At 47.5% G+C, this 540,815-nt stretch overlaps 1 protein-coding gene and 1 pseudogene across 1 annotated transcript; one reads left to right on the forward strand and one right to left on the reverse strand.

Annotated features, from left to right (window-relative positions):
• The first annotated feature begins 129,708 nt into the window (after positions 1-129,708).
• On the forward strand, positions 129,709-263,236 carry LOC147121996 (uncharacterized; annotated as a pseudogene).
• On the reverse strand, positions 261,343-487,160 carry LOC147121997 (cytosolic phospholipase A2-like). Its single transcript, XM_085982614.1, has 18 exons — positions 486,925-487,160; positions 469,070-469,242; positions 408,629-408,710; positions 377,806-377,954; positions 376,575-376,691; positions 351,145-351,182; positions 329,419-329,563; positions 327,686-327,822; positions 326,410-326,632; positions 320,359-320,473; positions 312,006-312,143; positions 307,450-307,545; positions 293,190-293,258; positions 287,155-287,409; positions 283,203-283,387; positions 276,194-276,389; positions 273,531-273,688; positions 261,343-270,859 (listed from the first exon to the last, which is right to left on the reverse strand). Exons 2-18 carry the CDS (start codon positions 469,100-469,102, stop codon positions 270,686-270,688), a joined length of 2,310 nt encoding a protein of 769 aa, XP_085838740.1. The 5' UTR covers positions 469,103-469,242; positions 486,925-487,160; the 3' UTR covers positions 261,343-270,685.
• Positions 487,161-540,815: the final 53,655 nt, after the last annotated feature.

Below are 540,815 nucleotides of genomic sequence, written 5' to 3' on the forward strand. Positions count from 1 at the left end.
CTTCTGGGGGAAAAGTATAACTGGAGGAGTTGGAGTTGTACGAGACACACGCTGACACACACACACTCGGAGAGAGACACACGACCGAGTGGCAGTGGAACAAGAGGAGTTGGTTTGGGAGAAGATCAACGAACTCCTCTCCACCATCGGAGGAGGAAGAAGAATTAAGCCAACATCAAGAAGGCCGTTCGAAGCCGGCATCCCGCCCCGGGGAAAAACATCGGGAGATCATCGACCATCCCCGGGCCATTGCCGAAACGAGAGGCCATCGAGCCAACTTGGGAGAAGAGACAAAAATAAACAAAAGAAATGATGGGAGCCAGCCCAAGGCTCCTCTGACCGGGGTCGAGCCGACGATCCCCGACCCCGCCGACATCCAGGCCAGCCGGTGTCCAGCCGCCCCCGACCCCCACCTCAGGAGAGAGGTGTGGCGCAGCTCGCTGGGGTTCCACGATCCACATGGAGACGGAACGCCTGAAAGGATCAAACGCAGACTGGTTCAAAACCTTGCACTTCCTAGTTGGATTGGTGAGCATGTTTCTGGCCCTCCACAATCAGATCTAGATAGGTTTAATAAGGGGGTGGATTTAAGGGTACAATTAACATGAGTTGTTGTCCCTTGATGTTCCGTGTGTTTCCTTATTTCATGATGACCTTTGTAGAGTATAGGATGCCTGTATTTGCCTTAGTTAGTATTGTGTCATTATGATTTGTTTGTGTTTTTCCCTCCCATGTACTCTCTTAACTGCTTGCATTTGATTTATTTTTCCTTATGCAATAAAATTTCATTTCGTTTCATCAAACTTGGTCTACAAGAGTTTTCTCTACATTGTAGTTCCTGCCCCAAAGTCCAGAGTATAGAATCTAAGGGGCGAGTGGGTCGAACCACTCAAGGTTTTACTGTGCAAGAGAGAGAGGCCTCTAGAGAGAGAAACCTCTGCGATCTAAAACCCCTTACAGAGACAGGAGCAGCAAGAAAGTGAGCAAGGGGCCTCCACATCTGCTGAAGCCACAGGGGAAGCACCACATAGGAGCACGCGTAAGAGGAAGATAATGCACAAGTAGTCACAAGGGTAGTCACTTGGGTATAATGTTGTGTTTATTTTTAAAATGCCATCACTTGCTTATTGTCATAAAAAATTCTGATGGCAAACTGTTGCAGTTGTGGTGTGTGTCATTTCGCAAATGGGCTTAGGGCAACTTGCAATTGTCAGTATGGTGGTCAGAGTGATAGGGATCCACAGGTTCTTGGCCATTGTCGATGGTCTGATAAGAATGTGCGAGGCAAAAGTGTTTGATTGTGCAGGCTAAGCAAATCTGGCCAAGATGAGTGCGTCCCTTGCATCCCGGGCGGCAATGTGGGCGCGCGCTGGCGCCTTCTGGCCTGTGCAGCTTCAGGTGGGTGAGCAGCAGCTTGGAGCTCTAGCTGTTGCTCCTGCAGTTGGTGCTGCTGATGTTTAGGGTTCTGCTGCTGTCGCGGCTGGTCTTCGTCTGAATCTGATGTCCAGGGGGAAAGGAAATAAACGGTTCCCATTCTTCTGGTATATACCTCAGTTGAGGAAGCGCTCATTCAAGGTGGGGAGAGGGGTTTCCCAGGAGGTCACACTGGAGATGGGTGTCAGGCTCCAAACTTCCACAACAATGAGTAGGCCTGTTAAAAGTTCCCCCAGACCTGAGACAATAAAGTTCTGCCACCTGCAAATGAAGATTGCTGAAAACTCCTTTTTAATGGTGGAGCTGCAGCTGTTAGTAAGCAATCCACTTGTGCTGCCACCAGGTTTCACTGGCATGTTTCAGAGGAGGCGTGCAGCACGTGGGAAAGCTGTTAAAATCAGAAAGGCCTCTCAAAATGGGATTATAGAGGACTTAACTGATTGTTAAGGGCCTTAAGGGCCTATCCCGCCTCTTGAAGATGGGATGGAGACGGGGTCAGAAAACTCGCATGTGGAAAAATTGCTCGGAGGCGGGATGGAGGAGGGATCGGGCCCGCCCGCCAGTTTTTGCGATTTTATAACTTCACACGCCTCCAATCCTGCCTCCTCGGGCCTGGCAAAATTGAGCCCTATGTGTCTGGAAAAAAAATGGCAGCCCTTGTGTTCAGCACTAGGGGCTATTTCCATTTACTGGTAGTAATGCTTTGCCTCCTGACGTGGGCAGTACAACCACTTGGCAAGGTGGCTTTCTCAAGGCAGGTATTACAATATAAACAGGCCTTAAGTGGCTTTTAACCAGGCTCCACTTCAGGAGCCTGACCACATTCCATACCGCTTCAGACTGACGTATGACAAAGTAAGACAGGACTGAACATGAAGCATTGTCATTCACAAGGAGCATTCCAAAGTATTGATGTACATATCAGTTACACACATTATCATAGCTTCAGGCTTTGAGTTTCCAAAAAAAAAATCCGTTTTACAGTCCAAACAAAAAGGATTATCACAATCATCACAGCTACAAAAGCAATTCTATGCTGTCTTATGAATAACTCACAAAGTACAAAACTGTACCCAATTAAATATTTCTACTCCCATGCACACCACTGAGGATCGATAAAATCGCTGAAGGAATTTCCATGAAGACATCAGTGCCAATTATGTTGTTAACTAGTTACAATTTTTTCCACAAAATAAAATGATTAATTTCTTTAGTCTTTTTACACAACTCCAAAACTAGCTGAATAATTACAGAATGATGATGAATGCTTTGCAATCCCCAGTTCCCCGGACTCCTGGAGCTATGCACATCACACACGTGAAAGGTGGACTGCTCCCAGGCTCCCAGATGTCTGTCAATGCTCCCAGCCAGACACTAGGAGGTGGCTGACAATGGCTCAGTAGTACTTTCCTTCCTTTGGGGAAGCACACAGCAATCACCCAATGCCTCTCGATGCAGGGGGCTTTACTGTGCAGCTAATCTGTGCTATAGCAGAGCTGGGGATACTTGATGCTGATACGGGAAAAATATCCTCTTCCCCAGCATGGCCAAGATTGGCAACTTAATAGGGTGGAGTGTATTATGTCCATGTATAATTGAGACACGGACTGCAGGAGTTGGTTATAACAGGTCTTTACTGAATGGAGACAACCTGGAACTACTATGCAAAAGTTACTACACAGGCTTATATACAGGGGTGGTCACTACTGGTACTGCAGTATACAGGGGCTGCAGAATATAGTTCCTTCTGCAAAGTACATACACTACAATTCCTCCCCTTTTAGCTAAACAGTACATAACGTTCGATTAACAATGAAATAACATATTTACAATTACAGTTGCTAGATACATTAGTTGAAGTTAAGCAATTATAAGTTCAGTCTTTGAGGAGGCTTCCTGATTCTGTCTGGATAACGCCTCTTTGGGGTATCAGGTTCTTTTGGCAAAGATGAGTCGGGATCAATGTCGTTGTTTGGTTCGTCTGCTTCCAATATCACTGATTCTGAGGTAGATGCAATTGGTACTTCGGTTCAATCGCCAGGTGTATCAGATCGTGGTGTGGAGTTGACGTTTCCCAGTGACTCTAGAATCTGGTCAGCATGGCATCTTACAATGCTCTCTCCAACGTCCACGGTATACATTAGAGGTCCTTGACGTGTACAGATCGTTCCTGGCTGCCATTTCTCTGTGCGGTAGTCCCGGGCCAAAACTGGTTGACCTATCTTAAAACTCCTGGTCGGCCTTTCATTCATATTCTGAAACTGCCTGTTCTCCACATCTCTTCTGATGTTTCGCTTAACCAAATCCAAGCGGCATCGTAGTCTTCGATTGAAGAACATCATGGCTGGAGTTTGGTTGGTAACCGCATGTGTCGCATTCCGGTAGGCAAACAAGAAGTTATCCACCTTGTGTTGTAGGGGTATGTCTTCATTACACATTGCCTTGATAGCCTTCTTGAATGTTTGAACGAACCTCTCGGCCAATCCATTGGTGGCTGGATGATATGGGGCGGATGTGTAATACTTAACACCATTGTTCTTTAAGAACCTCCGGAACTCTTCAGACACAAACTGTGGTCCATTGTCGGAGCAAATCTGTTCAGGCAGCCCATTCCTGGCGAATATGGTTCGTAAGACTGTGATAGTTTTTCTGTGGTGGTTGAGGACGTTTTTATTACCTCTGGCCACTTTGAATGTGCATCCACCGCAATTAAAAACATCGAGTCCATAAATGAACCAGCAAAATCAATGTGCACCCTTTGCCATGGAGATGAGGGCCACTCCCATGGATGTAGAGGGGCTTGTGGTGGGGTGTTTTGGACCTTCTGGCATCCTGTACAGCTCTTGGTCATCTCTTTGATTTCTCTATCGATTCCCGGCCACCACACAAACGCTCTGGCTAAGTTCTTCATTTTTACCCCTCCCAGATGACCCTCATGAAGCTCATTGAGCACTCTATCCTTCAACTCGGGTGGAATTACTACTCTGGATCCACACAACAAGGTTCCTCTGCACACTGACAGCTGTTCTCTTCTCGGCGAGAATGCTGGCAGCAGTGGTTCGCCATGTGCTGGCCATCCTTTCACCGTTAAATCATAGACCCAGGAGAGTGTTGGGTCATTTCGTGTTTCCTTTTCTATGTTTGCATTCGTCACAGGGAGACATTCGACTATGGTCAAGTGGAATATGTCCACTGGATCCACTGCAAGTTCTTCTTCCACCGTCGGCAACAGTAGGCGTGACAATCCATCAGCATTCCCATGCTGTTTAGTTCCTTTGTACTCGATGTCATATTGGTGTGCCTCCAGGAAAAGGGACCACCTCTGTAGCCGTTGTGCTGTCATTATCGGTACGCCCTTCTGAGGGTTGAAAATGGAGATAAGAGGTTGATGATCAGTTAGTAGAGTAAATTTCTGACCGTGCAGGTAGTGATTGAACTTCTTCACCCCCCACACCAGGCTGAGGGCCTCTCTGTCAATCTAGGCGTAGTTACGCTCGGCTGAAGTTAACGAGCGTGACGCAAAAGCTATCGGCCTCTCTGAACCATCAAGGAATTTATGTGACAGTACCGCTCCAATGCCGTAGGGAGACACATCACACGCCAGTCTTATCGGTAGTGATGGGTTGTAGTGAGCCAATACTTCTCTTGAAGTGATTAGGTCCTTACTCTTCTGAAAGGCCCGCTTACATTCATCGCTCCATTTCCATGCTACTCCCGTTTGTAGTAGGGCATTCAGTGGGTGCAGAATTGTGGACAAATTCGGCAAAAACTTATGGTAGTAATTCACCAATCCGAGGAATGACCTCAGTTGCGACACATTTTCAGGTGCTGGAGCCTTAACTACCGCTTCAATTTTGTCAGGGGACTTATGTAACCCCTCTTCATCAATCACGTGGCCACAATACGATAACTGTTTCTTAAAAAACTCGCACTTGGGGCGATTGGCTCATAGCCCATGTTCACTTAGTCTAGTGAGCACCTGCTCTAGGTTGGCAAGGTGTTCACTGTTATCTTCACCTGTCACTAGGATGTCGTCCAAGTAACACTGAGTCCCCGGAATCCCTTGCAGGATGTGTTCCATCGCTCTTTGCCATATCGTCGGAGCTGATGCTACTCCGAATACCAGTCGATTATACTGGTAAAGACCTTTGTGAGTGTTTATCGTGAGATACTTCCTAGAGGATTCTTCAACCTCCATCTGCAAATATACTTGTGCTAGGTCAATTTTTGTAAAACGCTTCCCTCCAGATAGTGAGGCGAAGATATCTTCTATCCTCGGAAGAGGATATTGTACTGTGTGAAGGACTGGGTTCACCGTCACCTTGAAGTCCCCACAGATGCGAACCTTCCTTGGCTCCTCAGACTTATTGTTTAACGTTTTCTTCATGACAGGAACGATGGGTGTCGCCCACTCACTCCAGTCTACCTTAGATAACACGCCTGCATTCTCCAGATTCTCCAGCTCTGCCTCGACGGCTGGGCGAATTGCATATGGTACCGGTCTTGCTTTGAAAAACTTGGGAGTTGCATTCTCTTCTATTTTTATCGAGGCGGTTACGCCTTTAAGAGTTCCCAGTTCTTGTTGAAATACCTCTTTGGCGTTAGCTAAGATTGTTGACAATCGTCCAGGAGTGACGTCGTCATTGTTTTTACCAGCCATCGTCAGTGCCTGAATGGAGTGCCAGTCTAAACTTATCTTTCTGATCCATTCACATCCCAATAACGGTGGTCCCCCATCTTGCAGTATGTACAGATACAATTTCTGTATTTCCTTGCCGTTGTATTCGACAGGCACCCTTATTTTTCCTCTGGGGTATACTTTTTGCCCCGTATACGTCTTCAAGACAATGGATGTGTCTTTCAAGGGTATGTGTGAGAATAGCCGCTCGTAGTCTCGTCGATTCATGACGGTTAGAGCTGATCCTGTATCCAATTCCATTTTGACTTGGGACCCTGCTATCGTGAGGGTGACCCAAATGGTTCGGTGATCCTCTTTTGCGATTACGTTGTGAAGTTTGAGACAGCTTAGTCTCTTGTTCCCGGATTCACTATCACTCATCTGGTCTTCGGAACTACTGTCCGTCATCTTTTGTACTTTCCTGTACGGTTCCTTAATAGCCTTTTTGTTGTCGTTGGTCTTCTTCTCAGACCTGCAAACTCGTGCAATGTGTTCCCATCTTTCTGCATTGCCTGCATATTTTGTCCTTGGACCAGCAGTCCTTCTGGTCATGGGTTGTTCTGCCGCAGCGATAACATTTTTCATATCCCCGTGTCATTTCGTGGGTGCCGTATTCCTGTGGCTTTTGCTGTATTTCCGCAGCTCCCCTTGCTGCTGCTTCATACGATACTGCCATGCTGAAAGCCTTATCTAGCATCAGCTCTTTCTGTGAGAGTAACCTCTTCTGGGTTCCTTCACTCAGGAGTCCACAGACAAATTTGTCCCGTAGGGTATCTGCCAGTCCTGCCCCGAACTTGCAGTGCTTTGATAGCTTGTGCAGTTCCGTAAGGTAATCAGCATTGCTCTCATCTTTATGCTGATTTCTCCTGTGGAATTTAAATCTTTCTGCTATCAGCAGCGGTGTAGGATTTAGGTGTTCCTGTAGGATAGCAACAATTTCGTTAAAACTCTTCGCCTTCGGTTTGGCTGGAGTAATCATGTCCCGCAATAGGCCGTACATTCTAGCGCCCATTAAGTTTAGCAGTACCGATGCCTTTTTCTCATCGGCTACTTCGTTTGCCTCGCAATATACCTCGACTCTTTCCACATACGTGGTCCAGTCTTCTATTGCATTATCGAAGGCAGTGATATTGCCAGTCTTCAACATCTTGGAAATCTAAGATGGCACCTCCCGCGCTTTGCCTTCTTCCCCGATTTAACAAATTGGAGCCTCCCGCGCTTTCTGTCTTCTCCGCTGTTGCTAGCGCTGTTGCTGGCGTTTTATGCCTTGATGGCGACGCCCTATGGTCTTCGCGCACTTCCCCCCGCGCTGCTGCTAACGCCGCTCTCCGCGGTTCCCGTGGCAAACTGCAGCTCCTCGCGGCTTTCTGCGCGTTTAATTTTTATTATTTCCCCGTCGTCGGAACAACCCTACGGGACACTTGCCTCCTTCTTCTCGGGTCTATACGCTGCCCGGCTTCGTAGCACCGGCCGCGCCCTGTGTGCTCCACCCTCTCTCTCTCCTCTTCCCGACAACGCTGCTCGGCCCCGCTGCAAATCCACCCGCTCGAGCTCTAGACCGCCGCAGCCCAGGAAGGATCAGTGTACTACCTGCCACCAGCCCGATTAGCTGAAGCACCATCGACAGGATAACCAAGCCCCGCTCTCGACAGCCTCTCCTGCAAATCTTGAACTCCGCTGAATCAGAGGCGGATGCCCACTGTCGACGCCCGTTTCTTCTGTTTCTTTCTTCCTTCTGGCCTCGACCTCTGATAACTTCGCTTCAGGGATGGATCCCCATGAGGTGGTGCAGACTGTAGGTAAATTCATATCTGCTCATCGCCAGTATTATGTCAGTGTATAATTGAGACACGGACTGCAGGAGTTGGTTATAACAGGTCTTTACTGAATGGAGACAACCTGGAACTACTATGCAAAAGTTACTACACAGGCTTATATACAGGGGTGGTCACTACTGGTACTGCAGTATACAGGGGCTGCAGAATATAGTTCCTTCTGCAAAGTACATACACTACAGAGTGTAATCTCTTTGACTAACTGCCCCAGCACCGCGTGTTTACATACAATTACATAGGATACTAGCTGGGGGTGCCCGGCGGTGCCGAGGCTTTTTTGAGGGCATGTTGTTGTTGGAAGAGGGAGAGAGAGCGACTGGGGGGGAAGGGTGAGCGCGACTGGGGGGCAGAGAGAGAGCGACTGGGGGGAAGAGAGAGAGCGACTGGGGGGAAGAGAGAGAGCGACTGGGGGAAGAGAGAGAGCGACTGGGGGGAAGAGAGAGAGCGACTGGGGGGAAGAGAGAGAGCGGCGGGGGGAAGAGAGAGAGCGACTGGGGGGAAGAGAGAGAGCGACTGGGGGGAAGAGAGAGAGCGACTGGGGGGAAGAGAGAGAGCGACTGGGGGGAAGAGAGAGAGCGGCTGGGGGGAAGAGAGAGAGCGGCTGGGGGGAAGAGAGAGAGCGGCTGGGGGGAAGAGAGAGAGCGGCTGGGGGGAAGAGAGAGAGCGGCTGGGGGGGGAAGAGAGAGAGAGACTGGGGGGGAAGAGAGAGAGCAACTGGGGGGAAGAGAGAGCAAGAGACTGGGGGGAAGAGAGAGAGCGAGAGACTGGGGGGGAAGAGAGAGCGAGAGACTGGGGGGAAGAGAGAGAGTGAGAGACTGGGGGAAGAGAGAGAGCGAGAGATGGGGGGAAGAGAGAGAGCGAGAGACTGGGGGGAAGAGAGAGAGCGAGAGACTGGGGGGAAGAGAGAGAGCAAGAGACTGGGGGGAAGAGAGAGAGAGCGCGAGAGACTGGGGGGGAAGAGAGAGAGCGATGGGGGGAAGGGGAAGGGGGAGAAAGGGGAAGGGGGGAGGAGGGGGAGGGGGAGGGAGGGAAGGGGAGGGGGAGGGAGGGAAGGGGAGGGGGAGGGAGGGAAGGGGGGAGGGGGGAGCAGGAGGGGGAGAGGGGAGGGGGGTAGGGGAGGGGGGAGAGAGAGAGAGAGACTGGGGGAGAGAGACGGGGAGAGAGAGAGAGAGAGACTGAGGGAGAGAGAGACTGGGGGGGGGGAGAGAGAGCGAGAGAGAGACTGGGGGGGAGAGAGAGAGAGAGACCGGGGGGTGGGGGGGAGAGAGAGAGAGGCTGGGAGGCAGAGAGAGAGATAAAGAGACGGGGAGAGAGAGAGAGATTGGGGGGAGAGAGAGGGAGAGGGCTAGAAATTCGGTATCGCCCCATTTGGAGAGGGAAGGAGAGAGAGAGGGAGGGAAGGAGAGAGAGAGAGAGAGAGGGAAGGAGAGAGAGAGAGAGAGAGGGAAGGAGAGAGAGAGAGAGAGAGGGAAGGAGAGAGAGAGAGAGAGAGGGGGAAGGAGAGAGAGAGGGAAGGGGAGAGAGAGAGAGAGAGAGAGAGGGAAGGAGAGAGAAACAGAGAGAGAGGGAAGGAGAGAGAAACAGAGAGAGAGAGAGAGAGAGAGAGGGAAGGAGAGAGAGGGAGAAGAGAGAGAAAGGGTGGGGGAAAGGGGGGAGGGGAAGTGGGGGGGAAGGAGGGGGGAGGAGGGGGAAGGAGGGGGAAGGAGGGGGGAGGGGGGGGGGAGTGGGGGGGAGTGGGGGAGGGGGGAAGTGGGGGGAAGGGGAGAGGGAGAAGGGGGACCTGCTGTGTTTTTTTTCCCCCCTCCCCCCTCCTCCCTTCCCCCTCCCCCCCTCCTCCCTTCCCCCCCTCCCTCTTTCCCCCCTCCCTTTCCCCCCTCCCTCTTCCCCCTCCTCCTCCCCCCCCTCTTCCCCCTCCCTCTTCCCCCCTCCTCCTCTTCCCCCCTCCTCCTCCCCCTCCCTCCTCCCCCCCCTCCCCCTCCTCGCTCTTTACCCCTCCCCCTCCTTGCTCTCGCCCTCTCCCTCCCTCCCCCTCTCCCTCCCCCTCTCCCTCCCCCCCTCTCCCGCTCCCTCCCCCCCTCTCCCTTGCCTCTCCTCTCCCTCCCTCCCTCCCAGTCCATGCCGGCGTTTATGTTCCATTCGAGCCTCCTCCCGTCTTCCTCATCTAACTCTATCAGCATAACCCTCTATTCCCTTCTCCCTCATATGCTTTTCTAGCCTCCCCTTAAATGCATCCATACTGTTTGCCTCAAATATTCCCTGTGATAGCGAGTTCCACATTCTCACCACTCTCGGAGTAAAGAAGTTTCTTCTGAATTCCCTATTTGATTTCTTGGTGACTATCTTATATTGATGGCCTCTAGTTTTGCTCTTCCCCACAAGTGGAAACACTCGCTCTGTATCCACTCTATCAAAACCTTTCATGATTTTACAGACTTCTATTAGGTCACCCCTCAGCCTTTTCTTTTCAAGAGAAAAGAGACCCAGCCTGTTCATCCTTTCCTGATAGGTACACCGTCGCATTTCTGGTATCACCCGTGTAAATCTTCTCTGCACCCTGTCCAGTGCCTCTATATCCTTTTTATAATATGGCAACCAGAATTGTACGCAGTACTTCAAGTGTGGTCCAACCAAGGTTCGATACAAGTTTAGTATAACTTCACTACTTTTCAATTCTTGGTTTGCTTTTTTTTTATGGCCTTGCTAACCTGTGTCACTACTTTTAATGATGTGTATTTGTACTCGGAGGTCCCTTTGTTCCTCTACCCCACCTAGACTCACCCTCCAAATAATAAGTGACCTCCCTATTCTTCCTATCAAAATGTAATACCTCACACTTATTTGTGTTGAACTTCATTTGCTAACTATTTGCCCATTCTGCAAGTTTATTAATGTCCTCCTGTAATTTGTTGCAGTTCTCCTCAGTATTGACTATCCCTGCGCCCCCCCCCCCCAATTTGGTGTCATCCGCAAATTAAGAAATTGTGTTTTTGATTCCAAAGTCCAAATTGTTAATATAAATTGTGAACAGCAGTGGTCCCAGCACTGATCCTTGTGGAACACCACTGCCCACCTTCTGCCACTGTGAATAGCTACCCTTTACCCCACTCTCTGCTTTGTCTTGCAGCCAGCTAGCAATCCTTTCTGCTACTTGTCCCTGACTCCGCATTCTCTGACCTTATTCATTAGTCTATTATGTGGTACCTTATCGAAGGTCTTTTGAAAATTTAGCCTCAGTGCCACTGGGCTGAGAAGGGGAAAAAAAGCATCAGTCAAGGTCTCCATTCCTGATCACTATCCAGTGACTCCTGGTGGAAAGTATGGGCATCGATGTCAGGGCAGGACAGGATTTGGTGTTACAATGCATTGTGTCACTGTTACCAACTATTATAGTGTCTGACATCCTGAGAATGTGTGAAGCCAGAAAACCCATCAACAAATGACTGACAGGAAAGGAAAAAATGTCCATCAGTTCAATGATTACTTTCCTTCCTTCTACAATTCACAGACATTTGAAACACAATCTTGGTATACCATACACAACAACAGCTTGTATTTATGTAGCGCCTTTAATGTAGTAAAACGTCCCAAGGCGCTTCACAGGAGCGTTATCAAACAAAATTTGACACCAAGCCACATAAGGAGATATTAGGGCAGATGACCAAAAGCTTGGTCAAAGAGGTAGGTTTTAAGGAGCGACTTGAAGGAGGAGAGAGAGGTAGAGAAGTTTAGGGAGGAAATTTCAGAGCTTAGGGCCTTGGCAGCAGAAGGCACAGCCTCCAATGGTGGAGCGATTAACCTCTCTTGAGTTAGCACTCTCTCCTCCGAGTCAGGACATGGGTTTAAACCCCACTCCAGTGTAGGATTGCCAACTCTGGTTAGAGGCATTCCTGGAGGTTTGCTCATGTGATATTGCAACACACGTCATCAGGCTGCAATACCTGATCATGTGATGTCTAATTACATAACATCTGATTGCTTGATGTCTGCAAATGTTATTGCATTTACCTTAAAGGTTGGCTCACCTGTCATTGAGTATCTTTGCTCGTGGTTTCGCATCAGCTGCTGTTGTGCAACAAGTTCCAAGAACCCCTGTTGGCCATTCGGGAACTGAGAAGCAGTGGTTCCCTTGCTAGGTGGACAGCAGGTACCAATAGCTCCTCACAAGCAGCATGGTGAGCAGGGCAACTTACCATCAAATGTACTGGTGTATTTCCACCAAACTCCTAATGGCAGAATAAGTACACACTACACCTCATCGAACAGCGACTCCACCAGTTGGAAGTACAGAAAATTTGATGAAAAATGTTAACAGATTTTCTCATCCTGATGATTAAAGAAAAAAAGAACAAACTTGCATTTATATAACATCTTATCGTGTGTCTCAGAAATGTCCTAAAGCACTCCACATACAATGAGTTATATTGTGCACTAATTTATATCGATAAATAAATAGTGAATAAGCTATCCGATGGTCTATCATTGCATATTTTAATTCAAATCATCAAAGAACAAAGTTAAAAAAATAGTTAATAGTAAATTAGTTGATCCTTAATAACTTCACGTAAACAGCCCCTTTGTGTCTCTTCATCAGGTTTTTGCCATTATATCTTAGGTTGTCAGACCAATTAGGAAACAACACATGGGGATCAATTTTAATGGGAGGCCGGATTGGTGCATGGGTGGGGGGGCATGGTGGGTGGAGGGGGGGCAGGGTCCCCAGTGTTGCTAAGCAACACATAAAGGCATTAAAAAATGTAAAAGGCCACAGTGGTCGATGTGAAGATGATCAATCAACACATCAACAGTGAAAAATGTTGCATAATTATTGGAAAAGCAAGGGCCCGTAATTTGCAGTCAGCGGTGAAGCAAAGGCGTTCGCCGCTGGCCCCGAAGTAAGCTTTCCACAAAGATCTCGCGATCTCTGTGGCGAGAAATTTGGCTTTTCCGACCTTCGGTTGAGAGCAGTGTAAGTTAATGGGGAATCCCTAACGCGAGCTGCTGTGATGTAAACAAGTTGTCTAAGCAGCCAATCACAATGCAGAATTCTCACAGACAGGGAACCAAGAAGTGAAGAAGCTCCTTTTATTTTAACTTTTTTAAAAATGTTAGTGAGAAAAACAAAGATTGCGGCTCTCACATGGAGGGAGGGGGTGCACAGCGCAGCCAGTGTCGGAGCAGTGAATGACTGACCGCAACTTCAGGATTTCCACGTTGGATGCACATGCGCTAAATCCTGAAGTTGCGATCAGTTTCAAAGGGGCAATAATGCTGTTCGTTTGTGGTGATTACCCACCGCAAATTCCGGGCCAAGATATTTTATTCCGAGAGGCTGCCTGGCCAGTTCAGCTGCCATGGACATTCGATTGTTGCTGCAGAAGCCATTTCTTGTGCCCCCCTACAGTGAGCTCAGAAGCACAGGTGACACGAGCAACAGGGGCCAGCTGAAAATATGAGAATAGCCTGACCCTGGACAAATCACTAGGATCAGTGCCAGCGGGCTTGGGCAGACAGAAAGTCCACCCCACCCTGCCCGCACTTCCAGTGAGGAAAATCTCAGTTACTGTATCCTCGACCCAGAAGAGGCCCTGCTGTGAATGATATGACTGCTGTGCTGGAGTGGTCCATAAAATTAGTCAAATGTTTCCTGACTCTGCAGACTCTGAAAAATTCCTAAAAGCATTTGCTGTCTGTATGTGGGTAGGGGGGTGGAGGGAAGGTCAAGTTTTGCATATTTCTGCTTGTATTAAACGTCATCATTTTACATGAAATGATGATGCATTTGGGCAATGCAAGTAAGGGCTGGGGCTGGAATGCTAAGTCACTAACCGCCTGTGAAGGCTCAATTTTCCTAAATAAGTGCGTTCCTTGTTGAAGAAATGAAAGCGAAATGGCGCTGAGCGAGACTCAACTTGAGTCAGTCATCCTGCCTGAAATAAATCAATCAGTCACTCTGTGGTAGGGCATTAGATGGGTGGGCCAATAGAGTTAACTGCAGTTCAAGTAAGAGCAACATACTTGTTGATGGGGAAAGTGTTACGCTAATAAAATATATAGCCATTACCAGAAAATATATAATTGGATCGGAGAAGCTGAGGGCCTGAATGTCTAACATAAAGCAACTGGCGAAGGTCTTTGCATTGAAAATTACTTTAGGGTGCTTACTTTTCAGTGTGTAGCACATGAACTGCCCATCCCCACACATCACGGCTGGAAACTTACTAAATCTTCTCAAATGTGTCAGTGCGTCAACACAGGTTGGGACTTGTAAACTTCTGAATTTCCCACTATTACCCAACAGTTCCCCTGAAAGTAAAAGTTAGCTCACTTAGTTTTATTCCTTCAAGTGCAATTCTATCTTTTCATAGAATAATAGAATAGTACAGCACAGAATGAGGCCATTCAGCCTATCGAGTCTGCGCGGCTCTTTCGAAGAGTAATCCAGTTAGTTCCACTCCTCCACTCTTTCCCCATATCCCTGAATTTTTGTTCTCCTTCAAGTATTTATCCAATTCCCTTTTGAAAGCCACTACTGAATCTGTATCGACCACCCTGTCAGGCAGTGCATTCCAAATTCTAACCACTAGTTGTGTAAAAAAGCTTTTCCTCATGTCGCCTCTGGTTCTTTTGCCAGTCTGTGCCCTCTGGTTATCAACCCTTCAGCCATTGGAAGCAGTTTCTCTTTATTTACTCTATCTAAATCCTTCATGATTTTAAACACCTCTATCAAATTACCTCTTAGCCTTCTCTGCTCAAAGGAGAACAACCCCAGCTTCTCCAATCTATCCACGTGACTGTAATCCCTCATCCCTGGAACCATTCCAGTGAAGCTCTTCTGTGCCCTCTCCAAAGCCTTCACATCTTTCCTAAAGTGTGGTGCCCAGAATTGGACACAATACTCCAGCTGGGGCCGAACTAGTGTTTTATATAAGTCCTGGCTTTTGTACTCTATGCCTCTATTTATAAAGCCCAGGATCCCATATGCTTTATTAACTGCTTTGTTAACCTGTCCTGCCACCTTCAAAGATTTGTACATAAACACCCCCAGTTCTCTCTCTTCTTGCACCCCCTTTATAATTGCACCATCTAGCATGTATTGTGTCCCCTCATTCATCCTACCAAAATGTATCACCTCACCCTTTTCTGCATTGAATTTCATTTGCCATGTGTCCACCCATTCCACCAGCTTGTCTATGTCCTCTTGAAGTCTATTACTATCTTGCTCATTGTTTTACTGCACTTCCAAGTTTTGTGTCATCTGCAAATTTCAAAATCGTGCCCTGTACCTATAAGTCCAAGTCATTATTGTAGATCAACAACAGCTGTGGTCCTAGCACTGAACCTTGGGGATCTCCACTATATAGCTCCCTCCAGTCTGAAAAACAGCCATTCACCACAACGCTGTTTTCTATCCCTTACCCAATTCTGTATCCATGCTGCTACTGTCCATTTTATCCCATGGGCTTCAATTTTGCTAACCAGCTTAATATATGGTGCTTTATTTTTCTCAGTGGGTAGCACCCTCACTTCTGAGTCAGAAGGTTGTGGGTTCAAGTCCCACTCCAAAGACTTGAGCACTAAAATCTAGACTGACACTCCAGTGCAGTACTGAGGGAGTGCTGCACTGTCGGAGTTGCCATCTTTTGGATGAGACATTAAACTGACGTCTGCTCTCTTGGGTGGATGTAAAAGATCCCATGGGGATGCCATGAGACTTAGCCACAAAACAGAAAACAGAGAGTAGGGGGAAAAATTCGGTACCTTAGCGCCTCCCATTAATGCCAGCAGATGGCGCTAATGGGGCACTAGAGCATGATCACTGGGGCAACGCGAATCCAATGCCGCACAGCAAATCCCGCCTCCCCTGCAATGCTGCCACTAACAGCTATTGCCAGGAGTCTCAACGCTAGGTGGATCGTGACGCAGTGAGTGTGCAACGCTCACTGACCGCCTGATCTGTGAATTTGATTGTCGCCACCTACCTTAGCACCTGGAGTAAACAGTGACAGGGAGAGATGGTGTGAAGCACCAGGAAGCCGGCTCCAGGGATGTTATTTAAAGGGATCATCAGCAATGAGTCGCAGCTATAGGTTAGTGGAGTTTCAGTGCTTTCTTGTCAGTTTCACATAGTCCAACAGTCTCATTCTGTAATTTCTAGGTTATTTAGTATTAGGAGTGTTGTGGCAACTAAAAAGTAGCTACATTTATTCTTAAATAAAATCAAACTGCTACACTTGGTTACATTAATGGGGGCCGTACTGGCAGTCAACCTCGCCCTCCAGGATCAATGTAGAGGGAGCAGAGTCAGTGAGAAAGACTGGAACATGTGCCCAGAGGGAGGAGGAGGGCCATCAGGGCTCTCAAGGAGCCCTTACCCTCTGAGGGTATTCCGAGAGCACTTCTCCTACCTCCAATTAAGCAAGGAGCAGTGTATTAGAAGGCTCCGCTTCACCAAGGAGGTGGTCATGGAACTCTACCACCTCCTGCAACCAGACCTCCAGCCTCAGATCAGGACAACCATGGCTCTCTCAGTGGCAGTCAAGGCCACCATCGCCCTCAATTTCTTCGCCAGTGGATCCTTCCAGGAGACATAGCTAATATCTCGCAGTTCGCCGTCCATCACTGCATCCGGGATGTCACAGAGGCTCTCTACAGTAGGAGAAGGGATTACATTTCCTTCCCCGTCACTAGAGAGAAGCAGAACGAGCGTGCATGTGGCTTTTCCAGGATAGCGGGCTTCCCCATGGTGCAGGGCGCCATTAACTGCACCCATGTGACTTTGCAGGCACTGCATAACAATCCTGAGAACTTCCGTAACCACAAAGGCTACCACTCACTTAATCTGCAGTTGGTGTGCAACCACAGACAGCTAACCCTCAATGTGAATGCCTGCTATCCTGGCAGCAGCCATGATGCCTTCATCCTGCGCCACACCGGTGTGCCAGCACTCTTCCAGCTACCACGTCAATCTCACGGCTGGCTGGTCGGAGATGAGGGCTATCCACTCTCCACCTGGTTCATGACTCCCCTCCACAACCCCAACACTCCTGTCCCACACTCATATAATGAGAGCTATGCCACCACCAGGAACATCATCAAGTAGACCATCGGGGTGCTCAAGCAACGGTTCTGCTGCCTTGACCGCTCGGGAGGAGCCCTCCAGTACTCGGTTCAGCGGGTGTCCCATTTTGTCGTGGTCTGCTGCATACTCCACAACTTGGCCATCATGAGGGCCCAGCCCTTGCCAGCAGGGATTGCGTGACCACCTCAGGAGGAGGAAGAGGGAGAAGGAGGAGGAAGAGGAGGACGATGAGGACCAGGAGCGAGGGAGGAGGTAACCACTCAATTAGCCTTCTGGAAGAGCAGTCCATGACCGCCTCATCAGGCTGTGGTTTGAATGAATTAAACCCCAGATCCCCATTGCTCACAACATCCCCATCATTCCATCCCTGTCGCAAGCCATATCAGTGCACAGCTGAAATGAGACACACCACAAAAGAATACAAACTGAATTAATAAATTTATCAAAAATCAGTGAACACATATTTACTATTCACCCTTGTGCAATCCCTTAGAGCCTCTCATTACTGTGCCTTTGCCTACTCTAGTGCTCCTACAAAGTGTTGGCCCATTAATGACTGCAGCATGGCTGGTGGAAAGCTGCTGAGTGTCCATGCAGGAGACTTCAGATGGCCTTGCAGGATGCCGTCGACCAGCTCTACCAGCTCTAGGACCGGCTGTAGACTGCACCACCTCAGCATGGGCGGCAGCAGTCTGGGCTGGCTGGATGACGGGCAGCAACAAGGGCAATGGCGGAGTGGCAGTGGTGGGAGCAGGAATGCTTTCATCCTGGAGAGGACAGCAGGTTCCTGCTCCACTGACCCACTGCCACTCCTCCGAGGCAGCACCTTAGCATCCCTAGCAATCCAATGCAGCACAGATTGCTGGCCTGCTGAGACACCGTGAAAGCCCCGGTCGATGGTGGTAGGCCCAGCCACGATGGCAGCAGTCAGAGCTTGCATGGAATCAAGCTGAGACTGCATGAGAGCAGTCAGAGATTGGATGCCACCAACCATAGACTGCATTACAGCACTAAGACGTTGTGTCGCTTCCGCCTGTGCTGCAATGGAAGCTGCCAGATCGCACATCACACACAGCATCAAGTCTGGGTCGCCACGATCTCTGAGAGTCCACCATCCTTTACACACTGGATATGATGGGCTCCATGGTGTGCGCAGAGCTCTGTGCACTGTTAGAGGCGGACTCCTCCACACTCCTTATCATTGCCGAGAGGCTCTCGGGCACCCTTGCCATTGCACCTATCATCTCCATGTGCATGCCCATCACCCTTCTTCTAAAGGCCTCCCCATCAAGGTTCTCATCTGAGTCCTGTGCAGCAGAACTCGCGCGTAATCTCGCCCTCCAGGGAGCTGGCCCCCTAGCTACCCTTTCCCCCTGGCCTTGCTGCAGCCCACTCATCCCCAGTGTTTCACCCTGTGCAGATCCTGCTACTATACTAGCCTCTAAAGAACACGCAGTGCCAGTATCTGAGCTGGTGTCTGCGGGTGAGACATGCAGTGACGCGGTGTGTTCTTCCTCCTCCTCTTCTTCCGCCTCGCTCTCTATGGTGCCCTCAGGGACAGGCTGCTCAGCTGCTTGTTCATTATCTGAAAGCATAAAGACACAAGAGTCGGGTTAAGGTGAAGGGAGGGGGGCAGGAAGGGAGAAAGGCATGCAAACAGTATAATTAGCTGGAAAGTGCAAAACGCTTGTGGGGTGAAGGGGAAGAGGGATGTGAGAAGAAGGAATAGGGATGAACATACTGTTGTTGTCCCCAAGGGGGTCAACATCACTGGTGGCCACAGCGCCCACCACCTGACGCCCAATAATCTGCAGCACTCTATTTTCCAGCGCAGACGGTGATTGGGTGTCAGCTTGTCCCCCACCTGTGTGTACCTGCCACCTCCTGTTGTGAGCCACCTTGGCCTGCAAGAGAAAGGAAAGTGTGTGAGTGAGTGTGGAGCAATGTAGCGATGTGCCTGCCATAGTTGAATAGCTGTCATTGTGTGCAAGGTGTGAGATGTGGGTGTGAGTGTTGGTAGGTAGAGATTGTTGGTGGGTGAGTGCTGGGGGTGTGGAGCTTTGGGCAGTGTGTGAAGATTGTGGTTCAAATGGTGGTATGTAGCATTTGTTGAAGCATTCACTCACCCTGACCACCCGAGTGAGGTGGTTAGATTTCTTCCTGCACTGTGTGTGGGTCCTGGGGACCACAGTGCTGCCCAAGACGTGGTGCGAAAGACTTGCAGCGAGGGCCTACTGCCACTTGTTGTGTAGAGCACCGCCCTCCGTCTCTCCACAGTGAACACTGACGCCTCCAATGCTTGATTGCAGGATCTGCGGGCTCTCTCCCTGGGGCGTGGATCTGCCATGAATACAGCTGCTTCAGTCCTCCAGCTCCTTCTCTTTGCTGCTTGCTGAGGTAGCTGCACAGCCAGCAATGCTGAGAATGAGGTTCTGCAGCATCAATGAACCTCCCCTTTAAGTACTGAAAAAAGCCTGTGGCAATCATGACTTGCGATTAGACTGCACCTGATATTGGTTCACCCTTCGAGTGTAATGCCAATGAGCTTGGGCTTAAAGGTTTGAATTAGGACTCCAATCATTGTTTTGAGCAGTGAGCACGAATTTTGCATGCAGTCTAAAGCATCAGCGCCTGGTGCTAATTCTCCAACTTTTCTAATGCTACTGCCCATTCCTGGGCTATATTGAATTTCTAGCCCTAGGAGTTAACTGGCAAAAGGTGGGAAGTGGTGTTCCACAAGGACCGTTACTGGGACCACTGTTGTTCACCATTTACATAAATGATTTGGACTCGGAAATCATAAGTGCAATTTCAAATTTTGCGGATGTCACCAAATTTGGAGGTATAGTTAATACAGATGAGGACTGCGCCAAATTATAGGAAGACATTAATAAAGTTGCAGAATGGGAGTGTAATTGGCAAATGAACTTTAATATAGATAAGTGTGAGGTGGTACATTTTGGTAGGAAGAATAAGGAGGCCACATACCTTTGGAAAATAAATGTCTAAATGGGGTAGAGAAGCAAAGGGATCTCGGGGGTCAGATACACAAATCACTAAAAGTAGTGATGCAGGTTAATAAAGCCATAAAAAAGCAAACAAAGCACTGGGGTTCATTTCTAGAGGGATAGAATTAAAAAGTAGAAATATTATGTTAAACTTGTGTAGCACTTTGGTTAGACCACATTTGGAGTACTGTGAACAGTTCTGGTTTTCATATTCTAAAAAGAATATAGAGGCACTGGAGGTGAAAAAAAGATTTACTCGGATGATACCAGAATTGAGGGGTTACACCTGTAGTGTATGTACCCTGAAGAAGGAACTATATTCTGCAGCCCCTGTATACTGCAGTAGCAGTAGTGACCACCCCTGTATATAAGCCTGTATAGTAGTTCCAGTTTTGTCTCCATTCAGTAAACACCTGTTATAACCAACTTCTGCAGTCCGTGTCTCAATTACACACGGACATTACATTGGCGACGAACAGATCCGAACTTACCTACAGTTCTGCACCACCTCACGGGGATCCATCCCTGAAGCGAAGTTATTAGAGGTCGAAGCCAGAAGGAAGAAATCCAAAAAGAAAAAAAAACAAACAAACAGAAGAAACGGGCGTCGACCATGGGCAACCACCCTCTGATTCATCGAATTCGAAGATTTGCAGGAGAGGCTGTCGAGAGCTGGGCTTGGTTCTCCAGTCTATGGTGTTCCAGCTAATCGGGCTGGTGGCAGGTAGTACACTGATCCTTCCTGGGCTGCGGCGGGCTAGAGCTCGATCGGGTGGCTTTTCAACAGGGCCGAGCAGCGTTGTCGGGAAGAGGAGAGAGAGACAGAGGGTGGAGCACACAGGGCGCGGCCGGTGCTACGAAGCCAGGCAGCGTACAGACCCGAGAAGAGGGAGGAAAGTGTCCCATAGGGTCTGCTCTGACGATGGGAACAGTAATTAAAAGAAAAGAAAAAGAAATTAGAAGCGCAGAAAGCCGCGAGGAGCTGCAGTTTGCCACGGGGGCCGCGGGGAGCGGCGTTGGCAGCAGCGCGGGGGAAAGCGCGCGAAGACCATAGGGCATCACCATCAAAGCATAAAAACGCCAGCAACAGCGTTGGCAGCAGCGGGAAAGACAGAAAGTGCGGGAGGTGCCATCTTAATCCAGCGGGGAAGAAGGAAAAGCGCGGGAGGCGCCATTTTGTTCAATCGGGGAAGAAGGCAAAGCGCGGGAGGCGCCATTTTGTTCAATCGGGGAAGAAGGCAAAGCGCGGGAGGTGCCATCTTAGATCTCCAAGATGCCGAAGACTGGCAATATCACTGCCTTGATAATGAAATAGAAGACTGGACCACGTATTTGGAAAGAGTCAAAGTATATTGCAAGGCAAATGAAGTAGCCGATGAGAAAAAGGCATCGGTACTACTAAACTTAATGGGCGCAAGAACGTACGGCCTATTGCGGAACCTAATCACTCCAGTCAAACCGATGGAGAAGAGTTTTAACGAAATTGTTGATATCCTACAGGAACACCTAAATCCTACACCGCTGCTGATAGCAGAAAGATTTAAATTCCACAAGAGAAATCAGCATAAAGATGAGAGCAATGCTGATTACCTTACGGAACTATGCAAGCTATCAAAGCACTGCCAGTTCGGAGCAGGACTGGCAGATACCCTACGGGACAAATTTGTCTGTGGACTCCTGAGTGAAGGAACCCAGAAGAGGTTACTCTCAGAGAAAGAGCTGACGCTAGATAAGGCTTTCAGCGTGGCAGTATTGTATGAAGCAGCAGCAAGGGGAGCTGTGGAAATACAGCAAAAGCCACAGGAATACGGCACCCATGAAATGACACGGGGATTTGAAAAATGTTATCGCTGCGGCAGAACAACCCATGACCAGAAGGACTGCTGGTTCAAGGACAAAACATGCAGGCAATGCGGAAAGATGGGACACATTGCACGAGTTTGCAGGTCCGGGAAGAAGAATAATGACAACAAAAAGACTACTAAGGAAAAGTACAGGAAAGTACAAAAGATGACGGACAGCAGTTCCGAAGACCAGAAGAGCGATAGTGAATCCGGGAACAAGAGACTAAGCTGTCTCAAACTACACAACGTAATCGCAAAAGAGGATGACCGAACCATTTGGGTCACCCTCATGATAGCAGGGTCCCAAGTCAAAATGGAATTGGATACAGGATCAGCCCTGACCGTCATGAATCGACGAGACTACGAGCGGCTATTCTCACACATACCCTTGAAAGACACATACGGGGCAGAAAGTATACCCCAGAGGGAAAATAAGGGTGCCTGTCGAATACAACGGCAAGGAAATACAGAAATTGTATCTGTACATACTGCAAGATGGTGGACCACCGTTATTGGGACGTGAATGGATCAGAAAGATAAGTTTAGACTGGCACTCCATTCAGGCACTAACTGTGGCTGGTAAAAAGGATGACGACGTCACACCTGGACGATTGTCAAAAATCTTAGCTGACGCTAAAGAGGTATTTCAACAAGGACTGGGAACTCTTAAAGGCGTAACCGCCTCGATAAAAATAGAAGAGAATGCAATTCCCAAGTTTTTCAAAGCAAGACCGGTACCATAAGCAATTCGCCCAGCCGTCGAGGCAGAGCTGGAGAATCTGGAGAATGCAGGCGTGTTATCTAAGGTAGACTGGAGCGAGTGGGCGACACCCATCATTCCTGTCATGAAGAAAACGTTAAACAATAAGTCTGAGGAGCCAAGGAAGGTTCGCATCTGTGGGGACTTCAAGGTGACGGTGAACCCAGTCCTTCACACAGTACAGTATCCTCTTCCGAGGATAGAAGACATTTTTGCCTCACTATCTGGAGGGAAACGTTTTACAAAAATTGACCTAACGCATGCATATTTGCAGATGGAGGTTGAAGAATCCTCCAGGAAATATCTCACGATAAACACTCACAAAGGTCTTTACCAGTATAATCGACTGGTATTCGGAGTTGCATCAGCTCCGGCTATATGGCAAAGAGCGATGGAACAAGTCCTGCAAGGGATTCCGGGGACTCAGTGTTACTTGGACGACATCCTAGTGACAGGTGAAAATGACAGTGAACACCTTGCCAACCTAGAGCAGGTACTCACTAGACTAAGAGAACATGGGCTACGAGCCAATCGCCCCAAGTGCGAGTTTCTTAAGAAACAAATATCGTATTGTGGCCACGTGATTGATGAAGAGGGGTTACATAAGTCCCCTGACAAAATTGAAGCGGTAGTTAAGGCTCCAGCGCCTGAAAATGTGTCGCAACTGAGGTCATTCCTCGGATTGGTGAATTACTACCATAAGTTTTTGCCGAATTTGTCCACAATTCTGCACCCACTGAACGCCCTGCTACAAACTGGAGTAGCATGGAAATGGAGCGATGAATGTAAGCGGGTCTTTCAGAAGTGTAAAGGCCTGATCACTTCAAGAGAAGTATTGGCTCACTACAACCCATCACTACCGATAAGACTGGCGTGTGATGCGTCTCCCTACGGCATTGGAGCGGTACTGTCACATAAATTCCTTGATGGTTCAGAGAGGCCGATAGCTTTTGCGTCACGCTCGTTAACTTCAGCCGAGCGTAACTATGCCCAGATTGACAGAGAGGCCCTCAGCCTGGTGTGGGGAGTGAAGAAGTTCAATCACTACCTGCACGGACAGAAATTTACTCTACTAACCGATCATCAACCCCTTGTCTCCATTTTCAACCCTAAGAAGGGCGTCCCGATAATGACAGCACAACGGCTACAGAGGTGGTCCCTTTTCCTAGGGGCACACCAATATGACATAGAGTACAAAGGAACTAAACAGCATGGGAATGCTGATGGATTGTCACGCCTACCGTTGCCGACGGTGGAAGAAGCATCTGCAGTGGATCCTGTGGAGATATTCCACTCGACCATAGTCGAATGTCTACCTGTGACGAATGCAACCATAGAAAAGGAAACACAAAATGACCCGACACTCTCCAGGGTCTATGATTTAACGGTGAAGGGATGGCCAGCACATGGCGAACCACTGTTGCCAGCATTCTTGCCGAGAAGAGAACAGCTGTCAGTGTGCCGAGGAACCTTGATGTGTGGATCCAGAGTAGTAATTCCATCCAAATTGAAGGATAGAGTGCTCAATGAGCTTCATGAGGGTCATCTGGGAGGGGTAAAAATGAAGAATTTAGCCAGAGCGTTTGTGTGGTGGCCGGGAATCGATAGAGAAATCGAAGAGATGACCAAGAGCTGTACAGGATGCCAGAAGGTCCAAAACGCCCCACCACAAGCCCCTCTACATCCATGGGAGTGGCCCTCATCTCCATGGCAAAGGGTACACATTGATTTTGCTGGTCCATTTATGGACTCGATGTTTTTAATTGTGGTGGATGCACATTCAAAGTGGCCAGAGGTAATAAAAATGTCCTCAACCACCACAGAAAAAACTATCACAATCTTACGAACCATATTCGCCAGAAATGGGCTGCCTGAACAGATTTGCTCCGACAATGGACCACAGTTTGTGTCTGAAGAGTTCCGGAGGTTCTTAAAGAACAATGGTGTTAAGCATTACACATCCGCCCCATATCATCCAGCCACCAATGGATTGGCTGAGAAGTTCGTTCAAACATTCAAGAAGGCTATCAAGGCAATGTGTAATGAAGACATACCCCTACAACACAAGGTGGATAACTTCTTGTTTGCCTACCGGAATGCGACACATGCGGTTACCAACCAAACTCCAGCCATGATGTTCTTCAATCGAAGACTAAGATGCCGCTTGGATTTGGTTAAGCCAAACATCAGAAGAGATGTGGAGAACAGGCAGTTTCAGAATATGAATGAAAGGCCAACCAGGAGTTTCAAGATAGGTCAACCAGTTTTGGCCCGGGACTAACGCACAGAGAAATGGCAGCCAGGAACGATCTGCACACGGCAAGGACCTCTAATGTATACCGTGGGTGTTGGAGAGAGCATTGTAAGACGCCATGCTGACCAGATTCTAGAGTCACTGGAAAACGTCAAATCTACACCACGATCCTATACACCTGGTGATGAAACCGAAGTACCAATTGCATCTACCTCAGAATCGATGATATTGGAAGCAGACGAACCAAACAACGACGTTGATCCCGAATCAACTTTGCCAGAAGAACCTGATACCTCAAAGAGGCATTATCCGGACAGAATCAGGAAGCCTCCTCAAAGACTGAATTTATAATTGATTAACTTCAGCTAATGTATATAGCAACTGTAATTGTAAATATGTTATTTAATTATTAATCGAATGTTATGTACTGTTTAGCTAAAAGGGGAGGAATTGTAGTGTATGTACCTTGAAGAAGGAACTATATTCTGCAGCCCCTGTATACTGCAGTACCAGTAGTGACCACCCCTGTATATAAGCCTGTGTAGTAACTTTGTATAGTAGTTCCAGTTTTGTCTCCATTCAGTAAACACCTGTTATAACCAACTTCTGCAGTCCGTGTCTCAATTACACACGGACATTACAACACCTATCAGGGAAGATTGAACAGGCTGGGGCTCTTATATCTAGAAAAGAGAAGGCTGAAGGGTGACCTGACAGATGTCTTTAAGATAATGAAAGGGTTTGTCAGGTTAGACGTAGAGAAAATGTTTCCACTTGCGGGGGAGACCAGAGCTCGGTGCCATAAATATAAGGTAGTTACTAATAAATCCAATAGGAAATTCAGGAGAAACTTCTTTACCCAGAGGGTGGTTAGAATGTGAAACTTGCTACCATAAGGCGCAGTTGAGGCAACTAGCATAGATGCATTTAAAGGGGAAGCTAGATAAACACATGAGGGAGAAAGGAACAGAAGGATATGTTGATGGGTTCGATGAAGAGGGGTGGGAGGAGGCTTGTGTGGTGCATAAACACCGGCATGGGCCTGTTGGGCCGAATGCATCAGAGAATTAGTTGAATGTCATGGATGCTTCCTGGAACAAATGTTACAAAATTTATTGGTAATCTTTCCAGTGGGTTTACATCATTTTTCTTTAGAAACATACCACATTTTTGGAATTTTCCAGTACAGCTAACACGGTTGCGTTGCAAGATCTGGTTCAGTAATAGGCTCAAACAAACAATAAAATCACAATCTGATGCAAATGTTTTGCTCGTGAAATCTGCTGCTTGTTGAAACACGAATAGAGCCTGAAAAGCAAGACAGGATTGTGTTGCACAATGCATCCGACCTCCAGTTATCCTGTTTCCATTATTAATGAAACATTTTAGATTTCATCAGGATCATTTTATTAATTGATGGGAGTCAAAGGGAAAAAATGTGAAATAGCCAGTCTCAGTTCTCATAACCGAAACTGAACCCTAACCAATTTGGATCATCTTGGGCTTGAGGTGGGCTGTAAAATGGCAGTACGAGTGCAGAGGCAAATAAATTAGCAAGTAGAGGTTTGGCAACGTTTATATGGGAACCTTAAAGTCACTGATCAAGACTTATGGGAGATACATGTGGAATTGCTCTCTGAGAAACTGAAGGTTTTGCACGGCATCACTGTAACCCATCATATTGCAGTGTGCTGTACCCACCAGTGGAAGAGAGAATCTACAGGGACCTGTAAGAACATAGGAACAGGAGTAGGCCAGTCAACCCCTCGAGCATGTTCTGACATTCATTTAGATCATGGTTGATCTGCACCTTCACTCCATTTACCTGCCTTTGCTCCATATCCCTTGATACCTTTAACTAACTAAAATCTATCGATCTTAGTCTTGAAAATTTCAATTATCCTAGCATCCACTACCTTCTGGGGGGGTTGGGGGGCAGGGTGGAGAAAGTTCCTGGTTTCCACTACTCTTTGGGTGAGAAAGTGCTTCCTGATTTCACACCTAATTGGCCTAGCTCTAAATTGAAGATTATGCCCCCTTTTCTGGATTCCCCCACCAGAGGAAGTAATTTCTCTGTATTTACCTTATCAAATCCTTTCATCATTTTAAAGACTTTGATTAGATGACCCCTCGCCCTTCTAAACTGTAGAGTGTCTGCATGAAGAAGCTTAGAAAGAGCTATGCACTAACTGAGTGCGAAACCTTGAAGACATTAACTAACCTTGTGTAAAGATCATCAGAAAAAACATGGACTGGTAAACATTGTGAATTGTCTAGAATAGAAGAAGATTGGTGCTGTCAGGGAAGCCTTCCTTGTGTTCCTTAGGACTCTGATGTGTCTGCAATGTCCACTGAAGAAATCCTAAAGGCGCTATTAATGAATCTTAAGGAAAGCCTAGATTGGGAAGCAATTGAATCATCTGGGATCTCCAAAGATAGAGACCTTTGTTGATTTCTTGAGTTAGCATTGGATGCAGGTACAATTTATATCTTCTCTAGTAAACGTGAAGGTCAATTAAAAATTCTAGATTACTCATATTACACCCCAGCATAGCTGTCATAAACAGCCCACAGAAAGATGCTGGGAATAAGAAAAAGAAAGACTTGCATTTATATAGCGCCTTTCACAACCTCAGGACATCCCAACGTGCTTTACAGCCAATGAAGTACTCTTTGAAGTGTAGTCACTGTTGTAATGTAGGAAATGTGGCAGCCAATTGTGCACAGCAAGCTCCCACAAACAGCAATGTGATAATGACCGGATAGCCTGTTTTCTTTCTCTTATGTTGATTGAGGGATAAATATTGGCCAGCACACCAGGGATAACTCCCCTTCTCTTCTTCGAAATAGTGCCATGGGATCCTTTACATCCTCCTGAGAGAGCAGACGGGGCCTCGGTTTAACGTCTCATCCGAAAGACGGCACCTCCGACAGTGCAGAGCTCCCTCAGCACTGCACTGGAGTGTCAGCCTGGATTATTGTGCTCAAGTTCCTGGAGTGGGGAAAAGAGAGAGTTCCTCCACATTGCCCAGATATGACCCAGAGTCCGGCCCTATGAGCATAATCACACAAAGAACGCACATCATCAAAGGGGATATTATTGAGCTGAATCTTCTCAATTGCTTTTTATGACTCCACTGAAGATCACTATTTATTGTTATGGGAGAACTAACTGATCTCCTTTTATATGCTGCCCATTAGTGCTTTCCACCCAAGTGGCACTGTAAATGACATCCATCCAGGTCCAAATACTGGAAGATAGCTGAACTGAGGCAATTATACATTCTGTTTTGTCCCAGAAATGGTTGCTAAAGATCTAGACTCCTTTCCTGAAATACTGGGAAGATTTTCCAGCAGAACAGGTATGTGGGTGCCAGGAAATTTCAGCAGACCCCCCACTCAATGTGCGCTGTGCAACAATTTCCAGCTGGCTTTTCTTGCCAGCGTAAACTGCTGTCTCACACAATGGAGTTGATTTTAATTGGGGGTGGGATTGGTGCGTGGAAGGGGCTCGAAGTTGTCGGCGAACCCGCAAGTCGGAAAGGAAACGATGCCTGGCCGATCTTAATGGCCAGGCCTCATTTTAATATTTCACATCTGTCTCCCGCCTAAAACCAGTTGGGAAGGACGTTAAGGCCGGTGGGTGGGTGGGTGGGAGTGGGAATTGGGACGGGAGTTGGATGCTGCAGCTGACTGAAAGGAACGGTCCCAGGCATAAGGTAAGTGCTGGGGGAGGGGTGGGATCCCAAACATATGCCAGTGTGCAGAGGGAGCTTGCTTCTTCTTCCCCCCCCCACCCCCCAAGGTATCCTCCCAAATAATAAAAAATGAAACTTATCTTGGCCTCTTCTGGTCGCTCTGCTGTCTTCCACCAGGTTTCTCTGGATTTGCCTCACTGTGCAGGAAATGAGTGGCCTCAGGCCGGTGAGTTGACTCATCTAATTTTAACTCCTGCCCACGCACCTTTCCTGCCCAGCATAAAAGGTGTTACCTCAGTGCGCGTTCAAGTGTATCAACATTGACTGCCAGAAGGTGGGGCTGTAGCACAGCAGTATTGCAACTGTCGTCCACTGACTACTACAAACAGGCTGACATCTGCATAGTTGTGCGGAGAGATTCTAGGCCATGGTTTGCTAAAAAGGCCCAAAATGTAAGCTATGGTCTTGTACGTTATTATTGGAATAATTTCAAAGTGCATTGGAATCCTGAGCAAATCGTTAAAAAACACAGCTTGGATTCTAAACATCGAAATAAAAATAGTCCATTTCCAAATCTTTGTCTCAGATCCCATTTTCCACTTGGACTTGAATTTTATATACAAGTAAGGAATCGGAAATGATTTAGCACATTGGAATTATTTAACCACAGCCCTCAAAAGTAGAGGCTGAGAATCTGCAAGTATCTAGCACTGTGAGGGAAATTGGTTAGTTCTAATCTTGGATAAAAACCGGCTTCTGTGGGCACCAAGGAGCACTAGCAAAACTGAGGTCAATGGGGGTCAAAGGGAAAACCCTCCAGTGGCTGGAACCATACCTGCCACAGAAGAAGATGGCCGTGGTTGTTGGAAGCCAGTCATCACAGTCCCAGATCATCATGGCAGCAGTTCCTCAGTGAAGTGTCCTTCGTCCAAACAGTTTCAACTGTTTCACATGGCATTCCATTTGTCATAAAATCAGAATTGGGGTTGCTAGCTGATGATTCTGCAGTGTTCAGCTCCATTCACAACTCCTCAAATAATGAAACAGCCCATGCCAGCCTCTAGCTGAACCTGGATAACATGCAGGTTTGGGCTGACAAATGGCAGATAACATTCATGCCACACAAGTGCCAGGTAATGTCCATCTCCAACAAGAAAAGGCCCAGTCACCTTCCCCTAACCTTCACTAGTACTACCATTGCCAACTGCCCTATCCCTTACTTCCTGGTGAGTCACCATTGAACAGATGTTTAACTGGACCAGGCATATCAAAAATGTGGCTTCAAGACTTGGTACACTGTGACAAGTGATTCTCCTCCTGACCACTAAAAGCCTCTCTACTAGTTACAAGGCTCAAGTCAAGAGTGCCATGGAATAGTCACCACTCACCTGGAGAGGTGCAGCTGCAACAAAACTCAAGAAGCTTGACAGCATCCAAGCCAGAGTAGTCTGCTTGATCAGCACTCCCTCCATTACCAGCACCTGGAAGGTCCAGTGTGTACTATCTACAGAATGCATTGCATCAATTCACCAAATTTCCAGCTCCGTGACATTTACCCGAAAGAAGGAAAATCCTGGGAATTTCCCTAAATCACACACCATCCTGACTTGGACAGAGGACAGATATCACCATTCCTACATCATCACCAGGTCAAAATACTGGAATTCCCTACCTAATACCATTGTGGGAGCACCATTAGCACAAGGGCTGTGGCTGTTCAAGGAGAAGGATCACCACCTTCTCTGGGCAATTAGGGATGGACAATCAATGTGGCTTGGTCAGCGTCATCCACACCCTGAGAATCAAAATTCACGAATTCTGGTTGGTTTTGAAGCTTTATGTTGTAAACATCCTGGATCAGGAGATACACTGATTAACATGTAGCTTCCACATAATTCTTCAAGACCACTATGGGTAGATTATGACAGAAATACCCATGCCAGTCGCAAGGGCTAGAAGTAAAATGTGTGGATGCTATCACAACAGTTTTCATACAGTTGATAGTTGTTAAATGTATGTTCAACCAACAAAGTTGCATGTTTCTTAAGTTCCACATAGATATTGTCTACCTCCAAAGCTGCTTGTCTATAAATGTTGTAATTTCCCCTTTGCAAAATGTCTCTTCATTTATGAATCCTTAAAGCCAGCTTTACACACCGTCAAAAGTCAGCAACCAATCACTTCATGGGGAACCCTGCAAGACAAAGTAGTGACAGGAGCAAGAAGCTTACCATTGCTTTGTATTGGATGAAGTCTAACAGTAGTACTGTAGCAGGTGTACTGTAGCAGGAGTACTGTAGCAGGAGTACTGTAGGACCTTAACCAACACAAAGTCATGCTAAGCTTCTCGCTCCTTGTTCACCTGTGACTGCTTTAGCTTACATAGAAACATAGAAACATACAAGATAGGAGCAGGGGTAGGCCATTCGGCCCCTCGAACCTGCTCCGCCATTCAATGCGATCATGGCTGATCATCCAAATTCAGTACCCGGTCCCTGCTTTCTCCCCATACCCCTTGGTCCCTTTAGCCTTAAGAAATATATCCAACTCCTTCTTGAATATATTTAATGTATTGGCCTCTACTGCCTTCTGTGGTAGAGAATTCCGCAGGTTCACCACTCTCTGGGTGAAGAAATTCCTCCTAATTTCTGTCCTAAATGGCCTACCCCTTATCCTTCGACTGTGACCCCTGGTTCTGGACTCCCCGACCATCGGGAACATCCTTCCTGCATCTAGTCTGTCCAGTCCTGTCAGAATTTTATAAGTTTCAATGAGATCCCCTCTCATTCTTCTAAACTCCAGCGAGTACAAGCCCAATCGACCCAATCTCTCCTCATACGTCATTCCTGCCATCCCAGGTATCAGCTTGCAGGGTGGGGGGTCTTAAGTCATGGCTCTTGTCACTTTGTGTCAAGTTCTCTCTGGGCTTATGTGAGTATGGTGTATCCTACAGGATGAGAGTGTCTGTGGATTTCTTAGTTTGCCTTGGAGACTAATAAACACAGTCATGGATTTTCACCCATGTCAGCCAATCAGCCAATCAAAAGAAGTCATAAAATGGAAGCCTTTCCTATTAATGTGGACTTGCATAGTCTTAATAAACATGATGGTAGATATGTTGGTAGAGTTAATGGCATCAAATGTATTGGAGAAGTTAGCAGCGGCAATCTTTGTTGATCCTGTGGGGATTTTGAGAGGCTGATAGAGTGACTTAGCGAGTTGAAGTGTGTGACACTGACTGGTGAAATTACATTGGACTTTGCCAATGTGGCTGTTGTGGAGGAATTCTGAAAGACACTAATAGCATAGAATGTGAGTAAAAAGGTTATTGTCAGACAGGGAATCCTTCTTTCACACCAGCCTTCAACTCGTCTCTATTGCAACCTTTCTTGTCCCTCTCAATTTCATCAATACTGCTGTGGTCACTGCTCCTCCAAACTTTCTGTGGTGTATGTAACCGTTCCACCTTTAAGAGAACTATTTTAAGAGATGCACTACTTTATCTTGGCTGCTGTATACTGTAATACCGGTGGTGACCACACCGGTATATAAGTGCTGTGTAATGATTTATTGGGCAGTTCAGCCTGACCTTCGACTAGTAAAGACCTGTTGAATTTATTCTTGTGGTCTGTGTGCAGTGATTCTTATTAACAATGACTAGAACACACAGACTTAACAGTGGCGACGATGACGATCTTACCCTGCGGCAGAGATATATCCAAGGCAGTTTAACGGGCGTCGAGAAGAGGCATCCGCCCTCATCATCCTGCTGAGAAAAGACTCGGGTCTGAAGAGCAAGGAAGAATCCTGACACGAAGCCTTCCATCAGCAACAGGCAGTGATCATCCCTTCTACCACGGTGGTGGGTAAGCCGATCAGCGACGAGCAGCAAGTCGGCCACGTTGGCTGTGAAGTAGGGGAGGGAAAAACGGAGGATATAAGGGCAGAGAACTCGACCACGGCCGGGGAAAAGAGCCGGACAGAAGTCGGGGCCAGAGGCGCTGAGACTGGGGCAGCGTAAGGCACGGGAGCCGCGGTGAATGCAAACGCAGCCGGTGTAAAAGACCGGGCTGCAAGCGGGCTGGGAGACGCAACAGCGTCGAGAGAGAGCTCGACCGCGACCAGGGAAAAAGGCCAGGCAGCTACCGAGGCCGCGAGGCGCGGGAGAAAATTAAAAAATTTTTTTTTTTAAACCGCGGAGAACTCAGCCGCAGCCGGGGGAAAGGACCGGACTGCAAGAGGGGCTGGGAGGCACGATTTGAGAACCGCTGGGGAGGGCGAACGCAGCAATACAGCAATCGTCATTACAGCCAGCGGGGGAGAAAGGCAAACGCGGGAAGCCGCCATTTTCGTAGGCAGGGGAAGAAGACAAGCGCGGGAAACTGCCATTTTGAAAAAAATAAATAAAAGAAAAATGTCTTTTTGTTTCTCAAGAAGATTGCGAGGATGCCTAAGCGTGGTAACATCAACGATTTCGACGCCGATGTTGAAGATTGGGCCACGTATGTAGAACGCATAGAGATTTATTGTAAGGCAAATGAAATATCAGATGAAGATAAAGCACTAACCTTACTAAACTCAATGGGTGCGAAGACATACGGGCTATTGAAGCATCTTCGATCACCAGCTAAACCGGCGGATCAGGCTTTCGCTAATATTGTTGCTGTCCTGAGAAATCATTTGAACCCCACACCGCTGATGTTAGCGGAACGATTTAAATTTTATGCGAGAACGCAACTGAAAGAGGAAAGCAACGTGGAGTATTTAATTGAACTGCGTAAACTAACGAAATACTGTCAGTTTGGGGAAAGACTGACAGAGGCACTGAGAGACAAATTCGTGTGTGGGTTGTCGAAAGAAGGAACACAAAAGCGGCTGCTTGAAGAGAATGATCTTACACTTGATAAGGCTGTCACTATTGCAGCATCGCACGAAGCCGCAGTGAGAGGCACTGCAGAAATGCAGCTGAAGGCAGCGGTACTCAGCGTAGATCAAATGGCTTTGGGTACAGCGAAATGTTATCGTTGTGGAAAGACAACACACGATCAGAACCAATGCTGGTTTAAAAATCAGGAATGTAGAAAATGTGGCAAGCTTGGTCACATAGCTAAAGTATGCCGGTCAGGAAAGAAGACCAGCAACAAAAAGTCACCGCAGGAAAAGTGCAGAAAGGTACATAAGGTGGCTGAGAAGAGTTCGGATGAACAGAATTCGGATTCAGACTCCAACAGCAAGGAACTGGGTAGTCTGAGAATTCACAATGTGAGTAAGGAAGCTGACCTACAAACTATCTGGGTCACACTTCAGATAGCAGGAGTCCAAGTGAAGATGGAATTGGACACCGGATCGGCGTTGACGGTCATGAATAAGCAAGATTACAAAAGGTTATTCACACATATTCCCCTACGGGATACGGAGATAGTATTGCAGACATACACAGGGCAGAGAGTATACCCCATCGGAAAGATAAAAGTCAAGGTGGTACACAAGGGCAAAGAACACCAAGGAATGGACTTATATGTACTACCTGAGGGAGGTCCACCACTTCTGGGACGGGAGTGGATCAGGAAAATAAATATGGACTGGCACTCCCGAAAAGCAATAACGGTAGATTCCGGAAAAAAAGATGTCAAACCTGAACGATTGTCCAGAATATTGGATGAGGCTAAAGAGGTGTTCCAACAGGGACTAGGAACACTGAGAGGAATTACGGCAAAAATCAAGATTGCAGAACATGCAAACCCAAAATTTTTCAAAGCCAGACTGGTACCTTATGCGATACAACCTGCTGTGGAAGCTGAGCTGGAAGGGCTAGAACGTTCAGGAGTACTGTCTAAGGTGGACTGGAGTGAGTGGGCCACGCCCATTGTTCCCGTCATGAAGCGTTCATCGAGTAACAAGCCAGGGGAACCGGGGAAGGTCCGCATCTGTGGAGACTTCAAGATCACGGTTAATCCGGTGCTTCACACGGTGCAATATCCGCTTCCGCGGATTGAGGATATCTTTGCTTCATTGTCTGGCAGGAAACACTTCACCAAGATAGACCTGGCGCAAGCGTACTTACAGATGGAAGTTGAGGAAGAGTCACGCCAGTATCTCACAATCAACACGCACAGAGGCTTGTATCGATATAATAGACTGGCTTTTGGAGTGGCTTCGGCTCCAGCAATTTGGCAGAGGGCCATGGAGCAGGTATTACAGGGAATTCCAAGCACTCAATGTTACTTGGACGATATCCTGATTACAGGAGATGACGATGAGGAACACCTTGCAAATTTGAAACTGGTGCTCACCAGATTGAAGGAATATGGACTTCGAGTTAATCGCCAGAAATGTGAGTTCTTTCAGAAACGGATCTCGTACTGTGGTCATGTCATTGACCAGGAGGGGCTGCACAAGTCACCTGACAAGATCGAAGCTGTTGTGAAGGCTCCCGCTCCGGAAAATGTATCCCAGTTGAGGTCGTTCCTAGGGTTGATTAACTATTACCATAAGTTTCTGCCAAATCTATCCACAGTGCTGCACCCGCTGAACGCTCTTTTGCAGAAAGAAGCACCATGGAAGTGGAGCAAGGACTGTAAGAAGGCCTTTCGCAAAAGCAAGGCATTGATCACCTCAGAGGAAGTGTTGGCTCACTTCAACCCAACGCTACCTATTTGTTTAGCTTGTGATGCTTCTCCTTATGGTATTGGAGCAGTACTCTCACACAAGTTGCCAAATGGCTTGGAAAGGCCAGTCGCATTTGCATCCAGATCATTGACCTCCGCTGAGCGCAACTATGCTCAGATAGATAGGGAGGCTCTCAGCTTTGTGTGGGGAGTAAAGAAGTTTAATCATTACCTGCAGGGCCAGAAGTTTACGCTGCTGACAGACCACCAGCCGTTGGTATCCATTTTTAACCCTAAGAAGGGTGTTTCGGTGATGACAGCACAGAGGCTCCAGAGATGGTCCCTTTTCCTAGGGGCACATCAATATCAGATAGAATTCAAAGGTACAAAGCAGCATGGTAATGCTGATGGGCTGTCACGCCTGCCACTACCTACTGAGGAGGAGGCACCGACGGTTGACCCGGTGGAGTTATTTCACTCGACCATCATCGAATGTTTACCTGTCACCAATGCAAATATTGAAAGGGAGACTAGGAATGACCCGACACTGTCCCGGGTCTATGAATTGACAGTAAAGGGATGGCCAGCCCATGGTGATCCACTGTTACCGGCATTCTCAGCAAGACGAGAACAGCTGTCCATCTGTCAGGGAACATTGATGTATGGAACAGGGTGATTATCCCTCCTAAGTTAAGAGTCAAGATGAAAAGCCTTGCTAGGGCTTATGTGTGGTGGCCGGGTATCGACCAACAGATAGAGGATCTGACGAAAAGCTGCTCAGGGTGCCAAAAAGTCCAAAATGCACCTCCAATTGCACCGCTGCATCCATGGGAATGGCCTTCAACCCCATGGCAACGTGTACATATTGACTTTGCTGGTCCATTCATGGACTCCATGTTTTTAATTGTGGTGGACGCACATTCTAAATGGCCAGAAGTGATTAAAATGACTACCACTACCTCGGAGAAGACGATCGCGGTGCTAAGAATGATATTTGCAAGAAATGGATTGCCAGAGCAAATATGTTCAGACAACGGGCCACAGTTCGTGTCAGAGGAATTCCAGAAATTCCTGAAGAAGAATGGGGTGAAACATTATACCTCTGCCCCATATCATCCAGCTACGAATGGGCTGGCCGAGAGGTTTGTACAGACGTTCAAAAAGGCAATAAAGGCCATGAGCGAAGATCAGATTCCACTGCAACACAAGGTGGACAATTTCCTACTGGCATATCGAAACGCCACCCATGCAACAACAAACCAAAGTCCTGCCATGATGTTCTATAACAGGAGGTTGCGGTCCAGGTTGGACTTGTTAAAACCAAATGTGCGGAGGGAAGTCGAAAACAAACAGTTCCAGCATATCAATAACAAGCCCACTCGGAGTTTTGAAATAGGACAACCGGTGTTAGCCAGGGACTATAAAAACGAGAAATGGCAATCTGGAACAATTCAGGCCAGACAAGGACCCCTGATGTACACGGTAGATGTTGGTGAAAACGTAATGCGACGTCATGCTGACCAACTGGTGGGATCGAGAACAAGGGTCGAGCCCATGGTTACGACAGAGACAACCGTGGAGGAAGTTAGTGAACCTGAAGCATCTACCTCAGAAGTGAATATACCTGATGATGATGTCCTATCCATAGGGGATCAACTAGATGAGTCACCCCAGCAACGAGAACCAGAGACCCCTGAAAGGCATTATCCATCTCGGATCAGGAGGCCTCCTCAGAGACTGAATCTGTGAACTGTTTTTACATGAAGTTGTGTATATATGTTATTATGTTATGTTAAATGGAGAATATATACTGTTAAGCTAAAAAGGGAGGATTGTGGTGCATGTAACCGTTCCACCTTTAAGAGAACTATTTTAAGAGATGCACTACTTTATCTTGGCTGCTGTATACTGTAATACCGGTGGTGACCACACCGGTATATAAGTGCTGTGTAATGATTTATTGGGCAGTTCAGCCTGACCTTCGATTAGTAAAGACCTGTTGAATTTATTCTTGTGGTCTGTGTGCAGTGATTCTTATTAACAATAACTAGAACACACAGACTTAACACTTTCCTCTACAGTTCTTCATAACCTTCAAATATGATGTGCTACATAGTCTTCATGCTCCTTTGTAGAAATTAAAACTCATTGCAATGCCTCCTGTTGTAACTCATTATTTTGCAGCACTTTCCTCCTTCAATCTTTCCTTCCTCCTTCAATCTACTGGTGTTTAAAACCCAAACCTCATCATAGTCATAGAGTTATACGGCACAGAAGGAGGCCATTTGGCCCATCAAGTCCATGCCGGCTCTCTGTAGAACAATCCAGTCAGTCCCATTCCCCCGCTCTATCCCCGTAGCCGTGCAAGGTTATTTCTCTCAAGTACCTATCCAGTCTCCCCTTGAAAACATTATGGGCTGGATTTTCTCAATGGAGACAAGTTGGAGGCTGCTTGTCGAGTCAATGTCCTGCCTCCATCCTCGTCTGACCAACCAGAGGGATTTTCCCCTGATTGACCTTGTTAAGCCCGCCCTGTGGGCTCAGCAGGCAAATTAGGGAGGAAGTCACTGACAGAGCATGTCAACGTCAGACGTGCTATCTGTCAAGACTTCTTGGAAGAAGAAATGTCAGCGTTTGACAACTCTGTGAAGCTGTCAAACACTGACATTCTGTGTAGTTTGATAAGGCCTTGTGTTCAGGACTCATCAAACCTTTCTACTTTGTCGATTTCAGATGGCTGTTGGTTCAGAGGATCCAACAGCCAGTCTGTGAAATCGGCAACGAGGATATTGGGTCTCCCGATCCAGAGAGGATGAAGGCTGTAGGAAGAAAACAAGGTAAGTGAACATTTTTTTACGCTTATCGCTCACCTTATATACTTACCACTCCACACTTGCACCCATCACTCACCTCTACACCTTACTTCCAGGTGCCTCCAACCGCCGCAGACCTCCTTCACATCTCCTCCAACCCGACGGGGTTCTCTGAGGTCGGGAAGCCTTCACCTGTGAAGGCAAAATGGCACTAATCCTTTTTTCTGCCTAATAACTACCTGTTAACAGACAGTTAAAAGTATTTAATCCCAGAGCGGACCTGGGAGTGGAGCGAGGAGCGTGGTATAAAACAGGCAACGAGGCGAGGCCCGATGAGCGCGGACCTGGGAGTGGAGCGAGAAGCGCGGTATGAAACTGGCAATGAGGCGAGGCCCAACCAGAGCGGCCCTGGGATTGGAGCGAGGAACGTGGTATAAAACCGGCAACGAGGTGAGGCCCGACCAGAGCGGACCTGGGAGTGGAGCGAGGAGCGCGGTATAAAACCGGCAATGAGGCGAGGCTTACCAATTCAGCAGCGGGAGAGAGAGGTAAAAAGTAATCAAAGTGTGACATCACCAGGAAGCAGGTAAGTGATTGGTTGGTGAGTATTTCTCTCTTTTTTAAACTTCAACTCCGTGGTTTATAGTTACTAAGGTCTCTCTGGTGTAGCGGGGACTGTTGGTAAACCATTTAACTGTAGTGTAATTAGTGGGATTGATTGATTTAATTTAAATTCAATTAATTAAAGGGTAAGTCATGGCAGGACAGCCCGGCCATGTGGTATGCTCCTCCTGCGATATGTGGGAACTCAGGGACACTTCCTGTGTCCCTGACAACTACATGTGCAGGAAGTGCATCCAGCTGCAGCTACTGACAGACTGCCTTGCGGCACTGGAGCTGCGATTGGATGCATACTGGAGCGTTCGCGATGCTCAGGACATTGTGAATAGCACGTTTACGGAGTTGGACACACCGCAGGTAGAGGTTGGAAAGGAAGAAAGGGAATGGGTGACCAACATTCAGAGTACTAGGTGCAGGCAGTGTGGTAAACCACTGTTATACCTGCCTGTGTGGGTGTTTGTATTCCACTGTGTACATGTCTGTACATGCCTCGGCTGACTCCTCCCGCGAGTCCAGGTATAAAGGTGACTGCTCCACAGTCCCTCTGTATTCTGGACTGGTCGACCACTCGAGGCACACCTTCATTCTCTTGTTAATAAAATTGATGCGCTATCAATTACTCAAAAGACTGAGGTTAAGCGAGTAACTAACAGGCTTTTATTAACAAGAGAATGAAGGTGTGCCTCGAGTGGTCGACCAGTCCAGAATACAGAGGGACTGTGGAAGATGCGCTATCAATTACTCAAAAGACTGAGGTTAAGCGAGTAACTAACAGGTTTTTATTAACAAGATTTTTTTATAATGGAGAAGATCCTCACACCAGCATGCCTGGACTTAGACCATCGGGAGGCGGACGCATCCACCAAGTTTGCTCACTGGCTTAGGTGCTTTGAAAGATTCCTGATCGCCTCCGCTGCAACGGTCAAATCGGATGAGGACAAACTGGATGTCCTGACCTCCAAAGTGAACCACCGAGCGTACTCGGTCATCCAGGACACGACCTCGTACACGGCTGCTCTCAAGCTCCTCAAGGACCAGTACACGTGCCCAGTGAACGAGGTGTACGCCAGGCACCTCCTGGGGAGTCGTAAACAACAACCTGGGGAATCGACCGAGGAATACCTTCAGGCACTGTCTGTGCTTGGCCGGGCCTGTGGTTGTAAGGATGTAAAGGCCGCCGTGTACACAGAGGAACTTATCCGCGACGCTTTTGTAGCGAGCCACAGGTCCAATTACACCCGACAGCGACTGTTGGAGCAGAGTGACCTCGACCTCAACAAGGCCTCTGAACTCGCACTATCATTGGACGCAGCCTACCGGGGCATGGATGCCTACTCCTCTGCACCGTGGACGCCGCGGGGAACGACAGCCTGGGACATGGTAGGACCGTCTCATAGCGCTGTGCCACCCCAGCCACATCCCAGCAACGGCCCAACTACCGCAGCAGTGTCCCAAGGCATGAAATGCTACTTCTGTGGCCAGGCCAAACACCCCAGAGCGCGCTGCCCGGTGAAAAATGCGATCTGCTCGGGCTGCGGGAAGAAGGGACACTACGCCAGTGTCTGCAGGGCCAAAGCCACCCCGAACCCCAGCAGCACCACGTGTGGGCCGTGCGGGCCGCCATCTTGGGCCTCCCCAGCCATGTGCGAACCACCGGAACAGCAGCCATTTTGGACGCCTCCAGCCACATGGGGATCATGGACGCCGCCATCTTGGACGCCAGCCGGGACGCAGCAGGCCCCCAACACCGCCTCATCTGATACCCGCAGCGACACACCGACCCCTACGCTGGCCTCCGTTATGCTGGACCAAGCGAGACCGCACCAACTGGCCCGGTCCACAATGGACATTAAGGTAAATGGTCACGAAACAACCTGCCTTTTTGACTCTGGGAGCACGGAGAGCTTCATCCACCCCGACACGGTGCGGCGTTGCTCTCTCCCAGTCCTGCCTGCGCACCAGCGGATTTCTATGGCCTCCGAGTCCCAGTCGGCGGACATTGGCGGCTACTGCGTGGTGACACTCTTAGTAGACAGGACTGTGTACGATAATTTTAAACTTCTGGTCCTGCCCCACCTTTGCGCTGCCGTTCTACTGGGGTTAGATTTTCAGTGCCACCTTAAAAGTGTTACGATGGCGTATGGTGGACCCATCCCCCCACTCACAGTCCGCAGCCAGCAGCTTCCAAACTGCCCGCCGCGCACCAGCTGCAACCTCTCCACACTCAGAGTCACCCCCCCCCCACTGTTTGCTAACCTCACCCCCGACTGTAAGCCCATCGCCACAAAGAGCAGGCGATACAGTGCCGGGAACAGGGTTTTCATAAAACCGAAGTGGAGCGGCTCCTGAAGGAGGGGATTATTGAGGGCAGCACCAGCCCCTGGCGAGCCCAGGTTGTGGTCGTTAAGACCGGCAAGAAGCAGCGCCTGGTCATCGACTACAGCCAGACAATAAATCGCTACACCCTGCTGGATGCTTACCCACTCCCCCGCATAGCTGATATGGTCAACCAGATCGCGCAGTACCGCGTCTTCTCGACCATTGACCTGAAATCAGCGTACCACCAGCTCCCTATCTGCCCTGAGGACCGCCAGTATACTGCCTTTGAGGCAAACGGCCACCTCTATCACTTCCTTAGGGTTCCCTTTGGCGTCACCAACGGGGTCTCCGTCTTCCAAAGCGAGATGGACCGGATGGTCGATCAAAATGCGTTGCAGGCCACTTTCCCATATCTGGACAATGTGACCATCTGCGGCCATGACTTGCAGGACCATGACGCAAACCTCAAAAAATTCCGCTGCACCGTCCAACTCCTGAACCTGACGTATAACAAGGAGAAGTGCATATTCCGCACAACCCGCCTCGCCATCCTTGGCTGTGTTGTGGAACACGGAGTCATCGGTCCTGGCCCCGACCGGATGCGTCCCCTTATGGAACTCCCACTGCCCCACTGCCTCAAGGCCCTGAAGAGGTACCTAGGGTTTTTCTCCTATTACGCCCAGTGGGTCCCCTACTATGCGGACAAGGCCCGTCCGCTGATCAAGTCCACCTCTTTTCCCTTGATGGCAGAGGCCCGCTTAGCCTTCCACCGTATCAAGGAAGACATTGCCAAAGCCACCATGCACGCAGTGGACGAATCCATCCCCTTCCAGGTGGAAAGCGACGCGTCCGGCTTTGCCCTGGCCGCTACCCTTAATCAGGCGGGGAGACCCGTGGCCTTCTTTTCACGAACCCTCCAGGGCCCGGAGACCAGACACTCCGCTGTTGAGAAGGAGGCCCAGGCGATTGTGGAGGCTGTGCGTCATTGGAGGCACTACCTGGCCGGAAAACGATTTACCCTGCTCACTGACCAGCGTTCAGTTGCTTTTATGTTTAACAACAAGCAGAGGGGCAAAATCAAAAATGACAAGATCTTGAGGTGGAGAATCGAACTTTCCACCTACAATTACGAGATCTTGTACCGGCCCGGGAAGCTCAATGAACCCCCGGATGCTCTATCGCGTGGCACCTGCGCCAGCGCGCAGATCGATAGACTGCGGGCCCTCCACAATGACCTCTGCCACCCGGGGGTCACCAGGTTCTTCCACTTCATCAAGGCCCGCAACCTGCCTTACTCCATTGAGGAGGTCAGGACCATGACCAGGAACTGCCAAGTCTGCGCTGATTGCAAACCGCACTTTTATAGACCAGACAGGGCTCACCTGATAAAAGCCACTCGCCCCTTCGAGCGCCTGAGCATTGATTTTAAAGGGCCTCTCCCCTCCTCCGACCGCAATGTGTACTTCCTCAACATTATTGATGAGTACTCCCGTTTACCGTTCGCCATCCCCTGCCCGGACATGACCAGTGCCACGGTCATTAAATGTCTGAACGACCTCTTCACCCTGTTCGGTTTCCCCAGCTATATCCATAGCGACCGGGGCTCATCGTTTATGAGCGACGAACTCCGCCAGTACCTGCTCGCTAGGGGTATTGCCACAAGCAGGACCACCAGTTACAACCCCCGGGGGAACGGACAGGTGGAAAGAGAGAATGCGACAGTTTGGAAGGCCGCCCTGCTAGCCTTAAAGTCTAGGGGCTAGATTTTCAGTATAGACAGTTTTGGGGCGCTAAGCTTAGCGCCCGCCCGAAGTTATCGCCCGCCCCAAAGTAGCGCCCCGTTGCCGGAAATTCAGTGGCTTCGCCCTAAGAGGTTGGTGGAGCGCTAAAAGAGGCGTTCCACTAGTATCTTTAGGCGCTAAGCCGGCGGTGGAGAGCGCAACACCCGAGCTCGGGCGCAGCGCACGGCAGACACTCTGGTGCCAGTGAGCTCTTAAAGGGGAAGGGTGCATGTATTTTTTTCAAATGCAAAGTCTGGGGAGAAACGGGAGGAGGAGGAGGAGGAGGAGGAGGAGGAGGAGGAGGAGGAGGAGGAGGAGGAGGAGGAATGATTGGTGCCCGGAAACATAAATAGACCGTTCAGAACAACACACAGCTTACTTCCACACAACACATGCAGAGTGCCTTTTGTACGAGTGTCCTTTAATTTGCGCTCCCCAGGGTGTGTTGCGTTCCATTTTACAAACGCTCTGGACGCCAGGCGCACAATGGGGCGGTCCGACTGAAGTTTGGATTCGGGACGGCCAAAGGGCGTTGCACGAGGATGTGACGTCATTTTCTGCGCGCGCATCCGGGCGGCCGCTAAACTTTGCGCCGGCGCTAACGGGCAACTTAATTTGGGGCGGGGCGCAAACTGCGCTGCGCCCAGGCGCTACACGCATAGCGCCCGAAAATCACTTCTCTTACGGCGCTAACTGCTGGCGCAAGCAACTGAAAATCTAGCCCTAGGGGCCTTCCGACCTCCCGCTGGCAGGATGTGTTCCCCGATGCGCTCCACTCTATTCGGTCACTGCTCTGCACTGCCACTAACGCCACCCCTCATGAGAAAATGTTTGTCTTCCCAAGGAAGTCCACATCGGGGACATCGCTACCGCCATGGCTGACGTCCCCAGGGCCGGTCCTACTGAGAAGACACGTGAGGACCCATAAAACGGACCCCCTGGTCGAGAGGGTCGACCTCCTCCACGCCAACCCCCAGTATGCTTACATTGCGTACCCGGACGGGCGGGAGGACACAGTCTCCATACGAGACCTCGCACCCTCGGGGGCCCCAGTAACCCACTACCCACTACCACCACCCCCCACGATCCAATATCCAACCCCAGCAGACGGCACGCCTGGGCCCCGCGACCCGCTCGACACCCACGAGGACTACACACCAGTGCCCCAGGCTAAGCGGGACTCGACGCCGGAAGCTTCACTACCCCTGCCGTCGCCACGTCAATCACAGCGGCAGACAAGACCTCCGAAGAGACTCCAATACACAAACTTTTAATACACTTCACCCCGCCGGACTCATTTTTAAACAAGGGGTGAATGTGGTAAACCACTGTTATACCTGCCTGTGTGGGTGTTTGTATTCCACTGTGTACATGTCTGTACATGCCTCGGCTGACTCCTCCCATGAGTCCAGGTATAAAGGTGACTGCTCCACAGTCCCTCTGTATTCTGGACTGGTCGACCACTCGAGGCACACCTTCATTCTCTTGTTAATAAAAGCCTGTTAGTTACTCGCTTAACCTCAGTCTTTTGAGTAATTGATAGCGCATCAATTTGGAGCGCAGTATAAAACCGGCAACGAGGCGAGGCCCGACCAGAGCTGACCTGGGAGTGGAGCGAGGAGCGCAGTATAAAACCGGCAACGAGGCGAGGCTTACCAATTCAGCAGCTGGAGAGAGAGGTAAAAAGTAATCAAAGTGTGACGTCACCAGGAAGCAGGTAAGTGATTGGTTGGTGAGTATTTCTCTCTTTTTTAAACTTCAACTCCGTGGTTTATAGTTACTAAGGTCTCTCTGGTGTAGCGGGGACTGTTGGTAAACCATTTAACTGTAGTGTAATTAGTGGGATTGATTGATTTAATTTAAATTCAATTAATTAAAGGTTAAGTCATGGCAGGACAGCCCGGCCACGTGGTATGCTCCTCCTGCGCTATGTGGGAACTCAGGGACATTTCCTGTGTCCCTGACAACTACATGTGCAGGAAGTGCATCCAGCTGCAGCTACTGACAGACCGCATTGCGGCACTGGAGCTGCAATTGGATGCATACTGGAGCGTTCACGATGCTCAGGACATCGTGAATAGCACATTTACGGAGTTGGACACACCGCAGGTAGAGGTTGGACAGGAAGAAAGGGAATGGGTGACCAACAGGCAGAGTACTAGGCGCAGGCAGGTAGTGCAGGGGTCCCCTGTGGACATCCCCCTCTCAAACAGATACACCACTTTGAGTGCTGTTGGGGGGGATAGCTTATCAGAGGAAAGCAGCAGCAGCCAACTTCCTGGCACCAGGGGTGGCTCTGCTGCACAGCACGGGAGGAAAAAGAGGGGTAGAGCTATAGTAATAGGGGATTCTATTGTAAGGGGAATAGATAGGCGTTTCTGCGGCCGCAAACAAGACTCCAGGATGGTGTGTTGCCTCCCTGGTGCAACAGTCAAGGATGTCTCAGAGCAGCTGCAGAACATCTTGGAAGGGGAGGGTGAACAGCCAGTTGTCGTGGTGCATATAGGCACCAACGATATCGGTAAAAAGCGGGATGAGGTCCTAAAAGCGGAATATAGGGAGTTAGGAGGTAAATTAAAAAATAGGACCTCAAAGGTAGTAATCTCAGGATTGCTACCAGTGCCACGTGCTAGTCAGAGTAGAAATAGAAGGATATTTCAGATGAATACGTGGCTAGAGGAATGGTGCAAGGGGGAGGGATTCAAGCTCCTGGGACATTGGAACTGGGTCTGGGGGAGGTGGGACCAGTTCAAACCGGACGGTTTGCACCTGGGCAGGGCTGGAACCGATGTCCTAGGGGGAGTGTTTGCTAGTGTTCTGGGGGAGGGTTTAAACTAAACTGGCAGGGGGTTGGGAACCTGAGCAGGGAGACAGTGGAAAGGGAAACAAGGATAAAAGCAAAAGATAGGAAGAAGAAAAACAAAAGTGGCAGTCAGAGAAATCAACGGTTTAAATCAAACGTGGCCACAGTAAATAATAATTCTAATAGGTCTAAGAGCGTTAAAAAAACAAGGCTGAAGGCTTTGTGTCTTAATGCGAGGAGCATTCATAATAATATGGATGAATTGGCTGTGCAAATAGAGGTAAATGAATATGATTTGGTTGGGATTACGGAAACGTGGCTCAAGCATGGCCAAGGCTGGGAGCTCGACATCCAGGGGTATTCGATATTCAGGAAAGATAGGCAAAAAGGAAAGGGAGGTGGGGTAGCATTACTGGTTAAAGAAGGGAATAACACAATTGTAAGGAAGGATATTAGCTCTGATGATGTGGAATCTGTATGGGTAGAATTGAGAAATACTAAGGGGCAGAAAACGTTAGTGGGAGTGGTATATAGACCTCCAAACAGTAAGGCGTAGTTTGGGGATGGCATTAAAAAGGAAATTAAAGAAGCGTGTAATAAGGGCACAGCAGTCATCATGGGTGACTTTAATCTACATATAGATTGGGCTAACCAAATTAGTAACAATACTGTGGCGGAGGAATTCCTGGAGTGTTTACGGGATGGTTTCCTGGACCAATATGTCGAGGAACCAACCAGAGATCAGGCCATCTTAGACTGGGTATTATGTAACGAGAAAGGATTAATTAGCAATCTTGTTGTACGAGGCCCCTTCGGTCGGAGTGATCATAATATGATCGAATTCTTCATTAAGATGGAGAATGAAGTAATTGACCCAGAGACTAGGGTCCTCAATTTAAATAAAAGAAACTACGATGGTCTGAGGGGCGAGTTGGGTAGGATTGATTGGGGAATGGCACTCGGGGGGTTGACGGTGGATAGGCAGTGGCAAACATTCAAAGACTGAATGGATGAACTGCAGAATTTGTTCATCCCAGTTTGGCATAAAAATAAAACAGAAAAGGTGACTCAACCGTGGCTAACAAGGGAAATTAGGGATAGCATAAGATCCAAGGAGAGGACATATAAATTGGCCAAAAAAAGCAATAATCCTGAGGATTGGGAGCAGTTTAGGATTCAACAAAGGAGGACAAAGGGATTAATTAAGAAAGGGAAAATAGAATATGAGAGTAAGCTAGCAGGGAACATAAAAACTGACTGTAAAAGCTTTTATAGATATGTGAAGAGAAAAAGGTGAAGTCAAGTGTAGGTCCCTTGCAGTCAGAATCAGGGGAATTTATAATGGGGAACAAATAAATGGCAGACCAACTAAATACATATTTTGGTTCTGTCTTCACAAAGGAGGACACAAATAACCTCCCAGAGATGCCGGGGAACATAGGGTCTGATGAAAGGGTGGAACTGAAAGAAATCAGTATTTGTAGGGAAATGGTGTTAGGAAAATTGAAGGGACTGAAGGCCAATAAATCCCCAGGGCCTGACAATCTACATCCTAGGGCACTTAAGGAAGTGGCCCTAGAAATAGCAGATGCAGCACGGTGGCATAGTGGTTAGCACTGTTGCCTCACAGCGCCAGGGACCCGGGTTCAAATCCGGCCTCGGGTGACTGTCTGTGTGGAGTTTGCACATTCTCCCCGTGTCTGCGTGGGTTTTCTCTGGGTGCTCCGGTTTCCTCCCACAGTCCAAAGATGTGCGGGTTAGGTTGATTGGCCATGATAAAAATTGACCCTCAGTGTTAGGGTTACAGGGTTACGGGGATAGGGCTTGGGTGGGATGGCTGTCGGTGTAGGGACCGAATGCTAGGGTTTGGATGATCAGCCATGATCTCATTGAATGGCGGAGCAGGCTCGAAGGGCCAAATGGCCTACTCCTGCTCCTATCTTCTATGTTTCTATGGTTATCTTCCAGAACTCGATAGACTCTGGAACAGTACCCATGGATTGTAGGGTAGCTAATGTTACCCCACTATTCAAAAAGGTGGTAGAGAAAAAGCAGGGAATTATAGACCGGTAAGCCTGACATCGGTAGTGGGGAAAATGCTAGAGTCCATTATAAAAGATGTAATAGCAGAGCACTTGGAAAGCAGTGACAAGATCGGACAAAGTCAACATGGGTTTACAAAAGGTAAATCATGCTTGACTAATCTACTGGAATTTTTTGAGGATGTAACTGGTAAAATAGATAAGGGAGAACCAGTGGATGTGGTGTATTTGGACTTTCAGAAGGCTTTCGATAAGGTCCCGCATAAGAGATTAGCATGCAAAATTAAGGCACATGGGATTGGGGGCAAGGTATTGACTTGGATAGAGAACTGGTTGGCGGACAGAAAGCAAAGAGTTGGAATAAACGGGTCATTTTCCGAGTGGCAGGCAATGACTAGTGGGGTACCGCAAGGATCAGTCCTAGGACCCCAGCTGTTCACAATATATATTAATGATCTGGACGAGGGAATTGGATGTAATATCTCCAAATTTGCAGACGACACAAAGCTGGGTGGGAGGGTATGCTGTGAGGAGGATGTCGTGAAACTCCAGTACGATTTGGACAGGTTGGGTGATTGGGCAGAAACATGGCAAATGCACTATAATGTGGATAAATGTGAGGTTATCCACTTTGGTGGCAAAAACAGGAAGGCAGATTATTATTTGAATGGCAATAGATTGGGAGAAGGGGAAGTGCAAAGAGACCTGGGTGTTCTTGTGCACCAGTCGCTGAAGGTAAGCATGCAGGTGCAGCAGGCAGTTAAGAAGGCAAATGGTATGTTGGCCTTTGTAGCAAGAGGGTTCGAGTACAGGAACAAGGATGTCTTACTGCAGTTGTACAGGGCCTTGGTGAGACCGCACCTTGAGTATTGTGTGCAGTTTTGGTCACCTTATCTGAGGAAAGATATTCTTGCCATGGAAGGAGTGCAGCGAAGTTTCACGAGGCTGATACCTGGGATGGCAGGAATGACGTATGAGGAGAGATTGTGTCGATTGGGCTTATACTCACTGGAGTTTAGAAGATTGAATGGGGATCTCATTGAAACCTATAAAATTCTGTCAGACCTGGACAGACTAGATGCAGGAAGGATGTTTCCGATGGCCGGGGAGTCCAGAACCAGGGGTCATAGTCTAAGGATAAGGGGTAAGCAATTTAGGACTGAAATGAGGAGGAATTTCTTCACCCAGAGAGTGGTGAACTTGTGGAATTCTCTGCCATGGAGGGCGGTGGAGGCCAGTTCATTAAATATATTTAAGAAGGAGTTGGATATATTTCTTAAGGCTAAAGGGATCAAGGGATATGGGGAGAAGGCAGGGACAGGGTACTGAATTTGGATGATCTGCCATGATCTCATTGAATGGCGGAGCAGGCTCGAAGGGCCGAATGGCCTACTCCTGCTCCTATCTTCTATGTTTCTATGTTTCCCGCCTCCAGGACACGGGACCTGAAGCACCATATCTTTCCGCCTCCTGGCAAAAGGGCACGGAGGCGGGATGGGGGCGGGTTTGCCATCGCCCCCATTTTCTGCTACTTTACCAGCAGTCCCGCCAACATGCCCCCCTCCTCGGGGCTTGGAAAATCCAGCCCTGATTGTCTCCACTTCCACCACTTCCATCGGCAGCGAATTCCAGGTCATCACCACTCGCTGTGTAAAAAAGTTTTCCTCACATTCCCCTGTCTCTCTTGCCAAAAACTTTAAATCTGTGTCCACTAGTCCTTGTACCATCAACTAATGGGAAGAGCCTTTCCCCGTCTAGCCTATCCAAACCTGTCATAATCTTGTACACCTCTATCAAATCATCCCTCAACCTCCTTTGCTCTAATGAAAACAAATCCAGCTTCTCCAACCTGTCCTCGTAGCTAAGATCCCCCATCCTCGAAACCATTCTGGTAAATCTCCTCTGCACCCTCTCAAGGGCCTTCGCATTCTTCCTAAAGTGTGGTGACCAGAACTGGACGCAATACTCCAGTTGTGGCCTAACCAGCGCTTTATAAAGGTTCAGCATAACTTCTCTACTTTTGTACTCAATACCTCTATTTATGAAGCCTAAGGTACCATATGCTTTGCTAACCATTCTCTCAATATGTCCTGCCACCTTCAGGGACCTATGCACATTATCTCCCAGGTCCCTCTGTCCCTGCACACTCTTTAAAACTATGCCATTAAGTGTATATTGCCTCTCCCTGTTCCTTGTGCCAAAATGCATCACCTCACACTTCTCCGTATTAAATTCCATCTGCCACTTGTCTGCCCATTCTGCTAGCTTTTCTATGTCCTGTTGCAGTCGATTGGTATCATCTTCACTGTTTGCCACACCCACAAGTTTGGTGTCATCAGCAAATTTAGACATTCTACTCTGTATTCCAATATCCAAGTTATTTATATTTATCAAAAAAAGCAGTGGCCCCAGCACTGACCCTTGGGGAACACCACTGTCTACCATCCTCCAGTCTGAAAAACAGCCATTTACCACAACTCGCTGTTTTCTGTCCTTAAGCTAATTCCTTAGCCAAGCTGCCACTGACCCAGCTATTCCATGAGCCTCAATTTTGTTAGCCAGCCTTCTATCTGGTACTTTGTCAAACGCCTTCTGAAAATCCATGTAGACAACATCCATTGCATTCCCTTTATCAATCCTGCCTATTCGTTCATCAAAAAATTCAATTAGATTAGTCAAACACGATCTGCTTTTTACAAATCCGTGTTGGCTCTCCTTAATTAGCTTAAACCTCTCCAAGTGCCCGTTAATTTTTTTTTTTGATTATTGTTTCTAAAACATTACCCACCACTGATGTTAAACTGACCCAGCCTGTAGTTACTAGGATTGTCTTTAAACCCTTTCTTGAACAATGGTGTCACATTTGCCGCTTTCCAATCCTCAGGCAGTTCCCTCATATCTAGGGAAGATTGGAAAATTATGGCAAGCCCTTCCGCTATCTCCTCTCTCAATTCCCTTAGCAACCTGGGATGCAATCCATCTGGACCGGGCGACTTGTCCACTCTAAACATGCCCAGCCTTTCTAGTACATCCTGTCTATCAATTTTCACCCCTTCCATTGCTTCTATCTTTTCCACTGCTACCGATATTTTGTCAGCATCCACCTTCTCAGTAAACACTGATACAAAGTACTCATTGAGTATTCTAGCCATGCCCAGCACGTCTAAGCATATATCACCTTCTTTGTCTCTAATAGGCCCCACCCCGCCTCTTACTACCCGCTTACTGTTTACATGCCAGTAGAAGATTTTTGGGTTCCCTTTTATGTTAACCGCCATTCTACTCTCATATTCGCTCTTTGCCAATCTTATTTTCATCTTCACTTCCCCTCTCAACTTATTGTATTTGGTCTGGTTCTCCCATGAAGAATTCATCTGACATGCATCATACATGCTTTTTTTTTGTTTCATCATCTTCTCTATCTCTCTCGTCATCCAAGGAGCCCTTGCATTGGTTCCCTTACCCTTCCCTCTTGTTGGAATGTACCTAGCCTGTACTTGAAACATCTTCTCCTTAAAGATCACCCATTGTTCCGTTACAGTTTTTCCTGTCAGTCTTTGGTTCCATTTTACCCTGGCTAGATCCTTTTGCATCCCATTGAAGTTAGCCCTATTCCAGTTTCGAAGTTCCACTCTAGATTGTTCCTTGCTCCTCTCCATTGCTAATCTAAATCTTATGATATGATGATCACTCATACCCAAGTGTTCTCCCACAGACACTTGGTCGACCTGGCCCACCTCATTCCCCAGCATCAGATCCAGTAATGCCTCCTTCCTAATTGGGCCAAGAACATATTGGTCAAGGAAATTCTCCAGAACACATGTCAGAAATTCCTCCGCCTCCTTTCCCTTTACCCTAGCATTATCCCAATCGATATTTGATTATTTAAAGTCCCCCAATATCACCACTCTATAGCTCTTGCATATCTCTGCGATTTCCCTGCAGATTTGCTTCTCTACCTCCCTCTCACTATTTGGAGGCCTATAGAATACCCCCAATAGCATGATTATACCCTTTTTGCTCCTCAACTCAACCAAACGGATTCTGTCCTTGTCCGCTCAAGAACATCCTCCCTTTCCCACACTACAATATCTTCCTTAATCAGCACTGGCACCCCACCTCCCTTTTTTCCTTCCCTATCTTTTCTGAACACCATGTACCTTTGAATATTAAGTGCCCAGTCCTCACAGTTTTTAAGCCACATTTCCATTATTGCCACAACATCATATTGTCACACGGCTAATTGTGCTTGTCGCTCACCAACCTTATTCACCACACTTTGTGCGTTTACGTACATGCATTCTAAACCCACTACTTTCTGATTTACTTTGTTTTCTCTCCTGCTTATTTCAACCTTAGGGCTTTGATTCTTCACTTAAGATTTTTCAATCAAAACAATACTGTAGCATTGACACTGGTGAACAGATGCTGCGAGCCTGACACACAGAAATATAATTAACTTCATTAGACTGGTCATATACAGTACTATGTACCCACAAATCTGAATCTCCATAAATAGTCGTTATCTGACCAATTATTACAACCAATTTGAGACTTTGAATCGTGGTATGCCTGGACCACCCATCATGTAAAAAGAAAGAAAAAACTTGTATTTATATAGTGCCTTTCACAACCTCAGGACATCTCAAAGCACTTTACTGCCAATGAAATACTTTCTAAGTGTAGTCACTGTTGTAATGTAGAAAACACGACAGCCAACTTGCACACAGCAAGCTCCCACAAACAGCAATGTGATAATGACCAGATAATTTGTTTTGGAGAGAGAATGTTAAGTGAGGGATAAATATTGGCCAGGACACCAGGGAGAATTCCCCTGCTTTTCTTAGAAATAGTGCCATGGGATCTTTTGCATCTACCTGAGAGAGCAGACAGGGCTTCATTTTAACATCTCATCCAAAAGAACCATAATATAACAGTGGCAAATAAATCCAAAACTGGGAGCCATATTATAGTTTACCTCACGAGCTACTGTAGAGTGAAGCACAGGGTATTTTGTGTGAACACAATTGTGGTTTGTGCTAAATTTCCCAGCTTGCCTAGATGCAAAACACATTGGGCTAAAAATTCGGCGGCGCCACGTTTGGGGCGCCAAGCTCGCCTGGGCGCCGGAAGTCTCGCCCTGGAAGGAGCCGGGAGCACCAGCACGATATTCAGTTTGAGCGCCCCAAGTGGGACGCGGGGCACTGCTCGAGGCGCTGAAACTGAATATCGCAGTGCAACGTGCCGCAGCGCCATATGCTGCGGCACGGCGCGCTGCGGTACTGCAGGCCTTGCTCCCCTTCTTAAAGGGGAGGGGCCTGTACCAGCGCGATCACCGATCGCGAGTGCCGGCAAAAGAGCCCAGCACCGAGGAGAAGTGCCGGGCTCTCGGGACACAGCCGGCACTGCCCGGGGGGGGGGGGGGTGGAACAGGAGGCCCCAGAGGGCGGCGCGAGGAGGTGCTGGTAGGCGGCCACTGAAAAAAATGGCCGCCCCGCACCTCCCCTTTAATTTTCGCCACTACCGTCACAGGTAGGCCCCCTGAACCGGTCGCGATTTGCGACCGGCGCTACAGGGGGGGGGGGCGTGACCCAATATCGCGTTCGGGTCGGTAGCGGGGCGCTGCGCACACTGATGACGTCATCGGTGGCGGCGCAGCGCTACAGGCTAACGCCGCCATTAGCGCCCCGCTAAATTTCGCGGGAGCCATGGCCAGTGGCGCTAAAGCCACTGAGTGCCCTCTTTAGGCGCTAACTGGTGGCGCAGCCCACCGAATTTCTAGGCCATTGACACACAACCTGAAGTGCTGTATTGTACATTGGAATAGAATTTATCTTTTAGTTTGCATGGGTGTAGGCAAATGTTGTATGATCCAGGGAGTCACAACAGCAGCATTCTCGCATCCTATTTTGTGGGTTTTATGTTATAAAAAAAACAGCAGTATGATGACATGGACAGCGCTGAGTCACAGGCTTGCAGTACTTCTGATAGATCAGATACCACATACCATAATGTTCCTGTTGGTGTTAGAAATAGATTGGAGTAAATATAGTATCACCCATGGATCCTGCACATTTTAAATACAGAATCAAGCCGTGGGGTGAAGCATGGGATTGGTACCCCGTTACACAGATTGGTGGTACAGAGAATTATACCAGTGCTGGCTCCTTCCTTACATTGACGCAAATAGAAAGTTTCTGATCATTGTGTTATCAAGACCAGAGACCTAGGACTGGGCCGTGGTACAAGGACTTTAAAAGTGGTCGATGTGGGGGAGGGGGGTTGGGTGGGGAGGGGGGTTGGGTGGGGGGGGGGTGGGGGAAGGGGGGGAGACAACTTATCGAAAGGGCTGCTATTTTTCAATTTTTTAAATAAATCCACAATTAAAATAGACATTATACATTCTAAAATCTTAGGCCCTGAATTTCTTTGGGACGTGAGGTGCAATGGATCAGGAATGGGAGGTTAAAAAGGGAGCAGGATGCCAAGAGCAGGAGGCAGAATGATTTTCCATTGGAGCTTGCGGAGGCGGGTGGGGTGGGGGGGGGTTGGGGGGGGTGGGGGGGGTGAATCTTCCATCTAGCCCAAACATGGTGCCTGACATCACAAGGAAGTGAGACCAACGGAAAAACTTCTTCTGCCAGAATTCCCACACTACTCCCACCTCCTTTCATTTGAGGGGTGGAATTGAGGCCCACCTGGGTGTTCTGGCCTCAGCTCTGGCTCCTTAAAAAATACTTTCCAACCTGTGGCACCAGCTGACTACCCAAGCAGCTTCCAGTGCCACATCTCTCTCACCTCCCCCCCCCACCCAAAGCAGGCACACAAGAGGAGCTCTTACTAGTTGGGGCAGCCACTGGGAATATTCAAATGCTGTAACTCCATCCTGACCCTGGACACTACAGCATGGTCGGGAGTGGAGGAGTGGAAAGGTGGGTTCTGAGGATTTTCATGGGCTTAATCTTTTAGATTTCTAGAATTGTTTCTGCAGTTAAATGTGGAGCATGAACAGCCAACCATCTTCCATGTTACTGGTCCTCAGGTTGCACATGGAAGAAGCACGAGAACTGGCGAAAGAAAGGCATAAGTAGGGACTCAGGGGAAGCACGGATTTAGGAAAGTGTAGGTTGGTTTGTATTCACTTTGGACATTATTCTATTAAAAGATATTTTGCACCAACATTGTGCTTTGTTTTTCATGGAGGTTAGAGTCATACAGGAAAGGTGCACTTATTTGGTGCTGAGTTATTCAATAAGCTGATGATTATTGACATGTTCAGCTGGGGGGAAAGAGGGTTGATTTGCTGTCATGTTGTAGGTGGGTAGTGGATTGATGGAATGTCCCTTTAATTGAAAGTAGGTAGAAGAAGGTAAGTGTGCATCAGCCACTGCAAACAAATGTAGAAACCAACCTGTTTTCCTATTTCAAAGTATGGTGGACTAAATGGAGTGCATGCTATAAATGAAACAAGGTCAGATGCAGTAGGCAGGGAAGAGCTAATCCAGAGGCAAATGCAAAGATGCTTCTATTGCACCAACTTCAAGCTGATCCAGACAAAGAATCTACCCCAGAGATGGTTTAATTAATGTTAGGGACAACTTGTTGCATAGACTTTTAAAAGTTTATATCAGCAATTGGAAATGAGTTTGAGGCAAATACTAGCCCCATCCTGACCAATAGTTTAAACTAGATTTATTAGATACAAAGGGCGGAATCTTACCTTCCAGGCCGAGTTCGATGCGGGACTACTGGTTTTTGGGTTCCAGTCCCGCCCCCCAGGGACATCTGACAGACAGACGCTATTTTGCCCTGATTGGCCTTGTTAAGCCCGCTCTGCGGGCTTGCCGGCCAATTAAGGGAAAGCCGGTGTCAGATGACATCATAGAGTCATAGAGTCATAGAGTCATAGAGTTTTACAGCACAGAAAGAGGTCCTTCGGCCCATCGTGTCCGCGCCGCCCATCCACCCCTGTCCTGTCTAATCCCATTTTCCAGCATTTGGTCCATAGCCTTGTATGCAATGGCATTTCAAGTGCTCATCCAAATGCTTCTTGAATGTTGTGAGGGTTCCTGCCTCTACCACCCTTTCAGGCAGTGAGTTCCACATTCCAACCACCCTCTGGGTGAAAAAGTTCCTCCTCAAATCCCCTCTAAATCTCCTGCCCCTTACCCTGAATCTATGCCCCCTTGTTATTGACCCCCCTACTAAGGGGAAAAGTTCCTCTTTATCTACCCTATCTATGCCCCTCATCATTTTGTACACCTCAATCAGGTCCCCCCTCAGCCTTCTTTGCTCCAAGGAAAACAACCCCAGCCTGTTTAGTCTTTCTTCATAGCTGAGGCGCTCCATCCCAGGTACCATCCTGGTGAATCTTCTCTGCACCCTCTCCAAAGCAATCACATCCTTCCTATAGTGAGGCGACCAGAACTGCACACAGTACTCCAGCTGTGGCCTCACCAGCGTTTTGTACAGCTCCATCATAACCTCCCTGCTCTTATATTCTATGCCTCGGCTAATGAAGGCAAGTATCCCATATGCCTTTTTAACCACCTTATCTACCTGTTCCGCTGCCTTCAGAGATCTATGTACATGTACACCAAGGTCCCTCTGACCCTCTGTACTTCCTAGGGTCCTACCACTCATTGTGTATTCCCTTGCCTTATTTGTCCGTCCAAAATGCATCACCTCGCACTTTTCAGGGTTAAATTCCATTTGCCACTTTTCCGCCCATCTGACCAACCCGTTTATATCGTCCTGTAGCCTGAGGCTTTCCTCCTCGCAATTTACCACCCCACCAATTTTCGTGTCATCTGCGAACTTACTGATCATACCTTTTACATTCTCATCCAAATCATTTATGTAGATCACAAACAACAAGGGACCCAGCACCGATCCCTGAGGTACCCCACTGGACACAGGCTTCCAGTCACAAAAGCATCCTTCGACCATCACCCTCTGCCTCCTGCCACTCAGCCAGTTTAGGATCCAACGCGCCAAGGCACCCTGGATCCCATGGGCTCTTACCTTCTTGACCAGTCTCCTATGCGGGACTTTGTCAAAAGCTTTACTGAAGTCCATGTAAACCACATCCACAGCATTTCCCTCATCCACCCCCCTAGTCACCCCCTCGAAAAATTCAATCAGATTTGTCAGACATGATTTACCCTTGACAAAGCCATGCTGACTATCCCCGATTAATCCTTGCCTCTCCAAGTGGAGACTAATTTTGTCCCTCAGAATTTTTTCCAATAATTTCCCTACCACAGATGTTAGGCTCACTGGCCTGTAATTCCCTGGTTTATCCCTGCTACCCTTCTTGTATAATGGTACTACATTAGCTGTTCTCCAGTCCTCTGGTACATCCCCTGTGGCCAGAGAGGTTCTGAAAATTTGTGTCAGAGCCCCTGCAATCTCCTCCTTTGCCTCCCACAGCAGCCTGGGATACATCTCGTCCGGGCCTGGGGATTTATCCACTTTTTGGCCTGCTAAAACCGCTAGCACCTCCTCCCTCTCGATGCTAATATGTTCAAGTATGTCACAGTCCCCTTGCCCGATTTCTATGTCTGCATCGTCTCTCTCCATAGTGAACACAGATGCAAAAAATTCATTTAAAACCCCGCCTACATCATCTGGCTCTACACACAGATTGCCACTTTGGTCCCTAATGGGCCCTACCCTTTCCCTGGTTATCCTCTTGCCCTTAATATACTTATAAAACATCTTAGGATTTTCCTTTATTTTGCTCGCCAGTGTTATTTCATGGCCCCTCCTCGCCCTCCTAATTTCTTTTTTAAGTATGCCCCTGCACTTTTTATACTCCTCTAGGGCTTCTTCTGTCTTTAGTCTTTTGTAACTGCCAAAAGCCCCCCTTTTATTTCTAATGCATTTTTGTATATCCCTTGTCATCCAAGGTTCCCTTTGCTTGTTGGTCCCACCCTTGACCTTTACAGGAACATGTTGGCGTTGTACTCTCTCTATTTCCCTTCTGAAAGTCTCCCACTGTCTTGATGTGGATTTTCCTATAAGTAGCTGCTCCCAGTCCACTTTGGCCAGATCCTGCCTTATCATATGAAAATCGGCCTTCCCCCAATTTAGAACCCTTATTTCCGGGCCGTCTTTGTCTTTTTCCATGACCACCTTAAATCTCACCGAATTATGGTCACTATCGCCAAAATGCTCTCCTACTGACACTTCCACCACTTGCCCGGCTACATTCCCCAGAATTAGGTCCAGTATCGCCCCCTCTCTTGTAGAACTTTCTACATGTTGGCTCAAAAAGCTCTCCTGGATGCACTTTAAGAATTCTGCACCCTCTAAGCCTTTCACACTCTGACTATCCCAATTTATATTGGGGAAGTTGAAATCCCCCACTATTATTACCCTATTATTTTTGCACTTTTCTGAGATTTGCCTACATATCTGTTCCTCTATCTCCCCCTGACTGTTTGGGGGCCTATAGTACACTCCCAGCAAAGTGCTTGCCCCCTTTTTGTTTTTAAGTTCTACCCATATGGCCTCATTAGAGGAACCCGCTAATATATCATCCCTCCTTACAGCAGTAATTGACTCCTTAATTAATATTGCAACACCCCCTCCCCTTTTACACCCCCCTCTGTCTCGCCTGAAGATTCTATACCCCGGAATATTGAGCTGCCAGTCCTGACCCTCCCTCAACCATGTCTCCGTGATAGCAACAATATCGTACTCCCATGTGTTCAACAACAACTTCAGTTCGTCCACCTTATTTGCAAGACTCCTTGCATTAAAATAAATGCCTTCCAGCCCTGCCATATTCCCTTTTGCCTTCGCATATTTGCTCTGCCTTGTTTTTTTCTCTGTATTTGGCTGTAAATCACCCCCTGCTATAGCTCCACTCTGTACCCCATCCCCCTGCCAAGTTAGTTTAAACCCCCCCAGCAGTGCTAGCAAACCTCCCCGCAAGGATATTGGTTCCCCTCTGGTTCAGGTGTAAACCGTCCGACTTGTACAAGTCCCACCTTTCCCAGAAGCAGACCCAGTGATCCAGGAAACTAAAGCCCTCCCTCCTGCACCATCCCTTTAGCCACGCATTCATCTGTTCTATCTTCCCATTCCTATACTCACTAGCACGTGGCACCGGGAGTAATCCAGAGATTACAACCTTTGAGGTCCTGCTCTTTAATCCTTCACCTAGCTCCCTAAATTCTTGCTGCAGGACCTCATCCCTCTTTTTACCTATGTCGTTGGTACCAATGTGGACCATGACCTCTGGCTGTTCACCCTCCTGTTCACATCAGTTGATGACACTTCATCTGCCGGTTTTCTTAAAGGCATATGCACCACATTTTTTTGACAGATGATTTGACAGTGTTTGATAGCATTGAGGTACTGTCAAACACTGACAATCACTGTCCAAAGGTGAGCCCTTGGACCCAGGCTCTCCAATTACTCTCTCCTTAGGATAAAACACATGGCAGCTGCAGCTGAGATTGCAGAAGCCATCTGTCACTTCTCCCAATGAGATGAGGCTACACAAACACTTCATAGCTTGTCACCTGCAGAAACATCTAACCACATTAAAAATTACTTTCACAACATTTCCTTACCTCTGATACTAACCAGTGTCCTATTGCATCCTTCACACCACTTCTGCAGCTGTCATCCAAACACCAACATAACAACAGACCCACAGCACGCCTCACTTACCCTGGTGGGGTTCCCCGATGTCGGGAAGCCCGTAGCAGCAGTCGAAAAATTGGAAAAAGCCTCTTAACTGCCTGTTAACTACCTGTTAACAGACAGTTAAGTGGCTATAATCCTCTTCCCGCCGCTAGGAGTTGGGTGTTATGTTCATTAATAACTAGACATTCTTATTATGAACACAGCTAGCTTCTAGCTAGTCATTTATTCAGTACACGTTCTCTAGGTACAGTATCTGTAGAGGCTTCCATGTGTGCTCCTGTGTGCAGGCTGCCATCTTGACTGTTGCCTTGTGGGTAGCCTAGTGCCTCATGGGTAATGTAGTCTTAATATCATACAGCTGGGTAGTGTAGTCTTATACATACAGCTATATACAGCTCTACACAGCTCCACCTAGTGTCCACTATAGAATGACATGCTATTGATCACTATATCCCCCTTTCTTTGAGGTTTAACAAAATCAATATCAATCAACTTTCAAGAAAACAATAAAGATAATATCAGTAACACTTTTGTTAGTGCTCTATAAACATAAACATTTTCAAAACAGTCAACACATTTTCAAAGCTTTACATTGTACTCAAAGATTAAGTCTATCATGCTCTTTTACTTCACGTGTGGATCTTCTCAACACGGGTAAGTCTGATGTGTCTTCATGAGATTGTTCTGGCGGTGAATGACAAGATGCAGTTGCGGCATTGTCATCAATCTGCTTTTGTATAGATCGAGGTCTCCTTGCGAACTTTGCTTGGAGAGGGTTTCAGTGTTTCCTTCACTCTTCATGCCATAACTCTCAATGTAGTCAATGCACTCTCGAAAAACTGCTGGCAGCTGGATCTCATCATACAGCATAGTCCTCTCAGCAGCCTCGGCTAATGGAACACCAAAGATTGGCCTGAGGGAAGAAGGAGTATCCACTGGAACTGCTTCCTGCTCTGGTGCAGACTTCTTCTTTTTCTTTTTCTCGTTCCACTGCTTAACAACATCTGCTGCGGTTATATCTTTGGACTTTTTCTCCTTGTGTTTTTCCTCTTTGTGCTTTTCTTCCTTTGGCTTCTCTTTGACCTTAAAGTCTTTTTCTTTCTTCTTGGAGAAACTAGGCTTTTTGAAGACATGGATACCCTTTGGCCTTTTCATCCTTGATGGGCTCTCTGCTTCATCACCTGAGTCATCTGGTCTGCTTATGGCACAGTTTATACGGTAGACTCTCTTGGCCAGTTCTAAGTCTTCACAAGCTTTGTCACCTAGTATCGAATCAAGTCTTTCAGCCACAACAGAAAACGTGAGATGATGCACTTTGTCTTTGACTGTCACTTTAAGTCTGCATACACCTAAGCTATCTATTTTCTGTCCATTATAGCTCTTCAGTAGTACTGACTTTTTCTGTATTTTGGGCTTTTCTTTCATATTGTTAATGTCACTCATACTGATTAAGTTTGCTTTTGCCTCAGTGTCTAGTTTCAAGGTAACTAATGCTCCATTTACCTGCAGTGGGATCATCCATTTGTCCTCTTTTACTGCATTGACTTTATGTTCAGCATTGTCCATTTCTGAGGGCTGCACATTTTCTGTATCTTTTTTGATATCGTCACATGACACCATTCCGACAAAAAATGTCTCACTTAAATCAGTGTCCTCAATTACATTAACTCGTTGCCCTTTCTTAGTTTGTACTTTTGAAAAGCATTGTTTGGCAAAGTGATTCTTCCATTACACTTTGTGCACATTTTTCCAAACGCTGGGCATTGTCTTAACTGGTGTTTGTAACCACAGCGTTTACAATTAAAAATTTCATCCTCCGATTGCTTTTCATTTCTGTTCTGCCCACGTTTTTTCCCCTTGTAGGACACAGCACTGACAGCAGCATTATCACTCATTACATTCGCATCATTATTGATTTCACTGAAAGTCTTCGCGTGATTTCGAGCTAGCTCGCTGGCTTGGCATATTTTCACCGCATTTTCCAAATTTAGTTCGGTTTCTCTCAACAGACGTTCCCTGACTTTTTTATCATGAATACCAAACACAATCTGGTCACGAATCATGGATGCTTTGAGCTCAGAGAAATTACATGTCTGTGCTTTCAGTTTCAGATCAGTTATAAAGCTATCAAAAGTCTCATTTTGCTGCTGTGTCCGAGAACAGAAGATGTATCTTTCATAGGTCTCATTCTTTTTGGGAGAGCAATGTGCATCAATTTTTTTTAGCACATCTTCTAATTTTTCACTGTTCCCCACTGGATTAAATACAAATGTATTAAATACCTCTATCACCTGTGGGCCTGCAACCGTAAGCAGCAACGCTATCTTCCTTGCGTCTGGCTTCGTACCGAATCCGATGGCTGCAATGTAGAGTTCGAATTGCTGTTTAACAGTCTGCCAATTGTAGTTGATTTTTTCTGTGAGTTTCAAACGCTCTGGTGTCTTCAAATTCTCCATGTCGCTTTTCACAATTTTCAGCAGATCTTCACCACCCTGGTACCATGTTATGTTCATTAATAACTAGACATTCTTATTATGAACACAGCTAGCTTCTAGCTAGTCATTTATTCAGTACACGTTCTCTAGGTACAGTATCTGTAGAGGCTTCCATGTGTGCTCCTGTGTGCAGGCTGCCATCTTGACTGTTGCCTTGTGGGTAGCCTAGTGCCTCATGGGTAATGTAGTCTTAATATCATACAGCTGGGTAGTGTAGTCTTATACATACAGCTATATACAGCTCTACACAGCTCCACCTAGTGTCCACTATAGAATGACATGCTATTGATCACTACATTGGGTTCCTGCACAAATTGGGGACCCAACTCCCGGGAAGATTGGATGGAGGTGGGTTGGGAGTGGGTTTGGGACCCGCTCCCATTTTTGGGGATTTTCCCAGCAGTCCCGCCTCCAGACTCACCTCCTCAGAGCTGGTAAAATCCAGCCCAAAGAATTAAATAGAAATTACAACACAGCAAGAGGCCGCTTGGCCCGGAGTCCAAGTGGGTGTTTATCCTCCATGTGAGCAGTCGTCCTAGTTCCACATTCTTACATTGTTCCTATATCCCTTTATTTCAACCACTTTTCTAGCCTATTCTTAAATGTTGCCATGGTCTCTGCTTTAGTCACTAACTCTGAAAATTTAGCCTCACAACCCTCTGTATAAAAAAGTTTCTCCTGTTCTGTCCTAAATCTCTTACAGTTAATCTAATATCTATGTCCCCTCGTTCTAGACTCCCTCAGCCACTGTTTCTATCTACACTGTCTCATCTCTTCATAATTTTAAACAGCTCTATCAAATCACCAACAAGGCAGCATCCCAGTAAATCTGCGTTGTTCCCTCTCTATTGCCTCAAAATTCATCCTATAGTGTGGAGCCTAAAACTGCATATGGTACTACAATTGTGGTCTTACTCAGGTTTTATATAAATTCACCATTACATCTCAACCTTTATATTTTATATCACTTGCCATAAAATCCAGTTTTCTGTTAGCTTTTTAAAAAAAGCCTTATCCACTTGAGCTTCTGCTTTTAAGGTCTTGTGAACATGAACCCCAAATCCCACTGCTCTTCCATATCACCCAGCATTCCCCCAATCAAGGTGTCATTATTTTTATGTTTCTTTTAACCAAAATGTGCCACTTAACATTTACTGATATTGAATTCCATCTGTGCTTTTTTTCCCCATTTCACCATCTTATCAATATCTCCTTGCAGCTGCCTTTGATCTTCAGAATTATTTACTATTCCTCCTATTTTAGCATTGTCTGCAAATTTGGACACCACTCCCCCTAATCCCTATGTTGAAAACATTGACGTACATAGCACTGCCCACTTCCAACCGCTCTGAGAAACTATCCTTAACTTTAACTCTTTAGGGTAATTTGAACTCTAGGCGGGAAGTTGGTGGCAGACTCCCTGGCCGGCCTAGCCGATATTAACTGCTGGGGCTCATTTACAATCTGCTGGCCAGCTGCACATCCAAAATGGGCATAAAGAAGCATCTGGCCAGCAAGTGAAGATCAGAGAGTCCAGAGGTTGCCCACTGGCACTTGGGTAAGTCATTGGGGAGAGGGAGAGCTTGTGGCTAGTAAAGGCCCGGACTTTAAAAATTGTTTATGGGATGTGGGCGTCGCTGGCAAGGTCAGCATTTATTGCCCATCCCTATTTGCCCTTGAAAAGGTGGTGGTGAGCTGCCCTCTTGAACCGCTGCAGTCTGTGTGGTGAAAGTACTCCCACAGTGCTGTTAGGGAGGGAGTTCCAGGATTTTGACCCAGCGACGATGAAGGATCAGCGATATACTTCTAAGTTAGGATGGTGTGTGACTTGGAGGGGAACTTGGAGCTGATGGTGTTCCCATGCGCCTGCTGCCCTTGTCCTTCTAGGTGGAAGAGGTCGCGGGTTTGGGAGGTGTTACCGAAGAAGCCTTGGCGAGTTGCTGCAGTGCATCTTGTAGATGGTACACACTGCAGACACGGTACGCCAGTGGTGGAGGGAGTGAATGTTTAAGGTGGTGGATGGGCTGCCAATCAAGTGGGCTGCTTTGTCCTGGGTGGTGTCAAGCTTCTTGAGTGTTGTTGAAGCTGCACTCATCCAGGCAAGTGGAGAGTATTTCAGCCATGATCTCATTGAATGGCGGAGGAGGCTCGAGGGGCCGAATGGCCTACTCCTGCTCCTATCTTCTATCACACCCCTTACTTGTGCCTTGTAGATGGTGGAAAGGCTTTGGGGAGTCAGGAGGTGAGACACTTGCCACAGAATACCCAGCCTCTGACTTGTTCTTTTTGCCACAGTATTTATGTGGCTGGTCCAGTTAACTTTCTGGTCAATGGTGACCCCCAGGATGTTGATGGTGGGGGATTCGGCGATGGTAATGTCGTTGAATGTCAAGGAGCATTGGTTAGACTCTCGCTTACATAAGAACATAAGAAATAGGAGCAGGAGTAGGCCAATCGGCCCCTCGAGCCTGCTCCGCCATTCAATAAGATCATGGCTGATCTGATCCTAACCACCAATCTACTATCACAGAACCATCTCCTGAATCTAACAGAATTAGACACACGAAATAGGAGCAGGATCGGGCTACACGGCCCCTGGGCCCGCTCCGCTACCCACAGGGCCATGACCGATCCGAACCTAGACTCATGTCCAAATTCCTGCCCGCTCCCCGTAACCCTTAATTCCCTTTACTTCTAGGAAACTGTCTATTTCTGTTTTAAATTTATGTAATGATGCAGCTTCTACAGCTTTTTGGGGCAACATATTCCATGGACCTACCACCCTCTGAGTGAAGTAGTTCCTCCTCATCTCAGTTTTGAAAGAGCAGCCCCTTATTCTAAGACTATGCCCCCTAGTTCTAGTTTCACCCATCATCGGGAACATCCTCCCCGCATCCACCCGATCCAACCCCTTCACAATCTTATATGTTTCAATAAGATCGCCTCTCATTCTTCTGAACTCCAATGAGTAGAGTCCCAATCTACTCAACCTCTCCTCACATGTCCATTCCCTCATCCCCGGGATTAACCGAGTGAACCTTCTTTGTACTGACTCGAGAGCAAGTGTGTCTTTTCTTAAGTATGGACATCAAAACTGTATGCAGTATTCCAGGTGCGGTCTCACCAATACCTTGTACAACTGAAGCAATACCTCCCTATTTTTATATTCTATCCCCCTAGCAATGAAAGCCAACATTCCATTGGCCTTCTTAATCACTTGCTGCACCTGCATACTAACATTTTGAGTTTCGTGCACCAGGACCCCCAGATCCCTTTGTACTTCAGTACTTTCCAGTTTCTTGCCATTAAGATAATAACTTGCTCTACGATTTTTCCTGCCAAAGTGCATAACCTCACACTTTCCAGTATTGTATTCCATCTGCCAAATCTCTGCCCACTTACTTAGCCTGTCTATGTCCCCTTGCAGGTTTTTTATGTCCTCCTCACTCACTACTTTCCCTCCCATCTTAGTATCATCTGCAAACTTTGATATGTTACACTCGGTCCCCTCCTCCAAATCGTTAATATAGATTGTAAAGAGTTGGGGACCCAGCACTGACCCCTGCAGAACACCACTAGTCACTGATTGCCAGTCCGAGAATGAACCATTTATCCCAACTCTCTGCCTTCTGTTAGATAGCCAATCCTCTATCCATGCCAGAATATTACCCCCAGTCCCGTGATTTTTTATCTTAAGCAATAATCTTTTGTGTGGCACCTTGTCAAATGCCTTTTGGAAGTCTAAATATACTACGTCCACTGGTTCCCCTTTATCCACCCGATATGTTACTTCCTCAAAGAACTCCAGCAAATTTGTCAAACATGACTTCCCCTTCATAAAACCATGCTGACTTTGTCCTATTAAATTATGATTATCCAAATGTCCTGTTACTGTCTCCTTAATAATGGACTCCAATATTTTACCTACCACAGACGTTAGGCTAACCGGTCTATAGTTTCCAGCCTTCTGTCTACTGCCCTTTTTAAATAAGGGCGTTACATTAGCAGTTTTCCAGTCTGCCGGGACCTTTGCTGAGTCCAGGGAGTTTTGGAAAATTATTACCAATGCATCCACAATCCCTACCGCCACTTCCCTCAAGACCCTAGGATGTAAGCCATCAGGTCCAGGTGATTTATCCGCCTTGAGTCCCATTATTTTACTGAGTACCACTTCCTTAGTGATTTTGATCGTGTTTAGCTCCTCCCCCCCATAGCCCCCTGTTTGTCCAGTGTTGGGATATTCTTAGTGTCTTCTACTGTAAAGACTGATACAAAATATTCATTCAGTGTCTTTGCCATCTCCATATTTCCCACCATTAGTTTCCCAGTCTCATCCTCTAAGGGACCAACGTTTACTTTAGCCACCCTTTTTCTTTTTATATAAGTATAAAAACTCTTACTATCTGTTTTTATATTTTTTGCTAATTTACTTTCATAATCTATCTTCCCTTTCTTAATCAATCTTTTTGTTATTTTTTGCTGTCTTTTAAAGTTTTCCCAATCCTCTATCCTCCCACTAGATTTGGCTACCTTATATGCCCTTGTTTTTAGTCGAATACTATCCTTAATTTCTTTACTTAGCCACGGATGGCTGTCTTTTCTTTTACACCCTTTTCTTCTCAGTGGAATATATTTTTTTTGGAAGTTGTAAAATAACTCCTTAAATGTACACCACTGATCATGTATCGTCTTACCCTTTAATCTATTTTCCCAATCCACTCTACTCAATTCCGCTCTCATACCTTCATAGTCTCCTTTATTCAAGCTTAGCATGCTTGTTTGAGATCCAACCTTCTCACCTACTAATTGAATGTGTAATTCAACCATGTTTTGGTCACTCATTCCAAGGGGCTCCTTTACTAGGACATTTTTAATTAATCCTGTCTCGTTACACAGGACCAGATCTAAGGTTGCTTGCCCCCTGGTCGGTTCAGTTATATACTGCTCAAGAAACCCATCCCTAATACATTCAATGAACTCATCCTCAAGGCAGCCCTGCCCAATTTGATTTGTCCAGTTAATATGATAGTTAAAATCCCCCATAATTATAGATGCTCCCTTATTACAAGCCTCAACTATTTCCTGATTGGAGATAGTCATTGCCTGGCAATTGCCTTGGGCCGCCTGGTAAAGCAACTCTGCTCCTCCTGACCCCAAAAAGCTAATTGTAAAACCTACATTTTAGGGCCTCCACTTCTTCTCTGACAGGTTTTACTGAGCGGGGTGCCTGCTGTGGCCCCTTCAGTCTCCACCTTTCTAACTAGTTTTTAATCAAATTTGTTACCTTCCGCCTTTTCCATACCTCTTAAACTTCTCCAAGTCTCTTGTGTGGTACTTTATCAAAGATGTTCTGAAAGTCCATGTACACCACATCCACTGCATTTCCCCCATCCACCATATCTGCCACCTCATCACAGAATACTAGTTTTGGTAAAGTTGGCTAATTCTTTGGAGGACAATTCCAAATCCCACTTGTAAGGTAATGAATCAGGACCCAGAACAAAGAGTAAAATGAGTGCGTTTCACAAAAAGAATAATCCAATGAAGGCTGTGCAACTTTCCCTTTGGTTAGGCAACTTCACAATGACAATGTGATTCTGCTGTAGCAGGAGGTTCAGAAAGTATTTAATTTTATTCAAATTACATAATTTGGGAAGCAGAAGACCATAGTTTTGAACTTGTGCTGTGCAACATTAGTAACACATTCATCTGAAATTCCTCTCTCGTTCCTTCTGTGGAGACATTAACCCATTTAAAATAAAATGTATTAATGCTCTAGATAAATTAGTGGAGGATGGACTCTCAGGCAGATATGTTAAGCACTTGTATGCTAATATCCCACAGCCATAACATCAGAGCTGTGTGTTTGTTGACTCCGAAACTGAACAGGCAGGAAGATAGGGACACGGAGAGCAGTAGCTGGGACTGTGGCTTGAAGTCTGATCATTTTCTTTATTCCTGATGAAAATTCATTGAAAATCTCAATAATTAATGCCTCCATCTCAAAAGATAGCGAAGTAAGTGAGGGAAAAGGTGTTTTAAAAATCAGATTTTAACTCTCCCCAATCGGCAGGAAAGGGAGAAGTTAAAATGGAGCGGCTCCATTTAATGCTCCATTCCTGCCGATTCCCCATTTTAACGCCACTGGGAGCCTGATTAATAAATACAAATTGGGGTCCTATGACATACATGGGACCCCGATGATATTTAACACTCCGCAGCCATCCCAACAGGTAAAGCTGTTGGCAACCCAGCGAGGTCCTTGGAGGTAAATTTAAAAAACTTTCCCTAGTGGGGTCAGAAGGAGCACAGCCTTTAACATTGAGTTACAAATGACCCTTTAATGTCTGGTTCACATTTTAGAAATTTCTAGGCAGTCCAATGAAAAACAGACTAGCTAGTCCAATATTAAACAAATGCCAAGTGTTAAAAAGATTAGTGGCCAGACTTAGACCGGAAGAGAAAAATATCCGTACACACTCAGGGGGTGGATTTCCGCAGGGATTCTCCCACTCAGCCATTGTAACTTCGGTGCAAGAGCCACAGAAATGCTGGAAAAATGGCATGAACGGTGTTTTCCCTGGATTTCTGTGGCTCTTCCGCTGAAGTTCCCGTGGGTGATTGGGAAAACTCCCATGTAAATACACCCCCACCTAAGTAACCTCAGGATAACCACAGTAAGTACAGGTGATCAATACCATTTAATTCAGAACTGTGTGAAAGCAAATTAGGTCCCGGTTTCTTGCAGTTCTTTTAATGCTTTGCTTATTCAATGAACATCCCATCCCACCTCATGGAGGTTTGCATGGCATAAAAGTCTTGCATATCATATTAGCAGTGTCTGTTAGTATGAGTAATTCAAAGAGAAGAATTAGGCACTTCTGGTGGAATGTTAACTCCCACTGATGTTTGATATTTCAGAAGAATGGAAGAACTATAGGGTAGTGATAATGAGTGACTTCAATTATCCTAATATAGACTGGGAAAATAGCAGCGTTAAGGGCAAAGAGGAGGAGGAATTCCTGAAATGTGTACAAGAGAACTTTCTTGATCAGTGTATTTCTAGCCCATTGAAGAAGGAAGCAGTGCTGGATCTGGTTCTGGGGAATGACTTGGGGCAACTGGAGCATGTTTCAATGGGGAGCATTTGGGAAACAGTGATCACGATATAATTAGATTTAGAGTAGTTATGGAAAAGTACAAGGAGCAATCAAATGTGAAAATACTCAACTGGAGGAGGGCAAATTTCAGTGAGTTGAAAAGGGATCTGGCCTAGGTGGATTGGAATCAAAGATTGGCAGGTAAAACAGTAAATGAGCAATGGGAGGCCTTCAAAGAGGAGATAGCTCGGGTATGGACTAGACACATTCCCATGAGGGGGAAAGGAAGGGCATCCATATCTAGAACTTCCTGGATGACTAAAGATATAGGGGGAAAAATTCGGTTGGTTAGTGCCTCTCGTTAGCGCCTCCAGGGGGTGCTAATGGGGCACTAGCAACTTAGCGCCCGAGCGCAGCGATTTTAGCGCCGCTCGTGAAATTGACCTGTCATTTTGTGGTGGCGCTAAACTCTACTGCCACAATCACCTGGGCCTACAGATCGTGACGTCATGCAAGCGTGCAATGCCCTGGTAGTGCCCCAGACCGGAAATTGATTCTCGCCCCCTGCCTTAGCGTCTGCCGCTAGGAATGACAGGTAGAGGGGGACATTTTGAAGTTGGGAAGGGGCTGGGGGAGCGCTATTTAAAGGCGGGCGCTTCCTGCTTTTTCTTGTCGGCAAAATTCTTGGCATATGCAGGTTGAGAGTGTTATATCCGTGTATCTTAATGTTGTGTCCTTCAATAATCAGACAACAGACTGCAGGGAACGATCAACAGGTGTTTACTGAATGAGGGTTACTCTAGAACTAACTGTACAGATCACTACTCAGGGTTTATATACAGGTGTGGTCACTGCCAGTACTACAGTATACAGGAGCTGTAAAAAGTAGTTCTCCCCCTTAAAGGTACATACATTACAATTCTTCCCCTTTTAGATTAACAGTACCATAACACTCATTTAACAATTAAATATCAAACTAATTACAATTAACACTTTTAACATGCAACATTAGCTGAAAATAGTCTATTTATAAATTCAGTCTTTAGGGAGGCTTCCTGATTCTTTCTGGATAACGCCTTTCCCGAGTGTCTCGCTCTTGGTGCGGAGGCGATTTTAACACCCTGTCGTCAGTTGATTCATCAGCTTCCAATGCTATTGTTTCTGAGGTAGATGCGACCTGTACGTCGGGTTCCTCACCAGGTACGTATGGCCGAGACATGGGGTTGACTCATTCCTGTGACTCTAGGGTCTGGTCAGCATGGCGTCTCACAATGTTCTCCCCAACATCCACTGTGTACATTAGTGGCCCCTGCCGTGTGCATATCGTTCCTGGTTGCCATTTCTCTGTTCAGTAGTCGCGGGCCAAGACCGGTTGCCCTACATTGAAGCTCCTTGTCGGCTTCTCATTGGTGTGCTGGAATTGCTTACTCTCAACATCTCTTCGTACATTTGGTCTGAGCAAATCCAGACGAGATCTCAACCTTCGGTTAAAGAACATCATGGCCGGGGCCTGGTTGGTGACTGCACGTGTCGCATTTCTGTAGGCTAACAGGAAATTGTCCACCTTATGCTGCAGTGGAATGTCGTCATCGCACATGGCCTTTACTGCTTTTTTAAAGGTTTGTACGAACCTCTCAACCAATCTATTTGTGGCTGGATGATACGGGGCAGATGTGTAATGCCTTACCCCATTCCTTTTCATAAATCTTCGAAACTCTTCGGACACAAACTGTGGTCCGTTATCAGAGTAAATCTGCTCTGGCAAGCCGTTCCTGGCAAAAATGGTCCGTAGGACTGCAATAGTTTTCTCCGTGGTGGTGGAGGACATTTTGATCACCTCAGGCCATTTCGAGTGCGCATCCACGGCTATTAAAAACATTGAGTCCATGAATGGACCAGCAAAATCAATATGCACCTGTTGCCATGGAGATGAGGGCCACTCCCATGGGTGTAGAGGGGCATGTGGTGGTGCATTTTGGACAATCTGGCATCCTGAGCAGCTCTTTGGCGGGTCCTCGATTTGCCGATTGATCCCCGGCCACCACACATAAGCCCGAGCAAGGCTTTTCATTTTCACCCCTCCCAGATGACCTTCGTGAAGCTCATTGAGCACTCCCTCCCTTAACTTGGGTGGAATTACCACTCGGGATCCACACATCAAGGTCCCCTGGCATACTGACAGCTGTTCTCTTCTGGATGAGAATGCTGGCAACAGTGAGTCGCCATGTGCTGGCCATCCCTTCACCGTCAAATCATATACCCGAGACAGTGTCGGGTCATTTCGGGTCTCCTTCTCTATACCAGCGTTAGTTACTGGCAAGCATTCAATTATAGTCAAATGAAATATTTCGACAGGATCCACTGCTGGTGCTTCCTCCGCAGTAGGCAGTGGTAGGCGTGATAGCCCATCAGCGTTTCCATGCTGTTTCGTGCCCTTATACTCGATTTTATATTGGTGCGCCCCTAGAAAAAGGGACCATCTTTGTAGCCGTTGCGCAGTCATCACCGGAACGCCCTTCTTTGGATTAAAGATGGAGACAAGTGGTTGGTGGTCAGTCAGCAAGGTGAACTTCTGCCCGTGCAGATAGTGATTGAAATTTTTCATTCCCCACACTAGGCTGAGGGCCTCCCTGTCAATCTGGGCGTAGTTACGCTCGGCTGAGGTTAGTGATCGAGACGCAAAGGCTACTGGCCTCTCCGAGCCGTCCGGGAATTTGTGCGACAGCACCGCTCCAATGCCATAGGGTGATGCATCACACGCTAACCGAATTGGTAGTGCTGGGTTGAAATGAGCCAACACCTCTTTTGATGTGATCAATGCTTTGCTCTTCTGGAAAGCTCGTTTACATTTGTCACTCCACTTCCATGGTACCCCCGTTTGCAGTAGGGTGTTCAGTGGGTGTAATATGGTAGACAAATTCAGCAAGAACTTATGGTAGTAGTTCACCAGCCCGAGGAACGACCTCAGCTGTGACACATTTTCCAGTGCTGGAGCCTTGAGTACTGCCTCAATCTTTTCAGGGGACTTATGTAACCCCTCTTTATCAATAACGTGGCCACAATACGAGATCTGCTTCTGGAAAAACTCGCATTTGTGGCGATTAGCTTGGAGCCCATATTCCTTCAATCTAGTGAGCACCTGCTCCAGGTTGGCGAGGTGATCACTGTCATTTTCGCCCGTGACCAGGATGTCGTCCAAATAACACTGAGTCCCTGGAATCCCTTGCAGGACTTGTTCCATTGCCCTTTGCCAAATAGCCGGAGCTGATGCTACCCCGAACACCAGCCGGTTGTATTGGTAGAGACCTTTATGAGTGTTGATCGTGAGGTACTGTTTCGAGGCTTCTTCTACCTCCATTTGCAGGTACGCCTGGGCCAGATCAATCTTAGTGAAGCGTTTACCTCCAGATAGCGAGGCGAAAATATCTTCAATCCGCGGAAGCGGATATTGTATAGTGTGAAGGACTGGGTTCACTGTCACCTTAAAGTTCCTACAGATGCGAACCTTCTTTGGTTCCCCAGGCGTATTACTCAACGACCTCTTCATTACAGGAACGATGGGTGTAGCCAACTCGCTCCAGTCCACTTTGGACAGTACTCCTGAATGTTCCAAACCTTCCAGCTCTGCTTCGACGGCTGGCCGGATTGCATAAGGTACCGGTCTGGCCTTAAAAAACTTTGGGCTTGCATTTTCCTCTATTTTGATCATCGCTGTTATGCCTTTTAGTGTTCCGAGTCCCTGCTGGAACACTGCTTTCGCGTCAGTTAGCATTTTTGACAGTCATCCAGGTGTGACGTCGTCATCCTTTTTGACATCTACAGTCAGTGCTTGTATGGAATGCCAATCTAGCTGTATCTTCCGGATCCATTCACGTCCTAGTAGTGGTGGTCCTCCATCTGGCAATACATATAGGTCCATTTTTGGTGTTTCCTTGCCGTTATATATAACGTTCACCCTTATTTTTCCTTTGGGGTAGACTTTTTGCCCCGTGTACGTCTTCAAGACAATCTTTGTATCTCTCAAGGGTATATGTGAGAATAGCCGCTTGTAGTCCCTTCGGTTTATGACTGTTAGGGCTGATCCTGTGTCCAATTCCATTTTCACTTGGACTCCTGCTATCTTGAGCGTGACCCAGATAGTTTGGTGATGCTCCATTTTGATCACATTATGTAGTTTCAGACAACCCAGCTCCTTGCTTCCGGAGTCTGTATCACTCTTCTGTTCATCTGAACTACTCTCCGTCACCTTATGTACCTTCTTGTACTTCTCCTGTGGAGATTTCTTGCTGCTGGTTTTCTTTCCCGACCTGCAGACTCTTGCTATGTGTCCTACTTTTCCACACTGTCTGCACACTTTGTCCTTGAACCAGCAATCATTATGGTCGTGTGTTGTTCTGCATTACTTTCATCTTTATGCTGGTTCCTTTTGTGAAACTTAAATCTTTCTGCTAGCAGCAGCGGCGTGGGGTTTAAGTGGTCCTGTAGGATTGACACTATGTTTTCAAAATCCTTTTCTACTGGCTTCTCTGGGGTTACTAGGTTTTGTAGTAAGCCATACGTTTTTGCACCCATTGAATTCAACAATACCAGCGCTTTCTTGTCATCTGGCACTTCATTCGCCTTGCAGTATACTTCTATGCGTTTGACATATGTCGTCCAATCTTCGACTTCATTGTCGAACGCTGTGATACTGCCACTGTTCGGCATTTTTGGGTGTGGTTAGACTGGCTTAAAATGGCATCTCCCGCGCTTTCCTTCCTTCCCCGCTGCGGCTTAAAATGGCATCTCCCGCGCTTTCCTTTCTTCCCCAGTGCGGCTTAAAATGGCGTCTCCCGTGCTGCTGCCAACGCCACTCTCGGCGGTCCTCGTGGCAAATGGCGATGCCCTGTGGGTTTCGTGCGCTGCTCCTGCGCTGCTGCCAATGCCGCTCTCTGCGGTCCTCATGGCAATGGCAGCGCCTCACATTTTCCTGCGCGCCTCTCTCCCCCGTTGACGCTGCTCTGCCCTTGAACACCGGCTGCGCTCTGCTCTCTCTCGTCTCTCTCCCTGTTGACGCTGCTCGGTCCTGAACATCGGCTGCGCCCTGTGCGCTCTGCCCTCTCTCTCTCCCCCGTCGATGCTGCTCAGCCTTTTTCTGTGCCGCTCGGTTGGCTCTTGCTGCCGCTGTCCGGGAAGGGTCTGCGCAGTACCTGTTGCCAGCCCATTTCGCTGGACCACCGTGACTGGAAAGCCAAGCCTGGCTCTCGACAGCCTCCCCTGAGATGCTCAAATCTCCGCTGGATGACTGGGCGGTTGCCCGTGGTTGACGCCCATGCTGCTGGACTCAACCTCCTTCCACTGTTCTCCAGGAGCGAATCCCTGGGATGTGATGCAGAGTTGCAGGTAGGTTCGAATCTGCGTCGTCGCCAATGTTATATCCGTGTATCTTAATGTTGTGTCCTTCAATAATCAGACAACAGACTGCAGGGAACGATCAACAGGTGTTTACTGAATGAGGGTTACTCTAGAACTAACTGTACAGATCACTACTCAGGGTTTATATACAGGTGTGGTCACTGCCGGTACTACAGTATACAGGAGCTGTAATAAGTAGTTCTCCCCCTTAAAGGTACATACACTACAGAGAGGGAGAGAGATGTCTGAAGAGATTTAACGCTGTCCTAAGGAGTTCTGGTCCTGAGCAACACTTTTCACGTTCCTATTTCTCTGAGCTTCGCCTTTACCACATTTAAAAGATTTTAAATGGGGGCTGTACTAACTCGGGGCATCGTCCTCCAGCTTCACCTTTGGAGATTGCAGAGGCGCAGAGAGAGAGAGTGGCAAACATGGCCAGAGGGAGGAGGGCCAACAGGCCTCGGCACAGGAGACCTTACCCTCCCAGGGTATTCTGGGAGCAATTCTCCCACATTCATTTGTCCAAGGAGCAGTGTTTCATAAGGCTGCGCTTCAGCAAGGAGGTGGTCACTGAGCTCTGCCACTTCCTGCAACCAGAGCTCCAGCCTCAGCTCAGGACCAGGACATCTCTGTTGGTGGCAGTGAAGGTGATGTTGGCTCTGAATTTCTATGCCAACGGATCCTTCCACGCTTCAACTGGGGACATAACGAATATCTCCCAGTTCGCTGTCCATTGCTGCATCCGGGCGGTCACAATGCTCTGTACAAAAGGAGAAGGGAGTGCATCTCTTTCCCCATGACCCGAGACAAACAGCGTGAACACGCATGTGGCTTCGCTAGGATAGCAGGCTTCCCCATGGTTCAGGGCGCCATTGACTGCACCCACGTGGGATTGCGGACACCTCATGAAAATGCAGAGGTTTTCTGCAACCGCAAAGGCTTCCACTCTCTGAACACCCAGTTTGTTTGTGACCACAGACAGCACATCCTCGCTGTCAATGCCCGCTATCCTGGCAGCAGCCACGATGCATTCATCCTGCGCCAGACTGGTGTCCCAGACCTCTTCCAACCACCACATCAACCTCGTGGCTGGCTCCTCGAGGACAAGGGTTATCCACTCTGCACCTGGCTGATGACACTACTCCATAACCCCAACACTCCTGCTGAGCTCGCATACAATGAGAGCCATAGCGCCACCAGGAACCTCATTGAGCAGATGATTGGCATCTTGAAACAACGGTTACGGTGTCTTGACCACTCAGGAGGAGCCCTGCAGTACTCTCCTGAGTGAGTCTTGCTTTTCATTGTTGTGTGCTGCATGCTTCATAACCTCGCAATAATGAGGGCCCAGCCATTGTCACCAGGGGTTGGTGCACCACCTCAGGAGGAGGAAGAGGGAGAGGAGGAGGAGGAGGAGGAGGAAGAGGAGGATCAGCCGCACCAACGTGGGAGGGAGGCGCTCAATGTTGCCTCTGTAGGGGCCGTCCATGAACGCCTGATAAGACACCGCTTCTGATGAATGACAGAGAAGATGGTTTCTGGGATGAAGAAGCACATCATCACAAGTATCCCGCACCACCTATTGCTGGGCAATGCTCCAATGAGTCAAATCAGCAAAGTTGTAAAGTTCCAATAAAATCTTTTATTTATATTACAAATTGTGTCTTATTTATTCAGGACAAACAATTAGAAACAAAAACAACAATTCATGAACTAACAAAACTCATTCTTACCACAACGAGATAAGCGTCAAAACAGTAAACAAATATATTAAGATGAACATCAAACTTTCCACAAACATTCCCCACATTTATTAATAATTTTTACTTTTTGGCCTGCGCGTGGGGAACTGGCAGTGATGGGAGCAGGGTGCTTTCCTCCTGAGAGAGGACAGCACCTTCCGACTCGACTGACACACTGCCACTCCCACGGGGCAGTACCTCAGCATCCAGAGCAATCTGCTCAAGCACAGATTACTGGCTTGCTGCGGCACCATGAGATCCCTGGTGAATTGGGGGCGACCCAGCGACGATGGCAGCAGTCAGCACTTGCGTGACATCAGTCTGAGGCTGCATGAGAGCAGTCTGAGACTGGATGGCACCAGCCAATGACTCGATTGCCGTTGCGTTGCATCGGCCTGTGCTGCAATAGATCCTGCCACCTCACCCATTACACGCAGCATGGGCTCTGGTTCCCCACGGTCTCCCTGCAATTCCACCATCCTCTGCAACGAGGCAAGGATGGGTTCAAGGGTTTGTGCACGGATGACAGCTGTGCTGGCGGCGGACTCGTCCACGCTCCTAGCCAGTCCACCCTTGCAGTCGGGCACCCTTGCCATTGCACCCATGAGCTCCATATGCATGCTCATCGCCTGCGTATTCATGGCCGCGATATCGAGGACCTCATCCGAGTCCTGTGCAGCAGAAATCGTGCGCGCACTCACCCTCCGGGGAGATGGCCCCCGAGCTTCCCTTCCCCCATGGCGTTGCTGCAGCCTGCTGGGTCCCAGAGCTTTGCCCTCATCAGACCCTAACCCCCTGCTCCCCTCCAGGGAACAAGTGGCCCCAGTGTCGGAAGTGTCACCCTCGGGAGACGCAGGCAGTGAGACTTCGGCTTCCTCTTCCTTCTCCTCTGGCTTCCTTCTCCTCTGGTGCGTCGCTGCCACTGGCAGGCTTAGGGACAGGCTGGTCAGCTGGTGGTTCACTATCTGAAAACAGGAAGGTACTGTTAGATCCGTGATTCGGAGAGTATGATGTTTTTCAATAACCACACGGATGCTGTAACTTAACAATCAACAGGTATTTACTGGAGTAGGGTAGTCTCAAGACTGGGGGTACAGAGGCATGCTCAAGGCTTATATACAGGTGTGGTCACTGCCGGTACTACAGTATACAGGAGCTGTAAAAGTAGTTCCCTCTTAAAGGTACATACACTACAATTCCTCCCCTTTTAGATTAGCAGTACCCATAATATCCAAATAACAATTAACACTTTAACATGTACATTAAACAACAATAGTCCATTTATAGATTCAGTCTTTGGGGCGGCTTCCTGATCCTTTCGGGATAGCGCCTTTCCTGAGGTTCTTGTTCTTGGTGCGGAGGCGATTCTGGCCCCTTTTTGTTGGTTAGTTCATCAGTTTCCACTGCTACTGGATCGGAGGTAGATGCTACCGGTATGTCGGGTTCATCCCCAGGTACGCGATACATGGGGTTGACTCGTTCCTGTGACGCTAAGATCTGATCGACGTGGCGTCTCACAATGTTCTCCCCGACATCCACTGTGTACATTAATGGCCCCTGCTTTGTGCATATCGTTCCGGGTTGCCATTTCTCTGTTCGGTAGTCACGGGCCAAGACTGGTTGTCCTACGTTGAAGCTCCTTGTCGGCTTCTCATTGATGTGCTGGAATTGTCTATCCTCAACATTTCTTCGCACACTTGGTCTGAGCAAGTCCAGACGAGATCTCAACCTTCGGTTAAAGAACATCATGGCCGGGGTCTGGTTGGTAACTGCATGTGTCGCGTTTCGGTAGGCTAATAAGAAATTGTCCACCTTATGCTGTAGTGGAATTTCATCGTCACACATGGCCTTTATCGCCTTCTTAAAGGTTTGTACGAACCTCTCAGCCAATCCATTTGTGGCTGGATGATACGGGGCGGATGTGTAATGCCTTACCCCATTCCTTCTCATAAATTTTCGAAACTCTTCGGACACAAACTGTGGTCCATTATCAGAGCAAATCTGCTCTGGCAAGCCGTTCCTGGCAAATATGGTCCGTAGGACAGCAATCGTTTTCTCTGTAGTGGTTGAGGACATTTTTATCACCTCAGGCCATTTCGAATGAGCATCCACTACTATTAAGAACATTGAGTCCATGAATGGACCAGCAAAATCAATATGCACCCGTTGCCATGGAGAGGAGGGCCACTCCCATGGGTGTAGAGGGGCATGTGGTGGTGCATTTTGGACCTTCTGCCATCCTGAGTAGCTCTTGGTTAGGTCTTCAATTTGTTGATCGATTCCCGGCCACCACACATAAGCCCTAGCAAGGCTTTTCATTTTCACTCCCCCCAGATGACCTTCATGAAGCTCATTTAGCACTCTCTCCCTTAACTTGGGTGGAATCACCACTCTGGATCCACACATCACTGTCCCCTGGCATACTGACAGCTGTTCTCTTCTGGATGAGAATGCTGGCAACAGTGAGTCGCCATGTGTTGGCCATCCCCTCACCGTCAAATCATATACCCGAGACAGCGTCGGATCATTGCGGGTCTCCTTCTCTATATCCGCGTTCGTTACTGGCAATCGTTCAATTATTGATGAATAAAATATCTCGATAGGGTCCACTGCTGGTGCTTCCTCCACAGTAGGCAGTGGCAGGTGCGATAGCCCATCAGCGTTTCCATGCTGTTTCGTGCCTTTATATTCTATTTCATATTGATTCGCTCCTAGAAACAGGGACCATCTTTGTAACCGTTGTGCAGTCATCACTGGAACGCCCTTCTTAGGATTAAAGATGGAGACAAGTGGTTGGTGGTCAGTCAGCAAGTTGAACTGCTGCCCATGCAGATAGTGGTTGAATTTTTTTACTCCCCATACTAGGCTGAGGGCCTCCCTGTCAATCTGCGCGTAGTTGCGCTCGGCTGAGGTTAGTGGCCGAGACGCAAAGGCTACTGGCCTCTCCAACCCGTCTGGGAATTTGTGCAACAGCACCGCTCCAATACCATAGGGTGATGCATCACATGCCAAACGAATTGGTAGTGCTGGGTTGAAATGGGCCAACACCTCTTTTGATGTGATCAATTCTTTACACTTCTGGAAAGCTCGTCTACATTCGTCATTCCACTTCCATGGTACCCCTGTTTGCAGTAGGGTGTTCAGTGGGTGTAATACCGTGGACAAATTTGGTAAGAACTTATGGTAGTAGTTTACCAGCCCGAGGAATTACCTCAGTTGTGACACATTTTCCGGTGCTGGAGCCTTGACTACTGCCTCAATCTTTTATGGGGACTTATGTAACCCCTCTTCATCGATGATGTGGCCACAATACGAGATCTGCTTCTGGAAAACTTGCACTTGTGGCGATTAGCCCGTAGCCCATATTCCTTTAATCTGGTGAGCACCTTCTCCAAGTTGGCGAGGTGATCACTGTCATTTTCGCCTGTGACCAGGATGTCGTCCAAATAACACTGGGTCCCTGGAATCCCTTGCAGGACTTGATCCATCGCTCTTTGCCAAATAGCCGGAGCCGATGCTACACCGAACACCAGCCGGTTGTACTGATAGAGACCTTTATGAGTGTTGATCGTAAGGTATTGTTTCGAGGCTTCTTCTACCTCCATTTGCAAGTACGCCTGGGCTAGATCAATTTTGGTGAAGCGTTTACCTCCAGATAGCGAGGCGAAAATATCCTCAATTCGTGGAAGCGGATATTGTACCATGTGAAGGACTGGGTTCACTGTCACCTTAAAATCCCCACAGATGTGGACCTTCTTTGGTTCCCCAGGCGTATTACTCAATGACCTCTTCATTACAGGAACGATGGGTGTAGCCCACTCGCTCCAGTCTACTTTGGACAGTACTCCTGAACGTTCCAACCCTTCCAGCTCTGCTTCGACAGCTGGTCTGATCGCATAAGGCACAGGTCTGGCCTTAAGAAACTTTGGGCTTGCATTTTCCTCTATTTTAATCATTGCTGTTATGCCTTTTAGTGTTCCGAGTCCCTCCTGGAACACTTCTTTTCCGTCAGTTAGCATTTTTGACAGTCGTCTAGGTGTGACGTCGTCATCATTTTCGGCCTCAACCTTCAGTGCCTGTATGGAATGCCAGTCTAATTGTATCTTCCGGATCCATTCACATCCTAGCAGTGGTGGTCCTCCATCTGGCAATACATATATGTCCATTTTAGGTATTTCCTGGCCTTTGTATATCACTTTCACCCTTATTTTTCCTTTGGGGTAGACTTTTTGCCCCGTGTACGTCTTCAAGACAATCTCTGTAGCTTTCAAGGGTATATGTGAAAATAGCCACTTGTAGTCCCTTTGGTTTATGACTGTTAGGGCTGATCCTGTGTCCAATTCCATTTTCACTTGGACTCCGTCTATCTTGAGTATAACCCAGATAGTCTGGTGATCCTCCAATTTGGTTACCTTATGTAGTTTCAGACAACCCAGCTCCTTGCTTCCAGAGTCTGTGTCACTTTTCTGTTCGTCTGAACTACTGTCCATCACCTTATGTACCTTTTTGTACTTCTCCTGTGGAGATTTCTTGCTGTTGGTTTTCTTCCCAGACCTGCAGACTCTTGCTATGTGTCCTGCTTTTCCACACTGTCTGCACACTTGGTCCTTGAACCAACAATCCTTCTGGTCGTGTGTTGTTCTGCCGCAGCAATAACACTTCCCTGTTCCATAGGACATTTCATTGGTGCCATATTCTTGCGGTCTCCGTTGTATCTCTGCAGCGCCCCTTGCAGCTGCTTCGTGTGATACTGCCATACTGAAAGCCTTGTCCAGCGTAAGATCCTTTTCTGATAGAAGCCGTTTCTGGGTTCCTTCACTTTGCAGCCCACACACAAACTTGTCCCTTAACGTATCTGCTAGTCCCACTCCAAACTGGCAGTGTTTCGATAGCTTGCGCAGTTCCGTTAATTACTCAGCATTGCTTTCGTCTTTGTGTTGGTTCCTTTTATGGAACTTAAATTGTTCTGCTATCAGCAGCGGTGTGGGGTTTAAGTGGTCCTGCAGGATTTCTACTATGCTTTCAAAGTTCTTGTTCACAGGCTTCTCTGGGGTTATTAGGTTTCGCAGTAACCCATAAGTTTTTGCACCCATGGAATTTAACAAAACCAGTGCTTTCCTAGCATCTGGCACTTCATTCGCCCTGCAGTACACCTCAATACGTTCCACATATGTCGCCCAATCTTCGACTTCATTGTCGAACGTAGAGATACTGCCACTTTTCGGCATCCCTGGGTGTGATTTAACTGTCAAAAATGGTGTCTCCCGCGCTTCCCCTTCTTCTCCGCTGGCACAAAATGGCATCTCCCGCGCTTTCCTTTCTTCCCGCGCTCGCCCTTCTTCTCCGCTGCGGCTTCTAAAAATGGCGCCTCCCGCGCTCTTCCTTCTCCTCCGCGGCTCAACGGCGTCTCCCGCGCTCTCCCTTCTTCTCCCTGTGGACACTGTTCAGCCCTTGAGCCCTGGCTGTGCTCTGTGCGTTTTTTTTTTTTTCTGTGCGCCTTTCCCGTTTCTGCCGCTCGGTCCTGAACCCGGCTGCTGCTTTACCCTCTCTCTCTCCGTTTTGTTTTTCCTCGATGCCGCTTGGTTTTCAACCCCCGGCTGCGCCCTGTGCGCTTCACCCTCTATCTTACCCCGTCGACGCTGCTCGGCTTTTTCTCCACCGTCGGTCGGCTCCAGCCGCCGCTGTCCGGGAAGGGTCTGCGCTGTACCTGTCGTCAGTCTGTTGCTGATCATCGTGGCTGGGGAACCAAGCCCAGCTCTCCACAGCCTCCCCTGTGATGTTCACTCTCTGTCGGACGACTGGGCGGTTGCTCGTGGTCGACGCCCGTGCTTCTGGCCTCGACTTTCTTCCACCGCCCTCCCGGAGCGAATCCTCGAAGGGAAATGCAGAGTTGCAGGTAGATTCGAATCAACACTCGTCGCCACTGTTAGATCTGTGATTCGGAGAGTATGATGTTTTTCAATAACCACACGGATGCTGTAACTTAATAATGAACAGGTATTTTCTGGAGTAGGGTAGTCTCAAGACTGGGGGTACAGAGGCATGCTCAAGGCTTATATACAGGTGTGGTCACTGCCGGTACTGCAGTATACAGGAGCTGTAAAAGTAGTTCCCTCTTAAAGGTACATACACTACAGGTACAAGAGTGGCTTTAGCGTGAGGGCAGGGGGGCAGGAAGAGAGCAAGGACTGGAGACAGTGAGTTAGATTGAAAGTGTAAAAGGCTGGTGTTGTGAGGAGGAAGTGGTATGAGAGAGGAGAGAAAGCTGATGAACATACCATTGCGGTCCCCAAGGGGTTGACCTCTCCAACAGCCACGGCGCCTACTACCTGGCTCACAATGAGTCTCCTCCAATTCTGTGAGGGGGTGTAGCTCCGCCTGTCCTCCTCCTGTCCGCTGGGTCTCTCGCCGGTTATGTGAAAGCTTGGTCTGAATGAAAAAGGACAGCGTGTGAGTGAGTGTGCAGCCATGTGATTGGCAGATGTGCCTACCATAGTTGAATAGCTGTTAATGTCTGCAAGGTGTGAGATGTGCATGTGAGTTTTTATGAGATGGCCATAGTTGTTGGATGAGAGTTGGGCATTTGGGTATTTAGACCATCTGTACACAGAGTGAGGTTGAGGTGGTGGGATGTACAGGTATTCAAAAGCAGGTACTCACCCTGACCACCCGAGTGAGGTTGTTGAACTTTTTACAACACTGTATGTGTCCTCTGCACCAGGCTCTGTGATGACACATGCTGGGCTACCTCTCTCTTCTAAACTCACGGGGCAATGGCCTCCTGCCTCTTATGTTCATTAATAACTAGACATTCTTATTATGAACACAGCTAGCTTCTAGCTAGTCATTTATTCAGTACACATTTTCTAGGTACAGTATCTATAGAGATTCCGCATGTGTGCTCCTGTGTGCAGGCTGCCATCTTGACTGCTGCCTTGTGGGTAGCCTAGTGCCTCATGGGTAATGTAGTCTTAATATACATACAGCTGGGTAGTGTAGTCTTATATACATACAGCTATATACAGCTCTACACAGCTCTACGGCTCCACCTAGTGTCCATTATAGAATGACATGTTATTGATCATTACATCCCCCTTTCTTTGAGGTTTAACAAAATCAATATCAATCAACTTTCAAGAAAAACAATAAAGATAATATCAGTAACACTTTTGTTAGTGCTCTATAAATATAAACATTTTCAAAACAGTCAACACATTTTAAAGCTTTACATTGTACTCAAAGATTAAGTCTATCAGGCTTTTTTACTTCACGTGTGGACCTTCTCAACACGTGTAAGTCTGATGTGTCTTCATGAGATTGTTCTGGCGGTGAATGACAAGATGCAGTTGCGGCATTGTCATCAATCTGCTCTTGAATAGTCTCTTATGTTTTTAGGAGGGAACGGTGGTTCCTCCTGAGAATCTGTCCTTCCTCAGTTCTAACAGTGTATGACCTTGGTCCTACTTCCTCAAGAACTGTAGCTTTCCTGTTCCATGCATCTGGATCCTCAATCCTGACAACATCATCCCTTGTCAATGGTTTTAGAGTTTTGGATGACTTGTCATAGTATGATTTCTGTTTCAGCTTTAACAGTTGAAGTCTCTGTCTCAGTTCCTCACTTTGCTGTTCTTTTGCACAGCAGGGTAGCGTGGTGCGCAACTTGCGACCCATTAGTAGTTCAGCAGGTGAAGAACCAGAGTCTAAAGGTCAGGCTCAGTAGCTCAGCAGGGTGAGATATGGATCAGACTTGCTTTCTGTCGCTTTCTTCAGTAGCTGCTTGAGAACTTGAACACCTTTCTCTGCCTTACCATTTGACTGAGCATACAAAGGACTGGATGTGATGTGCTGAAAGTCATAATGTGCTGCAAACTGTTGCCACTCCTTACAGTTGAAGCACGGACCATTGTCGCTAACGGCAATCCTGGGAATTCCATGTCTGGCGAAGATGGATTTCACATGCATTATGACACTGCTTGCTGTGGTGCTTGAGAGCAGCGCCATCTCAGGATAGTTAGAATAGTAGTCAATCACTATGAGATAGTCTTTACCATTTAAATGAAAAAGGTCCATACCAACCTTTTGCCATGGTGCTGTTGGTATGTCAGCTACTATCATTGGTTCCTTTGCTTGTTTGTTTTGGTGTTTCTGACATGTCTCACATTTGCCTATCATGTTCTCAATGTCCTTATTTATGCCAGGCCAATAAACAGTGTCTCTTGCTCTCCTTTTGCATTTTTCAATTCCGAGGTGTCCCTCATGAATCCTTTTGAGCATGTCTTGACGTAGAGCCTGTGGAATGACTATTCTGTTCTGTTTTAGTAATAGTCCACTTGCGACACTCAATTCTGACCTTATGTGAAAATATTTTGGACAGGAACCTATTGGCTAACCATGATGAATGTTCTCTATTACTGTTTGTAATACTATATCTTTTACTGTTTCTTCTGTTATTTGCTTTGATTTTGTGTCTGACACGGGCAGCGCAGCAGTGACCATACTCACATGAACATCCACGTCTTCTTCAGTAGAGCTCACATGACTCATTGTGGGTGCTCGGGATAGTGCATCTGCTAACACTATGTATTTGCCTGGTGTGTAGATCAGTTCAAAGTCATATCTTTGCAGCTTCATCATGAGTCGTTGAATCCTTGGAGACATCTCATTCAGGTTTTTTTTAATGATGGCAACCAGAGGGCTGTGGTCTGTCTCAACTGTGAAGGTGGGAAGTCCATATATGTAGCCATGAAACTTTTCTAGTCCAACTACCAAGCCTAGACATTCCTTTTCAATCTGGGCGTATCGACACTCAGTATCAGTCATAGACCTGAAGGCATAGGCAACAGGCTTCCAATCTTCACCCTCTGCTTGTAGCAAGACCGCACCTAGGCCATCTTTTGATGCATCCGTTGACACTTTGATTCTTTTTGTTGGGTCAAAGAAGGTGAGTACAGGTGTGGTTGTCAGCACTGTTTTGAGGTTTATCCACTCTTGTTCATGTCTTTCTGTCCATGCAAACTCATTTGTTTTATGTAGCAGGTCTCGCAGACAGGCTGTCTTGGCTGACAAGTTAGGAATGGACTTTCCAATGAAGTTTATCATCCCCATGATGCATAGCACTCCTTTTTTGTCAGTGGGTCGGGGCATTTTGAGTATGGCGTTTACTTTTTCCATATCTGGCTCTATTCCTTTACCAGATAGATTATCTCCTAGGAAAGTGACTTCCTGGATGCCAAACTGACACTTGGCTTTGTTGAGCTTCAGTCCATTCCGGCATATGCTCTGTAGCACTTTAGTCAGTCTCTCATTGTGTTCTTTCAGTGTGGAGCCCCAGATGATGATGTCATCAACATAGACCCGAACTCCTTCCAAACCTTCAATTATGTGTTCTATCGCTCTATGAAAAATTTCAGATGCAGATATTATCCCGAAAGGCATTCTGCGGAAACAATACCTGCCAAATAGTGTGTTGAAGGTACAGTATTTGGTGCTCTCTTCATCCAGTTTTAGTTGCCAAAATCCTTGTGAGGCATCGAGCTTTGTAAAGTATCTGGCACCTGACATTTCACTGGTGATTTCTTCTCGCTTGGGAATCTGGTAGTGTTCACGTTTTATGTTTGCATTTAAGTACTTTGGATCCATGTATATTCTTAGATCATTGTTCTTTTTCTTTATACATACCATGGAGTTAACCCAGTCTGTTGGCTTTTCGACTTTCCTGATGACTCCTAGTGTGGTCATTCTGTCCAGTTCATTCTTGAGCCGGTCATGCAGGGGTGCTGGAACTCTTCGTGGAGCATGTACCACTGGCTGAGCATCCTCCTTTAGCTGGATCTTGTAAGTGAATGGTAGAACTCCAAATCCTTTGAACACATCCTGGAAATTATTCACTACAGAATCCACCGAGTCATCTGGTCTGCTTATGGTACAGTTTATACGGTAGACTCTCTTGACCAGTTCTAAGTCCTCACAAGCTTTGTCACCCAGTAGTGAATCAAGTCTTTCAGCCACAACAGAAAACATGAGATGATGCACTTTGTCTTTGACTGTCACTTTAAGTCTGCATACACCTAAGCTATCTATTTTCTGTCCATTATAGTCCTTCAGTAGTACTGACTTTTTCTGTATTTTGGGCTTTTCTTTCATATTGTTAATGTCACTCATACTGATTAAGTTTGCTTTTGCCCCCGTGTCTAGTTTCAAGGTAACTAATGCTCCATTTACCTGCAGTGGGGTCATCCATTTGTCCTCTTTTACTGCATTAACTTTATGTTCAGCATTGTCCATTTCTGAGGGCTGCACATTTTCTGTATCCTTTTTGATATTGTCACATGACACCATTTCACAGAATCACAGAATCACAGAAACCCCACAGTGCAGATAGAGGCCATTTCGGCCCATCGAGCCTGCACCGACACATATCCCACCCTATCCCCGTAACCCCACATATTTAATCCCCCTAACACTAAGGGTCAATTTATCATAGCCAATCAACCTAACCTGCACATCTTTGGACTGTGGGAGGAAACCGGAGCACCCGGAGGAAACCCACGCAAACACGGGGAGAATGTGCAAACTCCACACAGACAGTCACCCGAGGCCGGATTCGAACCCGGGTCCCTGGCGCTGTGAGGCAACAGTGCTAACCACTATGCCACCGTGCCGCCCCATTTCTACAAAAAATGTCTCACTTAAATCAGTGTCCTCAATCACATTAACTCATTCCCCATTCTTAGTTTTTACTTTTGGAAAGCATTGTTTGGCAAAGTGATTCTTTCCATTACACTTTGTGCACATTTTTCCAAATGCTGGGCATTGTCTTAACTTGTGTTTGTAACCACAGCATTTACAATTAAAAATGTCATCCTCCGATTGCTTTTCATTTCTGTTCTGCCCACGTTTCTTCCCCTTGTAGGACACAGCACCGACAGCAGCATTATCACTCATTACAATCGCATCATTATTGATTTCACTGAAAGTCTTCGCGTGATTTCGAGCTAGCTCGCTGGCTTGGCATATTTTCACAGCATTTTCCAAATTTAGTTCGGTTTCTCTCAACAGATGTTCCCTGACTTTTTTATCATGAATACCAAACACAATCTGGTCACGAATCATGGATGCTTTGAGCTCAGAGAAATTACATGTCTGTGCTTTCAGTTTCAGATCAGTTATAAAGCTATCAAAGGTCTCATTTTGCTGCTGTGTCTGAGAACAGAAGATGTATCTTTCATAGGTCTCATTCTTTTTGGGAGAGCAATGTGCATCAAATTTTTTTAGCACATCTTCTAATTTTTCTCTGTTCTCCTCTGGAGTAAATACAAATGTATTAAGTACCTCTATCGCCTGTGGGCCTGCAACCGTAAGCAGCAACGCTATCTTCCTTGCGTCTGGCTTTGTACCGAATCCGATGGCTGCAATGTAGAGTTCGAATTGTTGTTTAAAAGTCTGCCAATTGTAGTCGATATTTCCTGTGAGTTTCAAACGCTCTGGCGGCTTCAAATTCTCCATGTCGCGTTGCACAATATTCAGCAGATCTTACCAATCCTGGTACCATCTTATGTTCATTAATAACTAGACATTCTTATTAAGAACACAGCTAGCTTCTAGCTAGTCATTTATTCAGTACACGTTTTCTAGGTACAGTATCTGTAGAGATCCCGAATGTGTGCTCCTGTGTGCAGGCTGCCATCTTGACTGCTGCCTTGTGGGTAGCCTAGTGCCTCATGGGTAATGTAGTCTTAATATACATACATCTGGGTAGTGTAGTCTTATATACATACAGCTATATACAGCTCTACGCAGCTCTACACAGCTCTACGGCTCCACCTAGTGTCCACTATAGAATGACATGTTATTGATCATTACACTGCCACTCTCTAGAAAGAGCACTGCCCATCGCCGTTCAACTGCACCAACCAGAGCCACCAATGCCTGGTTGCTAAAGCGCCGAGCTCTCTCCCTGGGCCTCTGAGTATCCATCACAATTGTTTCAGCAATTTCAATTATGTTTGCAGGCCGAGGTTCAATGCTGCAATGAGCAGGGTGTGGCTGTGCAGCAAGATGGCCCCTTCCCTTTAAGATGTGGATGGCACCAGTCAGTCTGAGTGCCAGGGTAATTGACATCGCCTGAGCTTCGGTAGCGTTCAGAGGTAGCGCCTCGCTCCCCAACGTTAGCGCCCTAAGAGAGCTGTGTAGCGCTCATATCACCTCCAGGGGTGATGGAGACAAATTTCATGGTCAGCGGCAATAATTAGCACCAGGCGCTAAACTTTACACCCAGCCGATATTAGCGACCCAAAATGGGCAATACCCAATTTTTCCCCCATAGAGATTAAAAGGAACAGAAAAAGGAAGCTTATGATAAATGTCAGGTTCATAATACAGTGGAGAACCAAGATGAATACAGAAAGTACCAAAGAGAACTGAGAGGGGCTAATTGAGTGTCTGAGAATAGATTAGCAGCTAACATAAAAGGGAACTCAAAAGTCTTTTTATAAACATATAAATAGTAAAAGGGTAGTCAAAGGAATGGTGGGGCTGATTCGGGACCAAAAAGGAGATATCCTTGTAGAGGCAGAGGGCATGGCAGTGTTACTAAACGAGTACTTTGCATCTGCCTTCACTAAAGAAGAGGATGCTGCTAATGTCACAGTAAAGGAGAAGGTAGTAGAGAAATTGGATAGGATAAAAAATAGATAAAGAGGAGGTAGTTAAACGTTTGGCAGTATTCAAAGTAGAAAAGTCACCCAGTCCGGATGGGATGCATCCTAGGTTCCTGAGGGATGTAAGGATGGAGGTAGTGGAAGCTCTGGCCACAATTTTCCAATTCTCCTCAGATATGGGAATGATGCCAGAGGACTGGAGGATTGCAAATGTTATACTGTAGCGGTACCACCGGGTGTTCCTTACTTATGTTACATAATTCCCTTTAACTTACCTATGTTTGTACATACAGTTTACCTGTACGGGGCGTTGCCCCTTTAAGGACGCGAGCCGGCCCGGCTCGGCCTTCCGCTCCCGCAACGGCCGCCGGCCCGGTTCGGCCTCCCGTTCCCGACTTTGGCCGCAACGGCCGGCTGCAGTGCCGGGTGCCGGGTAAACACGCTGGCGTCATCACGTGACCGCCCTAAGCGTGGGCAAACGCGATGACGTCACGACGCAAGTCATGTGACGCCCCAAGCGCGGGAAACGCGAGCAACGCGATGATGTCACGACGCAAACGCGATGACGTCATCGCACAAACCTTCGGACTGCCTAGTCATTCCTCGTGGCGTCCCCACTGGGGTAAGACCTGTTCCAAGGCTCTCCTGCATTGATCTTTGTTGGTTTCTGTACTTTGTCAAATCCTTCATTAAAAACCTATTGGATTGTTTCTCCTGAGTCGACCTCAGTGATTTGGTTAGGAATACACCTATTCCTACAATACCGTTGTTCAATAAAGAGGAGAGGGATAAAACGGACCAATAGATGGCAGCCAGCACGGATTTGTTAAAGGCAAATCATGTTTGACTAATTTGATTGAGTTCATTGATGAAGTAACGGAAAGGGTTGATGAAGGTTGATGTTGTGTATATGGACTTTTCAAAGGCATTTGATAAAGTACCACACAATAGACCTGTTAGCAAAATTGAAGCCCGTGTGATTAAAGGGGCAGTGGCAGCATGGATACAAAATTGGCTAAGGGATAGAAAGCAGAGAGTAGTGGTGACTGATTGTTTTTAGACTGAAGGGAAGTATATAGTGGTGTCCCCATGGGGTCGTTATTGGGACCACTGCTCTTTTTGATATATATTAATAACCTGGACTTGGGTATATAGGGCATAGGTTCAAAGTTTGCAGATGACACGAAACTCGGAAATGTAGTAAATAGTGAGGAGGACAGACTTCAGGAGGACATAGACTGGTGAAATGGGCAGACACATGGCAGTGCAATTTAATACAGAGAAGTATGAAGTGATACATTTTGGTAGGAAGAATGAGGAGATGCAACATAAACTAAATGGTACCATTTTTAAAGGGGTGCAGGAACAGAGAGACCTGGGATTATATGTACACAAATCTTTGAAGGTGGCTGAGAAGGCTGTTAAAAAAGTCTATTGGCTCCTTGGCTTTATAAACAGAGGCAGAGAGTACAGAAGCAAGGAAGTTAGGCTAAACCTTCATGAATCACTGGTTAGACCCCTGCTGGAGTATTGTGCCCAATTCTGGGCACCATTCTTTAGGAAGGATGTCAAGGCCTCAGAGAGAGTGCAGAGGAGATTTACTGGAATGGTTCCAGGGATGAGGGACTTCAGTTACATGGAGAGACTGGAGAAGATGGGGTTGTTCTCCTTGGAGCAGAGAAGGTTAATTGGAGATGTAATAGAAGTGTTCAAAATCACGAAGGGTTTTGATAAAGTAATAATAAACTGTTTGCAGTGTCAGAAGGGTCGCTAGCCAGAGGACGCAGATTTAAGGTAATTGGCAAAAGAGATGAGGAGAATATTTTTTACACAGCAAGTTTTTATGATCTGGAATGCACTGCCTAAAAGGGTGGTGGTGTGGGGGACTACGGTCTCTCGCGTAAAGAAATAGGCAACACAGCGAGCTACAAGAAATAGGTCTTTACTCCAACTCTCACAATACAGTACTGAATTCGTGAAGCCCGCGAACCTGTGATGACTCACAGATTGGTCACCTGCTGGAACCTGATTGGTTTTCCTTCTATCAGCAGCAGGCAAGTCTGAACGTGCCTTATTCCTCTCAGCTTGCAACTGTCTTGCGGGGGGAGGGGAATACAGCAGTTAAAAGGGGGTTATACAGGTTTATCTACATACACACAGTGTTTCTCCAATGTGGCAACGCCACATACGTCCCCCCAGAATCTTCGTTAACTGTAAAAGTCAGTCTCTGCGGAGGTTTGACCAAGCGGCCGTAGCGGCTGTAGTAGCCATCTGGCGTGTGAGGAGGGCTGTCTGGGAGGTCGGCCGGTTGGTTCATCGGCTGGTCTGGCGGCTGGTCTGCCAGTGGGCTGGCTGGACGGGCTGCCGGCGAAGGTGGGGCGGCGGCCGGAAAGTAAGGTTCTGGCGTGTCTTGGTCCTCTTGTGGGGCCGCCGCCAACGCAGGAGGTCTGCCCTGCTGTGGGGGAAGAGCCGGCCAAAACGGGAAGCTAAGGTCCAGGTGCGCCGGTTTGAGGCGGTCTACTGAAATAAGGTCCGGCTTCCCGCCGACATCGATAAGAAAAGCTTTGTCCCCCGTCTCCAATACTGGGAAGGGGCCGGTGTATGGTGCCTGCAGCGGGCCTCTGTGCGCGTCCCGGCGCACGAAGACGAACTCTGCATGTCGTAAGTCTTGAGGCATGTAGGACGGCTGTGGGCCGTGTTGCGAAGTGGGCACTGGACGGAATTGCTGGGCCGCGTCCTGGTGCAGGGAAAGCTGTCTGGTGGCCGACCACAGCTCCGTTGTCAGGGGGAGGAAGTCGCCTGGTACTCTGAGCGGTTGGCCATAGACCATCTCGGCTACAGAGGCGCGGAGGTCCTCTTTGGGTGCGGTACGCAATCCCAGGAGAACCCAGGGTAGTTTGTCGATCCAGCTGGTATCGACCAGGCTGGCGTGGAGAGAGGCTTTCAAAGAACGATGAAAGTGCTCGCAGAGTCCGTTGGCCTGCGGGTGGTAGGCTGTTGTCCTGTGTAACTTGGTGCCGAGGCCGGCGATGATGGCATTCCACAAGTGGGAGGTGAACTGGGGGCCTCTGTCCGAGGATATGTCGGTCGGCACGCCGAACCAGGCCACCCATATCGAGACGAATGCTCGCGCGACGTCGGTCGTGGTGGTGGAGGCGAGGGGAACCACCTCGGGCCATCTGGTGGTGCGGTCGACGATCGTGAGCAGGTGTGTAAAACCGTGCGACGGCGGCAAGGGGCCTACCAGGTCGACGTGGACGTGGTCGAAACGCCTCTCGGGCACCGGGAAACACTCCAATGGCGCCTTGGTGTGCTGCTGGACCTTAGCGCGCTGACACGGCACGCATGTGTTGGTCCAGTCTCTCACATCCTTGTGGAGTCCAGGCCAGACGAACTTGGCGGACATAAGTTTCTGAGACACATGCATCCCTGGATGTGAGAGGCCGTGGATGATGTCGAAAACTCGCTTGCGCCAGGCGGATGGAATGACCGGCCTAGGCGAAGGGACTGAGACGTCGCACAGGAGGGCTGTGCCGGCTGCGTGGAAGTGGATGTCGGCCAGGGTGAGACTGGTAGTTGACGTCCTGAGGGCCTGGATCTCCGCGTCGGCAGCCTGGTATCTCGCCATGCTGGCGTAGTCGACGCCCAGGTGCACTGCGTGGAGCGAGGGTCTTGAGAGGCAGTCGGCCACCAAATTATCCTTGCCGGCGACGTGGCGGATGTCTGTGGTGAACTCCGAGATGAAGTTGAGTTGGCGCTGTTGGCGCGCGGACCAGGGTTCGGTTACTTTGGCCGTGGCGAAAGTGAGCGGCTTGTGGTCCACGAATGCGGTGAACGGCCGGCCTTCCAGAAGGAAACGGAAGTGCCGGATTGCCAGGAACAGGGCCAGGAGCTCTCTGTCAAACGTGCTGTAAGCCTGCTCATTCTTGCGCAGCTGTCGGCTGAAAAATGCCAGTGGCTGCCACGCGCCTTCGACCCACTGTTGCTGGACGGCGCCGACGGCGTAATCCGAGGCATCCGTGGTGAGGGCGGTCTTGGTGCCCGGGATGGGGTGGGCCAGTAGTGTGGCGTTGGCCAAGACGCTTTTGGTCTGGTGGAAGGCTGTCGCCATCTCGCTGGACCAGGTGAGTTGCTCTTTGCCCGTTTTGCCCTGGTGGCTTCGTAGAGGGGGCGCATGAGTGCGGCGGCCTTGGGCACGAACCGATGATAGAAATTGACCATCCCCAAAAATTCCTGCAGTGCCTTAACCGAGGTGGGCTGGGGAAAGTCCGCCACCGCCTGCACCTTGGAAGGTAGGGGAATGGCTCCCCTTGGCGAAATTCTGTGGCCGAGAAAGTCAGTTTGGGCTGCTCCGAACTGGCATTTGGCCGGGTTGACGATTAGCCCGTGTTGGCTGAGGCGCTGGAAAAGGGAGCGCAAATGCGCGATGTGCTCGGCCTTGCTGGTACTGGCCACGAGGATATCGTCCAGATAGACGAACAGGAAGCTCAGGTCCCGTAGGACGGAGTCCATGAGCCGTTGGAAGGCCTGTGCAGCGTTCTTAAGCCCGAAGGGCATGCGCAGGAACTCGAACAGTCCGAAGGGGGTGATGACCGCCGTCTTCTGGACGTCTGCGTGGTGGACGGGGACCTGATGGTAGCCGCGAATCAGGTCGACCTTGGAAAAGACGGACTTTCCTGCTAGGTGTGCTGAGAAGTCTTGGATGTGCGGAATGGGGTATCTATCGGGCGTGGTGGCGTCGTTGAGCCGTCTGTATTCGCCGCAGGGGCGCCAGCCACCGCCCGGCTTGGGCACAATATGGAGGGGGGACGACCAAGGGCTGTTCGAGCGGCGGATGATGCCCAGTTTTTCCATCGTGGCGAATTCTTCCTTGGCCACCGCCATCTTGGCTGGGTCCAGGCGTCTGGCTCGAGCGAACACTGGTGGCCCCGTAGTGGCGATGTGGTGCTCGACCCCATGCTTGGCTGCCACGGCTGAGAAGGTCGGTTGTGTGAGCCTCGGGAAATCTGCGAGTAGGCGGGCGTAGTCGTCATGCGCCAGGGCAGAGCAGGACCCGACGAGGGCCGGGCTGTTGCTCTGCTGGCAGGCCAGTGAAGCAAAAGTTGCTGCGTCGATCAGGTGCCTGTCGCGGACGTCGACCAGGAGTCCGTGGGCGCAAAGAAAATCGGCGCCCAGCAAAGGATGTGCCACCGAGGCCATCACGAAATCCCACGTAAATCGCTGGCCGTTGAAACAAACCTCGGCCCGTCGCTTTCCGAAAGTAGCGATGGCTGCGCCATTTGCCGCCACGAGGGGTGGGCCGCTGCGGCCTGCCTGGATGTCGAGCTGGGAGGCAGGAATTATGCTGCATTGGGCTCCGGTGTCGCAAAGGAATTTGTGCCCTGAAAGAGAGTCGGTTATGTACAGCAGTTTACCTGCGGTGCCAATGGCCATCGTGGCGGCGGCGGTGCGGTCAAGCGGGCCTAGGCGGCGGCGCGGGGCTGGTGCGTTGGGCCGGGCGGCCATCTTGGTTTGATCGAAAGAGCAGGGTGCTCTGCAGCATTGGGCCTTGTGGCCGAAACGCGCGTGGTAGTAACATAGTTCTGCGGCCTGGCGTGGCGGCGCGCGCTCGGTGGTGTCGGGGAGCCTCGCGGCTGCACAGCCGAGTTGGGCGATGGCGAAAACTTTGTCCGCGGCAGCTGCCAGTTGTACGCAGTCCGTGATCGGGGACCCCGCGAGGGCAGTCTGTACCTGCTGAGGAAGCAGGCTGAGGAAAAGGGCCCGAAACAAAAAGCACTGCGGTTCAGAGCTCAGGAGCGCAAGCATTCGGCTCATCAACTGGGTCGGGGTAGAATCGCCGAGGCCTGGTAGTGAGAGAAGCCTGCGGGCCCTCTCCTCCTTGGACAGGCCGTAAGCCTGCAGCAAGCGGCCCTTAATGGTTGCGTACTTGCCGGTCTGTGGTGGGTTCCCCAGCAGGTCGAGAACTTCGGCGGCGGTAGAGCTTGCTAGTGCTGAGACTACGTGGAGGTACCTTTCTTCATCGTCTTGAACCCTGCGAAGGGTGAATTGGGCCTCCGAGTGCGCGAACCAAGCTGGTGCTTGGTGTTCCCAGAAGGTGGGGAGCTTCAAGGACGCGACGCCGGCCGACATCAAGCTGCTGCTGGTTGCCATCGGGTTGTTGCTGGCCTCTGTAGGGCTGCTTGAGCCGGGGGCTTCGGCCGCCGACATTCGGGGTCACCAATGTGGGGGACTACGGTCTCCCGCGTAAAGAAATAGGCAACACAGCGAGCTACAAGAAATAGGTCTTTACTCCAACTCTCACAATACAGTACTGAATTCGTGAAGCCCGCGAACCTGTGATGACTCACGGATTGGTCACCTGCTGGAACCTGATTGGTTTTCCTTTTATCAGCAGCAGGCAAGTCTGAACGTGCCTTATTCCTCTCAGCTTGCAACTGTCTTGCGGGGGGAGGGGAATACAGCAGTTAAAAGGGGATTATACAGGTTTATCTACATACACACAGTGTTTCCCCAATGTGGCAATGCCACAGTGGAAGCAGATTCAATAATAACTTTCAAAAGGGAATTGCATAAATACTTGAAGGGGAAATATCTGCAGGGCTATGGGGGAAGAGTGAGGGAGTGGTGATTACTTGGATAGCTCTTTCAAAGAGCCGGCACAGGCATGATGGGCCTAACGGCCTCCTTCTGTGCTGTATCATTCTATGAATCTATGATTCTACGATAGCATCCGGATTAAGATTACAGGCAAATCTGATGTGAATGGCAATGACTGCACCAGGCAACCTATTGATCCCTGTGAGAAACTAGCCCAACCCAAGTAACAACAAGAATTGATCAAACACAGAGCCACTTTAAACCTCCCTAATCCAAAACACGTAATACTTCTTAATAATAAGTATCGTTTCTCCCAGAGCCATGGTTTCTCTCCTCTCATGTCCCTCCCTTCAAGCTGCTTTTTGTCTTTTTAACTGTCGTGTTTAATAAAGGTCATAAACATAATCCTGGGTATTATAAGCCTGTTTTCTTGACGTTTCTAGAAGGATAAACACTGTCTCAGTTGTAAAGCAGCAGCTTATTCAATAAATTACATAGTTGGCTTTGTTTAAGCTAGCAGTTGGGTTGCTTAATTACTATTCATAACCTTTTCTCCAGGAAGTTCCCCCCACGCAAAGAAATATGCAAGATGTAGACAGGATGGGTTTAGTTGGGGCATTCTCTTTGTGGTATGCCCAACCTCATGTTGGTGCTTATTATGCCTGAGCATTGTCACAGTGCTTGGTATTTCCTAATCTGAGTTATTCTCTGGTGCTTCCTGCCATGTACCTTCATTTCTGATGGAATCAGTAGTCGAGGTATTTCCACACCTTGGTATGAACTGGTGCTATTTTAAATGCTTATTTTTGAAACCAATGTCATTTGCTCTATAAATAACATTTGCTCTTTAGTTAAAACTCTTAAGAATTTTTTTTTCTTTCCAAATTTTTCCGCTTGCTCTCTTCTTTTGACAGTAGTGGTTCATGATGGGATAAAGATCAATGGAAACCCTGGTATCTTGCCCAGGTGGCTTTTCTTCATTTATAAGCCAATATAGTGAAGTGTCGACCGGCTACATTCAAGATACATCCTTTCCTAACTAAACTCTATGCAAACATGCACACACAGCTTGTTAATTTACAACTGGCTTCATCTCACTAAAGTGTTCATCGGATCGTACTTCGGAAGGTGAGAGAAATGCATGTGGTAGCACATGTGAGATTTGTAGTGTATGTGCCTTTAAGTCAGAACTACTTTTTACAGCTCCTGTATACTGTAGCACCGGCAGTGACCACACCAGTATATAAGCTTTGCGCATGCCTCTGTACCCCAGTCTAGAGATTACCCTCCTCCAGTAAAGACCTGTTATTTGTTAATGTACAGCATCCGTGTGATTATTTATCCACTGAACCACGGATCTAACAGTGGCGACGAGTGTCGATTCGAATCTACCTGCAACATAAAAGAGAAAAAAATATATAGTCGAGTCCAGGAACACGGGCGTCGACCACAAGCAACCGCCCAGCAGTCAGGCAGAGATCCAACTTCGCTGGGGAGGCTGTGGAGAGCTGGGCTTGGTTCCCCAGCCACAACGAGCAGTAAGAGACCGACGACAGGTCCAGCGCAGACCCTTCCCGAGCAGCGGCGGCTGGAGCCGACCGACGGCGGAGAGAGAGCCGAGCAGCATCGACGGGGTAAGACAGAGGGTGAAGAGCGCAGGGCGCAGCCAGGGGGTTGAACACCGAGCGGCGTCGAGGAAAAATAAAGCAACCGGAGAGAGAGAGGGTAAGAAACAGCCGGGTTCTAGACTGAGCGGCGTCGAAAAATATCAAAAGAAGAACGCGCAGAGCACAGCCAGGGATCACGGGCTGATCAGGGTCCGCGGGGCAAAGGAAGGGGAGATGCCATTGAGCCGCGGAGAAGAAGGAAGAGCGCGGGAGGCGCCATTGAGCCGCGGAGAAGCAGGGAGAGCGCGGGAGACGCCATTGAGCTGCGGAGAAGCAGGGAGAGCGTGGGAGACGCCATTGAGCCGCAGAGAAGAAGGAAGAGTGCGGGAGACGCCATTTTGTGCTAGCGGAGAAGAAGGGGAAGCGCGGGAGGCGCCATTGGTGATAGTTAACGCACAACCAAGGATGCCGAAGAGTGGCAGTATCTCTACGTTCGACAATGAAGTCGAAGATTGGGCGACATATGTGGAACGTATTGAGGTGTACTGCAGGGCGAATGAAGTGCCAGATGCTAATAAAGCACTGGTTTTGTTAAATTCCATGGGTGCAAAAACTTATGGGTTACTGCGAAATCTAATAACCCCAGAGAAGCCGGTAAACAAGAATTTTGAAAGCATAGTAGAAATCCTACAGGACCACTTAAACCCCACACCGCTGCTGATAGCAGAACGATTTAAGTTCCATAAAAGGAACCAACACAAAGACGAAAGCAATGCTGAGTACCTAACGGAACTGCGCAAGCTATCGAAATACTGCCAGTTTGGAGTGGGACTAGCAGACACGTTAAGGGACAAGTTTGTGTGTGGGCTACAAAGTGAAGGAACCCAGAAACGGCTTCTATCAGAAAAGGACCTTACGCTGGACAAAGCTTTCAGTATGGCAGTATCACATGAAGCAGCCGCAAGGGGCGCTGCAGAGATACAACGGAGACCGCAAGAATATGGCACCAACGAAATGACCTATGGAACAGGGAAGTGCTGTCGCTGCAGCAGAACAACACATGACCAGAAAGCTTGTTGGTTCAAGGACCAAGTGTGCAGACAGTGTGGGAAAACAGGACACATAGCAAGAGTCTGCAGGTCTGGGAAGAAAACCAACAGTAAGAAATCTCCACAGGAGAAGTACAAAAAGGTACACAAGGTGACGGACAGTGGTTCAGACGAACAGAAAAGTGACACAGACTCCGGAAGCAAGGAGCTGGGTTGTCTGAAACTACATAATGTAACCGAAATGGAGGATCACCAGACTATCTGGGTTACACTCAAGATAGACAGAGTCCAAGTGGAAATGGAATTGGACACAGGGTCAGCTCTAACAGTCATAAATCAAAGAGACTATAAGCGGCTATTTTCACACATACCCTTGAAAGCTACAGAGATTGTCTTGAAGACGTATACGGGGCAAAAAGTCTACCCCAAAGGAAAAATAAGGGTGAAAATGACATATAAAGGCCAGGAAATACCTCAAATGGATATATATGTATTGCCAAATGGAGGACCACCACTGCTAGGACGTGAATGGATCTGGAAGATACAATTAGATTGGCATTCCATACAGGCACTGAAGGTTGAGGCCAAAAAGGATGACGACGTCACACCTGGACGACTGTCAAAGATGCTAACTGATGCAAAAGAAGTGTTCCAGGAGGGACTAGGAACACTAAAAGGAATAACAGCAACAATTAAAATAGAGGAAAATGCAAGCCCAAAGTTTCTGAAGGCCAGACCAGTGCCTTATGCGATCAGACCAGCTGTTGAAGCAGAGCTGGAAGGGTTGGAACGTTCAGGAGTACTGTCCAAAGTGGATTGGAGCGAGTGGGCTACACCCATCGTTCCTGTAATGAAGAGGTCGTTGAGTAATACGCCTGGGGAACCAAAGAAGGTCCGCGTCTGTGGGGATTTTAAGGTGACAGTGAACCCAGTCCTTCACACGGTGCAATATCCGCTTCCACGTATTGAGGATATTTTCGCCTCGCTATCTGGTGGTGAACGCTTCACCAAAATTGATCTAGCCCAGGCGTACTTGCAAATGGAGGTAGAAGAAGCTTCGAAACATTACCTTACGATCAACACTCATAAAGGTCTCTATCAATACAACCGGCTGGTGTTTGGAGTAGCCTCGGCTCCGGCTATCTGGCAAAGGGCGATGGATCAGGTCCTGCAAGGGATTCCAGGGACCCAGTGTTATTTGGGCGACATCTTGGTCACGGGCGAAAATGACGGTGATCACCTCGCTAACTTGGAGAAGGTGCTCACCAGATTAAAGGAGTATGGGCTACGAGCTAATCACCACAAGTGCGAGTTTTTCCAGAAACAGATCTCGTATTGCAGCCACGTCATCGATGAAGAGGGGTTACATAAGTCCCCTGACAAGATTGAGGCAGTAGTCAAGGCTCCAGCACCGGAAAATGTGTCACAACTGAGGTCGTTCCTCGGGCTGGTAAACTATTACCACAAGTTCTTACCAAATTTGTCTACGGTATTACACCCGCTGAACACCCTACTGCAAACAGGGGTACCATGGAAGTGGGATGACGAACGTAGACGAGCTTTCCAGAAGTGTAAAGAATTGATCACATCAAAAGAGGTGTTGGCCCATTTCAACACAGCACTACCAATTCGTTTGGCATGTGATGCATCACCCTAGGGCATTGGAGCGGTGCTGTTGCACAAATTCCCAGACGGGTTGGAGAGGCTAGTAGCCTTTGCGTCTCGGTCACTAACCTCAGCCGAGCGTAACTACGCCCAGGTTGACAGGGAGGCCCTCAGCCTAGTATGGGGAGTAAAAAAATTCAACCACTATCTGCATGGGCAGAAGTTCACCTAGCTGACTGACCACCAACCACTTGTCTCCATCTTTAATCCTAAGACGGGCGTGCCAGTAATGACTGCACATCGGTTACAAAGATGGTCCCTGTTTCTAGGGGCGAATCAATATGAAATAGAATATAAAGGCACGAAACAGCATGGGAACGCTGATGGGCTATCGCGCCTGCCACTGCCTACTGTGGAGGAAGCACCAGCACTGGACCCTATCGAGATATTTTATTCGTCGATAATTGAACGATTGCCAGTGACAAACGCGGATATAGAGAAGGAGACCAGCAATGATCCGACGCTGTCACGGGTATATGAATTGACGGTGAGGGGATGGCCAACACATGGCGACTCACTGTTGCCAGCATTCTCATCCAGACGAGAACAGCTGTCAGTATGCCAGGGGACAGTGATGTGTGGATCCAGAGTGGTGATTCCACCCAAGTTAAGGGAGAGAGTGCTAAATGAGCTATATGAAGGTCATCTAGGGGGAGTGAAAATGAAAAGCCTTGCTAGGGCTTATGTGTGGTGGCCGGGAATCGATCAACAAATCGAAGACCTAACTAAGAGCTGCTTAGGATGCCAGAAGGTCCAAAATGCACCACCACATGCCCCTCTACACCCATGGGAGTGGCCCTCCTCTCCATGGCAACGGGTGCACATTGATTTCGCTGGTCCATTCATGGACTCAATGTTCTTAATAGCAGTGGATGCTCATTCAAAGTGGCCTGAGGTGATAAAGATGTCTTCAACCACTACAGAGAAAACGATTGCAGTCCTACGGACCATATTTGCCAGAAATGGTTTGCCAGAGCAGATCTGCTGTGATAATGGACCACAGTTTGTGTCCGACGAGTTCCAAAAATTCATGAAAAGGAATGGGGTAAGGCATTATACATCCGCCCCGTATCATCCAGCCACCAATGGATTGGCTGAGAGGTTCGTACAAACCTTTAAGAAGGCGATAAAGGCCATGTGCGACGAGGAAATTCCACTACAGCATAAGATGGACAATTTCTTATTAGCCTACCGAAACGCGACACATGCAGTTACCAACCAGACCCCGGCCATGATGTTCTTTAACCGAAGGTTGAGATCTCGTCTGGACTTGCTCAGACCAAATGTGCGAAGAAATGTTGAGGACAAACAATTCCAGCACATCAATGAGAGGCCGACAAGGAGCTTCAATGTAGGGCAACCAGTCTTGGCCCGTGACTATCGAACAGAGAAGTGGCAACCCGGAACGATATGTACAAGGCAGGGGCCATTAATGTACACAGTGGATGTCAGGGAGAACATTGTGAGACGCCACGTCGATCAGATTTTAGCGTCACAGGAACGCGTCAACCCCATGTCTCGAGTACCTGGGGATGAACCCGACATACCGGTAGCATCTACTTCAGACCCAGTAGCAGTGGAACCCGATGAACTACCCGATGAAAAGGGGTCAGAATCGCCTCTGCAACAAGAACAAGAGCCTCTGGAAAGGCGCTATCCCGAAAGGGTCAGGAAGCCGCCCCAAAGACTGAATCTATAAATGGACTTTTGTTATTTAATGTACATGTAAAAATGTAATTGTTATTTGAATATTAAGGGGGTTATTATTAATCTAAAAGGGGAGGAATTGTAGTGTATGTGCCTTTAAGTCAGAACTACTTTTTACAGCTCCTGTATACTGTAGTACCGGCAGTGACCACACCGGTATATAAGCTTTGCGCATGCCTCTGTACCCCAGTCTAGAGATTACCCTCCTCCAGTAAAGACCTGTTATTTGTTAATGTACAGCATCCGTGTGATTATTTATCCACTGAACCACGGATCTAACAAGATTAAGATATCCAGTTCAGTTAACAATGTTATGACCTCCAAGATTACACACTGTTATATGACTAGTTATTGGGCGTAAAAGGAAACTCCTGATTGTAAGGGTCATGGAGTCCACTTCCAGGACAGTCCAATAACGTTGAACCTGAGAGTGTCTGGTGCAGACCCAAACTTTGCAATGTATGGAGATTGGATGGTGTTGGGAGTTGTTTAAATATTTTAAGTTTCTTTGCCATCCTTATATATTCAGTCTGTGTATAGCTTCACCAGACCCCTCACAGTTCCTAATTGTATATCTAGTTGATTGAATTACCTAATTGTGTAACTGGTTAATTAACCCTTCCTCTGCATTCTAAAAACTGCTTTAATATTGATCATTGGCCACAGGTTCCTGTAGCCTGGGTTTCCCACAACCAGTAGCCAGATGAAACTAAAACTACCAGATTTTGTTAGGCAGGGGACTAGGAGGATCTATCTCTCCATAGGCCTCAGTAATGCTGCTGGTCTAACAACATCTAATCAAACTATTGCATCAGCAGCAGTGTGATCTAGGCATCTCCCGTTCATGACATCATCTTATATAGGCCTGTGCATGTTTTGCACCTCATGGTATAATTACACTGTGCATGCACAGTGGTCAATTTGTCACAGCCACTCTTTGTGCACTTCCCCTGCGTTGCCAGTCCATAAAGAGATCAGCACTGTCATTTAAAAGTAAAAAGGAATGTGACATTCTTAAGCTGCTCCCCCAAGACCTGGTCAAGAATATAAAAAGCCCTAGCGAGGCACAGCCATCCAAGAAAATCTTTGTTACTAATTACAAACTGAGACTGGGACAGTGGCCCCGATATTTACGGGGAGGTGGGGAGAGTGCGGGGGAAACCCGTTGAGGCCGGGACATGGAGGTCCTGGCGAATTTAATGGCACGACCTCATAATATTTTTCTTCCATATCCTGCCTGGCAGATCGGGGGAGGGGGCCGGCAATTGCGAGCATCAGATTTCGGTGGGAGGGGTGAAGAGAGGACATCGAGGGTTGTGGGGGTTGGGGGGGGTGGTCAGGGAGGCTGCAATGGGCAGAAGGTTTGCTTGAGGGGCTGAGGGGAGTATTCTTGCTGTAAAAAGCACTTACCTTCTGTAGCTGGCAGCTCCTGCCTCCATTTCGCCGCCGGGTTTTCCGAGCCTTGGGAAACCCGCACGGCAGCAATTAAATTTAAATCAGGCTCCCAATTGCACTGTGGGAGCCTTATTTAAATATGTTAATGAGTGTCCCGCCTCGCCAAGACAGAACACACGCACAATAGGAAACCAGCCACCGTAAAAACAGAAATGGGCACGCCCGCGCTGGGTTGGGGATGCGTTCCCAGTTTTTTAGGGTTTAATCCCACTCTGATCTCATCCTGCCCATTTAGAACATAAGAACATAAGAAATAGGAGCAGGAGTAGGCCATACGGCCCCTTGGGCCTGCTCCGCCATTCAATAGCATCATGGCTGATCTGAATCTAGACTCACGTCCACTTCCCTGCCCTCTCCCCGTAACCCCTAATTCCCTTATCTGCTAGGAAAATGTCTATCTCCATTTTAAATTTATTTAATGTTGCAGCTTCCACAGCTCTCTGGGGTAGCAAATTCCATAGATTTACTACCCTCTGAGTGAAGAAATTTCTCCTCATCTCAGTTTTGAAAGGGCAGCCCCTTATTCTAAGATTATGCCCCCTAGTTCTAATCTCACCCATCAGTGGAAACATCCTCACCGCATCCACCCGATCAAGCCCCTTCACAATCTTATATGTTTCGATAAGATTGCCTCTCATTATTCTGAATTCCAATGAGTAGAGTCCCAACCTACTCAACCTTTCCTCATATGTCAACCCCCTCATCTCTGGAATCAACCGAGTGTACCTTCTCTGAACCGCCTCGAGAGCAAGTATATCTTTTCTTAAATATGGAAACCAAAACTGCACGCAGTATTCCAGGTGTGGCCTCACCAATACCCCGTATAACTGCAGTAAGACTTCCCTGTTTTTATACTCCAACTCCCTTGCAATAAAAGCCAAGATTCCATTGGCCTTCCTGATCACCTGCTGCACCTGCATACTAACTTTTTGTGTTTCATGCACCAGGACCCCCAGATCCCTTTGTACTGTAGCACTTTGCAGTTTCTCTCCATTTAGATAATAACTTGCTCTTTGATTTTTTTCTGCCAAATTGCATAACCTCACACTTTCCAACATAATATTGCATCTGCCAAATCTCTGCCCACTCACTTAGCCTGTCTATGTCCTTTTGCAGGTTTTTTATGTCCTCCTCACTCACTGCTTTCCCTCCCATCTTTGTATCATCGGCAAACTTGGATATGTTGCACTCGGTCCCTTCCTCCAAATTGTTAATATAGATTGTAAAGAGTTGGGGTCCCAGCACTGACCCCTGCGGAACACTACTAGTTACTGATTGCCAGCCCGAGAATGAACCATTTATCCCAACTCTTTGTTTTCTGTTAGATAGCCAATCTTCCACCCATGCCAGTATATTACCCCCAATCCCGTGATTTTTTTATCTTGATCAGTAATCTTTTGTGTGGAACCTTGTCAAATGCCTTTTGGAAGTCCAAATACACTACATCCACTTGTTCCCCTTTATCCACCCTATATGTTACATCCTCAAAGAATTCGAGCAAATTTGTCAAACATGACTTCCCCTTCGTAAAACCATGCTGACTCTGTCCTATTAAATTATGTTTATCCAAATGCTCTGTTACTGTTTCCTTAATAATGAACTCCAACATTTTGCCAACCACAGATGTTAGGCTAACTGGTCTACAGTTTCCAGCTTCTTGTCTACTTCCCATCTTAAATAAGGGTGTTACATTAGCAGTTTTCCAATCTGCCGGGACCTTTCCTGAGTCCAGGGAGTTCTGGAAAATGATCACCAATGCATCCACAATCCCTACCGCCACTTCTCTCAAGACCCTAGGATGTAGGCCATCAGGTCCGGGGGATTTATCCGCCTTAAGTCCCATTATTTTACTGAGTACCACCTCCTTAGTGATTTTAATCGTGTTTAGCTCCTCCCCCCCCCCATTGCCCCCTGTTTGTCCAGTGTTGGGATATTTTTAGTGTCCTCTACTGTAAAGACTGATACAAAATATTTGTTCAGCGTCTTTGCCATCTCCATGTTCCCCACCACTAGTTTCCCAGTCCCATCCTCTAAGGGACCAACGTTCACTTTAACCACCCTTTTTCTTTTTATATAGCTGTAGAAACTCTTTCTATCTGTTTTTATATTTTTTGCTAGTTTACTTTCATAATCTATCTTCCCTTTCTTAATTAATCTTTTAGTTATTGTTTGCTGGCTTTTAAATGCTTCCCAATCTTCTATCCTCCCACTAGATTTGGCTAATTTATATGCCCTTGTTTTCAGTCGAATACTATCCTTTATTACTTTACTAAGCCACGGATGGCTGTCTTTTCTTTTACTCCCCTTTTTCCTCAGTGGAATATATTTATCTTGAAAGTTGTGAAATATCTCCTTGAATGTAGACCACTGCTCTTGTACCGTCTTACACTTTAATCTGTTTTCCCAGTCCACTTTAGTCAATTCTACTCTCATACCTTCATAGTCTCCTTTATTTAAGCTTAGTACGCTGGTTTGAGATCCAACTCTCTCACCCTCAAACTGAATTTGGAATTCAACCATATTATGGTCACTCATTCCAAGGGGATCCTTTACTAGGACATTTTTTATTAATCCTGTCTCATTACACAGTACCAGACCTAAGATTGCCTGCCCCCTGGTTGGTTCAGTTGCATACTGCTCAAGGAACCCATCCCTAATACACTCTATGAACTCTTCCTCAATGCCGCCATGCCCAATTTGATTAGTCCAGTCAATATGAAAGTTAAAATCCCCCATGATTATAGCTGTTCCCTTATTACAAGCCCCAACTATTTCCTGATTTATACTCCGACCAACAGAGTTGCAACTGTAAGGAGGCCTATAGACTACGCCCACTAGTGACTTTTTCCCCTTATTATTCCTTATCTCTACCCAAACTCTTTCACTATCCTGATCCTTTGACCCAATATCATTTCTGACTATTGCAGTGATTCCATCCTTGATTAACATAGTAACCCCACCTCCCTTTCCTTCCTGTCTGTCCTTCCTAATTGTCAAATACCCTTGTATGTTTAGTTCCCAGTCATGATTATCTTGCAGCCATGTTTCCGTAATGGCCACCAGATCATACCCATGTGTAGTTATTTGCACCGTCAACTCGTCAATTTTGTTACGAATGCTGCGTGCATTCAGATAAAGAACTTTCAAATATGTTTTCTGATGATTTATTCCTGCTTTTACCCCTTTTACTACTTTACCTTTATCATTATACATTCTGTCCCTTCCTGACAGGCTCTGGTTTTTAATTCCCCCTCTGCTACCTTGCTCTATTGCCTTCTCCGCTGTCATTTTTATTTTTCGCTCTCTTAAAACCTCCCCCCCACTAATTAGTTTAAAGCCCTCTCTACAGCCCTAGTTATTTGATTCGCCAGGATTCTAGTCCCAGCACTGGCCAAGTGAAGTCCGTCCCAACGGAACAGCTCTCTCCTGTCCCAGTACTGATGCCAGTGTCCCAGGAAGCAAAACCCATTTCTCCCACACCAGTCTTTGAGCCATGCATTTAACTCTCTAATTTTATTTACCCTAGCCAAATTTGCACGTGGCTCAGGTAGTAATCCAGAGATTATTACCCTTGTGGTTCTGCTTTTTAATTTGGCCCCTAGCTGCTCAAACTCCCTCAGCAGAACCTCCTTCCTTGTCCTATCTATGTCGTTGGTACCAACATGGACCACGACAACTGGATCCTCCCCCTCCCACTCCAAGTTTCTCTCCAGCCCAGAGGAGATGTCCTTAACCCTGGCACCGGGCAGGCAACACAGCCTTCGGGACTCTTGCTCTCGGCTGCAAAGAACTCTATCTACCCCCCTAACGATACTATCCCCTACCACTACAACATTTCTTTTAACTCCCCCCACTTGAATGGCCCCCCCGCTCCACGGTGCTGTGGCCAGGTTGCTCATCCTCCCCGCAGTCCCTGTTCCCATCCTCACAGGGAGTAAGAGCCTCAAACCTGTTGGACAAGAGCAAGGGCTGCGGCTCCTCCAACACTGGGGAATGTAGCCGGGCAAGTGGTGGAAGTATCAGTAGGAGAGCATTTTGGCGACAGTGACCATAATTCGGTGAGATTTAAGGTGGTCATGGAAAAAGACAAAGACGGCCCGGAAATAAGGGTTCTAAATTGGGGGAAGGCCGATTTTAATATGATAAGGCAGGATCTGGCCAAAGTGGACTGGGAGCAGCTACTTATAGGAAAATCCACATCAAAACAGTGGGAGACTTTCAGAAGGGAAATAGAGAGAGTACAGCGCCAACATGTTCCTGTAAAGGTCAAGGGTGGGACCAACAAGCAAAGGGAACCTTGGATGACAAGGGATATACAAAAATGCATTAGAAATAAAAGGGGGGCTTTTGGCAGTTACAAAAGACTAAAGACGAAAGAAGCCCTAGAGGAGTATAAAAAGTGCAGGGGCATACTTAAAAAAGAAATTAGGAGGGCGAGGAGGGGCCATGAAATAACACTGGCGAGCAAAATAAAGGAAAATCCTAAGATGTTTTATAAGTATATTAAGGGCAAGAGGATAACCAGGGAAAGGGTAGGGCCCATTAGGGACCAAAGTGGCAATCTGTGTGTAGAGCCAGATGATGTAGGCGGGGTTTTAAATGAATTTTTTGCATCTGTGTTCACTATGGAGAAAGACGATGCAGACATAGAAATCGGGCAAGGGGACTGTGACATACTTGAACATATTAGCATCGAGAGGGAGGAGGTGCTAGCGGTTTTAGCAGGCCAAAAAGTGGATAAATCCCCAGGCCCGGACGAGATGTATCCCAGGCTGCTGTGGGAGGCAAAGGAGGAGATTGCAGGGGCTCTGACACAAATTTTCAGAACCTCTCTGGCCACAGGGGATGTACCAGAGGACTGGAGAACAGCTAATGTAGTACCATTATACAAGAAGGGTAGCAGGGATAAACCAGGGAATTACAGGCCAGTGAGCCTAACATCTGTGGTAGGGAAATTATTGGAAAAAATTCTGAGGGACAAAATTAGTCTCCACTTGGAGAGGCAAGGATTAATCGGGGATAGTCAGCATGGCTTTGTCAAGGGTAAATCATGTCTGACAAATCTGATTGAATTTTTCGAGGGGGTGACTAGGGGGGTGGATGAGGGAAATGCTGTGGATGTGGTTTACATGGACTTCAGTAAAGCCTTTGACAAAGTCCCGCATAGGAGACTGGTCAAGAAGGTAAGAGCCCATGGGATCCAGGGTGCCTTGGCGCGTTGGATCCTAAACTGGCTGAGTGGCAGGAGGCAGAGGGTGATGGTCGAAGGTTGCTTTTGTGACTGGAAGCCTGTGTCCAGTGGGGTACCTCAGGGATCGGTGCTGGGTCCCTTGTTGTTTGTGATCTACATAAATGATTTGGATGAGAATGTAAAAGGTATGATCAGCAAGTTCGCAGATGACACGAAAATTGGTGGGGTGGTCAATTGCGAGGAGGAAAGCCTTAGGCTACAGGACGATATAAACGGGTTGGTCAGATGGGCGGAAAAGTGGCAAATGGAATTTAACCCTGAAAAGTGCGAGGTGATGCATTTTGGACGGACAAATAAGGCAAGGGAATACACAATGAGTGGTAGGACCCTAGGAAGTACAGAGGGTCAGAGGGACCTTGGTGTACATGTACATAGATCCCTGAAGGCAGCGGAACAGGTAGATAAGGTGGTTAAAAAGGCATATGGGATACTTGCCTTCATTAGCCGAGGCATAGAATATAAGAGCAGAGAGGTTATGATGGAGCTGTACAAAACGCTGGTGAGGCCACAGCTGGAGTACTGTGTGCAGTTCTGGTCGCCTCACTATAGGAAGGATGTGATTGCTTTGGAGAGGGTGCAGAGAAGATTCACCAGGATGTTACCTGGGATGGAGCGCCTCAGCTATGAAGAAAGACTAAACAGGCTGGGGTTGTTTTCCTTGGAGCAAAGAAGGCTGAGGGGGGACCTGATTGAGGTATACAAAATGATGAGGGGCATAGATAGGGTAGATAAAGAGGAACTTTTCCCCTTAGTAGGGGGGTCAATAACAAGGGGGCATAGATTCAGGGTAAGGGGCAGGAGATTTAGAGGGGATTTGAGGAGGAACTTTTTCACCCAGAGGGTGGTTGGAATGTGGAACTCAATGCCCAAAAGGGTGGTAGAGGCAGGAACCCTCACAACATTCAAGAAGCATTTGGATGAGCACTTGGAATGCCATTGCATACAAGGCTATGGACCAAATGCTGGAAAATGGGATTAGACTGGACAGGGATGGATGGGCGGCGCAGACACGATGGGCCGAAGGGCCTCTTTCTGTGCTGTAAAACTCTATGGGCTAGATTTTCAGTATAGACAGTTTTGGGGCGCTAACCTTAGCGCCCGCCCGAAGTTAGCGCCCGCCCCAAAGTAGCGCCCCGTTGCCGGAAATTCAGTGGCTTCGCCCTAAGAGGTTGGTGGAGCGCTAAAAGAGGCGTTCCACTACTATCTTTAGGCGCTAAGCCGGCGGTGCAGAGCGCAACACCCAAGCTCGGGCGCAGCGCACGGCAGACACTCTGGTGCCAGTGAGCTCTTAAAGGGGAAGGGTGCATGTGTGTTTTTCAAAGGCAGAGTCTGGGGGGAAAGGAGGAGGAGGAGGATGATGATGATGATGATGATGATGAGGATGAGGATGAGGATGAGGAGGAGGAGGAGGAGGAGGAGGAGGAGGAGGAGGAGGAGGAGGAGGAGGCCGGAAACATAAATACACCGTTCACAACACCACACTGGATCCGTCCACACAACACAGGCAGACTGCCGTTTATAGTGCAGGAGGAGTGCCCTTTAATTTACGCTCCCCAGGGTGTGTTGCGTTCCATTTTACAAACGCTCTGGACGCCAGCCGCACAATGGGGCGGTCCAACTGAAGTTTGGATTCGGGGCGGCCAAAGGGCGTTGCACGAGGATGTGACATCATTTTCTGCGCGCGCATCCGGGCGGCCGCTAAACTTTGCGCCGGCGCTAACGGGCAACTTAATTTGGGGCGGGGCGCAAACTGCGCTGCGCCCGGGCGCTACACACATAGCGCCCGAAAATCACTTCTCTTAAGGTGCTAACTGCTGGCGCAAGCAACTGAAAATCTAGCCCTTAGACTCTATGACTACCTCCTGGATCCCCGTACCTGCCTCACTTCTAGTCACACCATCCTGAACCTGGCCACGGACTACATCTGAATTAATTAATCGAATTGGTGTGACTACCTCCTGATACACAGAGTCCAGGTAACTCTCCCCCTCCCTGATGTGTCTCAGTGTTTGAAGCTCGGACTCCAGCTCTTCAACATGGAGCCGGAATTCCTCGAGCAGCCAACACTTACTGCAAATGTGATCACCGTGAGCATCAATGGTGTCCACCAGCTCCCACATATTGCAGCAGCAACACATCACCTGCTCTGCCATTCTATGTAATTAATTAAATTTATTAATATTATTTTTAAATACCCTCTGCCCCGATTCTAGATGATGAATATCGCACCTTAGCAACTATAAAGCACAGAGTTTAAGCTTAAAAAGAGAGAAGTACTTACCAACCAATCACTTACCCGCTTTCTGGTGATGTCACACTTGGATTACTTTTTACCTCTCTCCGTCCCTCTGACTTCGGAGACTGGAGATTGGTACGCCTTACCTGGGTCTCTGAAGCCTTTTTAAGCTTCCCGCTCGCACCTCCCGCCGATACCCGTGGCCTGAGGCCTTACCTGGGTCTCTGAAGCCTTTTTAAGCTTCCTGCTCACGCCTCCCGCTGATACCCGCGGTCTGAGGCCTTACCTGGGTCTCTGAAGCCTTTTTAAGCTTCCCGCTCGTGCCTCCCGCTGATACCTGCGGTCTGAGGCCTTACCTGGGTCTCTGAAGCCTTTTTAAACTTCCTGCTCGCGCCTCCCGCCGATACCCACGGTCTGAAGCCTTACCTGGGTCTCTGAAGCCTTTTTAAGCTTCCCACTCGCGCCTCCCGCCGACACCCGCGGTCTGAGGCCTTACCTGGGCCTCTGAAGCCTTTTTAAGCTTCCCGCTCGCACCTCCCGCCGATGGCTTGACAGGGTAGATACTGAGAGGCTGTTTCCCCTGCTGGAGAGTCTAGAACTAGAGGGCATAGTCTCAGAATAAGGGGTCGGCCATTTAGGACTGAGATGAGGAGAAATTTCTTCACTCAGAGGGCTGTGAATCTTTGGAATTCCCAACCCCAGAGGGCTATGGATGCTCAGTTGGTGAGTATATTCAAGATAGAGATCGATAGATTTTTGGACACTAAGGGAATCAAGGGATATCGAAATAGGGCGGGAAAGTTGAGTTGAGGTAGAAGATCAACCATGATCTTATTGAATGGCGGAGCAGGCTCAAGGGGCTGTATGGCCGACTCCTGCTGCTATTTCTTATGTTCTTATGGTCAGGGGGGTTAATATCAAGGCCTGTGATTCAGTAATGCCATTGTGCTACTTTTTGTTATATTTTCATAAATCGGGGCCTAGAAATTGAGTTTGCGCTGCGCCAGGGCTTTAGCGCCGGAAGTTAGCGCCGGCGCTAAAGCCCTTTGCGCGCGCCAAAAATTCAGTAGCGCCGCGCCCAAACGGCTGCCGGCGCTACTGAAGGGTTTTAGCGCCTGAAAACTGGCGCAACGCGCCGCATTGCGGTGCTATTCCGGCGCTGCGGCGCTCGCTGCGGTGCGGCAGGCTCGGGAAGTGCAGGCCTCCTCCTTCCGTTAAGGAGGAGCTGCCTGCACCTGGCCGCGGCCCGCGCAAATCTCATCAAAAATGAGCCCGGCACCTCGGACAAGTGCCACTGGCGAGGCGGCCGCAACTGAATTTCGGCTTGGGGCCGGGTTACCATGGCAACCGGGACGCTGCGCACACCGATGACGTCATCGGTGCCGGCGCAGCGCTAGCGGTCTACCGCCGCGGAAGGGCGCCAGGCAATTTAGGAACCGGCGCCAATTGCAGCGCTAGGCCCTCTAGCGCCGCAAAATCGGTGCTAAGGGCACTGAATTTCTAGGCCCGGATGTCTAAAGCTCTCAAGTTCACATTTTATCCTTGAGTCATCTGCTTCTTATTGCTTTAATTCTGTTTCCTCAGTCAGCCTATTGTAGCTCAGACAAATGCTCATGCTTGTCAATGAATCAGCCAGTGGAAAGGGCATTGGACCGTCTGTGACTCTGTCTGACTTTCTCTGAGCTGCTCAATCAGCAATTACTTGTGTTGTTGCAGTGCACAAGCATCTGAATTTATGTTAACTCAACCATTCCCTTACTTTAGCTGCCCGACTGAGTCTGCTCCGAAGCTCAAAGATAGAAAATGGTGCTCATTCTTTTGACAGAGTGATAATTAATGAGTGGGTATCTGAAAACCTTACTGTGTGTTCAAAAAATATGACCAGGAAGATCCCGGGTTTAATCCCCAAACTAGGCTGGGTTAGTGGAGCTTGGGTGGGCAGCCTTAGTGTCCCTGGTCTGGGAGGGGAAAAAAATTAGCCAGACATACTGCTCCTGCATGAACTATGTGGCTCTTGGATGATGACAAGGTTGGGATCAACACCACTGTGGTACAATGTTCAGCCAGCCCTCACTGCCTAGGATTTAATAGTTGGGCAAGTTACAGAGGGACCACTTGGACAATTTACACGACAAGAGGGGAGAAAATTAGAAAATGGAGATAAATGTGCAATTAAACAAAATGGGCTAGATTTTCAGTATAGACAGTTTTGGGGCGCTAACCTTAGCGCCCGCCCGAAGTTAGCGCCCGCCCCAAAGTAGCGCCCCGTTGCCGGAAATTCAGTGGCTTCGCCCTAAGAGGTTGGTGGAGCGCTAAAAGAGGCGTTCCACTACTATCTTTAGGCGCTAAGCCGGCGGTGCAGAGCGCAACACCCAAGCTCGGGCGCAGCGCACGGCAGACACTCTGGTGCCAGTGAGCTCTTAAAGGGGAAGGGTGCATGTGTGTTTTTCAAAGGCAGAGTCTGGGGGGAAAGAAGGAGGAGGAGGAGGAGGAGGAGGAGGAGGAGGAGGAGGAGGAGGAGGAAAAGATAAATACACCATTCACAACACACTGGTTCCTTCCATTATAGTGCAGGAGGAGGGCCCTTTAATTTGCGCTCCCCAGGGTGTGTTGCGTTCCATTTTACAAACGCTCTGGACGCCAGCCGCACAATCGGGCGGTCCGACTGGAGTTTGTATTCGGGGCGGCCAAAGGGCGTTGCACGAGGATGTGACGTCATTTTCTGCGCGCGCATCCGGGCGGCCGCTAAACTTTGCGCCGGCGCTAACGGGCAACTTAATTTGGGGCGGGGCGCAAACTGTGCTGCGCCCGGGCGCTACACGCATAGCGCCCGAAAATCACTTCTCTTAAGGCGCTAACTGCTGGCGCAAGCAACTGAAAATCTAGCCCAATGGATTTACAAAAGAAGTTTGTGGGGTCTAGCTACTTGTTTTCTTATTGTGAGATGACATTTTATTGTTTCCCTAGAGTCTCCTCATAGCTCCTCAATAACCTGCCTGGGATTACCGATTATTGGAGTCTCCAGTCCACTAGCTCATTCATGGACCTGTACTGGTAAAGTCACACTGGTTTCCCCCCAAGAAATTGAATATTTCTCATCTATATGTTTAAAAAAATTATATTTCTCTAAATCTTAAATTTAACCTTTCTCTGACTGAAAATTGTTTTGTCCTGTGCACATTGTACCATTTCAATCAATCAGATCAGTTAATGTACATCTCTGGTTATTGCTGAGTAAGCTTAATGTTATTTACATTATTGTTTAGCATTCCTGCCACTAACTGATGTGTCAATTATTTCTCTTAATCGCTCTGCCTGAACACCATCTTACTTCATGCTTCAAAATGTTGCTGTTTTGATTCCAGTCAAGTCTGTTTAATTTATTGCTGTTCAACCATGTTTACAGGAGAGAGTTGGGTCTGGAATCCTGGGATTTATGTTCTGTGCTTTGCAGATATTGCATACTATTGACAGAATAACTAACTCATTTATAGATATGCCCCTTGGTGTTCTTCCTCCACTTTCATTGTCAGTTTTACCTCATAACTGCCTTTGCTTCTTTCCTTTTCTATCTCACCTTTCTGTTTATTCAGTAATCTGACTATCACGACTCTCTTCTGTCTATCGGCCAATCCTTAAAACAGACTGTTGTCTCTTAACTTATATTTCTGCCCCTCTTTGCTCTTTCCAACACTTGATTTCATTTCTTTTTCTTTGTCTGTCTCTATTTGGTCTCCTCTCCATCGTTATGCTCACTTGTTGTTTCTTTTCATGTTACACAGCTCCCAGAAGTGAACAGCGACCCATGGAAATACATACTGAAGCAGAACCTCTCACCGTGTCAAGTCCCAAAGGACTCCGTCATGTGATATATTAAGTTGTTTTAAACTAATAATCTGAGACTCACAAAAACGGACAAAGATTTTTCCTAAGGTAAACATGCAGTATGAACAGACCTGCAACAGAAAATAAACCACTTGTGACCCAGTGAATATGACTCACCTTTGTCTGCAGAGGACCTCTGCCACTCAATCACTAAGTTTGTGTAAAGCATTGCATCATGCATCATGATGTGTATCCTTGATGTAGATTATTTATTGCTGATGTAACAGGGTGGAGCTGTACTGCACTTGGAATTGGGGCCAAGAATTGGGAAGCTTCCACTCTGAAAATGAAGACAGGAATGTTACCTTGGAGTGCAATGAGGGAATTCTGGAAGCTGCTTTGGAGGATACAATGAAATGCAATAAGAATTTGAGATTTACAGCTGTACATTCTTCATAGGTTTCATTTTTCATACAGAGCTTGTGAAGTCAAAGAGAGGTCATGGGTCCAATGGGCTAGATTTTCAGTATAGGCAGTTTTGGGGCGCTAACCTTAGCGCCCGCCCGAAGTTAGCGCCCGCCCCAAAGTAGCGCCCCGTTGCCGGGAATTCAGTGGCTTCGCCCTAAGAGGTTGGTGGAGCGCTAAAAGAGGCGTTCCACTACTCTCTTTAGGCGCTAAGCCGGCGGTCCAGAGGGATAGCGCCCAGGCGGGGCGCAGCACGGGTGCGGTCATTTTTGCACTGACAGCAGACCCCGTGGTGCCGACCAGCTCTTAAAGGGGGAAGGGACGAATTGGTCTGCTGCCACGCCCTGCACACTGCAGCCTTGCAAAGAGGCCTCAACACTACTGCTCAGCCCCAGGGAGTCATGGCAACGCCAGAGAAGGCCCGTCAGCGTGCCCTGCGCTTCTCAGAGGGTGATCTGGACATAATGGTCACAGCTCTGGAGGTGAGGCGCAAGATCTTGTTTCCAGACAGTGGGAGGAATCCAACCCACCACGACTACACCAAAGCCTGGAAGCAGATCGCCCAGAGGGTGACGTTCACCGGCGAGGCCCCCAGGACCCACACACAATGCCGTAAGAAATACAACGATCTGACCAGGATTGTGAGGGTGAGTAGCCTTTCCAGTCTCCTCCTCATTCTTGCATGTACACCTGACATGATGGGCAAAGGGACCTGAAAGTCCTTTTGGCCAGCCCTCAGCCAGCAGCATTGGGACAGTCATGAGCATCAAATGGCCATTCGGCACTCTACACTTTGGCCAAGCTATTCCACCATGGGAGGCAGTGGACAGTACATCAGGGCTTCACTCTGTCCAAGCTATTCCACCATGGGAGGCAGTGCACACTACATCAGGGCTTCACTCTGTCCAAGCTATTCTACCATGGGAGGCAGTGCACACTACATCAGGGCTTCACTCTGTCCAAGCTATTCCACCATGGGAGGCAGTGCACACTACATCAGGGCTTCACTCTGTCCAAGCTATTCCACCATGGGAGGCAGTGCACACTACATCAGGGCTTCACTCTGTCCAAGCTATTCCACCATGGGAGGCAGTGCACACTACATCAGGGCTTCACTGCGCACTTACAGCCCGTCCTTTCTCTTGCAGGCTAAAGTAGCGTTTAATCGCCAGGCCCGTGCCAGGGGTGGCCGCGCCAAGCTGCAGAAGCTCACTCGGCTGGAGGAGCGCGTGTGTGTGCTCATGGGAGCACGTGTGATTGTCCCCACAGCGTGCGGTGTATCCGACCCTCCACTGCCCGGCAATGGTAAGGACCTCACCTTTTGGCCCTCTCGCATCGCACTGGCCCATCCGAGCTACCTCCTTTGCCACTGTCCCACCAATGCGCTGAATCCCACCAGTCCTAACTCCCTCGCTGACGCCGTCTCCTCACTCTGAAGCTACTCTTGTGCATTCCTGCTTTCAGCTGGTGACGACCAGGACCCTGAGGCTGCCAGTGACAGCACCTCCAACCAGGAGGAGGAGGAGGAGCAAGCCGGACCTTCGGGGGAACAGTCACGTCCCGCAGGAGAGGAGGAAATGCTCGACACCTCCTCACTGGACGAGTGCCTGGAGGAACTGTCGCAGGGCAATGCAGCTTCTGGGACCAGTGGCGTCCAGCCACCCAGCAGCCGTGCGCGTGGCCCGCGGCCTTCCCCCCAAAGGGGGGAAGGATCAGAGGGGAGTGCTGCTGCTCGGCACACTCGCCGTCACCAACGCGGCAAGGGTCCCCTAGTTCGGCCCCCTCCTCCCCAGCGGGAGAGTCGCGACTCCAGTCCGGACACCTTCACTTCGGAGGAGGTGCGGAAGCTCGATCAGATGGCCGACGACTCGGACCGGCGCCACACGGAGCTCATGAGCGTGGTGGGGCGCATGCCTGAGGCCATCGAGTCGCTGGCGACCAGTGTGCGCGAGTTCGGGGCAGCAACTGCCGCGACTGGCCGCATGCTAACTGATGCCGTCAAGACCCTGGCGGATGTGATGCGCGCGCACACCAGGACCACAGGGCCACTCACTGCTGCCACACGCGCTGTCTCAGGCAGGCATCGCCAGGGCAGGCGCCGCGCTGGACCATCCCAGCAAGCCGGCCGTCGGCTGATTGCTGCGGATCCTGCAGTGCGGGCCCGGCCGAGTGCCACCGCGCCACAGCACCAGCCAGCGCATCCCAGACGCCAGCTGGCCCACATTGCGCCATCCGTCGCCGCCATTCCCCCTCTGGGGCGTCAAGGGCAAGCGGCTGCAGCTGATGGTGGCCAGGCTCAGGTGCGCCACTCAGGAGACGGCCCCTCGAGGCCCAAACGCCGTGTAGGCCGCCCCCCAGCGGCATCTGGCGGAAGGGCATCTGAGCCTCAGGCGCCTTCCCCCAGCCTCGCAGCAGCCACTGGGCAGAGCTTGCGAAGGAGCAGCAGGCAGGGCAGGGGAGGCAAAATGCTGGCCAAGGTCTCGCCCTCGCGGGCCACTCAGTAGAGGGTGTGGCCAGCTTTCCTTTAATATGGCGGTGGCCATCTTTATTTTGCCCATGGTTGTGCTTTTGGAGGGCTTTTTTTTTGCGTTAGGCCGACGTTGAGGCCCGGTTTCAATAAAGGTGGAGTGGCTCCTCCCCAGTTTGTGGGAGTGAGTCGTTTGTTGGGCTTTTTGTGGGGCCCGTTTATTGTTTTTGGGGATTCATGTGGGAAGGGCTTTTCATTTTTGTTTAATAAAAAATTATCTTTATTCATGCAGTCTCCATGGTTGTTCTTCTTAGTGTTTGTTGGCTTCGCCGGCTGAGGGCTTGCGGAGCGGCTGCATTCATCTTCCCTCATGGCCCCTGGCCATTCCCTGACAGGGGGCTTAGAAGTACCGTGTAATAAGGTGGCGTCGTGCGGCCCTTGGCCCTGGTCGCTCCCTCCTGGGAACGTACTCCTGCTCCTCCTCCTCCTCCTCCTCCTCCTCCTCATGCTCCTCCTGCTCCTCCTCCTGAGGTGCTGGTCCAACGTCAGGTGGCAGTGCCTGAGTCCTGCGGATAGCCAGGTTGTGTAGCATGCAGCAAACCACCACAAATTGGGAGACCCGGTCCGGCGAATACTGGAGAGCTCCTCCGGAGCGATCAAGGCAGCGGAACCGCTGCTTGAGGACCCCAATAGTTAGCTCGATGATGTTGCGGGTGGTTTGATGGCTCTCGTTGTAGGCCTCTTCAGCAGCGGTCCTGGGCGCGCGGAGCGGGGTCATGAGCCAGGTGCACAAAGGATAGCCTTTGTCCCCGAGTAGCCATCCTCTTGGGGGAGGCTGTGCCTGGAACATGTCATGCACAGTACTCTGCCGCAGGATAAAGGCATCGTGGCTGCTGCCTGGGAAGCTGGCATTGACTGCCATGATGTGCTGCTTGTGGTCACAGACCAGCTGCACATTCAGAGAATGGTAGCCCTTCCTGTTGCGAGACTGCTCGCCATGCTCCAGAGGGGCCCGCAAAGCCACATGCGTACAGTCAATGGCGCCCTGCACCAAGGGGAATTCCCCGAGTCTGGAAAATCCCAATGCGCGCTGATGCTGGCTCTCCAGGGCCATGGGGAAGGAGATGAATTGGCTTCTCCTTCTGAACAGTGCTTCGGTCACCTGGCGGATGCAGCGATGCGCGCCGTACTGGGAGATGTTTGCTATGTCCCCAGCAGCGTATTGGAAGGAGCCGGTGGCATAGAAGTTCAATGCCACCGTCACCTTCACTTCCACCGACAGAGACGTCCTGCACCTGAGCTTTGGCCGCAGATCTCGGCGAAGCAGGTGGCAGATCTCTGCAATCACCCCCTTTCGGAATCGGAGCCTTTTAACACATCGCGCGGCACTCATGTTTAGGTAGGAGCGCTGCTGGCGGTATAGCCTGACTGGGTAAGGCCTACGTGGCCGACGCCTGTAGCCCCCTCTGCCTCTAGCCAGGGCTGCCCCTCTCACAATGCGTCTGCGAGCCCTACGGACATGGAGCTGCAGCTCCGCGTTGGCACCCCATGCAACCCCCATCAAATCCTGGCAAACAGTCTAATTTCCAAATGGCCACTTGCAGCGCTATTGCCTGAGTCCAAAAATACCTGGCTCTTGCTGCTTGAAACCAGTTAGCTATCCTCCTTGTTGTGTCTCCAGAAATGCGTTGCACAAGACTGTTTTCAGAAAAAAGGATGGCCTTTATACTGGAGAGGACGTTCCCTTTAATTAGCGCCCCCCGGGGCCCGCGCTGGTTGTGTTGCGTTCCTTTTTCCAAACGCTCCGGCCGCCCGCCGCACAATGGGGCGGTCCGACTGAAGTTTGCAATCGGGGCGGCCAAAGGGCGTTGCACGAGGATGTGACGTCATTTTCTGCGCGCGCATCCGGGCGGGCGCTAAACTTTGCGCCGGCGCTAACGGGCAACTTAATTTGGGGCGGGGCGCAAACTGCGCTGCGCCCGGGCGCTACACGCATAGCGCCCGGAAATCACTTCTCTTAAGGCGCTAACTGCTGGCGCAAGCAACTGAAAATCTAGCCCAATGACTTTCACACAAGTCAACTAATAGATACATAAAACAGGTTGATTGAATTCCCTCCCAGAACTGGGAGAACATCAGGAGCTCCACATAAAAATACATTCCATGAAAAATACACTGGCCACGATATCGCCGGCGCTCAGCGGACCCGATTGGTGGCGGGTCAGCTGTGAAATTTTAAATGATTGACAGCGGGTCGGGAACTCGCTGTCAAAATGCGCCCACCTGCATTTCCCAATGTTGGGTCTGCCAGTGCTGAGCAGACCCGACAGGCAGCAGCGGGGGACCCAATTCAAATCATTAGTGGCTTGCTGACAGCCATTTAATGCTTTTTTCCCCAGCTTTTTGAATTTGACAGGTTGCCCACCGGGTTCCCACAGTGCCTAGACCTCATCTGTGAATCTGAGGTGGGAGGTCACTGGCCATTGAATCAGCTGATGAGCTGACAGCTTCAAATGTCAAGTCAAAGCTCCCAGCTGATTGAGACATGTTCCCTTAATCATTAGCTTCTCTCAACTGCATTTCCACTACAGATTCAGGATGCTGCAAGTCTTTACACAAGTCTCATCCAGTCTGATCTCAGTACCTCTCCCACCATTGACAGATCGCTTCTGTCATCTTTACTTCACCTGCCATCTATTCCACCAGCATGGGTGCTCTTTATACTGTCTCACCTTGGTCCTCAGAATCTGACCAGGATGAGCCCCAACACCAACATCACCAGGCACACCAGCAGCACCTACAACAACACCAACCTTTTCCGCAATCACCTGATGCTGCACAGGACACAGGGCATCAGCACCCGAGCACATTGCTACCCAGGAGGCCAGGGATGGTCTCATCATGGCCAGATTTACTTCACTTGATGCTGCACATCCTGGCTGCCACATGATGCGCCAGGCTGGCACCACCTCACACCAACACCATAATGCATCCCTACAATGCCCAAACCATTCCTTTCACACTCATCACCATTGCAGGGGGTACCGTTATGTCTCACCATTCACTGTAACTCGCTAAGCCACTTCCAAAGGTGCAAGATCACAAAGTGTTGAAAACATAGATTTCATTGTTTGACAGCACATTAACAGAAACTTCTCATGAACATTGGCTAAAACACACAAGTGGTTACCCTTGTGTGTTGTTAGTTGGTATGATTGCACTAGGATGAGGGTGAGTGTGTGGGGTGGCTAGTGAGATGGGGGAAGTGATAATGTAGATAGAGAGGGATGGGTGGAGGTGCAAGGTAAGTTGGTGTAAGGATGTGCCGGAGTAGGGTAGGGAAGACAGAGTGATCAGAACGTGATGAGTGGCACAGCAGGATGAGGTTGAGTGTGGCTTTGCAGTAACATTTCGTGATCTAATGAGATCTTTGAAAGGTTTGCGCCACTGCAGCTTGGTCCTCCTGATGACATCCCTGCTTGTGTCCTCCTGAGCAATGTGCAACCAGGCTGGTTTGGTGGCCTGGGGAGGTCTCTTCCGCTCTTTGGAAGGGAAGAGAACCTCCCTGCGTGCTGTGACTCCCTCCATAAGCATATGGAGGGAGTCATGGGAGAGCCTGGGTGAAGCCGTGCACCTCTGTGCAGTGCTTGTCAGTGTTTGCAGCACCTCAATGATGTAGCACACTGACAGCACAAATGTCAAAATCAATGTGGACATGGCCCCTTTAAGGAAAGCGGGAGATGATGCATCATCAAATGACGTCATCAGACCCACTTCCTTCAATTGGCCGGAAAATGCACTGGGCGGGCTTAACAAGCCCAATCAGGGGACAGTCATGTCAGTGGCCAGTATGGAGACCCACCACTGATGTCGCCGGCCTCGGACCTGCCGCAGTAGGGAAAATCCCTACCACTGACTTACCAATGGTACATGGGTGGGAGGAAGGGTACAAGGTGGACCTCCATTGCACTGACATATGGAGTGGTAGAATATGGGTTTGGTGCACAACTGTCTGCACTGTGAGCTGCTGACCAAAGCCATGATGCTACCAGCAGGCTCCAAGTGGAGGCCAGACAGTCCGCTATAGAAAGAGAGGGAAATATCAGAGGGTTCGTGATCTGGGCTGCTGTCGCACACTTTGTAGTGACTGACTACAGTTTGTCTTTTGCGGAGGTGTGGGAGCAGGTCTCCAGCCGTCCTCTCCGCGCTGACAGATTGATGGTGGGGAGTCACTTAAAACTGAAAATAAGAAATAAATAAACCTTCAAACAGTAGTTGCAAGACTTCAGGCTGGGTGCAGATGTTTGTTGTGACTGGTTGTTATTCATAACTGATTCTGAAAAGCTTGGGTGGAACTAAAGAGGTAAGAAATGAATATTACAATGTGGGCCGTTTCTCAATACTTTTAATTGAAGTTCACAACAAAAGGGCAGTTTCTATGAACAGACATATGTCTCCTGTGAGCAAAAACTTGCACCCCTATGTGTGATGTGAATGAGATAACATGCTGCAGGGCTAATTATTACCCTTTTATTATTGTATTTTTCATTGGCGATTATGTCAACTGCCCACCAGCTGCTTCTGTTCACTTCAAAGGGTGGTAAACATCACAATGTCAGACTCTTATATGCAGGCTTAAACTAATCGTCAAATTTATTTATATGTAAATTCATTGCATCGAAGCAGAAGACACAATAAGAAACTTACACAATATTTAAACTGTTCCAAAAACAATATAAAATAATCCAAACTCTGTCGCTCTTTCTGGATTCTTTTAGCCGAGATTCTGATGAAACACTCCGTGAGTGATGTCCCATGAAGCCCGTTTTCGTGGTCTCACATAGAACAGGCAGTGGGAAGCAGAGGTCTTGGTGGTGAAATTCAATTGGATTGTAAATTCAATTCAATTTACGCTTCTGTGAAGCGCCTTGGGACACTTCACTACAATGGCCCAGTAATTCCTGTCACAACGCGTGAGTACGGACGGGGTACTCACACGTGTGACCGGAGGAATTGCCGGTTTTCAGCATGCACAGCGCATGCGCTGAAAACCGGCATTTCCTGTCCTCTGACCCAAGGGGTTAAGAGGCAGAACGCGTGCGACTGCACAGGCAGCGCGTGCGCAGTGAAATTCCTTTTTTTTTTCAGAGTTGCCCGAGTGTAAAGGCCTCCGGTTTTTACGCGTGGAAAAACCAGACGTAAGTACTTAGTTTTACAGGTAAGTGGGCTTTTAGTACAATTTAGAATTTTTTTTCCCACAGTTTTATTGGCCCAGTAATTCTGTTCCAAACGCGTGAGTACGGTCGGGGTACTCACGCGTCTGGCCGGAGGAAATGCCGGTTTTCAGCATGCACAGCGCATGCGGGGAAAACCGGCATTTCCTGTCCTCTGAACGAAGGGGTTCAGAGGCACAGCGCGTGCGACTGCACAGGCAGCGCGTGCGCAGTAAAATTTGCTGGTTTCATTCATGCTTTCAGTGAGGTTAAGTCCTTACAACTTACACATGAAAAAAGCATGCGTACAGTTGCTCCAGAGGCTGCGGAGGAAGATATATTTTATCGTGGAGCTTCTGAAAGGCAATATTTTTGTTTGGGAAAGGGAGGAAAGTTATTTTAAGAAATGCTGAGGTAAGTTTTAAAGTTTAATTTTTTTTTTTTAAACGGGTTTTCAGTACTGTAGGTAGAAGGAGCAATTGTGGCTGTGTGAATTGAATTTGCTGTGTTTATTAAATGTGAAAATGACTGTTCTAAAATGAATAATGTAACATTTCCAACATTTTTAAGAAAGAAACTTTTCATCAGTAATATATTCTTTTAAGTAATTATGTATGTATGTCCATATATATTCCTTTACGTATATGTATGTATGTATATATTCCTTTACTTATGTGTATGAATGTATGTATTTAATTATGATTTTCCAATAAGTTACTTTCTCTGAAAGTCATAATTAAATACATACATTCATACACATAAGTAAAGGAATATATACATACATACATATACGCAAAGGAATATATACAGACATACATACATAATTACTTAAAAGAATATATTACTGATGAAAAGTTTCTTTCTTAAAAATGTTGGAGTCATTTTCACATTTAATAAACACAGCAAATTCAATTCACATAGCCACAATTGCTCCTTCTACCTACAGTACTGAAAACCCATTTTAAAAAACAAAAATAAGCTTTAAAACTTACCTCAGCATTTCTTAAAATAACTTTCCTCCCTTTCCCAAACAAAAATATTGCCTTTCAGAAGCGCCACGATAAAATATATCTTCCTCCGCAGCCTCTGGAGCAACTGTACTCATGCTTTTTTCATGTGTAAGTTGTAAGGACTTAATCTCACTGAAAGTATGAATGAAACCGGCGAATTTTACTGCGCACGCGCTGCCTGTGCAGTCGCACGCGTTCTGCCTCTGAACCCCTTTGTTCAGAGGACAGGAAAAGCCGGTTTTCCCCGCATGCGCTGTGCATGCTGAAAACCGGCATTTCCTCCGGCCAGACGCGTGAGTACCCCGACCGTACTCACGCATTTGGAACGGAATTACTGGGCCATTGGAAAATCATCTTGGGCTGTGAAATTGATCAGGTGGGTATGATGTATTACCAAGACGATAACGTGTTTCTCCTGCCATAGGCCGGGGTGATTTTCTAGCCAGTCACTTCATTAAAATTACTTTAACAACTCTTTCCATTTCTTCCTTGCAAGGACGTCTGTGTAAGCAGGAGGCCTGTGAGCGAGCGGGAACTGCTAGTAGCCAACACCTTCACGAGCTAGTGGCGCCTTGTACCTCCCCCTCCCCCCGCAAGGCAAAGAAAGGAGCAGACACAATTTAAAGTGAAGCAGTGAACTTTTATTGCATCATAAAACAGTTTTCAGGGTCAGTTTTGATGTAGATAGTTTATAACTTTAAAATGTTAACTAGCTATTTCCTGCTTTTCAAACATTTGTAAACATGAATAGTTCAGAAAAAAATGTGTTAACATTTTAAAGTGACTTTTTCTGTTTTCTTAGTGCAATAAAGACATTCAAGGTGGAAACTAGCTATGTTCTAATTTTCAAATAGTTGTTGTAAAAATACTTTGGCTCCAATAAAAGTTGCTAATTTTTTTCAAACTGACTACAGGCTGCACTGTTTAAAGGAAAAGGTTACATAGCCTTTCAGTCACAAATAAACATTTCAATGAAAACAGCAAACACAACATTTTACATGTCAATAAAATGAAAAATTTAACAATTGCACAATTTGCCCCCTCACATCTGCGACTGAGGGTCCAAGGAGGTGCATTGTGCAAGAGGTCATCGTCGTACGTATCCTCACACTGTTCCCTTTCGGGAACTGTATGAAGTGGTGGAAGGATTTCTGGCCACGTTAACGCTCCTTCCGTGACCATAACCATCTTCATACCAGCCATTAGGGTGGTTAGTCCTATGGCGCGAGGGTTTTACGGGCTCCCACAACCCATCCGAGGGGGGGGGCCACCCACACCCGTGGACGCAAGTATCCCGCTGGATGTCCACCCAGAATTTATAGTTGGAGCTCCGACTCCACTTGCCGGGACTGTCTGGAGCGGTGTTCGAAACCCTACTCCTTCTGGCCCAGCGGCGGGGATGCTTACCGCTACGCAAAAGGCCCACTCCGCGCAAAAGGTGACACCCATACGTTTCCTGCGCCTTTTCCCTCCCCGTGACTGGAGCCCTATGAAAGACCAAGCTATCATCTGTCCTTTTTGCGGCGCCTTGGACTTCTCATTACCAATGATGAGCAGGCGCTGCGCCTCCACCTCGTTGAGGAGATTGCTGAGGTCATCATCAGTTCAATTGTGAGTTCTTTTAATGCCGTGAATTGTGCTCATTCCAGCCATTTCACGTTGCTAATTGGAGTGGGCCTTTGGCGTAGCGGTAGCATCCCCGCCGCTGGGCCAGACGGGGTAGGGTTTCGAACCCCGCTCCAGACAGTCCCGGCAAGTGGAGTTGGAGCTCCAGCTCTAAATTCTGGGTTGACATCCAGTGCGATATTTGCGTGTGTGGGTGGCCCCCCCCTTGTATAGGTTGTGGGAGCCCGTAAAACCCTCCCGCCATAGGACTAACCACCCTAATGGCTGGTTCAAAGGTGGTTACGGTCACGGAATGAGCGTTAATCATGGCCATAAATCCTTCCACCACTTCATACAGTTCCCCAAAGGGAACAGTGTGAAGACACGTACGACGACGACATTGCTAATTAAATAAATGGAATGAAAAAAATGCTTTCAGGGCTTTTAAAAGTCTTTAAATTGCTTTAATTCTGTTTAAAACTACTTCAGATTCTTCAAAATAATGTAAACATTTTTAAAAGTTTCTAAAAGTTACCAAAAGCTTCATAAAAATACCAAAAACCTATTTAAAATGCTGCTCTGCATGTAAAAATGCTTTGCAGCTTGTGAGAAACATTGGGGGCGTGTCCTATTAAACTGAGACCTCAAGGGGCGTGTCTCACTTGCACTGCGCGCTCCAGGCTTCGCGCTGGCTGCACTCCTGGGCGGCGTGACGTCAGACGCTGCCCGGGAGTCAACATTTTAAAACAGGAATTCCAGGCGTCCCTGAAGCTCAACGGCCGGCGCGTCGGGTAAGTGCACATCGGGGGCTTGCACGCGCGGCAAGCCCCCGATCCTAATTTCTGCCCCATTATTTTTAAAGAATTTACAGTAAGGTAAGTTTAGTTTTAGACCCTATTTTTTTTTAATTAATTTTTTTCAAAAAATTGATTAATTGTTTAAAACATTTTTTAAAACGTATTTATAGTTAATATAATCAGTGGGATGTTTTTAAAAATTTTATTTAAAGTTTAAGTAGTGTTTTGGCAGCCCATACTTTTCATGAGTTTGACAGTTCTTACTGTCAAACTCATGAATGAGTTTCCCCTCCCCTGATTGGCTGCACAGTGCTCACCTGATCCCAGCCGGCACATCGCACTAACTACGCCGCTGGATCAGGTAAGCACATCGCGCCGACATCTGAACCGGGCCTGCGACAGGAAATGCAAGCAGGCCCGGGCTTCAGATGTCGGCGCGCAGGGTGAGTGCACATCAGGGGCTTGCACGCGCGGTAAGCTCCCGATCCTAATTTCAGGGCCATTAAAGACGCTCTATAAAGGCAAATTGCTGCTGCTGATGAAATTCAATTACGTCAATGGAAAAGAAAATCAGGCAGCGTGTGAAATGGTCTGCCGAAGAGCTACCACCCATTCTGTGTGTAACCGGTTTCTGCGGTGGCCAATTTCCTATAGACCCTGCCGCAACCGCCAATTATTGTAAGTGGTTTCACCCCGCCCGTAGCGAGCACACAAACCCCCTTACTACAAGTTCTGGATGATAGGGATTACTGAGGACAGCTTGGAACAAGGACAGCATTTTTGGGCTCACCCATACAGTGTTTATTAAGGTTGACAAAACCACTCCACTCGCATACAGTATGAGCGGTGTGATCACAACAGTACAGTTTAAAACAGTACAACCCTGACTTGTCCAACAAGCCCCTGCCGTGCTGACTTACCATGGACTAAAAACACCCTCCCATGAACTATCACAGGAAGTTGAGCTCTCCCAAAAGCATTTCTATACCCTCGAGCAATGGAACAGGGAAATGGGGGATGAGATAAAGGAACTGGTTTCTCTGCCATGGTGGGACATCAGTCTGAATATCAAGATTCCCCCATGGAGTCATGTGATTTCTCATGTCCCTATCATCCAGAACTTGTAGTAAGGGGGTTTGCGTGCTCGCTACGGACGGGGCGAAACCACTTACAATAATTGGCGATTGTGGCAGGGCCTATAGGAAATTGGCCACCACAAAAACTGGTTACAGAATTGGCGACCGGGGCAGGACGATAGGCTGTGGATTAGATATGGACAGTTTGGAGGGCAAGAGATCCAGAATGGAGGACAGAATTTCCTCCTACGTGTTTACAAAGGTTAACATATCCCAGCAATGGGTGCTGGAGATGTTGCGCTCCGAGAGTCCTCAGGACAGTGCCGCAGAGTGGACAGGGAGCAAGGAGCACAGGAAGTCCAAAGAGAAGGTGATTTGGCTCCTGTGCTTCCAACAGCAAGTTCAACTGCTCCGGGAGCAGGTTGAAAAGCTCAAAAACGAGCTGAAGGAGTCTGAAGACAAGTCAGACATAAGGGGGATAGTCGGGAGTAGACTAGTGGAGGAGTTGCGCCAGGAAAGAAGCACGCAGGAAGAGATCTCCCATAATATGGGGGAATACCTGCAGTGCCAGGTTACGGAGGCCAGGTTAAATGAGTAGGTCTTACGGGAGGCAAACGCAAGATTAATGAGAGCTGACGGTTTGGAGGGTCAGCTAAGGGACATTAAAATAGCTCATAAGGTAGCTAGAAGTAGGGGCTATGAAGACTCTGATCACTGTCCCTGCGAAGAAAGGATTAAAAAATTGACCCAAGCCTTGTCTGGGGCCAGAGGCATGGTCTGTTTAATAGCACCAGGGGAAACCCGGGTGGAGTGGGACGAGGAGGGTCAGGGAGCAGAAGATAAGGTTCAGGACAGGGAAGTCCCACCAGCACCGAAAGCGCCACCAAGACCAATGTATCTTCTGCGGCAGCAAAAGTACGGTCCACCCACACCAAATGGTGACCAGGGCCCACTGCAGAACGATTACGTGGTCCCATTCACCACCCTGCAGTTGCAAGCCATGGTAGCAGAGTTCTCCAAACTAAAACAGGACAGGGACCCCTCAGTTCACTTTATGGAAGTCGAGCAGGTAGGGGGAATCAACGGGTGTAGCGAGGGCGAGATCCACAGGCTGATGCTGCTCTCCCTTGACGGGAAACTGTATCAGAGCTTGTCTGCAGCCACAAAAGCGGGGCGAGGCACCACAGAGGGGTTGAAAGAGGAGGTCCTGAGAGCCATGGGGCACACCCAGGGTAGTCCATTCTCACAAGTGGAATGGACTCGACAGTTGGCCAGCGAGGCACCGGCTGCATTTGCGGACAGGCTATGGCCGGTGTACGCAAAGGCAACTGGAGGTGTGCCAGACCGCGCGCAACTGGTAGGGGTCCCCAGAAATCACTGGCTTAGGACCCTGGTAGCAAACAGCCTGCCACGAATTAAAGCCAAGGCAGAAGCATGGTTTGACTCCAAGGACCTCGTGAACACGGAGGCAGGCGTGCTCTGGAAATTGGGCTTAGCTTTTAGTTCTCTCGACCCACCACACACCCACTCAGATGCTGTTGGACGGAAGAATCAAAAATGGGATGGTGAGCAGTGCCCGCATTGCTTGCTGGACATTACTGCTCTCATGGTATGGGACGATGATGACCCGGAGGACGAGGTAGTAAGGAGGAGCAGTCGGGTCCCACGGCCGAGGGTGCCGTGGACGCCTCCCTACTCGCCGACCGTGAGCCGCAAGAGGCCCCGACGGGAGAGGTTTTAAATGGGACGCCTGTTAATGCGGCAGGGAACACTGTAAATGTTTTGTAAATAACCAAAACCTGATCCGTGGAGGAAAACCCTCTCACAGAACGGAACTGTTTTGCTTTTGTTTTGGCAGGGAACCAAAGGAGATTGGAGGAACAAGGGGATATGGCCAAAAAATTTATTGTACTTCTATTCCTAATGATGATCGGGACTGGCAGCATGGAAAGAGGAGGCACCGAGGTGTCCTTCCTCTACGGCTGCACAGGAGGGAACGGGCCTACCGTGACACGGGGGGTAGGACAGGGGACACGGACGGAATGGCCACTTACTTCCATGAGGGAAGGTGGCCAGGGTGGCTGGGATCGAGCTCAACTATGTACTCCGGCAGCGAGGGTTTCACGTATGGAGAAGCTTCCATACCGTGTCCCAAACTGTAGGTCACAGCCAGACAGGTTAGGGTGACCGAGGGGAAATGCGTCTATCTAAGATGTGAGGGACACATTCCCTTGGGACAGTGGTGGTGGTTAAGGAAGTTGGGCCAGGCCAAGGGTAACCGACCCGTGGACTGGGAGAAACTGGGGGACGATACGTACTGACAGATTACGGGGGCGAGGGGGGAGTAGAAGTGTGCTGGGATAAATGGTGGAAAGAGGAACAGGGAATTTACGTGTGTATGTGGGGGTCGGAACGGGTCTGCCCGGCGGGTGTGTCGATCGCCTTCTTGCAGTGATGGCAGAATTCCAGGGCCGGGATTGGATGGGATCAGAGTGGGGACTCCTGCGTGATCCCAGACCCTCCCAGCACAGTAAATTCCACGGAACTGGTAGCACACAAGAGGAAGCCCCTGCCCACAGCCCCACTGGTACAGGAAACACAGATTAGTTGCCCCACCACCACATCGGGACCAAGGAATAGGCTAGTGTTAGTCCCGACCGGCAAGATCTTGTACCAAGACATTTACTATGAAGTCGCGTTGGTCATTCTAAATTTAACCCGGGTACAGTTGCCCCAGTGGTGTCTGGTAGAAATGGAAAAATTATATGAGGCCCTGTTGAAGGAAATGTTCCACCAATTTTATGAATTAAGTTACGGGGACGTGAATCGGAGAAGTCTGTACGATTTAACTGTAAACCATCGCGTTGGTTCGGGGAGATATGGACGGGGGGTATTTAATGATGCGGCTACAGCCTTCAGCATGGGCATGTCGATTATCAACAGTATGGATGATGCACAGTTGCAGATGCAGGTCAACACCTTAAGGGACCAGCTGCGAAAGATACTGGGGGAGGGTAACGAGCTAGAGGGGTCAGAGTTACAGGAAGATCAGACTATGACTATACATTTAAAGAAAGTCATAGCCGAGCTGGAGGCACACGCTCAGACAATCAATTGTTTGATCAGGGAGGATCAGAATGCCTCGGCACAGGCAGCAAAAAACGATGTGTGTGTGTTGTACGGTGCATGGCTGCTGAACGAAGGGCGCAGTAATTCGGAGGACCTACAGCAAGGTCGCGTCCTTTCATGGGTCAGCAACCGGCACCTCATTGCACTCAGCCCGTACGAAAATTTAATGAGCCCGTGCCAACTCCGACTGGCCTCAGAGGCATACCCGGTCCCAGTTGACTGTGGCCAGTCAAATCACACTGTAATGGGGATTGTACTCCGGATGCCGGTAATGGGCGGGTCACTGCGGCCAGCACCGGTATGCCGAGTAGAGAATATTGGTGTCCTAAGGGACGGGGTGCACGTGCGACATCATGGGGCCCCACCATTTGTTGTAAAGTGGGAGCACGCCATGACCGGCACTGACCTCAATGGATGCCAGAGCAAGGGCGCGCACGTGGTGTTGTGTCCCCAACATTTGAATGCGTTTAACCGGCTGGTGTGCGGGTTTGAATCAGAGGGTGCGGAGCCCATTAATTGCACCATGGAGGTGATGGCCCAAAGCCACGTTCCACCCCAGGCAGCATATGCGGGCAGAGGGATGTACTGCATCACGACAAGCGTGGACCAGTACCGGGTACACAACGACACTTGGTGCACGGTCACTGATAAGACTTTCTGCTTCAAACCCCACACAGAAGTTTAGGTGGCTCAAGAGCGCATCATTCCCATTCCAGAGCCCACCACAGTACACCTTACGGTGAATGATACAGTACAAGGCCTGCAACAATATCTAACACGGTTCGGGTATGAAATTCCTCCTCTGCCCGAACACCTCACAAAATTAATAAAGGAAGTTGAACTCTCCCAACAGCATTTCTATACCCTTGAGCAACAGAACAGGGAAACGGGGGATGAGATAAAAGAACTGGTTTCTCTGCCATGGTGGGACATCAGTCTGAATATCGAGATTCCCCCATGGAGTCATGTGATTTCTCATGTGATTGTAGTAGTTCAATGTGTGTTAGTGTTTTACCTTCTCCGGTTATCATGCAGAAAGCGAAGTAAAACACTCTGAAACCGGTGGCAAGCTTTGATTAAAGAATAGCCCGGAGTTGACGCTAAACCCCCTCTGGTTTGGTAGGAACATACAGGCACCCCCTCACACAGCTAAGTGATCTTGTGGGTGTGTAGGCTTGGCAATGCTCACCTAGATTGCCCTTGATCTTCCTTGTAGCTTCCTCCCGTACGTCTCGGCTACCTGGTTCCTTACCGGCCTTGCGGCATGCGAGTCCCAGTCTGAATCGAAGTCCGTCTCGGTTGGAAGAGCAAGGCTCAGCTCCTCTTGACGTTCCGTTGTGGGGAGGGCAGGAGAGAGAGAGAGAGCTATCCAAAACGGCTCTCTGATATACCCTCCCCCCAATACACAGACCGCTGTCTGTGGTTTTAATGGACACGTGGCCTCAGGGAAATGGTTTCCAGGCCTCCTCCCAGGTTTGGATGGTTTAGATCTCGTTTTAATCTCCCAGCCGATTTAACTTAACGAGCTCATCTTCTTCAGAAACAATGAGTCGCCAGCCTCGTCATTCATGACTTGGGAGTGGGCCTCTTGGGCCTTTGTTCCCAAGGACAGTCCGTTACCATACGAATGCAACCTGGTTACGTCAGCCACCTTCAGCTTGAGTGTTTTTCCACAGCTTCCCCCCCCAAACAGCCTGTCCAGTTTTTAATAAGGGTATATGTTCATAATCTAAAAATCCTGTGCCGACTGCTACATGTGCTACCGCCCAAGGCAAACTTCATGCCCCTTAGTTCTTCAGGGACCATCCCACAAATTTTGTACAATTTTATGGGATTTCCAAAGACAGCTGTTTTACACCCAAGATCAAAGATGTTAGACAAAGTACTAGCAGTGCACAATGATGAGCAGTCGGACACACAATGTCCGGTCTGACACTTGCCAAGGCCTAAAACAATGCACCTTGGAACTTTCCTTCATTTTACTCCAAAGCCCCAATCTGAATACACTGGACAAAATGCAGCAAGTAAGAGTCACTGACTAATAGTAATTGTTTTCTTTCCTCTTATTTTTTCTTTCTGGGGTCAAAGCTGGCTCTTTATTTTTTTTATTCACCATTTTTCTCTCAGCCCTTCCTGAATGTGCCTGTATGTGTGCATGTGTATGTCTGTGCGTGAGAAAAATCACAAAAGGAAATCTGTACCACATTTGGTACAGAGCTTGAGCACCGTGCTTGGAGACAGAGGTGGGTGAATGCAATCGGAGTGGATCGCAAGCAGAGTGGAGGAATTTGCTGAGAGCAGGAATTGGTGGAGAGGAGGAAGGCAGTTGAGACGTCTAACTGATAAGGGGGAGTGGAGCCACAGAGCCCAAGGGGGGGAAAATTCGGTTGGTTATTACAAAGCAACTAGCGCCCGGGCGTGGCGATGTTTGTGCCGCTCGCAAAATTGAACAGACATTTTGCGGCGGTGCTAAACACTACCGCCACAATCTCCTGTGCCCGCAGATCGTGATGTCAGTTGAGCGTGCAACACCCCGATAGCGCCCCGGACCAGATATTGAGTGGCTCCGCCTGCCGCTAGCAACGACAGGTAGAAGGGAACGTTTTGCAGTCGGGAAGGGGCTGGGGGAGCACTATTTAAAGGCGGCCGCTTCCTGACTTTTTTTGTCCATGACATTTTTGCACCATGCATTCTGAGAGAGCGAGAGAGAGAGAGAGACTTCTAGAGAGATTCAACGCTGTGTGAAGGAGTTTTGGGTACTGAGCAGCACTTTGCAGGTTCATTTTGATTTGACCTCCCTTGCATTGATTTAGAAGAGACTGAGGGGGCTGCACTGATTCGGGGCATTGTCCTGCACCTGCAGAATCGGAGGCATTAGAGACGCAGAGAGAGAGTGGCAAACATGGCCAGAGGGAGGAGGGCCAACAGGTCACTGCACAGGAGACCTTACCCTCCCAGGGTGTTCCGGGTGCAATTCTCCTGCATTCATTTGTCTGAGGAGCAGTGTTTGCAGTTCAGCAAGGGGGTGGTCACTGAGCTCTGCCACCTGCTGCAACCAGATCTGCAGCCTCAACTGAGGACCAGGACGTCTCTGTCAGCGGCAGTGAAGGTCACAGTGGCTCTGAATTTTTATGCCAGCAGCTTCTTTCAAGCATCTACTGGGGACATCCCCAATATCTCCCAGTTCACTGTCCATTGTTGTATCCGGGAGGTGACAAATGCCCTGTATAACAGGAGACGCCAGTGTGATGAAATATGCCATTCATCAGGCACTGTATTCCCTGTGTTTAGTTTAGTTTCAGTTTCATTTCCTTACCTGTATTGTATTGTGTGTAGGGCTCCGCCCATACCTGGCCCCTACTTAAGCAAGCCCCAGCATGTCTCACAGCAGTACAGCAGATCTCTGGATGAGAGACACTTCTCCAATGTGTATTACTTTCTGAGTTAATAAAAGCCTTTCTTTGCTCCGTTAACGTCGAGTCTCGGATTCATTGAGGCACATCAGCCAGTACATCTCTTCCCATGACCCGGGCCAAACAGCATGAACACGCATGTGGCTTTGCTAGGATAGCGGACTTCCCCATGGTGCAGGGCGCCATTGACTGCACGCATGTGGCATTGCGGGTACTGCATGAAAATGCAGAGGTATTCCGAAACTGCAAGGGCTACCACTCCTTAAATGTGCAGTTGGTCTGTGACCACAGACAGCTGATACTCGCTGTCAATACCCGCTATCCTGGCAGCAGCCACGATGCTTTCATCCTGCACCAGACTGGTATGCCAGACCTTTTCCAGGCACCACATGACCCAAGTGGATGGCTCCTCGGGGACAAGGGTTATCCACTCTGCACCTGCTCCGTAACCCCAACACCCCTGCCGAGCTGCGGTATAATGAGAGCCATATCGCCACCAGGAACATAATTGAGCAGACGATCGGCATGGTCAAGCAATGGTTCCGCTGCCTGGACCACTCAGGAGGAGCCCTACAGTACTCTCCTGAGCGAGTTTCCCTCTTCATAGTTGTGTGCTGCATGCTTCACAACCTGGCAATCCTGAGGACCCAGCCAATGCAACCAGGGATTGGTGCACCACCTGAGGAGGAGGAGGAGGAAGAGGAGGAGAAGGAGGAGGAAGATAGAAAGGATGATCAGCAGCAGCACCAACGTGGGAGGGAGGCCCACGATGTTGCCACAGCAAGGGCCGTCCGTGAACGGCTGATAAAAAGCCGCTTCTAGGCCCCTACTCAGAAGATGGCTTCTGGCATGGAGAACAACATCATGGAAAGCAACCTGCACTCCCTATTGCCGGCCAAAGCTGGAATGATTCCAAAGGCCAAAAATTTAAATTTTGAATACAACAACTTTTTTCTTTAACAAACTGTGTGTGTGTCATTTATTCAGGACAAACAATTAGAAACAAACACAACAAATCATGAATTAACAGAACTGGTTCTCACAAGATGGAGATAAACGGCAAAACCGTAAACAAATGTAATCACACGAACCTCGACCTTTACTACAAACATTCCCACCATTTATTTAGACCTCCTACTGTTTGCCCTTCGTGGGTGACCTCCATCCCCTGCGCACTTCCCCCCATCCACCCTACTGCTCCTCCGTAATGGGGCCCCAGTGGCTGCAGCAAGGCTGGTGGAAGGCTGTTGAATGTCAGCAGCCTTCCACCAGCTGAGACTACAGATGCCTTTGAAGGATGCCCTCGACCAGCTCTGGGCCTGGAGGCCCCGGCTGCAGACTGCACCAACTCTGCATGGGCGGCAGCAGTCTGGGCTGGCTGTGTTGCAGGCGGTGGCAAGTGCAATGGGGAAGTGACAGTGGTGGGAGTAGGAATGCTGTCCTCCTGAGAGAGGACAGCACCTTCCTGCTCGACCAACATACTGGCACTCCCCCGGGGCAGTACCTCAGCATCCGGAGCAATGTGCTTGAGCACAGATTGCTGGCCTGCTGTGGCACCGTGAGAGCCCCGGGGCAATGTGTCCGACCCAGCGACGATGGCAGCAGTCAGTGCTTGCATTGCCTCAATCTGAGACTGCATGAGAGCAGTCTAAGATTGGATGGCACCAGCCAATGATTGAATTGCAGCACTAAGCCGTTGCGCTGCGTCGGCCTGTGCTACAGCGGAGTGCTCCACACTCCTTGCCAGTCCATCAATGCTTTCGGGCACCCTTGCCATTGCACCCATGAGCTGAGTGTGCATGCTCAAGACCTGACTATTCATTTCTGCGATGACGCGCTCCTCCTCTGCGTCCAGTGCAGCAGGACTCTCTTGCCTACTCGCCCTCCGGGGAGATGGCCCCCGAGCTTCTCTACTCCCATGGCGTTGCTGCAGCCCGCTGGGTCCCAGAGCTTCATCCTCATCAGACCCTTCCGCCCTGCTCCCCTCCAGGAAAGGCATGGTCCCAGTGTCAGCATGGGTTTCCTCGGGAGACGCAGGCAGTGAGGCTCCGGCTTCCTCTTCCTCCTCGCCTGGGGTTTTGCTGCCACTGGTCGGTTGAGGGACAGGCTGGTCAGCTGGTGGTTCACTATCTGAAAGCAGGGAGGTACAAGAGTGGCTTTAGTGTCAGGACAGGGGGGCAGTAAGGGAGCAAGGACTGGGGACATTTAGTAAGTTGGATTGAATGTGTAAAAGGTTGGTGTTGTGAGGGGGCAAGTGGAATGAGAGAGGAGAGAAAGCTGATGAACATACCATTGCTGTCCCCAAGGGGGTCGACCTCTCCAGCGGCCACGGCACCTATGACCTGGCTTGCAACGATCCTGTGCACGCGCGCCTCCAAATCGCTGAGGGTGTGTAGGTCAGCCGGTGCTCCTCCCATGCGTTGCTGCTGCCGCCTGTTACGAGAGAGCTTGGCCTGCAAGAAAAAGGACAGCGTCTGAGTGAATGTGCAGCCATGTGCTTGCCTGATGTGCCTCCCATAGATGAATAGCCCTTAATGTATGCAAGGTGTGGAATGTGTGTGTGTGTGTGTGTGTGTGTGTGTGTGTGTGTGTGTGTTTTATGAGATGGTCATAGGTCTTGGATGAGTGTTGGGCATTTGGGGTTTTTAAACTCTCTGGGCACAGAGTGAAGTTGAGATGGAGGGATGTAGAGGTATTGAAAAGCAGTCACTCACCCTGACCACCAAAGTGAGGTCGTTGAACTCCTTCCGACATTGGGTGTTGGTCCTGGGCACCAGGTTCCTGGAGGAGACATGCTGAGCCACCTCCCTCCAGACTCTTCTGTATTCGTGTGACAATGGCCTCCTGCCACTCTGTGGGTAGAGTACTGCCCTTCACCGCTCCACAGCGCCAACCAGAGCCACCAAGGCCCAGTCGCTGAAGTGCTGAGCTCTTTCCCTGGACCTCTCCATTTTTGGTTCCAGTAGAATCGATGTACAGGTCTGTCCAGGCCGAGATTCAAGGCTGCAATGAGCAGGATGTGGATGGAGAGCAAGTTCGACCCTCCCCTTTAAGAACTGGCCGGCGCCAGTGTGTCTGTGTTACTTTGATAACTGACATCACCTGAGCTTCGCCAGCGCTCTGAGGTAGCGCCTTGCTCCTTGATGTTAACACCTTAAGACAAGTGTGTAGCACCTGATTTAGCGCTCAAATCACCTCCGGGGCGATAGAGGCCAAGTTTGCCATCGGAGGCGATAATTAGCGCCAGGCGCTAAACTTTGCGCCTGGCCGATAATTGCGCCCCAAAAGGGGCGATACCGAGTTTCTCCCCCAAGGACTTTAAGTTAATAGGCCCAAGAGCAGACCTGCAACAGAGCGAGAGAAGCAGCCGGAGATAAAGGTAGGCCCCAGAGCCCGGAGGGAGCGCCAGTGTAAGGGAGCAAGGTAAAAACAACTAAAGTGACGTCATCACAAGGGAAGGAGCTGATTGGTGAGTAGCTGGTGATTTTTTTTTTAAGTCTTGATTTTATTTCTGTTATGTTAGTTATTAGTCTATTAAATAGAGGTGTGGCAGGACACCTCAGTCCTGTGGAATGCACATCTTGTGCTATGTGGGAACTCCAGGATGCTTCCCGTGCCCTAAACAGCCATGTGTGCAGGAAGTGTCGTCAGCTAGAGGAGCTCGAGCTCTGGGTTTCGGAGCTTGAAACATAGAAACATAGAAGATAGGAGCAGGAGTAGGCCATTCGGCCTCTCGAGCCTGCTCCGCCATTCAATGCGATCATGGCTGATCATCCAAATTCAGTACCCGGTCCCTGCTTTCTCCCCATACCCCTTGATCCCTTTAGCCTTAAGAAATATATCCAACTCCTTCTTGAATATATTTAATGAATTGGCCTCTACTGCATTCTGTGGTAGAGAATTCCACAGGTTCACCACTCTCTGGGTGAAGAAATTCCTCCTCATCTCTGTCCTAAATGGCTTACCCCTTATCCTTAGACTGTGACCCCTGGTTCTGGACTCCCCGACCATCGGGAACATCCTTCCTGCATCTAGTCTGTCCAGTCCTGTCAGAATTTTATAAGTTTCAATGAGATCCCTTCTCATTCTTCTAAACTCTAACAAGTATAAGCCCAATCGACCCAATCTCTCCTCATACGTCATTCCTGCCATCCCAGGTATCAGCCTGGTGAATCTTCGCTGCACTCCCTCCATGGCAAGAACATCCTTCCTCAGATAAGGCGACCAAAACGGCACACAATACTCAAGGGGCCAGTAATTCCGGTCCCAACGCGTGAGTACGGGCGGGGTACTCACGCATGGGCCCATTGGAAGTGCCGGATTTCAGCATGCACAGCGCATGCGCGGTAAACCGGCATTTCCTCGCCATCGAACCAAGGGGTTAAGAGGTCCAACGCGTGTGTGCAGGACTCTGCGCGCACGCGTTCAGCTTCCTTCGTTTTGACAGGTTTGCGCGTGTGCAAGGGCCTGAACTTTTTAGAAATGAAAAAAGGAGGCGTAAGGAGTGGATTCTTGAAGGTAAGTGGTCTATTATTTAAAATTATTACATTTTTTCCACAGATTCATTGTTTATAAGGACTTTACAGTAAGGTAAGTTTATTTTTAGACCCGATTTCGTAAAAAATTATTTTTTTCAAAAATGTTATTAATTGTTTTAAATAGTTTTTTAAAGTTATTTATAGTTTATTTAATTATTGGGATGTTTTTTTAAATTTTAATTAAAGTTAAACTAGTCTTTTGGGCGCCCGTACTTTTCATGAGTTTGACAGTCTTTACTATCAACCTCATGAATGAGTTTCCCCTCCCCTGATTGGCTGCAGAGTGCTCACCTGATCCCAGCCGGCACATCGCACTAACGACGCCGCTGGATCAGGCAAGCACATCGCGCCGACATCTGAACCGGGCCAGTGACAGGAAATGCAAGCAGGCCCTGGCTTCAGATGTCAGCGCACAGGGTGAGTGCACATCGGGGGCTTGCACGCGCGGCAAGCACCCAATCCTAATTTCTGGCCCATTATGTGGTCTCACCAAGGCCCTGTACAACTGCAGCAAGACATCCTTGTTCCTGTACTGAAACCCTCTCGCTACGAAGGCCAACATACCATTTGCCTTCTTAACCGCCTGCTGCACCTGCATGTTTACCTTCAGCGACTGGTGCACAAGGGCACCCAGGTCTCGTTCCACTTCCCTTTCTCCCAATCTATTGCCATTCAGATAATAATCTGCCTTCCTGTTTTTGACACCAAAATGGATAACCTTGTAGCGATTCGTGTGTATCGCCACTAAATAATCGAGTTCGACTTCGACGAACTATAAATAAGTTGTTTATTTACAGGAACAGGTTAAATACAACAGGTAAGGTAGCAGGTAAGATGGCTGAATGTAGGAGCACCGTGGTGTAGGTCTTTCCCCAGCGGGGACGCCACGAGGACTAACTAGAAGTTTCCGAGCTCAACTGCTAGCAGGTTCCGAGCTCAACTGCCAGCAGGTTCCGAGCTCAACTGTTAGCAGGTTCCGAGCTCTACTGCCAGAAGGTTTCAAGCTCTGACGTCATGACGTCATCACGCAGAGTACAGGAGAGAAGCCTGAGTATAGTAACAGATACATACAGTAAGGTAAGTTAAAGGGAATTATGTATCTCAATGTAAGGGACAACCGGTGGTACCGCCACATAGGCCCCCCCAGAATTCGCTTAAACGAAAGTCCAAGGATGAGATGGTCTGACGAGCTGGTGGTCACGGCGGTCGTGCTGTCTCGACTTGGTAGGCGAGGTCTGAAGATGCTGCTCGCGCGTCATGGCGAATAAAACGTATCCGTCAGCCGAAGGACCGTGGAGACGTGCGAAACAGCAGGCCTTGTCAGAGTGACGGGCAGGTTGGGCGGACGCGGGCGATGTCTCCGTTGATGTTGAAACAAGTCCTTGTTCCGACAAAATCTGCAGGAACGCCGACGGGCGATCCAAAAGGACTTGACTGGCGAGGTCGGTGAACTCGCCGACAGGTGAGCGAAACCTTCAGGAAGCTGGAAGATGCGGAACGGTGCGTGCCATAGTGCTACGACGTTAACACAACAGAGGGTGAAGAGTTGCTGCGTTGATCAGTGATCGGTGAGGCTAGCAACTTTCACGTGGCTGATCGCGGCTGCAGGATGCCCTTTGGACCCGTCCTCGATGTGTGCAGCGTCAGTAGAGGTTTACGTTTGTTAAAGGGAATACTGGAGAAAGGGCAGCAACGGTTCGGGTTGTTGTTGCTTTCAGGAGGGGTCAACTCTGCCTGGAGGGCGGCAACACTTGTAACTATTGTAGATTTGGGAGAACACAGCCGGGAGGGCAGCACACTATTTGTTCACGCCGAATCGTGTAGTAGGTAACACAACCAGCAGGCTGAAGGGCTGGTGCGTTGTCGGCGGAGAAGGAGTCGTCGTTTTTCACAAGGGATAGGTCCTCGTGGTTCGCGAGGAATGGGTCCTCGTGCGCGAGGAGTGCGTCCTCGTGTTCGTGGGGGTGAGTCCTCGTGGTATCCCCACAGGGCACGCTCCGATTTTGTGGGCCCGAACATGCTGTACCCCGCGCTTGGAGAGATGTATACTTGCCGTTGCTTTGGACGTAGAGGCGGACGATCCGTGTGACAGTAGGAAAGACGAGTACGGGGACAGTAAGCAAGTGCATGGTCGGCGCCGCATTCATGTTCTCGTCGAACGGGGCTTCTACCTTTATAAAGCACGAGGGAGACTGTGGCTCCCTGGATTGCGGTAGCGACAGCAAAACAGCTGGTGCTTCCATGGCGTGCTTCTTTTGTGAAAATTGTAGTGTATGTAACCGTCTACCTTTAAGAGACTAGTGTATGTAACCGTTCACCTTTAAGAGAACTATTTTAGGTGTGGCACTACTCGTTTGGCTTCTGTATACGGTAATACCGACGGTGACCACACCGGTATATAAGTGCTGTGGCATGATTTATAGGGCAGATTCGCCCTGACCTTCGAATAGTAAAGTCCTGTTTGTTTGTTACTCCTGAAGTCTGTGTCGTTATTAACTGCACAACCCACAGACTTTACAGTGGCGACGAGTCCGATCGTACCCTGCGGCAAGACTACCAAAGCAACTAAAGAGCGTCGAAGAGAGGCAACCGCCCTCGTCGTTCTGCTGGGAGAAAACACGAGGCTGCAGCAATAGAAAGGAGGAAGACTTTAGCAACAAAAGCTTCCATCAGCAACAGGCACTGACTGTCCCTTCTGCCACGGTGCGGAGTGAGCCGATCAGCAGGAAGCAAGGCGGCCACGGAGACTGTGAGTAAGGGAAAGTGTAAAGAATATCCAGAGGATAAGGGCTGTGCACTCGACCACGGTCGAGGGGGAAAGGAGCCGGACGGAAAGTCGGGTCCAACGGCGTCGTGAGACAGCCAGACCGCGATCGGCGGGAAAGCCGGGCAGCGACCGAAGCCACGAAGCGCTGAGACTGGGAGCGTAGGCGCGGGAAGAGAGAAACTCAGCCGCAGCCGGGGAGGGAAGCACCGGACTGCGAGAGGGCTGGGAGGCGAATGGGAACCGAGCGTGCAGGAGAAACAGAGCCGACCAAGGGAGACTGCGCGAGAGCCAGTCCAGCGGCTGAACTGTTCTCCGCCAACGGGAGTACCCAGCGCCGGTAGAGCCGAGCGGGCGGGAGAGAGAGAGAGACAGAGCTGAGCAAGGGGAGAGAGACTGCGCGAGAGCCAGTCCAGCGGCTGAACTGTTCTCCGTCAACGGGGTGTACCCAGAGCCGGTAGAGCCGTGCGAGCGGGAGAGAGAGACAGAGCCGAGTAAGGGGAACTGTGCGAGAGCCAGCCCAGCGGCTGAACCTGTCCGCTGTGGGGAAAGCGTACCCCTCCCACCAGGGAAGAAACGCGGGAAGCCGCCATTAGGCGGAGAAGACGACAGATGCGGGAAACCGCCAGTGAAGGGGCGGGGAGAGAAGGAAAGAGCGGGAAACCGCCATTTTCGCGGGAAAAGCCGCCATCTTAGAAAAAAAAAAATAATAATTTAAAGAAATACTTGTGTTGTTCCCAAGGAAAGGAAGATGCCTGAGCGTGGGGACATCAACGATTTTAATTCTGAGATAGAAGACTGGACCACGTACGTGGAACGTATTGAGATACATTGTAAGGCTAATAAAATAGCAAAGGATGAAAAAGCTTTAACCTTACTTAACATAATGGGTGCGAAAACATTCGGGTTGTTGAAGCATCTTCTCTCACCAGCTAAACCGGCGGATCAGACTTTCGATGATATTGTAGCAGTGCTGAAGGATCACTTGAACCCCGCACCATTGATGTTGGCTGAACGATTCAAATTCTATGCAAGAACGCAACGGAAAGACGAAAGCAACGCGGAATACTTGGTCGAACTGCGTAGGCTAGCGAAACACTGCCAGTTCGGAGGGAATCTGACAGAGGCACTGCGAGACAAGTTCGTATGCAGATTGTCCAAGGAAGGGACGCAAAAGCGACTACTCGAAGAGAACGATCTTCCACTGGATAAGGCTGTCCTTATCGCAGCATCAAACGAAGCCGCAGCGAAAGGAACTGCGGAAATGCAGCTAAAGGCAGCGGCACTCGGTGTGGACCAAATTACCTCGAGTATAACAAAATGCTATCGCTGTGGGAAGACAACACACGATCAGAACCAATGCTGGTTTAAGAACCAGGAATGTAGGAAATGTGGCAAACTGGGTCACATCGCTAAGGTATGCCGGTCAGGGAAGAAGACCAACAACCAAAGGAAGCCATCACAGGAAAAGTACAACAAGGTACACAAGGTGGCTGAGAAGAGTTCAGACGAACAGAATTCAGACTCAGACCCAAACGGCCAGGAGCTGGGTAGTCTGAGAATTCATAATGTGAGTAAGGAAGCTGACCTACAAACTATCTGGGTCATGCTAAAAATAGCTGGAGTCCAAGTGAAAATGGAGTTGGACACTGGATCAGCTGTATCAGTCATAAATCGAAGGGATTACCACAGGCTATTCTCACATATACCCTTAAGAGATACCAAGTTCGTATTGCAGACATACACGGGGCATAAAGTATACCCCATGGGAAAGATAAGAGTCAAGGTGAGAGATAGGGGTAAAGAACACCCAAGAATGAACTTATACGTACTACCTGAGGGAGGACCACCACTTCTAGGACGGGAGTGGATCAAGAAAATAGACATGGAATGGCACTACCTACAAGCAATGACGAGTGAGGACTCGGTGCAGACAAGCAGCTCAGACTCTGAGCCGGAAGACGATAAGTCCAGCCCAAGTATGAAAAACAAGGTTAACATGAACTCACTGACTAAGGTTGGAAATACGATGGCGTGTATAAAGACAGAGAATTCTGAGTCTGTTCAAGTTACAGACATATGCATTACGGAGGAACACCGGGCTCGAACTCAACGTTATCTCAAAGTACGACAACAATTAGAACAATTGAGTTACCGTCTCGTACAAGAGATGAAAACAATGAAAAAGTTCTATGACACCGAATGGGAGAGTCTGGAAAGACAACAGAACCTGCTGGCTCAAGCAGAGAGCGACCATAGAGCCATCGTGACCAATTACCGATCACATCTCCCTTATGATGTTCAGGAGTTAGAATATTTGCATGATCTAGAGATACAGCATAAAGGCAAACCACGCTACACTGAGGATTTTGTCCTGCAATTGGAGACGGAGCTAGCGCAGGCAAGGTTAAGAGAAGCTGAATCGCAATGTGCACTTAAAGAGATGCAGAAAAAAATCTTGGACATAGAAAAGAGAAACACTTCTTTACCTGATGAGAATAATGTGGCCATGTTGCAAGAGGAGCTTATAGGGGCGAAACTGAAAGAAGCTAAGCAAAGGATGTTGGAACTTGAAACACAGAACCAAATCAGCAGTAACCAGCTATGTCGAGCAGAGAAGGAGTGCAATGGTCTACAGGAGAAGGTGCAATATCTCTCAGCCCAGAATAAGGGACTACTCACTCAGTTAAATGAAAGTAAAGGGAAAATGGCTGAGATAGACTGCAAGAATAAAGAAGATTTGATGGCAGTGAGACTTCGAGAGGCAGATAGCATAGCAGCCTTGGCTGAACTCCAACAGAAAATTGCGAAAGAAGCAAATGAAGAGGAATCTTCAGGAAGCCAGGATTTTATTCCAGTTCTTCTCTACGACTCCTTACAAGCAGAGTGTGAGAAGTTGAAAGAACAGTATGAACAGGCCCAGGCTATAATTCTGGAGGGGGTTAACTCGGCAACCTCCGAAAAGCTAGTTTCAGTAGAAGCATATGAGCAACTAAAGGTTGAACATGAGCAAGAAGTCCAAAGGCTGCAGGAAATTCTTGATGAGCTCAAGGCCAAGACAGACTCATCGGTAGAAGTTCCATCCATAGATGAGAAATTAGAGGTGAAAGACATGGCAGAACATGAAAGACAAGATGTCCAAGAACTCATAAAAATATTGAAGGAAACCCAAGACAAATATGAGGCGGCAATGACCGAGGTTCAACAACTTGAAGAACAGATTCAACTGGGAATCCTTTCAGTGGAAGAAAAGGAAACTGTAAGAAACACAGAGACTGTAAGAATGGCCCCTGAACATGAGCTAGAGAGCATCAAGGCGCAACTTCTCCGAGCGCTGAAAGCCAAAGTACAAGAGGAAAAGAAGGTGAAAGCATTGGAGGAAAAGGTGGATGAAATGGAGAAGACTCTGATCCACAGTGTTCCCGTGGAAGAGTTAATGGTCAGCCAACTCCTTCATATGCTGAGGGACAAGACTCTGCAATGGGAACAATCTGAACACGAGCTTCAATCTTCAAAGGGAAGGAGTTCGGAGCTCTCAAAAGTTATGGAAATAGCTGAGTTTGCAACACAGATTTTACTGGGATGCCAAAAGTACGCTGAATCACGTCTATGTGAACAACAGAATGTTGAAACAGCTGCTCCAGTAGAAGGATTGAATAGCCCGATCAATCAATCCCCGATGGAAGGGGAAGTGTTGAAATCACAAATGAGGTCCTTAGTGAAGGATTTGCAGGAAACCCAGGAAGAGCGGGATGACTATGAACGCATGAAGAAGTCCCTCCAGGAAAGATGTCTAGGGAGGGAACAACAGTCGGCTAACGTCCAGTTGGGTAAGGAAGAAGTAGCAGGCCCTCTCGCTAGACTAGCTCAGGATGACACCGAATATTACCATGACCTGTTGAGTGACACGGAATATTACGAGGACTTGGTCTGCCCAGCTTGTGATGAAAACTCCCAAAGTGCAGAAATCAGGATGAAGCACTTAAAGTCTAAGGAACATAGGGAGATGGTGGCGCTACAGCTGGCAGCTGAGAAGGGAGCCCCGAGAGTCTCCAAGAAGCAAAAAAGGAAAAGATGAAGCCGAAGATGATAACCATCTAATCATTATCACTTCTAATGGGAAAGTAGGGAAAAATTACTAAGGCAGTCCAGCTGTTTGTAAAAGTCAGCACTGCTGGTTCAGCAGGACGGAAGTTCAAGCTGTTACGTCAAGGGAAAGACTATTGGATGAGTCACGCTAGCAATGTGAACCGGCTACACCACAGAGATGTTGTTCGGACCGAGTCAAGACCAGAGACTGAATCTGTGAACTGTTCCCACAGAGACTGAACCTGTGAACTGTTTTCCGCAGAGACTATACCTGTAAAGTGTTTTACATGAAGTTGAATATATGTTATGTTTAATGGGGAATACGTATGTTGTAAGCTAAAAAGGGAGGATTGTAGTGTATGTAACCGTCTACCTTTAAGAGACTATTGTATGTAACCGTTCACCTTTAAGAGAACTATTTTAGGTGTGGCACTACTTGTTTGGCTTCTGTATACGGTAATACCGACGGTGACCACACCGGTATATAAGCGCTGTGGCATGATTTATAGGGCAGATTCGCCCTGACCTTCGAATAGTAAAGTCCTGTTTGTTTGTTACTCCTGAAGTCTGTGTCGTTATTAACTGCACAACCCACAGACTTTACAAAAATTGCTCACAAAAAAACGGGGTCCGGTTGAGTTTTGTCCGTGTCAAACGGGATCTGCTCCAGACTGCGCTTACCTTGCGAATACGTTCGCAAAGACGGGGTCGCCTTTGGAGGAATCGGTGTTAGGCGGTTGCTGTTCCGTGGTTGTTCGCCGGTTGTGCGTCGGTCGTCTTGTGGGAAGACGAGGTTCAGGCGCGCGTTGCTACCATGAAAATCGTCCACGGATACGGGTTCACCAATTGTAGTGTTGGAATTGATGAGCTCCTGTACTCACATCGTTGGGTCACCAATGTAACGATTCGTGTGTATCGCCACTAAATAATCGAGTTCGACTTCGACAAACTATAAATAAGTTGTTTATTTACAGGAACAGGTAAATACAACAGATAAGGTAGCAGGTAAGATGGCTGAATGTAGGAGCACTGTGGTGTAGGTCTTTCCCCAGCGGGGATGCCACGAGGACTAACTAGAAGTTTCCGAGCTCAACTGCTAGCAGTTTCCCAGCTCAACTGCCAGCAGGTTCCGAGCTCAACTGCCAGCAGGTTCCAAGCTCTGACATCATGACGTCATCACGCAGAGTACAGGCGAGAAGCCTGAGTATAGTCACAGATACATACAGTAAGGTAAGTTAAAGGGGATTATGTATCTCAATGTAAGGGACAACCGGTGGTACTGCCACAACCTCGCATTTATCCACGTTATATTGCATCTGCCATGCTTCTGCCCAATTACCCAACCTGTTCAAATCATATTGGAGTTTCTCGGCATTGTAGTGTCTGAGGATCAATAATACTCAGACTGCAGGAGAACAATAAAACAGGTATTTACTGAACAGAGAGTAATTCAAGACTGAAGTACAGAAGCCTGCTATGGCTTTATATACAGGGGTGGTCACTGCCAGTACTGCAGTATAGAATCAGTTCTTCTCTTAAAGGTACATACACAACAATTCCTCCCCTTTTAGATAAACAGTACATAACATTCATTTAACAACTAAATAATAACTAATTACAATTATAATTTTCTCTGTACTATATACATCAACTGAAATAATCATTTATAAGTTCAGTCTTTGAGGAGGCTTCCTGATCCTGACTGGATAACGCCTTTCTCGAGTATCCTGTTCTTGCGGCGGAGTTGATTCTGGCTCATTGTCATTGGTTGGTTCGTCAGCTTCCAATACCACTGCTTCTGAGGTAGACGCAATCTGTACTTCGGGTTGATTACCAGGTGCACCTGCTCGTGGTATGGGTTTGGCTTGTTCCTGTGACTCTAGAATCTGGTCAGCATGGCGTCTCACGATGCTCTCTCCAACGTCCACTGTGTACATTAGTGGTCCCTGCTGTGTGCATATCGTTCCTGGCTGCCATTTTTCTGTTCGGTAGTCGCGGGCCAAGACTGGTTGCCCTATCTTGAAGCTTCTGGTTGGCTTCTCATTTATGTGCTGGAATTGCTTATCCTCAACATCTCATCTTATGTTTGGTTTGAGCAAATCCAGGTGACATCTTAGCCTTTGGTTGAAGAACATTATGGCTGGAGTTTGGTTGGTGACTGCATGTGTCGCATTCCAGTAAGCAAACAAGAAATTATCCACCTTGTGTTGTAGTGGTATGTCGTCATTATGAATTGCCTTTATTGCCTTTTTAAAGGTCTGAACAAACCTCTCAGCCAATCCATTTGTGGCTGGATGATATGGGGCAGATGTGTAATGTTTCACCCCATTATTCCTCAGGAACCTCCGGAAATCCTCGGACACAAACTGTGGCCCATTGTCGGAGCAAATCTGTTCTGGCAAGCCATTCCTGGCGAAGATGGTCCGTAGGACTGCAATAGTTTTCTCCGTGGTGGTGGAGGACATTTTGATGACCTCTGGCCATTTTGAATGGGCGTCCACAGCGATTAGGAACATTGAGTCCATAAATGGACCAGCAAAATCAATGTGTACCTGTTGCCATGGAGATGAGGGCCACTCCCATAGATGTAGCGGGGCCTGTGGTGGAGCGTTTTGGACCTTCTGGCATCCTGTGCATCTCTTGGTCATATCCTCGATTTCTTTATCGATTCCCGGCCACCACACAAATGCCCTGGCTAGGCTCTTCATTTTTACCCCTCCCAGATGACCCTCATGAAGCTCATTGAGCACTCTATCTCTCAACTTGGGTGGAATTACCACTCGGGATCCACACATCGAGGTTCCCCGGCACACTGACAGCTGTTCTCTCCTTGGCGAGAATGCTGGCAACAGTGAGTCGCCATGTGCTGGCTTCACCGTCAAATCATAGACTCAAGAGAGTGTCGGGTCATTTCGGGTTTCCTTCTCTATACTTGAGTTTGTCACAGGTAGACATTCGACTATGGTCGCATAGAATATCTCAACAGGGTCCACTGCAGGTGCTTCCTCTACCGTAGGCAACGGTAGGCGCGACAGCCCATCAGCGTTTCCATGCTGTTTCGTACCCTTGTACTCTATGTCGTACTGATGTGCCCCTAGAAAAAGTGACCATCTTTGCAGCCGTTGCGCCGTCATCACCGGAACGCCCTTCTTTGGGTTAAAAATGGAGACCAGGGGCTGATGATCTGTCAGTAGAGTGAATTTCTGCCCGTGCAGATAGTGATTGAACTTCTTCACCCCCCCACACCAGGCTGAGGGCCTCCCTGTCAATCTGGGCGTAGTTACGCTCGGCTGAGGTTAACGAGCGCGACGCAAAGGCTATTGGCCTCTCTGAACCGTCAAGGAATTTGTGTGACAGCACCGCTCCGATGCCGTAGGGAGACGCATCACATGCTAACCGAATCGGTAGTGTTGGATTATTTTGAAGTGATTAGGCATTTACATTTCTGAAAGGCACGCTTACACTCATCACTCCATTTCCATGTTACTCCAGTTTGCAGTAGGGCATTCAGTGGGTGCAGAATTGTAGATAAATTCAGCAAGCACTTATGGTAGTAGTTCACCAACCCGAGGAACGACCTCAGTTGCGACACATTTTCCGGTGCTGGAGCCTTGACTACTGCCTCAATCTTGTCCGGCGACTTATGCAACCCTTCCTCATCAATCATGTGGCCACAATACGAGATTTGTCTCCTGAAGAACTCGCATTTGGGGCGGTTGGCTCGTAGCCCATATTCCTGTAATCTCGTGAGCACCTGCTCCAGGTTGGCAAGGTGTTCACTGTCATTTTCGCCCATAACCAGGATGTCGTCCAAATAACACTGGGTCCCCGGGATCCCTTGCAGGACTTGTTCCATCGCCCTCTGCCAAATAGCCGGGGCCAATGCTACCCCGAATACCAGTCGATTGTACTGGTAAAGGCCTTTGTGAGTGTTTATCATGAGGTATTTCCTCGATGCTTCTTCCACCTCCATTTGTAGATACGGTTGGGCCAGATCAATCTTTGTAAAGCGTTTCCCTCCAGATAGCGAGGCGAAAATATCTTCTATCCGTGGAAGTGGATATTGTACTGTGTGCAGGACTGGGTTCACAGTTACCTTGAAGTCCCCACAGATGCGAACCTTCTTCAGTTCCCCAGGCGTGCTGCTCAATGATTTCTTCATTACAGGAACGATGGGTGTGGCCCACTCGCTCCAGTCCACCTTGGACAGCACACCCGAATGCTCCAGACTCTCCAGCTCTGCTTCAACGGCTGGGCGGATCGTGTAAGGTACCGGTCTGGCCTTAAAAAATTTTGGGTTTGCGTTATCTTCGATTTTTATCATTGCCGTTACTCCTTTTAGAGTTCCAAGTCCTTGTTGGAACACCTCTTTCGCGTCAGTTAGAATTTTTGACAGTCGTCCAGATGTGACGTCATCATCCTTTTTATCAGTCACAGTTAGCGCCTGAATGGAATGCCAATCCAATTGTATTTTTCGGATCCATTCACGTCCAAATAGTGGTGGTCCTCCATCCGGTAGTATATATAGATACAGTTTCTGTGTTTCCTTGCCGTTGTATTCAACTGGCACCCTTATTTTTCCTCTGGGGTAGACTTTTTGCCCCGTGTATGTCTTCAATACAATGGACGTGTCCTTCAAGGGTTTGTGTGAGAATAGCCGCTCATAGTCTCGTCGATTCATGACAGTTAGGGCTGATTCTGCATCCAATTCCATCTTTACTTGGGACCCTGCTATTATGAGGGTGAACCAAATGGTTCAGTGATCCTCCTTTGTGATCACGTTGTGTAACTTTAGACAACTTAGTCTCCTGCTCCCGGAGTCCTTATCACTCTCCTGATCTTCCGAACTACTGTCTGTCATTTTTTTTACTTTCTTGTACTTTTCCTTAGTAGTTCTTGTAGTGTTGGTTTTCTTTCCCGACCTGCAGACTCTTGCTATATGTCCCATTTTCCCGCATTGCCTGCATACTTTGTCCTTAAACCAGCAGTCCTTCTGATCATGGGTTGTTCTGCCGCAGCGATAGCACTTTTCTGCTCCATACGCCATTTCGTTAGCGCTGTATTCTTGTGGTTTCTGTTGTATTTCCGCAGCTCCCCGTGCCTCTGCTTCGTAGGATACTGCCACGCTGAAAGCCTGTTCTAGCGTAAGGTCCTTTTCCGAAAGTAGTCTTTTCTGGGTTCCTTCACTCTGGAGCCCGCAGACAAACTTATCCCGTAAGGTGTCTGCCAGTCCTGCTCCGAACTGGCAGTGCTTCGATAACTTGCGTAGTTCCGTAAGATAGTCAGCATTGTTCTCATCTTTGTGCTGGTTTCTTTTATGGAACTTGAATCTTTCTGCTATCAGCAGCAGTGTAGGGTTTAGGTGTTCCTGTAAGATAATAACAATCTCTTCAAAGCTTTTCTCAATTGGTTTAGCTGGGGTAATTAAATTCCGCAATAGGCCGTACGTTCTCGCGCCCATCAAATTTAATAATACCGACGCCTTCTTTCCATTGGCCACCTCATTGGCATTGCAGTACACTTCAATTCTTTCCACATATGTGGTCCAGTCTTCTACCTCGTTGTCGAAAGCAGTGATACTGCCACTCTTCGGCACCTTGGGTGATTTAAAATGGCGCCTCCCGCGCTTTTTCTTCTTCCCCAATGTAATAAAATGGCGCCTCCCGCACTTTTCCTTCTTCCCCTTGCTGCCACGCTGCTCCTAGCGTTCTACAGGGTAATGGCGGCGACCCGCGGCTTCGGCGCGTCTCACTTTTCCTTCCCCGCGTTCTATCCTCTCCACGCTGCCCGGTTCTTGAGCACCGACCGCGCCCTGTGTGCTCCACCCTCTCTCTCTCTCTTCCTCCTGACGACGCTGCATGGCCCCTTTGCAGAGCCGCTCGATCGAGCCCGAGCCCGCCGCAGTCCGGAAGGGTCAGCGCACTACCTGCTACCAGCACGACTTGCTGGAACACCTCGACTGGGGAGCCAGGCCCAGCTCTACACAGCCTCCCCTGCAATTCTCCGATGGATCCCTGGGCGGTTGCCCGCTGTCGACGCCCGCCATTCTGACTTCGACCTCCAAGAAGCTTCTCTTCAGGGAAAAGATCCCCGTGAGGTGATGCAGTACTGCAGGTGAGTTCGAACCTGCCCGTCGCCAGTGTAGTGTTCGAGGATCAATAATACTCAGACTGCAGGAGAACAATAAAACAGGTATTTACTGAACAGAGAGTAATTCAAGACTGAAGTACAGAAGCCTGCTATGGGTTTATATACAGGGGTGGTCACTGCCGGTACTGCAGTATAGAATCAGTTCTTCTCTTAAAGGTACATACACAACAGGCATCCTCCTCACAGCACACACGCCCACCCAGCTTTGTGTCGTCTGCAAACTTGGAGATATTACATCTAGTTCCCTCGTCTAGATCATTAATATATATTGTGAATAGCTGGGGTCCAAGGACCGATCCTTGCGGTACCCCACTGGTCACTACCTGCCACTCGGAAAAAGACCCGTTTATTCCAACTCTTTGCTTTCTGTCTGCCAACCAGTTCTCTATCCAAGTCAATACCTTGCCCCCAATCTCATGTGCCTTAACTTTACACGCTAATCTCTTATGCGGGACCTTATCGAAAGCCTTTTGAAAGTCCAAATACACCACATCCACTGGTTCTCCCTTATCTATTTTACCAGTTACATCCTCAAAAATTTCCAGTAGATTAGTCAAGCATGATTTACCTTTTGTAAATCCATGTTGACTTTGTCCGATCTTGTCACTGTTTTCCAAGTGCTCTGCTATTACATCTTTTATGATGGACTCTAGCATTTTCCCCACTACCGATGTCAGGCTTACCGGTCTGTAATTCCCCGTTTTCTCTCTGATGTGCCATCAATAACTCAAGGACAAGAAGTTAAAGGATTCAACTGAAGGCTTTTAATCACTAAGAACATTGCACGTCATTCCACATCGGATTCGTCTGGCAGAATGACTCATACAGCTCTTGAGACCTTTATATGACAAAAGACAGGGGCGGAGTCAATACACACAATAGGGGAAAAGGGGGCGGTACACACAATACAATGCAGGTAAAACACAGGGGCTGATGAAGACATATATTTCATCACATTCTCTACCACCTTTTTTGAATAGTGGGGTAACATTAGCTACCCTCCAATCCGTGGGTACTGTTCCAGATTCTATCGAATGTTGGAAGATGACCAGCAATGCATCTACTGTTTCTAGGGCCACTTCCTTAAGTACCCTAGGATGTAGATTATCAGGCCCTGGGGATTTATCGCAGTGATTACCAGCAGCAGCTGGCATCACTGTGGTGCATCCGTGAGGCTGAGAGCTACGTGGATTACACATTTCAAGAGGTGGTCACATCGCAGCATAAGAGTGTACTGGCAGAGAAGAATGGATGACACCAGACAGACAAGGAAGACCAGGCACGTATTGCAGGAGTCCCCTGAGTGCATCTCACTCTCTAGCCGGTATTCAGTCTGGTGAGGGCAATGGTTCCTCTGGGGAGTATAGCCAGAGCCATGTCCACAGCACCATGGGTGGCTCAGCTGTACAGGGTTGCAGGGAGGAGGATGATCAGGAAAGCAATAGTGATAGGGGACTCAATAGTTAGCGGAACAGACAGGCGTTTCTGTGGCCGCAGACGTGATTCCAGGATGGTATGTTGCCTTCCTGGTGCCAAGGTCAAGGATGTCACTGAGCGGTTGCAGAACATTGTGAGGGGGGAGGGTGAACAGCCAGAGGTCGTGGTCCATATCAGTATCAATGACATAGGTAGAAAGAGGGATGAGGACCTGCAGGCAGATTTTAGGGAGCTCAGAAAGAGATTAAAAAGCAGGCCCTCAAAGGTAGTAATCTTCGTATTACTCCCGGTGCCACGAGCTAGTGGGTATAGAAATAGGAGGATAGAGCAGATGAATGCGTGGCTGGAGAGATGGTGCAGGAGGGAGGGCTTTAGATTCCTGGGACATTGGGACCGGTTCTGGGGGAGGTGGGACCTGTACAGGCCAGATGGGTTGTACCTCAACAGGGCCGGAACCAATATCCTCGAAGGGGGGTTTAAACTAATTTGGCAGGGGGATGGGCACCAGGATGTAGCATTAGAAAGGAGAAACAAGGTGCACAAAGGATTGGGAGAGACATATAGCCCTAAATACCCTGGGAGGGTAAGGTCTCCTGTGCAGAGGCCTGTTGGCCCTCCTCCCTCTGGGCACGATTGCCACTCTTTCTCTGCACCTCTGCTGCCTCCGATTGTGCAGATGGACGATGACGCCCCAAGTTAGTGCAGACCCCATAGAAGCTTCTAAATATTGTTAATACGAATGTGAAATAAAAATTAACATCCAAAGTGGTTCTCAGGACCCCAAACTCCTTAGGACAGCGTTGAATCTCTCCAGACGTCTCTTTCTCTCTCAACATGCGCGTTCCAAAAATTTCGAGGACAAGAATAGGCAGGAAGCACCTGCCTTTTAATAGCGCTCCCCCAGCCCCTTCCCGACTTGAAAACCTTCCCCTCTACCTGTCGTTCCTAACGGCAGGTGTTAAGGCTGGGGGCGTGACTCAATATCCGGTCCAGGGCGCTACAGGTGCGTTGCACGCTCGACTGATGTCACGATCTGTGGGCGCAGGAGATCATGGCGGTAGTGTTTAGCGCCGCCGCAAAATGACTGGTTAATTTTGCCGCGCTTGGGTGCTAAGTTCCTAGCACCCTGTTAGCGCCCCCGGAGGCACTAACCAACCAAATCTTTCCCCCAAGGTGTTCAGGAAAGACAGGAAAGGAAAGAAAGGAGGTGGGGTGGCAGTATTGATTAAGGAGAATATTACAGTGCTGGAGAGAGGATGTCCTGGAGGGGTCAAAGACAGAATCTATTTGGTTAGAGTTAAGAAACAATAGAGGTGCCATTAAACTACCATGTGTATTTTATAGACCACCAACCAATGGGAAGGGTATAGAGGAGCAAATTTGCAGGGAAATTACAGAGAGGTGCAAAAATTATAGAGTAGTGATAATGGGGGACTTCAACTATCCTAATATAGACTGGGATAATAATAGTGCAAAGGGCAGAGAGGGGGAAGAATTTCTGAAGTGTGTTCAAGAAAACTTTCTTGATCAGTACGTTTCCGGCCCAACGTGGAAGGAGGCATTGCTGGATCTGGTTCTGGGGAATGAGGTGGGTCAAGTGGAGCAAGTGTCAGCAGGGGAACATTTAGGGAATAGTGATCAGAGTATCATAAGGTTTAGATTAGCTATGGAAAAGGACAGGGAGCAATCTAGAGTAAAAATACTTAATTGGAGGAAGGCCAATTTCAGTGGGTTGAGAATGGATCTGGCCCGGGTAAATCGGAATCAAAGATTGGCAGGCAAAACTGTAATCGAACAATGGGCTGCCTCTAAAGAGGAGATGGTTTGGGTACAGTCAAGGTACATTCCTATGAGGGGGAAAGGTAGGGCAACCAAAGCCAGAGCTCCCTGGATGACAAAAGAGATAGAGTAAGATGAAGTAGAAAAGGGGGGCATATGACAGATGTCAGGTTGAAAATACAAGTGAGAACCAGGCTGAATATAGAAAGTTCAGAGGGGAAGTGAAAAAGGAAATAAGAGGGGCAAAGAGAGAGTATGAGAATATATTAGCAGGTTGTGGCAGAGCCACTAAGGGACTCCGATCAATTGTATATAATTCCCTTTAATAATATGTTAGCTACAGCCTGAGTCTGTATCTTTGTTTTCACTGTTTATATGTACAGAGCGCGATCACTTTAATAGCGCGGGTAAATGCGATGACGTCGCGCCATTCATCACGTGATCCCCCACTGGCGGGAAAAACGTGATGACGTCATGACATCAGCCATGGGACCGCCCAAGCAGTCCTCGTGGAGCCTCCGAACTGACTAGACCTATATTCGATGTTCTCCTGTAGTTATCCGTTAAACTCTGTTAGTTTTCATTAAACCTCGTTTATTTGATCGCCTGAGTGGACCTCAGTCTTTTGGATAGGAACTAGACATTCCTACATTGGTGACCCCGACTTTTGCGAACGGTTTTCGCAGAAGTTACTGAACATGGAATCGAACGCCGTTGCTTTGAAGCTACCACAGTTCTGGGAGCAACAGCCAGCCGCGTGGTTCATCCAGGCTGAAGCCCAGTTCGCAATCAGGAACATCGTTGCGGATCAGACCCGTTACTATCATGTGGTCTCCGCCCTCGACAGCGCCGCAGCCTCGCGGATCGTCAGTCTGCTTGGTAATCCACCAGAAGATCGCAAGTATGAAACGATAAAGGCGCGGTTGTTACAGGTCTTCGGGCTCACGAAGTCAGAGCGCGCCCGCCGGCTGCTCAATATACCCGGCCTCAGGGACTCCAAGCCGTCCGAGCTCATGAGCCACATGCTCACGCTCCTGGGCACCGAACCGGAATGCTTCCTCTTCAGGGAGCTATTTCTCAGCCAGCTACCGGAGCAAGTTCAGGCTGCCCTAGCCAGGTCGGAAGTCACCGACTGCGCAGAGCTGGCTGCCGATGCGGACAAGATCTTTGCAGTGACACAGCAGTACTGTGCTGCCACGAGGCTCCCATCCCCCACAGATGCTGCTCCAGCCCCTCAACCTGCGGGGTTGTGCTTCTACCACGCCCATTTTGGCATGAAAGCAAGATGCTGCCGCCTTCCCTGCAGTTTTTCGCTCAAAAAAACCCAGCAGCCACCCTGCCGAAAGAGGACCGGTTATAACGAGCGCCCCGCGGCTGCGATGGCAATCGGTAATTCAGGAAAACTCCTCTTCATCAACGACTCCCTATCTGGTCGACGTTTCCTCTGCGACACCGGGGCGCAGTGTAGCATCCTACCCACGTCAAATCTTGATCTACAAGCCGGGGGGCACGGCCCCTCCCTCCAGGCGGCTAATGGCGGGGCCATTCGGACCTTCGGAAGCCGGCGGGTCTAGGTGTGCTTCGGCGGCCAGGGGCTTTACTGGGATTTCATCACGGCCAAAGTCTCTCAAGCCATCCTCGGGGCGGATTTTTTGTGCGCCAACGGCCTCCTGGTGGATGTACGGCACCGCTGGTTGATCAATGCGGCCACTTTTCACTCCATCCCGTGCCACCGCGGTAACACCGTGGCGTGCACTGTCTCCTGCACGTTCCCACCTCCGGATGACTTCACTCGCCTCCTCGGAAATTTCCCAGACCTCACCAGACCCACTTTCTCTTCCACGGCCACGAAACATGGTGTCGAACATCACATCACCACTACTGGCTCCCCGGTCTACGCACGGGCCCGGCGCCTCGAACCTGGCAAGCTCACGGTTGCGAAAGCGGAGTTCGACATGATGGAGCGGCTAGGGATTATTCACCGGTCGAATAGTCCCTGGTCTTCGCCTCTCCACATTGTTCCGAAACCTGGCGACGGATGGCGGCCTTGCGGCGACTACCGATGCCTGAATGATGCCACTACTCCTGATCGGTATCCGATCCCTCATATTCAGGATTTCTCTGCTCATTTGGCAGGAAATACCATTTTTTCAAAAGTCGACCTTGTCCGTGGCTACCACCAGGTCCCCGTACACCCGCAAGACGTCCCGAAAACTGCAGTCATCACCCCATTCGGCCTGTTTGAATTTCTTCGGATGCCATTTGGATTGAAGAACGCTGCACAGGCTTTCCAGCGCTTGATGGGCTCCGTGCTTCGGGACCTCAAGTTTCTATTCGTCTACCTCGACGACATCCTCATCACCAGCCCTAATAAAGAGGAGCACATCTGCCATTTGCGCACCCTCTTTAGATGCCTCAGTCAACACGGCTTGATCATCAACCCGGCCAAGTGCCAGTTCGGCCTGCAGCAGATTGATTTCTTAGGCCATCGCATCACATCGGACGGCGCAATTCCCCTGGAAATGCAGGTGGAGGCAGTTACTTCGTTCCGCGCCCGCAGACCGTCAAGGCCCTGCAGGAGTTCCTCGGGATGGTAAATTTTTATCACCGGTTTGTCCCTAATGCAGCTCTGCTCATGCAGCCCCTGTACGAGGCCCTCAAGGGCAAGTCCGGCAAGGATCCGATCAGCTGGACAGTCGACATGGACCGGGCGTTCGTCGACACAAAAGGCGCTTTAGCCAACGCAACCATGCTGGCACACCCGCTGCCAGGTGCCACCATCGCCCTTACCACCGGTGCGTCAGACTACGCCATCGGCGCAGTGCAGGAACAGTGGGTGCATGGGACGTGGCAACCGCTGGCATTTTTCAGCCGTCAACTACGGCGAAACGAACGGAAGTACAGCCCGTTCGACGGGAGTTGCTGGCCCTTTTTCTGGCCATCCGCCATTTCCGGTTCTTGCTAGAGGGACGTCCGTTCACGGCTTTTGTGGACCATAAGCCACTAACGTTCGCTATGGCCAAGACCGCCGAACCGTGGTCGGCTCGGCAACAACATCAGTTGACGTTTATCTCAGAATTCACCACTGACATTCAGCATGTGTCCGGTAAAGACAACCTGGTGGCGGATTGCCTCTCCCGCGCGACCGTTCATGCACTCCAGCTTGGCATCGACTATGCCCTCATGGCTGTGGATCAAGCCTCGGATCCGGAAGTCCAATCATACAGAACCAACCCATCTAGCCTCCAAGCGGCCGACGTCAAATTCCATGCCGCGAGCACTACGCTACTCTGCGACGTCTCCGTAGGAGATCCTTGCCCTATCGTCCCGGTCGGCTGGTGCCGAAAAGTTTTTGACACCATACACGGGTTGTCGCACCCTGGCATGAAGGCCTCGCAACGGCTGATGTCGTCCAAATTCGTGTGGCGGGGCATGCACATGGATGTTCGCGACTGGGCCAACACCTGCGTGGTCTGCCAAAAGGCCAAGGTGCAGCGTCACGTCAAGGCTCCATTGGCCACTTTCGCTGTTCCGGAACGTAGGTTTGATCATGTGCATGTGGACCTGGTGGGGCCACTTCCACCTTCGCACGGGTTTACTCATCTTCTTACAATGGTGGACTGCACCACTCGATGGCCGGAGGCGGTTCCTTTGTCATCCACCACTTCCGCAGACATTGCCAGGGCATTCATCTCCTCTTGGGTCGCCCGTTTCGGAGTACCGGCGGACATCTCATCTGATCGTGGGCCGCAGTTTTTTTCGGAGCTCTGGAACGATGTGGCTCAGGGGCTCGGCGTCAAGCTACATCGCACCACCGCCTACCATCCACAGGCAAACGGCCTGTGCGAACGATTCCACAGGTCGCTCAAGGCCACACTGCTAGCCAGCCTTCAAGGCGCGGGCTGGGTGGACAGGCTTCCATGGGTCCTTTTGGCTCTTCGTACGGCGCCTAAAGAAGATCTTCAATCGTCCACGGCGGAGCTCGTATATGGCCAGCGGCTACACGTACCAGGGGATTTCCTTCCGACTCCAACAGAGCCATGGTCCGCATCCCAGCAGCTCATCAGACACCAGGAGGTGGCCAGAAGTTTCGCTCCAGTGCCTACGTCGCATCACGGCTTGCAGAGCTCCCACGTCCCAACTGAGCTGAAGAATGCCGACTATGTGTTTATCCACCACGACGCTCATCAGGACCCGCTCAAACCCGCTTACACTGGTCCTTTCCGCGTGATAGAGCCAGGAGACAAATCTTTTTCGGTCGATGTCGGAGGTAAACCGGACCACATTTCAGTTGACCGGTTGAAGCCGGCTCACTTGGACCTTGACCGCCCAGTCGAGATCGCACAACCGCCGAAACATGGCCGACCGCCCACAGTCGCCATGCCAGATCAAACGCAACCGCCCGCCAGCTCGCCCGCCGTCCATCAGCTTCCACTTCAAGGCTACAGAAGTCGATCTGACAGGCTTGTCAGGCCTCCTCGCCATTTTACTTTTGCTATTAAAGACAATTCTGGGGGGGCGCATGTGGCGGAGCCACTAAGGGACTCCAATCAATTGTATATAATTCCCTTTAATAATATGTTAGCTACAGCCTGAGTCTGTATCTTTGTTTTCACTGTTTATATGTACAGAGCGTGATCACTTTAATAGCGCGGGTAAACGCGATGACGTCACGCCGTTCATCACGTAACCCCCACCGGCAGGAAAAACGTCATGACGTCATGACGTCAGCCACGGGACCGCCCAAGCAGTCCTCGTGGAGCCTCCAAACTGACTAGACCTATATTCGATGTTCTCCTGTAGTTACCCGTTAAACTCTGTTAGTTTTCATTAAACCTCGTTTATTTGATCGCCTGAGTGGACCTCAGTCTTTTGGCTAGGAACTAGACATTCCTACAAGGTAACATAAAAGGGAATCCAAAAGTCTTCTATAGGCATATAAATAGTAAGAGAAGGGGTGGGCCGATTAGGGACCAAAAAGGAGACACACGCATGGAGGCAGAGGCCATGGCTAAGGTACTAAATGAGTACTTTGCATCTGTCTTTACCAAGGAAGAAGATGCTGCTAAAGTCATAGTGAACGAGGAGGTAGTTGAGATACTGGATGGGATAAAAGTTGATAAAGAGGAGGTACTAGAAAGGCTGGCTGTATTTAAAGTAGATAAGTCACCAGGACCAGATGGGATGCATCCTAGGATGCTGAAGGAGGTAAGGGTGGAAATTGCAGAAATACTGGCATAATCTGCCAATCCTCCTTAGTTACAGGGGTTGGTGCCAGAGGACTGGAGAATTGCAAATGTTACACCCTTGTTCAAAAAAGGGTGTAAGGATAAACCCAGCAACTACAGGCCAGTCAGTCACTTGGACAAGTGTGGATTAATTAAGGAAAGCCAGCACGGATTTGTCAAAGGCAAATCGTGTTTAACTAACTTGATTGAGTTTTTTGATGAGGTAACAGAGAGGGTTGATGAGGGCAATGCGGTTGATGTGGTGTACATGGACTTCCAAAAGCCATTGGAAAAAGTGCCACATAATAGGCTTGCCAGCAAAGTTGAAGCCCATGGAATCAAAGAGACAGTGACAGCATGGATACGAAATTGGCTAAGTGACAGGAAACAGAGAGTAGTGGTGAACAGTTGTTTTTCAGACTGGAGGAAGGTGTCCCCCAGGGGTCGGTACTAGGACCACTGCTTTTCTTGATATATATTAATGACTTGAACTTGGGTGTACAGGGCACAATTTCAAAATTTGCAGATGACACAAAACTTGGAAGTATAGTGAACAGTGAGGATAGTGATAGACTTCAAGAGGACATAGACAGGCTGGTGGAATGGGCTGACATGTGGCAGATGAAATTTAAAACAGAAAAGTGCAAAGTGATACATTTTGGTAGGAAGAATGAGGAAAGGCAATATAAACTAAAGGGTACAATTCTAAAGGGGGTGCATGAACAGAGAAACCTGGGGGTGTATGTGCACAAATCATTGAAGGTGGCAGGGCAGGTTGAGAAAGCAGTTAAAAAAGCATACAGGATCCTGGGCTTCATAAATAGAGGCATAGAGTACAAAAGCAAGGAAGTTATGATGAACCTTTATAAAACACTGGTCCGACCTCAACTGGAGTAGTGTGTCCAATTCTGGACACCGCACTTTAGGAAGGATGTGAAGGCCTTAGAGAGGGTGCAGAAAAGATTTACAAGAATGGTTCCAGGGATGCGGGACTTCAGTTATGTGTATAGACTGGAGAAACTGGGGTTGTTCTGCCCACCATCACAGAAGCCAGTCTTCAGCCAATTCGATTCACTCCACGTGATATCAAGAAACGGCGTAGTGCACTGGATACAGCAAAGGCTATGGGCTCCGACAACATCCCGGCTGTTGTGCTGAAGACTTGTGCTCCAGAACTAGCCGTGCCTCTAGCCAAGCTGTTCCAGTATAGCTACAACACTGGAATCTATCTGACAATGTGGCAAACTGCCCAGGTATGTCCTGTCCAAAAAAAGCAGGACAAATCCAATCCAGCCAATTACCGCCCCATCAGTCTACTCTCAATCATCAGCAAAGTGATGGAAGGTGTCATCTACAGTGCTATCAAGCGGCACTTAGTCACGAATAACCTGCTCATTGATGCCCAGTTTGAGTTCCGCCAGGACCACTCAGCTCCCGACCTCATTACAGCCTTGGTCCAAACACGGACAAAGGAGCTGAATTCCAGAGGTGAGGTGAGAGTGACGGTCGTTGACATCAAGGCAGCATTTGACCAAGTGTGGCATCAAGGAGCCCTAGTAAAACTGAAGTCAATGGGAATCGGGAGGAAAACTCTCTACTGGCTGGAGTCATACCTAGCACAAAGGAAGATAGTTGTGGTGGTTGGAGGTCAATCATCACAGCCCTAGGACATCGCTGCACGAGTTCCTCAGGGCAGTGTCCTAGGCCCAACCATCTTCAGCTGCTTCTTCAATGACCTTCCCTCCAACATAAAGTCAGAAATGGGGATGTTCAGTGCCATTCACAACTCCTCAGATAATGAAGCAGTCCATGCCCGCATGCAGCAAGACCTGGACGACATTCAGGATTGGGCTGATAAGTGGCAGGTAACAGTCACGCCACACAAGTGCTAGGCAATGATTATCTCCAACAAACGAGAGTCTAATCACTGCCCCTTGACATTCAACAGCATTACCATCGCCGAATCCTCCACCATCAACATCCTGGGGGGTCATCATTGGCCAGAAACTTAACTAGACCAACCACATAAATACTGTGGCAACAAGAGCAGGTCAGAGGTTGGGTATTCTGCGGCGAGTGTCTCACCTCCTGACTCCCCAAAGCCTTTCCACCATCTACAAGGCACAAGTAAGGAGTGCGATGGAATACCCTCCACTTGCCTGGATGAGTGCAGCTCCAACAACGCTCAAGAAGCTCGACACCATCCAGGACAAAGCAACCCGCTTGATTGGCACCCCATCCACCACGCATAGCGTGGCTGCAGTGTGTACCATCTACAAGATGCACTGCAGCAACTCACCAAGGCTTCTTCGGCAAACCCACAACCTCTTCCAGCTAGAAGGACAAGGGCAGCAGGCACATGGGAATGAAGGGATAATTACTAGTCCTAGCCCCTTTAGGGCTACCCCAGATCAGGCGTATTCCTCAGACGTTCACTTTCAACTAAAGTTTGAGGTAGCCGAATCCTAAAGACGCTTAATTGGGTCTAAAGGTCTGGACTATCTCTCACTAAAGAAAAGGAACAACCTGAAAATGTTATCGTCCTCCAGATAGCACTTTTAATAAATTTAGCTAGACTGTAATGTTCCGGATATTATGAGGGTCTGGAAAACTCCCCCAGAATTCTGCAACTCCTCACCAAAGAGTGTACAGAGATTGAGTTCGCAAGTTTGATACAGAAGTCTTGTGAGACAATTCTAAAAATATATAGATTTATTAAAGAACCAACATGTAATTTACAGTTGGTGAGTCAATCGCAACATTAACAGTTCCAAAAAGAGAAAGCTTACAATTCTATTATCAGAGAACCTACTCTCAAATCTTAACTTTGCTACAGTTTTACAGTTCTTCGTTTTCTACAGGATATCCACCAAAATCAAATACCTTTGATCCTTGAGGTACAAAGAGTTGGAGACTTACAGAGCCGCCTCTGAAGCCGAGAATCACTTTGCCCCTTTAAAGCGAGTCTACTATCCCATTTGAGAGTTCAATATTTATACCCTTTTCCAGTGGTATTCCCTTTAAGGTTTTCTGCTGATGTAAACTAATTATCTCTAGTAATTTTTCTGCTGACCCCTGCAATTCTTACAGTCACCTCAGCTGGTAGCATTACAGAATTATGTTTCTCCTCTAGGTGTTCTAAGTTTATCATAAAAAACGGTGTAACAGCAGGTGCGTTTTACTTGATGTCATTTTTACAAAGGCAGATGTTTGTGCTTCTTTACGAAGTGTAAATTAGAACACCTTGTACAGGGTGAACTATTGTCTTGTTCCCAAAGGTTCAGACTGTCATGAGCCTTTAACCTTCTGTTTCAATAAGGTTATTGATTCAGTGTCAACAACTATCTTATCTCAATAGCCAGAATGCTATCACAGCTTTTTCATAGTTAGGTTTCTAGATTTCCATACCCAGTTTGTCATGTTTTAATAAAGCCAGAATTCTTTCATAGAATGGTGTATTTTTCTGAATAAGTTATATGGCTTATTCCTTCACAGGAACACCACCACCTCCAAGTTCTCCTCCAAGTCACACACCATCCTGACTTGGAAGGAAATCGCTGTTCCTTCATCATCGCTGGGTCAAAATCCTGGAACTCCCTCCCTAACAGCACTGTGGGAGAACCTTCACCACACGGACTGCAGCGGTTCAAGAGGGCAACTCACCACCACCTTCTTAAGGGCAGTTAGGGATGGGCAATAAATGCTGGCCTTGCCAGCGACGCCCACGTCCCATGAACTAATAAATTTTTTTAAAAGTTGAGAGGAGATTTGATAGAGGTGTTCAAAATCATGAGGGGTCTAGACAGAGTAGATAGAGAGAAACTGTTCCCATTGGTGGAAGGGTCGAGGACCAGAGGACACAGATTTAAGGTGATTGGCAGGAGACCCAAAGACAACGTGAGGAAAATCTTTTTTACACAACAAGTTGTTGGGGATCTGGAATGCACTGGAGGCAGATTAAATCGTGGCTTTCAAAAGGGAATTGGATAATTATAGGATAAGGGCAGGGGAGTGGGGCTAGCTGAAGTGCTCTTGCAGAGAGCCGCATGGGCTGAATGGCCTCCTTCTGTGCTGTAACCATTCTACGATTCTATGATTTCATTGGTTTTCCAACAGGCCATGTTATCATCAGCACATTCTCATGAAATTTTACCCTTTTTTTTTCCGACTTTAGCTGTACATTTATATTTTTTATTTCCTATGTAATACAATTAAAACTACTAATTAACTTTGATTTAATCGCCCCATTTCAAAACAGTACCTCTGACAGTATTAATGGTTTCAAATGGGTGTTATCTGCATTCAGTCACTTGAATGATTTATTAGGAACAAAATAGCTCCCAGCTATATGACAGAGTAAGAAAGAATCTGGTTGGTCAGTCAGCCATGAGGCGACCATGGCACCATGTGTTTTGTAAAACACTGACATCAGTTCCCAGCAAGTGTAGACATGTATAATAACATCGAGTGTAGGCATGCAAATAATTTGGTTGACACAAGATATAGAAGTATCAGAAACAAAGCACCCACAAAACAAATTTCATGAGCTGGAATGCCAAATAAACTAAGTGTTACAAAGGACTCATCTGTACACTTAGCAGCATCTCTCTGTAACTACTTGTTATATTTTTAAAACAGTTAAAGGGGTTCCTCTGATGGTTTAGTGAATGTACCCACTGCATAAAGGACTGAAATTGGGTATAGCCCCACTTAGGGCGTTAGAAGTGGCGCTGCGCAAATTTTATAGCCAGACGCAACTTATCGCCACCTCGCGCGATATTGGGTTGCAGCGCCCCTAAAGGTGATTGAGGCGCGAGTTCAGGCGTTACACGGGGCTCCGAAGGCGCTAACTCAGCGGCGCTACTCAATATCGACGCGGGCGGGCGCAGCGCAGGTGCTGTGAATAATCGATGACCACGAGGCTTTCAGGCGCCGGCCAGCTCTTAAAAGGGTGGGTCAGTCAGCTCCAACATCCACACTCTGCGCCTTGTAGGCCTGAAAATCGGAGCAGGCCCTTCTCTGGCACAAAAAACTTGGAGCAGATGGAGAGGGTGAGGCAGAGAGCAGAGCGCTTCACCAATGAGGCTCTGGAGGTATTGGTGGCCGCAGTGGAGCGCAGGCGAGATGTACGCTACCCAGACAATGGCAGGAGGCCTAATCATAAGGACTACCGATGAGCTTGGAGGGATGTTTGTCAGAGGGTCAACTCCAGCAGCATGGCGACCAGGAAGAAATTCAATGACCTCACTCGGGTCGTGAGGGTGAGTGGTGTTTATGCAACCTTCTGCATCCCTCCATTTGCACCTGACTTTATGGCTACAGGGTGCGCTATGCGCCAATGGCCATCTGTCAGCAAGCATCCATGGCCCTTTCTGGGCACACACATGCACATTTGACTCAGGGCATTATGTAAGGGCTCTTCCACCATGGGGGGCATGAGATGATAACTCAGGGCATCATGTAACATCACTTCCCGTCCTTTCCCCTGCAGGCCAAGCTGGCGAAGATCCGCAAGGACCAGCTTCGCACCAGAGGAGGTCCTCCTCAACTGCAGACTCTGACGGATCTCGAGGAGAGAGTCCACCAGATTGTTGGAGGACATCTGAGTGGTCCTGTCACCACTGCAGCTGCCGAACCCATTGTCCACAGCGATGGTAATGTTCTCACCTTTTACAGCTGTCTCCTTCCACTTGTTTCCCCCGCCAGCATGCTTTCTCACTGTGGACCCATGTCATAGCATTGCCGCACTCTTGCATCCCTTGCTGCCAAGCTGTCCTTTTGCTAAAGCCACCCTTCAACCTCCCTGCTTTCAGATGCTGCATCACCAGCTCGGGAGCCGGCCCCTCACGCTGCCAGTGCCAGTGCCTCCGGAGGCAACGATCAGGAGGAAGCCGGACCATCCGTGCCAGCCTCAGGGGAGCCAACGCATGTGGAGACTGGGGATAGTAGTTCCCTAGAGGGGAGGGGGGGGGCTCTGATGAGGAGACAGTTGCAGGAACCAGCGGCCTGCAGCAACGCGAGGGGGGTAGGGAAGCTCAGGGGCCGTCTCCCCGGAGGGCGAGGCAGGCCACGATGACTGCTGCACAGAGTGCAGAGGAGGTGCGTAGCCTTGCCGATATGAGCGCCCAGGCCCGGCTCAGGCACACTGAGCTTATGGCTGCAGTGGGGAGGATGCCTGAGTCGATTGACACACTGGCAAAGAGTGTGCTGGACTTTGGGGCAGCAATGGAAAGGTCTGTCCAGGGCTTCGGGGCAGCAATGGAAAGGTCTGTCCAGGGCTTGTCCGAGGCAGTGGAAAGGACTGTTCCGGCCTTGTCCGAAGCAGTGGAAAGGACTGTTCCGGCCTTGTCCGAAGCAGTGGAAAGGACTGTTCCGGCCTTGTCCAAAGCAGTGGAAAGGACTGTCCAGGGCTTGTCCAAAGCAATGGAAAGGTCTGTCCAGGGCTTGTCCGAGGCAGTGGAAAGGACTGTTCCGGCCTTGTCCGAAGCAGTGGAAAGGACTGTTCCAGCCTTGTCCGAAGCAGTGGAAAGGACTGTTCCGGCCTTGTCCAAAGCAGTGGAAAGGACTGTCCAGGGCTTCTCCGAAGCACTGGCACCTGCCACGCTGGTCCTCACTGCTGCCACGCAGTCACTTGCTGGCCTCGTCCACACGCAAATTGAGGCCACGCGAACACTCACTGCTGCCACCCTAGCTGCATCAGGCAGGATCACCCCGGGCCCTTGCAGCACCACAGCAGGCCATGAATCTGTGGAGCAGTCGATTGCGGCGGGTGATCCGGTGCGGCCCCGTCAGAGTGCCAGTGTGTCGGCCGACCACTCGGCATGTGAGCATTCCTGATTTCCCCACTGGAACGTCAGCAGTGCAGCTGCAACCACCTGCACGGCAGACTGCTTCCAGCCATGCCCAGTTGGAGCAGCCAGCTTCCGTGCCCTCCAAGCCCAGAGGTCGTCCAGGCCGTCCCTCAGGGGCTTCAGTGCTTCCAGACACTCAGCAGGCATCCCCCAGCCTTGACGCAGCCACTGGGGTCCAATTACGGAGGAGCTGCAGGGAGGGAAGGGGCCGACCTCGTAAGAGAAGTCGGTCTCCATCAAGGGGTCAACAGTAGAGGGAGGTGCTAAGACGTCTCTTTTTTCGAATTCAGGGCCGCCCACACCTGCTGTGTTTGTTTGTTATGTTTTGGTTAGTCTCGCCGGTTTGCCAGACAGTTATCAATTACTCATAAAAGACTGAGAGTTAGAAGAGTAACTAAAGGCTTTTATTAACAACAGAATGGAGGTCTGCCTCGCGTGGTCGACCGGTCCATGATACTAAGGGCTGGGGAGCAGTCACCTTTATACTCGGACCTGTGGGAGGAGTCAGCCGAGGCATGTCCAGGCATGTACACAGTGGAATACAAACAGGACAAACAGGAATACAAACAGTGGTTTACCACATTCACCCCTTGTTTAAAATTGAGTCCGGCGGGGTGAAGTGTATTAAAAGTTAGTGTATTGGAGTCTCTCCGGAGGTCTTGTCTGCCGCTGTGATCTGCGTGGCGACGGCAGGGGTAGTGAAGTTTCCGGCGTCGAGTCCAGCGTAGGCTGTGGCACAGGCGTGTCGTCCTCGTAGATGTCGAGCGGGTCGCGGGGCCCAGGCCTGCCGTCTGCTGGGGCTGGATATCGGATCGTGGGGGGGGGTGGTAGTGGGTAGTGGGTTACTGCGGCCCCCGAGGGTGCAAGGTCTCTTATGGAGACTGTATCCTCCCGCCCGTCCGGGTATGTGATGTAAGCATACTGGGGGTTGGCGTGGAGGAGGTCGACCCTCTCGACCAGGGGGTCCGTTTTATGGGTCCTCACGTGCCTTCTCAGTAGGACCGGCCCTGGGGACGTCAGCCATGGCGGTAGCGATGTCCCCGATGTGGACTTCCTTGGGAAGACAAACATTTTCTCATGAGGGGTGGCGTTAGTGGCAGTGCAGAGCAGTGACCGAATAGAGTGGAGCGCATCGGGGAGCACATCCTGCCAGCGGGAGGTTGGAAGGCCCCTAGACTTTAAGGCTAGCAGGACGGCCTTCCAAACTGTCGCATTTTCTCTTTCCACCTGTCCGTTCCCCCGGGGGTTGTAACTGGTGGTCCTGCTTGTGGCAATACCCCTAGTTAGCAGGTACTGACGGAGTTCGTCGCTCATAAACGATGAGCCCCGGTCGCTATGGATATAGCTGGGGAAGCCGAACAGGGTGAAGAGGTTGTTCAGACATTTAATGACCGTGGCACTGGTCATGTCTGGGCAGGGGAAGGCGAACGGGAAACGGGAGTACTCATCAATAATATTGAGGAAGTACACATTGCGGTCGGAGGAGGGGAGAGGCCCTTTAAAATCGACGCTCAGGCGCTCAAAGGGGCGAGTGGCTTTTATCAGGTGGGCCCTGTCTGGTCTATAAAAGTGCGGTTTGCACTCAGCGCAGACTTGGCAGTTCCTGGTCATGGTCCTGACCTCCTCAATAGAGTAAGGCAGGTTGCGGGCCTTGATGAAGTGGAAGAACCTGGTGACCCCCGGGTGGCAGAGGTCATTGTGGAGGGCCCGCAGTCTATCGATCTGCGCGCTGGCGCAGGTGCCACGCGATAGCGCATCCGGGGGTTCATTTAGCTTCCCGGGCCGGTACAAGATCTCGTAGTTGTAGGTGGAAAGTTCGATTCTCCACCTCAAGATCTTGTCATTTTTGATTTTGCCCCTCTGCTTGTTGTTAAACATAAAAGCAACTGAACGCTGGTCAGTGAGCAGGGTAAATCGTTTTCCGGCCAGGTAGTGCCTCCAATGACGCACAGCCTCCACAATCGCCTGGGCCTCCTTCTCAACAGCGGAGTGTCTGGTCTCCGGGCCTTGGAGGGTTCGTGAAAAGAAGGCCACGGGTCTCCCCGCCTGATTGAGGGTAGCGGCCAGGGCAAAGTCAGACGCGTTGCTTTCCACCTGGAAGGGGATGGATTCGTCCACTGCGTGCATGGTGGCTTTGGCAATGTCCTCCTTGATACGGTGGAAGGCTAAGCGGGCCTCTGCCGTCAAGGGAAAAGAGGTGGACTTGATCAGCGGACGGGCCTTATCCGCATAGTAGGGGACCCACTGGGCGTAATAGGAGAAAAACCCTAGGCACCTCTTCAGGGCCTTGAGGCAGTGGGGCAGTGGAAGTTCCATAAGGGGACGCATCCGGTCGGGGTCGGGGCCGATGACTCCGTGTTCCACAACACAGCCAAGGATGGCGAGGCGGTTTGTGCGGAATATGCACTTCTCCTTGTTATATGTCAGGTTTAGGAGTTGGGCGGTGCGGAGGAATTTTTCGAGGTTTGCGTCATGGTCCTGCAAGTCACGGCCGCAGATGGTCACATTGTCCAGATATGGGAAAGTGGCCTGCAATGCATTTTGATCTACCATCCGGTCCATCTCCCTTTGGAAGACGGAGACCCCGTTGGTGACGCCAAAGGGAACCCTAAGGAAGTGATAGAGGCGGCCGTTTGCCTCAAAGGCAGTGTACTGGCGGTCCTCAGGGCGGATGGGGAGCTGGTGGTACGCTGATTTCAGGTCAATGGTCGAGAAGACGCGGTACTGCGCGATCTGGTTGACCATATCAGCTATACGGGGGAGTGGGTAGGCGTCCAGCAGGGTGTAGCGATTTATTGTCTGGCTGTAGTCGATGACCAGGCGCTGCTTCTCGCCGGTCTTAACGACCACAACCTGGGCTCGCCAGGGGCTGGTGCTGCCCTCAATAATCCCTTCTTTCAGGAGCCGCTCCACTTCGGTTTTAATGAAAACCCTGTCCCCGGCACTGTATCGCCTGCTCTTTGTGGCGATGGGCTTACAGTCGGGGGTGAGGTTAGCAAACAGTTCGGGGGGGGGTGACTCTGAGTGTGGAGAGGTTGCACCTGGTGCGCGGCGGGCAGTTTGGAAGCTGCTGGCTGCGGACTGTGAGTGGGGGTAGGGGTCCACCGTACGCCATCGTAACACTTTTAAGGTGGCACTGAAAATCTAACCCCAGCAGGACGGCAGCGCAGAGGTCAGGCAGGACCAGAAGTTTAAAATGATCGTACACGGTCCCGTCTACTACGAGTGTCACCACGCAGTAGCCGCCGATGTCCGCCGACTGGGACTCGGAGGCCATAGAAATCCGCTGTTGCGCAGGCAGGACTGGGAGAGAGCAACGCCGCACCGTGTCGGGGTGGATGAAGCTCTCCGTGCTCCCAGAGTCAAAAAGGCAGATTGTATCGTGACCATTTACCTTAATGTCCATTGTGGAACTGGCCAGTTGGTGCGGTCACGCTTGGTCCAGTGTAACGGATGCCAGCGTAGGGGTCGGTGTGTCGCTGCGGGTATCAGATGAGGCGGTGTCGGGGGCCTGCTGCGTCCCGGCTGTCGTCCAAGATGGCGGCGTCCATGATCCCCATGTGGCTGGAGGCGTCCAAAATGGCTGCTGTACCGGTGATTCGCACATGGCCGGGGAGGTCCAAGATGGCGGCCCGCATGGCCCACACGCGGCGCTGCTGGGGTTCGGGGTGGCTTTGGCCCTGCAGACGCTAGCGTAGTGTCCCTTCTTCCCGCAGCCCGAGCAGATCGCGTTTTTCGCCGGGCAGCGCGCTCTGGGGTGTTTTGCCTGGCCACAGAAGTAGCATTTCTGGCCTTGGGGCACTGCTGTCTGGCCTTGGGACACTGCTGCGCTGGTTGGGCCGTTGTTGGGGTGTGGCTGGGGTGGCACGGCGCTATGAGGCGGTCCTACCGTGTCCCAGGCTGTCATTCCCCGCGGCGTCCACGGTGCAGAGGAGTAGGCATCCATGCCCTGGTAGGCTGCATCCAACGATAGTGCGAGTTCAGAGGCCTTGTTGAGGTCGAGGTTACTCTGCTCCAACAGTCGCTGTCGGGTGTAATTGGATCTGTGGCCCGCTACAAAAGCGTCCCGGATAAGTTCCTCTGTGTACACGGCGGCCTTTACATCCTTACAACCACAGGCCCGGCCAAGCACAGACAGTGCCTGAAGGTATTCCACGGTCGATTCCCCAGGTTGTTGTTTACGACTCCCCAGGAGGTGCCTGGCGTACACTTCGTTCACTGGGCGCGTGTACTGGTCCTTGAGGAGCTTGATAGCGTCCGCGTACGAGGTCGCGTCTTGGATGACCGAGTACACTCGGTGGTTCACTTTGGAGGTCAGGACATCCAGTTTGTCCTCGTCCGATTTGATTGCTTCGGAGGCGGTCAGGAATTTTTCGAAACACTTAAGCCAGTGAGTAAACTTGGTGGATGAGTCCGCCTCCCGATGATCTAAGTCCAGGCATGCTGGTGTGAGGATCTTCTCCATTATAAAAATGTTGTTAATAAAATTGATGCGCTATCAATTACTCATAAAAGACTGAGAGTTAGAAGAGTAACTAAAGGCTTTTATTAACAACAGAATGGAGGTCTGCCTCGCGTGGTCGACCGGTCCATGATACTAAGGGTTGGGGAGCAGTCACCTTTATACTCGGACCTGTGGGAGGAGTCAGCCGAGGCATGTCCAGGCATGTACACAGTGGAATACAAACAGGACAAACAGGAATACAAACAGTGGTTTACCACACGCAGCCACTGGGGTCCAATTACGGAGGAGCTGCAGGGAGGGAAGGGGCCGACCTCGTAAGAGAAGTCGGTCTCCATCAAGGGGTCAACAGTAGAGGGAGGTGCTAAGACGTCTCTTTTTTCGAATTCAGGGCCGCCCACACCTGCTGTGTTTGTTTGTTATGTTTTGGTTAGTCTCGCCGGTTTGCCAGACAGTTATCTGTTAGTTTGTTAGTTATGCTTTCTGTTGCCATTACGTTGTCATGCTGGAAGGAAGCACTTTTTTGAAAATAAAGAAAACGTTTTATTTACAATGGAGCTGTAGACTATTTACAATAATGGTGGCCTTCATAGGCTTACTGCGAACCGAAGGGCGCTGTTCCAAACACACCCAGCATTCCGTCAGAGGGGCCTAGAACCGAGTCCTTATGAGCCTCTGATGAACGGCCCTTCCAGTTTCTGGAGCCCTCCCATCTTCCTCCTCCTCCTCCTCCTCCTCCTTCTGCTCCTCCTCGTCCGCATGCTCCTCCTCCTCCTCCTCCTCCTTGTCCGCCTGCTCTGCTAGACCTTGAGGGTCGGCTGGCATTGGCTGGGTGCGTCGAATGGCCAGGTTGTGGAGCATGCAGCAGACAACGACGATGCGTGCCACATGCTCCGGCGAGTACTGTAGGGCGCCCCCCGAATGGTCGAGACAACGGAAACGCTGCTTCAGCACACCAATTGCGTGCTCCACAATGTTCCTGGTCGCCTGATGGCTGTTGTTGTAATGCTCTTCTGCCGGGGAGCTGGGCAAACGGAGCGGGGTCATGAGCCATGGGCAGAGAGGATAGCCCTTGTCGCCAAGAAGCCAGCCTCGTGGGTGAACCGGGGCCTCAAAAAGGTCAGCCACTGAGGTCTGCCGCAGGATGAACGCGTCGTGGCTGCTGCCCGGGAATTGTGCGTTGACCGCCATGATCATCTGCCTGTGATCACAGACCAGCTGCACATTGAGGGAGTGGAACCCCTTGCGGTTGCGGAACTCCTCAGATTCTGTAATGGCGCCCGCAAAGCCACATGTGTGCAATCAATGGCCCCCTGCACCATGGGGAAGTCCGCAATAGCCGCGAAGCCCTGCGCGCGCTCCCCCTGCTTCTCCAGGGTCACAGGGAAGGTGATTAATTCGTGCCTCCTTCTATAGAGGGCAGCTGTCACTTGCCGGATGCAGCAATGCACCGCAAATTGTGAAATATTTGCTATGTCCCCAGTATCTGCCTGAAATGAGCCGCTGGCGAAAAAGTTGAGGGCAACAGTGACTTTGACGGCCACCGACAGAGAGATCCTGCACCGTAGCCGCGGCTGCAGATCTTCAGCAAGCAGGTGGCACAGCTCAGTCATAACATCCTTACCGAATCTGAGCCTTCGCAGACACTGCTCCTCCGACATGGTAAGGTATCAGACCTGCTGCCTGAAAATCCTGGCAGCGTATGGTCAGATTTGGCGACGCCCATTGCCCCTCCTCCTTCTGGCCAATCCCGGCCCTCTCTCCCTCCTTCTCTGTGCCCTTGCCAGTTGTTCAGCCAGGAGGACGTTCCCCTGCAAAGCAGCTCCCATTATTATGTCAGACGAGTAAGACGCAGTAATCTCTCACGATCAAACTGTTCTGGACATGGCTGAAGGTCCCAAGGCTCCGCTGACTCAATGAGAAGAACGCTCTCCAACTGAAGGTCTGCAACTCTCTCCAGCAGCGAGCAGGATGGCCAGCCCAAATGGCTGCCGCTTTTATACTACTGCTGTCCCCTTTAAAGAGCGCCCCCCCGAGTCCGAGAAGGACCTGGTAACGTTCCATCCAACTGTCACTAATAGCGCCAGGCGGAACGGAGGAGGGCGCCACTGAATTTCCGGTCCGGGGCGCCAAAAAGGCGTTGCACACTGAAATGACGTCATGATCTGCCTGCGCCCGCGAGCGGGCGCAAAGAGTTAGCGCCGGTGCTAAAAAGCTACTCAATATGGCAGGAAGCGCTGGTTCACTGTGCCCGCCCGAAAATTGGGTAACGCCCCAAATCTCGGGCTCTTTAGGCACTAATCGCTGGCGCTACCAACCGAATTTCTCCCCCTGTGGGTTTCCCAGGTATGATCCCAACTGGGGCAGTGATTGGGATACTCTGATTGATCTCAGCTTCTCTGGGTCAGGGAAGGGGGAAAACACTGAGGACAGAGTTAGGCTCTACTGTGATGTTCCCAGGGTCAAGTAGACGACTGACACTCACTGCCCAGGTTTACACGTGGAGAACGGACACTTGTGAGATTTACTGGAGAGAGACCAATGTCCAGTTTGGGTTTTTATACTCGACATTATTCTTGGGTTTTGCGCGTCTCAGATCGCTCTCTCAGGCAAGCCCTCCTTCCCTATGACCTGGAGTGTGCCTTTACCTAGTATAAGTAATATCATAGCGAGCCTAGGAATTAAACAGAAAACACTCATTACTGTGTTTGGCTACTGGTTGCATTATGTGACCTCAAGTGATCTCATTCAACTTTAGAAGATGGTAGTGTAAACATTTCACTACACAGTGATGGTGTGAGCCTTTGGCTTAATGATAGCATTCCTGCCTCTCAGCCTAGAGACCAGAGTTCCGGCTCTGAATTCTGTGTTGACATCCAGCGGGATACACCGGCCCAGTGGGTATGGGTGACCCCCTCTTCATTGTATGCATTGTGGGAGGCCATAAAAACCTCCTGCCATAGAGGACTAACCACCCTACTGGCTGGTATAAAGTTGGCTATGGCCATCGAAGGAACATTGACACCACAGTCTGTCTGAGTGTTAATCAGCCTTCGAAACCTTCCACTAGATAAAAGAATAGAAGATACAAAAACAACAACAACAACAACACTGTGATTTAGGCTAAAATAAATTGCCAGAGTTATTAATTACTAAATGGATAAGTGAATAGAAGCAATGACACACTGCAGATTCACATAGATACAGGTTCAATCATCGCTCCTTGAGTGGTCATGTTTGCTGTATTAAACTCTAGAGTTTTAAGCCTACCACCTATTTTGTTTTGCTAGCCTGTCTGGCCTGTCTTTCTCTGATGGCTTCAGATGGACTATATTTTACAAGGCAGGCTGAAAAATACTTATCAAAAAATGACTGGACAAAGCAAATTTAAATTATGTGTCTGCTGAATTCAGAAAGAGCTACTACTTAAGCATACAGAAATAAAATCCACAAGGTGCTTGTATTTGAATTGATTATATTTGCCCATCCCTCAGTTGGTCTGTTTTTTAATGAGTGAACCAGATTTTTAACTCCACAATAGAAAGAAGCCAAAACCTTATACATCATTAATAAAAATGCTAAATTTGTGTCAATGAGTGAATGTGTGTCAATGAGTGAGCGCGGGAGAGTGAGTATGAGCCAATGAGCGAGTGATAATAAGAGTCGTAATCTAGGGGACACACAGCAGCCTGCAGTGGGCTCTGACCTCAGTGCTCACCTTCTCACCTACCCCACTCAGTCTCCCGCAGTCATGGCTGAGGTGGGAGAAGAAGATAAAATTCAGTTCTTATGAAATGTAAGTACCACGCGACTACTCAGAATTTTTTTTATTCATTCCTGGGATGTTGGTGTCGCTGTCGCTGGCAAGGCCAGCATTTATTGCCCATCCCTAATTGCCTTTGAGAAGATGGTGGTGAGCCACCTTGGAACTGCTGCAGTCTGTGTGGTGAAGATACTCCCACAGTGTTGTTAGGGAGGGAGTTCCAGGATTTTGACCCAGCGATAATGAAGCATCGATGATATACTTCCAAGTCAGGATGGTGTGCAACTTGTAACTAGTAACTACAGGCTGGGTCAGTTTAACATCAGTGGTGGGTAAAGTTTTAGAAACAATAATCAAGGAAAACATTAACAGGCACTTGGAGAGGTTTAAGCTAATTAAGGAGAGCCAACACAGATTTGTAAAAGGCAGATTGTGTTTCAATCTAATTGAATTTTTTGATGAAGTAACAGAGAGGATTGATGAAGGGAATGCAATAGATGTTGTCTACATGTATTTTTGGAAGGCGTTTGACAAAGTGCCACATAGAATGCTAATTGACAAAAATGAGGCTCATGGAATAGGTGGGTCAGTGGCAGCTTGGATAAGGAATTGGCTTAAGGACAGAAAACAGCGAGTTGTGGTAAATGGCTGTTTTTCAGACTGGAGGATGGTAGACAGTGGTGTTCCCCAAGGGTCAGTGCTGGGGCCACTGCTTTTTTTGATATATATAAATGACCTGGATATTGGAATACAGAGTAGAATTTCTAAATTTGCTGATGGCACCAAACAGTGAGGATGATACCAATCGACTGCAACAGGACATAGAAAGGCTAGCAGAATGGGCAGACAAGTGGCAGATGGAATTTAATACATAAAAGTGTGAGGTGATGCATTTTGGCAGAGGGAACAGGGAGAGGCAATATACACATAATGGCACAGTTTTAAAGAGTGTGCAGGGACAGAGGGACCTGGGAGATAATGTATATAGGTCCCTGAAGGTGGCAAAACATATTGAGAGACTGGTTAGCAAAGCATATGGGGGGAAAAATTCGGTTGCTTTGCACCTCCTGTTAGTGCCCTAAGAGGGTGCTAATGGGGCGCAAAGCAACTGGCGCCTGGGCGCGGCGATGTTTGCGCCGCTCACGAAATTGACCAGGCATTTTGCGGCAGCGCTAAACACTACCGCCACGATCTCCAGCGCCCGCAGATCGTGACGTCAGTCGAGCATGCAATGCCCCGGTAGCGCCCCGGATCAGATACTGAGTGGCACCCCCTGCCTTACCGCCTGCCGCTAGCAACGACAGGTTGAGGGGAACGTTTTGCAGTTGGGAAGGGACTGGGGGAGCACTATTTAAAGGCGGCCGCTTCCTGCCTTTTTTTGTTGGTGACATTTTTGCACCACGCATTCTGAGAGAGAGAGAGATACTTCTGGAGAGATTCAACACTGTGTGAAGGAGTTTTGGGTACTGAGCAGCACTTTGCAGGTTCATTTTGATTTGATCTTCCTTGCATCGATTTAGAAGAGACTATGGGGGCTGCACTCTGAGCTCTTTCCCTGGGCCTCTCCATTGGTCTTTCCAGCAGGATTGATGTACAGGTCTCTCCAGGCTGAAATTCAAGGCTGCAATGAGCAGGGTGTGGATGGAGAGCAACATTGACCCTCCACTTTAAGAACTGGCCAGCGCCAGTGTGTCTGTGTTCTATTGCTGACTGACATCACATGAGCTTCGCCAGCGCACTGAGGTAGCGTCTTGCTCCTCAGCGTTAGCGCCTCAAGAGAGGTGTGTGGCCCTGATTTAACGTTCCAATCACCTCCAGGGGCGATAGAAGCCAAGTTTGCAGTGGGAGGCAATAATTAGCGCCAGGCGCTAAACTTTGAGCCCGGCTGATAATAGAGCCCCAAACGGGGCAATACTGAATTTCTCCCCCATGGGATTTTGGGCTTCATAAATAGAGGTATTGAGTACAAAAGTAGAGAAGCTATGCTGAACCTTTATAAAGCACTGGTTAGGCCACAACTGGTGTATTACATCCAATTCTGGCCACCGCACTTTAGGAAGGATGTGAAGGCCCTTGAGCGGGTGCAGAGGAGATTTACCAGAATGGTTCCAGGGATGGGGGATCTTAGCTACAAGGACAGGTTGGAGAAGCTGGATTTGTTTTCATTACAGCAAAGGAGGTTGAGGGGTGATTTGATAGAGGTGTACAAGATTATGACAGGTTTGGATAGGCTAGACGGGGAAAGGTTGTTCCCATTAGTTGAGGTTTTGGGCAAGAGAGACAAGGGGGATGTGAGGAAAAACTTTTTTATGCAGCGAGTGGTGAGGACCTGGAATTCGCTGCTGACGGAAGTGGTGGAAGCGGAGACACTCACTATTTTCAAGGGGAGACTGGATAGGCACTTGAGGGAAATAAACTTGCAGGGCTACGGGGATAGAGCAGGCGAATTGGACTGACTGGATTGCTCTACAGAGGGCCGGCACGGTTATTGGTGAGTAAGTGTCGCTTGATAGCACTGTCGACGACACCTTCCATCACTTTGCTGATAATCGAGAGTAGACTGATAGGGCGGTAATTGGCTGGGTTGGATTTGTCCTGCTTTTTGTGAACAGGACATACCTGGGCAGTTTTCCACATTGTCGGATAGATGCCAGTGTTGTAGCTATACTGGAACAGCTTGGCTAGAGACGTGGCTAGTTCTGAAGCACAACAGCCAGGATGTTGTCGGGGCCCATAGCCTTTGTGCCAGTGTGCACAGCCGTGTCTTGATATCATGTGGAGTGAATCGAATTGGCTGAAGACTGATTCTGTGATGGTGGGGACCTCAGGAGGAGGCTGATGTGGATCATCCACTTGGCACTTCAGGCTGAAGAGGGTTGCAAACGCTTCAGCCTTGTCTTTTGCACTCATGTGCTGGGCTCCACCATCATTGAGGATGGGGATATTCATGGAGCCTCCTCTTCCCGTTAGTTGTTTAATTGTCCACCACCATTCACGACTGGATGTGGCAGGACTGCAGAGCTTTGATCTGATCCGTTGATTGTGGGATTGCTTAGCCCTGTCTATAGCATGCTGCTTCTGCTTTTTAACATGCATGTAGTCCTGTGTTGCAGCTTCCCCAGGTTGGCACCTCATTTTTAGGTACGCCTGGTGCTGCTCTTGGCCTGCTCACCTCATTGAACCAGGTTTGGTCCCCTGGCTTGATGGTAATGGTAGAGTGAGAGATATGCCGGGCCATGAGGTTACAGATTGTGGTGGAATACAATTCTGCTGCTGCTGATGACCCACATGGATGCCCAGTTTTGAGCTGCTAGACCTGTTCTGAATCTCTCCCATTTAGCATGGTGGTAGTAACACACAACATGATGGAGGGTGTCCTCAGTGTGAAGACGGGATTTTGTCTCCACAATGACTGTGCAGTGGTCACTGCTACCAATACTGTCATGAACAGATGCATCTGCAGCAGGTAGATTGGTGAGGACGAGGTCACGTAGGTTTTCCCTTGTGTTGGTTCTCTCACCACCTGCTGCAGGCCCAGTCTGGCAGTTATGTCCTTCAGGACTCGGCCAGTAGTGGTGCCAACAAGCCATTCTTGGTGAAGTTCCCCCACCCAGAGTACATTCTGTGCCCTTGCTACTCTCAGTGCTTCTTCCAAGTGCTTTTCAACATGGAAGAGTACTGATTCATCAGCTGAGGGAGGGTGGTAGGTGGTAATCAGCAGGAGGTTTGCTTGCCCATGCTTGGCCTGAAGCCAAGGGGTCTGGAGTCAATGTTGAGGACTCCCAGGGCCACTCCTTCCCGACTGTATACCGTTGTGCCACCACCTCTTGTGGGACAGGACATATCCAGGGATGGTGATGGAGGAGTCTGAGACATTGGCTGAAAGGTATGATTCTGTGAATATGACTATGTCAGGCTGTTGCTTGTGGGACAGCGCTCCCAATTTTGGCACAAGTCCCCAACTTGAGGAAGACTTTGCAGGGTCAACTGGGCTGGGTGTGCTGTTGTCGATGCCGGGTGGTCTGTCCGGTTTTATTCTTATTATTTTTCATAGTGGTTTGTGGCTTGCTAGGCAGTTAAGAGTCAACCATATTGGAGTCACATGTAAGCCAGACGAGGTAAGGACAGCAGATTTCCTTCCCTAAACGGCATTAGATGGATGGGTTTTTAACGACAATCAGAGAGTTTCATGGTCACTGATGCTAGCTTTTTATTCCAGATTTATTTAATTAACTGAATTTAAATTCCCCAGCTGCCGTGGTGAGATTTGAACTCACAGTCTTCGGATCAATATTCCAGGCCTCTGGGTTATTCGTCCAGTAACATAACCACTATGCTACCATTCCCAACATATATTATACAAGACTTCACTGCTGCTAAAGCAGGAAAAACTCATTTGAGTTGTCATACGGCTCATATTTTGAAATAACATTGGTGTTTCAAGATCTTTATAATCGTTTAATGTCATTTACTCTTGTGTTATCTATCGCTTATCATTTTGTCAACTATTTTTATAGAACATATTTTGCGTGCTTCCTCGAGTTTCCCTTTATGACTATTAATGGAAAACGAGAAGAGGAAAGCCTGTTATCTTACTTTAAGTGTCAGCCTTGGTTCAGTGGTAGCACTCTTGCCTCTGAGCCAAAGGATTGTGGGTTCCACTACAGGACTTGAGCTCATACTCCCTGTTGTGTATGTACCTTTAAGAGAAGAACTGATTCTATACTGCAGTACCAGAAGTGACCACCCCTGTATATAAAGCCATAGCAGGCTTCTGTACGTCAGTCTTGAGTTCCCCTCTGTTCAGTAAATACCTGTTTTATTGTTCTCCTGCAGTCCGAGTATTATTGATACCCGGACACTACACTGGCGACGGGCAGGTTTGAACTCACCTGCAGTACTGCATCACCTCACGGGGATCTTTTCCCTGAAGAGAAGCTTCTTGGAGGTCGAAGTCAGAACGGTGGGCGTCGACCGCGGGCAACCGCCCAGGGATCCATCGGAGAGTTGCAGGGGAGGCTGTGGAGAGCTGGGCCTGGCTCCCCAGTCGAGGTGTTCCAGCAAGTCGTGCTGGTAGCAGGTAGTGCGCTGACCCTTCCGGACTGCGGCGGGCTCGGGCTCCATCGAGCAGCTCTGCAAAGGGGCCGTGCAGCGTCGTCGGGAGGAAGAGAGAGAGAGAGGGTGGAGCACACAGGGCGCGGTCGGTGCTCAAGAACCGGGCAGCGTGGAGAGGATAGAACGAGGGGAAGGAATAGTGATACGCGCCGAAGCCGCGGGTCGCCGCCATTACCCTGTAGAACGCTAGGAGCAGCGTGGCAGCAAGGGGAAGAAGGAAAAGCGCGGGAGGCGCCATTTTATTCCATTGGGAAAGAAGGAAAAGCGCGGGAGGCGCCATTTTATTCCATTGGGGAAAAAGAAAAAGCACGGGGAGGCGCCATTATAAATCACTCAAGATGCCGAAGAGTGGCAGTATCACTGCTTTCGACAACGAGGTAGAAGACTGGACCACGTATGTGGAAAGAATTGAAGTGTACTGCGAGGCAAATGAGGTGGCCGATGGAAAGAAGGCGTCGGTATTATTACATTTGATGGGCGCGAGAACGTACGGCCTATTGCGGAATTTAATTACCCCAGCTAAACAAATGGAGAAAAGTTTTGAAGAGATTGTTAATATCTTACAAGAACACCTAAACCCTACACCGCTGCTGATAGCAGAAAGATTCAAGTTCCATAAAAGAAACCAGCACAAAGATGAGAGCAATGCTGACTATCTTACGGAACTACGCAAGTTATCGAAGCACTGCCAGTTCGGAGCAGGACTGGCAGACACCTTACGGGATAAGTTTGTCTGCAGGCTCCAGAGTGAAGGAACTCAGAAGCGACTACTTTCGGAAAAGGACCTGACGCTAGAACAGGCTTTCAGCGTGGCAGTATCCTACGAAGCAGCAGCACGGGGAGCTGCAGAAATACAACAGAAACCACAAGAATACAGCACTAACGAAATGGCGTATGGAGCAGAAAAGTGCTATCACTGCGGCAGAACAACCCATGATCAGAAGTACTGCTGGTTTAAGGACAAAGTATGCAGGCAATGTGGGAAAATGGGACACATAGCAAGAGTCTGCAGGTCGGGAAAGAAAACCAACACTACAAGAACTACTAAGGAAAAGTACAAGAAAGTAAAGAAATTGACAGACAGTAGTTCGGAAGATCAGGAGAGTGATAAGGACTCCGGGAGCAGGAGACTAAGTTGTCTAAAGTTACACAACGTGATCGCAAAGGAGGATCACCGAACCATTTGGGCCACCCTCATGATAGCAGGGTCCCCAGTAAAGATGGAATTGGACACAGGATCAGCCCTAACTGTCATGAATTGACGAGACTATGAGCAGCTATTCCCACACATACCCTTGAAGGACACGTCCATTGTATTGAAGACATACACGGGGCAAAAAGTCTACCCCAGAGGAAAAATAAGGGTGCCAGTTGAATACAATGGCAAGGAAACACAGAAACTGTATCTATATATACTACCAGATGGAGGACCACCATTATTGGGACGTGAATGGGTCCGAAAAATACAATTGGATTGGCATTCCATTCAGGCGCTAACTGTGACTGATAAAAAGGATGATGACGTCACACCTGGACGACTGTCAAAGATTCTAACTGACGTGAAAGAGGTGTTCCAACAAGGACTTGGGACTCTAAAAGGAGTAACGGCAATGATAAAAATCGAAGATAACGCAAACCCAAAATTTTTTAAGGCCAGACCAGTACCTTACGCGATCCGCCCAGCCGTTGAAGCAGAGCTGGAGAGTCTGGAGCATTCGGGTGTGCTGTCCAAGGTGGACTGGAGCGAGTGGGCCATACCCATCGTTCCTGTAATGAAGAAATCATTGAGCAGCACGCCTGGGGAACCGAAGAAGGTTCGCATCTGTGGGGACTTCAAGGTAACTGTGAACCCAGTCCTGCACACAGTACAACAACCACTTCCACGGATAGAAGATATTTTTGTCTCACTATCTGGAGGGAAACGCTTTACAAAGATTGATCTGGCCCAAGTGTATCTACAAATGGAGGTGGAAGAAGCATCTAGGAAATACCTCACGATAAACACTCACAAAGGTCTTTACCAGTACAATCGACTGGTATTGGGGGTAGCATCAGCCCCGGCTATTTGACAGAGGGCGATGGAACAAGTCCTGCAAGGGATCCCGGGGACCCAGTGTTATTTGGACGAAATCCTGGTTACGGGCGAAAATGACAGTGAACACCTTGCCAACCTGGAGCAGGTGCTCACGAGATTACAGGAATATGGGCTACGAGCCAACCGCCCCAAATGCGAGTTCTTCAGGAGACAAACCTCGTATTGTGGCCACATGATTGATGAGGAAGGGTTGCATAAGTCGCCGGACAAGATTGAGGCAGTAGTCAAGGCTCCAGCACCGGAAAATGTGTCGCAACTGAGGTCGTTCCTCGGGTTGGTGAACTACTACCATAAGTTCTTGCCGAATTTATCTACAATTCTGCACCCACTGAACGCCCTACTGCAAACTGGAGTAACATGGAAATGGAGTGATGAGTGTAAGCGTGCCTTTCAGAAATGTAAATGCCTAATCACTTCAAAAGAAGTATTGGCCCACTACAATCCAACACTACCGATTCGGTTAGCATGTGATGCGTCTCCCTACGGCATTGGAGCGGTGCTGTCACACAAATTCCTTGACGGTTCAGAGAGGCCAATAGCCTTTGCGTCGCGCTCATTAACCTCAGCCGAGCGTAACTACGCCCAGATTGACAGGGAGGCCCTCAGCCTGGTGTGGGGGATGAAGAAGTTCAACCACTATCTGCACGGGCAGAAATTCACCCTACTGACTGATCATCAGCCCCTGGTATCCATTTTTAACCCAAAGAAGGGCGTTCCGGTGATGACGACGCAACGGCTGCAAAGATGGTCACTTTTTCTAGGGGCACATCAGTACGACATAGAGTACAAGGGTACGAAACAGCATGGAAATGCTGATGGGGTGTCGCGCCTACCGTAGCCTACGGTAGAGGAAGCACCTGCAGTGGACCCTGTTGAGATATTCTATGCGACCATAGTCGAATGTCTACCTGTGACAAACTCAAGTATAGAGAAGGAAACCCGAAATGACCCGACACTCCCGCGGGCCTATGATTTGATGGTGAAGGGATGGCCAGCACATGGCGACTCACTGTTGCCAGCATTCTCGCCAAGGAGAGAACAGCTGTCAGTGTGCCGGGGAACCTTGATGTGTGGATCCCGAGTGGTAATTCCACCCAAGTTGAGAGATAGAGTGCTCAATGAGCTTCATGAGGGTCATCTGGGAGGGGTAAAAATGAAGAGCCTAGCCAGGGCGTTTGTGTGGTGGCCGGGAATCGATAAAGAAATCGAGGATATGACCAAGAGATGCACAGGATGCCAGAAGGTCCAAAACGCTCCACCACAGGCCCCGCTACATCCATGGGAGTGGCCCTCATCTCCATGGCAACGGGTACACATTGATTTTGCTGGTCCATTTATGGACTCAATGTTACTAATCGCTGTGGACGTCCATTCGAAATGGCCAGAGGTCATCAAAATCTCCTCCTCCACCACGGAGAAAACTATTGCAGTCCTACGGACCATCTTCGCCAGGAATGGCTTGCCAGAACAGATTTGCTCCGACAATGGGCCGCAGTTTGTGTCCGAGGATTTCCGGAGGTTTCTGAGGAATAATGGAGTGAAACATTACACATCTGCCCCATATCATCCAGCCACAAATGGATTGGCTGAGAGGTTTGTTCAGACCTTTAAAAAGGCAATAAAGGCAATGAATAATGACGACATACCACTACAACACAAGGTGGATAATTTCTTGTTTGCTTACCGGAATGCGACACATGCAGTCACCAACCAAGCTCCAGCCATAATGTTCTTCAACCGAAGGCTAAGATGTCGCCTGGATTTGCTCAAACCAATCATAAGACGAGATGTTGAGGATAAGCAATTCCAGCACATAAATGAGAAGCCAACCAGGAGCTTCAAGATAGGGCAACCAGCCTTGGCCCGCGACTACCGAACAGAAAAATGGCAGCCTGGAACAATATGCACATAGCAGGGACCACTAATGTACACAATGGACATTGGAGAGAGCATCGTGAGACGCCATGCTGACCAGATTCTAGAGTCACAGGAACAAGCCAAATCCATACCACGAGCAGGTGCACCTGGTAAGCAACCTGAAGTACAGATTGCGTCTACCTCAGAAGCAGTGGTATTGGAAGCTGACGAACCAACCAATGACAATGAGCCAGAATCAACTCCGCCGCAAGAACAGGATACTCGAGAAAGGCGCTATCCAGTCAGGATCAGGAAGCCTCCTCAAAGACTGAACTTATAAATGATTACTTCAGTTGATGTATATAGTACAGAGAAAATTGTAATTGTAATTAGTTATTATTTAGTTGTTAAATGAATGTTATGCACTGTTTATCTAAAAGGGGAGGAATTGTTGTGTATGTACCTTTAAGAGAAGAACTGATTCAATACTGCAGTACCGGCAGTGACCACCCCTGTATATAAAGCCATAGCTGGCTTCTGTACGTCAGTCTTGAGTTCCCCTCTGTTCAGTAAATACCTGTTTTATTGTTCTCCTGCAGTCTGAGTATTATTGATACCCGGACACTACACTCCCGACTGATACTTTAGTGCAGTACTGAGGGAGTGCTGTGCTGTCACAGGTGAGATGTTAAACCAAAGTCCCATCTGTCCTCTCAGGTGGACATAAAAGATCGCTTTCCATTATTCTAAGAAGAGCAGAGGACTTCTCCTGGTGTCCTGACTAACATTTACCACTAAAACTGTTTAATTGGTCATTTATCTCATTGCTGTTTGTGGGGCTTTGCTGTGTGCAAATTGGTTGCTGCATTTCCCTATATTGCAACAGTAACTACACCTCAAAAATACTTAATTGGTCGCAAACTGCTTTGGGATATCCTGAGGTCATGAATGTCGCTACATAAATGCAAGTTCTTTCTTACTTAAATGGTACTAAGAGATTATCTCACCCATGGTGGGTTACTGTGACTCTTGCAAGCATGAGAAAGGCTAATGACTCACAAACACTATATGAATAAAAACAATTCATCAATGTCGCCCTGCTGAGGTATTCTCTGTTAATCTACAACAAGCAGCTTCAGGTAATATCTTTACGTGTCACTTCATGTCATTGTGCCCTGCTTCTGACCCTGAAGAGTTACTTCATATTTAGGATGTTCACATCTATTAATTATTTCCACGCCCCTAGCATAAACAGTGTCATGCTTAGCAATTCAGTTAATGATGTCCTTGACTACCAGATAGCTATTCGTGTTTGATTTGCATTTTCAATTGCTCAGCCCAGCTAAAGTTTTAGATTTCTCAACAGTGTAAATCCAGACAGCTGCCCCTGGAATCAGAACATGGCAGATGAATAATAGTTAGTTTTCTACAGCTCATTTTTGTCATAGCTACATATTACACTTAAAGTATCTTCATTAATGTCTGATCAGGGAATGGTAGCATAGTGGTTATGTTACAAGCCTAATAATCCAGAGGCCTGGACTAATGATCTCAGAGATATAAGTTCAAATCCCACCATGGCAGCTGGGGAATTTAAATTCAGTTAATCTGGTATCAAAAACTAGTATCAATAATAATGACCATGTAACTACTGGATTGTCGTAAAAACCCATCTGGTTCACTGATGTCCTTTAGGAAAGGAAATCTGCTATTCTTACCCAGTCAGTGTCGGGAGGAGCAGAGAGCGGCGGTACAATGAGTACTTAAACTCACTTTTGCGAGCTTTTTTACAGAAGCCAGTGTCGGGAGGAGCAGAGAGCGGCGGTACAGTGAGTACTTAAACTCAATTTCGCGGGCTTTCTTTCAGAGGCCAGAGTCGGGAGGAGCAGAGAGTGACGGTACAGTAAGTACTTAAACTCACTTTCGCGGGCTCTCTTTCAAAGGCCAGTGTCAGGAGGAGCAGAGAGTGGCGGTACAGTGAGTACTTAAACTCAATTTCGCGGGCTTTCTTTCAGAGGCCAGTGTCGGGAAGAGCAGAGAGCGGAGGTACAGTGAGTTCTTAAACTCACTTTCGCGGGCTTTCTTTCAGAGGTTTACCAATCTCACAGACCGGCGGCGGTGTTCCGGAGCCACGTAATGATTCAAAAAGTGACGCGAGCAAGAGGAAGCAGCTGATTGGGTGAGTATGGCCAGGTGAGTATTTATGCTACTCTATAGTTTGACAGTTAAGATTAATAGTTTATAAAATTTAGAAGGTCTTTAATTTTGTGTTTATAGTTTCTAAGGTCTCTGTTGTGTATCGGGGAGTACCAGTAACCAAGGGCCCTTGAGTATATCATTTAATTGTAGTGTAATTAGTGGTATTGATTTTATTTAATTTAATTTAAATTAATTAAAGGGTAAGTCATGGCAGGACAGCTCAGCCCCGTGGCATGCTCCTCCTGCGCTATATGGAAAATCAGGGACACTTCCCGTGTCCCTGACGACCATGTGTGTGGGCAGTGTATCCAGCTGCAGCTACTGACAGACCGCATTGCAGCGCTGGAGCTGCGAATGGATACATACTGGAGCATTCGCGATGCTGAGGACATCGTGGATAGCATGTTTAGGGAGTTGGTCACACCGCAGGTAAAGGCTGCACAGGCAGGAAGGGAATGGGTGACCACCAGGCAGACTAGTAGGCACAGGCAGGTAGTGCACGGGTCCCCTGTGGCCATCCCCCTCTCAAACAGATATACCACTTTGGATATTGTTGAGGGAGATGGCTTATCGGGGGAGCGAATTTGGCTAGAACAAATAAAATTAGAGAGTTAAATGCATGGCTCAAAGACTGGTGTGGGAGAAATGGGTTTTGCTTCCTGGGACACTGGCACCAGTACTGGGGCAGGAGGGAGCTGTTCCATTGGGACGGGCTTCACTTGGCCAGTGCTGGGACTAGAGTCCTGGCGGATCATATAACTAGGGCTGTAGAGAGGGCTTTAAACTAACTAGTGGGGGGGAGGTTCCTAGAGAGCAAATAATAAAAATGACAACAGAGAAGGTCATAGACTTAGGTAGCAGTGGGGAAATTAAAAACCAGAGCATGTCAGGAAGGGGCAGAAGGTATGGAGTAAAAGGTCAAGTAATAAAAAGGGCAAAAGCAGGAACTAAGTGTCACAAAACATCTTTGAAAGTTCTCTATCTGAATGCACGTAGCATTCGTAACAAAATAGACGAGTTAACGGCACAAATAACTACATATGGGTATGATCTTGTGGCAATTACAGAAACATGGCTGCAGGGTGACAATGCCTGGGAATTAAACATACCAGGTTATTTAACGATCAGGAAGGACAGGCAGGAAGGAAGGGGAGGTGGGGTGGCTATGTTAATAAAGGAAGGAATCACTGTAATACAGAGAAATGATATTGGGTCAAAAGATCAGGATAATGAAACAGTTTGGGTGGAGGTAAGGAATAATAAGGGGAAAAAAACACGAGTGGGCGTAGTCTATAGGCCTCCGAACAGTTGCAACTCTGTTGGACGGAGTATCAATCAGGAAATAGTTGAGGCTTGTAATAAGGGAACATCTATAATTATGGGGGATTTTAACTATCAGATTAATTGGACAAATCAAATTGGGCAGGGCTGCCTTGAGGATGAGTTCATTGAGTGTATTAGGGATGGGTTTCTTGAGCAGTATGTAACTGAACCGACCAGGGGGCAAGCAACCTTAGATCTGGTCCTGTGTAATGAGACAGGATTAATTAAAAATGTCCTAGTAAAGGATCCCCTTGGAATGAGTGACCAAAACATGGTTGAATTCCATATTCAATTAGAGGGTGAGAAGGTTGGATCTCAAACAAGCGTGCTAAGCTTGAATAAGGGAGACTATGAAGGTATGAGAGTGGAATTGAGTAGAGTGGATTGGGAAAATAGATTAAAGGGTAAGAAGATACATGATCAGTGGTGTACATTTAAGGAGCTTTTTTACAACTTCCAAAAAAATATATTCCACTGAGAAGAAAAGGGTGTAAAAGAAAAGACAGCCATCCGTGGCTAAGTAAAGAAATTAAGGATAGTATTCGACTAAAAACAAGGGCATATAAGGTAGCCAAATCTAGTGGGAGGATGGAGGATTGGGAAAACTTTAAAAGACAGCAAAAAATAACAAAAAGATTGATTAAGAAAGGGAAGATAGATTATGAAAGTAAATTAGCAAAAAGTTTTTATAGTTATATAAAAAGAAAAAGGGTGGCTAAAGTAAATGTTGGTCCCTTAGAGGATGAGACCGGGAAATTAATGGTGGGAAATATGGAGATGGCAAAAACACTGAATGAATATTTTGTATCAGTCTTTACAGTAGAGGACACTAAGAATATCCCAACACTGGACAAACAGGGGGCTATGGGGGGGAGGAGCTAAACATGATCAAAATCACTAAGGAAGTGGTACTCGGTAAAATAATGGGACTCAAGGTGGATAAATCACCTGGACCTGATGGCTTACATCCTAGGGTCTTGAGGAAAGTGGCGGTAGGGATTGTGGATGCATTGGTAATAATTTTCCAAAACTCCCTGGACTCAGCAAAGGTCCCGGCAGACTGGAAAACTGCTAATGTAACACCCTTATTTAAAAAGGGCAGTAGACTGAAGGCTGGAAACTATAGACCGGTTAGCCTAACATCTGTGGTAGGTAAAATTTTGGAGTCCATTATTAAGGAGACAGTAACAGGACATTTGGATAATCATAATTTAATAGGACAAAGTCAGCATGGTTTTATGAAGGGGAAGTCATGTTTGACAAATTTGCTGGAGTTCTTTGAGGAAGTAACATATAGAGTGGATAAAGGGGAACCAGTGGACGTAGTGTATTTAGACTTCCAAAAGGCATTTGACAAGGTGCCACACAAAAGATTATTGCTTAAGAAAAAAAATCACGGGATTGGGGGTAATATTCTGGCATGGATAGAGGATTGGCTATCTAACAGAAGGCAGAGAGTTGGGATAAATGGTTCATTCTCAGACTGGCAATCAGTAACTAGTGGTGTTCCACAGGGGTCAGTGCTGGGTCCCCAACTCTTTACAATCTATATTAACGATTTGGAGGAGGGGACCGAGTGTAACATATCAAAGTTTGCAGATGATACTAAGATGGGAGGGAAAGTAGTGAGTGAGGAGGACATAAAAAACCTGCAAGGGGACATAGACAGGCTAAGTAAGTGGGCAGAGATTTGGCAGATGGAATACAATACTGGAAAGTGTGAGGTTATGCACTTTGGCAGGAAAATCGTAGAGCAAGTTATTATCTTAATGGCAAGAAACTGGAAAGTACTGAAGTACAAAGCGATCTGGGGGTCCTGGTGCACGAAACTCAAAAGGTTAGTATGCAGGTGCAGCAAGTGATTAAGAAGGCCAATGGAATGTTGGCTTTCATTGCTAGGGGGATAGAATATAAAAATAGGGAGGTATTGCTTCAGTTGTACAAGGTATTGGTGAGACCGCACCTGGAATACTGCATACAGTTTTGGTGTCCATACTTAAGAAAAGACATACTTGCTCTCGAGTCAGTACAAAGAAGGTTCACTCGGTTAATCCCGGGGATGAGGGGATGGACATATGAGGAGAGGTTGAGTAGATTGGGACTCTACTCATTGGAGTTCAGAAGAATGAGAGGCGATCTTATTGACACATATACGATTGTGAAGGGGTTGGATCGTGTGGATGCGGGGAGGATGTTTCCGATGATGGGTGAAACTAGAACTAGGGGGCATAGTCTTAGAATAAGGGGCTGCTCTTTCAAAACTGAGGTGAGGATGAACTACTTCACTCAGAGGGTGGTAGGTCCATGGAATATGCTGCCCCAAAAAGCTGTAGAAGCTACATCATTACATAAATTTAAAACAGAAATAGACAGTTTCCTAGAAGTAAAGGGAATTAAGGGTTACGGGGAGCGGGCAGGAATTTGGACATGAGTCTAGGTTCGGATCGGACGTGGCCCTGTGGGTAGCGGAGCGGGCCCAGGGGCCGTGTAGCCTGATCCTGCTCCTATTTCGTGTGTCTAATTCTGTTAGATTCAGGAGATGTTTCTGTGATAGTAGATTGGCGGTTAGGATCAGATCAGCCATGATCTTATTGAATGGCGGAGCAGGCTCGAGGGGCCAATTGGCCTACTCCTGCTCCTATTTCTTATGTTCTTATGTTCTAAGGCAGCAGCAGCCAACTTCCTGGCACTATGGGTGGTTCTGCTGCACAGGATGGGAGGAAAAAGAGTGAGAGAGCGATAGTGATAGGGGATTCTATTGTAAGGGGAATAGATAGGCGTTTCTGTGGCCGCAAACGAGACTCCAGGATGGTATGTTGCCTCCCTAGTGCAAGGGTCAAGGATGTCTCGGGGCGGCTGCAGGGCATTCTGGAGGGGGAGGGTGAACAACCAGTTGTCATAGTGCATACAGGTACCAACGATATAGGTAAGAAATGGGATGAGGTCCTAAAAGCTATATAGGGAGTTAGGAGGTAAATTAAAAAATAGGGCCTCAAAGGTAGTAATCTTAGGATTGCTACCAGTGCCACGTGCTAGTCAGAGTAGAAATAGAAGGATATTTCAGGTGAATACGTGGCCAGAGGAATGGTGCAAGGGGGAGGGATTCAAATTCCTGGGACATTGGAACCGGTTCTGGGGGAGGTGGGACCAGTACAAACTGGACGGTTTGCACCTGGGTGGGACCGGGACCGATGTCCTAGGGGGAGTGTTTGCCAGTGCTATTGGGGAGGGTTTAAACTGAAATGGCAGGGGGTTGGGAACCTGTGCAGGGAGACAGAGGAAAAGGAAGCAAGGATAGAAACAAAAGACAGGAAGGAGAAAAGCAAAAGTGGAAGGCAGAGAAGTCAAGGGTGTAAATCAAACAAAGCTACAGTAAATATTAATTCTAACAGGACTAAGAGTGTTAAAAAAAAACCCTGAAGGCTTTGGCCTAGAAATTCGGTTGGTAGCGCCAGCGATTAGCGCCTAAAGAGCCCGAGAATTGGGGCGTTACCCAATTTTTGGGCAGGCGCAGTAAATATAGCGCCACCTCCCATATTGAGTATCCTTTTAGCGCCGGCGCTAACTCTTTTCGCTTGCCCGCGGGCGCAGGCAGATCATGACGTCATTTCAGTGTGCAACGCCTTTTTGGCGCCCCGGACCGGATATTCGGTGGCGCCCGCAACCTTTTTGCCTGGCGCTATTAGTGACAGTTGGCTGGAGCGTTCCCAGGCCCTTCTCGGACTCGGGGGGCGCTATTTAAAGGGGACAGCACTAGTATAAAAGCTGCAGCCATTTGGGCTGGCCATTCTGATCGTTGCTGGAGAGAGTTGCTGACCTTCTGTTGGACAGTAATTTTCTCATTGAGCCTTCGGAGGCACTGGCACTGGCAGCTTGAGGGCCCGGCTCCCGAGCTGGTGAATCAGCATCTGAAAGCAGGGAGGTGGAAGAGTGGCTTTAGCAAAAGGACAGCTTGGCAGCAAGGGATGCCAGATTGCGGCAAGGCTATGACATGGGTCCACGGTGAGAAAGCATGCTGGCGGGGGGAACAAGTGGAAGGAGACAGTTGTAAAAGGTGAGAACCTTGCCATCGCTGTCGACAATGGGGTCGGCAGCTGCAGTGGTTACAGGACCACTCAGACGTCCTCCAAGAATCTGGTGGACTCTCTCCTCGAGATACGTGAGAGTGACCACTTGTGGAGGTCCTCCACCGGTGCGAAGCTGGTCTTTGCCAATCCTCGCCAGCTTGGACTGCAGGGGAAAGGAGGGGAAGTTATGTTACATGATGCCCTGAGTGATCATCTCATACCCCCATGGTGCAAGAGCCCTTACATGACGCCTTGAGTCAAATGTGCATGTGTATGCCCAGAAAGGGCCATGAGTGCTTGCTGGCAGATGGCCAATGGGGCACAGCCCACCCTGTAGCCATAAAGTCAGGTGCAAATGAAGGGATGCAGAAGTTTGCAGAAACAACACTCACCCTCACGACCCAAGTGAGGTCGTTGAATTTCTTTCTGCATTGGACAGGGCTCCTGGTCACCATGCTGCTGGAGTTGACCCTCTGGCATACATCCCTCCAAGCTCGTCGGTAGTCCTTATGATTCGACCTCGTGCCATTGTCTGGGTAGAGAACATCTCGCCGGCACTCCACTGCGGCCATCAATTGCTCCAGAGCCTCATTGGTGAAGCGCTCTGCTCTCTGTCTCATCTTCTCCATCTGGTCCAAGTTTTTAGCGCCAGAGAAGGGCCTGCGCCGATTCTGAGGCCTGGCCTGCAAGGCGAAGAGTGTGCATGCTGAAGCTGACTGACCCACCCCTTTAAGAGCTGGCCAGCGCCTGGAATTCTCGTGGTCATCAGTAATAGAGAGCACCTGCGCTGCGCCCGTCCGATCCGATATTGGGTTGCGCCGGAAGATTAGCGCCTTAGGAGTCCCGTGTAATGCCTGAATTCGCGCCTCAATCCCCTTTAGGGGCGAGGCAACCCAACATCGCGCCAGGCGGCGCTAAGTTTTGTCTGGCTATAAATTTGCGCAGCGCCAGTTCTAACGCCTCAAGCGGGGCTATACCCAATTTCTAGGCCTTTGTGTCTTAACGCGAGGAGCATTTGTAATAAGGTGGATGAATTAGCTGCGCAAATAGACGTAAACGGATATGATGTAATTGGAATTACGGAGACATGGCTCCAGGGTGACCAAGGCTGGGAATTCAACATCCAGGGGTATTCAATATTCAGGAAGGACAGGCAAAAAGGAAAAGGAGGTGGGGTAGCATTGCTGGTTAAAGAGGAGATTAACACAATAATAAGGAAGGATATTAGCTCTGATGATGTGGAATCTGTATGGGTAGAGCTGAGAAATACCAAGGGGCAATAAACGTTAGTGGGAGTTGTATACAGACCCCCAAACAGTAATGCTGAGGTTGGGGATGGCATTAAATGGGAAATTAGAGATGCGTGCAATAAGGCCACAGCAGTTATCATGGGTGACTTTAAACTACATATAGATTGGGCTAACCAAATTAGTAACAATACTGTGGAGGAGGAATTCCTAGAGTGTATACGGGATGGTTTCCTGGACCAATATGTCGAGGGACCAACTAGAGATCAGGCCATCTTAGACTGGGTATTATGTAATGAGAAAGGATTAATTAGCAATGTTGTTGTGTGAGGCCGCTTGGGGAGGAGCGATCATAATATGATAGAATTCTTCATTCAGATGGAGAGTGAAGTAGTTGACTCAGAGACTAGGGTCCAGAATTTAAATAAAGGAAACTACAATGGTATGAGGCACGAGTTAGCTAGGATGGATTGGAGAATGTTACTCAAAGGGTTGATGGTGGATAGGCAATGGCAAACATTTAAAGATCGCATGGATGAACTACAGAATTTGTTCATCCCTGTTTGGCATAAAAATGAAACAATAAAGGTGACTCAACCGTGGCTAACAAGGGAAATTAGGGATAGCATAAGATCCAAGGAGAAGACATATAAGTTGGCCAGAAAAAGCAGCAAACCTGAGGATTGGGAGCAGTTTAGGATTCAGCAAAGGAGGACAAAGGGATTAATTAAGAGGGGGAAAATAGAATATGAGAGTAAGCTTGCGGGGAACATAAAAACTGACTGTAAAAGCTTCTATAGATATGTGAAGAGAAAAAGATTGGTGAAGTCAAGCATAGGTCCTTTGCAGTCAGAATCAGGGGAATTTATAATGGGGAACAAAGAAATGGCAACCAATTAAATACATACTTTGGTTCTGTCTTCACAAAGGAGGACACAAATAACCTTCCAGAGATGTCGGGGAACACAGGGTCTAATGAGAGGGAGGGATTGAATGAAATCAGTATTTGTTGGGGAATGGTGTTAGGGAAATTGATGAGATTGAAGGCTGATAAATCCCCAGGGCCTGATAATCTACATCCTAGGGTACTTAAGGAAGTGGCCCTAGAAATATTGATGCATTGCTGGTCATCTTCCAAAATTCTATAGACTCTGGAATAGTTCCCATGGATTGGAGGGTAGCTAATGTAACCCCACTATTTAAAAAAGGTGGTAGAGAGAAAACGGGGAATTATAGACCAGTAAGCCTGACATTGGTAGTGGGGAAAATGCTAGAGTCATTATAAAAGATGTAATAGCAGAGCACTTGGAAAACAGTGGCAGGATCAGACAAAGTCAACATGGATTTACAAAAGGTAAATCATGCTTGAGTAATCTACTGGAATTTTTTGAGGATGTAACTGGTAGAATAGATAAGGGAGAACCAGTGGATGTGGTGTATTTGGACTTTCAGAAGGCTTTTGATAAGGTCCCGCATAAGAGATTGGTGTGCAAAGTTAAAGCACATGGGATTGGGGGTAAGGTACTGACTTGGATAGCGAACTGGTTGGCAGACAGGAAGCAAAGATTTGGAATAAACGGGTCTTTTTCCGAGTGGCAGGCAGAGACTAGTGGGGTACCGCAGGGATCGGTACTAGGACCCCAGCTATTCACAATATATATTAATGATCTAGACGAGGGAACTAGATGTAATATCTCCAAGTTTGCAGATGACACAAAGCTGGGTGGGCGTGTGTGTTGTGAGGAGGATGCAGAGAAACTCCAGTATGATTTGGACAGGTTGGGTGATTGGGCAGATGCATGGCAGATGCAGTATAATGTGGATAAATGCGAGGTTATCCACTTTGGTGGCAAAAACAGGAAGACAGATTATTATCTGAACGGCAATAGATTGGGAAAAGGGGAAGTGCAACAAAGCCTAGGTGTCTTTGTGCACCAGTCACTGAAGGTAAGCATGCAAGTGCAGCAGGCGGTTAAGAAGGCAAATGGTATGTTGGCCTTCATAGCGAGAGGATTCGAGTACAGGAGCAAGGATGTCTTGCTGCAGTTGTACAGGGCCTTGGTGAGACCACACCTTGAGTATTGTGTGCAGTTTTGGTCGCCTTATCTGAGGAAGGATGTTCTTGCCATGGAGGGAGTGCAGCGAAGATTCACTAGACTGATACCTGTGATGGCAGGAATGATGTATGAAGAGAGATTGGGTCTGTTGTGTATGTACCTTTAAGGGAATAACTGGTCTTAGACTGCAGTACCTAGCAAGCTTCTGTATTTCAGTCTGACGTTGCCTCCTGTTCAGTAAAGCACCTGTTAAACTGTTCTCCCGAAGTCCGTGTATTATTGAGGCACGGACTTTACAGTGGCGACGAGTAAGTTCGAACTCACCTGCAGTGTGGCATCATCTCACGGGGATCTCGCCCTGAGAGGAGGGTTCTGGAAGGTCGTAGTCTGAGCAACGGGCGTCGACCAAGGGCAACCGCCCAAAGAATTCATCGGTGCTCGGAGAATTGCAGGAGAGACTGTGGAGAGCTGTGCTTGGCTCCCCAGTTAAGGTGTTCCAGCAAATCATGCTGGTAGCAGGTAGCGCGCTGACCCTTCCGGACTGCGGCGGGCTCAAGCTTGATCGAGCGGCTCTACAAAATGGGCCGCGCAGCATCGCCGGAAAAGAAAACAAGAGAGAGAGAGGGTGGAGCACACAGGGCACGGTCGGTGCTCAAGAACAGGGCAGCGGAGAGAAACTAAACGGGGGGAAGGAAAGCGAGATGCGCCGAAACTGCGGGTCGCCGCCATTACCCCGTAGAACGCTAGGAACAGCGTGGCAGCAAGGGGAAGAAGCAAAAGCGCGGGAGGCGCCATTTTATCCCGTTGGGGAAGAAGCAAAAGCGCGGGAGGCACCATTTTATTCCATTGGGGAAGAAGCAAAAGCGCGGGAGGCGCCATTTAAAATCACCCAAGATGCCGAAAAGTGGCAGTATCACGGCTTTCAACAACGAGGTAGAAGACTGGACCACGTATGTGGAAAGAATTGAAGTGTACTGCAAGGCAAATGAGGTGGCCGATGGAAAGAGGGCGTCGGTATTATTAAATCTGATGGGTGCGAGTACGTATGGCCTATTGCGGAATTTAATTACCCCAGCTAAACCAATGGAGAAAAGTTTTGAGGATATTGCTCATATCTTACAGGAACACCTAAGCCCTACTCCACTGCTGATAACAGAAAGCTTCAAGTGCCATAAAAGAAACCAGCACAAAGATGAGAGCAATGCTGACTATCTTATGGAACTACGCAAGTTATCGAAGCACTGCCAGTTCGGAGCAGGACTGGCAGACACCTTACGGGATAAGTTTGTCTGCGGGCTCCAGAGTGAAGGAACCCAGAAACGACTACTTTCAAAAAAGGACCTGATGCTAGAACAGGCTTTCAGCGTGGCAGTATCCTACGAAGCAGCAGCACGGGGAGCTGCGGAAATACAGCAGAATCCACAAGAATACAGCGCTAACGAAATGGCGTATGGAGCAGAAAAGTGCTGTCGCTGCGGCAGAACAACCCATGAGCAGAAGGACTGCTGGTTTAAAGACAAAATATGCCGGCAATGCGGAAAAATGGGACATATAGCAAGAGTCTGCAGGTCGGGAAAGAAAACCAACACGACAAGAACTACTAAGGAACAGTACAGGAAAGTAAAGAAACTGACAGACAGTAGTTCAGAAGATCAGGAGAGTGATAAGGACTCCGGGAGCAGGAGACTAAGTTGTTTAAAGTTACACAACGTGATCGCAAAGGAAGATCACCGAACCATTTGGGTCACCCTCATGATAGCAGGGTCCCCAGTAAAGATGGAATTGGACACAGGATCAGCCCTAACTGTCATGAATCGACGAGACTATGAGCGGCTATTCTCACACATACCCTTAAAGGACACGTCCATTGTATTGAAGACATACACGGGGCAAAAGATCTACCCCAGAGGAAAAATAAGGGTGCCAGTTGAATATAACGGAAAGGAAACACAGAAACTATACATGTATATACTATGAGATGGAGGACCACCGTTATTGGGACGTGAATGGATCCAAAAAATACAATTGGATTGGCAGTCCATTCTGGCACTAACGGTGACTGACAAAAAGGATGATGACGTCGCACCAGGACGTCTGTCACAAGTTCTATCTGACGCGGAAGAGATGTTCCAACAAGGACTTGGGACTCTAAAAGGAGTAAAGGCAACCATAAAGATTGAGGATAGCGCAACCCCAAAATTTTTCAAGGCCAGACCGGTGCCATACGCGACCTACCCAGCCGTTAAAGCTCAACTGGAGAGTCTGGAGCATTCGGGGGTGCTGTCTAACGTGGACTGGAGCGAGTGGGCAACACCCATCGTTCCTGTAATGAAGAAAGCATTGAGCAGCACGCCTGGGGAGCCAAGGAAGGTTCGCATCTGTGGGGACTTCAAGGTGACTGTGAACCCAGTCCTGCACGCAGTACAGTGTCCACTTCCGCGGATAGAAGATATTTTCGCCTCACTATCTGGAGGGAAACGTTTTACAAAGATTGATCTGGCTCAAGCGTATCTACAAATGGAGGTGGAAGAAGCATCTAGGAAATATCTCACGATAAACACTCACAAAGGCCTTTACCAGTACAATTGACTGGTATTCGGGGTAGCATCGGCCCCGGCTATTTGGCAGAGGGCAATGGAACAAGTCATGCAAGGGATCCCGGGGACCCAGTGTTATTTGGACGACATCCTGGTTATGGGCGAAAATGACAATGAACACCATGCCAACCTGGAACAGGTGCTCACGAGATTGCAGGAATATGGGCTACGAGCCAACCGCCCCAAATGCAAGTTCTTCAGGAGACAAATCTCGTATTGCGGCCACATGATTGATGAGGAAGGGTTGCATAAGTCACCGGACAAGATTGAGGCTGTAGTCAAGGCTCCAGCACCGGAAAATGTGTTGCAACTGAGGTCGTTCCTCGGGTTGGTGAACTACTACCATAAGTTCTTGCCGAATTTATCTACAATTCTGCACCCACTGAACACCCTCCTTCAAACTGGTGTAACATGGAAATGGAGTGATGAGTGTAAGCGTGACTTTCAGGAATGTAAATGCCTAATCACTTCAAAAGAAGTATTGGCCCACTAGAACCCAACACTACCGATTCGGTTGGCATGTGATGCGTCACCTTACGGCATTGGAGCGGTGCTGTCACACAAATTCCGTGCCGGTTCAGAGAGGCCAATAGCCTTTGCATCGCGCTCGCTAACCTCAGCCAAGCGTAACTATGCCCAGATTGACAGGGAGGCCCACAGCCTGGTATGGGGGGTGAAGAAGTTCAATCACTATCTGCACGGGCAGAAATTCACCCTACTGACTGATCATCAACCCCTGGTCTCAATTTTTAACCCAAAGAAGGGCGTTCCGGTGATGACGGCGCAACGGCTGCAAAGATGGTCACTTTTTCTAGGGGCACATCAGTACGACATAGAGTACAAAGGTACAAAACAGCATGGAAACGCTGATGGGCTGTCGCGCCTACCGTTGCCTACGGCGGAAGAAGCACCTGCAGTGGGCCCTGTGGAGATATTCCATGCGACCATAGTCGAATGTTTGCCTGTTACAAACGCAAGTATTGAGAAGGAAACCCGAAATGACCCGACACTCTCTCGGGTCTATGATTTGACGGTGAAGGGATGGCCAGCTTATGGCGACTCACTGTTGCCAGCATTCTCGCCAAGGAGAGAATAGCCGTCAGTGTGCCGGGGAACCTTGATGTGTGAATCCCGAGTGGTAATTCTACCCAAGTTGAGAGATAGAGTGCTCAATGAGCTTCATGAGTGTCATCTGGGAGGGGTAAAAATGAAGAGCCTAGCCAGGGCGTTTGTGTGGTGGCCGGGAATCGATAAGGAAATCGAGGATATGACCAAGAGATGCACAGGATGCCAGGAGGTCCAAAACGCTCCACCACAGGCCCCGCTACATCCATGGGAGTGGCCCTCATCTCCATGGCAACGGGTACACATTGATTTTGCTGGTCCATTTATGGACTCAATGTTTCTAATCGCTGTGGACGCCCATTCGAAATGGGCAGACGTCATTAAAATGTCCTCCACCACCACGGAGAAAACTATTGCAGTTCTGAGGACCATCTTCGCCAGGAATGGGTTGCCAGAACAGATTTGCTCCGACAATGGCCCACAGTTTGTGTCTGAGGATTTCCGGAGGTTCCTGAAGAATAATGGGGTGAAACATTACACATCTGCCCCATATCATCCAGCCACAAATGGATTGGCTGAGAGGTTTGTTCAGGCCTTTAAAAAGGCCATTAAGGCAATGTATAATGACGACATACCACTACAACACAAGGTGGATAATTTCTTGTTTGCTTACCGGAATGCGACACATGCAGTAACCAACCAAACTCCAGCCGTACTGTTTTTCAACCGAAGACTAAGATGTCGCTTGGATTTGCTCAAACCAAACATAAGACGAGATGTTGAGGATAAGCAGTTCCAGCACATAAATGAGAAGCCAACCAGGAGCTTCAAGATAGGGCAACCAGTCTTGGCCCGCGACTACCGAACAGAAAAATGGCAGCCAGGCACGATATGCACACAGCAGGGACCACTAATGTACACAGTGGACGTTGGAGAGAGCATCGTGAGATGCCATGCTGACCAGATTCTAGAGTCACAGGAACAAGCCAAATCTATACCACAAGCAGGTGCACCTGGTAATGAGCCAAAAGTACAGATTGCGCCTACCTCAGAAGCAGGGGTATTGGAAGCTGACGAACCAACCAATGACAATGAGCCAGAATTGACTCCACTACAAGAACAGGATACTCGAGAAAGGCGCTATCCAGTCAGGATCAGGAAGCCTCCTCAAAGACTGAACTTATAAATGACTATTTCAGTTGATGTATATAGTACCGAGAAAATTGTAATTGTAATTAGATATTATTTAGTTGTTAAATGAATGTTATGTACTGTTTATCTAAAAGGGGAGGAATTGTTGTGTATGTACCTTTAAGGGAATAACTGGTCTTAGACTGCAGTACCGGCAGTGACCACCCCTGTATAAAAGGCCCTAGCAGGCTTCTGTATTTCAGTCTGTAAGAAGTCACACAACACCAGGTTTTAGTCCAACAGCTTTATTTGAAATCACAAGCTTTCGGAGCGCTGCTCCTTCTTCAGGTGAAGTGGAGAAATGCATAAAGACACAGCTTATATAGTCAGAGAATCATGTCAGATGTTTACAGGTAACCTTTCCAACTGCCATTTATCACACCTCGGCAGAGAGATAATCACAGCAGTCAAAGGTGTGAATGGTGTCCAAACAGGTCAGTCAGGGAAACATTACATCAAAGAACAATGAGGTGGGGTCACAAGGGGTCAAATATTGCAGATGCTGGGGTCTGTATGAAAAACAAAAAAAGACAAAAAACATTTTTTTTTTGGCTGGAAATCACAGCAGGTCCGGCCGCATCTGTGTAGAGAGAACAAGCCAATGTCGACTCGAGTCTGGATGACCCTGCATCAGGTGGGGTTGCATGTAGCGTGACATGAACCCAAGATCTCGGTTGAGGCCGTCCTCATGGGTGCGGAACTTAGCTATCAGTTTCTGCTCGATGATTTTGCGTTGTCGTGTGTCTCGAAGGCCACCTTGGAGAATGCTTACCCGAAGATCGGAGGCTGAATGTCCTTGACTGCTGAAGTGTTCCCCGACTGGGAGGGAACACTCCTGCCTGGTGATTGTTGCGCGGTGTCCGTTCATCCGTTGTCGCAGTGTCTGCATGGTCTCGCCGATGTACCATGCTCCGGGGCATCCTTTCCTGCAACGTATGAGGTAGACAACGTTGGCCGAGTCACATGAGTATGTACCATGTACCTGGTGGGTGGTGTCCTCACGTGTGATGATGGTATCTGTGTTGATGATCTGGCGTGCCTTGCAGAGGTTGCTGTGGCAGGGTTGTGTGGTGTCGTGGTCGCTGTTCTCCTGAAAGCTGGGTAATTTGCTGCGAACGATGGTCTGTTTGAGGTTAGGCGGCTGTTTGAAAGCGAGTAGTGGAGGCGTGGGGATGGCCTTAGCGAGGTGTTCATCATCATCGATGACATGTTGAAGGCTGCAAAGAACATGGCGTAGTTTCTCCGCTCCGGGGAAGTACTGGACGACGAAGGGTACTCTATTGGTTGTGTCCCATGTTTGTCTTCTGAGGAGGTCTATGCGATTTTTCACTGTGGCCCGTCGGAACTGTCGATCGACGAGTCGAGCATCATATCCCGTTCTTACAAGGGCATCTTTCAGTGTCTGTAGGTGTCCATCGCGTTCCTCCTCGTCTGAGCAGATCCTGTGTATTCGCAGGGCTTGTCCATAGGGGATGGCTTCTTTAACGTGGTTAGGGTGGAAGCTGGAGAAGTGAAGCATCGTGAGGTTGTCCGTGGGCTTGCGGCAGAGTGAAGTGCTGAGGTGTCTGTCTTTGATGGAGATTCGTGTGTCCAGAAATGAGACTGATTCTGAGGAGTAGTCCATGGTGAGTTTGATGGTGGGATGGAACTTGTTGATGTTATCGTGTAGTCTTTTCAGTGATTCTTCGCCGTGGGTCCATAGGAAGAAAATGTCGTCGATGTATCTGGTGTATAGCGTTGGTTGGAGATCCTGTGCAGCGAAGAAGTCTTGCTCGAACTTGTGCATGAAGATGTTTGCGTATTGGGGTGCGAATTTGGTCTCCATGGCTGTTCCGTGTGTTTGGGTAAAGAACTGGTTGTCGAAGGTGAAGACATTGTGGTCAAGGATGAAGCGGATGAGTTGTAGGATGGCGTCTGGAGATTGGCTGTTGTTGGTGTTGAGTACTGAGGCTGTCGCAGCGATGCCGTCATCGTGGGGGATACTGGTGTAGAGTGCCGAGACGTCCATCGTGGCGAGGAGTGTTCCTGGTTCAACTGGTCCGTGGGTGCTGAGCTTCTGTAAGAAGTCTGTAGTGTCGCGACAGAAGCTGGGGGTTCCCTGTACGATGGGTTTCAGGATGCCCTCGACATATCCAGAGAGGTTCTCACACAGGGTTCCGTTGCCTGATGCGATAGGACGTCCAGGTGTGTTGGCTTTGTGTATCTTTGGGAGGCAGTAGAAGTCTCCCACGCGGGGAGTACGTGGGATGAGAGCATGTAGGATGCTTTGAAGGTCTGGATCGAAGGTTTTGATCAGTCTGTTGAGTTGGCGGGTGTGTTCTTTGGTCGGATCTGCGGGTAACTGTATGTAGTGTTCCTGGTTGTCCAGTTGTCGGTATACTTCTTTGCAATAGTCTGTTCTGTTCTGTATGACGATGGCACCTCCTTTGTCTGCTGGTTTGATGACGATGTTGCGGTTGGTCTTGAGAGCGTGGATGGCATTGCGTTGTGCTCGGGTGACATTCTGGACTGTCTTGTGAGTGCGGCTGATGAATCTGGCGTTGATGCATCTCCTGACAGCTTGAGCATACATGTCAAGCTTAGGGCAGCGACCCTCCGGAGGGGTCCAATTTGACTCTTTCTTCTTCAGTTGCTGCACTGCGGATCCCTCTGTCTGCTGTTCCGGATCATTGATTGTCTCATTGGGTTCACTGCTGACATCTTGGGATTTGTGGAAGAATTCCCGGAGCCTCATTCTCCTGATGAATTCCTCTGTGTCTGCCGCGAGACCGATGGGGTCCATTTTGGTGGTGGGGCAGAAATTGAGCCCTCGGCTGAGAACTTCAATTTCGTCTGGTTGAAGGGTGTGGTCGGACAGGTTGACGATGGATTTCCCTGTGGTTTCAACCGTGGTACCGGGGGAGGCTTGGTTAAAGAAGCCATCCCCTATGGACAAGCCCTGCGAATACACAGGATCTGCTCAGACGAGGAGGAATGCGATGGACACCTACAGACACTGAAAGACGCCCTTGTAAGAACGGGATATGACGCTCGACTCGTCGATCGACAGTTCCGACGGGCCACAGCGAAAAATCGCATAGACCTCCTCAGAAGACAAACACGGGACACAACCAACAGAGTACCCTTCGTCGTCCAGTACTTCCCCGGAGCGGAGAAACTACGCCATGTTCTTCGCAGCCTTCAACATGTCATCGATGACAACGAACACCTCGCTAAGGCCATCCCCACGCCTCCACTACTCGCTTTCAAACAGCCGCCTAACCTCAAACAGACCATCGTTCGCAGCAAATTACCCAGCTTTCAGGAGAACAGCGACCACGACACCACACAACCCTGCCACAGCAACCTCTGCAAGACATGCCAGATCATCAACATAGATACCATCATCACACGTGAGGACACCACCCACCAGGTACATGGTACATACTCATGTGACTCGGCCAACGTTGTCTACCTCATACATTGCAGGAAAGCATGCCCCGGAGCATGGTACATCGGCGAGACCATGCAGACACTGCGACAACGGATGAACGGACACCGCGCAACAATCACCAGGCAGGAGTGTTCCCTCCCAGTCGGGGAACACTTCAGCAGTCAAGGACATTCAGCCTCCAATCTTCGGGTAAGCATTCTCCAAGGTGGCCTTCGAGACACACGACAACGCAAAATCGTCGAGCAGAAACTGATAGCCAAGTTCCGCACCCATGAGGACGGCCTCAACCGAGATCTTGGGTTCATGTCACGCTACATGTAACCCCACCTGATGCAGGGTCATCCAGACTCGAGTCGACATTGGCTTGTTCTCTCTACACAGATGCGGCCGGACCTGCTGTGATTTCCAGCCAAAAAAAAAATGTTTTTTGTCTTTTTTTGTTTTTCATACAGACCCCAGCATCTGCAATATTTGACCCCTTGTGACCCCACCTCATTGTTCTTTGATGTAATGTTTCCCTGACTGACCTGTTTGGACACCATTCACACCTTTGACTGCTGTGATTATCTCTCTGCCGAGGTGTGATAAATGGCAGTTGGAAAGGTTACCTGTAAACATCTGACATGATTCTCTGACTATATAAGCTGTGTCTTTATGCATTTCTCCACTTCACCTGAAGAAGGAGCAGCGCTCCGAAAGCTTGTGATTTCAAATAAAGCTGTTGGACCATAACCTGGTGTTGTGTGACTTCTTACATTTGTCCACCCCAGTCCAACTCCGGCATCTCCACACCGTATTTCAGTCTGACATTGCCTCCTGTTCAGTAAAGTACCTGTTAAACTGTTCTCCCGAAGTCCGTGTATTATTGAGGCGCGGACTTTACAGGGTCGATTAGGCTTATATTCACTAGAGTTTAGAAGAATGAGAGGGGATCTCATTGAATCTTATAAAGTTCTAACAGGAATGTAGGTATGAGAGTAGAATTGACTAAAGTGGACTGGGAAAACAGATTAAAGTGTAAGACGGTACAAGAGCAGTGGTCTACGTTCAACGAGATATTTCACATCTTTCAAGATAAATATATTCCACTGAGGAAAAAGGGGAATAAAAGAAAAGACAGCCATCCGTGGCTTAGTAAAGTAATAAAGGATAGTATCCGACTGAAAACAAGGGCATATAAAGTAGCCAAATCTAGTGGGAGGATAGAAGATTGGGAAGCATTTAAAAGCCAGCAAACAATAACTAAAAGATTAATTAAGAAAGGGAAGATAGATTATGAAAGTAAACTAACAAAAAATATAAAAACAGATCGCAAGAGTTTCTACAGCTATATAAAAAGAAAAAGGGTGGCTAAAGTGAACGTTGGTCCCTTAGAGGATGGGACCGGGAAGCTTGTGGTGGGGAACATGGAGATGGCAAAGACGCTGAACAAATATTTTGTATCAGTCTTTACAGTAGAGGACACTAAAAATATCCCAACACTGGACAAACAGGGGGCAATGGGGGGGGAGGAGCTAAAGACGATTAAAATCACTAAGGAGATGGTACTCAGTAAAATAATGGGACTTAAGGCGGATAAATCCCCCGGACCTGATGGCCTACATCCTAGGGTCTTGAGAGAAGTGGTGGTATGGATTGTGGATGCATTGGTGATTATTTTCCAGAACTCCCTGGACTCAGGAAAGGTCCCGGCAGATTGGAAAACTGCTAATGTAACACCCTTATTTAAGAAGGGAAGTAGACAAGAAGCTGGAAACTATAGACCAGTTAGCCTAACATCTGTGGTTGGCAAAATGTTGGAGTCCATTATTAAGGAAACAGTAACAGAGCATTTGGATAAACATAATTTAATAGGACAGAGTCAGCATGGTTTTATGAAGGGGAAGTCATGTTTGACAAATTTGCTCGAATTCTTTGAGGATGTAACATACAGGGTGGATAAAGGGGAACCAGTGGATGTAGTGTATTTGGACTTCCAAAAGGCATTTGACAAGGTTCCACACAAAAGATTACTGATCAAGATAAGAAATCACGGGATTGGGGGTAATATACTGGCATGGGTGGAAGATTGGCTATCTAACAGAAAACAAAGAGTTGGGATAAATGGTTCATTCTCGGGCTGGCAATCAGTAACTAGTGGTGTTCCGCAGGGGTCAGTGCTGGGACCCCAACTCTTTACAATCTATATTAACGATTTGGAGGAAGGGACCGAGTGCAACATATCCAAGTTTGCCGACGATACAAAGATGGGAGGGAAAGCAGTGAGTGAGGAGGACATAGAAAACCTGCAAAAGGACATAGACAGGCTAAGTGAGTGGGCAGAGATTTGGCAGATGCAATGTAATGTTGGAAAGTGTGAGGTTATGCACTTTGGCAGAAAAAATAAAAGAGCAAGTTATTATCTAAATGGAGAGAAACTGCAAAGTGCTACAGTAAAAAGGGATCTGGGGGTCCTGGTGCATGAAACACAAAAAGTTAGTATGCAGGTGCAGCAGGTGATCAGGAAGGCCAATGGAATCTTGGCTTTTATTACATGGGGGATGGAGTATAAAAACAGAAGTCTTGCTGCAGTTATACAGGGTATTGGTGAGGCCACACCTGGAATACTGCGTGCAGTTTTGGTTTCCATATTTAAGAAAAGATATACTTGCTCTCGAGGCGGTTCAGAGAAGGTTGACTCGGTTGATTCCGGAGATGAGGGGGTTGACGTATGAGGAAAGGTTGAGTAGATTGGGACTCTACTTGTTGGAGTTCAGAAGAATGAGAGGCGATCTTATCGAAACATATAAGATTGTGAGGGGGCTTGATCGGGTGGATGCGGTGAGGATGTTTCCACTGATGGGTGAGACTAGAACTAGGGGACATAATCTAAGAATAAGGGGCTGCCCTTTCAAAACTGAGATGAGGAGAAACTTCTTCACTCAGAGGGTAGTAAATCTATGGAATTTGCTAACCCAGAGAGCTGCGGAAGCTGCAACATTAAATAAATTTAAAATGGAGATAGACAGTTTCCTAGCAGATAAGGGAATTAGGGGTTACGGGGAGAGGGCAGGGAAGTGGACGTGAGTCTAGATTTGGATCAGCCATGATCCTATTGAATGGCGGAGCAGGCCCGAGGGGCCGTATGGCCTACTCCTGCTACTACTTCTTATGTTCTTATGTTCTTATGACTAGACAGACTAGATGCAGGAAGGATGTTCCCGATGGTGGGGGAGTCCAGAGCCAGGGGTCACAGTCTAAGGATAAGGGGTAAGCCATTTAGGACTGAGATGAGGAGGAATTTCTTCACCCAAAGAGTGGTGAACCTGTGGAATTCTCAACCACAGAAGGTAGTTGAGGTCAACTTATTAAATATATTCAAGAAGGAGTTGGATATCTTTCTTAAGGCTAAAGGGATCAAGGGATATGGGGAGAAAGCAGGGACAGGGTACTGAATTTGGATGATGATGTGCCAAATAACTGCCCAAATCCGTGAAGTTAAAGTTTAAGACTGAAGGCTTTTATTAAGTAAGAATCATGGCAGAGTTAACAGAGTTCATCATCGACCGAGCCCTTGGTAGAACATACCAGAAGAGGGGCGGGGCCAGGGAGGAGCATTAGTGGTTCCCCCGGTGGAACATTCCAGACATTACAAGTACAAGTACAAATATCAGAACACAGAGTTATTTCATCACATTCACCCCCTGCTATAGATTCAGTCTGTCAGGAGGTCTGATAATCCTCTGGGAACAACATAACTCTTGCTGAGGCTCCTCCTGGAGTACTAACTCCGGTTCATTCGAATTCCCAGAATCATCAGTATTTTCCACACTGAGGGTTTGTGTCTCTGAAGGTCCAATACCACGATTGAAAACTCTACTCTCAGAGTCGAACTCTTTTCGAGCTCCAGCAGGTGCAAGATCTTTAATAGAGACTGTATCCTCTCGCCCATCCGAATATTGAATATACGCATACTGGGGATTAGCATGGAGAAGTTGTACTTCCTCCACCAGTGGATCAGTCTTGTGGCCTCTCACATGTCTGCGCAACAACACAGGGCCTGTGGTCATCAACCATGTGGGTAACGATACTCCATTAGTAGCTTTTCTTGGAAAACTAAACATCCTTTCATGAGGGGTGACATTCGTCGCTGTACACAAAAGAGACCTTATGGAATGCTCCGAAAGCTTGTGATTTCAAATAAAGCTGTTGGACTATAACCTGGTGTTGTGTGACTTTTTACATTTGTCCACCCCAGTCCAACTCCGGCATCTCCACACTTATGGAATGCAGCACGTCTGGCAGGACATCCTGCCAGCGAGAGGTCGGCAGGCCTCGTGACTTCAGAGACAGTACGATAGCCTTCCACACTGTCGCATTTTCTTTCTCGACCTGCCCATTACCACAAGGGTTATAGCTGGTAGTTCTACTCGTTGCAATCCCCTTCGATAGCAAAAACTGTCATAATTCTTTGCTCATAAAGGAAGAACCCCTATCACTATGTATATAGTTAGGCATGCCGAACAAGGAAAACAGTTGGCAGAGGCATTTAATTACAACAGCACTAGTCACATCCGGACAGGGGATAACAAAAGGGAACCGAGAGTACTCGTCTATAATATTAAGAAAATAGACATTACGGTCGCTCGATGGAAGGGGACCTTTAAAATCGAGACTCAAATGCTCAAATGGTCGAGTTGCTTTAATAAGATGAGCTGGCTTGGACGGCTTATAGAAGCAGGGTTTGCATTCAGCACAAACATGACAGGTTCTGGTAATTGTCCGGACCTCCTCAATAGAGTAGAGTAGATTGTGGGACTTAATGAAGTGGTTCATTCTGGTAACCCTAGGGTGGCAGAGTGCGTCATGGAGACTTTGAAGCTTATCTGTACCTAGACTAGCACATACTCCTCGTGACAAAGCATCCGATGGCTCATTAAATACTCCAGGCCTGTACTGAATATAATAGTCATATGTTGACAGTTCTATTTGCCATCTTAAAATCTTATCATTTTTGATCTTGCCTCTCTGCTTAGTGTTGAACATAAAGGCCACGGATCGCTGGTCAGTAATGAGCGTAAAACGTTGGCCAGCGAGATAATGTCTCCAATACCTGACTGCTTCGATAATCGCCTGTGCCTCCTTTTCCACTGAAGAATGTCGAACTTCTGGTCCTTGCAATGTATGAGAGAAGAAAGCTACTGGTCTACCAGCTTGGTTAAGAGTTGCTGCCAACGCAAAATCAGATGCATCACTTTCCACTTGAAAAGGGATCTTCTCATCCACGGCACATACCACTGCCTTCTCAATGTCCCGTTTGATATTAAGGAAAGCCTCCTGAGCTTCCGCCGATAGCGGAAAAGACGTCGACTTAATAAGAGGTCGGACTTTATCTGAGTAGCTAGCCACCCACTGGGCATAGTACGAGAAGAATCCCAGACACCTTCTTAAAGCTTTTACAGTGTGAGGTAAAGGTAATTCCTTAAGTGGGCGTAATCTTTCAGGGTCTGGCCCGATTACCCCATTCTCCACAACGCAACCAAGAATACACAAACGTGTAGTATTGAAGGTACACTTGTTTTCGTTGTAGGTCAGGTTTAACCTCTTTGCAGTCTCTAGGAACTTCGCGAGATTTTGATCATGCTCCCGTTGGTCACGCCCACAGATGGTAACATTGTCCAGGTACGGGAATGTTGCTTCCAACGCGTATTCATCCACCATACGATCCATCTCCCGTTGGAAGACGGATACCCCATTCGTCACTCCAAAGGGCACCCTAAGGAATTGGTACAGGCGCCCATTAGCTTCAAAGGCCGTATAAGGTCGGTCTTCTATTTTGATGGGGAGTTGATGGTAGGCAGACTTTAAATCAATGGTGGAGAACACGCGGTACTGAGCTATCTGGTTCACCATCTCAGAAATACGAGGCAAAGGATAGGCGTCTAATTGGGTATACAAGTTTATAGTCTGGCTATAATCGACCACAAGTCTTTTCTTCTCATTAGTTTTAACCACCACCACCTGGGCACGCCACGGGCTACCACTGTGTTCGATGATTCCCTCCCGTTGAAGTCTTTCCACTTCCTCTTTTATAAATGTTTTATCTTCTGAACTATACCGTCGACTCTTAGTCGCTATAGGTCTACAATTAGGAGCAAGGTTCGCAAACAAAGAAGGCGGACTTACGTTTAAAGTAGAAAGGCCGCAGACTGTGAGTGGAGGCTGAGATCCACCATACTTAAAGGTAACGCTCTCATGCTGACACTGGAAGTCCAAGCCTAATATTAAGTTCACACACAACTGAGGTAATATGAGGAGTTTAAAGTCCTTATACTCCGTATCCCTAACGGTCAATGTGACTTTACAATATCCAGTTACCTCCGAAGTAAGGGATTTGGATGCCATCACAATTTCACTTCGAGTAGGATACACCTTCAATGAACAGGAGTTAACAAGCTTGGGGTGTATAAAACTTTCAGTACTGCCACAGTCTATCAAACACCCAGTAGGACGACCATTAATCTTGATGTCCATCATAGATTTTGACAAGGAACACGGTATCACAGAAATCACAGAAACCCCACAGTGCAGATAGAGGCCATTTCGGCCCATCGAGCCTGCACCGACACATATCCCACCCGATCCCAGTAACCCCTACACCAACACATATCCCACCCTATCCTGTAACCCCACGTATTTAATCCCCCTAACACTAAGGGTCAATTTATCATAGCCAATCAACCTAACCTGCACATCTTTGGACTGTGGGAGGAAACCGGAGCACCCGGAGGAAACCCACGCAAACACGGGGAGAATGTGCAAACTCCACACAGACAGTCGCCCGAGGCCGGATTCGAACCCGGGTCCCTGGCGCTGTGAGGCAACAGTGCTAACCACTATGCCAACGTCGACCGTATGGTCTGGTCAACCGTAGCCGAGGCTAGAGTAAAACGATAGGCGGCAGCAGAGAAGACATCGGGTACAGGATTACCCTTACACACTTTACTAAAATGTCCCCGTTTCTTACATTTAAAACAGGTAGCCTCGCTGGCTGGGCAACTTTGCCTGGGGTGTTTAGATTGGCCACAAAAATAACACTTAGACCCATGGGGCACAGCCGCAACAATAGGATTAAGTGGGGGCTCCATTGGTGTTATGGATGCCTCCATACTCGGAACACACAAGGCTGAGAGAGATGCATGGGCTGATGCATACACTTCTGAATTCTTCTGGGCTACATCTAATGATCGAGCAGCAGCGACGACCGTTTTTAAAACTAACGAGTCGTTCTCGAGGAGTCTCTGTCTAATATAATTAGATCGGAGGCCAGATATGAAAGAATCGCAGATGGCTTCTTCCTGATACACTATGGCAGAGACAGCCTTGTAGTTGCAACCCTTAGCCAAAGCCTTAAGGTCCTGCAGGAAATCGTCCAGAGATTCCTCGGGTAATTGCCTGCGAGTAGACAGGAGATACCTGGCGTATACTTCGTTAACCGTCTTAAGGTACTGGGCTTTAAGAGCTGCGAGGGCCTCTTCATATGTAGTAATATCTTCAATTATAGAGTAAGTTTGATGACTTACCAAGTTGGTTAGAAGACCCAACTTGTTAACCGTCGAATCGAACGATGCGATGAAGTGTTCAAAACATCGCAGACAATGCGTAAATTTCTTCGACGCGTCTGCCGAATGCGGATCGATATCCAGACGCTCTGGTTTCAAAAATCGATCCATCTTCCAAAAGTTGTTACTTAATAAAATTGATGTGCCAAATAACTGCCCGAATCCGTGAAGTTAAAGTTTAAGACTGAAGGCTTTTATTAAGTAAGAATCATGGCAGAGTTAACAGAGTTCATCATCGACCGAGCCCTTGGTAGAACATACCAGAAGAGGGGCGGGGCCAGGGAGGAGCATTAGTGGTTCCCCCCGGTGGAACATTCCAGACATTACAAGTACAAGTACAAATATCAGAACACAGAGTTATTTCATCACAGATGATCAGCCATGATCTCATTAAATGGCGGAACAGGCTCAAGGGGCCTAATGGCCTACTCCTGCTCCTATCTTCTATGTTTCTATGTCTGGCCTATATATTACTCCAGACCCACAGCAATGTGGTTAACTCTTAACAGCCCTCTGAAATGGCCTAGCAAGCAACTCAGTTAAGAATAATTAGGGCTGGGCAATAAATGCTGGCCTTGCCAGCAACACCTACATCCCATGAATGAAAAAAGAAAAAAAAATCACTAGGGTAGCTTAGCATCACAATAAAACTATTCTGTGACAACCTGCTCTTCTCTAAATGAGTGACTGCTGTGCTTTTCCCAGGGGCAGGCTGATCCAGATAAACTCACTGTCATTGGTGAATTGTTAAAGGAGAGAGTAGACTTTTTGGCCCTAAAACTCCTCAGTCCTCCCTGCGACAGTGTACATGCGGTGGAGCAAGAATTACGCCCGCCAAACTTGTAGGAGGCTGGCTCTGTCACAAATCCCAGGGGCCAGCTAATTTCCAGAATGCTGGCAAGACAAGGGCATGAGTCCCGCCAGCAAGGTCCAACATACGGTGGTGTGGATGGGATAATTCAGGAAGCGGATGGAGAAAAGGCACAACATCGTTATTTAAAGGATTACATGCAGCTAAAGATTTGAGCAAGAGGGTGTGAAATGGCTCCTGCAACATGAGAGAAAACGTGAGCATCTCATTTCTCAGAGGCTAATGATGAAATGCTTCTATCACAAATTAGAGAAAAGACGGATGCCACTGTTGGAGTACCTGGGAAGAAGCCATCAGGTGGAATGACATGGGCCACATGGAAAGAACTGGTTGTGGCTGTGAGTGAGACTTCCATAACCCAAAGCATCCGCTTACTGAAGAAGTTTAATGACCTCACTACATCAGCAAAGGTAATAATGTTGTCAGATGAATAACAGGGCAGTTAACTGAATCACAGAGAAGCAAATGGGTATTCTCATGAATAATAGTCAAGCAATGCTCTTTGGGGTATCATGGTAGCATGTTCCTTGTCCCAGAAGCAGTCACTAGGCAGCACTCATGTCAATTGTCTCACATTCTTTAATGCATGCTAGGACCTTGCTTCCTTCCACATATCATTACTACTATTCATTCTCCGAGTCCTGACAGATTGTGACTGCAGGATCTGGAAACTGCAGCAGTCAATTAACACAATGCTTTCCGTCTGCAGGAGCACACAATGCCAGGGAATGCCAGACCACTGGCACAAATCCCCGATAAAAAGGAAGCTGTGGCAATTATTGGCTTAAATACCAGCTCAGCAGTTGGGGATGGAGATGTGGAAGTTACTCTGCCTTCAGTGGACTTCTGAGAATGTCGATCTTCCCATATTCAAGTTTCTATGTATTCTTCAATCTGTCCACCAGCTACCACTTTTCTCTGCAAAGTAGTTGTTTTAAACACTCTACCATTGTTCACTTGAGTGGTAACAAATTCAGTCTTATGTTTATAATCACTTTATTTTTTTCTACTTTAACATAAAAAAAATCTAAAAGTGGAGTATAATTTCTTCAGAGTTCAACGCAATTTACAAGCAGAGTTTTGTCAGCAGATTTGAACGTAGGCATGGGCTCATCCTTGTACATTTCTCTCTTCTGAAACTTAACACAAAAGCTTCATTTTTATGTTTTTTCTTCTTATCAAGTTGGAACTGGCATTGTCTTATATGGGAGCCTCTGGTCAACGCACAGTCCTTCAGCTGATTCTTCTGCACACAACCTGCGTACATCAACAACCTTTTATGTAAGTTGCAGTGTCCTTGTTGTTGTGACCATAACAATTATAATCTAAACATTCTATTGAAAGAAAGACAGAAAGACAGACTTTCACAACCTCAGGACATCCCAAAGCGCTTTACAACCAATGAAGTACTTTTGAAGTGTAGTCAATGTTGTAATGTGGAAGATGTCAACGTGGAAGTGGAGCCTGATGTAGTTGTGTGGAGGTCAGCCCTGGAAGAAGATCACATGGATGATGGTCTCAGGGGTCCTGCTATGAAGAGAAGGACACCAGTAGAGCATCAGTAACAAACAGAGGTTCGGTGTGATCTCTCCCATAATGTGAAACAGAAGGCTGGGATAGCAGAGGAATCCACTGCAGGAGCATCTGCAAACCTTCCCCTGCTTCAGCAGAGGTCCGGGCAAATCAGCCAACTCATTGTACAAGACAATTGTCTGACTCTCCATAATTGGATTACAGCCTCGAAGCCACCTATTTTTACATATTGATATACACCAGATTTTAATGGGCCATCACACTCTGCTGTTACTGCTGATTTCAGTCAGGTCCTGTGCCAGGTACGATAGCAAAATACTGCAGATGCTGGAAATCCGAAATAACAACAGAAAATGCTGGAAAAGCTCAGCAGGCCAGGCAACATCCGTGGAGAGAAATTAGAGTCAACATTTCGGGTCGAAACCCTTTATCAAGACCGTCTTGATAAAGGGTTTTGACCTGAAACGTTGACTCTAATTTCTCTCCACGGATGTTGCCTGGCCTGCTGAGTTTTTCCAGCATTTTCTGTTGTTATTCCTGTGCCAGGTAGTTGTACAAGGTAAAAGATCATGGGGGGAAAATTGTCTCGCTCACCCTTGGGGCGCTAACTTTGTGCCCCGGCGCCCAAAATTCAATGGTATCGCCACAAGCAGGAGGCGGGGCGCTACTGGAAGCGCACCCCCTCCCTCTTGGGGCACTCCAATGGAATATCGCGGCGCTACGTGCAGCAGTGCCACACGCGTCGGCATGTAGCACCGTGGTACAACAGGCCTCCCTCCCCTGATTAAAGGGGAGGGGCCTAGCACAGTACGCACCGGGGCCCTGCTGGACCACCGGGGAGCGGGGTGCCGACAAAAGAGCCCGGCACTCAAAAGGATCGCGAATGCCCCCCCGCCTGAGGAGGCCAGAGGGGGCAGGTGCTGACAGGCAGCCTGAAAAGAATGGCCGCCTGGCACCTGCCCTTTAATTATCGCCACCCCAGCTGCAAGAACGCCCTCCTGACCCTGTCGGACATAGCGTCCGGTGGCAGGTCAGAGGGCGCGAGCCAAGTTTGCGGCCAGGGCGTGAGTGGGGCGATGACATCATCGCCGGAGGCACAGCGCCATGGAGCGCTACCGGCTACCGCCGCCACTAACCTCATGCTGAATTTTGTGGGAGGCGTTAGCGTTAGTGCCCCTTGGGGCATTAACGGGATTCGCAAAACAACCAAATTTTCCCCCCATGGGCCTGTTTTATTTAAGGTGCTGCTATGGTTCCCGTATTAATGAATAAAATACCAACTGCACCCAGTGATTACAGACAATGTTTTGACAACACTGCTATTTCCATGGCAACCTAAGCAAAATGCAATCCTGCATTCACTGAAGGATATTTAGCAGTTTACAGAGCTACAGTTGCATTAGAGGATTCTAATAATTAAAACTTTGAGGGTAAAATTCAACTTTAGCAGCGCAAAATGAGCAAATCGGCAGCCCGTTTTACACCGCATCCAATTTTCTTTACCATTTAAGCTCCAGCAAAATGGAGGTTAATGGGGGTCAAAGGGAGAACTCGGCATTGACTGCAGTCCTGCCCAACACAAATGAAGTTAGTTATGGTTGTCGGGGGCCAGTCATCGCACTGGCAGGACATTCACTGCAGGAGTTCCTCAGGGAAGTGTCCTTGGCCCAACTATCTTCTGCTGCTTCACCAATGATCTTCCCTCTATCGTGAGAGATCAGGAATGGGTATGCTTACTGACAAATTCACAGTGCTCAGTTCCATTCACAACTATTCTGATAATGAAGCAAACCATGCCTGGTTACAGCTGGAACTGGATAACATTCAGGCTCAGGCTGACAAGTGGCCAGTGGTAATGTCCATCTCAAACAAGCAAAAGCCCAACTATCGGTTCCTTGACCACAACCATCACTGAATCTCCTACCATCAACATCTTGGAGGTCACTATTGACCAGGGTACTTTAGATGCTGAGAGATTGGCCCAGAAATTCCGTTCGCAAGCCTCCCGCGGGCGGAGGGCTGCGATCTGGACGAATCTGCGCCATGGTCGGAGGGCTCCCGGGAGGCACAGAGTTCCGTTCCTGGGCCTCTCCAAACTGCCAGTGTGCAGGGCCCACGTATCCCAGAGGTGCAGGTGGTTCGCAGCGTCCCTGGGATCACATGGGCCATGGGGAGCCAATCAGAGAAGGGACTCTCCATTCATACATTTGACAGGAAGACCTGTCAAATATATGAATAGAGATCAGCCCCAAAAACATAGTAAAACTTTAAATACATTTTTTTTTTAAATCACATTTTTAAAATGACTTGAAATTACATAAATTAACTATTTAAAACAAAAATTTAAATTTTTGAAAAAAATAATTAAAGTTTTTAATGGGGCTAAAAATAAACTTACCTTTCTTTAAAGTATTTTTAAATGATAAATCAGTGGAAATTTTTTTTTTACTTTTTCAACTCTTATCCTGGTAAAAGCAGGCCTTGCGCCTGCTTTTACCAGGTGCAAGACTTGTAAGTGTTTTCTGCGGGCAGAGGGTCTCCAAAAAAGGGAACTCTCCACCCGCAGAGGCCCTGCTCCAGGGCAGCTGATGTATCTGTCAAGAGCTTTCTTGACAGGTCGGAAATGCCGGTTTCCAGCGCATGCGCAGTGCATGCCTAAAACCAGCATTTCCGATGTCCCTATGGGTGAGTACACAGCGCGTACTCACCCGTAGGGATTGAAATTTCTGCCCCATAGTTTCCCCTGGCTGGAGTGTCTAGAACTAGGGGGCATAGTCTCATGATAAGCGGTCGGCCATTTAAGACTGAGATGAGGAGGAATTTCTTCACTCTGAGGGTTGTGAATCTTTGGAATTCTCTGCCCCAGAGGGCTGTGAATGCTGAGTCTTTGAGTATATTCAAGGCTGAGATAGATAGATTTTTGGACTCTAGGGGAATCAAGGGATATGGAGATCGGGCAGGAAAGTGGAGTTGAGGTCGATGATCAGCCATGATCTTATTGAATGGAGGAGCAGGCTCGAGGGGCCGTATGGCCTACTCCTGCTCTTACTTCTTATGTTCTTACTCTGTGACTTGTGGCTTACCTACTGATCCTTCAAAGCCTATCCACTAAAAAGCTCAAGTCAGGCATGTCATGGAATTTTCCCCACTCACCTGGATAGGTGGAGCAACGACAACACTCAATTATCGGCTATTCTCTATGTAACACCCTCATATATATTGGTTGGTTTCCATTTAACTCCTGACCAGTTATCCATTATACCCCATGTACTCCCTCCCAGGGATTCATTATTCTCAATACAACTTCATACCTGAATTCATTATTCTCAATACAACTTTATACCTGAATTCATTATTCTCAATACAACTTCATACCTGAATTCATTATTCTCAATATAACTTCATACCTGAATTCATTATTCTCAATATAACTTTATACCTGAATTCATTATTCTCAATACAACTTCATACCTGAATTCATTATTCTCAATATAACTTCATACCTGAATTCATTATTCTCAATACAACTTTATACCTGAATTCATTATTCTCAATACAACTTTATACCTGAATTCATTATTCTCAATACAACTTCATACCTGAATTCATTATTCTCAATATAACTTCATACCTGAATTCATTATTCTCAATATAACTTCATACCTGAATTCATTATTCTCAATATAACTTCATACCTGAATTCATTATTCTCAATATAACTTTATACCTGAATTCATTATTCTCAATACAACTTCATACCTGAATTCATTATTCTCAATATAACTTCATACCTGAATTCATTATTCTCAATATAACTTTATACCTGAATTCATTATTCTCAATACAACTTCATACCTGAATTCATTATTCTCAATATAACTTTATACCTGAATTCATTATTCTCAATATAACTTCATACCTGAATTCATTATTCTCAATATAACTTTATACCTGAATTCATTATTCTCAATATAACTTCATACCTGAATTCATTATTCTCAATATAACTTTATACCTGAATTCATTATTCTCAATACAACTTCATACCTGAATTCATTATTCTCAATATAACTTCATACCTGAATTCATTATTCTCAATACAACTTTATACCTGAATTCATTATTCTCAATACAACTTTATACCTGAATTCATTATTCTCAATACAACTTCATACCTGAATTCATTATTCTCAATATAACTTCATACCTGAATTCATTATTCTCAATATAACTTTATACCTGAATTCATTATTCTCAATACAACTTTATACCTGAATTCATTATTCTCAATATAACTTCATACCTGAATTCATTATTCTCAATACAACTTTATACCTGAATTCATTATTCTCAATACAACTTTATACCTGAATTCATTATTCTCAATACAACTTTATACCTGAATTCATTATTCTCAATACAACTTTATACCTGAATTCATTATTCTCAATATAACTTCATACCTGAATTCATTATTCTCAATATAACTTCATACCTGAATTCATTATTCTCAATATAACTTTATACCTGAATTCATTATTCTCAATACAACTTCATACCTGAATTCATTATTCTCAATACAACTTCATACCTGAATTCATTATTCTCAATACAACTTCATACCTGAATTCATTATTCTCAATATAACTTCATACCTGAATTCATTATTCTCAATACAACTTCATACCTGAATTCATTATTCTCAATATAACTTCATACCTGAATTCATTATTCTCAATATAACTTCATACCTGAATTCATTATTCTCAATATAACTTTATACCTGAATTCATTATTCTCAATACAACTTCATACCTGAATTCATTATTCTCAATACAACTTCATACCTGAATTCATTATTCTCAATACAACTTCATACCTGAATTCATTATTCTCAATATAACTTCATACCTGAATTCATTATTCTCAATATAACTTTATACCTGAATTCATTATTCTCAATACAACTTTATACCTGAATTCATTATTCTCAATACAACTTTATACCTGAATTCATTATTCTCAATACAACTTCATACCTGAATTCATTATTCTCAATATAACTTCATACCTGAATTCATTATTCTCAATATAACTTTATACCTGAATTCATTATTCTCAATACAACTTTATACCTGAATTCATTATTCTCAATATAACTTCATACCTGAATTCATTATTCTCAATACAACTTTATACCTGAATTCATTATTCTCAATACAACTTTATACCTGAATTCATTATTCTCAATACAACTTTATACCTGAATTCATTATTCTCAATACAACTTTATACCTGAATTCATTATTCTCAATATAACTTCATACCTGAATTTGATAATTATTTCAGTTATTATCAATGCTAACTTTGATCAATTTTTGACGGCAGTAACAAGTCACTCCCATCTTTATCCCTTGAGGTTAGTAAACCCAAGTCAGCTAGTTTTGTCTATTTACAAAATGAGTTTTAAAATTAAGAAAAACATTAGAAAATCATTGTCAACTTGTGTTTTATGGGGATATGATTTACTTTGTCAGTTTGGCTTGGTCGTAGTACTCTTACCTCTGAGTCAGAAGGTTGCCAGTTTAAACCCCACTTCAGAGCTTCAGTACATTGCTGGTGGAGGGACTGTTGTGCTCATGGATGGACTTTCAGATGAGATGTAAACCTGAGGTCCCGCCTGCCTGTGGAAATAAATGATCCCATGACACTTGTTCAAAGAAAAGTACAGAGTTCTCTTGGTGTCCTGTCAACATTCCTCCCTCAACCATCATCGCCAGAAAAAAATGAGCGGGTCATTTATATCATTGCTGCTTGTAAGACTTTGATTATCCATCAACTGGTCCAGGCAACGGACGGTCGAGGGAGTCGTTCGGCCTGACTGCCTGCCTCTCTTCCATTCGCACCTGGGTGGCCCTGGAGATGGCGCACACGGTGTCCGCCGGCACGCTCGGGGCCTTCCATGACCGGTGGGCACCGCAGGGACTGGAGTGCATCATCACCCCCGGCAACCAATTAAAAAAAAAATTTGTTAAGTTTCATTAAATGTATTTTGTTAAGTTAAGTTACAGTTTATTTGTTTTTGTGTGCAAAATAAAAAATATAAGTAAATTGGCTGCAGCTTTTGTCCATAAAACAATAGTTACTAAAGTTCAAAAATAATTTGTTTATTGTGAAATGCTTTGTGACATTTGAGTTCTTTCCTGCCTGATTTTATTTATTTTTTCATGTCAATACCTCACAAATCTCCTTCTTAATCTCTCTTAGCATTCTGGGATAAATAACATCTAGCCTCAGGGATTTGTGTGCTTCAGAGTTTTTAGCCTGCCCTGCACTTCCTTTTCATTTATGTCAAAGTCGTCAGTGTCTGTCTGGATGGCCTCCTGGGCCCTGTGGAAACAGGACCTCTCTCCTCCTCTCCACCTCCTGCACTAAGGCCACCAGTGCTGTGTCTGAGAACCTTGGAACCCCCTCTCTGGTCTGTTGTGCCATTGCTGAATGTTTCCCAGTTGAAACTGCCTTCTGGAATCACTTCCAGCACCTGGTCTCATCAAACTCTTGCGGCTCTCCTGCAATGCTGCTGCAGCCTGGATCCGCTACCGTCCCTCAACGCCAGCTGCTCCTTACTCCACTGGTTTTACTCATTCGAATTCCATCATGCTTGAGATTTGGACATGGTGCTCTGCAGTGCTATTAGATGAAGTAAGAAATCAATGGATGGAGAAGGGAGAAGCAGCCGGCACATTGGGACAGTGGTGCAAATTTGCAGTTAAATTAGCATGTTCACAAAACAAACCTGAAGTAGTTCAACAGCCTGCAGCATGAGCCCAGACTCACATGAAGAATCCATGGAATCCATGATGATGAGTTCTGACGAAAGGCCATCGACCTGAAACATCGGCCGGAATTTTCCGGAGTGGTGGCGGGCGCGATCGGTGGCGGGTCGGGTGGGAAAGTTGTTATTTTTGACAGCGAGTCGGGAACCAGCTGTTATCTCGCCCCCACGCGCCTTTCCCCCAGGCGCGTCTGTCATCGCGGAGCCGACCTGACCGGCAGTGGCGGGGGACCCAATTGAAATCATTATCAGGTAGTTTACAGGCACTTCAATGCCTTTTTTCACTTACTTTTTAAATTTCCCTGCATGGCATGGCCACAGGATTCACGCAGCTCGGGAACCACGTTTGTCAACCTGAGGCGGGAGTTCCGTGGCCACTGCTCCAGCTGATTACTTGACAGCATCAAATGTACAGTAAAAGCTCCCACCTGACAGATCATCACTTTCCTCAGGCAGAAGCTGTTGCTCAGTCCATTTCCAGCACAGATTCTGCAGGCTGCAAGTCTTTCCAGCAAAGTCTCCATCCAGTGTCACCTCATTGGAAGAACTCTCTCACCATTGACAGAATGCTTCTGTCATCTGTACTTCACCTGCCATCTATTCCATCAACATGGGTGCCGTTTATACTGTCTCACCTTGGTCCTCAGAATCGGACCACGATCAGCCCCAACACCAGCAGCACCAGGCACACCAGCAGCACCAACAACACCACCAACCTTCTCCACAATCACCTGATTCTGCACAGGACCGGAAAGTGTTGAAAGTAAAGATTTTTATGTTTGACACTACATTAACAGAAACTTTACATAAATATTGGATAAAACACCTAAGTGGCTACCCTGTGTGTTGTTAGTTGGTATGATTGCACTAGGATGAGGGTGAGTATGAGGGGTGACTGGTGAGATGGGGAAGTGATAATGTAGATAGAGAGGGATGGGTGGAGGTGCAAGGCAAGTTGGTGTGAGTAAGGATGTGCAGGAGTAGGGTAGGGAAGGCAGAGTGACGGGGATGTGATGAGAGGCACAGCAGGATACAGTTGAGTGTGGCTTTGTACTAATGTTTCCTGTTCTAATGAGATCATTGAAACGTTTGTGGCACTGCACCCAGGTCCTCCTGAACACCTCCCTGCTCCTGCCCTCCTCTGCAATCTGCAACCAGGCTGTCTTGGTCTCCAGGGGAGGTCTTTTCCGCCCATCGGAAGGGAAGAGGACCTCCGTGTGTGGAGGGAGTCTTCGGAGAACCTGGGTGCAGCCCTCTGCCTCTGTGCAATCAGTGTCAGTGTTTGCAGCACTCCAATGCTGTAGTATACCGACAGCACTATATTAGATTAAACTTCAAATGAAATGTGGCCATGGACCCTTTCAGGATCCCGGCTGAAAACGCATCATGAATGACGTCACCAGACCAGCTCCATCTAATTGGGCCAGGTAACGCGCTGGGCGGGCTTAATAGTCCCCGTTAGGGTAAGTTGATTTTCAACAGCGGGATGGAGCCATGGACACCGCCCGCACCAGGCCCGCCCAGGTAGGCAGAATTCCGGCCATTTGCTCTGTTTCACTCCCCGCAGCCGCTGCCTGACCTGCCAAGTGTTTCCAGCTTTTTCTAAAGAAAGAAAGACTTGCATTTATAAAGCGCCTTTCACGACCTCAGGCCGTCCCAAAGTGCTTTACAGCCAAAGAAGTCTTTTTGAAGTGTAGCCACTGCTGTAATGTAAAAAACAATGCTGCCAATTTGTGCACAGCAAGATCCCACAAACAGCAATGTGATAATGACCAGATCATCTGTTTTTGTGATGTTGATTGGGGAATAAATATTGGACAGGACACCGGGGATAATTCTCTAGTTCTTCTTCAAAATAGTGCCATGGGATCTTTAACATCCACCTGAGAGAGCAAGCTTGGTTTAACGTCTTATACGAAAGACGACGCTCAGCACTGGACTGGAGTGTCAGCGTAGATTTTTGTGCTCAAGTCTCTGGAGCAGGACTTGAACCCACAACCTTCGGACTCAGAGGCGAGAGTGCTGAGCTACAGCTGACACACTCATTTTCTGTTTTTATATCAGGTTTCCAGCATCCGCAGTATTTTGCTTTTGAAGGATAACCAGTTGGGTGAAGCCTATCTCTGTCTGGGAAACTGTACTCAAGCAGGAAACAGCATCTTAAGAAAAGGAATTTGGAGTGGGAAGAGATTGTCCTTACCATAACATTAGCAACAATAGGTTATTTCCTTCAGGCACTCTATTCTTATTAGAAATTGTTAGAAAATGCCAAAGGACTTGATGGTGCAGTGGATTTGACACCTGGGTTCAACTCCAGCTCAGAGTGATGAAGAAAAAAGTCTGTAAGGCTGTAAAGGTCCAATATGAAATGTGTAGTTTCAAACCACTTCCTAGTGGGCATAGCTCAAAATAGCCTGGACACTGTACTAGAAATGAAAATAGGGGGTGCTCCTTTGATGCTGGGCAGATTGATGCTGGGCAGATTAGTGGGAGCGTCACTCTGCTACAGCTAACCATGATGATGATTCTAGATACCTGAAATGGAAAATGTTCCAGTGCTAACATTCCTCCTCTTAATGAGTGTAATGTATTATCACATGGTGTGTCACATGGTTTAGTATGAGCATGCTCAGTTCGCTCTGGCCTAGTAAAGAAAGCTCATGAACTAGCAACTGGTGTCTCTGTCCTTCATTTGTTCTACCCACATATGTTACATTTTGGCGACAAGAATGGGATTCCAAAGCCATTTTTAGGGATCATGGAAGGATACAGTGTTCAACCTTCGAGTGGAAAAGTTTACGGTGAATTTGTGACACCTAAACTGAATTTTTGCGATTTTTACTGTTACTGCTGATGCAGAATTGTCTGTGCTTCGCCTTCGCGTTGATTCTCACATGCACACAGGTAGTGTGCTGAGTCACTGTTTGACGGGATCAGGACAATCATGGCCGTGCCTACAAGATTCATCGGAAGCATCGGCATGTATGACCGAGCTCACGAACCATTCAGTTCTTACATTGAGCGGATGGAGATGTTTTTTAAGGCCAATAACATTATTGAGACCGAAGGTGCAGATGAGAATTTTCAAGCTCAAAATAAAGTAATTCGTGAACGTAAAAAAGAAATTTTTCTAACGGAGATCGGTCCAGATGTCTATGGAACATTGACAAACCTATTTGTGCCAGGGAAAGTGAAGGATGTGTTGTTTGAAGACATTGTCGAGAAACTCAAGTACCATTTCAACCCAAAGCCGTTAGAAATAGCAGAGAGCTATAAGTTTGGTACCAGAAACGAAAAACAAAGTGAAACCATCAGTGAGTACATTGTAGCTCTTAAGAACCTATCTTTGCATTGTGGCTTCGGCACATTGTTGGATCGTGCGTTGCGAGATAAGTTTGTGTGTGGACTGGTGAATGAGCACACACAGTTCAAGTTACTGAACACTCCGAACCTAATGTTTGACAAAGCATGCAAAATTGCCCTATTTATGGAGATGGCGTCTAAGAATGCTAGGGAGCTCCGTCCAACTCGAGTGACTAGTGCTGCTGAGGTCTACAGTCACAAAGCCACCGCCAAACCTAAAGGTGTAAGACTGAGTCAAAAGCATGTCAGTGAGAGCAGTTCAGTGAATTGTTATCGCTGCAATGGAAATCAGTCACCACAGTCCTGCCAATACAGAAATGCGAAGTGTTTTCTTGAGAGGAACTCAAGTTCCATGTTATGGAGCTTGAGACTGAGCTTCAGACACTGCGACACATCAGGGAGGGGGAGAAGTCCCTGGACTCTATGTTTCAGGAGATGGTCACACCTATGAAGTTAATTACTGCAGATGTAGTCCGTGGTCAGGGACAGGACGGTGTGACTACGAGTGAGGAAGGTACAGGGATTCAGGATGTAGTGTTGAAGGAGACGCAGCCCTTGTTCTTGTCCAGCAGGATCGAGGTTCTTACTCCCTGTGAGGGCGGGAGCGGGGACTGCAGGGAGGATGAGCAACCTGGCCACAGCACCGTGGTACAGGGGGCCATTCAAGTGGAGGGAGTAAAAAGAAATGTTGTAGTGGTAGGGGATAGTATCATTAGGGGGATAGATAGGGTTCTCTGCAGTCAAGAGCGGGAGTCCCGAAGGCTGTGTTGCCTGCCCGGTGCGAGGGTTAAGGACATCTCTTCTGGGCTGGAAAGAAACTTGGAGTGGGAGGGGGAGGATCCAGTTGTCGTGGTCCATGTTGGTACAAACGACGTAGATAGGTCAAGGAAGACGGTTCTGTTAAAGGAGTATGAGCAGCTAGGGGTCAAATTAAAAAACAGAACCTCAAGGGTAATAATCTCTGGGTTATTACCTGAGCCACGAGCGAATATGGCTAGGATAAATAAAATTAAAGAGTTAAATGCGTGGCTCAAAGACTGGTGTGGGAGAAATGGGTTTTGCTTCTTGGGACACTGGCACCAATACTGGGACAGGAGGGGGCTGTTCCGTTGGGACGGACTCCACTTGGCCAGTGCTGGGACTAGAGTCCTGGCGAATCATATAACTAGGGCTGTAGAGAGGGCTTTAAACTAATTAGTGGGGGGGGAGGTTTCTAGAGAGCAAATAATAGAAATGGCAACAGAGAAGGTCATAGACTTAAGTAGCAGTGGGGGAATTAAAAAACAGAATGTGTCAGGAAGGGACAGAAGGTATGGAGCAAAAAGTAAAGTACTAAAAAGGGAAAAAACAGGAACTAAGTGTTACAAAACATATTTGAAAGTTCTTTATCTGAATGCACGTAGCATTCGTAACAAAATGAATGAGTTAACGGCGCAAATAACGACATATGGGTATGATCTTGTGGCCATTACAGAAACATGGCTGCAGGGTGACCATGACTGGGAATTAACAATCAGGAAGGACAGGCAGGAAGGGAGAGGAGGTGGGGTGGCTATGTTAATAAAGGAAGGAATCACTATAATACAGAGAAATGATATTGGGTCAAAGGAGCAGGATAGTGAAACAGTTTGGGTGGAGATAAGGAATAATAAGGGGAAAAAAACATTAGTGTGTGTAGTCTATAGGCCTCCGAACAGTTGCAACTCTGTTGGACGGAGTATTAATCAGGAAATAGTTGAGGCTTGTAATAAGGGAACAGCTATAATTATGGGGGATTTTAATTATCATATTAACTGGACAAATCAAATTGGGCAGAGCAGCCTTGAGGATGAGTTCATTGAGTGTATTAGGGATGGGTTTCTTGAGCAGTATGTAACTGAACCGACCAGGGGGCAAGCAACCTTAGATTTGGTCCTGTGTAATGAGACAGGATTAATTAAAAATGTCCTAGTAAAGGATCCCCTTGGAATGAGTGACCATAACATGGTTGAGTTCCATATTCAATTAGAGGGTGAGAAGGTTGGATCTCAGACAAGCGTGCTGAGCTTGAATAAAGGAGACTATGAAGGTATGAGAGCGGAATTGATTAGAGTGGACTGGGAAAATAGATTAAAGGGTAAGACGGTACATGATCAGTGGTGTACATTTATGGAGTTATTTTACAACTTCCAAAAAATATATATTCCACTGAGGAAAAAAGGGTGTCAAAGAAAAGATAGCCATCCGTGGCTAAGTAAAGTAATTAAGGATAGTATCCGACTAAAAACAAGGGCATATAAGGTAGCCAAATCTAGTGGGAGGATGGAAGATTGGGAAATCTTTAAAAGACAGCAAAAAATAACTAAAAGATTGATTAAGAAAGGGAAGATAGATTATGAAAGTAAATTAGCAAAAAATATAAAAACAGACAGTAAAAGTTTCTATAGTTATATAAAAAGAAAAAAGGTGGCTAAAGTAAATGTTGGTCCCTTAGAGGATGAGACCGGGAAATTAATGGTGGGCAACATGGAGATGGCAAAAACACTGAACAATTATTTTGTATCAGTCTTTACAGTAGAGGACACTAAGAATATCCCAACACTGGACAAACAGGGGGCTCTGGGGGGGGGAGGAACTAAATACGATTAAAATCACTAAGGAAGTGGTACTTGGTAAAATAATGGGACTCAAGGCGGATAAATCCCCATGACCTGATGGCTTGCATCCTAGGGTCTTGAGGGAAGTAGCGGTAGGGATTGTGGATGCATTGGTAATAATTTTCCAAAACTCCCTGGACTCAGCAAAGGTCCCGGCAGATTGGAAAACTGCTAATGTAACACCCTTATTTAAAAAGGGTAGTAGGCAGAAGGCTGGAAACTATAGACCTGTTAGCCTAACACCTGTGGTTGGTAAAATGTTAGAGTCCATTATTAAGGAGACAGTAACGGGACATTTGGATAAACATAATTTAATAGGACAAACTCAGCATGGTTTCATGAAGGGGAAGTCATGTTTGACAAATTTGCTTGAGTTTTTTGAGGAAGTAACATACAGGGTGGATAAAGGGGAACCAGTGGACGTAGTGTATTTAGACTTCCAAAAGGCATTTGACAAGGTGCCACACAAAAGATTATTGCTCAAGATAAAAAATCACGGGATTGGGGGTAATATTCTGGCGTGGGTGGAGGATTGGCTCTCTAACAGAAAGCAGAGAGTTGGGATAAATGGTTCGTTCTCAGATTGGCAACCAGTAACTAGTGGTGTTCCGTAGGGGTCAGTGCTGGGTCCCCAACTCTTTACAATCTATATTAACGATTTGGAGGAGGGGACCGAGTGTAACATATCAAAGTTTGCAGATGATACAAAGATGGGACGGAAAGTAATGAGTGAGGAGGACATAAAAAACCTGCAAAGGGACATAGACAGGCTAAGTAAGTGGGCAGAGATTTGGCAGATGGAATACAATACTGGAAAGTGTGAGGTTATGCATTTTGGCAGGAAAAATCATAGAGCAAGTTATTATCTTAATGGCAAGAAACTGGAAAGTACTGTAGTACAAAGGGATCTGGGGGTCCTGGTGCACGAAACTCAAAAAGTTAGTATGCAGGTGCAGCAAGTGATCAAGAAGGCCAATGGAATGTTGGCTTTTATTGCTAGGGGGATGGAATATAAAAACAGGGAGGTATTGCTGCAGTTGTACAAGGTATTGGTGAGAGCGCACCTGGAATACTGCATACAGTTTTGGTGTCCATACTTAAGAAAAGACATACTTGCTCTCGAGTCAGTACAAAGAAGGTTCACTCGGTTAATCCCGGGGATGAGGGGGTGGTCATATGAGGAGAGGTTGAGTAGATTGGGACTCTACTCATTGGAGTTCAGAAGAATGAGAGGCGATCTTATTGAAACATATAAGATTGTGAAGGGGCTTGATCGGGTGGATGCAGTGAGGATGTTCCCAATAATGGGTGAAACTAGAACTAGGGGGCATAATCTTAAAATAAGGGGCTGCTCTTTCAAAACTGAGATGAGGAGAAACTTCTTCACTCGGAGGGTGGTAGGTTTGTGGAATTTGCTGCCCCAGAAAGCTGTGGAAGCTACATCATTAAATAAATTTAAAACAGAAATAGACAGTTTCCAAGAAGTAAAGGGAATTAAGGGTTACGGGGAGCGGGCAGGAAATTGGACATGAGTCTAGGTTCGGAATGGTCATGGCCCTGTGGGTAGTGGAGTGGACCCAGGGGCCGTGTAGCCTGGTTCTGCTCCTACTGTGTTCTAATTCTGTGTTAGATTTCAGGAGATGGTTTTATTCCTGCTCCTGGCTGGGGTGGAGATCGCCTTTACAGAAGGTAAGTACTGTAGAAAATATAGGGACAGAGTGATCTCCTGGAAGAATTTCGATTGCCTAGATGGGTCGGAGAGGAATTTCCCAGATTTTTTTCTCCCAAATTGGCCATTGGGTCTTTATCTGGTTTTTCGCCTCTCCCGGGAGATCACATGGGTTCGGGTGGATGGAGAGTGATAGAAGATTTGAGGTTAGGATCAGATCAGCCATGATCTTATTGAATGGTGGAGCAGGCTCGAGGGGCCGATTGTCCTACTCCTGCTCCTATTTCTTATGTTCTTATGTTCTTATGTTTTCACTGCCAGAAGCAAGGCCATATTTCAACAGCTTGCAGAGCTAGTTCTAAAGCAGGAAGTAAGAACCATTCTAGTGGCAATGCAAAGCAGTGACAACAAGGGAGGAATTCACAATATTGAAGTGCACACACCTCATGTTGAAGAACTAGGCATCTACAGTATCTATGCCACTAGCGGCAACGCTAGCAGTTGTGAGAAAGACTTCCGTACAAAACTTTAGATCAATGACCAATATATTGATATATGTATATCGGCACAGCGGCGGACTGCTCTATCGTGAGTAAGGACATATATGAGAGTAAGTTTAATCAGATACCACTTACAAAGAGTACCGTAGAGTTAAAAAAATACTCCGGAGAAATCCTAGAGACATGTGGACAAATGGAATGTACAGTTCAGCAGAATGGCCAGTCAGTAAAGCTGCCTGTTATTGTAGCGAGCTACAACAACAGGCCACTCTCATGGGCAAAGACTAGTTGAGAAAGTTGAAACTAGACTGAAAACATGTCTTCAGTGTAGATGCTTCAAAGAAGCAACTCAACACAATGCTGAACAAGTATAAAAACATGTTCTCAGACAGTTATGAGGGCATCACTGGGTGTGACACACATATTCGCATCAAGTACAACGCAAAGTCTGTCTATTGTAAGGCAAGGCCAGTCCCCTATACGCTGAAAAGTCAGGTGGAGGAAGAGTTAGAGAAACTGAGAGAGAATGGAGTGCTAGTAAAAACTGACAAAAGTGAATGGGCTACCCCGATTGTGGTAGTGCACAAAGTAAACAAAACTGTACGCTTGTGTGGTGACTACAAAGTTACTATCAACCAAGCAGTTGACGATGAGCAGTACCTGTTACCTACATCGCAAGATTTGTATGCATCACTCTCTTGGTCAAAGGTTTTCTCTAAGCTTGACCTGTCACACACTTACGCTCAGCTGAATGTTGACAAAGAGAGTCTACAGTATCTCACTATCAGCACACACCAGGGACTGTACTCATACACCAAGCTGCCGTATGGTGTAAAGTCCTCCCCCAAAATCTTCCCGGCTCCGATGGATAAGATTTTGCAAGGAGTTCCAAATTGCTTATGCAATCAAGACGATGTGCTGATCGCAACAAGCAGTGAGGAAGAAAATCCAGAAGTGTTAGATATAGTGCTTCATAGGTTGAATTCCCACAATGTCAAATTGAAAAGGAGCAATGTGTTTTTGTGAAGCCCGAGGTTGTGTACCTTGGTCTGAAAGTTGGTGCAAATGGCTTGCAACCAGTTAAGGAAAAGGTTGATGCTGTCATCAATGCTCCAAAACCACAGAACATGTCTGAGCTAAGATCATTCCTTGGAATGGTCCAGAACTATGCACATTTCTTACCTGAGTTGGCGACCATGTTAGCTGCATTGCACGAGCTCCTCAAGAATGTCCCATGGAAGTGGACAAAAGCGCAACAGAAAGCTTACGACGCTTGTAAGCGAAGCCTCTCTAGTGATGCTCTACTTGTGCACTACGACAGAGCATGAGCTTAAGTTAGCAGGTGATGCTTCTAGCTACGTTGTGGGAGCTGTCATAAGCCACGTAATGGATGACGGCCAAGAGAAACCAATTCCGTTTGAATCGCGAACCCTCACAAAGAGCGAAAGAAACTACACTCAAATTGAAAAGGAAGCACTCACCGTAGGTGTAAAGTCCTCCCCCAAAATCTTCCCGGCTACGTTTGGAATCAAGAAATTTCAACAGTTCCTGATCGGCAGAAACTTTACCCTGATAACTGATCACAAACTGCTCCTAGCAATATTGGGTCCCAAATCTGTCATCCCTGCAATGGCTGCATCAAGAATGCAATGTTGGGCAGTGATGTTGTCACAATATGACTACATGATTGAATATCGCACTTCAAAGCAAAACGCAATCACAGAAGCCTTGTCCAGGTTGCCAGATGAGGACTCGTGTGTTGGGAGTGAAGGTAAGATTTTCACGCTAAGACAAAGGTCCTTTACCAACCTGCCCCCGCCACACAGTACTGCCCCCCGATTATCAAAATCCATGACAAGGCCTTGGACAACATGGACCACTTTCCATACCTCGGGAGCCTACTGTCAACAAGGGCAGACGTCGATGACGAAGTCCAACACCGCCTTCAGTGTGCCAGTGCAGCCTTCGGTCGCCTGAGGAAGAGAGTGTTTGAAGAACAGGACCTCAAACCCGGCACTAAGCTCATGGTCTACAGAGCAGCAGTGATACCCGCCCTGCTGTATGCCTCAGAGACATGGACCATGTACAGCAGGCACCTCAAAGTACTGGAGAGGTACCACCAACGCTGCCTCCACAAGATCCTGCAAATCGATTGGCAGGATAGGCGCACCAACGTCAGTGTTCTCGCTCAGGCCAACATCCCCAGCATCGAAGCTTTGACCATGCTCGATCAGCTCCGATGGATGGGTCACATTGTCCGCATGCCCGATACAAGACTCCCAAAACAAGCGCTCTACTCGGAGCTCCGGCACAGCAAGAAAGCCCCAGGTGGGCAGAGGAAATGCTTCAAGGACACCCTCAAAGCCTCCTTGAAAAAGTGTAACATCCGCACCGACACCTGGGAATCCCTGGCCCAAGACCGCACAAAGTGGAGCAGAAGCATCCGGGAAGGCGCCAAACACCTCGAGTCTCTTCGCCGGGAGCAAGCAGAAGCCAAGCGCAGGCAGCGCAAGGAACGCACGTCAACCCAAGCACCCCACCCACCCACCCCTTCAACCACCGTCTGCCCCACCTGTGACAGAGACTGTAGGTCCTGCATTGGACCCCTGTGAACTCATTTTTAATGTGGAAGCAAGTCATCCTCAGTTCCGAGGGACTGCCTAAGAAGAAGAGGTGCAGTTGACAAAGACTTTCCCGTGAATGCAACTGAGATTGCAAATGAGACTCAGTAGGACTCAGTACGAAAAGAGTGTATGAAAACACCTTGAATGGATGGACTGATCAGTGTCTGGACACAGAATTGAAACCATTCCATAACCGTCGTACTGAATTGTCTTGTGAGCACATTTGTATCAAGTGGAGAAACAGAATGGCGGTACCTACTTCTTTGAGAGATAGAATTCTGGCCGAACTTCATATTGAACATCCAGGGATCAGCAGTATGAAATCAATTGGAAGAAGCTTTGTTTACTGGCCTGGATTGGACAGTGATCTTGAATCACTTGTCAGCAAATGCAGCGTTTGCCAAAATTGCAGAAACAAACCACCCAAAACTCCACTACAACCCTGGTCATGGCCAAGTAGACCTTTTCAGAGAGTACATGTAGACTTCTGTGAGAAAACAAATGATTATTTCTGGTACTTGTAGATACTCACTCAAAGTGGATTGAAGTGAAACATATAGCATATAGGTTCAAATACTACAACTGAACGTACCATAGATGAGTTGAGGTCTATCTTCGCATGTCATGGCTTACCTGAAGAGCTTGTTTCTGACAATGACCCTCAGTTCCGTTCTGCTCTATTCCAAGAGTTCATGAAATGGAACGGCATCAAACACACTCTTGTTCCACCATATCATCCAGCTTCAAACGGAGCAGCCGAAAGGTCAGTCAGAATAGTGAAAGAAGCTCTCAAACAGCAAGTGTTGCAGGGTTGTTCGGGACTCAGCATGAAGCAATGTTTGGCAAATTTCTTGAAGTACAGAACTACTCCACACACTACAACTGGATATACCCTTGCAGAACTCTTGATGAAGAGGAAATTGAGAACACGATTGAGTCTTGTTCAACCAAAGTTGTCCTTAAGAGTTGAACAAAAACAGTTGAGTCAGAAACGTTATTATGACAGCAATCGGAAAGAACGCAGTTTCAGACAAAACGAGTGTGTTTGTGTTCTCAGTCCCCCTGGCAAGTCGAGTTCACACAAGTGGGATGTAGGAACCATAGTAGAGGTTGGTGGAACCAAGAGATATTTGGTTGAGATTGGTGACAACATCCGAAGTGTTCATGTGGATCAAGTGATCGCTGTTAGGGAATAACGAAGACGTGATCTTGAACCACTTGATCATGAACACATACATGAGTTTGACTCAGTTCAGACTTCAGAAACTGAAGTAATAGGTTCAAACAAATCTGAGATAGAAACAGGATCATCTTTGAGTTCGGAACCAAAACAAAACAGCCCGAAAATTGGTTCAACACCAAAACCTTCTGTAAGGAGATCAGGAAGGATCCGCAAACCTGTTATTAAACAGGATTTGTAGTTCATTTAAAAGAGAAAAAGCCAAGAGTTTTTGTTATGTGGTACATGTAATGCTGGGAAAGGTGGGACCATAGTTTTGTTGTAATTGAGAGGGGAATATGTGCATTTTTTTTTAGCAGTGTAATGTATTATCACATGGTTTGTCACATGGTTTAGTATGAGCATGCTCAGTTTGCTCTGGCCTAGTAAATCAAGATCATGAACTAGCAACTGGTGTCTCTGTCCTTCATTTGTTCTACCCACATATATTACAATGAGCACAAACGCCTCCCAAAGAAGTTTTGAGGAAAATGAAGAAATTTCCTGAAACAGGTCGGAAATATGCTTTGTTCTTCTGGCAAAGAAGTAATACCTCTTAAAGGAAAGAGCTGACTCCCTCCATGGCAGAATTTTAAGTGCCCTGCCCAGTGTAGAACTGAGCAATACAGACCAGGAAGATCCCAGATTTTGTACCTGGTCTATTACCTGATTTCAACCAAGGCAAGAGTGGAGTGTCTACAGATGTGATCATTTGGGTGAGCTACTGCTGCCCAGAAGCCATACTGCAGTATGAATCAGGAGAGAAGAGAGAGAACTGTAAAGGAGGGGTGAGGGGGCATTGGAGGAGAGTTTTTTTTTTAAAAGAAAGTGTCTGAGAGAGCCAGAAGAAAATGACCAGATCTGGAGGTTCAACTCTGAGATGAATGGGATGCTGCTTTGGTTGCTGCAAAATAAAGTTTGTTTTTATGTTTAATCAGATGGTTATACTTTCAAACCTATAAGGTGTGGTGCAATTCAGGTGAGTCAGAAAGATGTTTATATATCAACATTTGAAATGTGTTCATGCGATCATATATTAAAACACACAGGCCTAGAAATTCGGAAGCATCCATTTTTGGGCGCCTTACCCGCAGAGCGCTAACAGCCCGCTCTCAAATGGGGAGGTCCGAGGAGCCTGGGATTTTGGGCCTCGGACCTCATTCTCAGGTAGATGGCGCTGTGGAAGAAGCCCACACACGCTTGTGCACCAATTTTCAGGTAAGTGATTGGGTAAGATCGCGGGGGTCTGGAGGAGGAACAGCTGGACCTCGGAGTGCGATCGAAGAGCTGTCGGGGATCAGGGAAGAAGACCACGGGGGTCCGGAGCAATGTTCCCTGTAAGCCGCGCTTTGTTCTGCGCAATCTATTTCTTTTAATGCGCACTCCCTTTAGGGTTAGGGCCGGAGGGAGATCGAGTGGTCCTGGAGGTCGGAGTCGGGAGTGAGGTTGGAGATCTTGGATGAGGAGCGTCAGTGATTATGGTAAGTACTTACCTTTTTAAATTCCGTGCTGTTTAGCGTTGGTTTTTCTGGAGGCAATCAGCACTGGCTGCCTCAGGTGCAAATCAAAGTTGCAAGAGGGAGCAGAAGCAGGCGTTAGGCTTCTTATTTGTATATGTTAATGGCCTAATGCCTGCTTCAGACGTGGGTAAAGGACGCCTCTTGTTTGGACTTTACCATGATGGTCTCTGGCATGGCCTGCACTATAATTGTGCGTGTGCGGTGTGGACACCATATTGGACATAAAACGGCAGCCATAGTGTCAAAGCCGAGCGCTACGGAGCCAAATTTCTAGCCCCACAAGGCCTACGTGGTTCAGAGATACGAGGTGTACTCCTTTTCATGGTTATAATGTGAATCTCCTGTGACCTTTTCATACCTTGGTCATCTACTGAAAATGAAAAGCAGAAATTAGGCTGGTACAATAGCCCACAGAAGTGGTGGCGACTGTTCATTATAGGTGGGATCGGTATTGCCAGGCATGCATTAAGAATACTTATGATGTGATTCTTATTTAGACTTCACTTAGGATACAATATATACTTTAAGATTGTGATGACTGGGTTGTGGAAGGAGGGAGGGAATAAGACAGACGGATGATGGAAAAGGTGAGCTGGTGAGTTGTGGACTGCATGACCCTCATGAGTGTCTTTAACACATCAAAATATCCGAAGGCACTTCACAAAAGAATGTTCCGTAATATATCTTAACAAAAAGGAGAGAAACGAAGATGGTTAAGGAGGCAGCCTTGCAAAAGTATACATACAATCATTAAATATGTTAACTAGGGTAAATCCTGAATATTACATTAAAATGAAGAAGCACAGTGGGGCCAGTAGACATAAATATAAACTTGTGCAAACTAAATTTAGATCATTGATGGTAATAATAGATGCTCAGATCTCAGGTTGTAGCTGGATGTCAGCTTGGGGAGAAGGGATGACTTTCAGTGGGCTGAATGGCCTTTTATCATTGTCAATTTTTCTCACGTTTGCAAGTATGGTAATTGTGATCGAGAAACCCCATAAAATGTCTACAATCAAATTGTCTGATTTGGAGGGGAGATAGATATGGGCATTGGTATTGGAATGGAGATAACTTGTGCTGGACGTCATTGACACCTGAACATCGACCTGAAAGGTATTTTTGCTGCCACCTAATCTTTCTGCAGAGTTAATGAAAAGCATTCTGGGAGCAGGCTGGAATCTGCCACAGTCTTTATTCACATACCATTATCACTACTCTACAGTTCCTGCATCTTTCTGAAATTTGCCTGCAAATTTGCTCCTCTATTTCCCTCCCACTATTTGGTGATGATGATAATTCTGGGTATTTTAAAGTTATTAGCAAAGGTTCAGGAATTTGGGTTTAGTTCCTTTTGAAGTAATGTAATTGCAGTTTTCAAGACTATGAAGGACATTGATAAAACTGATCGAGGCAAATTGGTGAAAGATTCAAATACTGGAGGGGGGATAGCAGTTAGAAATGAGTAAGGGGTGTTAAATCCGTGAATCTTGATGTATGGTGTCCTTCAGGAAATAGACAGAGACTGCAGAGGAACAATCAACAGGTGTTTACTGGATGAGGGTTACTCTAAAACTAACAGTACAGATCCCTACTCAGGGTTTATATACAGGTGTGGTCACTGCCGGTACTACAGTATACAGGAGCTGTAAAAAGTAGTTCTCCCCTTAAAGGTACATACACTACAATTCCTCCCCTTTTAGATTAACAGTACCATAACATTCATTTAACAATTAACACTTTTAACATAAAACATTAACTGAAAATAGTCCATTTATAAATTCAGTCTTTGGGGCGGCTTCCTGATCCTTTCTGGATAGCGCCTTTCCTGAGTGTCTTGCTCTTGGTGCGGAGGCGATTCTGGCCCCCTGTCGTCGGTTGGTTCATCAGCTTCCGATGCTACTGTTTCTGGGGTAGATGCTACCTGTATATCGGGTTCATCACCAGGTACGCGAGACATGGGGTTGACTCGTTCCTGTGACTCTAGGATCTGGTCGACATGGCGTCTCACGATGCTCTCCCCAACATCCACTGTGTACATTAGTGGCCACGGCCATGTGCATATCGTTCCTGGTTGCCATTTCTCTGTTCGGTAGTCGCGGGCCAAGACTGGTTGCCCTACATTGAAGCTCCTTGTCGGCTTCTCATTGATGTGCTGGAATTGCTTACTCTCAACATCTCTTCGTACATTTGGTCTGAGCAAATCCAGACGAGATCTCAACCTTCGGTTAAAGAACATCATGGCCGGGGTCTGGTTGGTGACTGCATGTGTCGCATTTCTGTAGGCTAACAGGAAATTGTCCACCTTATGCTGCAGTGGAATGTCGTCATCGCACATGGCCCTTACTGCCTTTTTAAAGGTTTGTACGAACCTCTCAGCCAATCCATTTGTGGCTGGATGATACGGGGCGGATGTGTAATGCCTTACCCCATTCCTTTTCATAAATTTCCAAAACTCTTCGGACACAAACTGTGGTCCGTTATCAGAGCAAATCTGCTCTGGCAAGACGTTCCTGGCACATATGGTCCGTAGGACTGCAATCGTTTTCTCCGTGGTGGTGGAGGACATTTTGATCACCTCAGGCCATTTCGAGTGCGCATCCACGGCTATTAAAAACATTGAGTCTATGAATGGGCCAGCAAAATCAATATGCACCCGTTGCCATGGAGAGGAGGGCCACTCCCATGGGTGTAGAGGGGCATGTGGTGGTGCATGTTGGACCTTCTGGCATCCTGAGCAGCTCTTTGTCAGGTCCTCGATTTGCTGATCGATCCCCAGCCACCACACATAAGCCCTAGCAAGGCTTTTCATTTTCACTCCACCCAGCTGGCCTTCGTGAAGCTCATTGAGCACTCTCTCCCTTAACTTGGGTGGAATTACCACTCGGGATCCACACATCAAGGTCCCCTGGCATACTGACAGCTGTTCTCTTCTGGGTGAGAATGCTGGCAACAGTGAGTCGCCATGTGTTGGCCATCCCTTCACCGTCAAGTCATATACCCGAGACAGTGTCGGGTCATTTCGGGTCTCCTTCTCGATATCCGCGTTAGTTACTGGCAAGCGTTCAATTATAGTCGAATAAAATATTTCGACAGGGTCCACTGCTGGTGCTTCCTCCGCCGTAGGCAGTGGCAGGCGTGATAGCCCATCAGCGTTTCCATGCTGTTTCATGCCCTTATACTCTATTTCATATTGGTTCGCCCCTAGAAAAAGGGACCATCTTTGCAGCCGTTGCGCAGTCATCACCGGAACGCCCTTCTTTGGATTAAAGATGGAGATAAGTGGTTGGTGGTCAGTCGGAAAGGTAAACCTCTGCCCGTGCAGATAGTGGTTGAACTTTTTCACTCCCCACACTAGGCTGAGGGCCTCCCTGTCAATCTGGGTGTAGTTACGCTCGGCTGAGGTTAGTGACCGAGACGCAAAGGCTGCTGGCCTCTCCGAGCCGTCTGGGAATTTGTGCGACAGCACTGCTCCAATACCATACGGTGATGCATCACACGCCAATCGAATTGGTAGTGCTGGGTTGAAATGAGCGAACACCTCTTTTGATGTGATCAATTCTTTGCACTTCTGGAAAGCTCGTTTACATTCGTCATTCCACTTCCATGGTACCCCCGTTTGCAGTAGGGTGTTCAGTGGGTGTAGTACTGTAGACAAATTCAGCAAGAACTTATGGTAGTAGTTCACCAGCCCGAGGAATGACCTCAGTTGTGACACATTTTCCGGTGCTGGAGCCTTGACTACTGCCTCAATCTTTTCAGGGGACTTATGTAACCCCTCTTCATCAATAACGTGGCCACAATACGAGATCTGCTTCTGGAAAAACTCGCATTTGTGGCGATTAGCTCGGAGCCCATATTCCTTCAATCTAGTGAGCACCTGCTCCAGGTTGGCGAGGTGATCACTATCATTTTCGCCCGTGACCAGGATGTCATCCAAATAACACTAGGTCCCTGGAATCCCTTGCAGGACTTGATCCATTGCCCTTTGCCAAATAGCCAGAGCTGATGCTACCCCGAACACCAGCCAGTTGTATTGGTAGAGACCTTTATGAGTGTTGATCGTGAGGTACTGTTTCGAAGCTTCTTCTACCTCCATTTGCAGGTACGCCTGGGCCAGATCAATCTTAGTGAAGCGCTTTCCTCCAGATAGTGAGGCGAAAATATCTTCAATCCGCGGAAGCGGATATTGTACTGTGTGAAGGACTGGGTTCACGGTCACCTTAAAGTCCCCACAGATGCGAACCTTCTTTGGATCCCCAGGCGTATTACTCAACGACCTCTTCATTACAGGAACGATGGGTGTAGCCCACTCGCTTCAGTCCACTTTGGACAGTAGTCCAGAATGTTCCAAACCTTCCAGCTCTGCTTCGACGGCTGGGCGGATCGCATAAGGCACCGGTCTGGCCTTAAATAACATTGGACTTGCATTTTCCTCTATTTTGATCGTCGCTGTTATGCCTTTTAGTGTTCCGAGTCCCTCCTGGAACACTTCTTGTGCGTCAGTTAGCATTTTTGACAGTCGTCCAGGTGTGACGTCATCATCCTTTTTGGCATCTACAGTCAGTGCTTGTATGGAATGCCAATCTAGCCGTATCTTCCGGATCCATTCACGTCCTAGTAGTGGTGGTCCTCCATCTGGCAATACATATAGGTCCATTTTTGGTGTTTCCTTGCCGTTATATATAACGTTCGCCCTTATTTTTCCTTTGGGGTAGACTTTTTGCCCCGTGTACGTCTTCAAGACAATCTCTGTATCTCTTAAGGGTATATGTGAGAATAGCCGCTTGTAGTCCCTTCGGTTTATGACTGTTAGGGCTGATCCTGTGTCCAATTCCATTTTCACTTGGACTCCATCTATCTTGAGCGTGACCCAGATAGTTTGGTGATCCTCCATTTTGATTACATTATGTAGTTTCAGACAACCCAGCTCCTTGCTTCCAGAGTCTGTATCACTTTTCTGTTCGTCTGAACTACTCTCCGTCATCTTATGTACCTTTTTGTACTTCTCCTGTGGAGATTTCTTGCTGCTGGTTTCCTTTCCTGACCTGCAGACTCTTGCTATGTGTCCTACTTTTCCACACTGTCTGCACACTTGGTCCTTGAACCAACAATCCTTATGGTCGTGTGTTGTTCTGCCGCAGCGATAACACTTCACTGCTCCATATGACATTTCATTTGTGCCATATTCTTGCGGTCTCCGTTGTATCTCTGCAGCGCCCCGTGCGGCTGCTTCGTGTGATACTGCCATGCTGAAAGCCTTGTCCAGCGTAAGATCCTTTTCTGATAGAAGCCGTTTCTGGGTTCCTTCACTTTGAAGCCCACACACAAACTTGTCCCTTAAAGTATTTGCTAGTCCCGTTCCAAACTGGCAGTGTTTCAATAGCTTGCGCAGTTCCGTTAAATACTCAGCATTACTTTCATCTTTATGCTGGTTCCTTTTGTGAAACTTAAATTTTTCTGCTATCAGCAGCGGTGTGGGGTTTAAGTGGTCCTGTAGGATTGCCACTATGCTTTCAAAATCCTTTTCCACTGGCTTCTCTGGGGTTACTAGGTTTCGCAGTAAGCCATACATTTTTGCACCCATGGAATTCAACAATACCAGTGCTTTCCTGGCATCTGGCACTTCATTCGCCTTGCAGTACACTTCTATGCGTTCTACATATGTCGCCCAATCTTCGACTTCATTGTCGAATGTGGTGACACTGCCACTCTTCGGCATCCCTGGGTGTGGTTAGACTGGCTCTCCCTTCTTCTCCGCTGTGGCTCAAAATGGCGTCTCCCACGCTCTCCCCTTCTTCTCCGCTGCGGCTCAAAAATGGCGTCTCCCGCGCTCTCCCTTCTTTTCCGCTGCGGCTCAAATGGCGTCTCCCGCGCTTTCCTTTCTTCCCCCGCTGACGCTGCTCAGCCCTTGAACACGGCCGCGCTCTGCACGTTTTCCTGTGCGCCTCTCTCGTTTACGCCGCTCGGTCCTGAACCCCGGCTGCGCCCTGTGCGCTTTACCCTCTCTCTCTGCTCCCGTCGACGCTGCTCGGCCTTTTCCTGTACCGTCGGTCGGCTCTAGCCGCCGCTGTGCGGGAAGGGTCTGCGCCGTACCTGTTGCCAGCCCGCCTCGCTGGAGTCTCCGCCGGATGGTCGACGCCCGTGCCTCTGGAATCGGCCTTCCTCTGCAGAGTTGCAGGTAGGTTCGAATCGCCTCGTCGCCAATGTTAAATCCGTGAATCTTGATGTATGGTGTCCTTCAAGAAATAGACGGAGACTGCAGAGGAACAATCAACAGGTGTTTCCTGGATGAGGGTTACTCTAAAACTAACAGTACAGATCCCTACGCAGTTTATATACAGGTGTGGTCACTGCCGGTACTACAGTATACAGGAGCTGTAAAAAGTAGTTCTCCCCTTAAAGGTACATACACTACAAGGGGCATCAGGTGTAACTTTGTCACTCAAAAGATAATAGAATTGTAGAATAGTTCAAGAAGCAAACAATATACAGTAAATGGATTCTGGGGGGAATTTAGACGCACTTCGCGAGATGACAGAGATTGAATATGGAGGGAAGTGGATTAAAAATGATCAAATAAGGTCAGAATTGTTGAGTTAAACAGCCTTTCCTATTCCTAAAAAATCTTATGTACTTCTGACAACTTCCTCATTTAAAACTAATCTGGATGTCTTTTGGAGATCTAACCTTGTTAACAAGAACTGCTGAGCTGCTGGCTGCCTCCCCCAATCAGTACTCTTGCTTTGTCTGGCTGGTGAATCATAGAAAGTTACAGCACGGAAGGAGGCCATTTCGGCCCATCGTGTCCGCGCCGGCCAACAAAGAGCTATCCAGCCTAATCCCACTTCCTAGCTCTTGGTCCATAGCCCTGCAGGTTAGAGCATCCCAAGTGCACATCCAAGTACTTTTTTAATGTGGTTAGGGTTCCTGCCTCTACCACCCTTTCAGGCAGTGAGTTCCAGACCCCCACAACCCTCTGGGTGAAGAAATTTCCCCTCAAATCCCCTCTAAACCTTCTACCAATTACATTAAATCTGTGCCCCCTGGTTTTTGACCCCTCTGCTAAGGGAAATAGGTCCTTTCTATCCACTTTATCTATGCCCCTCATAATTTTATACACCTCAATAAGGTCTCCCCTCAGCCTCCTCCGTTCCAAGGAAAACCGACGCAGCCTATCCAGTCTTTCCTCATAGCTAAGATTCTCTACGCCCGGCAACATCCTTGTAAATCTCCTCTGTACCCTCTCTAGTGCAATCACATCTTTCCTGTAATGTGGTGACCAGAACTGCATGCACTACTCTAGCCGAGGCCTAACTAGTGTTTTATACAGTTGAAGCATAACCCCCCTGCTCTTGTATTCTATGCCATGGCTAATAAAGGCAAGCATTCCGTATGCCTTCTTATCCATCTTATCTACCTGCCCTGCTACCTTCAGGGATCTGTGGACATGCACTCCTAGGTCCCTTTGTTCCTCTACATAATTCAGTGTCCCACCATTTAATGTGTATTCCCTTTCCTTGTTAGCCCTCCCCAAATGCATTACTTCACACTTCTCCAGATTAAATTCCATTTGCCACTGTTCTGCCCACCTGACCAATTTATTGATATCTTCCTGCAGTCTGCAGCTTCCTTCTTCAGTATCAACCACACAGCCGATTTTAGTATCATCTGCAAACTTCTTAATCATACCCCCTATATTAAAGTCTAGATCATTGATATATACCATAAAAAGCAAGGGAACTAGTACTGAGCCCTGTGAAACCCCAGTGGAAACAGCCTTCCAGTCACAAAAACACCCATCAACCATTACCCTCTGCTTCCTGTCTCCGAGCCAGTTTTGAATCCAACTTGACACTTTGCCCTGGATCCCATGGGCTTTTAACTTCGTGACCAGTCTGCCATGTGGAACCTTATCAAAAGCCTTGCTAAAGTCCATATACACTACATCAAACGCACTACCCTCATCTACCCTCCTCAAAAAATTCAATCAAGTTTGTCAGGCACTACCTTCCCTTAACAAATCCGTGCTGACTATCCTTGATTAATCTGTGTCTTTCTAAATGAAGATTTATCCTGTCCTTCAGAATTCTTTCCAATAATTTTCCCACCACCGAGGTTAGGTTGACTGGCCTGTAATTACTCGGTCTATCCTTTTCTCCCTTTTTAAACAAGGGTACCACATTAGCAGTCCTCCAGTCCTCTGGCACCACACCTGAAGCCAGAGAGGATGGAAAACTGATGGTCAGGGCCTCTGCTATTTCCTCTTTTGCTTCGCTTAACAGCCTGGGATACATTTCATCTGGGCCTGGGGATTTATCCACTTTTAAAGCTGCTAAACCCCTTAATACTTCTTCTCTCACTATGTTTATTTCATCTAATATTTCACACTCCTCCCCCGATAGCAATGCCTGCTTCGCCCCTCTCCTTTGTAAAAACAAACGCAAAGTATTCATTAAGAATCCTACCGACGTCTCCTGCCTCCACACACAGATTACCCTCATGATCTCTAATAGGCCCTACCCTTTCTTTAGTTATCCTCTTACTCTTAATATATTTATAAAACATCTTTGGGTTTTCCTTGATTTTACTTGCCAAGAATTTTTCATGCTCTCTCTTTGCTTTCCTAATATCCTTTTTAATTGCACCCCTGCACTTTCTGTACTCCTCTAAAGATTCTGGAGTATTTAGCCCTCGGTATCTGTCAAACCTTTTTTTTCTTTATCCTACCCTGTATGTCCCTAGACATACAGGGGGCTCTAGATTTGTTAGTCTCACCTTTTTTCTTTAAGGGCACATATTTGGTCTGAACCCTCCGGATCTCCTCCTTGAATGCCTTCCACTGCTCTGACACTGATTTACCTTCAGGTAGCTGTTTCCAGTCCACTATGGCTAAATCCCCTCTGAGCTTAGCAAAATTTGCTTTTCCCCAATTTAAATTTTTTATTCCTGGTCTATCCTTGTCCTTAACATAAGAACATAAGAAACAGGAGCAGGAGTAGGCCAATCGGCCCCTCGAGCCTGCTCCGCCATTCAATAAGATCATGGCTGATCTGATCCTAACCGCCAATCCACTATCATAAATTCAGGAGATGGTTCTAACAGAATTAGACACACGAAATAGGAGCAGGATCAGGCTACACGGCCCCTGGGCCCGCTCCGCTACCCACAGGGCCATGACCGATCCGAACCTAGTCTCATGTCCAAATTCCTGCCCGCTCCCCGTAACCCTTAATTCCCTTTACTTCTAGGAAACTGTCTATTTCTGTTTTAAATTTATGTAATGATGTAGCTTCTACAGCTTTTTGGGGCAGCATATTCCATGGACCTACCACCCTCTGAGTGAAGTAGTTCCTCCTCATCTCAGTTTTGAAAGAGCAGCCCCTTATTCTAAGACTATGCCCCCTAGTTCTAGTTTCACCCATCATCGGGAACATCCTCCCCGCATCCACCCGATCCAACCCCTTCACAATCTTATATGTTTCAATAAGATCGCCTCTCATTCTTCTGAACTCCAATGAGTAGAGTCCCAATCTACTCAACCTCTCCTCATATGTCCATCCCCTCATCCCCGGGATTAACCGAGTGAACCTTCTTTGTACTGACTCGAGAGCAAGTATGTCCTTTCTTAAGTATGGACACCAAAACTGTACGCAGTATTCCAGGTGCGGTCTCACCAATACCTTGTACAACTGAAGCAATACCTCCCTATTTTTATATTCTATCCCCCTAGCAATGAAAGCCAACATTCCATTGGCCTTCTTAATCACTTGCTGCACCTGCATACTAACCTTTTGAGTTTCGTGCACCAGGACCCCCAGATCCCTTTGTACTTCAGTACTTTCCAGTTTCTTGCCATTAAGATAATAACTTGCTCTACGATTTTTCCTGCCAAAGTGCATAACCTCACACTTTCCAGTATTGTATTCCATCTGCCAAATCTCTGCCCACTTACTTAGCCTGTCTATGTCCCCTTGCAGGATTTTATGTCCTCCTCACTCACTACTTTCCCTCCCATCTTAGTATCATCTGCAAACTTTGATATGTTACATTCGGTCCCCTCCTCCAAATCGTTAATATAGATTGTAAAGAGTTGGGGACCCAGCACTGACCCCTGTGGAACACCACTAGTTACTGATTGCCAGTCTGAGAATGAACCATTTATCACAACTCTCTGCCTTCTGTTAGATAGCCAATCCTCTATCCATGCCAGAATATTACCCCCAATCCCGTGATTTTTTATCTTAAGCAATAATCTTTTGTGTGGCACCTTGTCAAATGCCTTTTGGAAGTCTAAATACACTACGTCCACTGGTTCCCCTTTATCCACCCTATATGTTACTTCCTCAAAGAACTCCAGCAAATGTGTCAAACATGACTTCCCCTTCATAAAACCATGCTGACTTTGTCCTATTAAATTATGATTATCCAAATGTCCTGTTACTGTCTCCTTAATAATGGACTCCAAAATTTTACCTACCACAGATGTTAGGCTAACTGGTCTATAGTTTCCAGCCTTCTGTCTACTGCCCTTTTTAAATAAGGGTGTTACATTAGCAGTTTTCCAGTCTGCCGGGACCTTTGCCGAGTCCAGGGAGTTTTGGAAAATTATTACCAATGCATCCACAATCCCTACTGCCACTTCCCTCAAGACCCTAGGATGTAAGCCATCAGGTCCAGGTGATTTATCTGCCTTGAGTCCCATTATTTTACCGAGTACCACTTCCTTAGTGATTTTGATCGTGTTTAGCTCCTCCCCCCCTTTAGCCACCTGTTTATCCAGTGTTGGGATATTCTTAGTGTCTTCTACTGTAAAGACTGATACAAAATATTCATTCAGTGTTTTTGCCAGCTCCATATTTCCCACCATTAATTTCCCGCTCTCATCCTCTAAGGGACCAACATTTACTTTGGCCACCCTTTTTCGTTTTATATAACTATAAAAACTCTTACTATCTGTTTTTATATGTTTTGCTAATTTTAACTACCTTAAATCGAACAGAATTATGGTCGCTAGCACCAAAATGCTCCCCCACGGATGCACCTTCTACCTGCCCAGCTTCATTCCGCTCCCACGCGCCTTTCCCCAGGCGCGTCTGTCATCGCGGAGCTGATCCGACTGGCAGAGGCGGGGGACCCAATTGAAATCATTATCAGGTAGTTTACAGGCACTTCAATGCCTTTTTTCACTTTAAATTTCCCTGCACGGCCACAGGATTCACGCAGCTCGGGAACCACGTTTGTCAACCTGAGGCGGAGTTCCGTGGCCATTGCTCCAGCTGATTACTTGACAGCATCAAATATACAGTAAAAGCTCCCACCTGACAGATGATCATTTTCCTCAGGCAGAAGCTATTGCTCAGTCCATTTCCAGCACAGATTCTGCAGGCTGCAAGTCTTTCCAGCAAAGTCTCCATCCAGTGTCACCTCATTGGAAGAACTCTCTCACCATTGACAGATTGCTTCTGTCATCTCTACTTCACCTGCCATCTATTCCATCAACATGGGTGCCCTTTATACTGTCTCACCTTGGTCCTTAGAATCGGACCACAATGAACCCCAACACCAGCAGCACCAACATCAGCACCAACCTTCTCCGCAATCACCTAATTCTGCACAGGACTGAGTGCATCAGCACCCGAACACATTGCTGCCCGGGAGGCCAGGGATGGTCTCATCATAGCCAGATTTAGTTAACTTGACACTGTACACCCTGGCTGTCACATGATGTGCCAGGTTGGCACCACCCCACACCAACACCATAAAGCATCCCTACAATGACCAAGCCATTCCTTTCACAATCACCATTGCGGGGTGTACCGTTGTCTCACCATTTACTGCAACTCACTAAGACACTTCCAAAGGTGCACACAAATTTGTCCAAGACCGGAAAGTGTTGAAAATAACGATTTTTATGTTTGACAGCACATTAACAGAAACATTATATAAACATTGGATAAAACACACAAGTGCCTACCCTTGTGTGTTATATGTTTGTAGGATTGTACTAGGATGAGGGTGAATGTGAGGGGTGGCTAGTGGGATGGGGATGTGATAATGTAGATAGGGATGGGTGGAGGTGCAAGGTAAGTTGGTGTGAGTAAGGATGTGCAGGAGTAAGGGTAGGGAAGGCAGAGTGATGGGAATGTGATGAGAGGCACAGTAGGGTGCAGTTGAGTGTGGCTTTGTACTAATGTTTTGTGATCTAATGAGATCATTGAAAAGTTTGTGGCACTGCACCCAGGCCCTCCTGACCACATCCCTGCTTGTGCCCTCTGCAATCTGCAACTAGGCTGTCTTGGTATCCTGGGGAGGTCTCTTCCACCCATCGGAAGGGAAGAGGACCTCCCTGCGTGCTCTATAAGCATATGGAGGGAGTCAGCGGAGAACCTGGGTGCAGCCCTCTGCCTCTGTGCAGTCATTGTCAGTGTTTGCAGCACTCCAATGCTGTAGTGTACCGACAGCACTATGTTAGATTAAACTTCAAATCTAATGTGGCCATGGACCCTTTAAAGATCCCGGCTGAAAACACGTCATGAATGACGTCACCAGACCAGCTCCATCTAATTGGACCGGGTAACGTGCTGGGCAGGCTCAATAGGCCTCATTAAGGTAAGTTCATTTTCAACAGCGGGATGGAGCCACGGACACCGCCCGCACCGTACCTGCCCGAGTAGGCAAAATTCCAGCCAATGTCTCTTGTTCAGACTATGGAAATGCACGGTGGCATAGTGGTTAGCACTGTTGCCTCACAGCGCCAGGGACCCAGGTTCGAATCCGGCCTCGGGCGACTGTCTGTGTGGAGTTTGCACATTCTCCCCGTGTTTGCGTGGGTTTCCTCCGGGTGCTCCGGTTTCCTCCCACAGTCCAAAGATGTGCGGGTTAGGTTGATTGGCTATCATAAATTGACCCTTAGTGTTAGGGGGATTAAATACGTGGGGTTACGGGGATAGGGTGGGATATGTGTTGGTGTAGGGGTTACGGGGATCGGGTGGGATATGTGTCGGTGCAGGCTCGATGGGCCGAAATGGCCTCTATCTGCACTGTGGCATTTCTGTGATTCTGTGAGTGCCCCTTTCAGCTCGACTGAATAAGGGCAATCGACTTGCCCTGATGAGTACAGCTCCAACAACACAAGAAGCTTAACACCATCCAGGACAAAGCAGCCCACATGATTGGCACACCATCCACCACATTAAACATTCACTCCCTCCACCACCAGCATACCGTGGCTGCAGTGTGTACCATCTACAAGATGCACTGCAGCAACTCACCAAGGCTTCTTCGGCAGCACCTTCCAAACCCGTGACCTCTACCACCTAGAAGGACAAGGGCAGCAGGAGAATGGGAACACCACTGTTGTAGGAAAAATGATTCCTCAGAAACTAGACTTTGAGTAAGAGAGACAACTTTATTAAATGACAGAGCTCTGGGAGAAGCGTCTGCAACCACACGGTCTGCGAGAGCACCTTCTCCCCGATTGTAGTACGTGCCGAGCTTATATACAATTCCAAGAAGTTGGTTTTAGATCATTTACATTCATCCAATCAATTCGTTTATTAGCGCATATCGTTATTTTCCTCCAGTCAGGAGTTTACACACTTGTGTTGCCAATTCTGCCTCTTCAGGTCTTCGTTCCGTCTTGTTCCCCGGCGGAATGTGATTAGTTCGATAATAGGATACAAGTGATTAGTTCGATGATAGGATACCAGTGAACCTTGTTAGTCCTCAGTGATTCAATTAGTCCCAGTCAGGACATGAGATGAACTTTGTTCCAGCCATGCATAAGCGTGGCATGTCTCATTGTGCAGTGATTCAATTAGTCCCAGTCAGCGAATTTGTTGTTTGTGTCTTTTCCAGCAAAATCTTGTCCAGCAAAATGGTCTTTTCCAGCAAAATCTTGTCCAGCAAAATTTTATTCTAACAGTCCCTCCTCTTGGTCCTGGAGCACGATTCATTTGCTCCCAGATGACCATCCTCGGTCCCCCTTTCGTCGGTGCTTACAGCCACTGGCTTATGTCCGGGGTTTCGGTTGTTCCTTCGACAGTGTCGTATTGGTGTTCTTCGTCCCTTGGTAGCAGGTTGGTGTGTTCCTCCTTGATAGAGGCGATCGGCATCACGGTTTTCATAGCAGTTTGGCAACACAACTTTATAAGGCTCAGCGCACAACACATCAACATACAAATTACAACTATTATTATTATCCCTTGCATCATCCACGCTCCCCACCCGGTCTTCCCTAGCAACCAATCAAGCCATCCCCCTGTGCTTGTGGGTTGATGGAGCTTCTTTATTTCTTCTTGGATATGATTTGCTAGGCTTGTGATATTCTCGGAGCTATCTGGGACATATGTACAGCAGTCTGTCCCGATCAGGGCACAGGTGCCTCCTTGCGCCGCCAACAGATAATCTAGGGCTATCCTATTCTGTAAGGCGGTGGTCCGGATCGCCACCATTTCGGCACTCATTTCTCTCAGGGACTCAGCCGTATCGTTGGCTATTTGTTCGAGCACTGCTGCCATGTTTATGGATTCCCTTGCTATTTTTCCTGTTCCGTACCAGGGGAATGCTATAGCCCAGAATCTTTTGGTTTCCGTAATAGCTCTCTTAACACGCTTGGCTGGTTGCCATAACGACTGGTACCCGTAGTGGTGGGTTAGGGAGGATAAATAATGGATGTATGGTACTACGTATCCTATATAGCATGACCCAGTCCAGGTTCGTGGAAGCCATGGATACACCTTATATCCGCAAATGAAATAGGTATTATTATAGGCCTCAAATTTGTTCCAAAGTTGGTACATGATCCCAGGTATTCCCCTCCAGGGTAGATTGCTAGTCCGGTTTAGCACTTCGGATAAATTAAACGTTCCCACGTAGGGCCATTCTAGGGCACCTGGTGGTTTAGTACTGGTTTTGGTTAAAGTGTAATTATACTTGCACTTACTCCATCCAACCACTAACCCTATCTCGTCATAGTTTACCAAGCAGACTTCCCCCTCTGCATTGTTTAGTTTTCCCCCTGTGCTGACCAATAGCTCTTCTGGATACCTTCGATTATCGTACTGGGGATGAAACCATCCTTTAAAGTTCGTGGGGTTATACCCTGCCTGTTTCCACTCATGTTCCAGCTGACCTGGATTCAAGCTATTTTGGGTTTGTATGGTATCCTCCTTATTCCAGGTGGTATTAGAGTATAATAACCACCCTACCATCCCCTCTACCTTAAAGGGGATAGGCCTTAATGGGATTCCTCCCCCCGTATGGGAGGGCACATGGGTGCACACCCAGCAGGAGCTTTGGCCCATTTTTTTCGCATAGACGTATGACATATACAGAAAGGTATTTGCATGCAATCCTCTCTCTTTACGTAAATGGGGTACCGCGCTTCCCGTGACAATATAAAATAACGCCATTACCCATAATACTCTAAACATGATTAATATATCACTACAGTCCAGTCTTTACAGGAATTTTATGACAAAGGGTATGCAGATCACCTGTAAAACAGATTCAGAAAGTAGCCAGTCAGTCGTCTTTATATACTTTCAATTGTGTCCAATGCTTCCATACTCCTTTACCCCTTATGTCTAGACAGGCACAGGTATCCCCACTGATTATGATTTCATATGGCCCACTCCATTTTGGGGCGAACCCTGGTTTGCTGGGCAGAGTTTTCACCATGACTTTACTACCCGCTGAGGGAACATAAGCCGTCATTGTGAGCTCTTGTGCCCGATCCTTGTCCTCCTGATTATCACGGACATTCTTTCGCATCTCCTTTAATTGAGTGCTAAGTTCCAGAACGTATCGTTTTAGTCTATCTTTTAAAGGGCCTACATCGGCCCCACCTGTTGTGATGCCTTCTGGCAATTGCATCGCCCTTCCTGTCATCAATTCATAAGGGGTCAAGCCTGTCGTTCGGTTTTCAGTGGCTCGCAGCTTCATTAGGATAATGGGCAATACTTCAGTCCAGGTTTTCCCTGATGTCTGCATTGCCTTTGCCAATGCATTTTTAAGGGTTCAGTTCATTCGTTCCACCATGCCCGAACTTTGAGGGTGGTATGGGATGTGGAATTTTTGTTTAATTCCCATTAATTGGCATACCGTTTTTATGACACTCCCGGTAAAGTGGGTACCTTGATCAGAGTCCATTTGAATTGGTATTCCCCACCTGGGGATTACTTCTTCAGCTAAGACTCTGGCAACCGTCAAAGCGGTGCAATTTCGCGTGGGGAAAGCCTCTACCCAGCGGGTGAATTGGTCTATGACCACGAGGCAGTAGGTTTTGCCATGTGACGGTGGAAGGGGACCTGTGAAGTCTATTTGTATGTGCTCCCAGGGCCCTCGCGGCCTTGGTTGATGTCCCATTTTGACCTTTATGGGTCGTCCGGGGTTATACTGCACACAGGTGATACATCGATGGCAGTATCTCGCGATATCTCTTCCCATCCCCTTCCACCACCATTCTTTGCTGAGGCTTCCCATCATCGCTTCTCTCCCTGAGTGTACAAGCCCATGGTGGAGTTCTAATTGCATATTTTGAATGCACTTGGGGGCCATTACCCTGCTATCCTTTCGCCAGACATTATCGCTTCCCCGCTTTGCGCCTTGTTCTTCCCACGTACCTTTTTCGACGTCAGGGGTGTCCTCATGGAGTTCGTCAATACTTATCTCGCCCTCGGAGCTGCTCACAGTGGCTATTGGTACTTCTTCGATCCTTTCTTGCTCTAGCGCCCTTTGTGCTGCTTGGTCCGCAGCCTGGTTCCCCTGGTGATTTAACCAGTCCGGGCTAGTCCGGTCCGGTTCCCTCTGATATGCCTTAATCTTAATTACTGCTACCTGTTGGGGTTTGTCGCTAGCTTCTAGGAGGGCTTCTATCCTCAGCTGGTGTTTTATGGGATTGCCTCCCGTAGTAATGAATCCCCTCCTACCCCATGCAGTCATATAATCGTGGACCACCCCAAAGGCATACCTACTATCTGTGTAAATGTTCACGATTTTATTCTCTGACAACTCTAGTGCCCTGGTGAGAGCCACTAGCTCTGCTACTTGGGCCGATAGGCCTCCATCAATCCGTCCTGACTCTACGGTTTTTAATTCGCCATTAACCACCGCCCACCCCGTTCGGGGCAGCCCATCTATATACTTGCGTGAACCATCTACGTACAACGTCTCTTCCGCTGTCGCTAAAGGGGTGTCTTTTATCCTATCTTCTTCCAGGTTCATATCTACGTCCCCACAGTTGTGGGGCTCCCCAGTTCCCAGTATTCCTTCTGCCGGGTTCTCCCCCGTGTCTCTAACAATGGTTACTGCTTTACTCGGAGGGAGGAGGACGGCCTCCCACTTGACATGTCTCATGTTCGAGACGGATCTTAATTTCCCGGTATTCAGCATCTCTACCAGAGTGTGTTTAGTGTGCAATATAATGTTTCCTGTCATTACTATCGGCTCACTAACCTTTACTGCCCGAGCCGCACAATCCAATGCAGCTATGCACCGGGAGAGCCCTGTGACTACCGGTCCCTCCGCTGTGGAATAGTAGGCGACGGGCCTTCTTTTATCCCCATGATCCTGTGTAACTACTGCTGTGTAAAACCCTTCTTCATTGTTGCAATGTATGTGGAAGTCCTTACTCATATCTGGCAGTCCTAGCCCTGGGGCTGATACTAGCTCAGACTTTAGTTGAGTATAAGCTTCCTCTTGTTCCGATCCCCAATCTATCAGTTCCAACGCGGGTTTACCCCCTTTCACTAATCTTTGTATAGGTTCTGCTAATTTAGCGAAACCCGGGATAAAATTTCTACTGTAATTAAAGAGCCCCAGTACCTTCCTGACTCCGCGTACTGTTACGGGTCTCGGCATGCCCTGGACAGCGTGTTTCCTGTCCTGTGGCATTTCTTTAAGTCCTTGGGAGATTAGATGTCCCAGGTATAGGACCTGAGTTTTTCCTATCTGTGCTTTTTTTTAGGGCTTACCTTGAGGCCAGCCATCTCTAGGGCCCTTAGTACTAAATATAGGGTTGCCAGATGGTCTGCCTTCGTTTCCGAGGCTATTAGTATGTCGTCGACGTACTGCAAAATAGTGCTTCCTTTAGGTACTTCTATCTGTTTTAGGATATCACTCATGATGCGGTGAAAAATAGCTGGGCTATTGTGGAATCCCTGTGGCAATCGGGTCCATGTATATTGTTTATCCCCTACTGTGAATGCAAATTTCTTTTGTGATTCCTGTTGTGTATGTAACCTGTTCCACCTTAAGAGAGCTTAAGCCTGTTCCACCTTAAGAGATGTACTACTTTCTCAGGCTGCTGTAGACGTAATACCGGGGGTGAACACACCGGTATATAAGCACTGTGCAGTAATCTTGTATTCAGTATAGTCCCTACCTCCAACCAGTAAAGACCTGTTTTTATTGTTACTCATTAGTCTGTTTTAATTAACTAAATAATTCACAGACTTAACACTGGCGACGAGTCAGGTTCTTACCCTGCGGCAGTTATTCCACGGCGGTTGAAGAGAGGTTTTAAACCTCACCACTCACCACCCCACTGGAAGTGACAGGCATTAGGACCCTGAAGCCTCCATCAGCTTGTGAACCGGAGTAGAAGACAGGACTGGGGAAGAGAGAGGTATAGGGCGAGAGCGATCGGCAGATAAGGGCCGGGCCGCTTTCAAGTGCGAGGCGCAGCCGGGCCATCGATCGCATCCGCTGATAAGGGCCGCACTCGGGGGCTGAAGGGAGACGGCGTCGGGGGACGGGTGAAGACCGCCAAGCGCGGGAAAACCGCCATTTTGTGGGCGGAGGACGACGGCAAGAGCGGGAAGCCGCCATCTTTGATAACAAGTAAACAAAATAAAATCTGAGAAATTGCAAATCTACAATGCCTAAACACGGGAATATTAGCACCTTTGATAGTGACCTCGAAGATTGGGCCATATATGTTGAAAGAGTAAAAAATTATTGTAAGGCCAATAAAATTCGTGACCAAGATAAAGCTCTAACATTATTAAATTTAATGGGTGCGAAGACATACGGGCAATTGAAACACCTGTTATCACCAGATGAACCGGCGGATAAGACGTTCGATGAGATTGTTACTGTCCTGAAAGATCATCTAAACCCCACGCCGCTGATGCTAGCGGAACGATTTAAATTTTACGACAGAAGGCAGCTACAGCATGAAAGCAATGCTGAATATTTGCTGGAATTGCGTAAATTAGCGAAATATTGCCAGTTTGGAACGGGACTGACAGAGGCACTTCGAGACAAATTTGTGTGTGGTTTATTTAAACAGGATACACAAAAGCGACTGCTCGAGGAGAATGAGCTGACGCTTGAGAAGGCGGTCACTATGGCAGCAGCACACGAAGCCGCAGCGAGAGGCACGGCAGTAATGCAGCTACGGTCACCGGAGCTCAGTGCACACAAATTGGGTGTGAGTTCTGGCAAATGTTATCGTTGTGGAAAGACAACGCATGATCAGAACCAGTGTTGGTTTAAAAACCAAGAATGTAGAACTTGTGGTAGGCTTGGACATATAGCTAGAGTATGCAGGTCAGCGAAGAAGACCAGCAACAAGAAGTCACCGCAAGGGAAATACGCAAAGGTACACAAGGTGGCCGAACAGGAGTCCGATTCAGACGCAAGCAGTATTGAACTGGCTAGCTTAAGGGTACTCAACGTTGGTAAGGGTGCAGACCTCCAGACAATTTGGGTTACTCTTCAGATAGAAGGAGTCCAAGTAAAAATGGAATTGGACACTGGATCGGCATTGTCGGTCATGAATAAGAAAGATTACAGAAGGTTATTCCAACATATTCCCCTACAGGATACGGAGATTATATTGACAACCTACACGGGGCAGAGAGTGTACCCCATCGGGACAATAAAGGTTGCAGTGGCCAACAAGGGCGAAGGAAGTCAAATAATGGACTTATATGTGCTACCGGAGGGAGGTCCACCACTACTAGGCCGGGAGTGGTTTAGAAACATAAATATGGACTGGCATTCGCTGAAAGCCATAAAGAGTGAGAACTCGGTGCAGATAATCAGCCCAGACTCTAGAACTGATGATGGTAAGACCAACCCATGTGCAAAAGACAAAGTTTCAGCACAGAATTCCACTGAGCAACAACAACATAGTTTAACAGAGAATTCTGAGTCTGTCAAGTCTACTGATATGCACATTTTTGAGGGACACTGGGCTCGAACTCAACTCCATTTCAAACTACAACAGCAATTAGAACAAATGATTCGCCGTTTTGAGCAAGAGATGAATGAAATAAAAAAGTTCTTTGTTACAGAGTGGGAGAATCTGGAAAGTCAACAGAAGCAACTGATGGAGAAAATGGAGCAGGAGCACACCAACCATCTGCGTGAGGAGGCCGAACGAATCAAAGCTGATTCAGGTTCTGAAGGTGCGTGCCATAATCTGGTGTCAGAAGAGTTAACGGTCAGCCAACTCCTTCATATGCTGAGGGACAAGACTCTGAAATGGGAAAAACTTGAACACGAGCTGCGATCTTCAAAGGAAAAGGGTTCGGAGCTCTCAAAAGTCATTGAGATGGCTGATGTGACGACACAGACTGAAACGACTGCAACAGAGCAGCCATTGGATGCCAAAAGTACGCTGACTCACGTCAATGTAGAACAACAGACCGCTGAAACAGCTGCTCCGGTAGAGGGATTGCATAGTCCGATCAATCAATCTCCAAAGGAAGTTGAAGTATTAAAATCACAAATGAGGTCACTAGTAAACGACTTGCTGAAAGCCCAGAAAAAGCTGGATGCAGAGGTACACATGAAGAAGTCTCTTCAGGAAAGATGTCTGGATTTGGAACAAGAGCTGGCTAACGTCCAGCTGGGTATGGAGGAAATAGACGACCCTCTCACTGGTCTAGCTCAGGACGACACCGAATATTACCATGACCTGGTGGACGACACCGAATATTACGATGTCCTGTCCTGCCCAGCTTGTAACTTCGACTCCCAAAGTGCAGAAATCATGGAGGAGCACCAAAAGTCTACGGAACATCGGGAGAAGCTGGCTCTACGACGGAAACAGGAGGAAGAGAAGGAGGAACTGCGCATGCAGCTGGCAGCTGTGGCAGCTGACAATGGAGCCCAGAGAGTCTCCAAGAAGCAGAAAAGGAAAAGTAAAAACAGAAGATGACCCATCTGAACCATTATCACCTCTACCAGATCACACACGTGGTCCCTCCGAACGGAGCCAAATCAGTTCGGAAGTTCAAGCTGTTAAATCCATGAAAGGACTATTGAATGAGTAACGTGAACCGACTACACCACAGAGATTGAATCTGTGAACTGTTTTCCGCAGAGACTGAATCTGTGACATGTTACGTTAAACATGAAGTTATATATGTATATATGTTATTACGTTATGTTAAATGGGGGGGATGACTATAAAGCTAAGAAGGGAGGAGTGTTGTGTATGTAACCTGTTCCACCTTAAGAGAGCTTAAGCCTGTTCCACCTTAAGAGATGTACTACTTTCTCAGGCTGCTGTAGACGTAATACCGGGGGTGAACACACCGGTATATAAGCACTGTGCAGTAATCTTGTATTCAGTATAGTCCCTACCTCCAACCAGTAAAGACCTGTTTTTATTGTTACTCATTAGTCTGTTTTAATTAACTAAATAATTCACAGACTTAACAATTCCGGATCTAATGGGAGTGCCCAGAATCCGTTAGCTGTGTCTAAAACGGTGAATATCTTCTGTTCAGGGGATAGCCCATTCAAAATTGTTGAGGGGCTGGCAACGATGGGGTGTAATTTAGGAGTGACCCTGTTGAGGGCCGTATAGTCTATAGTCAACCTATAGCTCCCACCAGGTTTCTCTACTGGCCATGTGGGGGAATTAGTAGTGCTCGTGGTTTCCCTCAGGATACCCCTTTCTACTAGCCCCTTCACTATGCCCATGACTGCCTTCCTGGCCTCCGCCTTTATTGGGTACTGGCGGTGGGATTAGCCAATGTCCCGCCCCGACTCACAGGAGCCATCTCGACTATTTCAACGTCCCCCTCGCCTGCAGGGGCTGTTGGTTCTGCACTGTAATATGGAGGAAGGGAGGTGGTGTCTGGACAAGTCCCCATTTGCCCCCCCTCGTATACCTTACACTCTAATTCCTTTATAATCTTTGCTTGACATTTCGCCTTTGTCTCTAGTTCCGTAACCACCTGTACTTTGTCTTGTGCCACTTTCTTTATTACGTTTACTTGTTCAATGAGTCCTGCTAATTGGTGTACTAATAACACTCCTGCCTTCTTGGTTTTATCCTTTGTCTGTTTAGTCAACCAGCTTCTCTGGAGTTCTAAAGTCTGTGACACATCCCAACCGTCTTTCTGCATCTTCTTAATTAACGACTGTCGGTTTGTCATATGAGAATATGTGAGGGAGCCCGAAGGTCCCCTCTTAACTTCCTCACCTGACATCGCCGCTGCTTCACCGATCGTTTCTTCGTGTCTGGAGATCTGCTCCTTAGAGAGCCCCCCTATTCTTTCCTTCCGAGAATACCCGAGCTTCTTGTCGCACTCTATGCCAGCGTTCTCAGAGGTCCAGGTTTGTCTTTCTCTCAAAACTGCCCGGACGTGTAACGCTTGCTTGTTGGACGGGGTTTCTACCCCTCCCCGGTGTCTGTTTGCCTGATCAGGGTCCTACAACACCGACACTAATAATCTCCTAGTTCACTTAGCAACATGATATAATGCAGAAAAATGTTAACCGTACTCGACTAGTATCACGACTTTAGAACACCTTGGAGTCTCGGCACCTACTTCATGGTCCTGGCCTTCGCGTGGGGCATTTGCCCTCTTAACAACCGGCCTGAGGCTAGGTGTCTGAGACAAGTGTCCTCCTGGTCCGAGGTTTTTCTTAGTTACTATTACACAAATACAAATACACAAATACAAATACACAAATACAAATCAAGTAGTGTCTCTTACCCACTCAGTCTGTATCCCAGATTCGTTTTGGTGCCGCTTCGCCATTCAGTCACCTTGTCAAGTGTCTCTGATTTATGGGCGGTCAAAAATCTGACTACTCACCCTGGTCACTGATTCGAACGACTGTTCAGCTCCGTGGCACCCTGCTCGCAGCGCCAATTTGTTGTAGGAAAAATGATTCCTCGGAAACTAGACTTTGAGTAAGAAAGACAACTTTATTAAATGACAGAGCTCTGGGAGAAGCGTCTGCAACCACGCGGTCTGCGAGGGCACCTTCTCCCTGATTGTAGTACGTGCCGAGCTTATATACAATTCCAAGAAGTTGGTTTTAGATCATTTACATTCATCCAATCAATTCGTTTATTAGCGCATATCGTTATTTTCCTCCAGTCAGGAGTTTACACACTTGTGTTGCCAATTCTGCCTCTTCAGGTCTTCGTTCCATCTTGTTCCCCGGCGGAATGTGATTAGTTCGATGATAGGATACCAGTGAACCTTGTTAGTCCTCAGTGATTCAATTAGTCCCAGTCAGGACACGAGATGAACTTTGTTCCAGCCATGCGTAAGCGTGGCATGTCTCATTGTGCAGTGATTCAATTAGTCCCAGTCGGCGAATTTGTTGTTTGTGTCTTTTCCAGCAAAATCTTGTCCAGCAAAATGGTCTTTTCCAGCAAAATCTTGTCCAGCAAAATTTTATTCTAACACCACCACCTCCTCCAAGTCAAACACCATCCTGACTTGGAAATATATTGCCGTTCCTACATCGTCGCTGGGTCAAAATCCTGGAACTCCCTCCCTAACCGCACTGTGGGAGTACCTTCACCACACAGACTGCAGCAGTTCAAGGCAGCAGCTCACCACCACCTTCTCAAAGGCAATTAATAATGGGCAATAAATGCTGGCCTTGCCAGCGATGCCCACATCACAGGAATGAAGAGAGACTTATGATGCTTACCAGTTGAGGTGTGAAGACAGATTATTCCTCTTGCTATTTGGTTTGTAATCGGGTGAATTTGTTTTCATTAAGATGGGGGATATTAATGCTGGGGAATGGAAATTTTTCCAACTAGTATCAGAACCAAGTGCTCTGAAGTTGCATAAAGTCCTCTCTGCATTGCCCCAAAAATGTGTCTTAACCAACACCTCTCAATATGCTCCACTGTACTACTCGGATATTTCTATTCACACCAGCATTCGTTGTGACTTCTCCAGCACCAAGGGAAGGATGGTTTTATATTGTAAAAATTGGACTGAAATTACCCAAATGTATTTTAATTCGAAATCTTACCATGAGAAAGCACAAAATTCTCATCTTAGATCCCAATTTTCATTGCAAAAATTCCCCAATATTTTTCAACAAAATTAACTGGAATCTTTGCCCATTCCATATCTTACAATTCTCATTTACTCTGAATATGATAAAGCATGAACATACTGAAGGGGGATTCTCAAAGAATTAAAATTACTTCACTTTGTGTCTCAAATAAATAATACCCGCCCATAAAGTACAACAAATTGTGACTTTAAAAAAAAAAAATTCTCAATGTTGACTGAAACCAAGGAAACAGGAATGGTAGCAAAATCAGGACAAGTGACCGGGATCTCCATGATTTATAAAATGAAATTTAAAAAACTTCACTGAAATTGTAAATGTGGCAAGCAGTCTTGGAAACAGAACACAATATCCAAATGTCCAAGGGTTGAGCATCAGCTCAGTGCATGCTGCCTGTGCTACATCCCTATACCCGTTTCAACCAATTCCTCTCATCGTTCAACACCCCATTATTGGTTCAATTTCAAATAGGTGGTTCTGCAAGGTTAGAGCCCAAACTTCAGAATGTTTTCAGGGATAGGTTATACTCTGTGTGGCTAATAATCTGTAATTCCTAACAAAAACAAATTGCACAAACATTGAAGAAATGTCCACAACATTTCAGAAAATCACCAAAACATAATGAGTAGTTTTAATCTTTATTTAAGTTAAATATTTTACTTTGAGGGAAATAGTTAATTCGTTCCATATCTAACAACATGTGATGACAGATTTTAAAGAGGAACTGGATGGTCACTGAAATGACATTTTGAGATCTTGGCTTTTGGAAATGCGTGTAGCAATCAGGCATCTACAATCTTTTAGCTCCCAGTCTCTCATTGGCACTGGGTAGCAGGCTGTTTATCTCAATCATATTAAAAAAGGCTTATACAACAACAGAAGTAAATTGATTTTTAAATCAATTTTTAAATCACTAATTTATTAATAGACAGAGGGACCAGGAACAGAAATATCAAAAATGGTACATTTCTAGCAAGGCATGTAAAATCTGCCGTATGAATTATGGTCACTTCCTTGGCAAAAAAATCTAGTGTAAATGTTACCACCACACGTCTTGCGTCCAAGTACAAGGGAGCGACTTACACACAATGAATAAAATGTTGTGAAAACAGATTATTCACTTAACAGGAAATGAGTTTACGTAAAGCCTGTTAACCTTAAAAGATTAGCTATTAAAATACTTCACAGACGGTTCTGATTATGTGATCCAAAAGGCTTTTTACTGGCAGTGAGTCCTATGAGGTTTAATCAGTAGCCAGTTCATCAGTGCCACAATAAAATGGTTGGGGGCGACCTGCGGTGAGTGAGGGCATTTCGCTTCCTTTGGGCTTTGACGCACTAGATATTGAAAAACAAACTTCCACACTCCTAAATATCCGTCAATGCTGGAAATCTGAGACAGAAACAGAAAATGCTGCCAACAAACAGCGGGTCCATCAGCATCTGCACAGAAAATGTCAGTTAACGTTTCAGATATAGTCCTGTCGTCAGAAATAAAAGTGGCGTGCTTCTGCATGAAGGCAACGCACAGACATGGAACCAGCTCAGTGCGTTCACTGGGCCAGAAAAGGAGGCAAATCACAAGATCCACATGCGTTTCCACTGCTGTCTGTCCTGCTGAGGCTGGGTGGCTTATATTGGGAGAATTTCCTGCCTGATCTTGATAGTGCTCCATCAAGTTAAATGCACCTAAAAAAATTTTAACGTAGATTTCATCCGACTGCTGCTGGCTGCCACTGATCAGAGGGTTCTCTGATAACAGTGGGGTTTCTTTTCCATTAATGTTCTTCTCCTACCCTCCTGAAGGAGGTGACATGTTGGGATACAGCTCCATGGCTATCGGTCACCCTGCACTACATCATCCAGGTGGCCATTTTTCATGCGAATGTCGGCAGGCTGTTTGGCGCCATCACGGCCACTGGATACAATCAGGAATGGTTGTAACTTTTTTTACTCCCTGACCAAGGGCTCTCTGTCCAAGCTGAGATTTGGTCACTCAGCACAAGCCAAGGATGGTACCTGGTCAGATGCACCTCGACACTACTTTGTGCACTTCTGGCCAGTGACACACCTGGACACTACTGTGTGCACTTCTGGCCAGTGACACACCTGGATACTACTGTGTGCAGTTGTGGCCAGTGACACACCTGGACACTACTGTGTGCAGTTCTGGCCAGTGACACACCTCGACACTACTGTGTGCACTTCTGGTCAGAGACGCACCTCGACACTACTGTGTGCACTTCTGGTCAGTGATGCACCTCGACACTACTGTGTGCACTTCTGGTCAGTGATAAACCTCGACACTACTGTGAGCACTTCTGGTCAGAGACACACCTGGACACTACTGTGTGCACTTCTGGTCAGAGGCACACCTGGACACTACTGTGTGCAGTTCTGGTCAGAGGCACACCGCGACACTACTGTGTGCACTTCTGGTCAGAGACACACCTGGACACTACTGTGTGCAGTTCTGGTCAGAGGCACACCTCGACACTACTGTGTGCACTTCTGGTCAGAGACACACCTGGACACTACTGTGTGCACTTCTGGCCAGTGACACACCTCGACACTACTGTGTGCACTTCTGGTCAGAGACACACCTGGACACTACTGTGTGCACTTCTGGTCAGAGACACACCTGGACACTACTGTGTGCAGTTGTGGCCAGTGACACACCTGGACACTACTGTGTGCAGTTCTAGCCAGTGACACACCTCGACACTACTGTGTGCACTTCTGGTCAGTGACAAACCTCGACACTACTGTGAGCACTTCTGGTCAGAGACACATCTGGACACTACTGTATGCACTTCTGGTCAGTGACACACCTGGACACTACTGTGTGCACATCTGGTCAGTGACACACCTTGACATTACTGTGTGCACGTCTGGTCAGTGACACACCTCAACACTACTGTGTGCAGTTCTGGTCAGACACACCTGGACACTACTGTGTGCACTTCTGGTCAGTGACACACCTCAACACTACTGTGTGCACTTCTGGTCAGAGACACACTTGGACACTACTGTGTGCACTTCTGGTCAGAGACACACCTGGACACTACTGTGTGCAGTTCTGGTCAGAGGCACATCTCGACACTACTGTGTGCACTTCTGGTCAGAGACACACCTAGACACTACTGTGTGCAGTTCTGGTCAGAGACACACCTCGACACTACTGTGTGCACTTCTGGTCAGTGACACACCTTGACACTACTGTGTGCACTTCTGGTCAGAGGCACACCTGGACACTACTGTGTGCACTTCTGGTCAGTGACAAACCTCGACACTGCTGTGTGCACTTCTGGTCAGTGACACACCTCGACACTACTGTGTGCACTTCTGGTCAGTGACACACCTCGACACTACTGTGTGCACTTCTGGTCAGAGGCACACCTGGACACTATTGTGTGCACTTCTGGCCAGAGACACACCTCGACACTACTGTGTGCACTTCTGGTCAATGTCACAATGAAGATGTCTAAGCCCTGAAGGTGGGACACAGAAATGTTATGAGGCTCATGTCTAGCCTCAGAGGACTGACCTATGACAGAAGACTGGAGAAACGTGGGCTTTTCAGCCTTGAAAGGAGGCAATGGCGAGGCAACCTGGCAGGAGATTTGCAAGATAATAAATGTGATAGAAATGGCGATTTGGAAGATTACTTCAAACTAAACCGTGATAGCAGGACAAGGAGACCCAGGTTCAGACTAGTAAAAAGAAAACTTGGGACTAAGGCTGCAAAATTCTTCTTCACACACAGAGCGATCGACATATGGAATGGGTTCTGGGTGGGGTAGTGGAGGTGAAAACCCTGGAATTATTTAATCATTGGATGCAGTAATAATTTCCTTATCCATATTTATCTGACCGTCCTGATCAGTACGGTTCAGTTACAAGCTCTCTTCACCAAATTAGCCTTAGAAGGGAGCCAGAAAATTATTACAACTGAAAGAAGGTTCTAGACTCTATAGTCAGTGCTGCATGGCCCATCTTAGCCGCAGGTTCCAATGAAGTAACTGATTGTAAATTTGCAGATTTTCGTAGAAGGATGATTATTTTCTGGTCAAAAGATGCCAGAAAATAGTTCATGTATTATGGGGGGGGGGGGGGGGGAAAGGAGCAAAAATGGATACAAGAAAAGGATGTCACTTCAAACAGAATCACAATTCAGTGACCACCAATTGATCTAATTTTTATTTATATAAAATATGTACATTTTCACATTATTTTGCAGCAATGCTTTTTTTCCATTGAACACGGTGCACAATTTGTGCAATTAGAAAAACTGACCAATACACTATACTGCTGTGAAATGTAAAAGATAAGTAATCAGGTAGGATGCATTGCATTTACCTACACCACTGGTGACTCGGTCAATCCTTTCGGATTGTCTGTAATGGACCATGTTTTGCAATAGCTCTCCCCTCCCACATTTTGAAAGGGCACAATATGAAATAAATTTCTAACTTTTAAATTGAGAAAATGAGGGCACAACCACGGTTGAAAAATAGGAGAGAGAAAACAAGATCAGGAGGTAGTGATTAGTCTTTTACAAGTCTGTAGACTGCAGGAGGAAGACTAAAGAATGTAAGGAATGCCTAGGAAAGAATGAGAAGGTAGGAGATGGTGTGATGGGTATCAATTTCAATACAGGGAAGGTGCAAGGTGGAAGAAGATTACACATTTGGAACTTAGCAGAAATGAGTGTGGAGGGTTTAGAGAAACCTTCGTGATCTCTATGAACCATACAAGATTTTAAGGGGGATTGACAGGGTAGATGCTGAGAGGTTGTTTCCCCTGGCTGGAGAGTCTAGAACAAGGAGGCATAGTCTCCGGATAAGGAGTTGGCCATTTAGGACTGAGATGAGGAGGAATTTCTTCACTCAAAGGGTTGTGAATCTTTAGAATTCTCTACCTCTAAGAGCTGTGGATGCTCAGTCGTTGAGTATATTCAAGGCTGAGATAGATAGATTTTTGGACTATAGGGGAATCAAGGGATATGAAGATCGGGCAGGAAAGTGGAGTTGAGGTTGAAGATCAGCCATGATGTTACTGAATGGTGGAGCAGGCTCGAGGGGCCGTGTGGCCTACTCCTGCTCCTAATTCTTATGTTCTTAAAACAGTGGCCACAGTAATATTGGTAAAACAGAGAAAAGATAGAACAATGTTTAATAACAAGGCAAGGATAGCAAAAGGAAAGGGTGGAGATGTGACCGATTATAAACATGGGTGTATTCCAGTAAACATAGTGTTTCCATAAGCTAACAGTTAGCTAGTTACAACATGCAAACTATATCATATGACCATATGAAATTACCACAGAAGTCTTTTTAAAATATAAATCAAAATGAGCACGACAGTAATCATTTATTTAAATAACTGCGTAAGAATGTTTTTTTATATGTTAAATATAAAGAATTCCCATAGCAACACCACTTACAGAATAAGTACAGAGAAATTACAATGTAACATTCATATTTATTCACTTACTCTTGTTAAAACTTAACACACCTTATGACTAAAATAACTTTCCAACCACATTTAGCGATGTGTTTGGAATTCTCAAATATTTTAGGATCTATTTGTGGGACTAAATTAAATAGGTTTAAAATATTTCATTAGCACACACATCTTTTTTTCTCTGTTTCACCCTCTCCTCCCTTCTCCTTGAAGGTGCTGATTGATGCTGGGGATGATTCTATGGATGCCGGGGATGATTCTATGGATGCTGGGGATGATTCTATGGATGCTGGGAATGATTCTATGGATGCTGGGGATGATTCTATGGATGCTGGGGATGATTCTATGGATGCGGGGGATGATTCTATTGATGCTGGGGATGATTCTATTGATGCTGGGGATGATTCTATGGATGCTGGGGATGATTCTATGGATGCTGGGGATGATTCTATGGATGCCGGGGATGATTCTATGGGCGCTGGGGATGATTCTATTGATGCTGAGGATGATTCTATGGATGTTGGGGATGATTCTATGGATGCCGGGGATGATTCTATGGATGCCGGGGATGATTCTATGGATGCTGGGGGATGATTCTAAGGATGCTGGGGATGATTCTATGGATGTTGGGGATGATTCTATGGATGTTGGGGATGATTCTATGGATGCCGGGGATGATTCTATGGATGCCGGGGATGATTCTATGGATGCTGGGGATGATTCTATTGATGCTGGGGATGATTCTATTGATGCTGGGGATGATTCTAAGGATGTTGGGGATGATTCTATGGATGCTGGGGATGATTTTATTGATGCTGGGGGATGATTCTATGGATGTTGGGGATGATTCTATTGATGCTGGGGGATGATTCTAAGGATGTTGGGGATGATTCTATGGATGCTGGGGATGATTTTATTGATGCTGGGGGATGATTCTAAGGATGCTGGGGATGATTCTATTGATGCTGGGGATGATTCTATTGATGCTGGGGATGATTCTATGGATGCTGGGGATGATTCTATGGATGCTGGGGATGATTCTATTGATGCTGGGGATGATTCTATGGATGTTGGGGATGATTCTATTGATGCTGGGGGATGATTCTAAGGATGTTGGGGATGATTCTATGGATGCCGGGGATGATTCTATGGATGCTGGGGATGATTCTATTGATGCTGGGGATGATTCTATGGATGTTGGGGATGATTCTATTGATGCTGGGGGATGATTCTATGGATGTTGGGGATGATTCTATGGATGCTGAGGATGATTCTATGGATGTTGGGGATGATTCTATTGATGCTGGGGGATGATTCTAAGGATGTTGGGGATGATTCTATGGATGCTGGGGATGATTCTATGGATGTTGGGGATGATTCTATGGATGCTGGGGATGATTCTATGGATGCCGGGGATGATTCTATGGATGTTGGGGATGATTCTATGGATGCTGAGGATGATTCTATGGATGCTGGGGATGATTCTATGGATGCCGGGGATGATTCTATTGATGCCGGGGATGATTCTATTGATGCTGGGGATGATTCTATTGATGCTGGGGATGATTCTATTGATGCTGGGGATGATTCTATGGATGCTGGGGATGATTCTATGGATGCTGGGGATGATTCTATGGATGCTGGGGATGATTCTATTGATGCTGGGGATGATTCTATGGATGCCGGGGATGATTCTATGGATGCCGGGGATGATTCTGTGGATGCCGGGGATGATTCTATGGATGCTGGGAGATGATTCTAAGGATGCTGGGGATGATTCTATGGATGTTGGGGATGATTCTATGGATGCCGGGGATGATTCTATGGATGCCGGGGATGATTCTATGGATGCCGGGGATGATTCTATGGATGCTGGGGATGATTCTATGGATGCTGAGGATGATTCTATGGATGCTGGGGATGATTCTATGGATGCTGGGGATGATTCTATGGATGTTGATGTATGATTCTATGGATGCTGAGGATGATTCTATGGATGCTGGCTGCCCTTTTGGCATCTCACCCAATTGTTTATCATCAGCCCAGACAGTGAAAGTTAACAGACTGTTTAACTGTGGAAGGTATGAGAACTGATGTTCATATTTGCACGCATTTTTCAGAGGGAGTCACTGGATAGCAATCAGGGAACCCAGGGAAACGAAGGCCAATCATAGCTGCCGTACCTAGCACTGCCATGGCTGAGCTTAGTCAACCCTGCACAGATTGGAGACTGAACATGGGACTGTCCTAGCCTGAATGGCTCAGCAGCACTTAGGTATTGCCTTTACCTTACACACATGTATACGGCATCATTCCACTGTATGGAATGCTGGGCGTCAATCTGTGGGTTAGTAACAGCTTTCAGCTGGTTATAATGATGCTAACTCTATCCCCCTGGTTATTTAAGAACCAGGGGAATAGAGTTAGGTTAAACAGTAACCCAAACAAAATCAACATTCAATTAAAACACAAAACATCAATTATCATTGGTCTATTTGTTATACAAAATATAGGACAGTTTATTTACCACCCCTTCAAAAGGACTGATGTCTGTGTTACAGTGATTCTGCTCCAGTGTTATGGAGGGTGATAGAAGCAGAGTATAACAGACAATAACCCACTGAAGAAAATGTTAGCAGTTAAATGAAATTATACTTTTACAATGAGCTCTTCGAAATGGCACAACATCCAGCCCACACAAATCTTTCATTACTGAAACTCAAAGAATTTTAACATTGAACCTCAGATTTATAAAAGACCATTTTAGTTCATAAAAGTTCCCTAACTTATTAAGCTTACCAATGAAATGGTAGAATATACATATGTTAAACAATAACACTTCCCGGTAAGTAACCCTCACTAAGAGTTTCACATGGTTTGGATGGAATGTAGCATTTCTGCAGGACGCACGTTCAGTCCACTAGCTCAGTACAAACAAGCTCTTCCTGCATTGTGATAGGGACTCAGCACAGCCACTACTGTCTGAAGGAACATGCACAACCAAGAAATGGCTAGGATTCCCACCCACTATGCTGATTTTTTTGTGTAGAACTAAGGCAACTGAGGGCAGAAAATGGGTTGAGGATGTGCTCTGCTGCATCCTCGCCCATTTTTAGGTGCCCCCAATTTCTCTCAGGCAGGGACTGACGCCATACGTTGTAATCAGATGCAAATGAAGGAAGTACACCCTCCAAAGTATTTCCTGTCATTTGCACCACAGCAACATGGGACAACAGAGGCATCAAGCTGGGGGTGGGGGTGCTGGCAGAATTTCAACATTTTGGGGACGTTTGGTAAACTTTTTACTGATCACTGAGGCTGCATCTCAGAAGCTGCCAGTATTGCTGTGTTATGAGTGAAACCAAATAGAAATGTCTCATCCGGCATAGTATGAAGTCTATGGTTGTTAGTTGGTTGGGCTATGAGTATAGTACAATGGAGGTGGGAGGGTAACAATGCAATGTAGGATATAAAGTTTAGGACATCATAAGATGATACCACCATCAATTTTTTCAGCAAATTACCACAAGATGTATAGTAAGTTATAACAGTTCAGTGACGGCAATGGCCATTGCCAGATCCATACAACAATTAATCACACACTCAATTCATTAGTCCAGTACAAACCAGCTCTTCCCACACTGTGATGGGAATACTAAACAGCCAACACAGTCTGAAGGAACAAGACCTGAAACAGATAGGACATTAGTTCAGGGTGGGGGGAATTTTCAACAGCCTGTTGCCCATTTCTTGAATGAAAAACGGCAACTCATAGTCTCATAATGATACAGCACAGAGGAGGCCATTTGGCCCATCGTGTCTGTGCCGGCTCTTTGGTAGAGCTATCCAAATAGTCCCACTCTCCTGCTCTTTTCCCCCTAGCCCTGTAAATGTTTTTCCTTCAAGTATTTATTCAATTCTCTTTTGAAAGTTACTACTGAATCTGCTTCCACCACCCTTTCAGGCAATGCATTCCAGATTTATTTTTTTCCCCTCATGTCGCCTCTGGTTCTTTTGCCAATCACCTTAAATCTGTGTCCTCTGGTTACCGACCCATCTGCCACTGGAAACCGTTTCTCCTTATTTACTCTATCGAAACCGTTCATGATTTTGAACACCTCTATCAAATCTCCTCATAAGGAGAACAACCCCAGCTTCTCCAGTCTCTCCACATAACTGAAGTCCCTCATCCCTGGTACCATTCCAGTAAATCTCTTCTGTACCCTCTGTAAGGCCTTCATGTCCTTCCTAACGTGTGGTGCCCAGGATTGAACACAATTATCCAGCTGAGGCCTAACCAGTGTTTTATAAAGGTTCAGCATAACTTTCTTGCTTTTGTACTCTATGCCTCTATTAATAAAGCCAAGGATCCCGTATGCTTTTTAAAACACCTTCTCATCTTGTCCTGCCAGCTTCAAAGACTTGTGTACAAACATCAACAGGTCTCTCTGTTCCTGCACCCCCTTTAAAATTGCACCATTTAGTTTATATTGCCTCTCCACATTCTTCCATTCAAAATGCATCACTTCACACTTCTCTGCGTCAAATTTCATCTGCCATGTGTCTGCCCATTTCACCAGTCTGTCTGTATCCTCCTGGCGGAAGAAAATCTGGTGGGGACCTGGACACCCATTTGCCAAACTGATTTTTCAGGCAGGCCTTTAAATGGGCACCCGTCACTCTTGCCCAAAACAGAACCCGTTTAAAATAAGCAGATCGGGACCCGATACCAGCTGTAGGAATTTGATTGCAATTTTCCTGGAGAAATGGGCGAAACACACAAAGTACATACTGGTCCCAGGTTTTCTCAGTGGTGTGTGGCCACTCAGAAAAGGTAAGCTGTTGCTTTAAAAAGATTTTTGTGGGGTCAGGAGGAGGTGTTGTCCTGTTCTCGCCCCCACCCATCCAGGATCCGCATTCTTCCCCAACAGACCATACCTGCGGGCAGGCTCTTTGCTGATGCCAACTAATTCCCTGCCAACCAAACTGGTGAAATGCAGCGGAGTGCCCACAGCCCACCGATAAATATAAATGAGGCCCAAGCCTGAAAATGGTTCGAGCCTCATCACTGTGGCCTTGGGCAGGTGCACCAATATCTTTTAAAAAATGAGATTGAATATATATTGAATAAGAGGGAGTGAAAGACAACAGGATATTGGGCTTTTATTCATCCTACTGTTGTGTGTATATATCTATATATACTATAATAATGTGCGTGTGCATGTCTTATCAAGAGTCATCACGTTATTTAAAATTACTTAAATATATAGGCAGAGATGCTGTTGCCTCTAAGGGTTATCAGATGAAAAGTGGTTATTAAGACTTAGACGTAGGTGCCTTGGTGAAATTTGATCAACGAGCACAGCAATAGGTTAAAGCTTTGGCCTAAGAATGACTAATGCAATAGCTACCTATTACATTATGTGGATGGAAATTTTGGTAAAGGAAACTGGCTCTTGTGATGGTCCTGGTGGTCAGAGCTTTTGAACCCCAGGACCATGTATTGCTTGTTCAGCGACGCTGAGTTTTATTCATTCTCGATGGGCTGCACTACGCGGAATGCCTGACCAAAGCAGATTGTTCCTCATTGTGGGAAGAAGGAAATGCCGACACTGCTCCAGACTCAACTCATTAGGATGCTTCCTGACCACTGACGGGCAGTGACAAAGCAGAAGTGTGCAGCCAAGTCTGAAGGAAGCGATAAAAGAAGCCTTAGGCGAACAATGATAAAAACAGGGAAATTGTATAAATAAATAGATCCACATTGACTGTAACTACAATGAATTGGAAAGTTGTTAGGGCACTTTTCCTGAATACAGGCCTTAAATACAATTCCCAATGGTTTTGCTGAAGAATTATATTGTCAATATCAACATTTGAGTATCTGCTGATCAGGAGATTACACATGTATTATAAAAGGAAAGCTAAGCTATGGCGCTTTGCTGAGGCTGGCTAGCGATCAGCTGACTTGGTTCAACTAGTGTGAAATGGAATGTTGGAGGCCAAACCATGCACCACTTCTGGCATTGTGGAGAAGGAGGGAAAATGGTGTATGGCGGATACTCCATAGAGAAATGGCCCAGATGTGGCTTGGACATGATTGAGGACCATCGCCACTTTGCCATATTTAAATGGAGGTGTCAGGGAACACAGAAGTCAATTTAAGTGTTCCAGTAGCACCCCATCTGAGATCAGCCAACTCAACACATAGCAGGGATCTTCTTGGGCTATATGTCTCAGTGCATTTATCCATGAGCCATCTTTATTAGTGAATGATGTGACAGGCAAAGCATTATTGAGCCATTCTCAGTTTATACTCAACAAATGTGTTTGCAAGATGCAACACAATGAGGATGCTGTCCTTTCAGTCATAATATACCAGGGGCTAAAAATTGAGCAGTGCCCCATTTGGGGTGCTAACTTTGCCGGGTTTAGCGCCCTAGAAAAATTAGCGCCCCGCGCCAGAAATTGAGTGGTAGCGCCCCAAGAGAGAAGCGGGGCACTACTGGAAGCACCCCGCATCCCTCTTGGGGCGCTGTGAGGGAATATCACGGCGCTACGTGCCGCAGTATTACAGGCCTTCCTCCCCTTCTTAAAGGGGAGGGGCCTTGCGCAGCGCAACCTGGGGCCCAGCTGGGCTGTTGTGTATGTAACCTGTTCCACCTTAAGAGAGCTTAAGCCTGTTCCACCTTAAGAGATGTACTACTTTCTCAGGCTGCTGTAGACGTAATACCGGGGGTGAACACACCGGTATATAAGCACTGTGCAGTAATCTTGTATTCAGTATAGTCCCTACCTCCAACCAGTAAAGACCTGTTTTTGATTGTTATTAATTAGTCTGTGTCTTAATTAACTAGATAACTCACAGATTTAACATGGGCCACTGGGATCGGAATGCCGGCAAAAGAGCCCGGCACTCAAGAGAAGTGCCGGGCTCTTGGAGCGCAGCTGGCACTCCGCAGGAGGGGGGGGCACTCAGGAGGCCGGGAACGGGAGCGCAGGCAGGTGCTGGCAGGTGGCCAGCAACAAAAATGGCCGCCCCGCATCTCGCCTTTAAATAGCGCCTCCCTGGCCACAGGTAGACGCCCCCTGACCCTGTCGGACATAGCGTCCAATGGTAAGTCAGGGGGCGCTCCCGAAGATCGCAGCCGGGGGGCGAGCGGGGTGCTGCACACGGCAATGACGTCACTGCTGGCGGTGGAGCGCCGCGGGGCGCTACCGGTTAGTGCCACCGCTAACCTCCCGCTAAATTTCGCGGGAGGTGTGAGCAGCACCGCGCCTGGGAGCTAGTTGCTTTGCGCCCCGTTGGCGCCCTCTTAAGATGCTAATGGGAGGCGCAAAACAACCCCATTTTTACCCCCAGGTGTGATGAAGGATATTGCACAGGACTAGCTAACGATTTCTACTATTTTCAATTAAAAGCAGAATGAGAAGGATTTCCATCACTTAGACCTTTGGGGTACAGATCCCAAATGAACAACCCTGTTTAGAAGGTTAAGCTTTAAATCCAATCCCTCGGTAGTGCAGAGTGTGGGACAGGATTCAACCTACAATCGTTTACATCACTGAATTCCTGATCTCAGACACATTACTGTTGGAAGGTACCAAGTGGGCTGGAAAGAGGGGGAAACCAGCAATACAGTCATCACCAGATTGTGCTCATCCACGTCCCCCATTGGTCAATTCAGACCAGCATTGCCGGCTGATTTATGCCCCCTTACTTAGATGGTCAGGAAAAAAAACATGAGATAGGTGAAAAGGAGTGGTTTTTAAACTGTCACAATAAACATCTTCAGTCTTTGATGTGCTCCATCTTTCACAGCTTGGCCATCACATCAATACCATCACTTTCTTTTTAAACTAGGGCTTTGCCTTTTCTTTTTGTCATTATTTTGCTTTGCCTAATGCAGCCAGGGTATTATATAAGGTCCTATATGCAATCCAAGCCATAACACGATCAGGGCCCGGGTAGATGAGATTTGACAGCTAGAGTCTGGAAATGCCAGTCTCCTCCTGTCGTAATGCTGCAGACAACCATTGCTCCTACAGATTCTTATGCTGTTCCTCCGCAGCATGTCGCTTCCGCCTGGACTGGAGCCCATCAAAACTAAGCGACTTTTTCAGTCTTCTGTACTCCACGTCGCTGAGGGACACAGAGCAGCGAGATGGGTTCTGTCGCCTGTACTTGATGCTCTCGATGATGGTGTCTTTAATCAGCTGTTTAGAAAAAGAGAGAAGCAGTTCAGGCTGTTACACACTTGGCAGAGAAGGTGAAATTGATTGGATATTGAAACATAACAGATCCAATCCAGCAGTCAGAAACAAAAACCCAGTTCTTTGCTTGGATAGTAAAGTGGACATGTCACATTGTGAGGTAAAAGTGTTAAGGGTGCAGGACAATATTGTTTTACTACAGCCTTACTGTGCAAACTCAAGGATTCTGCATTCAAGTATGAACAACAGCTAACATTTAATTAGCACCCATAGTGCCAGAAAGGTGTCCCAGAGAGCTTTACAGATCGGGTAAGTGAAAATAGACAACAACTGAGAAGTAGAATAGTAGGTAGAATGGACTTAAGGTCGGAGCCAAAAAAGAGCAGTTGATAAGAAAATTCTTAAGTAGGTTTTTGAAAGCAGGGACTAAGGAAACAAGACCAAGAGGTTTTAGGAAGGTGTTCCAGAGGTGGAGTGAAAGAAAATGGGCAACAAGGGGTAGACCAGTGTCAGTGGAGCCATGGGAGTGAGCGGGACATAGGGTTGAAGGAGATCATTGAGATAGCGTGGGGTAAGGCGATGGAGGCACTTAACTGTGCGGATAAAGGTCTTGAAATTGATGCGTAGGGGCAGCGGGGAACGTGGCGAGGATTGTGATAACGGAAGTGCAGGGATTTAAGCAGGTAAGAACACAATGAGCTGCATTTTGCATGAGTTGCAGTTTGTGAAGGGTTGGAAGTAAGGAGGCCAACTGGAAGAGCATTTGAAAGTTGAGCTTTGAGGTAATAACGGCACAAATAAGAGTCTCATTGGTAATAATGAGGTTTCCCACATTTACAACAGTGACTACACTCCAAAAAAGTACTTCATTGGCTGTAAAGTGCTTTGAGACGTCCGGTGGTCGTGAACGGCGCTATATAAATGCAAGTCTTTCTTAACGGAGAGGTGAAGCGAATATGGGCAATGATATAAAGGTGAAAGGAGAGGGTTTTGGTGACAGAATGTATGCAGGAAAGGAAATGGCTAGGATTAAACAACAGGCTGAGGTTCTGCACCACAGGATTTAAGCTGAGGTGACAGTCAGGGAAGTTGGTGGAGGTAGGGGCAAGAGGCACAGAGGAGTGTACAGGTTTGTCAAACATTAAACTGGAGGAAATTTCAGCTCATCTGAGACTAGATGTTAGACAAGCAGTTGGCGAGGAACTGCCTTGGAATCTAAAGAGGAGGTGGACGATAAAGCTCAGCATCATCTGTATATGTATGAACAAAGAGAACCGAAGCCCAAGGTAATAACCAGGTGCACATTTAGCTCAAGGTTTCAGAGGAGACACTGTGCTTTCACACCCTATATTCATCAGATTATTGGGCTCACAGGATCCTCTCAAATTCAAAGAGTTACTCTGCAGTAGATTCATCCAGCTCAGCAGCCATTCTGATTTCATCCAGTTTAGGGCTGATCTACTCACTAGGACGGAGAGGCAAGGAATTGCTCTGGCCAATATATACAAAAGAACAATTGAAGCACTGTGTTTAGTTGTTACAATTGCATTAATTTAGCTCTCCAATTACACATGCACAGTAGTGGCTCCGCTGACAATTCAGATTTCTTTTGACAATCCTAACTATTTATTTGAAGAGATTGTGGTACAGCAAGGTGTATGCTTCATGATCTAATCAGAGTAGAAGCTGGCCCTACAACTCATTTGTAGTCATTACCAGTCACTTGGTAAATAAACAGAGGAAGAGTGAATGTAAACAGCCCTCTAGCATCCCCTAGTTACAGAGTGGCACTGACAGAGGCCTGGGATCAGGCTGTCCTCCTGCCTGTTGACGAGGGCTCAATATCTATCTATATTATTACAAATTTTATACATGACAGGCAATTCCTGTCCACAAACCTTATTTCCTGTTGTCATGATTTTTGGTCATGCTTTTCTGTCAACATTTGCCATTGTAAATTATTGTGTCAATATATCCCATTCTATTTCGCTGTCATGCAGATGCACATTCCGGCCATTAGCTGGCACTGCTGAGTGAGTTTCTGAAGTCTGTTTCTCAACTTCATTGCTACCTTGTATATCCAATAATTATATCCATCAAATGACCGTCCAATGCCAATGGGTAATTTACTAGTAACGACATAAGAATTTTTAGGACCAAGAAAAGGCCATGAGGTTGAACATGGTCTTTTTGACAGATCGTTTCTGAGCCATCCTCCTCCTCGCCTCTCCCTCAATTATTTCTCTCTCCAGAAATGCATCTAATTATCTCTTGAACCCATTTATATGTGCGCTTTAATAACCTTGCGTTAACTTATCCCACAAGTCTGTTATTGGATCTTTTCTGGTAACTTAATTTCCTGATAACTGGAATCACTGATATTGGTCCCCTCTGAACTTCTCAAGGGTCATAATATAATTCCTATGACTTGATGACCAGAATTAACAAGAGGGACAAATAAATCGAGAGTAAAAGAAAAGCCCTTGAAGAATCCTGCACACCTGTGTCATTTACTACTGGCTATACTTTATATTTTACAATGTTTTATATAAAACAGGTTTTCAGAGCTTCATTCACATAGATTATTTATCTCTATAGCCAAGCAGTCGCATGCAAAATTTCAATATGGCTTCAAAAATTAGCCATCCGGCCCAATGTACGGTTTCAAACCTACCTCAATATTGTTAAGTGTGTTGAACTCCATTAGGTCATGAAGCTGTGTAAATGCCTTATTGGAATACTGGAAGTTGAAAGTAGAATATGGGGTGTCAGCATCATCAAAGATGTCAAAGTCCACATTCTCCATTTCTTTCTCGCTCTCTCGTTTAACACCTTCAGCAAAGACAAGGTTCGTTTCAGTACAAATGTCAGTATTGGCACTTTAATTTCCACAATCTATTTTATTCTCTTCCCCGCCCCACCCCCCATTTCAAAAGCACTCAACCATGCCGAGGTAAAGTTCCACTGGTGCTGATTGACATCCGATACTTTGCCCAAGTAGTCAACCGTTCTGATGAAAGGTCATCGACCTGAAACGTTAACTCTGTTTCTCTCTCCACAGATGCTGCCTGACCTGCTGAGTGTTTCCAGCATTTTCTGTTTTTGTTTCAGCCGTTCTTCGGTGTAAGGTTGGGCTGTGAGTTGCATCTGAATATTTGACTGTGGAGGTCATCAGAGCCAAACTCAATCCTCTACTCACCCGAAGTCCACACGCATGCACTTTCCAGCGGGAGGTTATTGGACAGTGATGAGTAGGTTGAACAATGGCTGATGGTTGCTTTCCCTAGTCCTAGTGTGCTGGGGCCAGTTACAGATCTCGTTCAGTTGTTGCTGTCCTAACTGAAGTGGGCTCTCTCGACATGACTGGAGATTGAACCTGGGGTTTTCCTGGTCTCAGGATCACACAAGGTTGTTCATTTATTAAACTTCTTAACGTGTCGCTCAGTGCAGCTCGACCTTTGGGCTCTGAAAGTTTTTAGCAGCTTTCGAAATTCTAATTGGTACTATTAATAGTTGATCAAATCAAACAGGCCCCAGCTCGACTGCTTTTTGAAGGTGGATCATCAGGTTGGGCTGCAGCCAAGCTTTAAGTTGCTTGGAATTTTGGATAAGAGGAGGCTCTCTCCATTCTTCAGAACACCCAAGGCTGAGCTAATGAACAAACCTTGGACCTAATCCATCTTCTTGCTCACACTACAATGACTGCAGTTTCGGGCTTTAAGGTTATTGGGCCAGGATTCAAGTAAACTGAACTGAAAATCTCCTCATTCTTAAAAACTAGGCTGACATTTATTATCTACCACCCCCTGCAAAACCAATATTTGACAGATTTACTGTGCTCAAATTTAGGGAGCAGAATTAGAGACTTACTTGGAATGGGTTTCCTCATTTACAAGAGTCTCCAATTACAACCTTGAAATTCTAACCTTCATTATAGTGTGCATACTTTTTTGTGGAATCAAGTTTCAATAGATCTTATTAGATTCAATTCTAAATCCTTTTCCCGTTGGGACTATCATGTGATGAAGAGCATAATAGTTACTGGTAATTTCAATTATGTAATGACACTACTGTGACTGTGGTGATGCTTGCAAAAACATTCACACTTGTCCACACTGCACTGGACCCAACATTGTACCTCATTTATATCGCCTTTAGAGAGAGCGCTGCATTATAAACAAGGCAGCATACATGCCTCTGGAGACACAGAATGGTCTTGGTCCAAAGAAAAAGTGCTGGGTAGAAGCAAAAGCAAATGGCCACTGTCAGTGGACCTGGAATAAGGGGTGGGGCACCATCATAATAACAACACTTGTATTTATATAGCACCATATCACATTAAAAAGTCTCAAAGCCCTTCACACAATGAATAACTTTTGGAGTACAATGACTGTTGTTATGATGGGAAATTTGATCCTGGCCTCAGATGGGGTGATATCTCAGCCTGCCTGCTCAGGCCAACTGTATGATTTCCGCATTGCTGGCCTCTACAGACCTGCTCCTGATATGGGGGAAGGTAGTTGACCAGAATCATAAAGCAGCAGATACAAATTTAGAGCAAACGTGTATAAACGCAGTTGTTCCAAAGTTGCTGTCTGTGCTCCGGAGCCACCCTACCCTGTAAAGTGGCTGGATGCAGGCAGCCCGACCAGATTATTTATAATCATATATATTAGTGGCCTGGTCAAATTACTGCATCAAGCTTTAGTTAGGTAATTTTGCAGAAATGGTGTCATGTTAAGACAGTATAGCCCTAGGTTAGTGCAAGTTATTGGTAATCTGCCTTTTTATTTTACTGTTCAATGGGCATGAAAGTACATTTTCTGTGTATAATAAAGTGGAGGGAACATGACAACAACTAAAGAACCACAAGAATTATATGCAATGCCCACTGATAAAACTATGGCACAAGTTCCTGTGACGGTTCCACTTGTAAGTGTACTACCTCAAGTGGAAGTCCACCATACAGAATAGAAGGCCCTTGATTCAATCCTTTGTGGTGAGTTAGCTGATCTCAGACACAGAGTGGAAGTAGGGGAGCTACAACTGACCTCAGCACTTCTATACTTGGGGGGAGGGGCTCCTCAGTGACTCCTCTTAGAAAGTATGCATGTGGATATTGAGAGAGGACAGCATTGGGCTTTGCTATGGTGCCCTCTATGGTTGAATAAACTGGTGACATTCAATGTCTAGGCTTAAACATGAAGGACTGCCACTTGGGCAAGGTACTAGAGGGCAGAAAATGGAGGGAAAGAACCGTGCATGATTCAGGTATGTGCTTGTCTGAAGTCAGTCAGATGAAGTAATTATAAGTCAAGATTTGATGAAACCCCTTACCTGGAGCCTTATAATGCCTAAAATTGATGTTTGCTAGTACAAAGTGGATGATGGTTGGACAGTCTTTCTCTGTCATTGGGTTTTTGGGTTTGAAGATGTAGCATTCTTTCAATCCTTCTCGGTCAAAGACTTTGGTGTCAATCTTAGGAAATGGCAATTTGTTCATTCTTGCCCACTTCTCTGCAAGCAATAGCTCCTGTCAAATTAAACAGAGTGATGCTGAGGTTTCCCATTAGAGGAGTTTGGAGAGGGCAGTGTAATAATAAATAAACCACTTGTTATCACTTCACCACTAGGCTGCTAAAGCCCACAAGGGTTTTTTCAATTCTACAGACTCTGATGATTTGATCATAATCGGCACTGATCATTCAGAAACCATTGCTTATTCCTTCAATAACTTGCAATGATTATGTCACAACATAACAGAGGAGTGCTTTTAGGGTAGGAATGCTTGAGTTTCACTTCCAATTTCTGACATCATCAATTGAATTATAGCCTTAGAATCAGTCGACTGTTCATTTCTTCCCCAATATAAACTAATTGAACTCCCATTCAATCACTCCAGAGCATCCATTATTTTTTGTATGAACCATCTGAATCCCTCAATTAGATAACTGCCTTGTAATCACTACTGTGTACACATCATTCTCTTCAGTTTGTCTCCTCCTCCTCTCTAGGTCTGCTATATGACATTGCCTGGGTGAGTTGTGAAAAAAAGTAGACAATAAAGAAGAGCCTGTCAATTCCTGGTTGGTGTGTCAGTCACACTTCGGTTAACACAAATTATGCTTTTGAATGCGCCTACTATGAGTTGACAATTCAACGACAAACACTTATTCAAACAGACATGAATAGTCTTTGATAATGCATAGTTGTTGCCACATCACATCAACAGGATCTTCCAGGCAACACATCATGCCCTATGAATGATATTCCGTAAAGCTTAATCTGTTCACAATCACATTCAGCACTGTGCACATCCATTAACCAATTGCTTAAAGCAAGATTACATGGATTAGATTGACAAGTAGTACTTTTGTCTCGAAGGTTTTGGTTTCAGTCCTGCACCCTGCCCCCACCACACCCACGCTCCCGCCCCCCCAGCACATCCTTTTGTTTCATACTTCACCACAGTATTGAAGGAGTGTTACATTGTCAGTGGCGCTTTTCTTCGGATGAGAGAGTAAACCAAAACTTTCTGCTTTGTATATTAAATAAGTTAATATTTCTCCCTTGACCAACATAACATAGAATTTTACAGCACAGGAACAAGTAATTCAGCCCAACTGGTAAATGCCGGTGTTTATGCTCCACACGAGCCTCCTCTCACCTTACTTCATCTCACCCTATCAACATATCCTTCTATTCCTCGCTCCCTCATGTACTTATTTAGTTTCCTCTTAAATCTATGCTATTTGCCTCAGCCATTCCACATGGTAGCAAATTCCACATTCTCACCACTCAACATCACTAAAATAGATTAAAGGTCATTCACCTCATTGCTGTCTGTGGGACCTTACTGTGTGTACATTAACTGCCACATTTGTCTACGTAGCAACAGTGGCTGCAATTCAAAAGTAGTTCATTGCATTTATAGATTTCTTGAGCACGTGATGAGGAACGGTATAAATGTTAGCTCTTTCTTTGAGTGTTGTTGACTACAGACACTGGTTCTCCTAAAGTGTAATATAAAATGGGCATCACTGAACACAGCTTTTGTGGGTGTCGTGAGATGTTGTGAAGTCCCCACTTAAAATCTAAACATAAGCAGTCACATTCCCTCCCTGTTACCCATCAGTTATGAGTCTCTGGCTACCAGAGGCCTTGATTTGGAACTGCAGCAGGAAGAAAGATTAGGAGACTGCAGCACACGGAGGTTGCAGGTCTCTGTGTGCCGTCGTCGTCCCCCCGGACCCTAATTTACAGTGTTAAAGGGCCTTTAACTGAAATGTTGGGTTAAAAGTAAACTGCGTTCCAGTTCAGATTCCTTCACCCAATTGAATGCTTGATTACTATAACAGCCCATACTGGGGAGTTGCTATATTATAGACTGAACTCTTCGTCAAGACAACATCTGACTGTGAGGAATCCATAAACACAATACACCCTCTCCTCACGATTCTGTTAGAGACCCGTCAGTGGCTGTAGATCTACAGAACATGTTGACACCAGGTACATATCCTTTAGCACATCCTTTAGTTGTATTTGTTAAAGAAGAATGTTTAGATGTAGGGAATGCTTCGCTTGCCATGGAGGAGTTCCAAATCAGATCCTGTCAATAGGTTTTATTGCTGGCCTCTGAGCCTTTTCTTCCAACAGCAAACGCCCTTGGCCAGCAAATGAAAGCTGTGAACGGGACTTGGGAAGAATTGCACAAAGACAATTCTGGTTTAATGTCACTGCCGGTGCTCAGAACTGTGGTCAGCAAACAGGCTAGTCTCAGAGCACCAGCTGCTTTTACATTCCCAGTCCTGTAGTCTAAACATGCTATAAAACTACAGTGATTGTAGCAGACAGGTCCTGAAAGGGCAGTACATTTTACTGCCCTCTGTTTTTCAGCTTGCAAATAAGAAAGGCTGCATATGATGAAACCACAAGTCCCGGCCAGAATGGAGATATTTGGGTAAATCCCCCATTAATCACACCTGGTGTAAGTAATTGGGATTGATGTTACGCACATAATTTGTATTATGTAACTATCCTCCCTGCACTGACTGCATTTTGCTGGAGAAATAATCCTGCTGTACTCAGGAGACTCTGGGCTGGATTTTGCCAGCCGAGACGAGTTGGGGACAGGACTGCTGCCTTCCGGGTTCTAGTCCTGCCCCCAGCGATGTCCGACGCACCGACGCTATTTCCCCTGATTGGCCTTGTTAAGCCCGCCCTGCTTAACAGGCAGTTAAGTGGCTGTAATCTTCTTCCCGCCTCTAGGAGTCGGGACCCTGCGCAAATCGGGGACCCGGCTCCTGGGAAGATTGGTTAGAGGCAGTGGTACATTGTCAAACGCCTTTTGAAAGTCCATATACACAACATCAAATTCTTTTAGATTTTTCCAGCAGTCCTGCCTCCAGACCTGCCTCCTCAGGGCTGGTAAAATCCAGCCCTCTGATGCAGTTCCGGTCATGAGTTTGGAGACTCCGTAAATTAAAACCACAAATCCCGCCTACCTCCAACACAATGGTATCAATATTCACTCTGAATAAGAAAATAAACACCGCTGTAACTTGAGAAAAATGTTACTATTGAATCTGCTTTCACCAGCCTTTCAGGCAGTGCAATCTGTTACTCTCCTCCTCATTGTTTACTACATTTCTGAGTTCCATCTGCAAACTTTGAAAATATGCCCTGTATACCCAAGTGCAGGTCATTAATATATATTAAAAAGAGCAGTGGTCCTAATACTGACCCTTGGGGAACACCACTGTATTGTTCCCTCCAGTCTGAAAAACAACCATTCACCATTACTCTCTACTTTCTGTCCCTTAGCCAATTTTGTATCCATGCTTCCACTGTCCCTTTAATCCCATGGACTTCAATTTTGCTAATAAGTCTATTATGTGGCACTTTGTCAAACGCCTTTTGAAAGTCCATATACACGTCAACCGCACTACCCTCATCAACCCTCTCCGTTACTTCATCAAAGAATTCAATCAAGTTAGTCAAACACGATTTGCCTTTAACAAATCCATGCTGACTTTCATTTAATAGCCCATACTTTTCTAAATGCCAATAAATTTTGTCCTGGATTAGTATCTTTTTATTGATGGGCCGATGTTTCCACACCCACTCTAGAATGACATTTGGCTATTGCAACAAGGAACGTCAGTTCAATTACATCAGTAATAAGGCACTTTTATATTGCATAAGACCCATGTTAGAGCATTTCTATCTAAAATTTAGCAATGTATCAGCTTCTTTAATTCAGCCACAATATATAAGGAGTTATAAACTAGCTTCACTCACAGAAATAGTGTCCCAGCCTAACTTGACACAGTTATTACAGAGTTAATCCGTTTTTCTGTGACAGGTCTCCAGTGGAAGGGCCAATACACTTAATTCACATAGAACCATCTTGTGGGACTGTTCAAATACATGTTTAATTGGCAGTTATTTCAAATGTAATTATAGTTTAATGCAGCAGTTATGAGCTATATAATTTTTCTATTTGAGGAGTTAGCTACACTTAATAACTACTGTAAAAATATCTGCATTCGTTACTTGTTCTATTACTGTTTAATACATTTTGTGACACAAGTAAAACCTAAATCGCAGTCTAGTGTACTGTTATTCTGCCATCTTCCAAAGACAAGGAGGATCATATAAGGGCATATGACAAAATGGTAAATTAAATAAGCTGAAGAGAGTTCTCTTTGTTCTCTGGCCAGGCTATGAATTTACCTAGATACCAAGCACAAACAATTTTTTCTGGAACATAGGGACCTCATTAACAAGAGTGGTCTAAAATATGGAAGGCAAAAAGCTAGATTTAAAATAAGAGGGGAGAAACTCCCAAACTATAACACTGAGTTCCTGAGTAGGTGTCTTACACAGCCAACTTAAGCCAAATGTAAATCTGCCGGGGCTCGCTAATGTTGGCCGTCAGGAAGATTGGCTTTCAGTGGCTCTTCTGGACCATCAGTGTGACCGTCTTACATGTGGCTTGCTGCTGGTTGCATGAGACCTTTGCTTCTGGAACCTAGTGCCACCAGCGCAATATGTAAATACTTACAGGTTTAAAGTGGATGTGTAATAAAAAGACTAACGCAGGCCTGTCAGCAGAGTGATGCAATGAGAATCAAGTTTCAGACTGGATATCTCAGGTGCTGAAAACATAGCAGCCTCAGGCTGAAATGTCTCAAGTGTTTTGACAGCTCTGTGCTGGATTATTCCTGTGACACAAACCTGATGATGTTGTCAATGAGATTAGGACTGGTCACTGGGTATCAGTGGATGATGATGATCAGTCCTGAAACTGGCTGCTCCCTTTGACTCATAATGTGCTTTGACCTGATTGAGCACTTACTGCCTTTAGCAAATCTGGGCTCAATTTCACCAGTCTACTCTTTGATGCCACCATCTACAAACTGCAACAATTCAGCCAGGGCCCATCAGCTTTCATGCTCACCGGTACAAGACCCACCCCCTGCTCCCCCTTATCCTCATCACCAGCCACAGGCTCCCTGTGCGAGGGGTGAGCTGATCGAAGTGCTTAAGATGTTAAATAGATTTGATGGGGTAGATACAATTTCCTCTGATGGGGGAATCAAGAATGAGGGGACATAAGTCTTAAAATTGGAGCTGGCCATTTAGGAGGGAAATCAGGAAGCACTTCTTCACACAAAGGGTAGTGGAAATCTGGAATTATCTCCCCCAAAAGGGTGTGGATGCTGGGACAATTGGAGCTTTCAAAATTAAGATTGATGGATTAATGTTAGGTAAGAATATGAAGGGATATGGAACAAAGGCTGGATAATAGAGTTGGGGTACAGATCAGCCGTGGCGGAGCAGGCTCAAGGGGCTGAGTAAGCTACTCCTGTTCCTATTAAGGATCCCTTGTGAAACTCTCTATACATCGCTCCACCTTACCTCAATGATCTCCACCCGCTTTACTTCCCTGCATACACCCTCCGCTCCTCTGAATCTGGCTGACTACTCGTTCCTCACTCTCTTGGCTCCACCATCAGCAGCCGCTCCTTCAGACCCTGCGGTCTGGAATCCCATCCCTCAACATCTCCAGCTTGTCCCTTCCCTCCCTGCCTTCAAAAGGCCTGCTAAAGACCCTTCTCTTCAACCTTTCTCCCTCCAGCTCAGTGTCCCCTCCTTTGTCCATCTCGAGATTATCTCCACATGTCAGCAGTGCTGGAAATGCAATTTGTTGTGATTAATATTACTGCCATCCCTTATCCTGCACACAAACGTCAGCAGCAAATCTGATGCTAACGTTACCAACTAACTGCAGGGCTCAGCTGTAACCTTGGCCTTTAGCTGAGGAGCGTGCAGAGACAGAGGGGTCACAGAGAGTAAAGGCTGCATATGATGACACCACAAGTCCCAGCCAGAATGGAGATGATTGGGTAAATCCCCCGTCAATCACGCCTGGAGACTGCACTGCTGTAAGTAATTGGGATTGATGTTACGCACATAATTTGTATTATGTAACTATCCTCCCTCCACTTGCTGCATTTTGCTGGAGAAATAATCCTGCTGTACTCAGGAGACTGTTTGCTGTAGTTCCAGTCATGAGTTCGAAGACTCCGTAAATTAAAACCACAAGTCCCGCCTACCTCCAACTCATTGACACCATTGTGTCAGTCACTGTAACTTGAGCAAAACCTTTCACTGTTCCAGTGGGAGACTCTGTTTGCTGTAATTTCAATCATGAGTTCGGGGATTGTTTGTTCCGCCCCCGCCTCCAACTCACTGGCTGATACAATATTCACTCCGGCGAGGAAAAAGCAGTAGAGAACAGAAACAATCAGAAAGCTCCAAGTTGTATGAGACCAGGAGAAAGACGAAGCAGAGTGGGAGGGAACAGCGATAGGTTTGAATTGCATCGTAAAGGATGAAGGAGACCATCCTACAACAGATAAACAAAGAGGGTATCTGTAGCTCGGCTAGTGGTAGAGCAACAGCCAAGCATTTACATTGCTGAGAACAACACCCTTATCCTGGCAGCAGAATTGTTGGTCCAAAGATGCTGGTCTGTTATGACCCAAACCCCAGAGATGTCATGTGTAACCGCACATTAACATTCTTACTCATTTTATACTCTCTACATACAAATAAATTAAGCCAAACTTGTAGAAAAACAGGAAGCGGAAACTATTTGATCTAAAAGTTAAGGCTAGCTTGAAGAACTGAAATGTCGCATTAAGACAACAGTTTGCAAAAGAATACAAGTTCTTCCAAGTAGCTGCTTTGCAGACAGTATGAACAGAACTATTCTTAGACATTGGCCCATAAAGTGGCCCGTCGTACATTTTTCAAAAAACGTTAACTTTTGTTTTACCTTAAAAGGTGGGCTGGAGTCACTTGGCCTGGCAGAAAAATCGAAGGAGATGATGAGGTCGATTGCTCGCTGGGGTCTCAGTATTAGTGGGTAGGGCAGGTTGAAAGTAAGTCCACTGTCCACCACATGGATCTTCTTACTTTTCACATCGAGTGGTTCATAAATCCTTTCAAACTCATCTGGATCTGTAAGAATATTGGACAGGGAAACATGAATTCAGATTACCCAGAGAACAAACTCCTCTGAAGCTGCCTTCCCCTCTTTTAGTCTATCAATTAACATTGCTGGGTCACGGGAAGGAATCATTTTAGCAACAGCTTCAAACAATGCTAAGTTGTTTCCATAGTAACAGGAGTCAAGAGATATAAAGATGATAGGAACAGGAGTAGGCCATTCAGCCCCTTGAGCCTGTTCAATGAGATCATGGCTGATCTGTATCCTAACTCCATCCACCCGCCATGGCTCCATATCCCTTAATATGCTTGGCTAGCAAACATCTATCTATCTCAGATTTTAAAATGATTAATTGTGCTAGCACCTACTGCTTTTCGTGGGAGATAGTTCCACACCTCTGCCGCTCTTTGCGTGAAGTGTTTCCTAACTTCTCTTCTGAATGGTCTGGCTCTGATATCAAGGTTTGCCCCCTTGTCCTAGACTCTTCCACCAGCGGAACATGTTTCCCTCTATCTACCCTATCAATTCCTTTCAAAATCCTAAAAACCTCAATCAAATCACCCCTTAACCATCTATATTCCAGGGAATACAAGCCTAGTTTATGTAAACTCTCCTCATAAACAATGTTCTCTGTAATTTTTTTTGCTGCCACGTGCCCCCTTTAATCTATAATTAAGGATAGAGTGACTGAGCACTTGGAGAAATTTGAGCTGATTAGAGAGAGCCAACATGTATTTGTAAAGGGTAGGTCGTGTCTAATGATTTTAAGTGAATTTTTTGAGGAAGTAACTAAAGTAGTAGACAGGGGAATGTCTATAGATATAGTTTATATGGATTTCCAGAAGGCATTCGATAAGGTTCAACATAAGAGACTGTTAACTAAATTAAAGCTCATGGAATTAGAATCAAATTATTGACCTGGTTAGGAGATTGATTAAGCGGTAGAAGACAGAGAGTAGGGATAATGGGTATGTACTCGAATTGGAAGGAAGTGACTAGTGCTGTCCCACAAGGATCTGTGCTGGGGCCTCAACAATTCACTACATTTATTAATGACTTTGATAACACAATAGAGAGCCATATATCCAAGTTCGCCAATGACACAAAAATTGGTGGCATGGTAAGTAGTATAGACGGAAGCATCAAATTACAAAGAGACATTGATAGTTTAAGTGAGTGGACAAAAATGTGGCAGACGGATTTCAACGCAAGTAAGTCTGAGCATTTTGGACCAAAGAAGGATAGACCTGAGTATTTTTGTACTTGGTGAAAAGCTAGGAACAGTGGAGGTCCAAAGGGATTTAGGGGTCCATGTACACAGCTCACTAAAATGCAGTAGTCAGGTACAAAAGATAATCAAAAAGGCTAATGGAATGTTGACCTTTATAACTAGAGGGCTAGAATATAAAGGATGGGAAGTTTTGCTACAGCTACAGCAAAGCCCTGGTTAGACCACATCTGGAGCACTGTTTACAGTTCTGGCCTTGGAAGGCGTACAGTGCAAATTCACCAGAAGGTTACCAGGGTTAGGTTATGAGCAATGTTCCCTTTAAGCTGCACGGCGCTCCAGGGATCCCGCGCAGCTGGCTTGCCGGCTTTTCAATGCAAAAACAGTACAGAGGGTGACTTTACACACTGAGCCACTGGGGGAAAGGGACCACGATTTTTTGCCACCATCTTTGTCTGCACTCATCGTTTTCAGCAGCAATCAAAATCATTTAACACAAAACTCAGGGGCTGCTAGAACAGGGAAGATAACTTTCAAACCATGCACAGATACCCTGGTTCTTACAACATAGTGTAGAAAGCTACAAACAGTGCAGTGGATAAACCAGCTTCCCTGTGCTATCCTGCAGTAATGTTGATGCTGTGTGTTAGGCTGGGTACTAGCCTGTGTAATGTGGATGCTGTGTGTTAGGCTGGGTACTCACCTGTGTAATGCTGTGCTGTGTGTTAGGCTGGGTACTCGCCTGTGTAATGCTGTGCTGTGTGTTAGGCTGGGTACTAGCCTGTGTAATGTGGATGCTGTGTGTTAGGCTGGGTACTCGCCTGTGTAATGCTGTGCTGTGTGTTAGGCTGGGTATTAGCCTGTGTAATGCTGATGCTGTGTGCGTTAGGCTGGGTACTAGCCTGTGTAATGTTGATGCTGTGTGTTAGGCTGGGTACTCGCCTGTGTAATGCTGATGCTGTGCGTGTTAGGCTGGGTACTAGCCTGTGTAATGCTGATGCTGTGTGTTAGGCTGGGTACTAGCCTGTGTAATGTTGATGCTGTGTGTTAGGCTGGGTACTAGCCTGTGTAATGCTGTGTGTGTGTTAGGCTGGGTACTAGCCTGTGTAATGCTGATGCTGTGTGTTAGGCTGGGTACTAGCCTGTGTAATGCTGATGCTGTGTGTTAGGCTGGGTACTAGCCTGTGTAATGCTGATGCTGTGTGTTAGGCTGGGTACTAGCCTGTGTAATGCTGATGCTGTGTGTTAGGCTGGGTACTAGCCTGTGTAATGCTGATGCTGTGTGTGTTAGGCTGGGTACTAGCCTGTGTAATGCTGATGCTGTGTGTTAGGCTGGGTACTAGCCTGTGTAATGCTGATGCTGTGTGTGTTAGGCTGGGTACTAGCCTGTGTAATGCTGATGCTGTGTGTTAGGCTGGGTACTAGCCTGTGTAATGCTGATGCTGTGTGTGTTAGGCTGGGCACCAGCCTGTGTAATGCTGATGCTGTGTGTTAGGCTGGGTACTAGCCTGTGTAATGTTGATGCTGTGTGTTAGGCTGGGTACTAGCCTGTGTAATGCTGATGCTGTGTGTTAGGCTGGGTACTAGCCTGTGTAATGCTGATGCTGTGTGTTAGGCTGGGTACTAGCCTGTGTAATGTTGATGCTGTGTGTTAGGCTGGGTACTAGCCTGTGTAATGTTGATGCTGTGTGTTAGGCTGGGTACTAGCCTGTGTAATGCTGATGCTGTGTGTGTTAGGCTGGGTACTAGCCTGTGTAATGTTGATGCTGTGTGTTAGGTTGGGTACTAGCCTGTGTAATGCTGATGCTGTGTGTGTTAGGCTGGGTACTAACCTGTGTAATGCTGTGCTGTGTGTGTTAGGCTGGGTACCAGCCTGTGTAATGCTGATGCTGTGTGTTAGGCTGGGTACTAGCCTGTGTAATGCTGTGTGTGTGTTAGGCTGGGTACTAGCCTGTGTAATGTTGATGCTGTGTGTTAGGCTGGGTACTAGCCTGTGTAATGCTGATGCTGTGTGTGTTAGGCTGGGTACTAGCCTGTGTAATGCTGTGCTGTGTGTTAGGCTGGGTACTAGCCTGTGTGATGCTGGTGCTGTGTGTGTTAGGCTGGGTACTAGCCTGTGTAATGCTGATGCTGTGTGTTAGGCTGGGTACTAGCCTGTGTAATGCTGATGCTGTGTGTTAGGCTGGGCACTAGCCTGTGTAATGTTGATGCTGTGTGTTAGGCTGGGTACTAGTCTGTAATGCTGATGCTGTGTGTTAGGCTGGGCACTAGCCTGTGTAATGTTGATGCTGTGTGTTAGGCTGGGTGCTAGCCTGTGTAATGCTGATGCTGTGTGTTAGGCTGGGTACTAGCCTGTGTAATGCTGATGCTGTGTGTGTTAGGCTGGGTGCTTGACACCAGCCATGTCCATATTGTTGAATATTTATTTTTATAGCTTGTGGTTCAGATAGTGGTTCAATCCAAAAAAAGAGCCATGTTATTCATAGCGGCAAGATTTGATCACTAAACACAAGCCAGACTGCACAAAAACCCGTAGGTGTTATCACTAACCTGTGACTGCAGCATCTACTTCATCATCTTCCAACAAATCTTGTGGTATGAGATCACAGAGAGGGGAGAGCGGGAATGACGTGTTCAGGTTGAGACCCAGCATAAAGTTATGCACCTTGCCAGCACGGCCTTCACGGGTGTTGAAAAGTGCAGTGTCACTGAACAGGGTCTTTAACATTCTCTGTACCCAGCTGTCCTGGTTATTTCTCTGGCTCTCCTCCTCTCCATCAGCTGCTTCACTGCCAAGCCGGTCCTCTGTCACAAGGAAAGCAAACTTTCGCTGAATATCTTCAGTGCAATCTGGACACTAGTAAATCTCATCATCTATTTATTGAGGCGCATTCATTACTCTATAGATTCGCAAAGCACTCAGTGCTACGTCTTGCATCCAGTGACCCCCCAGGAGGCATATTCACTAGACATATTACAGATTTTGCCAAGTTTCAGCTTGTATTGATAGAAACTGTACCATGTAATTTGGGTGTGAAGCTGCCTGAACCAAAGTTAGTGAGAGACCATCTACAGGAGCCAGTTTGGTATCACTTCAGCTTCATAGCTGCTACAGCATAACCGTAATTGGTGCAAAATGGATTTGAAAGTGAAACTTTTTATCTCTTTGTTATTAGAGAACTGACTGGCCTGTTGGTGCATTTCAACTATTAAAATTTAACCAGCGTTAGGATGTTGGTGAGCAGAGATCAGCTGGTCCCGTCACCAATGTTCCCTGTAAGCTGCACGACCACGCAGTGCTCCAGGGAACCCGCACAGCCGGCTTTTCAATGTAAAAACTGTGCATGCGCGGTATTTGAAAAGCGCCGTACGGGGCCAAAATAAATTACAGGGAACACTGTCTGTCATTCTTGACAGTCTGAAACCAGTGCTAGTAATATAATGACGCCCATAATATTGCTGGTTCGGTCTCCCTACAATATTTCCTTTCCCAACTGGATCGTTGGTTAATTCCTTCATGGATGGCATCACAGTCAATACTTGATTCTCTCTCACAAACATCTGCACATGCAGATTTCCAGCATACTGGAATTTCACCAGATTTGGACATTGATAATCGATTTAACAACTGGGCAATTGCTGCTACCAGCGGAATTCAGGCAAGCAAGGCCCAGGGAATTGAGAGGTGAGGGAAGTGCTTATATCTGGTCCCTGATGAAACTGCATTCTCCCATTGTTTCTGCTTGGACTGCACCACAGGGGCAGCATTGCTAGTAGCAGGCGAAGTTAACAGTTTTCGCAATTATTTTTGCCATCACCTCTTTCCAGTCTTAGCACAGAGATCATTATCAGTCAGTATGCTCCTCAGAGATGCATGAAACAAGTAACTTATGCATTCCGTCTCCTTTCATCCTCCACCTCATCTAACATAAAGCACAGAGTCAGGTGTTGTGCAACTCCCTCTGTTGCCCAGGGATCCTATTGCCACCCTTCATATGTATTTTGGCAGTCACTGTTTTTTCTTTATGCAGCTGTCACAAATTACAAAAGCCTTTGTCTCCCCAAGTATTCAGCCAATCATCATTTAGTGGACACATCCCTTTTAATTTTCTCCCAATGCAGTATCATGCGATTTCACCAACCCAACAAGCAGCCAAGCATCCAGCCCACTATGAGCAAGGATCTTGCTTGCATAAGTTATAGAGGCACATCCAAACTTCACAGGTGAAAAGCAATGTGTTTGGTTTGGATGTGCCTTTTCCTTTAAAAACAAGCAGGATATGGCAGAGGGACCACTCTGCACTTTGGGGGAGAAATTCGGTATTGCCCTGTTTGGGGCGTAAGTATCGGCCGGGTGTGAAATTTTGCGCCCGGCGCAAATTATCGCCGCCTACTGGTAAATTGGCCTGCTTCGCCCCAGGAGGTGCTTGGAGCGCTAAAACAGGTGCTGCACGACTGTCTTAAGGCGCTAAGCCGGAGGAGCGAGGCGCTACCTCCGAGGGCGGGCGCAGCGCAGGTGCGGCCAGTTAGTGATTGGACACAGACACACTGGCGCCGGTCAGCTCTTAAAGGGGAGGTTCGATCTTGGATTGCAGCCACACCCTGCGCTTCGGAGCCCTGAATCTCGGCCTGGACAGACCTGCTGCCACATCCTTAAGCCAAGGACGATGGAGAAGGCCAGGGAGCGAGCACAGCGGTTCAGCGAGGGGGCCTTGGAGGTTCTGGTTGGAGTGGAGTGCAGGTGATCTCTCCTGTACCCGGACAGTGGCAGGAGGCCGCTGCCCAGCGAATATCGAAAAGCTTGGAGGGAGGTGGCTCACAGAGTGACCTCCAGCAGCATGGTGCCTAGGACTCCTGTGCAATGCAGGAAGAAGTTGAACGACCTCACTCGGGTTGTCAGGGTGAGTGCCCTTTTCAGAATCCTCTTCATCCCTGCATGTCGACCTCACTTTATGGCCAAAGGGTCCTGAAAGCCCCAATGCCCAGCCCTCATCCAGCACCTATGGCCCTTTCAGGAAACTCACACGCACATTCAGCACTTTACACACTGTAAGGGCTATTCGACCATGGGAGGCATTGCAGCCAAGATCAGGGCTGCACACTGTAAGGGCTATTCAACCATGGGAGGCATTGCAGCCAAGATCAGGGCTGCACACTGTAAGGGCTATTCCACCATAGGAGGCATTGCAGCCAAGATCAGGGCTGCACACTGTAAGGGCTATTCAACCATGGGAGGCATTGCAGCCAAGATCAGGGCTGCACACTGTACTCAGAGCCCGTCCTTTCTCTTGCAGGACAAGCTGGCGCATAACAGGAGGCAGCAGCAACGAACCGGGGGAGGCCGGCCTCACCTTCAAGCCCTGACCGATCTGGAGCAGCGAGTCCAGCGGATTATGGCAGGCCGGATGATTGGCCCCGTCGCCACTGGAGATGCCGACCCCGTTATGGACAGCAATGGTAAGGTCATCACCTTTTTGACCTCTCTCCTTCCACTTGTTTCTCACACCAGCATCCTTTGCCACCTTCGAGCCAAATCAGTACATTGCAGCACGCATGCCTCCCTTGCTGCCACCCTGTCCTCACGCTAAAGCCACTCTTGTACCTCCCTGCTTTCAGGTGCTGATTCGCCAGGTGAGGAGGCGGGCCCTCAAGCTGCCACGGTGAGTGATTCTGAAGGCGAGGAGGAGGAGGAAGCCGGACCATCAGTGCCACCCTCAGCCGAGGCAGCCCATGGCCATAATGGGGACTCGTCTTCCCTGGAGGGGAGTGGGGGGGAATGGTCTGATGAGGGTGAAGCTCCAGGACCCAGCAGGCTGCAGCAATGCGAGGGGGGTAGGGAAGTTTGGCGGCCTTCTCCCCGGAGGGAGAGTCTGGCCTCGAGTCCTGCTACAGTGAGCGCAGAAGAGGTGCGGCTCCTCGCTGAAATGAGCGCCCAGGCGGAGCACAGGCACACTGAGCTCATGGCTGCAGTGGCAAGGATGCCAGATTCCATTGAGTCACTGGCAAGGAGTGTCCAGGACTTTGGCGCAGCACAGGCAAGGAGTCTCCAGGACTTCGGCGCAGCACAGTCAAGGAGTCTCCAGGACTTCGGCGCAGCACAGACGGCTGCCACGCAATTGCTTAGTGCTGCGATGCAGTCAGTGGCTGGTCTCATGCAGCCGCAGATTAAGGCCACACGAGCACTGACTGCTGCCACCCTCGCTGGATCGGGCAGGATTCGCCGGGGCCCTCATCGCGCAGCAGCAGGCCAGCAATCTGTGCTTCAGCAGATTGCTCTGCATGCTGCAGTGCTGCCCCGTGGGAGTGCCAGTGTGTCGGCCGAACAGGGAGTTGCTGTCCTCTCTCACGATGACAGCATTCCTGCTGCCAGCACTGTCACTTCTCCACTGCAGCTGCCACCACCTGTAGGACAGACTGGTGCCGCCCAGGCAGAGTTGGAGCAGTCAGCAGCCGGGCCCGCCAGGCCCAGAGCTGGTCCAGGCCGTCCCTCAAGGGCATCTGCAGTCTCAGTTTCTGATACTCAGCAGCCTTCCCCCAGCCTTGCTGCAGCCACTGGGGTCCCATTGCGGAGGAGCTGCAGGGTGGGAAGGGGCGAATCTCGCAAGCGAAGCAGATCGCCCTCGAAGGGCAAAAAGTAGGTGGTGTGGCAAAATGTTGTTAATTGTTTAATTGAAGGCCGAGGATCGTGGTCATATTTTTGTTACTGTTTTGGTCATTGTCTCCAGGTTGTGAGAGCCAGTTATGTGACTGACTGTATTTTTGGGGGTTTCTCTCTGTTACTTTGTCATGCAGGTAGGGCACATATTTTGTTAAATAAAGAAGTGTCTTTATTCAGAATGTGCAATGAACTATTTGTTGCCTTGACCGGCTTAGGGGTTGCAGCACAGTTCCATTCATGTTCTTTGAATGGCAGAAGCCATTCCCTCAGAGGGGGCCTAGAAGCGACTTGCTAGAAGCCGCTGACGGACGGCCCTTGCACTTTGTGCCTCCCTCCCGTCTTGGTGCTGCTGCTCCTCCTCCTCCTCCTCTGCTGGTGCTCCAATGTCTGGTGGCAGTGGCTGAGTCCTGAGGATTGCCAGGTTATGCAGCATGCAGCACACAACAACGAAATGGGAGACTCGCTCAGGTGAGTACTGAAGGGCTCCTCCGGAATGGTCCAGACAGCGGAACCGTTGCTTGAGCACGCCGATTGTGTGCTCAACGATGTTCCTGGTAGCTTGATGGCTCTCATTGTATCGTTCTTCAGCAGGGGTGCTGGGCGCATGGAGCGGGGTCATCAGCCAGGTGCACAGAGGATGGCCCTTGTCCCCGAGAAGCCAGCCTCCTGGGTGAGCCGGGGCCTCGAAAAGGTCTGCCACAGAAGTCTGGCGCAGGATGAAGGCACCGTGGCTGCTGCCTGGAAAGCGGGCATTGACAGCGACTATCAGCTGTCTGTGGTCACAGACCAACTGGACGTTCAACGAATGGAACCCCTTCCAGTTGCGGTAATCCTCGGCATTCTCTTGTGGTGCCCGCAAAGCCACATGCGTGTAGTCAATGGCGCCCTGGACCATGGGGAAGCCCGCTATTCTTGCAAAGCCCATTGCGCGCTCTTGCTGCTTGTCCGGGGTCATGGGGAAGGAGATGTACTGACGTCTCCTTTTAAAGAGGGCATTCGTGACTTGACGGATGCAGCAATGCACCGCGAACTGGGAGATATTGGCAATGTCCCCAGTAGCGGATTGAAAGGAGCCGGTGGCATAGAAGTTGAGAGCCACTGTTACCTTCACTGCCACCGACAGAGACGTCCTGCTCCTCAGTTGAGGCTGCAGATCTGGCTGAAGCAGGTGGCAGAGCTCAGTGACCACCTCCTTGCTGAATCGCAGCCTCCAAAAGCGCTGCTCCTCAGACATATTGAGGTATGAGAACTGTTGGCGGAAAACCCTGGGACGGTAAGGTCTCGTGTGCCGACGCCTGTTGGCCCTCCTCCGTCTGGCCATGATTGGCACTCTCTCTCTGCGTCTCTGTGCTCTCTCAATGTAATGGAGAAGCCCAACGTTCCCATCCATTGCAGCCCCCATAGTATGTGGCCACTCAAAGTTATGCCGGTGAAAAAGCAAAGCAACTACAAAGTTCTGGTCAGAAGCCAAAAGTACCTCAGCGAGCGCTGACTCAATGCAGAAATCTCTCTCCCTTTGTCTCTCTGCAAATCTCTCTCTTTCTCTCAGAAGGAGTGGTCCAAAAATGGCTACCACAAAGAAGCCAGGACGAGCCCCCTTTAAATAGTGCCCCCCCAGCCCCACAGCGACTGGGAACCGTTCCAGTCAACCAGTCGTTGGGAGCGACAGGTGGAAAGGAGGGGGGCGCCACTGAATTTCCGGTCCGGGGCGCCCCAAGGGCGTTGCACTCTGAAATGACGTCAGCATCTGCATGCGCAGCTGAGCGGGCGTTGCGGTTTAGCGCCGCCGCTAAATGTCCGCTCAATTTCGCAAGAGGCGCAGGTCTCGCTGCGCCCGGGCGCTAGCTGGCTCGCGCCCCACTTATTGCCCTCTTAAGGCACTAACGGGTGGCGCAACCAACTGAATTTCTCCCCCTTTAACTCTTACCTTTGGGGTGGGATTCGTCATCACTGTCGGAGCTGTCGTTTCCAATTAAATGCTTGGGCTGAATTTGTGCTGTAATAGAAAACAGAAAAAAATCACACTCTTCAATGGTAAAAAAAATTCAGTGTCTGACATCATTCATCTGAATTATTTTATGCTGATTGTCTGATCTCCCTGGGTCACACACTACTTGTGCCCAAGAACAAAATCTTCAGCATTTTACAATGTCAATCTGAGCAGAGGATGAATACATAGACAGCCCAGGGCTGAAGCAACCTATGGGAAGCTAGCAACTCAGTGGAGTGAGGCAATGGGATCCTTAGTCATGGTCTATGAATGTAGGTGGCCATTCGACCCATCTTAATCCATCCATGCAGAACAATCCCACACTCACCCCATTGCTTCATCTCATTGTTTCTTAAATGATTCCAGGCTTTTCACCTCCATCACTCAGCTTGGAATTCCAGTCCAAATGTTAATCACTCTTTGCATAGAGAAGAACCTCCTGATATCAATCCAAAAGTTACCTTTTACTAGTTTGAGCCTGTGTCGAATTAACCTTTTCAATACCAGTGACTATCTTATGTACCTCTATAAAATCACCTCTCAGATGCCTGATCTCCAAGCTGAAAAGCTCAAGTGTCTCTAGTCTGTGCTCATAACTCAGATCCCTGACACTAGGGATCAGCCTTGTGGGTCCTCTCTGCACTGCCTCCAGCAGTGGAATATCTCCCTTGTTTCTCGGCAACCAGAACTGGACACAGCACTCAAGGTACGGTCCGACCAGAGCACTGTACAGTTTGGCCACAATTTCCTCCAACTTGGTTATGTTTCCTCCAACGGTGGCATAGTGGTTAGCACTGTTGCCTCACAGCGCCAGGGACCCGGGTTCAAATCTGGCCTCGGGCGACTGTCTGTGTGGAGTTTGCACATTCTCCCTGTGTCTGCGTGGGTTTCCTCCGGGTGCTCCGGTTTCCTCCCACAGTCCAAAGATGTGCAGGTTAGGTTGATTTGGCTATGATAAATTGACCCTTAGTGTTAGGGGATTAAATACGTGGGGTTACGGGGATAGGGTGGGATATGTGTCGGTGCAGGCTCGATGGGCCGAAATGGCCTCTACCTGCACTGTAGATTCTGTGATTCTGTTGCCCTGTTGATTGTTACTCTGATTTGGTTGGACATGTTGAGCATTGAGTTTAATAAGACCCTTGGGTCTCTTTCAACTTCATCATTATCTATTTCAACCAATACTGACAGCCCTCGGTATCTCATCAAAGGACTACTATTCTTGTACAAGTTTCGACGGTGGAAAGAATCACAGCCGACACAATTCTGTCCTCAGTCGGCAGGGGGCAATGGATAGTCATCAGGAGTGAGAACCCAATCTGAGTTTACCCCTCCCATGTCCATGGGCAGTGAGACAACTGTGGCACCCTACTGCCATCCTAGCTGATTCAGTGCAAACAAAGGATCAAACCTGGGACCTTTGCTCGTCAGTCTGGTGTATTACATCTTTAATATGTGTTCAAAATTTTATGTCTGCAGTTTTTCCTGTCAACATTTTGCATTATAAATTCCTTTGTCCACATTTATAAGGGAAATTGCTTATGTAAACTTGTCACCGCTTCTGCACCCCCACCCCCCAGTGGAAGCACTGCAACACCACTACTGGCAGGAGGGTGCAATTACAATGTGGCAAGTTTACATAGTCAATTTCCATTATAAATGTGGACATAGGAATTTATAATGGAAATATATAAAGAGCTGAATGTATGACTTTAAAATGAAGACTGAATTACATCTGTGTCCCCTGGTCCAATTATCCCCCAACCTGCAGCTTCACTTCACCTAAAGACTATACTTGGTCTCCACTCCCTCAAGGAGATCAAAGTCTGTCAAACAATACTTGTCAAAGCAAATGCTTTTAACTACCGGTTTTACCTACAAATGTGACATCCTGTAACTCATACAACTGACCCTTTTTCAGGCAAGTATCAGACTACCCATGTTCCAATTTATGAAGGACAGAAAAGGTGCACAAGGCTGTAACTATAAATGGCTGGAGATGGTGAAACCATTCATGCAGAATATCAGAAAGATGCAACTCATAAACTCTGAACAGCTTTTACATGGGTGCCAATATAAAGAATTAAAGTATTTTCCCATGTTGCTTCACTTTTAAGTCGGTAATTATATTTATATAACACTTGTGTGGTACTATATTGAAAATTAAGCATACAATTTCAATGTTGATGGTGTCATAGAAACATAGAAGATAGGAGCAGGAGTAGGCCATTTGGCCCCTCAAGCCTGTTCTGCCATTTAATGAGATCATGGCTGATCATCCAAAATCAGTTCCCTGTCCCTGCTTTCTCCCCATATCCCTTGATCCCTTTAACCTTAAGAAATATATCTAACACCTTCTTGAATATATTTAATGAATTGGCCTCAACTGCCTTCTGTGGTAGAGAATTCCACAGGTTCACCACTCTCTGGGTGAAGAAATTCCTCCTCATCTCTGTCCTAAATGGCTTACCCCTTATCCTTAGACTGTGACCCCTGGTTCTGGACTCCCCCGCCATCAGGAACATCCTTCCTGCATCTAGTCTGTCTAGTCCTGTTAGAATTTTATAAGTTTCAATGAGATCCCCTCTCATTCTTCTAAACTCTAGCGAATACAAGCCCAATCGACCCAATCTCTCTGCATATGTCATTCCTGCCATCCCAGGTATCAGTCTGGTGAATCTTCGCAGCTCTCCCTCCATGGCAAGAACATCCTTCCTCAGATAAGGCGACCAAAACTGCACACAATACTTAAGGTGTGGTCTCACCAAGGCCCTGTACAACTGCAGCAAGACAGCCTTGCTCCTGTACTCGAGTCCTCTCGCTATGAAGGCCAACATACCATTTGCCTTCTTAACCGCCTGCTGTACCTGCATGCTTACCTTCAGCGACTGGTGCACAAGGACATCCAGGTCTCGTTGCACTTCCCCTTTTCCCAATCTATTGCCGTTCAGATAATAATCTGCCTTCCTGTTTTTGCCACCAAAGTGGATAACCTCGCATTTATCCACATTATAATGCATCTGCCATGCATCTGCCCAATCACCCAACCTGAGTTTCTCTGCATCCTCCTCACAGCACACACGCCCACCCAGCTTTGTGTCGTCTGCAAACTTGGAGATATTACATCTAGTTCATTAGTGTCATTATTTCATTTGCCCCGAGGTTACGTGACAGCAACAGGATTATATCTGGGCTACAAAAACCTCTGCTAATAAGCCTCTGCATCCCTGCCCACGGGTGTGGTACATAGCAGGACATTCATAAAATCTTTTTTTTTTATTAACCTCCAGATTCGGAGGAACAATATTTAACATCACTCCCTCTCCCCAAGTTAATCAATTCAATTTTAACTTCTCATTCAGGTTGATGGTCTAGGGTCCATCACTCCCCATTCTGCTCAACCAGATGGTCTGGGGTCCTGTGCCAGATGATCATTGGGAAATTATGGTTGTATTTAGTTAATGGTTGTATTCTGCAGCAATGATAACAGCCCACTTCCTCCATCGGGCTCCATATTTATAAAGAGCTACTTTAGATCTAAATGACGTTTCTGCTCTACAGGATGCATAGTTACTTCATACTTTTACAGAAAATATCAGGATAAGTTCACCAATTCCACAACCCCAGCCAGGAGCCATACTTGGGACTTTGGAGTAGTGATGAGAGGATTGCAGTGGGTCTGGGGGTAGTGATGAGAGGATTGCAGCACATGGGAGGATTAGGATGATGTTGCCATCACACAGTGAGCAGGGTATAGGTAGGCTTTAGCTTTTCTTTTGTGTCTTCGCCCTCTTTTTTTCTTTCCTTATGCTTGTTTGTTTTCTGGCTCACATTGATGTTCGTCGGGTTTTTGCTTTCTGCCTTCATTGTGTTTTTTTCTGCATCTGTTCTTGATTTTTAAATGTCTCCTGTTATCGATGTATGGCACGAGTGAGAAGCTGCAGTGGCAGTGGCGTTACATAAAAGCAAAAGTAGGCCAGAGATCACCAGAGGCGGCCACAGGCTGCACAAAGTAACTGGAACAGAAGTCAGCAAAAGCAGTTGTGGGCTGTACAAATCTGACTCAGCAGAAACAGTTGTAAGAGTGGGCAAATGCAGTAAAAGAACAGGATCGGCTAGAAAGCATTTCAAGCCGGTTCCTTGAGGCTAAATTGGCAATTTCACTCGGGATATCACAGGATGGCCATTGTGGGAAATGGAAAAAAAAAACTTGCACTAGTGCAGTACAGGGCGTAGTTCTGAGGTTGGGGCTGAGGCACGTTGCTGGGCAGATTAGATATACCTGAACTGGGATTGCTTGATGCTGATGTCAGAGGCTTGAAATGGGAAGGTGCTATTACCTTTGTCACACTATGACAAACAGGAATTCTGTAGTTTGATAAACCAACTGATAACAGGGCCTTTCAATTGAAATTCATGGAGTGACTGTTGCACATGGATATGATTCAGCATGGCAAGCTTGTCTGGCCAACAATGTAAATTAAACAGAGAAGAGAGAGGCAGTTCGATGACAGGCCAGTGCACACCAGTGGGAAGTAGCTTACACAACACGTTATTAGTCAAATATTTGATCCCCATGATGTCAGAACAGACCCAATGGCATCATTGAAGGCTGGAAGAAATTAGCAAGCAGCACAGAAGCTGCCAAGCTTTTTTCTCTCTCTCTAGGCAGAATAGAACCGCTTCAAGCTTGGTGCATAAGCAGTCATTTACACTGATGTTAAAATCAGATTTACACTGAACAAGCTTCCTGTTTGAGTTAGATTGCTTCTCATGATTAGAGAGATTGCAACATTTTCTTCTGAGTCACACAGACTTCTCCAGCTTTCATCAACTGTTTTATTTTTGAATGTGTACAACTAGGATTCCAGGAGTGAAGTTCACTGACATTAAGCGAAACAGAACTGGCCTGTCCCTCCTCCTCTCAGTATCACCCCCTCCTTCATACCCCCACATATTTCAGATGACAGGGGTGAAGCTTCCTGTTTTACATTTCCTTTATGAATAACTTCCAATAGATTACAAATCCATTCCTTGTGGGGCCCAAATTCACCCTGTTTCTACCTCGAGGTAGATTCCACAAGACTGGTACAAATCTTACGCGAGTGCGGCTACCACAAAGCTGCACTTGCAGTATTGTCATACTGTGAACGCAGCTTACACCAAGGGCCATACAAGCTAGCAACCTTCAGGGTGCCAGGACCAAAATGACAGACCCAACACAAGTGCTCGTGTACGTCTGCTGCTCATGGCACTCTGCGTCTGGTGACACACCATGAAACCTTACCCCAAGGAGAGTGTTCACTGCTCTAGGGGATTGGAATTCAAAAGTGAGGAAGTGATGCTTCAGTTGTACAGAGCCTTGGTCAGACCTCATCTGGAGCGCTGCATTCAGTTTTAAGCACCGAACCTCAGGAAATGTATTTGGAGGGGATACATTAGATTCACCAGAATGATACCAGGGCTTAAAGGGTTAAATTATGAGGACAGATTGCATAAACTTAGGTTTGTATCCAGTTGAATTTAGAAGGTTGAGAGGTGATCTAATTGAGATATCTAAAATGATAAAGGGATTTGACAAGACAGCTACAGAGAAATTATTTCCTTTGCTGGGGGAATCCAGAACAAGAGGGAATAATCTTAAAATTAGAGCTGGGCCATTTAAGAGTGAAATCAGGAAGTATTGGTTCACATAGCGTGGAAATCTGCAACTTTCTCCCCAAAAAGGCTGTGGATGCTGGGTCAATTGAAATTTTTAAGAGAGAGATATTGTTAGGTAAGGGTATCAAGGGATCCGGGGAAATAGTGGGTAAGTGGAGTTGAGCTGCAGATCGGCCATGATCTAATGGAATGGTGAACCAGACTCGAGGGGCTGAATGGCCCACTCCTGCTCCTATCTGCACCCCACCCCGGCCTCCCCCAACACATCTGCATTTTGTCCCCTCCTGTACTGCCCAATGACTCTTTTGGCACCATGGAAGAAATACAATTCTACATATTCCTACATGAAGAAAATATGATACAAGTAGTGTACATACAAGTATAGTACATAGTATGTGTGCATTATTTAAAATCAGAACTAATAGCCCTGGCTTGGACCCAGGGTGGGAATTGGGTCGGGGGGAAGGCAAATGCCAACCCCACCGCCCCCCTGCCCCCGACCTGGGCAGCAACTGGGCCAATTTGAAATCCTGGGCCTCATCTGCAAGAAGTGACAGCTGGCCGGTGGGTGGGCATGGCATTTCAGGCAGACTGTCACCAAAGGAACAGTTGTTGACACCAAGGTAAGTCAAAGGGAGGGGGTTCAGGAGGGTCTTGTGGGAGGGAACGGGGGGAGGGGGGGAGAGCCCGGGGGTAGGGGAGGGCTAAAGCTTTCTTGTGGGGCCCGGAGAAGAACCTGCATTGTCCACTTCCCTAGACCTCACCAGACCACTCTATAACACACTTTAACTTTGGTGAGGTTCACTAGGCTCAACCCTGTGCAAAAGACTGCGGGATTGAATTTCCACGAGGGTTCTTCCAATCGCCGCCATAACTTGGACAGAAGAGTCATGGAAATGCCGGATTATTGCTGTAAATGGTCCAATGAGAATAGCAGGGGGTAGTTTCTAGGGACTTCCACCTGAGTGGACAATAGCCAGTTTAACTGGCAGCCATACTGGATAGTGAGAGATGGGAGTTGGTCATGCTGTTGACTTCCTGTACAGCTAAACACAAAGATAGCAACGTATGGTCTAGTTCAGTTTTAGAAGACCTGAAGAGGGGGGCAGACAGCAAGGGCTCCTCAAGAAAACGTTGATCAGGATCGGATAAATGGCTGACCAGAAGAGCCTGCTAACAGAACAGTGTTATGTGTTTTGCTATTTTTCCATGTTATTTGGCGTGATGCTGAATTAAGTCCTGTACAATGAGATTTACTCTAAATGTTACTCCACGCGTTCACTTAACAATTACAAAATAAACCAAATTTTTGATTTACATTTGTCCTCATCTCACTAATGGGTGGATCAGTCTATCTTTCAGATGACTGCACATTATTTAAGCAGTGCAGTTGCTGCTCTAGGGGTCTGCTTTCTTTCAAAGATTTGCATACTACTACACAGACGTAGTGCCATGTTTTATTTAAATTATTAAGAGGTCACTGCTTGAGATCGTAAACTCCACCTCAACTAGGAATCTCAAAATACTTCCCTTGACGTTGCAAGGCCAATGGGCTGCTTTTAGACCATATATTCATACTTCAGACAAACCAGATAACAAATATGAGCAATTCCAATTTTTCACAGCATAGGATGATGCAAGAGGCAACCAAACCCTGATCGGGGAAGGTGACACTTCAGAAACCAAACGCAAACATACGCAAACATAAATCTGCCAGAATTTGTGATGACATTTCAATATTTCAAGTGTTACTTTATTGCTGAGCTTAACTCATTGCAGTTGCTTCAAGTAATCACCAACTATACGTAACTGTTGCACGGCAGAACTGATACAGAAGCAGCCAGTTTATCTGCAGACTGATGAGTTCTGGATTGCTTAAGGCTCACAATCATCGTTAGCTTCCTATGGGACAAAGGAAAGAAAGATGTGGATCTACACCAAAGGGGTCATCAAACAACACAGAGGGAAAATGGAGCTGCCAACTGATTCAAAGCAGCTAATATAGTCAGAGGCTGATCTAACACATGTGCAGTTAGGCATCGCTACATTACAGGGACTGAAAAGTGAGACATGCGTCAGCTGGCCAGAGCTGCGCTGTCAGTTTTTGTATTGGTTTCTGGCCAGCAGCAATAGATATGTGTGCAAGACCATTGAATGACTGCAGGCTATTCTCAGTGGTCAAAGTGAAATCTGTGAAGAGGATATGGCGGCCCATGCCTTGTGTAACCATTGACTCTGCTCCTGCAACCACTAGGAATTCATAAGTACTTGGTCATACTCATAGTAAGATCAAAGAGCTATTTATTACTTTTTCAGAAAATATAAGAAGTTTGTGTATGTGTTGGAATGCAAATTTTTCAAAAATAATCATTCAGATCTAAAGATCGCCCATTAACATGTGCGTGTCTTTCACATTTTTAATGCTAAATCAAATTCCTTGGCTCCTTTCAGTGTTGCTGTGATCGGGCTTAGATTCCTTTGACCTCCATTCTCGCAGCTGCCCTACAAAAAGGCACTGTGGCAATTTTAGTTCAGAAAAATATATTCCCAGTCTAGTGTTAGTATGATGATTGGGGGCGTGACTTTTGTTGGTTGAAGGGGAATTTATTTCAAGAGGGTAGAATCTGTACTTGTATAGTTTCATCAGTGGGTGGATGTTTTTCATGACTCTGCTAATGAAGCATCAGGAGCAGAACGGGGACTTCAATAAGGGAAACCGTGGCAGCAACAGGCATAAGGAAAGAGCGACAGAAACATGGCTGGTGGGGAGGAAAATAATTGACTGCAGCACGACTGATGGGATACGCAGAAACCTTTAAATAAAATGAAGTGCTAGCTTGGGATCTTGCGTTAACAAGTCAGACACAAAAAGAACTAGAATTTAAGCAAGCACAGAACAGCCTTTTGCTAATCACGTAAGAGCAAATGACCAAGGGGGAAAAAAAGGCCTAATTTGATATTCCCACAAGAAGATCTGGAAGAGATGCTGCAAAGTAACTCAAAGGCCTAGATTTTCAGTGTGCCATGAGGTGGGCTTTTAGGCGTGCGGGGGGCAAAAATCCCGAATTCGGGGGTCCCGACACCATCCCGCCCAAAACCCGCCTCCACATAAGTTTCAGAGGAGGCAGGTACCCGCTCCGCACTGGGACCCGCCGACCCGAGGCGGGAAGGGATTAGTGCCAATTAACTGCCTGTTAACAGGTAGTTAACAGGCAGTTTTTAGCCTAGTCCCTATTTTGAGGGGTGTCGTGTGCGATTCCCGACGGCTCCAAACCATGCCAGGTTAGAGCAGGCGGGCCGTCGGGTTGAAGGACTTGGAGGGGTGGAGATGTCGGTGTTCAGGTGAGTGATGGGTGCATGAGTGCAAAGGTAAGTGTGTTTGGTGTGTTTAAAGTGTGTAAAGAAGTTTAAATTACCTGTACTTACCTTAACAGCCTTTCTTCCTCTAGGCGTCGGGAGTCCATCATTCAGCCGGCACTGAAAGCAGAATGGCTGCGATCTGTCAAAAGTGACAGCCTTCAGCTTTCAGTGCCGATGAGAGTTCTAACTGAGTCTGTGTAGAAGGACTCAGGTTAGAAGTCAGACTGTCAGTGCTTGACAGCTTCAAACAGCTGTGAAACACTGATATTTCATCTGTCAACGCCTCTTGACAGATGAAATTTCAGTCTGTGATGTCACCTGTTGCCGGGTGGCCCTTAATTGGCCTGCTGAGCCCGTTGGGCGGGCTCAACAAGGTCAATCAAGGGAAAATCACGTGGATTGGCCGAACGTCGATGGAGGCGGGACTAAAACCCAAAAGTTGTAGTCCCGCCTCCTTCCCGACTGCTGAATGAAAATCCAGCCCAAAAAGTCAAAAACTAGAATGGCATCCCGTACCATTCATGCCTATTTTAATCCCTGGCTATTCGGTCATGGAGGCCACCAGACCTGAACCTGATGGTGTCCTCAACCAAACCTACACTTTTCAGCAGGAATCACTGGATAGTGACAAAGGCCAGAATTTCCCCCTAAAAGGTTGGAGCGTGGGAGCAGTTAAATTGTTAAAAATGGGATTCCTGACCTGAGCCCACCTCCAACCCGCCCACTTCCAGTTTAGAAGGAGGCGGGACGGGGGACAGGCGACCAACCCGCTCCCAGTAGGCGGTAACTTAATTTAAATATTGTAATTTCACCTCCATTTTGAACTTAACTGCCTGTGGATGGGTTTCACAGGCAGTTAAACCAAGGTGGGACTGTTGGATCCAGGAGGTAAGTGGCTTTATACCGACCTCCTGGATCCAGGGTCTTTCCCTAACCCACCCCCCGCGATCAGAGACCCCCCCGCCACGAGGCCTCCGGTCACCTTCCCGGGCCTCCAATCCTGGCCTCCAATCCCCACCATGGAGGCCTCCCCTCCCCACCACCCCACCGATGATGCTGAGGTCAGCCACAATCCTCCGGCGGCCGGCTCTGATCCTCTCTCCCCCCACTGCCGACACCCCCGTCAACCCCCCCTGGTGATCCCTGACGTGCCCCCCACCCCCCGCCCCGATCTAGCCCATGCCAATCCCCGGCCAACTCCCCCTCCTGATCCTCCAACCCCCTCCCAATCCCCTGCCGCCCCCGCAATCCCTCCCCCCCCGCGATCTCCGACCATGCCAACCCTCGACCCCCGATCATGCCGACCCGACACCCACCTCCGATACTGACCGTGCCGACCCCTGACCACCCGGTTCCCGACCCCCCACCCGATACCCGACCCCCCAATACCCGACCCCTGATCCCCCCGATACCCGACCATGCTGACCCCGCGATCCTTCCCCCAGACCGACCCCTTGCATCCGAGGCCTACTCGCCCGTAGCCAGCCAGCCTCTAAATCTGGCTGGCTGCTAGCAGGAATCCAAGGCCTCACATTCAAATCAGGCCCTGCTGTTAAATTGGGCAGGGCCTGCGGGAAACCCAGCCACCCGGGCTCCCCGCCCCCAACCCCCCTCCCTTGAGAAAATGTTGGCAAAAGAGTGGGACTGATTTTTCTCCTCCTTATCCCCGGGGCACTAAAGATACTTTCTAGCAGCCCTTTCACAACCCTTGGTTGATACAGGCTAACTCAACACAGTTCAATATCATGCAAGGTGAGTCATTTACTCACTTTGAAAATATAAAAATCTCAACTTTGTTCCATTGTAAATGGAGAGGTTCTAAAATTGCAGCAAGTCTCAGTTGGAATTTGAGAGTTTAGGTGTTTCCTCGCTCAAGGTCCTTGTGTAATTTCACATGCTTAGCTAATAATGATTTTGGACACAGGAAACTCTCTATAAATTGGCGTTATAAATTAATGATTGCTTTCTGATGTGATAAACAATGTGTGTCACTGTTTATAAGCCTCCAAACTGGAGACTTATGAGAGGCTGGCGGGATCAATTTCTCTACAAATGAAAGGTCTCTCCCTTTTACAACACCCTGGAGCACTAAAAACAACCAGCTGAAATTTATAGTCAGAAGTATTGGTTCTATTTTTTAAGATGAGAAACTAAAGAATGGGTTTCCTAAAAAGGGGCCCCTAGACTTCAATGTGTCTGCAAAGCGATTCCAAGGAGTCCATGAGGTCATCCAATTTCCATCTATCTTTCATCAGATTTCTGTATTTGTTTCCTTACTGGAAAATTACTGTCAGTTGCTTTATACTAAGGCCTGGATTTTGCATTAAGAATTACGGTGAGGCTATCAGTGCTCACCGTTATTATGGAGTAAATCGAACAGCAACTTCCGGCATTCACACATCCGCAGTTAAACACAGAAATCAGGAAGTTGCTGTCCGAATCGCTCTGCTCCTCCACAAGCTTCGTTACACAGATACTTCGCCGAGAGACTCGTCATTCAAACACATGAAGGGAGTGACGTTGCGCTACTTACCCACTAGTTACCCACTAAACACGCCAGAAAAATTTTGGGCTGCTCCATTCAGGTGTAAGTGAATTTTTAACGACGTGATAAATCTTAATTACTCCCAAACAACCTCTCCGGCACTGAAAATTTACTTTTACAAGAGGGGAGTCTCATTCCTTCAGATTTTAATTAATGTTGGAGATTTAAAATAAAATTAAAATAATTTTTTTTACTTTTTCTTTCTGTCTCTTTCATCTTTCTGTGTCAATCCCATCTTTCTTTCCCCTCTCTTTATTTTGCTTTCTGTACATGATTTTACATTGAATTAAATATTCTAATTTATACTTCCTGGTTTAGAATCTGCGGCCGAGATTTTGCTCACCTCGGCGGGTCCGGTGCGGCCGGTGGCAGGTCATGGTCCTGCTGTTGGCTCCATCCCGCTCTGGAAAATGAACTTACCTCAATGGGGATTGTTAAGCCCGCCCAGCGCATTTCCCGGCCCAAATAGATGGAGCGGGTCTGGTGATGTAATTCATGACGCGTCTTGAGCCGGATTCCTTACAGCGACCATGGCCACATTACTTTTGATGTTTGTGCTGTAAATGTTCTGCCGCATTGAAGTGCTGCAAACACTGACAATCACTGCAGAGGCTTATGGAGGGAGTTACAGCATGCAGGGAGGTCCTCTTCCCTTCCCATGGGCGGAAGAGACCTCCCCAGGAGACCAAGACAGCCTGGCTGCACATTGCAGAGGAGGGCAAAAGCAGGGATGTGGTCAGGAGGACCTGGATGCAGTGGCGCAAACAATTCAATTATCTCATTAGATCACGATGTACAAAGCCACACTCACCTTCATCCTGCTGTGCCTCTCATCACATCCCCATCACTCTGCCTTCCCTACCCTACTCCTGCACATCCTTACTCACACCAACTTACCTTGCACCTCCACCCATCCCTCTCTATCTACATTATCACATCCGCATCTCACTAGCCACCCCTCACACTCACCCTCATCCTAGTACAATCATACCAACTAACATACACAAGGGTAGGCACTTGGGTGTTTTAGCCAATGGTCATGTGAAATTTCTGTTAATGTGGTGTCAAAGATTGAAACCTTTATTTTCAACACTTTCTGTTCTTGGACAGATTTGTGTGCACCTTTGGAAGTGGCTTAGTGAGTTGCAGTGAATGGTGAGACATAACGGTACCCCCTGCAATGCTGATGAGTGTGAAAGGGATGGCTTGGTCATTGTAGGGATGGTTTATGGTGTTGGTGTGGGGTGGTGCCAATCTGGCGCATCATGTGGCAGCCAGGGTGTACAGTGTCAAGTGAAGTAAATCTGGCCATGATGAGGCCATCCCTGACCTCCCGGGCAGCAATATGCTCGGGTCCTGATGCCCTGTGTCCTGTGCAGAATTAGGTGATTGCGGAGAAGGTTGGTGTTGTTGTTGGTGCTGCTGGTGTTGGGGCTGATCGTGGTCAGATTCTGAGGACCAAGGTGAGACATTATAAAGGGCACCCATGTCGATGGAATAGATGGCAGGTGAAGTTGAGATGACAGAAGCGATCTGTCAATGGTGAGAAAGGTTCTTCCAATGAGGTAAGCGTGGATGGAAAGTGGGAATCCTGCAGAATCTGTGCTGGGAATGGACTGAGAAACAGCGTTGTGCCTGAGGAAAGTGATGATTTTTCAGGTGGGCGCTTTTACTGTACATTTGAAGCTGTCAAGTAATCAAATGGAGCAATGGCCACTGAACTCCCGCCTCAGGTTGACAGCCGTGGGCCCCGAACAGCGCGGTTCCCGTGGCCATGCAGTTAAAGTCAAAAAGTAAGTTAAAAAAGCCTGTTAAGCATCTGTCAGCTAGATGCTGATGATTTCAATTGGGTCCCCCGCCGCTACAGGTCAAGTCTGCTCAGTGTTGGCAGACCCGACATTGGGAAAGGTGCGTTGCGGCGGGTTGCCGACCCGCTGTCAAAAAAATCAGTTTTCCCACCCGACCCGCCACCGATCCCGCCCGCTGACCCCCCGGGAAATTCTGGCCTGCGTGTCTCAGTAAGGATTCTTCAATCTGATTGGTTAAAGAGACACGCTATTGCTTACCCTGCTCACACATGATACAGATCCCCTGTAGAGGGCGCCGCACTGAAATGGCTCTCTAATTACCCTAAGTTGCCACACAAAAACCCACAAAGTCTGTGGGCAGCTGTAAGCGTGGGCAACTGCGTGCGCCATTCCTTCGCCGTTGACCGCAAAATCCAGGCCTAAATGTTTTCTGCAATGAGAGCATGGTTTCCCTTTGGGTGCTGTCTTTTGAAATTTAGGCAAAGGGCTCTTGATAGTCTGTCGGTATGTGCAAGAGGTCCCTGGGAATTACTATTTGCAGGGGGCTCCCGGGAGTGCGTTGGTATTTCTAGGAGTCCCCGGAAACATATCATTATGTGCAGGGATTCCCTGGAAGTGTATAGTATTTACAAGGAGGTTCCAGGAGTGTATCTGCATTTGCAGGTAGTCCCTGGGTCTGTAGCAGTATTTGCTGGGGGTGCCTGGGAGTGTGTCAGTATTTGCAGGGTGAGTTCACAGATTAAAGACTGAAAACCAGTACAATAGAGTGATTTGAAGGCATATTTTGATATTAATAATTGAATAACATATAAAGGTACAGTACCTAGCTCTTCCTCCATGGTGGTGGTGCCTTGGTTGCTGGAACTGGTAACTCCAAGTACTCGGTTGAATAATATGGAAAATGCACTGCCCCAAACACCTAACAATGAAAGAGAGAGAAAACATGAAAATGATCCTGAATTCACTGAAAACAGTTAGTACATTTATCTGAAGAGACAGTAGGCCCTGTTCCATATCAGAAACCAGGCCAGGCCATTTGGCTTAATCGCAGGTTATACAGACCATAAGTTAAGGTCAGATGAAGGGATCCCTTTAGTCTTATCCTTCTAGAGTACAAATCTGACCATAGTGCCATTACATTAACAGTTCATCAATGAGGACAATGTCCTTGCCCCATCAACCCGCCCTGGCAACTGTTCTAGCTGCTGATCCGGAGATAGGCCAGGTTTTGCACACCCAATAAAGTTATCTAATGGAATGAAGCCTTGTGGGTCAGGTTATCCAACGGTCAGATGTGATTTAAAACAGATACAAATGTTCAACTGCCTTATTATAGTTGTAATCATTATTGTTTGGCTGTCAACTACTGAGTTCCAGGAATTTAATTTAAGTATAAATGCCCAAAATTAACAAGGATAGAAGGGGAAAGAGAGGAAAATGCTCATCCTTTCCTTTTAATAGCACAAAGTAAAGCAATAGCGCAGTATCAATAAATCATTAGCAAAATTGAAAATTTTATTAATGCTAGAGTTCTCTGACTGGTGGGGTCTATTACCTTAACTTGTTATGATTTATATTAAAAATGTTACCTTCACGTTAAATTCAGCTCACAAGGGATTAAAACTACCACAGCAGCCAGATGATTGGGAGGGTTGAGATGTGTATTAAGGCTAGACAGACCAGTTTGTAGAATGTTGCCACCTTCAACTGAGTCAATAAAAGTCAATTGACTGCAATGGAAATTAAAATGGGGAGAGATGTAGAATGGGCGGCTGAATCGATATTGTCCGTTTTACACTTTCACTCAGTCATTCATTTTGAGAATAGCAGAACATGGTTTCTCGTAACCTACACACAAGGGGGGAGGTAGTTTAATTGGAAGCCCTACTGGCCAATCTCAGGTCAGCTAATTTCTTGTCCAAGAAGAGGCAGAACACAGATTCACATGTGGTGGTCAGTCAGGATGGTCCAGTGAGAGAAAGGCGAGGGAGTTTATTGTAAGACCAGTGCCTACCAAGCACATTCAAGTCTTGTTCTATTTCAATGTTAAGATGGACTAAAAGCAAATGCATTTAGTTCACTATGTTTGTAAAAAAATTCATTCTTGGGATGTGGGTGTCGCTGGCAAGGCCGGCATTTATTGTCCTTGAGAAGGTGGTGGTGGGCCACCTTTTTCAACCATTGCAGTCTGTGTGGTGACGATGCTTCCACAATGCTGTGCGGTACGGAGTTCTAGGATTTTAAACCAGCAACAATGAAGGGACGGCAATATATGTCCAAGTCAGGATGGTGTGCAATTTGGAGGGGAACTTGCAGGTGATGGTGTGTCCGTATGTCTGCTGCCCTTGTCCTCCTAGATGGTGGAGGTTGCAGGTTTGGGAGGTGCTGCCAAAGAATCCTTGGCGAGCTGCTGCCATGCATTCTGGAGATAGTACACACTGCAGCCACAGTGCGCTGATGGTGGAGGGAGTTGATATTTAAGCCTGTTAATGGGGTGCTGATCAGTGGACTGCTTTGTCCTGGATAGTGATAATAATTTATTATTTTTCTTATTCACAATGAGTGTTTTAAAGTTAAATGAATAAGTGAGTTTGCTGCTTGTAAAATTAAGCAGGATAATGATTCACATTTAGCCTTGTCTCACTAAAGTATCGTCAATCTACATACTGAAAGGTTGGAGATATGCCAGTGTGAAAGACACACTATTTAGTTTGGATCAGAAGGACAGACTATAATTATGCCCCTAGTTATGCTACTGTATAATTAGATAGTGGGCAATATGGGGGCATTCCTCAATGTAAATGCAGGGACTGCTTACAGGAGTATCCAACATCGCTGAACCTGAGAGAAAATCTATGGCAGACCTGAAATCACACAGGCACTAAAGGATGGACACACACCTCTCAACAAGTTTGACAGTAAGGTAGCAGCAGATCCATGCTCCTGCTATATTCAGGGTCATTACTGTTGAATTATGCAGTAATTCATGCATGGTACAGATGAGTGCCAAATAAAAGGGCTCTCTCCTGACTCCTCGGCCTAGAAATTCAGTGCCCTTAGCACCGATTTTGCGGCGCTAGAGGGCCTAGCGCTGCAATTGGCGCCGGCTCCTAAATTGCCTGGGGCCCTTCCGCGGCGGTAGACCGGTAGCGCTGCGCCGGCACCGATGACGTCATCGGTGTGCGCAGCGTCCCGGTTGCCGTGGTAACCCGGCCCCAAGCCGAAATTCAGTTGCGGCCGCCTCGCCAGTGGCAGCCGCAACTAAGACTCCGGCAAACGAGTGCTGCCGGAGTCTGCGCCGGCGCTTTAAGGAGGCGCGGCGGCCGGCCGCTTTCCTGCCGGCCGCCTGCCCGCAGCTCCCTCCCCGGACTTCTCCCCCCCCCCCCCCCCCCCGGAACAGATGCAAGCCCGGCACTTGTCCGAGGTGCCGGGCTCATTTTTGAGGAGATTTGCGCGGGCCGCGGCCGGGTGCAGGCAGCTCCTCCTTAACGGAAGGAGGAGGCCTGCACTTCCCCAGCCTGCCGCACCGCATCGGGTGCCGCAGCGCCGGAATTGCGGCGCGAAACGGCAGTTAGCGCCCTTTTCCAGGCGCTAAGACCCTTCAGTAGCGCCGGCAGCCGTTTGGGCGCGGCGCCACTGAATTTTTGGCGCGCGCAGGGGACTTAGCGCCGGCACTAATTTCCGGCGCTAAAGCCCTGGCTAAGCCAAAACCCAATTTCTAGGCCCTCATCTTTTGGCTCACTTGGTAGCATTCCTGAGATTGCGCCAGGAGGTTTGACATGAATCAATCATTCATGAAAGAAATACTTATGAAATAATACTGGCGCTGTCCAGGGAGAGTATAAATACTTGGGCACGGGCCCAGCTTGCGCAGGATATTCTTAACAAGAGCTAGTGAAGGACACAACTAGACCTCCATGTTATAAAACAGTTGATTAAAGCTTTGTTTAATGCTTAGACCAAGTGCCTAGTAGTTTTCTTACGTCAAGGTTCATGCCCAGAATCTAGGTTGACACTTCAGTGCGGTACTGAAGGAGTGCCGCATTGAGAGAGATGCTGGCATATGGATGAAATATTACAACAACAACTTGTTTTATATGAAGCCTTTAACATAGAATTACATAGAATTTTACAGCACATGCGGATAATTATACTCCACAGGAGCCTCCTCCCACCTTAATTCATCTCACACTATCAAAAAGCAGGCAGTATTTCTGCTGGAGAGGATATGGGTCAGAAGTTCAGCTCAAGCTCAAATATGATGTTGAGATTGTGAACAGTCTAGCTGAACCTGAGACAGTGGCCAGGGAGGCGAATGGAATCAGTGGCGAGGGTACAGAGTTTGCGGTGGGAGCTGATAACGATGGCTTTGGTCTTCCCAATGTTTAACTGGAGGAAATTGTGGCTCGTCCCTGAGGTATTGGACAAGCAGAGGCTGTGGACAAGTGGAAACAATAGACTAATTTAAAACTTGATTTAAAAATTGGACTGTCCAGACCAACAACTGATTGGTGACAACTCTATGGGGTCGATTTTCCTGGAGCCGTCAGGCGGGGTTTCAGGCGTGTTGGGGGGGAAAAATCCCGAATTCAGGGGTCCCGACACCATCCCACCCAAAACCCCGCTCCACGCAAGTTTCAGAGGTCCGTACTGGGACCCGCCGACCCCAGGCGGGAAGGGATTAGTGCCAATTAACTGCCTGTTAACAGGTAGTTAACAGGCAGTTTTTAGCCTAATCCCTATTTTGAGGGGTTCCGTGTGGGATTCCCGACGGCTCCAAACCACGCCAGGTTAGAGCAGGCGGGCCGTCGGGTTGAAGGAGTCGCGATGTCGGTGTTCAGGTGAGTGATGGGTGCATGAGTGCAAAGGTAAGTGTGTCTAAAGTGTGTAAAGAACTTTTACTTACCTGTACTTACCTTAACAGCTTTTCTTCCTGTAGGCATCGGGAGCCCATCACTCAGCCGGCACTTAAAGCTGAATGGCTGCGATCTGTGAAAAGTGACAGCCTTCAGCTTTGAGTGCTGCTGAGAGTTCTGAGTCTGTGCGGAAGGACTCATGTTAGAACTCAGACTGTCAGTGTTTGGCAGTTTCAAACAGCTGTGAAACACTGATATTTCATCTGTCAAGAGTGAAATTGCAGTCTGTTACATCACCTGTTGCCGGGTGGCCCTTAATTGGCCTGCTGAGCCCGTTGGGCAATCAGGGGAAAATCGCACGGATTGGCCGGACGTCGATGTAGGCGGGTCTAAAACCCGAAAGTTGTAGTCCCGCCTTCTTCCCAACAGCTTCGGGAAAATCGACCCCTATTTGTCTGTTTAATCTAAAGAGAAGTTGACCCAGAAAGTCCATTTGTACTATGAGTTCCTTGGTGACAAATACCCATTAAGAAATGAAGTGGATTCTCTTCATATTTCTTCACCACTGTTCCCATGAAGAACTTGCTGCCAAAGATGCCGGGATGCATGAATGTTCCGTATTTCGCCATTCCAATCTCGTATGGACTGAACTCCACCCAGTCTGTGAATTAAAGAAATAAAGTCAAGGAAGGAAGGGAGAGTCAGTGTGAATAATTCTATGTTTGTTCAAGATAGTATCACTGATTCAGTCCACAATATAAATACTAAGCACTCCTTTTAGTGACAACATTGTACCCCAGTGCATCTACAAATCTGTTCACTTAAGCATGGGAGAATATGTTCGATCTCAGGGTGTACCATCTTTGTGGCTACATAGGTAAGTAACATGGAGTCTCAGGGCCACTTATGAAATTGAAATTCATGTTCCCATTAATTTGCACGTATCTTTAATTGTTGATACTAACCAATCTCGCATTCGGATTTCATAATTATCCTCCAAAGAGGCTTTTTCAAAATCAGCAGACCCACAAAAATCAAACTAACAAATAAGAAATCGAAGCATAAACTTAGCCCGGAATTTTGTTCAGGGAGGCTGGTTGGGGGCCGGGGTTGGTGGGGGGTGAATCTAAGGCGGGCAGGAAACCCAGGAGGCCCGGTAAAATTGGCAGGGCCTAATTTGAATGTGAGGCCTTGGTTTCCCGCCCGCAACCTGCGGGTGGGTAGGCCTCAGTTGCGAGGGGTTGGGATCGGCGGGAGGTGGGGTCGGGAACGGTGGGAGGTAGGGTCGGGATTGGCAGGAGTTGGGGTCGGGATTGGCAGGAGGGGGGTTGGGATCGGTGGGAGGGGGGTCAGGATCGGGCCAGTCACCGGAGGATCGTAGCCGGCCTCATCATTTTCATTGGGGGGATCGCGGAGGGGGCCTGGGAAGGCGATTGGGGGCCTCGTGGTTGGGGTCTCCGATCACAGGGAGTGGGCTAAGCAGGGACCCTGGAACCAGGAGGTCGGTATAAAGCCGGGAGTTGGAGGGAGTTTTGTAAAAAGTTGGTGGTGGGTTTTGTTTTCAGGTTTTAGGGCCTTTTTGGCCGGGCCCCTCAGAGGACAATGTTCCCAAGAGGAATTTAATTAGGGAAGAAACTGTGGTGGGAAAGGGAAAAAAAAGGCCCAAAAAAGATTTGGGCCGGGACCCCAGGAGGTTTGGTAAAGAAAACACGGTGGTGGTGCAGTGTGAGGATAAGAAGATTCAAGCTTGGGATATTATCCAGGCGGTTCATGAGGACTGTGGCGAGGGAAGCTGCTTTGCCTGCCGACCAAAGCCAAATGTGGGATTCGAGGTGACGGTCAGTGGTCGTGAGGAGGTGGAAAGACTGTTACTCAGTCTGAAAGTTGGTGAGAAATTCTTGGAGGTAACTCTGCTATATTCAGAGGAGGTGGTGGTTTCATTTTTAAACTTGCCAGTTTACATTGAGGACGAAGTGCTAAGCAGGAAGTTGGAGTTGTGGGACATTAAAATCTGTTCTGCAATAAAGAGGAGGTACTATCCGGGAACACGGGTAGCAGACGGAACCCGGTATGTGAAGGTGCGGTTCCCAGGGGGGGGTGAGGTCATTGCCGTACAGTATGAAGTTCGAGACACTGGAAGGAGTGCAGTACTTTCGTGTGCTGCATGATAACCAAGTAAAGGTATGCTATTATTGTCTTGGACATGACCATCTCGTAAGAAACTGTCCAGACCTGTATTGTTACAATTGCGGTGAGTCGGGACACATTGCTCGGAGCTGCAAGGCGGAAAGCTGTGGGGTGTGTCACAAAGGCCCCACCCGCTGTGAGTGTGTGGCAGAAGGGAGCGATATGAGTGATGAGGAGATGGGAAAAGGAGCAGGAGATGAGTGTGGAACGGCCGGAGGAGCGGTGCAGTCGGAGGACACAGCCGGTAAAATGAAGGCGAAAGGAGCACAGGAAGAGGCAGAGGATGGCGGAGCGGAGAACGGGATGAAGATGGCGGAAAACACGCCGAGTACTGTGGAGGGGAACATGACAGCAGCGGGCAGCGAGGGTCGAGTGCAGACTCGAGCCTTAGTGCAGTTCGGCTCCCCCTGGGGAGTCTGGTGTCTGCGGGGGGAGAGGAGGCGGAAGCGGGGTGTGTGGTGGATGTGGGTGCTCCGGGGAGAGGTGGGGAGTCGGATATCTTGGTGAGCGGGAGGGGGCAGGACGGGGAGAGGGTGCAAGAGGCAGGACCCTTAAAGGGACAGCAGGATGGGATCGGCGAGATAGAGACGTCAGAAGGGAACAATTTAGATGCGCCATTGTCCCATGGAGTGAGGGAACAGGGTGCAAGGGTCAGAGGTGGAGATGTGGTCGAAGGGAGCGGCACAGTGGGAGAAACTGCGATAGCAGGAAGACTCGCTATGGGAGATGAAGTATCTGACGGTGAGCAGGATTATGTATCTGACGGGGAGCAGGCACAGTGGGTTGCAGAAAAGCTTGAGTGTGAGGAATTAGAGGGGGACAGAGACATGGAAGTTGGGGGTGGGGTGGCATCATGTGGAAAGGGAAAGGTTAGTGAGGGGCAGAAGGAGGGAGAAAGGGCAGCTCCTGGGCCCAAACTTAATGCAAGGAAGAGGCTGAAACAGCAGGGAGGGGTCAAACAGGAGGTGAAAAAGAGCCGGAGGCTGCAGGAAAAAGCAACAGCTGCCCGAAAAGTTGAGAAGGAGCATGAGAGGAGGGAAGAGCCAGAGATTAAATGATGGGGAGATTATCGGGCATACTTCCTTTCTTTGGAGCCATGATTACATTGGTCTCGATTAATGTGAACGGACTGAGGGGTGAGAAGAAATTGCAGCAGTTGTTGCAGGGTTTTAAAGGTTCGGACTTGTGTCTGCAAGAAACCTTTTGGGATGAGGATATTCTAGAAAGAGTTCAGAAGGTTTGGAAGGGAGAGGTGTTTGCAAGTTGTGCAAACAATAACCGTAGAGGGGTGGCTGTTTTGGTGAGTCTGTCCATAAAAGAGAATGTTGCCTTGGTGGACAAGGACACTGAGGGGAGATTTTTACGGCTAAGGGTAAAAATGGAGGGATTTAATTGCGATCTCTTTAATATCTATGCACCGAACGACCATTGCAAGCGTCGCAAGTTTTTTCGGGGGTTATTCACTGAAGCGGCAGAGGTGGAAAATCCTTGTATAGTGGGGGATTTTAATGTATTTTTATCTCGGATGGACATTTCAGCCCAGATGACCTTTAAGGATGATAACTCCAGAGGGATGATTGTAAAAATGATGGCAAATTTAAATTTGAGAGACTTATGGAGGGACCGGAACCCCATAAAAAGGGAGTTCTCCAGAGCAGGTTGGGTGGGTGATGTTTTAAAACAGAGCCGAATAGATTTTGTGTTAATGCGGGAAGGGTTAAGTTTGGAGGTGATGGAGATTTATTATAAAAAAGTATTTTTTAGTGATCACTCGGCTTTGGTTCTTAGAATTAGGAACAGCAGAGTTAAGATCGGTTCAGGGGTGTGGATTTTAAACAATCAATACCTGAAAGAAATTGCTTATAAAGAAGGGATTATAAATATAATAAAGAATGCTCGGAAGGAACCTCTGTTCTTGAAAGAAAGAAGAGTTTGGTGGGACAATTTCAAATATGAGGTAAAAGTTTTTTCAGTACGTTATGGGAAAAAGAGGGCGGCAGCTAACCGGCATCGAGAAGAGAATATAAACAAAAGGTTTACAGATGTCTGTAAAGCAGTTGACGGAGGGGATAAGGGAGCTGAGACTAAGTTCCAGGTGCTAAAGGAAGAGTGGGAATTATTGCAAGCTGAAAAATGCAAGGGGGCCATTCTCCGTGCAAAGGCTAGAGATGCATTGGAGGGCGAAAGATGCACTAGATATTTTCTAGAGCAAGAAAAGCTGCGACAGAGATTATCGTTAATTGAAGAGTTGAAGGTTGGGGAGAAGATCATTCATGAAAGTGGGGAGATTTTAGAGGCGGCTAGCAGCTTTTATCAAGAGTTATATACAAAAGAAGACATTTCCAATTTGGCGATGGAGAAGGTTATGGCTTTTATTGAAGAGGGTTTAAAGGAGGATGAGAGAAGCATGTGTGACAAAGTAGGATTAGCGGAAATAAAAGTAGCAATAAGTGGAATGAAGGGAGGGGGGAAAAGCCCAGGGTCCGATGGACTAAGTGCAGAATTTTATAAAGAATTTTTCGAGATTTTAAGTCCATTGCTCTTAGAAGTTTTTAAGGAAATTAAAATTGAGGGAAGACTGGCCCCATCTATGAGGAGAGGCATCATAAGCTTAGCTTATAAAAATAATGGGGATAGATGGGATCTGAAGAATTGGAGGCCCATCACATTATTAAATGTGGATTATAAGATCTTGGCGAGGGTTATGGCAAATCGTTTGAAGGAGGTGTTACCGGAGATAGTTTGGCCCTCTCAGTCCTATGGCGTCATAGGCCGGGACATCGCAGACTCTGTGGTCTCAATCCGAGATGCGATAGAGCTCATGGAAAAGAGTGGGAGGGAGGCTTATGTATTAAAGATAGATCAAGAGAAAGCCTTTGATAGGGTCTCTCATGAGTTTTTATTGAAGGTTTTGGAAGCATTTGGTTTCAAGGAAAATTTCATTCAGTGGATAAGGATGTTTTATTCAAACATATTTAGCTGCGTTAAATGTAATGCTTTTTTAACCAAGTATTTTCCGATACAGAGATCAGTGAGACAGGGTTATCCTCTGTCCCCATTGTTGTACACATTGGTAGCAGAACCATTAGGTTACATGATGCGAAAGAAACAAGGTGTAGTTGGGATTGTGGTCCCCAGTTCTGGGCTGGTGTCAGTGATACACCAATATACAGATGACACAACCTTAACATTGAGAAATGGGGTGTCAGTGAGGAAAGTTATGGATGTAGTGGAGGAATATTGTAGAGCTTCAAGAGCCACAGTGAATTATAGTAAGTCCCAATGCCTGGTTGCAGGGAGGGGTAGTGGGGAATGGTTGGGGGAATGTCCCTTTAAGGTGGTGGAGGTTTTGGAAGTTCTGGGGGTGCATATAGGGTGCAAGAAAGACAGGGATGAAGTAGATCGATTAAATTGGGAACCGAAGGTTATGAAAATTAAAAAGATTTTGGGAAGATGGGAAAGAAGGTGGTTGAAAGTGCAAGGAAGAGCGACAGTGGTGTCTGCTCTCCTGCTATCTAAGCTATGGTACTTATTCACGGTGGAGAATATTCCTGAGTGGGCGGAAAAGTCCATCCGAGAGGCTTGTGTGAGGTTTTTATGGGAAGGGAAACCAGCCTTGGTGGCATAGAATACCATCATTGGACGGAGCAATCAGGGAGGACTCAATTTTCCAGATATTGATTTGAAGAAGAAATCCTTTAGAATCAAATGGGTGAAGAGATTTCTTCAGAAGTCAAATACAAGTTTTTGGAAGAGTTGTTTTGAGCATTTTTTAAAACGAAGAGGGATAGGAGGGCAGGGGATATTGTATATGGAATACAATAATATGTTTTTGAAATCGATTAAACTTCTCCCTAGGTTTTATAAGGGGGTTGTAGAGACTTGGGCCCAATTTTTAAAGAGTGTGCAGTTTATGCCCAAGGGGGCTGAGGAATTTTTAGAACAGCCCTTATTTTTGAACAGGTGGGTCAACATCGAAGGAGAGGTTTTATTTAATCAAGCTTTTATAAAAGCTGGGATTATATCTGTGAAAGACGTATTATATGAGGTAATTCCAGGTTGGTTGCCGGAAGCGATAGTGAGGGACATGGTGTGGGAGGAGGATCAGGAGGTAGAAGGAAAAGCAATAGGAATCATGTATGAGAAGATTGTGAGGGCAATGCCACAGGATTGGATGGAAGAAATAAATGCGGAAATCTCCAAAGGAAGTAAAATGCGTCCTGCTTTTCCAAGCTTTGTACTGGAGAAAGGGGGAGAGTTGGTCCAATTTGACAACTGTAATACTCGAGATTTCTATGAGGTATTCAGAGAATGGAGATTCAAGACACCTGCTGGTCAGGAGTTTTGGCAGAGTATATACCCACAGCTGGACTTCAACAGGATTTGGAAGGGAGTGTGGGCGAATTTTAAATGCCCAGAATGGATTGAACTGGATTTCAAATTGGCTCATAACCGGATTTTTACCATGACGGTCTTGTGCAAGATTGGACGAGTGGAGGCGGCAACTTACCCAATGTGTGGGACACGGGATGAGACACTGTCCCATTTACTGGTGTTATGTTCGCAGTTAAATGACTTTAAGTACTATGTTCGACAGTTGTGTGAAGCTTTTTTGCTGAGTGGGGACCGAAGAGCGAGAATGGGAATCCCGTGGGACTCAATCTTGAGATGGGGATTGCAGGAGAGTCTGCCCGAGTCTAGCGGAGTAGCAATTAATTTAATGTTCAGTTTGGCTAGATTCGTGATTGTGCAAAGAAGGAATGCTCTGTTTTTTAAGGGGAGGAGAATCAACCTAAAAGAGTATTTTAAATATAAGCTAAAAGATCATTATAAGGCTCTGTGGATGTTTTATTCAGAAAGGAATTTAAGGACAGTATTTTACAACCAATTTTTAAAGTACAATCAATTAATATATGTTACAGTACAGGTGACAAATTAAACTTCAGGTTTTGATGTTAAAATGTGGTGGCGGAATGGCTGTGCAGAGCGGTGGAATTGATTTGTATCATACAGTGTAATGATCACGATGTTGTAAATGTTCTTAATGTTCAATAAAGTAATATATTAAAAAAAAAGTTGGTAGCACCCTTGCCTCTGAGCCAGGAGGTTGTGGGTTCAAGTCTCACTCCTGGACTTGAGCACAAAAATCTAGGCCGACACTCCCGTGCAGTGCTGAGAGTGTGCTGCACTGTCAGAGGTGCCGTCTTTCGGATGAGACGTTAAACCGAGGCCTCGTCCGCCCTCTCAGGTGGACGTGAAAGATCCTATGGCACTATTTTCGAAGAAGAGCAGGGGAGTTATCCCCGGTGTCCTGGTCAATATTTATCCCTCAATCAACATCACTAAAACAGATTATCTGGTCATTATCACATTGCTGTTTGTGGGAGCTTGCTGCGTTTCCTACATTACAACAGTGGTTACACTCCAAAAAGTACTTCATTGGCTGTAAAGCGCTTTGGGACGTCCGGTGGTCATGAAAGGTGCTATATAAATGCAAGTCTTTCTTTCTCTTTTTATTTCATTCGGATGGAGGCCTGAGATCTACGACTTTGCACAACTGCACATACGTCATCCTGCTTGCCCAATATAGTCAGGTCTCCTGGCTTACAATGATTGAATAAGTCAAATTATGGACTGGAGTTTCCTCCGCATTTGCGGCTGTAATCTGGATAGATCCGTAATTTGGACGCAAACCAATTGCGTGGCTTAAAAGATGGCCGAACTTTGTGAGTTACTTGTGTAATTACAATCTGCCCAAGTTTCCTTGATCTGTTACGACCATCCATCAAACCCTCTACTGGAACAAATCCCTGCCCACAAAACTGGCCACACCCCCGACTCACAAATGCGAGTATCCTCCAATTGCGCTTGTTTGGGGGGGGATCTCTCAATTTTGTGGCCAGATTGTCAGGCCCAGTAGGAAACAAAGTCATTTGTCTGGTCTTTTAATTGCAACTTTGAGTGTTGTTTTAAATTTATCCTCACTGAAACCTGCTCTGTATTTTCTATTCCTTTTAACCCATTTTTATGTCATAATTAGATATCACATTAAAAATGAAAAAGCTTCCTAAACAGGCTGTGCCTGATGTTCATGACTGATGGTGAAATGAGTTAAAACTTTTAATTTTAAGACTCAAAGAAGAAATATACTGGGTGAGGGTTCATCGTTTCCTTATTTACGCTGATTTAAGATCGGTGTATTATAATGCGATTTGGAGGATACTTGGGCGTAACTTGACATCGGCAAAATAAACATAACATTGGGTGCATTTTCAGGACTAACGCCTGGGTTGTGCCCCAGGAGGAAACTCCTGGCCTATATTTTTATTATATCGGATTTGGGGATTTTATCTTGCCATTTTGGGGATCACATTTATGGTTCTCTCCATTTTTCCATGGACCCAAATCAATAGTCTTGTCTATAACCAGAGAAAGTGGGTAAATAGAAAAGATGAATACAGAAGAAAAACAAGCAGTAATAATAAAATAAAGCCAGAAATAAAATCAATAAAAGGAAGCAACGCACACACAAACACACACACGGCCCAAATGACAAAGTACTGGTTGGAATATATCCTTGGCGTGAAAAGCAGCTCCTTGGTGATTCTAGGATGTAACTCTGGATGGATTTCCTGGCACTAATTTTTGGAATAACTCAGCCACAATTGCCCAAAAAAAACAGGACTTACCTGCAAACATGAGCTCAGACACATCAGGTTTTACATGGAGACAAGTGAACAAGGGCATGGGGCAATGGCCTTCATTTATTTTGCCCTTCATCTCACTCATCTTAAAGTTCATCCTCTGCAATACAACAGACAGTAGAATATTTTAAAAACATGTGTCGCAATCAAAGTACTTTTCACAGTTAAAAATGGATTCCCTCTTGACCAATAGTTTGAATGCCATATTCTCATCTTCAAGCCCAAACAACTGAGCAGTATGATAAGTTCTGGGGTTTCATCAATTAGGTTTCATCCCTTGTCGATCTACCTTTCTGTCCTTCACTTATTTTCTCACACTTTCAGTCTCAGTCGGAGTTTTTGCTGACAATTTATCTCTCATCAGCCAATGCACAGAATGTGCCTGCAGCTCTACCTTCTACCCTACTGATGTAGGTCACATGGGGCGAGTGACAGCAGAACACAAAGGTGTAAACAAATTACAAGAGGAAATAATGGCTATTTCAGTGCTGGAGGCAGTGCAGAGAAGAGCCACAAAACTGTCCCCTATAGTCAAAGGTCTGAGTTACTTCAGACTCGTGGGCTTTTCTCACTGTCGAGCTGACTACTAATTGGCACTGTTTCGACTCATACGTGAAGCTCGGGTGAGGTGCTTGATGATTCACATGGAATTGTTACTCAGCGAGCGTCTTCAGCAGAGGAAGAGAGAAAAACGGAGAAAATAAAACAAAATGAATCTGCCTTCTGCCTGTGTGATGCTGAATAACAGACACAGATAAACACACTTCATTACTCGACTGTATCCACTGCACTTTAAACAGTGCCTTGCTGTGAAACAGGATGTTGTGCTTCATCTGTGTACTTTCTGGATAAATATTTTAATTCAAGTAAAATAAAACACACTGAGAACTGTGCTTATAAACTTTCTGATATGTTTGCTCTATGGTGGGGGGCTGGGTGAACAAATTAATTTTACAATTTGACTGAAAAACAGATGAGTAACACAGCAATCTATGTACTGCGCCAGGGGTGTCCAACTTGTTTGCCTTTGTAGCCTGCTTAACTGTGTACAACGTTCCCATTAATTGGTACATGTCTCAAGTTACTGATGCTAAGATATCTTTCTATTCTGATTTAGGATTAATCTGTCATCGAGACAAAAGCCCTTTCTAAACCTCCAGCCGCACAAATTTCAAAGAGGACAAACCACTGAGTAAGAAATGTAAATGCAAGTCGAATGTGAGTTCTCCTGGAATTTGTGGACAAGATTACCAGGGCTCACAGGCCACCAATGGCCCAGGGGCCTTAGCTTGAATTAGACCGTGAGCCAGTACACTAGGGGCACTGGGTGTCACGAGCCCAGACCAGCTGAACTCACTAATGGCAATGCTAAACCACAATCAATATCATCCTACTAAACTAACCAATCAAGTTAAGAAGCCTTTAATTTGGAGGATAACTTTTTAATGTATACAAGACAATAAACAGTACAGAAGAGGTAAATCACTACAGATTAAAGCACGACAGCCGGACAAGGGAGCCACAGGTTCAAACTATTAAAAGGTGAGTTTGTAATTCTAAGGCAGATATAAAATATTCCATGGCACTATTTAAAGAAGAGCAGGGAGTTCTCCCAGTCTGTTAGCCAACATTCCTACATTATAACAGTGACTACATTTCAAAAGTACTTAATCGGCTGTAAAGCACTTTAGGATGTCCTGAGGTTGTGAAAGGCGCTATATATAAATGAAAGTCTTTCTTTCATCCTTTAACAAATACCACCAAGACAGATTAACAGGTCATTCATCTCATTTGCTGTTAATGGGACCTCGCTGTGCTCAAATTGGCTGGGTAACGACAGTGACTGCATTCCATTGGCTGTGAAGCACTTTGGGACATTCTCGGGTTGTGAAGTATCATCAGGCATATCAGCTGCCGACATTTTGCCAGACCTGAGAGAGACCGGGCGATACGGGAACTCCACCCCACCCCCTCCTGCATCAATGGCCTTGTTTGGGGCAGGCTGAGACTCCAGGCCATGGTTGGGATCGGATACGCAGGTCTTGACCTAATTTGTGACTGGATGCTGCCCCTCTCTGACTGGCTGATCCCCACATTATTACCAGGTCCATCTCCTGCCTGGGTCCCCTCTGCACCCAATGTTATCAGAACAAACACATTAGAGAACTGCAGGTCTAAACCCACGGCTCAACACAGCATGGAATAGCTGCATCACAACAATTCCAGGAGCTCTTTGTGTAAATTTTGCTCACGTGCCTTGGTGTAAATAACTCAGCTGAATGATTTTCATCATAAGTGCTATCAACAAGGAATGAAACTGGACCGCAGTCCCTGCAACAAAGCCAGTACATGAGCAAAAGCTGAGCTTTCATTTCCAAGTGGGCCCAAAGCATTAGCTTTACTCTGACAAAGAAAGTAGTTCCAGCTGTCATTTGGCAGTGCACAGTCTTCACAGCATAACTTCAGCTGAAGAGAAGGACACAATTTGAACGGTTCAGGAACAATTACTAGAAACCATTTGTCAAGTTAAGATGTTAATGACTCTGGCTCAATGGGCTGACAGAGCAGGGACGGAGCTGAGGCAGACATCGTTCCCGAGATTGCACACTCCTGTCTAGCGATGAAGTTTTCTCTCAGGAATGCTTCTATAACGTAATACTGCATAGAATCACGCACTGATGGTGATAAGATGCAGACTGCATGCAATAATTAAAAAGCTACCTTCGATTTATCTTCGGTCTCTTGGATTGCTCAAATCTGTGTGCGTATTTCAAAATTACACACATTTTGTCATTAACATTTTAGCTTGACAAATGGTTTCTAGTAATTGTGCAAGACTGACAGTATAAAATACTTTCATTTTCTTTAGTACGCTCTGCTGGCCAAATTCCATTGCTGCAGATTTACTGGTGAAAGGTTACAGATGGTATCTGTATCAATATATAATTATTGCCCAAGCTAGGCTTCCCTGTCCTTGTTTGGTTATTCCATCAGCTCTCCCCCCACCTCTCAAAGACAACATGCTGCTGTTAAACTGAGCACTGCTCGTGTTAAGGACCCACTGTGTCTACTTACCTCAGCAATGATCTACTTTTTCCTATCTGATTGACATGATTCTCAGGTTTGGGACTCTTCTCACAATTTCAGTGTAAAAGATTGAAAATTCCACAAATATATATTTTTAAAACTCCCTGCACTATCCACCATTTGGTGCTCCAATATGTAGCTTTGTATTATAACTTTAATATTGCCCAGACCACAGCTTATAAAGATCTTACATAATTCAGCTATTTCATTGCACATCTCCCAGCAAGGGGAGCTAACAGCAGGCTGAGCACCTGGTATGAATATTTTGAATTAGGTGAGTAGGAGGAGGTGGTGCGATTAGGGCCATCTCCCTTCCAGAGTCATCTCATCCGAGATACATTTATCAAACCCAGCAACTCTGACTTAGAGGGCCAGCTCCCTCCTGCTTAATATACCATGTAAAGCTTTTATCAATCACAGTAGATTTAGAGAAACAGACAAAACCATAAAATACTTCTCACTCAGCACATGTGGGTGTGCAGATTTGTTTTACTATGACTCACAGACATGATAACACAAAGGTTCAGTGATTAATTCTTAATGTTTTATTATGTAAAGCATAGGCTTAATAAATGAGGAATACAATCGGTAACTCTGGACACGGGATTTATTCCCATCTTGCGAAAGACCTTAGATTTGGGGTCTTCTTTAGCAGAATGACCTCTTGATATGACGGTGTCCAGTTTATTATTCAGGACTGTCGAAATATCAGTGTGTTCTGGCTAAATTAAAACAATTCTGTTCCAGCTGTAGGTTCTGTTTCATTCTAAAAATACCACTACTAACAACAGCAACAACTTGTATTTATATAGTACCTTTAACATAGTAAAACGTCCGAAGGCGCTTCACAGGAGTATTATAAGACAAAAAATTTGACACCGAGCCACATGAGGAGAAATTAAGGCAGATGACAAAAAGCTTGGTCAAGGAGGTAGGTTTTAAGGAGCGTCTTAAATGAGGAAAGAGGCAGAGATTGTTTAGGGAGGAAATTCCAGAGGTTAGGGCCTAGGCAACAGAAGGCATAGCCACTAATGGTTGAGCGATTATAATCAGGGATGCTCAAGAGGGCAGAATTAGAGGAGCGCAGATATCTCAGGGGGTTGTAGGGCTGGAGGAGATTACAGAGATAGGAAGGGGCGAGGCTATGGAGGGATTTGAAACAAAGATGAGAATTTTGAAATCGAGCCGTTGCTTAACTGGGAGCCAATGTGGGTCAGCGAGCACTGGAGTGATGGGTGAATGGGACTTGGTGCGAGTTAGGGCATGGGCAACCGAGTTTTGGATGACTTCAAGTTTACGTAGGGTAGAACATGGGAGGCCAGTCAGGAGCGCGTTGGAATAGTCAAGTCTAGAGGTAACAAAGGCATGGATGAGAATTTCAGCAGCGGATGAACTGAGACAAGGGCGGAAATGGGCGATGCTACGGAGGTGGAAATAGGCGGTCTTAGTTATAGAGTCATAGAGTTATACAGCACAGAAAGAGGCCCTTTGGCCCATCGTGTCCGTGCCGGCCATCAAGCCCTATCTATTCTAATCCCATTTTCCAGCACTTGGTCCATAGCCTTTTATGCTATGGCATTTCAAGTGCTCAACCAAATGCTTCTTGAATGTTGTGAGGGTTCCTGCCTCTACCACCCTTTCAGGCAGTGAGTTCCAGGTTCCAACCACCCTCTGGGTGAAAAAGTTTTTCCTCAAATCCCCTCTAAACCTCCTGCCCCTTACCTTGAAATATGCCCCCTGGTTATTGACCCCTCTACTAAGGGGAAAAGTTCCTTTCTATCTACCCTATCTATGCCCCTCATAATTTTGTACACCTCAATCAGGTCCCCCCTCAGCCTTCTCTGCTCGAAGGAAAATAACCCCAGCCTGTCCAGTCTCTCTTCATAGCTGAAGCGCTCCAGTCCAGGAAACATCCTGGTGAATCTCCTCTGCACCCTCTCCAATGCAATCACATCCTTCCTATAGTGTGGCAACCAGAACTGCACACAGTATTCCAGCTGTGGCCTAACTAGCGTTTTGTACAGCTCCATCATAACCTCCCTGCTCTTATATTCTATGCCTCGGCTAATGAAGGCAAGTGTCCCATATGCCTTTTTAACCACCTTATCTACCTGTCCTGCTGCCTTCAGGGATCTATGTACATGCACGCCAAGATCATAGAAACATAGAAGATAGGAGCAGGAGTAGGCCATTCGGCCCCTCGAGCCTGCTCCGTCATTCAATGCGATCATGGCTAATCATCCAAATTCAGTACCCACTCCCTGCTTTCTCCCCATACCCCTTGATCCCTTTAGCCTTAAGAAATATATCCAACTCCTTCTTGAATATATTTAATGAATTGGCCTCTACTGATCCTCTGTCCTTCCTAGGGTCCTACCATTCATTATGTATTCCCTTGCCTTGTTAGTCCTCCCAAAATGCATCACCTCACACTTTTCAGGGTTAAATTCCATTTGCCACTGTTCTGCCCATCTGACCAACCTGTCTATATCGTCCTGTAGCCTGAGGCTTCCCTCCTCGCTATTTACCACTCCACCAATTTTCGTGGCATCTGCGAACTTACTGATCATACCTCCTACATTCATATCTAAATCATTAATGTACACTACAAACAACAAAGGACCCAGCACTGATCCCTGCAGTACACCACTGGACACAGGCTTCCAGTCACAAAAACAACCATCACCTGCTGCCTCCTGCCACTAATTTATGCTGCGGATATGTAGTCGGAAGCTCATTTTAGGGTCAAATATGACACCAAGGTTGCGAACAGTGTGGCTCAGCCTCAGATAGATGTTAGAGAGAGGGAAGGAGTCAGTGGCAAGGGAATGGAGTTTGTGGCGGGGACTAAAAAAAAATGGCTTTGGTCTTCCCAATATTTAATTGGAAATACCATCATCAACACGCTGTGGGTTCGATATGGCGAAATAGGAAATATTCTCAACTTACATTTTGAATCAGCGTTTCACCGATGAGCATCCCAAATACATCGGTAAAGGTGACAGGCTGCCCTGAGCTCTTCTTCTTCCACAGCGCCTCGATGTATCGTCTGACCTTCTGAGGGGTCAGCAGGAACATCGGACTATAGCTGACATTTTCCATCAGCTCTTTGTTGATCTCACCAGGTCCTTTTTTTGGAAAGTCAGGGTGAGAATACAATGTTGACATGTACCTGATTGAGAAGGAGAGATGTGTAAACAAGAGGATGACGCAAAAGCCTTTCAGTGCTGCCATATTCCCTCCCTTCCATCACTGGCACTCTGCAAAGTGACAGCCACCTCTCTGTCCCCATCCTTCCCAAAGAAAGCAAATGGAAATAGATCCCTCACACTTCTTCCATAAATAACCAACATGATGTGACAGCGTGCCATAACATACTTCCGGGTTTTTGAAGCTCCGGCTTTTGGAGCTGATCCAAGGAATTTCCCGGCCAGTCAGTTCTAATGATATGATTGGACTTCATATTAAAACTCAAAAATGTAAGGAAGCAGAATTAAACAGCTAAAGTGCCAAAACCGGTGAATTGTTCTGGATTTCCAGCTATATCTGCACTAACATTAATTATGCAAAAATACTATTTCTTAGAAAGAGGGGTGTGTGCATGGGACATGAATCTCCGAAGGTGGGTTCAGCAACAATAGCTTGGAAACCTCTGCTGTAATATTTTATACAGGTCTATACGATCAACTCTCAGATTTCCAGACTGAAAACCTGCACTTTGAGAACCCGAGCAGTGCTTGTGTGAGTCCTCCAAAATATAAAAGTGCCGATGGACACCAGAATGTCTCAGGTTCAGTCCCTGGCCTGTATATCTCAGTATGGTCCATGGGTTCCAGCACCTCTTTGGTATTTTACCCAGTGGCCATTCTGTATGCATGACCCTAAAAGGTGAGTGCTAATAGGCTATTTGGCTGAGCCCAATAGCATCCACGCATGAACGTTTCCAGCAGAGATGACAGGATTGTGGTCTTATTCCCCATCTTAGCTCATTGACATTAAGGCCAACAGTACTGACTTCCATCAATAACTCTGCTGAGATCAGCTAACTCAGCATAGAGAAGAGATCAAATCTAGAGTCTTTCTGCTCTGTACAGTCTAAAATCACATTGCATGCTGCATTTACCTACTCAGCCACTGGGAGGGGCTTGATATTTCTAACAGTTCACACAATGCAATTTTATTCATGGGACAATGTCTGAGAAAGATCTCTTGATGTGGAACTTACCAAGTGGATCCAGAGAGTCCTGCGACATAGGTTGCACAGTCAAAAACTCCAGATTCCATCAACGCCTTCATAACACCAGAAAACCCTACCATTGCTCTAAAGCCTCCTCCAGAACCCAGAATAGCTATTGTTGGCACCTGAAATACAACCGAGGAACTTCAATAATGTTACAGGGCACATGAATACTGGGATAGTGCAAATAAATATCACAGTAAGGGCTTCTTGGTAAACCCACTCACACACACATATCTCTAGTTTGAGTGACAATGGAGAACATCTGTCAGGACTGAAGTTCAACCTGTAATGGTCAATGTAAACTCTGTAAATTCTGTGCTCCAAATTATTACAACTCACTTCCGGACCTCTTTCATGACAGGACCAATCTGGAAATACTGCCGAATAGATGGCCACTGGATCCATATCGGGTGTGTTGAGCCTATTTTGTCCCACTTATTGGATCTCCATTCTGCACCAAACAATGTCACCTATTGGCCTTCCTGTCTGGCATTTTAACATCCATCCCCTTCCACAAAGTTAATTCACCTCTCCCTGAGTACACTGTCTGAGGGGTAGATAAGGTGCGGGTAGAAACTATATAGTCACAACCATAGAGATGTCTGGAGGCAGCTCGTGGTGTGTCAGAATCATTTGCACTCCAGCCACCAGGCATGAAGATCATGAATTATTGTAAAAGATCTCGGTATAAACATGACAGTAAAGAGCTGTGTACACCTATTTATGGGGATACAATCCAGACATTCTCGCACTCCGGAGGCTGTACTGGGTATAATTCTAGGAGGTTACCTTATAAAACAGAACCTACTTTAACTATGTGATGAAACCACTGTACATCAGTAACCATCTGAGTTTTATACTGTGATTAAATACTGGTTATTCCACTTGTGAGTTAGTGTTCAATGTTGTGTTATTTTTGTGGGAGTATTTGAATAAGGAGCTGCTGGGGCAAAAGATTCAACTAACGCCTCAGTATCTCAGTCTGTGGGAGCCAAAGCACAGAATAAGTGTCAGCCGTGTCCTAGATAGGACTCTTGCTTTGGTGTCAGGAGGTCATGGGTTCAAATCCCACTCCAGAGACTTGAGCACGTAATCTAGGCTGACACTCCAGTGCAGTACTGAGAGAGTGCTGCACTGTTGGAGGTGCCGACCTTTGGATGAGACGTTAAACCGAGGCCCCGTCTGCCCTCTCAGGTGGATGTAAAAGATCCCACGGCACTATTCGAAGAAGAGCAGGGGAGTTCTCCCAGTGTCCTGTCCAATATTTATCCCTCAACTAAGATCACTAAAAAACAGATGATTTGGTAATTTATTTAATTGCTGTTTGTGGGAGCTTGCTGTGTCCAAATTGGCTGCCGTGTTTCCTACATTTCAACAGTGACTACACTTTAAAAGTACTTAATTGGCTATAAAGTGCTTTGGGATGCCCTGAGGTCATTAAAGGCGCTATATAAATACAAGTCTTTCTTTCTTTTCTTTTAAGAATTTTCTTGGACCAGAAGCCTGGGATAGGATGCTGGTGACAGGCTCCATGCAATTTGAAGCACACTGGAATATACATCTGTACAGGTAATAAAATTTGCCCATCCCATCACCAGTTTGATAACCCCACCTCTATTCTCCATAATGAATGCCAATTCCCAGCCTTAGTATCCCCAATGCAGACAAATTCTAATTCTCTAGTAACAAACAGAGTTCGTCACATGCTGAGACTTTACCTCCCGTATTGATTGTGGTGCATTCATGGAATTCTTTGGGCCCAAGAGCTTCTTAATTCCTTCCAAGACTTCTTCTCTTCTCTTTTGCCTGAATGATTTCTCCTCATCACACAGTGCCATGCTGAATCTCAGATCAGCTGAAGAACTGGAAGGAAAATGGAGTGATTGCAATGAAATGTGATTAAAAAGACACAACAGAGGATTGGGATTTGCAGTACAATCTTTTGAGTACGGACAAAATTGTAAGGGAAAAGCTAAAATAGTTTAAGTAGCCTTTAGACCCCGAGATTGTATTACAACCCTCAATCTACAGGTGGCTCAATTTCCTCTGGCATCAGCCCCATTAATGCATTTTTATAAAATTCTTTTGTGAGAGGAAATTAAGCCCTAGACAGTTGTTAAAAGTGCTGAGTGGTCTCAACAGTCTAAAGGTATTGCAACAATAGTTGGCGAAGTACACATGATGTCATGTGACCTAATGTTAAAGGGCCAGCTACAGTAACAGGGAAACACCCACGTTTTGAACCACACCTTTGTGGGAAAAAAAGTTTATTGGAAAAGAGCAGAGATAAGATTTGAAAAAAGTCAACATGGTGATTGAAGTGAAAAGAAATTAATTATCAAAGAATTATAAAAAGAAATAGAAAGTATTCTATAGACACATAGGGCAGGATTTTCATTGGGCCGTGGAGGCGGGATTGGAGGCGTGTGGGGGGTTAAAATCCCGAAATCGGGGGGCACAAACCCATCCCGCCCCCAAACCGCCTCCATGCCAGTTTCAAAGGAGGCGGGTACCTGACCTGCACTGGAACCCGCCTCCCCGAGGCGGGAAGGGGATTAGTGCCAATTAACTGCCTGTTAACAGGTCGTTAACAGGCAGTTTTTAGCCTAATCCCTATTTTCATTGGTGAAATGTGGGATTCCCGACAGCTCCAAACCACGCCAAGTTAGAGGAGGTAGGCCATCGGGCTGAAGGGCTTGGAGGGTTCGAGATGTCCGGTGTTCAGGTGAGTAATGGGTGCATGAGTGCAGAGGTAAGTGTGTTTGGTGTGTGTAAAGTGTTTAAAGAAGTTTTACTTACCTTTACAGCCTTCCTTCCTTCAGGTCTCAGGAGTCCCTCATCTCACCGGCACAGAAAGCAGAATGGCTGCGATCTGTCAAAAGTTCCAGCATTCAGCTTTCTGTTCCGGGGAGATCTCTAAATCATCCTGAGAGGAAGGAATTAACTTAGAGTACAGATTGTCAGTGTTTGACAGCTTCAAACAGCTGTCAAACGCTGATATTTCATCTGTCAAAAGGTCTTGACAGATGAAATGTCAATCTGTGATGTCACCTGTTGCCGGGTGGCCCTTAATTGGCCTGCTGAGCCCGCCGGGCGGGCTCAACAAGGTCAATCAAGTCAAAATCACGTGGGTTGGCTAGAACTCGATGGAGGCGGGACTACAACCCCGAAAGTTGTAGTCCTGCCTCCTACCCGCCTCCTCAATGAAAATCCAGCCCATAAATAACAAAAGGGAAATTAAGATAGATATAGGGCCACTAAGGGATGCACAAGATAAACTCGCAGGTAATTACAGTGAAATGGCAGAAAGATCCTCAGTGCCTCAGTTTTTACCAGGAAGCCCAACAAGGTGGACATGATATTAGAAAAAAAGATCAAAAAGGATATCAAGACACTGAAGATAGAAGGGAGGGAGAGAATTGATAAACTAGACAAGCATAGAGAGGATAAAACCCCAGGCCTGGTTGGATTACATACGAACATACTCAAAGAAGCTAAGGAAGATATAGCAGAGGCACTAAAATTTAATAGAAAAGGGAATCGTGCCAGAGGACTGACAAAACAGCTAATATTCAAAAAGGAAGATAAAACAAATCCAGGGAACTATAGGCCAGTTAACTTAACATCAGTGATAGGAAAGATATTGGAATCTTTACTCAAAGGTAGAATAGAAAAACATCTAGAAACTTAAAATATAGTAAAGAATAGTCAGCACGGATTTCAAAAGGGAAGGTCATGCTTGACCAAACTTATTGAATTCTTTGAACAAGTAACAGAAAGAATAGATAAGGGTAATGCAGTGGACATAATATACATAAACTTTCATAGAAATTTATGGCACAGAAGGAGGCCATTCGGCCCATTGTGTCTGTGCCGGCCAAAAAAGAGCCATCCAGCCTAATCCCACGTTCCAGCTCTTGGTCTGTAGCCTTGCAGGTTACGGCACTTCAAGTGCACATCCAAGTATTATTTAAATGCGATGAGGGTTTCTGCCTCTACCACCCTTTCAGGCAGTGAGTTCCAGACCCCTACCACCCTCTGGGTGAAAACATTTCTCAACTTCCCTCTAATCCTTCTACCAATTACTTTAAATCTATGCCCCCTGGTTATTGATCTCGCTTCTAAGGGAAATAGGTCCTTCCTATCCACTCTATTTAGGATCCTCATAATTTTATACACATCAATTAAGTCTCCTCTCAGCCTCCTCTGTTCCAAAGAAAACAACCCCAGCCTATCCAATCTTTCCTCATAGTTTAAATTCTCCAGTCCTGGCAACGTCCTCGTAAATCTCCTCTGTACCCTCTCTAGTACAATCACATCTTTCCTATAATGTGGTGACCAGAACTGTATGTAGTATTCTAGCTGTGGCCTAACTAGTGTTTTATACAGTTCTAGCACAACCTCCCTGCTCTTATATTCTATGCCTCAGCTAATAAAGGAAAGTGTCCCATATGCCTTCTTAATATCTACCTGTTCTGTTACCTTCAGGGGTCTGTGAACATGCACTCCAAGGTCCCTCTGTTCTTCTACACTTCTCAGTATCCTACCATTTATTGTGTATTCCCTTGCCTTGTTAGCCCTCCCCAAATGCATTACCTCACACTTCTCTGGTTTGAATTTCATTTGCCACTTTTCTGCCCACCTGACCAGTCCATTGATATCTTCCTGCAGTCTACAGCTTTCTTCCTCACTATCAACCACACGGCCAATTTTTGTACCATCTGCAAACTTCTTAATCAAACCCCCTACATTGAAGTCTAAATCATTGATATATACTACAAAAAGCAAAGGACCTAGTACTGAGCCCTGTGGAACCCCACCGGAAACGGCCTTCCAGTCATAAAAACACCAAAAGGCCTTTGACAAGGTACCATATCGTAGATTCATGACTAAAGTCAGAGCATGTGGAATCAGGGAACAAATAGCTTCATGAGATTTGTGGTGATAGGACACAGCTTTGTGCCACTGTCTCGGACACAATTTGAACTATCAATTTTAGCTGTATCATCTAAAGAGGGCATTGAGCAATCAGTTGGCACTTTCCCCCTCAGGGCTAGAGGAAGAAATCAGTGACTGGGTAATGCTCACGCTACTCTCACACACCTCCAAGTAGTCATCGTAACAGTTGCATGGGCAGTGGCCTAGGAGCAGACTGCCAGGACTGGCTCCATGTCAGGCACAGTGGCATTCAAAGGGAAGAAACAGAAATTAAAAGATGATAGGAAAATGAGTACGGGATGGTTTATAAAAGTCATATGACAGAAAATGGAGTTTTACAGGAGTTCTGACACATAAACTATAATGGGCCAGCAACACGTGACAGGATTATATGCTCGGATGTGAATGTAGTGAGATTTTACTTGATAGCGCTAAAGTGATGGCCTAAAGCCAAACTAACAAAAACATTGAACTTCCCCAGCCCTGCAAGATTTAGCTTAGGAAACTTTTAAACAATTGAAACATTTTCCTAATCGAAACACACCCAAGAATATCACATTAGTCTGTTAGTTTTAGTAAAGCAAACAATTAATTTTCTCTAAAAGAGGAAGGTTAACGAAATGCATTGAAAATAGCTAAACCTGCTTCTAAAAATATACACATTAAGAGAATATGAATGAGAATTCAGACTGAAGACTGTGGGTGTGGCAGCTCAAATTATTTAATGGAGCAATGTGGGTGTATTAGGCAGTTTATCAGCCAGGTTTGGTTCAATTACTCAAAAGCTGCCACATTGGCTGCCACAGTAAGTTCACACAGACTGCAGAATGCAGAGCTTTTTGGAATATAAATCTTATTTTCAAGAAAAAAATACAATGTATTACATGTTGTTGCAACAGATCTGACTGTATTTCTACAGCTGTATCTTGACAAGGCCCCTATAAAGAGAACTTACGAATTAATCTGATCATCACTAAGGAGCATCCCCTGTTCCCACCCAGCACAGCAACATAACATCAGTCTCTGTGGCGCGATTTTCCCTACCTCGGCGGGTCCTCGGCGGGCGAGGTCGGTGGCGTGTCGCAGCCTCGCTACCGGCTCCATCCTGGCCTCCAACATGATTTTCCACTGATTGGGATTGTTAAGCCCGCCCAGCATGTTTCCTGGTCCAATTGAAGGAAGTGGGTCTGATGACGTCATTCGATGATGCGTCATCAGCCGGTTTCCTTAAAGGGAGCATGCGCAAATTTAATTTGACAGTTATGCTGTCAGTGCTCGCCAGTCTTGAACAACCCCCAGCGATGGAAATTTTACCTGATGAAAGCCTTCCCCCAGGAGCTAATTGCAACTGGGCAACCTGGAAGTGACTTAACAGACTTAGGACCGGTGTAGGTTGCTCAAAGGTGTCACTAAGCAAATGGGGATATTCAACCAGCCTGACAACTTGTGACTGTGGAACTGAGGCACAGACTATGCAACATCTCCTGTAATGCCCATCGTTAGAGGAACCCTGCACTGTTGCAGATTTTGCCGAATTCAACAACAAGGCGCAAAAATGTGTCCAGTTCTGGCTGGGCTATGTATAGACTGTCCGTGGACACGATAAGAAGAAGTGTTCTACAGCATTGAGGTGCTGCAAACACTGACAAGCACTGCACAGAGGTGCATGGCTGCACCCAGGCTCTCCCATGACTCCCTCTATATGCCTTCCAATGGGCAGAAGAGACCTCCCCAGAAGATCAACACAGCTTGGTTGCACATTGCACAGGAGGGAACAAGCAGAGATGTCGTCAGGAAGACCAGGCTGCAGTGGCGCAAACCTTTCAATGATCTTAGTAGATCGAAAAACGTTACTGCAAAACCACACTCAACCTCATCACATCCCGATCACTCTGCCTTCCCTAACCTACTCCTGCACATCCTTACTCACCAATTTACCTTGGACCGCCACCCATCCCTCTCTATCTACATTATCACTTCCCCATTTCACTAGCCACCCTTCACACTCACCCTCATCCTAGTCCAATCATACCAACTAACAACACACAAGGGGAGGCACTTGTGTCTTTTAGCCAATGTTCATGTGAAGTTTCTGTTAATGTGCTGTCAAACACTGAAATCTTTATTTTCAACACTTTCCGCTCTTGGACAGATTTGTGTGCACCTTTGGAAGTGGCTTAGTGAGTTGCAGTGAATGGTGAGACATAACGGTACCCCCCGCAATGGTGATGAGTGTGAAGGGAATGGCTTGGGCATTGTAGGGATGGTTTAATGTGTTGGTGTGGGGTGGTGCCTGTAATGTATGTAATGTATATATATACCTTAAGGGGGAGAACTACTTTTTACAGCTCCTGTACACTGTAGTACCGGCAGTGACCACACCTGTATATAAACCCTGAGTAGTGATCTGTACAGTTAGTTCTAGAGTAACCCTCATTCAGTAAACACCTGTTGAATCGTTCCCTGCAGTCTGTTGTCTGATTATTGAAGGACACAACATTAAGATACACAGACATAACATTGGCGATGAGGCAGATTCGAACCTACCTGCAACTCTGCATCACCTCCCAGGGATTCGCTCCTGGAGAACAGTGGAAGAAGGTCAAGTCCAGAAGCACGGGCGTCGACCACGGGCAACCGCCCAGTCATCCAGCGGAGATTTGAGCATCGCAGGGGAGGCTGTCGAGAGCCAGGCTTGGCTTTCCAGTCACGGTGGTCCAGCGAAACGGGCTGGCAACAGGTGCTGCGCAGACCCTTCCTGGACAGCGGCGGGCTAGAGCCCGACCGAGCGGCACAGAAAAAGGCCAAGCAGCGTCGACGGGGGAGAGAGAGAGGGCAGAGCGCACAGGGCGCAGCCGGTGTTCAGGACCGTGCGGCGTCAACGGGGGAGAGAGACGATAGAGAGCAGAACGCAGCCGGTGTTCAAGGGCCGAGCAGCGTCAACGGGGGAGAGAGGCGCGCAGGAAAATGCGAGGCGCTGCCATTGCCACGAGGACCGCAGAGAGCGGCGTTGGCAGCAGCGCAGGAGCAGCGCACGAAACCCACAGGGAGTCGCCATTTGCCACGAGGACCACCGAGAGTGGCGTTGGCAGCAGCATGGGAGACGCCATTTTAAGCCGCAGCGGGGAAGAAAGGAAAGCGCGGGAGACGCCATTTTAAGCCAGTCTAACCACACCCAAAAATGCCGAAGAGTGGCAGTATCACAGCGTTCGATAATGAAGTCGAAGATTGGACGACATATGTCGAACGCATAGAAGTATACTGCAAGGCGAATGAAGTACCAGATGACAAGAAAGCGCTGGTTTTGTTGAATTCAATTGGGTGCAAAAACGTACGGCTTACTACGAAACCTAGTAACCCCAGAGAAGCCAGTAGAAAAGGATTTTGAAAATATAGTGTCAATCCTACAGGACCACTTAAACCCCACACCACTGCTGATAGCAGAAAGATTTAAGTTTCACAAAAGGAACCAGCATAAAGATGAAAGTAATGCTGAGTATTTAACGGAACTGCGCAAGCTATTGAAACACTGTCAGTTTGGAACGGGACTAGCAGATACTTTAAGGGACAAGTTTGTGTGTGGGCTTCAAAGTGAAGGAACCCAGAAACGGCTTCTATCAGAAAAGGATCTTACGCCGGACAAGGCTTTCAGCATTGCAGTATCACACGAAGCAGCAGCACGGGGCGCTGCGGAGATACAACGGAGACCGCAAGAATATGGCACAAATGAAATGTCATACTGAGGATATAGAATGCAAAATATGGTAACAACTCGCTTCGCATAGCCAAGGACCCTGTCAATCTAAAATGGAGGATCCTGTCAGCATAAAATGGTGGTGAAATGTCGACATCGCTGAGTCACTTGCATATTGTAAGAAATGATCATGTTAACTCAAGAAACTGTGAAGGCAGCAGGAAGTAAAATAAAAGAAGCTAAACTGATCTGTGGCTGCTAATATGGCTGGCACCCACGATGTCACACCTTGCTGGTGGAAACAGTGTAGGGCGGAGTGCAGAGGTTATACAGACAATAGGCGATCAGAAAACACATTACCATGATTGCAAACGCAATACCATAATGATTAGGTGATCGTGAAACCATTACCAGGATATTTACTTAACTATAAACCATTCAGTGAAATGTGACTTCTTTGTTTCATACTGCCAGGCCAGGAAATCAAATTAAATGTATACGTGTACAGCTCGGGATTGGTGCAGACTGTACGATGTGTTAATGTCTTCTCAAATGCAAGTATAATAATGTGGCACACTGTATGAAAGATTGCTTGCTCTGGTTTAACTCTTCTGGAGTCAGGACTGTGCTGTATCAGAGTAAGTCTCCCGGGATGACGGAATAAAAACTGTTGAACTCAACCAGTATTCGACTCAGTGTTTGTACTGAACCAGATTGAGGACCAAAAGAATCCGTTTCAACATTTGGTGTCAGAAGTGGGATCTCAACGGACGATCACCGAGAATTCGCGAAATTAAGAGCCGAACTAGTTTTGGACGTGAGAGGAGGAAATGGGCCCCCGGAGTGAGTATGTTTAAATTTACCACCTCGGTTTTCCTCTGATCCGTAAGTCCGATAAAAGTTTTGCCACTCGCTAATTCTTGTGTGGTGTCCCGACGAGATCTGGGTCAATCTGGCGAATACTGTGTAAACTTAGGAAATAAGTATCCAAGTCGGGTAACGCGCCGGCCTCGTATTTCACTTGGTCCGCTCAGGCTCCGATTGGACTAAAAAGTAGATAAGTAGTGATTTTAGAGAAAGAGAAAAAGAATACTTGAAAGAAAGTAAAAAGAGAGAGTCGGGGACTCTAGAGCTCGAGCAACTTGTACTCGGGGAGTGCAAGATAAGGGTCGTATAAGTTGAATAATTAGAGTTTAAGAATACCTGTACCAGACGGTGACAGAGGCTAAAATTACTATTTGATGAATATAGACGACTCACTGCGTTTTTGTTTGGTCTAAGTATTGTAGTTATTGTATTGTGGTGTTTAGTTTTGTGTGCCGGTATCCGTGAAATATACGAGACACTTTTAAAACGTAACTCGAATCCTGAAAGGGAGCCCTTAGTGTAAGAGAACCATGGGTAATTACCTAGACACAACAAGTGACGAGGGCAGTGCCTTACAAACATTGTGTGACAAATATCCGCATAAAGCCCAACAATTGAGACTACTCTCAGGGGGTTTAAATAAAAAATTAGGCAGCGAACAATGGCCACTAGGGGGTCCCAAAAGTTTAGAAACGGTTAAACAAGCTCAAGAAATGATTTGGAAAAAGAACATGGGAAGCAAGACTAAAAAACTAATTGGACTCTGGCGACAGTACTGCCAAGAAATTAAAGACAGTTCCCTATTAGCCAGCTGGCAAGAAAATGCTGTTAAATTAGGAATAAAGTTAACCGAAGGAGGAAATCCTAAACCCATTGAAATACTTAAGAAAGAATGTGCACATGAGAAAAGGTCAAAATCTGAAAAGGCGCCAGATAAAAAGGATAAAAATGAACTGCGTAGTTCAATGGTTGGCCTTAGGTTGAAAGAGGGAGACGGAACAGATGAGGACTTAGACAATTGGATGTACAGAACTCCTAATGCGCCACCTCCTCAGCCACCCCAGCACATCAATATTTACCCCTCCCTTCCAACATCGGCCTCACTAGCGATGCCTAATACTACCCCTCCAGCAACCCTCTCCGCAACCAGTCCCCCATTCACTCCAGGAATACCCCCAACCACCTTACCCGATAGTGCCACAGGCATTACTGATCCCATAAGTAGTCGGACCCGGTTACAAACGGCAGGACAGACAAACCCTGTGCCAAATTATACTCCTACCCGGAGTGATAAGAAAAAGAAAAAGAAGGAAGAAGAGAAACGGGAAAATAAGAAGAGTCAGACAGTTAGTTCAACATAAATCCACTCAGGAAAGCGACACTGAGTCATGTAGTGACTTTACCGATTCGGAGGATGATTTATCACCTCCTGAGGATCATGAGTCAGAATCAAAAAATCATTCCGGTAACCCACCCAGGAACCTTCCAGTGAGAAAGATGCCAAACCCAGATCAGGCTACTGCCGCAGCTAACCCCACCATAGATGTATTCTTCCCATGGAAGCCTAATGAATTAATGTCTATCCTAACTAATGCGCCGGATCGCCACAAAGCGCCTCAAAAGTTTGTGGACTTTTTACGAACCACCATTCAAGTGTACAACGCTGAATCCCAAGATTTATGGGCTTTAATCCAACAAGTACTGACCCCCTCGGAACATACTCGATTCTTAACTCACTTGCGACATGCTAATCTGGCAGCCCTAAATGTGGCCATGGGGAATGACAATGATAGAATAACAGCCATGCTTATGGCTGCTAGTCAAACACTTCAGAAGCCTATTAACATATCCAATGTCCTAGATACTAAGCCAAAGAAAGATGAGGGACCTGAGGAATTTTTGGAGAGATTCTGTGAGGTTTATCAGGGACAGTCGGGGGACACCAATTATCAAGGAGGAGCCAATTCACCCCAATTCTGCGCCATTCTGATGAACTGCCTTCCGGCTGCGGTAGCAACCGCAATTAAAACCAATAATATGAACTGGGCAGAAAATAGCCCAGCTCAAATTACTAGAGCCATAAAATATTATTGGAAAGAGAGTAAAGGTTTGGAGAACCAACCCCAGAAGACAATAAAAACAGAATATGTCGTGAAGGAAGTCCCAATTCAACCACACACGATAGACAGGACAGGGTATCAGATGGAACCTCAATACTGTACCCCTGGATGGGTAGACTCTCAGAATTATGGATATTACACTCATCCAAACGGCCCCGATGCTACTGCGTACGGCCAACCCTACGCCCCTCCACAACAGAATTACGGAGGTAGAGGAAGGGGTAGAGGACAAGGACGGGGATACCAAGGTCCAAGACAAGGGCAGTGTTATAACTGTGGAGAGGATGGCCACTGGGTCAGAGACTGCCAATCCTTAGCCTCTGGAGACCCACCTAGGAGAGGCAGGGGAAGATGGAGAGGAAACAAAGGAGGACCTAGAGAAGGCAGGGGAGGATATACCAATTTCTCCCAGAACAATCCATTCCCACAGAATTGACTAGCTAATCTAGTGGTCAGCACTTTACATTCGGACCGAGAACCCTTATTAATGTTGCAAATCCAGGATCAATGGTATCCCTTTTTAGTAGACACTGGAGCCGCCATGTCCTCTGTCCAATCGGACCTTAAACTTCCCCGATCCAACAAGACCCAGGAATTATCAGGCTTCCAAGGTCAAATGACCAAGTATGCTATGTCAGAACCAGTTCAGGTGACCTACAAAAATCAATCTGCAACCCACCAATTTGTAATAACTACCGGCTTGGACTGCAATTTAATGGCCAGAGACTTACTATGTGCATTCCAACTCAAACTTGATTGTGGTGATGAAGGAATAGCAATAGGACATTGGGCAAATAAAAGGCAATGTTATGTTTCGACTACACCTCAATGGTGGTCGCTCGGCCTCAATGCATCCTCCTATCATGTGACACTGGCATATGATCGAAGTGGAAAGGATAGGACCCTTGAGGAGTATTTTAAAGATCAGGAAGGTACCGAATGGACAATCTACCTCAAGGCTGTAGTAACTGGACCTGAGGGAAAAGCAGAGTTTGTGCAGGTTCCCTTACACTTGTGGAAGCAGCCTTCGACAGTGGGCCCTCATATCACGCGGGAAGTTAACCAGCCTTTCCATGCCAAAGATTTGGGGCCCATGGTAAAACGAGCGATCGATCAGGCAAACCCAGAATGTCACCAACCGCAACAGTTACCCGGAGGTCTGATGGTCCAATTTTACCAAAACCCTGAGCCTAGCCTGACTGTGGTGCACCGTCATGTAGGGAAAGACATACTGGAGTATGTGAATCCACAGGTATGGGCAGAAGACCCAACGCATGTAGGTCTAACCGGCATAAAACCCATTGAGATCCCAGTGAAGGAAAATGTGACCTTGCCGACGGTACGACAATACCCTTTGAAACACCAAGCTCTTCCGAGTATAGACAGACTCATTAAGGGATTGTTGGAGCAGGGAATTTTGGTAACTTGCCAATCCAGTTGTAATACACCCATCCTGGCTGTTCCGAAGCCTGGTAAGCCTGATCAGTTCCGCCTAGTGCAGGATTTACGAGCAATAAATGCGATTGTTCAGCCACTTCATGCGCTAGTACCTAATCCAGCACACATCTTGGCCTCGATACCTGCTGATGCTACAGTTTTTGCGGTAGTCGATCTCCAGCACGCCTTTTTCTCCCTGTCATTGGCCACTACTAGCCAATACCTTTTTGCCTTCACTTACAACGGTCAGCAGTATACGTGGACTCGATTACCCCAGGGCTTTGTGAATTCACCTACCCTGTTTTCGCGGTGCCTTCAACAGCAATTACAGACACTGACATTAAATTGTGGCTCCAATCTGATCCAGTATGTGGATGACCTTCTCATTGCTAGCCCTGATGAGCCAGGTAACAGAGAGGACACTATTCAGTTGTTGAACTATCTCTCAGAATTAGGATATGTGGTATCTCCAGCGAAAGTATTGGTGGCTCAGAAGACAGTTAAATTTCTTGGAGTTATGTTATCAGCCGAAAACCGCAGTTTGGAAACTAGCAGAATACAGCCAATATGCGAGACGCCAACCCCTAAAACGGCCAAACAAGTCAGGCAGTGGCTGGGAATGGTTAATTATTGTCGACAGTGGATACCTAATATTGCAGTATTAACCAAACATCTGACTCCCTACACGGCTAAAGAGGGAGCGTTTGAGCTGGAACTAGAGGCACAGCAGGCATTTGAGGAATTAAAACAGGATCTGGTCCAAGCACCAGCCCTGGGACGACCCCTGTATGATAGGCCATTCCAGTTATGTTGCACAGTAATGAACGATTGCTCAACAGCAGTTCTGACTCAGAAGCATGGAGATAAGCATCGACCGGTAGCTTATTATTCATCAAAACTGGATCCGGTAGCCTTAGGACATCCCTATTGCACCCAGATCCTTACAGCCATCTACAACAGTCTACAGTCAGCTGCTAATATGACACTTCAGCAGGATATTACCGTGTATAGCTTTCACTCAGTCACTGCGTTATTGGGGCAATTGCAGACCCAACACCTGACTACCGCCAGGCAAAATAAGTATGAAATATACTTACTGAACAATCCTCGGCTAGCATTTAAACACTGTAGCAGTATCAACCCTGCCAGTTTCCTTGCATATCCGCCCACCGAGAGTGATGAACCAAGCCATGATTGCTTAAACCTCATTAAGGATGATACCTCAGTCCGACCTGATCTGTCTGACACTCTTATTGCAGATCCCGATATTACCATGTATACGGACGGCAGTTCTTCAGTTGATGAGATGGGAAAACGAATTTCTGGTTATGCAATTGTAAATCAGGAAGGTGTCACCTTAGAATCAGCAGCCTTTGAATCCCCTTTTTCTGCCCAGCAAGCCAAACTGTTTGCACTCATACGAGCTTGTACTTTGGGAGAAGGATTAAAAATCAATGTACATTCAGACTCTAGATATGCCTTTGGAGTAGTTCACGACTTTGGACAATTGTGGAAAAATAGAGGTTTTCTGACCTCTTCGGGCAGCCCGGTCTCTCACCGTCAGTTAGTTTCAGATCTCTTGCAAGCCCTTTTACTCCCCAAACAGATAGCTGTGATTAAATGCTCTGCCCATACCACTGGCCAAAACCCGGTAGATATAGGAAACCACCGCGCTGATGAGGCGGCCAAAAATGCTTCTAGGAGTCACCAAATGATTGTGCCCCGAATGATGAGGCAGACTAAAAATTCCAAAAAGAATCAGTCTACCTCGGAAAAACTAATGCCAACCATCCAAGAGGTGATTAAGTTGCAGGAGGACGCTCCTGGTAGTGATAAGCATTTGTGGAGAGAATTGGGATGTGTATATAACCCTTTATCAAAACTCTGGACTACTCCCGCGGAACAGACTTGCATGTCTGATGAGCTAGCTTTATGGGTTATTGAATGTGTACACTTTGCAACTCATTGTGGTGCCAGGGCAGTGGGTGATTTGCTTCTAAGTACTTGGTGGCATCCAAGGCTTCAAGCAATAGCACAGAACATTAGCGATCGATGCCTGATTTGTCAACAACACAACCCAGGAAAGGGAGTGCCTTGCGAATGGGGAAAAACCCCTTTACCTGAGGGTCCCTTTGAGACCCTGCAAATGGACTACATTGAGTTGGAAAGATGTCAGTGTTACAAATACGTACTTGTCATTGTAGATGTATTTAGTAAATGGATCGAGGCATATCCAACCACAGACAATAAAGCCTCTGCCTCTACTGTTGTTAAGGTATTGCTGAGAGAGATCATACCTCGGTATGGTATTCCAACTCGGTTAAGTTCTGACAACGGTCCTCACTTCACTGCCGAAGTGAACAAGGAACTTTGTACCCAGTTGAACATTCATCAGCAATTGCATTGTGCTTATCGACCACAGGCTGCAGGACTTGTCGAAAGAACCAATCAGACTCTGAAGAACAAACATGCTAAACTGGTAGCCGAAACCGGCTCCACTTGGTTGAAATTGCTTCCTGTGGCTCTCTTTCAGATCCGCACCACACCAGCGGGTAAAGCACGACTTACACCTGCTGAGATTATCTATGGTAGACCACTCAAGACTCCCTGGAACCAAAATGCTCCTACAACGGTGCATTTTCACCATATGACTGAAGAAATGACGACCTATGTCTTGGCTCTTACTAAGGTTTTGCGCGGGCTGCATTCACAGGTCCGTGCTGCATATGGTGAACTTCCTGACTTATCTGGTTCTCTAAAAATTGAACCAGGTTCGTATGTGATGGTTAAGAACTGGACTCGTAAAAGTCTAGATCCAAGGTGGGAAGGTCCATATCAGGTCTTACTAACAACCCCGACTGCAGCTAAGGTCGAGGGAAGAAGCGCATGGGTGCATTTCCACCACTGTAAATTGATTGGAGAAACCAATCAAAAGGGGGGGAGATAATCAGTAGTAAATCAGTACAGTATATAGTAGATTTTACGAACAATCATTAATTTTATTTTGATTGATCAGCCATTGATAGGAGACTACAGAACTCGTGCTCGGCCTTGATAGAGGTGACTGCAGCTTTTACGAGGTCTGGTGTTGTGTTTGGATTGTTCTGGCCTGCTGAAATCCTACTCTTATTATACTTATTATACGATTTTAATTTTTAATTTTAAGTTTTAATATTTTAAGTTTTAATTTTGATTGTGTGTAAGCCTTTTATTTCACAGATTAACAACCGCTAGGGGACCATCTGCTTAGCATCAAGTTTCGGAGCCGGGAGAAAACAGCATCCCAGGCGGGTCGGAGCCGAGTGCTACAAAGAAGAAAACACCACCACAGGCGGAGCGCCCACTGAAGACTGAAACCATGAAGTTGCTGCTCGTTGTTATTGGACTTTTTGGACTATTGTGCCTGACTCAAGGTGATACGGACAAATCACGGAAGAAACGTGAATTACTTACCAACACCTTTCTGCACATGTCATATGAATACGCCAAAAGCTATAACTTAACAAGCTGTTGGGTTTGCAGTCACATTCCTATCCATAGTAAAAGAGGGATTCCCTTGAGACCCATCCCGTTCAATGCCACAGAGATGGCGGAGTGGGTCATGCGCCAGAACGCCAGCGGCGTTTATAAAGATTCATACAACCAGGAGGGCGACAGGGACAAATGGAAGTCGTCAGGTTACGACCTAACCACTTTCCAAGGGTGGTACTTGCCGTAATTATGTGCATTTTTCTAGTTTTCACGCTGATTAAGTGTTGCTGCAATAGATTAGAAGCAACTGTAATTCCAAGTCAATTGGTACAAAGGAAACTATCAGAAGAAGAAATTAAATTTGAGAAGGAATTAATGGAGGAGGAGTATAATAGACTCAATAAGATGGAGATGGACCAGTAGGATGAAGCCCAGAATCACTGGGTACCTTAGATGGTTATCATGGAACGATAAAAGGGGGGGAATGAGGATATAGAATGCAAAATATGGTAACAACTCGCTTCGCATAGCCAAGGACCCTGTCAATCTAAAATGGAGGATCCTGTCAGCATAAACTGGTGGTGAAATGTCGACATCGCTGAGTCACTTGCATATTGTAAGAAATGATCATGTTAACTCAAGAAACTGTGAAGGCAGCAGGAAGTAAAATAAAAGAAGCTAAACTGATCTGTGGCTGCTAATATGGCTGGCACCCACGATGTCACACCTTGCTGGTGGAAACAGTGTAGGGCGGAGTGCAGAGGTTATACAGACAATAGGTGATCAGAAAACACATTACCATGATTGCAAACGCATTACCATAATGATTAGGTGATCATGAAACCATTACCAGGATATTTACTTAACTATAAACCATTCAGTGAAATGTGACTTCTTTGTTTCATACTGCCAGGCCAGGAAATCAAATTAAATGTATACGTGTACAGCTCGGGATTGGTGCAGACTGTACGATGTGTTAATGTCTTCTCAAATGCAAGTATAATAATGTGGCACACTGTATGAAAGATTGCTTGCTCTGGTTTAACCTGTCGGACTCTTCTGGAGTCAGGACTGTGCTGTATCAGAGTAAGTCTCCCGGGATGACGGAATAAAAACTGTTGAACTCAACCAGTATTCGACTCAGTGTTTGTACTGAACCAGATTGAGGACCAAAAGAATCCGTTTCAACAATACGGAACAGTGAAGTGCTATCGCTGCGGCAGAACAACACACGACCATAATGATTGCTGGTTCAAGGACAAAGTGTGCAGACAGTGTGGAAAAGTAGGACACATAGCAAGAGTCTGCAGGTCGGGAAAGAAAACCAGCAGCAAGAAATCTCCACAGGAGAAGTACAAGAAGGTACATAAGGTGACGGAGAGTAGTTCAGACGAACAGAAGAGTGATACAGACTCTGGAAGCAAGGAGCTGGGTTGTCTGAAACTACATAATGTGATCAAAACGGAGGATCACCAAACTATCTGGGTCACGCTCAAGATAGCAGGAGTCCAAGTGAAAATGGAATTGGACACAGGATCAGCCCTAACAGTCATAAACCGAAGGGACTACAAGCGGCTATTCTCACATATACCCTTGAGAGATAAAAAGATTGTCTTGAAGACGTACACGGGGCAAAAAGTCTACCCCAAAGGAAAAATAAGGGTGAACGTTATATATAACGGCAAGGAAACACCAAAAATGGACCTATATGTATTGCCAGATGGAGGACCACCACTACTAGGACGTGAATGGATCCGGAAGATACAGCTAGATTGGCATTCCATACAGGCACTGACTGTGGCTGACAAAAAGGATGACGACGTCACACCTGGGCGACTGTCAAAGGTCCTAACTGACGCGAAAGCAGTGTTCCAGCAAGGACTCGGAACACTAAAAGGCATGACAGCAATGATTAAAATTGAAGAAAACGCAAGCCCAAATTTTTTTAAGGCGATCCGCCCAGCCGTCGAAGCAGAGCTGGAGAGTCTGGAACATTCAGGTGTACTGTCCAAGGTAGACTGGAGCGAGTGGGCTACACCCATCGTCCCTGTGATGAAAAAGTCGTTGAGCAGCACGCCTGGGGAACCAAGGAAAGTTCGCATCTGTGGGGACTTTAAGGTAACAGTGAACCCGGTCCTTCACACCGTACAATATCCACTTCCGCGGATTGAAGATATTTTCGCCTCGCTATCTGGAGGGAAACGCTTCACTAAGATTGATCTGGCCCAGGCGTATCTGCAAATAGAGGTAGAAGAAGCATCAAAAAAATACCTCACAATCAACACCCATAAAGGTCTCTACCAATACAACCGGCTGGTATTCGGGATAGCATCAGCTCCGGCTATTTGGCAGAGGGCAATGGAACAAGCCCTGCAAGGGATCCCAGGGACCCAGTGTTATTTGGACGACATCCTGGTCACGGGCGAAAATCACAGTGATCACCTTGCCAACCTGGAGCAGGTGCTCACTAGATTGCAGGAATATGGGCTCCGAGCTAACCGTCCCAAATGCGAGTTTTTTAGAAAATAGATCTCGTATTGTGGCCACGTTATCGATAAAGAGGGATTACATAAGTCCCCAGAGAAGATTGAGGCAGTAGTCAAGGCTCCAGCACCGGAAAATGTGTCACAACTGAGGTCGTTCCTCGGGCTGGTAAACTACTACCATAAGTTCTTGCCAAATTTGTCTACAATACTACACCCACTGAACACCCTACTGCAAACTGGGGTGCCATGGAAGTGGAGTGACGAATGTAGACGAGCTTTCCAGAAGAGCAAAACACTAATCACATCGAAAGAGGTATTGGCCCATTACAGCCCGGCATTACCAATTCGGTTGGCATGTGATGCGTCACCCTACGGCATTGGAGCGGTGCTGTCGCACAAATTCTCGGACGGCTCAGATAGGCCAATAGCCTTTGCGTCACGATCACTAACCTCAGCCGAGCGTAACTACGCCCAGATTGACAGGGAGGCACTCAGCCTAGTGTGGGGAGTGAAAAAGTTCAATCACTATCTGCACGGGCAGAAGTTCACCTTGCTGACTGACCACCAACCACTTGTCTCCATCTTTAATCCAAAGAAGGGCGTTCCGGTGATGACTGCGCAACGGCTACAAAGATGGTCCCTTTTTCTAGGGGCGCACCAATATGAAATCGAGTATAAGGGCACGAAACAGCATGGAAACGCTGATGGGCTATCACGCCTGCCACTGCCTACTGCGGAGGAAGCACCAGCAGTGGATCCTGTCGAAATATTTCATTCGACTATAATTGAATGCTTGCCAGTAACTAACGCTGGTATAGAGAAGGAGACCCGAAATGACCCGACATTGTCTCGGGTATATGATTTGACGATGAAGGGATGGCCAGCACATGGCGACTCACTGTTGCCAGCATTCTCATCCAGAAGAGGACAGCTGTCAGTATGCCAGGGGACCTTGATGTGTGGATCCCGAGTGGTAATTCCACCCAAGTTAAGGGAGAGAGTGCTCAATGAGCTTCACGAAGGTCATCTGGGAGGGGTGAAAATGAAAAGCCTTGCTAGGGCTTATGTGTGGTGGCCGGGGATCGATCAGCAAATCGAGGACCTGACAAAGAGCTGCTCAGGATGCCAGAAGGTCCAAAATGCACCACCACATGCCCCTCTACACCCATGGGAGTGGACTTATCTCCATGGCAACGGGTGCATATTGATTTTGCTGGTCCATTCATGGACTTAATGTTTTTAATAGCCGTGGATGCGCACTCAAAATGGCCTGAGGTGATCAAAATGTCCTCCACCACCACGGAGAAAACTATTGCAGTCCGACGGAGCATTTTTGTCAGGAACGGCTTGCCAGAGCAGATTTGCTCTGATAACGGACCACAGTTTGTGTCCGAAGAGTTTCGAAGATTTATAAAAAGGAATGGGGTAAGGCATTACACATCCGCCCCGTATCATCCAGCCACAAATGGATTGGCTGAGAGGTTCGTACAAACCTTTAAAAAAGCAGTAAAGGCCATGTGCGATGACGACATTCCACTGCAGTATAAGGTGGACAATTTCCTGTTAGCCTACAGAAATGCGACACATGCAGTCACCAACCAGGCCCCGGCCATGATGTTCTTTAACCGAAGGTTGAGATCTCGTCTGGATTTGCTCAGACCAAATGTACGAAGAGATGTTGAGAGTAAGCAATTCCAGCACATCAATGAGAAGCTGACAAGGAGCTTCAATGTAGGGCAACCAGTCTTGGCCCGCGACTACCGAACAGAGAAATGGCAACCAGGAACGATATGCACACGGCAGGGGCCACTAATGTACACACTGGATGTTGGGGAGAACATTGTAAGACGCCATGCTGACCAGATCCTAGAGTCACAGGAACGAGTCAACCCCATGTCTCGGCCATACGTACCTGGTGAGGAACCCGACGTACAGGTCGCATCTACCTCAGAAACAATAGCATTGGAAGCTGATGAATCAACTGACGACAGGGTGCTAGAATCGCCTCCGCACCAAGAGCGAGACACTCGGGAAAGGCGTTATCCAGAAAGAATCAGGAAGCCTCCCCAGAGACTGAATATATGAATGGACTATTTTCATATAACATTGTATATTAAAAATGTTAATTGTTAAATGAGTATTATGGTACTGTTAATCTAAAAGGGGAGGAATTGTAACGTATGTAATGTATATATACCTTAAGGGAGAGAACTACTTTTTACAGCTCCTGTATACTGTAGTACCGGCAGTGACCACACCTATATATAAACCCTGAGTAGTGATCTGTACAGTTAGTTCTAAAGTAACCCTCATTCAGTAAACACCTGTTGAATCGTTCCCTGCAGTCTGTTGTCTGATTATTGAAGGACACAGCATTAAGATACACGGACATAACAGTGCCCACCTGGCGCATCATGTGGCAGCCAGGGTGTACAGTGTCAAGTGAAGTAAATCTGGCCATGGTGGGGCCATCCCTGGCGTCCCGGGCAGCAATATGGTCGGGTGCTGCTGCCCTCTGTCCTGAGCAGCATCATGTGATTGGGGAGAAGGTTGGTGTTGGTGATGCTGGTATTGCGGCTGATCGTGGTCAGATTCTGAGGACCAAGCTGAGAGAGTATAAACCTTACCCATGCTGATGGAATAGATGGCAGGTGAAGTTGAGATGACAGAACCAATCTGTCAATGGTGAGAGAGGTTGTTACAATGAGGTGACACTGGGTAGAGAGTTTGCTCCAAACACTTGCAACCTGCATAAAGCTCAATCTATGTTCCAAATGGAGTGAGCAACAGCTTCTGAGCTTGGAAAGTGAACAGCTGTGAGATGGAAACTTTTATAGCACATTTCGAGCTGTCAAGTAATGAGATGATTCCATGGCCATTCATCTCCCGCGCAGCTTAATAGTTGTGATTCCAGAACAGTGTGGATTCCGTTGGTGAGCTGGTAAATTCTGAAGGTGAGCTCAGAATTGTTGATGATCCTCTGTTAACAAGGTCATAATGACCTGAATTGCCTCCCCCGCCGCTGCGTGTCGGGTCTGCTCAGCGCTGACAAACCTGACATTTGGTAAAGGCGCGTGGCAGATAAAAAACACTTTTCCACCTGACCCGCCACCAATCTCGCTCGCTGACCCCCCCCCGAAAAATTTCCCCCTGTGTGTTTTGCCTATGTAAACATCACACTGTTAACTACACAATTTGGCCACAGGGTGGCTGTAGAATAAATCTGTGAGACCAACTCTCGTAATTCCCTTGGAGCAGTTCCCATTCCACCCGCTTCCGGTGAAGTTGCAGCGACGGAACAGGAGCAGCTCTGAAAAATTCCCAGCCCAAGTTTTTTTTTGTTCAACTCATTTTTTGTCATCAGGTAAGTAGCGTTTAAATGACTAGATCTGGGTCTTAAAGATTAATTTTTTACAATATTTTGCTAAACCAATCTTTTATTTGTTCCTTTTAAATTATTTTTTCTCTACCTCCTGCTTTTTACATAGAGTATCACATCTCCTACTCTCTCGCTCACACGCCTGTTTCCCATTGTCACAACACTCCCCCCATCTTCCTCCCTTTCCCCACTCTCCCTTTCACCCTGCAATGCCATCTTCCCTAACTTATCCCCTCCTGATTCCCTCGCTCCTGCTATCTCCCAACCCCTCTCTCCCTTCTCCCATTCCCTTCCCACCTCCCCTTCCCTTATCTCCACCCCTCTCCTAAATCTTTCCACATCCCTTTTGCCCTTTCCTCAGTGCCATTTGCCCTCCCCTCCACATCGGTAGTTTCCATTAGAATCCTTTTTTCCTTGGACATAGGAAAGCTAAACAAAAGGACAGAATGTATGACTTCAAAATGATGACTGAATTACGCCTACTCACCCTGGTTAAATTATCCTGACCTCTAACCCTGCTCCAGCTGATGACTACACTTGGAATCGACAGGTGTGATAGATTTACCCAGTTTTCTCAGCTCCCTCTCCTAAAGGTACAGTCTCAGTCCTGGATATAGCCAGCAGTCTATTGGTACCTTACTAACATGGTCATTCTTCACATGAGCCCACACAGTGATGGTCAACAGGTTATCCCATGTGATGAGAAGGTGGGTACGTGGAGTGGAGATCAATCAAAAAAGGGCAAGTTTATAAGGCATCCTCGGTTCCGAGGGACTGCCTAAGAAGGAGAAGACGATCCGTCATAGAGCACGAGTTTAAATTTCCATTGGGGTTCCTTGATCTCCTGCCGTAACTTTGAGAGAAACGGCATAAGTGACCACTTCCGCCATTTCTCCGGAGTCTCTGCTGCTCTTCTGCCCAGGTTACCGCAGGTGATCAGGGAGGCACCATGGAAATTACTGGCACACATCTTTAAGCCAAACACATACAGTTTTCACATTCAATCATGAAGAGAGTTTGTCTGTAAACTGCAGCTTCATAAGGATACGTACCAAACTTCCAAGAACATGTCCAAAAATACAGTGGTCACCTGGAAAAGATGAAATGAAATGATTAGTATGGAGTCTGGAACTAATGGTGCAGCATGACAATTTGTGGGAACAGAGGTATACAGGGAACTAGACTCCAACTGTTACCGTGAAATGAGCAAAACTGTAATTGTTTTAAAATGTTCTCCCCATCTCTCCTGAAGGCCGTGGTTTCCAAACTGGGGCATAAACCCTGACAGCGATTCCTGGCAGGCTCTTCTACCATAGAATGCATCAGGGGCGAGCCCAATTGTGTCCTTCCCCAACACTCACATGTATGCACCTTCTAGCAGGAGGCACTCGGTAGTGACTGAGACTGGGGACAATGGCTGATTTTTCATATCCATAGACCAGGGCTGCTGAAGCCAATTGTAGTGCTCTGTGCTGCTGCTCTGGCCGAGATCTGCGAATTCAGCAGAACAGGAATTGATCCCAGAAGCATCCAACCTTTATTACTTAACACCACACGGAGCTCTGACAGAGTATTTTTAAAAGTCTTCCCACCCCTGGATGCCAATTCCTCAAGAGTTGACACCTTGGCCAGATCAATCCGTGACAAGAAATAACTTGCCATCTCCACAGGTCTGCAATAATGAGCTTTAACAAGACCGAAAATTATTTATATTTACTTCTAATTATCAGGCAGAGTTCTTACGCCTGATTGCTACCCAGTGACTCCTGCCAGAAAGTACACTTGTGGATATCAGGGGAAGCTTTTAAGGGGCCGGCCAGCACTTGTGGACTTGTATAAGAGCAGTTTTCCTTAGTTCATTACTACATGTCAGGGCAAAACAATTCTGTGGTAAGTATGGGCTACTACAGCTTTAATGAGCTGAAAAAAAGGAAATAAGGAGCTGATTTTTCTATAACGTTTAAATAAGTCAAGCTATACCCAACATTATTATCCTAATTGGATGAAAACACAGACTATTGTCTCAGTGCAATTACATTTTATAACTGTGAATCCAATTATATAATCAGTATTGAAATGGTGGACTGCAAAACTCTGTGTGACCTGGGTTTAAACCCAGCCTAAAAGGAGAGATAAAATTTGCCAATAAAGGTCATTAAATTTGCACGCTTTTAATTCCCAATCTCGATGGGAGTATCCAGGGAGGGAGAACGGGGAGAAGGCATCCAAATGCAGGCTAGGTGCTTCAGAAAAAGTGGGAGAAGAGGGAGAGGCGAAGGAGCAAGTTAGCCTGAGCTTCTCACAAACACCTCCCAGCAGCAGCAGGATATATCCTGGCTTTGGCATGAGACCTGGGATGCTAAATGCTGCAGAACCCAGAAAGGGACCCGAGTTTTGGGTAGGAACCAAAGATGTTTGCAGCACAGAAGGATGTAACTTCACACTTTGTCTATGCTGGCTCTTTTCCAGCAAAATCCAATCCTAATCTCACTGCCCCGCTTCCTTCTATTGCTTAAAATGTTTATCCAATGTTCCCCTTAAAAAATGCAATGGCCGCTTGCCTCAACAAGCCCAAGGTGCAACAACTCGGAGGAAAGAAATTTCTAACTTCTCAATTCACTTTCTTAAAGGCAATTTTAAATCAATAATCCTTCATCACCGACTTCCCAATCAGATAAAACAGTCTTTCCCTTTCGCCCTGTAAAAGCCCATAATTGTAAAAACCACCAATTAAATATTTGAGCCTTCTCTGCTCCAGTGGAAATTGCCCCAGTCTCTCCTCATAACTAGAGTTTTGCATCCCTGATACCATTTTGCCTGAATGAGGTGGGAAAGAAAAAACAGTTTTGAAAAAAAAAAGGGCAATTAAAGCTGAAAAGAAATGAAGAAATATTTTGTCATGGATGACACTTGACTGAAAGAATGCAGCCATCAGCACTTGCAGATGAAGTGCATGCTTGTGGTTTCAGAAATGGCTTTTCCTGAGGAAAATGATTGGAAAGTGTCCTGTTCCGAAGTTCCTGGGGATCAGCCAGTTTCAAAGCATATTGCAGCCAGACAGTTCAAATAAGGACACTCTTAAGAAAATTACCATATTTATTTAACACGTCTTCCAGTTGGTGCTTCTATTATTCAAGGCCTTACTCAATACAGCCATAGTATGTCTTATTCCATTCTGTTGTCAAGAACTATTAGAGAATGGCTGGCTAGGTTTCTCCTGAAGCTGAAGCTTCTCTTCCAACTTCACTGCTCTATACTTTTAAATGGAGACATCTCGGTAAAGGGCTAAGGCCCACAGTGCAGACCACCACTGTAGTGGAGAAACACTGATAAGGTGAGATATATCCAGAAGTAAGGGTTAGACGGTGCCAAGCTGATGTTTAAAGGCTTATGGATTATAGGAGTAAGGATAGACTGAAGAATAGAATTCCACAGTTTTGAGTCCTGGGAAAGAATGGGTTACAGTAGTTCTTTCCCTTCCCACTTTATAAATTATTCTGCATGTACTGAATTCATTGCAGAGATGCTATGTGAAATTCTTTTGGCAAAATTAAGTTATAACAATTAAACTGATACAACTTTTTACCAAACAATGAGCTGAATTTTAATGGGGAAGGCAGGTTGGGAACGGGGGCGCTCCGAAGCAGTTGGGAAATCGAGAACAGGTTTCCCGCAGGCCCTGCCGAATTTAACAGCAGGGCCTGTTCAGTTTCCCACCCACAGCCAGCCAGATTGAGAAACTGGTTGGCTCCGGGTGGGTAGGCCTGCGACACTAGGCCGCAGAGAGGAGGACTGGGTGAGGATTGGCGGCCGGCGAGCAGATCGAGGGCCGCAGGAGCATTGATGAGAGGGTGTCGAGTGAGGATCGGGGGCCGGAGGAGTGGGGATTGGGGTCAGGTGAAGATCAGGGGCCAGAGGAGCATGGGGGGGGTGGGGTTTGTCGAGTGAGGACTGGAGGAGCGGGGGGTGGTCGGGTGAAGATAGGGGGCCTGGACCAGCGTGGGGTGGGGTAGGTCTGATGATAATCGGTGGCCAGAAGAGTGGTGGGGTGCAGTTAGGGAACGATCGGCAGCCAGAGGAGCATGGGGGCTGGGGGAGGCCTCGTGGGTGGGATCGGAGGCCTCGTGGGGGGAGGCCTCATGGGGGGGATCCAGAGGCCTCGTGGGGCGGTCTCCGATCACAGAAAGTGGGTTATGTAGGGATGCTGGATCCAGGATGTAAGTGTAAAGGCATTTACCTCCTGGATCCAGCAGTCCTCATCTTACTTTAGCTGGCGGGTTTCACAAGGCCTGTAAAACCCGACCAGCTAAAGTTAAATTCAAAATTGAGGTTAAAGCAGAGGCTTCCAGCCTCATTATAATATTTAAATAGATGACCCGCCTCCTGGGAGCGGGTTGGCTGCCCGTCCCCCATCCCGCCTTCATTAAAACCGGAAGTGGGTGGGTTGGAGACGGGTTCTGGTCGAGATTCAGATTTTTAACACTTTAACTTCTCACACAACCTCCCAAGCCATACGTTTTTTGGGGTTAAAATTCCCCCTATTGTGTCCATGTGCTTTGTTCAATTTAACTATGCTTCACCTCCCTCAGACTCCTCATTGGGCCGTATTTTGCGACTCCTATGGGTGCGTACGAGGTGCGCACGTGCCCGTAGGGGCTGCACAAGTTCTGGGTTCAGGCATGCGAAGCTCAGGCGCTGAAACTCAGAACTTGCCATCTGTCGAGAATCTTCTTGACAATTCCTCCGCATCCCCGGAAGAAGGGCCCCCGCGGGCGGAGAGTTGCGCTATTTGCTATTTCCGCCCGCTGAATGACCATGAAATTCTTACGGCTAGTAAAAGCAGGCGTAAGGCCTGCTTTTAACGACATGAGTTTTTAAAAATAGAAAAATAAAATTTTATCACTCATTTATACATTAAAAACCCTGTCCAATAAGGTAAGTTTTTTTTAGCCCCGGTAAAATATATAGGCCTAGAAATTGACCATAGCCCCATTTGGGGCGCCAGCCTCGCCAGGGCGCTAAAAGTAGCACCCCAGAAGCATTCGCGGCTCCCTGCTGGAAATTCAGTTGGAGCGCCCCAAAGGGAAGCGCGGTGCTACTGGAGGCGTCCCGCATCCCTCTTGGGGCGCTGCAACTGAATATCGCTGCGCAACGTGCCGCAGCGCCACACGCTGCGGCACGTCGCGCTGCGGTACTGCAGGCCTTCCTCCCCTTAAAGGGGAGTGGCCTTGTGCAGCACGATCTGGGCCCCCAAGGATCGCGAGTGCCGGCAAAAGAGCCCGGCACCGAGGAGAAGTGCCTGTGGTGTATGTGCCTTTAAGAGCCCCAGGTGTGCGTAATGCCAGTAATTGCCACTTGGGCTATATAAGCCTGTGTATTGTGTATATCCTTTAGAAACCCCCCCCCCAGACTTTGCTTAGTAAATACCTATGAACCAACTCCTGTCTTCAGTGTCTTTATCAACACACGGACACTACAGTGGCGACGAAGTGGAAACGGACTTACCGGCAATTCGGCAGCACCTCAAGGACATCGATTCCTCCGGCATCCAGAAGACTCAAGGAAGTGAGAGAAGCTGTGGTTTCACCAGCTGGCCAAGCTGGTGGCAGGTACTGCGCTAATCCTTCCTGGGCGTCAGGCTGGGGCTCCAGCAGCGGGCTCTACAGCTGAGACAGGCAGCGAAATCGGAGGCAAGCAATAACGGACTGGGAGGGAGCACTCGGGAGACGGCCGGCGCGGCAAGCAGGTCAGCGTTCAGACCTCCGGCGGGAACGAGTCTCCAACAGTAAATTAAAAAAACATAAAGAGAATGGGAACCGCAGTAAACAGCGTTGTTATCGGCAGCAGCGGCGGGAAAGTGCGGGAAGCGCCATATCTTGCTACAGAAAAGAAAAAAAAAAGCGCGGGAAGCGCCATATCTTTTCTGAAATGCCTAAGTCTGGCAATATTGATGCTTTTGATAGCGAAAGAGAGCCTAATTTTGGCAATATTGATGTTTTTGATAACGAGATAGAGGATTGGACCACATATGTGGAAAGAGCGGAGGTATATTGCACCGCAAATGGAATAGAAGATGAAAAAAAAGCTTCAGCGCTTCTGGATCTAATGGGCGCAAAGACATACAAGCTGTTATGAAACTTAATCACTCCAGCCGAACCAATGGACAAGAATTTTGAGGAGATTGTTGATACCCTACACTGCCAATTCGAGGCAGGACTGGCAGATTCTCTGCGAGACAAATTCATCTGCGATCCCCTAAGTGTAGAAACACAAAAAAAGGTTTCTTCTGAGAAAGATTTAACACTGGACAAGGCTTTCAGTGCAATAGGAGCTGCAAAGATACAACAAAGGCCACAGGACTTCGGCACCCATGAAATGACACGGGGTTTCGAGAGATGTTATCGCTGCGGCAGATCCACCCATGACCAGAGGGACTGCTGGTTCAAGGAAAAAGCATGCAGGCGATGCGGAAAGATGGGACACATTCCACGTGTGTGCCGATCTGAAAATAAAAAATCCACTAACGGGAAAAGAATCAATAAGGAAAAGCACAGAAAGGTACAAATGATGACGGACAGTAGCTCCGAAGACCAGAAGAGCGATAGCGACTCCGGGAACAAGAGACTCAGCTCTCTCAAATTACATAATGTAATTGCCAAAGAAGATTACCAGACCATTTGGGTTACCCTCACAATAGCAGGGTCCCCAGTTAAAATGGAGCTAGATACAGGATCAGCTCTGACCGTCATAAATCGACGGGATTACGAGCGGCTATTTCCGCATATACCTTTAAAAGACACATCCATTATCTTGAAAACATATACGGGGCAGAAAGTATACCCCAAAGGAAAAATAAGGGTGCCCGTTGTATACAACGGCAAGGAAATACAGAAGTTGTATTTATACGTTCTACAAGATGGTGGTCCACCGCTGTTGGGACGTGAATGGATCAGAAAAATACGTTTAGACTGGCACTCCATTCAGGCACTGATGGTGACCAGTAAGGAAAAAAATGATGATGACGTCATACCTGAACGATTGAAAGACATCTTGGCCAACGCCAAGGAAGTATTTCAAGAGAAACTAGGAACCTTGAAAGGCATCACCGCCTCAATAAAAGTGGAAGATGCAGCAATTCCCAAGTTTTTTAAGGCAAGACCGGTGCCATACGCAATTCGTCCAGCAGTCGAGGCAGAGCTGGAGAATTTGGAAAAGGCAGGCGTATTATCTAAAATAGATTGGAGCGAGTGGGCAACACCCATCGTCCCAGTCATGAAGAAAGCATTGAAGGGTGATGGATCTGAAGAACAGAGAAAAATTCGCATCTGTGGAGACTTCAAGGTGACTGTAAACCCGGTCCTTCACACGGTACAGTATCCTCTTCCGAGGATAGAAGATATTTTCGCCTCACTATCCGGAGGGAAACGTTTCACCAAAATTGACTTGGCACAGGCATATCTACAGATGGAGGTTGAAGAGGCCTCTAAAAAATATCTCACGATAAATACACACAAAGGTCTGTACCAGTACAATCGACTGGTTTTCGGAGTAGCATCCGCTCCAGCTATCTGGCAAAGAGCTATGGAGCAAGTCCTCCAAGGGATTCCGGGGACTCAATGCTACCTAGATGACATCCTTGTAACAGGAGAAAACGACAACGAGCACCTTGCCAATTTAGAGCAGGTGTTCACTAGGCTGAGAGAACGGGGCCTACGAGCAAATCGCCCCAAGTGCGAATTTTTCCGAAATCAAATATCATATTGTGGCCACATAATAAATAAGGAAGGGTTGCATAAGTCACCTGAAAAAATTGAGGCGGTCATAAAAGCCCCAGCACCTGAAAATGTTTCACAATTAAGGTCGTTCCTGGGATTAATAAATTACTATCATAAATTTTTACCGAACTTATCAACTCTTCTACACCCTCTTAATAAACTGCTACAAACAGGAGTAATTTGGAAATGGAACGAAGACTGCAAAAATGCCTTCCATAAATGCAAAGACTTAATCACATCCAAAGAAGTTTTGGCTCATTACAACCCATCACTGCCAATCAGACTGGCGTGCGATGCATCCCCTTACGGCATAGGAGCAGTATTATCGCATAAATTCCCTGATGGCTCGGAACGGCCGATAGCTTTTGCGTCACGCTCATTGAACTCAGCGGAGCGTAACTATGCCCAAATCGACAGGGAAGCACTCAGCCTGGTATGGGGAGTAAAGAAATTCAACCATTACCTACACGGACAAAAATTTACCTTGTTGACTGACCATCAACCCCTCATCTCCATATTCAACCCTAAAAAGGGTGTTCCCATTATGACAGCACAAAGGCTACAGCGGTGGTCCCTTTTTCTAGGGGCACGCCAATACAGCATAGAATACAAAGGTTCAAAACAGCATGGGAATGCTGACGGTTTATCGCGCCTACCGTTGCCAACGGTAGAAGAGGCACCTACAGTAGACCCAATGGAGATGTTCCACTCTACCATAGTGGAATGTCTACCAGTAACAAATTCTGCCATTGAAAGGGAAACGAGAAATGACCCGACTCTTTCACGGGTCTACGATTTAACAGTGAAGGGATGGCCAGCACATGGCGAACCACTGTTGCCAGCATTCTCGCAAAGAAGAGAACAGCTGTCAGTGTGCCGAGGAACCTTGATGTGTGGATCCAGAGTGGTGATTCCACCCAAACTCCAGGATAAAGTGCTAAAGGAGCTTCACGAGGGGCATCTGGGTGGAGTGAAAATGAAGAACCTAGCCAGGGCGTTTGTATGGTGGCCAGGTATCGATGGAGACATCGAAGAAATGACCAAGAGCTGCCTAGGATGCCAGAAGGTCCAAAACGCTCCATCACAAGCCCCTCTACATCCATGGGAGTGGCCCTCATCTCCCTGGCAAAGGGTACACATCGACTTTGCTGGTCCATTTATGGACTCAATGTTCTTAATCGCGGTTGATGCACACTCCAAGTGGCCGGAGGTAATAAAGATGTCCTCCACCACCACGGAAAAAACCATCACAGTATTAAGGACCATATTTGCCAGGAATGGGCTGCCGGAACAGATCTGTTCTGATAATGGACCGCAATTTGTGTCCGAAGAATTCAGAAAGTTCTTAAAAAACAATGGGGTTAAGCACTACACGTCCGCCCCATACCATCCCGCCACCAATGGATTGGCTGAAAGGTTTGTCCAGACCTTCAAGAAGGCCATAAAGGCCATGGGTAATGAAGACATAAAACTTCAGCACAAGGTGGATAACTTCTTATTCGCATACAGGAATGCAACACATATGGTTACCAACCAAACTCCCGCCATGATGTTCTTCAATAGAAACCTAAGATGCCGGCTGGATTTGGTCAAGCCCAACATCAGAAGGGACGTGGAGAACCGGCAGTTTCAAGGCATGAATGAAAGGCCAACTAGAACCTTCCAGATAGGTCAACAAGTTTTGGCCCGGGACTACCGTACCGAGAAATGGCAGCCTGGAACTATCTGCACACGACTAGGACCACTGATGTATACCGTGGACATCGGAGAAAGCATAATACGGCGCCATGCTGACCAAATCATAAAGTCATCCGAAAAGGGACAACCTACACCACCACTCTATACATCTAACGATGAAGTAGAGATACCCATATCTACCTCCGATCCGGTGATACTGGAACCCGATGAACCCGACACTGGCATTCAAGCCGAATCAGCCTTGCCAGAAGAACCTACTACACCACCAGAAACTACTACACCCCCGAGGTGTTATCCGGACCGAGTCAGGAAGCCTCCTGAGAGACTAACTTATAATTAATTAATTACAGCAATGTATATTATTTTGCATATAACATGTAATTAATAATTACTTAAAATATGATGTACTGGTTAGCTAAAAGGGGAGGAATTGTGGTGTATGTGCCTTTAAGAGCCCCAGGTGTGCGTAATGCCGGTAATTGCCACTTGGGCTATATAAGCCTGTGTATTGTGTATATCCTTTAGAAACCCCCCCCCCCGAGACTTTGCTTAGTAAATACCTATGAACCAACTCCTGTCTTCAGTGTCTTTATCAACACACGGACACTACAGTGCCGGGCTCTTGGAACGCAGTCGGCACTCCGCGGGGGGGGGGGGGGCTCAGGAGGCTGGTGACGCAGCGCGGAGAGGTGCTGGCAGGCGGCCAGCAACAAAAATGGCCGCCCCGCACCTCTCCCTTTAATTTGCGCCTCCACCGCCGCAGGTAGGCCCCCCTGAACCGGTCGCACATAGCGTCCGGCGTTAAATCAGGGGGCGCATCTATATATTGCGGCCGGGGCGTCAGCGGGGCGCTACGCACACCGATGACGTCATCGGTAGCGGCGCAGCGCTAATGGCTAGCGCCACCACTAGCGTCCCGCTGAATTTAGCGGGAGGTGTGGCCAGTGGCTTGCGACCCACTTAGTGCCCTCTTAAGGCGCTAACGGGTGGTGCAGTCCACTGAATTTCTAGGCCATAATTTTTTTTCAAAAAATAATTTTTTTGTTTAAAATATTTAATTAATGGCATTTTAATTAATTTTAAATATGTAATTAAAAAAAAATTATTTCATGTGTTCATGTATTTTTTAAGTGATTCCCATTCATACTTATGACAGTTCCGTGGAACTCCCATAAGTATGAATGGGGATTCCCTTCTTTAATTGACTGGGCCGGCCCTCGTGATCCGAGGGGCGCTTGCAAACCGCATGCGCCCCTGGGATACGCGGGCCTCTGGCCGCGTGTACCCGGAGAGGCCCAGGATCGCAAGCCTCCGTACCTCCCGGGAAACCAGGTAAACGCATAGATACTTTACAGGTCGGAGGGATTTGCCCGCAGGAAGCCTCCAATTGCAAATGTTGAGCCATTATGTTCATCTCCCCTCCCACCCCGAACCAAAATCTGATCACCCCTTAATTTATCTTATGTTCTGTACTTCTCTGATGCTGTTCCATGCTAGTTTTCTTTTATTTCCCTTGTTCCCTCTTTCCTCCCTCCCTCTTTCTAACCTGAAGCTTGCAGAGCCTTCTGTAGACCTGCCAATTAGAATGCTAGAGCTAGCAGCTTCAATGTAGGATTCCATTTAACTGTATATAAACAACCACTTGCCTTATGGGTCATTCTCTCTAATCACACTGCATCGGATAGCACATTCTCAGATCAGGAAACATTTAATTGGGAGCAGGCACTGACTGGACTTTGGCTAAAGAAAACAAGCCAAGACCAATAATTCCCGGTTAAGTTGGATGGATTGAGTGGAGTTACTATCTTGTGGTGATTCCCAGGCATTTGATAAAAGTGACATCTCCTTCTTTCCTTTGCGGATCTTTGTTTTATCTTATACTTTTTTCATCCCCAGTTTTCTCTTCTCCTCCCCGGAACACATTGACTTCTGTTTGTGGTACTGCCCTCCAGTATTTCACCCAAGTGGCCACACTTCATGCGTGAGCCTCGACATTGAGTGTCAGCAGATTATTGGAGCATGTGGGGCATCACAGTGAAATTTGATCTTGCCTTCACTGGATCATGGTCAGGAGCGGTAATCTCCTAGCTGATTTTCTTCCCCTCCCTAGGAATTCTGTGGCCAATTGTGACCCAGCCAAGATTTGCTGAAATCAACGAACTGACCAGGAAATGAACCTAGAAGTTTACTGATCTGTAAGGCTCAATATCACACTAGTTACATATTAAGCATGAGGGCGGGTGGCTGTGTGGATCAAGTGTGGAGATAGCTTCTGTGCAATATATTCTTGTCATTGTCTATAAGTGATAAATGTTTATTACATAGCTCATCAAGTTACATAGTGAATTGACATTTGCCCAAGATTAGTAGCAATACCATAGAAACAGGTCGCGTACAAAAGAGTCTTATTATCTAATTTTCTAACTTTTTGTCTCTGTTAGATTCTTGCCACACTGCAAGTCATGCTGTAACATGCTATTTGGCAGACTCCAATATTGCACATTCTAGAGTCATTTCTCACTTCCACATCTGGTAAAACTGCCCCCAAAGGCAAAGTCATTTTTATCTCGGTATTAAACTTTTTTTTCCCTCCCCCTAATCCTGTCACTTATCACCTGCCTCATGGTGGTAGGGACTTGTTCTGGGACTTGTTCTGTGGCTGCAGTATGCAATACCTAAAGGATGCACAGCAACAACTCACAATGGTTACTTCAAGAACACATCACTCCCCTCCAATCTCTATAACCGAGACGAACGAGAGCAGCAAGGTTGTCGGAATACCATTGCCTCCGAGTCCCTCTCGAAGTCACACATCACCCTGACTTGGACATATATTGCTTTTCCTTCATGGTTTCTGGATCAATATCCTGGAATTCCCTATCCAACACTGTCATTGGAGCACCGTCACCATAAGGACTGCAACGGTTCAAGGAAAAGGCCCACCAACACCTTCTCAGGGCAAGTAGGGATAGTCAATAAATGCAGTTTTGTGAGTGTTTCCCACATCATAAGAACAAGTAGAAAAAATGCTGGTAGTACAGCTGGGTTCCGTTGTTTGACCTTCAATTATGGATAAATCTTAAAGCTGAGAATAGACTCATCAGAGCCACAAAATTCAACTGCTGGAGATGTTGACTCTGGCTGAGGTACAGTTCCAGAGGCCAAGCCTCCTCCCCCAACTGAACGTTCAACCTAAAACGTGATTGTCAGAAGACCATTTGACTGTGGAGGACATTACAGCGAAGCTAGATCCTGTTCTTAACTGATATTCAGCAAAAGTCAATGGGAAAGGTACCCAGAGTGGGAACCCTGGACTGATTTTTCCTTCCCAAGCCCTGGGGGACTGAGGCCAATTATTATACTTCAACTTCCATCCCAGCTGAAATCAGCTAACTCATAACTGACTGTGTATCGCACTTGGGATTTTCTTGGGTTGCATCACTCAGTAGCAGCCCAGGTGAACCGTTTTACACACTGGGTCATCACATCAAAACACATTTTTTCATTAGAATGACTCAATTTGATTGGTACTGATAATGACCCTCATCCAACTCTATTAAGAGGATGCCAGCAGATATGAATGCACCTGTCACTAGTGTGAGTGAAAGATATCCTGAAGTGTATTATGATATTGGCAACTGCCAGAAATTCTTAGCCATAGGACAGATCATTTTCTAACTCTCCTGCCCCAAGGAAAATTTCCACTGGGGTTAGGGAAGGACAGGGACTTGCAGCTTCCTATCTTGTCTCTCGGAAACGTTCCAAGCATTGAAGTGCAGTCACTGCTGAGCTGATGGCGAAAACCTAGTTTGATAGCACTATGGAGGCAGTTTTTTAATTATTTTAAATTTGTTACCAACAGAAAGTTCCCCCACAAGCCTCGGACTGCACTGGCATCATGGTGCATGTTAAACATTGATGTATCAGGGAAACCCTCAGTAAACAGTTGGAAATTGGTGAAAAAGTATGAGATGGCAGAAGGGTGGAGAACCAGAGGACACAGATTTAAGGTGATTGGCAAAAGAACCAAAACTTTTTTACACAGCGAGTGGTTAAGATCTGAAATGCACTGCCTGAAAGGGTGGTGGAGGTAGACTCGATCTTATCTTTCAAAAGGGAGTTGGATAAGTATCTGAAGGAAAAAAATTTGCAGGGCTACGGGGAAAGGGCGGGGAGTGTGACGAGCTGAGAGTCGGCATGGGCGCAACGGGCCGAATGGCCTTCTTCCGCGTTGTAACTATTCTACGATTCTATGATCAAAAGCATCTCGATGATTGTTTAAAAATATTTTTTTTTCTGATTTCAGTCATTTAAAACACAGTGGAAAACAGGGATTTCATTGCCTCTAATAGTACAGTGGTCACCTCATTCCTGTAAAATTCATGTGTGTTATTTTAACATATTGTTAACCTGTTCAAAATAAACAGGATAACCAATGGGTTTTTTTGCTGTTTGATTGGGCAGTAGAAGTGCGGAAAGGAAGATTGCATAAATGGTTTGTGCATGGAGTGACAAAAAACCCTTCTAGGCACTAACCATTATACAAGTATATCGCCGATACTTCATCGTCGCTGGGTCAAAATCCTGGAACTCCCTCCCTAACAGCACTGTGGGAGTATTTTCACCGCATGGACTGCAGCGGTTCAAGAAGGCGGCTCACCACCACCTTCTCAAGGGCAATTAGGGATGGGCAATAAATGCTAGCCTTGCCAGCGATGCCCACATCCCATAAAACGAATAAAAAATAAATAAACAGCTGGATGTTGTGGCTGGAGCTCCACTGCCCTCAATCATTTAAATTAAGATTGAATTCTGCATTCCCACCAGCCCCCACCCCCATTTCCCCCTTGTACTGGCCCACTGTCCCCCTGGCCATTGCTCTCCATCCTTGAACTGGGAGTCCACATTTCAACACTGCTGTGAGACTATCTGACAGAACGATTGCTGCTGCATAATGGAGCTGGTCACACTTTCTGTACACATACTGAGATTTAGAAGATTCAAGGCTTCAATATTGACGCTCATTTTTTGATAATTCCTGCCATCGAGGCGGGAAGGGGATTAATGCCAATTAACTGCCTGTTAACAGGTAGTTAACAGGCAGTTTTTTGACTAATCCCTATTGTTATAAATCTCATCATCAAGAAACTACTCATGAAATAACGCTGAACGGCCAGCTGGTGGCGCCGTCCAAGGAGTATAAATACTCGGGCATGGGCCCAGCTTACCAGGGACATTTTGTAAGACAAGGAACTAGTGAAGTACAACTAGACCTCCATGTTCTGAAACAAGTTGATTAAAGCCTTGCTTTATGCTCTAACCAAGTGCGCAGTGAGTTTTATTACATCAATTTAATCAACTTGATATCGACTCCACGCTCTGAGTGATTTCGGGAACAGCCAGCTACGACTTCAGCTGCAGAAGGGAACTCCGGCGTAGAAATCAATCCATCATGGACAAACTACTCAGACCCGCCCATCTTGACCTGGACCCAAATTCACCTACAACTGCTAAGGTGTGGAAACACTGGTATCGTACCTTCAGCAACTTCCTCAGGGTGTGTGGTGAGAATGTTTCTGATAAATTAGAGATACTTGTCAATTCTGTATCTCCTCATGTGTTTGACTATATTGAAGACTGTGTAGACTATGACTCCGCTATCCTAATATTACAATGACTGTATGTTAAGGCCCCAAACAAAATTTCTGCTCGGCATCTATTGGCCACAACTCGACAACAACCCGGGGAATCACTTGATGAATTCCTTCAAAAGCTTCGCAGGCTCAGCAAGGATTGTAACCTTAAAGCTGTCACAGCTGAGCAGTACCAGAAGGAGCTAATTCGTGATTCCTTTATTAATGGGATTGCATCTCCCTTCATACGCCAGCGACTGTTGGAGAATAAAACCCTCGAGTTACAGGCTGCCTATGACCAGGCGTGTTCCCTAGACTTAGCAAAGAGGAATGTAGATAACTATCTTTTACCTCGTGCACGGGCTGCTGCTATCACTTTTAATGACTCCTTCGAGAGGTCTCAGGCGGAAGCCCTCACCGATGATGACTCTAACTTAGCGGATGACAACCCTAGCCTAGAAACCTACACTGATGACGACCCCACCATAGCGGCATCTTGGCAATCTGGAAGAAGTGTTTCTTCTGTGGAGGTGTGTTCCATTATAGGAAATTTTGTCCTGCTCGTAACGCAACCTGCAATCATTGCAGCAAGAAAGGTCACTTTTCTAAGGTATGCCAGTCAAGAGCCGCTGTTAGCAAGAAAGGCCACTTTTCTAAGGTATACCGGTCGAGAGCTCCTGTTAGTTTTGCAGCTACTATCTATAAAACTGTTCCTCCTCCAAGAGCCACTACTAAGGTTACAGCTGCAATCTATAAAACTGCTCCTCCCTCAAGAACCACTACTAAGGTTACAGCTGTCAAGGGTGAAACTGCCCCTCCTCCCATCACAGCTGTTTTTCCCCAAAGTCTGTCCCATGCAGCCATGAAGTTTTCGGTAAATGGACACATTTTGAGTGCACTAATCGACTCATGCAGCTCTGACAGCTTCATTAGTGAGCGGGCTGTCAGTAAGTTAAAACTGCGTATTTACCCCTCGGACAGGGAAATTGCAATGGCTCTGACGACACTGACCACCAATTCTTCCGGCTTTTGTCTTGTCGACCTTATTCTCAATGGCTGCACATATTTCTCCACCCAGCTCGGGATGCTCAAGAACCTATGCAGTGATGTGCTCCTGGGACAGGATTTCCAGAAACAACACAAAAGACTCACTTTCGAGTTTGGAGGGTCAAAGCCGGAGCTTACTATTTCCAAAGTACCGTTTTGTGCGCTTTCGGCAGCTTCGCTCGACGAGCCCTCCTTGTTTGCCAATCTTTCCCCCCGATGTAAGCCCATAGTCACTAAATCACGACGTTGCAGCCAAGACGATTGATCCTTTATCGAGACAGAAATCTCTCACCTTCTAGCTGACGGTATCATTGAGCCATGTTCATCTTCCTGGCGGGCTCAAGTCGTCGTTGTTAAAAATCCTCTGAAGCAACACAAGAAACGTCTTTGCATCGATTACTCGCAAACTATTAACCAGTATACTGACCTGGATGCCTACCCACTACCACACATCGATGACATGGTCAATAACCTTGCCAACTGCAAGGTATTTTCAACTTTTGATTTAAAGAGCGCATATCATCAAGTACCGTTAAAGGGCTCTGACAAAAAGTATACGGCCTTTGAGGCCAATGGTCGGCTTTACCAGTTTTGTCGCCTTCCATTTGGAGTCGCCAATGGGGTGGCCATCTTTCAACGGGCAATGGATAGCCTAGTCAAACAGGAGAACTTAACGGACACTTTTCCATATCTGGATAATATCACCATTGCTGGTCATGACCAGAAGGAGCATGATGCCAACCTCCAGAAATTTTTTGACGTCTCCGTCGTCGCAACTTAACCTTAAATGAGTCCAAATCTGTGAAATCAGTACCCCAAATCTGTGAAATCAGTACCCCAAATCTGTGAAATCAGTACCATCAGTCAACATCCTTGTCATCAAACCGGATCCGGAGCGACTTTGTCCGCTTCAGGAGCTCCCTCCCCCTACGAATCTTGGCTCTCTTCGTCGGGCCCTCGGGATGTTCGTCTATTATGTGAAATGGATACCCCACTTCTCCGACAAGATCCAGCCCCTGCTTCACGCAAAGTCATTTCCATTGGAGGCAACGGCTATTTCAGCTTTCAACCTCCTCAAGCGACAACTGGAAAAAGCCACGCTTCGTTCCATTGATGAAAATCTTCCTTTCATGGTTGCGTGCGATGCATTGGATGTGGCGATCTCTTGAATCAAAGTGGTCGACCCATTGCATTTGTGTCCAGAACTTTGCAGGGTAGCGAGCTCCATTATCCTCCTGTCGAGAAGGAGGCTACGGCTATCATCGAAGCAGTACGTAAATGGAGTCATTTTCTCGCTCGTTGCCATTTCACACTTATAACCGATCAGCGCACCGTGGCCTTTATGCTGGATAACCGGAAACGCACTAAGATCAAGAATAACAAAATACAACTCTGGAGGATGGAATTGGCCATCTTTGGATACACCATACATTATCGACCCGGCAAAGAGAATGTGGCCCCGGATACCCTCACGCGGGCATTCTGCTCTTCTATATCAACTTCGACTCTGGCAGATCTTCATACTGACTTATGCCATCCTGGCGTTACCCGTATGTTGCACTTTGTGCGATCTAAAAATCTCCCATTTTCTACGGAAGATGTGAAAAGAACGTGCTCCTCCTGTAGAATTTGTGCGGAATTAAAACCGCAATTCTTCTGTCCATCGGATGGCTCACTTATACACGCTATGCAGCCTATGCAGCGACTCAGCATTGACTTTAAAGGGCCATTGCCTTCCTCAACGTGAAACACCTACTTACTGACTATGGTGGACGAATATTCATGCTTTCCCTTTGCTTTCCCCTGTCCCAATATGCTTACTTCCACAGTGATCAAATGCCTTGATCAAGTCTTTTCCCTTTGCGGTACGGCCAATTTCATCCACTCTGATCGGGGTCCCTCCTTCATGTCAAGCGAACTCAAAAGTGATCTCTCCCAACGGGGAATCGCCACAAGTAAAACGACACTGTATCATCCCATCGGTAACGGACAGGTTGAGAGATACAACGTTATCATTTGGAACGCTGTTCGTCTTGCGCTGAGGTCACGCAATCTACCAGACCAGCAGTGGGAAACTGTGCTCCCTGATGTGTTGCATTCCATCAGGTCTCTCCTTTCTATGTCTACCAATGTCACACCTCACGAGCGATTCTTCAGCTTCCAGCGTCGCTCCACCCATGGGACGTCACTACCATCATGGTTGGCAGCTCCCGGCCCCGTGCTGCTCCGAAGATTCGTCCAATCGTCTAAAAACGATCCTCTCGTCGACGAGGTAGAACTCACGGATATCGACCCCACGTACGCGCGCACGTGTGGTACCCTGATGGCCGGGAGTCCACCGTTTTGCCCCGGGACCTGGCTCCGTCTGGCCGGTTCCGCGACCCAACTGATAGAGGGACCCACGGGGATGATGCAGACACTCTACACTCCCCCGAAGATGACGCCCTACCGGGGACATCGAGAGATCTGCCAGCTGCCCCACCGGATCCACTCGGGGAGCCGTGCGCTCCCCGTGGGATCGCCACCCGAGGCCAGGACGCCGGTCGATCCCCGGCTATCCAATAGGATGAAGCCAGTTCTGCGCCTGTGGGGACCCGCACCCGGAGTCACGATCTCCCCAGCCTCCCTCGGGTCGATCAGAGCAAAACAGGCCCTGTCGATCCACCGGTACGGATCAAGCGGCCCAGGGACCAAGACACGGTCCGGGGAGACGTGCCTTCTAGCCATAAACAAAAATCTAAAAGACTGCGGCTATTCGTGGTCCGTCTAATCCGTTAAGAGGAAGTCATCGGACTTCCAAATCTTTTAGACAGGAAGAATGTTATAAATCTCATCATCAAGAAACTAGTCATGAAATAACGCTGGACGGCCAGCTGGTGGTGCCATCCAAGGAATATAAATACTCGGGCGTGGGCCCAGCTTGCCAGGGACATTTTATAAGACAAGGAACTAGTGAAGTACAACTAGACCTCCATGTTCTGAAACAAGTTGATTAAAGCCTTGTTTTATGCTCAAACCAAGTGCGTAGTGAGTTTTATTATGTTGTAGGAGTCTGTGCACTCCTAACAAAAACACTGTGAACTAAACTGGTAGTTAACAAACTTAGTTTAATGCACTGAAAGTATTACAAAACAAAAACACAGGAGAAACTCCAAACAGGTCTGTACACTAGCTCACTCCACGAGGACTAACTGGAAACTCCCTCCAACCCTGACGTCATGACGTCATCACGTTTCCCGCCGTTGGGAACATCACGTGACCCACGTGATGATGTCATCACGTCAGATCGCGATTTTCTCGATCCCGCGCTGTTTAAACAGGGCAAACATTAAAAGGTAACAATAATGATTAAAGACAATTGTACAAGTTACTGTGAGAGTCTCTTTGGTGGCTTTGCCACATACGTCCCCCCCAGAATTGTCTTTAATGAGGAAAGTCAATCGCCAAGGAGGTCGGACAAGCCTATTTGACCGACTCCTAAATTCCCGGAGAGGAAAACGCTGAGCAGGTGGCGGGCTGGCAGGTAGCACGGTGCGGTTAGGTGTAGCGGCGGCCAGCGGCCGGCCCCGGCGCGGAGGCTGCGCCAGTTCGACCGGCTGTTCGAGGTCCAGGTGCACAGGTTTGAGGCGATCAACAGAGATGTGATCAGGCTTGCCCCCGACATCGATCACAAAACTCTTGTCCCCGGTCTGTAGAACCTGGAACGGACCTGCACAAGGAGGTGCGAGCGGGGTACGATGGCCGTCTTGGCGCACAAAGACTAACTTGGCCTTTGACAGCTCCCCAGGGATGTTGGAAGAAGGCAAACCGTGCTGCGAGGTCGGAACTGGGCAGAAACACTGAGCCACGTCCCAATGGGCCTCTCGCTGACTGGCTGCAGACCACGGCCGTGTAGGGGACAGCAGGAACTCGCCCGGAACTCGAAGTGGCTGACCGTAAACCATTTCCGTGGCCGACGACTGTAGATCCTCCTTCGGCGCCATGCGCAGTCCTAGCATCGCCCACGGCAGTTTATCGACCCATGCTGCATCCAGAAGGCTGGCCCTGAGCGACGCCTTCAATGAACGGTGGAACCGCTCGCACAAGCCGTTCACTTGCGGGTGATAAGCCGTAGTGCGGTGTAGTTTAGTGCCCAATACTGAGGCCACCTCATTTCATAGTTCCGACGAAAATTGCGGCCCACGATCCGACGAAATATCCGCAGGGACACCAAACCGGGCTACCCATGATGAAATGAAGGCTCGCGTGACATCCGCAGAGGTGGTGGACGTCAGGGGAACCGCCTCCAGCCACCTCGTGGTGCGATCCACCATTGTCAGAAGGTACGTAAAACCACGGGACGGTGGAAGTGGGCCCACTAGGTCAACGTGAATGTGGTCAAAACGCCGCTCCGGTACTTCGAAGGTGGCCAGAGGGGCCCTGATGTGCCGTTGCACCTTGGCCCGTTGACAAACCACACAAGTGTTCGTCCAGTCGCGGACGTCTTTGCGTATTCCTCTCCATACGAATTTGGAGACTAGCAGCTTCTGCGACGCCCGCACTCCAGGATGCGACAGCCCGTGTATGGCGTCGAAAACGCTTTGGCGCCAGGTGGACGGCACAATTGGATGGGGTGCACCCAACGAAACGTCGCAGAGTAGAGTGGCACCTGCCGCATGGAACGGTACCTCTCTCGGCTGGAGGCTGGTGGGGACAGAACGAAAGGACTGAGTCTCCGGGTCGGCAGCCTGGTCAGCTGCCATTCTTGCGAAGTCAATGCCTAATTGAACGGCCTGGACGGCGGCGCGGGAGAGGCAATCAGCGACAACGTTGTCCTTGCCGGTCACATGCCTGACGTCGGTGGTGAACTCGGAGATGTAAGTCAGTTGCCGTTGTTGCCGAGCCGACCACGGTTCCGCTGTCTTGGCCATCGCGAACGTCAAGGGTTTGTGGTCAACAAACGCAGTGAAGCGGCGCCCTTTGAGGAGGAATTGGAAGTGGCGGATGGCCAAAAACAAAGCTAACAGCTCCCTGTCGAAAGTACTGTATCGACATTCGTGCCGTTGCAGGCGGCTAAAAAATGCCAGAGGCTGCCATGTGCCGTCGACCCATTGCTCCTGGATGGCCCCCACAGCGTAATCCGACGCGTCCGTCGTGAGGGCGATGATAGCTCCTGGCAGGGGATGTGCCAACATCGTCGCGTTCGCGAGCGCGGTCTTCGTATCCTCGAAGGCGCGAACCATTTCTTGCGACCAAACCACGGGCTCCTTTCCCGTCTTGCCCGAGGGCCTCGTAGAGCGGCCGCATGAGCTGTGCGGCCCTGGGGACAAACCGGTGGTAAAAATTAACCACCCCCAGGAACTCCTGTAAGGCTTTCACGGATTGCGGCTTCGGAACGCCGTGATCGCCTCCACCTTAGCTCGAAGCGGCGTTGCCCCTGCGGAAGTTATGCGGTGACCAAGAAAATCGCGCTGCGCCAGGCCGAAACGGCATTTGTGCGGGTTCACAATGAGGCCGTGCTGCTGAAGCCGTCGAAAAAGGACACGGAGATGCTTGAGGTGTTCATCCTTTGTGGTGCTAGCAATCAGAATGTTATCCAAGTAGACGAACAAAAAATCGAGGTCCCGCAGAACCGAGTTCATAAGGGCATGTGGAGGAATTCAAAAAGTCCAAAAGGGGTGATGACAGCCGTCTTTTGGACATCCTGGGGTGCACTGGGACCTGATGGTATCCACGGACGAGGTCTACCTTTGAGAATATTGACTTCCCCGCCAAATGCGCAGAGAAATCTTGTATGTGGGGGGTGGGGTAACGGTCGGGCGTCGTTATCTCATTGAGGCGACGATAGTCGCCACAGGGCCGCCATCCCCTGCCGGGCTTTGGGACGATGTGGAGCGGTGAAGACCAGGGACTACTGGACCGGCGAATAATCCCCAGCTTCTCCATCGCAGCGAACTCCGCCTTCGCCGCCGCGAGCTTGCTGGGCTCCAAACGCCGCGCCCTGGCGTAGACGGGAGAGCTGGTTGTCGAAATATGATGCTCCACCCGATGCTTGGCGGTCGAAGCTGAAAAGGTGGGCTTTGTCAGTTCGGGGAAGTCCCTGAGAAGGCGGGAGAAGTGGCTGCGCGCAGGAGACCGAGTGCGGCGCAGCTGTGCTGCGCGCACCTGAAATACCGTCGAGCGTGGCGGCGTGAACGAGGCGTCGATTTTTCACATCCACCAAAAGGCCGTTGGCGCCTAAAAAGTCAGCGCCCAAAAGGGCCTGCAAAATTTGAGCGGTGACGAAATCCCAGGTAAAGCGCTGGCCACCGAAACAGACTTGCACCTGTCGTTTCCCGCAAGTGCGGATCGTATCCCCGTTGGCAGCGTGGAGGGGGGGATACGAAGGTCGAGGACCGAGGTGGGAAGTATGCTGCACTGTGCCCCCGTGTCACACAAAAAAACGATGGCCCGAGATGGAGTCGGTTAAATACATGAGATTCCCGGAGTCGCCGATCGCCATCGTGGCCGTGGGGGACGCACCAGACCCGGTGTTCTTGTCTCGCGGCGGTCTGTTCGACGGTCTGGGCACGAAACCACATGGTGGTCGGCAGCAGCGGGCCTTCGGGCCAAAACGAGTGTGGTAGTAACAGTAACCGGCCGTCGGAGGCGGCGGGGCGTTGCGCGATGCAGTCCCCGGTGTCCGATCTGGCGAGGGCTGCCTGGACATGTTCGGGCAGCTGCGTAAGAAACAGCTCGCGGAACAGGAAACATGGGGGTTCGGACCCCAGGAGTGTTAGCATGTGGCTCATTAGTTCCGAGGGTTTGGAGTCACCTAACCCTGGTAGTGTCAGTAAGCGGCGAGCGCGCTCCGCCTTGGTAAGGCCAAATACCTGCAGCAGCCGAGTCTTGATGGCTACATACTTGTCAGCATTCGGGGGGTTCTCCAGAAGGCTGATGATCCTCGATGCCGTCGAGCTATCGAGGGCGGAGACCACGTACAAATATCTGGTCTGGTCCTGCACGATGTTGCAGAGTTCAAATTGCGCCTCGGCCTGCACAAACCCGGTGGCCGCCTGTTGTTCCCAGAATTGGGGGAGCTTCAAGGCCACAGCGTTGGCATCCATCACTGGCCTGCGTTCCGTGTCCACCGCGAAAAATGATCGCGAGGTCACCAATGTAGGGGTCTGTGCACTCCTAACAAAAACACTGTGAACTAAACTGGTAGTTAACAAACTTAGTTTAATGCACTGAAAGTATTACAAAACAAAAACGCAGGAGAAACTCCAAACAGGTCTGTACACTAGCTCACTCCATGAGGACTAACTGGAAACGCCCTCCAACCCTGACGTCATCACGTTTCCCGCCGTTGGGAACGTCACGTGACCCATGTAATGACGTCATCGCGTCAGATCGCGATTTTATCGATCCCGCGCTGTTTAAACAGGGCAAACATTAAAAGGTAACAATAATGATTAAAGACAATTGTACAAGTTACTGTGAGAGTCTCTTTGGTGGCTTTGCCACAATGTCACCTATTTTGAGCCCTGAAGTGTGGGCTTCCCGACGGCTCCGAACCTCGCCAGGGTCAGCAAGGCAGGCCGTCGGTCTGCGGGGGTCGGAGGGGCCGAGATGTCTGGTGTGCAGGTGAGTAATGGGTGCATGTGTGCAGAGGTAAGTGTGTGAGGTGTGTGAAAAGTGTTTTAATAAGTTTTACTTACCTTTACTTCTTCCTGCAGGCTTCCTCCCTTCAGGTCTCAGGAGTCCCTCAGCTCACCGGCACAGAAAGCAGAATGGCCGCTGAACTGTCAAAAGCTGCAGCCTTCTGCTTTCTGGTCAGGAAAGCTTTCTAATTGAGTCTTGAGTAAAGACACAACTTAGAAGACAGATTGTCAGTGTTTGACAGCTTCACAGAGCTGTCAAACGATGACATTTCAGATGAAACGACACTCGCTGACGTCACCTGTAACTGGTTTTCCCTTAATTGGCTTGCTAAACCCGCTGGGCCGTCTTAACAATGTCAATCAAGGGAAATTAGCGTGGGTTGGCCACAAGTCGATGGAGGCGGGACTAAAACCCAACAAGTGGGAGTCCCGCCTCCAAAAGCTCCCCATTGACAAAATCCAGCCCTTTGTGTCTGTCTTCACAGAAGACGCAAAAAACATTCCGGAAATAGTGGAGAACCAAGGGTCTTGTGAGAATAAGGAACTGAAAGAAATTATTAGTAAGGAAATTGTACTGGAGAAATTAATGGGACTGAAAGCTGATAAATCCCCTGGACCTGATGGCCTACATCCTAGGGTTTTAAAAGAGGTGGCTATAGAGATAGTGGATGCATTGGTTGTCATCTTCCAAAATTCCATAGATTCTGGAACGGTTCCTGTGGATTGGAAGGTAGCAAATATAAGCCCACTATTTAAGAAAGGAGGGAGAAAGAAAACGGGGAACTATAGGCCAGTTAGCCTGACATCAGTAGTAGGGAAAATGCTAGAATCTATTATTAAAGACATGGTAACAAGGCACTTAGAAAGTAATAATAGGATTAGGCAGAGTCAACACGGATTTATGAAAGGGAAATTGTGTTTGACAAATCTGTTCGAGTTTTTTGAGGTTGTAACTAGCAGGATAGATAAGGGGGAACCAGTGGATGTGGTGTATTTGGATTTTCAGAAGGCATTTGATAAGGTGCCACACAAGAGGTTATTAAACAAAATTAGAGCTCATGAGATTGGGGTAATATACTAGCATGGATTGAGGATTGGTTAACGGACAGAAAACAGAGAGTAGGAATAAACGGGTCATTTTCGGGTTGGCAGGCTGTAACTAGAGGGGTACCACAAGGATCAGTGCTTGGGCCTCAGCTATTCACAATCTATATCAATGATTTGGATGAGGGGACAAAATATAATATATTCCAGTTTGCTGATGATGCAAAGCTAAATGGGAATGTAAGTTGTGAGGAGGATGCAAAGAGGTTTCAAGGGGATATAGACAGGTTAAGCGAGTGGGCAAGAACATGGCAAATGGAATATTATGTGGAGTTATCCACTTTGGTCGGAAAAATAGAAAAGCAGAGTATTTTTTAAATGGTGAGAGATTGGGAAATGTTGGTGTTCAGAGGGACCTGGGTGTCCTTGTACACGAATCACTGAAAGTTAACATACAGGTACAGCAAGCAATTAGGAAAGCAAATGGTATGTTGGCCTTTATTACAAAATGATTGGAGTATAACAGTAAAGACGTCTTACTGCAATTAAATAGGGCATTGATGAGACCACACCTGGAGTATTGTGTACAGTCTTGGCCTCATTGCCTAAGGAAGGATATATTTGCCATAGAGGGAGTGCAACAAAGGGTCACCAGACTGGTTCCTGGGATGGGGGGATTGTCCTATGAGGAGAGATTGAGTAGACTAGGCCTATATTCTCTAGTTTAGAAGAATGAGAGGTGATCTCATTGAACCAAAAACATTCTTACAGGGCTTGACAGGGTAGATGCAGGGAGGATGTTTCCCCTGGCTGGGGAGTCTAGAACCAGGGGTCAGAATCTCAGAATAAAGGGCCGGCCATTTAGGACCGAGATGAGGAGAAATTTCTTCACTCAGAGGGTGGTGAATCTTTGGAATTCTCTACCCCAGAGGGCTGTGAATACTCAGTCATTGAGTATATTCAAGACAGAGATCGATAGATTTTTGGATATTAAGGGAATCAAGCGATATGGGGATAGTGCAGGAAAGTGGAGTTGAGAAGATCAGCCATGATCTTACTGAATGGTTGAGCAGGCTCGAAGGGCCGAAGTGCCTACTCCTGCTCCTATTTCTTATGTTCTTATGCTTTGTAATAGGCCCAAAATCAGTATTGGAAGTTACGGGTTTGCATTTCCTGACTCATCCGTCATCTGCCCCACATTTTAGCCACCCACGGCCAGACAAGTAAAAGAACAAGCAATGAAAGGTCCATCAAAAGATGTCTGAATACTGGTACCTAATCCAACATCTCAATTTACTTTAGAAATGAAAAGACTTCAAGGTGATCTAATTGAAATGTTCGCGACATTGCAAGGAACTGACATAATCGATGAGGACAAATTGTTGACCGTGGGGAAGGGTTCAAATTTATGAAGTTAGGAATAATGGGGAAATCAGATGGAACTTTTTCACCCAAGCGCAAGAGTTGTAGAATAAATTAGTGGGGAAGGACATTGAGACAGACAGTATAAATTGGTTGAAGAGACGATGCATTCTGGAGAAAAGGGATTAAGCGAGATGCGATATTGTGAGAAGATGGTCGGTAGGGTTGATCCAGGATTATGGGTTGCGCTTGTTCAGCCTAATGTTCTTGTACAGTTTATCTGTTTTTAAAAAAATCTTACGTTATTGAAAACAAATGAAAATTCCTTCTTCCCTCCTACTCGAATGTTCTCTCCAATATTGAAGGTGGTAGTGCCCAGGGTTTCATCCATCACATAATTTGCATCCATTAGAGTAATCTGTAAAGGAAACACATGTCAAATTTTTCAAGCTCACGTGTTGACAGCAGAATACAGATAGACCGCTTGCAAGCAGCAGACCAAAGTAACTTCCCAATCTTTCCCGCTGGACTGAATTCCTGATGCTTTTCCCAATCTTTCCCATTAGACTGAATTTTTGATCCAAGCATAAAATGTTCTCTGATTATCTGCTCCTCCCTTTAGTTCGCTTTTTCCTACATCTGAAGGCACTGACCTATGCTAGCTGTAAAGGTACCACCTACACTTTGCTCAAGTAGCCATTCTTCTTGTGTGAGCCTCGACAATCAGGGCAGGCAGGTTATTCACCCATGAGCTCATCATAGCTCAACCCATTTCTGTCCTCATCTGACACCCACACTTTCTAGCAAGAGTCACTGAATAGCAATCAGGAACAGAAACTCTAAAGTATTTCCCTCCTTAACACAAAGGAGAAAAAAATCAATCCTATCTCAGAATGTTAAGAGACTTGGTTAGAATGTTAACAACTCGATCAGAATATTATCCTAAAACAATATTCTAAGAGAACATTAAGGACAATATCAAAATGCTGGATGCAATATTAGAATGAAGCCCTATGAGCAATGGGGGCCAGGGGAATATAGTTATTATATCAAGAAATTATGCTAGTGACAATTTATACCTCAATTATAGCATCAAAGTAGTTTCCACAAGAGGGCCTGACTGAGAGATGTAGTGGGAGACCACCTTCAGGAGGGTAGGCTCACAAACTAGTGTCAAACTACTTTTAAAATGCTTTTTTAGGATGGGAAGGGAGAGACAGCAGAACCTGGTGCCATTTCAATCAGAATAATGTCACATATACAGAAGATAACAATGATTTTGATGCATCCTCACATCAAATATTTGTTAACAGTTGCTTATTTCATGAAGATGGTGTCCTTTTAAATGAGAAGGGCCAACAAAACTAAAGCACTTGCACGATTTCAAGAATTCTTCAGATGTAACTTTCCACAGATGATTGTGATACAGCCTATATTATACTTTTAATATACTTCAATAATAATAAATAACATTTATATAAGGATGTAGAATTGAATATCCAAATCCAATTATTTAAATAAGGAAGCTTTACCTCCATAATATTCTTCTCATTTGGGTCAAGAAGAAATTCGAATGTCTCATTCCATTCTGGGTTGACAACATTGTTAAGATATTTGCTCCGTTTTCGGCCCTCTGGTGCCGTGGCAATGAACAGTTCCACATAAGGGTCGGGAGTGTCAACTGAATAGACAGAACATAAAGAGTGTCACTGCACAAAGATTCCTACCTGCAAAGCAGCATATCTCCTGATCCCCAATCCCTTAGTTCCACCTCATTACTAAATTGTGGAAAACAGAAAAACAAGTGCATTTTCCAGAATACATAAAGGTAAATATTTAGCTTCAGGGTGACAAATCCCAAAGCTAGGGAATGGAATACTTTCCCTCTCAATTTTTCTTTTTGGGGAATTTTGTGCTCACTAAATTGTGGGATAGTAATGTGGGGGAATGGAACACTTTTTTTCACTTCTGTGAACAAATGAGCACTCACAGCAATCCCATCCTAAATGTGCACAGTACCTCCTAATTCAAAAGAACACGCTTACCACACCGGAGTAAATTGTTCCACTTCCTATGCCAGCCTTCATTTGCCCTCTTTATAGCAGATTGCTACTTTAGTACTGAATTATGATAATGGTGTAGAATGGAACACTGTCACTTCTGATGATCAGTCAGTCATTCTTCAGATGGGCATTAACAAGGGTCACTTGCTTCCTCAATTCTGTTCCAACAATGGGGAGCGTGTAGGAGGAGGACACTGGAAAACCATAGGCAAGACAACTTGAGTGATAAGCAAAGAGGATGGTACCAGTGATGGGAGGAGGTGGCGTGGGGAGAACAATATGGCTTAAGGTGCCGTGTAAGCAAAGAGGCTGCCAGTGAGGGGATAGGATTAATAGTGAGAGGCGCTAATGTTATTCATGGTGCAAGATATTCGGCAGATAAACCACTGCCGTCTTCTACTCACTATGAGCAACTTAAAAAAAACTAAACAGTAATATTATAAGCTATGCATGTGTGCACTTCTTCTCCAATACACTACAGATCTCGTACACTATCTGCTAAAAATTTCCATATCGCATGTTTTAAAAAAGTATAAAGAAACCAAGGCCATCATTTGGAATGCAGTGGCAAATTTTCCAGTAACAAAAAACAAACCCACATGCCTGCAGCCTTTTAACCTGACCTCCGTATAAACCCACTTAGTCTTTTCTTAACAACAGCAGCCTCTGAATTGAACTATGATCTCACCCCATGTTTACTTAACAGCAATTAAACTTCACCATCTTAAAGAGATATACCTACACTTCAGCAGAAGAATAATACTATGGGCTAGATTTCCTCAGCCCCGAGGAGGCAGGCATGGAGGCGGGACTGCCGGTAGAGTAGCAGAAAGTTGGGGCGGATGGCAAACCAGCCCCCATCCTGCCTCCGTGCCCTTTTGCCAGGAGGCGGGAAGATGTGCTACTTCGGGTCCCGTCTCCTGGAGGCGGGAAAGGGATTAAATCCTTTTAACTGCCTGTTAACAGGTAGTTAACAGGCAGAAAAAAGGATTAGTACCATTTTACCTTCTCAGGTGAAGGCTTCCCGAACTTGGAGAGCCCCGCCGGGTTGGAGGAGACGTGAAGGAGGTCTGCGGGGGTCGGAGGGATTGAAAGTAAGATGTAGAGGTGAGTGATGGGTGCAAGTGTGGAGTGGTAAGTATGGAAGGTGAGTGTTAAGTGTTAAAAAATGTTCACTTATCTTGTTTTCTGCCTACAGCCTTCATCCACCCTGGATCGGGAGACCCGACATCTTCCTTGTCGATTTCACAGACTGGCTGTTGGATCCTCCGACCCAACAGCCATCTGAAATCTACAAAGTTAAAAAGTTAAAAGGTTTAATGAGTCCGGAACACAAGGACTCATCAAACTACAGAGAATGTCAGTGTTTGACAGCTTCACAGATCTGTCAAACGCTGACATTTCTTCTTTCAAGAAGTCTTGACAGATAGCATGTCCGTCAGACATTGACGTGCTCTGTCAGTGACTTCCCCCCCCCCCCAATTGGCCTGCTGAGCCCGCAGGGCGGGCTTAACAAGGTCAATCAGGGGAAAATCACGCTGGTTGGCCGGAAGATGATTGAGGCGGGACATTGACCCGACAAGCAGCAGTCCTGCCCCCAACTCGTCTCCATTGAGAAAATCCAGCCCATTGTGTTTTACATGGTATAATGTTGCTTTCCTTACAAAACAGTGCACCTTCTGACTTACCATTACCAGTGTGGCAGAAGATTAGTTGGTATTATAAAAATGGTACATCTGGCACGAATTTACTGCAAGTCACATTTCAAGTGTCACACATAACAAAGAGCAGAAAGATGGAAAGGCATTCATTTGACATAAAACTCTAATTTGGTACAGCAGCCAGAATGTTTGTAATGTCAGAGTGACTTTGCAAATCACAAAGACAATGTGGTGACGTTAAGCCTTGAAAACAATTAAACTTAAGACTTTGCACAATGTTTACTTCATAGCAACTGCACGTTGTGGTCTTAACAGGACGCTGCTTCCCTTAGCAGCAGAATAATACATTCTGCACTACATGGTTTTAAATTGTGCTTATAAAATAGCTCACTGGGGGTGAAATTAGTCTATACCAGTAGTACGAAATGGGGGCATAGTGAATTGGTGGTCAATTTTACACTGTGCCCCATTTTCTTTTCCACTGACTTCTATAAGCCCACTTTGCACTTTTGGCAGGGACCATTTCACCCCCACTGTGCGCAATGCCACTGAAGATCCATTAAATATGTATTTTTATTTCTTTGTACCACCATTAGTGCTGATGAGTTCATCAGAATCAATAGCATGCCGAAGCCTGACCGTGCAAGAGAACTGAAATGATCCACACAACTGAAATGGTGATTACTAAAACATGCTGAACTAATGAATGGGTCTGTAATAAGGCTTTGTTGGGATGTCTGCAATGATCTTCAAGTCATATTACTATTTAAACAAAAGCATCAAAAAAAAGTCAGCAGGCACGGAGAAAAACAGGGCGTTGAAGTTAACTTCAGTTCAGTTATTAATACTTTTGTAAGGTCTGCGGATTAAAAGTGAATAGGGCAACAGAATTACCATCTGCCATTACCAGAGGCTAGCTTTGGCATATAAAATGTACACTGAATATTGGATTAAATACCAACAACCAATGTTGACACAATGGCCTAGAAATTCAGTTGGTTGCGCCAGCCGCTAGCGCCTTAAGAGGGCGAGAAGTGGGGCGCTAAGCGGCTAGCGACCGGGCGCGGCGCGATCTGCGCCTCTCGTGAAATTTAGTTGTGATTTAGTGGCGGTGCAAAACCTTTGCGCGCGCTCAGCTGCGGGCGCAGATCCTGACGTCATTTCATGGTGCAACGCCCTTTGTGTGCCCCGAACCGGAAATTCAGTGGCGCCGGCCTATTGTGCGTCTGGCGCCCCCAGCGACTGGTAAAGTGGAACGGTTCCCAGTCGCTGCGGGGCGCGGGGGGCACAAATTAAAGGGGACTCCTCCTGCAGTATAAATGTCAGCCATTTTGCACCACTCCCTCTTTGTGAGACACTGATATTAGGAGAGAGACAAAGGGGGAGAGCTTTCTGGTTTGACTCAACATTCACTCAGGTACTTCTGGCTTCAGGCCAGAGCTTTGCAGTTGTAATTAACTTTCAGTGCCATAGCATTAATTCGATACATCTAATGGGGGCTGCAATGGGTGCAAACGTTGGCTTACTGCATTGCATTCAAAGAGCTCAGAGATGCCGTGAGAGAGTGCCAGTCATGGCCAGATGGAGAAGGGCCAACAGGCGTCGGCACAGGAGGCCTTACCCACCCAGGGTATACCGCCAGCAGTTCTCTTATCTGAACATGTCTGAGGAGCAGTGTGTTTGGAGGCTGCGATTCAGAAGGGAGGTGGTCACAGAGATCTGCCACCTGCTTCAGAGAGATCTGCAGCCACAGCTGAGGAGCAGGACGTCTCTGTCGGTGGCAGTGAAGGTGACGGTCGCTCTCAACTTCTATGCCACCGGCTCCTTCCAATCCGCTACTGGGGACATTTCCAACATCTCCCAGTTCGCGGTACATTGCTGCATCCGCCAGGTGACCAATGCCCTTTTCAGAAGGAGACGCCAGTTCATCTCCTTCCCCATGACCCTCGACAAGCAGCAAGAGCGTGCAATGGGCTTTGCAGCATTAGCAGACTTCCCAATGGTGCAGGGTGCCATAGACTGCACGCATGTGGCTTTGCGGGCACCTCTGGAGAATGCCGAGGATTACCGCAACCGGAAGGGCTACCATTCGCTTAACGTGCAGTTGGTGTGTGACCACAGGTACCTCATACTAGCTGTCAATGCCCGCTTTCCAGGCAGCAGCCACGATGCCTTCATCCTGCACCAGACTTCCGTGGCAGACATTTTCGAAGCCCAGCCTCACCCACGAGGATGGCTTCTCGGGGACAAAGGCTATCCTTTGTGCACCTGGCTGATGACCCCGCTCCGTGCGCCCAGCACCCCTGCTGAAGAGCGATACAATGACAGCCATCAAGCAACCAGGAACATCATTGAGCACACAATCGGCGTGCTCAAACAACGGTTCCGCTGTCTGGATCGTTCCGGGGGAGCCCTACAGTACTCGCCTGAGCGAGTCTCTCATTTCGTTGTAGTGTGCTGCATGCTGCACAACCTGGCTATCCGCAGGACTCAGCCACTGCCAGCAGGCATTGGAGGACCACCAGAGGAGGAGGAGTAGGAGGAGGGCCAGGATGGGAGGGAGGCAGAAAGTGCAAGGGCCGTCCGTCGGCGGCTTATTGCAACTCGGTTCTAGGCCCCTTCTCAGGGAATGGCTTGTACCAATGAAGGAAGATGAATGTAGCCGCTCCGCATGCTCTCAGCCGATCAAGGCAACCAATAATTCCAAAAGCAAACATGGACAGTGCGATTAAAGAAAATTTATTACTCTTACAACTCTGTGCCCTTCCCGCATGACAAACTACTTCAGAGAAACCCCCCAACAAAAACACACCAGTCTCAGCCTTCATATAAAAAACAAATACAACAGTGTTGGCCTGTTTATAAAAAGCAACACAATTGGCCAGCCCTTCTACTTTTTCACCTGCGAGGGTGATCCGTTTCGCTTCTGTGACTGGCCCCTACCCGCCCTGCAGCTCCTCCTCAATGGGACCCCAGTGGCTGCAGCAAGGCTGGGGGAAGGCTGCTGAAGGTCAGTTGGTGAGACAGCAGATGCCCTTGGGGGTCGGCCTGGACCAGCTCTGGGCCTGGCGGGCCCGGCTGCGGACTGATCCAACTCAGCTTGGGCGGCATCAATCTGTCCTACGGGTGGTGGCAGCTGCAGTGGGAGTGACAGTGTTGGCTGCAGGAATGCTACCAACCTGACAGAGCACAGGCACTCCCTGGTCGGCTGATTCACTGGCACTCGCACGGGCCAGCACTGCAGCATGTGCAGCAATCTGCTGAAGCAAAGACTGCTGGGCTGCTGCGGCGCGGCGAGTGCCCCGGCGATGCCTGGCCGAGCCAGCGAGTGTGGCAGCAGTTAGTGCCCGTGTGGCCCTGGTCTGTGTCTGGATGACACCAGCCAGTGAATGCACGGCACAACTGACCACTTTGCTGGAGGCCGCCTGTGCTGCCGCGAAGTCCTGCAGACTCCTGGCCTGTGCTGCCCTGAATTCCTGCGCACTCCTTGCCAGTGACTCTATGGAGTCAGGCATCATTGCCACTGCAGCCATGAGCTCAGTGTGCCTGCGCTCAGCCTGGGCGCCCATTTCCGCTAGGAGCCTCACCTCCTCTGCGCTCACTGTAGCAGGACTGGAGGCCACACTCTCCCTCCGGGCAGAAGGCCGCCGAGCTTCCCCACCCCTCCCGCGTTGCTGCAGCCCGCTGGTCCCCGGAGCATCACTCTCCTCCGAAACTTCCCCCCTGCTCCCCTCCAGGGTAGACGTGTCCCCAGCATGGCCATGGGCTGCCTCAGCCGAGGGTGTCCCTGATGGGGCGGCTTCCTCTTCCTCCTCCTCTAGGTCTGAGTCCGACACAGTGCCAGCTTGAGGGGCTGCCTCCTCACCTGGCGAGTCACCATCTGAAAGCAGGGAGGCACAAGAGTTGCTTTAGAGTGAGGACATGACGGCAGCGAGGGAGGCACGAGTGCTGCTATGCACTGCATTGCTTCGATAGTGGCAAAGGATGCTGGCGTGAGGCGCAGGTGGAAAGAGAGAGGTCCAAAAGGTGAGGACCTTACCATTGGTGCCCAGAACAGGGTCGGCATCTCCAGTCATGACGGGGCCAATCAGCCGGCCTGCCATGATCTGCTCCACTCGCAGCTCTAGGTCGCTGAGATGCTTAATGTCAGGACGGCCTCCCCCGGTCTGGCGCTGCTGTCTCTGGTTGTACGCCAGCTTGCCCTGCAAGAGAGAGGACGGCCTCTAAGTACAGTGTGGAGCCCTGATGTTGCCTGCACAGCCTCCCATGGTGGAATAGCCCTGACAGTGTGAAGCCCTGATGTTGCCTGCACAGCCTCCCATGGTGGAATAGCCCTGACAGTGTATAAACTCCTGAATATGCAAGTGCTTTTCATGACAGTCCCATAGCTGCTGGATGAGGGCTGGGCAGTGGGGCTTTCACGTCCCTTTGGCCATCAACTGAGGAGCACATGCAGGGATGCGGAGGATACTGGAAAGGGTACTCACCCTGACAACCCGAGTGAGGTCGTTGAATTTTTTACGCCATTAGAGGGGAGTCCTGGCAACCACGCTGTTGGAGGCGACCCTGTTTGCCACCTCCCTCCAGGCTTTCCGATATTCAGGGGGCAGCGGCCTCCTGCCACCTTCAGGGAACAGAACATGGCGCCTGCGCTGAACTGCGCCAACCAGCACCTTCAGGTCACCCTCTCCGAAGCGCTGCGCTCTCTCCCTTGGCTTCTCCATTCTCCTGGCCGTGGAGCAGTTGAATTAGCACTGTTCAGGCCTTCCCTCAGGGCTGCAGTGTGCAGGGCGTGGCAGCCAAACAATTCCACCCTCCCCCTTTACGTGCTGACCGGCGCCTGACTGTCTGCCTTCAGTCAATAACTCGCTGCACCTGCGCTGCGCCCGCCTTCGGTGTTTGCGCCCCGGATCGCCGGCTTAGCGCCTAATGATACTCGTGCATCGCCTGCTTTAGCGCTGCAGCAACCTCTTGGGGCGATGCAACTGAATATCGGCGAAGGTGGCGCTAAGTTGCGCCGGGCGCAAAAGTTAGCGAGCGCCATGCTGTAGCGCCCCAAACGTGGCTATACTGAATTTCTAGGCCAATGTGTGTTAAACTGGCACCAATGAATGTAGATCTGCTAATGAAAAGAACCTTAAAGGGGCATGCTCTTCAAGAATAAGTGTTTGGCAAACCGTTTTGTTTTAGTTAGGAAGGGCGAAGTGCTTGAAGGCCTTTTGCAACTTGACAATGTCGTGCAAGTGATGGGAGGATGAGTTTAACGATGTTGTATCATGTGGTTATAAACAAAGAAAAGTGTGGCAAACATTTTAAAATGTATTTCCCATTTAACACACACCTTGAATATGGTTGCAGTTTTTAAAACAGATTTAATTTCTCCCTCCCTTTCTCTGTGACCGTCTTCCCCTCAGTATACTCAACACAAATGTTATTGGAAAGAGAAATCCTGGTAAATGCAGATCTGTTCCCAAGAAACATTCTGCTTGAGCCCAATTCTATACAACACCATTTATTAATACAGCCAGTCTATGATTCTTTGGATTCTTTCAGCAATTTAATTTAAACATCTGGCACACTTAACAAAAACATACTTTTAACAGATGGTGCATTCTACAATGAACTGTTAGCTCCAGCCTAAGCAAGTAAACTTTGGCCTAGAAATTCAGTGCCCTTAGCGCCGATTTTGCGGCGCTAGAGGGCCTAGCGCTGCAATTGGCGCCGGTTCCTAAATTGCCTGGGGCCCTTCCGCGGCGGTAGACCGGTAGCGCTGCGCCAGCACCGATGACGTCATCGGTGTGCGCAGCGTCCCGGTTGCCGTGGTAACCCGGCCCCAAGCTGAAATTCAGTTGCGCCCGCCTCTCCCGTGGCAGGCGCAACTAAGACTCTGGCAACAGAGTCTTCCCCCAGTGTGCGCCGGCGCATAAAGGTGGAGCGGCGGACGGCCGCGTTCCCGGCGGCCGCCTGCCCGCACCTCCCTTCCCGGACTCCTGCATTCCCCCCCCGCGGCCCTGATCAGTGTCTCATGCGAGCCCGGCACTTCCCCGAGGTGCCGGGCTCAGATGTCGGGTCAATCCGCCGGACAGTTGTCGGCTGCAGGCAGCTCCTCCTTAACAGGAGGAGGAGGCCTGCAGTTCCCCCGCCTGCCGCACCGCATCGGGTGCCGCAACGGGGGATTAGCGCCGGGAAACCCAAGTTCACGCCCGTTTTGAGGCGCTAAAGGAGGGTTTTAGCGCCCGCCGCCGTCTGGGCCCGGCGCACCCGAATTTTCGTCGGGCGCTGCCGCATTACCGCTGGCGCAAACTTTCTGGCGCTACAGCCCTGGCAAGACCAGAACCCAATTTCTAGGCCTTTAACTTTGAAGAGTAAAAACCGCAAAGATTAGAAATCTGTATTAAAGCCAGATAATGCTGGAAATGCACAGATCGGTTACCATTTGAAGGAGAAAATTAGATTAGATTGAATGAGATCCAGCTGAAACGTTAAACTATTTTACAGATGATGACAGACCTGCTGTGCATTGCCACCATATTTGTTTTTATTGAAGCACTAGTAATATTCAGTGTGCTGAGCATTAAGCGGACAGATTAGTGTCATTGCAGGGTCATTTTGTGGCTGAATCAGGATTTTGTATTTAAAGACACTCTTGCTTTATCGGATGTTACAGTTCCTGTTTGGGGAGAGCGTCATCTGCGCATTGGTTTCCACCTTTTACATTCAGTGTCGGGGGCAGATGCCTGTAGCTGTGCTGGGTTCTGCTGTGCAATGCAGAAAGCAAACATGCAGAACAGACTTCCTGTGTTCCACGTGTTGGAACAGGGGCTTTGTTAAATCTGTGAGTTGTTCAAGTAATTAATACTCAGACTTAATCAGTAACAATAAAACAGGTCTTTACTGGTTGGAGGTAGGGACTATACGTAGGTCTTTACTTCATGCCCACAGGCGGGAACTGAGGGGAGATCAGTACCCACAGTACTATTTATACCCCATGGCCAGGAGTGGTACTGCGTATCACTACGCCCTACAAGTAGTGCAGTCCTGTCCATAGGTTCAAAGTAGCACACATATTACATACACAACATTCCTCCCTTCTTAGCTTTACAGTCATCTCCCCATTTAACATAACGTAATAACCTATATACATATATAACTTCAGGTTTACATAACAGAATAACATAGATAACTTCATGTCAAAACAGATCACAGATTCAGTCTCTGCGGAAAACAGTTCACAGATTCAATCTCTGTGGTGTAGTCGGTTCACGTTGCTGGAGTGACTCATTCAATAGTCCTTCCATGGATTTAACAGTTTGAACTTCCGAACTGAATTGGCTCCGTTCGGAGGGACCACGTGTGTGATCTGGTAGAGGTAATAATGGTTCAGATGGGTCATCTTCTGTTTCGACTTTTCCTTTTCTGCTTCTTGGAGACTCTCTGGGCTCCACTGTCAGCTGCCAGCTGCATGCGCAGTTCCTCCTTCTCTTCCTCCTTTTTCCGTAGTAGAGCCACCTTCTCCCGATGTTCCGTAGACTTTCGGTGCTCCTCCATGATTTCTGTATGGTGGGAGTCGAAGTTACAAGTTGGGCAGGACAGGACATAGTAATATTCGGTGTCGTCCTGATCTAGGCCAGCGAGAGGGTCTTCTATTTCCTCCATACCCAGCTGGACGTTAGCCAGCTCTTGTTCCAAATCCAGACATCTTTCCTGAAGAGACTTCTTCATGTGTACCTCTGCATCCAGCTTTTTCTGGGCTTTCAGCAAGTCGTTTACTAGTGACCTCATTTGTGATTTTAATACTTCAACTTCCTTTGGAGATTGATTGATCGGACTATGCAATCCCTCTACCGGAGCAGCTGTTTCAGCGGTCTGTTGTTCTACGTTGACGTGAGTCAGCGTACTTTTGGCATCCAAGGGCTGCTCTGTTGTAGTCATCTCAGTCTGTGTTGCCACCTCAGCTCTTCCAATAACCTTTGAGAGCTCCGAACCCCTTTCGTTTGAATATTGAAGTTCATGTTCAAGTTTTTCCCATTTCAGAGTCCTGTCCTTCAGCATATGCAGGAGTTGGCTGACCGTTAACTCCTCTGACATCAGACGTTTTGTGTGCTCCTGCTCCATTTTCTCCATCAGCTGCTTCTGTTGTCTTTCCAGATTCTCCAACTCTATAACAAAGAACTCTTTCGTTGCATTCAACTCTTGCTCAAAACGGCGAAGCATTTGTTCTAATTGCTGTTGTAGTTTGAAATGGAGTTGAGTTCGAGCCCGGTGTCCCTCAGAAATGGGCACATCAGTAGACTTGCCAGACTCAGAATCCACAGTTAAACTATGTTGTTGTTGCTCAGTGGAATTCTGTGCTGAAACTTTGTCTTTTGCACCTGAGTTGGGCTTACCATCATCCGTTCCAGAGTCTGGGCCGACTATCTTCACCGAGTTCTCACTCGTTATTGTTTGTAGGAAATGCCAGTCCATATTCATTTTCCTAATCCACTCCCGTCCTAGTAGTGGAGGACCTCCTTCAGATATCACATATAAGTCCATTATTTGACTGTCTTCGCCCTTGTGGACCACTGCAACCTCTATTTTCCCGATGGGGTACACTCTTTGCCCCGTGTATGTTTCCAATATAATCCCCGTATCCTGTAGGGGAATATGTTGGAATAACTTTCCGTAACCTTTTTTATTTATGACCGTCAATGCCGATCCAGTGTCCAATTCCAGTTTTACTTGGACTCCTTCTATCTGAAGAGTGACCCAAATTGTCTGGAGGTCTGCACCCTTACCAGCGTTGAGCACTCTTAAGCTAGCCAGTTCATTACAGCTTAAGCTAGCCAGTTCATTACTGCTAGCGTCTGAATCGGACTCCTGTTCGGTCACCTTGTGTACCTTTGCGTATTTTCCTTGCGGTGACTTCTTGTTGCTGGTCTTCTTCCCTGACCTGCATACTCTAGCTATATGTCCAAGCCTACCACAAGTTCTACATTCTTGGTTTTTAAACCAACACTGGTTCTGATCATGCGTTGTCTTTCCACAACGATAACATTTGCCAGAACTCACACCCAATTTGTGTGCACTGAGCTCCGGTGACCGTAGCTGCATTACTGCCGTGCCTCTCGCTGCGGCTTCGTGTGCTGCTGCCATAGTGACCGCCTTCTCAAGCGTCAGCTCATTCTCCTCGAGCAGTCGCTTTTGTGTATCCTGTTTAAATAAACCACACACAAATTTGTCTCGAAGTGCCTCTGTCAGTCCCGTTCCAAACTGGCAATATTTCGCTAATTTACACAATTCCAGCAAATAATCAGCATTGCTTTCATGCTGTAGCTGCCTTCTGTCGTAAAATTTAAATCGTTCCGCTAGCATCAGCGGCGTGGGGTTTAGATGATCTTTCAGGACAGTAACAATCTCATCGAACGTCTTATCCGCCGGTTCATCTGGTGATAACAGGTGTTTCAATTGCCCGTATGTCTTCGCACCCATTAAATTTAATAATGTTAGAGCTTTATCTTGGTCACGAATTTTATTGGCCTTACAATAATTTTTTACTCTTTCAACATATATGGCCCAATCTTCGAGGTCACTATCAAAGGTGCTAATATTCCCGTGTTTAGGCATTGTAGATTTGCAATTTCTCAGATTTTTTTTTTTTTTTTACTGCTATCCAAGATGGCGGCTTCCCGCTCTTGCCGTCGTCCTCCGCCCACAAAATGGCGGTTTTCCCGCACTTGGCGGTCTTCACCCGTCCCCCAACGCCGTCTCCCTTCAGCCCCCGAGTGCGGCCCTTATCTTCGCCGCGATCACCCGAGTGCGGCCCTTATCAGCGGATGCGATCGCTGGATCGCGAAGCGGCTCTCGGCTCTTATCAGGAGATGCGATCGCTCTGTTGAAACGCCTCCCGCTCGAAGCGGCTCTCGCGCCCTATTCCTCCAGCTCCCCCAGCCCCGTTCGTGCGGCCAACGCGGTCGACTGCCTGTCGCGTCGCTGCCCGGCTCAGACAACGGCTTACCCACCACCAAGCTGGAGAAGAAGCTGACGGTCGCCGATGGAGGCTCCGAGGTCAGGATGTCTTCCAGTGGGGTGGAGAGGGTGGAAACCTCTCTGCAACGTCCTGGCTGTGGACGAAGCTGCCGTGGAGTGACTGCCGCAGGGTCCGAATCAGACTCGTCGCCAGTGTTAAATCTGTGAGTTGTTCAAGTAATTAATACTCAGACTTAATCAGTAACAATAAAACAGGTCTTTACTGGTTGGAGGTAGGGACTATACGTAGGTCTTTACTTCATGCCCACAGGCGGGAACTGAGGGGAGATCAGTACCCACAGTACTATTTATACCCCATGGCCAGGAGTGGTACTGCGTATCACTACGCCCTACAAGTAGTGCAGTCCTGTCCATAGGTTCAAAGTAGCACACATATTACATACACAACAGGCTTCAATTCAATGCCAGATTTGTAGAACCACGTTTCTGAGTGGCGACAATGCTGCTGACTCTCTGCAGTTTGGTCCATTTATACTTAGGATTGCAGCTGACAGTTGAGAACTCATGTCTGCCATTGGTTTCAGTCCTCCATTGCAAGGCTCCAATTGTGTTCATCATAAGGCAAATAGTCTTGTTTTCTAGAACTTTTGGATAAGTTCCTCCAGCTGTCCTGCTTTTGAGGATAAAACTATTATTTTTCCCAAGAATAGCCATGAGCAATGTGCCTCCAGACCAATCAAGGCACCTTAACCTTTGCTTTAATATCCTAATAGTGTATTCAATGATTTTCCCGGTGTTTCCCATAGCTGTTGCTGTACCTGAGCTGCTCAGTCATTGCGGGATTGCGGAGGGGTGTTATTAGCTATATGTGCAGTGGGTAGACCTTGTCCCCAAGTGGCCCTTCTTTGACGTTCCGGGAAGGGCAGAAAAGTGGGCGGGGGAGGGGCGACTGGATATGTGCCGCAGGATGAAGTCATCGTGGTAACTGCCTGCAAATCTGGCACAGACTTGCACAATCCTTCTGCGGCGATCACAGACCAGGTCGACGTTACTCGAGTGAAAACCTTTCCTGTTCACTGAAGCTCCTGGCTGGTTTTCTTGTGCCATGATAACTACACGAGTGCAGTCTATTATGCCCTGGTTATGGTACTGGGCTAGCAATCCAGACGTCTGGACTAATAATCCAGACAGCACAAGTTCAAATCCCACCATGGCAGTTTAAGAATTTGAATTCAGTTTCAAAAATCTGGAAATAAAAGCTGGTACCAGTAAAAGTGACCATAATGCTGTTGGATTGTCATAAAAACCCAAATAGTTCACCAATACCCGGTCTGGCCTATAAGTGACTCTAGTCCCACACCAATGTGGTTGATTCTTAACTGCCCTCTGAAATGGCCCAGCGAGCCGCTCAGTGGTATCCAGCTGTTCAGATTGCAGCCGTTCAGGAAGGCGGCACACCAGCACCTTCCCAGAGTAACTAGGGATGGGCAATAAAATCTAGCCCTTCAAATCAAACTGCTTAGAATGAGAGGATCATAGAATCATAGAATGGTTACAACACAGAAGGAGGCCATTCGGCCCGTCGAGCCCGTGCCGGCTTTCTGCAAGAGCACTTCAGCTAGTTCCACTCCCCTGCCCTATCCCTGTAGTCTTGCAAAATTTTTTCCTTCAGGTACTTATCCAATTCCCTTTTGAAATCCACAATTGAGTCTGCCTCCACCACCCTTTCAGGCAGTGCATTCCAGATCCTAACCACTCGCTGCATAAAAAAGTTTTTCCTCATGTCGCCTTTGGTTCTTTTGTTAATCGCCTTAAATCTGTGTCCTCTGGTTCTCGACCCTTCCGCCAATGGGAACAGTTTCTTTCGATCTACTCTGTCCAGACCCCTCATGATTTTGAACCTCTATCAAATCTCCTCTCAATCTTCTCTGCTCCAAGGAGAACAACCCCAGCTTCTCCAGTCTACCCACATAACTGAAGTCCCTCATCCCTGGAACCATTCTCGTAAATCTTTTCTGCATCCTCTTTTCTTCACATCCTTCCTAAAGAGCAGTGCTCAGAATTGGACACAATACTCCAGTTGAGGCCGAACCAGTGTTTTATAAAGGTTCATCATAATTTCCTTGCTTTTGTATGCTATACCTCTATTCATGAATGTGGCTGGATCAGTATGACCCAAGCTGGACGTGACATCTCACTTCTACTTTTCTGCCTCAATCCAGTTCTCAGACTGGTTGCTATTAAATTACACAGTGACACACACTGTGGTTTTTCATTAGTAAGTGGGAGAAGATTTACAACAGACTGTGGATCACATTGTTAAAATGTCTGAATGCCTGAATTAATTTCAGCAACAAGGACAAGATGTTTTCACATTGAACAATTAACAGAATAAATAACGTTGTGTCTATTTGTCACAATAGTCTAAAAATTAGAGCCATACTTTTCAGGAGTGAAATTAGGAAACACTTCTACATGCAAAGGGTGGTGGAAGTTTGGAACTCTCCTCCGCAAATGGCAATTGATGCGAGATCAACTGTTAATTTTAAATCTGAGATTGATTGATTTTTGTTAACCAATGGTATTATGGGATATGGGTCAAAGACGGATATATGGAGTTAGGTTGCAGATCAGCCAGCACGGTGGCATAGTGGTTAGCACTGTTGCCTCACAGCGCCAGGGACCCGGGTTCGAATCCGGCCTCGGGTGACTGTCTGTGTGGAGTTTGCACATTCTCCCCGTGTTTGCGTGGGTTTCCTCCGGGCGCTCCGGTTTCCTCCCACAGTCCAAAGATGTGCGGGTTAGGTTGATTGGCTATGATAAATTGACCCTTAGTGTTAGGGGGATTAAATACGTGGGGTTACGGGGATAGGGTGGGATATGTGTTGGTGTAGGGGTTACGGGGATTGGGTGGGATATGTGTCGGTGCAGGCTCGATGGGCCGAAATGGCCTCTATCTGCACTGTGGGGTTTCTGTGATTTCTGTGATTTCTGTGATGATCTCATTGAATTGCGGAACAGGCTCAAGGGGCTGAATGGCCTACTCCTGTTCCTATGTTCCTAATAGCAATGGAAATCAGCCTCAAATTACCAACAATTGGCAGTTAGAGCAGTGGTATAAACAAGGCCTCAGCCTGCTCCATCCCAAGTAGTGATTATGAGCATAGAACACAAAAGATCTCTAATTCAGGTTCACAGCAAACTTAGATCACATCTCCCTGACCACTGGCCTTTTCTTGATCACTGGGTCCCTATCCACAATATCTTGTTCAAGGGACATTTTTTTCTACTTTGCTTTTCTCCTCCTGTCCTTAAGAGAGTGGCTCGTATTAGACTATAGTTCTGCTAATAATGGTGTCTGACTCATTTAGCTATTTATTACGTGGCCAAACATGAGACAACTCCTTGCTCTTCTTTGAATAATACCATGAAATCTTTTATGTCAACCTGAACCACTGGGTCTCAATTTAACGCCTCATCTGAACGACACCACCTCCAACAATACGTGTCAGCCGAGCTTATGTGCTGAACCTAGTGTGAGGCTTAAACCCCAAAGCTTCTGACTCAGAGGTGAGAATGCTGCTAAACTGAGCCAAACTGACTAATGTATTACCACTATGGGTTAAATTGGTACTTGGGGAAATACACTTTTACAGTACAATAACTTAGCCAGGATTTTGCATATGTATTAAATTTGCATGGAAGTGGATTTGAACATACTCCAAAAATAAATACTTCAAAAAGAATGAGCAGCAGGCTTGTGTCCTAGGGTTTGCCTGTGACAGCCGTCACACTAACTCTTCTAACCCAAAACACCAAGGCTGTTTCTGATGAGAAGCATTTATTGTTAATTCATGCACAATCTTTGTATTTATAATGAGCAGTCCAAGCAAGGAATAGGTTCAAGGCCCAGCAACAAAAAAAATGCTTGACGCCGTGTAAACATGTGCAGAGATCGGGCTTCGATCACTGCAGTTGTCTATAATGGACAGATGTTTTACTGGAACGTGGTCATCTTCACAGCAGTCCACAAATTTCAAAGCACTCTAAACGCTGACATTTATACCTGGTTTAGAAGTTGAAAATAATTTAGGATCCAAATGTATATCCAGCTTCAGTCAACTCCTGAGTTGTTTGCAAGCTGCTGTGGGTCAGCCCGCTGAACCTCTAAAGATCCTGGATGAGCACATAATCAAAATATGCTGCATAGATTTTTCTGGATGTGATTATGAAGGTAATGTGTGTGAAACAAAGCTTTCACATTTGTGCCAGAATTCATTGCCAAGTGATGGGGAAGAGTGGGAGAAAACGGAGTGCACCCTGCGACAAGATGGGAATTTATTTGATGATGTTTTTTAAAAAATGACAGAAGCTTCCTCTTCAGTAAACTTCAAGATTTAAAAAGTCAGGAGATTCACCATCTGCATAGATTGCAAGATCATTGATCAGGAAATTAGTTGAGATAAAAGGTTCATGATCGAAGTGTGAATGATATTGCATACTCAGGTGCTTAAAACCTAAAAAAGTGCCTTTAACTTCTCATCCACAGGACATTTAAACACAAGTGACTGACAACACTGCCTTCAAAGGGATTAAACTGTATAGAATGTGTAGTTTTCAGTCTGATGAAAGTGACCAGGCTCTGTGAGTACATGTAACTCACATACTCTGTTTATCATCACATCCCTAAAAACCATGGACAAGGAACAGGACGCAGCCCCATACAGTACCAGAGAACCATTCCTGCCACTTTAACCACTGTTGCTAGCCTTGTACTGCAGCTTTCTCCGGTCAGAAAAGCAACACGAGTTCACCGTACACACGGTCCTTTATCAGATGTCACAGAAGCTTCTGAAGTGATCGTTTCTTTACGATGTGCTCTCATCGGCAAGTTCCTGCCAGAAAGATCCACTAGTTGTATTTACATAAACCAGAGAGTAATTAGTTTGTTGCTAACTGTGTATAAAGACAATGCAGATGGAAAACAAATTGAGATTCCTGCAGACCAGGCATGTTCAGTAGACACATATCTGACTTCAAACAAACAATTCTTTCCCTTAGATCAGGTTCTTTGAAACTGCCACTCTGTGTAATCAGCTCACTCCCTACAGGTTATTACAGAATTCCTTAAACAACAAAAAGCCCAAAAGCAAGATACACAACATTTGGATAAACATCTGGTCATGTTATGCATGTCCCCAGGGCTTGAATGGGCAATTCCTAGGATTGGAGTCTCATTGGACACTGGAGATTTGACATTCCACAAGCAGGAAGGACAGAGTCTCCAGCAACTCAGCTCCCTCACTACTGCGCTGAAGTGTCAGCCACATGATGGGCTCAAGGCCAGAAATGGCACATAAACCTACCACCTTCTGACTCAGGATTCTACCAACTGAGTCAAACAAGCAATTCTGAATAACATCTAAAAGGATACTGTGGCTCAGTTGATAGCACTCTCACCCCTTAGTTAGAAGGTATGGATCCTCACTCCAGTCAAGGGCTGAAGCATGTAAATCACAGAATCACAGAAACCCCACAGTGCAGATAGAGGCCATTTCGGCCCATCGAGCCTGCACCGACACATATTCCACCCGATCCCCGTAACCCCTACACCAACACATATCCCACCCTATCCCCGTAACCCCACATATTTAATCCCCCTAACACTAAGGGTCAATTTATCATAGCCAATCAACCTAACCCGCACATCTTTGGACTAAGCCGACACTACAGTGCAGTACTGAGGGAGTGGTATACTGTCAGAGATGTTGGCCCCAATAATGGGGAGCGGGGGGGGGGGGGGGGGGGAGTCTGTTACTATTTGTTGATTCATGGGATTTGGGTCTTGCTGGCAAAGCTAGCATTTATTGCCCATCTCTAATTTCCCTTGGTGGTGAGCCACCTTCTTGAACCGCTGCAGTCCGTGTGGTGAAGGTACTCCCACAGGGCTGTTAGGGAGGGAGTTCTAGGATTTTGACCCAGCAACGAGGAAGGAACGGCGATATACTTCCAAGTCAGGATGCTGTGCAACTTGGAGAAGAACCTGCAGGTGGTGGTGTTCCCATGCGCCTGCTGCCCTTGTCCTTCTAGGTGGAGGAGGTCACGGGTTTGGGAGGTGCTGCTGAAGAAGCCTTGGCGAGTTGTTGCAGTGCATCTTGTAGATGGTACACACTGCAGCCACGGTACACCGGTGGCGGAGGGAGTGAATGTTAAAGGTGGTGGATGGGGTGCCAATCAAGCAGGCTGCTTTGTCCTGGATGGGGTCGAGCTTCTTGAGTGTTGTTGGAGCTGCACTCATCCAGGCAAGTGGAGAGTATTCCATCACACTCCTGACTTGTGCCTTGTAGATGGTGGAAAGGCTTTGCGGAGTCAGGAGGTGAGACAACTCACCGCAGAATACCCAGCCTCTGACCTGCTCTTGTTGCCACAGTATTTATGTGGCTGGTCAATGGTGACCCCCAGGATGTTGATGGTGGGGGATTTGGTGATGGTAATGCCGTTGAATGTCAAGGGGAGGTGGTTAGACTCTCGCTTGTTGATATCGCGTGGGAAACCCAGAAGTAAGTTCAGTGCATCTGTCAGTGGCATTTTAACTCAGCCAGCTCATTATCATTTTACTTCCGGGTTTGCTGTCCAATGCATGGCAGCGGGCGTGATGAGAACCTGTATGACGCAATCACGACTCCAGTATTTAAAGGGCCAATCCAAAGATGGAATTTGGAGGAGATGGAGTTGGAAACAACAGAAGACAATGGATTCAGGAGGCTCAAAGGCTGCACCCCGCTTCAATGACGCCTCGCTTGACGTGCTGCTGGGGTCAGTGAGGAGTCAGAGAGAGATATTATTCCCCAGCAATGGGAGAAAGAAACCTACTGCTGCCACCATGAAGGCGTGGCTGGAGGTGGCCAAGGAGGTCAGCAGCAGGATTCAGTGCAGGAAGCGCTTTAATGACCTAAACCTGTCATAAAAGGTGAGTACAGTTGCACATTCTCCTACATCCTGCTGTGTGCGTCACTCCCACCTCACTCTGCCTTGTCAAGCCTATTCCATCACCCACTTACCTTGCACATGCCCCCATCCTTCTCTTTCTATGCACTTCCTCAAATCCCCATCTATCCATCCACAACTCCCTCTCACCCTCATCCTTATGCAATTTCATGCCTCACCCTGCTAGTCACCCTCACAAAATGCACTGCATCCATCGGTGAAGACATGCCATTACAGTCACCCATAGGTCTGTTCTTTCCCTCATTGCAGGAGAAGAGAGCACAGAACAGGAGGGAGGGGGAGATTTCCCAACTCACAAATGCAGAGATCAGTGGAGTTTCAGCATTCCTGGCTGTTGGAGATGGGGACCTCCCAGCTACCTGGTGACATAATTAAATATCAGCGACCCGCATGTTATACAGCACTCAGTCATGTTGACTTAATTTCAACAGCAAATTAAATATGATCATCTTCATAATGATAAATTGCAGCATTTTCATCTTGCCAGGACTAATTCATATCTTTTATCTCTGACAGGGCCTTCATGCATGCAGCAGCAGTCGGTGTAGGTCACGGACGACGATTCCTCAGAGGAGCTGATTACTTCTGAGGGTGCACCGTCACAGGACTCAGCTCAGATACTCGCACTTCTGTGGTCCAGTTAGACAGATAGCTGGCTTTTTACCTGGTGCAGATGGTGGGGGCAGAGACAGCAGTGGAGAGTCTGTGTCGGAGGGCACAGCCCTGTCCAAGCTCTGCTCAGTTGGACACAGATGCTGTACCCCAGGGGCCGTCGATGAAGAGGAGAATCATTGAGTGGCAGCAGAGAAAGTGCGATGTACTGACAGGCCTTTCAAGCACATTGACCATGATTCCAGAGAGAATGGAGGTGTCTGCCTCAAACATGAGTGGGTTAATGTTGCAGGGCAATGTGATGATGTGTTTCTTCACGGATAGAGTGGCCAGCTCCGTGGAACATTAAACGTGGCAATCAAATGAGTCCTTGCACTCCTTGACCACGGCTGTGCAGACTCTGGATGACAACATATCTGCCACCTTAACTAGGATGACAGATACCTTAGCCTTGGTCTTACAGAGCCGCGCTGATCTCCAGCAGAGTGGTAGCAGTGAAATGCGGCTGGACCATGAGAGGGATGATGGCGAAAGGGGACATGGAAGTGAGGACTCCATTCAAAGTTCTTTCACATCTCACCTGTTGCTCCCCCTTCAGTCAGTACCTGACCTGCTGCCTCGTCTCCCGATGGCCCTGCACAGGTGCAGGTGAAGCAGTCTTTGGCGGGGCCCTCATGCGGTCGTCGGCCAAGAGCATCTCAGCAGTCAGAGCAGGGATCTGAGCAGCCTGCCTTTACCTCTGCTCAAGCCACAGGGGTTGCACCACATAGGAGCGGAAGGAAAAAGAGGCAAGCTTTGTAGTTGCACAAGGGTATGCACATGTGCTTTTAACATTTATGTGCTTTAACTAAACAACAGAAACTTATTATTTTGCACCACTTTCCCGTCTTGCCCATTCTTGGTTAATGGGTGGCAAGTAGCTTTTTTACTTGCTTGATGGTGAATGGGAAGACATGAATTGACGGGGACCAATGGGGGGATGTGCAAGGAGTGGTTGGTTGTTTGCAGGACTGCTTTGCGTCAGTGGCATTGGGGCGGGGGAAGAGTGTCCGTTGCATGTGCTTCTGACATCGGTCCATTGGTGCAACCTAAGTGAACCTTGCTTTAATAAGGACATCCCTGGCAGCAATGTGAGCAGCTGGTGCTGCATTGCTCTCATCACCCTCCGCCTTCTCATCTTCCTCATCTTGATCTGCCTCCTCCTCCTCCTCAGAATCATCCGAAGAGGATCTGAGCTCCGAGCCTTGATCCTCCTGCAGGTCCAAACCTCACTGCTGTGCAACGTTGTGCAGGGCGCAGCACACCACGATCATTCTGGAGACCCTGGCTGGTGCGTACTGAAGGGTGCCTCCAGATCTGTCTAGGCACCTGAAGCACATCTTCAGCATGCCGATGGTTTGCTCCATCACAAATCTGGTGGTGATATGGCATTCATTGTAGTGCTCTTGGGCTTCCTTGGTTGGGTTTTTGACGGGAGTCATTAGCCAAGTTTGAAGTGGGTATCACTTGTCTCCAGCAGCTACCCCTTAAGTCTGCTTGCAGGTCCGAAGATGTCAGGAAGCTTGGACTGCCGCAGGACGAAAGCATCATGGCAGCTTCCTGGGAATCTTGCACACACTTGCAGAAATATTTTTTTGTGGTTGCACACCAGCTGCACATTGATGGAGTGGAAGCCCTTGCGGTTGACGAATACTCCTGGTTGTTCTGAGCATGCCCGGATTACCACCTGTGTGCAGTCGATGAGGCCCTGCACCTGTGGGAAGCCAGCCAGAGATGCAAGCGAGTGCCTGCTCATTCTGACTGGCGCCACCACAGGCGAAGTTCACATAATTGCCAGCCCTGGCAAACAAGCCTTTAGTTACCTGTCATGCATTTGTGGGTCGCCGACTGACAGACTCTGGATATATCTCTGGCAGTGCCCTGGAAGGATCCGGAGGCAAAATTTTAAGGGTGGTGTTGACTTTGACAGCCACTGGTAACGCGTGGCCACCAGGTCCATAAGGCAGCAGATTTTCTTCTAGGAGACTGCAGATGTCTGCCACCACCTGAAGTGAAAACCTAAACCTCCTGAAACATTGTCAAGGAAACTCAGCCTCTGCCTGCACATCCTGTGTCGCTGGTAGTGCCTCCTGTGAGCTGCACCCCTCTGCTGATGCCTTCTCTCCATGCCCAGAGAGTGTGGTAATGTCAGAGACTGTGATGATGTCAGAGTGTGGTGATGTCAGAGATTGAGACAATGTCAGAGACTGTGGCGATGTCAGAGATTCTGGTGATGTCAGAGAGTGTGGCGATGTCAGAGATTCTGGTGATGTCAGAGATTCTGGTGATGTCAGGTAGTGTGTTGAGGTCAGGGGCTGATGTAATGTGAGTGTGGTAATGTCAGAGGGTGTGGTGATGTCAGAGGGTGTGGTGATGTCAGAGGGTGTGGTGATGTCAGAGGGTGTGGTGATGTCAGAGGGTGTGGTGATGTCAGAGTCTGGTGATGTCAGGGAGAGTGGCGATGTCAGGGAGAGTGGCGATGTCAGAGAGTGGCGATGTCAGAGATTGAGGCGATGTGAGTGTGGCGAAGTCAGCGTGCGGCGACGTCGGGGGCTGCGGCGACGTCGGGGGCTGCGGCGACGTCGGGGGCTGCGGCGACGTCGGGGGCTGCGGCGACGTCGGGGGCTGCGGCGACGTCGGGGGCTGCGGCGACGTCGGGTGCGGCGATGTCGGGTGCGGCGATGTCGGGGTGCGGCGATGTCGGGGTGCGGCGATGTCAGAGAGTGCGGCGATGTCAGAGTGCGGCGATGTCAGAGTGCGGCGATGTCAGAGTGTGGCGATGTCAGAGGGTGTGGTGATGTCAGAGGGTGTGGTGATGTCAGAGGGTGTGGTGATGTCAGAGAGTGTGGTGATGTGAGGGTGTGGTGATGTCAGAGAGTATGTCCATGTCAGAGGGTGTGGTTGTGTCAGAGGGTGTGGTGATGTCAGATGGTGTGGTGCTGTCAGAGTTTCTGGTGATGTCAGAGATTCAGGTAATGTCAGAGATTGAGGTAATGTCAGTGATAGGGTTGTGTCAGAGAGTGACAAGAGGTTGGTGATCAAAATTAGGGCACATGGAATTGGGGGTAATATACTAGCATGGATTAAGAATTGGTTAACAGACAGAAAACAAAGAGTAGGGATAAACAGGATGACATGAAACTTGTCATTCATGTGGAAATGACTTATGAAATGATACTGGGCGGCCTGCTGGTGGCGCTGTCCAGGGAGAGTATAAATACTTGGGCATGGGCCTAGCTTGCTCAGGACATTCTTTAACAGGAACTAGTGAAGGACACAACTAGATCTCCTTGTTGAAAAACAGTTGATTAAAGCCTTGTTTAATACTTAGACCAAGTGCCTAGTAGTTTTCTTACGTCACAGGTCTTTTTCAGGATGGCAGGCTGTGACTAGTGGGGTACCGCAAGGATCAGTGCTTGGGCCCCAGCTATTCACAATCTATATCAATGATTTGGATGAGGGGACTAAATGTAACATTTCCAAATTTGCTGATGATACAAAGCTAGGTGGCAGTATCAGTTGCGAAGAGGATGTGAAGAGGCTTCAAGGGGATCTCGACAGGCTCAGTGAGTGGGCGAGAACATGGCAGATGGAATATAATGTGGATAAATGTGAAGTTATCCACTTTGGTAGAAAAAACAGAAAGGCAGAGTATTTCCGAAATGGTGAGATTGGGGAATGCAGATGCTCAAAGGGACCTGGGTGTCCTTGTACATGAGTCACTGAAAGTGAATGTGCAGGTGCAGCAAGCCATTAGGAAGGCAAATGGTGTGCTGGCCTTCATTACAGGAGGATTTGAGTACAGGAGTAAAGAAGTCTTACTCCAATTATATAGGGCCTTGGTGAGACCACACCTGGAGTTCTGTTTTGGTCTCCTTACCTAAGGAAGGATATACTTGCCATAGAAGGAGTGCAACGAAAGTTCACGAGATTGATTCCTGGAATGGCGGGACTGTCGCATGAGGAGATTGAGTAAACTAGGCCTGTATTCTCTTGAATTCAGAAGAATGAGAGGGGATCTCATTGAAGCATACAAAATTATTACAGGGCTTGACAGGATGGATGCTGGGAGAATGTTTCCCTTTGCTGGGGAGTCTAGAGCCAGGGGCCACAGCCTCAAGATAAAGGGTAGGCCATTCAGGACTGAGATGAGAAGAAATTTCTTCACACAGAGGGTGGTGAATCTTTGGAATTCTCTACCCAGAGGGCTGTGGAGGCTCAGTCAATGGGTATATTCAAAACAGATTCGATAGATTTCTGACAAGTAAGGGCATCAAGGGATATGGCGATAGGGCCGGTGAATGGAGTTGAGGCAGAAGATCAACCATGATCTCATTGAATGGCGGAGCAGGCTCGAAGGAGTGAATGGCCTACTCCTGCTCTTATTTCTTATGTTTTTATGTTCTTATGAGGTGATGTCAGAGGGAGTGGCGATGTCAGAGAGAGTGGCGATGTCAGAGAGAGTGGCGATGTCAGAGAGAGTGGCGGTGTCAGAGAGAGTGGCGATGTCAGAGAGAGTGGCGATGTCAGGGAGAGTGGCGATGTCAGAGTGTGGCGATGTCAGAGACTGTGGCGATGTCAGAGTTTCTGGTAATGTCAGAGTTTCTGGTGATGTCAGAGAGTGAGGTAATGTCAGAGATTGAGGTAATGTCAGAGATTGAGGTAATGTCAGAGATTGAGGTAATGTCAGAGATTGAGGCAATGTCAGAGATTGAGGTAATGTCAGAGATTGAGGTAATGTCAGAGATTGAGGTGTTGTCAGAGATTGAGGTGTTGTCAGAGAGTGTGGTGTTGTCAGAGAGTGTGGTGTTGTCAGAGAGTGTGGTGTTGTCAGAGAGTGTGGTGTTGTCAGAGAGTGTGGTGATGTCAGATAGTGTGTTGTGGTCAGAGATTGAGGTAATGTGAGTGTGGCGATGTCAGCGGGTGTGGCGGTGTCAGCGGGTGTGGCGGTGTCAGCGGGTGTGGCGGTGTCAGCGGGTGTGGCGGTGTCAGCGGGTGTGGCGGTGTCAGCGGGTGTGGCGGTGTCAGCGGGTGTGGCGGTGTCAGAGGGTGTGGCGGTGTCAGAGGGTGTGGCGGTGTCAGAGGGTGTGGCGGTGTCAGAGGGTGTGGCGATGTCAGAGGGTGTGGCGATGTCAGAGGGTGTGGTGATGTCAGATGGTGTGGTGATGTCAGAGGGTGTGGTGATGTCAGAGTGTGGTGATGTCAGAGTGTAATGATGTCAGAGTCTGGTGATGTCAGGGAGAGTGGCGATGTCAGAGAGTGTGGCGATGTCAGAGAGTGGCGATGTCAGAGATTGAGGCGATGCGAGTGTGGCGATGTCAGCGTGTGGCGATGTCAGCGTGCGGCGATGACGGGGGCTGCGGCGATGTCGGGGGCTGCGGCGATGTCGGGGGCTGCGGCGATGTCGGGGGCTGCGGCGATGTCGGGGGCTGCGGCGATGTCAGAGAGAGTGGCGATGTCAGAGAGAGTGGCGATGTCAGAGTGTGGCGATGTCAGAGTGTGGCGATGTCAGAGTGTGGCGATGTCAGAGACTGTGGCGATGTCAGAGACTGTGGCGATGTCAGAGTTTCTGGTAATGTCAGAGTTTCTGGTGATGTCAGAGAGTGAGGTAATGTCAGAGATTGAGGTAATGTCAGAGATTGAGGTAATGTCAGAGATTGAGGTAATGCCAGAGATTGAGGTAATGCCAGAGATTGAGGTAATGTCAGAGAGTGTGGTGTTGTCAGAGAGTGTGGTGTTGTCAGAGAGTGTGGTGTTGTCAGAGAGTGTGGTGTTGTCAGAGAGTGTGGTGTTGTCAGAGAGTGTGGTGTTGTCAGAGAGTGTGGTGATGTCAGATAGTGTGTTGTGGTCAGAGATTGAGGTAATGTGAGTGTGGCGATGTCAGAGGGTGTGGCGATGTCAGAGGGTGTGGCGATGTCAGAGATTCTGGTGATGTCAGCGGGTGTGGTGATGTCAGCGGGTGTGGTGATGTCAGCGGGTGTGGTGATGTCAGCGGGTGTGGTGATGTCAGCGGGTGTGGTGATGTCAGAGGGTGTGGTGATGTCAGATGGTGTGGTGATGTCAGAGATTGAGGTGATGTCAGAGATTGAGGTGATGTCAGAGATTGAGGTGATGTCAGAGATAGGGGTAGTGTCAGAGAGTGACAAGAGGTTGGTGAACAAAATTAGGGCACATGGAATTGGGGGTAATATACTAGCATGGATTAAGAATTGGTTAACAGACAGAAAACAAAGAGTAGGGATAAACAGGATGACATGAAACTTGTCATTCATGTGGAAATGACTTATGAAATTATACTGGGCGGCCTGCTGGTGGCGCTGTCCAGGGAGAGTATAAATACTTGGGCATGGGCCTAGCTTGCTCAGGACATTCTTTAACAGGAACTAGTGAAGGACACAACTAGATCTCCTTGTTGAAAAACAGTTGATTAAAGCCTTGTTTAATACTTAGACCAAGTGCCTAGTAGTTTTCTTACGTCACAGGTCTTTTTCAGGATGGCAGGCTGTGACTAGTGGGGTACCGCAAGGATCAGTGCTTGGGCCCCAGCTATTCACAATCTATATCAATGATTTGGATGAGGGGACTAAATGTAACATTTCCAAATTTGCTGATGATACAAAGCTAGGTGGCAGTATCAGTTGCGAAGAGGACGTGAAGAGGCTTCAAGGGGATCTCGACAGGCTCAGTGAGTGGGCGAGAACATGGCAGATGGAATATAATGTGGATAAATGTGAAGTTATCCACTTTGGTAGAAAAAACAGAAAGGCAGAGTATTTCCGAAATGGTGAGATTGGGGAATGCAGATGCTCAAAGGGACCTGGGTGTCCTTGTACATGAGTCACTGAAAGTGAATGTGCAGGTGCAGCAAGCCATTAGGAAGGCAAATGGTGTGCTGGCCTTCATTACAAGAGGATTTGAGTACAGGAGTAAATAAGTCTTACTCCAATTATATAGGGCCTTGAGACCACACCTGGAGTACTGTGTACAATTTTGGTCTCCTTACCTAAGGAAGGATATACTTGCCATACAGGGAGTGCAAGGAAGGTTCACGAGGTTGATTCCTGGAATGGCGGGACTGTCATATGAGGAGATTGAGTAAAGTAGGTCTGTATTCTCTTGAATTCAGAAGAATGAGAGGGGATCTCAATGAAGCATACAAAATTATTACAGGGCTTGACAGGATGGATGCTGGGAGAATGTTTCCGTTTGCTGGGGAGTCTCGAACCAGGGGCCACAGCCTCAAGATAAAGGGTAGGCCGTTCAGAACTGAGATGAAAAGAAATTTCTTCACACAGAGCGTGGTGAATCTTTGGAATTCTCTACCCAGAGGGCTGTGGAGGCTCAGTCAATGGGTATATTCAAAACAGAAGTTGATAGATTTCTGACTAGTAAGGGCATCAAGGGATATGGCGATAGGGCTGGTGAATGGAGTTGAGGCAGAAGATCAGCCATGATCTCATTGAATGGCGGAGCAGGCTCGAAGGGCTGAATGGCCTACTCCTGCTCTTATTTCTTATGTTTTTATGTTCTTATGAGGCGATGTCAGAGGGTGTGGCGATGTCAGAGGGTGTGGCGATGTCAGAGGGTGTGGCGATGTCAGAGGGTGTGGCGATGTCAGAGGGTGTGGCGATGTCAGAGGGTGTGGCGATGTCAGAGGGTGTGGCGATGTCAGAGGGTGTGGCGATGTCAAAGGGTGTGGCGATGTCAGAGGGTGTGGCGATGTCAGAGGGTGTGGCGATGTCAGAGGGTGTGGCGATGTCAGAGGGTGTGGCGATGTCAGAGGGTGTGGCGATGTCAGAGAGTGTGGCGATGTCAGAGAGTGTGGCGATGTCAGAGTGTGTGGCGATGTCAGAGACTGAGGTCATGTCAGAGATTGAGGTAATGTCAGAGATTGAGGTAATGTCAGAGATTGAGGTAATGTCAGAGATTGAGGTAATGTCAGAGAGTGTGGTGATGTCAGTGATTGGGGTAATGTCAGTTTGGGAATCTGGTTAAGAATGTGATTGAATGATATAGGTACAAGAATTGAGAGACTGAGAAAAAATTGACTGGGTGATTGTCACTTGGTGGAGACCAGCTTCATTTTTCATATGTAAAGAGTTTTGCACTTTGATCACTCTCTTGAGACCCACCTGCAGTATAAATTACCGTACAACAGTCAACAAGTGGAACCGCTTAGTCAAACTAGCTTTTCAGACAATTACTGTTTCTAAACGAAGCATACATTTGGCATAGGATTGCTAACCACCCAGAATTTCCCTGGAGTCTCCAGGAATTAAAGATTAAACTTCTGGTCACTGTTGAGAGCAACCAAAGAGAAAAATCATCGGGACATCATAAAAATGTTGTGTTTTTTTTTAAACTTTCTTTAAACATTTTTGTTTACTAGTTATACAAATATTGGGCATAGGGAAAACGACTGTTTAACTTGGCTGGACAGTTGGAGGTGGGTGATCAGGTGATACAGCTTCCAGGAATGCATCCAAAGAGCTGGCAACCGCAATTTGACAAAAAACATAAATCTCACTTATCGGATAAATATTAGCCAGATAATGGAAAGCCAGAAGTTAAAGAATTTCTGCAAGAGCCGTAAATGAGAAATGTTACTACAAACCATTATCAGGACGAAGTCTCCATCACCTGATTGCTTATTGCTGAGTCCTATGTTTTCAACGTTTCTTGCCTTACTCTGAAGAATAGTTTATTAAATTTAATGCTTCTTTGCTTGAATATTAAGATGTCTTTGTTGCAAACAACTACCTTGCATTTTTTTTTTTATAAAGAGGTTTGTCCAAACTGGGTGAAATTCAGATATTTGTCAAATTAATCAACAAGGCCAATCTCGCTCCCTTCAGGTTCTCAGCTTGAACCTTTACTCCTCCCCTGTTCCTGTCAATATAAATCTATACTGAGATAGTGTAACCCCAATCACAGGCTGCAGATCAAAAAATTAACCAATTTATGACCATTACGCTACTGGCTCCGAGAATCATTTCACAGTGCTGGAATTTTCATAACAGGGCTTTATTTTAAGTAAGGCCTTTAAATCCAGAGCAGGAGGACTACAACTTAATAACATATTTTTCAGTGTTATTATCTTCACAGCTTGAACTAGAGTGACCAGGCTCAACAGTGTCGACAATGCGTTAGGCTATTTTATTCATTTTCAAATGGAACTGTAATATTTGTAATAAAAACAAAATATTCTGGAAACACCCAGCCGGCCAGGCAGCATCTGTGGAGAGAGAAACAGAGTTAACGTTTCAGGTCGATGACCCTTCACCAGAACTGAAAAAGTTTGAGATGTAACAGGTTTTTAAGCAAGTGCAGGGGCAGGGAAAGGGGGAGGGGAGGAAAGAACAAAGGGAAAGTCTGTGATAGGATGGAAGGCAGGAGAGATTAAATGACAAAAGGGATGATGGTGCAAGGCAAAGGGAGATGATAATGGGACAAGTTAAGAAACAAAAGATGAGTCTAGATGAGGTGTAAATGGGAATGGCAGAATGGTCGACAGCTGCCATCTGGGAAAAAAAAGGTTCAGAGGTTATGGTCTGAAATTGTTGAACTCGATGTTGAGTCCAGAAAACCTGTTACATCTCTAACTTTTTCCAGTTCTGACGAAAGGTCTTTGACCTGAAACGTTAACTCTGTTTCTCTCTCCACAGATGCTGCCTGACCTGCTGAGTATTTCCAGCATTTTCTGTTTTTATTTCAGATTTCCAGCATCTGCAGTATTTTGCTTTTATAATATTTGTAATATCAACTGTAATTTCTTATATTTATACAGCACTTCATCACATTAAAATTCGCCAAGAACACAATGAATTACTTTTAAAGTGCAGTAACTGTTGTTATCAGCCAGTCTGCACCAGCAACATCTCACAAATAATGAGATGAATGATCAGCTAGTCTGTTTATCTGGTGATTAAGGGAGAAATGTTGGCCAGGACACAAAGAAAACTCCCTGATCTTTAAATAGTGCCCTGAGATCTTTAATATCCACCTGAATCACAAGTTCAGAGGCAGACTGGGCTTCAGGTTAACATCTCATTTACTCCACTGGAGTGTCAGTCTAGATTATGTACTCATACCATGATGTGTGCTCAAACAAACAATCTTTCAAATGACATGTGAAATAATAAATTAGCCAAAGGGAAAAATGAGCAGACAAAATGCCCTAAAATGTGGATAAATGTGAGGTTATCCACTTTGGAGACAAAAACAGGAAGGCAGATTATCTGAATGGCAATAGATTGGGAAAAGGGGAAGTGCAACGAGACCTGGGTGTCCTTGTGCACCAGTCGCTGAAGGTAAGCATGCAGGTGCAGCAGGCGGTTAAGAAGGCAAATGGTATGTTGGCCTTCGTAGCGAGAGGGTTTGAGTACAGGAACAAGGATGTCTTGCTGCAGTTGTACAGGGCCTTGGTGAGACCACATCTTGAGTATTGTGTGCAGTTTTGGTCGCCTTATCTGAGGAAGGATGTTCTTGCCATGGAAGGAGTTCAGCGAAGATTCACCAGGCTGATACCTGGGATGGCAGGAATGACGTATGAGGAGAGATTGGGTCGATTGGGCTTATACTCGCTGGAGTTTAGAAGAATGAAAGGGGATCTCATTGAAACTAATAAAATTCTGACAGGACTGGACAGACTAGATGCAGGAAGGATGTTCCCGATGGTCGGGGAGTCCAGGACCAGGGGTCACAGTCTAAGAATAAGGGGTAAGCCATTTAGGACTGAGATGAGGAGGAATTTCTTCACCCGGAGAGTGGTGAACCTGTGGAATTCTCTACCCTAGAAGGCAGTAGAGGCCAATTAATTAAATATATTCAAGAAGGAGTTGGATATATTTCTTAAGGCTAAAGGGATCAAGGGGTATGGGGAGAAAGCTGGGACAGGGTACTGAATTTGGATGATCAGCCATGATCGCATTGAATGGCGGAGCAGGCTCGAGGGGCCAAATGGCCTACTCCTGCTCCTATCTTCTATGTTTCTATGTACTTACGTAGATCTCCGAAAGTTCCCTTTGTTACGTTTTTAGCTCGTAGGATGGACACAGTTAATCTATGGGAAACTTGGTGTTCTACCTGGAAAACAGATAGGAAATTAGAGGTTAAACTGTGCAGACCCTCTTTAAACAGGCTCTGAGTTTCTTTAAAAAGGTTTCAAATTTAGGAAATATGAAATCTGACACAAGTCACACCCCTGTTTTCATAGTTACCATAGTTATGTGCATGCCACTCCTTTAAATCCATGAGTGTACAGCATGCACACTTCTTTATGAGAGTTAAAAGGCCCTTTTATATTTAGTGGTTCAGTTGTTTAGATGTAGATTGCTAAAGCAGACTTTCTTATCCCGAAGGCAGAACTACACTTCAGTACAAATAAGGAATGAGTCTTAGTAATGTAAATGCAGAGAGATCATCAAACGGGCATCATTCTCCCACAAGCCAAGCCATAGAACCACCATACCTAGAGGAGCACCAGGGTAGCAGTTAGTACTCAATTTCAATAGTACTTTCCCCCCACTTGCTCCACATTTCTCTGATGACCCACAGGAGAGGAGCAAGTCCAACTGTCAACCCTATGTTAAAGCAGCGACAACATTTCTCCGATAACCTATTGGAGGGGAGTACGTCCAAGTGGCAGATTTGAGAACTGGATCGGTTTTATTTCTCCAACATGATTGGGAGCACTTTTTTTCCCTCTATTTTAAAACACAAATAGCAAATTTCCCCAACACATGGCAGAACGATTGAAGTAAAGGTTCGACTTTACAAAGACACCGAGCAAAATTCACGACAATGGAAAACAGATCTAATTCCCGACAGCTTTTCTGAACAGTTCTCGAGACAATTCAGAGTCACGCCTCCGCCTGTCAAAAGCAGGTTTTAGCTGCCTGACAAGCATGAATTGCAGCTCTAATGTGTTTATCATTCAACAGCATAACCAGTGCTTCCAGTGACGGGCTGCAGCAGTCCAAAAACAAACTGAAATGTTGATACATACAGTTGTGAAGATCTGAACTGCCTTAGGTACAGGAGTAGTTAATACTTTTGACCTAAATACAGAGTACAATAAGTGGCTTCCCACATTCACAGCAGTAATCATTCACTTTGGTGTCCTACACCAAGCCCTAAAAAGCTGATTAAGACTACAGCCAGTTGTTAAGGCACAAGCATGGTATTTCTCTACTGTGTCCAAGAGCACAGTTTCACTTTAAAGAACAGTGTGATCGCTAGATATTGTAGGTCAGCCCTACTCATGGCTGCCAAAGAATGGAGATGCTCACCCTGAATTAGACCTCAAGAATGGAACAATGCAGGTTGTTGAGAATTCTGCAGGGACCACAGAAAAGCACAGAAAATCCTTAAGTTCCTTTACACAGAAAGGAAGAAAACCTAATCAAATCTCCAAAAAGGTAGATTCAAAACATATTTACTATATATAGATTGATTTACCAGGACGGCACGGGAGGCAAGATATACCCACAGTCCAAGAGCCAGGAATATCGCAGGATTAGAACAACGTGAATTCTCACCCTGCATAAAGGCATTGAATGTTTTATTCTCGCAAGAGCCAATGGAGAACTACACAACATGATGACGTTCAAGTCAATTCTTGACAATATTGTGGCGCTTTTCTTCCAGTAGACAATGCCGAGCAATAATTTGTAGACAAACTGCATCAAGGGTGTTCTGAGAGGCTTGGTTCAATCCTCTTTCATAGTCTTAATGGGATAATTGAAGAGGTGGAGTTTTACAGAGAGCTCAACCAGATCACCCTGTCAAGCAGACAGCGCAAAGAACTTAGCTGTGACTTAGAGGCCGTGTATCATTAGTGCTGCCAACGCCCAGCTCCTAATCATCAGCGGGACCGTAATGTCATTGCTTTATTAAAAGGAGAAAAGTGAAAACTGTTAAGTATGTGTATTGTATTGAACAATTAACACAAAGACTTAAACGTATAACTCAAACAGGTCTTTACTGGTTGGAGGTAGGGACTGCACGTAGGTCTTTACTTCATGCCCACAGGCGGGAACTGAGGGGAGATCAGTACCCACAGTACTATTTATACCCCTATGGCCAGGAGTGGTACTGCGTATCACTACGCCCTACAAGTAGTGCAGTCCTGTCCATAGGTTCAAAGTAGCACACATATTACATACACAACATTCCTCCCTTCTTAGCTTTACAGTCATCTCCCCATTTAACATAACGTAATAACATATATAACTTCAGGTTTACATAACAGAATAACATAGATACATAGATAACTTCATGTCAAAACAGATCACAGATTCAGTCTCTGCGGAAAACAGTTCACAGATTCAATCTCTGTGGTGGAGTCGGTTCACGTTGCTGGAGTGACTCATTCAATAGTCCTTCCATGGATTTAACAGTTTGAACTTCCGAACTGAATTGGCTCCGTTCGGAGGGACCACGTGTGTGATCTGGTAGAGGTAATAATGGTTCAGATGGGTCATCTTCTGTTTCGACTTTTCCTTTTCTGCTTCTTGGAGACTCTCTGGGCTCCACTGTCAGCTGCCAGCTGCATGCGCAGTTCCTCCTTCTCTTCCTCCTTTTTCCGTAGTAGAGCCACCTTCTCCCGATGTTCCGTAGACTTTCGGTGCTCCGCCATGATTTCTGTATGGTGGGAGTTGAAGTTACAAGTTGGGCAGGACAGGACATAGTAATATTCGGTGTCGTCCTGATCTAGGCCAGCGAGAGGGTCTTCTATTTCCTCCATACCCAGCTGGGCGTTAGCCAGCTTTTGTTCCAAGTCCAGACATCTTTCCTGAAGAGACTTCTTCATGCGTACCTCTTCATCCAGCTTTTTCTGGGCTTTCAGCAAGTCGTTTACTAATGACCTCATTTGAGATTTTACTACTTCAACTTCTTTTGGAGATTGATTGATCGGACTATTCAATCCCTCTACCGGAGCAGCTGTTTCAGCGGTCTGTTGTTCTACGTTGACGTGAGTCAGCGTACTTTTGGCATCCAAGGGCTGCTCTGTTGCAGTCATCTCAGTCTGTGTTGCCACCTCAGCTCTTCCAATAACCTTTGAGAGCTCCGAACCCCTTTCGTTTGAATATTGAAGTTCGTGTTCAAGTTTTTCCCATTTCAGAGTCCTGTCCTTCAGCATATGCAGGAGTTGGCTGACCGTTAACTCCTCTGACATCAGACGTTTTGTGTGCTCCTGCTCCATTTTCTCCATCAGCTGCTTCTGTTGTCTTTCCAGATTCTCCAACTCGATATCAAAGAACTCTTTCGTTGCATTCAACTCTTGCTCAAAACGGCGAAGCATTTGTTCTAATTGCTGTTGTAGTTTGAAATGGAGTTGAGTTCGAGCCCGGTGTCCCTCAGAAATGGGCATATCAGTAGACTTGCCAGACTCAGAATCCACAGTTAAACTATGTTGTTGTTGCTCAGTGGAATTCTGTGCTGAAACTTTGTCTTTTGCACCTGAGTTGGGCTTACCATCATCCGTTCCAGAGTCTGGGCCGACTATCTTCACCGAGTTCTCACTCGTTATTGTTTGTAGGAAATGCCAGTCCATATTCATTTTCCTAATCCACTCCCGTCCTAGTAGTGGAGGACCTCCTTCAGATATCACATATAAGTCCATTATTTGACTGTCTTCGCCCTTGTGGACCACTGCAACCTCTATTTTCCCGATGGGGTACACTCTTTGCCCCGTGTATGTTTCCAATATAATCCCCGTATCCTGTAGGGGAATATGTTGGAATAACTTTCCGTAATCTTTCTTATTTATGACCGTCAATGCCGATCCAGTGTCCAATTCCAGTTTTACTTGGACTCCTTCTATCTGAAGAGTGACCCAAATTGTCTGGAGGTCTGCACCCTTACCAGCGTTGAGTACTCTTAAGCTAGCCAGTTCATTACTGCTAGCGTCTGAATCGGACTCCTGTTCGGTCACCTTGTGTACCTTTGCGTATTTTCCTTGCGGTGACTTCTTGTTGCTGGTCTTCTTCCCTGACCTGCATACTCTAGCTATATGTCCAAGCCTACCACAAGTTCTACATTCTTGGTTTTTAAACCAACACTGGTTCTGATCATGCGTTGTCTTTCCACAACGATAACATTTGCCAGAACTCACACCCAATTTGTGTGCACTGAGCTCCGGTGACCGTAGCTGCATTACTGCCGTGCCTCTCGCTGCGGCTTCGTGTGCTGCTGCCATAGTGACCGCCTTCTCAAGCGTCAGCTCATTCTCCTCGAGCAGTCGCTTTTGTGTATCCTGTTTAAATAAACCACACACAAATTTGTCTCGTAGTGCATCTGTCAGTCCCGTTCCAAACTGGCAATATTTCGCAAATTTACGCAATTCCAGCAAATATTCAGCATTGCTTTCATGCTGTAGCTGCCTTCTGTCGTAAAATTTAAATCGTTCCGCTAGCATCAGCGGCGTGGGGTTTAGATGATCTTTCAGGACAGTAACAATCTCATCGAACGTCTTATCCGCCGGTTCATCTGGTGATAACAGGTGTTTCAATTGCCCGTATGGCTTCGCACCCATTAAATTTAATAATGTTAGAGCTTTATCTTGGTCACGAATTTTATTGGCCTTACAATAATTTTTTACTCTTTCAACATATATGGCCCAATCTTCGAGGTCACTATCAAAGGTGCTAATATTCCCGTGTTTAGGCATTGTAGATTTGCAATTTCTCAGATTTTATTTTCTTTACCTGTTATCAAAGATGGCGGCTTCCCGCTCTTGCCGTCGTCCTCCGCCCACAAAATGGCGGTTTTCCCGCGCTTGGCGGTCTTCACCCGTCCCCCGACGCCGTCTCCCTTCAGCCCCCGAGTGCGGCCCTTATCTTCGCCGCGATCGCCCGAGTGCGGCCCTTATCAGCGGATGCGATCGCTGGATCGCGAAGTGGCTCCCGACCGAAGCGGCTCTCGGCCCTTATCTTCTGTGCGATCGATAGCCCGCGCTGTGCACCGCGGCTCTCGCACCTTGAGCTTCTGCAGCCGCCGCGCCTTTCAGTCCGAGTGCGGCCCTTATCTTTGGTCCCGATCGCTGGCCCGCGCTGCGCCTCGCACTTGAAGCGGCTCCCGGCCTCTGGCTCACCCGCTCGCGCGGCTCTTGCTCGCTCCCTCCCGGGCTCTGGCTTACCCGCTCGCGCGTTTCACCGCGGCTCTTATCAGGGATTGCAATCGCCCTTATCTCCCGATCGGTGGCCCTGTCTTTGCAGCCAACGCTGCTCGGCTTACCCACGAGGTTATGGAGGCTTCAGGGTCCTAATGCCTGTCGCTTCCAGTCGCTGGAAGCTGTCAGGATTTCTGCTGCCCTTCAGTTTTGAGTGGGGTGTTGAGGATTGAAACCTCTCTTCAACGTCCTGTCTTTGGACGAAGCCGCCGTGGAATAACTGCCGCAGGGTTCGAACCGACTCGTCGCCAGTGTTAAGTATGTGTATTGTATTGAACAATTAACACAAAGACTTAAACGTATAACTCAAACAGGTCTTTACTGGTTGGAGGTAGGGACTGCACGTAGGTCTTTACTTCATGCCCACAGGCGGGAACTGAGGGGAGATCAGTACCCACAGTACTATTTATACCCCTATGGCCAGGAGTGGTACTGCGTATCACTACGCCCTACAAGTAGTGCAGTCCTGTCCATAGGTTCAAAGTAGCACACATATTACATACACAACAAAAACAAATCACTGTTCAATCTCTCCTCTAAATATTTTCAGAAAAGTAGGATGCAAGGAATTAAAATTACTAGCACTTGGAGAGGGTGATGCATGAGACTGCACCAGCTAACGTAAAGGGAGCTTGCTGAAGAAGCAACCTTCAGTCAGCTGGCAGTAGCTATTACTAAAGAGGCACAAGGCCTCTAACTAACACAGGAGGGAATACCTGACCTCCACGCTGCCCATCCAACAATATTGCAGAGAACCATCTATAATCAATTGAGCTCAAATATTAACCATATAATATACTCAAATTCATGACCTTCTATTAAAGGGAAAAGTCTTCAATTACTAAAAAAAAATCCTATTTTGAAAGAATCAAATAGAAACCAAAAGCAAGACTTGTGATCAACATCTTAGGGATAAGATCTCTTGACCCATTTACTTCTGTGGCCCAATGTTGCTTTACAATTTATGTTCAAGAAACACTAGGGGCTGGATTTTGTCATTGGGGGCGGGTTGGGGTTGGATCAGGTGGTCGGCGGGTCCCGCCCCCGCCTCCGATATGAGGCGGGACAATTGAGTGATTTTGCCCTAATTAGGCACTTGAATTCCAGCATGTGGGAACCCCTGGCCCAATGAGTCTTTTGGTCTTGAAACTCGCCTCTGATGACGTCATCTATGCAGCTGCATTTAAGGCCTGCAAGCAGCCTTGGTTCATTTTCTGCCGAACTACTTTGATGCTGAGACTTCTGAAGGATTATTGGTGCAACCATGGCAAGCTCAAGGCCCAAGTGTGCACCCCGCTTTGATGAGGACTCCCTCCAAGCTCTGGCAGAGGGAGCAACAGCGCATAAGGAAGTGCTGTTTCCTTCTTCGGGAGGAAGAAACCTCCCCAGCAGACCAAAGCTGTGTGGCTGCAAGTGGCACAGGAGGTGAATGCCATCTCAATGTGCAGTAGAACCTGGCTGCAGTGCAGAAAGAGGTTTCATGACCTTCTCCGCACAGGAAAAGTATTACTTCACCATGACCCTCAATCTGCTCCCCATCGCCTCTCATCCCCACCACTCTTCATTGTCAACCTCCTCCTCTACATCCCACTTGACCCTTATATCCCTGCACCCTTAACATTCCCTCTCTCTCTCTATGTTCACATTCACTTAACTATTCAACTATGCAGGCCTCACACTCCCCATCACTGTTATGTTATGCCAACAACTTACAACACACAGGGAGGGCCCTTGGTCTTGGGACATCACTCCATCTTTCTGTCCTTCTAAGCATCTATGCTATCGATTCGCTACACTCACTCCTTCATTCTCACTCAAACTCCACTTGTGTCCCTCATTGCAGGAAAAGAGAGCCCACAATAAGAGGGAAAGGGCGAAGACAGGAGGAGGGCCAGCCTCAATAGCCCAGCTCACCAGTGCAGAGGAGGTGGCCCTGGAGATCGTGGGAGTCGAGGAGGATGCGCAAGTGGGGGACAGACAGACGGGCGCATCAGAGCAAGCTGGTGACAGAATAATTTTTCATCTCTCTCTCTCATTGACATTGCATGAGTGACTGATCTTGATTCTAATGCTCTAACAGATTGACTTATGAGCATCTGCACAATTCGATGTGCATGCAACGTTTATCTCACATGTCTAACTCTTTCCTTTACTCCCCCACAGGACCATCATCAGCCCCCCTTCCCCACTATCCAGGAGGAACAGCCTGAGCCACCAGACTCCTCAGAGGAAGCTGCAACCTCTGAGGGCGCAGCGTCAGCAGAATTACGCACACCCAGCACCAGCAAAGACACTCACACCTTGGTGGGACCTTCGGGAGATAGAGTAGTGTTGTCACCTGGTGTATCACAGCTCACAAGTGAGCATCAGCAGATGGTGGAGACAGGGACAGCAGTGGAGAGTCCTCGTCGGAGGGCGCAAGACTCTCCCAGCTCGGCTCAGCTGCATGGCGACCCTGTGCCTTCGGGTCCATCCAGAAGGAGAGTGGTGCTGGAACTCCAGGAACAGGTGCAGGAGTCTCTGCAGGTTTTGTCTCCAGGGTCGTTGCAAGTGTGGAGCGGATGGAGGAGTCCATCGCTAACATGAGCAGAGCCTTTGTGGAGGCATTGGCACATGAATGCATCACCACAGAAATGTTGGCAACCTCCGTGGAAAGGATGGCTACCTTCGTGGTAAGGCTGGCTCCCGTAGAGGAGAGGATGACTACTGTAGAGGAGAGGATGACTACGGTAGAGGAGAGGATGGCTACGGCCATGGAGGAGCTAAGTCGTCAGGGTCTTGAAAACATGGTCATTGTTCAGAATAGACTGACATCTCTGGAGGAGCGATGGTCAGCTATTGAGCAGAGAAACCAGAGCTTCATGGAAGTCCTCTGGAGTAGGACTTCCAGTACAGAAATGGGTCCTCATGGCCCCCCTGAAGTGCAGCAAGGTCCTGTCAAGCCATTTGCTAGCTCTGAAGTGGGGCTGACCCATGAGAGGGATGTTGGTGGCAGACAATAAAGGAAGTGGGGACTCCTCTCCAAGCGCTCACACGACCATGCCACTGCAGAGCCCACCAGAGTCCTCACCCTACTGAGATCGGCGTCTCAGCCCCTGCACAGCCGCAGGAGTAGCAGACTGTTGGTGAGCCTTCACAGGCTCGCAACCCCAGAGGACGCCCACCAAAGGTGTCAAGACAGGAGCAGCATGAAAGTGAGCAAGGGGCCTCCACATCTGCTGAAGCCACAGGGGAAGCACCACGTAGGAGCACGCGTAAGAGGATGATAAAGCACAAGTAGTCACTTGGGTGTTCTGTTGTGTTTAATTTTGAAATGCCATCCGTGAATTTGTGTGATATAAAATGACTTGATGGCAAACTGTTGATGTTGTGGGCATTGTCATTTTGCAAATGGGACTTCCACATTGAGGGCTCAGGGCGACTTGGAATTGTCAGTATGGTGGTCAGAGTGATAGGAAGCCACAGGTTCTTGTCCATTGTCAATGGTGTGGTAAGAAGGTGCGAGGCAAATGTGTTCGATTGGGCAGCCTAAGCAAATCTGGCCAAGATCAGTGCATCCCTTGCATCCTGGGCAGCAATGTTCTCGTGTGCTGCTGTCGCTGGTTGATCCGCCTCCGCAAGCTGTTTGTTGTCGCTCTCCTCCTCCTCAGCTGAGGAGGCTATGCGATGAGCCACTTGTATCTCAGGCAGCTGCAAGCCATGATGCTATGCCATGTTGTGAAGCGCACAGCAGACCACGACGATTCTGGAGACCCTGGCTGCTGAGTACTGCAGGGCTCCACCTGATCTATCAAGGCATCTGAATCGCATCTTCAGCAAGCCGATGGTTTGCTCAATAATGGATCTGGTGGAAGTGTGGCTACGGTTGTAGCGCTCCTCAGCTTCGTTGGATGGCCTCCTCAACGGCATCATTAGCCACGTCTTCAGTGGATAGCACTTGTCTCCAAGTAGCCATCCACAAAGTTGGTCTGGCAGACTGAAGAGTGGAGGCACACTAGACTGTTGCAGGATGAAGGAGTCATGGCAACTGCCGGGGTACTTGGCGCAAACATGCAAAATTTCCTTATTGCGGTTACACACCAACTGCACGTTGAGGGAGTGGAAGCCCTTGCGGTTGACAAAAATACCTGGATTGTGATGGAGTGCCTTAAGGGCCACATGTGTGCAGTCTACAATGCCCTGCACCCTTGGAAAGCCTGCCAGATTAGCAAATCCAACCGCACGCGCGGTTACACTTGCTTGGTCCTTGGAGAAGTTGATGTAACTGTGGGCGTTGGCAAAGAGGGCATTGGTTACCTGCATGATGCAAGTGTGTACGGCCGCCTGGGAGATGCCGCTGATATCTGCTGTTGATCCCTGGAATGAGCCTGAAGCAAAAAAGTTGAGTCGTAAGGGGTATCCACCCGCTCCTCTGGGCTCCAGGTCTTGCTGTAGCATTACGCAGATGTCACCCACTACCTCTCGAGAAAGTCTGAACCTCCTTTGGCACTGCTGCTCAATGTTGAGGTAGCTCATCCTCTGTCTGTAAACCCTGTTTTGGGGGTATCTCCTGTGGCGATGCCCTTCCCTGCGCTAGCGCCTTCTGGCCTGTGCAGTTTCAGGTGGGTGAGCAGCAGGTTGGCGCTCCTGTTGTTGCTCCTGCTGTTGTTCCAGGTTCTGCTGCTACCGCAGCTGGTCTTCATCCGAATCTGATGTCCAGGAGAAAAGGAAATAAATGGTTCCCATGCTGCAGGTATATACCTCAGTTGAGGAAGCGCTCAGTCAAGGTGGGGAGAGGGGTTTCCCAGGAGGTCACATTGGAGATGTATCTCAGCTTCAAAACTTCCACAATGAGTAGGCCTGCAAAAAGTTCTTCCAGACCTGAGAAAACAAAGTTCTGCCACCTGCAAATGATCATTGTTGAATACTCCTTTTTAATGGTGGAGCTGCAGCTGTTAGTAAGCCATCCACTTGTGAGCCCGCCAGGATTAACTGGTGTGTTCCAGGGGAGACGTGCAGCATGCGGGAAATGTGTTAAACTCAGAAAGGCCTCTCAAAATGGCATTATAGAGGCACTTAAGTGCTTGTTAAGATCCTTAAGGGCCTATCCCACCTCTTGAAAAGGGGTCTGAAAGGCTGCTTTTGGGAAAGTTGTTCGGAGGCGGGCTGGAGGCGAGATCGGAGCCCGACGCTACTTTTTGCAACTTTCCCACCTGACCTGCCTCCAAACCCGACTCCTCGGGCCTGGCAAAATCCAGCCCTAGGTGTGAGTGTGTGTTCTCTATATGGGAAAGATGCACTGCATCTGTAAGTGATTTGTGGTTGTCTGTGTGGTAGGCTACCTTTATATGGTGTGTGATAAGACTTCAAAAGCAGTGACGTTTTCAAAATATTCATTCCCTTTTAGTGGTTTCACTTTTTATTGGATTAAATAGATGATAGAAAATTGCAGCTGGTTTCACACCTCACCACAAAGTAAGTGCAGACTTGGAAAGCCATTTGACCAACCTCAGCTGATTCATCCAGCAAGAAAGACCCACAGTCCTCGCATTATATCATCCAACTGGCTCTTGGATGACTGTATAGCTTTCACTTCAATTTGAATGTCTTCTCCAGTTGCTGATTACTTTTTTATGACAAAATTCTTCCTGACATCGGGGTCGATTTTGTGGAACCTGTCGGGAAGGCGGCGGGACTTCCCCTTTCGGGTTTCTGACCCGCCTACTTCAACGTCCGGCCAATCCGCGTGATTTTCTCTTGATTGACCTTGTTGAGCCCGCTGGGCGGGCTCAGCAGGCCAATTAAGGGCCACCTGGCAACAGGTGACATCACAGACTGAAATTTCATCTGTCAAGATTTCTGACAGATGAAATATCAGTGTCTCACAGCTGTTTGAAGCTGTCAAACACTGACACTCTGAGCCGAGTCCTTCTACGCAGACTCAGTTAGAAATCTCAGCAGCACTCAAAGCTGAAGGCTGTCACTTTTGACAGATCGCAGCCATTCAGCTTTCAGTTCCAGCTGAGTGATGCGCTCCCGACGCCTAGAGGAAGAAAGGCTGTGAAGGTAAGTAAAGGCAAATAAAAGTTCTTTACATACTTTAGACACACCAAACACACTTACCTTTGCACTCATGCACCCATCATTCACCTGAGCGCCGACATCGCGACCCCTCCAACTCCTTCAACCCGACGGCCCGCCGCTCCAACCTGGCGTGGTTTGGAGCCGTTGGGAAACCCACACGAAACGCCTCAAAATGGGGATTAGGCTAAAAACTGCCTGTTAACTACCTGTTAACAGGCAGTTAATTGGCACTAATCCCTTCCCGCCTGGTTTCGGCGAGTCCCAGTGCGGGGCAGGTACCTGCCGCCCCTGAAACTTGTGGGGCGGGGTTTTGGGCGGGATGGTGTCGGGACCCCCAAAGTCAGGATTTTCCCCCCCACACGCCTGAAACCCCGCCTGACGGCTCCCCGAAAATCTAGCCCATCATCTCTAAAGTCTCCTTTCACCAGTTTGAACTTACTGTCACAGCCTACCTTGAACCAATGTTCTGTATTTACCTTTTCCATACTGTTTTTTAATATATTACTAGCATATCATCAGTGGCATCATTCAGAACGAGTCTGAGGCTTTATAATAACAGGGGCCTTATGCCAAGTGGTGTTACCAGGGTCTCAAATGTATCCACATTGGGGTCAGTCCTGGAATCTCGGAGCATAGGGTCCAAGAGTACTGGAATGGGGGTCCCCGAGTCCAGCAGTGTTTTGAGGGGTTCCTAGGATCTGGAGAATACAGGAGAGGAAGGTTCTAGACACACTTTGGCAGCTCCTGGGAGCGGGTTTGTGTAATCTGGTGGTATTGGGGATGAAGGTCTCAGGATCTGGGAGTATTGGGAATGCAGCCATAAGGTTCTGGGAGTACAGAAGAGGGTGTCCTGGGGCCAAGTAGGATAGAGGATTTAATTTTGGGGGTCAGAGTCTAGCAGAATTGAGGGTTTCTGGGATCTGATAGGATGGAGGTGGGCAAGAGTACAGCAGCCTTGTGGAGAAGGGGGGAATTGGGAGAATGGAACTCAAACAGCCACTGACCCCTTTTCGAACCATCAGGCCCCAATCCTCTACTATGTTCCTATCAAATCAGCCTCCTCCCTCGTCCACCCGCAACCCTATATTTTCCCTCAAATATCCTCACTACAACTTTTCCCATGCTCAGCAAGTTCATTTCTTTATGTTCCTGCCTTAAAGGATTTCATTGTAAATGACCTGCTTCTTAAAATTAATATATGTGCAGCAGTGTAGAAGCAGGAAAGATAGTGCACAATTAATTAGTTTGTTGACTTATGCAGTCACTAATAAACATGAATTATCATAAGCAAACAAAATTACCTCATAAAATGCTCAGAAGATCATTCTTTTGTGCAGTATTTGAGTTTGTAAACATGTAAAATTCCCAATCTTTAGTTTATCTTGAAGTCTTTTGGAAAATGCAAAGAAACTCTCAAATCCTCAAAAGATACAGGGCCACATTTTGTATCTTTCAATTGCTGTTAGCGTACATATTGCATACTGGGAAATTCTACAAGCAGTACTTTCTCAAATGCACAGGTGCGATTGAAACCTTGGTCGTAACAGTTGTGAGGCAGAAATATCCAGTGGAAATCTAAGCTTTGAGACAGGCTGAGGCCCTAAAGTAACATTTCAGTGAAAGTATTATGGGTAAATTTAATCATGTTATAGTAAAATATGGAACTTTTTTGAATTTTGGACATTAGAAATTTCAGTTGCTGAAAAAAGGACATTTTTTAAAGCATTTTGAATAATTCAATTGGTTCATCGACAAATCATCATGATTCAAGTTGACATAGCAAAATTGAATGGGAAATATTGACATAACAATTTACAAAGGGAAAAGTTAAGACAAAAGTGTGACCAAAACTCATGGCAACAGGATGTAAGGTTTGTGGACAGGAAATTCATGCCCTATGCAAGATCGTTAATAGTACAGGAAACTCTTTCTTATCCGGCACCGACAGGACCGGCGTGGTGCCGGTTTATCAAAAAGTCCGGATTACAGAGAGGTATAGTAAAAGGTACGAGAGCTCCGTACACCGCAACAAATCCAGGCTTCCCTGTTGCTTAGCAACAGGTGCAGGAACCTCGGCCACAGACCCAGCGTCCCTGTTGCTTAGCAACAAGTGCAGGAACCCCAGTTACACAGCCACAGATCCAGCAACGGCCACTAATATGAAGTAAAACTTACCTGAACCTACTCCTGAATTTTGCCGGTTAACAGAGATTTCCGGTTATTTAGGTGCTGGTGAATCGAGAGTTTCCTGTATATAGATATCCTTCTAGTAGGTCCCTTCTCAGTTTCCATCTTTCAAGGTTAAACAGCCCAGTTTCTCTCGTCTTCCCCCATAGCTCAATGCTACAATGTTGGGAATCAACTTCGTTACTATTCTCTGCATCACCTCTATGACTTTAATATTTCCCTCATGTTGGTGACCAGAACTAAACACAGTGGGTGGATTTTTAACCCCAAAGAAAGAGTGGGTTGAGGTCAGCTGGGAGGTTAAAAAGTTAAAAAACTGAATCCTAACCTCAACCTGCCTCCAACCCACCGACTGGTAGGCGGGGGGCAGCTAACCCACTCACAGGAGGCGGGTCGTCCATTTAAATATTATGAGTCTGGCCTCATGGTAATCCACCATTACAAATTTAACTCTGGCTGGTCGGGTTTCCCAGGCCTCGGGGAACCCGCCAGCTAAAGGAAGGCGAGGACTGCTGAATCCAGGAGGCAAGTGCCTTTCCACTTACCTCCTGGATCCAGCACCCCTGCCTCACCCACCCCCCGCAATCAGACACCCCATTCCAAGCTGAGGCCTCCGATCTCCCCACTCCAGCTCCCGACCAGCCACCCCAATCCCTCCCTCCCTCCTCTCTGCTGCCTCGTGCCGCAGCTTCTCCCTCTGGCTGGCTGCGGGTGGGAAACAGAGCTTTGAAATGCTAATCAGGCCCTGCCGTTAAATTTGGCAGAGCCTGCGGGAAACCCATTCTCCTGGGTTTCCCAACCGTTTGCTAGCCCCACCCCCGCCCGCTCCCGACCTGCCTCCAGATTAAAATTCAGGCCAGTATTCAAGGTACAGACTCAACATTATTTGTTTAACAAGCTGAATGCTAGTGAGTTGCAGACAATATAGGACATCTCAAAAAGGAGGCAAGCGCCTCCCATTATTGTTGGTGACTTGCATCAGGATACATATATGATACCTCCCACAGAAGCAAGCCAGAAGTCAGGATATGAAAGTTACCACCATATGAGTCTGACTGATGAGAGTACTGCATCAAAATACTCAATATGTCACTTGTTCTGAATTAAGAACAAAAGGGGCGATTTTGCCAATGGGGGTGCGTTGGAGGCGGGACTGCTGCTTGTCGGGTTTTAGTCCCACCTCCATCGACTTGTGGCCAACCCACGCTATTTTCCCTTAATTGGCCTTGTTAAGCCCGCCCAGCAGGCTTAGCAGGCCAATTAAGGGGAAGCCGGTTACAGAGAACGTCAGCGTATGACGTTTCATCTGTCAAAAATATTTGACAGATGAATTGTCATCGTTTGACAGCTCTGTGAAGCTGTCAAACACTGACATTCTCTGTTGTTTGGTGAGTTCTTGAATTCAAGACTCACCAAATCTCTTTCTTTTGCAGAAATTAGATGGTTGTTGCATTGGAGAATGCAGCAGCCATCTGTCATCTCTACCGTGGAGATGCGAGACTCTCCGCATCCCAAACCATTGAAGCCTACAGGAAGAAACAAAGGTAAGTACACTTTTTCTAACACTTTCCACTCCCCTCACATATTCAACTCTCCACACTTGCACCCATCACTTACCTTCACAGCACACTTTTGCACCCCTCCGACCCCCGCAGACCCACTGCTCGCCTCAGTGACCCTGGCGGGGTTTCCCTGACGTCAGGAAGCCCGCGCCTCTCCTGGAAAAATGGGGATAATCCTCTTATCTACCTGTTAACTACCTGTTAACAGGCAGTTAAGTGGCTGTAATTCCCTTCCCGCCTCCAGGAGACGGGACCCGGCACGGGTCGGCTACCCGCCTCCTGGCAAGATGGCACGGAGGCGGGTTGGGGGCAGGATGGGTACCCGCCCCCAGAGTCTGCCATTTTCCCGGCAGTCCCACCTCCATACCCGCCTCCCCAGGGCTGGCAAGATCGCACCCAAAGGGTTTGACTTCCTATGTAATATTAAAAACATTAATGAGACCACCATCCTTTTAACACTTGGAAACCACCTTGTTTTTCTATTCTGCACCCTCTCCAATGCAGTTAATGTTTTTCATGGTGCAATGACCAAAATTTTACATAATACCCAAAGTTAATGAGCCTGGCCAGTGCCATAGCATAGCCTTTGGAGATGTGTACTCTACTGCTCTGATAATATTCGCAAAATTATTAGATATTTTAACTGCTTCACAACATTGTCCAAGCTTTGAAATTAATAAGCGAACGTCACTCCCAGGTCTCTCTGCCAATTCAGTTCCATTTATTGTACACTTATCATGCATTTGTTTCCATCGATATTGAAAATTTTACTTTTAGTGTTAAATGTCATTCTCCCTTTGTCTATCCAATTTCACAGCCTGTGCAATATTTTTGCTGCGTCCTCTATCTCTATTAACTTAGTGTTAGCAGCAAGTTTAATAGGCCTCCATTTGACTTTGACATCCAGGTTATTTGTGTAAATTAGAAACACAGGGTTCTAAGCACTGACCACTGAGGAATCCCATTCAGCACATCTCCCCACTCCACCACCCCACCCAGTCTGACATTACACTACTTATAAGAACTGTTTGACATTGTTTCTTACACAGTCCCATGCTCCACCCTACGAGCAGGATTTTCCCAGCGGAGGCAGGATGGTGGCGGGAGAGCTGGTTGGTGGGTTCTGGTCCCGCTCCCGGCTGCAGCCGCTCTGTGAAAAGGATTTTCCATAGATTGGTCTTGTTAAGCCCGCCCTGCGGGGTTCCCAGCCAATTAATAGGAAGCAGGTCTGATTATGTCATTTGATGACGCGTCATCGCCGGTTTCCTTAAAGGGGCCATGTCCAAATTGATTTTGACAGTTGTGCTGTCAGTGTTCTACAGCATTGAGGTGCTGCAAACATGTCTTTCAGGAAATTATAAAACAGATTATATAAATTAATTTGATAACTATTTTTTGCAATAAATTCAATAACCGAGGATTTGGAAGTCAGTGTGTGGGAGATAGTTTGAAGTGCAGTCACTGTTACTGTTATGTAGGTGAAATCACATAACCAGTTTGTGATCAATATCCCACAAACATCAATGAAATGAATGATCCAGTTAATCTACTTTGGAAAGCAGTAGTTGGAAGAATAACATTGACCTGGGAACCGGGAGAACTCCTGTGCTACAAATAGTGCCATGAGACCTTTAATGGCAGGTAGTTTAATGTCTCAGCAACTCCCAACAATTCAGTGCTCCTTCAGTACTGAACCATGGTGCCAGCCTAGATTATGGGCTCGATTTTGTCAATGGGGAGCTTTTGGAGGCGGGACTCCCACTTTTTGGGTTGTAGTCCCGCCTCCATCGACTTGTGACCAACCCACGCTACTTTCCCTTGATTGACCTTGTTAAGCCCTCCCAGCGGGCTCAGCAGGCCAATTAAGGGACATCTGGTTACTGGTGACGTCAGCGATTGACATTTCATCTGTCAAGAGCTTTTGACAGATGAAAAATCAGCATTTGACGGCTCTGTGAAGCTGTCAAACACTGACAATCTGTCTTCTAACTTGAGTCCTTCTACTCAGACTCAGTTAGAGGTCTCTCCAGACCAGAAAGCAGAGGCTGCAGCTTTTGACAGTTCAGCGGCCATTCTGCTTTCTGTGCCGGTGAGCTCAGGGACTCCCGAGACCTGAAGGGATGAAGCCTGCAGGAGAAAGTAAAGGTAAGTAAAACTTATTAAAACACTTTACACACACCTCACACACTTACCTCTACACACATGCACCCATCACTCACCTGCACAACGGACATCTCGACCCCTCCAACCCCTGCAGACGGAACGGTCCGCCTTGCTAACTTGGCGTGGTTCGGAGCCGTCAGACAGCCCACACTTCCGGGCTAAAAAATAGGGATTAGGCAAAAAATTGCCTGTTAACAGGCAGTTATGTGGCACTAATCCCCTTCCCGCCTCGGGGAGGCGGCTCCCAGCACAGGTTGGGTACCCGCCTCCTGGGACATTGGCACGGAGGCGGGTTGGGGGCGGGATGGGTTCCTGCCCCCCGATTCTGCAATTTTCCCACCGCTCCCGCTTCCAAACCCACCTCCTCGAGGCTTGGAAAATCGAGCCCTATGTGTCCTGGAGTGGGGCTTGAACCCACCATTTTCTGGCTCAGAGGCAAGAGTGCTACCACTGACCCAAGCTGACACTTAGCATTAGGAGACCCCCTATCTATGTAGAACAGCCTCAAAAGAAGTCAAGGCAGAATATCAGATAGGAACTTTCCCTTCTAAATTCATGCTGGGTGTTTTTTTTAATCCAATTATTGCTATACGGGTACTCCTCACTCTAACCCTTGGAGAGTTTCCATAACTTAATTTGTTATTGATGCTAGGCTAATGATGTAGTGTATATGGACTTTAGCAAGGCTTTTGATAAGGTTCCACATGGCAGACTGGTCATGAAGTTAAAAGCCCATGGGATCCAGGGCAAAGTGTCAAGTTGGATTCAAAACTGGCTCGGAGACAGGAAGCAGAGGGTAATGGTTGGTGGGTGTTTTTGTGACTGGAAGGCTGTTTCCAGTGGGGTTCTGCAGGGCTCAGTACTAGGTCCCTTGCTTTTTGTGGTACAGATCAACGATCTTGACTTGAATATAGGGGGTATGATTAAGAAGTTTGCAGATGATACTAAAATCAGCTGTGTGGTTGATACTGAAGAAGGAAGCTGTAGACTGCAGGAAGATATCAATAAATTGGTCAAGTGGGCAGAACAGTGGCAAATGGAATTCAATCTGGAGAAGTGTGAGGTAATGTATTTGGGGAGGGCTAACAAGGAAAGGGAATACACATTAAATGGTAGGACACTGAGTAGTGTAGAGGAACAAAGGGACCTTGAAGTACATGTCCACAGATCCCTGAAGGTAGCAGGCCAAGTAGATAAGGTGGTTAAGAAGGCATACGGAATGCTTGCCTTTATTAGCCGTGGCATAGAATACAAGAGCAGGGGGGTTATGCTTCAACTGTATAAAACACTAGTTAGGCCTCAGCTAGAGTACTGCGTGCAGTTCTGGTCACCACATTACAGGAAAGATGTGATTGCACTAGCGAGGGTACAGAGGAGATTTACAAGGATGTTGCCGGGAGTAGAGAATCTTAGCTATGAGGAAAGACTGGATAGGCTGGGTCTGTTTTCCTTGGAACAGAGGAGGCTGAGGGGAGACCTTATTGAGGTGTATAAAATTATGAGTGGCATAGATAAAGTGGATAGAAAGGACCTATTTCCCTTAGCAGAGGGGTCAAAAACAGGGGGCACAGATTTAAAGTAATTGGTGGAAGGTTTAGAGGGGATTTGAGGGGAAATGTCTTCACTCAGAGGGTTGTGGGGGTCTGGAACTCACTGCCTGAAAGGGTGGTAGAGGCAGGAACCCTAACCACATTTAAAAGTACTTGGATGTGCACTTGGAATGCTCTAACCTGAAGGGCTACGGACCAAGAGCTGGGAAGTGGGATTAGGCTGGATAGCTCTTTGTTGGCCAGCGCAGACACGATGGGCCGAAATGGCCTCCTTCCGTGCTGTAACTTTCTAGGATTCTACGAGCCTGGGTTTAATTTGTCACCCTTTGAAAATGTTTGCTTACTTCCCATCTTGAGAAACCTCACCAGTGATTCTTCAAGTGTTGGGAGATATTTTGCAGCCAATACCCTGCAAATTGCCTTTCTAATCTTCTAGTCCTTCTCGCGCCTACTCCTCCCAAACTTCTCCCCATCTTTGTTCCTGTAAGCTTTGTACAGTTTATTACTTCTTATTTTAATTACCTTATTTGTGGATTTTGGGGTCTATTTATTTGGTTTACATTTATTTTTGCTGTGTATATATGGCTCTTGGTTGCTCAACATTTGAATTCTTCAAATACTGTATATATTTGTTCTGTTCTTACTGGTGCCAAGTACCTGATAATCATCAATTTAGTCATATTGTGGCCACAATTAGGAAGTTGGAATAGACCGCTGTGTGGGGAAGTTGGCAGGTTACATGGGGAAGTCTGCATGAAGTCAGCAGCCTGGCTGATAATCTGAATAACTGTTTTCAGGCAGAAGAGGCAACAGTTCTATTTACAAAAGCAGCATTAACTAAGTAAAAAAAACTTAAATTATCTAGAAAATACATTTAAGTTAGAAACTATACTTTAAGTTACACCGTAATACTTTTCAAAACTGAGATTGATAGGTCGTCAGGTAAGGGTATTAAGGGATATGGAACCAAGGCGGGTAAGTGGAGTTGAGACACAGATCAGCTATGATCTAATTAAATGGCAGAACAGGCTCGAGGGGCTGAATGGCCTACTCCTGTTCCTATAAGTAAGCTGGGGAAAGGTTATTTAAAAAGTGACTAAGCTATATTAATAATTAAAACAGAAAAAGCTGGAAATACTCAGCGGGTCAGGCAACGGAGAAAGAAAGAGAGTTATGTTTCAGGTCGATGACCTTTCATCAGAACTGGCTTTACATGATCAGGGCCTTCATTAAACTAGAGCAATGGTTTGTGTGTGCTGTTAATATAGTTGCAGTAGGATGACATGACATGTTCAAATAGGGCCATCCGCTTCATGGAAATGAGGCCCTAGACATAACATTGGGGGCATTTCGGACCTCACCATTCAGGCGCAGGGGTTGCTCCCCACCCACCCACCTCGCCCAATGCTCAAAAATGAGAGTGCACAAATTTCCAGGCCATTAACTGTTTCTCTTGATAGAAGTCCGTATACTTTACTGATGATTTTTACCTGTTCTTGCCCTTCCTCCTTTTTTTGGTCAGTGATTTGCGTATCCTCCATTTACCAGTTCTGACAAAGAGTTTAAACTCAAATGGTCAACCTATCTTTTCTGATTTGAGACACTGCATAATTCCAGCACTCTCTCGTTTTTTTCAGATTTCCGACATTTGTGCTTGATTTCTTTTTATCCCCACCTTGCCAAAATCAGGTGATGATTTTCACTCGTATCAACCCAGAGTGACACCTGCAAGCAGTTGATTCCTATCGTTTCTGAAAAATAAGTAACAGATATGGCCTACTGACTCCAATAAACTAAGGCTTAACAAGCTTATGTGGCAGGGTTTTATTTAAATAAACAAATCTGCTTTGTAACCAGAGAGGAAATGTCCTTCTTAAAGCTTCCTGTGGTGCATGAAGCCAGCCCTCCGCACTAATTAAGGCACATGGACAAGAAAGCATGCTGGAAATATATCTAGGTCATTCAATTTTAGTCAGTGTCACAAAAAACCATTAAGTCCCACCAAACAGCTACCACCTTTTCTATTTGGAATGGCACTGATACAAAGAGACAAAAACAAGTTCCTCTCCAACAAAATGGTAACCTGGTTCTTTGTAAGTGGGTTGCCGATGACACAAAGGGGGGAATCTTAACCTAAAAAAAAAACGGGTGGTGGGGGGGGTGGTGGTGGTGGAAGGGAAGTTAGTGTTAAAGATCTGAATCCCGACCTGAACCCGCCACCAACCTGGCCACTTCCGGTTTAATGGAGGCGAGACGAGGGCGAGCAGCCAATCTGCTGCCAGGAGGCATGTCATCAAATTAATTATAAGGAGGCTGCTTAAACCTCCATTTTGAATTTCACTTTAATTAGTCAGGTTTTGCACGCCTCGAGGCTTCCCCCTGCCAGCCGCCACCCCGCCCGCTCCCCCCCCCACCCCTCCCCTGCTCCTCTGGCCCTTCCGTGCTGCTCCTGGCTCCCGATCCCTTCGGACTACCTACTCCCCCCCCGCCCCATGCTGCTCCAGTCCCCGCTCCCTTCAGACTCCCCCCACCCCATCCCGTGCTGCTCCAGTCCCCGCTCCCTTCAGACTCCCCCCACCCCATCCCGTGCTGCTCCGGTCCCCGCTCCCTTCAGACTCCCCGCCCCCGTCCCGTGCTGCTCCAGTCCCCGCCCCCCCCGTGCTGCTCCAGTCCCCGCTCCCTTCAGACTCCCCCCACCCCATCCCGTGCTGCTCCAGTCCCCGCTCCCTTCAGACTCCCCGCCCCCGTCCCGTGCTGCTCCAGTCCCCGCCCCCCCCGTGCTGCTCCAGTCCCCGCTCCCTTCAGACTCCCCCCACCCCATCCCGTGCTGCTCCAGTCCCCGCTCCCTTCAGACTCCCCCCGCCCCCGTCCCGTGCTGCTCCGGTCCCCGCTCCCTTCAGACTCCCCCCACCCCCCCCCCCGTGCTGCTCCAGTCCCTGCTCCCTTCAGACTCCCCCCCCCCCCCCGTGCTGCTCCAGTCCCCGCTCCCTTCAGACTCCCCCCCCCCACCGTGCTGCTCCAGTCCCTGCTCCCTTCAGACTCCCCCCCCCCCGTGCTGCTCCAGTCCCCGCTCCCTTCAGACTCCCCGCCCCCGTCCCGTGCTGCTCCAGTCCCTGCTCCCTTCAGACTCCCCCCCCCCCCCGTGCTGCTCCAGTCCCCGCTCCCTTCAGACTCCCCCCCCCCCCGTGCTGCTCCAGTCCCTGCTCCCTTCAGACTCCCCCCCCCCCCCGTGCTGCTCCAGTCCCCGCTCCCTTCAGACTCCCCCCCCCCCCCGTGCTGCTCCGGTCCCCGCTCCCTTCAGACTCCCCGCCCCCGTCCCGTGCTGCTCCAGTCCCCGCTCCCTTCAGACTCCCCGCCCCCGTCCCGCTCCAGTCCCCGCTCCCTTCAGACTCCCCGCCCCCCCCCCCCCCCCGTGCTGCTCCGGTCCCCGCTCCCTTCAGACTCCCACCCCCCCCCCCCCGTGCTGCTCCAGTCCCTGCTCCCTTCAGACTCCCCCCCCCCCCCCCCCGTGCTGCTCCAGTCCCTGCTCCCTTCAGACTGCCCCCCCCCGTGCTGCTCCGGTCCCCGCTCCCTTCAGACTCCCCCCACCCCATCCCGTGCTGCTCCAGTCCCCGCTCCCTTCAGACTCCCCGCCCCCGTCCCGTGCTGCTCCAGTCCCCGCTCCCTTCAGACTCCCCGCCCCCGTCCCGTGCTGCTCCGGTCCCCGCTCCCTTCAGACTCCCCCCCCCCCCCCCGTGCTGCTCCAGTCCCTGCTCCCTTCAGACTCCCCCCCCCCCCCCGTGCTGCTCCAGTCCCCGCTCCCTTCAGACTCCCCGTACCCCCCCCGTGCTGCTCCAGTCCCCGCTCCCTTCAGACTCCCCGTACCCCCCCCGTGCTGCTCCGGTCCCCGCTCCCTTCAGACTCCCCGCCCCCCGTGCTGCTCCAGTCCCCGCTCCCTTCAGACTCCCCCCCCCCCCCCCCCGTGCTGCTCCAGTCCCCGCTCCCTTCAGACTCCCCCCCCCCCCCCCCGTGCTGCTCCGGTCCCCGCTCCCTTCAGACTCCCCCCCCCCCCCCCCGTGCTGCTCCAGTCCCTGCTCCCTTCAGACTCCCCCCCCCCCCCCGTGCTGCTCCGGTCCCCGCTCCCTTCAGACTCCCCCCCCCCCCCCGTGCTGCTCCAGTCCCCGCTCCCTTCAGACTCCCCCCGCCCCCGCCCCATGCTGCTCCGGTCCCCGCTCCCTTCAGACTCCCCCCACCCCCGTCCCGTGCTGCTCCAGTCCCCGCTCCCTTCAGACTCCCCCCACCCCCGCCCCGTGCTGCTCCGGTCCCCGCTCCCTTCAGACTCCCCCCACCCCCCCCCCGTGCTGCTCCGGTCCCCGCTCCCTTCAGACTCCTCCCCCCCCCCCCGTGCTGCTCCGGTCCCCACTCCCTTCAGACTCCCCCCACCCCCCGCCCCGTGCTGCTCCAGTCCCCGCTCCCTTCAGACTCCCCCCACCCCCGCCCCGTGCTGCTCCAGTCCCCGCTCCCTTCAGACTCCCCCCACCCCCGCCCCGTGCTGCTCCAGTCCCCGCTCCCTTCAGACACCCCCCACCCCCGCCCCGTGCTGCTCCGGTCCCCGCTCCCTTCAGACTCCCCCCCCCCCCCCCCCGTGCTGCTCCGGTCCCCGCTCCCTTCGGACTACCTACTCCCCCCCGTCCCATGCTGCTCCAGTCCCCGATCCCTTCAGACTCCCCGTACCCCCCCCTGTGCTGCTCCGGTCCCCGCTCCCTTCAGACTCCCCCCACCCCCGCCCCGTGCTGCTCCAGTCCCCGCTCCCTTCAGACACCCCCCACCCCCGCCCCGTGCTGCTCCGGTCCCCACTCCCTTCAGACACCCCCCACCCCCGCCCCGTGCTGCTCCGGTCCCCGCTCCCTTCAGACACCCCCCACCCCACCCCCCCGCCCCGTGCTGCTCCGGTCCCCGCTCCCTTCAGACACCCCCCACCCCACCCCCCTGTCCCGTGCTGCTCCGGTCCCCGTACCCCCCCTGTGCTGCTCCGGTCCCCACTCCCTTCAGACTCCCCCCACCCCCGCCCCATGCTGCTCCGGTCCCCACTCCCTTCAGACTCCCCCCACCCCCGCCCCATGCTGCTCCGGTCCCCACTCCCTTCAGACTCCCCCCACCCCCGCCCCATGCTGCTCCGGTCCCCACTCCCTTCAGACTCCCCCCACCCCACCCCCCTGTCCCGTGCTGCTCCGGTCCCCGATCCCTTCAGACTCCCCCCCACCCCCGTCCCGCGCTGCTCCAGTCCCCGCTCCCTTCAGACTCCCCCCCCCCCCCACCCCCGTCCCGTGCTGCTCCGGTCCCCGCTCCCTTCAGACTCCCCGTCCCCGTCCCGTGCTGCTCCAGTCCCCGCTCCCTTCAGACTCCCCCCCCCCCCCCCACCCCCGTCCCGTGCTGCTCCGGTCCCCGCTCCCTTCAGACTCCCCGTCCCCGTCCCGTGCTGCTCCGGTCCCCGCTCCCTTCAGACTTCCCCCTCCGTGCTCCTCCGGCCGCCCCCTGGTCCCCGATCCACATCGGACCGCACCCCCCCCGTGCAAGGCAAGTCCTGGGGAGGTGGCGCAATGGTAGAAAGGGGCAGGAACCCAGGATGGCAGCGGCCTGCTCCACTTGGCCTCTCCTTTCCATGGCCTCCTCCACTGTATCGCTAGTAAAACTGGTCGGTGAGTGCACAGCGCAGGCTCCTACCAGTCCTGTTCTAAAATAACTATTGAACACCTACGCACGTCACAGGGCCTGCATAGCTCCCTGATTGCCATTCAAGCTTACCTGGTTGTGATCATGTGACTCGGTCTATGCCAAGAAATAAATGCATTTCACAAAGGCAAAAAATGCTAAGCTGCGCATTAATCCTATATTCAGCAGGGAACAACTGCAGACGTTGGTTGAAAGGGAAGTGGTTATTTTATTTAAAGTTTTTTCTTGAATTGAAAGAAAAAATGGTCTGTTAATGGTTTATCTATTTTCACACCCTTTTTGTTAATTCAGCTGTGGCTCAGTGGGTAGCACATTTGTCTCTGAGGCAGAAGGTTGTGGGTTCAAGTTCCACTCCAGGAACTTGAGCACGACCACCAGATGTCTCAAAGCGCTTTACAGCCAATGAAGTACTTTTGGGGTGTAGTCACTGTTGTACTGTAGGAAACACGGCAGCCAATTTGCACACAGCAAGCTCCCACAAATAGCAATGTGATAATGACCAGATAATCTGTTTTGTTATGTTGGTTGAGGGATAAATATTGGACAGGACACCGGGGATAACTCCCCTGCTCTTCTGTGAAATAGTGCCATGGGATCTTTTGTCCACCTGAGAGAGCAGACTCAGTTTAACGTCTCATCCGAAAGACGGCATCTCCGACAGTGCAGCACTCCCTCAGCGCTGCTCTGGAGTGTCAGCCTGGTTTATGTGCTCAAGTCTCTGGAACTTGAACCCACAACCTTCTGACTCAGAGGCGAGTGTGCTACCAACTGAGCCATAGCTGAATTAACAAAAAGGGTGTGAAAATAGATAAACAACACATTAACAGATAATTTTCTCACCTCTAGGACTTGGGTCTAAATTTTCTCTCCACGGATGTTGCCTGGCCTGCTGAGTTTTTCCAGCATTTTCTGTTAAGACAGAAATAGGTTTGGGCACTTTCAACCGAGTTCTAGTGGACATGAGCCCTCAAAGCAAATTTGATTTTCAACAAGAACAGGAGAAAATGCTGGAAGTACACAGCAGTTCCACCAGCATCTGGGAACAACTGATACTAAAAAAAAGTTCAACTGGCACAGATTCTGTACTCGAAATGTTAACCTTTCACTATCCAGATGTTGGTGAACCTGCATTATATTTCCAAAATGTTCTGCTTTTGTATTTCAAATTTACGATTATTTGCAGTTTTTCTTTCTTTGCTTCTCAACTAGCCCGAACTATCAACTGACCTGTTTGATGTTGAAATTAGGCACGCGCACTCCTCCCCTCCCCCCACCACACCAGCAAGCAGTATAAACCTTTGCAGCTCAGTGTGCATGTTTTATATAGCATGCCCACTGTGGAGTTGGAAGAGATCATTGAAGGAAAATGATGCAGTTGGGAGAATCTAGGGATTGTTGCAGTAACAATAGGAAGCACCAGGACAGTCAAAGAGTAACAGAAAGAAAACAACTTATCTGTATATTGCACTTTTAATGTAGCAAAACAGCCCAAACGATTTCAAATTTGGGTGTACAGCCAGAACGGGAACAGGAGGGAGGTTAGGGGAGGGAGCCGAAGGCAAAATGAAGTGGAAAGAGAAGTAGCTAGGAACAGAATTTAGGAAGAGAGCTCCAGATTGTGGGGACAAACTGGCAGAACATTCTGCCACCAATAGTAGAGCAGGGGAGGAGAAAACACACGGCAAACCAGAATTGGAAAAGCCGAGAGTGCGAGCAGGAATAAAGGGCTGAAGAAGGTTGCAGAGATGGGGAGAAAAAGTGAGGCTGCAGAAGGATTTGTAGACAGGAGAGGAATTTGAAGTCTATACACTTGAGGGATGGGGAGCCAATGGAAAATGGCAAGGAGGAAGGTGAGCGGATGAATTCTGGATAAATTGGAGTTTGTGTAGGTGGCGCTCGGGAGCCTGGTGAGGAAAGCATTGGAAAACAAATCCAATTCTAGAAGTGACAATGGAGGAAGAGAAAGGGAAGAGTAACAGAAAAACAAGAGAGAAATAAACACAAGACGGAGTGACAGAGGCACAAGGAGAGAGTAACAGAGAGACATACTTCTCTTGCATCTGATGTAAAAAGAAGTTTTAGATTGTGTCCCTGAAGACATCAGTAAGATGGATAAATGCAGTAAGCTCCCCTGTCTGAATATAATTGGGAGGCTCTGCTTATGCATTATTCTGTGCCCCTGTAAAGGAGCTAATGGGGAATACACTAGACATTTGTGCCATTTTACTCTGAACTTTTCAGTGCATGCCCCAGCAAATTAAAACAACAGCCCAGTCCTTCAGTGCTCGACTATAACAGTTGAAGATGGAAGGGCAGTAGCTCTTGCAAGGTTCACCAGACCTCTCAAACTGGCCTTATAAGTTGACTGGTGGAGATGTAGTGATGGATAAATATCTCAAGTTTGGCTTGAGTACCTGTGGGGATCACTGAATCATTGTGCAGAATGTCCCTTTAGGGGATTACATGGGTTGGACAGAGTCTGAGACAAGGCTGATCTGTGAAAATGTTGAATGGCTTTTTTCATGTTGTGCTTTCTTATTTTCTTGATCTAGCAGGTGCCAGGATCACTTAGCCGATCATTTCAGCTAGTTCAATGGTTATCTCACAAGATCTAGTTTTGAGTAGACTGTTTTCTCGGTTAACAGAGTACATCATATCTACCACTGATCTACTCAAATTAATCTAAAATGATCTGCCCTTCATCAGTCTAACTTGGGTCTTCCCGAAAACGAATACATTTCCTTGTTTTAATATTAGCAGCACTGTAAACAGAGAATGGTGACCGCAATGGCTACTTAGCTATGGGCATGGACCTCATTTGATAACAATCTTTACTAAAGTCCTTTTAAAGTGACAGAAGCCTTTGAAAAGGTATTAACCCATTTACTGGGGGAATTTACAGCAAGGTCAAGAAAGTTCAGTGTCGGGCGCCAGGGCAGGTCACTGTGGAAGGGGCTGCAGTGGTCAGAGGCACGGCAATATCATCATGTGACCACCCATGGGTCCGTGTACATCTGTGTTATTAAAACACGTTAAAGTGTCTTACAAAGACTGTCGATTTTACCAGCGACCTTGCATTGCAGCAGCCTGACAGGCATCTGTTCTATCCAACACAAAGTGGGCGATAGTGCAGGCTGCTGAGGAAAGGTGGCCATCAAACTGACTCTGAAGTAAAATCGAATTGATGTGCTGGGTGGTGAAGGATCAGTGGTTGCGTGTTAGAGCGGTTTCAGGATCTTGCAACGCCCGTGACCAGGAGGAAAACACAAAGGCCTAGAAATTGGGTATAGCCCCGCTTGGGGCGTTAGAATTGGCGGAGCGCAAATTTTATAGCCAGGCGCAACTTATCGACACCTTGTGCGATATTGGGTTGCAGCGCCCCAAAGGTGATTGAGGCGCGAGTTCAGGCGTTACACGGGGTACCTAAGGCGCTAACATGCCGGCGCAACCCAATATCGGGGCGTCCAGCCACAGCGCAGGTGCTCTCAATTACCCATGACCACGAGACTTGCAGGCGCCGGCCAGCTCTTAAAGGGGTGGGTCAGGCAGCTCCAACATCCACACTCTGCGCCTTGTAGGCCTGCAAATCGGCGCAGGCCCTTCTCTGGCACAAAAAACTTGGATCAGATGGAGAGGGTGAGGCAGAGAGCAGAGCGCTTCAGCACTGAGTCTCTGGAGGAATTGGTGTCCGCAGTGGAGCGCCGGCGAGATGTCCTCTACCCAGACAATGGCAGGAGGCCTAATCATAAGGACTACCGACGAGCTTGGAGGAATGTTTCTCAGAGGGTCAACTCCAGCTGCATGGCGACCAGGAGCCCTGTCCAGTGCAGGAAGAAATTCAACGACCTCACTCGGGTCGTCAGGGTGAGTGGAGTTAATGTAACCTTATGCATCCCTCCATGAGCACCTGACTTTATGGCTACAGGGTGCGCGATACCCCAATGACCATCTGTCAGCAAGCACCCATGGCCCTTTCTGGTCACACACATCCACATTTGACTCAGGGCATCATGTAAGGGCTGTTCCACCATGGGGGGCATGAGATCATCACTCAGGGCATCATGTAAGGGCTCTTCCACCATGGGGGGCATGAGATGATAACTCAGGGCATCATGTTACATCACTTCCCGTCCTTTGCCCTGCAGGCCAAGCTGGCGCGGAACCGAAAGGAGCAGCTTCGCACCAGAGGAGGCCGTCCTCAAGTGGAGCCTCTGACGGATCTCGAGGAGAGAGTCCACCAGATTGTGGGAGGGCGTCTGAGTGGTCCTGTCACCACTGCAGCTGCCGACCCCATTGTCCACAGCGATGGTAAGGTTCTCAACTATTACAGCTGTCACCTTTCAGTTGTTTCCCCTGCCAGCATGCTTTCTCAATGTGGACCCATGTCATAGCATTGCCGCACTGTTGCATCCCTTGCTGCCAAACTGTCCTTTTGCTAAAGCCACTCTTCAACCTCCCTGCTTTCAGATGCTGCATCACCAGCTCGGGAGCCGGCCCCTCAAGCTGCCAGTGCAAGTGCCTCCGAAGGCGACGACCAGGAGGAAGCCGGACCATCCGTGCCAGCCTCAGGGGAGCCACCGCATGTGGAGGCTGGGGATAGTAGTTCCCTTGAGGGGAGGGGGGGGGGGCGGCTCTGATGAGGAGCCAGTTGCAGGAACCAGCGGCCTGCAGCAACGCGCGGGGGGTAGGGACGCTTGGGGGCCGTCTCCCCGGAGGGCGAGGCAGGCCACCATGACTGCTGCACAGAGTGCAGAGGAGGTGCGGTGCCTTGCCGAAATGAGCGCCCAGGCCCGGCTCAGGCACACTGAGCTTATGGCTGCAGTGGAGAGGATGCCTGAGTCCATCGACACACTGGCAAAGAGTGTGGTGGACTTTGGGGCAGCAATGGAAAGGACTGTCCAGGGCTTCGGGGCAGCAATGGAAAGGTCTGTCCAGGGCTTGTCTGAGGCAGTGGAAAGGACTGTTCCGGCCTTGTCCGAAGCAGTGGAAAGGACTGTTCCGGCCTTGTCCGAAGCAGTGGAAAGGACTATCCAGGGCTTCTCCGAAACACTAGCACCTGCCACGCAGGTCCTCACTGCTGCCACACAGTCACTTGCTGGCCTCATCCACACGCAGATTGAGGCCACGCGAACACTCACTGCTGCCACCGTAGCTGCATCAGGCAGGATCACCCCAGGCCCTTGCAGCACCACAGCAGGCCATGTATCTGTGGAGCAGTCGATAGCGGAGGATGATCCGGAGCGGCACCGTCAGAGTGCCAGTGTGTCGGCCAACAACGGTGCAGGTGTCCTCTCTCTGCATGTGACCAGTCCTGATGCCACCGCTGGCACGTCAGCAGAGCATCTGCCACCACCTGCGCGGCACACTGCTAGCAGACATGCCCAGTTGGACCAGCCTGCTTGCAGAACCTCCAAGGCCAGAGGTCGACCAGGCCGTCCCTCAGGGGCTTCAGCGCTTCCAGACACTCAGCAGGCGTCCCCCAGCCTTGACGCAGCCACTGTGGTACAATTACGGAGGAGCTGCAGGGCGGGAAGGGGCCGACTTCGTAAGAGGAGTCGGTCTCCATCAAGGGGTCACTAGTAGAGGGAGGTGCTAAGACGTCTCTTTTTCCGGTTTTAAGGCAGTCCACACCTGTTGTTTGTTTGTTTGTTATGGTTTGGTTATTTTCGCTGGGTTGCCACACAGTTATCTGTTAGTTTGTTAATTATGATTTCTGTTGCCATTACGTTGTTATGCTGGAAGGAAGCACTTGTTTGAAAATAAAGAAAACGTTTTAATTACAATCGACCTGTACACTATTTACATTCATCGATGCCTTCATAGGCTTACAGCGAACCGGAGGGTGCTGTTCGAATCACAGCCACCATTCCGTCCGAGGGGCCTAGAACCGAGTCCTTATGAGCCTCTGACGAACGGCCCTTCCAGTTTCTGGAGCCCTCCCATCTTCCTGATCCTCCTCCTCCTCCTGATCCTCCTCGCCCGCATGCTCCTCCTCCTCCACCTCCTCGTCCACCTGCTCTGCTGCACCTTGAGGGTCGGCTGGCATTGGCTGGGTGCGTCGAATGGCCAGGTTGTGGAGCATGCAGCAGACAACAACGATGCATGCCACATGCTCCGGCGAGTACTGTAGGGCGCCCCCCGAATGGTCTAGACAGCGGAAACGCTGCTTCAGCACACCAACTGTGTGCTCCACAATGTTCCTGGTGGCCTGATGACTGCTGTTGTAAAGCTCTTCTGCCGGGGTCCTGGGCAAACGGAGCGGGGTCATGAGCCATGGGCAGAGAGGATAGCCCTTGTCGCCCAGAAGCCAGCCTCGTGGGTGAGCCGGGGCCTCAAAAAGGTCAGCCACTGATGTCTGCCGCAGGATGAAGGCGTCATGGCTGCTGCCAGGGAATTGTGCGTTGACTGCCATGATCATCTGGCGGTGGTCACAGACCAGCTGCACATTAAGGGAGTGGAAGCCCTTTCGGTTGCGGAACTCCTCCGGATTCTGCAATGGCGCCCGCAAAGCCACGTGTGTACAATCAATGGCCCCCTGCACCATGGGGGAAGTCCACAATAGCCGCGAAGCCCTGTGCGCGCTCCCCCTGCTTCTCCAGGGTCACAGGGAAGGTGATGAATTCGCGCCTCCTTTTGTAGAGGGCAGCTGTAACTTGCCGGATGCAGCAATGCACCGCAAATTGAGAGATATTAGATATGTCCCCAGCTGCTGCCTGAAACGATCCGCTGGCGTAAAAGTTGAGCGCAACAGTGACTTTCACGGCCACCGACAGAGAGGTCCTGCACCGTATCCGCGGCTGCAGATCCCCAGCAAGCAGGTGGCACAGCTCAGTGACAACATCCTTACCAAATCGGAGCCTTCGCAGACACTGCTCCTCTGACATGGTAAGGTAGGAGACCTGCTGCCTGAAAACCCTGGCAGCGTATGGGCAGATTTGGCGACGTCCATTGGCCCTCCTCCTTCTGGCCAATCCCAGCCCTCTCTCCCTCCGTCTCTGTGCCCTTGCCAGTTGTTCAGCAAGGATGACGTTCCCCTCCAAAGCAGCTCCCATTATTCTGGCCGATGAGTAAGACGCAGTCAGCTTTCTGGATCCAACTGTTCTGAACAGGGCTGAAGGTCCCAAGGCTCCTCTGGCTCAATAAGAACAAGTCTGTGCCACTGAAGGAAGGCAACTCTCTCCAGCAGCGAGCAGTATGGCCAGGCCAAATGGCTGTCAGTTTTATACTAGTGCTGTCCCCTTTAAAGAGCACCCCCCGCCCCCCCCCCCCCGAGTCCGAGAAGGACCTGGTAACGTTCCATCCAACTGTCACTAATAGCGCCAGGCGGAACGGAGGGGGGCGCCACTGAATTTCCGGTACGGGGCACCAAAAAGGCGTTGCACAATGAAATGATGTCATTATCTGGCTGCGCCCGCAAGCGGGCGCAAAGACTTAGCGCCGGCGCGAACAGGCTACTCAATATGGCCGCATGCGCTAGGATCACTGCGCATGTCCGAAAATTGGGTAACGCCCCAAATCTCAGGCTCTTTAGGCACTAATCGCTGGTGCAACCAACCGAATTTCTAGTCCAAAGTATCAAAAATGAAAATCATTGCGCAAAAAAACCCAACAGTGCCAAAATGTAGAAATAGTTGTGACGTGCAACAAGACGACTTGGGTTTGTGCCCGCATTATCCGCAAGGCGAACGCTTCAGCGTAACCTTGACGTGATGGGGGAATAACACGAGCAGCCAGGTGCTTCTCAAAACATGGGGGGGGGGGGGGGGAAGAGAAGACAAAAACAAAACAAGTCAGAGTGTAAGTTCCATCATGACCCTTTCAAATCACTCCTAGTGGCTGGCATGAGTAGAATTGGTAGAAGCCTAGCATGCCCTCTCAACCGAGAAATAGTGCATCATACGGGAAAGAGGTAAAGCAAAAGCTTACAAAAAAATTGGTGTGCAATGGTTTCTAATGAGAAAGCAGTAAATTCAGTTGGGTTTGCAAACCTATCGCGAGCGGCATCCCAATAATGCTAACATTGATCCTTTCTTCTCCTTCTTCTTCTTAGGCAGTCCCTCGGAACCGAGGATGACTTGCTTCCATATTAAAAGTGAGTTCGCAGGTGACTGATGAGTCCAATGCAGGACCTACAGTCTCTGTCACAGGTGGGGCAGACGGTGGTTGACGGGACGGGTGGGTGGGGTGTTTGGGTTGACGTGCGCTCCTTGCTCCTGCGCTTGGCTTCCGCTTGCTCCCGGCGAAGAGACTCGAGGTGTTCGGCGCCTTCCCAGATGCTTCTCCTCCACTTTGTGCGGTCTTGGGCCAGGGATTCCCAGGTGTCGGTGGGGATGTTACACTTTTTCAAGGAGGCTTTGAGGGTGTCCTTGAAGCATTTCCTCTGCCCACCTGGGGCTCTCTTGCCGTGTCGGAGCTCCGAGTAGAGCGCTTGTTTTGGGAGTCTCGTATCGGGCACACGGACAATGTGACCTGTCCATTGGAGCTGATCGAGCGTGGTCAAAGCTTCGATGCTGGGAATGTTGGCCTGAGCGAGGACACTGACGTTGATGCGCCTATCCTGCCAATCGATTTGCAGGATCTTGCGGAGGCAGCGTTGATAGTACCTCTCCAGTGCTTTGAGGTGCCTGCTGTACATGGTCCATGTTTCTGAGGCATACAGCAAGGCGGGTATCACTGCTGCCCTGTAGACCATGAGCTTAGTGCCGGGTTTGAGGTCCTGGTCTTCAAATACTCTCTTCCTCAGGCGACCGAAGGCTGCACTGGCACACTGAAGGCGGTGTTGGACTTCGTCATCGACGTCTGCCCTTGTTGACGGTAGGCTCCCGAGGTATGGAAAGTGGTCCATGTTGTTCAAGGCCTTGTCGTGGATTTTGATAATCGGGGGGGCAGCACTGTGTGGCGGGGGCAGGTTGGTAGAGGACCTTTGTCTTACGGATGTTTAGTGTAACGCCTATGCTCTCGTACGCTTCAGTGAAGGTGTTGACGATGGTTTGGAGTTCGACCTCCGAGTGAGCGCAGATGCAAGCGTCATCTGCACACTGTAATTCGACGACAAAGGATGGGACGACCTTGGATCTGGACTGGAGGTGACAGAGGTTGAACAGTTTCCCGTTTGTTCTGTAAATTAGCTCCACTCCAGTGGGGAGCTTACTGAGGGTGAGATGGAGCATTACAGCAAGGAAGATCGAGAAGAGCGTTGGTGCGATGACACAGCCTTGCTTGACCCCGGTTCGTACGTGAATTGGGTCTGTGGTGGAACCGTTGGTCAGGATCACGGCTTGCATGTCATCGTGAAGCAGGTGGAGGATGGTGACAAACTTTGAGGGCAGCCGAATTTGAGGAGGACACTCCATAATCCCTCACGGTTGACAGTGTCGAAGGCCTTTGTGAGATCAAAGAAGGCCATGTACAGCGGTTGGTGCTGTTCCCTGCATTTCTCTTGTAATTGACGTGCGGTGAAGATCGTGTCCGTTGTGCCCCTTAGTGGGCGGAATCCGCATTGCGACTCTGGGAGGAGCTCTTCAGGAGAAGGCGATTGAGGATTCTTGCGATGACTTTCCCTGTGGCAGACAGCAGGGAAACTCCTCTGTAATTACCGCAATCAGACTTGTCACCTTTCTTGAAGATGATCACAATTATGGCATCTCTGAGATTCCCGGGCATGCTCTCCTCCTTTCAGATAAGAGAAATTAGTTCATGAATTCGCGCCAGTAGTGCTTCTCCGCCATGCTTTAGTGCTGCGGCGGGGATTCCATCTGCTCCTGAGGCCTTGTTGTTCTTCAGTTGTCGGATGGCCTTTTCAACCTCATGCCGGGCTGGGGTTGTGCTAAGACGGCGGCGGGTAGCATGCTGTGGGCTGGAGTTGAGGACACTCGCGTCGAAGACAGAGTCTCGGTTAAGGAGATCTTTGAAGTGCTCCTTCCAGCAAGTACTGACTGCCTCTCTGTCCTTGATGAGTCCCTCTCCGTTCTTGGCCCGCACTGGGGTAGGGCCTTGGGTGCTTGGGCTGTAGATGGTCTTGACTGTGCTAAAGAACCCACGCACGTCGTGGTTGTCATTCATCATTCATGTCCGAGGCCGGGACCCAGGAGCGAGGACAAGTCCAGCAGCGAGGTCAAGGCCCAGGAGTGGTGCAGCGTGAACCAGCAGCGGGGTCGGGACCCAGGGAAGGTGCGGCACGGGCCAACAGCGAGGTCTGGAGGACCACAAGGCATCCTACGAAACCCAGGCAGAGAGGACCTGCGGGAAGGAGGGAGGAGGACAGTAGCACTGACCCTTTAGCCAAGTCATGGCAGACTTGGTAGTAATAATGGAGAGAGTTATGCTGCTTATGATGCCGCTTTAAAATGACAACCTTAAATATTTTAAAAACAAAGATCTTCAGTGTTCACCCAGTTATCCTAAACACCACAAACACACACATATACAAACACAGATATAGACACACACAGATATACAGACACACACACACACACATATATACTTCTCTTCTTCTTAGGCAGTCCCTCGGAACCAAGGATGACTTGCTTGCACATTAAAAATGAGTTCTCAGGTGACTGATGAGTCCAATGCGGGACCTACAGTCTGTCACAGGTGGGGCAAATGATGGTTGAAGGGGTGGGTGGGTGGGGTGCTTGGGTTGACGTGCGCTCCTTGCGCTGCCAGCGCTTGACTTCCGCTTGCTCCTGACGAAGAGACTCGAGGTGTTCGGCGCCTTCCCGGATGCTTCTCCTCCACTTTGTGCAGTCTTGGGCCAGGGATTCCCAGGTATCGGTGGAGATGTTACACTCTTTCAAGGAGGCTTTGAGGGTGTCCTTGAAGCATTTCCTCTGCCCACCTGAGACTCTCTTGCCGTGTCGGAGCTCCGAGTAGAGCGCTTGTTTTGGGAGTCTCGTATCGGGCATGCGGACAATGTGACCCGTCCATTGGAGCTGGTTGAGTGTGGTCAAAGCTTCAATGCTGGGGATGTTGGCCTGAGCAAAAACACTGACGTTGGTGCGCCTATCCTGCCAATGGATTTGCAGGATCTTGCGGAGGCAGCGTTGGTGGTACCTCTCCAGTGCTTTGAGGTGCCTGCTGTACATGGTCCATGTCTCTGAGGCATACAGCAGGGCGGGTATCACTGCTGCTCTGTAGACCATGAGCTTAGTGCCTACATATATACAGACACACACACAATTTCTAGATATTTATTTTAGAAGATAAAAGTTATCACCTAGTTTTTTTTTTAAAGGTACATTTGTAGACATTGAGATTCATGTCAATCACTGGTCCGCCTCCTTGCCAAATCATAACTACTGATGACAGCTGTGACACAGGTTCCTGAGGCATGATGTCAGAGACTGGCATCACCGTGACTGACAGGAGTTGCAAAGTTTGCAGGCACATCTTCGAGGTGACACGGTATCCCTATGTGCTGGCCCAGAGAGCAGCAGAGCACGACCTCACACTAGCTGCCCCCCTCAAATGAGTTCCTGATGTCAGCTGTGTGGCAGGCAGCTGGTCACCATGTCCTAATCTCAGACAGTGTCTGGTGGCTGCTTACAGAGGAGCTCTCGAGGCAGGTCACCTGCCGAGCCGCCCAGTTAAGTAAGTGTGTGGCTTGGGACATACTGGATAGGCGCAACCACTTGGGGGAGAGGGTGGCTATGAGGAATTTTCCTCCCTCAAATCATTTGGCTTGTGTTATGTCCCAGGCTACATAAAATAACAGATGGCAAGTCACCAAGATCTTGCTTCATAAGACTGCAACCACTCGGCAAACAGAAGAACAAAAATGGATTTGCTTGTTAACCAATGACACACAGGTTGGGTTCTAGGACATGTGGTAGAGGTGAGACTTATATCCTAGAACCCCATTAACTAGAGGCTTTCCCAGAGTACAAGTGGAGAAGCCGGTTATTAAAGCAATGTCATTTTTAAAAAGGTTTATTTCATGGGGTTAGGGTGTGCTACAGTGACCTCCTCTTTTTATTATTGGGAAATGACAATCTATCTCAATAGACTTGTCAAATCTTTTTGCTTAAGAGTAGACAAGTCTCACTTTCCAGCATCAAGTCTCACCCAGCATCATTTCAGCCCAGTTACAAGGGAAGTCAGGAAATTACTCATTATGATGCCTCGGTCAATATACAGTCATTATAACGTCTTGAGAATCTAGGCTGTCTGGGCTCCTGCGTGAAGAATGGCCACTTGGGTGAGATACCAGAAGGCTGCCAGTTCCAGTAGAGCTGTATCACAATCGGAGTCAAGGCCTTCAGGGGACGAGGTGAGAAAATTGCGGCGGGGGGGGGGGGGGGGGGCGGAGGAAGCGGGAGTGAGGAATCTAATTTTTTGCCACTGCTCTCAGTGTGATGCAACCTTATTGTCTGGACAATTTCTGAATTGCTCAACAAATACTGGAGGTAAGAGAATGCAACAAATTATTTGACACAGAAAGTGACATGGCTGTCCATGTGCACTGTCGGCCAACCAGTCTCACCTCTGACTCCATATCCAAGATTATTCTACAAGTCTAATTAAACAGATTTCATTCAAGAAACAGTTCATCTGAAAAAAAAGTGAGAAATCTGTGGCTCTCTGGAAACAGGATATGTGACAAGTGGTTCAATTCAATATGGAGCTAACAGAACAGGAACTTCAGCACACAAGGTGAGGCCTTGCAACATCTGTCAGGTGAAGTAGCTCATGGCTTGGCTCTATGGACATGGTGTTAAAATTCCAATAAAATGGCAGTAATAATGAGTGAAAAACATGACCAAATGATTTAATTGCTATCTTCTGCCAAATGCCATTTCATTTCAGAGAAGATAGGAATGTACCACTGCCCAGTACCAAACTTTGAAAAAAACACACCATCTCAAACCCCTCAGCAGCTTTCTCTGCCAAATATCTATCCAGTTCACTCTTGAATTATTTGCCTTCATGCGCCCCTAGTTCCATACAGTCACCAGTTCCTGCTCCCGATTCCTTATATTTCCCCACTGAGGGTTGGAAAGGTGGAACCAGAATGCCAGACTGCAGAGCATTCGGAGGTGGGAGTGGGTGAAACATTGATAGATGAATAAGTGTACCCAGGGGAACTGCGGCAAGTGGCCACAGCACATTCGATGACCAGAGCAACTGGGCCTAACTGACTTCAATACTTCACTGTGATCTGATTCAGCATTCTGTTGATGAATATGAAACCCAGACAACTGAATAGAATCAGGAACTGAAGTGATTGTTTGGAAGTGAGCTTGAAATGAGCTTCCGACCACATATCCACAGCACATTAAAGACGACCGACTTCCACCTCTGTAACAATCACCCGTCTCCGCCCTTGCCTCAGCTCATCCGCTGCTGAAACCCTCATCCATGCCCTGGTTACCTCTAGACTTGACTATTCCAATGCACTCCTGGCTGGCCTCCCACATTCCACCCTACGTAAACTTGAGGTCATCCAAAACTCAGCTGCCCGAGTCCTAATTCGCACCAAGTCCCTTTTGCCCATCACCCCTGTGCTCACTGACCTACATTGGCTCCCGGTTAAGCAGTGCCTCGATTTGAAAATTCTCATCCTTGTTTTCAAATACTCCATGGCCTCACCCCTCCCTATCTCTGTAATCTCCTTCAGCCCCACAACCCCCCCACACCCAGAGATATCTGCGCTCCACTAATTCTGCCCTCGAGCATCTCTGATTATAATCACTCAACCTTTGGTGGCCGTGCCTTCGGTTGCCTAGGCCTTAAGCTCTGGAATTCCCTGCCTACACCTCTCCACCTCGCTACCTCTCTTTCCTCCTTTAAGACGCTTCTTAAAAGGCTTAAGAGGCTTCTTAAGACGCTTTCACCAAGCTTTTGGTCACCTGCACTAATTTATCCTTATGTGGCTCGGTGTCAAATTTTTTTGTCTTAAAATACTCCTGTGAAGCACCTTGGGACGTTTTACTATGTTAAAGGCACTATATAAATACAAGTTGTTGTTGTTGTGACACGATGTCTGGTGTGTATTAAACTTCTAAATGTTATTCATTTCTGCATGTATGAAAAGCCCATCAGCTAGCACATCGTAGATGACATTTTAGAAACAGTGGTGCGACCGCATATGTGATAAGTAATTTAAAAAATATCTCCTGCCTGGGCTAGTTGTCATTTCTGTAGCTTATCACCCATTTAACAACCTACCCCATTACTGAGGGCCTGAAAGTCCCTTTTTAATGAATGGCAGCGTTCGTCCAGGGAACCCGCTCAGGGAATTGTGGGCATGTGTGCCTTTAAAAGGTGCGATTTCTAAAATTAGCAGATTCATTATGAAAAGTAAAAGACATTCTCCCATTTCACATTAAAAGAAGATCTGTGACTATGTCAAGGAACAATTGTGATCTCGAATTGTCTCCAAGTGCCTCTTAATTGATTGTCACTGATTATCGGTCAGGGTTAAGCATTACACTTTGTTTTTGTTTTTCCTCCAAAGCCTGTGCTGGTCTTTCTCGTTTTTGTGAATTGGCAAGCAGTGAGCCACGGCCATCTCCTCAACTGTGCCCGGTTTTCAATCGCAAAATCTTCTTCTTGGGCAGTCCCTCGGAACCGAGGATGACTTGCTTCCACATTAAAAATGAGTTCGCAGGTGACTGATGAGTCCAATGCGGGACCTACAGTCTCTGTCACAGGTGGGGCAGACGGTGGTTGAAGGGGTGGGTGGGTGGGGTGCTTGGGTTGACATGCGCTCCTTGCGCTGCCTGCGCTTGGCTTCCGCTTGCTCCCGGCGAAGAGACTTGAGGTGTTCGGCGCCTTCCCGGATGCTTCTCCTCCATTTGTACGGTCTTGGGCCAGGGATTCCCAGGTGTCAGTGGGGATGTTACACTTTTTCCAAGAAGGCTTTGAGGGTGTCCTTGAAGCGTTTCCTCTGCCCACCTGGGGGCTCTCTTGCTATGTCGGAGCTCCGAGTAGAGCGCTTGTTTTGGGAGTCAAGATCCCCAACATCGAAGCTTTGACCACGCTCAATCAGCTCCGATGGGCGGGTCACATTGTCCGCATGCCCGATACGAGACTCCCAATCCCAAAATATTGCACAGATGTCAGACATGTGTGAAATAGCTTTTCAAGTTGCTCGAAATGAGATGCAGGACATGAAAGCAGAGCAGCAGTGCCATGAAGGATGACCTCATGCACCAAACAATGCACACGAGAGCAGCAATTATTGTTCTGGAATGACATTCCTGGACTGGCAGAGCATTGTGAGCTCTTGCACAGATGTTACCTGGAAAGCAGATGTTAACTGAGCTGTGTAAGGAGCACCAAGAGGAGCTAGAGAGTTCTATCAGGAGTCTACAGCTGTCAAGTGAACTGACACCCCCACTTTTTGTGCTATTGCTGCTATTCCTGATCTATTCTTTTTTCAATTGAGGAACCTGCGTAAAGATCCATAATGCAGACATGAGGGCAGAAAAGAGCAGGAGGCAAGTCAAATAAGCAGTGATTAGGTGTAAGTTTTAAAAGCCTGGAGATTGCAGGAGGTAGTGAAGGTTGGGGGAGGTAAGTTGTTCCAAAGTTTTGGGGTCATGGGAAAGGATGAGTAGGAGATGGTGTACTGAATCTTGATTTCAACACAGCGAGGATATTGGGAGCAGGAGAAGTTTGTAAAACAGCTTATTTGGAGACTTTAGGGGAGCAATGATCAAAGTAGTACTGATAAAATCGAGAAAGACAGTGGCAGAGAGATAGAGGCTGGAGCTGAGAGAGGGAGTACCTTTCAATCAACAAACAGCCTGTGAGGCTGTCGACTGCACGACCAGAGTTAGTGATTGAAGCAGAGCGCAGGTCAACTTTTGAAAATAGACTAGATAGGTGATTGAAGGGAAGGCAAATAAAGGGATATGGGAACAGGGCAGGCACATGAGATTAGGACTACGGCTCATGTGGAGGGTAAACACCAACACAGACTGGTCGGACCAAATTTCCTGTGTCTGTCTTGTAATTCTAGAATTCACCCCAACAGCAGTAACAATGTAACGTGGCTGCGTTCTCCGAACAGTGTTGTCCAATACTTTAGCCACATGTGGCCAATTGGGAATTCAGATGTGGTTATTGCATTTCTCATTAGTAAGTAAATGAGTAATAGACACTGTCATTGGGCATGTGATCTAAACTTCATATTCACACGACGTATGTATATGTATATGTACTTTAACCTTTTTGTGCATTTTTCAATAAAATGGTAGGCAAAAAGCAGAGTGTGTGTGTTTTTTGATTGTTGAGTGCTTTTGTTCCTTGGTTACTGAATGGTGGTAAATGTTTGTTAAGTAGATATATACGTATGAAGTACATTTACCTATATTGTGAGAGGGTATGTAAGGTGTTTTCTACTAAAATACCTGGACAACACTGTCCTAACTATCCCTTGCAGATCACACAGACTTGATCGTGTCACAGATCAAACTATCCGCAGAAGGTGCTTACTCTTGCTGAGGTTAGGCTCCACAGTGCCAGCAATTCTACGATACCTTGGCCAAGTGACTATTCTTCATGTAAATATCTAAAGAGTGAGTTTAGGAAGGCTATCCAGTCATGGAGGACATCACAGCTGACCTCAATCTTAGCCTCACCCTACCTCTACACACACACACTCTCCTGCAGGGATGAATGAATAGCAATCAGCTGCAGGAAACTGGATCAGTTTTTCCTTCCATAACCGAGGAGATAATGAGGTCAATTATACTGCTCCTGCCACATCTCTAGCTAAGGTCAGCTGATTCAACAAAGAACAGAGCCCAAACCTGGACCTGTATAGTTTAGCTCCATACTGGCTGTCATAGTAATCCAATGAGCCATCAGAGGGGCTCAAGATCATCCATTTAATTAAACGTTGGCCTGGCTAGCGCGTGTAACCGGGCTGAGATCAGAAGAGGCTATATGTGAGGGAACAGTGTCCTTGGCTTGGATCCTCTTCCTGGAGATTATAGGCCACCTGCAAAGGTCCACTATAACCAAACTCAGATATAATCAACATCTAGATACTTCAGAGGGCACTTTTGATGTGTGGACACTTGCAGAGGGTGCCCTGCAGTACAGACTGGCAGGACTGTCCTCGTTGGTTGTATTTTATGCTTTATTGCCAATCACCTGTGGAATTGAGGCAGAAATGTGATTGAGGCAAGGCCATAGGATGATGCAGCCTTGTGATCTCAAAGGATGCAGTCCTCAGTCACATTGGGGGAACAACATAAGAGATAGCTTTGAATAACAGCCATTGAAGCGGGACAGACATCAAGAAAGAAAAATTGCAGATGGAAATTTACAAAGAATTACTAACTGAACGTTCATCACTGCTGATTGTCAATAAGCCACAGAATTGGGACCAGACTTTCAAATCCCACTCCCTCCTGGGACAGAGATGGGAAAAAAATATCAGCCAGAGTTCCCACTTTTGATCCCTATCCAGCGATGCCTGTTGGAAAGTGTGTAGTGTATGTGGATAAGATCTGAATCAGGAGAGCTGTGTCCTCCATACAACTGGATCCCATCGGGAGTCAGTACCTTCAGGGGGAGGGGAGGGGGGGATTTTAAAAATGAAAAATATTCAAACAATCCTACATTACAATAAAAAGCATGAATAACTACATAGAAAGTTATTATCAATATTTCATGGAGAACTCCTGGGCAGAATTTGGGAAAAGTGGCAGTACACAGGAGCCCTCTATAATAATTATGTTGGCTGTGTAACTGGGTCTGTCATGAGGACCCCACCAAATTATATTTCCTCTTCCCATTACTTTGACATCTTGTGACTTGTTAAATTAGGCAAATATGGCAGCCACTTTGCATTTAACAAAGCCCCACAAATAGCAATGAGATGAATGATTAATTTAGACAGTGCAGGATGAGGAAGGAACACTGGCCCTGCCAAAGTTTCTGCTGCTGTTCTTTTACATTCACCTGAACCAGAAAGATAGGTAGATAGGACCTCGGTTTAACATCTGATGTGAAAGATGGAACCTCCAATATTGTAGCACTCCCTCAGTACTGCACTAGAGTGTCAACCTGCATGAAATCCTGGAATTGGTGTTGAATTCACAACCCTCTGATTTCAGAGGTGAGAGTGCTATCAACTGAGACAACGGGCTGGATTTTCCAAGCCCGAGGAGGCGGGACAGCCGGTAAACTCGGAGAAAGTGGGGGCGGCTTTGCCATCCGCCCCCATCCTGCCTCCGTGCCCTTTTGCCAGGAGGCGGGAAGATGTGTAACTTCGGGTCCCGTCTCCTGGAGGCGGGAAAGGCATTTAATCCTTTTAATTGCCTGTTAACAGGAAGTTAACAGGCAGAAAAAATGATTAGTGCCATTTTACCTTCACAGGTGAAGGCTTCCCGACCTCAGAGAACCCCGCCGGGTTGGAGGAGACGTGGAGGAGGTCTGCGGTGGTCGGAGGCACCTGGAAGTAAGGTATAGAGGTGAGTGATGGGTGCAAGTGTGGAGTGGTAAGTATGCAAGGTGAGTGATAAGTTTAAAAAAAGTGTTCACTTACCTTGTTTTCTTCCTACAGCCTTTAGCCGCGCTGGGTCGGGAGAGCCGACATCCTGCTTGTCAATTTCACATACTGGCTGTTGGAACCTCCGTTCCTACAGCCATGTGAAATTTACAAAGTTGAAAGGTTTGATGAGTTCTGAAAACAAGGACTCATTAAACTAAAGAGAATGTCAGTGTTTGACAGCTTCACAGAGCTGTCAAACGCTGACATTTCTTCTTTGAAGAAGTCTTGACAGATAGCACGTCTGATGTTGACGTGATCTGTCAGTGACTTCCTCCTTAATTGGTCCGCTGAGCCCGCAGGGCAGAGCTTAACAAGTTCAATCAGGGGAAAATCCCTCTGGTTGGTCAGGCGAGGATGGAGGCGAGACATTGACACGACAAGCAGCTGTCCCGTCTATACATTTAACCAAGATCACAAAACCTCTTTAATATGGTCAGGGCTGGTGGACTTTCATATAATAATCAGATGATGTGAAATGTGGGGGAAAGTCTCCTGTTGGTCCCCCCATACATTGACCAGCCCATTCTGTAGGCTTGTGCCTCAGACTGTTTCTTCTTCACGTAAGATCCATTTCCACTTGCGAACCTCTTCAGGGATCAGTTATTGCCATTCAAACTGAGCGGCCTACATTGATCTAGTTTACTCGCAGCAACATTCCCACACCAAAGCAAATGTTCCTGTAGAGAAAATGTCAGAGTCACAGGGCTCGAATTTCCAAGCCCCGTGGAGGCGGGTTTGGAGGCGGGAGTGGTGGGAAAATTGCAGAATCGGGGGGCAGGAACCCATCCCGCCCCCAAGCCGCCTCCGTGCCAATGTCCCAGGAGGTGGGTATCCGACCTGTGCTGGGAGCCGCCTCCCCGAGGCGGGAAGGCGATTAGTGCCAATTAACTGCCTGTTAACAGGTAGTTAACAGGCAGTTTTTTGCCTAATCCCTATTTTTAGCCCTGAAGTGTGGGCTTCCCGACAGCTCCAAACCACGCCAAGTTAGCAAGGCGGACCGTCGGTCTGCAGGGGTTGGAGGGGTCGAGATGTCCGTTGTGCAGGTGAGTGATGGGTGCATTTGTGCAGAGGTAAGTATGTGAGGTAAGTGTAAAGTATTTTAATAAGTTTTACTTACCTTTACTTTCTCCTGCAGGCTTCCTTCCTTCAGTTCTCGGGAGTCCCTCAGCTCATCGGCACAGAAAGCAGAATGGCCGCTGAACTGTCAAAAGCTGCAGCCTCTGCTTTCTGGTCTGGAGAGCTCTCTAACCGAGTCTGAGTAGAAGGACTCAAGTTAGAAGACAGATTGTCAGTGTTTAACAGCTTCACAGAGCTGTCAAACGCTGATTTTTCATCTGTCAAAAGCTCTTGACAGATGAAATGTCAATCGCCGACGTCACCAGTAACCAGGTGTCCCTTAATTGGCCTGCTAAGCCTGCTGGGCGGGCTTAACAAGGTCAGTCAAGGGAAAATAGCGTGGGTTGGCCACAAGTCGATGAAGGTGGAACTACAACCCAAAAAGTGGGAGCCCCGCCTCCATCACGTCCCCATTGACAAAATTCAGCCCACAATGTCTTTACAAAGACAATTGCTAATGGAGGCCATTAGTTTACCTACATAACCGTCACTGCGCTTCACAAGCTCAGTGTGTGAAGCACGTGGGATATTTTGACATGTATACACGTGCCAGTGGAATTACTCATTCAGCTCTGCACTGTCAGTACTACAGTCACTGGAATATGGTCTCTCATCGCAGATATTGGCTCACTGACAACTGATGACCATGTGGAAGAGTTTACAAATTCACCAGTAAGATGCCTTTGGTTTGTGTGACACAGAACAACTTTAAACTAGGAGTTAAAAAAAAAAATTCATTTTGAAGCAATTTCCCCCTGAGGTACCTCACTCAGCTTACAAGAGATGTGCATAAATTAATTCCAGGAAGCAAGTTCAGCCAAAAAGATATACAATTAGATCTTTGTGCTCCCTGGCACTTCACTCTGAAATTAGCAAGTGCTGAAACACAGGTTTGGAGTGTTCATCCCCAAAGGTAGATACATTCCAAATTTTTTTTAAAAAGGAACACCAATCAGTAAACATATGTAGTTATAGTTCAAAATAATCTGCTTCCCCTTTTCATCCACAACTTGCTAGAATTAATTTTTTTTTTAAACTGAACAACTATTGTGTTTTTTTGGTCTCACGGGCCACCCAGTACATGTGGTGGAGGAGAGAGAGTGAAAGGATATGAAGCAAGCTGCTTCCTGGCCTTCATCCATGCTGGTCACAAGGCAGCCCACAAGCATGGTCTGGGCACAGCACTTTCTCTCCTGACTTTGCAGATGACACCAAATTAGGGGGTGTAGTTAACACAAAGGAAGTATGTGACAAAATACACGAAGACATTAATACACTTGCAGAATGGGCATTTAATTGGCAAATGATTTTCAATATAGTTAAGTGTGAGGTGGTGCATTTTGGTAGGAAGAATAAAGAGGCCACATACTGCGTGGATAATAAGAGTCTAAGTGGGGTAGAGGAGCAAAGGGATCTAGGGGTACTCATTCACAAATCACTGAAAGGAACGACGCAGGTTGATAAGGCCATAAAAAGTCAAACCAAGCACTGGGGTTCATTTCTAGAGAGGTAAAATTGAAAAGCAGAGTAGTTATGTTAAACTTGTATAAGTATATGAGGGAGAAAGGAACAGAAGAGTATGCCGATAGGATTTGATGAAGAGGGGTGGGAGCTCGCGTGAGCATGAACATCAGCATAGACCAGTTGGACCGAAAGGCCTGTTTCTTTCTGTGCTGTAGACTCAATGTAACTTTCCCTCCCCACTGCAGTACAAAGGTCAGGAATTGAACAGAGTGAGAGAGCAAAAATGTTAAACCAGTGGGTTTTTTAAAAATAATAACTGTGGTGGTAATAGTGCAGGATACTAAAAAGTAGGGGAGGAGATAAATGAGGCAGCACTGGTTAGATAATGTCAAGCTAGGATTTTCAAAGCCTGTAGACTGCAGGAGGAAGGATATCTTTCTCCTCGATCTGCTCGCTCTGCTCTGCAGCACTCCTGGTTGATGCTGCGACAGGCTAGGCAACCACACAGCCACCATAACCATCCTTTCCTGACACTCCACTTAACATTGCTGCCCAGACCAGAGCCGACACTGCAAATAAACCTCCTAGGTTCTCAATATTTTTCTTTCCACTGGCTTTCTCCAACGAAGAGCTTTGCATAACTGACATGCCATTTTCACCAAGGGTATCTCTGCTGTTCAAGAATCGAGCTCCCAAGATGCATCATATGCTAGAACCTCACAGGCAGATACTATACAACACTGTGTGCATCACCAGTGGCACAGCCCAAAACCTTGCTGGCACAAAGTTAGTTTCCATCTCAAGACATGAACAGATTTTATCATCAGCCATTAGCTTGTGTGTCTACTGAACTGTATTGGTGCATTGACAACATAGGGACTGTTATATCATTCATCAAGAAACTACTCATGAAATAGCACTGGACGGCCAGCTGGTGGCGCCGTCCAAGGAGTATAAATACTCGGACCTGGGCCCAGCTTCCCAGGGACATTTTGTAAGACAAGGAACTAGTGAAGTACAACTAGACCTCCATGTTCTGAAACAAGTTGATTAAAGCCTTGCTTTATGCTCAAACCAAGTGCGTAGTGAGTTTTATTACGTCAGGGACCACTAAGGCAGATATGGCTATGGCCTTACCAATTTTTTGCTTCAAACCAGTCTGCCCCATCATGTGAATTAACTGCTTCCCTTTGCTGTCCTGGCCAACATTTATCCCTCAATCAACACATAAAACAGATGATCTGGTCATTTATTATATTGTGGGAGTTTGCTGTGCGTAAATTGGCTGCCGCGTTTCCTACATTATAACCGTGACTACGCTTCAAAAAAGTACTTCATTGGTTGTAAAGCGCTTTGGGACATCCGAAGGTCATGACAGGCCCTATATGAATTCAAGTCTCTCTTTGTTTTCTTCACTCTAGGAAAATCTGTTCAGCACATGCACTGGCACGTCCTTCCAGCAGTTGGAAGGTGAGGTTTTAGGCAAAGTTACAAATCATAAAGAAGATTAGCAAATTAAAGAAAGGAAAATCACGACATAGAAAATGGAATAAAACACAAGCTAGTCGTAAAGAACATTTCTAGAGGGAAGCTAACTTCTATGAAACTATTAAAGAGAATGGGAAAGGAATAGTGAAATGGGATTAGACGAGATAGCTCCAGTGTGGAACTGGCACTGGGACAGACTGAAGAGTCGAACATCCGCCCCCACTGGTGAAATTTTATGATTCTATTAAATTGAAATAAAATTCAAAAATTATTGAAGAGGAAAGAAAGACTATATTGACAGAGAATGGGGAAATCTAAGCAGGTGTAAAAAAAAACTTGTGAAAAAAGTGAGCTACTGAAAACTGGAGAGCAAAGGGAGAGCTACAGGCCTGTAGAGAAGATGAAGCATTTCCAAAAGGCTTCCTTTGGGCCCAAAATGACACAGCACACAGTTGAAAATCAGCGTCAATAGCCAAGGTGGTGGGCGGGGGGCAGGGGGTAAAGAGCAAGATCATCTATTCACTTTGAAGTGTTGCAGAAACCCTCAGCTCAGCTTTAGCTTTGCCTCATAAATGCAAGGGATTGGCCTTATTACTTTTCTCTGCACTGCCATGAGCACTTGAATATCATGTTTATGTCTTAGTGACTATAACTGGACGCAGTAACTCATGGTGCAGTCTCAGCAGAACATTGTACAGTTTGATCACAACTCCCTTTTATTTACATTCTATTCTATTGGCTTTGTTGATTGGCTCTTTGTATTGGTTCAACAAGTTAAGCATCAATTCTGCTCAGACTCCTAAATCTCTTTCACCCTTGGCTACTTCAACATCATTCAAGGAATACGTGGGTCACTTATTTTTCCTTCCTATGTGCAGTACTTCACACTTGTCTGCACTGAATTTCTTCTGCCATTACATAAAATTTACAGCACAGAAACAGGCCATTTGGTTCAACTTGCCCAACTTCATCTAACCCTATCTGCATATCCTTCCCCCTTACATATTTTTTGAAACCCATTCTATCATTTCTAAGTTGTCTCTTCCAAATCAAGTATCGCTCCTAGTTTGGTATAATCTGCAAATTTACACTGAGTTTCTGAATCCAAGTCATTTATGTAAATTAGAAACTGTAGTGACCTCAACACCAAGCCTGGGGCCACCTCACTCCCCCCCCCCCCCCACCAGCCTGATATAACTCATCTAGCAGCTACCCATTGTTTTCTACCCTACAGCCAATGTCTTACCCATTCCCAGAGTTTACCCTGAATCCTGACATCTCTGAGCATAACTAAGAGCCTTTCTTGTGGAACTCTTATCAAATGCCTTTTGGAAGTCTAGGTACACTACATTGTAGACTTGCCACAGCCCACTAGGAGGTTGCCACTTCCTCAAAGTCAATGGCCCAGTAATTCCGGGCCCAACGCGTGAGTAAGGACGGGGTACTCACGCGTGTGCCCGGAGGAATTGCCGGTTTTCAGCATGCACAGCGCATGCGCTGAAAACCGGCATTTCCTGTCCTCTGACCCAAGGGGTTAAGAGGCTGAACGCGTGCGTGGTATCGGGCAGCGCATTCGACTTCGATTTCCTCTATTTTTAGAGAGTTGCGCGTGTGTAAAGGCCTCCGGTATTTACACATTGAAAAACCACACGTAAGTACTTAGTTTTACAGGTAAGTGGTCTATTATACAATTGAGACATTTTTTTTCCACAGGTTTGTTATTTTTAAAGAACTTACAGTAAGGTAAGTTTAGTTTTAGCCCCGATTTTTTATATAATTTTTTTTTTCAAATTTTAAAATTATTGTTTAAAATAGTTTTTCAGAGTTCTTTATGGTTCATTTAGGTAGTGCAATGTTTTTTTAAATTTTCTTTCAGGTTTAAGTAGTGTTTTGGGGCCAGGAGTTTTCATGAGTTTGACAGCTCTTACTGTCAAACTGATGAATGAACTTTTGCAACCTCCCATTGGTTGCCCTGTGCTCACGTGATCCCAGCCGGCTCATCGCACTAAGTACGCCGCTGGGTCACGCACGCACAGCGCGGCAGGACCTCAAGCGGGCCAGTGAGAGGAAATGCAATGCGGGCCAGAATTAAAATGTCAGCGCGCCGGGTAAGTGAACATCGGGGGCTTGCACGCGTGGCAAGCCCCCGAACCTAATTTCAGGGCCATTGAGTGACTTAGTTAGACAGGATGTTTCTTATCTGAATCCATCCTGACTGCCGTTTACTAGGTTACTATTGTACAAAAATCCTCAAATTTACTCCTGATAATTGATTCCATTATTTTACAAGGAATGGAAGTGAGACTAATGGATTGCCTGTATCCATCTGTCCCCTTTTTGAAGCCTAAGTGTCCAGTGATGCCCTCATAATGATAGTGAATGCCTCACAAATTTCCTCCCTAGTCTCTCTCAGTATTTTGGCGTAAATACCATCTATCCTGGGGAATTATTCATTCTGCGCCCTTTGAGGCTTTCTACGACTTCCATCTTGTTTATAATCCAAATCTTTGATTTTGCTGAGGTTAACTCCATTCGAGGAGGGCATGTTGCTCCTGTCTTTCCTTGTGAATATTGCGAGAGTAATCACTCGGAATACTGAATATTTTATGTTAGTCCTCAGTTTCAAGCCTGCTCCTTGGCTGCAAAATTGAAACCTACCTGAAAGTTTGTACCAGTAATAATCCTGTAGTCAGCTTCAGACATTACAGCATGGTGCCCCTCCGCTCCCTCCCATCATCATTTCATCCCATGTAAACAACCGGTTTTATAGTCAACGTTTTCTTACGCCTATTTACTTTGCCACGTACCTCAGGTCACTGGTGCACATGGACAATGAGTGGTAACATCAAGTAGAAGGGCACTGAACCAAGAAACCTCAAATGGATCACACACTTTTACTTTGGTATTGTAGGAACTGGGGTTCCTAGCCGAAGAATTGAGATCGACTCAGAAAATCAAAAACAATAAAATTTAATGAACAAACGAAGCTGTACAGGAAACTGTAGGATACAATGCAAATAGGTCTGGTCTGCTTGAAAGCCTCTCTGGAACTGTTAGAAGGTTCCGAGCTGAACTGCTAGCAGGTTCCGAGTTCAACTGCTAGCAGGTTCCGAGCTCAACTGCTAGAAGGTTCCGAGCTCAACTGCTAGAAGGTTCCGAGCTCAACTGCTAGAAGGTTCCGAGCTCAACTGCTAGAAGGTTCCGAGCTCTGATGTCATGACGTCATCACGTTCTTCCCACCGTTGAGAGATCACGTGACGGACAGCATGACGTCATCACGCGGAGTACAGGAACGAAGCCCTAGTACAATTAACAGATACATTAAAGGTGCAGCCCCCAGCTGTACTACATTGCTGTAAAAGGAATTATATACAATTGTCCGTAATCCTCTGGTGGTTCCGCCACATGCGTCCCCCCAGAATTGCTTTTAACAGAGAAGGTAAGGCGAGAAGGGGGTCTGACGAGTCTGTCCGACCGACTGCGATATCCCGGCAGCTGGAATGGAGCACTAGAAGACGAACTGGCCGTTGGCTATGGTTGGGATGGCGCCGCAGGCGGAGAAGAGACCGGCTGTGGTCGACCCGGTGAGGCGGGCACTGGCGACTCGGCGGATGACTGTGGCTGTACTGGACCGGCAGTCAACGGTGGACAACCACGACGAGGCGGCTGAGTGGTGATGACTGGTTCGCTCAGATCCAGATGCGCCGGTTTCAACCGGTCGATGGAGATGTGGTCAGGCTTACTGCCAACGTCGACTGTGAAGGACTTGTCACCTGACGAGATGACGCGGAACGGACCTGTGTAAGGCGGTTTGAGTGGGTTTTTGTGACCATCCTGCCGAATGAACACGTATTCTGCGCCCTTAAGATCCACCGGGACATGGGAGCGCTGCAGGTCATGATGCGACGTAGGCACTGGGATGAAATTCCTAGCCGCTTCCTGGTGGCTGACGAGCTGCTGAGCTGGGGACCAGGGTTCCGTGTGAGGAGGAAGAAAATCGGCAGGCACTCTGAGTGGTTGGCCGTAAACCAGCTCTGCTGAAGAAGAATGCAGGTCGTCCTTAGGCGCCGTGCGAAGACCTAGCAGCACCCAAGGGAGCCTGTCCACCCAACTAGGCCCACGGAGACTAGCACGCAGTGCGGCTTTAAGGGACCTGTGGAATCTTTCACACAGACCGTTCGCCTGTGGATGGTAGGCGGTGGTACGATGAAGCTTGGTGCCCAAACCTTGAGCTACGGCGTTCCAAAGCTCAGAGGTAAATTGAGGCCCCCGGTCGGAGGAGATGTCAGCCGGTACCCCGAACCGAGCTACCCACGATGAGATGAAGGCTCTGGAGACGTCTGCCGCTGTGGTGGCAACCAAAGGAACTGCCTCTGGCCACCTGGTGGTGCGGTCTACCACGGTGAGGAGGTGAGTGTACCTGCGAGAGGGAGAGGACCAACCAGGTCCACGTGCACATGGTCGAATCGACACTCCAGAACCGGAAAAGTGGCAACTGGGGCCTTAACATGGCGTTGTATCTTGGACTTCTGGCAACTCACGCAGGTATTGGTCCAGTCACGGACGTCGAGATGCATGCCCTTCCAGACGAATTTCTTTGCCATGAGTCGTTGTGACGCTCTCATGCCAGGGTGTGACAACCCGTGGATAGTGTCGAAAATTCTCCTGCGCCATTCGACTGGAACGATTGGACATGGGACGCCCATCAAGATGTCACACAGGAGTGTGGTCCCTGCGGCCTGGAAACTGACATCAGCCACTTGTAAGCTAGAAGGTGCGGTCCGGTATGCCTGCACTTCAGGGTCTGCCTTCTGTTCTTTTGCCAAACCAACATAGTCGACTCCCAGGTGTACTGCATGGAGTTGGGCGCGGGAGAGACAATCCGCCATCAGGTTGTCTTTGCCCGAGACATGTTGTATGTCGGTTGTAAATTCAGATATGTACGTAAGATGACGTTGTTGCCGTGCCGACCATGGTTCTGCTGTCTTGGCCATCGCAAAAGTAAGTGGCTTGTGGTCTACAAAAGCCGTGAATGGGCGTCCTTCCAGTAGGAAGCGAAAATGGTGGATGGCCAGAAACAATGCCAACAACTCCCTATCAAAAGTACTATACTTGCGTTCGTTCTTCCGCAATTGGTGGCTGAAGAAAGCCAGTGGTTGCCATGTGCCGTCGACCCACTGCTCCTGTACTGCCCGATGGCATAATCAGATGCGTCGGTGGCAAGGGCAATGGTTGCCCCCGGAAGGGGATGTGCCAACATGGTCGCAGCAGCCAAAGCGTTCTTAGTGTCGAGGAAAGCCTGGTCCATCTGGGGTGTCCAATCAATTGGGTCTTTGCCCGATTTACCTCTGAGGGCCTCGTACAAATGTTGCATCAACAATGCCGCCTTGGGGATGAACCAATGATAAAAATTGACCATTCCCAGAAATTCCTGGCGGGCCCTGACGGTCTGAGGAAGAGGGAACGAGGTGACTGCTTCCACCTTCATGCCCACGGGACGGCGCCTTCTGAGGTGATTCTGTGTCCCAGGAAATCAATGCTGTGCAACCCAAACTGGAACTTGGCTGGGTTGATAATAAGGCCATGTTGGCTGAGACGAGAAAAAAGGGTACGCAAGTGCGTAATGTGTTCTTTCGTGTTGTTACTGGCAATAAGGATGTCATCTAGGTAGACAAAGATGAACGGCAGATCGCGCAACACAGAATCCATGAGACGTTGGAAGGCTTGTGCTGCATTCTTCAGCCCAAACGGCATACGAAGGAACTCAAAGAGCCCGAAAGGTGTGATGACGGCAGTTTTGGGGATGTCCTTAGGATGCACGGGCACTTGATGATAGCCTCGGACGAGGTCTACTTTGGAAAAGATGGAATTCCCTGCCAGATGGGCCGAAAAATCCTGAATGTGAGGAATTGGGTACTGATCCGGTGTGGTAGCCTCATTCAGGCGTCTGTAGTCGCCACATGGTCGCCATCCGCCGCCCGGCTTAGGAACAATGTGTAATGGCGAGGACCAAGGACTATTCGAACGTCGAATAATACCCAGGCGTTCCATTGTATGGAACTCCGCCTTGGCGGCCGCGAGTTTACCGGGTTCCAGCCTTCGAGCTCTTGCATAAATGGGGGATCCTGTCGTGGTAATGTGGTGCGCCACACCGTGCCTCGCAACTGAAGAAGAAAATGTGGGCCTGGTGAGCTCAGGGAACTCACTAAGAAGACAAGAGAACTCATTTGGAGATGGGACTGCACAGGCAACTGACCAAGACATCGCGGTGCTTCGGTGGCAGGGGACTGAGTGAAAAGTGGAGGCACTGATTAGCCGGCAGTGTCGGACGTCGACGAGAAACCCATTTGCGCAGAAGAAATCTGCCCCCAGGATGGCCTGTGAGACTTTCGCCGTGATGAACTCCCAAACAAAACGTTGGCCGCCAAAACTCAACTGGACCCTACGCTTTCCGAACGTGCGAATAGCCGCACCATTGGCTGCCTCGAGGGGGGGGGACCGTGACCACCGGATTGAAGATCTAGCTTCGACGCTGGTAGGATACTGCACTGGGAGCCAGTATCACAGAGAAAACGTCGCCCCGACAGGGAGTCTGTAATGTATAGGAAGTTTCCCTGCGGACCCGACGGCCATCACAACTCCGGCGCGTCCCTTAGGCCTTATTGATCTTCTCAGAAACCACTGGTTTGAGGTAGGTTTTTTTTTGGTGAGAAACTGCAGGGCGGATGGCAATTTCTGGCCTTCGCGCCGAAACGAGTGTGGTATGCACACCAGCCTGCAGGAGGAGTCGTCGGATTCGCTCTTGTGGGGGATGGGCGCCTCGTGGCTGCACAAGATTGTTGTGAGACGGTGAATATTTTATCCGCTTCCGCGGCGAGTTCAGCACAATCAGTGATCGCGGAATTGGCCAAGGCCATCTGTACTGGCTCTGGTAGTTGACAGAGAAACAGCTCGCAGAACAGAAAACATTGCGATTCCGAGCCCAAAAGCGTGAGCATTTGGCTCATGAGCTCTGAGGGTTTTGAGTCCCCGAGGCCGGGCATGGCGATAAGTCGGCGCGCGCGCTCCGACTTGGACAGACCGAAAATCTGTAGTAAACTTGCTTTTAAAGCTTCGTACTTGCCATCGTTCGGTGGACTCTCGAGGAGGCTGACGACCCGCGAGGCCGTGACGCTGTCAAGGGCGGAGACCACGTAATAATAACGGGTCGAATCCGCTGCTACTCCCCGGATTGCAAATTGGGCTTCCGCCTGGAAAAACCACGCGGCCGGTTGTTGCTCCCAAAATTGCGGCAGTTTGAGGGTGACGGCGTTCGTGTCCATGATGTAACTTCAACGAAAATTGTTTGAAGAAATCGGGGTCACCAATGTAGGAACTGGGGTTCCTAGCCGAAGAATTGAGATCGACTCAGAAAATCAAAAACAATAAAATTTAATGAACGAAAGAAGCTGTACAGGAAACTGTAGGATACAATGGTGGTTAGCACTGTTGCCTCACAGCGCCAGGGACCCGGGTTCGAATCCGGCCTCGGGTGACTGTGCAAACTCCACACAGACATTCTCCCCGTGTTTGCGTGGGTTTTCTCCGGGCGCTCCGGTTTCCTCCCACAGTCCAAAGATGTGCGGGTTAGGTTGATTGGCTATGATAAATTGACCCTTAGTGTTAGGGGGGATTAAATACGTGGGGTTACTGTTGTGTATGTAATATGTGTGCTACTTTGAACCTATGGACAGGACTGCACTACTTGTAGGGCGTAGTGATACGCAGTACCACTCCTGGCCATGGGGTATAAATAGTACTGTGGGTACTGATCTCCCCTCAGTTCCCGCCTGTGGGCATGAAGTAAAGGCCTACGTATAGCCCCTACCTCCAACCAGTAAAGACCTGTTTGAGTTATACGTTTAAGTCTTTGTGTTAATTGTTCAATACAATACACATACTTAACACTGGCGACGAGTCAGGTTCTTACCCTGCGGCAGTTGAACAGAGGTTTCAAACATCACCACCCCACTAGAAGCGACAGGCTTTAGGACTCTGAAGCCTCCATCAGCGACTGAGCACTGGAGTGCAGCAGCCATCCTGACAGCTTCCAGCGACTGACAGAAGTCTTTCTGCAGTTTCCTTGTTCAACCTAGGTGGTGGGGTAAGCCGTGCAGCGTTGGCTGCAAAGACAGGGCTGGGGAAGTTGGAGAAGATAAGGGCGATCGCAATCCCTGATAAGAGCCGCGGTGAAACGCGCGAGCGGGTAAGCCAGAGCCCGGGAGGGAGCGAGCAAGAGCCGCGCGAGCGGGTGAGCCAGAGGCCGGGAGCCGCTTCAAGTGCGAGGCGCAGCGCGGGCCAGCGATCGGGACCAAAGATAAGGGCCGCACTCGGACTGAAAGGCGCGGCGGCTGCAGAAGCTCAAGGTGCGAGAGCCGCGGTGCACAGCGCGGACTATCGATCGCGGCGAAGATAAGGGCCGCACTCGGGGGCTGAAGGGAGACGGCGTCGGGGGACGGGTGAAGACCGCCAAGCGCGGGAAAACCGCCATTTTGTGGGCGGAGGACGACGGCAAGAGCGGGAAGCCGCCATCTTTGATAACAAGTAAACAAAATAAAATCTGAGAAATTGCAAATCTACAATGCCTAAACACGGGAATATTAGCACCTTTGATAGTGACCTCGAAGATTGGGCCATATATGTTGAAAGAGTAAAAAATTATTGTAAGGCCAATAAAATTCGTGACCAAGATAAAGCTCTAACATTATTAAATTTAATGGGTGCGAAGACATACGGGCAATTGAAACACCTGTTATCACCAGATGAACCGGCGGATAAGACGTTCGATGAGATTGTTACTGTCCTGAAAGATCATCTAAACCCCACGCCGCTGATGCTAGCGGAACGATTTAAATTTTACGACAGAAGGCAGCTACAGCATGAAAGCAATGCTGAATATTTGCTGGAATTGCGTAAATTAGCGAAATATTGCCAGTTTGGAACGGGACTGACAGAGGCACTACGAGACAAATTTGTGTGTGGTTTATTTAAACAGGATACACAAAAGCGACTGCTCGAGGAGAATGAGCTGACGCTTGAGAAGGCGGTCACTATGGCAGCAGCACACGAAGCCGCAGCGAGAGGCACGGCAGTAATGCAGCTGCGGTCACCGGCGCTCAGTGCACACAAATTGGGTGTGAGTTCTGGCAAATGTTATCGTTGTGGAAAGACAACGCATGATCAGAACCAGTGTTGGTTTAAAAACCAAGAATGTAGAACTTGTGGTAGGCTTGGACATATAGCTAGAGTATGCAGGTCAGGGAAGAAGACCAGCAACAAGAAGTCACCGCAAGGAAAATACGCAAAGGTACACAAGGTGACCGAACAGGAGTCCGATTCAGACGCTAGCAGTAATGAACTGGCTAGCTTAAGCTGTAATGAACTGGCTAGCTTAAGAGTACTCAACGCTGGTAAGGGTGCAGACCTCCAGACAATTTGGGTCACTCTTCAGATAGAAGGAGTCCAAGTAAAACTGGAATTGGACACTGGATCGGCATTGACGGTCATAAATAAGAAAGATTACGGAAAGTTATTCCAACATATTCCCCTACAGGATACGTGGATTATATTGAAAACATACACGGGGCAAAGAGTGTACCCCATCGGGAAAATAGAGGTTGCAGTGGTCCACAAGGGCGAAGACAGTCAAATAATGGACTTATATGTGATATCTGAAGGAGGTCCTCCACTACTAGGACGGGAGTGGATTAGGAAAATGAATATGGACTGGCATTTCCTACAAACAATAACGAGTGAGAACTCAGTGAAGATAGTCGGCCCAGACTCTGGAACGGATGATGGTAAGCCCAACTCAGGTGCAAAAGACAAAGTTTCAGCACAGAATTCCACTGAGCAACAACAACATAGTTTAACTGTGGATTCTGAGTCTGGCAAGTCTACTGATGTGCCCATTTCTGAGGGACACCGGGCTCGAACTCAACTCCATTTCAAACTACAACAGCAATTAGAACAAATGCTTCGCCGTTTTGAGCAAGAGTTGAATGCAACGAAAGAGTTCTTTGATATCGAGTTGGAGAATCTGGAAAGACAACAGAAGCAGCTGATGGAGAAAATGGAGCAGGAGCACACAAAACGTCTGATGTCAGAGGAGTTAACGGTCAGCCAACTCCTGCATATGCTGAAGGACAGGACTCTGAAATGGGAAAAACTTGAACACGAACTTCAATATTCAAACGGAAGGGGTTCGGAGCTCTCAAAGGTTATTGGAAGAGCTGAGGTGGCAACACAGACTGAGATGACTGCAACAGAGCAGCCCTTGGATGCCAAAAGTACGCTGACTCACGTCAACGTAGAACAACAGACCGCTGAAACAGCTGCTCCGGTAGAGGGATTGCATAGTCCGATCAATCAATCTCCAAAAGAAGTTGAAGTAGTAAAATCTCAAATGAGGTCATTAGTAAACGACTTGCTGAAAGCCCAGAAAAAGCTGGATGAAGAGGTACGCATGAAGAAGTCTCTTCAGGAAAGATGTCTGGACTTGGAACAAAAGCTGGCTAACGCCCAGCTGGGTATGGAGGAAATAGAAGACCCTCTCGCTGGCCTAGATCAGGACGACACCGAATATTACTATGTCCTGTCCTGCCCAACTTGTAACTTCGACTCCCACCATACAGAAATCATGGAGGAGCACCGAAAGTCTACGGAACATCGGGAGAAGGTGGCTCTACTACGGAAAAAGGAGGAAGAGAAGGAGGAACTGCGCATGCAGCTGGCAGCTGACAGTGGAGCCCAGAGAGTCTCCAAGAAGCAGAAAAGGAAAAGTCGAAACAGAAGATGACCCATCTGAACCATTATTACCTCTACCAGATCACACACGTGGTCTCTCCGAACGGAGCCAATTCAGTTCGGAAGTTCAAACTGTTAAATCCATGGAAGGACTATTGAATGAGTCACTCCAGCAACGTGAACCGACTACACCACAGAGATTGAATCTGTGAACTGTTTTCCGCAGAGACTGAATCTGTGATCTGTTTTGACATGAAGTTATCTATGTTATTCTGTTATGTAAACCTGAAGTTATATATGTATATATGTTATTACGTTATGTTAAATGGGGAGATGACTGTAAAGCTAGGAAGGGAGGAATGTTGTGTATGTAATATGTGTGCTACTTTGAACCTATGGACAGGACTGCACTACTTGTAGGGCGTAGTGATACGCAGTACCACTCCTGGCCATAGGGGTATAAATAGTACTGTGGGTACTGATCTCCCCTCAGTTCCCGCCTGTGGGCATGAAGTAAAGACCTACGTATAGCCCCTACCTCCAACCAGTAAAGACCTGTTTGAGTTATACGTTTAAGTCTTTGTGTTAATTGTTCAATACAATACACATACTTAACAGTTACGGGGATAGGGTGGGATATGTGTTGGTGTAGGGGTTACGGGGATCGGGTGGGATATGTGTCGGTGCAGGCTCGATGGGCCGAAATGGCCTCTATCTGCACTGTGGGGTTTCTGTGATTTCTGTGAATGCAAATAGGTCTGGTCTGCTTGAAAGCCTCTCTGGAAACTGCTAGAAGGTTCCGAGCTGAACTGCTAGAAGGTGCCGAGCTCTGACGTCATGACATCATCACGTTCTTCCCGCCGTTGAGAGATCACGTGACGGACGGCATGACGTCATCACGCGGAGTACAGGAAAGAAGCCCTAGTACAGTTAACAAATACATTAAAGGTGCAGCCCCAGCTGTACTACATTGCTGTAAAAGGAATTATATACAATTGTCCGTAATCCTCTGGTGGTTCCGCCACAGTATCTTAATTACCACGAGTGGACAAGGCTGAGTGCATCTGACTTTCACATTCAACAGTTTGAGTAGGTTTTTGGTCCCTAGTCTAAGTTAAGACAGTGAGCAAAGGCACCTCCCAGTTCTCTATCTTCTGATGCTCACGATAGCATAACATAAGCAAGTGAGGGAGACTAGAGTCCACAGGAAAGAATCAAAATGACTGTGAAAGACTTGATATTGTGAAAATCATAACAGCTTGCAATTATACAGTGCCTTTGACGTAGCAAAACATCCCAAGGAGCTTCAATCAGACAAAAATGGATCCCAAGCCAAGTGACCATAAGGCAGGGTGACCAAAAACTTGGTCAAAGAGTTAGGTCTTAAAAGAGAGGGAGGTGGAGTGACAGGGGTTTAGGGAATCAATTCAGGAGTGTACAGCCTAGAGAGCTGAAGACACAGCCACTAACGGTGGAGCAAAGGAAGCAGGGCATGGACAAGAGGCTGAAGTTGGAAGAACTCAGAGTTGTGGGGAGTTGTAGGGTTGGAGAAGGTTACAGAGATAGGGAAGGGCAAGGCTGAGAATTTTAAATTGGAGGCATTGGGAGGACCATGAGCCAATATAGGTCAGCAAGAACAGGGATGATGGGTGAGTGAGATTTGATGTGGGACTTCACACAGACAGCAGAGCTTTGGATGAGCTGAAGTTTATTGAGCATGGTGGGTGGGAGGCTGGACAGGAGTCTGAGGGTGACATAAGCATGGATGAGGATTTTGGCAGCTGATTGGCTAGAGGCAGAGGAGAAGGCAGGCAATGTTACGGAGGTGGAAGAAGCTGTTTATTATGATGGAGCGGATATGAAGTTGGAAGCTCAGTTCAGCGTCGAATAGGTTGCCGAAGTTATGAACAGTCTTGTTCAGCCTGAGACATTGGCCGATGAAGGGGATGAAACTGGTGCTAAGGCTATGGAGTTTGTGGCAGGGACTGAAGACAATGGCTTTGGTGTTCTCAATACTTAACTTGAGAAATTGTGGCTCATCCAAACTGTACGTCAAAGTAGGAAAGCAATTTACCTTTCCTAGAATGATGTATATGTTTGACATCACTCTCAGCAACTACATGGCATATAATATACACTGGCACAGGCAAGTTATCAGAGGTGGAATAGCACTGCAAGAACGGTGCAGTGGATTAGACCCTTGGTCATTCACCTCTGTGACCTGGGTTCAAATCTAGTCCCAAATTGATCGACTGTAAGAGCCCCAAGTAAAATGAGTTTGGGTCATTTCAATCCAGTTCTTTTAGTGCTAAAGGAGCATTTCTACTTCCTAGGAGGAAAGGGCCTACAGCATCAAAAATGACCAAAATTTGGCACAAATTTATAATGTCACTCAGATAGACCCAAATGGGAATAGAAAAAAATGCCTAAAGGTACAGTGGAAGGTTGGGGCTGAAGAACATTGGTGGGGCAGAGTAGAGGGAACTTTACTCTGCAGCTGGCTGTGTTGAACCTGATCTAAGAGTACTTGCTGTTGACACTGGGTGCTTGAAATGTGACGTGTTCCATTCCCCAGCAGGAAGAAGCACAGCATTTAAACAAAACATTGCAATTAGTAAATGGAAAATCTGATCAAGTCATAGGTTGTGTTAACAGTGGCAGTTTGTACTTACTATTATGTGTTGGTACGGGTCTATAGAAGCCATTCTCAATTAAAACTCAACAGAATCCCAGTGTATTTTACAATGAATTATTAGTTCAAGTGACACTGATTGAACAAAACCTGAAGTTTCCTCTTTGCAGACGAATAAATTAAATAGCCTTCAGCAATCGTCTGTTTCCATTCCTGAAAAACAGAAAAGGCAACTGTTAGTACCCATTCAAACAACAATTCTATCAATGTTAAAATGTATATGTACAATAACCATTCACGAGATAGATGTGGATGAGGAGCCCAGGCAGGTTCACCCATCCAGAAATAACTTAACAGTTCCCTCCATTTGAGCATTCAGTTGTTTCTTAGATAATTCCAGAGATTTTGCCTCCACCACCCTATCAGGAAGGTCATCTGATATATTGGTCACGCAGTGTGAAAAACTTCCAGACATCAGTCACAAGTTTGCCTTTTTCCAGTTTGAACCTGTAACTCCAGCCCCTCCTCCCCCCCACCCCACCCCACCATTGTACTGTCACGGTTTAGCTTCACACAGTGTTGCAAGTTTGCCTTTTTATGCTGTTTACTATCTTTTCTTTATTTACAGTTGACCCTCAAACAGCAGATATTAAAAAAAGGACAAACTACTTGTGGTGTGCTGTATGATGCAGTCACAGAGGACAAGTTGACCACAGTAGCAAGAATCTACTGAAATCTAAATTTTTTAAAAAATGAGGTGTGGGCTTGTTTTCAAAAAGGACATGTTTATTAATCTCAGGAGTAACACAAAAAGACAAACCAAATTCATCCATGTAGTTTACGAATACCCAAACTTTGCCCAATTCCAAACATTTTGGGTGCAGGTTGGTATATTCATCAAACAAAAGGGCAGCGCACACAGCGCGCACACAGCGCGCACACACAGCGCGCACACACAGCGCGCACACAGCGCGCGCACACAGCGCGCACACACAGCGCGCACACACAGCGCGCACACACAGCGCGCACACACAGTGCGCACACACAGCGCACACACAGCGCACACAGCGCGCGCACACACAGCGCGCACACACAGCGCGCACACACAGCGCGCACACACAGCGCGCACACACAGCGCGCACACGGCGCGCACACAGCGCGCACGCACAGCGCGCACGCACAGCGCGCACACAGCGCGCGCGCACACAGCGCGCACACAGCGCGCTCACACAGCGCGCTCACACAGCGCGCACAGCGCGCGCACACACAGCGCGCACACAGCGCGCACACACAGCGCGCACACACAGCGCGCACACACAGCGCGCACACACAGCGCGCACACACAGCGCGCACACACGCACCGCGCACACAGCGCGCACACAGCGCGCACACAGCGCGCACACACAGCGCGCACACACAGCGCGCACACGGCGCGCGCACGGCGCGCACGCACAGCGCGCACGCACAGCGCGCCCACAGCGCGCGCGCACACACAGCGCTCACACAGCGCGCACACACAGCGCGCACACACAGCGCGCACAAAGCGCGCGCACACAGCGCGCGCACAGCGCGCGCACACAGCGGCGCACACAGCGGCGCACACAGCGCGCGCACACAGCGCGCGCACACAGCGCGCGCGCACACAGCGCGCGCGCACACAGCGCGCACACACAGCGCGCACAGCGCGCACACAGCGCGCACACACACAGCGCGCGCACACACAGCACGCGCACACACAGCACGCGCACACACAGCGCGCACACACAGCGCGCACACACACAGCGCGCACAGCGCGCACAAAGCGCGCACAAAGCGCGCACACAGCGCGCACACAGCGCGCACACAGCGCGCACACACAGCGCCCGCACACAGCGCCCGCACACAGCGCCCGCACACAGCGCGCGCACACACAGCGCGCGCACACACAGCGCGCGCACACACAGCGCGCGCACACACAGCGCGCACACACACAGCGCGCACACACAGCGCGCACACAGCGCGCACACAGCGCGCGCACACAGCGCGCGCACACAGCGCGCGCACACACAGCGCGCGCACACACAGCGCACACACAGCGCACACACACAGCGCACACACACAGCGCGCACACACAGCGCGCACACACACAGCGCGCACACACACAGCGCGCACACACAGCGCGCACACACAGCGCGCACACACAGCGCGCACACACACACAGCGCACACACACACAGCGCACACACACACAGCGCACACACACACAGAAAAGGTTTGCGCTTGTATACTGTTGTTGTTGGTCTCCCACCAATACATTCCCACTGAATTATAATTAAGAAGCCATCCAGCAATCAGTATGTACTAATTTTCTCTGCTGGTCCCATTAAGGAGGTGGAGACAATTCCCGCTGGTTTAATGGCAACACATGTATTACATTTTCTTTGTTAGTACTGGCAGGTAGATATGCCCAGGGAATTGGGGGTGGTAACTGGTGGTCTATGTGGTCAGTAGATTAACATGGGATTGTCCCTTACAGAATGGAATTGGGCAACTCTAAGCATATCCAGATTAGCAGTGTTTGTAAAATCTTGGGATTATTTGAATAATTCTGGCCATTCCCATGCAAGCCTTGCATTCCACAAAGCTCCCCAAGCAGATCAGCTTTACTGATTTCAATCAAACTGCAATGCAATCCTGTTAAACAATCATTCCAACTTCATAGCAGCTCGTGATTTTGCCAAATGGTGGAAATCTGTTCCATGTGCCTAATTTTGTGAGATTTCCACCATTCTGAGCAACACGTAGAGCATAAATCAATAAGTTTGAGAGCAAAGGGCTGCCAACATCATATCCACCTCCCCTAAACCCTTGCAGTTTTTCCTGAAGGAAAACCTTGGATTGTAGGAGTGCGCAGCCAGAGATTTTACGTGCTTTACATTTTAAAAACACGCTTGAAACATCCGAAAGTAATACTAATGAAAACATCAGTAATTACAGAATTTAATGGGAGTACCTATGAACATTTGCTATGTTTGACTTGACCAATTCTTCATCCTTGTTTTTTGCCAACTGACAAAAATCAGGAAATAAAACCGAAAGTCACTGGCCAAAGTACCCAAAGCAGAGGCTTCTGGTTCTCAAAAAGCTACCACTGAGAATATCTTTATTATCTTGTGTTAATAATCTGGGTTTTTTCAATTAAGAACATAAGAAAACATAGAAGAGGAAAAGCCTATTTGATTTATCAAGCTCCTCCACATGCCCCATACAATCTCCAAGAATTCAAGCCTACCTATTTATTCCCGAGGGAAGTTTCTTCATAAATGATTCCCCCTCCCCATCTCCCACCCCCCAACAAAAAAAAAATCAAGTGGACCAGAATATTTACCCAGGTCTCTATTATTCAACCCTGGCTGGCTGCCTTTCAGGTGGCATTTTACCCTGGCCTCAGCGCACTTGAATTATTGGCCCAAAAATTGCGTGCGGCGGCGTAGCTATGGAGTACACCGCCGACCTACGAAAAGAATTTGCACTTACCTTGTGCAAAGCCCCACACACAGACTTGCTGTTCTGCACTGCAGAGTTGTGCTCAGCATACAGCCTGTGTAGAACAGAAGACACGCCCACAAAATCTGTCAAAGCTAAGCCGCGCCCACAGAAACTTCTTTCAGTCTTTTTCTCTTTGCCAAAAATATCAACAAGGTCTTAAACAGGAATTTGACGAGCCAGAATTTTGTTGAGCCAGCCACCTGAACAGTTCACTTTAAAAGTATTACAAAAAACGATGGAACAAGTTTAAGTAGCAACTGATCTCAAAGCTCGCTGTTACTTCTTCATTCCAAATTCTATTGAAGTACATTGAAATTACCTTTTAAAAACTTTTAATTAAAAGGCAAATTGTTCCTTAATATTTAATTTAGATGCAAGTATTTTAGAGAACGTTCACGTTACATGTTTCATTGCGAGACAGTTACTGAATGCTTTAAGCGAAAACAAATACAGAAGATAGAATTGTTGGCAAAATATGTAGAACTGCACAGTTACCAAAACTGGTACTTGGGCTTATTTCATATTTCAGCATTTTGTTAAAATTATGTAACAAAATACCAACATGTTGATTTTTCAAATGCAGTATCTGTATAAGGTCATAGCCAAAAAATTCCCACTCGGTTTTCGGAACCAAAACATCTGCTTCAGTGAGAGTGGGTGCAGAAAAGGGGACTCGTGTTTATTACTGTAACATTTGCCAACCAAACCAAAAAATAGTTGTGTTTTCCCACCTACTCTGTATGAAATTCACGTACAGCTATGGATAATGTACTTGTCCAATGTCTGCTTTCTTGCACATAGATATTTATATAAAGTTCTATAAAATGTGTGATATTTGGTATATGTGCAATAAATGCAATTAAGCATTTCATGTGTACATTTCTATAACTTACTGAAAAGGCTCCGTATCATTTACAAACAATACCCGAGATGCTGGAATACGATAAGGCCTGTTCGTGCAGAATACTAATGAAAGCGGTATGTGTTCAGTACAAGTAGTTTGTTTCTGTCGGTAGTTTTCTGGTAACATTTGAGTTTGCGATATATAATACTTGGTATCATTTCAATTTTATTTAAACTTACTGAACAATTTGCAGATTTTACACATTTTAGGGTAAAAGTTATATTGCTTACAACTATATCCGCTGCTTGCTCTCAATGTTCAATACAAATGACATCATTAACAAATGTAAAATTTATTAGTGCAAACTTTTTCGGCAACTTTCAAAGTGCACCCGCTGTCAGGAACCACAGGAGAAAATGCCTGCAGGGTCTTTCGGGTTCCTTTCAGTGAAACAGGTGCCGGTTTTCACTAACCGTGACAAAAGCATCCGTAATTGCTGGGCAGTTGTTGGGCAATTAGCCCAACTCTGCACCAGCAATGACTATTTCCCCGACAGTGCGGATTGTCTGTCAAGGCGTACCTTGACAGATCGCAATTTCAGGATATAGAGCATGAAATCCTGAACTTGCGGTGTATTTCAAAGGCGGTATGACGGTGTACTCTTATACCCACCGCAAAATTGTATCTCATGCAGCACTGAATCACTTCAATCAATACTTACCCTAAACTTCAATAATGTTCAGATTTATCTCGTTACATAGAATTTACAGCACAGAAACAGGCCATTCGGCCCAACTGGTCTATGCCAGTGCTTATGCTCCACATGAGCCTTCTCCCACCCTACTTCATCTAGCCCAACCAGCAGATCCTTCTGTTTCTTATGTACCTATCTAGCTTCCCCTTAAATATATCTATGCTACTTGCCTCAACTACTCCATTCTCACCACACTCTGGGTAAAGAAGTTTCTCCTGAATTCCCTATTGGATTTGTTAGTGACTATCTTATATTTATTACCCCTAGTTTTGAACTCCCCCACAATCATTACGCTTCTCTTTCTCTGCCAAAAATATCAACAAGGTCTTAAACAGGAATTTGACGAGCCGGAATTTTATTGAGCCAGCCACCTGAACAGTTCACTTTAAAAGTATTACAAAAAACAATGGAACAAGTCTAAGTAGCAACTGATCTCAAAGCTCGCTGTTCCTTCTTCATTCCAAATTCTATTGAAGTACATTTCACACAGCAACAAAGAGCCATGCTGCTGACAACATTGGCAGTACAAGAATTCCCAACACAGTCACTTTTAGGCTAGTTTTAAATAGGTCAAGTGACCAATCTCCTTCCAGAATTAAAGGGACAGCATTTTCATCTTTCATGAAAGAGGAGTGAAGAGACTTTGTTCGGAGGCAAGGGGAACCCAAAGGGCCATGTGCACCTGTCAGCTCAGTTCGGTTGGTAGCACACTTACTTCTGGGTTAGAAGGTTTAAGTCGCAGATCAGGAGTTTACATAGAAACATAGAAGATAGGAGCAGGAGTAGGCCATTCGGCCCCTCGAGCCTGCTCCGCCATTCAATGAGATCATGGCTGATCGTCCAAATTCAGTACCCTGCTCCTGCCTTCTCCCCATATCCCTTGATCCCTTTAGCCTTGAGAAATATATCCAACTCCTTCTTGAATATATTTAATGAATTGGCCTCAACTGCCTTCTTTGGTAGAGAATTCCACAGGTTCACCACTCTCTGGGTGAAGAAATTCCTCCTCATCTCTGTCCTAAATGGCTTACCCCTTACCCTTAGACTGTGACCCCTGGTTCTGGACTCCCCGACCATCGGGAACATCCTTCCAGCATCTAGTCTGTCTAGTCCTGTTAGAATTTTATAAGTTTCGATGAGATCCCCTCTCATTCTTCTAAACTCCAGCGAGTACAAGCCCAATCGACCCAATCTCTCCTCATACGTCATTCCTGCCATCCCAGGTATCAGCCTGGTGAATCTTCGCTGCACTCCTTCCATGGCAAGAACATCCTTCCTCAGATAAGGCGACCAAAACTGCACACAATACTCAAGATGTGGTCTCACCAAGGCCCTGTACAACTGCAGCAAGACATCCTTGTTCCTGTACTCAAACCCTCTCGCTATGAAGGCCAACATACCATTTGCCTTCTTAACCGCCTGCTGCACCTGCATGCTTACTTTCAGCGACTGGTGCACAAGGACGCCCAGGTCTCGTTGCACTTCCCCCTTCTCCCAATCTATTGCCATTCAGATAATAATCTGCCTTCCTGTTTTTGACACCAAAGTGAATAACCTCGCATTTATCCACATTATATTGCATCTGCCATGCTTCTGCCCAATCACCCAACCTGTCCAAATCATACTGGAGTTTCTCAGTATCCTCCTCACAGCACACACGCCCACCCAGCTTTGTGTCATCTGCAAACTTGGAGATATTACATCTAGTTCCCTCATCTAGATCATTAATATATATTGTGAATAGCTGGGGTCCAAGGACCGATCCCTGCGGTACCCCACTAGTCACTGCCTGCCACTCGGAAAAAGAGCCCACAATGTAGACAATAATGGAGTGCAGCATTGCCATCAGTACCATTCTTCAGATGAGGTCCTGCTTGTTGTTTCAGTAGTACAGGTAGATGTTAAGGATTCCATGCTTCTATTTGAAGAGTAGGGAGTTCTCCCAGTGTTCTGGCCAAAATTCCTACCTCAACCAACACCACCAACAAAGCAATCAATACATCAGTCATTTCTTGGCACAGAATGGTCGCTGTGTTTGCCTACATAACAATCATTGAACTTCAAAAGAAATTCACTGTATGCAGCACTTTCAGATGTTTGAATGATATATATAAATGGAAGGATTATATTTATAACAATACATTTCAGTGTAAGGTCATGTTTGCAAAGAACCTAACTTTCCCCTCCATGCCCCATGATTATTTAAATTGTGCTTGCGAGTATCATTTATTTAAAAAGATAATTCTCCTCAGGATTTTGGCAATGATGATGGGGTCTGAAGCCATGAGACAGAAAGAAGGATGAAGTCCTGCAGGCAGACTTTAGGGAGCTAGGAAAGAGATTAAAAAGCAAGACCTCAAAGGTAGTAATCTCCAGAATACTCCCGGTGCCACGTGCTAGTGAGTACAGGAATAGGAGGATAGAACAAATTAATGCGTGGCTGGAGAGATGGTGCAGGAGGGAGGGCTTTAGATTCCTGAGGCATTGGGACCGTTTCTGGGGAAGGTGGGACCGGTACAAGCTGGACAGGTTACACCTCAACAGAGCCGGGACCAATATTCTCGCAGGGAGGTTTGCTAGTGCTGTTGGGGAGGATTTAAGCTAACTTGGCAGGGGGATGGGCACCAGCATATAGGAGTAGAAAAGAGGAATAAGGTGCATAAAAGAGTGAGTGTGTTGGATAGTACTAGAGAAGAAAGTAGTACTAGAGGCGAAAGTAGTACCATATTAGATAGGAGCAGACAAAGAAAGACTACGAAAAATTCAAAAATGGGTTTAGAACGCATGTACGTAAACGCACAAAGTGTGGTGAATAAAGTTGGTGAGCTACAAGCACAATTAGCTGTGTGGCAATATGATGTTGTGGCAATAGCGGAAACGTGGCTTAAAAACGGTGAGGACTGGGCACTTAATATTCAAGGGTACAAGGTGTTCAGAAAAGATAGGGAAGGAAAAAAGGGAGGTGGGGTGGCAGTACTGATTAAGGAAACATAGAAACATAGGAGCAGGAGTAGGCCATTCAAGCCTGCTCTGTCATTCAATATGATTATGGCTGATCCTCTATCTCAATACCATATTCCCACTCTCTCCCCATACCCCTTGATGCCTTTGCATTGTAGTGTTGGAAAGGGAGGATAGTCTTCAGGGGACAAGGACAGAATCCATTTGGCTAGAGTTGAGGAGCAAAAGGGGTATGATCACACTATTGAGGGTATTCTATAGGCCTCCAAATAGTGAGAGGGAGGTAAAGGAGCAAATCTGCAGGGAAATCACAGAGCTATGCAAGAGCTATAGAGTGGTGATATTGGGGGACTTTAATTACCCAAACATCAATTGGGATAATGCTAGGGTAAAGGGAAAGGAGGGGGAGGAATTTCTAAAATGTGTTCAGGAGAATTTCCTTGACCAGTATGTTCTTGGCCCAACTAGGAAGGAGGCATTGCTGGATCTGATGCTGGGGAATGAGGTGGGCCAGGTCGACCAAGTATCTGTGGGAGAACACTTGGGTACGAGTGATCATCGTATCATAACATTTAGATTAGCAATGGAGAGGAGCAAGTAACAATCTAGAGTGGAACTTCTAAACTGGAATAGGGCTAACTTCAATGGGATGCGAAAGGATCTAGCCAGGGTAAAATGGAACCAAAGACTGACAGGAAAAACTGTAACGGAACAATGGGTGATCTTTAAGGAGGAGATGTTCCAAGTACAGGCTAGGTACATTCCAACAAGAGGGAAAGGTAAGGGAACCAAAGCAAGAGCTCCTTCGATGACGAGAGCAATAGAGCAGATGATGAAACAAAAAAGTGGGTGTATGATGCATGTCAGGTGAATTCTTCAAGGGAGAACCAGACCAAATTAAGTTGAGAAGGGAAGTGAAGATGAAAATAAGATTGGCAAAGAGAATATTAGAGTAGAATGGCAGTTAACATAAAGGGAAACCCAAAAATCTTCTACCGGCATGTAAACAATAAGCGGGTTGTAAGAGGCGGGGTGGGGCCTATTAGGGACAAAGAAGGTGATATATGCTTAGAGACGCAGGGCAAGGCTAGAATACTCAACGAGTACTTTGTATCGGTGTTTACTAAGGAGATGGATGCTGACAAAATATCGGTAGAAGTGGAAAAGGTAGAAGCAATGGAAGGGGTGAAAATTGATAGACAGGGTGCACTAGAAAGTGGATAACTCGCCTGGTCCAGATGGCTTGCATCCCAGGTTGCTAAGGGAATTGGGGGAGGAGATAGTAGAAGGGCTTGCCATAATTTTCCAATCTTCCCTAGATGCGGGGAGGGTGCCTGAGGATTGGAAGTGGCAAATGTGACACCATTGTTCAAGAAAGGGTGCAAGGACAATCCTAGTAGCTATAGGCCGGTCAGTTTAACATCAGTGGTGGGTAAAGCTTTAGAAACAATAATCAAAGAAAAAAATTAACAGGCACTTACGAGAGGTTTAAGCTAATTAAGGAGAGCCAACATGGATTTTAAAAGGCAGATCGTGTTTGACTAATCTATTGAATTTTTTTGATGAAGTAACAGTCAGGATTGATGAAGGAAATGCAATGGATGTTGTCTACATGGATTTTAGGAAGGCGTTTGACAAACTACCACAGAGAAGGCTGGTTAACAAAATTGAGGCTCATGGAATAGGTGGGTCAGTGGCAGCTTGGATAAGGAATTGGCTTAAGGACAGAAAACAGTGAGTTGTGGTAAATGGCTGTTTTTCACAATGGAGGATGGTAGACAGTGGTGTTCCCCAAAGGTCAGTGCTGGGGCCACTGCTTTTTTTGATATATATATATATATATACATATACACACACACACACACATGACCTGGATATTGGAATGTAGAAACTTTTGGGGTGCAGCAAAGTGAGGATGATACCAATCAACTGCAACAGGGCATAGAAACGCTAGCAGAATGGGCAGGCGAGTAGCAGATGGAATTTAATAGAGAGAAGTATGAGGTGATGCATTTTGGCAGAGGGAACAGGGAGATGCAATATACATTTAATGGAATAAAAACAGAAAATGCTGGAAATACTCAGTAGGTCAGGCAGCATCTGTGGAGAGAGAAACAGAGTTAACGTTTCAGGTCGATGACTCTTCGTCAGAACTGGAAAAAGCTGGAGATGGAACAGGTTTTTAAGCAAGTGTAGGGCAGGGAAAGGGGGGAGGGGAGGATAGAACAAAAGGGAAGGTCTGTGATAGGATAGAAGGCAGGAGAGATTAAGAGGCATTAAGAGAGATTAAGAGATGGTGCAAGGCAAAGGGAGATGGTAATGGGACAAGTTAAGAAACAAAAGGTGGCTCTAGAGAAGTGTAAATGGAACTGGCAGAATGAAAGACAGCTGCCATGTGGGAGAGAGAAAAAAAAATGAAAAAAAAAGGATGGGGCCGAGGTTATGATCTGAAATTGTTGAACTCTATGTTGAGTCCAGAAGGCTGTAAAGTGCCTAATCGAAAGATGAGGTGCTGTTCCTCGAGCTTACGTTGAGCTTCATTGGAACAGTGTAAGAGGCCGAGGACAGTGAGGTCTGAGTGGGAGTGGAGCGGAGAACTAAAGTGACAGGCGACCGGAAGCTCAGGGTCACCCTTACGAACTGAACGGAGGTGTTCCGCAAAGTGGCCACCCAATCTGCGTTTGGTCTACCCAATGTAGAAACCGCATCGTGAGCAGTGAATACAGTATACTAAATTACAAGAAGTGCAAGTAAATTGCTGTTTCCCCTGGAGGGAGTGTTTGGGGCCCTGGACAGTGGGAAGGGTGGAGGTAAAAGGGCATGTGTTGCATCTCCTGCGCTTGCATGGGAAGGTGCCAGACAAAGGGGAAGGGGTGTTGGGAGTGATAGAGGAGTGGACCAGGGTGCCGCAGAGAGAGCGGTCCCTTTGGAATTCTGAAAGGGGAGGTGAAGGGAAGATGTGTTTGGTAGTGGGATCTCGATGGAGGTGGCGGAAATGGCGGAGGATGATCCGTTGAATGTGGAGGCTGGTGGGGTGAAAGGTGAGGACAAGGGGAACCCTATCGTGGTTCCGGGAGGGAGGGGAAGGGGTGAGAGCAGAAGTGCGGGAAATAGAACGGACACGGTCAAGGGCCGTGTCAACCACAGTAGAGGGGAATCCTCGGTTGAGGAAAAAGGAAGACATGTCGGAAGCACTGGTGTGGAAGGTGGCATCGTCAGAGCAGATGCGGCGGAGACGGAGAAACTGGGAGAATGGAATAGAGTCCTTACAGGAAGGGGGTGGGAGGAAGTGTAGTCCAGGTAGCTGTGCGAGTCAGTGGGCTTTTAGTGAATGTTTGTCAATAGCCTATCCCCAGAGATGGAGACAGAGAAGTCGAGGAAGGGAAGGGAAGAGTCGGAGGTGGACCATGCGAAGGTGAGGGAAGGGTGGAAATTGGAAGCAAAGTGAATGAAATTTTCTAGTTCAGGGCGAGAGCAGGGAACAGCACCGATACAGTCATCAATGTACCGGAAAAAGAGGTGAGGGAGGGGACCTGAGTAGGATTGGAACAAAGAATGTTCCACATATCCCACGAAAAGGCAGGCATAGCTGGGACACATGCAGGTTCCCATAGCAACACCTTTAATTTGGAGGAAGTGAGTGGAGTCAAAGGAGAAGTTGTTCAATCTGAGAACAGGTTCAGCCAGGCGGAGGAGGGTGGTGGTGGATGGGAACTGGTTGGGCTTCTGTTCCAGGAAGAAGCGGCGTGCCCTCAGGCCATCCTGGTGGGGGATGGAGGTGTAGAGGGATTGGACGTCCATAGTGAAAAGGAGACGGTTGAGGCCAGGAAACTGGAAACTGTTAAAGTGGCGGAGGACGTCGGAAGAGTCGCGGATGTAGGTGGGAAGAGACTGGACAAGGGGAGGAAAAATAGAGTCGAGATAGGAAGAGATAAGTTCCGTGGGGCAAGAACAGGCTGAAACGATGGGTCTACCAGGGCAGTCCTGTTTGTGGATCTTGGGAAGGAGGTAGAAGCGGGCTGTGCGGAGTTAGGGAACTATGAGGTTGGCGGCCATGGAGGGAAGATCTCCAGAGGAGATGAGATCAGTGACGGTCTGGGAAACGGTGGCTTGATGTTCGGTAGTGGGGTCCTGGTCCAGGTGGAGGTAGGAGGAGGTGTCGGAGAGTTGGCGTTCAGCCTCTGCTAGGTAGAGGTCGGTTCGCCAAACAACAACAGCACCACCCTTGTCAGCAGGTTTAATGACAATGTTGGAGTTGGATCTGAGAGAATGGAGTGCTGCAAGGTCAGAGGGAGGTAGGTTGGAGTGAGTGAGGGGGGCAGAGAAATTGAGACGGCCGATGTCACGCCGGCAGTTTGCAATGATAAGATCTAGAGAGGTTAAGAGGCTAGAAGGAGGGGTCTAGGTAGAACGAGAATTCTGAAAGCGGGAGAAAGGGTCAGCTGTGTGGGGGGAAGACTCCTGACCAAAGAAGTGGGCACGGAGATGAAGGCGACGGAAAAAGAGCTCAGCGTCGTGCCAAGCTCGAAATTCATTGAGATGGGGGGCGTAAGGGGATGAAGCTCATACAATTAATGGCATAGTTTTAAAGGGTGTGCAGGCACAGAGGGTCCTGGGAGTTAATGTGCATAGGTCCCTGAAGGTGGTAGGCCATATTGAGTGGTTAGCAAAGCATATGGGATCATGGGCTTAATAAAGGTATTGAGTACAAAAGTAGAGAAGTTATGCTGAACCTTTATAAAGCGCTGGTTAGGCCACAACTCGGGTATTGCCTCCATTTCTGGTCACCACACTTTAGGAAGGATGTGAAGGTCCTTGAGAGGGTGCAGAGGAGATTTGCCAGAATGGTTCTGGGGATGGGGGATCTTAGCTACAAGGACAGGTTGGAGAAGCTGGATTTGTTTTCATTAGAGCAAAGGAGGTTGAGGGGTGATTTGATAAGAGGTGTACAAGATTATGACGGGTTTGGATAGGCTAGACGGGGAAAGGCTGTTCCGACTAGCTGGTGGTACAAGGGCTAGGGGACACAGATTTAAGGTTTTGGGCAAGAGATACAGGGGGGACGTGAGGAAAAACTTTTTTACGCAGCGAGTGGTGAGGACCTGGAACTCGCTGCCGACGGAAGTGGTGGATGTGGAGACACTCAATGTTTTGAAGGAGAGACTGGATAGGCACTTGAGGGAAATAAACTTGCAGGGCTACGGTGATAGAGCAGGGGAATGGGACTGACTGGATTGCTCTACAGAGAGCCGGCACGGACTCTATGGGCCGAATGACCTCCTTCTGTGCCGTTATGACTCTATGATTTCATGCGTTCGAGAGTGAATGTTGAGGACTCATGCGTTCGAGAGTGAATGTTGAGGACTCCCAGGGCAACTCCCACCGAACTGTATTCTTCTGTGCTCCCACAGTCTGGTAGGACTATCCTGCCAGTGGAACAGGACATACCCAGGGATGGTAACAGAGGAGTCAGGGATGCTGACTGATTGTTATAACTCTGTGAGCATGACTATGTCTGGCTGTTGCTTGACTCGTCTGTGGGACAACTCTTCCCAACTTGGGCACCAGTCTCCAGATGTTGGTGAAGGGTTCTTTGCAGGGTTGACTGTGCTGGGATTGCCTGAGTCTTGTCCTGATCTGATCCATGGGTTATTACTGATAGGTCTATCCAATATTCCTCTTAACTGTTCTGCTTTATTTAGTGAAATTACTTTTACAACTGATTGGCTTGCAAGGTCACGTCACGGAACACTAAGAGGTGACCACAGGCCAAACAAGGTATGGTTGCAAAATTCCTTCCCTGAAGAATTTTAGTGAACCAGTTGGGTTTTTCAGAACAATTGGGAAGCTTTACATGGTTATTTTTCTGGCGCTAGCTCACAGTTAACTAGATTTATTGAATTTACTGCCTGCAGTTTGCCAGTCCAGTACCATAGCCACTAGGCTACTGTACCCCTGGAAGCCTACTAATTCCACTTCTGGCTAAACATGGACGATGAGCTGTTTTCCAGCTTTGATGAAAACAATAAAATAATTGACTGCTTTCAAGTAATACAGAACTCATCATTCCATTTCCAACTATTCACCATTTCTCTTTGTATAATTTTGAGGCATCAGACCTTTGGTGGTTTGTTGCATCTCACCCTTAGTCCACTAGTACTTTGATCATTCTAAAATATCTATTTATTCCTTTTTGAAATAATTACTTCTAATTAAAGCTTAAGTAAGTTTTGAGTGAGTGAAAAGTTTAAGTGACTTCTAAGGAGTTGGCCTGCTGTAGTAAAAGAGAATAATCACGACTACAACTTTCATTTATATAGCAACTGTAAAACTAGAAAAATGTCTCAAGGCACTTCACAGAGAGGTAAAGAAAATAAAAAGGGTGGTGAGCCAGAGAAGGCAATATTAGAAGGATGAAAGAGGAGTTTTAATGAGAGTCTTAAACAAGAGGGGGGAGGTGGAGAAGTAGAAGGTTTGATGGAGGAAATATCAGAGCATGCAGTCTAGGCAGCTGATGGCACAGCCATCAATGGTGGATTGTAGCACTGGAGGAGGTTACTGAGATAGGGAGGCATTGAGGGACTGAGGCAATGTAGATTCACAACTACAGCAGTGATGGAAAAGTAGACCTTGGTGTGGGATAGAATATGGGCAGCAGAGTTTTGGATGAGCTGAAGTTTGCAATGAAGAAAAAATGATTTCCCAAAATGCTTTACAGTCAATTAAGTGTAGATACTACTGTAATGCTTTGCCACCAGGAGTTGAGGTAGAAAAAAGTAGACACATTTTTGAAATGGAGGAAGTTACAGGCTATGGGGAGAGAGCAGGGCAGTGGGATTACTTTTGGATTGCTCTAGTAAAGAGCCTACATGGCAGTAATTCCTCCCCAAACGCGTGAGTACGGAAGGGGTACTCACGCGTCTGGCCGGAGGAAATGCACAGCATGCACAGCGCATGCGCTGAAAACCGGCATTTCCTCTCCTCTAACCCAAGAGGTGAAGAGGCTAGCGCGTGCGCTGTAGGGGGCAGCGCGTGCGTCTTGGATTTCCTCTGTTTTGGGGGATTTGCGCATGTGTAAAGGCCTCCGGTCTTTACGCTTGTAAAAAGCACACGTAAGTATTTATTTTTACAGGTAAGTGGTGTTTTAGTGCAATTTAGAAAAAAAATTTCCACAGGTTTATTATTTTAAGGAATCTACAATAAGGTAAGTTTAGTTTTAGACCCTTTTCATTAAAAAATTATTTTTTTCAAAAAAAAATTGTTTAAATTATTTTTTTAAACTTATTTATACTTAATTTAATGATTGGGATGATTTTTTAAATTTTATTTAAAGTTTAAGTAGTGTTTTGGGGTGCAGTACTTCTCATGAGTTTGACAGTTCTTACTCTCAAACTTATGAATGAAGTTTCCCCTCCCCTGATTGGCTGAACAGTGCTCACCTGATCCCAACCGGCACATCGCACTAACTACGCCGCTGGGTCAGGTTAGCACAGCGCGCCGACATCAGAACCGGGCCACTGACAGGAAATCCACTGCGGGCCAGGTTTCAGATGTCGGCGCGCAGGGTGAGTGCACATCGGGGGCTTGCACACGTGGCAAGCCCCCGACACCAAGTTCTGGGCCATTGATCCAAATGGGCTCCTGCTGTGTTGTAAACACCTATGGCTCTAAAAATGTGTGAAGGTTATTTCCATTTTCACTGGGGTGAAATTTGCATCAAAACATATTTTCAGATCACAGATAACGGCCCTACATTGTTTGGAGCTGCTGTTACCACAATGAAAACTATACATCGATCATTGTTTCCCTCCCTCCTCCCATGACATTCTCTCTTTGAATCCCAGATTAGATAAATAAGTCTCTGAACCCAGAATTATAGAAAGCCCATATTTCTTGGAATGGCAGGAGAGTAAAGAGAGTTGAAAATCACATTTAGAATCCTGAAAAATATCACAGTATCACAGTATCACAGAATCTACAGTGCAGATAGAAGCCATTTCGGCCCATCGAGCCTGCACCGACACATATCCCACCCTATCCCCGTAACCCCACGTATTTAATCCCCTAACACTAAGGGTCAATTTATCATAGCCAAATCAACCTAACCTGCACATCTTTGGACTGTGGGAGGAAACCGGAGCACCCGGAGGAAACCCACGCAGACACAGGTAATGCAAAGCTATCCCTCCCCCTATTTCTCTCCACACCCCAGTATTCTGAAACCAGGGCTTGTTCTGGCGAAATAAACAATTACATATCGAGTCGCAGAAACAGGCCATTCGCCCCAACAGGTCTGTGCTGGTGTTTATGCTTCTCACCAGCCTCCTCCCATCCCTCTTCATCTAACCCTAGCAGCATATCCTTCTATTCCTTTCTCCCTCATTGCTTCCCCTTAAATGAATCTATGCAATTCGCCTCAACTACTCCAAGTGGTGATGAGTTCCACATTCTCGCCACTCTCTAGATAAAGAAGTTTCTCCTGAATTCCCTGTTGGATTTTTGGTGACTATCTTATATTGATGGCTCCCTAGTTCTGGTCTCCCCAGTTCGGATCTCCCCCACAAGTGGAAACATATTCTCTACATCTAGCTTATCAATCCCCTTCATAATTGTAAAAGACCTTTATTAGGTTACCCCTCAGCCTTCTCTTTTCTAGAGAATGAGTGGGAAAAGGGCAAATATTCCATCCTGCGGTGTATTCTGGGTATAATAGCATCACTCTGGACTCTCTAGTGCTAGGCTATACATTATTCCACAGGACCTTGTCCAACCCAAAATAATTCATACTAGTTTCATGATCAAAGCTGCTGTAGGAGTACTGAACACAAGCACTGTTATTATCTCCCATGCACTGTAGGAAGAAGCAACAGCAGTATCCACTGTTGGCAGGAAAAAAACATGTTACAAACTAGATTTCTGTGGAAGGTACGAGCTAGTACACTTGGCAGCATCCAGTTCCCCTTTAAAAGGTTATTATAAAATGAGAATGTATTGTAATTAACAGTGGCACTTAATATTAGTTTTCAATGAGATCAGTTCAGATTAACACATGGTATGGAGTTTCTTATTGGTAATTGAGTATGTACGGAGCAAACTGAATCTGACTTGTAATATTAATTCTAATTAAAACAACCCTTACATTCTGCCCTTGGCTTTGTTGGGACAACTTCCACTGGATGCAAAACTCTGTCCCCGACTTCTGTCTATTTTTCTTGATGAACCTCGGCACAGTAAACACGTTCAGTTGAATGAGAAACTAAAATATTTCCACGGTGCGTTTTTGTTGTTGTTGTTGTTGGTACAAATTCTTTTCAGATCACCGTTTCCCCTGCTTTTTGGTCTTTGAAACTCTTTTGCATTTCCACATTCTGCACAGAATGACCCTCCTCCCCAAGTGCAGGAACGCGGGAGAGTTGAAGTGAAGCCATTTAAGTGCAGGAGAGTCGCTTCAAGTCACACGAAGGACGGCGGCAATTCCTCCCTGGAAGAGGCAGAGCCCCGGGCTGAAAGGCGCAGACACGGCATTCGGTCTAAACTTGTTCTGCGGCCGTCCTCCCTCAAGAGGTCCAAAGTGAAGTGAAAGCAACTCTCTGAATCGGATGTCCAATTCAGCCACACAGGCTCAACCTGTCACTTCCAGAAAGCCATTACCCTTCCTAACTCGCTCTCTCTCTCTCCTAAGTAGTGCGCCACTGCAAACTTTGAAACAAGTCTTTCCTCCTTGCCACACACTGTAAACCCCCCAGCACCTCCTCCTCCCCCTCCAAACCTTCAACAACACAAGCTATGTAAGTGAGGGTCTGGTTTACCTCTGACAAGGGCCCATTCCATTGACTTTTTCCTCCTCTCTGGCGATTCTTTCCGAGCGTTTGAAAGAAAAGGGTAAAATAGAGAAGATGAGAACTCGGGGCGGATATTACACAGCCCGCTGGAAGGCGGTGCTTCCACATATACCAACCAGGGCAGCAGACATCGAAAGACTTCCACGCACCGATCCACCGTTCAAGAGCCCTCGCCGGCAGAGACCCGCAGCTTCTGTCTTGCGGTGGATGGGTTTCATCCTCAAAGAGTTTGCACTGCTGCATTCGTTTATTTATTTATTGGGGGAGGGGTGGATTTTTTTCATTCTCGTACACACTCATCCTTCAAGGTGCAACTCTGACATTAAATACTTTGTTTTCTGGAAATCGTTCTATATTTTTCAAGTTTTGCTGATAACATGCACTTCCTGTAAGTCTAACACTCGAACATTTTACTGTCTCGCTATTTCGGTCACAATCATCTGTCATGCTCAAATGTATCTATTTATTATACTTATAAGTATACATCATAATCCCACTCAAACCAATATCCAGATCCAGATGCATATTTATTTCGATCAATATTCTTCACCATATCCATATTGATGTACCCATGCATAATAACATGTGTGACTAGCATCAGAATTATCACTGGATATAGTTTAGACAATATTACTGCATAAGTAGAGGACACATCAAGGGAGTTGGTGGTTTATGGCAAAATAAATCATGAATGATACTGAATACACAGCTCATGAGACCAATGGTGGTTTAACTCAGAATGCGGTTTATTTAACGGTGAACTACTGAAATTGGTCATGTGTCTTGTTTATAACCACAATGACTAATGTTGATTTTATTTAAATGATGATGGCATACCATACCATCACTGTATGCTCTTTGATACAAGCTCGCAGCAGTTGAATTCAATATGTAGGCAAGCTCACTGGGGAGCATATTGTGTAACGGTAGAAAATAATAGTCAACATTCTCATCTTTTTTGCAAATTTTCCCCCCTGACTCTAAGTGATCATTCTTCATGCAGGAGCCTAGAGATGGAGTAAAGCCCAATTCTGCCCTCATTTGAAATCCACACATTAATGCAGTGCACAGTCCAGGAGGAGGTCACTGGATAACAATCAGGAGTGGAAACAGTTGTTATTTCACATGAATAATAACTCTTATCGTCACGGATTGGGTTTACAACACAAATTAAATAGTTGGAATTGACAGAAAATGTTGGCAGAAGGAAGGAAGTTTTGAAAGGTTGCCATCAATGGGTATGTATGTGTTCACCACCTGATTGATGTCACACCTTTGTCTTTCAAAAATAATTCACTACAAATATATCAGCGATATTCAGTCAACGTGTGTGGTATAATTACATGTATTATTTTGCTCACAAGTACACAAAATACTTCATAAAATCATTAGAGAGTGCTATACACACATGGTCATGTTTCAAATAAACCCTTTTCATGCGTGGAATCAGAAATACGTTAACACCACCTGTGCTTCATAAAAACTTTTCATTCAAAAATATTTCTAACAATTCAGCATTGGTTGAGCACTTCTTTGCTCTTGACCAAATATTGAATTTTCCTACTCAGATACCTCTTGATTGGCAGACCCATTGGTTGATGGTGACTGAATAAGTCAAATTTCATTTTCATTATGTGTTATTAGTGTTTTGGGGATCCCCGTCCACAATTTCATCCATTTCTTCCCCAAAAAACTGAAAATCAATGATCATACTGATCAGCGCCAAAATTGGAAAGGATGATGCTTTCTGGGATTTCAATGCGGCACAGCTGTAGTCAGCTGATCAGAGTGTGGGGACTCATTCTTCACCACTCTGGGAGTGTCATTTTAGGCAGTGGTGGAGAGAAGGTTTCTGGGATGAAATTATGTCATTTGACAAAAGTGACAAACTGATGCCCTGATAGTTGGATACATGGTCTCCAGTTTTCTCGATTATCAAGGAAAGGGTGAGTTAGCACAAGTTAATGCTGTTGTCCGGCATGTTGCAAAATTTAAACATTACTAATTCTCGTGTACAGTAAAGGCTGCCACCCTATGCCAGTTTTCCTATGGAGGATCTGAGCCTTAAACATATCTGAATCCCACTCCCCCGCTACAGGTGACTGCTGTTCATGCTCACACTGACTCTGTGAGGTCTGCACATTTTCTTTTTTTGAGCCTCTAGTACATTTTTGTAATTTTTCAGGCCCTTATTGCTGTACAATACATTAGAATTTTATTGCTGCTCAGACATGCTGCAGAAGTCTAGGTGTTGTGCTGTACACTATGGGAAACCTGCAGATTGCTGCTAGCATAATTCAATAGTCAAGTAAAGAGAGAGAGAGCAGCCCTGTCCCAACCTTGTAGTTAAACAGCCCCTGGAAAGTTACAGCTGTCACATGCTGACCAAATGTCCCATACAGCTCTGTGCCCCCAAGTAACTGTACGCAAATTCATGAAGCAACCGAAAACTCAAATCAACGCCCTCATCCTTTCATTCCACTTTGCAAACCCTGCTGCTCACACTAGGAATCCAGTCTGTGAGCCATGCTGGGCAGCCAGTAAAAAGCCCAAGGCATGGGATGGCCTTTCCTCCTCAAAATTATCACTGGGGAGCAGTTGCTGGCTGGCTCCCTCTAAGTGAGCACTTAGAATCATAGAATCTTACAGCACAGAGGGAGGCCATTCAGCCAATCTTGTCTGTGCTGGCTCTTTGAAAGAGCTGTCCAATTTAGTCCCACAGCCCAGCCTTTTCCCTATAACCCTGCATAATAGTCCCCTTCATATAAATGTCCAATTGCCTTTTGAAAGTTCCTATGGAATCTGCTTCCACCACCCTTTCAGGTAGTGCGTTCCAGATTATAACAGCCCTCTGTGAAAAAAGTTCTCCTCATTTCCCCTCTAGCTCTTTTCCAATTATTCTGAATCTATGACCTCTGGTTACCGACCCGCTTGCCAGAGGAAGCAGTTTCTCCCTACTTGCTCTATCAAAACCCCTCATAATTTTGAATACCTCAATCAAGTCTCCCCTTAACCTTCTCTGCTTTAAGGAGAACAATCCCAGCTTCTCCAATCTCTCCATATAACTGAAGTTCCTCATCCCTGGTATCATCCTGGTAAGCCTCCTCTGTACCCTCTCCAAGGCCTTGACATCCTTCCTAAAGTGTGGTGCTCAGAATTGTACACAATACTCCAGCTGAGGCCTAACTAGTTATTTGAAAAGGTTTAGCATGAGTTCCTTGTTTTTGTATTCAATGCTCCTATTTACAAAGCCAAGTATTCCATATGCTTTCTTAATCACCTTATCAACCTGCCCTGCCACTTTCAAAGGTTTGTGAATATGCACCCCCAGGTCCCTCTGCTCTTCCACCCCCCTCAAAATAGTATTTAGATTATACTGCCTTTCCATGTTGTTCCTCCCAAAGTGCATCACTTCACAATTACCAACACACTTCTATGTATTGCCAATTTATCTGGTTGGACCTGCTGAACTATTCTGCTGTAAAGTGTTTGCAAGCTATTAGCTACTTAATATTCTTACTACAATCTATTGTATGTTCCTCATACAATATGAAATCTGATTTAAATTAGCATAAAATGACAAAAATGAACAGGTTTGAACACATATAGGATGGCACATAGTGTACAGTGTGTAAGGCTCTGAAAAGATAATATCATGAGCTGCAAGAATGAAACATGAGCGGTTTATCAACACAATCTCAGTCCTGAGACATTTTACTGTTTTCAACACACCCCAGAATGCGTGATTATAGAGTCATAGGGGGAGAAATTCGGTTGTTAGTGCCAGCGATTAGCGCCTAAAGAGCCCGAGATTTGGGGCATTACCCAATTTCTAGGCCATAGTGTCATAGAGGCACAGAAGGAGGCCATTCGGCCCATTGAGTCCATGTTGGCTCTCTGTGGATCAATCCAGTCAGTCCCATTCCCCCGCTCTATCACCGTAGACCTGCAAGTTTATTTCCCTCAAGTGCCTATCCAGTCTCCCCTTGATAACACTGAGTGTGTCCGCTTCCACCACTTCCACTGGCAGCGAGTTCCAGGTCCTCACCACTCATTGCGTAAAAAAGTTTTTCCTCACATTCCCCCCTGTATCTCTTGCCCAAAACCTTAAATCTGTGTCCCCTAGTCCTTTTACCATCAACTAGTGGGAACAGCCTTTCTCTATCTAGCGTATCCAAACCTGTCATAATCTTGTACACTATCAAATCACCCCTCAACCTCCTTTGCTCCAATGAATGCAAATCCAGCTTCTCCAACCTGTCCTTGTAGCTAAGATCCCCCATCCCCGGAACCATTCTGGTAAATCTCCTCTGCACCCTCTCAAGGGCCTTCACATCCTTCCAAAAGTGTGGTGACCAGAACTGGACACAATACTCCAGTTGTGGCCTAACCAGCGCTTTATAAAGGTTCAGCATAACTTCTCTACTTTTGTACTCAATACCTCTATTTATGAAGCCCAAGGTTCCATATGCTTTGCTAACCACTCTCTCAATATGTCCTACCACCTTCAGGGACCTATGCACATTATCTCCCAGGTCCCTCTGTCTCTGCACACTCTTTAAAACTGTGTCATTAAGTGTATATTGCCTCTCCCTGTTCCTGCTGCCAAAATGCATCACCTCACACTTCTCTGTATTAAATTCCATCTGCTACTTGTCTGCCCATTCTGCTAGCTTTTCTATGTCCTGTTGCAGTCGATTGGTATCATCCTCACTGTTTGCCACACCCCCAAGTTTGGTGTCATCAGCAAATTTTGAAATTCTACTCTGTATTCCAATATCCAGGTCATTTATATATATATATCAAAAAAAGCAGTGGCCCCAGCACTGACCCTTGGGGAACACCACTGTCTACCATCCTCCAGTCTGAAAAACAGCCATTTACCACAACTCACTGTTTTCTGTCCTTAAGCCAATTCCTTATCCAAGCTGCCACTGACCCACCTATTCCACGAGCCTCAATTTTGTTAACCAGCCTTCTATGTGGTACTTTGTCAAACGCCTTCCTAAAATCCATGTAGACAACATCCATTACATTCCCTTCATCAATCCTCCATATTACTTCATCAAAAAATTCAATTAGATTAGTCAAACACGATCTGCTTTTTACAAATCTGTGTTGGCTCTCCTTAATTAGCTTAAACCTCTCCAAATGCCCGTTAAATTTTTCCTTGATTGTTGTTTCTGAAACTTTACCCACCACTGATGTTAAACTGACTGGCCTGTAGTTACTAGGATTGTCCTTACACCCTTTCTTGAACAATGGTGTCACATTTGCCACTTTCCAATCCTTAGGCACCTCTCCCGCATCTAGGGAAGATTGGAAAATTATGGCAAGCCCTTCTGCTATTTCCTCCCCCAATTCCCTTAGCAACCTGGGATGCAAGCCATCTGGACCAGGCGATTTACCCACTCTAAGCATACCCAGCCTTTCTAGTACATTCTGTCTATCAATTTTCACCCCTTCCATTGCTTCTAACTTTTCCACTTCTACCAATATTTTGTCAGCATCGCCTCCTTAGTAAACCCCAATACAAAGTACTCATTGAGTATTCTAGCCTTACCCTGTCCCTCTAAGCATATATCACCTTCTTTGTCCCTAATAGGCCCCACCCCGCCTCTTACTACCCGCTTACTGTTTACATGCCGGTAGAAGATTTTTGGGTTCCCTTTTATGTTAACTGCCATTCTACTCTCATATTCTCTTTGCCAATCTTATTTTCATCTTCCCTTCCACTCTCAACTTATTGCATTTGGTTTGGTTCTCCCATGAAGAATTCACCTGACATGCATCATACACCCTTTTTTTTTGTTTCATAATCTTCTCTATGTTTTAAAATAAATTTGTTCTCCTGACTTACCACAATTACATAAATAAATCTGTATGTGTAACTTGTGAGAAAAGGATGGGGATGGGGGGGGTGTGAAATGGTGGCTTGGGAGGTTGGGGGGACCTGGCTACATAATTCTTTTATCTAGCTGAGTGCTGTAGAGGATGGAAGAAAAAGTGACAAGGTGTTCAATTGCTGATCAGGTTTAAAGAGAATGCAGGGGCTTAAACCTCAGCCTTAAACATTGTGAGTAAAATCCAGGTCAGTGTAGCACTTCAGAGAGAGCATGAGAAATGTGGCTGGCGGAGTGTGAGTAGGGTTACCAACTCTGGTTGGACCTATTCCTGGAGGTTTTATCACATGACCTTCCGCCTCTAACCGCCCCGCCCCACTCGTCCATCCTTGCGACGCACCGCCTTCCCACACCAATTGGAAAGCAAACAGACTCTGTTTTTCCTGTCAAATATTAATCTTATGAGAAGTTCAAAAGTTTATGCTTTATGTTGTTTTCTACATTTGTGCCACTGGTCCTTCCCCTGACTGGACAGGAAGGGCAAGAGAGTCGGGGAACATCGCCTGTGAATGGTCAGTCTTGCTGTCAATCATAAACATTAATAGAAATAGGAACAGAGGAACAGGAATAGGCTATTCAGCCCTCGAGCCTGATTCACCATTCAATTAGAGCGTGGCTGATCTGTACCTCAACTCCATTTACCCACATTAGCTCCATAACAAAAATCTATCAGTCTCAGTCTTGAAAGTTCCAATTGTCCCAGCATCCACAGCCTTTTGTGGGAGAGAATACCAGATTTCCACTACCCTGTGTGTGAAGGAGTGCTTCCTGATTTCTCTCCTAAATGGCCTAGCTCTCATTTTAAGATTCTGTCCCCTTGTTCTTGAATCCCCCATCAATGGAAATAGTTTCTCTGAATCTACCCTATCAAATCCTTTTAACATTTTAAATACCTCGATCAGATCACCCCTCAATCCTCTATACTCAAGGGAATACAAGCCAAGTTTATGCAACCTGTATTCATAATTTAACGCTCTAAGCCCCGGTATCATTCTTGTGGATTTGCGCTGCACCCCCTGTAAGGCCAATATATCCTTCCTGTGGTACGTTGCCCAAAACTGAATGCTATACTCCAGATGGGCTCTGACCAAGGCTCTATACAACTGGAGGATAACTTCCTCCCCTTTGTTTCCAGCCCCTTTGAGATAAAGGCCAACATTCCATTGGCCTGTGACATAGAATCAGACCCTTACAACACAGAAGGAGGCCATTTGGCCCATCGTGCCTCTGCCGGCTCTTTGAAAGAGCTATTCAATTCGCTGATCTTTTCCCATAGCCCTTCAATTTTCTACCCTTCAAGTAATTCCATTCCCTTTTGAAAGTTACGATTGAATCTGCTTCCACCACCCTCTCGGGCAGTGCATTCCAGATCAGAATAACTTACTGCGTGAAAAAAAATCCTCATCTAACCTCTGGCTCTTTTGCAAATTACCTTAAATCTGTGTCCTCTGGCTACAGAAACTTCTGACAGCGGAAACAGATACTCCTCAATTACTCTATCAAAACCCTTCATGATGTTGAATGCCTCAATTAAATCTTCCCTTAACCATCTCTGCTCTAAGGAGAACAATCCCAGCTTCTCGAGTCTCTCCATGTAAGTCCCTCATCCCTGGGACCATTCTAGTACGCTCTGCCTCTATTTATAAAGCCAAGGATATGTATGCTTTTTTACCAGCCTTATCAACTTGTCCTGCCACCTTTAAAGATTTCTGTATGTGAACCCTCAGGTCTCTCTGTTCCTGCACCCGCTTTAAAATTGTACCATTTAGTTTACAGTGCCTCTCCTTCACTCTTCCTTCCAAAGTGTATCACTTCAAACTTCTTTGCATTAAATTTCATCTGCCCATTTCACCAGTCTGTCTATATCCTCCAGAAGTCTGCTACTATCCGCCTCACTGTTTACTACTTTTCTGAGTTTCGTGTCATCTGGAAACTTGGAAACTATGCCCTGTATACCCAAGTCCAGGTCATTAATATATATCAAAAAGAGCAATGGTCCTAATACCAGCTCGTCACAATTAAATTCCAGTGGTAAAGAAGTTTTGTATTTTTGTTTTCTGCATCTGTGAAAGCTTTTTCCCAATCTGACTGATCTCACAAGAGCAGTAATATCCCCCACACTGCCGGACAGCCTGGCATACAGTGTAATCAAGAGCAGTAATATCCCCCACACTGCCGGACAGCCTGGCATGCAGTGTAATCAAGTCAGAATTATGCAAATGTAATCAAAATCATGGAACTTAGGTCATCCTGGATTTTGTTAAGGTGCACAAAATTTACAGGTCAAAATTTCTCAAGTCATGCCTTTACAAGGAAATGGCCAGAATTGTGGAATAAAACCCCCAAAACACTGTCAAAAATCCCAGAATATTTTGTAAAAATTGAATTTGACTTAATCACTGTCAAACATGGGTAGTAATAATCGTCAACAAGCATAAGGCTGTTTCCTGGTTCGGCAGAGTCTCACTGGGGTTGGATAAGGGTGCTGGACAGGACCGAATTAACTGGATAGGAAAGTTAGCAAACAGGTCAATGGATCAGCACTGGGAAATTTGCCACTGTAAGGTGGATAGAGTCCTAAATAAAAATATTCCTATATGGCAAAAATGGGAGGGCATCACAAGAATGGAGTTCCATAGATAAAGAGATTACAACTAAACTGAAAATTAAAAGGGGCAGAGGATATAACTAGGACTAATAATACAAAAAAAATTAGGAGGAATATAGAAAGTATGGCAGAGAAGTGAAAAGGTGGATTAGAATGACTAAAAAGAAGTATGAAAAATGGCTAGAAGATAATAGGAAATAGTAAGGGCTTTTATAAACATATAAAAATAAGAGTAGTTAAAGATCAGGTAGGACTGCTTCAACAACAACAACTTGTATTTATATGGCACCTTTAAAGTAGTAAAACGTTCCAAGGCACTTCACAGCAGCATTATAAAACAAAAATTGACACCAAGCCACGTAAGGAGATATTAGGGCAGGTGACCAAAAGCTTGGCCAAAGAGGTAGGCTTTAAGGAGCGTCTTAAAGGAGGAAAGAGGTAGAGAGGCAGCGAGGTTTAGGGAGGGAATCCCAGAGCTTAGGGCCTTGGCAACTGAAGGCATGGCCGCCAATGGTTGAGCGATGAAGGAGCGAGTCTAATTGTGAAGGATGAAGGTATGGCAGAAATATTAAGGCCCTGAATTTACTCACCGTTTTTGGCGTGTTTATGGAGCAAAATAAGCGTATCAGTATTTTTGGTAGTAGATTCTAGGGCTGGACTCACTTCCTTCAAGTTTACACTCTGTCATAGCTGCGTTGTAGTTTGCAAGGCATTCTGGGGCCTTCCCTACGTGTGCTGACAGATGCTCCTGGGAGATCATTAATATATATAATAATGAAGAGGAACTACATTGGAATAAAATCCCCCAAAACACTGGCAAAAATCCCAGAAAATTTTGTAAGATGGAATTTGACTTACTCGATCACTGTCAAATAATGGCCTTAGTCACAGTGCAATACATTGCAGACTACATGGTACTTACAGGTGCATACTCTGAGGGTCTGACACAGGCAGACATGGGTAGTAATAATCGTCAACAAGCATGAGGCGATTTCCTGATTAGGCAGAGTCTCACTGGGGTTGGGTAAGGGTGCTGGACAGGACCGAACACCCTGGTACGGTCCTCATCTTCGCTACCTTAAGTCCAAGGGACGCAGACTTGAACGGATATGGCGGACAACTGGTTTAGCCATTCACTGCCAAATCTGGTTGGACCACATAAAGCATTATCAGGTTCTGCTCTCGTCTGCCAAAATTGCTCACTATTCCAGAATCATTCTGGAATGCAAAGATAAACCCCGGCTCCTATTCTCTACTGCTAACCATCTTCTTAAACCCCTCTCCCCTGTTTCCTCCACCCTCACCTCCGATAACAAGTGTGAGGAGCTCATGGACTTCTTTGTCTCTAAGATTGAAGCCATCCGTTCAGCTGCCTCTGCCACTTCCCTTCCTTCCCCTTGCCCACTGGGCCAAACTCCCTCTACGGTTCCCCCCTGCCCTAGCCCTGAACTCACATCATTCTCCAGTTTCTCTCCGATCTCCCCTCAAGACCTCTCTGCACTCATCTTGTCCATGAGACCCACCGCCTGCTCCCTCGACCCTATTCCCACCAAACTGCTGACCGCCCAACTTCCTTTTCTGGCTCCCATGTTAGCAGATATTGTTAATGGTTCTCTCTCCTCAGGTACTGTCCCCCTCTCCCTCAAATCTGCCGTCATCACCCCTCTCCTCAAAAAAAACCCTTGATCCCTCTGTCCTTGCAAACTATTGCCCCATCTCCACCCTCCCTTTCCTCTCCAAAGTCCTTGAACGTGTTGTCGCCTCCCAAATCCGTGCCCATCTTTCCCGCAATTCCATGTTTGAATCCCTCCAATCAGGTTTCCGCCCTTGCCACAGTACCAAAGCAGCTCTCATCAAAGTCACAAATGACATCCTTTGTGACTGTGACAAAGGTAAACTATCCCTCCTCATCCTTCTTGACTTGTCTGCAGCCTTTGACATGGTTGACCACTCCATCCTTCTCCAAGGCCTCTCCACTGTCATCCAGCTGGGTGGGGCTGCACTCGCCTGGTTCCATTCTTATCTATCTAATCGTAACCAGGGAATCACCTGCAACGGCTTCTCTTCCTGTTCCCGCATCGTTACCTCTGGTGTCCCCCAAGGATCTATCCTTGGCCCCCTCCTATTTCTCATCTACATGTTGCCCCTTAGCGACATCATCTGAAAACACAGCGTCAGTTTCCACATGTACGCTGACAACACCCAGCTCAACCTCATTACCTCTTCTCTCGACCCCTCCAGTTCTGGATGAGCAAAAACTTTCCACAATTAAATATTGGGAAAACCGAAGCCATTGTTTTCGGTCCCCGCCACAAACTCCGTTCCCTAGCCACTGACTCCATCCCTCTCCCTAACATCTGTCTGAGGCTGAACCACACTGTTCACAACCTTGGTGTCATATTTGACCCTGAAATGAGCTTCCAACCACATATCCGCAGCATAATAAAGACCCCCTATTTTCACCTCCATAACATCACCCGTCTCCGCCCTTGCCTCAGCTCATCCGCTGATGAAACCCTCATCCATGCCTTTGTTACCTCTAGGCTTGACTATTCCAACTCACTTCCTGGCTGGCCTCCCACATTCTACTCTATGTAAACTTGAGGTCATCCAAAACTTGGCTACCTGTGTCCTAACTCGCACCAAGTCCCGTTCGCCCATCACCCCTGTGCTCGCTGACCTACATTGGCTCCCAGTTAAGCAATGCCTCGATTTCAAAATTCTCATCCTTTTTTAAAAATCCCTCCATGGCCTCACCCCTTCCTATCTCTGTAATCTCCTTCAGCCCCACAACCCCTGAGATATCTGCGCTCCTCTAATTCTGCCCTCTTGAGCACCTCTGATTATAATCGCTCAACCATTGGTGGCCGTGCCTTCTGTTGCCTAGGCCCTAAGCTGTCTAAACCTGCCTAAACCTGTCCGCCTCGCTACCTCTCTTTCCTCCTTTAAGACGCTCCTTAAAACCTACCTCTTTGACCAAGCTTTTGGTCACCTGCCCTAATTTATCCTTATGTGGCTTGGTGTCAATTTTTTTGTCTTATAATACTCTGTGCAGTGCCTTGGGACGTTTTACTACGTTAAAGGCGCTATATAAATACAAGTTGTTGTTGTTGCCAGTGTCATCTGATACTGCCAGAAGTGCTTTACTTTGGATGCTGTAGTCTGAAGAATCTTCCAAGAGAGATTGCCGGAGTTACAGAAAACTTTTCAACCATTTTATTTTTGGCCTTGAACCTGCAATGCTGGGAGAAACTGCGCGCTAAAAATTCATCTTGGCAAGGATGGCTGGCGCAGTCCTTGCGCACACCAAAAACCGGAGGCCCAAGGCTTAATCAAAATTGGGCTTTGGGCCTCATTTCACTATTACTGGCTCCAGAGGCAGCTTGACGGCTTCAAAATTTCCAATTCGGGCCGGCTCCCTCGCCAGCAGCGAAGATTTTAAACATTAAGAAGGGTTTTGATAAGAGTGCATAAAGAAAGACGATTTCCTCTGGCTGGGGAGTCAGTGACAAGGTGTCATCAATCACTAAGACAGTGACATGAGGTTAGGAGAAATGTCTTTATACAGCTAGTTGTTGGAGCATGGATAGCTTTTCCAAAGGGAGTGGTTGAGACAGAGATCATTGGATCTTTTAAGGGAAAAGTGGATAAATATTTGAAGCAGGTGAAGATACACCTGTGGTACAGAGAAAGAGGACAGTGGGATTAGTTTGGAATGTTCCAGAAAAGGGCCAGCACAGACATGATGGGCCAGATGACCTCCTTCTATGTTGTAAACTTTGATGGATCTACATCCGTGGGCAGTCCCTGGCTGTCTTCCAGCTGTGGATGCACAGGCAGGTTGGCAAGGGTTGAGCAGACAGAATGGGGGGAGGTTGAGCAGACAGAATGGGGGGTTTGAGCAGACAGAATGGGGGGGGTTGAGCAGGCAGAATGGGGGGGGTTGAGCAGACAGAATGGGGGGTTTGAGCAGACAGAATGGGGGGGGTTGAGCAGACAGAATGGGGGGGTTGAGCAGGCAGAATGGGGGGTTTGAGCAGACAGAATGGGGGGGTTGAGCAGACAGAATGGGAGGGGGGGTTGAGCAGACAGAATGGCGAGGGTTAAGCAGACAGAATGGGGGGGTTGAGCAGACAGAATGGGGGGGTGAGCAGACAGAATGGGGGGTTTGAGCAGACAGAATGGCGAGGGTTGAGCAGACAGAATGGGGGGGGTTGAGCAGACAGAATGGGGGGGGTTGAGCAGACAGAATGGGGGGGTTGAGCAGACAGAATGGCGAGTGTTGAGCAGACAGAATGGCGAGTGTTGAGCAGACAGAATGGGGGGGGTTGAGCAGACAGAATGGCGAGGGTTGAGCAGACAGAATGGGGGGGGTTGAGCAGACAGAATGGCGAGTGTTGAGCAGACAGAATGGCGAGGGTTGAGCAGACAGAATGGCGAGTGTTGAGCAGACAGAATGGCGAGGGTTGAGTAGACAGAATGGCGAGGGTTGAGCAGACAGAATGGCGAGGGTTGAGCAGACAGAATGGCGAGGGTTGAGCAGACAGAATGGTGAGGGTTGAGCAGACAGAATGGGGGGGTTGAGCAGACAGAATGGCGAGGGTTGAGCAGACAGAATGGGGCGGGTTGAGCAGATAGAATGGCGAGGGTTGAGCAGACAGAATGGTGAGGGTTGAGCAGACACAATGGCGAGGGTTGAGCAGACAGAATGGCGAGGGTTGAGCAGACAGAATGGGGGGGGTTGAGCAGACAGAATGGCGAGGGTTGAGCAGACAGAATGGGGGGGTTGAGCAGACAGAATGGTGAGGGTTGAGCAGACACAATGGCGAGGGTTGAGCAGACAGAATGGCGAGGGTTGAGCAGACAGAATGGGGGGGGTTGAGCAGACAGAATGGCGAGGGTTGAGCAGACAGAATGGCGAGGGTTGAGCAGACAGAATGGCGAGTGTTGAGCAGACAGAATGGCGAGTGTTGAGCAGACAGAATGGCGAGTGTTGAGCAGACAGAATGGCGAGTGTTGAGCAGACAGAATGGGGGGGTGGAGCAGACAGAATGGCGAGGGTTGAGCAGACAGAATGGGGGGGTTGAGCAGACAGAATGGGAGGGGGGGGTTGAGCAGACAGAATGGCGAGGGTTAAGCAGACAGAATGGGGGGGTTGAGCAGACAGAATGGGGAGGGTTGAGCAGACAGAATGGGGGGGTGAGCAGACAGAATGGGGGGTTTGAGCAGACAGAATGGCGAGGGTTGAGCAGACAGAATGGGGGGGGTTGAGCAGACAGAATGGGGGGGGTTGAGCAGACAGAATGGGGGGGGTTGAGCAGACAGAATGGCGAGTGTTGAGCAGACAGAATGGCGAGTGTTGAGCAGACAGAATGGGGGGGGTTGAGCAGACAGAATGGCGAGTGTTGAGCAGACAGAATGGGGGGGGTTGAGCAGACAGAATGGCGAGTGTTGAGCAGACAGAATGGCGAGGGTTGAGCAGACAGAATGGCGAGTGTTGAGCAGACAGAATGGCGAGGGTTGAGTAGACAGAATGGCGAGTGTTGAGCAGACAGAATGGGGAGGGTTGAGCAGACAGAATGGCGAGGGTTGAGCAGACAGAATGGCGAGGGCTGAGCAGACAGAATGGCGAGGGTTGAGCAGACAGAATGGGGCGGGTTGAGCAGACAGAATGGCGAGGGTTGAGCAGACAGAATGGCGAGGGTTGAGCAGACAGAATGGCGAGGGTTGAGCAGACAGAATGGCGAGGGTTGAGCAGACAGAATGGCGAGGGTTGAGCAGACAGAATGGCGAGGGTTCAGCAGACAGAATGGGGGGGGGTTGAGCAGACAGAATGGCGAGGGTTGAGCAGACAGAATGGGGGGGGTTGAGCAGACAGAATGGCGAGGGTTGAGCAGACAGAATGGCGAGGGTTGAGCAGACAGAATGGCGAGTGTGGAGCAGACAGAATGGCGAGTGTTGAGCAGACAGAATGGCAAGTGTTGAGCAGACAGAATGGCGAGTGTTGAGCAGACAGAATGGCGAGTGTTGAGCAGACAGAATGGCGAGTGTTGAGCAGACAGAATGGGGGGGGTTGAGCAGACAGAATGGTGGGGGTTGAGCAGACAGAATGGGGAGGGTTGAGCAGACAGAATGGTGAGGGTTGAGCAGACAGAATGGTGAGGGTTGAGCAGACAGAATGGGGGGGTTGAGCAGACAGAATGGCGAGGGTTGAGCAGACAGAATGGGGCGGGTTGAGCAGACAGAATGGCGAGTGTTGAGCAGACAGAATGGCGAGGGCTGAGCAGACAGAATGGCGAGGGTTGAGCAGACAGAATGGGGCGGGTTGAGCAGACAGAATGGCGAGTGTTGGGCAGACAGAATGGCGAGGGTTGAGCAGACAGAATGGCAAGGGTTGAGCAGACAGAATGACGAGTGTTGAGCAGACAGAATGGGGGGGTTGAGCAGACAGAATGGCGAGGGTTGAGCAGACAGAATGGGGGGGTTGAGCAGACAGAATGGCGAGGGTTGAGCAGACAGAATGGGGGGGTTGAGCAGACAGAATGGGGAGGGTTGAGCAGACAGAATGTTGAGTGTTGAGCAGACAGAATGGTGAGGGTTGAGCAGACAGAATGGGGGGGGTTGAGCAGACAGAATGGGGCGGGTTGAGCAGACAGAATGGCGAGTGTTGAGCAGACAGAATGGAGAGGGTTGAGCAGACAGAATGGGGCGGGTTGAGCAGACAGAATGGCGAGTGTTGAGCAGACAGAATGGTGGGGGTTGAGCAGACAGAATGGCGAGGGTTGAGCAGACAGAATGGCGAGGGTTGAGCAGACAGAATGGCGAGGGTTGAGCAGACAGAATGGGGCGGGTTGAGCAGACAGAATGGCGAGGGTTGAGCAGACAGAATGGTGAGGGTTGAGCAGACAGAATGGCGAGGGTTGAGCAGACAGAATGGCGAGGGTTGAGCAGACAGAATGGCGAGGGTTGAGCTGACAGAATGGGGGGGGTTGAGCAGACAGAATGGCGAGGGTTGAGCAGACAGAATGGCGAGTGTTGAGCAGACAGAATGGCGAGTGTTGAGCAGACAGAATGGCGAGTGTTGAGCAGACAGAATGGCGAGTGTTGAGCAGACAGAATGGCGAGTGTTGAGCAGACAGAATGGCGAGTGTTGAGCAGACAGAATGGGGGGGATTGAGCAGACAGAATGGTGGGGGTTGAGCAGACAGAATGGGGAGGGTTGAGCAGACAGAATGGTGAGGGTTGAGCAGACAGAATGGTGAGGGTTGAGCACACAGAATGGGGGTGGTTGAGCAGACAGAATGGCAAGGGTTGAGCAGACAGAATGGGGCGGGTTGAGCAGACAGAATGGCGAGTGTTGAGCAGACAGAATGGCGAGGGTTGAGCAGACAGAATGGCGAGGGTTGAGCAGACAGAATGGGGCGTGTTGAGCAGACAGAATGGCAAGTGTTGAGCAGACAGAATGCGAGGGTTGAGCAGACAGAATGGCAAGGGTTGAGCAGACAGAATGACGAGTGTTGAGCAGACAGAATGGGGGGGTTGAGCAGACAGAATGGCGAGGGTTGAGCAGACAGAATGGGGGGGTTGAGCAGACAGAATGGCGAGGGTTGAGCAGACAGAATGGGGGGGTTGAGCAGACAGAATGGTGAGTGTTGAGCAGACAGAATGGTGAGGGTTGAGCAGACAGAATGGGGGGGGGTTGCGCAGACAGAATGGGGCGGGTTGAGCAGACAGAATGGTGAGTGTTGAGCAGACAGAATGGAGAGGGTTGAGCAGACAGAATGGTGAGGGTTGAGCAGACAGAATGGCGAGTGTTGAGCAGACAGAATGGCGAGGGTTGAGCAGACAGAATGGGGCGGGTTGAGCAGACAGAATGGGGCGGGTTGAGCAGACAGAATGGGGGGGGTTGAGCAGACAGAATGGCGAGGGTTGAGCAGACAGAATGGGGCGGGTTGAGCCGACAGAATGGCGAGGGTTGAGCAGACAGAATGGCGAGGGTTGAGCAGACAGAATGGCGAGGGTTGAGCAGACAGAATGGGGCGGGTTGAGCAGACAGAATGGCGAGGGTTGAGCAGACAGAATGGCGAGGGTTGAGCAGACAGAATGGCGAGGGTTGAGCAGACAGAATGGGGGGGTTGAGCAGACAGAATGGGGAGGGTTGAGCAGACAGAATGGTGAGTGTTGAGCAGACAGAATGGTGAGGGTTGAGCAGACAGAATGGGGGGGGTTGAGCAGACAGAATGGCGAGGGTTGAGCAGACAGAATGGGGGGGTTGAGCAGACAGAATGGTGAGGGTTGAGCAGACAGAATGGCGAGTGTTGAGCAGGCAGAATGGCGAGGGTTGAGCAGACAGAATGGCGAGGGTTGAGCAGACAGAATGGCGAGGGTTGAGCAGACAGAATGGGGGGGTTGAGCAGACAGAATGGCGAGGGTTGAGCAGACAGAATGGGGGGTTGAGCAGACAGAATGGCGAGGGTTGAGCAGACGGAATGGCGAGGGTTGAGCAGACAGAATGGCAAGTGTTGAGCAGACAGAATGGCGAGGGTTGAGCAGACAGAATGGCGAGGGTTGAGCAGACAGAATGGGGCGCGTTGAGCAGACAGAATGGGGGAAGTGTTGAGCAGACAGAATGGGGAGGGTTTAGCAGACAGAATGGGGCGGGTTGAGCAGACAGAATGGGGCGGGTTGAACAGACAGAATGGTGAGGGGTGAGCAGACAGAATGGCGAGTGTTGAGCAGACAGAATGGGGGAAGTGTTGAGCAGACAGAATGGGGCGTGTTGAGCAGACAGAATGGCGAGTGTTGAGCAGACAGAATGTTGAGGGTTGAGCAGACAGAATGGGGGGGGTTGAGCAGACAGAATGGGGCGGGTTGAGCAGACAGAATGATGAGTGTTGAGCAGACAGAATGGAGAGGGTTGAGCAGACAGAATGGTGAGGGTTGAGCAGACAGAATGGCGAGTGTTGAGCAGACAGAATGGCGAGGGTTGAGCAGACAGAATGGCGAGGGTTGAGCAGACAGAATGTCGAGGGTTGAGCAGACAGAATGGGGCGGGTTGAGCAGACAGAATGGGGCGGGTTGAGCAGACAGAATGGGGGGGGTTGAGCAGACAGAATGGCGAGGGTTGAGCAGACAGAATGGGGCGGGTTGAGCCGACAGAATGGCGAAGGTTGAGCAGACAGAATGGCGAGGGTTGAGCAGACAGAATGGCGAGGGTTGAGCAGACAGAATGGGGCGGGTTGAGCAGACAGAATGGCGAGGGTTGAGCAGACAGAATGGCGAGGGTTGAGCAGACAGAATGGGGGGGTTGAGCAGACAGAATGGGGAGGGTTGAGCAGACAGAATGGTGAGTGTTGAGCAGACAGAATGGTGAGGGTTGAGCAGACAGAATGGGGGGGGTTGAGCAGACAGAATGGCGAGGGTTGAGCAGACAGAATGGGGGGGTTGAGCAGACAGAATGGTGAGGGTTGAGCAGACAGAATGGCGAGTGTTGAGCAGGCAGAATGGCGAGGGTTGAGCAGACAGAATGGCGAGGGTTGAGCAGACAGAATGGCGAGGGTTGAGCAGACAGAATGGGGGGGGTTGAGCAGACAGAATGGCGAGGGTTGAGCAGACAGAATGGGGGGTTGAGCAGACAGAATGGCGAGGGTTGAGCAGACGGAATGGCGAGGGTTGAGCAGACAGAATGGCAAGTGTTGAGCAGACAGAATGGCGAGGGTTGAGCAGACAGAATGGCGAGGGTTGAGCAGACAGAATGGGGCGCGTTGAGCAGACAGAATGGGGGAAGTGTTGAGCAGACAGAATGGGGAGGGTTTAGCAGACAGAATGGGGTGGGTTGAGCAGACAGAATGGGGCGGGTTGAACAGACAGAATGGTGAGGGGTGAGCAGACAGAATGGCGAGTGTTGAGCAGATAGAATGGGGGAAGTGTTGAGCAGACAGAATGGGGCGTGTTGAGCAGACAGAATGGCGAGTGTTGAGCAGACAGAATGGGGGAAGTGTTGAGCAGACAGAATGGGGCAGGTTGAGCAGACAGAATGGCGAGTGTTGAGCAGACAGATTGGGGGAAGTGTTGAGCAGACAGAATGGCGAGGGTTGAGCAGACAGAATGGGGAGGGTTGAGCAGACAGAATGGGGAGGGTTGAGCAGACAGAATGGCGAGGGTTGAGCAGACAGAATGGCGAGGGTTGAGCAGACAGAATGGGGCGGGTTGAGCAGACAGAATGGGGGAAGGGTTTAGCAGACAGAATAGGGAGGGTTGAGCAGACAGAATGGGGGAAGGGTTGAGCAGACAGAATGGGGAGGGTTGAGCAGACAGAATGGCGAAGGTTGAGCAGACAGAATGGGGGGGGTTGAGCAGACAGAATGGGGCGGGTTGAGCAGACAGAATGGCGAGGGTTGAGAGACAGAATGGCGAGGGTTGAGCAGACAGAATGGCGAGTGTTGAGCAGACAGAATGGGGCAGGTTGAGCAGACAGAATGGGGCGGGTTGAGCAGACTGCCAGCAGAAAGAGGACTCCCACACCTCCTCGTGCTTCTTCAGCTATAGGTGCAGTCCATGCATCACTAGCTCTGAATAGCAAAAAACTCACATCTGTACAGGGGAATGTTGAGTTGTGCCACAGCTATGGGGGCACACCCTGTTGGTTTTATTTGCAAACCTTCACAGAATCACAGAAACCCCACAGTGCAGATAGAGGCCATTTCGGCCCATCGAGCCTGCACCGACACATATCCCACCCGATCCCCGTAACCCCTACACCAACACATATCCCACCCTATCCTTGTAACCCCACGTATTTAATCCCCCTTACACTAAGGGTCAATTTATCATAGCCAATCAACCTAACCCGCACATCTTTGGACTGTGGGAGGAAACCGGAGCACCCGGAGAAAACCCACGCAAACACGGGGAGAATGTGCAAACTCCACACAGACAGTCGCCCGAGGCCGGATTCGAACCCGGGTCTCTGGCGCTGTGAGGCAACAGTGCTAACCACTATGCCACCGTGCTGCCACCTTGATAAAGATTTTTCTAAAGATATTTTCTGTTTATCACATAAAACTTAAATATACTAAAGGGAGATATTAAACTTAGCTATAGTTCAACTAGCAACTCATTTATTTACACCATCTTTAATACAGTATATATTAAACAGAGAAGTATCAAAAACTAGTTGAAAAACAGTTAAGTTAGCACTTCAAATCAAGTGCCACTGTATTAATTAGCATTGTATAATGTCTTCAACCAAATGGAAACTATGTTTAATTGCAAACAGTAATCATTCACTATATTTCATCAATTACAGCACTGTTTCAATGACACTGCTGAGTCCTTTAAACTACTGTCCATCACAGTTACTCTTTACATAATTTTCTGGTTTTTTACTGTATTACATTTGTTATTCACTGCAGTTCAATGTCTTATCTTTATGTAGCTTGCTGTGACCAATGTGCGTGCTAGGTTTTAAACACACAAATTCTAGCAGCCTTACTAAGCCGCGCCAATTGGAAAACTCCACTTTATCAAAATACCATCAGATCAGTGTTTACCCAGAAACGGAGTCATTCTAAGTTGGTAAAGGTGGAAAAGGAAAAGGATTTGGGTGTGATGTTGGAATAATTCACTGAAAAATTTCCAGTCAATGTGAAGCTGCTGTGAACAAAGTTAATCAAATGGAATACATCACAAACGGGCTTAACTGTAAGTCAAAACAAATGATTCTAACCTTGTGTATATACAGATCACTGGTGATGACACACTGTGAAATTTTGGGCCCTACTCTCCAAAAGATTTTGGTGCATTCAAGGTTGTTCAGAGAATCAGAGGGTGACGAGCCTGATACCGAGAGTTCAGGCTACACATTGCGAGGAGAAGCTTGGAGCAGAGATGCAGGCAGAGAATTGAAAGGTGTATTTATTTCTCCAGTTGCTGCCACTCGCTGGTGCACATATTTCTAAAGTGCTCCATGGGCTTTCGTCCCTTGGAAATTTCAAACTTTGGCATTAGAAGGGTCCCCGGCAGACAGGAGATCAGAGCTTCAGCCTCTGAATGCTGAGTTGGCAGCCAGCAGGCTACTCGCTGCCGAGGTTAGTGGAGTGCTGACCCCGTCCGCCACCATCACATCTAGCTGCTTCTCCTGGTAGCGAGTTGTAAGTCAGGCTAATGACCTGTCCATGTAAGAAGGAACTTTGTTATGGAAACAACCCAGAGCACGACCTGCTGGATGTACAGTAGTGGTAGTGGTAGAAATGGGTTGCCTCGGAAAAGAAGAAGAAGACAACATTAAAAAGGTGCATTCTGGTTTATTTTTAAAAAAATTGTACTTCACAATGAAAAGCTTTTGAATCTAAAAGAAAATAGGTAAAATAAGTGACGCTTACATTCATCCATTTCCAACAGACCAACCATTCTAAATCGAATTCAACCAATTTGTAATCTTTCAGACAAGCTAACTAAAAAGAAATCAGCTCAGATCAGTTTGTCAAACATGTTTGTCTGTAAAAGGCTGCTTCTACTTTGTCTGTGAGGTGTGAGGAGTGGAGAGGCAGGTTGTCACTTAGGCATGCACCTTTTGTCAGAGTGCAAGCACCCTGGACTCGGCTTGTTTTCTCTCTTTTAAGGATTAGCAGGGCCTACTGTGTTTCTGGCATTTCCTGTTTTTATTTCAGACCTCATGCCATTCCTGGGCTTTTCATCAGTCACCATGTTCCTTGTTCTTTTAATTCCTTTCATCGCCTCACTGAGCTGATCGTTTATGAAAGATCACCAATCTGAAATGTTAACTCTGTTTCTCTCACTAAAGATGCTGCCTGAGTATTTCCAACATTTTCTGTTTTTATTTCAGATCTGCAGCATCTGCAGTATTTTGCTTTTGATCTTTTATATTATTTGGCAGGTTCCTTTTCCTCTATTAAGTAGAAGAAAGAACTTACAATACCTTTCATGACTCCAGGACGCCCCAAAGCACTTTACAGCCACTGAAGTGCTTTTAAAGTGTAGTCACTGTCGTAACATAGTTTGCAGGTCATTCAACCCATTAACGTTCTCCTATTGTTTGAAGTATCTGTTGCCTCTGTTCCTCCCGAATTCTTCTTTTTTGTTTTCCACCCTACAAAGGGACTTGCTTACCTTTCTGTTTTCAGTTCTGGGGAAGGGGATACAATCAAAGCTTTAACATGTCTTTTCTATTTACCGATGCTGACAGGCCGACTGTATATTTCTAGCATTTCCTGTTTTTATTTCAGAGTTCTAGCATTTGCAGTTTTCTTTTTTATTTCCAGTTGTCAGTGCTGATATTGAGTGCACACTTTCCCCTGTAGGAAAACACTCCTTTTACCTAAGCCCAGAGGACTTAAGCACAGGTTGATTAGAGCCAAGGACTCCCAAGAGTGCACAGGGATACTGCAGAAGTTTAACTCACAGCTTACCAGGACAGAGCACTGGTAAACTTCCTGCTACTTGTCCAGCTTGAGCTACTCTACCCATTAGGGCTTGGGCCTGCAGTAATATAAGAAGCCAAATGTTAGGAATCCCAGGCCCCAGTGATCGGTATACCACTTCAAGCAAATTATACAATGAGGTAAGAGCACTGCCATTCAAAAATATGGGTCGGAAGATCTATTCACTTGACACTTCATGAATGTACAATCAAATGAGTCAGACCTTTGTGAAAGTGATTCTTTTATACTAACAGTATTTCCGAAAATGTCACAGCTCCTGTATGGCTAGAATCTGCTTTCAATTGGTAATCTTTAATGGCCCTGAATTTGCTGTCGGAGGCGTAACAGAAGAATATGCCTCCGAACTGAAAAAGAAATCTGAATGTACCTGGTGTCTCCGGAGCTTCGGACTCTTCAGGTCCTGAGCCTGCGGGCGTACATCTGCGTAAAGGCCCACAGATCCCAGGGGCGCATGTGGTTCGCAAACATCCCTGGGTAAACCAATCAATGAGGGGGATTCTTATGACGCTTATGGGGGATTCCATTTACGTACAGAATCCCCATAAACATATTAGAAATCCCCAAATAAATACGAATTCACACCACTTAAATAAAAATAAATGTTCCTATGTTCCAAATTAATTAAAAGACCCTTTAATTGAACATTTAAAATAAAAGTGTCATTTTTTGAAAAATAAATTAAAACATTTAAAAATGGGCCAAAATTTACCTAAACAATTTTAAATGTATGTGTATGTTTTAATCATTATAAAAGTTTTATTTTAACATTTATTTTAACCCTTACGCTGGTAAAAGAATGCCCTACGCTTGTTTTTAACCTGGCATAAGGGTTTCGTGGGCATTCGCTGGGCAGTAGTTGGACAAATAGCCCAACTCTGCGCCAGCGGAGGTGAATTTGTACCAGATGTGAAGGATCTGTCAATGCGGAACTTGACAGAATGCAAGTTCTGGGTTTTGCGCATGCATTTTGGAAGGAAGAATGAGGAGAGACAATATGAACTAAATGGTACAATTTGAAATGGGGTGCAGGAACAGAGAGACCCAGCTGTGTTTGTACACAAGTCTTTGAAGGTGGCAGGACAGGTTGAGAAGTCTGTTAAAAATAGAGGCATAGAGTGTAAAAAAGTAAGGAGGTTATGTTAAGCCTTTATAAAACACTGGTTAGGCCTCAACTGGAGTATTGTGTCCAATTCTGGGCACCACAATTTAGGAACGATGTTGACGTCTTAGAAAGGGTGCAGAGGAGATTCGCCAGGGATGTAAGACTTCAGTTACATGGAGAGACTTAAAAACTGGGGTTATTCTCCTTAGAGCAGAGCATGTTAAGTGGAAATTTGATCGAGGTGTTCAAAATCATGGAATGGTTTTGATAGAATAAATAAAGAGAAACTGACTCCAGTGGCAGAAGGGTCAGTAACCAGAGGGCACAGATTTAAGGTGATTGGCAAAAGAGCCAGAGGCGACACGAGGGGAAAAAAATATGCAGCGAGTTGTTATGATCTGGAATGTCTGATAAGGTGGAGGAAGCAGATTCAATAATAACTTTCAAAAGGGAACTGGATACTCGAAGTGGAAAAATTTGCAGGGCTATGGGGAAAGAGCAGGGGAGTGGGACAAGTTGGATAGCTCTTTCAATGAGCCGGCAGAAGCACGATGGGCCAAATGGCCTCTTTCTATGCTGTAAGATTTTCTGATTCTACGGATGTTGCGTGAGAACACGCACTGTCCAGCCTTGCACATGAAGAATGAGTTACCCAAGGGTGCCAGCACTTGTAGAAAGAATCAGTGTCCTCAGAAGAGAAAAAAATAGGAGGGAAAAGAAAAACAATCAGCTAAAATGTTTTGTTATATTTTGTACCCACCATTTTTGTAAACACCACTAGATAGCGTGTGGTTACAGCCAAGTTTGACTTTTGCTTGAAATTTCCTTCTAGGTTTGGCAGAGCTGGTCCCTGCTCTGTATCTCCCCACCAAGATCACAGGAAACAACTCACCGCAGTGCAATGCATGGGGAACCCGAGTTTTAAAACCATGCCCTACTTCTTATTGCACCTAAACAACACAACACATTTTATATGCAAAGGAAGATTTCTCAAAGAAAGCAGCCACTACAAATCGATGGCAGGGCATATTTTACTATTACAAAAGCATAATATTGTGGATGCTGGAAATCTGAAATAAAAACAGAAAATGCTGGAAATACACAGTAGGTCAGGCAGCATCTGTGGAGAGAGAAACAGAGCTAATGTTTCAAGTCGATGACCTTTGCTATTAACCAATAGACAGTGAAAGTCTTTTAGAAACCAAGGAACCAATGGCTGGATGAATGGCCACATGGACTGACTGAGAGATGTGTTCAATGGGTACAGTATGTGAATGAATTGACTGAAAATGATAGTAGCCAGTGCTTTGGCCGTCACACTTGTGCTGGAAACGCTGAGCACGAAATACTTCTGCTGTAATGCAATGTAACCACAAGATGGCAATGTTTCTTTCAAATTTTCATTGGAACAATCTGCGTTTTTCGGAGCACAAGTCGATCGCGGGAGGAAAGTCATTCGACCTATTTTAGCGCATCAATCATGAAAGTAAAAAACTAGCTTCCAGCCACTTCTTATACCATTGCAAGCCTCTTCAACTCGAACAGTTTTGTTTGATAACTTTGCAGATTATGAGCAGAGGGCCATAAGACTGGGAAAAGCCCAGCAGCTAACATAAGTTAATCCATTTCTGATGTGTTTTCACTCGTAATAGTGCCCCTTAAAAGTAGGCAGTGTGCGCCAATTCAGATCTTATTAGCAAGTGATACGTTTCTGTAAAGTAACTTAGAAAAAATCCTGTCCAACAATAGAGGCAAACATCAATACCTAACATTTGATTTGTTTAGAAGTATCTTGCATATTTTTTTTAATAGTATACAGTGTAGGGTGGATGGTGGCTGCTCCGTCAGTCGGGCAAGTAATTTGGCATTGAGATACATCCCACAATAATTTGTTTGAGCACTTTTTGTATCTGCTTCTCAGCACTCCAATTTTACAGAGCCCCTGAGCCCTGAAACGTTCGGTTTCTGAACAGATCTGACTGATAACAATCACTTGCTGTATGAGAGACCAGAGCTCTCGGTGATCCTGAAGAAGGTGCGATTCCATTTATAGAGCTATCGGGTTCACGGAGATATTTGGAGTGCCATGAATGATCAGCAACAACAACACGGATGTGGTGTTTATTTTTCAGTGCTAGAGACCAAAATAGGTCACATTTTTGAGTCAGGCAGCTGAGTGACTGTCAGTCGGTTTGAGTGACACTTGTCAAACCTGCATTAAGAATGGATTTGTTGTTGATGGTAGGCAATTGTCTATTTGCCTACCATCTGCCTACATCTCCTACATTGGTCTGTGACCAATGGATTAAGAAAGAAGTAGTCATTTATCTAGTTAGTGCAACATCTTGAACAGTGCATTAGCCAACTTTACCCTGTTGTGACCTCTGCAGGTTAATTCGGATTGGTCTTTGGAGATGTGAGTAAATGACTCCTTATAAGATGAGATTTTAATCAACCATGCAAAATGTCCTGATGATTTCACCAGCTGCCCTCCTTATTAATGACATCAGCCACAACTTCACAAGAATTAGTTCTGAGCTGCTGGGCTTTTCCCAGGCTAGTTTTGAGAATGCGAACATGAGAATTTTAAAAGTGATGTTTTGTTTGAGGAATTAGTCCCACCCTACATGCAAGAAGGTGCATAGTTTCTGCATGTCTGGGACTACAGACAATGGCTGAGAAAATCAAAGGAGTAAGGGAGTTCCACAGAAGATAGGTTCCTAATTCCAGAGTGTTTACCTGGTGTTAGTGACAACTGACAGATCTTGTGACATAGAGAGAGACAGAGAGTGAAAATAAAGGAGGGGCAGAGAAAGGCAAGGACATAGACAGACAGAAATCCACAGAGATAGAAAACATATAGATTATATCCATACATTATAATAAATGACAACATATAGTTAGTCACAATATTGCAGCAATTTGTTCTGAAAATTACTCGCTTAGGGAATATGAATATCATGGAGAAGTCAAACTGGCATTCTAGGAATTAAATGAAACACAAATAGGAAGGAAAATTCACCGATCTCACACTCACAGCAGGGAGCTACACTTGGAAGCGAAGGCAGACTGGAGACAGAGCTACAAAACTGCAGCTCCACACGGGCAGTGAAAATGGGCAGTGTGTAAAATGGGCGGTGAAATTGGGTGGTGTGTAAAACGGGCGGTGAAATAGGACGGTGTGTAAAACAGGCGGTGAAATTGGACGGCGTGTAAAACGGGCGGTGAAATTGGGCGGCGTGTAAAACGGGCGGCGAAATTGGGCGGTGTGTAAAACAGGCGGTGAAATTGGGCGGTGTGTAAAACGGGCGGCGAAATTGGGCGGTGTGTAAAACAGGCGGTGAAATTGGGCGGTGTGTAAAACGGGCGGTGAAATTGGGCGGTGTGTAAAACAGGCGGTGAAATTGGGTGGTGTGTAAAACAGGCGGTGAAATTGGGCAGTGTGTAAAATGGGCAGTGAAATTGGACGGTGTGTAAAACGGGCGGTGAAATTAGACGGTGTGTAAAACGGGCGGTGAAATTGGACGGTGTGTAAAACGGGCGGTGAAATTGGACGGTGTGTAAAACGGGCGGTGAAATTGGACGGTGTGTAAAACGGACGGTGAAGTTAGACGGTGCGTAAAATGGGCGGTGATATTGAACGGTGTGTAAAACGGGCAGTAAAATTGGACGGTTTGTAAAACGGGCGGTGAAATTGGACGTTGTGTAAAATGGCCGGTGAAATTGGACGGTGTGTAAAACGGGCGGTGAAATTGGACGGTGTGTAAAACGGGCGCTGTGTAAAACGGGCGATGAAATTGGACGGTGTGTAAAACGGGCGGTGAAATTGGGCGATGGGTAAAACGGCGGTGAAATTGGATGATGTGTAAAACAGGCGGTGAAATTGGACGGTGTGCAAAACGGGCGGTGAAATTGGTCGGTGTGTAAAACGGGCAGTGAAATTGGGCAGTGTGTAAAACGGGCGGTGTGTGAAACGGGCGGTGTGTAAAACGGGCGGTGAAATTGGGCGGTGTGTAAAACGGGCGGTGAAATTGGGCGGTGTGTAAATGGGCGGTGAAATTAGACGGTGTGTAAAACGGACGGTGAAGTTAGACGGTGCATAAAATGGGCGGTGAAATTGGACGGTGTGTAAAACGGGCAGTAAAATTGGACGGTTTGTAAAACGGGCGGTGAAATTGGACGTTGTGTAAAATGGGCGGTGAAATTGGACGGTGTGTAAAACGGGCGGTGAAATTGGACGGTGTGTAAAACGGGCGCTGTGTAAAACGGGCGGTGAAATTGGACGGTGTGTAAAACGGGCGGTGAAATTGGGCGATGGGTAAAACAGGCAGTGAAATTGGACGGTGTGTAAAACGGGCAATGAAATTGGGCAGTGTGTAAAACCGGCGGTGAAATTGGGCGATGTGTAAAACGGGCGGTGAAATTGGATGGTGTGTAAAATGGACGGTGAAATTGGACGGTGTGTAAAACAGGCGGTGAAATTCGATGGTGTGTAAAACGGGCAGTGAAATTGGACGGTGTGTAAAACGGGCGGTGAAATTGGGCGGTGTGTAAAACGGGTGGTGAAATTGGGCGGTCGGTAAAATGGGCGGTGAAATTGGACGGTGTGTAAAACGGGCGGTGAAATTGGGCGGTGTGTAAAACAGGCGTTGAAATTGGACGGTGTGTAAAACGGGTGGTGAAATTGGATGGTGTGAAAAACAGGCGGTGAAATTGGAAGGTGTGTAAAACAGGCGGTGAAATTGGACGGTGTGTAAAACGGGCGGTCAAATTGGACGATGCGCAAAACAGGCGGTGAAATTGGACGGTGTGTAAAACGGTCGGTGAAATTGGACGGTGTGTAAAACGGGCGGTGAAATTGGACGGTGTGTAAAACGGACGGTGAAATTGGACGGTGTGTAAAACGGGCGGTGAAATTGGACGGTGTGTAAAACGGACGGTGAAATTGGACGGTGTGTAAAACAGGCGGTGAAATTGGACGGTGTGTAAAACTGGCGGTGAAGTTGGATGGTGTGTAAAACAGCCGGTGAAATTCGGTGGCATGTAAGACGGGCGGTGGAATTGGGCGGTGTGTAAAACGGGCGGTGCATTTGGGCGAAGTGTAAAACGGGCGGTGAAATTAGACGGTGTGTAAAATCGGTGGTGAAATTGGCGGTGTGTGAAACGGGCGGAGTGTAAAACGGGCGGTGTGTAAAACGGCCGGTGTGAAAAACGGGTGGTGAAACTGGCCGGTGTGTAAAAGTGGCAGTGAAATTGGGCGGTGTGTAAAACGGGCGGTGTGTGAAACGGGCGGTGTGTAAAACGGGCGGTGAAATTGGGCGGTGTGTAAAGCGGGCGGTGAAATTGGGCGGTGTGTAAAACGGGCGGTGAAATTGGACGGTGTGTAAAACAGGCGGTGAAATTGTACGGTGTGTAAAACGGGCGGTGAAACTGGATGGTGTGTAAAACGGACGGTGAAATTGGACGGTGTGTAAAACAGGCGGTGAAATTGGACGGTGTGTAAAACTGGCGGTGAAGTTGAATGGTGTGTAAAACAGCCGGTGAAATTCGGCGGCGTGTAAGACGGGCGGTGGAATTGGGCGGTGTGTAAAACGGGCGGTGCATTTGGGCGATGTGTAAAACGGGCAGTGAAATTAGACGGTGTGTAAAACGGGCGGTGAAATTGGACGGTGTGTAAAACGGGCGGTGAAATTGGACGGTGTGTAAAATGGGCAGTGAAATTGGACGGTGTTTAAAACAGGCGGTGAAATTGGACGGTGTGTAAAACGGGCGGTGAAATTAGACGTTGTGTAAAATGGGCAGTGAAATTGGACGGTGTTTAAAACAGGCGGTGAAATTGGACGGTGTGTAAAACGGGCGGTGAAATTAGACGTTGTGTAAAACGGGCGGTGAAATTGGACGGTGTGTAAAACGGGCGGTGAAATTAGACGGTGTGTAAAATGGGCGGTGAAATTGGACGGTGTGTAAAACAGGCGGTGAAATTGGACGGTGTGTAAAATGGGCGGTGAAATTGGACGCTGTGTAAAATGGGCGGAGAAATTGGACGGTGTGTAAAATGGGCGGTGAAATTGGACGGTGTGTAAAACTGGCGGTGAAATTGGACGGTGTGTAAAATGGGCGGTGAAATTGGACGGTGTGTAAAACGGGTGGTGAAATTGGACGGTGTGTAAAACGGGCGGTGAAATTGGATGGTGTGTAAAGCAAGCGGTGAAATTGGACAGTGTGCAAAACGGGTAGTGAAATTGGACGGTGTGTAAAACGGGCGGTGAAATTAGACGGTGTGTAAAACGAGCGGTGAAATTGGATGGTGTGTAAAACGGGCGGTGAAATTGGGCGGTGTGTAAAACGGGCGGTGAAATTAGACGGTGTGTAAAGCGGGCAGTGAAATTGGGTGGTGTGTAAAACGGGCGGTGAAATTGGACGGTGTGTAAAATGGGCGGTGAAATTGAACATTGTGTAAAACAGGCGGTGAAATTGGACGGTGTGTAAAACGGGCGGTGAAATTGGACGGTGTGTAAAACAGGCGGTGAAATTGGACGATGTGTAAAACATGCGGTGAAACTGGACGGTGTGTAAAACGGGCGGTGAAATTGGACGGTGTGTAAAACAGGCGGTGAAATTGGATGGTGTGTAAAACTGGCGGTGAAGTTGGATGGTGTGTAAAACAGCCGGTGAAATTCGGCGGCGTGTAAGACGGGCGGTGGAATTGGGCGGTGTGTAAAACGGGCGGTGCATTTGGGCGATGTGTAAAACGGGCGGTGAAATTAGACGGTGTGTAAAATCGGTGGTGAAATTGGCGGTGTGTGAAACGGGCGGAGTGTAAAACGGGCGGTGTGTAAAACGGCCGGTGTGAAAAACGGGTGGTGAAACTGGCCGGTGTGTAAAAGTGGCACTGAAATTGGGCGCTGTGTAAAACGGGCGGTGTGTGAAACGGGCGGTGTGTAAAACGGGCGGTGAAATTGGGCGGTGTGTAAAACGGGCGGTGAAATTGGGCGGTGTGTAAAACGGGCGGTGAAATTGGACGGTGTGTAAAACAGGCGGTGAAATTGTACGGTGTGTAAAACGGGCGGTGAAACTGGACGGTGTGTAAAACGGGCGGTGAAATTGGAAGGTGTGTAAAACGGGCGGTGAAATTGGACGGTGTGTAAAACGGGCGGTGAAATTGGACGGTGTGTAAAAAGGGCGGTGAAATTGGACGGTGTGTAAAACGAGCGGTGAAATTAGACGTTGTGTAAAACGGGCGGTGAAATTGGACGGTGTGTAAAACGGGCGGTGAAATTAGACGGTGTGTAAAACGGGCGGTGCTATTGGGCAGTGTGTAAAATGGGTGGTGAAATTGGACGGTGTTTAAAAGGGCGGTGAAATTGGACGGTGTGTAAAACAGGCGGTGAAATTGGACGGTGTGTAAAATGGGCGGTGAAATTGGACGGTGTGTAAAATGGGCGGTGAAATTGGACGGTGTGTAAAATGGGCGGTGAAATTGGACGGTGTGTAAAACTGGCGGTGAAATTGGACGGTGTGTAAAATGGGCGGTGAAATTGGACGGTGTGTAAAACGGGCGGTGAAACTGGATGGTGTGTAAAACGGGCGGTGAAATTGGAAGGTGTGTAAAACGGGCGGTGAAATTGGATGATGTGTAAAACGGGCGGTGAAATTGGACGGTGTGTAAAACGGGCGGTGAAATTGGACGGTGTGTAAAAAGGGCGGTGAAATTGGACGGTGTGTAAAACGGGCGGTGAAATTAGACGATGTGTAAAACGGGCGGTGCTATTGGGCAGTGTGTAAAATGGGCGGTGAAATTGGACGGTGTGTAAAATGGGCGGTGAAATTGGACGGTGTGTAAAACTGGCGGTGAAATTGGACAGTGTGTAAAATGGGCGGTGAAATTGGACGGTGTGTAAAACTGGCGGTGAAATTGGACGGTGTGTAAAATGGGTGGTGAAATTGGACGGTGTGTAAAACGGGCGGTGAAATTGGACGGTGTGTAAAACGGGCGGTGAAATTGGATGGTGTGTAAAACAAGCGGTGAAATTGGACAGTGTGCAAAACGGGTAGTGAAATTGGACGGTGTGTAAAACGGGCGGTGAAATTAGACGGTGTGTAAAACGAGCGGTGAAATTGGACGGTGTGTAAAATGGGCGGTGAAATTGGACGGTGTGTAAAACAGGCGGTGAAATTGGATGGTGTGTAAAATGGGCGGTGAAATTGGACGGTGTGTAAAACGGGCGGTGAAATTGGACGGTGTGTAAAACAGGTGGTGAAATTGGGCGGTGTGTAAAACGGGCGGTGAAATTAGACGGTGTGTAAAACAGGCGGTGAAATTGGACGATGTGTAAAACAGGCGGTGAAATTGGACGGTGTGTAAAACGGGCGGTGAAATTAGACGGTGTGTAAAACGGGCGGTGAAATTAGACGGTGTGTAAAATGGGCGGTGAAATTGGAAGGTGTGTAAAACGGGCGGTGAAATTGGACGGTGTGTAAAACAGGCGGTGAAATTGGACGGTGTGTAAAACGGACGGTGAAATTGGACGGTGTGTAAAACAGGCGGTGAAGTTGGACAGTGTGTAAAACGGGCGGTGAAATTGGGCGGTGAGTAAAACGGGCGGTGTGCAAAACGGGCGGTGAAATTGGTCGGTGTGTAAAACGGGCAGTGAAATTGGGCAGTGTGTAAAACGGGCGGTGTGTGAAACGGGCGGTGTGTAAAACGGGCGGTGAAATTGGGCGGTGTGTAAAACGGGCGGTGAAATTGGGCGGTGTGTAAACGGGCGGTGAAATTGGACGGTGTGTAAAACAGGCGGTGAAATTGGACGGTGTGTAAAACTGGCGGTGAAGTTGGATGGTGTGTAAAACAGCCGGTGAAATTCGGCGGCGTGTAAGACGGGCGGTGGAATTGGGCGGTTTGTAAAACGGGCGGTGAAATTAGACGGTGTGTAAAATCGGTGGTGAAATTGGCGGTGCGTGAAACGGGCGGAGTGTAAAACGGGCGATGTGTAAAACGGCCGGTGTGAAAAACGGGTGGTGAAATTGGGCGGTGTGTAAAACAGGCGGTGAAATTGGGCGGTGTGTAAAACAGGCGGTGAAATTGTACGGTGTGTAAAACGGGCGGTGAAACTGGATGGTGTGTAAAACGGGCGGTGAAATTGGATGGTGTGTAAAACGGGCGGTGAAATTGGACGATGTGTAAAATGGGCGGTGAAATTGGACGGTGTGTAAAACAGGCAGTGAAATTGGACGGTGTGTAAAACGGGCGGTGAAATTAGACGTTGTGTAAAACGGGCGGTGAAATTGGATGGTGTGTAAAACGGGCGGTGAAATTAGACGGTGTGTAAAACGGGCGGTGATATTGGGCAGTGTGTAAAACGGGCGGTGAAATTGGACGGTGTGTAAAATGGGCGGTGAAATTGGACAGTGTGTAAAACGGGCGGTGAAATTAGACGGTGTGTAAAATGGGCGGTGAAATTGGACGGTGTGTAAAACAGGCGGTGAAATTGGACGGTGTGTAAAATGGGCGGTGAAATTGGACGCTGTGTAAAATGGGCGGAGAAATTGGACGGTGTGTAAAATGGGCGGTGAAATTGGACGGTGTGTAAAACTGGCGGTGAAATTGGACGGTGTGTAAAACGGGCGGTGAAATTGGACGGTGTGTAAAACGGGCGGTGAAATTGGATGGTGTGTAAAGCAAGCGGTGAAATTGGACAGTGTGCAAAACGGGTAGTGAAATTGGACGGTGTGTAAAACGGGCGGTGAAATTAGACGGTGTGTAAAACGAGCGGTGAAATTGGACGGTGTGTAAAACGGGCGGTGAAATTGGGCGGTGTGTAAAACGGGCGGTGAAATTAGACGGTGTGTAAAGCGGGCAGTGAAATTGGGTGGTGTGTAAAACGGGCGGTGAAATTGGACGGTGTGTAAAATGGGCGGTGAAATTGAACATTGTGTAAAACAGGCGGTGAAATTGGACGGTGTGTAAAACGGGCGGTGAAATTGGACGGTGTGTAAAACAGGCGGTGAAATTGGACGATGTGTAAAACATGCGGTGAAACTGGACGGTGTGTAAAACGGGCGGTGAAATTGGACGGTGTGTAAAACAGGCGGTGAAATTGGATGGTGTGTAAAACTGGCGGTGAAGTTGGATGGTGTGTAAAACAGCCGGTGAAATTCGGCGGCGTGTAAGACGGGCGGTGGAATTGGGCGGTGTGTAAAACGGGCGGTGCATTTGGGCGATGTGTAAAACGGGCGGTGAAATTAGACGGTGTGTAAAATCGGTGGTGAAATTGGCGGTGTGTGAAACGGGCGGAGTGTAAAACGGGCGGTGTGTAAAACGGCCGGTGTGAAAAACGGGTGGTGAAACTGGCCGGTGTGTAAAAGTGGCACTGAAATTGGGCGGTGTGTAAAACGGGCGGTGTGTGAAACGGGCGGTGTGTAAAACGGGCGGTGAAATTGGGCGGTGTGTAAAACGGGCGGTGAAATTGGGCGGTGTGTAAAACGGGCGGTGAAATTGGACGGTGTGTAAAACAGGCGGTGAAATTGTACGGTGTGTAAAACGGGCGGTGAAACTGGACGGTGTGTAAAACGGGCGGTGAAATTGGAAGGTGTGTAAAACGGGCGGTGAAATTGGACGATGTGTAAAACGGGCGGTGAAATTGGACGGTGTGTAAAACGGGCGGTGAAATTGGACGGTGTGTAAAAAGGGCGGTGAAATTGGACGGTGTGTAAAACGAGCGGTGAAATTAGACGTTGTGTAAAACGGGCGGTGAAATTGGACGGTGTGTAAAACGGGCGGTGAAATTAGACGGTGTGTAAAACGGGCGGTGCTATTGGGCAGTGTGTAAAATGGGTGGTGAAATTGGACGGTGTTTAAAAGGGCGGTGAAATTGGACGGTGTGTAAAACAGGCGGTGAAATTGGACGGTGTGTAAAATGGGCGGTGAAATTGGACGGTGTGTAAAATGGGCGGTGAAATTGGACGGTGTGTAAAATGGGCGGTGAAATTGGACGGTGTGTAAAACTGGCGGTGAAATTGGACGGTGTGTAAAATGGGCGGTGAAATTGGACGGTGTGTAAAACGGGCGGTGAAACTGGATGGTGTGTAAAACGGGCGGTGAAATTGGAAGGTGTGTAAAACGGGCGGTGAAATTGGAAGATGTGTAAAACGGGCGGTGAAATTGGACGGTGTGTAAAACGGGCGGTGAAATTGGACGGTGTGTAAAAAGGGCGGTGAAATTGGACGGTGTGTAAAACGGGCGGTGAAATTAGACGATGTGTAAAACGGGCGGTGCTATTGGGCAGTGTGTAAAATGGGCGGTGAAATTGGACGGTGTGTAAAATGGGCGGTGAAATTGGACGGTGTGTAAAACTGGCGGTGAAATTGGACGGTGTGTAAAATGGGCGGTGAAATTGGACGGTGTGTAAAACTGGCGGTGAAATTGGACGGTGTGTAAAATGGGTGGTGAAATTGGACGGTGTGTAAAACGGGCGGTGAAATTGGACGGTGTGTAAAACGGGCGGTGAAATTGGATGGTGTGTAAAACAAGCGGTGAAATTGGACAGTGTGCAAAACGGGTAGTGAAATTGGACGGTGTGTAAAACGGGCGGTGAAATTAGACGGTGTGTAAAACGAGCGGTGAAATTGGACGGTGTGTAAAATGGGCGGTGAAATTGGACGGTGTGTAAAACAGGCGGTGAAATTGGATGGTGTGTAAAATGGGCGGTGAAATTGGACGGTGTGTAAAACGGGCGGTGAAATTGGACGGTGTGTAAAACAGGTGGTGAAATTGGGCGGTGTGTAAAACGGGCGGTGAAATTAGACGGTGTGTAAAACAGGCGGTGAAATTGGACGATGTGTAAAACAGGCGGTGAAATTGGACGGTGTGTAAAACGGGCGGTGAAATTAGACGGTGTGTAAAACGGGCGGTGAAATTAGACGGTGTGTAAAATGGGCGGTGAAATTGGAAGGTGTGTAAAACGGGCGGTGAAATTGGACGGTGTGTAAAACAGGCGGTGAAATTGGACGGTGTGTAAAACGGACGGTGAAATTGGACGGTGTGTAAAACAGGCGGTGAAGTTGGACAGTGTGTAAAACGGGCGGTGAAATTGGGCGGTGAGTAAAACGGGCGGTGTGCAAAACGGGCGGTGAAATTGGTCGGTGTGTAAAACGGGCAGTGAAATTGGGCAGTGTGTAAAACGGGCGGTGTGTGAAACGGGCGGTGTGTAAAACGGGCGGTGAAATTGGGCGGTGTGTAAAACGGGCGGTGAAATTGGGCGGTGTGTAAACGGGCGGTGAAATTGGACGGTGTGTAAAACAGGCGGTGAAATTGGACGGTGTGTAAAACTGGCGGTGAAGTTGGATGGTGTGTAAAACAGCCGGTGAAATTCGGCGGCGTGTAAGACGGGCGGTGGAATTGGGCGGTTTGTAAAACGGGCGGTGAAATTAAACGGTGTGTAAAATCGGTGGTGAAATTGGCGGTGCGTGAAACGGGCGGAGTGTAAAACGGGCGATGTGTAAAACGGCCGGTGTGAAAAACGGGTGGTGAAATTGGGCGGTGTGTAAAACAGGCGGTGAAATTGGGCGGTGTGTAAAACGGGCGGTGAAATTAGACGTTGTGTAAAACGGGCGGTGAAATTGGATGGTGTGTAAAACGGGCGGTGAAATTAGACGGTGTGTAAAACGGGCGGTGATATTGGGCAGTGTGTAAAACGGGCGGTGAAATTGTACGGTGTGTAAAATGGGCGGTGAAATTGGACAGTGTGTAAAACGGGCGGTGAAATTAGACGGTGTGTAAAATGGGCGGTGAAATTGGACGGTGTGTAAAACAGGCGGTGAAATTGGACGGTGTGTAAAATGGGCGGTGAAATTGGACGCTGTGTAAAATGGGCGGAGAAATTGGACGGTGTGTAAAATGGGCGGTGAAATTGGACGGTGTGTAAAACTGGCGGTGAAATTGGACGGTGTGTAAAATGGGCGGTGAAATTGGACGGTGTGTAAAACGGGCGGTGAAATTGGACGGTGTGTAAAACGGGCGGTGAAATTGGATGGTGTGTAAAGCAAGCGGTGAAATTGGACAGTGTGCAAAACGGGTAGTGAAATTGGACGGTGTGTAAAACGGGCGGTGAAATTAGACGGTGTGTAAAACGAGCGGTGAAATTGGACGGTGTGTAAAACGGGCGGTGAAATTGGGCGGTGTGTAAAACGGGCGGTGAAATTAGACGGTGTGTAAAGCGGGCAGTGAAATTGGGTGGTGTGTAAAACGGGCGGTGAAATTGGACGGTGTGTAAAATGGGCGGTGAAATTGAACATTGTGTAAAACAGGCGGTGAAATTGGACGGTGTGTAAAACGGGCGGTGAAATTGGACGGTGTGTAAAACAGGCGGTGAAATTGGACGATGTGTAAAACATGCGGTGAAACTGGACGGTGTGTAAAACGGGCGGTGAAATTGGACGGTGTGTAAAACAGGCGGTGAAATTGGATGGTGTGTAAAACTGGCGGTGAAGTTGGATGGTGTGTAAAACAGCCGGTGAAATTCGGCGGCGTGTAAGACGGGCGGTGGAATTGGGCGGTGTGTAAAACGGGCGGTGCATTTGGGCGATGTGTAAAACGGGCGGTGAAATTAGACGGTGTGTAAAATCGGTGGTGAAATTGGCGGTGTGTGAAACGGGCGGAGTGTAAAACGGGCGGTGTGTAAAACGGCCGGTGTGAAAAACGGGTGGTGAAACTGGCCGGTGTGTAAAAGTGGCACTGAAATTGGGCGGTGTGTAAAACGGGCGGTGAAATTGGGCGGTGTGTAAAACGGGCGGTGAAATTGGGCGGTGTGTAAAACGGGCGGTGAAATTGGACGGTGTGTAAAACAGGCGGTGAAATTGTACGGTGTGTAAAACGGGCGGTGAAACTGGACGGTGTGTAAAACGGGCGGTGAAATTGGAAGGTGTGTAAAACGGGCGGTGAAATTGGACGATGTGTAAAACGGGCGGTGAAATTGGACGGTGTGTAAAACGGGCGGTGAAATTGGACGGTGTGTAAAAAGGGCGGTGAAATTGGACGGTGTGTAAAACGAGCGGTGAAATTAGACGTTGTGTAAAACGGGCGGTGAAATTGGACGGTGTGTAAAACGGGCGGTGAAATTAGACGGTGTGTAAAACGGGCGGTGCTATTGGGCAGTGTGTAAAATGGGCGGTGAAATTGGACGGTGTGTAAAATGGGCGGTGAAATTGGACGGTGTGTAAAACAGGCGGTGAAATTGGACGGTGTGTAAAATGGGCGGTGAAATTGGACGGTGTGTAAAATGGGCGGTGAAATTGGACGGTGTGTAAAATGGGCGGTGAAATTGGACGGTGTGTAAAACTGGCGGTGAAATTGGACGGTGTGTAAAATGGGCGGTGAAATTGGACGGTGTGTAAAACGGGCGGTGAAACTGGATGGTGTGTAAAACGGGCGGTGAAATTGGAAGGTGTGTAAAACGGGCGGTGAAATTGGATGATGTGTAAAACGGGCGGTGAAATTGGACGGTGTGTAAAACGGGCGGTGAAATTGGACGGTGTGTAAAAAGGGCGGTGAAATTGGACGGTGTGTAAAACGGGCGGTGAAATTAGACGATGTGTAAAACGGGCGGTGCTATTGGGCAGTGTGTAAAATGGGCGGTGAAATTGGACGGTGTGTAAAATGGGCGGTGAAATTGGACGGTGTGTAAAACTGGCGGTGAAATTGGACGGTGTGTAAAATGGGCGGTGAAATTGGACGGTGTGTAAAACTGGCGGTGAAATTGGACGGTGTGTAAAATGGGTGGTGAAATTGGACGGTGTGTAAAACGGGCGGTGAAATTGGACGGTGTGTAAAATGGGCGGTGAAATTGGATGGTGTGTAAAACAAGCGGTGAAATTGGACAGTGTGCAAAACGGGTAGTGAAATTGGACGGTGTGTAAAACGGGCGGTGAAATTAGACGGTGTGTAAAACGAGCGGTGAAATTGGACGGTGTGTAAAATGGGCGGTGAAATTGGACGGTGTGTAAAACAGGCGGTGAAATTGGATGGTGTGTAAAATGGGCGGTGAAATTGGACGGTGTGTAAAACGGGCGGTGAAATTGGACGGTGTGTAAAACAGGTGGTGAAATTGGGCGGTGTGTAAAACGGGCGGTGAAATTAGACGGTGTGTAAAACAGGCGGTGAAATTGGACGATGTGTAAAACAGGCGGTGAAATTGGACGGTGTGTAAAACGGGCGGTGAAATTAGACGGTGTGTAAAACGGGCGGTGAAATTAGACGGTGTGTAAAATGGGCGGTGAAATTGGAAGGTGTGTAAAACGGGCGGTGAAATTGGACGGTGTGTAAAACAGGCGGTGAAATTGGACGGTGTGTAAAACGGACGGTGAAATTGGACGGTGTGTAAAACAGGCGGTGAAGTTGGACAGTGTGTAAAACGGGCGGTGAAATTGGGCGGTGAGTAAAACGGGCGGTGTGCAAAACGGGCGGTGAAATTGGTCGGTGTGTAAAACGGGCAGTGAAATTGGGCAGTGTGTAAAACGGGCGGTGTGTGAAACGGGCGGTGTGTAAAACGGGCGGTGAAATTGGGCGGTGTGTAAAACGGGCGGTGAAATTGGGCGGTGTGTAAACGGGCGGTGAAATTGGACGGTGTGTAAAACAGGCGGTGAAATTGGACGGTGTGTAAAACTGGCGGTGAAGTTGGATGGTGTGTAAAACAGCCGGTGAAATTCGGCGGCGTGTAAGACGGGCGGTGGAATTGGGCGGTTTGTAAAACGGGCGGTGAAATTAGACGGTGTGTAAAATCGGTGGTGAAATTGGCGGTGCGTGAAACGGGCGGAGTGTAAAACGGGCGATGTGTAAAACGGCCGGTGTGAAAAACGGGTGGTGAAATTGGGCGGTGTGTAAAACAGGCGGTGAAATTGGGCGGTGTGTAAAACAGGCGGTGAAATTGTACGGTGTGTAAAACGGGCGGTGAAACTGGATGGTGTGTAAAACGGGCGGTGAAATTGGATGGTGTGTAAAACGGGCGGTGAAATTGGACGATGTGTAAAATGGGCGGTGAAATTGGACGGTGTGTAAAACAGGCAGTGAAATTGGACGGTGTGTAAAACGGGCGGTGAAATTAGACGTTGTGTAAAACGGGCGGTGAAATTGGATGGTGTGTAAAACGGGCGGTGAAATTAGACGGTGTGTAAAACGGGCGGTGATATTGGGCAGTGTGTAAAACGGGCGGTGAAATTGGACGGTGTGTAAAATGGGCGGTGAAATTGGACAGTGTGTAAAACGGGCGGTGAAATTAGACGGTGTGTAAAATGGGCGGTGAAATTGGACGGTGTGTAAAACAGGCGGTGAAATTGGACGGTGTGTAAAATGGGCGGTGAAATTGGACGCTGTGTAAAATGGGCGGAGAAATTGGACGGTGTGTAAAATGGGCGGTGAAATTGGACGGTGTGTAAAACTGGCGGTGAAATTGGACGGTGTGTAAAATGGGCGGTGAAATTGGACGGTGTGTAAAACGGGCGGTGAAATTGGACGGTGTGTAAAACGGGCGGTGAAATTGGATGGTGTGTAAAGCAAGCGGTGAAATTGGACAGTGTGCAAAACGGGTAGTGAAATTGGACGGTGTGTAAAACGGGCGGTGAAATTAGACGGTGTGTAAAACGAGCGGTGAAATTGGACGGTGTGTAAAACGGGCGGTGAAATTGGGCGGTGTGTAAAACGGGCGGTGAAATTAGACGGTGTGTAAAGCGGGCAGTGAAATTGGGTGGTGTGTAAAACGGGCGGTGAAATTGGACGGTGTGTAAAATGGGCGGTGAAATTGAACATTGTGTAAAACAGGCGGTGAAATTGGACGGTGTGTAAAACGGGCGGTGAAATTGGACGGTGTGTAAAACAGGCGGTGAAATTGGACGGTGTGTAAAACATGCGGTGAAACTGGACGGTGTGTAAAACGGGCGGTGAAATTGGACGGTGTGTAAAACAGGCGGTGAAATTGGATGGTGTGTAAAACTGGCGGTGAAGTTGGATGGTGTGTAAAACAGCCGGTGAAATTCGGCGGCATGTAAAACGGGCGGTGCATTTGGGCGATGTGTAAAACGGGCGGTGAAATTAGACGGTGTGTAAAATCGGTGGTGAAATTGGCGGTGTGTGAAACGGGCGGAGTGTAAAACGGGCGGTGTGTAAAACGGCCGGTGTGAAAAACGGGTGGTGAAACTGGCCGGTGTGTAAAAGTGGCACTGAAATTGGGCGGTGTGTAAAACGGGCGGTGTGTGAAACGGGCGGTGTGTAAAACGGGCGGTGAAATTGGGCGGTGTGTAAAACGGGCGGTGAAATTGGGCGGTGTGTAAAACGGGCGGTGAAATTGGACGGTGTGTAAAACAGGCGGTGAAATTGTACGGTGTGTAAAACGGGCGGTGAAACTGGACGGTGTGTAAAACGGGCGGTGAAATTGGAAGGTGTGTAAAACGGGCGGTGAAATTGGACGATGTGTAAAACGGGCGGTGAAATTGGACGGTGTGTAAAACGGGCGGTGAAATTGGACGGTGTGTAAAAAGGGCGGTGAAATTGGACGGTGTGTAAAACGAGCGGTGAAATTAGACGTTGTGTAAAACGGGCGGTGAAATTGGACGGTGTGTAAAACGGGCGGTGAAATTAGACGGTGTGTAAAACGGGCGGTGCTATTGGGCAGTGTGTAAAATGGGCGGTGAAATTGGACGGTGTGTAAAATGGGCGGTGAAATTGGACGGTGTGTAAAACAGGCGGTGAAATTGGACGGTGTGTAAAATGGGCGGTGAAATTGGACGGTGTGTAAAATGGGCGGTGAAATTGGACGGTGTGTAAAATGGGCGGTGAAATTGGACGGTGTGTAAAACTGGCGGTGAAATTGGACGGTGTGTAAAATGGGCGGTGAAATTGGACGGTGTGTAAAACGGGCGGTGAAACTGGATGGTGTGTAAAACGGGCGGTGAAATTGGAAGGTGTGTAAAACGGGCGGTGAAATTGGATGATGTGTAAAACGGGCGGTGAAATTGGACGGTGTGTAAAACGGGCGGTGAAATTGGACGGTGTGTAAAAAGGGCGGTGAAATTGGACGGTGTGTAAAACGGGCGGTGAAATTAGACGATGTGTAAAACGGGCGGTGCTATTGGGCAGTGTGTAAAATGGGCGGTGAAATTGGACGGTGTGTAAAATGGGCGGTGAAATTGGACGGTGTGTAAAACTGGCGGTGAAATTGGACGGTGTGTAAAATGGGCGGTGAAATTGGACGGTGTGTAAAACTGGCGGTGAAATTGGACGGTGTGTAAAATGGGTGGTGAAATTGGACGGTGTGTAAAACGGGCGGTGAAATTGGACGGTGTGTAAAACGGGCGGTGAAATTGGATGGTGTGTAAAACAAGCGGTGAAATTGGACAGTGTGCAAAACGGGTAGTGAAATTGGACGGTGTGTAAAACGGGCGGTGAAATTAGACGGTGTGTAAAACGAGCGGTGAAATTGGACGGTGTGTAAAATGGGCGGTGAAATTGGACGGTGTGTAAAACAGGCGGTGAAATTGGATGGTGTGTAAAATGGGCGGTGAAATTGGACGGTGTGTAAAACGGGCGGTGAAATTGGACGGTGTGTAAAACAGGTGGTGAAATTGGGCGGTGTGTAAAACGGGCGGTGAAATTAGACGGTGTGTAAAACAGGCGGTGAAATTGGACGATGTGTAAAACAGGCGGTGAAATTGGACGGTGTGTAAAACGGGCGGTGAAATTAGACGGTGTGTAAAACGGGCGGTGAAATTAGACGGTGTGTAAAATGGGCGGTGAAATTGGAAGGTGTGTAAAACGGGCGGTGAAATTGGACGGTGTGTAAAACAGGCGGTGAAATTGGACGGTGTGTAAAACGGACGGTGAAATTGGACGGTGTGTAAAACAGGCGGTGAAGTTGGACAGTGTGTAAAACGGGCGGTGAAATTGGGCGGTGAGTAAAACGGGCGGTGTGCAAAACGGGCGGTGAAATTGGTCGGTGTGTAAAACGGGCAGTGAAATTGGGCAGTGTGTAAAACGGGCGGTGTGTGAAACGGGCGGTGTGTAAAACGGGCGGTGAAATTGGGCGGTGTGTAAAACGGGCGGTGAAATTGGGCGGTGTGTAAACGGGCGGTGAAATTGGACGGTGTGTAAAACAGGCGGTGAAATTGGACGGTGTGTAAAACTGGCGGTGAAGTTGGATGGTGTGTAAAACAGCCGGTGAAATTCGGCAGCGTGTAAGACGGGCGGTGGAATTGGGCGGTTTGTAAAACGGGCGGTGAAATTAGACGGTGTGTAAAATCGGTGGTGAAATTGGCGGTGCGTGAAACGGGCGGAGTGTAAAACGGGCGATGTGTAAAACGGCCGGTGTGAAAAACGGGTGGTGAAATTGGGCGGTGTGTAAAACAGGCGGTGAAATTGGGCGGTGTGTAAAACAGGCGGTGAAATTGTACGGTGTGTAAAACGGGCGGTGAAACTGGATGGTGTGTAAAACGGGCGGTGAAATTGGATGGTGTGTAAAACGGGCGGTGAAATTGGACGATGTGTAAAATGGGCGGTGAAATTGGACGGTGTGTAAAACAGGCAGTGAAATTGGACGGTGTGTAAAACGGGCGGTGAAATTAGACGTTGTGTAAAACGGGCGGTGAAATTGGATGGTGTGTAAAACGGGCGGTGAAATTAGACGGTGTGTAAAACGGGCGGTGATATTGGGCAGTGTGTAAAACGGGCGGTGAAATTGGACGGTGTGTAAAATGGGCGGTGAAATTGGACAGTGTGTAAAACGGGCGGTGAAATTAGACGGTGTGTAAAATGGGCGGTGAAATTGGACGGTGTGTAAAACAGGCGGTGAAATTGGACGGTGTGTAAAATGGGCGGTGAAATTGGACGCTGTGTAAAATGGGCGGAGAAATTGGACGGTGTGTAAAATGGGCGGTGAAATTGGACGGTGTGTAAAACTGGCGGTGAAATTGGACGGTGTGTAAAATGGGCGGTGAAATTGGACGGTGTGTAAAACGGGCGGTGAAATTGGACGGTGTGTAAAACGGGCGGTGAAATTGGATGGTGTGTAAAGCAAGCGGTGAAATTGGACAGTGTGCAAAACGGGTAGTGAAATTGGACGGTGTGTAAAACGGGCGGTGAAATTAGACGGTGTGTAAAACGAGCGGTGAAATTGGACGGTGTGTAAAACGGGCGGTGAAATTGGGCGGTGTGTAAAACGGGCGGTGAAATTAGACGGTGTGTAAAGCGGGCAGTGAAATTGGGTGGTGTGTAAAACGGGCGGTGAAATTGGACGGTGTGTAAAATGGGCGGTGAAATTGAACATTGTGTAAAACAGGCGGTGAAATTGGACGGTGTGTAAAACGGGCGGTGAAATTGGACGGTGTGTGAAATTGGACGGTGTGTAAAACAGGCGGTGAAATTGGACGATGTGTAAAACATGCGGTGAAACTGGACGGTGTGTAAAACGGGCGGTGAAATTGGACGGTGTGTAAAACAGGCGGTGAAATTGGATGGTGTGTAAAACTGGCGGTGAAGTTGGATGGTGTGTAAAACAGCCGGTGAAATTCGGCGGCGTGTAAGACGGGCGGTGGAATTGGGCGGTGTGTAAAACGGGCGGTGCATTTGGGCGATGTGTAAAACGGGCGGTGAAATTAGACGGTGTGTAAAATCGGTGGTGAAATTGGCGGTGTGTGAAACGGGCGGAGTGTAAAACGGGCGGTGTGTAAAACGGCCGGTGTGAAAAACGGGTGGTGAAACTGGCCGGTGTGTAAAAGTGGCACTGAAATTGGGCGGTGTGTAAAACGGGCGGTGTGTGAAACGGGCGGTGTGTAAAATGGGCGGTGAAATTGGGCGGTGTGTAAAACGGGCGGTGAAATTGGGCGGTGTGTAAAACGGGCGGTGAAATTGGACGGTGTGTAAAACAGGCGGTGAAATTGTACGGTGTGTAAAACGGGCGGTGAAACTGGACGGTGTGTAAAACGGGCGGTGAAATTGGAAGGTGTGTAAAACGGGCGGTGAAATTGGACGATGTGTAAAACGGGCGGTGAAATTGGACGGTGTGTAAAACGGGCGGTGAAATTGGACGGTGTGTAAAAAGGGCGGTGAAATTGGACGGTGTGTAAAACGAGCGGTGAAATTAGACGTTGTGTAAAACGGGCGGTGAAATTGGACGGTGTGTAAAACGGGCGGTGAAATTAGACGGTGTGTAAAACGGGCGGTGCTATTGGGCAGTGTGTAAAATGGGCGGTGAAATTGGACGGTGTGTAAAATGGGCGGTGAAATTGGACGGTGTGTAAAACAGGCGGTGAAATTGGACGGTGTGTAAAATGGGCGGTGAAATTGGACGGTGTGTAAAATGGGCGGTGAAATTGGACGGTGTGTAAAATGGGCGGTGAAATTGGACGGTGTGTAAAACTGGCGGTGAAATTGGACGGTGTGTAAAATGGGCGGTGAAATTGGACGGTGTGTAAAACGGGCGGTGAAACTGGATGGTGTGTAAAACGGGCGGTGAAATTGGAAGGTGTGTAAAACGGGCGGTGAAATTGGATGATGTGTAAAACGGGCGGTGAAATTGGACGGTGTGTAAAACGGGCGGTGAAATTGGACGGTGTGTAAAAAGGGCGGTGAAATTGGACGGTGTGTAAAACGGGCGGTGAAATTAGACGATGTGTAAAACGGGCGGTGCTATTGGGCAGTGTGTAAAATGGGCGGTGAAATTGGACGGTGTGTAAAATGGGCGGTGAAATTGGACGGTGTGTAAAACTGGCGGTGAAATTGGACGGTGTGTAAAATGGGCGGTGAAATTGGACGGTGTGTAAAACTGGCGGTGAAATTGGACGGTGTGTAAAATGGGTGGTGAAATTGGACGGTGTGTAAAACGGGCGGTGAAATTGGACGGTGTGTAAAACGGGCGGTGAAATTGGATGGTGTGTAAAACAAGCAGTGAAATTGGACAGTGTGCAAAACGGGTAGTGAAATTGGACGGTGTGTAAAACGGGCGGTGAAATTAGACGGTGTGTAAAACGAGCGGTGAAATTGGACGGTGTGTAAAATGGGCGGTGAAATTGGACGGTGTGTAAAACAGGCGGTGAAATTGGATGGTGTGTAAAATGGGCGGTGAAATTGGACGGTGTGTAAAACGGGCGGTGAAATTGGACGGTGTGTAAAACAGGTGGTGAAATTGGGCGGTGTGTAAAACGGGCGGTGAAATTAGACGGTGTGTAAAACAGGCGCTGAAATTGGACGATGTGTAAAACAGGCGGTGAAATTGGACGGTGTGTAAAACGGGCGGTGAAATTAGACGGTGTGTAAAACGGGCGGTGAAATTAGACGGTGTGTAAAATGGGCGGTGAAATTGGAAGGTGTGTAAAACGGGCGGTGAAATTGGACGGTGTGTAAAACAGGCGGTGAAATTGGACGGTGTGTAAAACGGACGGTGAAATTGGACGGTGTGTAAAACAGGCGGTGAAGTTGGACAGTGTGTAAAACGGGCGGTGAAATTGGGCGGTGAGTAAAACGGGCGGTGTGCAAAACGGGCGGTGAAATTGGTCGGTGTGTAAAACGGGCAGTGAAATTGGGCAGTGTGTAAAACGGGCGGTGTGTGAAACGGGCGGTGTGTAAAACGGGCGGTGAAATTGGGCGGTGTGTAAAACGGGCGGTGAAATTGGGCGGTGTGTAAACGGGCGGTGAAATTGGACGGTGTGTAAAACAGGCGGTGAAATTGGACGGTGTGTAAAACTGGCGGTGAAGTTGGATGGTGTGTAAAACAGCCGGTGAAATTCGGCGGCGTGTAAGACGGGCGGTGGAATTGGGCGGTTTGTAAAACGGGCGGTGAAATTAGACGGTGTGTAAAATCGGTGGTGAAATTGGCGGTGCGTGAAACGGGCGGAGTGTAAAACGGGCGATGTGTAAAACGGCCGGTGTGAAAAACGGGTGGTGAAATTGGGCGGTGTGTAAAACAGGCGGTGAAATTGGGCGGTGTGTAAAACAGGCGGTGAAATTGTACGGTGTGTAAAACGGGCGGTGAAACTGGATGGTGTGTAAAACGGGCGGTGAAATTGGATGGTGTGTAAAACGGGCGGTGAAATTGGACGATGTGTAAAATGGGCGGTGAAATTGGACGGTGTGTAAAACAGGCAGTGAAATTGGACGGTGTGTAAAACGGGCGGTGAAATTAGACGTTGTGTAAAACGGGCGGTGAAATTGGATGGTGTGTAAAACGGGCGGTGAAATTAGACGGTGTGTAAAACGGGCGGTGATATTGGGCAGTGTGTAAAACGGGCGGTGAAATTGGACGGTGTGTAAAATGGGCGGTGAAATTGGACAGTGTGTAAAACAGGCGGTGAAATTGGACGGTGTGTAAAATGGGCGGTGAAATTGGACGGTGTGTAAAATGGGCGGTGAAATTGGACGGTGTGTAAAATGGGCGGTGAAATTGGACGGTGTGTAAAACTGGCGGTGAAATTGGACGGTGTGTAAAATGGGCGGTGAAATTGGACGGTGTGTAAAACGGGCGGTGAAATTGGATGGTGTGTAAAACAAGCGGTGAAATTGGACAGTGTGCAAAACGGGTAGTGAAATTGGACGGTGTGTAAAACGGGCGGTGAAATTAGACGGGGTGTAAAACCAGCGGTGAAATTGGACGGTGTGTAAAATGGGCGGTGAAATTGAACGGTGTGTAAAACAGGCGGTGAAATTGGATGGTGTGTAAAATGGGCGGTGAAATTGGACGGTGTGTAAAACGGGCGTTGAAATTGGACGGTGTGTAAAACAGGTGGTGAAATTGGGCGGTGTGTAAAACGGGCGGTGAAATTGGGCGGTGTGTAAAACAGACGGTGAAGTTAGACGGTGCGTAAAATGGGCGGTGATATTGGACGGTGTGTAAAACGGGCAGTAAAATTGGACGGTTTGTAAAACGGGCGGTGAAATTGGACGTTGTGTAAAATGGGCGGTGAAATTGGACGGTGTGTAAAACGGGCGGTGAAATTGGACGGTGTGTAAAACGGGCGCTGTGTAAAACGGGCGGTGAAATTGGACGGTGTGTAAAACGGGCGGTGAAATTGGGCGATGGGTAAAACAGGCGGTGAAATTGGACGGTGTGTAAAATGGGCAATGAAATTGGGCAGTGTGTAAAACTGGCGGTGAAATTGGGCGATGTGTAAAACGGGCGGTGAAATTGGATGGTGTGTAAAATGGACGGTGAAATTGGACGGTGTGTAAAACAGGCGGTGAAATTGGACGGTGTGTAAAAAGGGTGGTGAAATTGGGCGGTGTGTAAAACGGGCGGTGAAATTGGACGGTTTGTAAAATGGGCGGTGAAATTGGGCAATGTGTAAAACAGGCAGTGAAATTGGGCAGTGTGTAAAGCGGGTGGTGAAATTGGGTGGTGTGTAAAACGGTTGGTGAAATTGGACGGTGTGTAAAACGGGCGGTGAAATTGGACGGTGTGTAAAACGGGTGGTGAAATTGGGCGGTGTGTAAAACGGGCGGTGAAATTGGACGGTGTGTAAAACGGGCGGTGAAATTGGACGGTGTGTAAAACGGGCGGTGAAATTGGACGGTGTGTAAAACGGGCGGTGAAATTGGACGGTGTGTAAAACGGGTGGTGAAATTGGGCGGTGTGTAAAACGGGCGGTGAAATTGGGCGGTGTGTAAAGCGGGCGGTGAAATTGGACGGTGTGTAAAATGGGCGGTGAAATTGGACGGTGTGTAAAATGGGCGGTGAAATTGGACGGTGTGTAAAATGGGCGGTGAAATTGGACGGTGTGTAAAACTGGCGGTGAAATTGGACGGTGTGTAAAATGGGCGGTGAAATTGGACGGTGTGTAAAACGGGCGGTGAAATTGGATGGTGTGTAAAACAAGCGGTGAAATTGGACAGTGTGCAAAACGGGTAGTGAAATTGGACGGTGTGTAAAACGGGCGGTGAAATTAGACGGGGTGTAAAACCAGCGGTGAAATTGGACGGTGTGTAAAATGGGCGGTGAAATTGAACGGTGTGTAAAACAGGCGGTGAAATTGGATGGTGTGTAAAATGGGCGGTGAAATTGGACGGTGTGTAAAACGGGCGTTGAAATTGGACGGTGTGTAAAACAGGTGGTGAAATTGGGCGGTGTGTAAAACGGGCGGTGAAATTGGGCGGTGTGTAAAACAGACGGTGAAGTTAGACGGTGCGTAAAATGGGCGGTGATATTGGACGGTGTGTAAAACGGGCAGTAAAATTGGACGGTTTGTAAAACGGGCGGTGAAATTGGACGTTGTGTAAAATGGGCGGTGAAATTGGACGGTGTGTAAAACGGGCGGTGAAATTGGACGGTGTGTAAAACGGGCGCTGTGTAAAACGGGCGGTGAAATTGGACGGTGTGTAAAACGGGCGGTGAAATTGGGCGATGGGTAAAACAGGCGGTGAAATTGGACGGTGTGTAAAATGGGCAATGAAATTGGGCAGTGTGTAAAACTGGCGGTGAAATTGGGCGATGTGTAAAACGGGCGGTGAAATTGGATGGTGTGTAAAATGGACGGTGAAATTGGACGGTGTGTAAAACAGGCGGTGAAATTGGACGGTGTGTAAAAAGGGTGGTGAAATTGGGCGGTGTGTAAAACGGGCGGTGAAATTGGACGGTTTGTAAAATGGGCGGTGAAATTGGGCAATGTGTAAAACAGGCAGTGAAATTGGGCAGTGTGTAAAGCGGGTGGTGAAATTGGGTGGTGTGTAAAACGGTTGGTGAAATTGGACGGTGTGTAAAACGGGCGGTGAAATTGGACGGTGTGTAAAACGGGTGGTGAAATTGGGCGGTGTGTAAAACGGGCGGTGAAATTGGACGGTGTGTAAAACGGGCGGTGAAATTGGACGGTGTGTAAAACGGGCGGTGAAATTGGACGGTGTGTAAAACGGGCGGTGAAATTGGACGGTGTGTAAAACGGGTGGTGAAATTGGGCGGTGTGTAAAACGGGCGGTGAAATTGGGCGGTGTGTAAAGCGGGCGGTGAAATTGGACGGTGTGTAAAATGGGCGGTGAAATTGGACGGTGTGTAAAATGGGCGGTGAAATTGGACGGTGTGTAAAATGGGCGGTGAAATTGGACGGTGTGTAAAACTGGCGGTGAAATTGGACGGTGTGTAAAATGGGCGGTGAAATTGGACGGTGTGTAAAACGGGCGGTGAAATTGGATGGTGTGTAAAACAAGCGGTGAAATTGGACAGTGTGCAAAACGGGTAGTGAAATTGGACGGTGTGTAAAACGGGCGGTGAAATTAGACGGGGTGTAAAACCAGCGGTGAAATTGGACGGTGTGTAAAATGGGCGGTGAAATTGAACGGTGTGTAAAACAGGCGGTGAAATTGGATGGTGTGTAAAATGGGCGGTGAAATTGGACGGTGTGTAAAACGGGCGTTGAAATTGGACGGTGTGTAAAACAGGTGGTGAAATTGGGCGGTGTGTAAAACGGGCGGTGAAATTGGGCGGTGTGTAAAACAGACGGTGAAGTTAGACGGTGCGTAAAATGGGCGGTGATATTGGACGGTGTGTAAAACGGGCAGTAAAATTGGACGGTTTGTAAAACGGGCGGTGAAATTGGACGTTGTGTAAAATGGGCGGTGAAATTGGACGGTGTGTAAAACGGGCGGTGAAATTGGACGGTGTGTAAAACGGGCGCTGTGTAAAACGGGCGGTGAAATTGGACGGTGTGTAAAACGGGCGGTGAAATTGGGCGATGGGTAAAACAGGCGGTGAAATTGGACGGTGTGTAAAATGGGCAATGAAATTGGGCAGTGTGTAAAACTGGCGGTGAAATTGGGCGATGTGTAAAACGGGCGGTGAAATTGGATGGTGTGTAAAATGGACGGTGAAATTGGACGGTGTGTAAAACAGGCGGTGAAATTGGACGGTGTGTAAAAAGGGTGGTGAAATTGGGCGGTGTGTAAAACGGGCGGTGAAATTGGACGGTTTGTAAAATGGGCGGTGAAATTGGGCAATGTGTAAAACAGGCAGTGAAATTGGGCAGTGTGTAAAGCGGGTGGTGAAATTGGGTGGTGTGTAAAACGGTTGGTGAAATTGGACGGTGTGTAAAACGGGCGGTGAAATTGGACGGTGTGTAAAACGGGTGGTGAAATTGGGCGGTGTGTAAAACGGGCGGTGAAATTGGACGGTGTGTAAAACGGGCGGTGAAATTGGACGGTGTGTAAAACGGGCGGTGAAATTGGACGGTGTGTAAAACGGGCGGTGAAATTGGACGGTGTGTAAAACGGGTGGTGAAATTGGGCGGTGTGTAAAACGGGCGGTGAAATTGGGCGGTGTGTAAAGCGGGCGGTGAAATTGGACGGTGTGTAAAATGGGCGGTGAAATTGGACGGTGTGTAAAACGGGCGGTAAAATCGGACGGTGTGTAAAACGGGTGGTGAAATTGGACGGTGTGTAAAACAGGCGGTGAAATTGGATGGTGTGTAAAACGGGTGGTGGATTTGGACGGTGTGTAAAGCGGGCGCTGAAATTGGACGGTGTGTAAAACGGGCGCTGAAATTGGGCGGTGTGTAAAACGGGCGGTGAAATTGGGCGGTGTGTAAAACGGTTGGTGAAATTGGGCGGTGTGTAAAACGGGCGGTGGATTTGCTATTGCCTGTTTTGTGCTATTTACCAAGGTGAATTTCTAGCCCTAAGTGATCAATAGATAGAATAAATGGAAGAAAATGTGCAACGGTCTTATTGTGAGGATCATTAACGGTACCTGTTGAAATTTTGGATAAAAGCTCTTGATTTATCGGAAAATGTGATGATAAATTAACTCGTGAACCCAAATTATTTGGAACACTGAGTGAAGGTGTGTCAATACTTGAATAACATACAAGATTATATAAAAGAGATACAGCAGTTTGTAATATCCCCTTTTTCTATTACACAACTTTAGTTTGAATTGCTTAGCAAGTAAGAAGATTAGAACACGCCAGGACAAGAAAAAGCACTGCTACCTACTGGCACTTGTGCCTTTAGTACACTAACTCTCCCAACCAAGTGCTTTTAAGATCTCTAAAGTCTCTGCTAATCTGACTGGTAGATTATTTGTCACATTTTACACGAAGAAGTTCCTTCTGGTAGCTGGTCTGAATTTACTTTTCACTAGTTTATTCTTATGATATAGTTTTTCAGAAGGCTTTTGATATATAAACAAAGTTCTGCATGAAAGACTTATTATTAAGCTGAAAGCCATAAATAAATGGAATTAGTGTCAGTGCACTGCTCAGGAACTTCTCTCACTTCTATTTTATAGGAATGACACAAAACAGCGACTTTCTGCTGTTATACAAAATAACTCAGTGAGGAGTGAATTTCAAAGTACTCCTGCTTCTTGAGGACCACCTGACATTGGAAGGCCAGCTCTACTATAAGTACCCGTCTCCTGTGAGTAGAGTACAAGGAGAACTGGCTGACCAGACATTGCCTGCCATTTATTAGCTTCCCAACGCTGCTTCCATTTTAATATTAGCAGATGGCAGCATCAACTCTGTTAATATTGAAGACAGTTCGGGAAAAATAATCCCTGATTGATCACTAGGGAACTCTTTACACTTGGGCTTCACACGCGGCCTGCCGCAGGTGTGAAGGCCAAGTGCCATGAGTCTACCACTGAAAGGTGGTCACACCGTTCTTGCCTTTGGTGCAGCCTACAGTCAGATTGTCAATCAATGTCACTGGCCCATGCTAAAACTGCTTGAGCGTCACTCTTACAATATGGACTGTAAACTGAACCCTCCTAATAAGAGTTCAGAACAATTTTGTCTCCAGTGTTGCAGGACAGCAGAACTGCTCTTAAAATGGGGGTTGAGTTCAAGTGACACAGTGACTTTGTTATTGAATCATGTGTTTGAACACAGATGGAAAAAAGCTTTCCAATGTTATTTCAGGGTGATGATACACCTTAGAATATTTTAAAGCTATTTTCCCTCCAGGTGAAAACCTATTCCTTTCATGGTTTGATCAGATTTTCCAGATAGGTGCTGATTCAAACTTGCACTCACACACTCATTCACTCACTCTCACACACACTCATTCTCACATACACACTCACCCTCACACACACACACTCACTCACTCTCACACACACACTCACTCTCACACACACACACTCACTCACTCTCACACACACACTCACACACACACTCACTCTCACACACACTCACCCACTCACTCTCACACACTCACACACACACTCACTCACTCTCACACACTCACTCACACACACACTTACCCTCACACACTCACTCACTCTCACACACTCACTCACAAACACACTCACTCTCACACACACTCACTCACTCACTCTCACACACTCACTCACACACACACTCACTCACTCACACACACACTCACTCACTCTCACACACACACACTCACACACACACACTCACTCAGTCACTCTTACACACACACTCACTCACTCTCACACACACACACTCACTCACTCTCACACACACACTCACTCACTCTCACACACACTCACTCACTCTCACACACACACACACTCACTCTCAAACACACACACACTCACTCTCACACACACACTCACTCACTCTCACACACACACACTCACTCACTCTCACACACACACACACTCACTCTCACACACACTCTCTCACACACACTCACTCACTCTCACACACTCACTCACTCACACTCACTCACTCACTCACTCTCACACTCAATGACTCACACACACACTCACTCACTCTCACACACACACACTCACACACACACACTCACTCAGTCACTCTTACACACACACTCACTCACTCTCACACACACACACTCACTCACTCTCACACACACACTCACTCACTCTCACACACACTCACTCACTCTCACACACACACACACTCACTCTCAAACACACACACACTCACTCTCTCACACACACACTCACTCACTCTCACACACACACACTCACTCACTCTCACACACACACACACTCACTCTCACACACACTCTCTCACACACACTCACTCACTCTCACACACTCACTCACTCACACTCACTCACTCACTCACTCTCACACTCAATGACTCTCACACACACACTCACTCACTCTCACACACACACTCACACTCACACACTCACTCACTCACACACACACTCACTCACTCTCACACACACACTCATTCTCACACACACTCACTCACTCTCACACACACACTCACTCACACACACACTCACCCTCACACTCACTCACTCTCACACACTCACTCACAAACACACTCACTCTCACACACACTCACTCACTCTCACACACTCACTCACACACTCACTCACTCACACACACACTCACTCACTCTCACACACACACACACTCACTCACACACACACACTCACTCCGTCACTCTTACACACACACTCACTCACTCTCACACACACACACTCACTCACTCTCTCACACACACTCACTCACTCTCACACACACTCACTCACTCTCACACACACACACACACTCACTCTCACACACACACACACTCACTCTCACACACACACTCACTCACTCTCACACACACACACTCACTCACTCTCACACACTCACTCTCACACACACACTCACTCTCACACACAAACTCACTCACTCTCACACACACACTCACTCACTCACACTCACTCACTCACTCTCACACTCAATGACTCTCACACACACACTCACTCACTCTCACACACACACTCACACACACACACTCATTCTCACACACACTCACTCACTCTCACACACACACTCACTCACACACACACTCACTCACTCTCACACTCACTCACTCTCACACACTCACTCTCA

The sequence above is a fragment of the Somniosus microcephalus genome, chromosome 3, assembly GCF_052327205.1.
Source record: "Somniosus microcephalus isolate GS21.2 chromosome 3, FLI_Smic_1.0, whole genome shotgun sequence".
Lineage (NCBI taxonomy): Eukaryota > Metazoa > Chordata > Chondrichthyes > Squaliformes > Somniosidae > Somniosus > Somniosus microcephalus.

Coding starts and splice junctions, on each gene's coding strand:
- LOC147121997 (XM_085982614.1), bottom strand. CDS start 469,102: ATGGCTTCTATAGACCCGTACCAACACATAATA. Junction 326,633..327,685: donor GGACTCTCTGGATCCACTTG/GTAAGTTCCACA, acceptor CTTCTCAATCAG/GTACATGTCAACATTGTATT. Junction 276,390..283,202: donor ACTCCAGCCCACCTTTTAAG/GTAAAACAAAAG, acceptor TTAATTTGACAG/GAGCTATTGCTTGCAGAGAA.